Consider the following 576,716-nt stretch of genomic DNA (forward strand, 5'->3'; position numbering starts at 1 on the left):
CCCCTGAAAGCACTACAGTAAGCAACCTAGAAGAACTTACAGCAGATAAGGTGTAGTAGGGCAACTCTCTTGTGGGAGATGAGACCTTTTGGATAGAGTCACACAAACAAATAAACCATAAAACCTGTCTGCAGTTAGGCAGTACAGCTTCAGTGATTACTCAAAAATATTTGGTTTTTGAGTTCTCCCTGCTGGTGTCGTTCTGCTTATGCAACACTGAAGTCTCAGTGTTCAGAAGTCATAAAAAGCCATTCCATTTGATCTTATATCAAACACAAATGGAAAGCAGAGGGTGCTGTAATTCACCTGCTGCCCCTGCAGTCATGCTCTGTGAGATAATCTGGAATTCCTCAGCAGAGACCCTGAAGCTGCCATTCAGCTCATCTGATGGTCCTGATATGCTGAAAACATTCATTCAAAATATTTAAATGTAGATATGTGATTAGTTTGAAGGTAAGCGTGTTGTCAGCCAGATCATTTACTTTGATGTAATCTCTACCATTCTGTCTCTGGACTGTCATTTTTTCCAGGTCTGCCACATGTTGTGTGAGGGTACCTGAGACCTGTGATTCACCAGTTGCTGTGTGCAGGGTACAAGTCAAGGGAAGGTTTTTGGAACTGGACTTCTCTAGGGGAGACTCTGGGAGCTACACTTGGTAGCTGAAATCTTCTGTTTAAATGCAAGGGCCACACAGCATTGGGTGCTTGGTGCTGCCTGGCAGGACAAGAGCAAACAGCAAGGTGTTGCTGCAGGTGGCAGCTGGCTGTGGGCTTGAGTTCAGCACAGCCTGCTCTGATTGATCAAGGGTAACATAATTAATAACTCTGGTAATGATACACTGGGGCACTCACACCTCAGAACCAGTAGTAAACAAATATCCAGGTGCACACCTGCTTTGCTCCAAATTATCCACAGTTATAGGAATACCTTCAATTGATATATACATGGTTCATATTTTTAAAACCCACCCACTTCTGTGTGGTGCTGTAACCCATGGAAGTAGGAATCCTGTCCATAGTGGTTTCAGCCCTCCTCTGGTTTCCAGCTGATGTGTTGAAATGACAGACAATGTAAAAGCAGTCAGAAAAACCAGTTCCTGATGGTCTCATTATCATCTTTCTTTTCCCTATGCTAATCAGACTTTCACTAATCATCCTTTTATCAGTCACCCCAAGTTCTGCCTCTGGCTTCTTTCCATAATCCCTTACTATTACTGACATTTGAGAGTCAAAACTAAGCTGCTGCTGTTGGCATCTCTGCTGTCAACTTTGTTTCAGGAGTCTAAAACTGGGTGTGATCTTTGTCTTCTTGCTGCTCTTGAAGGTATACATCAATCATGTATCAATTAATTTGGTGGATATGTCCAAATTTCCTTCTTTTCTTTGTGCCCAGACTACCAAAATCTTTATGTGAGCATCTTGTCCGAAGTCCTGTAACCTTCCTCCCCCCAGGATGGGGTTTATGTCTGACTGCTAAGTTAGTCTCACATCTCTCCAGCACCAAATTTGGGAAGGTTTCCTCCTGCCTGCTCCCACCCTGAATCCTTCCCCTTCCCTGACCCATTCTGCCCCCTGCCAGAGCCTGGGTTCAGCCTGGCAGAAAGCTCCCTGTGCTTGTTGCAGGATTGGCTTTGTGCCTGTTTGGAGATTTGGATGTTCTGACCAGGGGTCCAGCAAGCCCTGGGGCCCAGGCAAAGCAGGGGCAGCAGCAAGGAATGGGAATGTGCAAAGTGGAGAATGTTTTCAGGCTGAGGATTCTGAGCCCAGCCAGAGCTCTGCTTTGGGCTTTGCCTTCAGCCTGCACTGCCTGATGGAGGCCCTGCACAGTCCCCCTGGTGTGGAGTGTCCAGGTTTGTCTCCTTGCCTGTCACTTTGGGCACCGTGCCTATTAATGTTTCTTTCTCATTTCAGCATACAAAGTTTAAGCTTCTTGTCTTTGCCTCAAATGCCTTCAGAGTTCTGCTCCTCTCTGTTATCTTCTCCTCTCCTAACCCATAACCTTCATTTTACCAACGATACTTTCATTCTCCACCCACTTGCCTTTTTTTTAATATAGATACGTGTATGCATCCTCATATACACACATTTGTTTCCTATATGCCTGTATGTGCAAAGATCCTTTCCTCAGCTCATCAGCAAGGTGGAAACCCTCTCCCCAAAATATGCATCTTTATATGAAAATAATTAATAACCATAACGTAGGACAAATAAAAGAAGCTACTTATTATGGCTTAGATGGGTAAGGAGAGTAATGATTATTTAGTTTAAATACTCAGTCATTCTTCTCAAATCTCTTTTACCTTAAAGAGTCAATTTTGTGCAACAGGGATTGTGTATTTCATGTATTTTTGGGGCCCATTTCACAGTAGGGACCTGACTGTAGTGCTTGTACCCAAGCAGAAATATTTCATAACAACAAATATAAATCAAGGGAGTAAAATAAAATGACACCTGTCTTCAGTGCTTGAAAACAGAAAATAATCAAGAGTGTTTTTTAATGTTTGGCTTTTCTGAAAAATTATTTTGCGTTTTATTGGTTTTTGGTTTGGTTTATTTTTGCCTAGCCTAAGCAGCAGCATTAGCCTGTGCTGGCAGCAGTGGAGGTGTTCCCATCAGACAAGTTTTCAAAATAGAACTGCCACAGGAATTCCAGCTGTCACCCTCCTCACAATGTGGCCTTTGTTGGCAATGCTCTGGGGAGTATCTTCAGCTTCTGATTTAGGAGAGGTGGTGGTTGTCAAAGAAACCCCTCACTGATGCCTTGTTCCATTACTTGTTATATAAAACACATTTCTCAGTGTGTATCACAGATCAAAGCATGGGTGGTTGTCAAAAATTTTGAAAATAATTTTGTCAAGAATTCTGAAAAAAAGTACAGATACAAAGAAAAGATGGGCAGCATTCAGGTAAATTCAGATTTGATCTGGCCTTCATGAGGGGCACAGCAGCAGAAGTAAGGGCAGAAGGTGAAGTATGGAAGCTTCCATTCATAGTGCTCATCTCTGAGGCTGTCAGGGCTTCTGGGCAGGGACTGGGTCACCTTAATGGGCTGGATAAATTCCATGGCTGTCCTTTGTATATCCCATGTGCTGCAGTGTGCCCTATCTAGCAGCAGGAGTCTTTTGTATGACTTTCACTGGGTAATTGAGTGTGTGGGGGGTCAAATATTTGAGAATATCCATCATCTTTCCCTGACCAAGGCAGGAACAGAGTTCCAGCAGGCAGCTGCTCTGCTCCCTTCTCCCTGACACCGCACTAATGGAGCCCACTATTTATTGTCTGGGGCCTGTACTTTTTATTTTTCACTATTTTATACCACTTGTGTTGTAACTCTGATAGTTAGGCTTGTAAAAGAAGGAAGGTTTGTAACTGCAAAAAATATGTGTGATCAGATCAGCTGATATAAAATGTGGTCAATCTTTCCAGTCTGCATGCATTTCAGCAAGTCTGATGCAGATAACACTGGAAATCCATTATTCCCAGGCTGCTGATATATCTGTTGGAGCAGCAAAACTGATCTAGGAGTCTTCACCTTTCCAGGACTTCTCACTCCTCCCCATCCCTGCATTGACTGTTCCCTCAGAATGGGACTATAGTGTAAAGCCAGTGAAGTTCTGCAGGGCATTTTGAAGTAAACAAACAAAAGAAAAAGTAATCTGTAATTATGTTAATGAATTAGTCTGTTTGTTGGAGAAGTGATTTTACCAGTGAGTTTCAGTACCAGGAGAGCTGACAGATTGAAATGAAGAAAAAGCATTTGCAGCACAGAAACGAGGAAACAGAGATGAGATGCTGAGAGAATTGCAATGAACATAAACCTGATGTCCCTATTTATTCTCTACTATTCAGTACTGCATCATAGTACAGTCATATTTAAACCTAAATGTTTTGTAAGTCTCCCTTCAGAGTCAGACTGAGAAGGAGTCACTGTTTTGTGATATATCTTGGAGAGGGATAGATGATAACTCTGCTTTTTATTTATAATTCTGATGAGTTTGTTTTGGCATGTAGAGGCTGGCAGGTTTCACCCCTGCACGCTCTCCAGGAGCTCTGGCACTCTGCAAAAAACAAAATGTGCATCCATCACAGGCTGATGGCTGAGGAATCAGGAGTGTTTCTTGTAGACCTTCTGGGGGCAGCTGGGTGCTTTTGCATTTCTGATTCTGGCAAGATGTGATTGCATTCATCCCGCTGATCCTTTCCTTTTTTTTTTTTTTTTTTTTTTTTTTTTTTAAAGTCTGAAAGATTGAGTGTTGGCTTGAAATCTCTGAGACTGGGCTCTGGAGAAAGGTCTGTCAAGGATGCCTTTCTTCCCTCACAGGCTGTGTTTCTCCTCCATGTGGCTGCCAGTTTGGGTCAATATGTGACAAACAGAAGTGTCTTGTTATTGTTAATGGGAGTTTTCTTACTGTATGTGGTGTTTGCTAGAGAACGAGCCTCATTATTTCTTATATTTCTCACGCTCTGACATGAAGGTTGCATTTATGCCTATCAGCTTTGGGGTATTTGAGCCAAAGTACTGCTGTAAGGAAAGTAGAAGCTGAAGTTTATCATAATTTATTATCTTCAAAATTCTTTGCTTCCTCTATTTCTGCCCCCTCAGAGTGGGTAGTTATCTTAAATGTGTCTAAATTGAGACCTTCACAGCTGTGCAAATTGTGCAGCAACCAGCAGTTTCAGGTGTCCAGAAAGGAAAGCTCCTTCAAGAGCAGGGTTAAAAAAAAGACATATTTAAAATTCTTTTGACCCTGCATCATAGCATGAGCAGCTGTCACCACATCTGACTGGGAGCCTGAAGGATTAGAAGGAAACAACTTTGTTCATTGCAGAAAGAAAAGTTTTTATAGTGATTTTAAGCTGTTGTGCCTAATGGTGGGAGCCCTTCCTAATTCCTCTCTACCCCCTTGAGCTTTATGTCATCCCCAGCTCTGACCTTGTCTATAAAACTTTCTGCCTTCATGGTTTCCCTAATTTTATGAGGATAATTTTGTTTTTCTAAACTGCTGTCTCCCAGCACTCCATTAGAAATTCCAGCCCAGCCCTGGCTGCCCATCCCTGTCCCTCATGGCCACATCTCTGTGCTGGGACAGGGACCCCCTCATCTCAACCTGAGCAAACCAAGACAAAGAGAAACAATTTGAAATAATACTCATAGTGCACACAAGGTGACTGTGTTAAATGTGGCATGGGTATCCTTCCAAATAGGTTTCTAAACTCCATTAAGTAGAATCTATTAATATGGGATGCATATTGCAAGTTAAAATGTGTCCTCAGCATGAAAGCAAGCCCTAGCAGCTCAAGGAAGTGGTTAAAGAATGGTAGAGCAGGAAGAAACACATGTATTGTTATGAAAAACATATTAAAGAAAGCTCCCTGACTAGATTCAATCCTGATGCCTTCTTAAAGCATGTAGCAAAAATAGCTATGATTCTCTCTCCCTAGTTTTCAAATTTCAGGAAATAGCAAGTTAGAAAGGGGGAATATCAAGTACATACAAGATGAGGAATTACAGGCTTGAGAGGGAGAAAATTTGATTCAGCACTGTTGTGTGATGCTCTTTTCTTAGTTTGCTTCTTCTAAGCTAGCATTGACACTCTGTTTCCTTCTATATATTTTGCTGATAATGCTGGTGGATTTATATTGGGGAAGATCTTCACTGACTGCACAGTAAGAAAGTGTCTTTGACATTTTTTGGTGAAGCTTTAGCAAAAGAATTTTAAATTTAAACTTTCATCTCAGACACTGCTGTTTCTGCTGCTGAATTCAGAGAATAAAACTGTCTTGAAAAGAGTGGACCAAATTCAAAAGTGAGTCAGTTTTAATTGCTAAGTAAAATAAAATGCAAAACGCAGAGAATTTAGATATATACTGTAAATATCTCAAAATTAAAAATTGTTTTTTAGTACTTTAGTTACAAGATGTTAACATTAATAATTATGGTTAGTAGTCCCATTAATAGTAGCCCAAGATGTTACTATTAATAAAGAAAAATATTTATTAAGTTTTCTAATAGTTGTCTAGTGGTTTTGGCAGTGTCCTAGTTTGTATTTTAATACATGCATTTAAAATCAGTATTTCCATATTTTGCCACATTGTTGACATTTTCTTCTCCCTGACTTGTTGGTTACTGAAGATGTGGACAGGTAGTGCTCACACAGTCAAACCTTGCAGAGATTGAGGCAGAATTCCAGCCAATGCCACGTGGTATTTAGGGCTGAGTGAAGCCTTCCAGGAGAGGATCACTCAATAATTGATCTGCATCTCTGTCTCAGTGAACTGTCATGCTCCACTTCCCCTGCCTGTGCTTGAATTCTCTGTCAAGTGATGGCTGCAGCAGCACCTGGCTCACAGGACAGGTGGTGCAGCTGTCCTGGCTCCACCAGGTTCCTTGGACACAGCCCTTGGAACACAATTGCTAGAGGCAGGAAAGCTCTTTTGATCGATCTACATCCATTTTATTTTATTTTATTTTATTTTATTTTATTTTATTTTATTTTATTTTATTTTATTTTATTTTATTTTATTTTATTTTTTATTATTTTTTATTATTTTTTTTTTGTTTTTTAAATTTTATCTATTTTATTTTTTATTTATTTTTAATTTATTTTATTTAAATTTTTAAATTTTATTTTTGAATTTTTAAATTTTATTTTTTAAATTTTTTATTTTGTTTTAAATTTTTTTATTTAAATTTTTTTATTATTTTATTTTAAATTTTTTTTATTTAAATTTTTAATTTTTTTTTTTAATTTCAGAGTCAAAGCAGAACATGAGGCTCATGTAACCACCTCCCCAGCAGTTTTCTTTAGCATCTCACCAAAGTCTGCACAGGCATTTAGAAGTTATTTCTTGTATTTTTAAGCTCAGAGGGGGTTCCTGTGCTGCCTCCAAGCAGCAGCTGGCCTGTCAAACAGCAGAGCTCAGCCTGGGGAGGCATTGCAGGCTCCTTTCCTGCTCTTGCTGTGCTCCCCAGGGTCATTCCATGGGCTCTGTTTCTGGAATGCAGGATGAGGTGCTCATTCACCACTGGGGAGAATATTTGTGACATGGTTGAAGGGAGCAGCTGGTTCTTGCTGAGGTCCCTGTAAAATTTATTGGCAAGGGAGTAGCAGTGGAAAGTAAATTTCTTGCAGAAGTTTTGTTTCAAGCACTCCATAGGTGACTGTGATGTTTTCTGTAGAAAGAAATATTTAGGAAAGTGTTTGTGTCCATATAGAAAATTGCCTTTATTCCAAATTACTGTGGGTTTTGCATGTTTATTTTAACCAAATAATGAATTTTTCTCTGAGATTAATTAAAAGGGTCATATCTGCGATACATGAGGATCAGTACTGAGTATCCTGCCATGGAAGGGTGACAGGGAGTTCACTTGGCAGCAGCAGCAGATCAGCCTCTGTCCTTCCTTCAGCTGTGTCCTTCAGACCAGGTGTTCTTCGCAGTGAGATATCAGACTTGGGGCAGAAGCCACAGGAGATGCTCAGCGCACCTGGAGCTGCTCACTGGGATGATGCTGACACTTTGGGGCTGCACTGGTGTTTTACAGGAGCAGGAAAGCACAGGTTCTTGGTAGTGAGGACATGGCATGGAGCTGATGATGCAGCACAGCAATTACATGGCATTGAGTTATTTTATTTTTTTAAAAGTGGGTTCTGGGCACATCTATGCAGGCTTTTTTTGTAAACCACAGTGAGCTGCCAATCACATTTGAAGGCCTGTCCTGCAGAGGGAGTTTTTCAGAGCAAATGTTTGCCAAGAGCTGGGCAGCTCAGTGCAAAACTGTGAGGTGGCACAGATGCACAAAAAAATCCCCCAAAAATCCAAACCAACAGACAAAGTTGGTGCTTACTGTATCTGTGATTGCTTTGATTGCAGTATCAAACCCCAGGGGATTGCCCTGAGAGCAGACTCCTGTGATTCTTACAGTGGTTAATTCGTGCTGCCCCAGTGAGCACTTCCATCCCAATCTGCAAATGTTGGTGAAGTAACTTTGAGGAAAAACCTAAAGCAGTGCATATAAACCATGTAATTTGCAATTATGTATCTTAGGACTTTTCAAGCAGATTCATTAATTGGGAAAGACAAAATAAATTTCCTACTTGTGAAGTTCATGGACTTGCTGTTTACAAATTTGTCACTCTGCAGCTACCAGTTATACCTAATATAGCACATGCACTCAATGAGCTGTCCCCAGACACTGGGAAATGATTTAATGCTTCTTCATCAGAAAAGAGATATTAGAGAAGGAAATACAGACTTTGGTTTGGGGTTGAAATGAGTTCAAGTTAATGGAAATAAATAAAAATTAAACCATAATACTACAAATTATTGCTCAACTGAGCTTAGTGAAAACAGGAAATCTAAGAAGCAGAAATGTTTGTCTGTGCCACTGTTTTTTTTTTTTTTTTACATGATAAATGTAAATGTATCCTCTGGTGGTGATGTACAGAGGGAGTGGATGGGGAGAGGGTTTCACCAGCAGCCAGGATGGGCAGGGTCAGGCTTCTGCAGGAGCTGGGCATGGGAAAAGGACAGTGCAGCCTTCTGAGAGCAATGCAAGCTCTTTGAAGGGTAGCTTTTACACAAGAAAAAGGGCCTGGGGGATTCATTAATCTCTGCTGCTGCTTTATGGGCAAAAACCACCCCAAATCCAGCATACAATAACCACCAGGGCATTAGGGATGTGGAACTGAGAAATCTGTCAGTTCCAATGGGGTGCACCAGATAAACACTAATGTTGCTGTGCTCACAGTCTGGCTGCAAACCTGCTTGAAATTACATGAACCAATCAAGAATTTTGTTTCAGATTGTATTGATTGGTGATATTTTCACTGCTGTATGGAATTTGGGGTTTGTTTCCCGTGAATGAGGGGGAGATCAGCCTAATTTCTTTAGCAACCCATTAAATGCATAGCCAATACCCAGGTCCTTAGTTTTATTACTTTTTTTTTAATTTTAATTTATATTTTTAATATATTTATGTATATGTATTTTCATAAGTTTTATATATATGCTATATATAGTCTATATTCACTTAGTCTTATTACTTTCATTGGAAAGTAAAATATACTGCATAAATTTGTGATACTATTTTATGTTTATTGAAATCATATCTAAAATTCTGTTATCTGGAAGACAGTAGGGATAAAACAACAGATGGTGGTTCCTTTTCACAGCCTCAGTATCTCACTATTTGTCCTCCCAGCCCTCTGGTCAATATGGAATTTTGTTGCCTTTTTTATGTTTTAAGTAAAGAGTTTCAATCTTGTTTCATTTTGGCCTTCTTGCTGCCTTTTTTGCTTTTCCCAGAACATTCCCACAAGGCCATAGACATCTTCATCTCCTTTCTACAGTGTTCCTCAGCACCACCTACATTGCTAAATTTCCAAACACTGCAACAGCTGTCTGATGCAGTAGTTTTTCTCATTTTGGCTAGTCTGTTCCTAAAAGGAACTTACTAATATTCCTTGGTTCAAGACTACCGTAATGTTCATACTCTGCTTCTGTCAGGTGTTTTTAAACCTTCACAGTATTAACATAAGCTGTAATTTTTTTCAAGAGCTCCTGAGAAATGTTTTGATTGATGATCATCAGATACTCTGTGCTTGGCAGGACAGATGCAGCTGAGAGTACGTGGAACCTGTGCATTCCCAACCTCCCTGTGCTGGGTCCTTCATTTTCTGTGTTCCCAGTGAGCCCTGGGCAGAGTGGGGCTGGGCAGCAGCTCCTGGGCCCTGGCCTGGCCCTGGGCTGCCCCCCAGGCTGCTCCTGCTGCTTTTCCACCAGTTGAAAGTTGCTGGGATTTGTTAGTCCACTCCAGATTCCAACCCAGTGTCCGCTGTTCCTACTGGTTCTGACACATGAGAATTTCATAAAGACACAATCCTGTCCAATTCACAGGAGGTTTTGGTGGAAAAGCAGTCAAAGGTTGTCATTCATCACCCCCAAGGCCCTTGCCACGTGTTTGTGCGCCAGCAGAAGCTCTTTGCTGTGTGCCTGGGAAATTGATGTGTCCTGGTCTGCCTTAGGAGTGCAGGGCCGCACAGCAAAACAAGGGAAAACATGCAACTTTGCAGGAAAAGTAAGAAAACTAACAATAAAAACTAGGAGCACAGAGAATCTAGAGATGAAGGAATATTTTTATATTTCTTTAGGTTCATCAGCTTTTAGGTACAGCAAAAAGTGTGGCATTAGGACCTGCTGTATGAGACAGAGGGGGAAAACTATCTTTTAGAAGATCTCAAGGTGAGATGGAATAGCAGCATGATGGAAATCTTTTCCTGGTAACTAAACCTGCAAAGAAAAAACCTTTTAAAGAAAGCCCATTTGCTGAAATGGAAGACAGGCAGTAGAGGGGGTGGTGATACATGAGAAACAGTAAGAAAGAAAACCCAGCTGGGAAAAGGAACCACCAGACCATCTGTACCAAGAAAAGCATGCACATGGCATCCTCTTATAGAGGCAAATCCCCACAGAAAGGTAGGACTTGCCATTAATTTCAGAAAAGTATTTGCTTTAGTTTGATTTTAAAATTTGTAGAACTTCTACATGCAACAAATCACTGATGTTCTGCCAGGGTCTGTCAGAGGTTTTAAAAAGTAATGGGCAATGCTAGAAAATGCTAGAAAATTTTAGACAGCTCAGAAGAGATGAGCTGCTTTATTTCGTGCTTTCATTTCTTTAGGAGATCATTTCAGTATCTGTTTTTATGGCATAGGAAGGTGTGGGGTGTCCCCTTGCCCTGAGGGAGCTGAGCTGCCCTGGGAGCACCAAGCTTTTGTCCCAGCATCTGGTGGCAGTGAGGCTGTCACTGTGTCACATATGCTTGCACTTTGCTGCTGGGAGGAGCTGAAAGCATTGCTCCCAGAGAGAAACCAGGGGGCTTGGAAAATGAGATGTGCAATTCCCCTTCACTGCAGCTCCTTTAATTCCTGGGGTTTGGGATGTGCTGCAGTAAGCCAGCACGTTCCTAAAAATGTGCCATTGTAAACAAACACATGGTCATACACTGGCCCAATTCCTTTGTTTTCCTCCATGGGGTCAACAATATTTTCTTGGATGCAACACAGCTTGATGCCCACAGGCTAAACCTCAGTGCCCTGAGACAGAAACATGAACTTTAACTAAGGGCTGAATAATAAAACAGCCAAGGATTTCACCTCTGGGGCCCTTGAGCAGAAGGTCACTGGGCTGACACTTGGAAAGAGATGTCTGTGTGCTGGAGGTTTGTATGTGTAAATACTGCAGTGAGTGTGACTATGCCCTCTGTACTATGGTTTTCCCAGTGTTCATGGACACTTATCCAATCTCTTAATCAAATGGTTTTAATGGACTAAAGAAAATGAGTGTGACAGTGCAGAGTTTGGTGATGAGAATTACAGTAGATGGGCTAATTCTGATTAGCCTGGAGGCTTTAAGTCTGCACTAGCAGTTTCTTTTTATCCTCTAGCACTGGAGGATCTGGAAACATGGAAATATGTAATATTACATCAGTCATATAAATATTTAGTGTGGTGCTGGAAGCTGTGAAGAAATGCCATGTGGAGATTGACACTAGAAATACTCGGTCTTCTGTAGTGTTCCCAAAAACATCTGCTCCCAGTTCTGAGGTTACAATCGTGAGCTAGATGGATCAGGGCTCTTGACACAGCGTGACAGGTTTTGTGTCCTTATCCATGTGGTGGCTCAGTCTGGCTTGTGGCAGTGGTGCATTTCCAAAGTGCTTATGAGTTAGCAAAGGAAGAGGGAGCAAAATGTGTGGATTGGAGGGTGAGAATCAATGGGTCTTTTGATGCTTCCATTAAAATTAAGAGCCAGCTTAAAATTGCTGCTTAAGTGTTAACAGAAAGGATGTGTGCAACACATTCATGACTATAACTTTGTAGTCAAATGTGTATTTTGACTGAGAAATATTATTTTCCTGTTTATTGCATTGGAATCTAGGTGGTATTTATAGAATCATGTAGTTTGTGTTTTTGTAGCCTGGCCCACACTCTGTTTGTGCTCCTGGTATTAACCTGGCAAACAAGGATTCTGATTGCAGTACAGATATAGAGATGGTGCTGCTGGGAGCAGAGTAGCACCCAGAGTTACTTTTGAATTGGCAAGCTTAGAACTAGTGACACACCAGATCACAGCCATTGATGAAATTCAGCTGATGAGAAAGATGCCCAGCTTAGATAAGTGTTCTAAAAACAGAAACATAACTGTCAGCGCGTGCATTTATCTGTAATATTTAGTAGTTCCAAAAGTTTATAGTACTTCATTAAAGTAAAAATGTCAATTTATGTTATGGCTTGCTAGCAAGTGTGCTGATGAGTTTTTCAGAATTTTCTGTGTACTTTTTATTTCCCCAGGAAATAAAGGAGGGCAAAATTTGTCCGAAGCCATATCACTCAACTTACATTAAACCATTTAATCTAATACAATATAGCTGTTGTGTTTCTTCAAAAAGTTGATTTATTTGCTCCTGGAAAAGCTCTTCTTTGGGAAGGATGTCCTGTAGGAATTTTGGTCCTGAGTACTGTTTATTCTTTGTTACCTGCTGCTCCTGAGTCAGGGAGATGGAGCAGATACTCAGAACTGCTCAGGGAGACGCCTTCCCAGGATGCTGCTCCTGAGCTCCTTTTGGGTTTCTAGCACTGAGACATTCCCAGAGCCAAAGGAAAAAGGAGATTCAGAAAATTATCTCAGGATTAGAGTGCTATAAAAGTGATCCTCATGTCACCTTTCCAATCTCTGACTTGCAGCCTCCCGTTGTGCTACGCCCAGCTGCTGGCCCGCTGCTCTGCTTTGGAACAGCCTGGTTGCAGGTTGGGGCAGGTTAGTTTAGGCAACACTTGCTTTGAGAAGTCATTGCCTTCAGACGCCCATGCACACACCTACTGCTTTGTCCATAAATAATTATACGTGCATTAGAGTACTCTGAATCCTAATTATGACATACATTTAGTAAATTTGAATGAAATTGTGTGTCCATGTTATATTTGGAAATGGGCTTGGTTTTTCTTCAAGTTAAAAAAAAAGCCTGAGAGAGGCTGATTTCACTGATAACTTTTACAGTTCTCTCTTTAATCCACCTGTTGTGTCTTCTTGTACCACTTACGTGGCAGGAATTATTTCTATAGACTTTGAAATGCACCCAGTGCAGCTGCTCATCCTGAGCCACAGACACTGCTGTCTGCAGGGCAGGAGGCAGCCACAGAAGGGGCTGGCAGGAAAGCAGGGCACTTTATGAACCCTCTCTGTCTTGTATGCCAGCCATGCCTAGGAGACCCCTCTTCTTGTTCTTCCTACCTGAATAGTACATGCAATGAGAAATATTCTGTGAGCTGCAAATAAGTCACAGTAATTCCAGGGTTGGTGTCACACTGAGGAAGAGATCATCCAGTTCTTAAAGATAATGATAGAATATCTTCACATGGAGAAGGAGGCATTTTTAAATCTAATAACTTAAATGAAAAAGCAGTGATCATGGAGCTTACAGCTTTTAAAATATCTCTGGCTCTGCCAGTGACTCACTCCATGGCCCTAAATGCCCCCCAGACTTCAGCTTCCTCCTCTGTCAGAAGGGGGGATGAATACGTACTTGTGTTTAACTGCGGAGATGATGCAAGACTTAATTAGCTATGTTTGTTGAGAGCTCTGAAAATGTGGAAATGTCACTGCTCTTGATCATCTTGAATAGCTGATGGCCTGGCTTGGCAATGTGTTACTGCCAGGCCCCTCTTCAGGAGTGAGTGGGGCACGTGGAATCTCCTGGGTTTGTTTGCCTGCCTTGGTGCACAGCTGAAGCTTGGCTTTATGTGTCTAAGTAGGTGGACAGAAACCTGCTGGTTTCAGGAGGGAGGGTCACATCCCACCTGCTCCTGGGTGCACCAGTTCCAGGTTTCCTCTGGGGCCACGTTAGAGAGGGTGCTATGAGTGGCTGCCTCCTTAGCCTGAGGTTACATCTGCCTGCTCTACAACTATGTTTTCTCTTCTGTTTTGTTAACAGGACAGCTCACTGGTGGAGGCTATTAAGAAATTATGGCTCCTCTGGCAGGGCTCCGGCAGCAGCTGCACCAGCAGAGACTTATAAAAACAAATCAGAGAGGAACATGATCAGAGGAGAAAAACTTCCATGCCAGTGACCAGGACCTTTCAAAGCATGAGTTTTTCAAGCCTTTTTTTTTTTTTTAGTGAGGCTGTGCTCATTCAATTATCCATTTGCTCATTCTGAGTTCCCTCTTCCTGGGCTCAAGCAACCCTTGGGGAAAACCCTTGTTCAGGGCCAGAGGGTTAGGCAGGCTGTAGGAGGAGCAGGAGGACTCTCCTCAATGAGCTTGTCCTACCACGCTGCAGTGAAGTTTCACACAGCCAGGCTGTAAAATGGTTCTCAATGAACTCTTAGGCCCAAATATAGGCAGCTCTTCCTACAGATGTACAAGAGGGAAGGAACTAGAAACATGAGTTTTGGATACCACCACGGACCTTGGCATTTCTTCATACCTGTATTATACAAGAGTCTGTATACCATTTTTGAACTCATATTTCAAATGGCTGATGCGTTTCACATCCCATGCAGTTCATACATTGCCCACAACTTTACTGTTGTTCATTTATCAGGTTAAACCCAGGCTCCTTTGCAGAACAGGTGGAGTAACTCTGTGAAGTCACAAAAGCTCTTGGTAACTTTAGGTTTGTGTCCCATGGACTCTGAGGCGCTACCACTAAGAAGCAGCAGGTAAAATCTCCCCACTTACTGTCAATAGGCTCTAAATCTTAATGGAAGCACCAAAAGACCCATTGTTAGTTGTTGGGGTCTGAACAGGACTGAAACCACTAAACATGAGTTCCCTAAAGAAAGGCAAATGGACTGTGGGTATCAAGCTATCAAGCACACATGGCCTGCAGAGAGAAACGCCCAAGCAAGATGAAATGGTTACAACCTAAAATTAATCTTTCTGTAGTTAACCTCCTGTAATTTTGTGGTCACTGAATTACAGAATAGAAAGAAATGAGGAAAATGCCTGGGGCCAAAGTACGATTTTGGTGATAAGTGATTTGGAAGTAATAATAAAAAAAAAAACTTTGCTGTGCCCACCTAAATATAGGTTAAGAAAATAAAATTTATTACCTATTACATACATTTTGACAAAGTTAGGAGTATACACACATAATTAATTGTCTTGGTGGTTTTATTTAAGTGACAGTAATGAGACTTGCAATTCTGTACCTTTCTTTTAAGTTGTATCAGCGTGTCTGTACTTGAAAAATGTGAACAGGTTTGTTGGAAAATCTTGTTGTGATTGGCCAAGTTTTTATAAGTTGCAGCCTGATCCAGTTTGAACGTCTAGATAAATATTAACCACTCTCAGGCAGAAAATCAATATCGGCTTTATTTTGGTTTCTTTTTCACCCTGTGACTAGTCTGCCACAGGTAGGTCATGCCATCCTTCCTACCCACCTCTAAAATATGTATATATTTCTCTTTCTTCAATGGAGGAAGACAAAATTAAGACCTCATAGGGTGACCTGGCAATTCCTCCAAGGTGCAGTGCCACGTGGCACACAGGAACATTCATCTCCAGACCTCTGTGAAAAAGCAGAACGGTTTTTCTTTCACAGAACTCAATTTTATTTTTACAAGAATGCAATGCCATTGCTACTACCTCTCTTCCCTCCTCCCCATTTATCTCTACCCTGCTGAATATGAGCTTTCCATTCCTACTTTTCTCATATCACCCCAACACTCTCGGGCTGCCCTGGGCCCCCTCCCTGGGCTTGCTCACAGCAGGTTGTGGTGGGCGGTCGTCTTGCTTCGAGCTCCTCAAGCTGGAAAGCTCTGCCAGAGTGAATCACTTTGCTGCCTTATTACAGCAGTTAGAAGCAAGCCAAAACTTGCCATTCACCAGGTAACTTTCATTTTGTTCCCCACATTGTTTCTTTGCCCTTGGCTTCCAGAGCTGAGGTATTTTTCTCTTCTGCCAGCTCTGCTCAGATCCAAAAACAGGCTGAGTGAAGTAGATACTAAAAGTGTCTGAATTCAGGTTACTGCTAAGGATCTTCACTATTTGCAGTTATCTATCTTTTAAACATGCTGGACTCTTCTGGTTGACATGAACAGTCAAGTTCAGTGCTGTGGGTTATTTCACAGTCTGATGAGAAACTGGTGATGAAATAAGGTGTGTCTGTGGCACAGTCCTGTTTATTTGTAATCAAAGCCTTGTTTTCCACTACTATAGGGTAGATCTTAAGCAGCAACAGCTTTTCAGATCTAAATGCTTTTTCAGGCTCACTCAAGCCTATTTGTGAGGCTTTTTCTTGGGTACATATACTCTCATATGCTTCTATTGCTTCCTCTCTCAGCTTCATGAACTTCCAATTCCTCTTCATCTAAAACAGTTCCAATTCCTCTTCATTGCAAAACAATACTAAAGAAACCAGTCCTTTTACATGTGCCTCTATTTTGGTAGTGATACATGGAATGTGTGTCATAAAGCAGAGTTGCAGCTCCTCTTCCTATTCAGCCCACTTGATTACAGATATTAACATGGTCAGATGGGAAACCATTGCATCTCTAGGGAGAAGTGAGAGCAGGCAGGTAGGGCAGACAGTGCCTGTGTCCAAGTTGCTTTTGGCAACAGAAGATTTTGACCAGAGAGAAAGGTGTCAAGAGGAAGAAGAAAACTGGTCCTGCTAGCCTCAGAGATTCTTATTGTTCCCTGGGTTGCAGGAGAAAAAGCAGATGCTTGAGATAATAGATTGGGGTTTTGGGCAGGGAGGTGTTTGGCTGTATTTTCTCCAGGGCAGTGGTGCCTTGCCAGGTGTGTTTCACCATCAGGTGAAATGGTTCTATAAAATGAGTGCTGAGGATATCTGCACTGCTGGAAGCTGGAAGAGTAAACTGGATTAGGCAGCTCATGGAACAAAGCTCAGGAGTCCAGAGGAAGATCTGCCCCCAGGGAGGGCAGGACTGCCTGGATGTGTGAGTTACTGCTGGGGAGCAGCGTAATCCTCAGAGCAGATATTCAAATATGAATATGAGCCTGAGCCTCATGACAGTGAGCCAGATTTTCCTGCAGTGTGAAGGCAATCAGAGTCAGGATGGATCCCTTCCACTCCACTGTGGATGCTCAAGATCAGTTGGAAATGTGCTCTCTTCTAAGTGAAGGGTGCTGGACTGAAGGCTTTGTCATGGGGACACCTTTACTGAAAATGACCACCAACACTCTCTGCTGTGGCTGATGAAATTGGTAGCTCTGATATATCTTTTATTTCACATCAGAAAACCTTTGACTGTCAGTTCTAATGGCTGGATGCTGTTCTTTGACCAGTGGAAGGTCCAGTGCAAAAACCAATATATTCTTCTTCTGCCCTTCAGTAAAATCCCCATAGTTCAATGATACAAAAATATACTGCATTTCATCTGTTTGTTTAAAGTTTTCACTACAATTATCAAAACACTGTGGGGAAAGCCAAGAAATAAATTATGTTTCAAATAACTATCCTGCCTCTGGTTAGTAAGGTAACACAATATACACTTTTCCTCAAGGCTTTCCAGAGTTTGTAAATATTAAAAAAGTGTATTTGTGTCCAAGAAAGTACAACAGAAGACTATCAGAGCTGAGTTTGTGCCCTCCAATAAGAAGTTAATGGCTCCCCTGTTTTGATGTATAAGAAAGCTTATTAATTTCCTTAGCTGTGGTACCCAGGATATATTGAATGATTTTGTGTGCATGGAAGTGCTGACTCCACAGCAGAATAGGCAGACACCAGAAAAATGATGCTCTTGATCCTTCTGCCTATACAGTGCTGGTTCTGTGAAGAGAAAGCTTTGCCTGCTCATTAGTGCTGCAAAACAAGTGTGCTAACAATGATTAAATCAACCCCCCTCCAGTCAAACCAGTAATGTTTTGTTCCACTTAGAGTAGACATAAGGCACTACACAAGTGAAATCTAGAGCAGCATCTCCCATGTCTGATAAGTCTGGCACTTTTCACCATCACTAAAATTATCTCCAGCCTCCCACGCACTAAAACAGGGCTTTACAATGAGCTCCACAAGTGCCAGGGAGAAGAGTCTCCCAACGATGCCAGCAGCTACAGCAGAGTTTATCCTTCTGTATTTGCAGAGAAAGGTCTGGATCCTTCCTGTTCCACTTGGGCAGCCTCAGGGAAAGGCCTCACTCAGCCCATGTGTTTGGATATTTGGTTCTGTGTCCCTTCTGTGGGCACTGTGATTAAAGGGGAGCTTTACCTTTTCTTTAGTAGCTGGAGAAATTTGAGACCACAGAGGACTGTGGCTTGCAGGGATGGCTATTTCTCAGCTCTGGTGATTAGTTGCAAGTGATATTTAGAGAGGAGAAAACTGCCCAAACTGAAGAAGGCTGCATTTAAAAAGATGAACAAAGGAGAAATCACGGTAGTGATGGGAGACCAGAGCTGCAATGTTAGCAAAAAGAAGCTCCTGCAAGGGCTTTATATACACAGCTCTCTCATCCCTCAGCTGGGCGTGTGTTTGTGTTTGCGTTAGGGATAAAAAGATTTTATTACTAAGCAGCTGTGAATTATTGAATATATCATGGATCAGCATACATAAAGAGAAAACAAAAATAGAAGAAGGAATATCAATATTGCATAAGCAATACAAAAAACCTGAAAAAATGTCAAAGCGAATAGGTGAAGTTATGATCTGATGAAACAGAGAAATATGCAACTAGAAAAAATTAGAAAAAGTTATATCTGAAAAGCTTTACACAAGAGAGTATGTAATACTATATATTAATATATACAAGAAATTATATAATAATATATATTAAAAGAGACAAGAGAGCATATTCGGTGCATAGTAATTAAAAGTGCAAGAAGATGCTGTGAATACAAAGCTGTCCTGTAAAGGTGGGCAAAATCTATAAAATATTTTCATCAGCCATCACAAGAGAAGAACAAGTTCAGGTAATTGCTCTATGCAAAACAGGGTGCCAGGCATTATGGAAGAAGGAAGAGACCTATTCCTAGTAGATGTTTCTAGTCTGAAAAAAACCCCAGTCTTGAACAGGGGCACGAATAGAAGGATCTGACTGAGGATGGAGAGGATGAGATCGAACCAAAAATTTCTCAGGAAAAAGTCACTCCCTACTCCAGCTCTCTGATGAGGCTGTTATTTAACCAGTGGGCCTTGTGGCAGAAGTGTAATCCTATGCAAATATTGGGAGTTTAAGTACCGACCTAAGTCATGTAATGTATGAGCAGTCACATTGACAACCTTACCTTTAGCAATTTGCCCATGTTCATGGCATTCAAATCAGCCATTTCACAGTGAATTTCAGTGCTTATGTGACTGACCTAAAAACCATCGAATTATAACATTAATTTGTATAATAATTTTTTTTTAATTTTTTATACAATCTAGGTGCTTAAAGCACACTCTGGCAAGTACCTCTCTCTTGGTAGAGATCCAAGTATATGAAAATATGCAGAGACCGTTAATTTCCAGAATTAATACAGTGTAAAAAAATAAGACATTTATACAATATTGCTAATAGGAAAAAAAATATTCACATATGTTGCTTGCAGTTGAGAAAAAACTAAAGCAAACCTAAGAGAACGCATGAAAGTGGAAGCCAAGTACACACTAAATATGTTTAAAATTCCTTCTAGATCTAAACCAGATTGAGATCTACAGATGGTAAGTGGTGGATATTTAGTGTTTCAGAAAATTTAGATCTATAGACTTGCACAGATGACCCTCAAGCATTGCTACCACCTTCTCCATGTCTGAACCATGCAATTCAAAGGGTGTGAAGGGCTCTGTCCTGGACAGGGTGTCTGTAATGCTCCCCACAGTGCTGAAAGAAGCAGGGTGAAATATCAGAGCTATTAATCCTGGAAGACCAAACCAGATACCCTGAGACAAGGGACACCTCATGGAGCAGGCAGCCCAAAGCTGTACCCAGTGACTGCTCTGTGTCCTGCCAGCAGCACAAAAAGCAGCTCCTGAGCTGCTCCAGTTTAGTCGCTGGGATTTTACTGTGCCTTGGCTGTTTCAGTGCCTTCAGGGACACTGTGAGTGGCACTGCTGTGATTCAGAGTGTGTCAGCTGGCTGTCAGGTCAGTGACCTGCAGGAGTGAGGGGGAGGAATCCCCAGGCAGGACAAACTGCTCCTCTCCAGCTTTAAGGTACCCGTGTCCATCGCAGCTGCACTTTGTGACAGTAAGAACTGGAGGACATGAGATCCCTCCACATCCCTGCTCAGGAGCTTTAGACTTTGAAATCTATTGCAGGTGGAAAAAGTATGGAGAAAACAGCATTCATTGCATTTTTATTTCAAGCTGTGAGCTAGGTAAGCATTGGATTCTGCAGGAAAAAAGTTGAAAAACTTTGGCAGCGTATTGATAATTCTTGCGAGAAAGAAAACACATTTGCAAAGCCCTATGTGAAACAAATCGCCCACCATGTTACAAGTTTAACAGCTTAAGAAGAATTTGTTTTCTCTGGTAGAAAACAATTGTTTCACCCCAGCAGACGTAAAGGATTGAACTCTTACAAGAGCCTATACGTAACTAAACTCTTTGTTGCCTTCCCTGTGTGCTGGTTTTGGCTGGGGTAGAGTTAATTTTCTTCATAGTAGCTGGTATGGGGCTATGTTTTGGACTTGTGCTTGAAACAGGTGAAATTGTAATTTCTGTGGTGTAAGAAAGACAATGTTTGATTCCTTGAGAGCAGTCATAGCTTCTTTGGGGATAATGCACTTGCATACCAGAATCAGTGTTTTATTTCTACTGTCTTTTTGTATGAAGCAGTATCCTGCACTAGTGAGTCTCCGTACTGCAACTCATCAGTCTGAGACATAATTTAAGTTCTTAGTAATTTATTTGTTATAATTTTTTTTTTCCAAAAGGGAATATAAACTTTAGATAACTTACTGAGGTAATGTAATATGTATATATGTATATATATATATATGTGTGTGTGTGTATATATATGTATATATATATGTATATGTATATATATATATATGTTTATGTGTATATATATATATATAATGCACACTTATTCCATATGAGGGAACAGTTTTTAAATCTATAATAAACTCAAATCCTAGAACAGGTGACATGATAAATGAAGGTGCAGTGTCAGCTGGATTAGTGTGGAGCCGCAGTGTGATCTTTGGCAAATTAGAAGGCTCCTGAGTTGCTAATTCCAGCTGCAGGAAGATTGGTAGAGCTAATCTTGTCCATCTGATCTATCTGTTTTGGCTTGGATGTATGAATTAATCTGCTTTAAATTCTTCTCTCAAATCTGAACACACAGCCCTTGCTGACAGTAGCAGGACCTGTGTTCAGGTGTGGTCCTGAAGACCATTCTGTAATTATAACGTGTGGGAAATGTTGGTTTCTAGAGATGCTCCAAAGTGTTTCCTTGAGCCCTGGAATGTCAGTTGCTGAAGGGCCTTTTTGCCCAGTGAAACAAGATCAGACCTGAGAGAAGACTTCATTTTGGCACTGAGCAGTGGCTCTCAAGCTGTTCTGCTGCTGCTCTCCACAGACACACTCCCGCAGCGTGCTCTAGTCCATGTGTTATCATAGTCAACAACAGATTAAAACCCAGAAGATGGCCTTATCAAGTGATTTTGTTGTCATTGCTTTTAGCTCTACTCACCTGTTACACCTTGATGGGCCTGACCTCCTACCTCTGCCAGGGCTAGTTACTTGACTTTGTATTGGAGAATACAGCTTGGCTTTGATTACAGGTTTTGAATCTTTGCATATCAATTTAAGCTGTTGGGCTTCTTCTGTGAGGAATCAAAACATGCTGTATGACACTGTACTGAATTTTGGAAAACCTACCCACTTACTGTCATAATTTTTTCAGTCTTGAATTAAATAGATTACTGGTGGCATGTCACAATCTGTCATGTATTTTAGCTCTTGGGGATTCTCCTATTTCATGTGAGTCTTCCTTTTTACTGATTTCAGCAGCTGCAAATACTTTTAAGCAAGGCAACAAGAAGGGAAGGCAATGAAAGGATGTGAGATGGAAAGAGAAGTGGGACTGAGTATGGAAAAGAGAATAAAATAGAGAAAGAGGAGGGGAAGAAAGAAAATTTTGAGGCTAATGAAAGGAAAATAAGAGAAATCAGAATGAAAGAGATCATGTGTCACCTCTTTCTGGTTATGTTTTTCTTATGTTGTCTCTAAGCCAAGAACTATCTTAAAAGCAGTGTTCAAATTTCAACTGTTTGCTTTTGCCCCATTCCTCTTTCAAGAACGTGATTCTGGTCATAGCATGTATTTGGAAATTTTTGGAAGTTTTCAGTGAGTAGCTCTGCTGCAGCAGTGAAGGTGATCTTTTATATCCTGGTCACACTCCCTGCAAGGAAATGTGTAACATATTCCCTGCTGGTCCTTCATGCTTTGACACTTGACTGCTGGCCTGTGCCCTGGAAAAGGCTTTCTGCAGGTGCCATGGGACTTTGCTCAGGAGCAAATATTTATGCAGGAGTGATAGCATGTGTTTGCAGCAGGAGTGTATTTAACTCTATGTGTAACAGAGATGAATGTGTTCCAAGTGCATGTCCTTATTCTTATCCCTCTAAATTCCTGTGCAAATTGGAAAGTCTCTGCTGTAATATCCTTACCCCATGCAGTCCTCCCTATTACCATCAACACAAGAAGAAGCTGAGCAAGGGACATATTTCCCTTCAAGCTTTATCAATGTTTTCCTGCAAACATCAAGATAACAAGTTTTTGAAAGCCATGACACTTTGCCGTTCACTTTCAGTCCAGCAAGGATAAGAAAAGGATGTGAAATTAAACGGAGTTTCCTAAAGAGGAACACCAGCTGAGAAATACACCCTTAATATGTTTATAAACCACATGAATAATTTGTGTGGCAGAATATATGTTCTATCATGTTTTGCTAGGCCTTTTGACTAACATATCCCGTGGGTGTTCCTCTTCATGTCACAGGAAGGTATTTTTTCAGGAATGCTCATCAATAGATAAAACCTGATAGTGGCAAATAACTTGGCATAGCTTCTCTTCAGCAAATGGGTTCCTCTGGCAGTATCTGAATTTGTTCCACCTCTGGCAAGTACTTGACAAATGAGCCCAGTACTGTAGCTCTGTGTTGATATTGTTTATTCGTTATTTGGGTAGAGTAGGTAAGGCCCGAGGGCTTGATCCAAAACCCACAGAAGTCAGTGAAAAGATCCCACAGGTCTTTTTTAGTCACTGGAATTCTGTATTCTCTGTTTCAGAGCTTGGAAATCTGTGCCAAGAACTTCATCAATAACTGAAAGGCTGGAAGAAATGCAAAGAGCAAACTTCTGGACAGGCAGAATGAAAAAAAAAGAGAGGGAAAATATCCAATAAATTCTCACAAGAAACAAAATGTCCCCAAGTGGCTTTTATAGGTGAGGCTTAAAAGTGAAGTAACTTCTGACATTTTCAAGGAAGTACCAGGCTTCTAAAAGCTTTAAGATAAAACTGAAATGGACACTCTAGAGTCTCAAAATCACATATTCTACAAGTACCCTTTAGCTCAGTCTTCTGTATATTAAACAGGTTCACTTAGATTTCTGATGCTGCTTTTAAATCTCTTAAATTCTGCTATTTCTAATAACTTTATTTTTAGAATTTTTAATAGTTGCTGGTAATTGAAAAGTTGAAAAATATAATTTTACTGATAATATGGTTATATGTTTGTGTTAAATATTTTAGGGCTAGGCAGCAATGACCCCTCTACTATATTATCTAGTATTTTCCATGGTAGGAAATATTGTGTTTAGTTTTTAATTTTTTAGGTGTTGGGAAGATTTGATGACTGAATGCTTGGAGCTGCCCTTTGAAATTGGTCAGGGATAAAATTCCAAATTTGTATAAGTGCTTCTTCTTTGTCCTGTGAAATTATGCAGGGATTTTCTGGTCTCAGCTGCTGACATTCAGTGTTCCTGTTCTCCCTTTTCCTTTCCTCTGCAAAGATTGCTGAATTATTCTAATGATTCTGCTTCCTTACCTGTGGATTGCCTTTAAGGACCCACACCAAAAATAACTTAATATATTTTAGTTCAAGCCTTCCCAGATCTCAGCTCAATAAGCCATTAGTTGATATAAGTTAGAGAAAGCAATTCCATTTAAACAGTTCCATGATGGCTGAAAACGAACAGAGCATTGTCAAGAAAACTATTCAAAATCCTTGAACTTAATTATTTTAAAACAGCAAAAGACCAGTATAGATACAGAAAAAGAGAGTAGTGAATTTACCTATACACATTCTTTAGCCCTAAACACCTTCCCACTATCAGAAGTTGCTCGAGACACAGGTTGGAACCCCTGCAAAGGGTAACAGTCTTGTGGCTTTTCTTGAAAACCATACATTGTTCTTTGCTACAATTTCCTTCTTCTATTATACCACAAAGAAAGTTCTAGTCTCCCCAAATTTGTGTGTCTGCATCCCCTAAGTCTAAGATTAACACGTGTGATTCTGTGACTACCTTTTACTGATTTGAGAGCTTTTCAGTCCTGAAATCCCAGACCCTTATGAGAAGTTGTAGAAAACAAGTTTTTATTCAGTTTATTTTCTTTTTTCAGATCAAGGCTAGGCACAATTATTTAATAAGCTTTAATGATTTTCTAATTCATAAAAGAAAATACCTTACTCCTTTGTGGAAGAACCATCTGTATGGCAGGAAAAATGTCACAAAATGACTTTTTATATAGCAGCTGAGAAATGAACCCACTCCTATAGCTGAAAGGTTATCCATGGAAAGATTTCAGTCACAGACAAGTTTACTTTGATTTCTACTTCAGAGTAAAATGTAAATGATTCACAAGTTTAAATTCAGAATTTTGAAGAAGTTAAGGCTTTACCTCATAACTCAGCAGAAGCGTTACAGCAGTAACAGTAGCTATCTTAAATCATTAAAACCTAGTACTGTTTGGAATATCCCTAAGGCATTTTCACAAATGGCACTTAAAAAAACCTCCTAATTCTTCAAAGAATACTCTTGCTGTTCAGTTTGATACTAGTCTTTCTACAGTACCGAATGACCTTAAATTAGCTTAAGGAAATATCTATATTTAAAATATAGAGAACTGAAAGCATGCTGTACCTGGAGTTGGTATTTTATTGTGAAACCAGGGAATATCTGTATAGCATGAAAAGACTACTAAACCTGAACAGAATTATTCCATAAAAATTCTCTAATGTAGAGTATAAAGGTGGGATAAACTGTTAGACAGCTCTGGAAATCAGCATCATTCCACTGTCTGAATATTTTAACATTCACATTAAAAAGGCTTTTGATAATCTGCATTTAATTGCAAGATTCTCACTCCTTGCATGTTTGCAGTGTCTATGCAGGGGCTTTCAACTGTTTGGCTGTTTTGAACAAAACTTGACTAGTGATTATTAGTAGTTGCAAGCTCTGATTCCCTCCATCCCTTGCTCCACCACCTTCCTGTGAGACAGATGATGTCTTCATGGAAATCCTCCAGCAACATGCTGTTAATAAATGAATTGTCAGGTTCTGTGGAATGTTAGCTCAGGAAAGTTCAATATCCAGAGCTATATATGTACCACCCATATTGCAGCGTGGATAGTAATTGTAATTTTTGTAAACCAGCAACTCTTGCCAATTCTTCCCCTGATTAGTATAATCCTTTTCTCATAATCTCTTATAATAATGTTTTATACTTCATTTATCTTACATAATTAGACCTCATACAATCTCACAGCCTTGTTACATTTGTTTTTTAAAGTTCTTTCTTGCTCTTAAGGAAGCACAAAACAAATACTAAATTGGTAAATTTTATTTAAAATGTTTTCAGATTGATGTATGTATAACTTGTGTGTGTATCTAGTGGGGAAGAAACTCAAATCTTGGAGGTTCTCATTCCTGTTTGGTCTATCACTATTCCTGTGCAAGTCTTTAAGTTTTTGCCTCAATCAGATCCCAGGATAGACCTGGTTTTTTGTACTTCATTACTGATTTTTCCCGTTCCACACATTTAATGGAAAAACTATCAATATTTCTTTCTAAACTGGTGGAGTTTTTTTCCAGGAGAGTGTTAGAACAGCTGGGAAAACTGCCAAGTAACTTGTTAAAGACAGTGGGAGCAGGAATTAAATCACAGAAAAACATGAAAAACCTGTAGCTGTGCCTGAACAGTGAAATAGTTACTGTTGACCCACAACAGTATTAAGCTTTATAAATACCAAGTTTTACAGCAGTGTGGTAAAGCTTCTAATATGCAACATTATGTTTTAGCAGATAAATGCAAATGACAACCAAAGTATAATATGGAATATTACAAAGTCTATGACATTGTAAATTCTTGTTAAAAACAGCCTACTGGGAAGAGGCTCTACTGACTTCACATTTTCAGAGTCCTTTCTGCAAGCTTCTTAGGTGATGTATATTAAACCAAGGATTTATAGCTCTTTCATCCTTTCCCAGCAGCTCTTATGATCACCTAGAAAGTACAGAAGCAGCAGGTTAGAGGACATTTTCATCTTTTTCCAATAATAAACTTGATGAGCTATGGCCATAAAAACTGCAGAGTGTACTCAGTTGTCTCAGTCATGAGCTGTAAACTGTTTACACCAGTTTTATTTCATTTCTGCCTTTCTGGACTCCTGCATGCTGTCTTTATTCCACACAAGTGAACACTGGGGATATGACAAAATGTAACATGGCAGGTGTGCTTGTTTCCTGCTTTAAATGACAGACTATTTCTCATATTAAATTCAGGTATATTAGTCCAGATAACTTAGGTGGGTAACTAATAAAACTGGCATCTAAGCTAAAAATTATCTGTAGGTCAGGAAATTAATTCTTTGATCTTGTGAGTGTTCCAAAGCTTTCCAAAACTGAAATTAATAGAAAAGGTCCTATGGATTTCAATGAAATTGAACAATATGCACGGAACCAAATTAATATAAACTGACTCCTCCATTTTCCATACTGGAAACTCCTAACTAGAATGCAAAGGGTTAGGGATGCCATTCTCACCCTTGACTTAACAGGGCAATAATTCTACCTTTGATGTTTTGAAAACATCATTAATCCTGCTCCTTACCTCTGTACCTACTAAACCGCAGACAGCTTTGCCATTTGTACCAGGTCTGAAGTTCTTAAATTTACTAATACTGTTGCTAAGGGAACAAGAGCACTCTGCCAGCTGGGACAGCTGCTGGGCAGGGAGCACCAGAGGACACGTGCTGAGTTGTCCGGTGTTGTAGAAGGATGTTGACATTATGTGCTACAAAGCTTGCTTGAATTTCACATTTCTAGTGCTGTGTGTAAATTCAGGAAAAAAAAAGAAAAGAAAAAACGAGAGTTTTTTTTCACTGCTTTCCTGTCCTCCAAACTCTGCTTTCACTCTGGTTAAACTGTTTTACCATTTCTACACAAAAGATATATATTGTCAAGCCACACTGAATGACCAATGAACTGTGCAATTCCATTGTCCTCAATGAAATCCGTGGAAAAAAGTGCACGGTATCTATAAACGCCTGTGACTTCTGACAGCTTTGCGGAGGAGATTGCTCAGCGGTTCCATTGATGCCGGTGTTACTGATGATGCAGGAGGTTTTGCACAGTGTAGGTCCTGTTGCGTTAACAGATGCCCCAAAGCTCAGGAAGGCCATCGGATTTCGGCCGTGAGAGGTGGCTGCGTACCCCGGACACCGGGAGGAACAGCAGACCGCCGTGCTGCCCTGCCGAGCACCTTCTCTTTCCCCGGAGCCGCGTACCTGAGGCAGGGCGGCGGCAGGAGAAGGGGCAGCAGCGGTGCTCGCTCCCCCCGGTGCACCAGCCAGGGCCGAGAACCGGGATTTCGCGGGGCTCCTTGTGCCGGTGCCACCCCGGCTCCGCATCCCCGGAACCCGCCGGGGCAGAGCGAGGCGGGGGCATCCGGAGCCCCTCGGGCTCGCTCGGGCCACTCTCTCCGACCGTGTGCGGGGCCCGGCGGCTCCTCCGCCCCGTCCGCGCTGCCGGCGCCCCGCGGAGCCGGCCGGCTGCCCCCGCCCCGCCGCACCGCCCCACGCCTCCGGAGCGGGAGCCAGCGCCGCCGCCCCGCCCGCCGCCGCTGCGCGCCGGGGCAGGAGCCGAGCAGGTGGCCGCGGGCAGCGCCGCGGCATGTGAGCGGCCCCCGGCCCTCGGGAAGGCAGCACCGGCCCCATCCTGCGCTGCCCTCCCTTCCCCGCGCCTCGGCGGGCCGGCCGCGACGCCGGGGCGGAGGCAGGGCGCCCGCAGCGGCAGCCCGGCGGCGGCCGGGGGCTGAGCGCCGCGCCCCGCCGGGGGGCGGCCGTGGCGGAGGGCGGAGGGGAAGAGGAGGAGGAGGAGGAAGGCTGCGCGGGGCCGGAGGGACGCGGGAGCCCCCCGGCCGCACAGGATGAAAGTCACGGTGTGCTTCGGGAGGACGCGGGTGGTCGTGCCCTGCGGGGACGGGAACATGAAAGTTTTCAGCTTGATCCAGCAAGCGGTGACCCGGTACAAGAAGGCGATCGCCAAGGTGAGGGGCGCGGGGAGCGGCGCCCGCGATCAATATGGCGCTTCCCGGAGTGGGGAGGGAAGAGAGGGGGAAAGTCCGGGCTGCCCCGCCGGGGGGAGCGGCGGGAGCGGGGCCGGAGGCGGCCGGTGGCGGCGGCGGAGCCCGCGGGGAGCGAGTGCCCGGCGCCACCGCAGGGAGCGGGGGCCGGGGGGGGGCTCGGCCCCTCCGCAGCGGCCAGCGCGGCCCCTCCGCGGCTCCCTGCGGGCGCCTGGCGGGCCTCGGCCCTTTGTTCGCCGGTGCCCGGCGGCTCCCGGGGGTGTCGGTGCGGGAGCCGCCCGAACCCGGCCGGCGGAGCAGCGCGGAGGCCGGCGGTGCCGGCTCTGCCCCGGGGCGGGCGGCGGGGCCGAGGCGCAGCGGGCCGGGCGGGAGTCGCCGCGCAGGGCTGGAACTCCAGCTCCAGGCTTCCCGGCCCTCCAGGCCCGGCGCTGAGGGCGGTGCGAGGGGACCCCGCCGCAGGGGCGTCCGGCAGCGCCCGCGGGCCGCCCCCCGCGCCGGGCGAGGCTCGGAGGGCCCGCAGCAGCAGCGCGGCCGCCCGCGACACCGCCGCGCCGCGGGGGAGGCTGCTCTGCGCGCTGCGGGACGCTCCGCCGTGCCCGGGGTGCGGGGGGCCCGGCCCGGCCCGGCCCGGCCCGCGGCGCAGCCCCACAGCCGCCCGCGCCGGCCTCTCGCAGCCCCATGTTGAAATCCCGGGCTGTGCGTGTGCAGGCAGTTGCAGACTTGGCTTTCCCTCCATGGGCAACTTGTTGGGCTTTGAGTTTCTTCCCTTCTTTTTTTTTTTTTTTTTAATTTTTCCTTTCTCTCTTTCCTCCCCTCCTCCCTTCCCCCCCTCCCCCCTCCCGTACTTTCTTGTTGCTGCAAACTTCTTTTTAGTCAACTGGTTTTTTGGGCAGTATGACCATCGCTGGCTGAGAAATTCAGCAGTGCCCTTCCCCTTTCCTCTGCCTTATCGATCTAAGAAGTTTTAGTGTGCTTTTCCCTCTCATCCCTTCTGAGACATTTTACACTTCTGATCCTGGAAGTTTTACTTTGGCAAATGCAGACTGCCAGGTTGTCCTGAAGCATGCAGTGGAAGGAATATTGTGAACATTTCGTTGATTGGTTTGAAGTGATTCCTGAGAAAAATTTTAAAATCAGTTTTTTCATAGAGAATTCCAAATGCTGGAAGGAGAAAAGTAACTGAGTTTCCCATCACCTCCCCACCTGATTCCTAAAGTGCATGGTTTTGAAGACAGCAAACATATTCTAATTCCATCTGGAAAAAGAGAAAAATGATTCTTGAGGATATGGCTGTGGCTGCATACCAGCTGTCATTCCTATACAGCAGTTAATGCATATGGCAGTCTACTTGCATATGGGGGTCTGGGGCTGAAAGTACCTCTCTGGTTAAGGTAAAGCAGTGATCAGTAAAGTGAGACTGTTTGTGGAACACTGAATGCCTCATTGGGCCATTCAGATGAGAAATGTTTGCAGCATTTGATCTTCAGTATTACAGCATTAATAAAAGTAATTATTTTGCTGTGTTTTGTTCCAAAACTGCCCCGTGTAACTCCTGTGCCAATGGACTGCATCCTGGCTTCCAGGTATTTAGTTACATTGAGGGGTGGCAGTTGCATTCTGCAGCATAATGTTAAACCCGGGAGGGATTGAAGTTATAAGCACAGGGGAGGCACACAACAGTCACCAGGAAAAGGTTACATCATTGCAAATTTCAGTTCAGAACAAAAGTGGCCCACCTGTGGAAGCCTGGGAGGGAAAAAAAGTAACTCTTAATATGGCCATGTACTTGTTAAAGGGACAGCCAGAGGGGCAGCCAGGCTTTGACTGGTCCTAGGTATCAAAAGCTCTGCATCCTGGGTTAAAATGACATGGTGGTTTTATTTATTAGTATTTATATGGTGGTTATGCTAAATGCCACTGGTGTGGACATGAGGTAGCTGCAATTACCGAGATTGTTTCTATTGGATGGAAATTCTGTGGTTGAAAACAGTAGCAGTGTCCATGGACTTTTTCTGAGTGTTTTATATGGTCACTGTCAAACCTTACTTCTGACTTGAATTTGCTGAACATTTTCTGTGGTGATGTTTAGGTGGGAGGAAACTGGATCTTACAGTAAGTAAGTTTTGTAAGTAGGTGTATAACACTGTTTGCTGTGCTTGCAGTAGAGTAACATAGTAATTGTATGGTTTGGATGCTGGAATTCCACGGATGACTCTGTTTTCATAGCAGTTAGATGGTTCCTTTCTGTGCTAGTGTAGCAGATGAGCAAATCTTCAGTTCATAAGGAGACAAGAAAGGGGACAAAGTAATTCCTAACTGAGAAGATCAAAGTATATGTGCCCATATGAACTTTCAGTCTGGCAGCTGGTATCAAGCTGACACTGAAATCTACTTCACCACCACTATACTTGTATGGAAAGAAGCATATCTGGTGGAAGATTATTCAAAATATTTGAATGAAGTTTATGGTTTTCATACTTACAGGCAAAGCAGCATTTCTCATCCTGCAAGAATGTGTGTGTCTACTGTATGCAGCAGTTCTTTCAGGAGAATTCCTTGAGAACTGAGTTGTCAGCCCTTCCCAGATTTCCCCCGCTTTGTCACGGTTTCCCACTTGTGATTAGCAGTAAGTGATCTGCACAGTGCACTTAGGATGTCCCTGTGCAGTTGTAGTGAGGCAGCCCAAAACCATGCTTGCAGAGTGCCAGGAATGAATAACTTCAGAATTTGACCTCAGTGTTCTGGCTTGGTATTATTTAGGTTGAAGAGATGTGTCGAGAATGGAAAAAGTACTTACGGAGAACAATCCACATAATAGTACAGTTCTTCTCTCTGAAAAATTTTAGGAGTTCAAAACATACAGATAGCACAACTGCAGATAACTGCAGTTAGTTCTGGGTGCTATGTCTTTGATGAGGATTCTGAGTGAATCCTCAAATTTATCCAAAAACGTATTATGGATTAATACTGCTGTCAGTGCTAAGTCTTTGTGTGTGGAATTAGTTATTAATATGACAGGCTGTGTTTAAAGGCTGGTCTCTGTAGTGTGTATAATTTTTTCTGTTCTTTTGCTTTTATTCCAAGAGAAGCTTTGTTTCTGAAACATGATGCGTTCTCTCTGCAGGTTGTGTTTGCGGGAAATGAACAAGCAAATGATGAAAGATGTTTGAAATGTCCACCTTGTTCAGGGCAAGTGGAGTCAGCAAAATCGATCATGTTAAATGAAACCCAGTTTTCATGGGGGCACGCTAATGGTGCACTTTTGTGTGGCTGGATGGAGTGATGCAGCCTCTGGCACAATCTCTGCCTGAGCCTTAAAGGAGTTCAACTTGGGCAGGGGACAGCTGGCCTCAGGAATGCATTTTCCAGACCCTGCTGGTCAAGGGTTGTGCAGATTTGGAGTTGGTGCAGTCCTAGCAATTAATTTACTGGTTAAAAACTTGCAGAAAGGTAAGGGGGATTAAAGAGGGGTGGTCAGCCACATCTGAGTGGCCTGCACCAAAAAGAATAAAGCAGACAGTTGAGATGAAACATGCTTATCAAATATTGAACCAGTGTTAAAAGGTGGAAAATTGTTATAAAAATGATGTATCAAGCAACTATTGAAAGGAAGTAATTGTGCATCTTGTAACTTTGGTTTGATCTAGATGTTGCCAGAGTTGTTTCTGACTTTTTTTGTTGACTTTTCACGGTCAGCATAATCTCTTGTGCTTTGATTTTTGCAGAGGATATTGTAAGCATTTTAACTTTTATCTTCTTTTTCTTGCAAGTAAAAATAGGTATGCATAAGCAATGGGTAGATATAACTAAAAAAAAAATCATGTGATGTAAATGAGCATGGTAAGCAAGAATATGAAATAGGAAGTTGCAGATTTGCTGGAGTTGTTGAATGTCACATTGAGTCCCTAGAGGGATTATTTGGTCTCCATGATAGTTCAGGCTGATGCCCTGCATATCATGAGCTTGTAGTGGTGTTCCTAGATGTCATATATAACCCTCATTTTCCAGTTAAAAGAAACAGTTTTCTTGCAGAATCAAAATTATTTTAATAGAAGTCTTGAGACACCTTTTCCCTCTCCCATGCCACATGCTGTAGGAGATGAAGTTTTGTGGGGGTTTTGATGTTGCATGGAACAATACTTCAGTTGTTAATTTGAAAACTGCAGTGCAGTAATATTTGTGAAAAGAAATTGTAATCTTCTCTTTGATAGTGTTAGAGGCTGTTGCTGATAAGAGACCAGAACTGCAGGAGAGTTGGCAGGGTAAGCAAAGGTAACAGGTGTCAGATGACCATATTCTCGTGTAATTTGTACATTGGGGGCTTAGGCCACCCAAAGCTTAAAGCTCCATCTCTTTGGTAGGTCTGACATTCATCAGCAGGGAGTTGTGAGGGAGGAAGGTTGAAGTCTGAGTGATTGTGTCTGTGAAGCTTGCTTTTTTTTCTGTTTTTGGTTTTATCCTCCCCAGTGCCAGCTAACGGGGATTATTTGCCTAAAAGTCAGTTCTCAGACAGCTGGTTCTCTGTCAGGTGCACAACGGCAGCTTTGATGCAAGTTACATTCTACAGAGCAAACAGTTGCACAGTTCCTCATGACTGTGTCACTGGGGCATGGTTTGTAGAGCCTAACACATGGCTGGGTTGGTATGAAAATCTGCTGATTTTACTTGGGCTTTGTGTTGTTCTTGGCACATTCTCTCCTTGAGCCTGACCACTAGGTTTTTGCCACAGGCTTAAATGGATCTGCCACAATGCCCATTCAGTGACCCCTTTGGCAATACTCAAGGGCAGCAGTGGCTAAATTTAGCATAAAAAAGATTTCCAGTTCTTTTTGTTTATGTGTGGTTTTTTTCTTTTTTCTTTTTTTTTTTTTTTTTTAGATTTGGATTTCATTTTTCTATATGTGCAGATTTTTCTATATGTGCAAAGCCTTTTTTAAGTAAAAAGAAATCTTACAGGCAATTTCCAGAATGCACAGGAATCCTCTTAACCCCAAAAAGGAACCAAAATGCCAAAAAAATCCCTGTCACCCCTGCTGCTCAGTTGGCTATCAGTTTAGTTCTATCTGGCACCCCAGGATGATGTGTCTGGGCTGTGCATTCAGTGTTGGCTGGGTAATATTTCAGTGATTTACCTGAAGTCAGCCAGGATTCCGTGGGGCTCTGGGCAGTTTTCTCCAGCTGGCTCTTGGCCTCTTCAGTGACGCCGGGCTCCCAACAGTGAAGTGAAACCCAGCTGACAGGAACGTCATTCTGCTGGGCCTTGGTGAGCAGCACTGCAGAAATGCTGATTTAGGGAAGATCAGTACTGAAATGGGTCATGATTGCTTCACATTTAGAAAGCTGCTCTGTGATCCTGCAGGTTTGGTGCTGGAAATGCAAGGCTATAGTGATAAATTCCCTCTGCTCATTATGGAAAACTTTCTTTTAACCTCTTCTCTCCAATTCTGTCTGTGTTTTCAGCCAAATCAATGTTTTCCTGTCATTGGCTCATCTGTAAATACAGGTGGCTCTTGCACATGGCAAGAGAATTTGCAGGGTGAAGATAGAAATGAACCTTTGGAGCAAGTGAGGCAGTGGCTGTGGAAGTCCCTGGCATGGGCACTTTGCTGTACAGCAGTGCTGTGCCCCAGGGACCTGGGGCTTGCAAGGCAGGAGCTGCACAAGCCCTGCCATGCCCTCTCTGCCAGCTCTTGCCTTTGTTCTGTGCCATCCATGCAACAAGGGAGGAGACTTGTCTTAAAAAGGCCTGAGAGCCACGCTGGGGCTGTACCCCTGAGATTTGAGCAAGCAGGCACTTGGGATTATTCAAAGCTAATAAAGAAGACTGAATTCTGTAGTGTTTAAAAAGAGGGTCTTGAGAAGTGGACACCCTGTAAGCCCTTCAGCTTTGAAGGTGCTTTCAGTGAAGGAAGGGTGTGGTGCTGCTGGGGCTGGCTGGTGTGAGCAGCACCTATCTCTGCCTGGACAGGATGCACCATGGATTTCAGTTTGGCATGATGTGGTTTCTCAGTGTTTCCCTGTTACTTACAGTGATGAAAGTGAAGTGTGTGTTTGTGGAAGAGTGGCTGGAGAGCCATTTCCCTTTGAGCAAAGCACCATTCAGCTGCTGAGCAATTCCTGTAGCTCTGAGGGGAGGACTGTGCAGGAGCCTGTGAAAGTGCTCAGTGCATTTGGGGAACGGTTCCTGCAGGCAATCTGGGGTTTAGGGAGTTGCCAGCCTTTCTTCTCCTGGGCAATATAGCCTTCCACCAGTGGAAAGGCATCTGATTCTCATAGCTTTTTACACTTTAACTTCACTTATAACAGTCACAGATGTTTTAGCTCTGTTACAAAAACACCACTGGAAGTAACACTTTCTCAGTTGTACCAGACTATGACATCTTTTGGTCGTGGCACATTTAATCTGGTAAAATAAGACTGAGTAAATGGGGGAGAAATGCTGGTGATCTTAGTTATACAGAATAGGGTTCATGTAGCTTTAAAACAATTTCCTGGTCCTTCAAAGGAAAACAAACCATTTCATCCAAATATAAATTGAATGGATAAAACATGCAACAATGCTGAACCAGTGCTTATGTAGATTGAAAATAAAGTGGAATTCTTCTAACATCAATCCAGAATATAGCACAGATGTTCTCACTCAGAAATATTTTCTGAGCAGTAAGAAAATAAAAAGTGAAGCAAAAAGTATTAAAAAATTCTGGAAGATACTTTAGGGCATCTGTGCTTTATTTTTTTTCTCCTTCTTTTTAATATACATTATATATTTTCTTTGTTTCTTTGAGGTCATTTTGATGTAATGCTCAGCAAGTCTGGTACTGGAAAATGGATAAAAAAACACCAAAAACCAAACTGCCTTTGAGCTAAGTTACATAATCCAGTGAGGCTGTTTAAAAAAACCAAGAAAGTAAAAAGAAAAACAGCAGCATGGACATACATAATACTTGTCAACATGACTAATATTGCTAGTGAAAGAGAAATGAATCAAATTTTAAGTTGGGGAAAATAATTTTAAATTAACAGCAAATATTAAGGCCTTTGTGTTTTTTGAAGGAATCACATTAGTTTTACTTGCTACAATACCTCAACAGTGTTAGTTTATTTTTTTTTTCCTATGGGTATCCTTAGTTATTTTTTTAAATTGGTCCCAGGTATTTGTTAAATTTGAAATAATTTTAATAACTATTTTGTTGCAATTTTTTTTTTTGTTCTCTTTTCCTTTTTTTGGTAACTTGGTGTTAACTTATTTTCTATTTCAATCCCTGTGGCAAAGTGATGCACGTGAATCACCTATTTAGTCCCAAACAAAAGCAGAAATGCATTCCTACTTTCCTACTAAAACTCTTGGACTGCATCCCACACTCTACATCTCAAGGCTGGGGTCTCTGGTGCAGGGGAGGAGGAGTGAAGACCAAGAGAGGTTCTGTGCAAGATGATCCTTGCTGCCCAGGAGCAGAGATGAGCATCCCCTGGAGCTGGGCCCTGGGGTGCTGCTGTGTTCCTGCCGGACACCAGGGCTTGGTGCTGGACATGTTGGCTGCTGTTGCCTCCCGATTGTCAGGATGTCTGTGGTGACAGAAACAGGGCAGGCAGAAGGGAGACTGTGGGGAGAAAGATGATCTTCTGTGGGGTTGTGTTGTTATCTTGTTGTGTTTTATATTTCTAGAGTCCCATACTGCCGCAATCATATTTCTAAAGTCTTGTACCTTCTAGGTGATATTTCTTGGGGGCAGTTCTTCACAGCACAGACTTCTTCTGCTCTTTGCTGCTTCTTGGTCATGGCTCCTTCCAGGCTCTCCCTGACTGGCCAAGCCCACCCCCTTTCATCACAGTTATCTTCATTAGCTGCAGCTGCAGCCCAATTACGGCCATCACAGCTGCAGCCCATCAAGAACAACCTGGGCTTATCAGGGCAAGGCCTATATACAGATATTCAAATACAATACAGATATTTTACTAGGACTCCTACTATAGGGTTGAAAAAAAGGATGGGATGTCCTTGGAGTTTGGTGAAAGGAAATGTGTAGGGGGATACAATATAAGAAAATAGAGGTAGCATAGAAAGTGATCTTACACCTTAAGGAGTTGTAGCTGAGCCAATTATTAGTGGTTGGGAACGGGCCTGACTTTAACAGGCCACAGCTGTAGCCAATAAGAAGAGTGTTATAAAAGAGTGGATTGGTTGGTTGAGGGGAGTTTGGGTCAGCTGGCTGCTGTAAGAAGGAGGAAGAGTCAGTGCTTGGAGGAGCTGCCTACGAGAAACATCAAGGAGGTATGAAACTCTTGCAATAAGGAGACAACAGTGCGAAACCTTTGCAATATAATGACAACAGAAATGCTTTTAAAGGATAGATAGGTATGACTCCCATTGTTTTTTCTTTTCACCTGGGTGGGAAATGGGAGTTTGCATGGAAGCAAGACACCAGTGCAGTAAATGAGGTACAAACAGAAAATTCCAAAGATGGGAAGAAATGGGTTAACTTGGTGCTCTGGAGGCAAACAGTCCATTTAGTAAGAGGATGAAAAATTCACCTCAGTGGCGCAACAGATATCACCCAAAGGCTTTTTTAAAAAATCAACCTGTGGAATTTGTTATAGGAAGCTTTTCCTTCTGGGCAATAAGCTTAGTGAAAGTAGCGTGTCCCTGATTTGGTGGGGAAAATAGACTCTGTTTTGGAAAAGCAGTGTCATATTTTTGGCCGTTCTCCCCACATTTGCTCATACTTAGCCTGCTGCTGATGCAGTGAAATCACGAATTTGTTGCAGGAGGAGCAAGCTGGTATATCATTAGCTGTTTTCTTTTTAAGTAGCCACATTTATAGGATTTTTTTTTCTGGGTGTGCACGTCTTTACAGACTCAGAATAGCAATTTAAAATGTTTCTGGTGTTGATGTGTATTACTAGAAAAAAAATAGTTACGTGGGTATAAAGTATTTTAAATGGAGATAGAACTTCTGGGAGTGCCTGTATGTTTGTGTGTGCACCCACTTAGGTGTTTTCATTTGTTTGAAGAAACGTAGCCACACTTAGTAAATGGAAAAGTAGTTTCACCTTACCCCATCTTTTTTGCATGCGCTTTCAAAGTTGTTGAGTTACTCTATCTTCCCCCTAGGCAAAGGCCACATAATGTTTTTTTCTCCTCTGTTAAATGTCAGAAGCAATACTTGTGAGAACCTTGCAGGAATACAGATCTTTGTGCATATAACGAACAACTTTGTTCCAAGTTCTTAAGGGCCTGAACAGGAAGGAGCTGAATTCAGTAAATACTGGAAAAATTACTTCTGGGGTTGCTGGAGTGTCTCTGAGACCACGCAGCTGAAAGTTTTGTTGCTATAACAACTTAAATGACAGTTGAAAAAACCCAATAAATTGGAAGCTTCAGAACCTTTTGCTTCTTTAATAAGCTGCTAAGTGAAATAACAAAGCTTGATTTAATTTGACCTCTCCAAGAACCTGTTGGACCATATGTCATTTGTGTTGCTTTAAGTGTGCATTTGTTTGTGCTGTCAGTTTGCCCCTCTGCCTTCTTATGAAGACTTTGTGCCTGCAGCTGTGAGCACCAGGAAAGCAGCCAGGTACCAAAAGAAGAAGAATTTAGGCAGCAGGGCTGTGGTGGCCATCCATTCCTGGTGAATGAGCTCTGGCCTCAGCACTGTGTGCAGCCTGAGGAGGGAAGGGATTTTACTCACCTTGGATTTGTCTCTGGCAGTAGCAGGCTGCTGGAAGACTGCTAGCCTGAAGTGTTAGGCTTTGCTAAAAGTTGAAAAGTATTGTGCAATTATAGTAATTTGGAGAGTATTACAATAGTAGGAGAGCAGTCATCTCTATGCACCTCAATTATTCTGCTGGGTGTTTCTGGTTTTTACTATAGAGATGAGTGCTGGGTAAGAGAATAAATGCTGCTGCTTTTGCAGGGAGATGAGGGGAGGTAGCTCAGCAATGGCTGTGGCTCTCCTGGAGTGGGGTAGCCAGCTTTGCAGGGCTCCTGTGAGCTGTGTGTGTGTGAGAGAGCTCAGTGAGGCAGCAGGTCAGGTTTGAATCAGGGTGAGGGTGTGCTCTGGGTTAACCCCTAAATGCTACCAAAACTTCTCTTGTGGCATTGTAGGAACGAGGTACCTGGGGATGGGAGAAAGGAAAAGACCCAGCACAAGGGACTTCTCCACCCTCAGTCAGACTGAGTCCTGTCTTTTGGGCATGGTGCAAGTTCAGAGCATTGCTTCCAAATCCTCTATTGAACATTTTTTTAATGTCATTTTAGAAGATAGGTTTGATGGTTTTTGCTCTCATTGAGTTTTTTTAACAGTAGCTTTAGTTGCTCTTTCTAGGTTTTTTTTTTACAAATGAAAAATTACATAAATAAATGCTATCTGTAATAATTCTGGAAAAATTGAAGTTTGAATGAAGAAATATTAAGAAAAAGTAGACTGGCTGAAATAAAGTAGTGCTTTTAAATTCAGAATACTGTGTTAGCATAGGCTCTCTTTGTAAAAAGGCCAATGAATGTGACTTTTAATGACTATAACTGTATGCAAAATATTTGTATGTTTAAGAGCTTCCATTTGAAGAGAAAACCTTCTATATTTTCTGGACTTAACTAACCTGATCTGAAAGAAAATGTTATGCTCTGTATGTAAAGCAGCATATTTAGTGTGTGGTTGTGTTAGGCAATGGAGTAGTGTCCTTACTCTGTACCCAGTGATCACTCAGGAACAGAATTCTTTGGTAAACTAAACCCAGATGTTCATGTGTGTGAAATGTAATCAGTGTCTATAAGTCTCTCCTTTATTAGTATAGCTGTTTGAAGTAAATTCCTGATGACCCTTTTGTTGCTTTGGCATTGCCATAAAATAGCTGTTGTTAGCTTGAAGCCTCTGCTGAATTGGAAGCCACAGGTAATGAACATCCTGTATTGTAGCTTTTATGAAGATAAAATATGAAGGTGTTTATGAAATATTTAGCTCAAAAGACTCCTGGTCCTTACCCTGTCTCTGTGGAGCTAAGAAGTTTCTTTTGCTGGTGGAATTGCCTAGCTGAGGAATGGAAGCAGCAGTGAAGGGGAGCTAGCTTGTATGAAAAGCTAATCTGTGCTGAGTTAAATGTTCTTGTGAAATTTGAATATGAGGTAATTAGCTTGAATATACTGCTGTTTCTCTTTTGGCATCTGGAAAAGTCTAAACAATCTGCTGAAGGGAACTGTATCCTAAATCTACTTCCAAAATACTTTTTCACAGTTGTGTATTTCAGACTTGATTAAATCTGCTTTTTGTGGTGTTATTTTCCCAGTGGCCAGTGTAAATGGCTGAGGAAAGGTTTGGGCAGTGCTCTAGGCTGTAGGTGTCCTGTGGGCTGTTCAGTTTGATCAGATAGATCCTCATAGTTGTTCCCTTTATAAAAATGCTATCAAGGTGGATCTGTAAATGCCTTATGCATGCATATTACTCTTCTCAATTAAAATATTTACCATAGCCATCCACATTCATGGTACTTGAGTCAAATTAGTATGATATGGTCTTTTTTACTCTAAATTGCCTCAATGTCATAGTTCAGCACTTGCTTGGTCTCAGAACAAAATAAAAAGGCTTTTAAAATTTGCTTCATGTGGAAGTTATTAAACTATTTGGAATCTGTAAATCACAATAACTAGTTCTGTAAGCTGTATGTCTTGTTTTTATAGACTCATAGTGGTTTGGGTTGGAAGGGACCTTAAAGATGACCTGCTTCCAATCCCCTTGTCATAGGCAAGGACACCTTCCATTAGACCAGGTTACCCAAAGCCTGATCCAACCTGGCCTTGAACACCTCCAGGAATGGGGCACCTGCAGCTTCTCTGGGCAGCAGAGAAGTTGCTGATTTTATGGGTTTTACGGGTGGTCTGTGTTACCCTTTATAAGCCCATGTATTATGTCTGTGATTAGACAGTGTGTAAAGACTGCTTTAACTCTAGCAGCCTTCACAAGCTGCTTCTAATTCAGTGAGCCAGTGTTTTGTTGCCTTCTGAAAAACTGTTTCCAAAGGCTGGTGGATGCCAGAGACATGGTGAATAGAGAGAATTAAGACACAATGAGTCCACATTTTTTTCTTGATCACTCTTGGGGATTAAAGTTGTGTGTGATACTGAAATAAAAAGTAATAGTTTTTCTGTGATTAATTAGTGTTTTAGAAACATGCTGTTTATCATTCGGAATCTTCCTGTCACTTTTCAAAAAGTGTGCTGTTCCTTCTGAACTTAAGTGTGTGATAATTCAGTTTGTGTTTTGTGTTACTCTTCAATGTAATGTGGAAACTGAGATAGGAAGCAGAGATCTGAACTCAATTTATAATCAACAGCCCTTTGCAGCCTGCCTTTTACCTGATGGCTGCTAGGGAAGCCAGCCTTTGGGGAAGACCACATGGCTTTGGGTTTGTACATTATGCCTAGATGCAATAAATAAGAGGGTCAGTTCTTTGCAATTGCAAGCTGTGCATTTCTCAGCATGAACAGCAAATCAGAGACAGCCTGGTGCTGCTCACTTGCTTTGCTGAGGGAGAGGGGCTGTGAGATCAAACACTGAGCTCAAAGATGCCAAGTCTGTCTATTTTAACTTTGTGGCTCCCCTCTCCCTGTTTTTGAATAAGTAGGACTGCAAATACAGCATGGTATGTAAAAGCAAAGCTGTGGAGTTCTCTCCCCACTGCTTGCATCTTTATATATAGCTCATTCTGCTGATCAGACTGTCACACCTGCTACCAGCCTCCTTCAGAGAGCAGATTGCAGCCTTGCAATTTAAGTGCTCCTAACATATGTTGGTGATACACCAGCAGCAGGACAAGGCTTTTAGCTTTGACAAGCTCTACTGGTTTGGGGATGTTGTTAAATGGACAAGAGAGAAAAAAAAATAGAGTAATTTTGAAAAAAAAAATTAAGTAAATATGCAGAAGGATAAAGTGAACTAACGCAATCTTCCACTTTGTTGTTTTTTTTTTTAAAGGATGGGGTTTAATATATATTATGCTTGGTATAGAACTCCACAAATAAAACTTTCCCCTTTGTCTCATGACTTACCCTGTTGCCCTGGTCATTACCAGGGTGTTGAATTTCCACATCTGTATCCAGACTCGCTGGTGCTGGGTTGCACTTTCTGTGTCCCATTGCAGGCACCAGCTCTGTTACTGCAGGGTAAGCAGAGGTTCTGATTCACTATGTGGTTGGGCTGCCATGGTGTATTCCTCACTAGTAGACGAATAGTTTTTATAACTTGCTTTCATTATAGGATGAACTGCTTCAAATTGCCTAATTTTTAGCATGCAGGTAGGGTTATGTGTACAGGTTGTGCAAGTTGTTAGAAAAGCCTGAACATTTTGTGTCCCTACACAGTTAAAAGATTTCACTACTCAACTCTAATTCTGAAGTCAGAGCATGTTCAGAGAAGTTTAATGTAGCTTCAGTAATTTACAGTTAAAAAATAAATGGTACTTTTTTGTGAAAACTATTGCTTACTCCATTTTAGTGAGTTTCCCTCTGCGCAGGAGCCTGAGTTATAGAAAGCAATATATGTAGAAGTGAGCAGGACAGACTAAAAGTGCTGTGGTTCAGATTTAAGGAACAGATACAGTGTCTTTTGGTTCCTTTCAGAAACATTGGCTGAATCTTGTCGTGAAGATGCAGGAGATATCTGGTTAGTTTTGCTTTCCTGATGCTGTGATTTGAGAAGGGAAATGTATGTATCAATGCTCTGCTTCTTCATCTGTGAAAGAGGGGCACAGAGTAGGTGTGGGCTCCTTTTTATCACTGCTTGCCAAGACAGGGCTGCTTTAACTGGGAAGCTGTGTAGGTTTATTCCAAACACAGATGATGGAGTACGGGATTGCTCACCTGGGAGCAGCATTGTGTATTCCTGTGGCTCATTCTCTGCAAGGACCTCATTAACACATGCATTTCACAACGATGTTAATTGCAGCAAGTGAGGCATTAAGTCCTTCTGTGGTTTTCTCTTCGTCTTTCTTTGACCTTAGGAAAGAGAAACGTACTTTGCTGTACTGTTGCTTGTGCTGCAGCCATCAGTTGTAACAGCATGCAACACCCAAACTATCTGCGAGGAGATGGTTCTTCAGCACCCACTCCTCTTAGCAGGGCAGTTGTCTTCTTTGCTTTGCCACCTTTCCTTTCAAAAACTAAATCAGCAAGCAAATATCATAGCATGAGATGGGCAAGCTTTATCCCTGCAGGGTGCATGGAGAGAGCAGGCACAGGAGGTCACTGGCTGATCCAGGACCACACAAACAGTTCAGAACCAAGCTGGAAATAAAGTACTGACCTGCTGACTCCTTCATTGCAGGACTATCTTTCCTCCCTAGTAAGGATGTGGTAAAATATTGCTGTACTTAGTCCTTCTCCTGTCCTGTAGCTCAGACACTGTATGAAAAGACACACCAAGCTTCCCAAGCTGAAAAGAGAGTAGCTTGTGGTAATTGGCTGTTGGAAAGAAAGTCTCTTAGTTTTTGAAGAGTGTGGAGTCCATCATGTTAAACTACTTAATAATGTCTGTTTCTTATGTAGTTTTTTTCAAATTGGGTTGAAACTTCCACAGAAGATCTGTCCTTGACAGTGTAGGATGTTGATACCAGTGTTGTTTAAATGCTTGTAACTTAAAATGTAAATAAAAGAAATGCTTATGTTTGACTTCAGTATAGCTATCTAAAGGGATTTATAAGTAGTGATTTTTGTTTAAGTGACATGCTGAAGCCAGATGAGGTCTGTCAGTGATGAATTTGTTTTAAATATGAGAAAATTGGAGAAGGGAGAATATTAATCCATGACAGTAGAATTTAAATCAGCATTTCATTTTTTTTCCCCATAAAGTTCTATAATACTCTCTTAATGCAGAAGTATGGTAAATAAAGGTGGACATGGCCAAGAAATCTAGGTAGTTGGTAAGTGCTCTAATAGTGTTCAGCTGTGGGTAAGAAAGAGCTGTCTTTGTGGTTATGCTTTTTTTTAGATTGATGGGGTTAATTGCCTTGGTCTCAACTTAGCTTGTAGACTGCTGTGCTACAGATGCTGATTTAAAAGGGACTCAGTCTACCAAAACTTTTTAATCCCTTCTGCATACAGTGCTAAAAAAAAGCATGTTTTCCCTGTGTTAGGTGTAAGCTGTAAGCATCATATTAGGATCTCTGTATTATAATGTCATACAAGGATGGATCTCTGTGTTGTGAATAAGGAAACATGCAGGGCTGCAGTAGGGCTAGAGGCAAGAAACAGGAGAGTACAAATTTAATAATAATACTACTAAAACCTGAAAATTGGGGTTTTGCAAATCATAATTCCACCCTAAACCAGTTCTTTCAGAATGATTGATTTGAATTTATCAAATGCTTTAGCTTTTGTGTTTAAAAAACATTCTAGAGCATAACTGCCATTTATTAACACTGCTTTTGTTGAAGCCTTCAGGTTTTATTAACTGCTGTAATAGTCATTGTGTTATCTCCAGCATTCTGCAAAATTGTCTGGTGGACTATGCAGCTGGGGGAATTTATGAAATCGTTTTAGATGAGATTATAACTGTTTCTCATCTTTTTCCTGTAGAACCTGTATTTTCAAGTGACTCTGTACAGCTTTGATAAACATGCTGTTACTAGGCATGGAGAGCCTGAGACTTCCATGAAATCTTGCAGAATGTATCTCTTAATGATTTACATGAATTATTTTGTGTATCTTGTTGTTTTGACATATCCTTCTTATTTTAGACAGCTTTCTCCATTAGAAAGCCCCTGAGAAAAGAAAAGCTGCTTGTATTTAGATTTAACAGTCCTGAGGGTAACAGTTCTGATGCTCTGCTTCCTTTGCTGCCTTTGGAAACAGCTATTCTTGACCTGTTCAATGGCATCTCTGTTCCTGGCTTTTTCAGAGAAGTTCATTCTGTTCTACTACATTCTAGCCTCTATTGTTTTCTTCTGGTGTTGTTTCTGATTTTTGTAAATGATTTTTGCACAGCAGTGTCCCCCCTTTTTTCAATGTGCTGCATGTACATCAAAAATTCTAGTTTAGAAGTTTTCCTCGTCCTCCTCCATTTCTGAGTTATATAATGATGCTATGGAAAGAAATAATGATACTTTGGAAACTAGTACTGTATTTGTTTTATTTTGTTTTTAGGCTGCTCACTTTTAGGCTTTCTTGGGGCTTCTTTTTCAGCTGTTTTAAACTCAGGCTATTCCCTATACCAGGACTAATCAATTCTGTGCTGTCCCATTCATCTTGCTGATTAACTGATTAGATGAGTTGTTCCTTAAGGCATGCAGTGGCAACACAAGGGGTGGCTGCTGGGCAGGAATGGTCCCAGCAGGGCATTTTTGCTCTGGACTCTCTCCTGCGCTCTCCTCATATGCCTAAGCTTGCCCTGTGAGGAGGATTCACAGTGACAGATTTTTAAGCTACCAGCAATACTGTCATGGGAGTCCTGCAAATGCTGCTCAGTCAGGACTTTTTGTTAAAAGTTGAGTTTTATTGAAAGCAATTGAATTGCAGTGTGTGGTGATGAATGGATGTATGGTGGTAGGGCTCTGCAAATTCAGATTTTGATTTTTTTGTTTGCCCTGTACTTTGCAAGTGGGATATATTTCCAAATGAAGATTGTTCTGATAATGACTTAAAAGGCTATTTCTGTTTCTGTTGTATCCCAGGTTGCATTTATACTGAATTTGTACACCATTAAATAACTTTAAAATATTTATTTAAGAGCTAGTGATAATTTTTCTTTCATGTAAACCCTCTTACTTAATGTTAAGAGGGTGTATAGTCAGCATTTCATCAACAGAAAATGCATTGAATGAGCTTGTTACCAAGCAAGCTGGATATACAATCAATATTAGAAAAAAACCCCTGAGCTGAGCAATGTGAAATAGAAGAAATAATTTAGTTAAAAATGGAAATTGATAATTGTCTGTACTATATATCTATATACTTTTCACTGAAGTACAAAGCCTATAAAGTCAGGTATGTTCATTAATTTACAGATTGCTCAAACATGACTGTGATCTGAGTCAATGGAACTTCTTTCCTAGGAGAAACCAGCATATCCTGAGGGTCAGAAACCCTGAAGGACACACACTTCTTTTTTGCATCTTGTTTCCAGGCAGAAAGCAAAATGTTCTAATTTTTTTCTCCATCCTCTCTTTTTTACTGTTTTTTCCCTCCTCATCTGGAATTGATTGTAGCAGTGGGCACTGTGCTTTCACAAACCAAGCATGCTTCCATACAATTGTGATATTTGCTTGCTGCTTTATCAGTCCAGGGCAAACGGTTCAATCTCTTTTTTTGTGGTACCTCCTTTTTATTTCACTTGCACAGTGCATGAGCATGGTTGTTAACATTCAGCTGTATTTGTACAAAAGAATAAGTAGGAATCATTCCAGCTCTACTGGCCATTGAAATACCTTATCTGCTTTTCTGTTCTTATTAAAAAGCTTATTCACGTTTTTCCCTGTATCTCATCTACAAAGCAAAAAAACTCTGCCAGCATCTTGTAGTTTGTGCTGTATGAATCAATGGAGAAAACAGTCTGCTGTGCGTCTGGAATTTTGATATTCACCTACGAAATCTGGAAGGTAGAGCATCTGAAAAGGCAAATGGTCTCAACCCTTCTTAAGCTCCACTCTGTGACAATGCCATGCTTAGTAAATATACTTTTGAATCTTGGAATGACTGTATATGGTACCAGGTGGCTCAGGATAATGGTTATTTTGTTGTGGTGTGTTATGGGACCAGGTTTGGTTAGAAACTGGGTAGAAGTACCCTGAAATCAGCAGAACTGTGTCCAGGGAAAGGGATCTGCCAGTGCAGCTGCTTGTCAGCTTCTGGAACTGAAATCTCAATGATGCCCATTTAGCACTTTGTGACTTTGTTTCTTTAGGTAGCAACCCTGCAGTGGGATATCAGTGGTGCCATGAAATCTGTGCAGTGCAGCTCCCCACCGTGAGCAGGGGTGGCCTTGTTCCCAAGAGTGACCCGTGCAGTTCCCAGCTCTGACCAGGGCTGGTGCTTTGGTATGATTGATCTCTGGGGATTACAGCAGGGAATGGGGGTGGGAAGGAGAGAAGGCAGAAGGGTGTATTTGTGTTGGGCAGTTGATGTCTGCAAGCCTACTCTTTGGATGAGGTGAATGTCACCTGTGTCACTTGGTTGGGTCACTCTGCAGTAGTACTCGTGGGGGGAATTGCTTCATGGGTGATTGTGACATCCAGGGACAGAGGGAACTGCTGGGCTGTCCTGTGTCATTACCCTGCCCAAAGTTGCCATGAGTGAGTGACAGCCCCTCCTGATCACCTGTCAGAGGGTCCCAGGGTTGGCCTTGCTGGCCTTTGGAGGACCTCAAAGAAGGCTGAAGCCAGTGCATTTAAAGATAAACGTCCAGCTGAGGATTTGCACTGTAGTTTGTCTGAATACAGAACATGACTTTTTGGCCTTGTATGCTGAAGCTATGTTGTGGGTCTTGGGTTTTCAAGAATAGATTATCTTTGAATTTTTCTGGTGGTGTTGGAGATCCCCATGGATCATATTTTCTTTACCTGTGGATGATGGCAGGCTCCATGATGACAATCAGCTTTCCTGTTCTGGATCAATATTTTGAACTAAAAAAGAATTGATATGTAAGACGGAAGAGAAAAAGTGGTAAAGTAGCAAGAGACTACATTTGATCTTGCAATGGTTTATCTTCTGGATAACCACAGGATTGAATTTCATTGGATTTCAGTTACAGGAACAGAGGCCATAATGAAGGAGTTAAGTGTGTGTCCTGAGAGTCAGGTTACTGACATTTTGAGGAGTTACTTAAATTAGCTTAATGTTTGTTCAGAGGTGGAGCTTATGGGTTTGTATTTATTTTGATATTTCTGTTATTGTCTCTCACACACACAAAGATTGTTCTGAAATAGAGTTTAGTTACTGTTTTATCAAGAAAGAATTTGGGTTTTGTCCTCAAAAACCCCCAAAGTTTGCAGAATGTGTTTGGAGTGGCCCTCTGAAATGCTTTACTGTGACAGAGAACCTCTGCATGGGTGGCATTTCTCTTTGGTTGGGGTACATGGAAGTACTCAGTCATTCAGAAACCCCTCTGCTCCACTGTAGTAGTTTGGGATGAGCATGAAGTTTCCTTTTGGAGTGAGCTGACATCAGTTGCTGTAGGTAGCCTGCTTCTCCTCATGGGCAAATATTGAGATTTCAGCTGTCTGGCAGTCTGGGGAATGTGGCTCCCAGGTGAGGGGGCTGCTCTTCAGTGCTGATAAATTGCATGAGTGCAGGGATCTGCTGGATTCCTTTCTAGCAAAAAAAAAACCACAATGATGTAAACGAGTAATTTATCTTTAGAGTTTTGTTTTCTGCAGTTCTGCTGAACCCTGTTCATACTCCTGAGCAATGCATGTGCATTCTGAAGTGTCTTTGCCTTGGTGGCTTAGGGCTTACAAATATTAAAACTCTGAGAGTAGCCCATTCACTGGTGAATGGTGTTGGTGATTCAGATGCCTACTTTTGGAGGCAAAAGAAATAACAAGATCTGAGAATTATTTTTTGTTGTTTAGCAATCATTTTTCACACGATAAATGATGCATTTTTAGCATTCACAAGCTAAAAAATGTAATAGAAGAAGCTTGGATATAATTTATAAGTACTTTATGTGTCATGGTGGTTAAAGGTGTCTCTTTGCAGTTGGAAGGAGCAATAGAAGGAATGGCGAATCAGCTGGGATGACAGCTGAGTCAGGCAGCCACCCTGCTCATGTGATGGAGTGTGTGCCTGGACTCTGGGCACAGCAAGGCTGTGTGGAAGCTTCAGGTGTGCATTGAGAGAATATGTTGAACTTAGATACTCACACTGAGGTGGGGGTGTGTACTGAGGTGTCTGTGAGGAGGAACACAAAGGTCGCATTTGCATGGACAAGGAGAATAAAGATGTTGAAGCTTTAATTTAAAAGGCTTGTGCTTGTCGGGGTTTAGCCACAGAAAGTGTTTGGCACTCAGATTTGTGTGAATTGTTGCTTCTAGATGTGGATGCTGCTATCTCCAAAACTCTTACCCTTGGTTTTGTTTATATTCTTTATCGATATTCTTTATTGATAATTAAAACCCAGTTTGGGAGACTTACATGGGCTGTTCTGTGTAACTGTCAGCTTCTTGTGGATGCCTTAAGACACTTTTGTAGCACAATTTCTTGTGTTAAATGCTGTTGTTTTACACAGAAACTGCACAAATCTCTAATTGCAGCTCTTACTGGTACTACAAATTGATATCCTCATACTTAGGCTGTCTTCATCTCTTTCACCTTGGTTAAGTTTGGTGTGTAGGGCAGTGTTTATGTAGCCTAACTGTTAATATACAAGATTGGAGTATGCATAAACTCTGTTTAGGGCAGTGCAGAGAAATAAATGTCTTTAAGATGTGAATCACCTGTCCTGAAGCAGCCATGTGAAATAGCTCAGTTTTTAGAGTGCAGGAGCTGGCTGCAGCATGCTGCAATCCCTTTGGCATACACATTTCCAGTCCAGGTGGCTCAGCTGGGTCATTCCATGTGTCCTTTTGTCACAGGCCACTTTTACACTAGGGTGTGATCTTGCTGAGTGGCTGCTGTGTGTATAAGTAAATATATGCATGAAAAAACACAGCTACCTCCCTGAAACAGCTGCTAGCTCATTATGTGGCCATAGGTGGGTTGCACTGTCTTTACATGGGATAGAAATGTTGATGCCTTGCAGGATGTTGTGAGGGCTAGGCAATGTCTGTATGAGATTGTGCATATTTACTCATTTCTGAAAAACAGACTTCACTCTTCTCTGGGGACTATTTAACTCCATGGAGCTGAGCCATGTTGAGAAAGGCTTCTTTGTATCTGTTCTTGGGAGGAGGAATTGGCACACTCCAGCTTCTCCCACTTAAGGCATTTACTTCTATTCCATCAATAATTTAATGGATTTTGTTTTAAGGTCAGCAGCTTCAAATTGTTTAGAGAAATCATACCTATATTTTTCTAAACAAGCTCAGATCAACTTTCCAAACCCACAAATTTAAAGAAAAGGAACATAAGACCCTGTTTATATCTATCCTCTAATTACCCCGCATTACTGCTTCCTAGTTGTGTAAAACTTCACACTCTTTACATGTTACAGTAGATAATTTAAAATTGGTTATTTCAACCAAGTAATTGTCTCAAGATCGATATCCCTGCTCTTTCTGCAACTTTGAAAGCAGCAAAGTGGTGATCACATAGAAGTAAGTAGTTTTTGCACATGCCTTCCTCTTACAGAGGAGATGTGAGGTACAAATATGAGGAACCTTGGAAAAAGTGCAAGAGAAGTACCAGGGTTGTATTGCTGCTTCTGTGTAATGAAAAGTGGTGTCAATCAGATACACAGGCATGTTGCAGCACATCTAGAAGTTGTTTGAAAAGAAATCAGAGCCATTGTTCCTTCCACTGTAAACATTTTGTAACTCTGATTAAAAAGTATAAGCAGAAAACAGTTGTTCTTGCAAGGAAGGAATTGTTATATAGTGTGTTGGGGCAAACAAAGTGGATTGTTTGGCAATTTCTATAATGTAATGTAAAAAATGAAGTTTGTAGTGCAATGCCCTTATGGAGGCAGTCAGTGTCAGGTAAGCCTCTTCTACAGACAGCTTGTTACAAAGATAAGCAGGTCTAGAATTTGCAGGCAGTTACTTGCACTGTTTTGGAGTAATGTTGATGTTAACAGCTTGCTAGTGTTGGTAAATTTGGCAGTAAAACTTTTTCAATTTCATTTTGTAGCATGAACACTATCACACACAAACAGGTTGTCTCAATATGTTGGATTTTTTTCACCTCTCAGGAGATGTACTGAGAGGTGAAATGCTCATTTGCAGTCTTGAAGGGTGATGTTTCTAGTTCAGGATGGGCAGGCATCAGGGGCTTTGTACCACTTCTGGTGTTCTTGAACTGAGATTTTTGTAATCCCTATTGTAATAATATTTATTGCTTGCCATTGCTCAGCACAATACTAAGAATTGTTTCAAGGCTGCAAACCTGACTCTTCTGCTGAAACAGTTTTAACTGCCTGAGCTGTTTTGTGCTGAAGTTAGAGGAGTATGGAATATTCATATGGAATATGAAAATATATTTCTCTTGGTTGTTTTGCAAGTCATGTCTTCATTTATGTGAGCAATGAAAAACCCTTCTACAAACTGTGTTTCTTAGCCTAGTGATTGTAAAATCTGTTAAGGGAGCTTTTTTTTAATTTTTTTTTTTTTTTAAGGAAGAAACTTCCAGAAGGTCCAGCTTCTCTCTCAGGACTGGGTACTGGTATTTTACCAGGGATCCTTCTTTTTCTTTCTGCCCTGCTCCTCACTGTAATCCTTAGTAACTACCTGCTGTGTATCACTGGTTTATTTTTACTGTTTTTCCCAGTGTGGGTCTTACCCAGTGTTTTTCCTTGCAGTATTTGGGAGTTTGTTGGGTTGGCAGATGAAGGGTGGGTGCTGGTGGGCACTAGGCACTTGAGAGGAGAGTGCCCAGTAAAGCAAATCTGCTTCTCAGTGCAGAGCTCTGTGAGCTTTGCCAGCTCTTCCTCAGTTTCCATGTGGCATTTTCCCAACCTTTCCTGGTGAACACTGACACTTGTATATGGATGTACTGAAATTCAGGTGTAGTATTGTTAACATGGTGTGAAGCCAGAGGAGCTGCTTATGTGGTGAGGACACCATTAGTTTTTTAATTTGTAGCTGCTCTTGTACTTTGAAAAGATGCTTCCCAGCTGGGAAATCTTGTTTCTGTGAATCCAGGTGGGAATTCTCACCCTAGAGAATTTTATCTCTGCCTAGTATGACCAAATACAAAATATTATGACTAGCAGTTCCTGTGAAACAGTAAATCAGGATGTGGTGAGTTAGTGATGAAGTATCAGAGAATCCATTGGTTGAGCCAAATTGTGTTGGAAGGCAGAAGATGCTTTGCCATCTGCAGTGACCTGTGGAGCAGGTGGGTTGGTGCACTGGGTGTTAAGGACAAAAAAACAAGCAAAAAACAAGCACCTTTTCAGTGCACAAAGCTTGCCTGGTCAGGCCTTGCTAGCATGAGAGTTCACACCAGGTAAATCGTGAAATTTCAAGTTTATTACTTACTTCCTTGAAGTTTTTAATTTGTCAGAGTATTTACTTTAGACATTTGCAAAAATTTGAGGTTCTTGAAAGTCTTGCTGTGCCAACATTGCCAGGCTGATACAAGTGGGCTTTGAACATCTTGACGTTAATAGTGGTTTGAAATGAGGTATTCAAATTAACAACTCGCAGCCTTAAACTAGACTGCTCTAAAATCTTTTATGTTCTGCATGGTGGATGTTAAGCATAGAATTTTACTGTGAATTATTTAGACTATCTCATTAGATGTTGGTATCTGAGTGAAAGAAATAGGGCTATCTAGCTTTGTAAAAATATATACTAGTATCAGCACTGGTCAGAAGAAGAAATTCTTCCAAGGAACATGTATTATCTCTTTCAACTGTATCTCTTAAAAAAATTAAATTGCATTCAGGTGTTACTTATTCTAATGCAACTTAAAAGTTTTTTTGGGAAAAAACAACGTGGGAAGACTGAAAAAAGTGTTAGGAGTAATTGCACGCTTCATCAGGGAGGTTAGTGTAATGACCATAAGATTTGTATTTGTTATTCCTACCATTCCTCTTTATTTGGAATGATCTTGTGCCTTCTCAGCCCTATAGCCAGGGTTTTGAATAGTGCTTTAGAAACTGCCACTGCTTTGGAAAATGGGGTAAACTTGCAGAACCAGTAGGTAGCTTAGTTTGTTTTTTTTTTTCTTTTTCCTTTTTATTTTTGGGTACCATGACTGATGGTGAAATCAATAGCAGTTTAAGGCTGTATGCGTTTGTTACCCTAAACATGTTTTTTGATCCTAAAACAAGGTGTGTGTAACTTTTCACTTGTGTTTGGGGCCCATTGCAAGTTGAGGTGTTGACTCTCATAGAAGCAGCAGTGCTTCCCTCTTTAATGGGCGTGGGGAGGGAGCTTGTGCATGGCTGTCCCCAGGGCTGTGGGAGGGAAAAGCCTTGCAAGGGAGGGAAAAGCTTCTGCTGAGGATACGTTGGAGGCAAAATGGAACTTTTTGGGTGAGGCAAGTGGTCGCTCTAGGAGAAGGGTTGGAAAATGTCAGCAGTGGCAGGAATGGGGAAGAACCTGATGAGCAAGTAGGTTAGCTCCCAAATGGAGAAGGGTAGCCAGAGGCAAGGAATAATAAGGCCAAGGATAATCATCCTTCTGGTAATGCCTGTACTGAAGAAGGAAGAAGGTTCAGTTATGGCCCTGCCAGCAACACTTTGAAGTGGACCAGAAACTTCTGTAGCCTTTGGACAAAATTAGTGACAAAAATAGTTGTGGAAGAATTTTTTCTTTTTGGTTTTACTTAAGAATTCACTGTAGAGGACTGGGGGAAGGGAGAGCAGTCTGTCTTCAAGGAGTGGGACTGAAGCAGCATTTGTGTTATGTATGAAAGAAGAGATAGGAACCAGGAAGGGAAATGTTTGAAAGTGACAAGTTTGTTTGTAATTGTGGGAGAACTGGAGGACAGCAGAAGTTGCCTGAGTGTATAAACCAGGATGAACTTGTAGTTGAAGGCAACATGCAGTCAATTCAAGTCCTCCTTGAGCTTTTGAAGGGGTTACCATGCTGGTACTGCTGGGGGTAGCTCAAAAAAATTCATGACCCAGAAACTACCACTGTCCTTCCCTGAAGGTACCTCTTTGTTTCATTTGATTCATGTTTTAGTAGTGAGGGCATTAGTAACACCTAATGCATGCTGGCAACATTATTCTATATTTAAACACTTGCACACTTATTTCCTCTCCCCTAGTTAATAAGAATGCTTGATATTCACATTCCTCTTTCTGCACAAAGGAAAAACTGGGGCAGCAGAATGCTGAGACTCTTACATCAAATACTGTGCACCTTACAGGCTCCAGTGAAATCCACAAGAGGAATATATAAAGGTTTTTCCAAGTCCAAGCTCTGTTACCCATCTGTAGTTCTTTTAAGTAACATTGGAGTAAAAATTTCTGGGTTTTGTCTGCCACTGTCTTCTACCTTTCTGCAGCACAGAACATAGATCTTCCCCTCCTCCCATCATTTATGCACGTCTACTTCCTTATAAATTATTGGCATGTTCCCTAGTTAATTCTTTGACGACAACAAAAAGATGCTTGTGTCTTGTTTCAGTAGAAAGCAATTTCCCTGAGGTGAATATCTCATTGCTTTTGCCTTGCTGCTTTGACTTAGCTTCCATTTTCCCTGCTTCTTGCTTTGTAAATTGATTTAAAAATAAAATCACGAAGGACAGAGACAAAATCTTTTATTTTGCTACAGGTATTAGGTTACCTGACTGATACAGCTGAAAACAGAAGTACTGAAGGGACAGTGCAGAGGATATGAGCTGCAGAAACCTCTCTTCCACTATTTATGCTGCTCCTTGTCAAACTCAACAAATGACACTAAAATGTGTCATTGCTGGATCTGTAAATAGGTCTGCTGTGATGTAAAAATCTGCTGTTTTCCAGGTGGGTGTTGCCCATCTCTCAGCAGTGCATGGTAATTTGATGCCCCTCTCAAAGGAGGGAGATGGGGTTCATTGCCTGGTCCCACTGAAATGCACACACAGCATCTGCAAGGTGGGGCCTCTCCCCATCCTGCCTGGAACTGGGATGCTTTGCCTTCCTCTCAATTAATAAATGCTCAGATGTTTGTTAACTTGACTTATTCTTTTGTTTATTTTTTGTCAGAGGCATTTAGGTGTAAACATTGCATTCAGTTTCACTGTTCATTTCTTCGAGGCAGTCTCACTATTTGCCTAGTTAATTGCAGGGATTTCTGCTGTTCATGAAAAGTTTCAAGATCTTGCTACTAAAATATTTTAGTATAAAATCAGCTATTGTAAAAAGACTTTTCTGATGTGACATTTTTCCCAGTGAAATCTGTAGGTACCTTAGGCTGGGAGGAGATTGCTATTTGAACCACTGAAAAACTTTGAGACAATTTTCTGTATTTACATTTTTTTTATTCAGGAAAAACCAAAAATTGGTAAATCCTTTCCACAGAGTGGTATGGTTTGCTTTACCAGAAGTTTTACTGTATGTCAAGATTTACAGGTAATTACAGAAGCTCACTTGAGTCCCTTGGGGGTAGATAATGAAGGTGTGAAGGTTACCCTTGTGTGTGCTTCACTGCTTTGTTGTGGACACCTTGGTGGAGAGTCCTGTGCCAGTGATCCCACTGCACTTTGTGGCTGACAAAGAACTGTTTTGCAGCACAGATGGCTTGCAGAGGCTGAGGTCCACTGGCAAGGCTTGGTAAGTGGTACCTTGTGTTCCCTGGGGTCCTGTGCACCTGCAGCAGGTCCAGTTGTGGCTGTGGCCCCTCCAGCCTCCCTGGGCACAGTGTGTGGGGCAGTGCTCCCATCCCCTTCACCCTGTATTGGACTGCACCTCATCTCCCATCTCCCTGCAGCATCCTGAGCTGAGTGTTGGGACTATTCCAAGTGTTGCCACCTCACCTGCATTTGCAGATGTGTTTGATGTTTGGTGCCCAGAGCAGCTGCTGGCTGGGCTGTGCTGTGCTGCTGGGAGCCACCACAACACTGCAGAGTGTTGGTATTTGTGGCAGGTGGCATTGGTGTCCTTTTGAAGTTTATAATGTGTTGTGAGCCTCACTTCTGCTTCTGCACTGGTACTGTATCTGTTTAATAACCATGCCCATGTCATTAATAGAGAAGATAAACACAATTTCTAAGAATGGAAGCTTTTGTAAGCTTATTGGAGGCACAGGATTTCATGAAAAATTGCTTTGTGATATTTTGCTTATATTGCAAAATTCTCACTTGAGGTCATAAAAGTCAGAGTCTTGATCTAAATTTTCCAGCAGTAGTATTCCCAACACACCCTGTAACTACAGAAGGCACTAAGCATCCTGCCCATTTTGTTAGAACAGAGCTCTCTAGAGTTCTTGAGAGGCAATTCTTGCTACATAAATACAGCATTATGCTAAATGTTCTTTGAAATGAAAAGCAGTATTCCCAAGTCTACTGTTCAAGTACTGTTCTTGCAGAGAAAAATCTGTTTTGCTGCTAAATCTTCTGATACTTCAGGATAGCTGTGAAGTTAAAAAACCTTTCCAACAGAACAACAACAGAAGATTAAAGAAAAGCACTAACAAAGCCAAAAGAAACCCCAGCAGCCCCCCAATATGTATTGCCCATACCCTCTTCCTCTCCCTCTGTTTCCACTGTACTCATATTTTATTTTCCCTCTCAAATGAAGGAACCATATTCTTTCCAAACAAGATGGGGTGGCTTGCCCATAATTTTTCTTTTAGAAGTAGAACTTCTTTCAGTCTAAATAAATGATAATAAATAATACTGAGAAAGAGAATTGTTTGGATGTACTTTAGCATGTTAGGAAGTGCATGATGTGTTTTTTAATGGGGGCAGGAATATGCAGAAAATGTGAGAGAGAGCAGAATGTATGTGGCTGTTGCAGAGTTCTTTTTGAAGTGCATCATGGAAGGTTTCTGGCACCAATTCTGAACACAGTCTGTCTGTGTTTCAGAGTGAGCTTTCTTTCCTAAAGCTCTGCACTGGAAATAATACTGTGGAAAGTATAAACGTACACTGAGGAACATCAGGAAGGGAAGCCTTTAGCCCACTTAAGTGTAATGCACAGCATTGATTCCTGCAAGAAGAATTGCTTAATCATAAGCTTTAGAAAGCCAAAACAGCTGAGCTTGTTTAAAAGGGAAGCTAGTGAAAACAAACCTGAGTCAGGATGTACTGGAAGGCTTATAAATGTAACTATGAGACATGGATGCACCAGATTTTCAATCAAAGGAATAATTTTATCCTGAAGAAAGCACCTGGGGGAACAGAAGGGAATTGGAAGAACAGAATAGCAGAATAACTTACTATCACCCATGTTTAAGTTTCCTTTACCCATTCTTGCTGCCGTACTTGAGACTGCATTTGCCGTGAGGAGTGTCTGTATTTTTGTATTCACAGTCTAGCAACTCTGGATGTTACAAGCATAATGAGATATGCAGGATGGTAATATTAAAAAAAAAAAAGCTTGCAGAAATTTTTAAGACCAGAAACCAGACATCCATAGTGTCAAGAGAAGTGCAGATTGGATGCTCATGAATGCTTCATGAGGTGGGGAACAGTGCCTTGGCTGTGCTGGGTTTCGTGTTGGTTTTGGGTGACTGGCCTGGGATGCAATTTGAAATACAGCTGAATGCAAAATCATTTTCAACAGAGTATGACTTTTTTTATCAGTGAACTCAGTTATCAAAGAGACTGGTTTATATTCATTTTGGTTTTTGTAATTTTTGTTATGGTTTCTGTACAACATGATGTAGCAGCTAAATTCCTGGGTATGGAATAGCCATCTACACTGTGCAGCAGTACCTACATTTTAATGCACCAATAGCTCTTTCTCCAGCTAACGTTTCCTATTTTAAAGACTGCAACAAATTAAATGCTTTTTGCTAAGCATTTTGTGTAATTAGCTTTATAACTTGTGTGTAGAGAGAAAGCCATGCTAGTAATACTCTTAATAGTTGAACCAAAGCAGACAATATTTTAGTTGCTTTGTCCACAGAGTTGCATCCCATTTTCTCATTTGACAGTTGATTTTCTTGTTTTCTAATACCTTTACCAAAGAACCCCAAACAAACAAAAACAACGATTAAAAAAAAATCAACCCAAAACAAACCAAGCAAAAATTCTTCTGTTTCTTGGAGGACAGATGCTATTTAGGCTTTTGTGCATTTTAATTTTCCTTACTATTTCAGAAGTTTCAATATCAACAAAGTGAGTAAGTTACCAGAGAAACTTAGTGTTCTCCTGCAAGAAATCTTGAGAAATGTGTAGGGTGTTTTTTTTTTTTTGTGTAGTGCCTGTTTGCCAAATGGTCAAGGCTTCACAGGAGCTGGTCAGCGTGTGAAGGGTTTGGTGTGAAGTGACAGTGGTGCTGGAACCCTTTGGTGTGTATGTGTGGACAGCCAAGGGACTGTTGCAGGTGTGAATGGTTTGGGCAGTGGTGTTGGCAGGAGAGGGAAATTTGGAGCTTGGGTGGTTGGGGGATGCTTTGTCTTAAGAATCATTGAAATAACTGGGTGCACATGACTGCAGAGTGAATTCATTAAGCCACGGGGAGACTGCCTTCTCCTCTGCATTTCTTGCCTTCCAGTAATGATTTGTAAGGAGCTGGTCCATGCTACAAGCTTCAACAAGGCATTGTGCAGGGAATAACTCCTCTTGTTCTCTCATATAGACAGTGGGGATTTTAATGTACAGAAATTGGCTGCTCAGCAGCAGCTTAGTGTTTGGGCAGTATGTTTGTGAGGATGTTGAAGACTCTTTGTGGCCTGGTTATCTGTGGTTTCCTGGTTATGGTGGCTGGTTTACACGGGCTTTCTCCTCTCCCAGAGATAGATAGTATGCATCTGTGATTTCTTAACTATGGTATCTTTTCCTTGGTCTGTGTGGTCGCAAACCTTGCTTGGCAGAGGGCTTGGAAAACCTACATAATTTAGACTTTTTTCTTTTTTTTCCCCCCCCCAGTAGGAATGGTAAGGAAGCTGGGAAGGATCTTGTTATCCTTTGCCAACCTGCAGTGAATTTGTCTAGTGAGCCTCCCATCCTCCCCTGTATCTTTAGTGGCAGTCCTTGGTGAAATGGAGGAGGCCTCTTTGCCTCATTGGTTTTGCTCTCCTGAGGTGCCAGGTGCTGGCCCTGGTGAAAGGAGCAGCAGTTGCTGTCCAGCAGACCAAGGGCTGTTGGTACTGCTGGCCAAAGTGCCAGAGTTGAATTTGAGGCTATTTTATAGCTGCTGAAGCCAATGTGAGCCAGTGCTGGCATTTCTTTGCCCACCTGGTTATCCCTGCTGTGCTTTGCATTGCTGCAGAGACAGCATTTGGGAGCTGCTTACTTGCAGACCTTGTGAAAGCCAGTTAAGGAGAGAAGAAATAGCAGAAAGACCCAGGCTGTACTGAGGGGTGTAGGGGAGAGCTTGGGGAGGCCGGGAGACATGAGCTTGCTTAATGTTTTTAATTGCCAGGGGCCACTGCTCACAGCATCCCTGGGTGGGTCACACTGCCTGTGGGTCAGCTCGGTGGAGAGCTGTGTCCCATCAGGCTCTGGCTGGTGTTGCGTGCCTTGCTGATGCCATGCTGTCCCAAGGGGAATGGGATTCCTAATCCATCCTATCAGGCACCTCTGCCCTGCCTCTGGCTTGGGGCAGTCCTGTTCCTCTGCCCCATGCCTGCAGTCACCCATGGTGCTGAAGGCCAGGTTTCTGCAGGTGGTGGTGCAGCATGAAGAGATTGCCCCAGGTATGCCAGCACTAGGATTTTGTTTCAAGACCTAATAGTTAAGTACTAGATTATTAAGCATGCCTTGGTTCTCCCTTCTCCTTTCCTAAAGGAACTGAAAAAAAAATCTGTATCATGAATTGCAAAATAATTTTAGTCTAGAGTTTTAGTATTTTGAAAGTGAAACATTTACCAATATTAATTTAACTACAGTAAATAAAACAGTTTTATCAACATAAACAGGAACAGAGTTAGCAACAAAAATGTATTATTAAAAAACCTTAATGGATGGGTGGCTAAGATCTTGGCAGTGGTGTTTTTCCAGGGACAGGAAGTAGTGTTGTGCTGGGGAATAAAATGTGACCTCCAGTTGTTTCTGTCCTGCAAGCAGTAGCTGAGCAAAACTTCTAGTAATAATATTACAGTAAAATTCTTTTATTTATCCTTTCTTTCCTTGAAGTCATGGGCAATATGTTTGAGAATTTTCTTTTAGTTGTTCTCAGATATAAACCAAATCTGCTCTCATCTGCGGAAGGAGGGGTCATATAAACTAATGAGTTGGCTATTGTATAGACATCTTTCATATTCTGATACACTTTCACTATTTATGCATATGTGCCAACTACCCTGTGTCATAGCACAGTGCCTGCTTCATAGCAAAATGACAATTTTCCTCTTTGCACATTTCATGAGTTAGGAAAATCAAGTAAATTTCTGAACTTCATTTATTTGCTTTGCTTCCCAAGTGCTTCTTACAAGAGTTTCACTAGAATAAAATGTGATGCTCTATGCCAAGTTAAAATGTTTTCTTGAGAGTGAGCAAGAAAAATAATGCAGATGTGCTATACACATCTTGGCAGAAGACTAGGGCTTTTTATAGCCTATCTACCATCACAGCTCAAGCTGGGCAAAACATTCCTGTAGCATATGTATATGGCTTTTCAGGCAAACAGTAAACAAAGTTTAATGTGGCTTTCAGCACAGACTGAATCTCTCTGGAGTTGGGGATGCTTTCTCCTGATTTCAGTGCCATTTGAGCCAGACCAATTATGTGGTTGCACGTTTGTCTTGGCCTTTCAGGATAGTCTCTTTTGGATTTAGTCTGTAATCAAAAGAGAATGTCAGAAACAGAAGTCTCAAATAACCTTTTCCTTTTGCCTGTAAGACTGAAACAAGAGAGACTTCTGTAGGCAGAACGAATCTAAAGTTAAATACAAAGTAATTGCACAAAATGCTTTTTATTCCACTGGTTCTTGGCTGCCTTGTGAAAGTTTGAACTGCAAGTTGTAGTCGAAAGACAAATTGTATTTTACCGGGTATGGCTAAAATGATGAGTTTTTCATTTAGGGGATGGAGGTCTGTTAGAAATGACAAATTGAGTTCTCCTCATGCCCTGCTTTATCTTTTCCCTGTAACGTTTCTGTGCTGTGCTTTGAGCTTTTCCTGCCTATCTTCAAAAGATGGATGAACATCACTCACTGAACTGATCTGTGCCCTCCCCCCTGCTTGCCATAGCTAACCAATGCTTCATCCATATAATTTAGACTCTTAAACCTTCTTGGTGTGGGACAAAGCCCCAGAGTCTCTAAGGAATTTGTGTAATTTTCCCAGAGATTGTTTTGCTGCTGGTTAGAGTATATTAAAGTTTATTTCTGGTCTGAATCTCCCTTTTATTTTCTTTTTTTGGCTTCAGAAGGAACCAGGCAGAGAGGCCAAGGAGAGGAGCCCTTCTGCCGCACGACACAAGCAGTGTAACAGGCATGAAGGATGTACTTCACTCGTGTCAGAGAAGTGGAAAGTGCTTCTCATTTAATTGAACTTGCACCAAAATAGGCTGAGTGTTCCAGAATTAAAAGTAACTAAATTAGCACTGACAGCTTATGGTTACCTCCTACTTGTGGAACACCCCTGTCCACACTTCTATCTGGAAATAATAAAATGAATTTTAGAATTCAATCCACTGAAGTACATCAGTAATATTTCAACAGGATCAACTATGAGCTGTAAGTTGTCTGAAGCAGATGGCCCATCTCTGGCAGGATTCTGGCTCCTGCTGAAATCTCTGGCTTCTGTGTTAGTGTCAGAAATGAGGTGGGGTGGAGGAGGAGGTGGCAGGAGCTTCCCTGTGCGTCACCGCATCAGCCGCGCGCTGCTGCCCTGCAGTTCTGGGCGTGCTCTGCACACCCCACCCAGCGCTGCTTCTCTTCACATTTTTCAGTGAGTACCTATAGCCTCACCTGGCTTTGATGCTCACACAAAAGCTGAGCTCAAAATAAAGCTTTGCATCTACATGTCTAATATTTGAGGTCTGAAAGTCCTAAAGAAAATATAACTTTTGTCTTTTACTCTATTGGATTGTCTTGGTGGTGTGAATAAAAATACACACACCTTTTTGGTTGTGACCAAGGTCCAGATTTTTCATCCTGAGTATATATCTCTGTGCAGAGTGATATATGCAGTTATAATTATTTATGGAATCGTTTCTGACATCTCTCATTTGTGTATTGACTTAGTTGTTTCAATGGAACATTTGTCTTCTGAGCATGAGTGAGAATGAAAGCTTAAGCACAATCTTGTTTGTTTGGTGTTTGGAAGAATACCTCTTTTGAAAACATCACCTTTTTCCTGTGAATCTTGAAGGTGGCTTGTAGCTTATCAAAAGACAAGTGCTGAACTACTAAAAATTTCAAGGAAATTTAATTTTTAATTAAAAAAAAAAGTTTATCCAGAAAAGACTGATGTAAATTTCAAAGTTTAAGAAATGTTGTTAGAGTTATCATATGAGGTTGTAAATTACCACTTTAAAACATCAGTGTGCTAAATTGAAATTGATTTAATTTAGAAGATGTGTCTTGTTCTGAATTATCAGATAAACGTGTCTGCTTTTACTTTACAGACCAGTGCAGAGAACAGCTTGAACATGTTGTGTTGTATTGTGCACATGATTGTACTTCTCATAGGAAGGATGAAAAACTCCAGAGTTCTAGAGGATGTGTATTTTTTTCCCTTGTCTTTATTTTACTAGTGTGTTCAGCTAGTACAGTATTATATTTGATCTCATCTGAAGTAGATAGTCCAAAAATAATGTTTTATACAAGCTTTATGTTTCTAGAAGCTTTTGAGTCCAAGGCAGTCTAATATTTTTTCCTAAAGCTATATGAATTTTGGAACAACCATGGTTTCAAGTAATAGAACTAGCTAGTGAACACAGTTTTTGGTGTGTAAAAGTAAGTTTTTATGTACAAATGAAAGAGGTAATTTCTGTGAAAAATACTTCCTAAAATGCCTGGGAGGGCTGTTTCAGAGAGAGGGGGGAGTGTCCATGGGACAGGGATGCTCAGCTGGGAGGAAGTGGAGGAGGAAGGACTGGCAGCAAGGTCATACTCTGCAGAGTTTCCCATAAACCTGCAGCTTTTTCAATACATGTTCGATGTCTTAATCACTGACATTGAAGTCTTTTCTAGAAAAGCTTTGTATCAAAGGAAAGCTTTGAGTAAGCTGACATTTTTACTTCTAGTTTGGTTTGCACAAAGCTGGCATTTAAGAAAGCTTTCTCCTCAGGGTGAGGAGGATTCCCAGCATCTCTAAGCTGGCTAAAATATTTCTTTTTTCAAATGCCAGAATTTTACTTTATTGGTAATTTTTACATTTTACTTTGTCTTCCTTGATCAAAGGGAACTGCATTCTAATGTAACAACGTGCAATGTGTGTAGAAGACCAGAGTGAAATTACATCAGTCTTTTACAAAATCAGAAGAGTAGAAGGTGTGTGTGTCACCCAGTGAAATAAAACATTATTAAGGCTAAATTTTACTATATGATGCAAACCTCCTGATGAAGTCCATGCATGTGGACTTGGAACAGAAGTTTGGCCCAGCTGAGGGTGTTGCTGTGAGTCAGTGTCTGATTTCCAACAGCTGGGAGAGTCCAATCCCTCCCTGTGTGCTCTGTGTTTGTGTCCCATCACCTACCTTGGAGTCATGGGATTTATTACCTCTATTCCTATAAACAGTCTGGTTTTTACATTGAGGCCTACATGACTGTTTCTTGCCTCTCCCTTTTCTTCATCTCTAATGCATGAAAATACAGCAAAGTTTTGATTCAGTTTTAGAGGAGCTGGGGTGTGTGTATTGGAAATGCTGCCTGTTTGGAGGACAGCAAAGGCCCTGGCCAGCTTTATCAGTCTCTTGCAGCTGGTGCATCTTGCTCTGTGCCTTAAGCAATGAAAGTTCATGACCTCTGAGCAGCTGACTATATATAGAGCAGGATCTGCCCTGGGAATTCTCCTGGCAGCCTGTCTGGTGCAGCCGTGGAGCAGCTCAGTGCCCAGCTGCAGGTGCTGTGTGTCACCAATTTGTGTGTGCAGTTGTTTGTCCCACTGTTGTGTGCTGGGGCTTTAATGTGTGCATGGCTGGGAGTTTCTCTAGGAAAAAGCCTGTGAAAACAGCTGTAAGGCTCTCTGCCAAGCTGAGGATTTCTCCTCTAGAAAGCAAAGGCCCCTGTTCCTGGAAAATAAAAGTGATGATGTTATTTAATGGAATATTTTCAATTGTGTAAGTGTACATAATTATTCTTCTGAGTCAAAATAGAGTACACAGAGTACAAGAACAGTCTGAGAATCCAAATACAAGGACTTTGAGGTAGACTTCTTCAAGAACAGGGTTGTTGGCTTCAAGAACAGGAGAGCAGGTTTCATATACAAGTGTGTGTATATATATCTATGTAGGTATACACACAAGGTTGTTATTTTGATGCTTGCAAGCTTCTATCACTCCTGTCATCTTGATATTTAAAAAAATATGAGGGGTTTATAAAAAAATTCATTTAAAGTATTGAAACTTCCATTGTATTTTTAACAGTGCAGTTGCTATTAATATAGGGTGGATAAAACAAAGGCCTGTTGGTTGCTCTAGGAAAACTGACAAAATTAAATGAATTTATTTGAAGTGTTTTACAGAAATATGTGGATGGAGCCTTGTGTTTAGATGAAATGGTTTAAAACTTCTGTTGGTTTGTTGCAACCCTGTCTGGGGAATTGTTAGTGTATGCTATCTAAACCGTATGCTAAACCAGTCAAAGATGCCATTCTTTCTGTTCATCAAAGTATGTTCCTTTTTTCTCTACTCTGTTACAGAACCACATGCAGATTTTTCTCTGTAGTGGAGTTTAAGACAATATCTCCATGTACCTGCCTGTAGCCTTGCTTGTGCTCTGGTCATACCCTTCTGTCTGCATTTGAGTAGGAAACCCATTGGAGAGACCCCAGGTGCTTAAAATCAGCAGGTTTTCTGAAAGAAGAGTTGTGCAGTTTCTAAGAGTGTTTTTTTTTTTTTTTTCTATACACATTATTAGACTGGTTTATTGCTTATTCTTCTTAATCTCAAGCAAACTGTATGTGTTTTATAGGAGTTAATTACAGAAAACAGAAGTTGTGATATTTTTAAAAATATTGCTTTTTTGAGAACACGTGAGCTGCACTAAATGAACATGTGACAAATTTTTTCTATTTTATTTAGTTTTTAATCAGTCGTGTGTCAAACCTACTTTTGCCATGAGTTATGAATAATTCTTAGATTCTGTGTATGTGTACAATATAATTAGGCTGTAACATTGAAAACATTTTCAATGAGGCTCTGAAAGCACATAAAGAATTAGAAACTGGAGGTTTCAAACTCTGGTTTGACTAAGTAGAGGATACTCTCTAATTTGTCTAGCAGAAGAGAAGAAAGATAATTACTTGGGTTTTACTGGGCTTGAAGGTATAATTCTAGGTGGAATATTATGGTGTGCTTGAGTATATTTCTAACGTTGTCCCTGTGTGTGCAATTGCAGTAATTTATCTGTTCTTTCTGCCAAAATTGACTTTGTTACAAAGATGGGAATTTCTAATTTAGGTCACAGTATAAGTTATGACTGAAAACACCCCCATTATATCATTGTTATATTAATCATTACTTCTGGAGATGCAAATTGAAGTGCTCTGAGCTCAAAAAATTAAATAGTTTGTACAATTTTACATGTGATATACTCACAACTTAGTTGAAAAAACTTGAAGGTTTACTTCTTGTTCAAAATAGGGCTTGGCATTGCCTCACTGATGTAATGGTTATTTTTTTACAGCTTTCTTTTCTGGTCAAGAAGACTAGCTGGTTTTGCTTCTCTCTTAATAAAATCTTCTGTTTGAATTTGGACGAGTGCAGACACGCTGTTAGAGATGGAAGCGATTTTGGAAGCCGTGTAATGGGTTAGAGTTGAGTGCTGTTAGCTGCTCCCTGTCGCTGGGGGTGACAAGGGACAAGAGAACTAAGGACGTAAAAGAAGGTTTTTAGTGTATTAGTGAGCCCGTTCTCAGGGCTTAGTGTGGCAAGCTTTGCTTATGTTGGTGGTGCTGGTGCAGTTGGCTCTGGGAGGGGATTGCAGTGTCTGGCTGGAAGAAATGCTGCTGTAGTAAATGGACGGAGTGTGCTTTTAAATAAGTGTTTTCCAAGAGCTAACATTTCCATTTGCTTTAACCTCTTGGAATGTCTTCTGTTTTCTGCTTCTGGCCAGGTATGGAAGTCATGGTGTGTAATAAGCAAATGTAGGTGATGGAGGAGCAGAGTGGGTTTTGAGAAGCCAGAGTGAGAGGGGAGGTTGTGGTGCACCTGGCAGCTGCAGCTGGCAGGTGATCCTTTGTATCTTTACCAAATTCTGGAACTGGAAGTGAGATTGAGGGAGGAGTTTGAAAATTAAGAGTCCTCATTAAGTCATGAGTAAGGTTCCTTCATTCTGCAGAGTTTTTCTGTTATGGGCTCTCTTGACTACTCAGGAGTGTGGCAGTGAGATTGTGATTATACTGGGGCTAGCCTCAAGCTTAGACCTGAGCTTAGTTATTGATTTGAAAAAGAGGATTACTGCTGATTTGTAGGAGGAACTGTTACTGTTGGTCTCTGAACAAAACACGGATGTGAATTGAAATGGTAGGAATGGTAAAATGTGGACCTAGTTAGCATTATTAGTTCTGCCTATTTCCTGGTGAGGTCTCCAGCCAGATATGGTGCTAGTATTTTTTTCCATCTTAAACATGGGAATACCCTACAGCATGATCAGTCAGTAGGACTACAGCCATAGTAAAGCTTAGTGTCAATTAAAAAAAAAATTACCTTCAGAAGTTATGAATACACTTGAAAACAAAACAAATAATCCTTGAGGGTATTGTTTATAGAAGTTTAGTTTTAAAGTACTTCCTCTCCTTCACACTAACATAAAATGCTGCATTGCAGTTTTTGCCCTGGGTTAGCAGCAATCAGAACCTTGAATTCAAAGACAATTGCAGATCTGTTTTATTTAACCTTATAAAATAAGCATGGTTATAGTAGTTGAATTTATATTGTGATTGTTCTTGAAGTTTCAGAAAAGCATTAGGCATGTTTAGAAAAGCGTGACTACATACTTAAATCAGTGCCACTGGAAGGAATTGAAATTACACTCCTTCAAAAAAGATTGAGCAATTCGGAAAAGTAATAGCTAAATATTATTGCTACAAATTGTTCCCTGGAGATGAAAGTAAGGCCTGCTTTGGTTAAAGTATCTTGAAAAGTATTTAAGAGATAAATTAACAGGATACCATGATTATTTCCACATTGCTTTTGCAGATGCTTACTGGAAACCAGTTTTCCTTGGTGGGTTTGACCTGGAGGTACCTGCTCGTGTGTCCAGGAGTGTGCTAACCACAGATTCTGTTCCATGGGGGTCCCTTAGAGAGGAGATGATGGAGTGGTGGGGTCTGGGGGTCCTGGCTTGTGTCAGCCTCCTTAGGCAGTGTAGAAAGCTCTGTCCATGAGCTAGAATGTGCACACAGGAGAGGAGGACAAAGATGGGGAATATAGTTATAGTCTTGGGAACGGTTCTATAGAGCACAAGGCAAACTCCTAAACCTTTCACTATTAGCAGGATTTTCCTTCAACAGGAAAACCAGTCAAAATGCTCCATTTATCTATTCTGGTGTTGATTTGTAGGTGTTTTTCAGCATATGTTAGTTTGCTACTTTATTTGTTCCATTTACCAGTTTGATCCAGCAGCCATAGGTGGCATGTTGCTCCTCCTCTAGAGCAGACAGGGAATTGCTGTGCAGGCAGTGCCCAGGCTCTGTGCTGTGTGTGTACTGCTGTGCAGGGAGTGTGGGGCATCTCCTCCCATGTGCACCCCACTTACAGAAACTGCAGAGGGGCAGGGAGAGCTCTTGGGTACCCTGTGCATGGCTGACAGGGTGTAAAGCACCAGGGATGCAAAAGCTCTAAATCCTATCAAAACCACACCATATCATAGCTGACTTAAATTGTGATTAATTTTTCTTTGATTCATATAACTAACTTACTGTGATTCACACAACTTGTGCATTCCTTCCACATGGTTCAGCAAAGCTGTCTATATTGCAAAGTCCTACCCACCAACCCTTGAATTTGAAGTTTCCTGAGGTATAATACAGCCATGAGGACAGAGAGTGGTATTTAATATTTTGTCTTAACTTTATATTTACAATGTGATGGATGTGTGAGGCAGTTTATGTAAGAATGATTTTGCAGCTCTCTGTATGTTAATAATTGTTTAGAGTTCAGATACTACATGATGAATTGACTGTGCCCAATTGGGAACATATATCAGAAGTGGTTGTTTTTATCTTTCATGGTACTTGAGATTAATGGCCCCCAAATGAAAATAGTATTTCAAATACATTTCTGAAATAAATTAGGCTCTTCCTAATACATTTCTTAATAAATTAGGCTGGTTGTCACTTGGGTAGACAACTCTACCCTCTTAAATTTTCTCTTGAAACATTTTACCAGAGTCACTTTCTTTTTTTGTTTTGTTTAATTAACATCTATCACATGTTGCTCTACAACATACAGATCTGTATGTACAGACATATAAATGTGCTTGGTTATTCCAGTAAAACCCATCATTCTGGTCTAAATCGAGTAGTGCATTTGAAGAGTTATTGTGGTGGCTGAAAAAAAGAATGAACTGCTTAAATCCAAGTAATGCTGCAGTGATGGGTGGAGGTAAATCAACTCTTGGAAGAAAGAGAAAGCACTTCTTTCATCAGACTCACTTATGGTTCAGTTGTCAAGCTGCAATCCTAGCATGTTCTGCATTTCTTCAGCATTGTTGCCCAAGTTCTAAAACCCTGCATACAAGATTGTGCACCATTACAGACAGTGCATTTCACTGCATTTTCATGAGCTATGGATTTGATTACTGTAAGTCATATCTGTCACCTGGAATTAATACTAATAATTAAAAATTGTAATCAAGAAACAGTTTTGTTGCATTATTTGTTGTATATAGATGCAGATGATGAAGTAAGCTCTGTGTTACAGCAAAATAGGCTGAAAAGGGCACATGTCTCTTTCCTTACTTATGGATTTGCCACAATTGGAGTTTGTGGCAGTGCTTCAATTGATGTCTTGAATTTTTTTTTACATTGGATTGAAATAAATCCCATGTAAAAGTTTTTTTTGCAATTTGGGCAGGACACTCTTATTTGGTGCTCACAGCATGGGCATCATGGAGTTTCAAGATGTAGTGTCACATTTAACTTCTCCTTAGCAAACTGAACATAGTTGCTCACAGTGTAAGCTATCAGTAATCAAAGGGAAAAGTCTTATTCTTTCACAGCCAAATATTAAGCTTTATTCTTCATTTAATGATTATCAAATTTGGCTGCCACATGCGTTCTAGTGGCAGCACAAAGTAACTTTTCCCTTTTTGCAGGTGCCTGCCTTGGTGCTAGTATCGGAGTCCAGGTGTGGACCTGGACTTGCCCTTTGGTGGTGGCACCTCCTAGTGGCTACAGGGCTGTGTGCTGTGAAGAAATGTCATCATGTCATTAGGTTTGACAGTGAACAATGTTTTCAGTGCAGTATTTTTGGAACAGACTGCTAGGAGACAGGTGGAATATAGTGAGAAGCCCAGGAGCTGGGGGTGTTGATCAGCAGCTGGGCTGACCCTGAGCCAGTGTGTGCCCAGGTGGTCCAGAAGGCCAGTGACACCCTGGCCTGTGTCAGCAATAGTGAGACAGGGCTGGCAGGACCAGGGCACTGATTGTCCCCCTGTAATGGCGCTGGTGAGGCCACACCTTGTCCTGCTTTCGGCCCCTCACTGCAAGAGAGACCCTGAGGGGCTGGAGCAGGTCCAGAGAAAGGGAACAGAGCTGGTGAAGGGTCTGGAGCACAAGTCGTGGGAGGAGCAGCTGAGGGTTGTTTGGCCTGCAGAAAAGGAGCTTCAGCAGAAACCTTATTGCTCTCTACAACTACCTAAAGGAGCAAAGTGGGGACCTGTGCTTTCTCCCAGGTAACAAATGATGGGATGAGAAGAAATGTCCTCAGGTTGCACCAGGGGAGCTTTAAATTGGATCTGAGGAAAGGTTTCTTCACAGAAAGGGTTATCAAGCATGAAAAGAGGCTGCCCAGAGGAGTGGTTGAGTCAGCATCCCTGGAGGTATTTAAAAGATGAGTAGATGTATCACTGAGGGACGTGGCTTTGTGGTCAGCTTGGCAGTACTGGGGTAACAGCTGAACCTGATGATCTCAGAGGTTTTTTCCAGCCTAAGCAATTCTGGGATTCTGTGCCTAGTTCTGCATTAGAGGAGTCCCATGCAGTGCCACAGGCTGGGCTGGGGACAGTGAGTGGGCAGGAGCCAGCCCTGCACGCTGGCAGCAGGCACTGGTGGCAGGGCATATCCAGGAGACAGAGGAGGGGACCATCCCCCTCTGCTCAGCATGGTCCCTGTCCAGTTCTGGGATGTCCTCAGGTCCCTTCCAATCTGAATTATTCCTTGATGTTAAGCTATTGGGCATATAGAGATTCTGTTCTATTTAATAGGTAATGAAATTATGCATTACATAGGAAAGTTGATTTAAAGCAATTATCATACGATTTCTCATGGATTGGTATAGATTGCTTCGAAGTCAAGTGGAGGAGTTGAATAAACATTCCAGCCTTTGATGATGCATGAGGGCAATGTATTAATAGAAAGAACTTGCACGTCCTTGTAGGGTAGGAAGACAGGAAGTTTACTGCTACAGCAGACCTTGGACTGTTTTCTTTAAAGATGAGGAAATTGCCAATTCATTTCAGAAAAGCAAGGATTTAATAGATATATTTGAAATTTTATGTAAACTGTGGGGTGTCTAACAGCCAAATTTACCATTTTTAATACCAACCTTTTGGCACTTGAAGCAAGATTAAGTAGTTCCTTGATGCTTTTTTTGTGCTCCAGTAGTAATGCAGCACAGCTCAATATGTAGCAGTGTTCCAGCAGTTTACTGACCATATTAGTTCAAGTAATGGGTTTTAGGGGACATTTAATTGCTGAAGTGGATGTCTATTTGGCTCATTTTTTTGGCTCACAGGCTTCTCTACTGAGGACTGGCATTGATAGTGTAATGTGATTAATTTTTAAGCAAATTGTTGTTGAAACTGGGCATACAGGATGCATGCAAAGCCCAAAATTACTTTTTTTTTTTTTTTACTTCATAAACATCCTGTCTAACATTTCAGTGTGTCAGGAAGAGTGATATTTGCCACATGTTCAAATTCTGTCTTGGATGGATTTTCTGCTAAGCTAAAGCCCTTTTAGCAAGGCTGGGAAAGCATTGGTGAGTGCAAAAGTGGAACAAGATGCTTCAGTGATCAGGCTTCCACGTTTCTCTCTTTTTTTCAAGCTGGTTCATATCAAATCAGTGGGCATCCCTTGGTTAGAGACATTATATATAATCTGGTATGTGTGAAAAAGTCAAATCCTAGACCAAACCCTCTCATTACAGCATGAAGTGTAACCTTCCTGAATGTGTATACCTCTTCCTCAGTAAAACAGAATAGCAAGAATTTAGCTTTAGTGTGGTGCATCTTCAGAACAAAGAGCTGTTTTACAGGTTAAAGAACAAAAAGATGAAAGGGATAAGGTTCATTTTCTGCTGTGCAGCAGTCAGCTGTTTTCTGTTGTAGTCTGTAGCCCTTTATTTCTTGACTTCATGGGATACTGGGCAAGTGTATGTGAACGTGCCCTAGAATTCATGTGAGGGGAGTGAGGTCAGAAAAGCTAACTGTCCCTTCAACTCATCACCTGGTAACTTAAGAGTTCCTACAGGTGTCAGCTGCTTTCTGAGCCTTTAGAAGGGCTGCTTTCGTTTATGTTAAGTGTTTTTGTGGCTTGTGCCCTTGCCAAGACAGTGAATGCACTTATGTTGTACCAGTGTTGCCACTGTCCGTGCTGTGTCATCAATGTACTTTAGAGAGCACAGTGGGCTTTGGAGCTGATTGTGTGTGTTATGCAGCAGCTTTTGGGCCTGAAATTCAAGGAGACAGATGATGGGATGGAGATGCAATTTAAACCCAGGGACTTGTTCTTGCTGGCTTCTCAGGCTGTGGAAGGTAACTGGAAGCCAGCTGACGTTGCAAGCCTTCATGGCTGTCTCTTGGCACCTGACTGCTTGTTTGGATGGTTCCTGCCTGCAGCACAGGGCTAGACAGGGAAATGAATGAATTCACTGGCAAATTTTCAGTTATATTAGTTTTTTATTAACCATGGTTTCCTTTCAGACAGTGTTAACACGCCCAAGTGCCATATGCTGCTGAACAGACAAGTCCAGTACACACCCCAGCCTGGTGATTTAGTTGGTTTTTATCTGTGTCTATTCTTGCCACAAAGGCTTTGTCTGTTCTCAAAAAACTCAATCCAGTGAAGATAGCCACACACATGGCCTTATAATCTTGAATTCCAGATGGTTTTAAGCAGAAACAAATAATATATACTTACTTTGTCTTTATCTCCTGATTTATAATTGAGAAGTTATATTTACCTACTTGGATATGCTTCTTCTCTGTCCTTCATCCTTGTGGGTGAGTCTGTTTTCCTTTGAGAGTTACACTGAAATACTTGTTCACAACTGTCCAGCTGATAGTGGTTTTTAAGAATCATATAATAAGGAGCAGTTTTAAAGCAAAAAGCCATAAATGATATCTGAATTTAAATTATTTCAGTTGGTCTCAATAGGCAATGGAGAGCCCCTGGGAGCTCAGCGTGGCAAAGCCAGTCCATTTCCCAAGAGTGTTGTGTGGTGAAAAATACACTTCCTCTTTGGGCAAGAACAGATCAGAAAATATAGGAGTATAGAAGGGAAAAAATACCTGTCTTACCTGATTTCCAGATGTGTAAAAATTTGTAGTGGCAACTGATCTGCACCCAGCTGAAGGGGAATGTGGGCAAAGTTAAGAAGTACAGAGACCTCTTGGGGAGAGCTTGGTGTCCTCCCTCAGTGTTCTCTGCATGGGCTTCCAGCAGCACACAAGAAATGACACACACACTGCTCTGCCATGCCAGCTCCAAGTATGTAATTGTAGCCAGGCAGATTAATGTCATTTTTCTGATGCTTCAGGACATCCTGCTGGTGACAGGTGAGATCAAATCACACTAGTGGGCACAATTAGTAAACACTAAGCATTGTTCATCAGGCTTTTAGGAGCCTGATTTTCTGCTTTCTGTTAGATTGCTGCTTGTCAGAGGTTTGTGGTGCTGTCTTCTTGTAAGATAGGGACAAAGTGTTTCAAAGAAGAATCTTATTTACTGTTACTTTTAATGTTAAATATTTCAATATATTTTTGGAAAGGGTAAATTTGTGAGAACCAAGACACATATTTAGATGTAAAGGAATAAGAAATCTTCCTATGCCATTAATAAGAACACATTGCTGTTTCCATTCTGATGTCTAGATATTGTTTTCCACATATGGTCCTTGTTTCCATTATGTGGGAACATGAAATTGTTAGCTACAGAATGCTGAATGATACTACTTAAACTAATAGTTTTCTGAGTTTTTCCTTTGTGCTTTTTAGAAGTCATTTTATGTAATAAACAGAATGTGAATGGCTGCATTCTTGTTGCCTTTGTAATGTGTTCTTGCTTCCAGTGCTGGTGTTCACTTAGCAAATATTTAACTTCCATTGCGGAGGATTAGAAAATGTGGTGCTCATGAGCTTAAATTATGAGTACCTTTATAATCATCATCAAGTTGAGGAGTTAAATGGGTGTAGACAGGAAACAGGAGATCGGACTTGCTTAGACTTGAGCTGAGTGATGCAATATTTAAATGAAGATATTATAAATCAGGTTTAGCATTACTTCTATCCTTGTATTCATTCAATGAACTGAACTTGCTGGTTCTTCTACATGAACTAGTGACAAAGGCATCTCTACAGCTTTTTCAAAGTAATTGTACTTTGCTAACTTACACATTGGTGGAGCAGTGCAGCTAATGAGTTCTCTATCACCCTTATTTTTCCTTCTAAATGCATTGCAGATTTGGAGAGTGCAGTACCCTTTTACACAATCATACCAGTGAAAGAGTATAAATGTAGCTTTGTTTTATTGACAAAATATGAAAATCTGATTCTACGATACAAATTCATGCTGTTGCTGAAACAACAGCATCATGTCTGACTAAATGTTAACTCTGAAGCAGGTTTCTTGAAAAACTAGTAGGAGATGTAAAGAAATTTATTTCATAGTTTTTTTCCTTCTTTTTTTACAGAAACTTGACTTTTATAAACTTGATTTACTTAGCTTTTTTTTTTTTCTGTTTAATAACTAGAAGACATTTTTCTTTTATGTATGCACCCTGTTGCATGTGCCCTGAGCAGATTGCTGTGGGTAAATTCTGGTGGCAGTCCCTGATTTTTGACAACTCGCTTGAGAGCCCCTCACTGCCAAACAGAGACGGGGATCCCAGAGGTGTTCAGGTGTCCTGAAGGAGTGACTGGACCACTTTGCCCCACAGATGTAATTATGTCAACTCCAGTAAACCCTGGAAATAGCCAGTTTCCACTTTAGGAACTGGTCTGAGCCAAAACAGTGTATTTGACTGCTTCAGAAAATGTTTGAGGACTGCACTACTGCTATTGCATAGGGAGCTGTGAATATCTGTTTACTGGCTGAGATTGTGAAATGCAGCTTGACCAAGCCGTGAATACAGATGCACTTGTAACATCCATGTAGGAGTACTTGAATTCCAATCTGTCTCAAGTCTGGTTCAGTTTCTTTCGTATTTAGCAGACAGTGCATATGAGCCGACTCTAGACAACTTTGTGTTCATTTAAGACAGATCACAGAGCAGGAATTTACATGTGAACATTTATGCAGTTTGGTTTTTTTTGTGTTGTTTGGTTGAATAATATACAGAACTAATTGCTAAAACTTGGAACCCTAAATGGCTGTGGATTTTCATAACTTGGTAAAATCATTAGTTTCAATGTTGTTTTCTTTTTTTTTAGTTTCTTTTTTCCCCCCCAGTATGGTGTAACTCATCTCTGTACAATGTGAGTACTCCTTTCCCTCCTAGACCTCTCTTCCTTCCCAATCCTCCCCCACCAAATCCTTGATTTATGCAAAACCTTTAATGGAGTAAAAGGGCCTCAAGAGAAGTCTGTTCTGATGTTTGGAGAGGGCTTTAATGAAAAGTTGCATTGTTATTTCATATTTACTTACCAAATCCCGCCAGAGTCAGTTCTTGCCAAACTAGTTTTATATATTTCTTGTCTGGTCTTGCTCACGTATTGTTTTGTATCAGGACCTCGTCTGACAGGAAAAGCGACCAGAGCAGTTCAGGCTATGGCAGTACTAATAGGTGATGCAGTAAAAATGAAGTCTATCTAAAACTTCTTGTGCAATATTGAGAAACTTTTAAAGGAAGTAATTAGTAGAAGCAGCTTATATATCAAAGCTATTTTTAAGTAGATTGTGCATGCTGAAATAGCACAATAGTTATTTAGAAATGGGTGTTTCTGTCATTGATTCTGTTGTTGTGAATGTTTTTTTACATTTGCCTTGGAGGTAGGAAACAGTTGTGGTAGGAAGCAAAAAAAAACAAGGATACATGGATATTGAAGTTGTAGTTTCAGCTTGGGTGCTGTTTGTTTTGATGGATGTAGCCAGGTCACTGAGCTAGTATTGCAGTTACCTGTTTTTAATGTTCCCATTCTTCAGTAAGAAGATTAATTGTTGCAAAGAAAAATGGTGCATTGGGTGACATATGAGGGATCAGGTGCTCTTAAAGCCCAAACTAAGTTTTCTGTCTGTGATTTTGCAGTGAAGAGTAGTTTATGGCTCAATTCCAGCTTAGGTTTGAGATGGAGAATCTCAGCAGAGGAAACCTGAGTCAAGTCCTTCAGAAGTGCAAGGTGCTTCACAGCTTGTCTGTTTGGTTGTGTCTGCTACGTCTTGGTCTTTGCAAATGTGTTTCAGTTTTTGGTAGATATGAGAGGCAGAGGAGATTTTTTTAATGGGCTGTAGGATGAGGAAGGATTGTTTTTCCTTTTAATCTGAGTGCAGAGTTTGTAAAGACTTCCCTTCAAACCTGTTTGAGAAATGTTGGAAGATTTCTGGTGTACACAGGTGACTTTGTCCAACCCTGTCGGTGTTAGTGGTGTATTCAAACTTACAAGTTGATCCTACTGTTTGCATTATGTACCTTTTTTACAGTGCAGGTTTGTGTATTAACTAGCTATGTAGGCACCTCTATATGCATGACTGTGTGAATAATGTAATGCCATTTTTAATTATTCCCAAATATTTATTTTAAAAAAATGTATGTTACCTCCTGTAATATGCTACAACAGTAAATCTGTTCAGAGAAAACCCACATACTAGAAATCCAGTTAATTGTATAATAAGTGCTTGCTTAGAAGAAATGCACCTTGCTTAGAAGGTAATGATATTTAATACTTAGAGAAATCAGAGAAACAAGTCTGTAAATTTAATTTTTGGAATGACTTGCCTAATGACTGTAAAATGAAGTTCTGAAATCTGATCATCTAATGATGATGACTTAGACCAGTTTTTAAGGAGGATGTACTTATACAAACAATGAAGTAAGTTTCATAGTACCAGATATCTCCAAATTATTTGACCTATGCATGTATATCATATGCAAATACATAGAGTTCTAGGATATTAAAGCCAAGATGAACATCTGTTTATGTTCTTTTGTGTAGCATGTTCTGTCAGGATTTAAATACATATTTGGATTTAAGGGAATTCTGGTAGTCCTGTTTCTTGTCCTGTTCCATCTTTGAGAAATTCAAATAATTTCCAGCCTTTTAGGGTGGAGATTATTTATTTATTTATGGCTTCTATTTTTAGTGTGGGTGGGTTTTTGTTCAGTTCAGGTTTGGCTTTGGTGTGATGTTTTTATTGTTTCTGTTTGTTTGTTTTGTCACTTCTAGACACCATACCTAAAAAGGCTCATGCTAATTGCTATTTTTAGGAATTCGGGAACTTTGCAGGTTGATGCAATTTTGATGGTCCTCCCAGCAGAAACTGTGTGCAGCCATGACTTGTCAGTGAAAAGCAAGGGAGCTCTTTTACAGAGAGACACTGAACAACAGCCCAGGGCGCTGGGGGTGTATTGAGAAGCAGGATTATGTAGCATGATCAGGCCAGGTGGTTACAGGGCAACTTTCCCCCATTAGGAAACAAATCTTTTAAGAATAGCATGTCAAGTATTAACCAGCACTTGGATCATATGCTGGAGACACTTTGTGGGCACAGCCTTGCTCCCTATGGCTTCCTTTGCTATCAAAAGTAGCAATAAAGTCTGTAAAGCCAGTCCTCCCAGTTACTGCTAGACACCTGTATAAACACAAAGCCACATGCACACATTTGTATGCATATGTGTGTGTGGATATGTGTCTGTGTGTATATATAATTTTTTATTTCAAATGTGGAAAGTGCTCTTAGTACGTGCTCAATATCTTAGATTTTAGGTATTCCATTTGCCACCTCTAGTGAAGGACAGGTAGAAAGCATTTTGATGGTGTTTAAATGTTGGTTTATGCCTTTTATAGCTGTTCTGTAAAACCTCAATTTTAACAGCTGCCTGTAACGTTTTGTGCCTGTTGACCACAGTCTGGCATGCTTTATTTTGTGGACAATATATTTTTCTTCCTTTTATGGAAGGAATATTAGGAATGTAATGTGCAGTAATATTGGGAATATGTCAGAGTCCGATGTGTCAGTGATGGGATTGTGACTCATGCAGATCTGATAGAAGAGGGAAGACTACATATCTAGTCTGAGGCAATTTAAAAAGAGAACTTGGGCTCTGCATCTCAATTTACGCTTATTTACAGAAATATGACCTAAATAGATGTTTGATGTCAAGAATTTGTAGGATGGTGATGCTGACTATATGTTGGAATAACATTTTTCTGTTGGCATGTGATAATCTGATACTATTTTCTTCTTCTTTTATGCAGGATCCAAACTACTGGATACAAGTCCATCGGCTGGAGCACGGGGATGGTGGCATCTTGGATCTTGATGACATTCTTTGTGATGTAGCTGATGACAAAGACCGTGTAAGTACACATGGCTACAAAAGCAGAATGGTACAAACTGCCCATCAGCCCCTCAGTGGTGTGTGTTTGCTGCATGTGTCCCAAATGGGAGCCAACACAGGGAATTTGGGACATTATTCATGTCGTTTGACTGACAGATGTGAGAAATTGGTTACTGTCAGGGTTTTTCTTTTAATTGAAATCATGGGTTTTCAGTCCTTCTTGGTTCTTTAACAGTTCAGATAGGAAAAGGGGGTTGCAAGGATGAAAATACCTCAAACAGTGGAAAATAAACGTGCAAAAAGTAGCGTTGATATTGTATCTGTGTGTTACCAGTTAAATATGTGCAAAAAACCCTGCTGGTTTTAAACTACTGAGTGTTGGCTTTTTTTTTTTCCGCCAAAGTTGTTTTTGGAGGAATTGCTAGTTACACAGAACTAGAGACAATAATTATACACTGCTGAGCCTTGAGTGCTTTTATTCTTTTTTAAGTAGTGATTTAGATCACAGTTGACTAAGAGGCCTTTTGTTTATTGGCTGTTTGCTCAAGTTATAGATACAAGTATCTTTGAATTACTTGTTCAAAAAATACGGATAAGAAACACTGTGGCAAACTGCAAAGTCATTGTAAATATGCTACTTTTCTCTAGAAAGCTGAAGCTCTTGAAAACATCTGAGGCTGATAGAGACTTCAGTCTGGAAACATGTTTCAGGACCACACTCCTTCACAGACAGTCTCTTTAATTGCCTCTGTTGGAACTGTCAAGGCTCCTTGAAAACTGGCCAAATGATGACTCTTAGGCTAATTTTTCAGAAATACATACTTTGTCACAAGAAATAACTACAGGCAAAACTTAATTGACATGGTTATTTCAACCAGGACTTTAGAAAGAAAAATTATGTGAGGAGTCTTGGGACATGAAGACTCCTCACTGTCTGAAATGTTGGGATTACTCAAGCTGTATAGAGTAACAGTGCTGAGTTTTCAGGAATTTCTTCCATAAAAATAGTGCCCAGATAAGATTTCATGAAAAGCTAATTAAAACCTCTAGTTGGTTATCTCATATTGAAGTGCTCAGCTGTGTCATTAGTTTAGCTTTTGCTGCTTTTGCTTACAGGCCTCTGGGAGGCTGGTGCAAGTTGTCACTAAATATAAATATTTATATATATATACGCACACACACAGACTTATTTGAATAATGCACTTCTTAGCTCCTCATGTGCTCTTCCCCTCACAAGTTCGAGTTCTGGTGCTTCAAGACCTTGTTCTTTTGCTGTTACCTTGCCTTGCTGCCTTCAAGTGGGGTAATTCCTCACAGTGAAACTCTGTGGGTGTTTTTATGTGCATGACTAATAGCTGAAAAACTCTGACTGCAATTGAAGCAAGCAAAGCCATTATTACAATATTGTTTTTGTGTATAGATGGACAAGATACTTAGCAATTAGTAATATTTATCTCTGCATTTGCCAAGCTCATCTCTACTGATGGCACCTATGAGTTAAATTTCCTTTTTTTAAAGGACCTTGCAGCATTGATTAGGAAGGTGCAATATAAACATGCACTGTGCTATCCTGGTTTATATTCTTGAATTAGTCATTCTCACTTGACCTTCACGTTTGGGTCTTTTCAGGTATTTTGGTCATTAGTCATTGGTTTTTAGTTTCCTGTAGTGTGTTTTACAGCTGACCTTCCTGGCTCCCTTGAGTTCTGTGTTGTTACTTTGCCTCCATAGCAAGTGTATCAACTGGTTTTGTGTTGCTATACACTAATACACTTCTCATTAATGTCAGGTTTGGAATATATCTCCAGTTAGGGATATTTTCTATCTTATCTGTGCACTTAGGCATACCTTGTAAAAAGGCATTTAAACAGATGGTGTCTGAACATGTAATTAAATGATTACTGAAGTCTGTAGGATTAGCTGTGCTTAAAATCAAACGTTTGCCTATATGTCTCTTTTAAAATTGGGACAAAAATGTCTAGGATATTGGAAAACTGAACACTTCATGTTTTAGTGTTCATTTTCACAAGGAACTTCCTTACATTCTTGAACAGAAGTTGGTTATGTTACTACCTGACATATGTATTTTTGAAAATCAGTTTACTCTTACCATAGTTCTTTAGACTTAAGGATCAGTGATAAATGTAATTTTTGCCTTTGGTGATGCTGTTATGCTATAATTGTGTGGTGTCATACCAGCACAATACAGAATGCAGAGCAGCTAAGGACCACTTGTCCTCTTGATGGATTTATTGCTCTGTATAGTCAACTGCCATAGTAAAATAAAACACTTAAGTGATGTGAAGAATATATTTACTCCTATTCCACTGTCTCCATGGAGAAAATGTTTTGTCCTATAACAAGTACAAAGACCCCTAGAGCAGCTGTTCTGAATGGAATGAGAGAAGTATCTTTGATGGCGTCCTTCACATTAAAATGCAGCGTGCTAGGGTGACTTAATTTAGCTTCTTCTGTCCCTATATTTTGTAATTCTCTTGTCACTTAATAAAACAGAATGGATGAGTAAGGGTTAGGTCTTTCAGTTGCTTTCTGGAATAATTTGTGATGCTCAGTGTTGTTCCTCATTAGAAAAAAGGAGTAAAACATGAAACAAACTACATGGAAAAACTGATTTTGCCAAGCTGTTTTTTCCTTTGTTTCTGAAACAGCTTTACTTAAGCCCTTTAACTTTCTCAACTTCCATTGAGAAAGTGCATAAAGCACTCTAACTTAGCCAGCATAAGATGTGGGCATTTATATTACACATATCACTGCATGTGAGGTTGCTTGGTTAATGCAGTTAAAGACAATAACCTTATAATCAAAAAATTAAATGCTCACTTGAATAATTTTTTAGTAAACTTTTAAATATTTATTGCAATGTAATTTTTTTCAGGTTTTACTATGGAAATATGGATAGTTTTCAAATATGGAAACATAAATGTTTTTTGCATTTATCTATCTCTGTGTATAGATGAGTACAAATGGGCTGACTTGTTACTGTTTTTGAAAATTATTTGGCCATAAGAAACAAGATCCTGTTTTCGGCTAGCGTTTAGTCAGCTGCGTAACCTACTTCCATTACTTTGAAAATACAGATTTCTTGTCTGTGGTGGTTAGACCAATATTTTAAAGATAGGTGAATAATCTGTTTTGTTTGGATTTCTGTAACTTGCAAAAGTAGTCCTCTCCATGAAGACTCTCAAAAAACATATGTCATCTTGATAAGTTTCCAACTTGATGATAGCATGCTTGATGACCTCAGTTCAGTTTTTAGTAGGCAGGCATTCTCAGCAGCAAAAAAACCCACAACCCAACCATTTTAAACTGTGTTTTCTTCAGGTAGACTGAGGCTTGTAGAGACTTTGGTAATTGTCATACTTTGGATGTAATATCAAAGTGGAAGTAATATGGATCTTATTCTAAGATCTCAGAGACCCTCTTTTATCCATGAAAAAATATTGAGAAAACTGTGGTGTAATCTCATTTAAGAAAAAAAAAAAAAGCAACCAAGAAACCCAAAGTATGTGTATGAATATAACTTGCTCCCATTTGAATTCTAAATGAATTAGTAATTTATATTTTGAACAACTTGAAAAAAAATTTGTTTGCAATTATATATAATATTTTGATGAATAGAAATGCTCAGACTGTTGCTCAGTGGGAAGCTTTAGAGACCAAGATGTTTGTGTTTGGTGTAGCTGTATTGCTGAGAAATCAGTTTTTTCTTCCCAAGAGAACAAGGATCTGCCATTAACAGCCACTGGTTGTGATGATGGAATGGGCAGTAGCTGGGTAAACAGAGCTACTTTGAAACAATGTAGGTGTGAACCTAATGTCAATTATTCCTAAATTAGTTTGTTCCAATATACTTATTTTTGCCAAATTAATTTGGGATTAACAGCATGTAACTCCTAAAGGCCTTGGCATCTTATAAATTCCTTTATCACCTCTAAATTCAACACTGGCTCTTAAAAATAACCACAGTAATTTGGTGTATGCTTAGATTTACAGCCTGGCTTTATTTTTCGAAACTAAGGCAGGCATGGGCTTTCTTTGCTTGTCTTAACATTTTCAAATATTCAGTCAGCTCTTCACCCTGCACAATTCATGCTTCCACCCACTGAGTGCAGTGATAAAAACCAGAGGAACATGGTTTGGTCTGGAGTGGAGTCTCCTGCTTCCCGCAGTGTTTGTGTGTGTGCTGCTCTCTCTGGCCCAGGTCACTGGAAATTCAAGGTGATGTTGGTGCTTAGTGCTGCTTAGACAAACTTTGAGCCTCCCAGAAAGACACACAAGAGCAGAATACTTCTGGTGAGAATGGGATGGAGAATAACTTCATGGATCTGTGTTGAAATGGAATTTGTAAACAGTCATGAACTAGAGTTAACTGTGTTAAGTAAGCAAACTGCAGCTGAAATTCAGTGAAATCAATTGTGCTTCATTTGCATCTGCTTTTAAGAGACCTACAGAGATTCTATTAATATTATGAGTTCTTTTTACTTATTAATTCTATGAACTAATATTATTATTAATATTATTGTTATGGAGTTAGTGCCTGCTTGCTTGAAGTGTGAAGACTTTTAGTGGGAAAAAGTCATTGAGCAGCTTCTTCACATAATGTGGAGGCATATTAGGACCTTTCCCCAGTGTAATGGAAAGGAAATGAACTTTTGGGTTTTGTGTTAAAACAGATGGTCAATTCTAAATAATACTGTTGTTTTGTTTACTTCCTCTTGGAAAGCTCTGTTGAGTTAGAGAGACATGTGATACACAAAATGTGGTTTGGAAAGGATGACTGTGTTTTGTTTGTAACAAATGCTAACTGGGACCTTATACAGAAAGATGACTATTTTGAGCAAATGCATTATAATGTTAAGGTTAAAGGCTAGCTAGGGACTGAAGGGCTGTGATTACAGTTTTCTGCTGCTATTGATTCTTGCTTTCTTGCTCTTATTTTTTGGGCCAGTTATGCAAGACCTCATTTTTGTAGTAAATTCAGGGTAGGCCAGTGACAGCAGGATGCTGTTAGAAAGAATGAGATTCTGGTAACCCTGTGCCTGTTGATTCACTCAAAAATCTTCAAGAGCTTTTGAAGTCAATGAAAGCTGTGCAGATAAAGTTGTGTTATCTTTAGATTTTCATCATTACATAATCAGAATACTCAAAGTAGTGTTGTTTATTCTAAATTCTGGGTGTCTGTGCCTCATGTAAGCAAACATGCAGCAGAATTTACATGTGATTTCTCTTTGATTCTGCAAGTTAAGAATATAACCCTAAAATCATGAGTAGAGAAGAACAACTCTTTGTGCTTCTTGTTTCTGCCATTAACAGATTAACACCCTGGATTGAATGAAGAAACAAGTTCTCCAGGTCCCATGCAGCAGTCTGACTGCAAGACCTGAAAATGCCCCAAAAAATTACTCAAATATGTTTTGCAGTATTTACTATACCATGATTGGTATACCCTTTTACCCCTCTACCTTTCTATCGAATTAATTTTCAACTATAGCCATTATTATCTTTTGCCACACTGTGCACCTTCTCTCTTCTTGTTCTGTGTCTTCATTCCCAGTGTCCCTGGAAAACTGATGACCTTGAAACAATTTGTTGTTACTCACAAGTGACTTGGCAAAACACATTTTGAGCATAAGGCATTCTTTTCTTGTAACAGCTTAAAATAACTGCTTAAGCCACCAGGCTTGGGAAAGTATTGATACTGGGAAAGAAACCCATCATATAACAACCCATGATTATTTTCTGTTAAAAAACTTCAGTTTTTGAACAATGGGCTCTTGATGGCATCTACTGTTTGGCAGTGGTTTCAATTTCAATTATGCTTTTAGAGATTGACATTTTGTATTACTGAAATTTGGAAAAATTGGTAAAACCAGAATGTGTCCAGGTCCATTTAAACCAGGTGTTTTTGCATTGACAGTATTGACTCAATGCTGGGATGGCCACATGATGATTTTTAGGTCTGTCTGATGAAGTAGAAAACAAAGCATTTGCACAGCCTTTATTCCAAGCTGCTATTTAATGAAAACATTTGAAAATAGCATACTCAAAATATAAATACTATCTTCAGTCAAAGAATGGAATTTAAATGCTTGTAGTATTTCTAATTGTAAACAAAATTTTAATTTCAGAGTGTTTGTGGATGAGACTAATATATAATCATATATCCGTGGAAGTGAGGAAATAAAGGTCATAATATGTGAATATTGGAACATGCATTTTTCAGTCCCTGAGAGATATCAGATGTAACTAAATGTCTCCTAACTGTAGTACTTAGTTTTTCACCTCTTTCAGCACTGTTCTTCAAATTGTTAATCTCATCATCACTTAGTTTTTTCTAGCTATGTGGTGACAGCTTTTCCATTCATAATTTGCTGTGTATTTTTGAGATAAATTGCAGTATTGCAATTCCTTTCCTGTAATGCTGAAACAGTTGTATTTTTGCACTAAGAACTCTCATGTAGGAGAGGACTGACATTTGTAATTCCATAAATCAATTTCCATGGAGATCTGAAGAGCTGCAGGTAAATCTGACTTCTGAAAATTGAATATTTTGGTAAAAACTGTTCTCTGAGGAATAGCAGGCCCATGCATGAATATGATATACTGGGGAAGATTGTGACAGTATTGTTAAGAAAGTAATATATCACAATATTATGTCTGTATTCTGAGTAGAAAGACAGACCTGAGTAACAGTGACTGGGTTAGCACAGTCAAAAAACCCTACAGACCTGGCACGGAATAAGAGGAAGGGTTTTATGGATGTGTAACTGGTTTGAAGATGGAAAATAGAGCATGCATTGTTCAATATATTTGCAATTGTTTTGAAGGAAGAGAAGGAAGATCTGAATACTGGAGGGACAAATTCCATTGTGTGGGAAGCCACACATGGATGGTGGATGCTGCTCATGAAGAGTTGCAGAAGCATTCAGGGAGCAGATAATTACATGGTGGATGTAATATCATTTTGGCAAAGGTGATGTGCTTTAGAAGAGAGACTGCCTTAACTGAATATACAAACTGAGTTCTGAGCTAGCTCTTGTGTTTGGACAATGTTTCTGATTTTGCAATAGACCTCTGGACACAGTGGCTTACATGTAAGGCACATCACCAGGTCTCAGAAGGCTTTCAGCAGTTTGCCCTGCCTCTGCCTCTCCTCAGTATTTTCATTCCAGTCCTGCTGCTTGGCTCATGTGAGCTCTGGCAGATTTGTTCAATCAGGGAGCAGAAGAATCTTCCTTGCAAAACAAACTGAGTGTTTTTCTGCTATTTCATGAAAATTCTAAGTTCACCAAAGGACCTGGCAAGCTGAGGAGGAAAGGGAGAGGACTTTAGAGCTGAGAGTGGTTGAGGTATGAAGGAAGAAGAAAAATGGTAACATGACTGGGCTGAGACCTTGCTTTCAGTGGTGCCTGTGGAGCTGCTGGAGAAGATTGTGGTCTCTGTGGTGCAGCAAGGTGTGGTGGGATCTCTCTGCTGTGTGTGCTGCTGGTGAGCCCTCTGCTTCCTCCAGCACCAAACCAAGAAACCAAAAATGATTTTGTAGAGATAGCAAAAAGCACAGAGCAAATGCCAACACTGACTCCAGGTACAGACTAACTTTCTCCACCAGCAGTATCTAAATGGACCAGGATCTCAGCCTTGAAAAGATGATGTCAGAAGCAAACTGTAGATGGCTGTAAAATCAGAGGTGATATTGAGAAGTGGTTCTTTGTTTTTTCAGTGCAAGCTCTGGGGTATCAAGTGAAGCTGTCATAAGAGTAGCTGTCTGCAAAAGAATATCTGTGATATTTATCAAATATCATAGATGCTTCACAAAGTTTTGGAGGATATTTTTTTGAGATGTCATTTGCAAGCACATAATACTGAATATTTATTTTAAGTCTTCAAAAAGGTGATGCTTGTAAATCATGGAAACTGGTAATTTGAGTAGGATTTCAATTTGTGAGAAAAAGTTTCTTTAATCTAGACTTTGAAAACCACAGACTGTGTTGAAGTGATGATGGTCTCAGTGTCAAATATTAGTAACATTGAAGGTCAGTATGTGGCTACAGATAATGACTGCTACAGTATTATAAACACATCACAATTAAGAGAGAATTAGTACTAAAAATATTTAATAATGTATTTTTTCTATGTCTTGTAATAATTACAGATTCACTGGTTAGATATAGTTGTAGATAATATGACACTGTGCTTTCTAATCCTTCACAGTGTAAATCTTCACAAAAATGTGCAGTGTATCTGCAATGAGATGTGCAGAATTAGGTCATTATGGCTAATACATTCTTAACATTCTAATAGTTTTTGGTTAATTTTAGCCATATCACTATGTCCTAGAGGTAGATGATTCATCCTACAACAAAGGAAGAAGTTGCAGGAAAGGTTGGGTATGGGGATTCATTAATACTTTAATACTACTCTTTTACTCCTTGATATCAGCAGGTCTTAAAAGAAATGCTGTTCCAACTTCACAGCTATTTCCTAACAGAGGTAGTGAGACTCATACACCAGAGGACTGACCCATATTAGAGCTTAATTATAGTAATGGATAATCCTGCAACTATAAATTATTCATAGTTGTTTTGTACGCCAAGTAGCATCATGAATAAAATAAGGAAAAGTTTCTGGAAAAGACCCTGGTCAATGCCTAAGTTTGTCAAAAGTAGTTTTCCTCCTTGTCTTTCAACGTGGATTAAATGTTTTGTAGAACTTGGCCCTTTGGATGTGTTTTGTTTAATGGAAATCAGTAGCAGCAACTCTCGGGGCTCTACATCCTTGTAGAGTTCCTTTACTAATGCCTTATGCAAGAGAAACATTCCTACCTAAACACAGTCCTGTACAAAAGCTGCAATCTCAGCTGTCTGATAAGATTCCCACACTGTCACTGGGATGAGAATTCATTACCCTCTTATCCATTGATACCAACAGGTCTTAAGAGACTGTTGTAACTCTGTAGTTATTTCCAAGGAAGGACAGTAAGGTTCAGAGTCAGGTACTTCATTTTCTAGTTGACTTAGAAGTTGAAGTATCTCCTAGGTTTGTAGTGTGAATAGCCTTATTGACAAGGAGAGAGCATGGAATATTTAAATTAGATTAAAATAGGGCCCCTAATGCATTTAATGGGATGGTTACTGCATGCTGAAGCTTTCTTCAGGAAGGGCCTTGGATCCGAAGAGAGGAAAATAATGCTGTCTTTTTTTAAGGAGCTTTCACCAGTCTGACTTGCCAGTTGACTTCCCAGCAGTAGCCCAGAGAGGAAGGAGTTAAGAAGATGCTTTGAACCCAAAGTCTTCTGCTTCATCCCCACACCCTGTTGGTGTACTTCCACACCCAGTTGGTGTGCAGGGAGCTACCTCCTGTTCACCTTTAGCGTGCTCAGCAGGATAGTCACTACGTTTTCAGATTAGCATCACTGCTGAAGCCTGTTTGCAAGAAGGAGTTCTGCCTGCTTCTCAGTGACATTCAGCATTGCAGGACCATTGGATTCTTTCATTTTTTTTACAACCTGTTGGAAGAACTGAAACTGTTCTTCTGTGGGCTCCATTCCTTACAGGCTGCTAGATTTTCCTGTAGATTGAAGACTGTTTCATACAAGCTTGGTGGGAGCTTGATGATACTGAGTTTTTACTTTCTTGGGATGCTGTTTACTTGAAGGTAACCATACTTTGGATGAAATGGCAGACACACCTAAGAGGAAAATTACAAAGAAGTCATCGTCGTTTTCATATGATCGCCGGAGAGATTCAGTGAAAGTTAGGAGACAGTCCAAGTCTCTCAGCTTTAAGTCTGCTAAATTGGGTGCTCAGAAACAGCAGGCACAGAAAAAGCAGGTTTGTATTCAGATATTCTTCAGAAAAAATTCTTGCCTTCTAAATTTTTGTGGAGTTTGTAAATCTTGCTGTGTTACTATGAAGTGGTAAGCAATCTCTGCTGACTTGCGGTCTGTGTGTCTGTAGCTATGTGTGAGCATACAAGCTTGTGTGCAACTAAAGCTGGATTTTTTTCCTGTAATATTTCTTAATAGCTAGATAGATTTATGGTGTTAATTTTATGCTAAGAAAAGTCTGCATCTTTTCTGCTTTTAAGACGTGGTTTATGTTTTCTGTTTTGTCTCAAGGAATTACTCCTATAATGCAGTAAGTGTCCTGTGAACTTTGCTAGTGTTGTTTGTTGTGCTGAAAAACATGATGGGTGCTGAAACTTTTGAAATTATTATTCAGATTACAGCTGTTCCACTGTTCTTCACTGTTATTATTTTTTTAATGTTGAAATGTACCAGACTGAGAGCTTTAGGGAGTGAAATATCTTACTTATTCCAGAACAGGTAATGCAAGTCAACAGAAGCACCTGTTCTGGTGGGACCAGTTCTTGGGTTAGAGGGCAGTTTAGTGCCTTGGCAGTGCTGCTCTGCTCTAGTGAAAGACTTTCATACACAGGTCTTGCTTTATATTTTGTTGCTGGGATCTAATTAAATGAAATTTCTCTAGAGAGAAGATGCAGTGTGAACTATTGTAAATAGAATAAAAAGTGAGTCAGTTCATGAAATATCTTTGTATACTGATCCTAAAATTTTATCTAATATGGGAGGAGTACGGGATCAATGACTGATCCATCTCTCACTCTGCACTTGTGTGCCCCTTCTTGAAGAGTTTAAATGAATTTTACAGGGAATTTTTAATTAGCTGTGTACAACATAAGGTGCTTTAACGCTTTGCAAGTAGTGTTTCTTCAAATGTTTTGAAATAGACTAGACTTTCAGTAGCACTGAAGTGAATTTCTTGCAAGCAAGTAGTTTTCAGACCCTGACCATTCCAACTGCATCTAAATTTTTGAGGGCATATATCCCTTCAAGTTGAGGGCATATATCCCAACAAGTAAGTTGTTGTGTCCAGTGTAAACTTTGATATGAGATTAAAAATACAATGCATTTTATATGTGTGGGATCATATTTAGTTTTATTACTGTTTCTCTTGTTCTTGGTATGTTAAAATGTCTGTTTACATAGTAAGAAATTCACTAGTAAAATAGTAGAATATTCCAGCTTATTTGGATTCTTTAGTGTTAATTATAGGCATAGCTGAAGCTGTTTTTCTTGAATTTGAGTTCCAGAAGTTCAAATGAGGAAATACTTGAAGAAATGAGAAAAACCTTCAAAAGTGCTGCAAGCTCTGACAATCCTGCTGCACTCCTACCCATTATTTGATGTCTTTTTAGAAGTAAAAATAGCAAATCTCAGTTTTCTGAAAATTTGAAATACTAAATGACATCTGTGAACATTCAAGTTCATTGAATCTTTTGGGGAACTAGGCTGCTCACATCAATTTCAGAATTTTATTTTTGGGTGCAAATCAGTGAGTACCTGTGTATTTTGACTTTAACAGACCATAAAGTTCTTGAGTCCACTCATTTTTTGGATATCTGCCATGGTTACTGTGTGACCTCTAGTGGTTAATGAAAAATATGCTCAATTATGGAATTCAGGCTGTTGCTTCAACAAGTTCTGAATGTGTGTTCTTGCTGGTTTCATTATTTAGTCTTCTAAATTCTGTTTTTATTGAAAATAAAAAGGCATCATCTGCTTTAGCTAAAGCCTTTTATGGTGTCACTTCCAGAAAAAGTGCTTTGCTACAAATTCGTATTCATAGGGATGTGTCTGAACTCCAGTACTCATAGATGCAGAAGTGTGGGAGTAGTTTTAAGAGATTTTTACTACTTTGGCTTGGTTGCAATATGTTAGTGGGTGATACATCTGAAATGAAGCACTCTAGACAAAGGTCCACTTTGGTAACTTTTGTGTATTGGAAAGATCTCATAAGGGCTTTTCTGACTCAAGAATGTATTTTTTTCCCCTTCTAAATGCTCCAGTAACTGTAAGAACAGTTAATTTTTCCTACAGGCTTGGTCTTGTTCCAATCTTCAGATCATTATAATTAAGTGAGACAGAACCATTCTTACCTCCTCCCTGCCCTCCCTCCTTCCCACGGGGGCAGCCACTTCTGTGTGTATTGGAAATGCTGCTGAACACAAAGCACAACTGCATTTGTTGCTGTTGGACTTTAAAAATTATGGGTTTGAAGTTACCAGAATCTGATCAGTTTTCAAGCAGCCAGAACTAACTGTGGTCAGTGTCAGTGGTGGACACACAGACTCCTTCCAGGCCTGGGTTACTGAGTGAGCAGAAATTCACTTACAGCACCCGGAGAAATGTTCCTTAAAAATGCTTTTCTTTGTTGATTGAGTTGCTTTCTAATTTTTTTAGAAACATTTTTTCTAATAGATGTTTGACATCTGAGAATATTTAAAACTGTGCTTTGGTCTTTGTTGTTTTAGGAGACAATAGGAGACTTTGCTGCTCACAATATATGTGGTTTTACTTGGGTGGTTCCCTGGAGGAACAATACTCTGCTTCTGCTTATACAGGCAGAAAAGCCAAAATTACTTTTTAAATGTTTTGGTAGATTGATATCAATCAAAGTCTCTTAAAATCGCAGCATGTTGCAAAACCTTGTTCTGCTTCCTTAGTATCACTGACCTCCCTTTTTTGCAGTTTAATTTCTTATTTTTCTTTTTTGTGGTAAAATTTCATTTTGACCTCCCCCCTAACGAAAACTATTTAATTACTGGTAAAATAGTAATAAGAATCTGAGAATATTTTTAAAGAAACATTTTTTTCATTTTCTGAATTACAGTGATGTAAGAAAATGTTAAGGCGAATTGCTGTGCATCTCTTGCTGTTCCGTGGGTTTTTTTGTTAGCTTAGCGAACTTACTAGAAATGGAAAATCATGAAGTGTTCAAACCCAACAATATCAAATATACTATCTGATGTAGCAACAAACCTCTTTCAAGATAATCTTCCCATCAAATTATTTATTAGTACAGATCACTTTTTTATTCTGTTGTTTTCCCTAGGCTTATCTGTTCTGAGGTAGAAGATCTCGTAATTGCATTCACTGGCTGCTGATATTGTCATATTGGTTGATCTGGATAGAAATCACATTCCAGAAATATGTAGGCTGGTCTTCGTAGGTGTACAAGTATTATGCAACATAATGTATAAAATATTTGGTAGTTTTAAGAGAAGTTGATGTCTCTTGTTGTGTTTTGAATGCAGAACAAAGTCAGTTGCATGAAGTATAAACTGTAAATAAGTAAAAATTTGACATCAAAGTCCTTATGTGCAGGAGACCATAAAAAATAGGTCCGGTTTTATTTTTAGCTGTGTTGTGAGAGCTTCTCAAGTCATCTCTTTTCATCACCAACTGAATGATTACTGGGACATGGGCTGGAGCCTCAGTGGATTAATTAAGATCTGAAACAGTTTTCCTGATAACTGCTTATGTGTTGCACACAGCATTTTGGAACCTGGCAAAGTTCCATGCTCATACAAGGCTTGCATAGACAGCAGATTTGTGGTTTATTCACTAATATTCTGATTTTTCTTCCATGGAATGCTACAGAATTGAGGCAACAAACTTTTTCCCCCTTTTCTTTTAAGCTCTGTAATTCCTGAACCATGTGGGGTTCACTGCCTGTTATCCCAGATGCAAGGCAATGCATACAAAGAGGGTGTTGTTAGAAAATCTTCCAGTCCCTGTGTTTAAATATGACTCAATTAACAGAAGTGTTCCAGATGCCTTATTATGAGCATCTGAGAGCAGGCAAAGGCCTAGGAGTTACACATTCTGCTGTCTTATTAGAAAGAAACACCGAGTGGAAAAATGGCACTGGGAGAGTTGGTGATGTGAGGGAAGGGGGTTGCCCAAAAGGGTAATGGTTTTTCACATCAATATGTAGTAGATGTGCCAGGACCAGGACTATTGGTGTGTGTCTGGTCTGGTGAGCAAAAAGCCATAGCACCAGCTACCAGCAAATGCTAATCACTAAATATAATGTAATCACTAAAAATAACTAAGCAGTAAAGAAAAATTAATTAATCTCATTTCACTTTATGATGTTATTTTTGAAAACCATGATCTATGATTACTTTTCATCTAGTGATTTTTCTTCCTATCTTTTGCGAGAGTTTGTTTTGAATTCTCTGGGGAATCTCGAATGCCTTCTTTGGGGAGAGGGAAATCAGCTTTAAGTGTGAGTCTGAGGATTTGTTATGAACAATCTGATCCTAATTTTTTTCTTTAATGAAACTAGACAAGCGTGTAAAGAGGAAAAGCATGTGATTTGTGTAACAGAGCACTGGGAGATAAGTGTGTAGGTTCCTCTGGCAGCTGGGTTGTTAGTAGAAAGTTGGCCTAGTAAAACTCATTCCCTGTGGAGCCTGCAGGCTGTTAACCATAGTGGTTGGCTGTTATTATTGAAGCTGTGGTCACAGCAGGGTGAGGTGGGTTGTAGCTGCTGAAGTCGGCTCACCTGCAGTTAAACAGATGAAAATCGAAGCAGAGTGGAATGATAGTGAGAGGTTTGGCCATGGTGAGTCTTGAAGTCATGTTTTCCTTTCTTACTGAGGCTTGTTCATGGAGATTGTGGTAGATGTGTGTTGGAGTGCTCCCTGCAGCAGCGTAAATCATTGTGCCTTGATGGCATTTGCTGTGGTGGTGTTGGTAAGTGCTCTCCTTGCTGCTGATTTCCAGTGCACTGAAGGAGAAGCTGTCCATTCCAGAGTCATGGATTCCTTCTCTTGGTGCCTTGTCCTGGCAGTTATTATGGTATTGCATACCAACTCAAGAAATATTTTGTTGTGGTCTTAAAATAACACAATGTTGCCAGGAGGTTTCCAATTTAGTTGGCGATTTCTTTAATGCAAGTGAAATATCAGACTTGATTTTGACAATTTAGAGGTTCATCTGATCTAAATTGAGCTATTATTTTTAATTCTATTTGAGTAATTGTTCTTATAGCTCATGTAAAAGCTAACATGATTAACCACACTTTTTGGTTCCTGAAAGTGTGGCTTTGTGGCAGATTTTAGCTCATCTAAGACTGTGGTGCTGCTGCAGATGAGTGTGACCTTCTACCATCCCTGGCCATGGCTGTGCTTCTCATCTCTCCCTGGCTTCAGCACTGGAAATTGTTGGTTGTGACAAGTGAGGTCAGTGTGCTGATAACTCTGCCAGAAAAAAAAAGACAGGTTGTAGGAGAAGGGGAAATACAATGGCTTCTGCTGCAAGGAGCAGTCTGGTGCTGGGAGCAGCTTTGCTGTTAGCAGAGCTCTGGATATCACATAGAGAATGAGTGTCCCTTAGCAAAGCTGGGTGAAAAAGGCATTCAGGGCTCCAGCCCTGCTAGCCAAGGGAGTACAATGGCCAACTGGCCATTCCATTTGGCAGTGCATGATGTTACCCATGCTCAGAGAGGAGGTGCCAGGGAAGGCAGGTCCTTGTTCTTGCTTGTGCCCACAGAGGGCTGGTGGTGTCCCACAGAGTGCTGGGTTAAGTTTGGCCAAGTGCAGTGTGCTGAGCTGGTGGGTTCTGGGTGTACTCACCAAACTTCTCCCAGCTGCAAATACTCACCCTGCCTTGATTGAATGCTTTTGATCTGCTTTTGCAATGTGGGCACTGAGGAGAGTAAGAAACAAAACAGCGTCACAGAGCTACAGATGTTGAGGCTGGAAGGGACCTCTGGAGGTGTCAAGTCCAACCTCTTGCTGCAAACAGGTCCTGTGTGATCTGGATCTGAGCATCTCCAGGGCTGCAGATTGCACAGCCTCTCTGTGCACCTGTTTCAGTGTTTGCTGACAAGGTGAGAAAATTGTTTCCAAAGCCTCATCTGACTTCCTGGTGTTGCAATTAGTGTGACTGTTGCATCTCCTCCCATTTCTGGGTCACCTTGCAGAAGATCCCAGCTCTGTTTTCCTTTTTCCCACCCATTAGGTCACAGATGACAGCAACAATCTTCTCTTTTAGCTTCCTCTTTAAACTGATTAAGCCCAGCTTTCTTGGCATCTCCTTGCACATCCTGTGGTCCAGCCTCCACTGTGCTGGTGACTGTGACAGAATGTTCCAGCTACGCTGCTGCTGTCCCAGCCTGCTCTGCAGGCGCTGCCTGCCCACCCTTCTGTACAAACCCAGCATCCTGCTGGCACCCAGCCAGTACTGCTGCACACTGGTTATTAATTGAAAATTCCTGGTGGCATTCCCTGATTAGCAAGAAGCAGCATGCATGCTTTTTTTTTTTTTTTTTTTTTCTGCTTCTTGTGCAGCATCGCAGCACTGTATCCTCAAAATGGGGATGGTGCATTTCAAAAGAAACTGTTGTCAGGTGCAATAATACTTGCTGGGTTTAGCCATTTTGTCCCAGTTAAGGGGGGAAAAGCCTGCCAAATACAAAGTAGATGGGACCAAAAAGAAAAAAAATCTTCTGGATATAAATATCATAACACTCCATTTCAAAATGCTCATGTCCTCAGCACTTTAGCAGAAACAGTGAGTTTATTAACTAACAGAAAATCAGTGTTTCAGTATCCTTTAGTACCCGTACTTAAAAGTATGTTTTAAGTGCTATGCCACTGTTTTTGTGGAACGGTGATCCTTGCATGTTACAAAAATTATTGGAGTTTTTTGTGCTGTATAGGCAATTTTTTGACATGTGTTTTGAACAGTTGCTGAAGTTCTGAGTGAATGGTCTTTGTTTTCATTTTAATACTATTAGAAGTTGTATTTTAATGTTACAGAATTTCTTAATGGAAAAGGATTTTATCTTATTTCCAGCTAAGATGTTGTCGCTTTTGTAATAGCAACAAAGTTTTGCTCCCTGTTGTCCTGTACAAGAGTGAGTGAGCATTTTGCTTTACAGCAGCTTGACTTTAATATTTCTTGACAAAAATGAAAGAAAATTATTTTTAATTGTCTAAAAATATGTCCCCTGGCTCAAAGTATACTTCTCAGATGGAAAGCAAGCAATGTTTTGCTTTCTCAGCAATTTCTGTCAGTTGAAGTGTGAATTGATCATGGAGGTAATAGCACATGGGGAAAATCCAGTGGGAACTGTCTGATTTCATACGTGTTTCAGTTCAAACACTTAACGTTTTTTGATTTGTAGACTGTAATTTTCACTGACAGTATTAGTGGCTTTTAGAAGAACAGCCCCTGACAGATGACATCCATCTAACCAGCTGCTGCCTAATCTGACTTCAGGCTGAATATTGTGTTATCTGACTAATTTGAAATACAGTAAATATTAATGACTGTTCATCTGTTATTTAAAATAAACAGAAAGTAGTGAGAGAGTGATGCTCACATTTCACGCCTCTGCTGTAACTGGCTTCTTGTCATCTGTGACTGACAGCTTTTCTTCTAGGGTACTTTCTTTGTGAAAAATCGATGTTGTTTTAATTTTCTCTTTTCTCCCCCAGGCTTTATTACTGTAGTTTTCAGTAGGGTCAGAAATAGTGAGATGTCTCATGTGGTCTAAGTTTAAAACTGAAAAATCAAGATCTTAGTTTCCTTGTCAATCTTGGGAAAATTACATTTCAGATTAATTAGATGAAGTCAAGAAATGAAAAATAAAAAAACAAAAGCAAAAATAGTGCTTTATAGATTTAGAATCATAGAATCAAAGAATAGGTTGAAAAAAGCCTCTAAGATCATCAGTCTGACTATTAACCCAGGACGTCCAAAGCCACCACAAAACTCTTCCTAAGTGCCACATAAACACTTCTTTAAAGCACCTCCAGGGATGGTGACACAATCACTCCTCTGGGCAGCCTGTTCTCATGCTTGATAACCCTGTCTGTAAGGAAATCTTTCCTAAGATCCAGTCTAAAGCTCCTCTGGCCTACCTTGAGGCCATTTCCTTTGGTGCTAGCGCTTGTCAGTGGGAGAAGACAGGGATCTCCACTTTGCTACAGCCTCCTTTCAGATGCTTGCAGTGAGTGTTGAGGTCTCCCCTGAGCCTCCTTTTCTCCAGGCTAAACACCACCCCCAGTTCCCTCAGCTTCTCCTCCTAAGACCTGTGCTCCAGACCCTTCAGCAGCTCTGTTCCTTTTTTCTGGACACACTCCAGCACCTCAGTGTCATTCTTGTGGTGAGGGGCCCAGAACTGGAAATAGGACTCAAGATTCATCAATGCTGAGTTCAGGGAACAATCACAGCCCTGGTCCTGCTGGCCACGCTCTTGCTGATCCAAGCCAGGGTGTCACTGCTCTTCTTGGACACTTGGGCACAGGCTGGGTCATATCCAGCACCTCCAGGTCCCTTTCCCCCTGGCAGCTTTCCAGCCACTCTTCCTCCAGCCTGGAGCGTTGCTGTGACCCAAGTGCAGCATCCTGCACTTTGCCTTGTTGAACCTCAGAACACTGGCGTCAGTTCACTGATCAGCCTGTCCAGATCCCTCTGCAGAGCCCTCCTGCTCTCCAGCAGATCAACACTCTTGCCCAGCTTCATGTTCCCTGCAAACTGACTGAAGGTGCCCTCAATCTCCTCATCCAGATCATTGATATCAATATTAAACAGACAACAGAGATGATACTGAGCCCTGGGGAGCAGCACTGGTGACTGGCTGCCAGCTGGGTGTAGCTCCATTTACCACCACTGGGTCTGGGCCTTGCTCAGCCAGATTTTACCCAACAAAGAGCATGCCTGTCCAAGCCATGAACAGCCAGTTTCTCCAGGAGAATGCTGTGGGAAATGGTGTCAAAGGCTTTAGTAAAGTCTAGGCAGACACATCCACATGCAGTAAGCGGTCATCTTGTCATAGGATGAGATCAGGTTGGTCAAGCAGGACCTGCTTTTTATCAGCCAGTGCTGGCTGAGCCTGATTCCCTGGTTGTCCTGAATGTGCTGGGTAAATGGCACTCAAGATCACCTGGTCCATGACCTTTGCCAGCTCTGAGGTCAGGCTGACAGGCCTGTGGTTTCCTGGATCTTCTGCGACCTCCCTGGTTAGCCATGGCTGCTGCTGAATGATGGAAAAGGGCTCGCTGAGCATTTCCCCCAGCTCCCTTGCCACCCTTGGGTGGATCCCATATGGCTCTGTAGACTTGAGTGTGTCCAAGTGGTGTAGCAGGTTGATTCCTTTGAATTATGGTGGTTTCATTCTCCTCCTCATCCCTGTCTTCCAGGTAAGGGACTAGGTATCTGTAGAACTGTTCTTTAATATAAGATGGTGGCAAAGGAGGTGTTAAGTTCATTGGCCATTTCCTCATTCTTCGTCACTGTGCTCCCTGATCTTCATAAACACTCAGCTCTAGGATCACCATCATTTAGCTCTAAGCAATCAAAACTGTTCCTAACATACACAGGGCTACCCAACTTCTCCTTCCTTGCCTGTCCCTTTTGAAGAGTTTATGTTCAACCCTTGCAGTTGTGTGAGTTCTGTTCCCATGATGGCAGATGTGGCAGCTTTCCTCCTATACCAATGACTTTTATCTCCTCTTGTTTTTTATATTCAAATAGAGCCATAACTTTGGTAGGAATGGGAATGGTTTCAAGAATCTTTCCTTGAGTGGTTGCTGAGGCATAGGATAGAATTCATGACCAAAAGTTGGAAAGAGGTAGTGCAGAACAGGATGATGGTTACGGTTATTCCTACTGGTCAGAAAAAAAGTAGTCTCTTGAACTTAGATCTGCTGTGTGCTATACATACTAAAGAGATGGTTGGAAAGGTTACTATAAACTTCAAAATGCTTTAGTTGTTCCTGTGCTGATCATGTTTAAAATGAGTTATCGAAATTTTTTTATAATGTAGTTTTTTACTTTATTTGCTAGATCCTTGGGAAAAAAAAAACCCAAACCCCAAAACAAAAAAACACCCACTAAAGAGAAGCCTCACAAAACCAAAGAAATTCCACAGAATTGTTTCCTGAAAAGGAAACCCCAGAAAATTGAGGTGGCAATAACTCTACCATTTGTCTTTCCTTGCTTTCATTCTGGTTTTATTGAGAGCAAGATCAAACATGAAGTGTTCGTGCTTGAGAGAGCCACAGTGTTCCACACTCTGCCACGTTTGAGGTCAATTTGTTCATTAAGGGTTGTTCCAATATTTAAAATATTGTGAACTTTAAAAATTGCTGTTAAACTGCCTTAGGTTCTCCTCTACAGACCTCACTTTACTGAGTTATTTTCTCTTCCTCTATTAGTGCTTTGGCATGTTCAGGCAGACTACATTGTTTTCTTTGTTTTGAATATTGTTAATCTTGTTGCTCATTTTTCATCAAAAATAACTTTCATAAATCTGTCAGCTGTCAGAAAGAAGTCAGCTTTGAAAACTTTTAAATATTGCAATGCATTTTCATTAAGACAAGTTGACAGCAGAGAACATATTTCTTTTCTTGACACCATCACAATGCTTTGATGAATGACACTGGGCAGTGGTTTTTTTGCTTTATGACATTGTTGAGGCACAATACCAGTGTTGTAGATGCAGACTGAGACTCCCAACTCTTCCCTATCAGCTCCTGCACCTGTTTGCTCCACAGGCAATGATGGAGCATTGGCACTGGTGCTTGCTCACAGGCATGGGCAGATTTGCATTGGGGGAAGCAGATGCAGACAGTGGTGTAATTGTTTGTCTTCTTAGAATGACAGCGATTTCCTGAATTATTCCGAATGTTGATGCTTGCTGCTACAAAACAATTCACTGAACTTCAGTTCTGTACATGTAAAAATATGTTCAGTTACTGAAATATAATGAATTCATTTTTCTTCCTCCTTCCATGCTCCATCAGAAGTTAGATGGACTGAATACAGACACTTAACTCAGATGCAAATGAACTAAATAACTTGAGCATTGCCTTTGGCCTAATGTCTTTGAGTTGGCCTTTAGGCATCTGAACAGCTACATGTGGAGTACAGAACAGGGAAATAAACTTTTTTCCCCCGTTATACATCTCAAAAGAATAATAGCTGACATCTACTAATTAGTAAAAATGTAAGACTTTAGTCGTTCCAAGTGATAAAGTGGTGGTTTAGTAAGCAAATAAACTCTGTAATAAACTATTTAAATCTTTGGATATGGAGCCTTCCTTGCTTAACTAGCTTCTTGCAAGTTAAAGGTTTGTGGCTGTAGGTAGCAGGGTCCAACCTGAGCAGGGTAGGTCTTCAGGGCATTTCTGTCTAGCCCTCTGCACCTTGGCTCTGTTCTCTTAATTCTCATTCTCAGTCTTCTGAGTGGCCATCAAATGCAAAAGAGTATTTGCTAATAATGTGAAGGTTTGTTCTGTGAAGGTGTTACAGAGCTGGTGTGTGATGCTTGCTGGTGCAAAGATCAGGATAACCATCTTGATGTACCCATTCGTTCCCTTCCCCACCCCCTTCCTTTTTATGGCTTCCAAAAAGCAACTGTGTTTTCATTTGCCAAAATAAAAAAAAAATTGGGCTGTTATGTGTACACTCACTTTACTTTTATTGGGAAGCAAAGTGCTTGTTTAGCCCCTCTGAATGTATTGTATCCATCTTAAGGAAAGGGCAGTGTTTCCTTCAGATTTCCATTGGACCTCCTAGTAACTGTATGGATATTGAATCCAGGTTAAACAAATACTTCAAACTGCTCTTACCTGTTCTTAATCATTTCCAAATGTAACAGCTTGGTGATATGGAGCTCAGATAGGCTCCTTTTAAATCACTCCAAAAGTTGATAGGTACTTATTGATGCATTCAGTGGATTTATGTTTTGGTAACTTGCAGAGATTAACACATTAATCTTCTGCTGCGTTTTAGTAAACACTTAATGATTCTCATATCCTGAAAATGAAAACCTGTTGCAAATTTGAACCCAGCTTGTCTTTGCTCATACTGTTTAGATCAGCATTTGTGTTGGACTCAAAAAATGGAGCAGCTGTATCTCATGCTTTGATCAAACAAAAAAATACCTTTAGGCTTACTGATTTTGCTTCAAGTTTCTGTTATAATCCTAAAATTGTACCATAGAAATCATAATCTGAAGAAAATTGTCCCTTAAAAAAAATCTAGTTATATTAACTAAAATGCAGCCTGCATTTTTTAAGTAACTTGTCCTTTCTGTTTGCTTTCAAGTTTCTTTTCATCACTACTTATTTTCTTAATTCTGCTGCTAGAAAGCTGGTTTTACAGAGAGACTGAAGTGGAAAAGCATATGGTTTTTTGTTGCTCTTGAGGGAATTATTCTTGGAGCCATGACAAAATTAATAAGAGGAAAAAAGCAATAATTTTTTTGTTGGTTTTAGTTTCTGCTTCATTATGTGTTTAGTTCAGTAGATAAATCAATAGCAACATCTGTAACACAGTGAATTAATTTAATAGAAAAAGTTTGGAAGGAGTAAATTAGTGACATGGCAACGAGCTTCAGTGTAGATGGAATTAAGACAGGACCTATATAATTTTTTTAAAATGAAAACTTTTAAAATGATGGTGAAAGAAAGTAGGAAGTCTCCAGATTTTAAAGAGCATTCCAGTACAGCACATAAGCAGGACACACAAAAATCCCAGTGATCTAACTGTGGAAGGAGAGAGGATGCACATATTTCTCTTCTGGGAGTCAGCAGAACAACTGGAGGACCTCAGGGAAAAAACTGATTTTCCACTCCTCCTGTAGCTGGCTGTGTTTTGACTCTGTCACAAACATCCTGTATGACTTTGGGCAAGTCTGTTTTGGAGAAATTGTTGTTATGGTACACCTTGGTAATGAGGAGAAGGAATGTGGCACAGCCAGCTCGGATTTTGTTATACAATCCAACTGCTTGCAAGCAGGAGCAGAGTCTGAGTTGACAAAGGAGCAAACACAAAGGAAGACTTTGCAATTGGTTGCTCCTATTATATCCTGGTGTTTTTATGAATCTGATCTTGTGGGGAGGGTCAATGTGTTTTCTGTCTCATATGTTTGTTATATAGGTCATATTTCATAAATCTCTTTGGGTTACTCTGGTGGAATTTGTATGACCCATATAGTATTTCTCACTTGGATTTCTGAAAGATGTTTGACAAGTTCTGTCCCCAAAAGCTCTAAAGACTTAATAGCCATGGAATAAGGGAGAAGTTTGTCTATAGCTAACAAAAAAAAAAAAAAGTAGGAAATGAAGTGGAAGGGTGAATATCAAGGTTTTACTGTCAACAGTAGAAGGTCACCAGCATTTTTCTGGATGTGACTGAGACTTGTGCTCTTAGACAGACCTATAAATGAGCTGTAGAGGGAAGCAGGAGGTGGCAACACTGAGGGATGATCCCAAACTATTTGGAGTAGTAGGGAAGGCATCTTTCACAGTCCTTCATGTCTGGTGATCAGAAGACTGAAGTGCATGATGAGGATTACAATGATAAAAGAAATGAGTTCAGTTATATTTTGTGGGGTTTTAGGGAGTTATTTCTCCCCTTTTCAAGTTTATATCCAAAGTAAGAGCTTTGAGATAGCTGTTGGAACTAAGGACAGAGATCTTGTGCTTACAGTTTATAACTTAACAAAAATATCTCTGTGATCTGTAGCAGAGGGTGGAATAAGTTTCTTTTTTTTTTGCATCACAAAATTTAATGATTTGTAATGGTAACTTCTTTGTATAGGTTGTCTGTAGAAAAAAAATTTGTTAATCATATTTTAGCTATATTTGGCTTTCTGTAGTGACATCAGTAGGTGAATCTGTAAATTATAAGTTTATTTTTTAAAAATATAAATCTTACTTTCTACTTTTCTAAGACTGTAGTGCTGATCCTGGCTATAGTTAGGTATTTTGCATGCTCAAGTAAAGATGTTATTTGTCGGTGAATTTACAGTATAGAATGATATTCATCATGCTTTCATTGACTAGTTTATATACTACTTTTAAATTTATGTTGATGTTTATAGTGGTGTGGATTTTTAAATCGTTATTTTAATGCTTTTTTCACTACTTTTACTACATTGTGATTGTTATTGATAAGATGGAGAGATGTTTCTACCATGTAGTAATGTAGCAGCATGGAAATGGATTCACAGAGTAAATGAGCAAATGAGCATTTGCTTGTATTCTTCCATAATGTGATAGAGTACTTCTTCAACTAGACTATTTATAGTGAGGTCTAAGTGAATAATAAAAGAGGAGTACAGTAATTTTGTGGTGTCTTTTTTTTTTTTAACTGAGAAAGATCTGAAATAGTCTAGGCAATTATATTGGACTAGGTGTGTTTGTGACCCAGTAAGAAGTACCTCCCTGTCTTCTCTGTCCATTTAAACACAGTATATTTGCCTTAACCCTGGCAGGTTTTAAAGCTAGGTTGGGTAATGCCTTGAGTATTGTGACCTAGTGAGAAATGTCTCTGCACATGGCAGGGTGAGTTGAGACTAGATGATCTTTAAGATCCATTCAAACCCCTTAACATTCTGTGATTTTATGATTTGTAATAAGCCTAATTTGTAGTATTCAAAACAATTCTTACTATTAGTAATTCAGTAAGTTATATTAAAACCTTTTCAGATATGTTTGCTGTGATAAGATGCTCACAAATGTGACGGTAACACATCAGTGTGTGATGTCCGTCCCTGGAACTTAACTGTGGCTGGTGTGAGGCTCCTCTCTGTGTGACACTCCTCTTTTGGGGTGGCAGGTTTGTCTCTGGATCCTGCTGGAGAAGCAGCTGTGCTTTGGCTCCCCTGAGCCATGCTTGGGGTATGGGCCACCAAGGGAGCGTAAGCAGATTAGTGAGTGGAGCTCAAGTCAGCTTCTGCGAAAGCTTTGTGTCCAGATGCTGTCAGAGCTCCAATTCAAAGCAGTGTCTTGGGTGCCTAAATCCCTTGACTTTGACAGACTCCAGACATCTTACTCAGAGCTGAGAAGTTGTTTCTCAGAAATGATTAAATTGTAGGAGCATGCTTATTATCTGGTTCTCTCCCAGCCCTCTCTGGTAGCGAGCCTGGCCTTGGCCATCGCAGTGGCTCCTCTTGCTCCCCTTTGTCCCTGTTGGCAGAGGAGCCCCAGGAGTCTGAAACTGGGGGATGCAATAAAGCAGTTTTCATTAACAGCATGCAATTAACTGGGGGGTGATACAGGTCCTGGCTAAGGGCTCCTGTTGCTCTGGGCCTTCTCTGTTGGCTCTCCAGTCAGGTTACCTGTGTTCTGTTTTACTTGAGCTCAGGCCAAAATGAAATGGCATCCAGCTGACCTAGTTGATATTTAATCTCCTTTGGTGCTTCAGCCTCTGTGTGTTCCAGGATTGGATTCCTCTGGTTTGTCTTGTCAAATAAACATCAGCATTTAAGGATGTTAGGTGGGTAAGAGCATTAGGTGAATTGCCTGCTTCTCCCTGGTAGCAGTCTGGCAGTTCACACAGGTAGTGCCAGCACTGTCACAGGTACTATACACTCAATTAAACTGGGAAAATTGTATTTTCCATTGAGTGGCTACAGCTGTGTTGAAACTTAAATGTGTTGAGCTGCTTAGGTTAAATATTTCACTAAGTCTACTTAAGTTATTTAAATAAATTTTTTTTTTTTAATAAATCATTGCTTCAGATGTGTTCAACAGCACTTGAAGTGGGTACATGGAAAAAAAGTAGACTATAATAGATTTACAAATTATGAAATAGGTATTAGTTTATAATATTCTTTTCCCTTTAAAACTTTAATAATGGCATATTTTTATGTGATGTTAATGAACCCTGGAAGTAAATCAGTATTTAAACTAAGGTTATAGTATCCTCATTTTGGTTTTCGGTAGACATTGTGAACTAGTATAGTTTTTAGCTGCTTTTGTATGTTTCTCAAAAACATGGTGCAAAGTTAAATGCTGTGGGGATTTAATCTCAAATATACACTTAGAGTGTATTTTTTTTCTTCTGTGTTTTAGTATTTGCCATTTAAGGGAATGTGCATTATACGTGTCTATATTCTGCATCTCTGTATCTGTGGTTTCTTATGTTTTTATAAGCATTTGGTAAATTTTATACTGTAGAGATCATATGTGCAGGTCACTGCATACCATGCATTAAATGTTTTTGCGTAGATTGTTAGCTTTTCAGCATAAAACATTAAGTGCTTTGAGATCTGTTACTTAAACATTTTGAATGGGAACTAGGTACTGAGATGACAGTAAGCTGTGATTTGTTATGGCACTGAATATTGGGCATTACTGTAGCAATTGGCAAAATTTCCCTCACTCCATTTGTCCCATAGGAAATCTCTTGTTGATAAAGTACAGCTTTTATTCAAAGTAAAGAGTTCTGCATGGTTCTTTGCTTTGTTTTTGTGCTAAAGGTTAACTGGTAGGTCCTAATTTCATCTTTCATGTTGAGTGCATTCATATATTTGAAGAATGTTGGCTAAAACTGAAGTCCTATCATTGCAGGAGCATATCTGCCCTAAGGGTGCTACCCTGAAGAACAGATCCTAATCTGAAATTTAGTTATTGTGCACACACATGGGAGAATGTTGCATCTAACTTGAGTAAAGGCAGCTTCAATCCTACTAGTGGTTGTGAGAGGTGACTTGTTTAAAATTCACCTGCAGCTGTATCTTGGTTGAGTAAGGAACTGCACCTGTAGCATTTACATAGAGGCTTTTTTTATTCTTTTGCAGAAAACTTTAGAAAGGTCCTGGGTGTCATTTTCCGATCCTTCAGGATTTAAGTAATGGGTAATGTGTAGAAATTTTATGAAAAGAGACGATTTATATTTTTAGGCAAGCCTAAAAGATCTTTATAAAAGCCTCTTTGACAGCATATTTACTGCTGGCAGGTGAGCATGAGCTTGGTGCTGTCACAGCTGCTCTGCAGCTCCTGGTTTGACACCTGATGTGCCACTGCCAGGCAGGGGCAGCAGTCAGGCACAGGAGCTGCTCTGCCCACTTCAGGCTTCTGCATCCCTGAGCTGTCCACAGTGAATATTCTCTTTTGGTTCCCTGCATGTGTGTAATTAATGGGAGAAACTATTGAGAGTGACCCACAGACAGGTACAGGGCATTGTGGTCAGCTGCCTCATTATTGTCATTAGGAAGCATTTGGAAGTTGCTGGTGGGCACTTTTAGAAACCTAGCAGTGAGGGAATCTCTCTAGGTTTTGATGGATTTGTCCATTGTAATAAAAGATTATTAGAGTGATTAGATGTGCAGTGATGAAGCATAAATTTTCTAAACCTATTTATCAAGAAGAGGTAATAATTGTAGTTTACTTGGTAATATTATACACATCACACTCCTTTTAGCCAATTTTTTTCCCTGCAGCAGTGACATATTTTAATTAACATAGTGAAAACAGGTCTGAACACGTGTGCATTTATAATTGCATTTTCAGTATTAATATAATTGTGTTTTCAAAAAGGTGTCTTTACCATACAGAAAGGGCCTAGAATTAGGGTAAGTTATAATCATCCTCAAGAAAATATTTGGGTTGTATGTGAAGCAGATAGCATTCCTTTTCAGTGGACAAAGAAAGAAGCAGCCTGGATGAAAATTAACTCTTCTCTGTGGACTCAGGGCTTTGCTATGAAATGAGTCAGAGTGAGCAGGGTGCTTTCCACAGAGGTACACCCAGAATAACCCACTCATTGCTCTCCATGAATTCTTTGAGGCCACAAAATTCCCTTTGTCCATCTTGCTTTTAAAAACACATCTTTCATTGTGACATTGTGATGGCTGTATTTGCTATTCCATTTGCTTTCCTGTTTCTTAGTTGAATGAAGAACGTGGAGACAAGAGCTACATCTTGTGTTCAATCTGCTTAATTACACTCAGGGGCTTTTTAATTTTTCTTTTTTTTTTTTTCCCCTTTTTTTTTCTCCTTTCCTTTTCCCACAAAAGGCTGGGGAATTATTAGTTTTTATTAAGATTTCAAATAGTTTTCTGAAATATTAAAATAGTTCTGTATCTTGTTTTTTGCTCTTATCCAGAGAGGTAGATGAGGCAATGTATTTCTACCTGAATATCTTTTAGTGAGACACGTTTTTTTTTTTTTTTAAGAACTTGTTATAGAAGAGCTGGTCTTCATTTTGCATCGATGAAAATTAGTATATGTTTAAGATACCAAAGATACGAATTTACAAAGCTGGTTTTTTTGAACTTTCTATTAAAATGTTGAAAAACCTGTAACTTCTTCAGAGACATGTAGGTCACTATAAATGAAGATGGATACAATAACCATAGGTGCAATTTTATGACATATATTTTTTAGTGGTTGTTCAATAAACAACAAAAAGTGTATTGCAAATGCCAATACTATGTGACTATTGGGTCATTTTTTTTCTAGGTGTTTGGGAAATCTTTGTTATATTTAAAAACTGTTTATGGGAAATTTGGCCAGCTAATTTGTAATACTAGTGTATCTGTTTTGTCTTAAAGGATTCAAACATGATTATCTTCTGTAAAAGAAACGCAAAATGCTACTGCTTTTATAATATATTATGATCTAAGCTATCAGAATCATGTCATTGCTTGGAGGTTCATAGTTCTCTTTTCAGGGTGATGTTACAGCCTACAGTTCTTCGGCCTTCTTGATTTGTTGTTCTCCTAGACATTTTCCTTTCTTAATTTCTGACTTGCTTTTTTCTATTTCTTATTCCAGCTATTCCAGAAATATCTGATATATGAAACTATTTTGAATCTGAAATTAAGAAAAAAAAATTAGAATTTTTATAATTTTTGGAGGACAAAGACAACTAATTCTGATTTGAGGTGATAACAGTGTAATTGCAAAAGTAATTTCATAATGTGGTTATCTTCTTAATCAGACAGCTTAAAACCTAAAAATCCTGCTTTATTTCTATATTAGTTGACAGCAGAACAGCAAGGTACCAGGAGCATGACTGGTGTCAAGTGGAAGTTTATTACTTGAATTCCAACGCTGTGCTTGATCCAAACCAGTAGAGCTGCAGATTTGCAAAGCTGTTTAAATAAATATCTGAGAGCATGGTGGTGTGACAAAGAACTTCCTGCAACTGCAGAGTAGCACATAAAAGAAAGAGTGAAATATTCTGGATTTGGGGTCTTTTGTCCAACTTTTGTACATCCACATGTGTGTTAACATGAAGACAGGCTCTCTGGAGCTGAGTTTCTTTCAGTGGATATCTAGTACCAGCTGTAAATGAGAATGCAAAGTATTAAAAATGTATGGAGAATATCACAAGTATAGGGACTTCTTAGTGCTTGACTGCAGTCTCCTCTGTGATGATTTCATATTGTTTAAACCCACCAGTTCCTGTTTATGTTTGAGGTTAACTTCTCAGATGTTTAAAGCTGTCCCTGTCAATAATTTTATCCCCCTTTAATCCTTAAATTTTTGCCCTTGGATGCTTTTGCTTTCTTGTTACTGACAGGTAGCTGTAGAAGATTTTCATTCTCCTAGTTTATTTGAGCCCTGAAATGTTTTTGTTACCTACAGTGTAGCAGGAATGTAGTACAAATGTTTCTGCTGGATCTTTCTGTGCATTTTATAACACCAGAGTTGCTTGTAGAGAGGCATAAGCATGAGTTTGTTTCCCAATTCAGCAAACTGCTCCATTAAGCACAGTACTTCTTGATTATGGGGTCTACTTTTTAGTTCTTTATTTCTTACAGCATTTTATGTGTGACACAGATAAATATCACCATGCAGGTTTGTATATATTTCACATGGCCTTGGAATGTGCTTTAAGTGTTACTATTTTTCTAAATATAAGCACACTGTTTTTCCCTTGTGTTGTCACAAGAGTTAGTGAACCAGGTGCCATTCTTGAGGAGGTTGGATTTTCTGGTGTGGTGTATCCCTGGCCCTTCTGCACAGTTCAGCTGAGGCTGCTGAGTGGATGAGCTGCCTCACTCATTAGCTCTCTCAGGATACACTTTGCTCATGGGTTCCCCACAATTTGCCTGGTGTGTACAAGTTTTGCAGTTTATTTGTGCACAAAATCCAGTGGAGATCCCTTCTGAGATTTGTGTGTGAAGGTTTATTTAGATGAGGGGGAAATGGCTTAAGGCTTGCTTTCAGCTGAGATATGGAAGCAGTGAACTTTCCTTTGATGCTCTTGTCCAAGCAGGATGGAGATGCCTCATGGGCAGACCAGATCACACCACTGCTGCTCTTAATTCTGATAAATGATGCCAGGTTTGCAACATTTTCAAACATGTACATTTTCAGCATTTATTCACAGTGAACAATTTACACTTGGATGTGGTTAGTTGTTTGTTTAAATACACTGCATTGCAGCCTTTTCATTTAAGCCCTTTACTCAGGTTGTTTTTGCTGTATTGGTATCTCAGTGTGAATTGAAGGCAGTGCAATGTGTGGCTCTGGTAGGGGGCTCCTGGCCAAGCCTTGCAGACAGCATTTCTGTTCCTATGACCTGTCTCTCCAGTGAATGCTGCTCATCCCAAAGCAGTATTTTCCCCTGGAAGACAGTGCATTTAGTGCTGGACAAGCAGGTAAAGTCATTTCAAGGAGGAAGAAGTATTTCACTCTTGTTTTATATATTTAGGAAACTGCTGCTGTTTTTGTCATTTCTCCCACTTTAAACTGTTTTTATCTAATTCAGGATGTTTCAAGTTATTATTCTAGACAGTCACTTAAATAAAAATAAACAATTTAAAATACATCATTAAAAAGTATGTTGTTCCCAAAATGGAGTCAATGATGTGTCCCACAGGACCAGAAAATGAACCTCAGAATATTATGGACAATTTAAAATGGGCAGATTTAATTATAGCAGGAGTGTGCAATTACTGAATGAGGTATGAGAGACATGGGAAATGTTCCCATCTAAATAATGACCAGAATGTGCTTGTTCTAATAATATTCCATAACACATTTAGGGCCCTAGGATTACAACACTTTCAGGTTATTAGAAGACGATGATAATAGTGTGTTTTATTGCCAAATTACTACCATACTCTCTGAGGTATGAAGTGATATTAATGATCGTTTCCAATAAGGAATAACATTTTGCAACATCAGTAGCATTTAACCATATTAAAATATGTTGTGTTGTGCAGTAAAGCCCTGGGGTATAGAGATGAAAACTAAAGGGTTTAATTTTGAGATGCAATTGGGAAATTATTTGGACATTCAGAAAAGCTTTAGGGTAAAAATACATTAATGAAGTAAGTTTTTTAACTATTTGCAATAAATAAAAGATGCATGTGTATTACCTGATTGTAATTTTGGTTTATAAAAATGTTAAAATCAGTGCATGGCTTATATTCTGTTTAGTGTGCTATATAAAATTTCAATTATCTACATGTCTGTTAAATCTAGAAATGAACCAATAAAAGAGAGAATTAGTACATATATGTAAATGGATGCTGCTTGGAATGCATATTAAAAATATTTTTCATAGCACAGGAAGCTTCACAGAATAGGTGACAAGATAACATTCAGTTTCTTTGGTAGCATATTCTCTTAATGAGGAGAGCTCTGTGTTCATATAATTTACCAACAGCCATTCTTTACAGATTTGTCTGCCTCTTTAACTGTAAATATTGCAGTATTTGTTTTGCCAAGGTCAGATGCTCAGACTTGGTGACATTATTGTCATTGATCTAATCAACTGTAACTCTCATACCATCTGGTTAAGTTATTATGTTAATTCAGAGTAAATAAGTTAATTCCAGTCACTCAGAACTGCCAAAGATGGGAATTTTTATGATGTCAAAATATGTCTCTGAAGCTAAATAAACCCTCTGTACATCTTGTGTTTTATGGAATGTTGTAAAAACTAAAGATGGATTTTCCTACGGGAGCATCACTTTCATTTGCTTAAAACAAATCTGAGTTTTATTTAGAGTCGTAAAAATAAGGAAATCATATTGTGGTTTTATAGTTACTGTAAAATACCGTAAAATATTTCTAAGTTACCATCTTCTGTTGAGTCAGCAGCTGAAGAGTTGCATATGATACACATTCTAATTGTACATGATATCATTTTACATGATATCATTTTACATACAAATACTGTTAAATGGGCTCCATAGAATACATTAAGGGTTGATTTGCAGCCATGATCTTGCATTTAATGTCAGATCTGGAAGTGTCAGAATCACAAAGCTTGACATGGATCTGTGCAGAAATAATGTGAACAACTTGCTGTCTGTTAACTTAGAGCTTTACTTCTGCTTAGAGATATGAAAGTTAAATCTGTCCTTAATTCTGTGCTAGATCATGGAAGCTTCAGTTCTCTTCTCCCTTAATGTACAAAGATGATGATTTCAGTGAAAATTCAAGAGGTAACATTTTAGAAATCCTTGGAATTTGTTGGAAGTTCATCATGAGAATATAATTCTTGTGATTACAATGTCTTCGTAAAATGAAGAAGCATTCAGTGTTTAAGCTAAAATCTGTGTTTTGAAATCCTGGATTAGAATCACAAGAGTCTGATGAAATATTAAGGACTGGAAATCCTGAAATTTTAGTTAGGACTTGAATGAATCCTGGTTCAGCTCAGATTGATGTCTATCTTTTCTTTCCATACTGTTTTGAAATGGTCAGTCTGTGACTTTTATCCTGGGGATACTCCAGCTGGTGCTGCTGTTCTTATCTCACAATTATTTTGGTATTTAAGATTAAAATGAAAAGTCTTGTCCTCTTCATAAACAGAAACTTGGTTAGGCCGTGTCAGGGTAGTAAAATCTGGAATCCCACAAGTGTTCCTGGTTTAGAGCTGTGGGGCACTGCAGAGGTGCTGCCTGGTAGCTTTGATACAGGAGCAAGGCCTTGGGAGCTGTTGTGTCTGAATGAACAGAGTAATTTGAAAGGCTCTCAGGGAAGTATTAGTGTTGGTGGCATAATATGCAAATTATATGCTTGGCAACATGGTGTGTAATGCAATCTGAGATGCAGTTTTAACTAGTCCAGTTTTCTGCCTAATAACTTACAAGCAATATAGAGACTTAAATATTAAGCTGTTTATGTTGGTCTCACAGTTTAATATGGTTTCTTTGACTGGATATTGTTTAAATAAAAGCAAATTTGCATATGGAGGTGCACAAGTGGACTAAATGGTGCTTGTAAGTAGTGATAATAACTTGATTTTTGTAAACACTGGTAAGTCTGAAATGTATATGGTTTTCTGATGGCAGAAACAAGTAAATGAGCTCCTTTCTCCCATTCTGTATTCAGAAGTGCAGTCACCTGCTATGAAGTAAAAAAGTAGGAAGTAGGGACCTCTTCTCCTAGCAAAATTTATTTATGGTATAAGAATTTTTAATGGATTTAGTTTGGCTGGCTTTGAATGAAATGTACTATGTCTCTATGTACAGTTTTATTTCTTTTTTTTTTTAAAGAGAGGTAGTAGCAAAGTAACTGTTTATTATTCCAAAAGGTTTGTAATGATCCCTCTCAGCAGGAAGAAGCCCCAGTATATTCACAGGAGATACATCTATGTATATATGCATATATATGTGTGTGTGTGTCTGTGTATATATATGTTTATATTTTTAATGCACACCAAGAGGAACCACTTTTTCTCTACCCCTGTGTGGGATAAGTGCCCTGAGACCCCTCTCCTATTATTTCTGGAGTAATGTTCTGAGGTATTGTTGATTTGGCCTGAGAGGCTCAACTATTTACTTTCTACCAGGAAAAAAAAAAAAAAAAAAAGATGACTTAAACCTGAATAGAAGAAAGGAGTCCACCAGCAGAAAATGGTTGCTGGGCCTCAAGACAGGAAGAAAATGAGAGCTATGGAGGGAAATGGAGCTCAAGTGATATTACTCCTGCCAGCCTTGGATAGAGTCCAGAAGGAGCAGGAGTTTTGAAGTTTTTGTTGAACTTGTTGTTTTGTGGTGTTTTTTTTTTTTTGTTACCCTTGCTCCTGGATGGGCACAGCTGTGGCTTGGAGTAGCAGTTGGGTTTCTCCCACATACCAGGCAGTGTGGGAGACTGCCCAGGGAGAAGGTGGGAGAGGAAACCCCATCCCATTGTCCCTGCTGGGCACTGAGGAGCCCAGGCTGTTGTCAGATGCCCAGGGCTGCTCTCTGCTTAGGCTGCTCTGCTGGGGCTCACAGCTGGAGAGAAACAGCTGTCCAGTGTTGGCAAGGCTGGTTTGGACAACTGCATCTAGCCTAGGAAGAGGATTTTGAGAAATAGAAATATTTGCAATAGTCTCAAAATCATGTCAGAGATTTCTGAATTTTCTCTTTTATAAAATCAAAATATTCTTAGTGTACAGCAGCCCGTGCTGCTCTCACCAGTCATTATTTAGGCCCTGGAAGCATAAGCAGCCTGCTGTTGTTTAATTTACTGAAATAAGTGTAATCCCTTAGTGAATAATTGAAATTACTGGATGTAGCCAGTAGCATTAGATAGCTCACAAAGTGACATGTAGGGCTTTGGGGAAACCTAATCTTTTTGTTTTGGCTTATCAGAAGATTCCTCTTGATATTCTGCATAAAATTTTATCTGTTCCATATCAAACAGAGCTGTGGGTTTTGTAGCTTTAGCAGTGACATTCCTCTGAAAATGCTGCTTGTGTGACAGATTTGCACGTGCTGGGATTGGCAGTGTAGCAGCTCCATTTTCTGTGTGGAAGATGCACTAACTGTTCAGCAGAGGTCACTGTGAGTTTGTGCTTGAGACATTTTAGTGCAACTTATCAAAATGTAGTACTGAAAATATTAATATTTTGACTAGAAAATTCTTGTGCCTGCATTAGCTTTGAAATGAAACTGGGTGCATTTTAAGAAATATCTTTTTTTGTGAAAGTAGAAAGTGGAGGTGATTATAAGATTTCAAAGAAACCTGAATAGCCTTAAGAAATTTGGCGTGTGCCCAGAATTTAATCGTCTTTAGTATTACTTATCAAGATTTATCCAAATGATCACTTCTGTAGAAGTCCCTCTTCCTTCTCCTCTTTCTTCTAATATGTGTTGCTTTTGCAATTGCCCAAGAGCCAGGTGTGACCCTTCCACAAATGTTTTACACCTTCCTGAAGCTCAATTTCCCTGCACTTAAAATCACCAAGGTGAAGACAGAAAGGACTGTGCTTTTCCTGTGTCTTTGTTGACTTACTAAAGGCATCATTGAAATCAGCTGTGAGTTCCATCTATTTTCCCAACTGTTTGTTTGGTCTTGTTCCCTTCATCATCACAGTAAGCTTTTAAGTTTATGGCAGCAAAAACCATTTTGCTGCTGTTTTCCCCTCTTGACTGTGTACCTCTACTCTGCCATTGCCATGAGGGGATCAGTAGTTCTCAAATGCTGTTGGAGAATGTTTTCAAGTTGCAAACAAACTAAACCACTCTTAGAGTTTCTGAAAAATGCTGGTTTAAAGCTTTTTTGTTCTCCTGCTACCAGTTGATAATTACAGCTGTGTAAACAGTCCTTGGAGAAATCTCAAATCTCCCTTCTTCTAAAGACAGTTTCCGATTCTGATTAACCAGAAGCTAATGAGGCTTTCAAGTCTTCTGGATTTTTCACTTGATCTTAGTTCTTCAAGGGCTTGTATAATCCTATTATGGAAATAGTGCCAACAGATGTTCACAATTCTGCATCCGCTGCAGCTCCATCACTGTGAAGGCATGGGAGTCTCCAGAAGCTGATAGCAGAGAAAAGCAGGTGGAGTTAGATTGTTGCTAATGGAACAAGGAGCTCTGATTCCATTCAAGAAAATACAGGAAGGAAGAGTTAATCTGAGCATGGACATTGCAGGGGAAATGATGTTTGTGAAATGTACACTGGGAGTCTTTTGTTAGATCAGCAAACAGAGCCTTGTCCAAACATATATATTCTCATTTTATGTGGACTCTTTATGAGCTTTATTTTTTGTCATTGCACTGAGGAGAAGTTAACTGGAAACTCAGCATGGTGAGCCTTTCAGTGAGTCCTGCCTGTATTTGTGACTTGGGAAACAACTAGTTTTGGTGGTTGCCAAAATGGGAACTGTATCATTAGGTACAAGCCTTTGTAACTCTGTGGCTTTTCAGTTCTACTCCAGTTTACTCACAGTACCATATTTTGAATACCAAAAGACCTCAAAGAGTGTCCTGAGGCTGGAAGCAACAGTAGTGGTCAGTGGCATTTGTGTGTGTCCTCCTGCACTTCATAATGAAGTTTCCTGAGTATGCCTCGTTCTCAAAGAAGCATCTGGGGCAAAGATGGGTGGCAAAGGGGTTGATCTGTCCCCCACAGGACAAAGAATTGTGGCTCCAGCTTTGGCAAGGACTCAGAAACTCAGACACAATTGGTAGTTACAAGCACCCTCCTTGGGCAGAGCCCCTGTGGCCAGATAGGAGTTTGTAGCCAGCAAATTGGAGATGGAGTGTGAAACCCCCATCCCTTTTGAGGGGAAACGGGCACCACAGGGCAGGTGTGTACAGCTATGATCAGAGCAAAGGTTCTGATGCTTCCGAATGGGTGGATTGAAAACAGCATTGTTGGTGTGGTGTTCTCTTTGTTCCTTCTCTGCAGGGTAATGAGACAAAGTCAACTAACACAAAGTGCAATAGGAGTGCTGGCTTAAATGTGTATGTAAAATTTGTGGCCAGAATTTTAAAAATATGCCTAAAAGTGTTAGCTCCCCCTCGCCCACCAGTGTTTCTTCTCAGCAACTATATCTGTATATTATGTCCCATCTGAACATTGCATGGAGCCTTCCAGCTGGGTCTTCTGAAGATGAACTGTACTAATTAAGATAACATTAAGGTAGTAACTGGCTGTACCTCAGTAAGATCAGTAGTTTACTGTTAGACCACACCTTATCACAAATTTTCCTTTGACTAAGATACAAAATATCCTTTTTGATTTGTCATCTTGAAATATTCATGATTGTTTCTGTAAAGATGGGGGGACAGAGGTGCATTTTTGGAGATGTCTGCATGGATAGAGGCAGGCTTTATGCAAAGCATTGATTAAAGACAAAGGTTTGTTGTCCACAACAGGTTAGTCCATCCACAGAGCCTATGCTGAAGTATTCCTCAGCTTCTAATGGTTCAGATGTTGCTGTGCAGGTGCAGCTGGAATTCCTGGCGCAGGTATTTCTGAAGTAAATAACTGTGGCTGAGCAGGTGCAAATAGCTGATCTTCCTCATAGTGACATGACAAAATTTACAGTTGATGGCTTTTTTCCTGTTAAAGAACTTAATACTGGAGTCTTGATGTGTTCAGAATGGAAATATTTTGGCCTGACCAGCTTGCTGTTTTTGTGTTGTTTTTGTTGTATTGGTTCTTAAAAATTATTGTTTCTATTTCTTTATTATTTTTTAAACTTTAAGTAGGAGGATGTAAGGATTGGAAGCAGGCAGCAACTCATCATATGATCTGAGCAGTGCTTGCCTGCATGGCATCAGAGTCTCAGAGAAGGTGATCTTTTGTCATTTCTGTTCAGCTTTTGTCAGTAATCAGAACATTTTGAAATATTAAACCAGAAATTGCCAGCTCATCCTCTTCTTTGTGATAAAATGTGTATCAGTTTTCTGGTCCAATTCCCAAATTTAGTAAACAAAATAGAACTCCTTTCCTTGTGCTGTATTTATGGAAAATGCCATGATGTTGGGCTTTTCTGAATAACATGGATGAAAATTCATAGACAGCTTATTCATGATAAGGTGTGGAGAAGAACATTGTGACAGGAATATAATTTTACCACTGCTGTTAAAAATATATAGAAAATGTTTCATACTTGGCACTAGTGGTAAGGAGCATTCTGCTTGTTAGAACTAGTACCTTTAGTGTGTGTATTAGGCACATCCAAGATATGAATAAGTTTTATAGAAAAACAGCTTGTCACTATCTTAGTGAAATGTATTTTTATAACTATTAGTGCTGTGGTGTGACTCTGCAGTCTTTTCAGTGAATATCCATAGTTCTAAGACAAATATATAAATAACAATGAAGAAAAAAACTTTGAAATTCAGCAGTAGTTGTGTGCTTCCAAGCACAGTAATGATATGGATGATAATCCAAATAGGTGAATCCTGTTCCCAACCTCAGCCATGTTGTTACAGACTTTTAACAAAGGTAAGGCAGAGCATCTTCAGAGTCTCACATCATTGACAGCCTTTACAGAGACATGGCATGGCAGTGACTTCCAGCTAATGCTGTTTGCACTGCAACAAGAAATATTGTTCCTAATCCCATTCTTCTCCTCTCCATATCCATGCAGGGAGTAATTCGTTATTATTGTTATTTGTTTTTATTTGTTTATAAATGAATTGTAAGAGATAAAAATAATAACCTCACCATCCCATTATTTGGTGACCAGCTGCTGCCCAGGATTCAGCTGGAGGGCAGTTGAGAAAAGTGGTGGAACAATTTCCCAAAAAAGGAGGCTTAATCTGCTGCTTGCTTCCTTAAATTTCCCCCCCTACCAAACTTTTTTCTTTCAAAAATAGAATATTTAGTGGCCTTTGATATGCAAAGTATTAAAATGGTAATGAGCAATGAAAACAATCTTTCATTTTATCTCTACTTTGATTAGTTATTGACACTTTGTCTCTTTGTGATCCTCCACATATTAATATTTAATATGCAAAAGGCTAGGGAATTCAAAATTATGCAAACCTTCCATACTCTTCGCAGCCATAACCTTGCATAAGAAGAAATATGGACCAGTTATAAAAAGAAATAAAATGGCAGCTCCTCTGGGCTTGGATTGGTTTTAGTTCTTTGTAGGTTAAGTTTCACTTGGTGATGGTGAGTGCTTTCTACACCTTTTCAAATGCAGGATACTGAGCTGGCAGTGAAGTTAACCTTCCAGGCAATTCCATATTCTCCTTTCACAACCAAGCATCACTTTCAACCAAGCATCACTTGCTGCTGCTTTGGAAGTGTCTTTGTTTATTTATCTGTGTATATATAAGGATTTTGTAGCAGTTCTCAAGCGATGTCTCAGTTCAGGTTTTGGAGCTGATTATGATCTTTTCTCAAATAGTCTTCTGTAAGTGGATGTTGCAAGTAGTTAGCTAAATTGAATAGAATTTGGAAATGTTTTTTGGTTCAAATTTGGTAGGCGTGTGAAAACCGCTTCCCCGCTCAGAGCATCACTAATCCAATTTGTTGGTTTAAAAGATAAGATTGCTTGACTGTAAATTCAATCTAGGCAAGGTCATTGGGAAAATTTGGAATCAGCTAAACTGGGAAAAGGAGGAATTTCTTTGTGTGGAGTACAGGCTCAATCTGCTAAAATTAATTTTCTCAGTGAAGAAGGTAAAGGCTTTCTTTCTTTTTTCTCATTTTCTCTCTTGAGGATTGTTGCCTTACTACATGCGTTCTTAAGCTTTCAAAACAATCAGAAAACTGGAGCTTCTGAAAACCTACAAAGGAAAATCAAAAAGCTCTAAGGAAAACTGGCTGGTATTAGTGATTAATGTGCCAATTAAGGTAGTAAACAGCTCAGCATTAAGTCTGGCCTGGGCTATAATAGTATACTATGGCAGCAATCTCTAAAAAACTCCAAAAAATCTCTTTGACAAAGAAGCACTTTTTCTAAGAAGGCTGAACAATTCTGAAAGTGTCTGCCCCTCTGTACATACTCTTGGGGTGTTTGTCAGTGCTAAATGGATTTGCTTTTAAATGAGCTAGCATATTTGCAGCCAAATTTGTTTGTCCTCCTGCTGCCTCCTGCAATCAAGCATCCTAAGTATGACTGTTTAGCATCAATATCTTTTTGACAGGAATGAGTTTGCTGCATTTCCTTTGGCTTGTAGGGTCTTGAAGCCATTAGTTTCCTTAATGCAGTAGTGTCTGCCCCAGCCTTGGTGGACAGGTCTGTGAACCTCCACCAGAAGGTGCAGATTCATGTTCCTCCTCTGCTTCCTCGGAGCCACAGCAGTAACCACATGTCCAATGGCATTTCTTCCAGGCTGGGAAGCACATGCACCAGGAGTGCTGCAACCCTTTGGACAAAATTGTGGTTCCTGTTTTACAAAAATAACTAAGGAGCAGAATTTGACGTGAGGACTGAATTAGTGGAGAAGAGAGCTGGGCAGATGGCTTAATACTAAGATTTATGAATCGCCTGAGATGCTGAACATTAAATACTTGCATACTTCTTCCTATTCTTAGGGATCTATGTACTGCTAATTCCCCTAGTACTCTTATTAAGGTATCATGTGGTCTATTGTGATGTGTACTTTTATAAAAACCCAATTGGGTAATATTTTTTGTTACAGGTCTGCAGCTGGAGTGCTAATGGAAGGTCAGCTGATCACTGCAGAAAGTCCTTTCATTTGTGTTATTTCCATTTAAACATGTCCAAATTCTATTCAATTTAGCTAACTACTTGCAACATCCACTTTCAGAAGACTATTTCAGAAAAGATCATAGTTAGCTACAAAACCCAAGCTGCTCTTTAGGAAATGACAGTCTCTGTTAATTCCCTGGCCAGCAGAAGAAATCATGTCAGGACTTACCTGCTTCAGTGCAAAGCCAGCTAGCCTCAGTGCTGAGCAGGGGTGTTTGAACTAACTGGGGTGCAAGGATGGGGTCTGCAAATCACACCCCAAAACTCCTCACCTTAATGCTCTCTTAAATGTCAATTTATCTTCCTAAGTGTTGGGCCACCTTCTTTTTCAACTATAAGATTTATTAATGACTTTATATTTTTTGCTTCCATTAATAGAAAATAGTGAACTGAGTTTAACAGAATTTTCATTTAATAGAAAAAAAATTAGTAGTTTTCTGGATGTCTTTTTTTCCCTTCTTGTTTTTATCCATGTCATGACTTCTTATTTTGAGTAGGGTGTGGATATATTTTCATTTCTCTTGGCTGTGTGCCTTTCCCACCCAGCCACACCAACAAGAGGGAACATCTTTCAATTCAGAAGTTGGCAAAAATAACGGAGCAGCAAAATTCTCCCCTTGGGGAGAACGTTAGGTGTTCTTTTAAGAATGTGAGAAAAGCAGCAGGTTTTTCCTTCAGGTACCTGGGGTGAAAATTGTTATCTTTGCATGGGATCTTTCATTAACACAGAACAAAGGCAACACATGGGAAGATGTACAGGAAAGTGCTACTACTTGTAGGGAATATCAGCTTTCCCGTACCAAGGATTTGGGACATTTTGGCTATTCCTTTATGTATATTAACCTGGAGCTTTGTATGTGGTACTGAATGATGCTTCTGCTTTTCTAAAATTCACTTTTCATCTTTACTACCCTTTTTCAGGAGCCCTGACATCACTATGAAAAATTACTTGAATACAATAGTTTAAATTGAAAAATCATTCCTTGCTGAGGAGGTGTAATAACAACATGTATGGGAATGGCTTCCTATTTTCATATTTTATGAATAAACAAAAAACAATAGATAATTCAGTTACAAAGGATCAGAGAGTTTTAGTCTTGATCAGAGGGTGCACTGATTTGTGCCATTAAGCAATTCAAATACTTGCATTTGTCACAGATCTGCTGTGGCAGATGGAGGATCCCAAGGGATAATTTGCTGAATTTTAGCTCAGTAGGAGCTAAAATGTAGCTTGCAATGAAATGGGCAGCAGCAAGAGAGTGACGAGGAGAGCAGCGTAAGAGGGAGATGAGCAGCAGTCTTGCATGCTGTGTTCTGGAGCAGTGTGGCTTTTTGGGTCAAATTAATATTAGAGTTAGTGCTTCTGTTGCAAAGTTTCTGTTTGGCTGCACTCTTTTACAAAGCACAGAAGACAAGCCTTGTCTGCAGGTCTTTGCAGATTTTGAATTCAAGCTTGACATGGAGAAAACTTGTTTCAAAACATCTGTTGTGCTGAGGGCTGTGGTGAGAGTAGTAGGAAGTGCCTGAGTGTGTGTTTCTGTGTATCTGCTTAGACATAGCAGGGAGAACTCCTGTCATGCTGTCTATGACAATAACACATATGTAACTATAATTTTTACCTTGGTTTCCAGTTTATTGATTGGAAATGGTGTAGGCTGGTGCTAGTGGGAAATCCTGGTAAGTGCAGCAGAGGTGGAGAAATGGTGCCTTGACTGCTAGGATAAAGAAACCTTCTGTATTATTGTAGAGGTCACTGAGGTTTGTAGAAATAGGCTGCTTTCTGGAGGCTGTATTTATTGCAATATTTAAGATGTGATATACTAACTGTGATATCTGTATTCCCAGAAGAGCTCAGTATTCTTATGTTCTAATGTCACTGTTTGTAGTCAGGCTTTGTCATTGTCATTTATAGGGCACAGTCAATGAGATCAGTGCTTTACCGAAATGAAGTTCTTGGTCAGAGGAGTTTTCATTCTAATTATGTAATTAACATGAGTTAATTTATTAGATTGCAGATGAATGAGGATTAGCAAAATGATAAAAAGTGGAAAAAACTTATTAAACTCCTATATATTGTGCTTTTTTATGTGCACAGACTTGGACTATACTATCTCATTGAACAGTTGTTTCACTACAAGAATTTACACACTAAATTTCCTATATGGATAAAACTGTTGTCCCTAGTAGGAATGGAAGTAAAAGAAATGTTCTAAAATTAAAGCAAAACTCAATTACATACTGTGATTGGATAGATTTTAAAAAAATTACGTTTCAGGGGATGTACATAATGTATAATGCATATATTGGTGAAATATTTAACATCTGTTTTATATTACTTGCAGTGACACCACTACAGCATTTTCTCAAGGAACTTAAAATTGCTAACACAGTTACATAGCTCTAAGTTACCAGGCTGCTTGGGACTTGAACATCTGTGGAGTAATTGCTTCTCTGTGATTTTTAATTCTTTCCCTATTTCCTTAGATGGTTGGTTTTTGGTTTGTTTGGTTGTTTTTTTTGGTTTTGTGTTTTTGATTTTTTGTTTCATAGTGACAGCTGTAGTTAGCTGCCTAATTGCAGAGTCATTGCAATTCTTCCTTCATCAGAGGCTTGCTAATGGCAGTAATTGATTAATGAGAAGCATGTTAAGGTGTCATTAAATAACCACTGAAATGCTTCTTTCCATTTCATGGTCAGTGGCTCTTGTTGACCCTGCTGATTAGATCATAAATGCAGAAATGTCCTACTGGAAGTTCTGAGGTTGAGCTAAGGGCAGGAAAGAAGAAGCTTTTAATGCTGTTTTTATGTCAGACTATGTTCAACAATAATACAGAATTTTATTGATGCATTTCACATCTATGATATAAATTGTTTCTGGGAAAAATATTGCTCGCAGAGGTAATTTGGAATATAGGCACAAAAGAATATAGACATACAAACACAAATACCAGTTCTTTAAATTAGAGAATAAACATTGAATTTCATAATACATTGCACATATGTATACATGTATATATCTACCTAAAACATCAGACTGTAGCAAAATAACCTTTTCACTATTGACTGTTTTGTTTTTGCCTACTACACACAAACTTAAAAGTCTCTACCTTTATGTGTAAATAATCCATAGGTACTAATAGGTAGAATGATAATAATTACAAAATACAACTAAAAATAATTATGTAACCAAACTTATCACTTCCATGATGCAATGCTAGAATTAAAGCTTTTTATGTACGTTTTAAGCTTCCACACAGTAGTTTTCAGGATTTTTCCTTTTTGAGTGTAATTTCTTGTGGCTGGGAAATGCAAACTGGAAACCACATTTGGCTTCAGCTGATTGTGGAGAGCTTAGTTCTGCTGCCCAAAGCAGGAAATAATCCTCATGTTTAACCAGTGCTGTACACAAGTGGAATCTTTTCAGTTATTGCCTATGGAGTAGCTCAACTGTTGGTTGGTGAAGATTTTTCTTTTCCTTTCTCCTGAATTACATATATTCCACTTGCTCCCTTCCAGCCTCTTCCATCTTGCCTTGCTCTTGTCTTGGCTCCTTTATCTGTGTAGTTCCAGTTCTTCATTCTTACTCAGGACCTTTTGTTATCTGGTCCTAGTCTCTTCCTCAGTTTCTCACCTTTGAAAATATTTCTTTCTTTTATCTGTTTTCCTCTTGTATCAATTTGATACCATCATTAGTAAAAGTGTCTGCTGTGCTTGGCATGAGAGGGAAATAAAATCAACATGCCCCAGCAACTGATGATACTTACATATATATAATCTAAATTAAACAGTGTACTAAAACTTGCTGTTATTTCTAGAGAATCAGTTTCTATAGGTTCTGTCAGGTTTCAAAAACATAAACATGAGAAGGCCTGCATATTCAATCTGTTTGGTTTTGTGGCTTTTCTGCAGCCCAAGTGAAATGTATTCAGGTTAGCTGGTTCCTGTGTTGCCATCCTGTCTAACCTTTCTTCCGGGCTAGAAAATTGATAAGTATCTGATAACCACTGTGGAGACAAAACAGAAACATAAAGATCATATGTTGTGTAATCATCCTGATTACTCTGAACAGTACAATGCTGCAGGTTTCACTAATCAAGATTAATTGTGATCTAGGCTACCTGAACTGTCATGTAGAGTGGATTGTAATTGAATAAAAATATAATAATTTTAACATTGTGCCACTAATATGTATTTACAATAGGTAGTACTTTTGAAAAGACTCCTTCTCCATACAGTGATTAGGAAGCTGAGTTATATTTTCTAACTGCACAGATGTTGTTAAAAGCTCATATTTCAGGCCATAAAGACTTATTATATTTGAGGTTGTACAACAAAAGAAAAATGGTTTATACATCTGTCTGCTATGTGAGACATTAAAACTGAAAAATCTGGAACAGTAGAGATGTATGGAAAGCCTCACTTATGTGTGTGTATATATATTTGTTTTAAACATGTGATAGATAATTTATAGTGGGGTATTGCTGAGAAAAAAATGCTTTGACAGGTCTTGACAACTCAGAAGAAGAAAATATTTAATACAGTGTATAATAAGAGAATTACCTCTGTTTCAGCATTCTCAGCATTAGCTGGCAGGTCTTAACTTGACTTCTTTCACATGGTATCTTTCCATTTTTATCTTCAATGGATTGTACAAATTCTTTTCTTTGAGGCCTAATGAACCAAAACATTTTGGGCTATGTATGCTCAGGTTGTTTTTTGTAGGGGCCTAAATCTATGTTTCTGAACATTCTGTTGTGTATTCTGACAACTAGAAATGTAATAAGCTTACATAATATTTCTTTCTATGAGGAAAAAGGAGTGCATCCTAGGCAATCATAGAATGATAGCATAAAAAAAACTTTTAGCATGCGAGTGCATTTTGGGTGACTTTTCCCTCTGCTGCTACTGTTTCTGACTCTTGACCATTGCTTTTATTAGGTTCTGCTTTGTTGGGTGTCTGTTCCATCCTGGTGCCACTCAGTGATAAGGGAGTGCACGCACTTCCCAGTAGTACATACATGATGAAGTACGTGAAATCTAAATATGCTGGCTGCCTGTGTTCTCTGCTGTCCCAGGCTCTGCCTCCCCGTGGCTTCCTGCTCAGGCAGGATATTACCTGGAGAAGGTTATTTACTGACTTGCATGGGGTTGTTGAGAGCCATGCTGGAGCTGGGAGGGTATCAAACACTTGCAGGGAGATTGTAGAGGGAGATGCTTGCTGGGGGGAAGCCGTGGTGTCACGAGCAGCGCCGTCTTGTGCGCTTATCCGAGATTTTATCTGTGAGCACCAGCTACAGTGAGATTTTTCTAAGTGTGAATTTCTTTAGAAGATGTTAGAGTTTAAACCAAAGGAAATTAAATTCAAATGTGCTCTCAGGTATATTATTGAGTCAAGCAAATAAGTGGATAAAAGCAGGCAAGCCCCTGCAGTGTCAGGGATCTTTGCCCATCTCTGCAGGCTGGCTGGGCTGTTGTAGGTGTGCTGCCTTGTGTGTGGTCTCCAGGATCAGGTCCTGCTCTGTGGTGTCCAGGCCTGTATTACTCACTGGGCAGCTTTAATGGAGTGACCTGTACACAAACACTTGGGTGGGGCACTCTTCTGCTTGGAGGACACATTTTTGACATTCCCAACACTCCTTGTAGCGTGGGCACCCCAGCAGGCAGCGCTGAGCTTTGGATGCTGGGTGACTCCCAGGGCCTTCAGAGAACACCCTGTTTGCAGCCTCACACACGCTACAGGACATCCCTGTTACTCTGTCATTTAAGTCTAGGCAATGAAAATATATTTCCTAAATAAGTTACCTCAGAAAAAATTACTGTTTTATATAAAGGCATAATAATAATTAAAAACCACAAAGCATATGGATTTTTTTTTAAAGAATCCTATCAGGAAAGACAGTAGATTTTTCATTTCTCAGAGCTGGAAACATAAGAGACACTTCTAAAATGGGTTGCCTTTATTTATTTGGTGTCTCTATGAAAATGTAAATATCATGCTGTGTGTCAGATACTACTGAACCTGCCACATGTCCCAGCTCTTCTCCTTGGGAGTGAGTAGCTTTATGCGACCTCTGAAAATGATCAAAACTGTCTGATTTCATGGCTGACTTTGAAGATGAGTCGCTCTAAATTGCTTGTGCCTCAAACGCTGCAGTGTCAGTAGCAGAGCTCTGAAGAGGGGCAATTTCTCCCCCTATTCCTGAGCTGCTGAGTGGGTCAGAGGTGGGGGTCACACAGCTGAGAGAGGTTGCACTACAGGATGGAAACAAGAAAGCATTGCTGTGATTAAAACCATCCTTTAGTCAACCTGTATAACTGCACACTATCAGAAATTTGTCTCTTCTAAGCTAATGTGCAATGAGTATTATTTATCTAATCATAGTAAATGAGGCAATTTAATTTCCCAGCTGAATAGAATGAAACTGTGTCATTAAGCCTCAGCAGCCACAGTTCTGCCCAAATTCATGAGGCTGAACTTCATAACCATAGCTGAGTATGGACACACTATTGACATCTAGGTCCTTTCATGCCTTCTATTTCATGTAATGGTGGATGCTTTTGGAGGGTACCCTGAAACGATGGGCAGTTTCTGTACTTGTGTGGGGGGAATAGAATGTAAGAAAATAAAGATAGTGCAGAAGGTAATCTCACATCTGAGGAGTTGCAGCTGTGCTAATTACCAGAGATTAGGAACAGGCCTGCCCTTAACAGGCCACAGCTGTGTCCAATAAGGATGAGTGCTACAAAAAAGTGGGTTAGCTGGGTGAGGAGAGAGCTGGAGTTTGTTGGTTCTACTGTGAAGAAGGAGTCAGTGCTGTGAGGAGGTGCCCATGAGAAATCACCAAGAAGGTATGGGGACTTTTGCAATAAGATGACAACATACTTGTGCCTACTCCTACTGTAATTTCTTTTTAAAGAAGACTTCCATGTATTTCTGTATACATAACAGATGTGATTTCCTCCCTGTAGACACAGTTCAGCAAAGAACTTGAACAAGGAACAGTTACATTCATTTAATTGCAGCTATTTAAACTGAAATTTAACCTTGAGTATTAAATGCTTTGTGGAGTCTGGGTTTGAATGGGATGAAATGATTGCAATAGGAAATGGATCCTTCCTGGCACTTGCCCAGGCTTGTAGAGGTGTTGCTAATGTTGTGTGTGGTTGGTCTTTGAGGATTTTGAAAAAAAGTGGGAGTGAAATCTCTTTACAAGTTAAAATACTTTTTTCCCCCATGTTCTCCTTACTGAGGAAGACCAGATAGTTAAGTCTCCAGCTCTTCTTAGCTCTACCTTATGAAAACTTTGGATTTCTAGGAAGTTATGGTATTACCAAGTCAAAATAATAATTTGACCAAGCACTTGTTATATATTGTTGCTAAATTTTAATTGTGGGCGTAAAGAAAAGAAAGATCTCATTATTTTCTATCATCCTGTTTTGACCTTTGTGTTACTGATGTTTTTCATACATCTCTTTTGCATTGCAAATGTCTCAATTCTGCTTCCTTTTAATGAAACTTGATGGAAAAGAAATTATAATTTCCTTAATCCTTATCTTTAAATATGTTTTGTGATTTTTTTTGTTTATTTTCCCTTATATTTAAACTGTTTCCTTTCTTAGTTTTTGTAATAACAAGGATTTCCTTGTAGTTTCAAGAACAGCTTTAACTGAGCTAAACAAATGTGTACAATGAAACCTCTTTTGTGTAATTGTCTTCCACAGTTTCCCCTTGATCTTTAAGTGATAATAGTGTCTATATGACATGTACATATATAATTGGTACAGATATATACTCACACTCATGTATGTTCTAACTTAGGCTATTGTCTCTTAAATTCTTACTTGAGCTGTTGGCTGACTTGTTCCCTGGAAGCTGATTTTCTTTTAAAGTTGAAGCTTTTCTAGGAGATAGAGTAAAATGAGATTATGGTTAGATTTTCACTAAGTAATCTATATGGATTGACTATTGCTGAAGGCGCTTTTATTTCCTGAACAAAAGAAATGTGACTTTGTCTGCTTGGGTTTATTACTTTTAAATTAATGTGACTAGTGTAGGTCAGATAGGCTTAGTATGCCAAGTATAGTGCAGCTATTTAATACTTTGATGAAATGGACTGGAGCAAGTGACAACAAGGCATTTTACAAAACTAATCATACTGCTGAAACCACCAAAAGTCTGTGTGTTCTTTTGGTTAGGCTTTGATTTTTATGAACAGAAGAGATGTTCTGGTCTTCAGAGGTGGTTACCACTTATTTAGGAAAATTGGTATGTCATCTGACAGGGGGTCTCTATTTCAGTTGGGGTTTGAGTTTTTTTTTTCCCAACCTCCTCAGAGGTTCTCTGCAACTTGCTATCAGTCCTTCCGGTAACTTTGCAAGTTCAAGGAGTTAAACTGCAGTAAGCTCTTTAGTCTTAACAGGACTTAAAAAAAAGAGGCAACATTGACATAATTACATATTAGGATAAAAAATTATGGTTTTCACAATAAAAATCCTTTTGGGAGTTGTTCTCATTAAATTAGGCTAAAACATTTGGAGTTGGAGTTTCTGTGTAACAGCCTACCAGAGGGGGTTGGAGGAGGTCAGGCCTGTTGTGCAGATGTTTATTTCATCTGGAGGCAGCCTGGCCACTTTGAGCAGAGCAGGACATGAGCTGGGGACAGTGGCCACTGGAAAGGCTGAATTAAAGACTCATTATTTCTACTGAGCTGCTTTACAGCCACAGATAGCCTGGAACAAGAGTGGGAAGGAAGGTGCTGCCTGTCTGGGTGTATGTTTGACTAGTGGAGGAAACCAGGTAATGGAAGAAGAAAAAAGACTTGAGGGAAGGGAGCAGTGGTAGTAAACAGTAATAAAAAGTTAAAAGAAGTTAATCTTGTCTTTCTCACAGAACTGTGAGAAAAAGCAGCAATGATTTCATAAAAACCTTTGTTAGTCAGAAGTGTTATTTTTTTCTCCTCTCTGTTCTCATTTAGGGTAATAACCTTATTCAAAGTAGCACATTTTGATGAAAATGATAATTGAATAATCTTTGACTCACCTATTAATTTTCCTGTAATGGAAAACAAACTATCAGATTTCTGCTACTGCAGAGCTTTTAAGCCCTCTACAACAACCAAAAACAAAAAAAAAGGGTGAACTTTTTTCTTGTCTGATCAACTTTTGCGGGGATGGCTGTTAGCCTAGGAGTAGATGAAAGAAGCAGTGATGTACTAAGAACTGTTTTTACTGAAAATCCTTATATAGGTACATTTTTGACAGAGGTCTGATTGAACAGAATTATGTAGTTGAATCAAAAGTATTTCAGACACAGACTCCTTTTTCTGGGAAGGCTTGGTATGCAGAAGGAATCCACACCTCCTCACTTTTGAACTGTGATTTGTCTTGTGATTTTTTTTTTTTTGAGTTGTGACCTGTAATGCTGGCACCTGACAAGGGCAAAAGACATGTTTCTTTCCATGGTTAGTAGAGGTCTAACTTTTTAAAAAAGTGTCTTGTAGCAAAACAGTAGCAGTTATTTGGTTAAAATGTAAGTCTCAACTGATTAAAGCATTTCACCCATATCTGTCTTCAGATTAGAAAGGGCAAGGAAATGAAAATCTAGCTTTTCTCACCAGCTTGTGATAGCAATTAATCAAACTTTCTGTAATGACCACAGTCAAACTTTATTGCTACCATTTCCGATAAGCTTTCTTAAATACTTCTTTGGAGAAGGAATTTTACAAGTGGCAAGATCAACTCAACTGTAGTGTTACGTTAAAGGGGAAGATGTTTTCTGTGATTATTCCCTCTTCTTATTGCTTTGGTTTTTTCCTAACAGGGTCTTTTGCATTATATGTCAAGTCCTTTGCTTAAGAATAATTTGCTTTTGCTTTAGAGAAGTGACAAGATTTAATCTCCACTTCCATTGAGGAGAGAGAGAATTAATAGAGATTTTACTGAAAAGACTAAACAACTAAAAATATGCCAGTTTCAGGCAAACACAAAACAAAGCAAAGCCCATTCTGCACTTTCATATAGAGAAGTTCTTCTGTTGGGAGAGAAAATGAATGTTAAAATTTATCACTGATTTTAGAGAGATATTTATACATTGGTAATATAGTCACAAGTTGCTTGTATGTGAGAAATTGATAAAAATCTTCCAGATGTGATTTTCTTTCTTTCTCTTTAGGAAGAAAAGTGAGAGATGATTTTGGGATAATACATAATCATTACAGAAAATTGTTTTGGTTTTGATGCAGTAAAGAAACACATCATTGTTAATTTAAACAAAATACACTTTAAAAATTCTTAACAATAATCTTATCCATCAATGGCTTTACCAGGACACCATGCTTCTCTCTTTACTTACTCTATGTATGTACATTAGTCTGTGTTGGCCTTAAATGATCTAAGCACACCATCAATTAGTGGTGGTCTTAAATGAGTTAAGCAGACCTCCAAGAAGTAAAGAATCCTTCACAGTGTATTCTAAAGGTTGCAAAAGAACCATGGCTTGAATCATTATTGGATGCTTTATTGAGGCTTGTAATAAATATTGCTTAGCTCTTTAGAGAAGCCTTGTTCCTCTTCAGGTGGCTTACTTCAGAGTTTAGAGACTTCAATTTATTTTTAATGCTGTGGTATGGGAACACTTATCTTCTTATTTTTACCTGTTTAAATTTTGTCTTTTCCTTCCAAGTATGCTCCACTGCTTGTGACATCTGACTATTTTGCATTCTCTCTTTATGTTGGTCATGTTGCTATCCACTGTGCAGCTTAGTTGCTCTATTTTAAATACAACTTTTTGGAAAGATCCGTTGTAGGTACTCAAGATCAGGAGATGTAGATACTGTCCTGATCTTTATTTTACTGCATTTTAAAGTCATTTACAATAAATGTAGTTGTCCACAAGCCTGGGCTACTGATATCTCACTTTTTCTGTATTAAAATACTGCTTCTTTACCTTCTTGTAGCAGGTGCTTGGGCAGAAAGCAGTTGTCCTCTTGGCTAGCGGAATCTAACAGGAATAGTTGCACAATGTGATTTAACAGTTTTTATTCTTACTTGGGGAGTGTGAGGAGATGAGCAGACAGTAAATGGAGAGCACTGCTGAGGTGGGCTCCAAGCTTCTGTTCCCAAAAGTTCATCTGACAGCAGAGGGAGCCTTGATTCACACACCTGAATTGCATGCATACATTTCAATTATGCTGATAGCAATTACAAGGGAATTTTTCCCTGGCACAAGTGTATTGGGACTGTTACGGAGTTGTGGCTGGCAGTACCTCACGTCAGCCACCAAATATTGAGCCTTCTAGCTTGCCGACTTAATTACAAATCCATGGTTTACTTCTGCAATCTGTTGTGCTCAGCAGTGCTGGGACTGGTGATAAGTCTATCAGTTTTTACTAGGTCACTTACACATCACCAGCATTAAATTCTAAATGGCAGCTTCTGTGTACACTGCCTGGGCTATCTCTGATAAAACATTAATCATTTCAAGGTTCCATTCAAACCCATTGATAGAAATTGCAAAATGTAATTTCGCTTTGAGAATAGAATTAATGTTTTCTAATAGCTCTAACCTGTTATATGATTTATTGGTTCCACTGCTTGAGGGTTTTCATAATCTAAATTGGTGATTACAGATGATACACAACATTGTGTATCATAAATAGGAATTATGTGTCTGGTGAAAATGATAATGGGTTTTTGTACCTTGTATGTATATTAGTACATTCAGTAGTACATTAAAGCCTATTCTAGAACTGGAAGATGATTTTGCCCACATACAGATGTTCCCATCTCATTCAGTCAGTGAATCTGCTGCTGTTACTCATCCTCCTCTAGTTTGATAAACATGTGCTGCGTCAGAACATCATAAAACTAAAGGTGTACCTGTGGAATCTTGTTTTCTATGATATGCTCTTCTTATTATTTTTTGCTTGTTTTTGAGGAGACAATTAAGACTGTAATACTATTTGTGATTCCTGAGGAAATTTTAGCCCAGAGCTTGATTGGTGATGAATGAATTTACTGGTTATGTCTAGGAGGATTATTTTTGCATAGCCAAGCCCACCATTGGATGATCTTAGTAAAGGTGGAGAAGATGACCTGAATGTCTTTGTGGACAATGGAAGTTTTATATGCTTTCATTAAAGATTTAACATGTGCTGTTATTTTTCTTTGCTGACCCAAATTTCCACCCTGCAATGCTGATGGCCAGTATTGGGCTGCTCTTTCTCTCATCATGGCATGTCGCCTTCTGATGCAAGGCGAGGTGACCTGGTTCTGAGGAAACGGCACGGCGACCCAAACTCTCCAGGGTCACTCGGGCCAAGAACACACACAGACACCAGTATGGTGGACGGTTCAAGACCTTTATTGTCCCGTTTCGTCGGGTTTTATACCGGGAAAGTTTTTCCCTACGTCAGGGGGCTTTACTTTACTGTAATTGGTTAGTAAGGAGTAGAAAGTTACTAATGTTAGGGGGGACTACATTCTTGGGTGATCCTTTATCACTAGGAGTTAGGGGGAGAGGAGCTCTACTGCTTTCCGTAACATCGCGAGACTTTCCGAACGCCTGACCCTATTCTACTACAATGGCATTAGTGGGCTCTGCAGTTTTTGTCAACAAACAGTGGTTTTGAAAGGCTCTTGCTGTTGTAGAAATTGAAAATATCTTGTTATAAAATAAAATCATAGAATCATAGAATGATTTGGGCTGGAAAGCACTTTCAAAGGTCATCTAATCCAGCTCCCAGCTGTGGACAGGGACATCTTTCCCTAGACCAGGTTGCTCAAAGCCCTATTAAACCTGACATAGAACACTTTCAGGAGTGGAGCATCCACAACTTTTCTGTTGCCTCAAAGATGAGGTATTCACAACTTGTCTGAAAATTAGTATGATATCTCTAGGAAGCTACATGGAACAACTGGCTTACAATAGCGATCTGTAACTTCTTCCCTTAAACATTTACTTGAATTTAAGTCTTGTGAAGAATAGATGTTAGAAAACCCCCAATATTGCCTGTTTTTCCTTTTGTTCTTTAGAATGGGAAGATATACAGTAAAAGTTAATGTCAAGTTTAAGTAAAATTTAAGTAAATGGTACAGTGATTTTTTGATACAAATAAGCTGTACTTTTAAACCAGGTTTTTCTTATCACACAGTGCAAATCCATGTGTATTTCTTATTTATTGTCTATACATCTAATTATAGAGAAACTTGCTTTAGACAAGACTTTCAGTGAAACAAGGAAGTCATTTATTACATACCTCTTAGAATTTGTAAAGCACTCAGCTTTCATGGTGATGACCATTTATTATTATTTTTATTATATAAATACTTAGATAAAGAGAAATGGGTGCCAGCAGTGAATTAAATAAAACCCTGAATTGATCAATAACTCAATTTAGTTGAGAATTTCTTTAGAAAATATAGTGGTATTAATCAGGAGAGAACACTTCAAGTATAAAATTTGATTTTCCTAGTGGAAAATCAGTTTGCTTTATCAAAATCCTAGGGTCTCTTTCCCCCTTTCTCTCCCCCTCATGCGATTCTTCTTCTTCAGTAAAGCTAAATCAGATTTGTCTGAAGCAGTAATTGGTGATTATCTCCTAACTGCAAGACACAGTTGAGCCTCTTTGGTTAATCCTATCTTGCTTGCCATCTCCAGTGAGTCCCAGCAGGCAGGAGAGAGGACTGCCATGTGCCTTGTTTTTCCTGTGAGGTGTAATTATGGCCAGGAACTCTGCAGATTGTGGAGGGAAGGACAGCTGTACCCCACCAAAGAGATGTGAAATGGTTGGGGTGGAGAATGAATTCCTGCCTCAGTGCAAGGTTCTGTGGCATCCAGGAGGGATCCCAGGTTGTGTTCACAGAGTCACAGAAGATGCTGAGTTGGAAGGAGCCCTCAAGGATCATAGAGTCTAATTCCTGCAGAGCCCCATCCCCATGTGCCCAAGAGTATTGTCCAAATGCTTCTTGAACTCAGTGTGCAAAAGTAAAAAAAAACACTTGTGGTAAAGTTTCTGTTGTTTTTTAAGCTTTCTTGTGTACTCTTGCATGATCTGTTCATTATTTGGACTAATGAAGTGTTACGAAATGAAATTTACCTAATGGAAAAAATCCCTACTTTATTCTACACAGAAATTAAAAATGAGAAACGAGGATTATTTGTACTTATGCAATTTTCTATATTCTATTAAAAGCTGGGTTTTGCTTCACACGTGAGGAAGGATTTATCTGCACTAAAGTGTCATTATTATTATTGTTGTTATTATTAACAACAGGGTAGTTTAATAAAAGTTATCTATCACTTAAAATCCTGACTAGCTTGTTTTATTGATGCATCTTAACAGCACTTTGTCAAAGATAACAGTTTCTGTAGAAGTAAGTCTCTTCTGAGAGATGTGGAGAACCTTTTAAGTGACCCCTGTTGGAGCCAAAAGGGTGATTTATAATTTTATTAGCGAAGTTTTCTCTTCTAGACAGCTTCATTAGCTGTTTTATGGAAAAGAAGTGTTTTAAAAGTCAGCCACTACTTTGTTCTTTCATTTATATCCCAGAAAACCTGACTGCACCCTTAGTGCCAGGCTTGTGGCTCCTTGGCTAGAGTCTCTGTTGCTATCAGAACAATCCTATGTAGTATGGGAAAAGCAAAATGGTAATGAGATTGCAATTTCATAGTTTATGAATTCATTTTGCATCCTCTCTCTCTAGTCTGTGTTGCTTTCAATTTTGGAGAGCAGATCAATATGATAACTTACATATCAATCTCTCGGTAATGTTGCATAAAACTAATAACTGTAAAGGAATTTTTTAATAAATTGCTGATATTTATGCCTTGTGCTCTTTTAAAGCATTTTTACAGTATTTTGATATGCACTTTAGTGATACGGTGGTGGAGGGATGATTTTTTTATTTATGTGAGCCAGTCTTTGATATGTAATTTTGTTAGTGCAAGTGAATATATCTATATGTGTGTGTATATATATCATATTTCTTCCAGAACTTCCCATTTTCAATTTACCATACATCTTAAATTATGTTGCATCAGCAGACTGCTTTGTTGTCTTACATATTGCTGTAGAAAATATACTGAAAATCTCTCTACCTGGCAAAAATCTATTAGTTGTTCCCAAAAAGCATCTTGACAGTATTAGGACTGTGTTTTGTATGTTTGTATAATACAGTAGACTGAAGTTTCAGGCCATGGGCAAATCTTATGCATGCAAAATCCATTTTTAGCTACTTTGTGACTGTCCTTAAATCCTGTCTCTTAAAATGTCAGTTGAGTAGAAGCAAAGCCTCTAAAAAAGCTGTAGCACAACATCTGTGATTTCAGCAAATCTCCTGCTTCTTGTGTTTGGTGCATTGCCTGAGATGCAGCCAGGCACAAAGGCTCAGTCTGCAAGGTTAACATGGAGACATTCACATCATCAAGGAGATGTTAAACAGAAAACACTTGAGGGAGGTTGGGGAAAAAATGTGTTTAATTTGTTATTAATTGTTATTAACATGTTATAACTAAGTAACTTCCTATAGATCTCCCCTTCTCTCTTCTTGAGGTCAGCCAGTGTAAATAGTTAAATTTGCTTGACATTCTTTGTGACTCCCAACTCGGAGTATTCTATGAAAAACTTAAGAACTGCAAGCAGCTGTCCAGTCCTTGTAGGGGAAGGTACAGCTCAGTCAACCCTGTGGACACTTGTCAGAGAGTCAAAGATCACAATTGTCTCCAACACTGTAAAGGCCTCCAGAAGGAGCTTGCTGTGAGATAAGCCACCACCTCAGGAGTGTGAGATAAATGCAGAAGAGAGGAATTCGCAACAGAAAGGAGCTAATTCCAAGCCTGACAAGTGATGAGGTTTGGTTTGCACATCCTGGTTAATGCATCTGGACAAACATTCCCCACTCTGGCAAACTGGGAAACAACTGCTTTTACACCCATCACTCCAAGTAATGGGAGTGGCATCTATGCTGTGTGAGTACCTGGAACTTGGACTGAGTAAAGTGGTACCCCTGGAAGAACAGCTCAGCTCTGCAACCACCGTGACTGGGAAACTCAAGGGTGAGAGAAGGAGCAGCTGCATCCATGATGGATGGTGGTCTCTTTCTACTTAACCTGTCTCTCTTGCTCTCCTTTCTTTTTCTCCCCTTTTGGCACCCCCTTTTCTCCCCTCCCCTCAGTTTGCTATTCCTTTCTGTCTCTGCCTCACATTTACTGTTAAATAGAAGCTGTACTCTCGACTGTGGCTTTTGGTCTTGTTTGCACCATAACTTGGGCAGAGGCATCTGTCAGTAATTGAATCACAACAGCACCATGGTGTTCTGCCATAGGAATGAAAATTAATCTATGTGTCCTTAATTGTTATATTTTCCTCTTGCTCTTCTTGCTTTCTGTATTTGGCAGTAAGATTTCAAGTTCCTTTTCAGAAAGTGCTGAAACTACTGATGGTGTGTAGTTTGTTTTCATTTTGTCCTGGACAAATTGCAGTTGTAGAGCAGAGCTTGTAACTTAGGTAAAGTCAGACACAGGGATTTTGTCCTTTAAAGATAAAATATTAGTAATTGATACATCTTTTTTTAGGCCAAGGGGGTATGATATTAGTCAGATTTTTCTTCTGATTTGTACTAAGCAGGAAACTGTCAGAGCTTGCTTTATTTTCTGAAAAAATGTTCATTTTCTTGTGAGACATTTTTAGTGCCTTAAGCAGTATAATTACTGCTCTTCCAAAGAATAGGGTTTTGTTTTGTTGAATTGCTAATTGCGTAGTTTTACTGAGAATTGGTATGTGCATTTTCCTCCCATCCCCCCAACAATTGTAAAAAGACATATGGGGCCTTCCTCCCCCCTTACATCTTTCTTATTAGACAAAATTCAGAGTGGGTGAACAAGAAATAGTAGGCAAATTTCTGACCTATTACTCTATCTTGTAGTTCCTGTGAGTGTGTCAGAATGCAGGGTCTGAAAATGAGTAACAAATACATAACTTCAAGCTACTTTTTGGGGCACAATAGCAGTATGCTACTTTCAGCATTTGCATTTCCAATACTCTTGTGTGATGGTGCATGATGAACCTGGCTGGTGGGGTCAGAGCAACTAATTTCCTGCTGATATGGGTTGGCTTTTCAGAAGTGGTAACAGGATTAAAATAAATTCTGTGGCCAGGAAATGTTGCCATCTCTAGTTGTGTGCTTGCCGATTATGAGAATGTATATGCTCATGGATATTATGTGCTGCATATGAAAGAAATAATTACCTGATTTGGTTGTTTGAAATCTGAATTCTCATTTCTTAGATAATTACTGAAGACACAATTATATTTAATTGTTTGAGTTTTCAGTTTAATAAGTATTTTTGTAATTGCAGCTTCTTTTTGTTCCATTCAGAATTCAATGGGAGATGAGATTTTTTTCTTTTTTTGGTTAGTCATTAGTATTCACAGCTCTATCAGACTGCAGTTCAAACTCTTCACTTGTTTTTGTCACAGAAGATGATGGAGCAAGGTTGCTTAGAAACACTGAGCCACACTCGCAATGGGAGGTATCAATCTGTTCTGTGTGTTCACCTGCACATGCAGGGCAGAAAATTGAGTTTTTCTGCAGATTATGTTAATTCATTGCAAGTTTGTTTCATTTCTAGTATGCTTAAATATAGATAAACAGACATTTTGTTTTATTAGATATAGTGAGAAAAACAATCGACTTTTTTAAAACAGTCGTTTCAAAGTATGACAGTTCTAATTTGCCTGCATGACTTCCAAAAAGAAAGTGTTACTATTCTTGGCTGAGTTAATCAACTTGTCTTTTATTGACAAGTTGCATAAATTGGAGATTATTTCATGATCTATTTATAACAATTTTTTAAAGTTTCCAGCTTTAGTCTACAGTTCAAGAAAATACGTCTGCTTGACTACCAACAGCAATTACGTTTTTCCCTAATCTAGTGGAACTCTTGATCTTTTTAAGACTGGACTAAAAATAAACCATGTCACTCAAGTTATACATTTTTTGATCTCTTCAGCTATGAGTAACTTTGCCTATTTTTAGACCAGCTGTAATTGTACACTAATGTGGTGGAAAAGATAGATGTAGCTTTTAATCACTCTAACTTCTAAGCATTTCAATTATTACACTTATTAAATATGCTGAAAATGCATATATTTCCTCCTGTGAGGCTGGAATAGACTTTAGTGTATTTTCAAGGGACTTGAAATTTTTGTATCACTGAGCTCCCACCTCTCTCTCTAATACACAAGCTGTTGTATGGGTGGGTTGTTGATGTGAGACCCAACTTTATTTTCCTTACTTTGTGCTGACCTGATCTCTTTACATCTCAAGAGCAAGAAATCAGGATAAGAGTAGCACAACAGTGCTTCTGTAAAGGTATAAAATTCGTGTCGGTAGTTCACACAGTAACACAACAGAAAATTAATAGTAAAACTATAGTGGTGCCAATATAGTAGCAAACCAATAAAATGGCAAGTGTGAGTAAGCAGGAAATAATTTAATTCTCAGTTCAGTTTTCACTAAGATTTTAATAATAATCAGACTGCAGTTATGTAATTTATTAAAGCATGTTGTGTTGCTAATAATTGAATTATTTTGATGCCCATAGACTTAGCTATTTTTAAGCTGCATCCTTGTCTGAATTTTTTGCATGCTTAAAGTCTAAGGCAATTGAGTCTGACTTTTCCTATAAAAGATAGACTCTAATAGTAAACCCAATACAACCCCCAAAACAAAACAGCAATTTATTACGACATACATCCTTTGGAGTTACAGGAAAATATTTGGCAAACTTTCATTTCTTTAATTTATTATGAAAATAGTTCAGTGTTAAGGAGGAAGTATCTCTACTACTTTATGGTGCCACCATTGTCTCCTGTAACTTCTTTTTAGATCAGGTGTGGGTCACAAGAAAAGAACTTAGAACTGTGGTCTTTGTCTTTTTGCACGTCCGTTTTTTCCCCACATTGTACTGTCACAATCTCTTTTGTTTTTGTGTTGAGCACTACTTTGCACTGTATAAACCTTGTTATATTCTTTTTAATTTGACTCTGTATTGATTTCCTAGTCTGTGCAGTTGCTTTCCTGCCTTTCTGTTGATGCAGCAGGTGGCTCTATGTTTGAAGACAGCTAGGGATGAGGTGTGAAGATATCTGGGCAATTTTCAATCCTGTAGTTTCCTATTAGGAAATCCTACTTTGAAAATACATGCTTGTAATGCTGCCAAGTCAAAACACTATCAAGTCAGCCAGGTAACCTGGCAATGAATGGTGAGGAGCCAGATATTTGCTGAAAGTCACACCATGGACATGAGGTTTCAGGAGAGCAGGTAAGGTGCACTCATGTGTTAGAATGGATCAATCTATTACTGTGACAAAGTAAAATGTGCACTCTTCATTACACTTTTCAGGTTGTTCAGACTATGTATGAAAACAATCCAGAATTAAATTAAAAATTAAAACCATCCATGTCAGTAGTTGCTAATGAGACTTCACTACAAAGCTGTGCTCTGAATGAGATCCCAGCAGAAAATACAAAACCTCCTACGTGTATTAATAAGAGGAATTCTCAGGGGAGAGTGTGTAGTTCGGATAAGGCAGAGGTATGAGGAAGCAGAGACAAAAATATTCTCAAGAGTAAAATTGAGAGGGAAGCAAGTTGAATATGCTCTCATTTTCCTCTGAGTCCTGCCATTTCCCTACTGCAGGAGACACCAGTAATTTGTAAGAGCAAGTGTGCCCGAGCCTCTGCCTGCTGCCTTCAGGCTGCAGTGAGAGTGTGTGTGGAGCGTTTGCTATGAGTTGTTAGCATCATTTTAGAGCATTTGACACCTGATTTTTGAGGTCCAGTATTGCAGGTTGATTGGGTGGTAGGGGAAGGGTGGGATTGACATGCTGTATTGATGAAAATGGACTTTGCTATTACTACAGACTCTTCTTGTTTGTTTGTTAGTGAAGATGCAGGTAAAGCTGCAGAGGGAATGATGACTGCTGTTCTCACCTCCCTTTACTTACCCTAATGATTATTTGAATTAATATTTCATAGCTCTAGAATAGGTAGCTTTTTTACCTCTTTTGAGCTCCCTTACTGCTGACTCTCAAAACCCCAGAAAACACCCCAGCAGAAAAGCAACAGCAACTAAAAAACTCAAGCAACACCAAATAAACAAACAATCCCCCTAAGATGCTGAATACCAGGCATTCAGTTTTTGGTATGACAGTGAGTGACAATGAAGTTGCAGGAGTATTTTTAATATACTTGAACAAGATTTTGTTATCCATTTGGTTCTTCTTGGTCTTAGTTTGAAAAAGTTAATACTTGGTTGTGTGTGTGTATTTGTAGCTTCTCATGACTAGAATGCTCACACAGCAAAGGCAAAATTTAATTCTAATGCTGCCTTCTCAATGTGCTTAGTAAAGATAGGGGACTTTTCCTTGTACTAAAATGGAAGTGTAGGAATTTTTAGAGTTATCATTTCTGTGAGTTCCTCTGGAAGGTGGATAGTAGATGGTACATGGAGGAGAGTTCTGTGTCTGTGTCTCAGGAATAAGGAGAAGGATCAATTGCTGAGAGCTCAAACACACTGCAGTAGGAAATGGGTGTACAGAAACTCTTTCTCTCTCTTGGTAAATGATAGAAGTCAAGGGAACCCATGTGTAAGGTGGAACGATTGTAAGGTCTTAAATAAATTTTTGAACTGGAAGGCAGCATTATAATGTTTAAATTGAAGTGGCTGTACTTTGTTAGGCACAGATGGTCATTGTCTTGAGCCCCCGAGTCTTGTATTTGTGCTAGACAATCTCCATAAGCACAGTAAGTCTTTTTTTTTTTTTTTCATTTTCTGTAATGCACAAGTTAGTTCACAAATTGAGCTTATTTAACTTAGCTAATTTGGTGTCATTATCAGTCAATATATCAATTGAATGTGGCTTGTGTTTTGCTGATATTTGGGAGCTTTTATTAAAATAAAGACCTCTGCCTCTATGCAAAACACATACATCCTTTATTGCCAAAGAGTAATTTAATTCACTTTGTGTTTTGTGACATTTTACTTTTTTTTTGGAGGAAAAAGAATTGTTTTTCTCAAACAATGCATTATTGCTGTTTTCTTCAAAGTAAGAGTGAATTCTTTTTTAATCCTACTTGTGTAGGACAGGGCTAAACCTATAAAATTTGCTGAAAATTTCCTTGACATACAGAAAGGAATAGTAACTTGCACATTCTTCCCCTGTATGCATTTTTCATTATAAGAAAGATTTATGGTTGTAATATGACCCTGTGAATTGAGCCACTTTCTGCAGAGTGTTGTTTTAGGACCTAAAGCACCAGGAACTATTGGAATGCATGTTTTGCATTTTGATTCCCACCCTATAAGATTGACCTTTAGTTTCTCTTCATTTTTGTCATGTTTGCCTTTCTTTATGCTTAATGGATATCAGTGTTACTTTTTCTTCATATTGATAATAGCTTTCAGTAACTTCTGTCTTTGTTCACTGGGAGAGAGAAATAGTTTAAATCTTGATTAAATGCCATATTAGATGTTGAATTATTCTTAATAAACCCCCTGCTATAAAATCATGCATAAATCTGAGTGTATTCTTTATGTTCCTCTGGAACTGCTGACTGTGTTCAGTATGCATTTCTGGTGCAGCTTTGATTTCAGAGCGAAATGGAAAACATTGTGAGAAAAGAGAATATTGATTATTCTTCCAGTTAAGCAATGGTTTTCCAGGTGACAGAGCTCAATTATATTATACTGGATATTGGACTATTCAACATATGCCTTTTTAGTGAAGTGATTCTGAACAGTAATGTCCTATATCTTAATTAAACCAATATTTTGAGGGCAGTTGGATAGAACATACATTTGAAAATGTAAATGTCAAGTATATTGTACAAAGGCTTATCTGTTAAATACTGTGAGGTTACTGCCCGGATGAGGCTGCTGGGAATAATAACAATTGTTCAGCCTTTTCTTTTTCTGTTGCTGTGTAATTGGATCATGGTGTTTGTCCATTTGATAACTACCATAAAGTGTAAATTAGAGTAAGTTGGAAGTGGATGTAAAAACATGTTATTTAAATTTTTAATTACTGAGTTGGAGTAGGTGCTCCATGGGAGGTCAGTCTGCAGGCCTCTCCCAGAAGCCTTGTCAGAAAATTCCTCTTAATGGTAGAGAAAAATGCTGAAAGAGAAGAAGTGTCTTGAGTGGCAAAGACAGCTTAGTCTCTTAAAGGAATTCAATGCACTCTTTAAAGTAGGGGAGAAGCTGGCAGTGTGTAATGCAGGCATGGTTTGTGTTCTTTATACACAGTCATATTCTGAGGTATCCTGGCTTTGTGCTGTGTGTGAGCGTGTGTGTGTAGGGAATCAGTTTCAGGGAGTTGGGATACATTCATGGCCTGTTTGGGAAGGACTGGATAGATTTAGTTAGGTGGGTTGCAGTTTCTATATTGATCCAAAGCCATTGCAAATAAAGTGAAATGAATGCTGATAGGATCTCATTAACCTCGTTGATTTATGTATGTTAAAAGCTCTGAGATGCTGTCTGCAAGATCTGTAGCTTCCAGCTTTTTCTCCCTTCCCTCATCCCAAAGTATGAGGGATGCTACCAGTGCCATGTACAGAGAAGTTAACTGTATCAGTGCAATGCAGACATGTTTCTCTATAGCTGGAAATATTCTAATAATTCAGGAAGAATAATCTATTTTTAGGTTGAATGTTTCTGCTTCTGTTAAATAACAAGGACAGTTCTGAGTTTTATAAACTGGTCAGGATAGTGATTCATGCTAAAAGTATTGTAGAGACAATTTACAACTAGTTTCAGAAATGTTTTCAGATTGGATAAGAATATGGTGATACATACATATACACATATAAATATGGTGATACATATATATACATACATACACACACACACATATATATATATATATGTATGTATGTATGTACTCGTGCTATTCCAGTGTAGTGTGCCAGTATGACAGAAATAGCTTGCATCTTACACACTAGCAGTTTTGTATTCCACTTGGTTTTTCCTACCTTAGTGTAGGTTCTCTGAACTGTTCTTAAATGAAAAATATGGAAAACTTAAATCTCTCTGAAGTTAGCAGAAGAAAGCGATGTCTCATCTGTAGATAAGCAATCAAGATAAAAATATGCCACTCTTTGTTTGAGGGATAAGTAAGTGGTGGTCCTGCTATCTCAGAGCCTTTGTGTTGCTTTGGAGGATGTGACCTTCCAGGTCAGTGAGCACACAGTGAGGGTATCTGTAGCCCTGTTTGTTTCTTAAAATAATGCAGGGGGACTGGGGAGAAGATCAAAACCCAAAGGCTTCTGCTTGTAAAGTTTGGTGGTGTTTACCTTCATTCTAGCAGCACTTGATGGGTGCCATCTGTGTGCATGCCGTGGCTGCCAAATGCTGATGCGTTTCTCTTTGGGCTTTGGTGCACATCTGACACAGTTCAGACTTGGAAGGCTTTGTTCATCTGGGTTAGTGAAAGCTGCTGGCTGAGGGAAGCTTGTTGAGTGATCAGGCAGTCTGACTGTAAACCTTTTGTTTTGGAAAAAGATTAAAAAACCAGACAAAAGCCACCACTCCTTAATTTATCAAGTTATTTGAGATCTTTCAAGAAGTTATGTTTTATTATTTGTGGAAACAAATTAGCATTTTCAAGCAGGTTAAAGAGGAACCAGCAGGACCATCTTATCTCAGAAAGATTAACTGACACCTTGAAATTTTTGAACCTTTTGTGATATTTCTTCTGTTTTTTTTTTCCTACCCCCTGACTTAAAGGGTCCCAAAAATGAATGCAGAAAACAGTATACTTTGACATGGTTGCAGTTATATGATCATTTTTCTAAAAAGATGTACGTAGATTTTTGCCCCTTGCTTAACCTATGAAGGTATGCCCCTTCTGTCTTAAAAATGAGATCAGGATCTATTTTAACTATTTTGCATAATGAATGTAACCTCCTGTCCTTTAAGCACATACAGTTCCCATATTCACAAAAAAAAAAGGAGAAATAAGCCAATTTAATTTATAACCAAGAGATTTTTTTTCTTTTAACCAGTATCTTAATCAGTATCTTTTGACCAGTGCCATTGATATTGACAGTATGAGAGTCTGTGCTTTCCATATAGCTGCATGAGCCACTGTGAATGGAACAGGTTTGCTTATACTCTGGCAACTTTGAGATTTGTACTCTGCTTTGCTGTCTTCTGGTTAACAGAACATCCCCTCCTAAGCAGGATTCCCATTGATGTCTTGCTCCTCCACATGCACTTTGCACAGATAATGTAGCTCTGTGGAGGAAGTACTTCCACACAAATGTTACATGAAAGACATGGAGGAAAAATAACCAGGTGTCCTATTGAACTTGGGTGAATTTTCTGGGCATGGAAAATTCTACTTCCATAGACTGGAAGTTTGCGCTTACTCTCTTGTGTGAGTCACAATGTGTATGGGTGAGTCTTCTCCAGAGGGAGTTATTACAGATTTTGAGCTGAACCTTGGGTTCTGAAAAGCCAATATTCCCACCAGAATTGAAATATGAAAGACATGTCTTATGTAGCTTGCTGCTGCTTGCAGCAGTGGTGGGCTTTGTTATCTAGAAGCTCTTTTAACACTTAGCCTTGACAACTGAAGGCAAGAAATAATATGACTGCATTTTCCCAATAAAAACTTTCTGGTTTTTTGAAGTTAGCTTTGCAGACCCTTGTTGCCCATATCTCTGAGAAGGTAATGCCATGAGTCCAGCTGTTGCCATCTCTGGGGTGGAAGGGTGGTGCCTGGCCTGCAAGGCAAGGGCAGCCTGTGGAGGGGGTGGGTTTGTATTTGTATTCTGTCAGTGTGAAAGGGGAGAAGTTTTGAACTGCAGATGGAGAGCTGGAAGGAGTCAGGAGAAACAGCAAGGAATTCGACTTGCTATGTTTTTCTTGGACTTATTTTCTCTCATCTGCAGTTTTTATTTCTCCTAAACATTACTGAGAATACTGGGCTTGTATTTCTTGAAATATTAAAAAGTTTGTTGCCTCTTTAAATTACAGTAGTTTACTTTTAGTCTTAATGACATTTTCTCTCTATGAAGATTCTGAGAGTAAGGAACTAGTAATGCTGAAACTTGCTCATCTGTTGGTATACAGGGTTAATGTCCTGTCTCAAAATTTATAAGATCATAATCTGTTATAAGGAGTTTGAGGGACGTTATTCAGACTTGGCTATTGAAGAAAAATCAGACTCAAAGTGGAAAGAGTGCTCAGCCAGCCCTTCTGCATTCTCTCTGGACCATGGCAATGTAAGGGCTGAGTCCTGCACTTGGCCACAGCAGTCCTCCCCATGCACCAGCACAGGCTTGGGGAAGAGTGGCTGGAAAGCTGCCTGGTGCCTGAAAAGGGCCTGGGCTGCTTGCCAGCAGTTGGCTGAACACGAGCCAGCAGTGTGCCAAGGTGGCCAAAAAGGCCAGTGGCATTCTGGCTTGTATAAAAGTGGTGTGATCAACAGGAGCAGGGCAGTGGTTGTCCCTCTGTACTCAGCACTGGTGAGGTCACACCCTGTGTGAGTCCTGTGTCCAGCTTTGGGCCCTGCACTACAATAAGGACATTGAGGTGCTGGAACATGTCTGGAGAAGGGCAGCCAAGCTGGTGAATGGTCTGGAGAGTGTCATACAGGAACAGTGAGGGAGCTGGAGGTGTTTAGCCTGGAGAAAAGGAAAGCTCAGTGGTGACCTTATCGCTCTGTAATTCCCTGAAAGTAGGCTGTAGCCAGGTGGGGCTTGGGCTCTTCTTCCAGAGAACCAGTGACAGGACAGGAGGAAATGACTTCAAGCTGCACTAGGAAATGTTCAGGTTGGACCTTAGGGTGAATTTTTTACTGAGAGAATGGGAACGGGCTGCCCAGGGGGGTGATGGAGTCGTCATCCCTGGAGATGTTCAAGAAATGACTGGATGTGACATTTAGGGCTAGGTTAGTTGACAAGATGGTGTTCAGTCATAGTTTGGACTCATTGATCATGGAAGTCTTTTCCAGTCTTTATGGTTCTATGACGTGAAGTAAAAAGTTGGCTCAATCCATAAGCTGTTGGGCTATATGCCCTGATGTTGGCATTAGCTGCTATCTATAAATATTCTTGTCTCGGCTTTACATGGGATTTAACTGAGAGATGTTTGGTCATTGTTTTCTTGGCATTCAAATGTGGAAACCAGCCAGCTCAAGTAAAACATGTGATGCTTGTTAGGGCAAACTAGAAATGAGCCAAGTCTCGTGTCTGACGGCAACAGGAAGGCAGTTGTTTTAGCTGCCATTCACTGGTGATTTTGCTGAAAAATGATGTATAGTGTTTCCAAATCAGTTATGGTCTTTGGGAGGTGCCAGTCTTTGCCAGATTTGTTCCCTTGCTTTTTGTCTGGAATTTATTTTGGAGTTAGGTGAGGGCATATTACTAGAAAAAGTGGTTTTTGTTTTTCAGGGAAAGTGCTACAATATGGGATAACTGTCCTTCCATCAGTCTTCATCTCTGTGGTACAGTTCTTGTTGAGACAAATGCCTCACTTACTTGTGTCTTACTGCTCTGAAGAGAAACCAGAGCAATGCATTCCAACTGACATAAACTCCCACTGTTCTGAATCAACCTGTTTCCAAAGTGCTGTTCAGACTCCCACTGAGAGTGTCCCAGGAGTGCAACGTGTCCCCAGTGCTGACTGGGGCTGGTGCTGGTGGCTCTGTTATCTACAGCACATATTAACAGTATCTGATGTATCAAAACCATCTTTGCATACATATGGCAAACAGAACAGTTTATTTCTGAAAAACAGCTTAGCTGTTACTGCAGCTTGCTGATTCTGACCTAGGAAGTCTTCTTGAGGCCCAAATTAGAGTTTCTCTGGGATTGTTTGTGCTTATGACATCATTTATGCAGACTGTGGGCTTCACTATAATGCCAAGTATGAAACAGCATCTTGTGAAGAATTATTTTTGTACAGCTAATTATAACATTATAAATAAAAAACATTCTGTATTCATTTTCAGCAGACTCTTCTTTAAAGTTTCTCATCAGTTAAATTTATTTTATACTCATATCAGCACTGGTGGTAAATACTTTCTTCAACTATATTACTTCAATTTCTGAAAAAGTTCTTGCGTTTTTGTTTCCCCTGTTCATATGATGTTCATATTGTGATGATGTTAGGAAATGTTTCATCTCTCTATACAATTCCTCTTCTGGATGTGGACTCTGAAGAACTGTCTTGGAGATGTGTTTTGCCTTCTTCTAGGTAACATGGCCTAAGTTTCCTCAGAGGTCTTAATAGAGGCATTAAAATTTTTTTATGAAATATCTTTTAGTTAACCTTCTTAAAGGATTCATAGCTGGAGATCAGCAGGGAATAAAATATATTGATTTGGAGATAATGACTCAGATTCCTCTGTACTTTTTTCAGAATGCATTTTGTACATATCTTATAAAATTTGAGTTCTGCAAGCATTGCTAGCAGCTTGAAGATAGACACAGGATAGTTGCACAGGATAAGGAAGTTGCACAGGATAAGCTTGAAGATAGACACAGGATAGTTGCACAGGATAAGGAATGCAGGGACCACATTTCTGACGTACTGGGGCAAGTGGTGTTTTTCAAATTGTGATTTTAGGAATGTGTAAGGTGATGTCCCTGCTGAACGAAATGTAGGACTGCAATTGAATAATGTAGGTTTCTGTTTGTTTTACAGATTTCTGAAGTCACTTGCATGGACATTTAGTCTCTTAATAACCTTAACCTAACTTAATATTAGTGTTACAGCACTATGAAACACTGGCTTGCCTTGGAATGTTAAGTAATGTAACTTGGACATTTATGTGGAGATGCAATCATACTGTGAAATAATTTTATATTAAAGCTTACCTGTCCAAGAGAGTAGATGGAACAGATACCTTGGTAGTTTCAATCTCTCCCCTAGGGTTTTGTCCATAGCAGTCCATGTCTGTGTCCCATTAGTACTGAGGTGAAATTGTGGAATTACCCTAGTGTGACAGCAGTTCCAGTTTGAGCAAACAGAACTGTGCTTGTGGTGTCTTAATTTCTAAGCTGAGCTGCAATAGGTTCTGCCAGGATTTGCCAGGTTAGGTCATTCATTGGAAAGTAGAAAACTAGACAGTCTTTGTTTTAAACATGACAATGCAAACACCACGTTGCAAGACTTTTCTATACAAGCATTTTGTCATAGCCCTTTAGAAACATTTTTCACTTCCTTTGATTTGCAGAGACCTTTGGAGTGTGCTAGTGAAAATACAGACTTCCTGACAGTGAACGCTTCTTGGCACATTAACACTTTTTGATTTTCAGAATTTGTTTTTTCAGGCTAAGGAGTGGTTCACAGACCACCAGGTGCTCCAGACCTGGAGGTGAAATCCTTTTGTTTTTAACACTTTTTCTTGAGTACTTGAGTGTTTCTGTGGCTTTGCTAAAGCCAAAAACATCTGTAAATTTGCTGTAGGGAGACTGGAGTATATGAAAAGAGAAAAATAAGTTCCATCTTAGTATGTTTTCATGAGGTGTTCAGCATACACATGTATGCCAAGTCTCCAAGGGTTTTAAAAAGTGTTTGATAACTATAGTATTGAAAAGGTCATAATACAGCAGTGTGCAAACATGTAGCTAATCATGTTCTCATGCCAAAACGTATTGCTGCAGATGTCCAAGTATTGGATTTAGTATTAGAAAAGGTGGACTTAAAATGAACTCTGAAAGATGCCTTATGGGAGGAAGCCAAATACATGAGGACTTTGATAAGTACAGCAGGAAACTAGTCTTATGCCACACACACAAAGTCCTGTTCTCAAACATGTTGTCTTCTTTTGAATTTTATTTTGTACATTATTTACAGAGAACATAGAATGGAATTTATTGATGGAAAAACTAAAACCAAAAATGCACTATAACATTTTTCATTAATGGATGCCAGTGTTTGATGTTTGTTTTTCCTTCAATTTTTGTCTAAAAGAGAGTAAGTCTGGCATTAGGATGGAATTTGCCTAGTAAAATGTTGGAAGTGTATAATCCAAGTCCTATTTTTTTCTTCTTGGCACCTTAAAAAGGTGCATGTTTTATGTGAAAGCGATATCAAAATGGAGTAACTAAAGGCTTTTTATTTCAACATTTATTCCAGGAAAATGATCAGGGTCTAATAAATAGCCAGTAGGGAGAATGATAATGGAAGAGCAAGTCAAAGTATCATGTATAATGCTTTATATGTAATGTATTCTGAACTATTTATTTTCTTGAATGCCCCTCAAGTCAATGTTTGCCAGCTTTAACTGGCCAGTAGGCAAACCCTCTGAGTGGTTAGCAGGCTGTGTGGACCTCATCATGTCTGGTTATCCTTGTTGGTTTCAGTTTTAACCTAAGCTCTAAAGCTCTTCTGGAGGTCTCCTGAGCAGTGGGTTGATGCAGCCTGTGTCTGGGGAAGCATTTTGTGAATTAAATGGTTTCATCTTGCATAGGCTAAGGATAATTGCTCGCTGCTTTTCTATGGATGTAAAGATTCTGCATGCTTTCTATCCCCCTTGCACCTGATGGTATATTTTTTGTTTAGTAACTGTGGATTTCATTTCAGCCTCTGTTTTACAGCCCTCAGCATGTGGGTTTTTTTTTTTTTTTTTTTTTTTTTTAGAGAAACCAAAACCCCATTGGTTTAATAAAAACATTTTCAATAATTATACACTCTAATGCATGTCCTTTTATTGTGATATTAATGATATATAACCCCCTCTGAATTTGTCAGCCCCAGTCAACCATAAAGCTCACCTGAGGAGCTGTGATTTTTAGCAGAACGTTTTGAAATATGAGCAAACTGAAAAAAAATTACCACTATTACAAGCCGTACTTCTCTGCAGAATTGGTATAAAACTGTACTTTAATATAGAAAATCACATTGTGGATCATATGGAACATTTCTAAATGGTATCTGCATCTGTTGTGTTTTTCTGCTAGCAACACTTACTTCAGAAGTGCTTTTTTGTTGTTCATGTGTGTACTTTTAGTTACAGCAAGTGAGCAAGGTCAAATCTTATTGCTGCTCAGGGAGAAATTTTTTTTAAAAAATTGCTTATCTGCGTATTTTAGCGGATGGGTAAGAAAGTCTATTGAAATATAGAAAAATAATTTAAATTATAGTACAGTCCTTCTGTTAGGTGCTGTAGGAAGGATGTCCTTATGGTAAAAGGTAACCTTCAAGTGCTTTTGGGAGACTCTATCATTCATTTGTTTGGCCTTTCTCTTTCATAGCAATGGTTGGTACCATATAGTTGATACTATAGAATGATCAGCAATCCTGTGCTTCTCCTCCTTGTGCTAACTGAAATAAAACATTAACCTGTGGGGTTTTTATTGCTGCATTATTCCTGTTACTGCTCACTCCATTAGAAGTGTCAAGCAATAGTCCATGCAAAGACACTTGACTTCTGCCAAGGATTTGAACACTAAAATTCTTGCTTTGAAATTGCCATAGTTACATGTTTTCCATAAATGTAGACCAACAGACAAACTTGAGAGAAAAACTTTTCCTGTGGGTGGCTGAAGCTATTGCTCACGTAAAGCCTCCAGGCATTACTGAATTCTGGAGGCCATGATTTTGCACCACCATTGGAAGGTGTCTGGACCATTTTCCCACCTGCCATGCATTGCAGCCTGTCCCTGCTGCTGAGTGGTTTGAAGTTTGAGTTTGAAGACAACTGCACTTCTCAGACTTGTCTCTCTGTTGTTCTTCACAGCACAAACAGGACTCGTTTGTGGTCCTGGCAGTTTTGTGGATGTGCAGCCTGTTTGCTGCTTCAGGTGTCATCCCTGTAGGAGCCTGAGATGGCGCAGCACTGGCTAATCCAGAACCTGCAGGAGACACTGTAGTTGTTTTGCTGAGCAGAGTGAACAGATAGATAGGACCCTGTGCTAATCTATTACTTCCAGAGGTCTAGTATTTATACAACTCATTAAAATTAAAATAGACGTTTATGTTAGTGGAAGACTGATGAGGGAAGGATTGATGTGTCCAGAAGTCTGTCTTTTGTAAGAATGTTTGTATTAACTTATTAAGTAGTTTACTTTTCTCTATAAATGTTGTTTCTATGAATTTACATGAATTGAATACTCTCATGCAATGGAGTGGCTTTTCCTGGTTTCTTTGGTTTGGTTTGTCAGCAAGCCTTTGTATCAACTCTTATGTTTGTCAGTACAAAATTAATTTACTTTTAGGGGAAATTGGCTGGGCCAGAGGTAAGCAAGTGGGAGAAAAGTTTAATCTGGTGAGCTTTGATGAATATTGTATTGCTGTTTATGGCCTCAAGCAAACATCATTCAACTTAATAAGACTCATTCAAGTATATCGAGTGGGATGTGGTTGTTTCCTGTTTTCTTCTTTTCGAGACACACAGAGTTCAATGTGTCAAATTATATCTAAATTAAGGGCAACAGTCCTTGGGAAAAAAAAGTATTTTTTTCTTTGGTCTTTCAGACATTTCATGGTTATCTTGCATTCATCTTCTTTTCATTTGTCCTTTATATAAAATACTGCTTTCACCCTTGATTTCTTGGCAATTTTCTGTTTTTAAATCACTACACTGAGATTAAAATCTATTCTTTAACTGAAAGATATATTTAGGTGACACTTGTTATGTATTTTAATGCAGCCCATATTTTAAGAGAAAAAAAAAGTTTCTGTTTACTGTATTAAAAATGCCTGGTAATACCAGAGCTGGTGATGAGTAGGGGTGTTAGTAATTGGCAAATAACATTTCAGCAGATACAGGACTTTATGTGAATTGTGAAATAAAATACTTTCTTTTTAGCAAAATGACTGGACTTATTTCTGGGAAGAGGGAGTAATAAAAAGGAGAGGAAAAAGTAGTAATAATTTACGAAAGTTGTCTCTCATAAAAACATTGCTATCTTAATTGTGTATCACAATCAGTATGTCAGATTTCTGTTTTCAGGCTGTTTTTTCATGCCATTTTATCTGACAGTTGAAATAATTCAACTTGGAAGGATGGGTATATACAGATGGAGTATTTGACTACTGTGCATCAATGGGATTTCAGTTTGGCTTGCTTGAAATATTTTTCAACCTTTTTTGAGATTCCTGACTCTATTGGTCTGTGACAACAGGATAGTATACCTAAAACAATAGCAAATTTGAAAAAGTTTCTTGTTTTTTAGGAATCTTACCCTCTTTAAAGACCCAAAAAACAATCTATGGAAAGAAGTGGACTGTGTTAAAATGGGCAGTTCAGTGGAAGATAGTGTAGCAACTGAACAAAACCCATATTCTTTTAGAAATGGCTGAATTTTTTTTGACGTTTCCCTTGTAAATATGCAGGGGGCTTCTCCACATATGCCCCCTGCATATTTACAAGGGAAATGTCAAAAATGCAGGTATTCCTGGTTATTTCTTGCCTTTAAACATGTTTGTTCTGGGACAGGATGGCTGCTTAGATTCTTGCTAACTTCACCCATGAAGTGGAAACAGTAGAATAAAACCACAAGCAAGTGATTTTTCTATAGCTAGTGTGTTACACAAAGAGCCATTTACAAACTCCTGTTGAGCTTTAAGTAGACTCCTGTGTCAAATCTGAGCACTAGAGAGCTTGACTATAGATGGAGGTTCATCAGTTTTCTCTGAGTAAATGAAGCTGTTTGTATGTATTATTACTTTAGGACTGAAATATCAAATTGTTCTGTTGGGGAGAGGGAGGGCAGAAATTGCATACTCCAAACCAAGAGATGCTAGGGTATGAAATACACAGTGGATCTGTTCTCAGGATATTTTTTTTGCTTATCTGAACAATTATTTGCTACCAATTGAGCAGACTTTGTAGTTTATAACCATATTTTTACATTTTAATATTTCTACTTTGCCTTTTTCTATCCTTTCTCTCTCATTTGAAAGTGTTTCCTGTAATAAAAAAGCAACCTCACACACTGGCTTATGCATGTGATAGAAACTAATGATAAAATGATACATGCAAGAAGTATTTTTCCAGTGTCACAGAAGTGCGGAAAAAAATTAGAATGATTGGTTTTTCTGCTTTGATTGTCACTCCTGCTCAGTGTCACAGTTTCTACTAGCATTGGCAAAATCTGCAGCATGGTACATGTTGCTACTTGCAGAGTTGGAAATAAGTAGATTGTAGGGACTAAGACTATTTGTATCTCAACTTGTAGAAAAAAATAGCAAGGAGATTTTGAGGGATGGTGAAGTTGTACACCTGTTGAGCACAGTTGACCTGTGCTCATTCCCCATACCTGGAAGATAAGCAGTGACAAGGAAAGCATTGAAATTCTTGAAGGTCACTGTTCACCACATCTGTGTCTCTTGTGCCAGTAGAGACATGAACCATAGAAAGAGAAGACAATGTTTTTTTCCAGGCTGCTACCTTAATGAAACTATTTTGGGGAATTGCAGGGTAGAAATAGATTACAGTTGAGATTTACCCTCATATTACTCCCCTGTGTTGAAAATCCCATCCTGTAAATGTAAGAAATTAATTTAGGCCTTTCTGTTCAGACCTGTAGTAATGTTTGCCCTAAACAGACATAGATTTCTACTTGCTACATGGCTTTCAGTGTGACTCTTGTTTTTATGGAGACTATTTTACAGCAAAGCTAGCCAGGATTATTTTACTACTGAATCTTCATTTTTGAAGATTTCAAGGGTTCTTTTCAGTTCAAGTTTTCCAAACTGCTTAATATGTGGACTTTCATAGTCTGGTTTTCCATCTGCGCTAGTTAGGTATTTCTTGAAAGGATAAGTACATAGTATTTAGCTCTCTGGATTTTATTTCTCTTCTATCTGAGGAATATTTCCTTAGCGTTTCAGAAAGGAAAGACTACATAAGAGGCACATTACTCAGAAAATCAGACTTTCAGCTCAGGCTGAACCTTTGCTTCCTCACAGGGGAATCCTGTATGTTTGTGTCCTGCAGGTGGCTGGTGAAGAAGAGCCTTGCCCTGGGCTCTCCCATGCCAGGTGCCTTTTGAGTCCCCTCCTCGTGGGAGCTGCAGGAGGGAGCTGTTGCTGCAAGGAGTGTGCAGTGCTGCAGTTCCTCCCCTGCAAATCTCATTTCTTGTTGTCAGTGCGGTGCTGATCGTGCTCTGAAGTAGCTCCTAGTCTCTGATGGGGTTCTCTGCTGGGTGACCAAAGCTCCCAGTGCTCCTGCAGCCCCCCTGCACCATGGCAGCTGTGCAGCCTGGCTCAGTGTGTGCTCCACACCCTCTCTAGGCTGGGTCTGCACGCTGTTCCTGCAAGCAGAGCCTGGCAGGGCACACAGGGTGCTCTTCCCAAAGGGCTGCCCCGGGGCTGCGGGCGTGTGAGAAACGCTGTTGGCATCGTTCCGTGCACAGCTTTCTGGAGCCTGGATGCCTCTTTGAAACCAAACTTGCTGGTGTTTCAGATGAGGAGCTTAGTGCTGCTGATTCATTTACTTGGCCATTAGGCAGAGTCCATTAATCACCTCCCTGTCCTGAGGGCACGAGTGGGAAGCTGCCAGGCATGGGGACTTCTCAGCTGTAGGTGCAGTCTGGTGTGGTGTGGGGATTGCCATCTGCACAGGCTAGTCTTTGATACAAACCTCATCCCCTGCTATTTTTAATTAGATCTAGTTTAAAGTATAATATTTTTCTAGTGGGAGACACAAAAGAGGATATTTTATTAGGTTACAGCATAAAAGTGCCATCTATCATGCTGCTCTGCTAAAATAGAATTATCAAATTTTTAATGTTCCTGAGTCTAGCCTGCCTTGTGAAACATGGTATAGTTTTATAGACCCTGTTCTTGGTCATGTGGAGACTCTGCTTGGGTGGAATGAGCATTCTTTATAAATATGAGATAGATTTAAAACAACTTAGTTTTTAATTGTACATTTGCGTATGTGAGGTCACCCTGGATATAGACTGGACCAGTGATGCCTTACTCATCTTGCTTTTTTATCATGTGTAATGTTTGGGGAAAAACAGCAATTGTAACTGGTTGTGAAAACTGATTATGGTGTCTTTGCACTCAGTTCTACCTTTTACTCTGCTTTCCTTCAGTTTGCTTTTGTGCAGAGGCACTGTTTGTAATGGCAGCTGGTTTTTGGGCTGGCTGTTGCTTTGCTGGATTCTCAAGTTCCCTCTTTGCTGTCCCAAGAACTCTGCAGTGGGGTGAGGCTGGTGTGGCCATGAGCGTGCTGGCCCCATGTGAGAAGTGTTTGACTTCATCTGGGGAGTCAAGGAGGTCTGGAAAAGTGTCCTCCTTTCCCCCTTGAGAACTTCAGGATCCAACACTGTTGAGTGCTGATTCCTGACCAGTAGGACAGGTAGGTGCATAATGTAGAAGCAAACCCATTGTGTCTAATTGTCCTAGAATCCTGACTTGAACTAAATATTTCAAAAATATTTCTAGGACTTAGTGAGTAACATCTATGTTTCTAATTGTATTTTAAACATTATTATTAATATGCTATTTCTAGGTAGTGTTGAGGAAATAGTTTTAACATCATTACTTATGAGCTTCTGAGGTCTAGTGTACGTTTCTTTAATTTAATTTGGATAATTTAATTTGAATTTTCCTGACTTGGCTCATTAAAGCCCCTGAGTGAGATTTACATCAAAATTAATTATATCAATGGTTGAATTGCTTAAGTAACTCAGAGAACTCAGTTTAGAATAGGTTTGTAAGATGCTGGTTAAATAGTATGCTTGGGTTTCCTAAAATGAGATTATATGAACCTTACGGATTCCCATCCAAGATGGCATTAATAGAAGCAATGACCTCTGACAAGGACCCTAGAAATAACTACTGCATATATATTTTATAATTTGAAGTTTTTTCCTCTTAAAATTCAGTTTCAGAGTGTTGGAAATTGCAAAAAAAATTAAAATGCAGGTATTGCAATAAAAATATATGCGCAAGCAGGCTTCTGTGGAAAATGTTAATTTTTGTGAAAGGAAAAGAAAACAATGGAACAAGTAGTGATATTTTGCTTCACTATGAGAAAACTTCATAAAAGCTAATTCAAGTTCTATACCTGATTTTTTTTTTTTTCTTTTGTTGCTCCTTCAGCCCCTTCAGTTACTTTTCAAGCAGGGTCCTTGTACCTTTTTCACTTAAAATAACTAAGTTTAGAGTTGATGATTCTTATTTGATTCCTGTCCCTCCCACCTCCATTTTGTGGCAATGTAGACCTATAAAAATATGAATTCTAATATGTAAGATTAAGTACCTGGTTTGAAAGGCATGATACAGTTACAGTTCCAGAACTTCTGGCTTTTATAGAAAGATTCCTAACTGTGTCATAGAAAGTGAAAATGTGAACCTTATTTGCAAAGTACTTTGATATGTTTAAATTGTTTTGAAATCATATTTAGTTATCATTTTTTTTCTAGAAAGGGACATAAGATACAATATAATATGATTTAGAATAATGAAAACCAGAATTACTTAGAAAACAGGACATAATAGTGTTGTGGTTCTGTTGTTTTATTTTACTCTGAACAGTTAATGGCTAAAAAACTATTTATCTTTTGCAGAAGAGGAAAAATACTTGATGATTCTACCATTTTGTGAGTGCAGAACTTATTTTCACAGAGGGAACTGTGTCCCTTCTGCTGAATGTGCCTTGAAGTGCAGAGAAATCCATCAAGGTTCAGAGCAGCTCTTTATTACTTTTGTCAGTGTTTGCACTGCACTCTGGGACTTTGCAGAAAAGCCAAGAGAGTTTTCCAGGAGGAGTGAGATGAGCACATGGCAGAGATCTGTGGGATGGAGGCAACCACAGCTCTGAAGGAAAGCTCTCTGCTGGTCTGCAGTGTGAGAGAATGAGGGTGAATATTGAGTCTGATACTCCTATAGAACCAGAACTGACTGTGAAAATGTGAACATTGGGAACTTTGATCCTTTGGGTGACAGTGGCTGATGGGTGGCACACACTGTGAGATGCTGTTATCCAGGGCCCTTTCAGAATTTCTGTAACTCAGAAAAGGAAGCAGTGCAAAAATTACCTTGTTGGTATAAGTAAATAGACTTTAAATTGGAAAACACAGTAAGTCTTTAGAGGTAAATAGGACTTGTAGAGTTATTCCCAAGGATATCACACATGCTGGATATTCAGGGTCATTTGAAACATTTTGGAGTTTCTGTGGATCAGCTTGATACAAATCGTAGCATGCAAAAATAATGACATACTTGTTAGTTTTATAATTTTGAAGGTTTTGGGTTGAAATGCGCTGCTTGAAAAGAACAGATCTGATCAGGTCTGAACAAGTGGCATAAATAGCACTAAATCCCAGGGCCTGGATTTAGATAATTTTCAAAATATTTGTATAAAATATTTGTGTTATAAATCTATATTTAATTTTGGCTTAAAGAGCCTAAGCAGAAAGACTGTATGTGTGATTTAGGATGTCCTTGAGCTGCAGGTCATGAGAACAGAGGCAGGAAATATTTTTGCCCTGTTCTTGTGGCATCTGCTGTTGAAGGTTGTTAGAAGCAGAATACTGGGATGGGTGGGTCCAGGACATCTGGGTGTTTGGTGGGTGTTTGTTTTTTGTGTGTGTGTTGTGGGGTTTTAAAAACTTATTTAGTCAATGCCTGATTTTCTAGAAACGTTTGAGAATTGCTTTTCCGTATGGACCTGTCTTTAATAAACATAGAAGGTATCAGTGGACTTGACTGCTCAAGTGTCAAAATGGCCTGCTGATAAATGCTAGTGCACAGTTTTTTAATGGCATTTTTATGTGCAAGCTCTCAAGGGATGTGATTTCATGATCAAAGAGTATGGATCCCTGTGGATGGCTCCAGGAAGTGGGGATGCTCAGAGGAGCCCATTGCAGACAAGTGTCCCTCTGGCAGCTGCTGAGTGCAGTGCTGGGGCTGCCTGGCTCCTCCCTGGGAGCCACTCATGCTGAGATTGGCCTCAAACCAGACTGGATGTGTCTTTAAAATTGTAATAAGTACAATTTTCAGCTCAATTCTCCTCTCACTGGTGTACTGGGAGAGATGACATCTCAGTGATTTTCACTTTGCGGTTTCTACCACCACTCGAGTGTGCAGGATAAATAATCTCCCTGTTCTTCACTGTTGCTCCATTGTTCTATATTTCTCAATTATTATGCAGAGTAGATTGTGCTGTCTAATTATAGGTGAGCCTAGTTAAAGCAGGCAATCTCTGTATAAGGAACATTTCAGCCACGGTGTTTGTTGTTGGCTTTTTTTCAAGTGCAGCAGGAAAGAGGTTTGAAAGGTGAATGCTCTTATTTAGTGCTTCTGGCTTTATCTGTCATATCACAAATCCTACTTGCTGTGAATTTACTGTGCACTAAAATGACATTACCTGGTTGATTTAGTGTGTATAATTTAAGAGATTAAAGTAATATTAATGGTTTTCAATAATTTCTCTCTCATTTATCAGTATTTTGATTAATAAAAATTAATATCCTGCATCCTCCTAATGGAATAATTAGGATATTTCAACACAGCAAAAACAAAATCCAACTCAAACCTATTTCAACAAGAAGATAAGGTAATTTTCCCACAAAAGCCTATAAAATAGGGGAAATATTTTTCCTTCCCATTTCCATTTCTAGCTTGTCTTCTGAACATCAGGCTAATAACTTCTTGCCATGTTCAGAATATTTCATTTGAGTTCTGACAGTAATAACCATGTTTTATTTGGCTGTCAGGGGCCCTGTAAGATGGAAAGATAATGTGTTCATTCTCTGTCCAGTGGGAGGAAAATACATTGACTGTCTAAAATAATATGAGAAGAATGAGAGCTAGTTAAGTTGATTTTAGGGAAAATAAAAGCAATATATATATATTTTCAGTGGTACATTGGTAGCTGTTGGTTAGATGGACATGGCTATTTTCTTGGTGTTTCTATAAAACAAACACAGCCACGTTTCTTTGTAAACACAGACACCCACTTGTTCTGGAGGTGCCATCACTTTCTGGAGATGCTGCCTTGTTTCCTGTGCTTTGAGATTTGAACCTTTTCTTATCTGTGTCATAGGAGATTCAAACTATTGAAAAGTCTGCAGTGAAATATAGCCTTTAGTAGGGAAATACACTTTTGAGACTTCTGATGTAGCAAAACTGACTCGAGGAGTTCTGTTTCAAGGGATGTGGTTTCTTCTCCATCATGGTCACAGCACTCCAGCAGTAAGGCAGATGTGTCTTTCTCCTTGCTGGGTTGTGGCACATGAAGAATACAGTCTGTGTTTGTTTGCTTACTCTAATTTTAATTTTGTTTGCTTGTTGTCCAATTGCTAAAAGTCAGAATATGTTCCTGATTGCTTGCCTGGTGGCAGTGGTGTGAGGAAAAGAACTGCTGCCCATATATGTATTGCTTTTCTTGTTTGTCAGTCCCAGCTACCTGAATCTGTTCTCCACCTCAGTCATGCATTTAGTCTAGTACTGTAGAGTGTAAGTCTTTAATGTAAGATGGCCCATGCATGTGATTTTAAAGCACGTGAAAAGATTCATATTTACAAGAGCACAGTAGGTGGATCATTAATAATGGACTGACAAATCTGGAATCCTGAATCTACAGAGACACCTGCTTTTGCAGTCCCTTATGTCTCCCAAAGCTGCTGTGGTGGCAGTGTTGCCCTAGTTAAGGTAAGAAATTCTTTCCTGTTTGACTGTCAGAATGTAAGTGGATGGGGTATTCCACTAAGGAAGGCAGAACTATACTTGGTTGCATTACTGGGTCATATCTACAATGACCTGCAAACAAAAACTGGGCTGTGTTCCTTGTCAGTGCCTGTGAGGGGCAGTTTCAGCCAGGAGTCACACGGGGCTCAGTGGCTAAAAATCAAATCATCGCTTTTTTTTCTGCTTGCAGACAATTTCAGGCGAACTGGGGCAGGCAGCCCCTTATTATTTTCAGCTCTTGTCTAGACTGTGTCTTTCCTGACACACTGCCTAGTGGACCACACCAGGACCTGCAGGCACTCAGTGATTATGGTTATATATGTCACCTAGGTGGTTTTGGGGATTATGAGTATCTTTAACAGGAATTTTTTTCTAACTTGCTTTCAGTATTTTAATTAAAATGATGCTCTAGCTTTCTACAGTCCTCTGTGTGACGCCAGTAGACACTTGACTGATTGCCTGTCTGACTAATTCAGCTGGACACTTGTCAGAATAATCTAAGATCTTTCCATATATACAAGAGTAAAGATGTCTGACTATCCAAATTTTTGTCTTTAACTGATGCATTTTTTACTTGAGCACAGTCAACTCTTATTAGCTTGCTGAGTCAGAGATGTGAAAATTACTGATCACGTCATTTCGATGAGCTTGAATTCCCCCTTCCAAATAAAAATCTGATCATGGAATGGATGGTGTATGAGCACTTTGTAACCTTTTGTTTCTTGCTTTCAAATTAGGCTTAAAACATCAGCCTTGGCCTGGAAAGCAGCTGGTGAACACTGTATTAACAGCCATGTCCGTCTCATAAACTGTATTTTTGTAGCCTTTTAGTCGATTGTTCCTTGATTTTAAGCCATGTGATTAAGATGATGCACAGCATGCAATACTACTGTAGTTGTTCCTCTTTGAACATAGGTTCTGTAGGTTTATCTATAAATGTAATATTTGGTGTTAGTTCCCATATTTGTTAACATCTAATAGTTTAATAATTGGAAGTACAACTCTTAAAGTGGAATTATACAATGTTCTTTTTCTAGTGTTTTCTTCTCTCCACTCTCATATAACTTTGCAATTGAGTAACACAGATGGCTACTTATGTTTCTTAATTTTAGGCATCGGATTTGTGCTAAAGTTAAACTGGTATCCTCATGTCTGTACTGCTAGTGGAAGACAGCTAACCCTCCAGAGAGCCATTCAGCATCAGGCACACTGAATTCCTGCTGGTGTGCAAAAACTGGTTCCTCAAAACAGGAATCTGAGGTTGATGTCTGAAATTATGCAATGCTTCTCCAGGAGAAAATGTTCCTGAAGTAAATTTTTGTAATGGTTTAGTGTTAAGGTCAGTTTGCAAAATTAGATCTGCTGCATGACAGGGTCTAAACAGAATGAGCTGAGTGTGTAGGAGACTCTTTGGTGCCCAGGTTGTAGGAAGTGTGTCTGGCTGCTGAATAGGTGCCAAGCAATACTTGGTGCTCCTTGCTGGTAGCAAGCATTTTGTAATAGCTGTGCAAAATCCCAGACTTTGGGGTATCAGGAAAACATCTTCCAGAATCCATGCCCAAAGTCAGTACTAGGGGTTAGCTGGCATTGGTGACTGAGGTGCCTCGGTGAAGCAGTAGAGCCTGAATATAGTTACAACTTGTATCTTTAAAGCATCTTTTAGTTTGCAACCGCCACTATTGGTGCCTACTGCAGGTAAATTACTTAACAAAGAGTGTAAAATTTATGTGTAGTCTCCTTTTCTTATTTGTTGAATTAGACTTTGACAAAGAGGTGTGAGGAGGAGCGTACAAAGGATCTCTATAGCCAACAAGTGGCCCATTGCTGTAAGAGGTAGCCCTCCTCTGTCTCCAGCTGTGGTGCCTCTAAGGTGTTGGCCAGCAATCCTTACACTGGTTTGGAAGGGTGCACTTGCTTCTGGGATCAGTGCACAAATCACTCACAGTGCAATTGTGTGAGTGTCCTGCCCTTCCCTCGGCAGTCAGAGAGCTCCTGTCTGGCTAAGACCAAGCCAACAGCTGTGGCCTGTTTGCATGCATGTTTTCTCACACCAAAAGTTACCTGCTAGTTTCTGTACTGCCCACTGGTTCCATGTTGCACAGCTCTTCTCCAGAAGAGCTGCCCCATCCTCAGGTTCACAGGTTATGGTGGAAGGAGTTGCAGTTCTGGATTTTTAACCGACCAATTCCCAGTTTTTGGGGAGCAAAGCAGAGAGATGATGTATTGATCTGAAATTTTTCATTCCAAATTTGGTCACTGGTCTTAAATTAATTTTTCTACCAAAGGTGTCAGAAAATGACAGATGTCCCAAGCTTTCCAAAGAGTTATTTAGGGATTAGAGGAAGGAGGAAGTAGAATCATCCCTTCAGGTTTCACCACCAAATGCCTTTTGCCAACACTGAAACTTGTACTGTTTCCTTGTCTGACTGTGCTCTGAAAGGGAAACCTTGCAGGAGGAATTTAGGAAGCTGGTCTCTGTCAGCTCAGTTTGAACTGCCTCTACCTGACAGACTTGCATGCAAGGCATACTAGACTTTGAGTGAACCTCTTAGAAAAACAAACCCCATTCCTAGCTTGATGTTAGAAAGTAAAAAATTGGGTCGAATGTGTGTTTCTGATGAGAATTAATCACAGCTTGAGTGCCTTAGCTGAGTGATTTTTTTTTTCAAGTTATGTAGGCACGGGGTTTTTTGTTGGTTTTTGGTTTGGGATTTTTTTCCATTCTTCTGTATTACTAGATTTTTAGGATCAAAGTGGGCATGGTGGAAAGGCAAGCATGCTGTTAAATCAGTGTAGTTTTATTTTATGGGATTTAAAAACCGTTCTAACAGTTCCAATTCAGGGCTTTCTCATAGGAAGTGTTTGCTGGAAGGTGAATTGAAAAGTACATTGGATCAGCAAAGTGTAAATTAGATTCCAATGTACTTCCAATGCAATATTCAGAGTAGCCTATATTGAACTGTTCATTGCTTTTGCTCACAACTCTGAAAAGTTTTTAGGGTTTATTTTTTGGAGGGCTGAGTGATCCAAGCTGTTCTGTGCTTTTGAAAGCTGAGCGTGCTTTGCATTTCTTCCCCCATCTTTCCCTGTGGTTTTCCATGTCTGTACAGTCAGCTGAGGGGGAGAATCCTCTTTGTACAAAGCTTATCCATGCCCTTCTGGGCTGGGCATGTACTATGGTCCCTGTTTTGCAGGCATGGAGTGTCAAGGTGCATTGTGTGAATCCACAATGCAGGATGTGCATCCAGAAGACAGAACATGCACAGTATTCTTGCTTGGAAGAGCAGTGCAGAGCACTGAATTGAGTTCTTAGAAACACTTGTCCTCTTGGACGCCTGGTGCTTCAGCAGTGCTGTGATTCACACAGTTTCTTCTCCAAGTTATGAGCAGGTTCACCTGCTGGTCCATGACTGTAGGTATTCAGATACTTAAGAAAGTTCCTTTACTCATGAGTTTTAGGGATGGGAATTGAAGGAAATGAACGTGTAAATAGCTCTAAGTGGAGCTAAAGTTTACTTGTGGGAAGGATTGTTGGAAAAGCAAAATGATGATGCTCAGTTGTTTTCTCAAAGGATACTTCACATACCAAAGCCTTGATTGGATCCTTCTGGCATTTTCAGGATGCAATTTGCTGAACTAGAGCTGAAGGAATATAGCTGGTAACAGGCCCAAACTAAACTCATAAACTAAACTTTATTCATTCAAGGCAACAGATAAAGAATGAACAGAAATATGTATAAAGATTGCAGCTTTCTGGCAGTGAAGGGAGAGTGAGGGGAGATGAGGCACAGTTGTGCTACTGGGGGTAGAATTAAGTGGCCTCAGAAGAAGCAACTGTCGTATCTGCTCCTCAGCTCAATTTACCTCCTGAATTTCTGCTGTAAATTGATGACTGCTGAATCCCACCATGAAGAAGTGGAGGAGGCTGCTTTGTATGTGCTGGCTCTGAGATACATCGCTGTTCTCTGCTGGTAGCATATGTGAATCATGTGCTTTAATTGCAGCACTGCATGTGCTGTGCATTCCTTCTGAGCTGGTCCTGAAACCTCCACTCCTGCAGTGGGGTCTTCCCTTTGCCTTGGCATCGCTGCCTGGGCTGCTGCCTCCTGCTCCCACCCTGCAGGCCCTTGTTACATTTAATGCTGCCAATACACATTTCCAGAGAAAAAAGTGCATCCCTTTCCACTGGCTGGTGCAGGGAGCCGTGGTACAGCTGTGTTTTTTACAAATGCTTACATGATTCTTCCCTTATGTAAATGCACGTATGTTTGTTCTCCACTCACCTTTGAGAAGTGTCAATGCATCTGAGATGGTAAAATACCTGTGTTGGACGATGCTAAACTGACAGTAAGAAAAGAAAAAAGACATGTTTCAGTACAGTGTAGCCTCTCTTTCCTTTCTAGTTTGTTTGCCATTTTCCCTTCTCTTTTCCTCCTGTCTTTCCATGATGTCTGAATGTGAGTGAAAGGATGGTGGAGGTAGTCCAGGTGGTGTTTGCCTTCCCCTCTCAGAAATATCCGTACCAGAACATCCAAAGTAGATTCTTAGTGGGCATTAGAAGTGAGTCCATCTTTGTAGCTCAATGAAATAATGGCATCCTAAGGTTTTTGTTGGTGTTGTTGTTATTGAGGTGAGTTTTGAAATACATTTGTGCTTGGCAGTGCGTGTGGGTGAACTGGGCTGGGGGATGTGCAGCCCCTCTGCTCTTTGCCTTTTGATTTTGCTTTGCTCACTGCCAGGTTGAGGGAGCATTTCTGGGAATTGGCATGTAGTGGGAACTGCATTTTCTTTCTGTGTGATTTCTAAGGGAATTAAAAATTTCAGTTTGGATTGAGCTTCTTACATGTTAGCTGGGGCAAATGCCTCTGCATGTCCTGGTACCAGCACAGTGGTCTGACAGATTTAAATTTGTTTGCTTTTTTAGGCAGCTGCACTAGTCTACCTCTGAAGACTAATCTCCTTTTCTTCTGCATTAGTTATTTTGGAATTAAATGTAATATGGAAATATACATATTTGAAACTTGAAGATTTATCTCTTGGAGTTTTAAGAGACTTAGCACAGCTCAAGTACTCTTGGTAAACTAACATAATTTAAAATTTTAATTTAGATCAGCTTAAGGACAAAATGCCTTATCAGTGATCTGTAAATTGTATTGGCTACAACTCAAAATGCTAAAAAAAGAATTACTTTCCAGCCATTTGCCACTTCTCATAAGGAATTTGATAACGATAATGATTATGGATATGATAAGGGGATGCATTGCCTCTGTTCATTGTACAGTCTCAAGCCGGTGCATTAAAATATGTGGGCCTAAAATTAGGTCTAACCCAAGTGTATTTCAGTACCTCATGGTGATCTCTCAGGAAGATGTTACATCCATTCTTTGTGTCTTAAAGTTGGATCACTTTCAAGTGCCTTGCCTGATCTTTACACCAGTCAGGTTCAGAATGATTGGCATTGTAGAGAATAAGAACATATAAGGAAATGACAGTTCCTTTCCTCAAATTATTTGAACCTACACAGAGCAGGACACCTACAGTAGTTAGCTCCTTTTCCAGAGGCTGGTCTGTGAGCTGCCAGTTTGTACCCTGGTAGTGCTGGAGCATCACGATGAGGAGGAGGCTTCCCTCCTCTTCCCCCCACTTCTGGCAGCCGACCATTCTGCTGTTTTTCTTGCTCATCTGCTCCATCAGATGTGCATAGCCTGCACGCTGCCTCTCTCACACTCTGCATTTTTGCATTATATCCCATTTTGCTCTGCGTTCTCCCCAAGACGTTTGAGGTTCCCATCTCAGGAATTCCTGCCAAGTTCTGATCTCAGCATCTGTTCCTGACATTATCCAGATGCTATAATTTTGGGGCCTTTGAAAACATGACTTTTCTGATTCTGTTTTTCTCTGAAACCCAGTAACCTCAAGCACAGATATGATCATGAAAGTGTTAATCTCATTGTTAAACAATACAGTTGTTTTGGAAAGGACACTTTTGACCACAAGAGTTTGTGCAATTGCTGGTATGTGCTGAATGTAAATTAATTCATTGTGCCTGGGATAAGGTTACTTTTGTGTAGCTGTGGCTAGATGGAGCTGTCAGAATGCGTAACACAGTTTGATTTATGTGCAAAGGCTGCACGTGTTAGACTTTGCTAGTATGTGCTATTCATTTCACCTACTCTGGGGTTCATTGGTGATACCCTTTTGCTGTTTTAGCATAGGTGATATAATGTTTGGTAATTATTTTGGAAAGTAGAGAAATCATCTGGGATACAACAATTAAGCACAGAGACTTAAATACGGTTTGCTTTCAGTGAGGGGCAACATTGTCCTAAAGCAAGGACGTCTGAAACAGTAATGAATGCATAAATGATTCTGATTAAATGTGCATTTTTTTGTTTTAGTGTGGGCAAAGTTCTTTTAATAAGTGAATGGTCCCCAGTGAGGCAGGTAATGTAAAAGTGGTCTTGCACATGAGAAAAGGTGACCCCTAATGAAAAGTATAAAAACTATTCTCTTTAGAAGCTATGCTGTTTCTCATTTTCAGTCTTTGCCTTTTAATAATAATTGCTAAGATGTTTTAATTAAAAGCAGATCTGGGAGGTATTATCTGCTTCCTCTGTTTAGTCCTTTTAAATGTTAATCACTTTTGGCAGCATAATTTACCCAGCTACCTGTGTTACCCTTATGCGATGTATCTGCTTTGTGTGGCACCAAAATACAAACTGCACCCCAAAAAGGCTTTCTAAAAAATTCATACAATTGCAAAGATTAAATGTGGCAGGAGAAATACAAAGAAAGAAGAATTAAATGAAGATTTAATGAGACATTCAGAAAAGCTATTTCAAGATGGCTGGAGCTTCCCAAGAAATTATTCTTTTGCAAGAGGTAACCAGATTGCATTCACTTCTGTTTCTGCTGAAGGACATTTAGAGAGCACTGGAAGGTAGGAGGCAGGATTGGAGGCAGCCTTGGAGCTTATGGGCAGTTTCTATCAAGCAGAATTGCTAGGTGCACACAGAAGAACATGAAAGAAAAAAACTGAGAAAAGAAAAACGGTCTTGCCTCCCCCCCACAAAAAGGCAACATTTGTAATTCTAGAAATTAAAGGACAGTATAAATTCATCAGAATAATTTATTTGTCTGTAGGCTCTAAGTAAATAATCTTTTGCTGTGTAAGTCAAACAGCTTGTTTTGTGTGATGTTTTTGAATGGAGACTTCAGCAATCAGATTCCACACACTCTTTAACCTTGTGCAAAATGTAATGAAAAACAGAGTTACTACTGAATATACTGTTTTGCCAGCTCGACAAAAGATGTTAAATTCTGCATATTTTTGCATAATAAAGATGAGTGTTGACAGTGTAATGATCCATTTGGCACAGATAAAATCATGAATGATTTTAATAACCTTACAGCAGTATTTGAAGTCACTATGAAATATAGATACTTCAACCAGGGACAGGCCTGCTGGCCTGGTATGAAGTGTCAGCTGCTTTTATAACCTTAATTTTTCCAGGAGAGAAAAGAGGAGAAATATAGGCTGGATGAGCCCTGAGGAGATGGGGAACCATTAGGGGACCTACAGAATGGAAGCGATCTGGTTTGAGATTTTCAGAGCAGTCCTTGTCCACAAGTTGAAGCTGATGGGTTTTGGCAATGCTTGTGTCTCCTTCCCTAGGCTGCACTACACTTTTATTATGTGTTGAAAAATGCATTTTATGGATATGGGGTGAGTCAAGGTAAAATCTAAGAATGATAGTCTGGTCCCAAGTGTGGTAGCTTGGAATGATTGTGCATACAATGGTAATTTCTCTTTTGTGTATTTCTTATTTTTTTTAACACGTTTTTTGTATTCATCCAGGGGATGTAGTTGCATTATTCCCAGTTGCACGGTGATTTAGGGAATTAATTTTCAAAATCAGTTCCTGTAAATAAGTCTGGAGTCTTTCAAGCTTTCACAAAAAATAATTTAGGAGTATAATTCTGTCAAAAGTCTCTATTTATGTTCCTGTTTCTTTGGTTACAATGCACTACATCCCTATTTAAAGAAGGAGCAGTGCAAGGTGGAGGCTTCAGCTACAAGTAGTCAAGAATCACAAACTGAGGTGAAATTATTGTTAAAGTAATAGCAGAGGTGTCCTTTACTGGTCATTCCTGCATTTCAAAGAGGGAAAAGCACTTGACTACCAGTGAATATGTTTTCATGATGGGTGTGATGATATTAACTGGCTAGTTTCCTTCTGGGGTTTTCCCATCTTACTCTCTTATTTCTTCCTGCATTTTTTCCCTGTTTGTGTTCATAAGGACTTAAGAGGACAGATTTGAAAAGTTACCAGGTGGCTTTTAAAAGCAGTGTATCAGAAATACCCGGGCATCTGATTTCTAGTATTTTTGTGGGGAGAAAACACATGGGATGCCCTTCCACAACTTTATCTGCCAGAATATTATTGAAAAAGCAGCCCTAGGTCATTTTGAAAATGGTTTTGGCATTGGGAACCCAGGTTTTAGTCAATGTCCCTGGGGCTGTGCTAAGTCATTAAACCTGGTATTTTGTGGGAAATAAGTTAGTGTGTGGTAGATGGAAATCCACCTGGATATGGGTGAACCAGGCATTTTGAAATCCATACAGAGATCTCTGTAATCTTCTTAGTAGTAGGAAACCTAAAGGTGTTTAGGAAGATCCTCTACTTTTCTGGTCTACCAAATGGTATCTAAGGAGTGTGTTTTGGTTAAGAGCAGAGCTCTGTGTTTGGCACAGGTTCATAATTGTGGTGAGTCAAGATCCAGAGTCTGGGGATTGCCACAGGATGGGACAACCTCCATGGATCTCCTGGCATTTAAAATCAGCCCAGTGCTGTTGGACAGCTACCTTCTTAATTTTGTAAGGATAGCTCTAATGTAAGTTAAGTTGCAATGTTTTCACTATTATTACATGTTAAAATAATAAAAACTGTTAGTCATGAGGGAACAAGGAGTCATTTGCATTTAGGATACTTTAGAACCTTATTTAAAGAAGGAAGGCAAGAACTATTGTCTAATGTGCTGGTTATTTTTGTCATTATATGCGAAATGAAGGATACAGTTATTGTTGTCTTAAATGTCAGAGTTAAATGATTCTCTGTTTTTTTTTTTTTTTTTTTTTTTTTTTTTTAATCTACATAATGAAGTTACTTAAAAAAAGCACCATATCTCATTGTTTTTCAGACCTCTGAAAAGTTTGGGGGGTGGGGAGGGGATGTGTTATACAAAAGGCAAAAGGCACACAGTTTTACCTTTTGAACAGACCTTGACGTTTATTTAAAATAAGCCTAATTTAATCGGTATTGTATTGCACGCTGAAGATAATTTAGGCTAGTGTCAAGGACAAGTGTTATCTATTCCTTTGTTGTAGTGAGGTATTGAAATAATGAGTGGAACAGAAGGGAATCAGAAAATGTTTGAAGTTTTTCATCTGTGTCTCTAGATGGGTATTTTTAATCACATTCTCCTGGCTTTTGCATGCAAATTAAACTGAACAGCACACACTATATAAAATGAAGAGCTGTATTTTGCAAAATCTATTTTCTTGAACTTTAATAAGCTTGCGAAGATTGTCCTATGCTTTAACTAACTAGTTACCTTTTTGTACCTCAGCTGAAATGAAAATCTTAGAATTTAATGCTGCTGTTTTGATCCTGTAGCAGAGGAATGGAAAGCCTGGCCCTTTTATTTGGAGGTTTTTGAAACCATTCTTTCTTGGTACTCAATGACTGCAGCTCCCAATGACAGATGAGACAACTGTTAAGATTTAATACATTTTTATTTCAGCAATATATCTTGCTGTGTGACACCAGCCCCTCTAATAACCCAGTGTCTGGATTACTTACTGCATAGCGTCACTGCTTAACTGCTGACCTCTGTGGCAGGAATAAAACACTGAACTCCTGCACGGTCTGAGCTTTTGACTTGGAAATCTGCAGACCTGCAGAGTCATCCCATACCATGAGCTCAGCTGCATGAAGTACAGTCAGGGTATCCTTTAGAGCCTTATCCTGTAAAAAGCCAGACTTTCATAGTGAGCTCTAAAAGTGTGAAATTGTCGTGAAAGTAATACTAACATCCTTGTCCTCAGTGTGGTTCGCATGTGCTCGTTTGTGCTGAGGAGTCAAAAATGGAGGAGATGAAATTGGCTTATTCACATGCTCAGATGTGCCCCAGCTACTTCCCAAGCACAGCACTCTCTCTTCTGAAACCGTGTTTTCTTCATGCACCACTTTAAAGCCAGGATGGATATAATTTTTTTCGGTTTCCTTTCAAAATGAGCTAAGGAGATACCGTGGTAAATCACACATTGTGATAATTTTGCAGAGTATGTCCTTAGCCTTGAACAAGAGGACTGTTGGTACAAAAGGATTTTGGAAAAAATATTTTCTGTATAAATTGAGGATTTAAGAAAATAACAGGGCAGCATACACAGGAAAGTATTATATATGCTTTCAAAGGAAGGGTTTGTGAAGAAACAACCCATTTAAAAAATACCATGATAAAAACCTCGTGATAGAAAATCTCTCCTATGTAGGACTGAGATATTTTCTCCAGCTGTTCTCATAGCCCAAACAGGCATGGATTTAAGCATTTTTGTACCTGTGATATGGAGGGCTTGTTACAATTGTGGGAAGCAAACTTCTCTCTAAGCACAGTATCTTAATTTTTGCTGAGAAGCGCAAAGCAAAAACAAAATTGTTTAAAAGAGATTGGGATGATGTTCTCTCTACTTGCACTCTTACTCATAGTTGTGCTTTTAGTTGGAAGCTGGACGTGTTGTTACCTCATAATCTCAACCAGAGCAGTTGTGCAGTGAGATGTGTCTGCAGCATTTCTCATGTTTGGGCTCCCATGGCTGAGTCCATCCCTGGGTGGATCAGGGTGCAGTGATGGCCCTGCAGCCCTTTCAGCAGGGTTTGGCCTGGCACTGTGGGTACCAGGGCTGATGGATGTGTTCACTGGAAGGCTGGGATCAGGGGCTGATTGCAGGAGCTTTTGTAGCTTTCCTTAGCATGGTTCCAGTTAATAGCAAAAATTCAGCATTCAAAGCATGATTTAAAGTAACAAACTGCATTTTCTAGAGCTATTTCTGGCCAGGTGAGCATGCCCAGTTTCTGCTGAACAGAAACTCATCTCCTCCTGCCTGTTCTGTCAGCCTCATGACATGTGGGTGTTTCAGCATTTCTGGGGTGTCTGTCTGTCAGAGCTGAGCTGTGTGGATGTCTTTAGATGTTAGCTGTTCATGAAGGCCAAGATCCGGCCCTGGTGTTGGACTTGCTGTGTCCATGCAGTAGGTTTAGCCAGGTGAGCATGTCAGAAGGGCTTTGCAGGATAATCTGTGTGTGCTCTGTCTGTCCTGGTGTCTGTCTGTGTGGGCTGGTGGTTCAGCTCTCAGACAGTGCATGGGATATAGAAGTGGTGTCTGGTACAGTCAGGGGGTGAGGTTGTGGAGAAGCAAATCCAGCCAAGCAAGCAGGCAGCTCAGTGTCAGCTACTGCTAATAGTCCTTGTAATAATTCTAACTCTGTTCAGTTATTGTCTCATTTCTTTGTCTAAGCCTCAGCCTGATTTACACCATGGAGTTCAGGTCAAGAGCAACTCAGACAGAATATACACACATCACAAATTACTTTTCCAGGGTCCCTAAATCACATTTGCTTTTAGGCTGTTGCTCAGCAGGAAGGGGGAGAAGAGAAAAAATGTTTTAAATATGCATAATATGAAATTAGTATTTTAAATATTTTAGCATTTTAAATATATTTGAAATATTTGTAATAGCATGAGATCTTGCAGGATAGTATCTAAAACTGCATTTAATTCCTACTGGGAGAGGATTAGATTGCAATTTAATATTGATTCTAGAATTTCTCAGATCAAAGTGCCATGGGAAATGAATAATCTAAAGCTATGTTTTAATAAAAAGCTTGTATATTTACTTCAGAATCATTTCTTAGATATGAAGAATCATGAAAGTGGAAGATTTTAAAACTATCTGTAAAATTAAAGTGTCCTTCAAATCAACAGATGAGTTTTGATTTTGCAGATATGATTTAACTTGGTGTGTTATGTTGAGCTTTGAAAGTGAGGTGTGCTTACTTAGTCAGCAGATTTGAGAAGGACTTTCACTGAGACCTGTGATGTATTTTCCAGCAGTGGTTATTTTATCTCATGGGTTTTTGAGGAGGTGGATTATGTTCAGGATAGATACATGCAGAGTCCTGGATGTGGGCTGGAAGAACCCCTCTCAGCAGTGTGGGTGGGAGGCTGCCTCTTTTAGGGACAGACCCAGGGGAGAACCTGAAGAATGTGGGTCAGCAGTGCCCTTGTGGTAAGGATGACCAGCTCCACCCTGGGCTATATGAGCAGATCTGCAGCCAGCAGGTTTAGGGAAGTGATGAGGCTGGGCCTGGGCTGGCAATGTGCACTCACAGCCCAGAAAGCCGCCTGTATCCTGGGCTGCATCCAAAGCCCTGTGGGCAGCAGGGGAAGGATGGATTTCTGCCCCTCTGCTCTGGTGAGGCCTGTCTGCAGGGCTGCATCCAGCTCTGCGTCCCAGCACAGGAAGGGCATTGACCTGTTGGAGTGGCACCACCAGGATGATGGAGCACTCTCCTGTGAGCAGAGGCCAAGAGAATTGGGATTGTTCAGCCTGGAGAAGAAAAGGCTTCAGGGTGACCTAATTGCAGCCTTCCAGTACCTGAAGGGATCCCACAAGAGAGGGAGAAGGATTTTCACAAGGACACGCAGTTACAGGGCAAGGGGCAATGGATTCTAACTAAGAGTAGGTTTAGATTATATTAGGAAAAAACTCTTTACTTTGAGGGTGGTCAGGCACTTGGAGGAGGTTGTCCAGAAAGTTGTGAATGCCCCATCCCTGGGAGTGTTTAGGGCCACGTTGGATGGGTCTCTAGTGAAGGATGCCCCTGCCCATGTCAGGGGGGCTGGAACTGGATGATCTCTAAGGTCCCTTTTAACCCAAATGATCCTGTGATTATTTCTCTCTGCTTCTGGGATATTTTAGGCTCCTGAATACAAGGAAGACATTGCAGTGGTGGCCCAGCCAGAGGCTGTCAGGGTGAATTAGTGGGCTGGAAGCTGTCACAGGGCAGAGGGACCTTTAGGGGGCCTCTGTGACTGTGTGGCTCCCCAAGGCACAACAGCCTTGATGTGACTGCTTTCTGTCAGGGATGGTGGAGATGGAACTGGGCTTTGCTCTGAGGTGCACAGCAGCAGTGTGAGGGACAGGAGACATGTTTTAATAAGGGAAGTTTCAACTCCATATGGGAAGAGGACCAAATGCTGGTAGAGAGCCTAAAGAGGTTGTGGACTGTCCATATCTGAGGTTATTAAAAAATGCAACGGGATGTGGCTCTGAGCAGCCTCCTCTCACTGACCCTGGTTTCATCAAGGGCTTGGACTAGTTGATTTCCAGAGGTCTTTTCCAGTTCAGGTTTTTCTATGATTCTGTATGAGCTTACACTTCTGTATAGTTCACTGAAAATGGAATACAAAGTATTAATATGATGGTGGAACATGACCCTTTAAATGTCCTTACTTTTTGAAAAATCATAACGCAGTAAAGTTATTGTGAAAAGTTCTTTGTTGGGCTCCCTGCCAGCAACTTTACTTTGAAAAGTTTTATGAAAAGCTTGTTCTAGTTTCATGGCTGAAGTGATTAATTAGGACAGGTAATGATTTTCTTGAAATTATAGAGGTTTGTTGTTTGTGCTACAGCTTATCCTAAATTGAAACAGTGCTTTCCCTTTTTCGCCTTTTAGAATGCTGGGTGATGTCTAAGTCTGTAAAGGGGACGCTCAGGTTGCACATCATATCTAGCACAGAATGACTCTTAGATGCTGCTATTTTGCTAATTGATTTTTTTTAATATATCTGTGGGCAGTAGGGTATTATTGTGGAAGTATCTATTCTGTATTATCTCTTACTAGCTCATTGAAACAGTAGTTATATTTAAATGGGTTTTCAATGAGCCATGTAGAGAAGTGAAGCTCAAGGAATAATAAGAATTTGGGTCTGCCATGGGGCTATTCAAGTCAGTTCAGTCATCAGAAAACCTAAGAATTGATTTTGTATTTAGTTTCTTTCATTTCTAAATAATAATTGGCTACTCCCTTGCTAGAGATTTTCCTGAATTTATGTGGTTTTTTTTTTTTCCTTACACTCATCTGTTCATTCTCAAGCAACTTGTGTTTTGGGATGTTATGAGAGTCTGAAGTGCCATTAGCTGAAATTTGATTTACTGCTGGGCCTTATTAAACAGCTACTCCTCAGTTCTGCATTGTAACATGGACTGAGTAATACATAGACTGCTTTGGGTAAAAGTGGTTTTTGCCAACCCTCAGGAGCTGCTAGAGAGCTGTGCTTGTATTCTCTTGCACTCTCCCTCAGCAGGGGAAGATATTTCCACTAGGCTAGTTTAGATTTTAGAGTCTTATTTGAACCATCAAAATCTATTTTTGAGGACCATAAGTTCCCTGAGTAAAGGTTCAGTTATTAAGCATAAACTGAGAGCCAGAATCCTTGGCAGAATTTGTGCCTCACCAGAGATGTGTGATTGAGCTGCTCCATCACTTTGAGCTGTCTCACAAGGTCTGTGCTCTTTGTTCTCCTGGAGCCCGAAAAATGACATCTTGTATGAAAGGCAGTTTGTCCATGCATGGCCATCCTGCAGGAGAAGCTGTGCAGCATAAATGTCAGAAGGCCATAGCAGCTGTGAAGGGGAACAGCACATCTGGAAGTTGTATGGACCAGGAGGGCAAGTGCGGAGTTCAGCCAGGGAAATCCAGACACTTCAGGTTGCTCAGCAGAGTAACTACTGAGAAACTGGCCACTGAACAGCTAGAACAAATTGGGAATGCTCTTGTAGGGATGTATCTCCAAAGTGTCCTGGTGAGGAGAAACCAGATATTTAAAATGACTCTAATAATCTAAAAAGATGAGAAATTTCAGTTTCACTCAGTGTTAAAAAGAGTGAGTAAGAAGTGTGGAACCTCTGTGAAACCCAGAGGGTATGAAAACCAGAGGATCAGTTGCTCTCTTTCTAGCAGGAGAATGGAACTGTAATCCTCACTGATATTAAATTAAATCTGAAATCATTGCTGATGCCTGCACATGAGCCAGTATCAGAATCATCAATAAATATCACTGAAGAATTAGCAAATTTTGGATGCATACATAGGAATATGCAAAATTCAAGGGGGTTTTTTTGCTAATCTTGTCATAGTGGTGGAAGAATACAGCACAAGTTTCTAGCTTTATGAATTTGTTTGGAGTGGAGGATTTCTGGTTCTGTGGTTTGGTCCTGAGGAGAGATGACCTGATCAGATCATTTGATAGTAATGAATTGGTTTATATGATAGTGATACTTAATGAAAATATAAACAGCCATTGCTGGTGGAAATAGTTTTTTAATCCAGTTAATTAACATTCAAGTGCTTAATCTAATCTATTAATTAAGACTGCATATGTGTTTACTAATTTTTAATTACTTTAGAATAGATGGAAATTGTAATAATTAATGTTGGAATGCAGACTGCTGCTGCTGTGTCAATATTAAAATAAATTAATCTTCTTGCCTTTTATTTATTTAAGTAAATGTAACCTGGTTAGCATCATGTGTTGAGTCCCAGACAGAGCAATAGAGACACTCATCCTCTCTTTTAGAAGGAACAATATGTTGGATTGTAATTAACTCAGTAAACCTGGTGTTTTAGAGGACTGAATACAGTAATAGGCTGGAATGCCTTCCCCCTACCCCAGATCCAAAGGTGCCTCAGTAAAACATTGTTTTGATATCTCAGGCTACTGTACCGTTGTAGTGCTGTTTCACAATGAACTTCCTAACCTGTGTTCCTAATGCTAATTAGATTTGGATAAGACTAACGTGGCTTGTGTTTCTTCACACTGAAAAAATGTTACAACTTGGTGTGTCTTTTAATGGAACTGAAGCCTTTTGAAGGTTTGATGCTGTCAAAACTGTGAATACCTGAAAAAAACCCGATAAGATCAAAAGCTAAGCTTGAAATAAGAAACATTCATTTTTAGATGTTCTGAAGTTATAGGTTGTAGACTGTCTGGAATAGGCAAAAAGCTGAAGGCAACTTAGAGTAGGAGATAACATATATAGAGATTTATATGCACATACCTTTTTGCATATATATAAGATCTATAAAATACTTGCAGCAAAATGCATGAAATAATATTTTTCAGTCAGCCTCAAAGGAACGGAATGTAATTGGGGAATTTATCTTGATATATGACATGTGAAGGACAAAAAGATTTGATGTTTCATAGGATTCTTAAATGCTTTGTCTTTTGTTGGAATATCTTACAGACCTTCACTTGTGGAGTAATTTATTTTCAGTTGCTGGAGATTGGTAATTAGCTTGCTATAAAACAGTAAGAGAGTTATGAGTAAAGTTTTAGAAGCATATTTTTGTAAGCATTGATATTTCACATTGTGTTAGAAAATTAAATTTCCAATACTCTTGAGCTACTGACATTTTGGTGTTGTCACGTCTCTTTTGTTTGTAGATTTCTCAAGCATAAAATAATGACTTTTATGGTAAAAACATGTTCCAGCTGTCTGCAGCTGCAGTCTGGTTTTCCTGCTGCTACCTGCCTTTCATCTAGCACTGGAGAGAGCATGGATCTTTTATCCATTACCAGTTTATTCTTTCTGTTTTTTGCATGCCTGAGCCTAAATTTTGCATTAGATATGGAATTATTGGCAGAAGTTTGCTACTCTCTGTAGTTTCAAAATGACTGGTGAAAAAGAGTAAATGCCTGAGAGTACTTTCAAGAGCTGAATTCCCAAATGGTTTCCACTTGGCCTTAGAGTTGTGTTTTAAAATTTTTTATTCATGCTTATGTAAGTTAAATTTGAGTAAAGGGACTATTATTAAAATCTTTTGGCTAAGATGTTGAAATCACTTAAGAAAAAATAAGAAAATGACCTCTGATGCCTTTCGATTACATAAAGTTTTAGCTGTATTGCTAACAGAATAAACAATTTGCAGAGACCAGCATAGGTTTAAGTTGATTTGCTCCATTTACCCTACCAATTTGGTCAGAAGAATGTAATACGTTCTTGGAAATGTCTTTCAAATATTACATTATAGATTAATTTGCAGGCTGCAGAATGCTGCTATCCATAACACTTTTTTCTCTGTCTTGAAAATTAAATTTTAGAATGAAATTTGTACAAGAGCTGGCGTTATCTCTTTCAGTATGTTACGAAAGATAAATTGGGATAAATTATTTGTTTCAAATAAGTGCACAAAATCATTTACAGTGGAAAAAATATCTCAGGTTTATCAAAAATCATCGTGATGTTTTCCTATTTTTCTTGCAATGGTGAACACAGATTTAGTAAATATTTATTAGATTACTGACTTGGCAAAGTTCTAAATGGGACTTGAGATTTCAAACTTGTCTTGGGGAAGTTGATGGCTGACAGATACAGAGTATTTCCGTAAATCTGACTAAAGAAATTTTGAAGCGATGCCCACAGCTTAAGTCATGATAATAGATGGCAGATTAATAAATGATGACTTGTTGTGATTATAACACTTCCTTGGCTTTGTGTTGTCTGTAGCTTTCAGTGTTTGTAAACATGACTTCTTCTTGAATGTTTTTATTCTGTAAAACTGTGGTTTTGCTCATGATTTGACTCTGTAATAATGATGTGTATAGAAGGATCTGAACACAAATACTGAATTCCAGTGCCCAGGCATCAATCCACACTCAGGTAGTTTTCTGCATTTCTGGGTAAGATGAAGTGGTTTCCTTGGGAAGGTGCAACCCTTGCTTTCCTGCCTTGGTGCCATTCTTTCTATGGCTCACAGTGATGAGTTTCTTGTCCCATCAGAGCTGTTGACCCTTTGTAGGATCCAATTAATGGCTGCCTTTCTTGGGCTGATGATGTTGTGATCTAGGCATTGATTGGAGTTTCTGCTGACAGACACCTCTTGCTCTTTGCTGGGAAGAAATGTTGAAATGCTGATCTGCAATGGCACTTTGATGGAGTTGAGGTCTTTTTTAACAGTAGATTAAATTGTCATTTGCAGCTCGTGGCTGTGTTTGATGAGCAAGATCCACACCATGGGGGTGATGGCACCAGCGCCAGCTCGACAGGCACGCAGAGCCCGGAGATTTTTGGCAGCGAGCTCGGCTCCAACGCGGCATCGGCCTTCCAGCCTTACCAAGCAACAAGTGAAATTGAGGTCACACCCTCAGTCCTTCGTGCAAGTGAGTAAATGCTCTCAGTATCTCCATGTGTTTTGTCTAAATTTACCGAGATGCCAAGTGCTGTTACCCATCAATGCTGCTGGGAAAAATGATTCATTATCTGTCCTTATCGAAAGCTGATCAGAGCTGAGAAACTGCATAAATGCTTCTTGCATGCCAGTAAACAAACCTGTTCTGTTTTAATAAATTATTTATAAGTTGCTTTTAGGAGCCATAAGCTCCTTCTATGCTGCCAGTTTAAAATTGTCCTCACACAGAAAATCACAGCAATATCTCCAAATGTAGGTGATGCATGGCGTAATTTTCGGTTTGCCAGTTTTGTTCCATTTAATGAACAAAGTGGTAAAAAGAAACTAAAGATATGAGCACTTTCTACTTAACCTGTCAATGTTGCTAGGTTATGCTGTCACCTTTCCATAAAAATACCTGCTAAAATAGATGCAGTTACTGTGTTGCAAAACGACACTTTGAAAAGCAGAAACTACATCCAGAAACATCCCTTTATTTTATTTTCATGTGATGAACATTTGTTGGAAAACCACGTAGTAGGAATTACTTTTTGCAGGTTCTTTGAATATTTGAGCTTATTAAGAAGAAAAATTATGGAATGTAATTTACTTTGTAATTTTCATTGTTGTTAAAAGTAGCATGCAAACAAGACAGTGTGGATAAGGCATTGTGTCCTTTTATGTGCAATGTCTATAATTTTGAACTTTTGAAATAGGGACTCCACTCCAGAAGATTCTTAGCAGAAGTTAGTATTATCAGTCTTTTGATATTTTACAGATACATTGTTTAAAACAGCCATGTGTTATTTCCAAGAGACTGATTTTGTGTAGGTGTTTTATTAATGGATAAAATCTGTGTTTAAACAGGTAAAATGCAAATGGAAAAGTGACCACTCTGTTAAGTTTTGGTGAGGGGTTTTGTACCAGAATGTTTTCTGTACTATTGAGGGAATAGCTTTTAAAAATTAGCTTACATAGAGCTGAATGTGAGTCTTTTCAAGCTGTAACTATGCTTCATTGCAACACAGAATTAAATTAGGGAAGGATTAATGGCAGAATAAAGAAGTATCCTGGAATTTCAAGACCCTTCCATTTTGCTGTCACTAGAGTATGTCACTGCTAAATGCACATCTCATTTCCATGCATAAGCCAAAAAACTGTCCTCCTTGGTTCTCAGCCTAGCAGGGGTTAGAGCAGGCAAATGCATACACATTTTCTCCTTAGTGTGATTATCTGGTATATTATAAAATTCATAAAATCATATAGCACAGATAAAACGCAGTGATTATATTGGACGCTCACTTATCTTTGGTGTCATTCTGGAAAATACATGGAGCACTGGGCTAGTTCGCTGATTGCTAAGATGACCAAAAAGGGATTTGAGACTCTTCAATCCAAGATTTTAGAAATACAGAAGACTTCTAAAACTATTGGTAAGGATTATAGCTCTTTGACGCTTTTTGTAGAAACATGCACAAATAAAGTGTGTGAAACAAGTTGTAATAAATATGTTATCAGAAATGTTCTCCTATCTATCTAATTCCTTTTTTTAAATGTTGACAGATATGTTTTTGGCTTTAAATGTTCCAAACCACAGGCTTGGAATCCCAGTGCAGTAATAGTATCCCATATTAAACATACCTATTTCAGGAATTTCATTTAAATATACATTGAAAATGGAAATGCTATCCTTATTGTTGTTCCTTTATAACTTGTGAAGTGAAGCATAGCATACAAATGGTATTCTCAGTATTTCAAATAATTATCTTCTTACTGTGTAAGTTCTATTCAGCAAATAAAACCCATCCAGTTTTGCGGTAGATGCAGATCCTGATTATTACATGTTGACAAGGTCATATATCTATTAATTGGATTGGAGATGGGATACAAAATTGCTGTAATTATTGTAATTTTCCAGCTAATTGCAGGGTTGGCGGTGAATATTTTACTTTTAACAAATGAAAAACAGTATTCCGGCTGAAATTGGTTTATAGCGTTTGAGACGTTTTGTTTTACGTCTCGGGTGCTTTTTGCTGGCGCGTGGGCTCTGCTCCGCGGCCGTTCCGCGCGGTTCCGTGCCCCGTGCTGCTGCTCACCTGCACCCTCTGCTCCCAGGCAGCAGCTCCTGCCTTGGGCTGGGCTCAAAGCCTGCTGAGATTCTCCTCTCTTTGTTCTGGTTGCCATGCTACCCCTTCTGTTTGTTTATAGATCACACCATTGCTCCTCTCCCAGCAAGGGAAAGGTTAGCTAGATCAGGTCCAGCTGGAAAAGTAATATTCATCTGGAGTCCCTCTTTTCCCATGCACAAACACAGCCTGTGCTTTGCATGTTGTGGAGGGGGTGTGTGTGTCAAATTCCATCTTCCCATATAAACAGGGAAACAAAAATGAGGCTGGCCCATACCCCTCTGTTGTTTTGCACTGTGAAAACGTAATTCATTGATACAGGCAGTTGATTTATTTATGTTTCTTATCTAGCTCTTTCTTTCTTACTGTTACCCAAGTTAAACTGCTTTTCTGTTACCCAAGTTAAACTTCGTATTGTATTTCATCACTTCAGCTGCATCTTTTTTTTAAGCATACAGTACACAAGGCATTTTTTGTGTTGTGCCTGCGTGTTTTCTGGGAAGAGGTTGGAAGCTCACTGCAGAAGATTGTTAAAGCAGACTGATGTTTATTCCCTGCTGAAATATAAACTGGAGGCGCAGGTGAAAATTGCCAAACCTAATGAGCAATTTGGCAGATAAGACAGGATGTCAGGCAGTGACAGTTCAGCAGCGGGTGCACTGCCTGTGAACCAAGTTGTTTGTTTCACAGTACTGCATTTAAATATTGTAAATAAAATCCCTTTCAGCTTCATGAGATACTGTGAAAAGGGTCATCTCTTTGTCTTGTTTTCCTTTAAAATTATTTAGCTTGTTCAAGAACTAAGACCACCCTTGGTTATTTGTCTTGGTGTGATTATGTGTAACAAGTCTCTGAATATTTCAGCAGTTACAGTGAAAAAAGAGTTTCCATCCATAACATTATTTGGAAAACATTATTAGAGAGGTAGAGAGGTTTGAAGAGCTGATGTTTTTTCCCTTAAGGGGAATAAGGGGACTTGGAAAGTCTCTTTTTTCTTCAGCTGTTAATGGAAAGGTATTGAGAAAATGAAGCCAGATTTTTCTCACATAGACACATTATTGCTGGAGACAACAAGCACAACTTTCAACAAGGAAAATGCCAGTTAGAAATAAGGAAAACCATTTTCACCTGGACAGCCAAACAAGCTTCTCAGGGAAATTGTGGCATCTCCATGTGCTTGGAGATGGACAGAACTTGACTGAACATGGCCCTGAGCAGCCTGGTCCACCTGGACCTTTCTTTGTGTGGATGGATTAAACCAAAAAGCCCCCAGAGATCCAACCTTTCTAACTCTGTGATTACAAATATAATTAATAAAATTAAACTATTTGCTTCTTGAAGCTATTGCTTGTGAAAGTGAATGATGTCCACAGTACCATATTTAGCAGGCAGGTGTACAAGCATATTGTGCATGTAGAGCTTCCCACCTGGGTTTGTGTGGTACTGCTTTGTGCCACTGTGACACAAAGCAGCTGCCTGTGCATTTTAGAAGACTGCTGCTTTTGTTTCCAGAATATCTTGTAGGTGCTTCAGTTCCTTAAAAAGGAGATAGGGGATAATTGTATGGCTCTCCTGAAGGCTGGAGGTTCAGTATCTCCCAGAGCACTGGCCAGAGAGCCTCAGATTGCTGAGAGCTGGCTGGAATTGGTGCACTCCAGTGAATTATATGCTCAGGTGGTCTGTATCATATATTTTAGCAGGACTCCCAGCATGAATTTTGTATTCTGGTCACAGAACCAGACCATGAAAAAGTCTAGATGAGAATATTTTGAAGTGAGTGCACAGCTGGCTCTGAAGATGTGCTAGAAGTGCAGAGAAGCAAAAAAAATTGTTACAGCTTCACATCATTGTTTACCCAGCAGTGTGGCTGTTGCTTTAAGGTTCCCTGTCTGCAAGCATGCTCTTACCCTGCAATCAGCACAAGTTTATTCCTCACAGGTAAGAGCATGCATGCAGACTTTGACTGGGAATTCATTGCTATAATAAAGTTCCTGACCTTGCTTGCCTTTGAATTTGTGTCTTTTTCTCTGCTCTCTGAGTAGTTTTTGGTTGTTCACTGATAAATTAGTAGGACATATCAAGTATAGTCCCTGAGGGCTCTCTTAGTTTAAGGACTGTTTAGTATTTTAATAAATCTGAACTAGAATATAAAGCGCTGCATAAAAAGCTAAGATGGAGTTTCAGGCGCAATGTTTCAGCTCAGCATTGACTTGATACATTTATTAACTGTTTTGAAATCAGTGAGATGGGCACAGCCAATGCATCTAAGAAAGAAAAGGTCATTTGCAAGGCAGCACTAATGAACAGCAAAGTCCACAGTACTGTTAGAAGGATCCTGGCAGTATGGTGCACTATTACACTGCAACCAGGCTTTATACTCTTCCATCAAAAGAAAATGCTGCTGTAGGCTCGCTGTTGTGGGTAGGAAGATTTCCACTCGAGTGACCAGTTGTGGTGCCAGCCGTGGGGGAATTCTAAACGAGTTGGAGAGAGTCAAAAGAGAGCAACAGCAATAAGTTGCTTTGGGGAGACTATGATGAATTGGTAGGAGTGGTTTATTTAGTTAAGGAAAGAGAAAAACTGGTAGGATCCAAGACTTCAAATGTGTTGATATTTTTCTCATTCTTCATGTCTGATAAGAGAAGGAGAGTTGGCATTTCCTGGGCAAAAGCCATTTTTTGTGACCCGTAGGGCTGAAAGACATGTTTACACCTCATTTAGCAAGGCAGTATTTGTGGGAATGGTTCAGAGGCAGGTTCTGCATGCTGCTGGGCACTGTCCTCACTGTGCTCTGAGGCACGAGGGCTGCTGGGGACAATCTGTCCTGTTCCTGGCTAAGCCATTGCGTGGTTTGATGACCCCAGGTGAGCCATTTCTTCTGTCCATTGTAACAATGTGTATGTCTTTGCATCTCAAATTTGAGTATTCAAAAAATCTAAGCAAACCATTTAAAGATGGAAGTGCATAAATGTGTGAATTTCAAGTACTTTAAAATTGCTTTAAATATGTCACTTCACTGATTTGATACAAGTATTTATCTAGAGTCCCAAATGTATATTCTGAGAATTATTATGTAAATATTTATAAGGTAAGTGCTTTACTTTCATGATGTGGAGTACTCCATGTCAGTGTATTGGCAGAGGTGTGTTCATATTTGTTCTGGTCTCAAAAATGATGATCATTTCAGCACTCTTTCCCACATATGGCCACTGGAAACTTTTTCATTCTTGTTTATGTCTCCTTGACTCCTAATTCAACTCTGAGTTATCTTTATGTATGGAAAAAAAGATATTTTCAAGTGTTGAAGAACTAAGAAATTGAGAGATTAGAAATGGAGGAAGAGAAAGATGAGTTCATCAAAAACCAGATGTTAGGAGCTTTATCAGATCAAGTTCTCTAGGATTAAATAGCTGAATACAAAATATAGAGAAAACCATCCACATTTGTTATGAAATATTAGGGCTTTACAGACAGTGCTTGCTGAAGTCAGGGGGAAGTTTTCTACTCTCTGTGTCGAGTTTTGGATGAGCTCAGCTTTCCATGGTCTATCTCCTTGGTCACCTTCATTGATGTTCAGATGCCTGTCGTTCCAGTGAAGTTCCAGGAATGAAATACAAAGGATTTCCAAACCATCATTCGCATTCTTACTCCCTTGTCAGGTTCTCCTAGGTTTCTTTTACTGTCTGGATAATACAAAAAGAACCTTGAACTGAGACTTGCACCTCAGTTGTTAGCATCTGAATCGGGAAGGTTTCTCATGCATTGAAATTTGGGAAGATTTAGCAGAGTGTGTTTCCTCACCTTCTAGTGCTCTCGCTGTTCAGGAATTCTTATCACATTTTATCCCTAAAGCTCTGAGGGATATGATTGTTTAAAAGCCAGAGTTATTGAATCAAAAATCAGTACCAGGTGCTGCTCTCTTCCATGAGGCTATATTTGATCTTTGTACAGCACAGTTCTGACTTGAGTGATCTCCAGTTGGTGTTTTCTCCAAGCACAGTGCTCTGCTGTTAATTTGGGATTGTTGAGCAGTTTAAAAACCATGTGTTTTTGATGAGATTGTGACATGTTTGTAAAAACAAATGGATTTTAAACTGCTTAAGTTTCTAAATTAACCTTTAATATCTTCAGTCTTCTTGGTTTATCAGCAAGCAAAATACTGTTGCTTCTAGTAGGATTAAAAAAATCCCTGAAACCAATAAAGTAAAAAAAAATTTGTAACTTACTGATTCTCTGGAGGAAACCTGAGTAATTGTGGTGCATTTCAAGATATTATTCCATATGCTGACGACTTCTATCTACAAGTACTAAAAACAAGTAATAAAAATATAGTCTTGTATCTGATACCTGGTTAGAGGTATCAGGTAGCTAGAGAATATAGTACAGGAGGGATAATAAGGAAGGGTTATGAAGATGTAAGTATTGAATTTGGACAGTTTAAGAAGTCAGGTTTGGATATTAATCTGAATTTGACATCTTAAATAGATTTAATGATCACTTGAGCAGCAAGCTATTATGGAAATCAGCGCTGTATTCTCAGAGTATTTCAACACTCCTGTGGTGGTTGTTGGGTTTTATTTTCCCTTTCTTTAAATGAAAGGCAAGTTTTTCCTTAATTAAACTCTGGTTTTATGTATGGAAAAATATGATACTATTTTATCTAATCAAATGTTGCAGTGTAGCTGCTCAAGCGTGTCATATTGTGGAATCATGGGTTTAATACCATTGAGATAAAACTATGTGTTTATTTAGAGTTTATCATCACACATATCAATAAATATTATATCCATAAGTGTAATAACTCTTAAAATAGATACTTTCTTGATTTCTTCTCTGTTTCTTGTAATTTATTATAAGCAAATGAGGAGTACAGTGAAGGCAAAGGAGCATGAATCTGAAATGAGTAGGGAAAGCTTTCTCACAATACAGACAACCATCCTGTGAAGTTTTTACTCTGTGAAGGCATATGTACATATTACGTTTTTTTACCCAACAGTTTCTGAAAACCTTATGCAGTATTTATAGATACTTGTTCTGAAATGTGATAAAACAGTATGCTTCAAGGCATCCTTAAGATTCAGAGCAACAGTAAGTGGCATCCCAGTCGTGTTTTGCTTTGCTTTGAGGCAACAGGAATGTGCCTTTGAAGGGGTATGGGGAGGTGGGCAACTGATGTTAATTACTGACCAAAAATCTTTCAGCTGGAGAGGATGCAAAGTTTATCAAATGTGCTTAATTATTCACTTGGTCCTAAGCAGGCTGATCTTGTGGGATTGGTGTTTTAGGGCTAATGAAGAGGGGTGTGTGTCTCCGTGCCACACTGTTTGTGGTGCTACCCTGCATTCAATACATCAGCTGGTGCATGTCCCCCTCCCCAGAAAAACACGTGGGTATTTTGGTATTTTTGATCTCAAGCCCAGTGTAGTAAGATAGTACATTTAAAGTATATCCTTTATTATGCTAAACTTTTATTTTACTTCAGTGTTGCCTTCTTTTGTTCAATTCACAATTCACAAGGGATCTTTTTGCTCCCTTCCTTATTACATTTGCAGCATATTAACATGGGGATGTGTTTTGGAGATAGTCCATCTCTTTGGGTGATTACTGGGAAAAAGTTGCTTTAAATTCTGGGTCTTTTGACATGTTCCTTTGAGGAGGATGAGAGAGAGACAGATGGCTACTAGTTCAATAGGGTTGTTTTTTATTTACTCCCATGCCTTGAAAAGGACTGAAACATGATATTGAAATGTGTGGGTGAGAAATAACTTTTCCATTAATTTATTGCTTTATTTCATACTTGAAACAAAGATAAAACTTGCTGTTTTTCCTACTCATCTCTTGCTATAAATCTTAAATGAATTATGTAATTAAGATGAGTGCCAGCTTCAGAATGTTGTGGGTTCATGTTAGGAGCAGATGAGGCATTCAGGGTGAGAATAAAGAGTATGTATTTAGAAGAACTTTTCTCTTTTTGACCCCTGGCACTGGAAGCTGTGGAGGTGACTAGCTTGGCTTCAGCCCATGGAGCTGTTGTGAGCTGGGAATGAGGCACGAGCCCAGCACCTGCTCTCCTGCTGTCACAGCTTGGCTGGCTCCCTGGAGCTCAGTGTCCCAGTGCTCTGCAGCCAGGGGCCCTCAGCTCAGCTCCCCTTCTGTGACACTGCAAGGACACACAGGATCCCCCTGTGTGACACAGTTGTCACCTTGCTTTTACTGCCTGGGCTGATGCCCGGGCTGGGCTGTTGGGGTTGGAGTGAATGCGAATTCAGGCTGTGTTCCAGGCCTGTTTCTGGCCTCTTTTGTGGATTTAGGCAACTCACTCTATTGATAATTTTGGATTGACAAAAAGTAGAAATGATTGTATCTGTAGGCAGGGAGTTGGGGACCATGTGGGTTTACAAACAAAAGCAAACAGCGGCACTTCAGGTTAAGTTAAAATGTTTCTACTGCTTGCATGCATACAGTAAAGGGGTGTGCAAAGACAGTGGGAGCAAGCTTGCATCAGCTTCCAAATATTGTGCCTGTGAGTCAGAAACGAGGCTTCTCAAAGCAAACTGTGATCAGCCATTAAAACCTTATCCTGAGGCATTGGAATTGATTCAGTTCTCTGTACAGCACTGTTCGTATTCACAACTTAAAGTAAAATTGGACTTTCTTGGCAATTGCTGGGCAACAGCTGATGCAAAGCAGACGTGATGGATGAGTGGAACCAACAGACTTCAGGTTCTGCATCTGAGCTAAATGCTCAAGGCAACCCAGTTCCTCATTCTTGGACACCTTTAGGGTGTGTTCATCTGACCTGTGTTACTGCTTATTTCAGAGTGAAATGGGCCATTGGCTACTCTAGGTGCACTGGCTATTCTCTCTTATTGGTAGAGAAGTGGAGTTGACCAGTTCCAAAGTACATCTGCGAATCATATTCTGCCTGTGATTTAACTCACACTGTGAAAAGAAATTCTTACATGAAAGATTAAAAATAAAATAAATCATTAAGTAGGAAGTTGCCTTTTTTGCCTTAAAAAACTTAAACTTTCTCTTCCAAATTTTCAAATTAAGTGGCATTTTACAAGTAAACAGCTATTCAGTTTTACTTACTGAGCAATTTTGCATGGCCCCAGGAACTTCCTGTACAGCCCTGCTTATGCTTGGGAGGTATATTTGGGTTGTGGACAGTATGACATGATTGCAGAAAGTCCCATGTTCAGTTTTTTTCAGAGTGAAATATTTACTGGGTTGGAGACGCTTTGTTATAATTTCGTGGTTAAACCAACAGTGCCATCTGCCTGGGGTCTGACACTGGTATCTGGTCACTTTGTGGTGCTGGTCCCAAACCTCTGCAAAGAGGGTGGCTGTGCTTTTCCTTGCCATGTGTTCTCAGATGTTGAAGCATCAGAGGTGCCGTGTGACACTGAAACCTGCCCAAATCTGGAGGAATAAACGTGATGAGGAGTTAGTGGGTTCTGAAGCATGTGAGTTGTTTTCACTGCTCTGTGCAGTTGGGTGGTTCTGTACCCCATTCTCTCACACGCTCTGCAGGGTGTTTCAGCCATGCTGCCTCTCCTCCTGGTCAGAGTATCCTGGCTCCCCTTGGACTTGGAAACTTCTCTCTGTACACACTCAGCCTCTGGAATGAAAGGAGCATCCCTCAAATATAGGCTATTAAAGTAAATGCATTTGCAAGTTTACAAACAGAATAATGATGGGCAACAACTGCTGAAACTGTTTCAAATGAAGTAACAATTGAAGCAATACTAGCAGTTTTTTTTAGTAGATTATAAAAGAAAAAAATTCTGTTCACCAGTTTCTATCAAGTTGGAAAATGGACACATGTGCCTTGTTAACCAGCCTTATATAATGCACAAATAAGTCTTTCAGTGTTTTTGGTAAGTCCTGACTTGAACTCTCTGCTTTTAGGCTTTTTGGAGGTTTTCTGCCTATGAAGGCATTCTCCACCAAATATAAAAATGATGTTAGCTTCTTCTATTCTAATCCATTTTGAGCTCTGATGTTTAAGACTTTCATTAGATGACAGAGAGATTGTAGGTCAAACACTGCCTGACTTTCACAATGATTTCCATCTGAAGGGTCTTACATAGTGTAGTCTCTTCATGTTTTATTTAAAATTTTAGTAGGGTTCTTGACTCATGGAAAAATAAATAAAAATGAAGGTCTTACTGCAGTAAAAAACCATGAAAGTGATCGGTCAAATGAACTGCATGACATTTATCCATGGGAAATATCCATTAAGTGAGTGAATAAAGTTACTGCTCTAGTTTGACATAGTAGGCAATATTTCTGTGAGTATTGTACATGTAGATGATTTACCTCTACCTCTGTTTTAAGTTCAACTTTAAAGTAATAAAACACAAGTGAGCAAAGTCTTCCCGTAATCCTGCTGTCCTATGGCTCTTTGTTATGTTGCTTAAAACATAACATTAGAGTGTAATAAGTATTTTCTATTCCTCCAGCCATAAAGGGTAGGGGGAAAATCTGTTTGCAGTTAGTGCTGGTACCGAGATATTATTTCTGGTTAGTGCTTCAGCAGTGACTGGGGTAGCAGGACGTGCAGCTGAAGGCTTAGGGAGAGGTCACTGCATGGGTGCTGCTCCAGGAGCTCCAGGAGGAGAAGCCATGTGCAAGCAGCAGTGGGGGGAAGGAGGACAAAACTGGACTGTTTAAAAACCTATCGCCCAAAAAGTGAAGGTTGAAAAAGCTTCTGTGAAACTGCAGCTGGGAATACTCACAGACCTTTGTTTACTGCAGCTTGGTCTGTGTATTTCTTTTGCTAGCTGAAGAGTTTATCCCATCCCACAGTGTGTGTCTTGGCAGCTGCTGTGCAGTAGTTGTTGTGGTGGCAGCACATCCAGAGAATTTACAGAAAATGGGGTACCTGAGCAGGGCATGCTTGAGCCATGTCCTCAGTGGTGCTGGGAGTGAGCAGCTGCCCTCTGAGGATGCAGCCTCTGGGTTTGCTGTGGGTCATCTGTGCCCATTGTTTGAGCTACTGTCCGTAGTGCCCCAGTCAGGGCATATTTTGAATTAGAAGCTCAGCCTGATCGTAGGATGGAGTGTTCTGCCAAGCTCGACATGGCTAATGGGAAGAGTAGGCCTAGGTTAAGGTCTGATAAGGAGGATGAAAGGGGTAATGGGGTTCAGATTGAGATTGCTAGAAGTCAGGCTAGTATTGGGGTTGTGATAAATAAGATTGGAAAGGATGTTCCCAGGCAGGGAAGCAGTGCCCAGGGCAATGCCTGCTTTGCCAGGCTCGGGGCCTTTTGCTGGGCTCCCACCCTGTGCTGGGCTCAGACCCTGTGCTGGGCTCAAAGCATTTTGCCTGGCTCCCACCCTTTGCTGGGCTCACAGCATTGTGCCTGGCTCCCACCCTTTGCTGGGCTCACAGCATTGTGCCTGGCTCCCACCCTGTGCTGGGCTCACAGCGTTGTGCCTGGCTCCCACCCTGTGCTGGGCTCAGACCCTTTGCTGGGCTCACAGCATTGTGCCTGGCTCCCACCCTTTGCTGGGCTCAGACCCCGCAGTGTCCCCGCTGCAGCTCCCAGTGCCAGGTACGTCCCCAGCAGAACGAGCTCCAGGAGCAGAGCTGTGCCTGTGTGTGATTGCACTGCTGTATGGAAGTTCCATCTATTCCCAGTGGCTGTCACTTCAGGGTAGATGGCAATGCAGCTGTTTATGTGCTGTTTGCCTGGGTGGCTGCTGGTGCACAAGCCAGCTTCTAGGAGTCTTCATTTTGTGTTTTACCAGAATGATTTCGTGCATGTGAATTTTTTGCATGGGATTCCTATTATGGGATGAATTGAATATCAAATTACTCCTCAGACCCTGAAGGCAGTACATCAGCTTCACTCATCCTGAGCAATTTGTGCTATGCTGTATGAACCATATCCCAGGTTCAGTTTCTCAGTTTTCCCAGGGCTGGGATTTTGCTCCATTTGTTTCTATTTTTCTTTTTTGAAGTCAGAATGTTTTACTAAGGGTGAAAAGTATTTTTAATGAAGTATTTTAATTTGCTCTTGTGTTATGGGCTTGTGTTCCACCCTCCTCTCATCCAGGTTTTGCCAGATGTTTTAAATATCTTCTCAGTACATGTGCTTTCAAGGTTTTTCTGCAAATCCAATTGTGTTTAACAGGCACTGAGTCCTTGTGAATCAGTGTTGTATTTTTCTCTACTTTATGCCTCCCAGATCTGGCAGATGTCTTGAGTTTTAGGATAGCAGGTTTTCAGTGTTTTCTGTATGAAAGCAGATAAGATTGGTACATAGTTAGAATTTCCTCAGAAAGGATCAGAGTTTCAGACGTCTGTGGGAGGAAGGCATTTCATTGACCACATGTTTTTACAGCATTTAGTGAGTTTAGTAAGTAATTAAATCAAATAATTCATCTTACGCTGTATCAAAAGGGATGGCTTTTGTAAGGAAAACTGTATTTTTGAGACGTTTTTGCATTTTTTCTCTTCCTTTCTTTTTTTTCTTTTTTTTTGTTCTTTTCTCTTTTTTTTTTTTTTTTTTTGAGTCCTTGTATATGTAACATTTTAACCAAATACAGCATTTCATTTATCTTCCTTTGGAAAAATTTCTTAAAGTCATAGTGTAACTAGAGGGATGATGATTTCCACCCATAGATACATGTAGTAATTCAGTTTTATTTTCCTTTTGACCAGCCAAATTAAATACATTTGTTTGATTTTAGTCATAACTATTTTATTACTTTCACTGCAATGTAAACTGCTTGCTCTGGGTTTCCTTCCTTGATTTTTTCCCCCCCTCACTATTTTTTCTGTCATTTGCTTGTAAGACACCTGAAGGGTCATTTTTAACAATGAAAAGTGAGGAAATGTCAAAGGTAGGGCTGCTGCTGAAGGCTCTTTGTGTGCTCAGTACTTTCTGTCTGCAGTCATCAAGCTGTGGAATGTGAGATGCTCAGCACGTGTGATGGGGTGAGGCTTTAACCCAGAGAAGGTTAGCTGGTGACTTGATGCTCCTTCCTTCTGCTTCCCTTTGCTGACTTCCAGATTGAGAACTCAGTGCATCTGGGTCAACTTGATGCCTCATGGAAATTTTAGAAAGGAGACAACCACTTTGTATCAGCTTGTGATCAGAAGCAGAAGGAGAACAGCCAAGAGAAGGCATGAAGAATTAAAGAACCAAGATGTGTGGATCAGAAAAGGGGAGGGGGAGGGCAGGAAGAGGAGCTGGTGGCAGGGAATGTTTGCCTCCCTGGGGACAAATAAAAATACATAACTGTTTCCTTGATGTTACTGTGTTGTATAAACAGTTACCCTAGGACCCATGTAAATGATGTATGACTAGGAGAGAGAAAGTGGGTAGGTTACTGCTGCCCTCCTGCTCACCCTTTCTCTTTGCAAAGCTCGCTGTAGAACCTGAGACCTGGTCCTTGCCAGAAACTGAAGAAAAGAAAAAACAAAAAAAAGTTAGACATGAAAAGGGGGGATAATCCCACATGAATACACTTTTGTTATTTCTCAAGTGTTAATCACAAAATGAAAAATGGTAGTGTGTAATGTTAGATTTGTGTAAGTGCATGATGACATTTTGAATTACCTTTCCTGAAACACAAACTGGATTGTCTGACATAGAAGACATTCACTGAATTGCAGAGCTTTAAAAATGACAGTCCTGGGGCTGTGATGGATTCTCTGTCTCCTGAAGTCTTGAAATTAAAGTCAATATTTTTCTGTATTTCCAACAGAAGTTAAAAGACTAAATGCAGACATTATTGCATGGTGTACCTGGGCTTATATAGGTGTTTGACAGGATGATCACAGGGTGTCTTCAGGATCTGAGTTATGAGTCTTGTTTGGAGTCTCACAGCAGTGCTGCAATGCATGTAGTGAATGATTCTTTGCATACTTGGACCTATACTTTTCTCATTTTAGGATTCTTCTGTATTTGTTTTCTTAGCATTTTATTTTTTGTGGTGCAGTTTTCCCCCTTTTTTGTTGTTTACAATGGCCTTTCCAGCCAATTCTGTAGTCTTCCCATCCTGTCTGCCACAGAAATCTGTATATACTGCTCCAATAATACCCTTTGCTCCTTCAAACCTTCCAGCAGCCAGGTTTCCATTCATCCATATCCTACATTTTGTTTGTAGGTGGAGTGTGTTGGTTATATTTGCTTTGTTTTGCTTTGCTTTAAAATTAATTTGAAAGGGGTTTTTTTTGCATTTGTTTTTTGATTCAGCTCCTCCTTAGTGCAGAGGAAGTGCAGACTAAGGAGGATGGACAGCATCTGGCTGAGTCACCATGGCTTGGGCTGGTTGTGTTCTCCTGGGGGACTGGCTAGCGAATCAGCTGCTGCCCAGGAAACTGAGGCTGACAAAAATTCTGGATTAACTTTTAATGCTTTTTTGGCCCTTCAGCAGAAACTGGTCTGTTTTGGCTCAGCTAAAAAAAAAAAAAGGATGTTTTGAGCCCTTTTCTTCCCAGACTATTTATTCTTTTCACTGTACTTCATGGCCAACTGCTGGCATAGCTGTATTGCAAAAAATTCCAAAGACTGTATTTTGCAACAATGGCTTCAAGTGTGCTCTGACTTAATTAGTAGGAAAAACCAGCTTATATCTCTGGCTTAGAATATAAGGGGCTTCATGCTGTTGTGTGTGACTGCTTATTGTTGAACATTTAATGCAGAAGACAGTTTACCTGACAGATTGTGGGGGGAGGTTTGACAGAAAAATAGGTTAAATATGTAAGTCACCACATAAATGCTAAGTATGATTATAAAATGCAAAAATGATGATACAGAAATCTGTGAGGAGAGCCATGCAAGACTGCCTGTGGCCCTAGGATTTTAGTCCTTTGCTTTTACAGCAAGAGACTAGATATGCTTATGCAGTATTAATTCAGGATATACAGCAAATTGGCATTTGGAAGCATTCAATTTTCCTCATAATTGTTCTCCATTCACTTGGCCGATTATCAGTAATTTCAGGGAATTAAAGATGCTCTTTTTAGAAGTTTCTAGTGAACTCTTTAGAATTGTCAAACAATAACAAACCTGCCACTTAGGCAGCAATTTTCCCTCTTGTTGTCCTCACACTGATGTTAGATTGCTCTTTGGAAAGGCTAGACAAGCAAACTACCGTGCAGTAAATCAGCAGGAAATTTTTTTCTGCCTCATGCTGCTGAGTGAATTTTGATCCAAGATTTTCTCTGTTTGTTTTGTTCATGCAAAGACTTTCATCCTTCAGTTTGGGAACAGAGAGGTTGGTTTTCTTTGATAGCAAATCTGCTAAAGTGTATTTTGTTAAAGATCTTAGTATTATATTTTTGTGGATTAAGCTTGTTATCCTTCAGTCATGTCTAGGTGAATCCCACCAGAATGCGACTCAAAGCGTGTCATGTCCACTTCTTTCCTTTTCCTCTCCTGTAGTGTGAAAAGGGAAACAAAATGGTTTAAAACCCCTCAGGAGGGGTGTTGAGAAGTGCCATTTACTGAAAAGATGGCACTGTCCTCTCAGTCTGTGTCACAGGACTTCCTAAAACACAAAGTGTGCACAGGATAAGAAATGCAGAATGTCTGTGGTCAGAAAGGGAACTGTTTTATGGTGATGTGTGACAGCGTGATCCAGTGACCTGCTGGAGATATTGTGTACCTGCCTGCAGGTTTTGGGTGTGCTGAGCATAATCATTTCTCAGTCTTGTGATCTCTGCCTCTTCCTTTCTGCTGGAGTTAGCAGGCCAAGGGGGCAGCATCCCAGTGCTGTCCCTGTGCCAGCCAGGAGTGAGGGATGTGGACATCCGAATGTGTGTGGGCTTGGGTTGTTTTGGCTCCCAGTTCCAGCCCTGCTGAGGTGTTGCTGCTGAAGAGGAGCAGCAGAGCTGTCCAAGATATTTAACTGCTTTTCTCCTCAGCAGCTGTGTGGAAACAGCAAAAAACTCTTTACATTTCATAGGTGGTTTTAGTCCAGCACTCACATTTGAGGTAACCCAGCTGTTTATGAGGAGCATGGCAGCAGCATTCCTTTGCACAAATGGTTTTGGTCATCTCAGAAAAAGCACACATGGCTGTTTGGTTTGTTTTAATCTTCCCTAGATTAGAATTGCCGTAGGAAACACACAAAAAGGTGTGATGATGGTTGTATTCCAAGAGGTAGTAAAAACTGAGGGATGTTAGTGAGGCTTGCTTGATGCTGGGCATGGAACAAGGGGCAGCCCAATTTGTCCCTCTCTTGAGGTTTTGTAATTCTTGCAGCCAGGAGTTGTTCCTCCATGAGTGGTCTTTTGTCTCGTTGGCTTTTGCATGATAAAAACCCCACTTTGATTGGAGATGTTCTGTTGTGGAGGGAATGGGACATCCTCCATTACTGAGATTCGGGCTTCATTTCCCACATATGCAAAGTCTTGGCTTCCTTTTTAAAATTGTTGAGAAGGTTTGCATTTTGTATGTGTTGCGTGACCAGTGGGTAAGTTTTCTTTCCTAAATTTGAGCTTGAGAATGAAAATCTTAAACATCCTTTGGAAGTATTTTCAAAAGCTTGAAAAATACATAAATCAAAATCTCATCTGACAAAAAGAAAAGTGAACTCTGTCATGAATTAATAACTTTTAAAATAGTTCTAAGAATTCCAGAGGAGAACACAAAGTAATGAACTTGTCCTGAGAAAATGATTCAGTTTCAGAAACATTTAAGGAGTATTTCTTGTGTTTATGTGAATGGTATAAATGATAATGTATCAGTTTTTCTTGAGACAAAATCCCAGCTAAAGATAACATGTAGGAATACAAGTTTACTTTTCTGTAATGACTTCAAAAAACATCTGTGAAAAGTAACTCTGTTTTAGGTAGCCTTTGTATTTGTAGTGATGAGCAATATCTTAGATGTTATTTAATGCAGTAGATTTTTGACATCTCATATGAAATATTAATTACACTAGCTCTCATATAGTTATAAAATACTCTGCCTTCAGAGATTGTATAAACATAGGTAGCTAAACAATAATAACCTATTTTTCTTCTTTCTTATTTTATATAAAACACAAGATAGCTACTTTTATGAACCAGTAAAGTGGTTTTAGTCAGAAGCACCATATTTGATGTAAAAAATGGTGTAGAATGAGAACATTTTGGGTTAATTTTCAGATTTTTGACTAGCAACTTCAAAAACAGAGGTGATTCCTGCTGGGAGCACATTGACTGTGTGGTGCATGCTGCAGAGAAATTGATGATCTGTAAGAGCCTATGGATGTTCTCCCACTCACAGTTGTTTGTGCATCTTCCTTGTGTTCATTCTGTGACTGGAAAGGTGTTTTGCACAAGCCATGTAAGGATGCATGGATTGAAAATCAATATGATAGGTAGGTCTTACTACTAGCAAGCTTTCTAAATTCTAATGTAATATAAAATCATGATAATAAGACTTGTTCCCTAAAACCATTTGCTCTTAGGTAGGTTAAAGAAATAGCTCCATCAGTACAGGAGATGGCTCACTTTTCCCTGTGGCTTTCTTTTAGAGGTTATGCAAGGTAACTTTCTTTTGAGAAATGGAAAAGTTTGAGGAATTGCATTCCACAGAGCCTTTGTGAAGAATTAACCTTAAACTAAAAGTATTATTACACTGAATTTTATTTTTGGTTATAACAGGAGCCTGTTATGGTTTTGCAGGTACAGGATGGGCAGGGGAAGCCTGTGGATGCTGACGACAGGATGCCATAGTGCTCTTACAGCTGTCCTTTACATCCTGCCTGGTATCTCCATGCAGCTGGGGCTTAGCCAGAAAAGTAGTTCTTGTTTGCATCTTCATCTTGGCATTTGGATGGAGAGTGACCCTTCCATATTCCTGCTTTGCTCCTGGATCCATTTTGCCATGGACTGAAGCCTTAGCCTTGACACTGCGGGGCTGTGTCTGGTGTGTGGCATTCAGGGAAGTGAGCACTCTGTCCATGAGGAAAGCAACCCTGGCCGTGGGCTCATGGGAATTAGAACACGTGTAGTTCCTTTGTTTTCCTGGTTTTCCTCCTGTCCATCCTCAGCAGAGATTTTGTTACCTTACAGTCTTTCTGCAGGGAGGTTTTGGGAGAGAGTGAGGTGCACAAGTGCACGAGGTGCTTGTCTGGCTCAGGTGCAGAAGAAGCCATTCAGTTGCCAGACCAGTTGGAACAACATGTTTTCTTCTGCTTGGTGTAGAGTGCAGAGTGTGAGGGGTTTTGCAGAGTGCTGTTGTCCAGCTGAATACTTGCAGGGCATTTCCAGAGTAACCTGTCCTGGGCTATTGATTTTCTTTGGAATCTGTTGACATTCCTCATGTTTAAGCTGAAACCTTCAATTACTCATGCTAATGGAAGAAAACCAAGTAAAACATACTGGTAGTCCACTCTTTTTCTCATTTCAGTCTATCAATATATCTTGGGTTGCAGAAAAATAACTGCCTTATTAATCTTCTTTGAAGAATGAAACAAAGTGAGAATTCCTTAACAACATAAAATGAATAATAATAATAAATAATACGAATAAATATTTACAGATTTTGTAAAATTAAATTTGTCCACCTCATGTGCCCTCTCTGCATGCAGATACTTGAAATTATTGTAGCACATTCTAGGATGAGACAAGGAGGGAGCATTGTGGTGTGGAAACAGCTTGGAAAAGTCAGCTGCTGGGAATCTGACAAATTCTGGCATGAAGTATATACCATAGTATTTCAGTAAATATCTTCTGTTAGTTCTGGCTAAAGCTGTTTCTCCACTAAGAAAGATGATCATCTCTGGGCTAGAACCAATCACAAATTCTAATGAAATTTGGCAACTGCAAGCATGAAAAGTCATTGATCCAAAAATTCACGAACTGTCTTTCATGTAGCAAGATTTCCTTTTGAACCTCATTTGAAGCTCTGTCTACTGGCTTATTCTGGATTTTGAACTTAAGGGAATAATTTTTTACTCTCTTCAGATTTGGCAATGTGAAATTAAAAAATGGAGTGAGAGGCACATAATTCAGCATGCAGTGTAACTGCATGTTTCCAAGGCTGTAGAAGGAGATGAATGGGGGGGAAAAACCAGAAGGGAAATAAAAATTAAAAAAAGAAGGAAGAGAAAAAGGAAAGACAGTGCCAAAGTTTTTTCAAGGTGTGGAAAATATTCTTCATTTCCAAAACAGAGCAATTTATGTTCCCTGTTGTTTTAGGGGGCTTTGAAAAGTACATGTACATGCTCAACTTTGCACATACTTCAAGCATCACTAGTTTCCTACTGTTCACTAGGCATGGTTTTAAACAGTAAGGGGATATCTAGAAAAGAATTGAGGCTTTCTGCTGGTCTGTCACCCCATGGAGAACAGCAGGCATTAGGTGTTATTGTCCCATTGGGGCATTATCTGAACAATCTTCCAGTGTAGGCTGGATTGCCTTACTGTTTGGCTACTGGCAACACCAGAGTTTTCTGCAGAAGGTGATCTTTAATGTTAAAAATTAAAGAAGATTTTAGCATGTTGTGTTGAAGCTGGAGCTTCTTATACCCCACTCTGTGGTTGGAAAGACCTTGTTTGGTCACCATTAGTTTTGTGTAGTCACCAAACTTTGCAGCTTCCAGACTGTTCTCTGACCTACCCCAGTGAAAGGTCAGGCACAGCATCACACACTGGCAGGGAGCAGCACTATCTGCCCTCCCATGTCACAGTCATGGCAGCTCTGCTGTCATGTGTCCCCTGTGGACCAGGAGGGTTGGTGGCATTTCATCTCATTATTTAAACACGCAAATGTTCCATTTGTCTGTGGGGATACAGCTTGATACTTGCAACTGAATGACAGAAAATAATATTCTTGAGATCTTTATGCTCTGTGCTTTGCCTTTGAGCTGTGTTAGTCCCTGCGTGCAGAAGAGCCTTCTGCTAAATCTTGTTTATGGGCACACAGGGTGGCGTGACGTGGCCTTTTCCTACTTCTGCTTGAGATCTTTTGCTCTTCTTGGTCATCAGCAGCAGATAGGATTTCAGTACAACATTAACTCACAGATATTTGATAATGAGAGCATTTGATAATGAGAGCATGTTTCATGAATGTACCAACATGCTTCTAATAATCCTAGTAAATGTTTCTGTCATGGAAACAAGAGCAAGTGCCATTAAGATTGCAGAAGCTGTTGGTAATTTTTAATAGAAGTTCAGGACTCTGTTCACTCTGTCTTATTATAGACATTAGTTGTCAATGTTGTTTGCTGTGTTGGAAACTCAGTAGTGTGCATAGAGGCAATTCCTTCCCAGGTGTTCTGGGTTTTTTTTTTGTGTTTTGTGCATGTAGCTATGCGCATATAATTTCTGTCCAAAACCTCTAACCTTTTAAATGATTGTGGTCAAGTTTCCTTGGTTGTCATAATTATTATGCTTCTGTTAAAAATCTGTCTAAATTATTTCTGTAACGAAGCTATCTGGATTTTGTGTAACTCAGGCTGAGATCCACCTCCAGGCACTGATATCCCCAAATTGTTGACTTCTCCAGCTTGACAGTGGCCTGTGATATACAGGATTGCTTTTATATCTCAAAAAACCCCACAGCTCAAATTCTTTGACTCCTGAACTTGTCTGCAGTGGAGCAAGGCTGGAGCCAGCCATGCTCACCCCAGCCTGAAAAGGAGCATTGCCAAGTGCCTGCTCAGTGGCAAGGAACTGTTCCACACAAGCATGGACAAGTAGCAGATTAACAGCCAGACACCTCCAAAGACTGAGCATTCATCTGGTGATTGGCAAAGGATACCTCTTCCCTTACTGCTTCAAAAGTAACTGAGTAAACAACCATCCCATGTAACTTCTTCATAGTTCCCATAATTAGGACCCCAGTAGGATCCCAGCTTCCACCCTTAATTTACCTTTACCATATCCTGTGTACCACCAGACTGTTTAGTGATGGTACCATTGTGATGGTACCATTACTAATTCAGAAGCTTTGGGGGTGTTTTTCCCATTCTGACCATTGGTAGAAATGCTGCGGGATTCCATTTCCTCCCCAGGGAGTGGCTGGTGTGTAGGATTTCCTCCTCTGGGCAGCTCCCACAGAGGGATGCTGATCGACAGCCTGCAGGCTCTGAAGCCCTCTGGGCAGTGCAGGCCTTTACTTCCCTGTCACTTTGTGATGCCATTCATGAGCCAGTGGGTGAGGCATTATTCTCCTTTTTTTGATGGAGAGTAGGAAAGGAGGGAAATTCCAGTACCAGCTTTGTAAGGACTTGTGTTAGTGACAAATCTCTTGCTAATTACACACATAGCTGCTGAATTGCAATTAAGCATGTTTAACTCTTTGGCATCTGCAAGTGATCCACATAGGAATTCTCACTTCACACATGAGGTCGTGCAGCCATGTAGGAGGCTGTGTTGGCAACTGATGTTGAGAGAAGCTTTATTCTCTGCTAAGTCAGAAATGGACACAGACTCACAAGCCACCTGATATCTGGTGCTACTCTTCTCCCACCCCTTCCCCTCCTCACAGAAAAGCTCAGTGGTGGCCTGGGGACCAGAAGGGGTCATGGCATTGGCAACCACAGCAGGTTTTCTCTGACTAAAAGTCACTGATGAAAGAACTGTACTGTGTATTATACACATTTAAACATTTCTTGTTCTTCCCAACGGAGCTTTTTAAGTTACAATTCATTGTTGCATTGTTGCATCTGTATTTTTTCTCTTCTATCCAGTAAAACATTGCAAACTTCTTCCTTCTTTTCTGAGCCTATCCAAAGCATTTGGACCATAAACAATCAACAGTTTTCATAGCACTGCATTATGTTTAGTAACAGGAGGAATTTTTCCATTAAGTTTCAGGGGATGTTTCAAAGTTGTGGTAAGAAAAATATCTGCCAGCTTCCTTCCTGTGTCTCAGAGTGCTGAAGTTTAATCAAGTCAAAGCAGCCAGGAATTTGTTCCTGTCACTGTAAGCTCTGGCTTGCACTGTAGAATAAATGAAGATGTGTAATACAGTGTCTTCATTAAAACATAACTAAATATCAATCATAGTATTATTAGTAATGAAAAGTGATCTCTAATGAAAGCAAAATAACTTCAACAGCAGCAAAGCTGATGTTTCCTACTGTCACACAAACTGTTTGAAAAAGCGAGATGTAAATTTTTTGCAAAATTTTGGCATCTGGGGGACTAGAAGTGCATTTTTCTTACATGTGTAGCAGTAGCATGAAAATAGGTAAAGAGGTAATCCAGGATGTTTTAAGGAAATAATGAAGAATGTACCCAAAACCTAGAGACTGTAGCTCATTAAAATATACTGAAATGCAATTTTTTGACAGAAATGAGTAGAACATTTGTAAAATCTGACATTTTTGTCTTTTCTTTTGGCATATAAAGATATTTGCATTTTAGAAAAGAGCTCAGAGAAAAGAGACAGAGAGGGTGAAGGTAATTAAATTTTAATTTCAGTTTTAAAGATCTTTCTCTAATTAGCTTTAAAAGTCAGTGTCTAAGTAAATTGAGTTTCAGGGTGCAATCATAATTTTCTTCCTGGATCCTAGTATTCAAAAGTAAGAAGAAAGAGTATTAGAGAAAGAGAATGAAGATTGTTATTTTAAAGGCCTTTCAAGATAAGGATTTAACATTATCTCATTATTAAAATATAACTGTGGCAGGTTGTTTTTTTATTTCTGAATTTCAAAGTCATTGAGCAGTCATAGTTGGGGAAATGAGAAACTTAGGTTCTATTAAAAGAAACTGAAAATTATACTGGGAAAGTAAAGACTTTTCTTCTTTCTTCTGCTTTGTAACAAGATTTCTTTTCAGTGGCTTGCTTGTGTTCTTTTCTCTGTTATCCATTCTTCCAGTTTTGATCACAAGCATGCTATCATAATGTCCTATGTTTCTTAAAGGTGTGCTAGCATGCAGTGGGCTCCTGTTGGTGTGTTTTACATAGCCAAGTGTCTTTTCTCTGCATTTGTGTGATGGCTGGGGACAGAAGTTGCTGCATTCTTCTGCCATCTGCCAGACCACGCTGTGTTCTCAGTGCTGTGGCCCAGCCCCTGGTGTGGCTCCGTGCCAGAGCTCCAAGTGTGTGGGGCACTGGTGGGAGGAAAACAGGCTAATGGTGACTTGTCATGCTTTAATGTGCAAATGATTATAAATGTGCCTTTTTAAAACTAAAGATACAGGAAAACAGAGAGTATTTGATAACATTGAAAATATGTCTGTGAGAAGTACATAAGCTGTTGTTTGATGATGAATTGCTAGAAAAACAACTAAAACAGTTGGTTTCTACATGAAGTAGTTATAAATATCTGGAGTTGTGTGAAACAATGATTTTTTTCTCTGTAAGAGCTGTAGAAGTCTTGTTATTTAACCAAGAATTCTGAATGTAGAAAATTTAATTTTAGAAGTTGATCTTTTTATGCATAAACATAATGTTTCTATGCATAAACATTATCTAAACTATGTCACCTTTCTTGTAATTCTGAAAGGGAAAGCCATGAATACAAAATACTTTGCATTTGCAGGTGAATACTGGGTAATTCATGTCGTATTTGCAAATGTTGAAGCATTTGATAGAAATTTAAGTGTCTTGAAATGTGACCATAAACACTTCATGGATTAAAAATCAGCATAGAAATCTTAAAAGTTGGAGGCAGTCTTAGTCTAGAAGTTGATGTCCAGTAGGGTTTTGTGAGGCTTCCTGTCACTTTTGGTTTTATTTAACATCTTTAAATCTGAAAGAATCAGTACTGTAAAGAGTATGTTAATTAGATTTCTAGTTGTTAATAGACTGGGAAAATAAAATAGCATGAATGAAGGAAAGAAGGAAATATATAACCCAACAGATATGTGCTGCACAGCTGAATACAGTTTGATTCAGCCTGAATAAATAGAAGATAATGTATAAGGACATTGATCTAAACTGAACTTATACTTTAATTATCAAGACAGATGCTGAAGCAAGACTACGGAAGGCATTTCAGGATTTCTTTGGATGTTCTGGGTTGATACCATGACAGTAAAATACCCAAATATGATTACTGCTGACTATGTATTAGCATCAAAGTTCAAAAGATGACAGGGATGATTTAAACAGCACTGAGGGTATTTCATAAAAGAAATACACTCTTCAAGGTGCCTTCTGAACAAGTTAAGACTGGAATAATATTTACAAAAATGAACAGCAATAGTGACTTAAAAGAGGCAAAGGTTATGTGCTGTGTAGCACTGTTTAGGGGAGATTTGAGAGGTCTGTGACATATGAAAAGCGAGTTTTTTTTAAAAGGGTGGGAGTAACTAGTGACAGGAGGATAAACTTGGGGAGAATAATACAAATAAACAGATTCTGGAGATTTCAACATTCCCAAGTGCTGAAAATGGTTTTTTTTTTTTTTTTTTTTTTTTTTTTTTGGGGTGGATTCCATGAGGGAGAAAAATACTTCTCTGAAATACTTCTCTGGGCCATGAGGAGAAAGTTGGTGGTGTGTGTATAAATAAATAAGTGTATGTATATCCTCCTCCTTTGCTGTGACATTCAAAAGTAAGTTTTTGAAAGCACCTACAACTGGTGGTAGCTTTGCAGTGCCCCTGTTTTGTGTCCATCCCAGCTGCCATCTCCCTGTAGTGTGCCTGTTTCCTTTTGCAGGACAGATGGTGTTGTCTTCCCAGCAGTGCTTCCTCACCTCTTGGAATGGCTTAAGGGTGTTTTTTTCCTTTCATTTCTAATTCAAGATATCTACATTTGATTTGCACTGTTTTGTTAATCTTGTAGAGAAGTGCTGGCTTATGTTAGCTGCTGCTAGGGTTTAATGTAGTTCGGAGATAAGTTCACAGTCAGCTGGTTTTTGCCTCCAACTATTTTCCCTCTGTCCACAGTCAAGTCTACAACAGCCTTGGTGGTCTTTGGAAGTTACCATCACCTCGTTTTTAGAGGTTTGCAAATATGAAAGTTAACTGATAGGGGAATTTGAGGTTTTGAATGTCATAGGGGGTGTTTGGCTCTTGCTATGTCCAACTGAGTGGAACAAGGAGATGAACTGAACCTACTGAAATTGGAACCAGAACTCCAGGAGCTGTGCTGGAGTGTGAAACTCAAGGCTAATCTAAATATTTTTAAAGCGATATTTCAATTAAATATAGAAAAAGCCTTAACTTGTATTTCCAAGTACTTCAAGCTGAGAGAAGCAGTCCTGCTTTCCTCAGCCCCAGGATGACCCTGATTCATCCTTTCTCTTGGGCTCCAGATTAGGATTTGAGCAGAATGATGAGCTGGATGGGTGGTGGAGACAGCAAAACTGTTCAATTTCTCTCTCCCATCCCCAGAGTGGTTTTTTGATGCTGATGCAGGATCTGTGTGTGTCTTGTGTATACAGTGCACCCTGATGTACATACATATCTGTGGGATCACTTTCAGGAACTCTGTCTAACCTGAGCAACTTTTTGGTTAAAAGCTACTCTTTCCCACAGAGTTAGTTTGTTTTACTGATTCATCATTTTCCCAGAGATGTCTCTTAGTGTGTGGAGAGAAAAAAAAAAAATCCTCTTCCGCTCTACTCATCTGTCATGAGCCTCATGTTCTGTGTGAGATGGCCAGAAATGACTCTGAGATCATTTTTTCATTTCTGTGCCTTAAACCCACTGCACACCAAATTGTACAAACTGCAGTGGCACTGGGGAGCTGAAACCTTCACAGAGTAAAATTGTTTGTCATGCTATATAAATATAACTATGTATTTTTCTAGTCATGCCCTCCAAGCTGACATCCAAGAGGAAATTGGGATGGGAAGGTATCTATCAGCTCTGCTCTGGGGGGCCACCATCCATTGTGCTGAGTGCCTGCACACAGGGCAGCATACTCAGCTTTATGGATGAAATTTGCCAGATCCTCAAATACTTTTACTCGTGAGCATATTTGAAAATCAGAGAAGGTGATGACCCTTTTAAAATAAAAATGGAATTGCTGGCAGGAAGGGAAGGTACAACTCTGTGTTCTTTACATTTAAAGATGGTTATAAAATGTGTATTGGCTGTTTTTATAATTTATAGTGAAACTGGGGTTGCTTTTAATAAAATGAGACTTCCAGTCAGAATTTCTTGATTATGAATGTGAGTGTTTTGTTATACAGCTTGGATCTATCCTACAAATAACCATCTTGTAGCAGAATTCTGGCTATATACATAACTTAATGGGATTCTCTGTCAACATAATTCTTTCTGAAGTTGACTCTTTGTTGAATACTTCAAGTCCTTGAATGTGACTCAAGAGCTGCGTTAGTGGTAACTTTCAGGATTTTTAATTTAGTTTTTCTTTATTCCTTAGACTTTTAAAACTTCCTGTAATTCATTATTAGATTTACCATTTCGAGTGCTTATTTAAAAGGCACCTTAGCTGCAGAAGCAAATCAATATTTACAGTGCATTAGTGCCACAGAGAATTTGAAGCCTTGTGATTAGAGTTCATTGCTGTTTTATCCACTCTTCAAAGAAACCACAGACTTCAAACAGTATCAGCCATCATCCTGGAATCAGTGACATTGCATCGGTCCCATGCGTACTTTATCTTGTGGTTTAATTATTAAGTTCTTTTCCTTTGATTTTCCTTTTAATATTTCAAAGTATATCCTCTTCAAATCTATAAATTCTAGTCAAATTCTGTAAGCTAGAGGATTTTAGCCAACAATATATTGGTTTAAAAAAAATTTGTTCAATGTATTCTTTTATGTTGTTGTTTTAATGGAGAGGAAACAGTTGAAGAGAATGCAGATGATGTTTCCAGCTGGTGGTTAACAGTGTGAACAAGATTTACTTCTCAGATTAAGACCTATTGACCATTGCCAGGCAGCATGGGTTAGAGCCAGCTCTGTGTGCCTGTCCCCTTCCAGTAATAAAAAAAAAGTAATGCCATGTGTTTAAGTTCCTTGTTAATTTGGGAAGTACATAGATGCAACAAACACAAATTTTTTCTCTTCTATAATTCACTTTATTGCAAAGTTTGCTTTGTAAAAGAAATCACTTCTCCTTAGGTATGGAACCATTTCCATAAGAAGAGACTAGAAGAGATGATTTCTACCTTCATATTGACAGAATACCCTTAGTTCAAAAGATTTGATGAAATGTTCAGTAAATATCTGAAAATATCTCAATAGCTAAATTTATTGAAATGAAGCTAGTCATACTAAAGGTGGCTCATCTGTGAGTAGATTTTGTAGAGAAGCTTCTCATGTTAATGTTCTCTCCAGAGCATATTAATATTTGGGAATTCCATTGTATAATTGACTACCTGTATTTTGAAGAGTCTCTACTCACCATTGTGCAAACTGTCAGGTTTTGACTACAAAGCAGAAGCCAAGGCAGAGATAATGACTTGCTCCTCTCCAGAAATGCTGGTTTGATTTCCTTTCTTTCTTTGTTGGCAGTTTGGCTTCTCTTCTTACAGAAGTTCACCCAACTGAACTTTTGTTTTGTCAAGCAATTTGAAGAAGAAGTGTAAAAATACAAGAACATTTTGCTATCACCGTGCTTATATATAGACGTACAAGCATAAGGAGCAAGTGAACTCATGTTTGAAAATTGTAATTCTCTGTTGTGGGGTGGGTAGTGAAGGCAAACATGATAATGTGCACGGGCTGCTGCTTGGAGCAGATATAGATTGGTATTCTTAAGTGGCACTACATAGTAGAGAGCCCCTTTGGCTCAGGCTGATCTAATAAAGGAGAAAGTGTGCTGGAGGCTGTGCCAGCAGCACAGCACTGCTGGGAAGGGGTCACCTCATCCAGTGCTGGGGCTGCAGCTGAGCCACCTCTGCTCAGAGAGCTCCTGGGGTTTCATAGGGCACTGGTTGTGTGTTTGTCATGGGGGGAAAGGAGATGCTTTGCCTTCAGCTGCTTCATGAAAGCTGAAGTAGTTGAAAACAAGGCAATCAAAGAAAGACCCTCTATTAGAGTCTGTGAGTATATACTGAGAAATCACATTCTTAGTAGACTTAACTCTGCCCATTAATACTTTCCTTCATAATTAGTAATCTTTCATGAAATATTCCTTTAATTAATTCTAGTTCCATTATGCACTTAGGTGTATATGTATAAGTAAGTGTGTACATGTTTAGAAACGAAAGTGTTTTATTTGCTGGAAATTACCTTTTGTTATGAAAATTAAAAATTAAAAAATTGAATGCAAAGAGAAATAGTACAACAGTTGTGGGGAAAAAACCCCATTAATTCTTTGTTATTCTTGTTTACCAGAATGAACATGAAATAGATTGACTATTTTGGTGGTCGGTCATGTAACACTTGTTTATATCTCAGCAGCAGGAGTCCTTGTAGATTAAAAAAAACTTGCATGTTTTCATTGTGTGGCATGACTTACTGTATTTTTCAGTGTATTCGTGATGCCCTGCAGAATAAGATTCTTTAATATTATTAAATGTAACATTAACGTGATGCTATTGTTGAGATTGAGACAAGTCATTTAACAAACAGCTCCTGTCATTGTGTTTTCCTGTTAGTATTGCCAGACCTGCACCCTCAGTTTCCTTGGGAACTGTTTCATTGAAGCATTAAAACCCAGTCCTGGTTTTTATTCTCAGCTGTTGCCCATTGTGCCTTTCCCACTGACTCAACTGCTTAGGTGCCATTGCTTTCACCTTTTTCCTTTGCACTTTGCATTCAGAGTTCTCAGTGCTGCAATAAAGAAAAATAAAACTGATAAATCACAGCCTCTCTATTCTGATGCTGAGTGGGAGAGTACTAAGAGGTCACAAATTCAGGCAGTGAAACTTCTGTTTGGGCGAGGAGAGGATAGATGTGTGGGTATTTTCTGTAGGATAATAAATGAAATTGGAAAAAATTAAGTTCTCTTTCAAAAGAAACTAACTTTAATGTGCCATTAAAGTTTCCAGAATGGATGTGACCTCTACATATATTAAGAAAACCTTATCTCTTTCCAATCAGTCTACCTTCCTGCTGCATCATTTTTTACTAATGAAATATTTTTCTCCTGTCAGTCACCCCAGCTGCAAGGCTGAGGGAATCAGGGTTAATCAGTACAGATCTTGCTTGAGCTGTCAGGAAGAGGCAAAGGAAGAATGCAGAGGAGAAAACAGTCTCTTCCATAAGTTTTGAGAGGGAAATGCAGAGTATATTGTAGGAGGTCAGGAGGCTGCCTTGGCTGGCCTGCAGCTTCCTGGCAGCACGTTGTGCTACCAGTGCCCAGCCCTGGCAGCGGGGTGGGGGACACCTTGTCCAAGTCCATCCCTTGCGTTGCTACCAGGCTTTGCCTGCTTGCTCTTCAAAATGCCTGTATGTCACCTTAACCTCCTGGTTGTCCAAGTCCATGTTGCATGTTTTTGTTTTGCTCACCACCCAACAGATAGCTTTGTGCTTGGACAGCCACTGAGCTGTGCTTGGTTCAGAGGGGTTGGTTTTCCCTTCCTTCTCTCCATGTGCAGCCAAGCAGCAAGGCTGTGGTTTGAGGGACAGACCTTGCACCTGAGGAGCTGTGCTGAGGTCAAGAACTCCTTACTCTGTGAAGCCGCATTTGGTCGCACCATCCTTCCAGAGCTGGAAAAAATATTTTTCCTTTGTCAGAAACATTTTAAATCTAGTCAGTGTTTATTTACTGTCTGTTTTATTTTGCAGACATGCCTCTCCACGTCCGCCGCAGTAGTGACCCTGCGCTGATTGGCCTCTCCACCTCTGTGAGCGACACAAATTTCCCTGCGGAGGAGCCCTCGCGCAAGAACCCCACCAGGTGGTCCACAACAGCAGGCTTCCTCAAGCAGAACACCCCTGGTGTGCCCAGTGCTCATGAGAGAAAGGTATGCTTCTTTCCTCCACTTTAGTAAATAAATTACAAATGTGCATGGATATTGAATTGTTTTCTGCTTCTCTCATCTGCTCCTGGTTTCAACTTGTGTTTTCTGACCTTGTCCGCCCAACCCCGTCAGCAGCAGCGAAGTGTTTGAGTCACACTTGTCCTGCTCTTCCCAGACTCTCAGTGATAACCACAGCAGTGACCCTAAAAACATGATTTTTGCCCTTAGCTGTAGTTGAATCTATGATTATTCACTATTCTGCAAAGTTTTTATTTTCAACTTAATGCTGGTAGGCCATGTCTGTATTAATTTTTACTAATCTATGTAGAAGGCCTTATATCAGTGAATAATCTGCATGCCCACAGCTGGTCTGGTTTGTCTTGCTAACCCAGCATTGATAATTTGTACTTTCTGAGTCTCTAGTGAATTAATACAAAACACAAATTACAAATGATTTCTCTCCTTGATAACAGTCTTAAAAATAAAACAGTGAAATGCAGTGTGAGTATTTTTTCCTTCATTTTTTCAATATGATTTCAGTATCTCTCCATGAATTGCATTATTTGCTAGAGAAGCCAACAAGAAGCGCTCTTCTGAGTGCAATATTAAAAAAAATTGAAGAATCAAGCCCTTTTGTACAATCCCACATTGCCCATAATTGTGATGGTAGCTTGCAGAAAAACTCAAAAGGAAAAAAATGTGTATTTTCTGATAGAAATGAGTAATTTTAAAAGAATGTTGCACTTTTGATTGCCATTCTCACTACACAGGACAAAGTCATCTTGGAAAATATGCAGCTTAATATAGCTTTTACTTTTTTCCCTTCATTCCTGTTAACTCTGTGTAGTATAAATGCAAACTAAGTCTCAGCAGTCAGGATTTGCACACCCCAAATAAAGAAGTCTTTATACCCTGCTAATGAACCAAACTATTTTCAGTGGGCCTTTGGTCATTTCTAAAGAATCTATAAAAGCTCAGTGCTCGTAGGCATTGAGGTCCCTGTTCTGCAGAGGTGTCAGTTTAACTTGGTATCATTAAGTTTCTGCTTAATCAGGATTTCAGGCAGGTAATAGTATGTTTTCTGTCACTTGTACTGGTGTGGCACAGAAGTATGTGCCCTTTTGTAAATATGTGTTTTGTACTACTCTGATTCAGAGAAAAAAAAAAGATAATTAATCCATTTGAAGTATTAACATTTTCAGTTAATTTTTGTGAAATGATAATGAGATGACACTTTGTTACTCTACAAGCATAGTTATGAAGGGCTATACACAGCATAATCAGATTTCTTTGAGTGTCTGAAGTTAGCAGAAATTGGAGAGAATTGAACAGCAGCTAATCTTCCACACTAGTCTCATCTTTAGTTGTTCAGTATGTACTTATTCTTGGTTTTATGAAAATATTTAATGTCTGTTGGAGCATGGTGACCAAAGTGGAAAGGAATGCATATGATCTCATGTAGGGATGGGAAGCAAGGCACCAGACAACATTAAATCAAGAAGATTGGAAAGAGCTGAAGCTATATTAGTTAGTACAATAGATGCTGATAAATTCTTTTATCATTTTTCAACACTCTATATATTGATCATTTGAATAGAGCAGTTCACTATTTTTAATAGGTAAATTGCAGTAAACACATGGAATTGAATTAAATAATTGCTTATGCAATGTGTATTATGAATTACTCCTGAGTTCATTTATGCTAGAATGATTTTTTCTGTTTTCAGTGTCTTGATTTCTTCATGTGAGTCAAGATTTTGTAGCCAATCCTGTTTCTCTTAGGAATCACATTAAGAATTCTCATTTCCTTCCACAGTATTAGCAACAATTTATTTTGTATTATTATTCTAAATGGTGGCATTTTTGAAGTCCATGTCGCCAGTCTCTTACCAAAGTACTGACAATGAATTTTTACAAATGCATTTGTGTTATTTGAGCTATAACAAGTCCTCTTTTCTTACGTTAGGTTGTTTTTCTTCAGCTACTCGGATAACAAAGAGATTGCTGTGCTTTGTTCCAGACTGTTTCATTGATTATAGGTGACACAGACATTTTCAGAAAAGCAATGAGAACAGTCTTAATTTTCTGCTCAGCGCATTGGGCCTGAGCACCCATATATCTTTTGTGAGTGGTTGGCACTATGTAATGTTTTCACTGCAGTTCTCTTTCTTGACAGCACAAGAACATATGTTCTTGGGCTGAGATTTGCAGCACAGTTGTAGATTAGCAACTTTGCCCCAGCAGTATCTTGCAGAAACATGAAAAGGGTTTCTGGGAGAGTTGCCAAAAGCTTCATCCACCTACTGACTCCAAGAAGTGACATTACTTTCAGCCCGTCACCTCTAAAGAGAAATAATTGACAGGTAGAAACCCTGTCCAATTTTTGGAGGAATTAGCACAGGGGAAGCTGCATGTGTCTGGCAGAAGGGATTTATTTCTCAGGGACAAGTGAGAGAGGACGTCTTACTGGTGTTTGTTTCATTTTGGGTATGAAGAATTTGGAATGGCAGGAGAATGGGCAGATGCCCAAGCTGAGATGAAATGAAGGGGTGAGAGTGCTGCCATGCACAGAAGGCTGTGAGGAGCCAGGACATATGCCAGTAGTTCTGGGCAAACAGAAAGGGAAAAGGGTGCTGGGCAAGAGTAGAAATACAAGCTGGTGGAAGGATCCTACTATTGTAGCTGTAGTGCTGCCTGTAGTTACGGGGATAAATGAAATGAGACACCAGAGGGGCTTCTGTGTCCCTAAGAAGAAAATGACCAGTGAGAAACAAGAGTGTGCTTTGGAGTTGGTCTTGCAAAGATTTGGATGTGTGTTGAACTTGAGATGCATTTCTGTTATGATGAGTGGGATATTGTGATATGAAATCTTTGCCCTAAACTGAGCCTGGATTCTCATCCATTTTTCAAATAATCTTTTAAAGAAACATATTTTTATTATCAGAATATCATAATAGATTCTCTATCCTTAGAATTGGAATCTCACATAATTTCTACTTTCTGTGTTTTTCACCTGTAAGAGCAATTTACTCTGTTTTTTGTGCTTTTTGTTCCAAGGTACTCATTTATTTGCAGAATTATTGATTATTTACAAGTTATTGTAGTGCTGTTAACTGTACTTAGCTAGGTAATTCCTGACCTAATCGTACCTATGAATGGTTTCAACCAAATGAATAGGTCTTCCCATCTGTGAAATATTCACAAAATTGGCTCCTGATCACCTCTAGTTGGTAAATTTGCTTCTTGGGATTAATTTTTTTGAAATTGAATGTTAAAAAAATTTTAAGATACTTTTGTGTGTGAGACAGACATATCTGTATTACCTAGTGACTCATAGCTTGACTTAATCCTGTCTCTTGCTTCCTTGAGCCATTCTAATGAAAAAAGAAGAAATCTCTAAGTCGAAATCTTTCTCAGTGGCCTGGAGTAATACTTGATTTGCAAGGTGTAATTTTGTTTGAGTTGTATTGAACTGTGCAGGTGAACAGATTGTACACAGCTGAAGCATATCGTATGTGCTTTTTTCCATTGCAGTAAAATCTTTTTTGGTATTGTTGTTTTCTGAATAACCGATGATTTGAATCACATTCTTAATAACTTAGTACCAAAGCCTATTGGGTCAACCAGCTGTCCTTAATAGAAGTAAGCTGCATTGATAAAAATCATGTTTCTGTCCCCTTAGATGTTGTGTTAGTTTTGGAAGAGTGTAAATGCAACAACCAGTTATGCTGCATTTTATAATGACTGTGAATTAATTATCCCATATATTTTCTGTGTGTTTTTTTAAATTTACAATTCTATTTATGGTGAGGAATGACTTATCATTACGAATTAGTTACCTGCCTTGATCCTGCTTCTCTGAAAGACTGAAGGCTTATCTAGTTAACCTGCCTTGCTTAATGCAGGGATGTACTGTGGATAACAGGCTTATGACCAACTTCCCACTGTGACTTTGCTGATTTTGATTCATATGTTGCCCTGTCAGAGATAACAACATTGGTACAGCAGAAAGAATTGGAAATGTAGGTTAAAAAGGGGAGCTCAAGAGGGAGAAAAATGTTTGTGCATGGGCTTCTGTGCCTCTGGCTGCTGGGTTCACCCACCTGCAGCAAAGCAAATGGCACATGTGCTCTGTGGGGTGGATCAGCAACAGCAAGCATATAACTCGGTGTACTTGGCACATCATTTTGTAGTTCCTTTTTTCCTGTGCTTTTGTCTTTGCTGTTTAGTCAGCTGCCAAATTTTTTGCTTATTTGTTGTTAAATGGGTTTGTCCATGTACGTATTTTGAGGTGGAGTATCACTGTGCCTTGTAGGAAGGCACTTTCTTCCTACATGGAAAGCTAATTTTTTTGGCCTCTATAAACCACAGAGTAATAATTGAAACTTCCTGTGAGTGCCCTAAGTCTCATCTAGCATCAATGACCTTACCTGCAAAACAGATTGTGTTTCCCACATCTCCTATTGCAGGGAGTTTTGCTGTTCCTGTGGGCTGAGACTGATGAGTACAAAATTTCAGATTGCTGGGTTGCAGGGATTTATATTTATGTGAAAGATGCAATCCTTTCTAATCCTCTTTGTAAACAGAATGAAAAAAAAAAGATTTCTCTAATGAAACGTGTTTAGATAGGAGAAAAGCATGCATACATATTTGGAAAGCTCCAACAACAATGATATTTCAGTTTCAAAATCAAATTTAAAGTGAAAATTAGTTTCATTTACCTTGAAGTCCTTTTAAACACAGCTTAGTGACAATTGTTTTGTCACTGTCACCAAAGATGTGGTGTTTCACTAGAATTGAAATATAATTCAGAGGATTGAAGGGCACAATATTAAAATTGTGTGTTGGTGTCATTTTGTAGCCAGGAAGTCTAAATGGCACAGTGTAAATCTATTCAATTAACTGAGGAAGGTTGTGGACTAAAGGACTGGGCATCATTCTGAGAGCCTGAGACCGAATTGTTGCTGATGTTTCTTGGGAGCCTCAGTCTCTGGTTTTGAGTCCTTCAGAAGGGAGGTGCTGTGTACCTGGTGAGCAGCAGTGGTGAAGTGCTGTAGTACAGGTGAATCCACGGAGGAGAAGTTCAGGATATCTGCAAAGAGCCTGGCATCTCTGTCATGAGAGGCTTTAAACCCCCACATGATGGATACAGCTGCCTGCTTTTAACCTAAAAATGCAGTGTTTGAAACAGAAGTTCTGGGGGATTCAATAGCCATGAATATTTCTTCATCCAGGTATATTTGAGCAGGGTTTTTTTCCTTTTCAATGAGATGGTCATGAGCTTTGTAATTTCAGATGTGGTTTTGCTTAGACTGAGAGGAAGGGAAAATGAACATGGGTTGTCCAAATGTGGTGAAATAAAGTGTTTTAAAATGTTAAATGTTACCGAAGAGAGATGAATGGAAGGTCAAGAAAACAGAAGTTGTATGTATCAGTTTTCTTTCTTAGTGATAGTAATTTGTTGCTGGCAGCTTGTGCCATGGTGATTAAATAGTTAAAAGGAACTGTACCCAAAGAGAGTGCACTATGAAATCACCACAATATGTGTTATTTTTGTCCTGGATAGTGTGTAAAATTCATGTCTTTCACAGAATCACAGTTGAGCTGAGGTTGGAAGGTACCTCTGGAGATTGTTGGGTTCAGCCTGCCTGGTCAGAGCAGGGGCAGCTAGGGCAGGTTACTCAGGTCTGGGTCCAGCCAGGTTTTGAGAATGTACATCTCCAAGGATGGAGCCTGCACCACCTTTCTGGGCAACCTCTTCCAGTGTTCGATCATTCTCAGAATAAGAAAGTTGTTTTTTTATGTTTTGATGGAATAATTTGTGTTTCTTCATGTGCCCTCTGCCTCAGGTGCTTTCATAAATACTATGAAGAATTGTCTGTCTTTAGTACAGTTGCTGGTGATATTTTTAGTGCAATGAAAACTCTATGAAAGAGCTCAAAATTCCTGACTTTCAAAATGTGAAAACACACACGTTTCTTGCCATCACCAGCAAGTTGGGAATAACAGACACAAAGTGAAAAATCCTTGCCTAGTGCACAGAGGTAACAGCCAGTGTGCATCATTTGATGCTATGCTGTTCCATTAGCTGAGGGCTGTGTACATGGACAGCATTCAGCTGTTGGCATTCAAAAGTCAGTCATGACCACATGTTAAGCAGGCAAAAAGCCAACAACAAAACAAATAAATCCAAAGTGAAGGTATATTTCTCCATCTCCTTTGTTGTTTTACCTCCTTTTGCTCCAAGTCATCCATTTGTGGATGCCCATCTGTCAAATCTCCTCTCTGCCCCTCTAAAGATATCAGTGCAAGATCTGAGAGCTGGTGAGTTTTTTCCACTTCTGCTCTCAGGCTGAGCAAGTCTGTTGAACACATTGCCTTTGTTTTTCATCAGTGATGTAGGAAGGATGTGTGTTTGTGTCCCAGTCTCACTGCAGGTGATGGGTGGGCAGTGTCTGGGTGAGCAATGCCTGCTCCACAGCTGAGGGGACTCAGTGCTGCATCATGAGCTGGGAGTGCCAAGGAGGGTCAGGGTGAGAGAGTCTCCTGCTTGTGATAAAGGAGTGCTGGAATGTGCACGGGTTGTTTGTCTTTCCACTTCACTAAATGCAGTGGTCAGCACCTCTCTGAGAGCTATACTGAGAGCTGTACTGAAAGCTATACTGAAAGCAGAGAGCTCTAAAGTATGTGGTATAGGATAATTGAAGATTTTTCCTCTGCCCTTTTTCTAAGTGAGGGTGTACTTTGTAAATTCCCGTGTTTAAGTGTTTGTCTCTATTGGTATTAATTTTTTGTTTTTGCAGCTCTTCCTTGGTGTTTGAGGGTGAAAGGCTGGTCCTGAAAGAGTAGATTGATAAAAGACTGAGTAAGTTTCAAAAAACCCCCAACAGTTAGATGTTCAGGTTTAGTGGATTTTTTTTATTTCCCAAGGTTAGAAGCACATATATTTTTCCTGGTAATATATATGGATCTTTGTTTTGACCAGCTTTCATCTATTTAGTTGTAACCTACAACCATGCAACCATATGCATTTGTTGTTCAAGAGCTTTTGAAGATTAAAATATTTGTCTGTCTTGCTTTCTGGTTATTAAGGTTATGTATTGCTGCAAAACATGTTTGGGTTTTGGCTGAATGTATATCTAGCAAGAAGTTTAAAGTACAATTCAGGTTGCAGGGTATGCTTCCCAACAGTGTTCAGATATGAACCTGCAAATTTTAAACAGTGAATATTTAATGTTTTTGCTAAATCTGTTGCATTTTAAAATTCACTTATCTTATCTAGCAATGAATAAAGACTTGACAACCAAGGAGTATCAGAATAAAATTCACTCATATGTGGAACTAATCAGTGCAAAGGAGGAGTAAGACTGGGGAGGAGATGTTAAGCTTTAGTTAGTGGGGAAAATCAGCTCCAGTAAATACAGGAATTCCTAGTCACTTCTGTTATGACTGATTTTGAGGCTGAAACAGAGGTCACAGCCTGGTTTAGTTTCACAGCCTGATGGGATGATCATTGTGTGCTGCCATCCAGTTTTGTTGTCTCTATAAATGAGCTCTTCAGCTCTTGTGTACAGATGTCCAGCTGGAGGGCACTGCCTGCTGAGCCTGTGAAGTAAATGAAACAGGAACAAAAGCTAAAATAATAAGATGAAGGAAGATGGGAAGCTGTTCAGTGTGAGGAACTCCAGTGGGACTGCAAGGAGCTAGGGATGTCTGTGCTGCTGTAAACTCAGATAAAAGGGAAACACTGCTACAAGCCCCTGGCCGGTTCCTCTCTGGGCCTTCCTCCACAGACCCTGGGAGGAATTCTGGCTGAGGTCTGAGTGAATTGGCAAGTTGGGTGAGGTGATGGATGCTTTGCTGGGAGCCCAGTGGAGCTCCTGGTCCGTATCATTCCATATGGAGGAGGCAGTGGTGTGTGACTGCTGCTGGGGAAGAGATACTGGTGGGTTTGGGACATTGCCTTTGTGGTTCTGACCTTAAAAACCTGCTCTTCTCCATGCTGGCCAATGTAGTGAAGAAAGGGGAAAATCAGTTCCATTAGTTGGAGAAGACAGACTGGTTACCTCCTATCCCAGCCTCCTTTGTTCATTTCAGAGCATCAGATGCAAGTTTCTAAACATACAGACAGTCAGTTGCAGCATTTCAGTGGTATGGCCAACTAAAAGCATCTACTTGGCATTTAAAAGGCTGCTGGTGGCTTATAAGATGCTCTTCATTTTGAGATCTAAATATAAGGTCGTCATGAAGTTTCCTATATCCCCTTGTTTCCTGTTTCTCTTAGCTTCTTAAATATATTTATATTGACATTCAATTTGTTAAATCCTGTTTTCAGAGGCTGCTTTGAAATTAATTAATTAGCAGCTTTTTTTTTTCCCCTTCTTTAATTTCTTGGCTCTCCCAAAGAATCAAATGCATCATATCAACACTTAAAATAAACAACTTTAGAAATTATATTTTCTCTAAATCCAAATTGACATAAAATGTATAAATCTGGGTACAAAAGCAAATATCTGGTGAAAATGGCAGGACTGCCTAATTATATTATTGCATTTAAACAGATACCCATATAGATTCGTGTACAGGTGGATATGCATAAGAACTCTTTAGATGCCTTTAAAGTGGCACAGAAAAAGAGAATATTCACTTAAAGGAAAAATAGTAGAAGGGGAAATGGTTTCCTAAGTATAATGTGTAGAGGAATCAGAACTGTAGCTTCATGACACTTAAACTTAACTGGTTCATTTATTTTTCTCTAAAACGGAGCAGTGGAAAGCCATGTCTTTAGTTACAGTTTCTGAATTATAATTACTGAATATAAACTGCTGTATGTTATTTGAGTTGTTTTGCATTATCCCTTGTGGGGTTATATTAGGAGATTAATAAGTAAAGAGTGAAAGGAAGAAGCAGCTTCTTTCTTGTCCCTCCATCTGAGAAATAACACTGTTTGGAAACCTCTGGCTTTGCACGTGAACATGCAGAGATCGTGACATTTTAAAGTTTTGTGTTGTAAACAAGAGACATCAACAGAATGTTTTGGATGGGCAGTATCGTGTTTTTTAATTTACTCTTAATTGAGCCAATATTCTTTGACACTGGTATTATGTTTACATATAATACCACTTGCACAGGGAACTATCTGATTATGATGGCCCATAGTTACTACTTTTTTTAAGGTCATGCCTTGCTTATCAGTCAAAGGGTAACATGGAATATATAAATTGGAATATATGGAATATATAATTTGGAAATTTCTGAACTTGAGGTGATAGAACTTAAACAGAACACTGGCTTTTCAAATGCTTTTTTCCTTTTTGTCATCTAATGAGCTCTTCTAGAAGCGTAATACTTTAATTCCTTTCATGAAACTATACAGAGGGTCATTTCTGAGAAAGGTCTTTCTGAAAATATCCAAATAAATGTGGAGTGGTCATTCTTCTCATCTATTTTCACCATAAATAGGGCATGCAAGTTCTTCATTAGACTATTATATTTGTATCTTCTGCAAATCAGCTTTTACCAGTTGGAAATGACCCATGTTCCGGGTCAGAGCTGATAGAAGGGATGAAGCTGTGGTAATTCTTTAATGTGGGAGTCCTCTTTTACTTTCCTCCTTGGAGAGTGGCCTCAGATCAAAGGTTTCTGATACTGGGTGACTGTAACTCATTCCTTTTTCTCTACACTGAATGGCTGGGCTGTATCTGCATTATTGCAGCTCCTGGGGTCATGTTCTTCAGTATACATCAGGAAAAGAGCAGCCTTGGAAAATGAATCTGCTGGGAATAAAAGGAAGCTCGCCCAAGCAGTAGTGTCAGTTTCCTGAGATACGAGGATAGTTATAGGAAGTGACTGGTACAGTTAGTTTGGAGGTAAATTACTGACATTTGGGAGAAATTGTTGTTACAAGATGCTATGTTAATAGAGAGAACAGTTCCAAATCTGACATCTGTGTAAGTAGGGTTTTTTTAAAAATGGAATTTCTCTTTATGCAATGCCTCTTTTGGGTTAATTAATTTTATATATGTAATGTATTTTCCATGTAAAAGAGACATTTGTGTGGCCTTCTTTGTTTTTTTTTTGGTTTTGGTATTTTTTTTTAGAACTGGAGGTAATTTTGGTCTTATTCCATATTTGTCTAAAATCCGATTAAAAAGCAGCCGTGAAACCTCATCCAAATAAGAAACTCCAGGAATCTATTTGCTAGACCATCAGACAGCATGGAAAATGGATCTGTGTGTATATTATTTCATTTATAAACAGATGTTTTCATCAGACAGAGTTACTTACATAAGCTATGTGAATATTTTGGTAATTAATTACAGCTTTTAGCATCCTGTCTGAGCGACACCAATTGTTCAGGGTCTAACATGATCATAGTGGAGCATTAAAAGAAATAAGAGCAACCTTTATAACTTGTATAGTGATTCTACAACAATAATTGCCCTTATAGACATGAATTTGGCCAAAGTCTTTCAGGTGGAATTGCAACCTCAAAAGACTAAACAAAGTTTTTTTCATCTCTTATCACAAATCCTATCTCAGTCTGAGGCCATCACAAGGAGCTAGAGCCAAATAAAGCAGCCTTTTCTAAAGCGCATAGGATACAAGGAAAAAGATTGGATAGCAAAAAATGATCAGTGCCCAAAATGATCTCTCTTAGTGACTGTCCTAAAGGACACATGGGATACTTTTCTATTGCTGTAGAAATAATTTAAGTGAAAACTTGGTTTGCATTTTTGAATTGTCTTTCAGAGAATTACTTTGAAGATGTCTTCACTGTATTTTACCCCTGTTATGATGCTGTCTAGTTTTGTTTTAAATAAGCAACCAAAATTTGCCACACTTTAGCCATTCAAGAGGTGAAACAAAGGGAAAACCCATTTTCTTCACTATTTGAAAAGTAGCAAATGATTTAGCAGACGTGGAACTGTCACCACACCAGGTGGAGAACGTTCTGGTTGGGTTGTGATGCTGGGAGTTTGCAGGGGTACAACTGCAAGTTAAAATCACAAGTGAGTTCATGCAATGACAGCTAGTAATTGAAGTACACAGACCATTTTAATGCATAATTTCCTCTACCAGCTACAGAGTCTTTGATGAGACTCTTGTAATATATTGCAATTCATCTGAAATTAAAAGTATGGCAAAATTGCTTAATTTTTCCTTTCCCCTTTCACCCAATCCTCCAGCAAAACCCCACAGGGAGACCATGCTGAACTAAATCTTAGATTATGTGTCCTCATTAAAATTACTCCAAAATGCTGCAGTTAAGTGTAGCGGTGGTATTATGACTTGGCACTTTTAGTATTATATTGATCAATTTCCATTTCAAACATGATAAAGCTGACATGGCCCATGGTCCCCAAAGATGTTTGGGGAAGAAACTTCTTTTTAAAAAATTAGGGCATTTAATTGTAACTGATGATGCATGTCAGCCCTGGTCCCAGGAGGGCTCACAGCTGCATTTCCAGAAGAAATGGGAATTCCCTGAGTGACCCTGATGGCTTCTGTACCATGAAATATTCTCCTTTATGGGATTGTAGCTAAAAGCGACACACACCTTTTTCTCCAGAGAAAGAGACACACACCTTTTCCTCCTTCCTTTTTCAGCTGGATGTTGGGAGCATGTGTGCTAAAGCTAGATCATGCTGAAGACAAGTACAGCTGTCTGGATTAGCAATTGAATATTTTACACAAAAAATCCCCAGACAGTATATATTTTAAATAGCAGCATCACAGCTGGCTCAGTAAATCCCAATGTCTAAGCTGCAGTGATGCTTTTCACCTGTACCTCTGTGGTTTGTCAGCACAGCTATCTTTGAATTAGCTCTGGTAGTAATCGAAACCCCTGCAAAAATGGGGTTCCAGGTAGCCAGGAGGTCCTTAAGGCTGTGTGCTGTAGGTGCCTGTGAGAAGGATGGTGTGTGGCAGTGCTGGGTGCTGATCCCTCTGCTCCTCCTCCAGTTTGGTGCTTGTCCCAGTGCTGCACTCGTGGGGACAGGGAGAGCTGTTTGCCAGAAAGCAGTGACAAAGAAAGGAGTGGAGGGCTTCTCTGTGCCTGGTGGATCTTCTAATATTTCCCTGTTTGGCTAACATCAACATGACTGTGTCTGTGATTGCAGCACTGGTGTTTTAGTCCAATCTGGTAATAGCGCTATTTTGATCCTCTGAAGAAAGGTGAGAGGTGAAAGTGCTGAGAAACAAAAAGAGTTACAGAAACCACATGTCTCTACCATTCTGGCTTTTATTTCTGCTGTCACAAAAAATTGCTGAGTGGCTTGGATGTCTTCTGTGTAAAATGAGCTGATTTAAGTCTTAGCAGGAGAAAGGCAATCTTCTACAAAAGTGGGCTACAAGCAGAAATGTTTTGGTAGGTGGGATGAATGTACTCTTCTGTCAGCATAGATAATATTAGGTGTAAACTCTTGGCAAAATTCTTGACATTAGTATAGATACACAAGACAGAGGCCTAATTTAACTCTCTGAGCTAAGGTAATTTCACTTACTCTGAGTGTTGTGATATTTGAGACTTTTTACAGCACAAATTTCCAATATAAACTTTGTGCAATGTGACTGTTCATTGTGATTCTGAGACCTGGTGATTGAATAATTGAAGAACAACACATCCCTAGAGGAGCATCTTTGCTTCTCTCTTACTCTTGTGAAATGCTCCTGTGCAGGCATAATGGATGCTGTGTTGGAGAGAGGGCTTTGTATTTTGTAAATAAAAATGTCTTTTAAAAAAGTTTCTATTGAACATTGTAAGCAGGAATCAATAAAAATGGAATTCGCTATAAAGTACAGAAATACAGAAAATATCTTGTTTCATGGGAAGAAATTTCTGTTCATTCAGACCAGGTGATGTCTGTCAGATAGTGGGTTATTGTTAGGTGACAATAATGCACGCACCAGCTGCATGGGTGGTTTTGCACATAAAATGATTTTTTGTTATTTCTTTGTCAGATTCTGATTTTGTTGTTATACCTGCCCACCACTTTGAACAAGAGAAATTGTTGTTTTGGCTTATAGGAGCCGTGCCACCCCTGTCACCTGAAGAGGAGAATTGAATAAGAGAAGCAACAGGACAAAAATCAATTTGTGTACACCATTCCTTGGCTTTTATGATATTTGCTGTACAAAGCTGACTTTGCCTTTCTAAGCAAGACACAGAGCAAGTTTCTAGTTTGCTGTGTGGTTAACCAGAACTGGAATACTGGATTGTTTTCAGTTGCTGAAAGGCACAAAGATTTTGTTCATTTGTGGCAGGGTAAAGTAATTTATGATGGGTATTTGTTAGGCCGGTTACTTGTGCAAACATATTTTTACGAGATTGTCTTGTGTTGGATGAATTGAAGCTTCAATGTCTTGAAATGGAAGACTTTATCTTATACTGCAACATCTTTCAAGAAAAGTTCTCATCAATTAAGAAAGCTTAGGTTTGAAATGCCTGGGAAAAGATTGGTCTTGCATGGGAAGCTTTTGAAAACTGCTCTATTTCACAGTTATACCAAGACCTGAATTTCTTAGCCTGTCATATATATACAAGAAATAAAGTTATGAGGGACAATTGCAAGGGCATTGTAAAGTTGTGAAGGACAATTGTAAGATGCTGCATCTAGAGTATTGGACTAGTATTGTTCCAAGCCAAAGAAATATGAGTGTGGCAAATAGGGAAAGGAAATACTCATGCTGATGGAATGAAGTATTGATTTAAGAGGGGGTCAAAAATCTACTGTGTCCTATAAATAAAGAAAATATTAACTTTTAGCTGCAAATGTGCATTCCTGTTTGTTTATTATTTTAGAGGGTTTTGAGATTCCTCAAAGTGGTAATATTGCAAAATATGTAGGACTACAATCCTGTTTTAAAAATAGATACTCTCTGAATTATCTGATTTGGCATGAAGATAGACAAACACTGACTGGAAAAAATACTCTGCTTCTGAAGGAAGTATACTTATATATATTATAGTATATTTATAACTCTCTTTTGAAAAGCTAAGCAGAATTTTAGCTCCATGTATTATTTCAGTTGGAAGGAACTAAGCTATGTAAGCTATCAGTAACACTGACTTTAGGCTAAAGGGAACTCCCATCATTAAGAATCTGCCTCTGTGCTTTTGTTGGCTTTTAGTGATCAGACTGGGTAAGGACTAATAACCTTTAGAAGCTGAAGAATTTGTACAGCTTGTAGGAAAGATGTGCAGACAAATTCATCAATTAAAAAGAAAGAGAAAAATTATCAGTCTCAGTAGGATCAGTGTATCTCTGTCAGCACAATCTCCATCTGCTGCTGTTCTACAAATGTGACTGTACTTGTACCTTCAGGCAAACCAGGCAAAGCGTTATTATGTGAAATAATAAATTCCAGTTTTGAACTCTACAGCATGCTATTCTGGTTTTAAGGACAGTACCTGGAGCAGTGAGACTGCTTTGATTGTGAAATTGATTAAATCCAGAGACTTGGGAAAATGATGTAGTGGCCGTAGCGGTCACTGAGTGCACTCATTTGGTGCATTTGCTCTCAGTGAGAATGAACTGAGGAGAGTGATGCTCTGAAAGCCTTGCTGAGTATGTATTTGGGAATCTGTGCACTAGAGGTCTGAGGTTGGAAAAAGAGGAAGGGAAGCATGAGTGGGTGGAAGATCTACAACTCCACCCAGGCTTTATTTGGGTGTCCCTGGCATTAAGGAACAGGAGCTCTTGCCCTTGAGTGGCCGAGCCATCGCGCTGTCCTTGGGTCCAGTCTTCCTCTTGTATTCATTTAATAACCAGCTGCATTGTTAATGTGCAAGGACTGGTTGTTTTTTATAAGACCCTTTTTTGTTTCTTTTAAACTAGAAAGATGAAAACTACAGAAGCCTACCACGAGATACTAGTAGCTGGTCTAACCAGTTTCAGAGAGACAATGCTCGTTCATCGTTAAGTGCCAGTCATCCCATGGTGGACAAGTGGCTGGAGAGGCAAGAACAGGTAATATATATGTGTATATATATATTACTTTATCAATCTAATCTTTATGCTACTCCAAGCTATTACAAAGAAGTGTATTCTTACCTGACATAGGTTCTTTAAGCATGATAGAAACACCTGCAGTATGCTGACTACATTTGTGTGGGATACCTTCTGCTTCAAAAAAACCTGCTAAAATGGACACCTGAAAATAATTTCATTTTTGAGTTCATAAATGCATTCCTATAGTATATGGAGTGCTGCTGTTCTTCACAACTGATATCAACAGGGTTATTTTAATTAGTATTATTTTGATAAACCCTCTGCCACTGAAATCCAACAATGATACTACATAATAGCCAAATGTGGGCCAGTTTTGGCACTGCACTTTTAAATGCTTGTTATTTTTAACACCATAAAACATATTAATTATAAAATTTAAGACAATATTATATTCGTTTAGTGTATATTTATATTGATTTTTATCTTAGTCTTTTTTGAAACACTTAGTTGTTCCAATTTGTGGTTGTTTTTAATCAATTAATTAATTTCTTAAGTTGTTTATAAGCTTGTAGTCACAGAGATTTAAAGGTCTGAAATTCAAATTACCTAGCAGTCACTTCATGTCTTTGTATATGCCTGAAATTTTCAAAGAAATGTCTTCAGATGTATACAGAAAATGCATCTTTAATATGGAAATTTGAAATACAGCAGCAAGCTCACATGTAGGGTAGTGCATATGTAGCATTATTGCCTCATTTTTTCTTTATGCAATGTGCCGTGAAAATACAGAATTTTTGCGTCGAACAACAATGTATAAATTTTCTATTTTACAGCAATAGGACATAAACCCACAATTTGCTTTATGCAGAAGAGCTTCAAAATGAAATTTGCTATTTGACACAGCCCAGGCTTTGGTAATCTGTACCATGGGAATGGAGGGGAAAGTTTATAATCCAATCCCTGGTGTCCTGGGCCTGATCTGCACCCACGTATTCCTTACTGATATTTGAAGTTTGGCATTGCCAAATCATAGCATTCTTTCAAACTCCTTCTTATTTTAAAATGAGCTTAAATAATATCACAGAGTATTAAAAAACCCCCTCAACCTCCTCCCAAATGTGAGTTATTAACTATTATTATGCCTTGTAATTATCTGCAAATTGATTATATATCGTATGAGAAAAATTCTGTCTTTGGTCTTTCTATTCTTTCCTGTGCACATTTAATGTCAGCATTCCTTCCATTGCTGTTTTCCTCGAAGATACAGTGTGAGGTTGGATGAAGTGAGCTGCTGTCTCTGTCAGCCTGTGTTGAAAGGGAAAGTCAGTGCCCAGATGTGAAGGCAGCCCCGGTGTCAGTTCTGCTTGTTTGATGTTGTTGAGGCACATTTCCATGCATCGTTAGATTCGCACTGTGGCACTTAATGAAACTGTTGTCTCAGCAAAAGGAGTTGGATTAGAAATCTTAATAGTGATCATCTTGTAAAATGTTGGGTACATGAAATTTTAATATATCATGTTTCATATTAAGCTTTGTGTTGATTTTAGTCTCTGAACAGCTTAACTAGTTCAATTTGTTCACCAATTACGTAAATAATTTGCCAGTAATGGTAGACTGGAAGCATATTTGTTAGCAGAGTCAACTGTTCACAGTTTGAAATTGTAAATATGATGTTTCTTTAGAGCAAGTTCTCTGCTTTTTGTTTGTTTGTAGTGGTGTTTTTTTTATTAAGAGAGATGGTTTATTCTTTGAATATGTTAAAGATTCTGCATGTACCTGGAAGATCAGGATCCTTTTGCAATTTCATATAGCAGGATAATTGGTTAGACTGAAACCTTATTAGCAGGACACATACAGGAGAACTAAGTCTGTTGGGAGAGTGGGATGCACTATAGAGAAGAAGGGAAGGGCCTGGTAGGGGATGGAGTAGCTGCAGACAGAGATGTTCTTCCACATATTTTGGCATTTTAATATCTTCTTTGGTATCCACTGTGGGATGTTATTTCCCACCGGTTAAACCTTCACTTCTGAGAAGAGGAAGCTCAAGCAACAAGGTTGCAATATGGCATAATCAATTAATTTAGCAGCTTGCAGTTGTGTTGCTGTGTGCTTGGCAGAGCTGTGGAGGGGCTGGAGCGCTCTGTGCACCCTGCCAGGACGTGCATCAAGAGTAGCAGACTGCAGGTCTGGCACCAAGGGTAAGGCAGCAAGAGTGCCAAGAAACCTGTAGGGCAGAACCCTCAGACACCAGGGGTATTAATAGTCCTGCTCTAACATGCCTTTATGGCTCTTCAGAGAAGGTAGTGGAAAACATTGAGTTCATCTTGCAGACTCCAGAGACTTTTTGTTGGATGAAGGCTCTTCTGTCTGGGCTCAAATTACTTCTCTTAAACCTGGCTTCATCTCTTTCTTTTGAATATGAGACAAGAAAGAATTCCAGGATGATCTTTGTCACCTTCTAGCATAAATGAATATTCACTGGAATTATTTTTTGAAAGCGTGATGTGCCAAAGAAATACAATTATTTTGTGTGGACAGCACCTCATTTCCTATAAACAACAGTAGGGAGCAAACTGTAATTCTGTAGCATCACAGCTCATTCTGAAGATGGAACGAGACATTGTTTCTGGGAAACCATTATAAACCACTGTAGCAGGCATTAATAAGGGCATAGGATTAGAAATGTTCAAGTAGGTGTTAGAGAAGTAGTTCTGTAAACTTTTCTGGGTTTTTTGTGCCTAAAAATGGAGGAATGTATGAAACCCGTTAAAATTTCTGGCAGTAGTTGCTTTTCCTTGTATTTGTGGAGTTTTACTTGGGTTCTAGTAAATTAGAGTGATACATCAAATAAATGGAAAAGATTGTCTGGTTTACAAGTCCTTTAAGGTGTTATGCTTGTATGTGCTGGTTAGCTATCTGTGCCTAGCAATTGTTCCCAGTTAGTTCCAGAGCCCTCTGGCTGTCGACAGGGCAAATCGCCATGTGTTTCTCAGTAACTTCTGGTATTTCTCAAGCCCATGAGATAAGTGATGTGAAACTCTGTATCAAAGAATAATTTCACCACTATGGAGTCAAAAATGCAAATTCAGTTTCAGAATACTTTTAGAACGGTAAGGATTTTTAAGGGACTTTTTACAAGAGCATTGTAGTGGTAGGACAAAGGGGGAGTATGGCTTTAAACTGACCGAGAATAGATTTAGATTACATATAAGAAATAAACTTTTCATTAGGATGGTGGTGAGGCACTGAAACTAGTTGCTCTAAGAAGTTGTGGATGCCCCATCCCATCAAGGCCAGGTTGGATGGGGCTCTGAGCAACCTGGTCTAGTGAAATGTGTCCCTGTCCATGGCAGAGGGGTTGGAGCTAGAAGTGATCTTTAAGGTCCCTTCCAGCCCAACCATTCTGTGATTCTGTCACATTGTATTTTTTACTTTTTCACTCAATTTAGACTTTTTTACAGATTGTAAAGTACTAGGGAAAAAAGTGCAATCTTTAATTTGATTCTGAAATATATTAAAAAAAAAGTTGTTTTTTATACTTTGCCTTGACCTCCACAACACCTTCCTTTTCCCCACAGCAACCAAACTTTAAAGAATAGTTGAAAAATCTTATTTTCTCTGAAATTTATTCATATATGTGGTAATGTCACTTTTATTTGAGAACTCTTTCTTCCCTCAGTTCACCTCAAGACTTGCTTGGGCCCTGATCAAATCTGGCCTCATGCTGTTTCATACCAGGGAGACATGAAAGGGAATGCGTGAAAGAGTTAAAGTTTTCACCAGTTTCTTAAGTTTAGGTACACAGAAACTTTCTCTCACATGGTCATTTTTGTTTTATTAGTCAAATATTGGAACTGACAGCAAGCAAGACACCATGAGTTGAAACATTCCTTGCTCAGGTGGTTGGAAATGGGTGTGGGGACAGCAGGAGAGAAAACCTTAAAACAGCCTCACTGAAGTATGAAGCAGTTGATCAGATTTGCAAATACAACAAGTTTAGTGCCGTTAAAACAATATGCAATTCTATATACATACAGGTATATATATTTTTATACATTAATGTATTTGATGTATGTCTGCATTTATTGGTGCATGAAAACAAGGTAGGAGATGGAGTAAAATTTCATAGTTATTACTGAAGAACATGTGTGATTCCTAAGTGCCCCGTAGCTTTCTGGTATCCAGCAAAAGCCAGACTAGAGCAATTCAAATGCATTCTAAATGGCAAGAGAAGCTGGTTACTACTGCTCTCTTCTTGAGCAGGAGTGTGCTGTGTGGAACACTTCCCTCAGTTATTTTTGTTCATGACATCTGTCCATAGTAATCTGGTTCAGTTTCTCTGGTTCCTGTTGCAGCGGGATCAGACATGGCAGTAGCATATGGGTCTTGTATCTCCAGCTGTAGAGTACCTGCCTTCAGCTTGTATTTTCAGCAAAATAAGGCCTGCTTTTAATATGATTGAATATGCTCTCTTCAAACATTTGGGTACTATAAATTAATGCGTTTCAGCACTGTCAGTTGGAAAAAAAAAATCAAAGCTTCACAGATAGGTTGGTGAATTTAAACCACTAATTTAATGTGGATTTGTCAAATTTTCATGTAACAATGAAAAACCTGTTTCTATTTCATGCTTTAAGGAAGAAGGCAGTAATGCTGCTGATTTATTTTGTTTATTTCTAAATGTTTCATAGTGCTATGGCTAATGTATATGTTTTTGTTTTCACTAGTGTACCTCTTTTGTGCTTCTCCTTGTCTGACAGATGGATTTTGGCTTTTTTTCCCTAGGTTTTTTCTTTTGTTGTGATTGTAACTGCAGTGGAAGGGTCTGTGAATTCTGGTTCATGTCCTGAAGATGAGGGAGGCTTGAGGATGGAGGCTCTTATCTCAAACTCCTCACATGTAGAGGAAAATTACAGTAAAAATTATTGTCATTATAATGAGTTGGGCTTTAAGATTTGGAAAAAGGAATACCTAGGCTTCAGTTAGAGGAATAATTTTTAACTGGTTATCCATTACTCTGTAAAATTTCAGGATAGAGTCTATTGCTTTCCTCTCTCTCCAGGACCATGCACTTCATAATTAGTCTCTTGTGATAACGACCTTAATGAACATGGAACCATGGCAGCACATACATTGTAAAATATAAAGATAGTTTTAAAGCTTATCATACTCCCTGTAAAGGACATCTATCACAAAAATGGAGAAATGCAAGTGTTTAGAGCTCTAGGCATAGTGCGGAGAGCTTTTTGGGGGGGGTCATCAGTGGAGGTCCCATGTAAAATGCAGGGAATGTTTGTGTGTGTAACCATGAGGCTGCCCAGCATTTGTGAAACTAGGCAAGAACACTGAAGCTGATAATGGGAGCAGTAAATGTAACCAAATGGCATGAGTTTGCTTGTTTCTGGCTTGACACATGATTTAATATTCAGTAATTGTGCATAGTTGTAACCAGGGGCACGTTGAAGTGACCAGTGCATTGGCAGAGGATTTACTTAAGGTTTGTGTTATTTAAAGAGTTGGTTGGAAGACCTCAAGGTGCCCCTGCAGGAGTTCAAAGTATCCCCAGTCCCATATCCATGTAAAGGTTTTTTACTACTTAGATTCTTGGCCCTGTGATCACACTGGCTTCGCTCTGATAGGACTGTCAACACCCCAACAGCTGCAGCAGTTGTTTCTTCTGGATTTGGTACTGTGAAGATGATGGAAATCTTGTTTTGGCCAAGGAGTATTTTCTCTTACTGGTGCTGCTACAGGTAATTAGGAATTGAGTGCTCCCTTTATTTCCCTATATTGGCAAGACGTGAACTATTTCAGCACAGGAGCTCAAATGCTCAGATGAAATGTAAGCTATCGAGTGCTGGCTTCTCAGCCTCCACTCAGCATGAAGAGGGACAATTACAGCTCAGGAAGGGCAGTGGTCTGAGCCAGCCAAATGCCCTGACTGCCAGAATAGCACCCTGACATCTTGGACTGTAACTAAAGAAGCATTTAATGTTTTCCTTACTTTTTTCCTCCTTCTTTTCTTTGACCAATCACCTCTATGAAATATTTTGTATATGTAATATGGTCAAAATCTGTATGCAATTTCCAATAGCATTTGACTTCCCATAAGAGTGTTGTGGTATTGGTGGATTACTGATGTGTATGGGACCACAATTTAGTAATTATTCTCTAGATTTGTTTCAGTGCTTTCCCTCTGTTGCTTTTATTAGATAGGAGAAAATGCTATGCATTTCAATTAAATTTGATTTTTAAATCCTGTCTTGATATTTTTTCTGATTTTTTTTGGTGTTCCTACACCCACAAAAGAGTTATGTCTCCTGAACTCAAAAGAATGTGGTTTCCTGTACAAACCTTAGATGTGAATATGTTAATACAGATATTTGTTGAATATTCTCTGAATGTTTGTGTATAACTACAGAAACAAAGAAGCCTTAAAGAAAAGACTTATTTTTATGCCAAATGCACCAGTTTGTACAGAGATAGAATCAAATTTCAAGATACAACCAATGGAGTATGCATTAGTGTCAAGAAAATATTAATGTGGAATTTATAAGTCTGTGCTCTTTCATAGAAAATGGCCATTTCTGGACATGACCATAATTGTGTACTTTGGAGAGAAAAGACTTTTCTTATTTGTCTTGGAGTCATGAACAGATTTGAAGTTGTTTTTCAGTGCTGAGGATTTCAGTTTATATGAGGTAGGAGGTTGGAATAAACAGCTTTATTGCTTGGGGACAGCTGTAGTGGTGATGCTTTCATAAACACTGTTTCATGCTGGCATCTATCTTGTTCTCCTTTCAAAAATAATATGTCATTTCATACTGTGTATTAAATAGGTGAGGCAGTTGGAGGCTACAGTCTGCTTTCAGTTATATGCTGCTGTGTAGATATGAATTCAGTGGCAGAATGTAACTCCATATGTGTCCACATTTAAAAAATTAAAAAAAAAAAAAAGTGAAACCAAACACAGAAATGGCAATTTAACAAAAATACTCATGGTTTTTAATTATCACAGAAAAAGACATGCATCATGTTCAGGTGTGTATATCCTCACACACAAACTGTCTCACTCTCAAAGATGTTTAAGGATGAGCAGGCAGATGATGGACTGGTCTGAAAGGTGAAGGATGAACAGCCTATATTGGAAGATACCTGGTGACCTGGTCCTACCTTTTGTGGGAAGGAGAGCCTAAGTGAGACTACCTGGTACCCTGTCCATTCCTGTTTGACCACCTCCAGTGATGGGGAATGTATCATGATGTTCTTAGGGAAATTCTTCCAGGAATTGATTTTTCTGACTATAACAAAATCCCAAAAAATCTTGAATTAAACCAAACCAAAAAAAAAACCACACCACCACCAAATCTTTCTGGTATTAACATGAAATCTTGCCTGAAGTAACTGCTACCTGTAGCCCCTTGTCTTCTCTTTGTGAACAGAAAGCCTCTGTCCTCTCTGTAGCCACCATTTCAGTACTCAAATAATGTGGCGAGATCTCCCTGGGCCTTTTCCAGGGAGAAAAGACTTAACTTCCTCAGTCCTTCTTTACAGTGCATGCTTTCCAACCTTTACTCATCTTCCTGGGCCTCTTCTGAACCTTCTCCAGTGCATCCTTGTCTGTCATGGACTGTGGCAGCCAGAACTTGACGCATTTCTGCAGGTGCAGCCTGACAAGCACTGAAAGGAGTGAGATAGCACAACTCTGTTACTGTCTGCTATAATACCCACTCTGTTTTGCAGAAACTTTTTGGGAAGTGTTGTCACACATGAAAAGTGTTTTCTGACTTGCTAGTAACCATAGACTGCTATTTTTCTGCCCTTTTGGACCAAGCTGTTTAAATAATCCTGTTGTTATGGTAATTTATGGTAATGAATGTACCATACCAGCAGTATGAATAATACTCTCTAAAATTGCAGAGAGATCCTGTAGGAAGCTTTCTATTAATTATTGCTGTTAGCTTTTTGACCGTTTCCTAAATATTTTGTGGAACAATAATATCTTGTTCTTTTTAGACCTCTGTCTATCCATGGCAGCAGGTCAAATAATGACATCTGAAAATCCATTAATGGCCCTGGAAAAGCTTTTTGTCTAAGGATGTGTCCAGTGTTTTTTTCTTCCTTGTTTTCTTTCTTCATGCTGTGAAAAAGGTCTGTCTTCTCATATGTTTACTTTCTACTCCAGCTGTATATAATATATCCCCATGACTTGTTTTATAACAAAAATGCTTTCTGTTTTCACCGTGTGCTTCTTGGTGCTACTGTGCTGTGTCTGCAGCAGTCCTGATGGGAATGTGGCAGGAGTTGGTCTGTTCAGGCCAGCTTGGGGTGGTGATGGTCACAGCTTCCCCCTGCACAGCCTTCCCTGCCTGGCAGAGAGGGGAGACGTGGCCCCGAGTGAGCAGCACTGAGCAGGAGCCTCAATTACAGAGTGCCACAGCAGTGCACAACTGAAATACATTAGTAAAATTAAAAGTTGTCCTCATTCCCTCAGTGGGTAATACAGTTAATGAAAATAGATCTGACCAAATTAAGATAATTTATTTCATTAGTTTACGGCACTGTAAAACTTTTCAGGGCAGTACAGCCCTTTGGTGCAAACCTGAAATAGATGCAGTTCCACTGTTCACTTCAAAGACCACAAAGGTTAAAACTTTTAAGTGTATTAAAGCAATTCTGTTAATTGTGTCTATAGAGGATTCTCCCTTGCCCTTCCTGGTAAAGTATTCTTAATTTAAAATTCACATTTATGCTCATTCTGCATTCTAGCCTTTTAACCAAAGTGTAAATATGTGATTCCTTGTGTCTTCAAGGCTTAGAAAGAAATTATGCGTTTTTGTTTCAGAAGGTGGTACTGGTAGTACATGGTGTTGGTATTTTACCTTTTTCCCCTTACATTTTGTATTCTTATTTTCTGTGCTCTACCTTTCTCTTCTTCCTATGTATGTGCTTATTAATGGTTTGAAATAGAAGTTGCTATGGGGCAGGAGCCAATTCCTTGGAAGGAAAGAGGTGCCATCTCTACACTCCATTCCCTAAATCCCTTTCCTGTTTTATTTTGTGCAGTCTTGATGCTGTTTTTTTTTCTATGTTCTATCAGAAAGATACCATTTAAAATCAGAAAGTATCCCAGATGCTGTAGGTTTGAGTTTTTTTCACCAAACCTCAGGGCTTGGAAGGGACCTCTGTGGGCCATGTAGTCCGAGCACCTGCTGAAGCAGGTTCACCTTGAGCAGGCTGCACAGTCATATCCAGGCAGGTTTTGAATAACTCTGGGGAAGGAAACTCCACAAACCCTCTGGGCAGACTTTTCCAGTGCTCTGTCACCTTCACTGAATAATTACCTTGTTCCTTTCAATTTATAAGAAAACCCAAGGTCCACAATTTGCTTGGTTTTGTTGTCAAACCAAGGTTTTATAAGTCTGCATTAGAAGCCAGACTGGTCTTAGCTTAGACTTCACATTAGCCTAATTTTTACTTAATCTAATTAATGCTCTAGAGTTTTCTTGACCTTAAGTAGAAAAATAAGTGCCTTTATTTTTTTTTAATGCTCTGATTTTCTTGCTGATACAATTTTTCTGGTAAATGGCTTATGTTACTTATTTTAAAGTAATATTTATATTATTAATTTGTAATGGAAGTTTTAGTCCTTCCTACACTAAAATAAAAGCACTTCCTACACTAAAATAGACTTTTCTGGACTAGAACATGGATGTGAGAGCTCTTGGCTTCTCCTTAGAGTTTTTTGAAGAGGTTCAGGTAAATCACTGCTGAGAGCTTCCAGTCAGTTAACTCCAATAGAACAGAAATAAAGACAAAGTGGTTATTTTGGGCAAGGGAAAAAGAAAGATTTTATATGAATGCAAAACATATTTTTATTTAATTTATTGAATAATAGCAGGATGATTTTAATATTTTTTTTCTATGATTTTTTTTTTCCCACTAATTGTGAGGAAGGTGCTTTCAGGAAAGGGCAAATTTTATCCTTTCTGTTGTGGAAGTGATAGTTATTTTATCTTCCATTAATGGAAATAGGGAAAGTCCTTAAAATCCTTAAAATCCTGTGTGGACAGGTCATTTTAATGACGTGGTTGCACTTTGCTGTAAATGGGAATGATACTGTGTAACTCAGAGTTAATAATTGAGTTATGTGGAAGTAATTTGTCTGGGTTTTTGTTTTATTTTGGGTTTTAAATTTAATCTTGATTTTATTGCTTAAGTATGAGCATTTCATTATTGAATGTAGTACTCTCTGGCTGTATTAAGTGGTTACTGTAATTTATAGGATACTTTGAGAAATGTCATGATTCCCATGAAGCGACACAGCATGATTTAGAGAGTGCAGCAACTGAGTGAATGCAATTACGTAATATGACCTGGTTGATGTGAGATACCATAAGATCTTAATTTATTTCCTCAGTATTACTGGGTGAGTAAAGAAGATAATAGGCCAGCCCCACCAGTTCATTCAATGGCTCATTTGAAAATAAGTCCATTCTAAATTGATCTTGAAACTACTTGGAGTTGCATATGAAATGGTCAACTTCCTATCCAGGGCCAGGGAAGGGGCGAGCAGGGAAACAGGAACTAAGCTGGTTAGGAAATGGAACTATAGGAAGAAGTTATTTACTTCTATATATGTCACAGAAAAAACAAAAATACCCCTTTTTTTGTAAATACTTTTATTTGATCCGACTTAATAAATAATTAAAAATCTTTTCAAGAGCCCCAAGCACTAAATGCCAGTTGCCTTGTGGCACCGATGAGGTTTTTTGCTGAATCCCTGTGCCAAAGAAAGAACACCCATGTGAAACTGGTGCAGTTACTCTGAATGAGGGAGATTCCAAACTCAGAATACACAGAATTAAAGCAAAACCAGCACAACTAGGTTTCCATGAAGAGGCAATCGACTGGAAGAACAAAAGAGTTTCTGTAATAAACTGTTGTAAAGATTTTACTTTTCAAAAACATACTACTTGTAATTTTGATCTCCTGAATGTGATATTTTAAGAATAAGAATTGTTGCCCAGATTCCATATTAAGGTGTTACTTTCATGCCATCTGCACGTGGTTACTTCATTTGGATTAAAATTTTTTATGCTGCTCTTTCTAGCCAAGAGTTGACTATTTATGAATTTGAGAACAATCAGTTGGCTATTATTTTAATTTGCCATCGAAAACATTGCTTGTTTTCTCAATTTAAAAATCAGAGCAGTATACAAATAAAATTATTGTTAAAATGAGAGGGGGGGGGAAAATGTATCCTTGGGTTTGTGTACTGCAGGCATTTTTACAGACTATGCAATAAACACATGTGGAGTGAGGTACCCAGTATGATCAAAGCCTCTGGTTCTCTTACTGTTTCTTCAAAATACTAGGCAGGAAGCCAGTGTTCAGTCATTTTGTTTCAAATCTTAATTTCCTCTTCCTTTTGTGGTACCCTCATTTGTCTTCAAAAATCTTTACTTTCCCAATGTGCAGGAACTCACAATTGCTTATAATTTACACTCATTTATCCAAAGCACAGACTAAATTAAATGTCCCAAAAGAAAGTGGCCATATCTGTGAGCATCTCTGTTTAAAATTATTGCAAGTTGCATTGAGTATTCCATCATGACATTTTTATTTATCTTGGTTTTCTAGGCAATAATTGTCACAACAAAGCACAGACTTCATAAAGCAAGCCCATCAGTAGTTCTTCCTTGTAGTTATACTTTACCACTATAAATAGCTTTCTCTTCATGAAAACTCTTTTAACTCATCTTCTCATCAGAACTGATGGATTTTTCTGGTGACTTGAAGGTCTTTAAAACTGTTCTCCATGCAAGAGACATAATATTATATTTCAGCAGGATAGTGGGTATTGTAGCATTATGGAAATTAATGTAGCTCAAGGACTCTGACAGGTTTTTTTCCCTCTAAATTATTAAATGTCAGTCTTAGTGAAAAACTGAAGATTGGGTAGGAGGCACTTCAGCTCCATACTGGTGTGTCAGAGGACAGCAGAAAATACTGGGATGTGGGCTGGGAAATACGTAGGGGACAAAAAAAGTTGATATATTATAGTCAGCATGAACCCACATATCTACCTACACCATTGCAGCACAGCTCCTTAATGACTGTTTAATTTTATGGCTTTTTGTGTTTGAGGCACTTCATGCATGTCAAATAAAAGGAGGAGCAGTAGAAGAGCTGTGCCCTCCCATGGCGGCCCCTGGGGCTTTGAGCACGTTGGTGTCAGGCACGCTTTAACTTGTCTTACTCCAAAGGCAAACCTCAGAAAGCTTGGGTGAAACCAGAGCAGTGCTTGCCTCTGCTGAGTGCAGCTGGGACTGATCTGGGTGGTGGGAGTCACCTCGAAACCACCCTGGGGCCGTTTCAGCAGAGCAGGTGCAGCTGCTGGGGCTCGCTCTAGCTGGGTGTTCTGCTGAGAAGTGGAACCTCTCTGGGTCATCTCAGCCAGGAGAACTCTACAGAGATAAAGTTCATTTGATTGGTGATGTTATCCTTGTTTGCCAGTTAGAACACAGCAAACCTTCATGTTCATTTTTATAGTTCAGTTTTGTTATTGCTCATCAATATAAACACAGTGAAGTACAGGTCCATACTTGTTTGCATACTAGAAATACAGAGCAATGCATTAACTGCTCATTTTTAGGAACACTATTTTAAAGTGTGGTCACTGATGACATGCATATGCATACACATATATGAGCATCTCTGTGTTAACATGTGTCTGTATATAGCTTCTAAAGCTTTTAGACAAAGCTTTTTAATGTCATTTTTTTAAAGCATTCATGTTGCTGAGTTCTCAGTAGTTTTCCCTATATTTTGTGCTTATCTTGATAGCACCAGTAAGTGCTTTAGATAAGAAAGTGCCCAGTGTAAACTTCTGCATACCAGGAGAGGTACTAAATAAATGTAAGTTGTTTTTGTTTTTAATTAGACTCTGTTTCTTAGCCTTGCAGAAAGCGGTGGTCTTTATGGTTATGTCTACAGCTAGCCTGAAATTACAGTGATGGCGTAAAATGCTGGGCTTATTCAGTCATGCAGACCAGCATCAACTGAATTCATTTAACAATCTGGAAAATTGGTGGTTTTGGAAAGTTGGTGATCTGGATAAAATCTTGTGTTCTTAAAATAATAACAATAATTATTTAATTTTAGTTTCTAAGGAAATCTTTGAGGAAAGGCTGAATTTCAAACATATAGTTCTTACACATAAATTTCTTGATTTTCAAATCCTGGATTATTTTTGTTTCCCTGTTTTAATGCTGATAGTCTAAACTGGGATGGCTTTTAGGTAATTGTGGTGATTAAAATCTAGGAGACCCTTAATAAGATTAAACAGCAAAGCTGTTAGTGTGGCAGTGTTTAACAACATGGAATCTGGGAAGCACAGTCTTGCTTGCATCTGGAGCAAGAAGCTTGAAAATCATTTCAAGAAGGAATGTTTCAGAAATGCTCAAATAACCAGTTCATGCTCAGTTCTGTAGTATTATAAATCTGTAAATGGATTCTGCAAGTCACCTCTCTAATCTCAGTGACAAAGTTAATTTTTTTTCCCCCCTGAAGACATTAATTTCACAGTGTGGGATAGTTTAACTTGCTTCCCTTCTGTTTTAGTAGACTGGCAGAGCAGAAATCACTGTCCCTGACACATCATTTTTTCTCCATACAGTACAGTGTACTTTGGGACTGTAGCACAGCAGTAGACTGGCCCAGGAATCACAATCTGGGCTTATTGTCTTTGTGTATCCTCAAGGAGTAATATTTTAAAGTCACTGCATCTGTTGGTACTTAAGAGCATGATTTTTACGTTTAATTTTTGCCAGTTATTACCATCTGTGTGTCTGTTTTTTGGCTCCTCGCTTTAATTTTTCAGTTTAATTTCTCAGTTGCACTGGGATTGCTTTCTCTTTCTCACACATGCTCTTTTTGAGTCATCCATGAACTTGTATTAAAAAAAAGAAGAAATTATTTACAGCAGTTGCATAATAAAATTCTTGGCCTTGACATTTTGATTTTTTTTAATGATCTCTTTATATTGAGTCTCCTAGTAAATGCATGTCATTTTTGGAAGTGAAATAGACTTATTAGACTTTGTTTAAGTTTTAAAAAATTACTTTTGAATTAAATTGAAGCATTTTGGCGGGAAAAGCTAGCTTGATCACATTCAACACATTCTAGTCTTTCATACTCATTTAGTTTTTAATGCCCAGGAGGGAACAATTTTCTTGAGAAATCTGTGTTATAATCATAAACAGACATAACTCAGTAATTTTCTCATGAAACATTGGCTGAAGTTCTCACACTAATGACTTGAAGCTCACACGAGCGGGAAGGTTTTTGTTTAAATTCCAAGAAAAATACTTATGAAATACATTAAAATAGAAACAAAATATACAAGCAGTTTGTCATGGGCTGTTTTCAATAAAAATGATGTATCTTCATCAATTGAATAAATTTCTCACAAAGTCAGGCATGTTTTAGCATTTCAAGAATGTTCTGATAGTACTTGAGTAATTTTCTCTGATTATCCCTGATAATTTTTTAACAAAAGATTACATTGTGTAAATAAATGTTTAATGTACAAGGGTAATTGTATAGCACATTTATCAAATGTTTTGCTTCTGTATGTGTTTGAGAGTTTGAAAACTCCACTGCTGCTCTGATCTTTTTCTGGACTTACATATTTTGCCTCTCATTTAAAATATAATACATTCCTTAAGGTCAAATTTAGTGGTTTTTAGAAGCATGCTAGTTTATTTTTAGCCTCTTTCAAATATTTCTAATTGAGGATCTTAGAGTTTGTATTTACCTCCTGGTGTATTTGCTTGCTCTTAGTTGATTTTCAGACCAGAATATGGACTTGCTTCCCTTTTGATCTTGCCCCCCCTCTTGGTTTCTAATGAATATTTTTTGTAGTGCTGCACAAAACACTGAGTAAGAATTACATTAAAATACCAGCACTGGCAGGTAAAAACATGTTCCTTTTTGAATATGTGGCTCCTGTAATCTGTAGTGCCCCCTCTCTTTGTGTGGGCTGCTTTGCATTATTAACAATCCTGTAGATTATCATAAGACCAAAAAAAGTAATACTTAGTGCACCTGAGAAACGTTTTTTTTGAAAGGAAGTGTTGCTGTGAATTTCCAAGGAGCAGAATTGGATCTCTTCTGTCTGCATATGCCTCTAGCTTTTCCTAAAAACACTGTAACCACCTTTTACTGTGTTCCAGAACTGGAAGGGCATGTTGGTTTTCCCTCTAGGTATATGAGCTTTCATTCCTACCCAATTCTTGTTGTGTCTTGCTATAAGTTTTTTTTTGTTTGTTTTAGAGGAAAGAACTATTAGTGCTTATTTTTAATTATCAGTTGTCATTAAAAAACTTAGTGGTATTTTCCACATTTGCTAGTAGAGATTCAAACTGTATTTGAGTGGTACAAGAAATTACTCAAATTACATGTTTGCAAATTTGAATTCCAAAATTTTCCCCAGCTCTAAGGATTTATTACTGTCAAGTTTAAATTCGTGATTTCCTGACAAATATTCTGTTACTGTAAGTAAAGAGAAAAGCTGAGTGAGCAGTACTGGTATCCATTTCCCAGTGTACTGAGAGATGAGCATGTTTTTATTACTCTGTAAAAACTTGGAGTTGATTTAGAGTTGATAATATGTAATCAAGAGACTGCTGATTATTTGTTATCCTATGGCTTGACTCTTAAAAATTTGTGTGTTTTCAGTTGTGAGTATAAAGTAGGAAAAAGAAGCAGGATGCTTTCAGTACTGTGGTCTGTTAGAAAGTGCCAGTCACCTCTGGTGTCTGTTTTTCTTGCCTTTACATGGAAAGCAAGTTGTCTCATATTCTCATGAGATGGAGCTGTAATACCATGAGTGCAAAACCATGCATGCATTGGTCTTTCCATAGTGTCAGTTTACTTTGGGCTGAGAGAATTCAAGTAGTATTAAGTATTCCAAATGCAATGATGAGAGCAATCCATCTGTTTCCAGCAGCATCCCCTCTGAACTGGAGCCTTGCTCTTACCTTGAATTTTAACTAACTGTGTAAATCTAAGGATAACCTACATTTGAATGCCAGACACTCAGCTGTACTTTAGTGTATATTTTAAAAGGCTTGTGGGAAGCTCGATGTAAACTTTAGTCTTAGGTGGTTTCCCAGCTGACTGGTGTGTTGAATTAATTGAGAATGGGAAGGGCTGGTTCAATTCATTTCCATCCCTTGTATCTCAGTCATTTTCTGCAACCATGCATAAGGATTGATTGCCATAGCAACAGTGTTTTAGCTTGTACTACTGTGAATGTGGTTAATGATAATAGAATTATCTACTCATTTTAAATCCTGTTATATTATTAGGTCATCTGAGCCATCCTCTTGCTATGTATTGAGTTATTCCCTGTAGCCTATCTTGTAGTTCTTTGTCCATGCTGCTTTTACATGTGTTGAGCAGTGGGGATTCTGCTTCTTCCCTTGGGAGACTTTCGAAATCTGATACATCACTCCATTAAGGATTTTTTCCTGATATTTAGCCTCATTTTACCTTCTTTCTTCCAACTACATGGATTTGTACCACATGGAAGTTCTGTTCTTATCTTTTTCCCTATCCAGCATTTAATCCTTCTTTTTTACCTGTGTGGAATATAGCAGCTCAAAATTTGTGTATTTCTTATAGGATTTTCTTATAGAGAAAGGCAGGTTTATAAATATATCCTTTGTTCATCTTTACTACCTCATTTTGGCAGGAAACTCCTTTATACTCAGCTACTATTTAGATTACCTGAGCTACATAGACAAAAAGCTTCTGGCTTTCCCAAACAGTTTAACTGTTTGCTGCAGCATATGCACCACTGGATGGGTGGTTCTTGTGTGTACATCTGTGCCTTGCTCTGCCTGATGTTCACAGTGGTCTGTGGTGGGTGGGAAGATGCAGTTTTGTATTCTTTTTTCATAAAGGTGGAGGGATGTTCCTTTGTGCTTGCTACAAGTCAGTAGAAGTCCCCTCTCTGTCTGTTCTTCTTGTATGGCTGGGCTAACAGTGGATGAGCGTTGGTATCTCTGTTCCCCTCCACATCCACAGGCTGCACACTTCACAATCTGGAAGTTTGCTGGGTTTCTAAATCCTTTTTTCCTACATGGATTTTTCACCATAAAGAGAAATATTTTCTAGTCATGTCCAAAGAGACATACAAGTGGAAATGCAGTTGTCTTCTCCACTTCAGGCATTTCAGACTCTGTGCTATGTGTAGGTCAGGCAGACCAGAAATTAGTTTAAAACAAATCAAATATAGTACTTTTCCACACAATGGGACCGTGGGTTAGCTGCCTATATATATTACATCATTGGCCCACTCCATGTCTGCTTTCTCCAGTGTTGTTGTGGAGCTGGTAAATAAGACAGAGAAGTAATGTAATCTTTCCAGTAATCTGTTGTTTTCACTGCTACTTAATGCTTTTTGACTAATTTTCTTCATTAATATTTGATGCCATACTGTTGCCCATTTTCTTCTGTTTTATTCATGTACAGTATAAAGAAGTACTTATTATATTAATATTCATCCATACTACCCCAAGAGGGCAAAAGACTAAAGGGAATTGCTATTTGGAAATACTTTTAGAGATAAATTTGATGCAGAATTATTTCATGCTGCAGTTAAAACCAGATATATTAAATATACCTCAGTATTGTCACAGACTAGTTATTTAATGTATGGTAATTTTTTGCTGTTTTTTTTGGTGGTTTAATAGTTTTTGTTTTTGAGAGGTGATACTTTTTACAGGATTCTTCCCTTTGAAGCTTAAGCTAGATTGCATTTCTCATAATTCTTAATCTTGCATTTATTTGTGTTTCAATTTCCTCAGTCACCAGGATTCTCAGTCTATCAGTGTAATATAGTGAAGCCTCAAAACTCATTGATCATGTTTTAAGAGATTGTTTTAAACCTAAGTTTTGTTTTACTGGCAAGTTTCATAACTTTGTTTTTAACTTACTCTTCCACTGTTTGGAATACATGTGTGGCAGATATTTAAGTTTTGTTGTTTGCTTTTATTTTAATCAAACTGCAAAAATATTCTAAATATTAATACTAAGGAATCATTCTGAGCCTGTAAAAGATGAGGATAGAACACAAAAAAGAAGAGTCAGTAACCTGCTGATTATAGTAAATGAAAATTCATAGGTTTAGAACTAATCTGTTTTGTTTCTCCCTGTGTTTTTCTTCAAATAATATAATCTTACGAGAACACCATGAGCTTTATTAATTTCAGTGAGCTTTTGAGCCTTTGTCACAGAATTTTCTAATTTTTTTTCTAAATTGGTTTTGCCTTTATAGTAAATCAGTTTTATAAGACAACATGGCCTTTACCTTGTCTCAAAGGTCCACTCTATGATTCATTCTCCTAGTCCTGTAATGATAAAGCAGATAATTTTCTGTTTCCCATGCAGTCAGTCCTGGTGGATGAGTGTTGTCCTTGCACTGCCCTCTGCAAGAGCCAGAGCTGGCCATGGCAAGGTGCTGGACTAGCCCAGCTGGGTTCTCTGAAACTTGATGTGTTCTGTGACACTGGAAAGTGGCAATGGCCAAAGATCTTGCCCAGGGATGTGGAGAAAGAAGCTCTCAGTGCAGCTTGATTTCTAAAGAGACTTTGTACTGAAATCTCAGCATTTGCTTGTTCTTCAGAGTTCTTCAAGTTTTCCTTTCATAGTTTGAAGAAAAATCTTCAGGCAGGTAATAGGACTTGCTTCCATCTGGTTTTCTAAAAGTATTTTGTTTTCCACGTTCAGAAAATAGCTGGGAAGAGTTAAAGTATAATCAACATTTTTTTCAGGAGGTCTTAGACTGGACTAGCTTCATTGATTGGCTCATCTGGGATTCAAATGTGATTTTTTGGGAAATTGACAAGTTCCTGTACGTTTTGAAACCTTCAACCTGGCTTTAGCTAGTTTGTATCTGATTAAGTGACAACTAAGAAAACCTTGTGTCAAAATCAGAATGTTGAAATGTGGGGTTTTAACAGTGTTTATGCTTTTGGAACTTAGCACTGTCTATGCTTTTTTAATCCTAATTGACAAACATTTTTCTGATTCCTTACTGAATTTTGCTCCCCTAAATGCTACTGGTTGTTTAAAAAGTGTTTATGTAGAAATCTATGCATAAAGTGCTATGAGTGATGAGAAGCACTCAGGTACATGCTTCTCTAATGGGTCTATGACTTCTTTATTTTCACCTTTTTTGGGGTGGGATGGATGGAAAGGAATTCAACCACAAGATGTATTTTTTCCCTTTCTGTTCATGCATCTTAACTTTTAATACATTCAAGAAATAGAATTTAAAAGCATAATTGTGCCTCTGTCTTAATTTGGTCTCCTCTAAGGAAGATTGGTAGAATTTTAGTAATTCATATGGTTGTTTAGTAACTGCTTGTATGGTGACAAATAAAGTTCTGCTGTTGATTAGAAACTTGCAGGGAAAAAAACAAATGATGGAAAATAGGTCAGCAGTGTGCAAGGGCAAGAGGGATTTATTCCTGGAAAGCCTGCTCATTTTGAAAGAGTGGGAGTTGCTGATGTAGCGAGTTCAGTGAACAAGACACAATTATTTAGATTAGTTGAAAATAGGTAGTGTTTTGAAGGAGGTAATAAAAGAGGGATGATATTAAAAGAGAGATGGACATAGTGCAAGTTACTGAAGGCTGAAATGAGTGCCTTGAACTGGTTTTAGGACTGCAGATGAGCAGTATCCTATCAAACAGTCTGCGGCCACAGCAGTAAAGACATTTTCAGTCGTCTCTGCTGCTGAAAGAAGCAGTCTTGGCCATGCTTTGCTTCCTCCCTTGTGCCTCCCTAAGCTTTTATGAGGCTGTTAATTAGACTGAACTGGACCAGCCTGGGAAATGTAACCAATTAAAATTGTTTTTATTAAACATTAATTTTAATTTAGATCTTTTGTATAATGATGCAAATGCTTGAATAAACTGAAAGGAGAAGGTGGACAGAGGAATCCAGTGCCAGACATGACCATCTGGGGAGGGGAGAAGAGGAGACTGCTGCTTTCAACAACCCACATCTGTGGTTTGTGCTGGCCTTGCAGGGTAATGAAATGCCAGGCTGAGGTGTTATTATGGGCTGCAGGAAGGAAATACAATTGCTTGAAAGTACTGAACCACCATCACACACGCTGAATTCAGTCCTAACTGCTCTGACTTGGTGTGGAAAAGGAGGGGAAAGAATTGCAAATGGAAATAAGATCTCTGAGAAGAAGTTGAAAAATAACTAATTTTTTTGAGGAGCTGGGATCTCTTCTGCTGCAACAAATGGTAATAAATGAGTTATTTCTTGAAATGCCCTTCCTTTGTAGCAGGTAGTTTGTGAGGAGCCTCTGGAGCTGTGGTTGTAGCAGTTGTGTGATGCCCTGCACTTTGTTCCTTGGTACATTTTACACAGAGAGGTTGTCTGGTTGTCTTTGGTTCTCCCTGGATAGCTCAGTGAGGTGATGATGATGAAGTTTGGCTGTTGATGATGATGAAGTTTAGTGTTTCATCACATGTTGTGTAAGGGTTTTCATGGCAGTGAGCAATGCAGGTGTGCTGGTGCAGGCCCAGGACCAAAGTGCCCCCAGGGAGCTGTTCCAGCCTTGTCCAGCCCATCCTCCAGGAGGTGATGGCGCCTGTGGTGTTGCCTTCTTGCTTAAGTTCAGGAGTACATGTAAATACATTTACGTTTTTCTTAAACTAAGGCTCTGTCCATCTCAGAGGCATCACCCAAAACTGAAAGCATTTAAAGCTGGAGATGAACCTCAAAAATAGGGAAGAAATATTTTTTGCCTCAGTTTCCTTGAATAAATAATTTGGAGAATAACCTCTAATCTTCTTCCTGTGGGTGCAGTGAAGCTGAAGTCATTATTGTCCGTGAACTGCTTTTGCCATACTGTGCTGGAAGGCACTACAGAAGCACTGAGTAGTATTTTTTTTAAATTTGATTTAATGCTGTTGATTAAAAAATTAATAAAATTGTCATAGACCAGATTGTAACCCTGTAGGCACTTGGAATGGAGCATTTGTAAATGAAGCATTTACTGAGAAGTTTGAAATTGTTTTTCATGTTGATTTCAACAAAACAAATTGAGCAAAGGACAATGAAAAATGCTATAGCATTTTCTGTTATTAAAATGGTGAATTTGTTTGGTGCCTAAGGTAAAATTCATGTTGTGCAAAAGACCAAAAAAGAAAATTTTACAGCATAACAGGGAAACTCAATTGAGGCAATTTTAGTGGAGTTTCTCAGTGGAATGAGGTGGAAAAAAAAAAGTGGAATGCAACTATGAATTCAGCAAAAGAGAAGTAATAGGTGAAACTGCAAAATGGTGAAATGTCATCACTCAAAATTTCATAGGAGCTGAGAGCAGGCTTGAGTGCCTTGTCCCTCTGCATCAAGGCCAGGTGTCCTGCATCACCAACACAGTGTGGTGCTCCCTTCTGGGTCTTCCTTCTCTGGGACTTGGGGCCAGAATCTTGCCTGGTTTTGTTCTTTTATGGAAGGAAGAGCTGGAACATGCAAGACCTAATGTTAAGATATGTGCATGTTAGGGCTCCTTCACCTCAGGTGTGTTTGTCCATCTGCTTGATGTGTAACACAAAAGACCTTTTGAAACAGATGTACTGGGGTTTTTCCTTTTAATCAGTATGAATATAAATTTAAAAAGTCATAAACCAAAGCTATATGTTAGCAAATCCTAACAAATGAGAAGTGGAGGTAAGTCACTGTCTAAATGAGAGGAAACCTGTGGATTTTTCTTTAAGCAAGATGATAAGATATTAAAATATCAGTGTAATTGAGGGCAGTGTAATCCTCATTAAGTTTGCTGATGACACCAAGCCATGTGGTGTGGTTGACATTGTGGAGAGTAGAGATGCCATCTGGAGGGAACTGGACAGGCTTGAAAGGTGAGCACACGCAAACCCTGTGAAGTTCAACAAGGGCAAGGGCAGGCTGGTAAAGAGTGATTTGAGAGCAGCCCTGACGAGAAGAAGTTGGAGGGTGTTGGTTAAGGAGGAGCTGGACATGACCTGAAAATGTGCATTTGCAGCCCAGAAGGCCACACATGTTCTGAGCTGCATCCAAAACACTGTGGGCAGCAGTGAGAGCGAAGTGATTCTGGCCCTTTGCTCTGCTCTGCTGAGATCCCAGCTGGAGCCCCATCAGCTCTGGGGCCTCACATCATAAGAAAGATTCAGACCTGATGGGGCAGATCCAGAGGAGGCTGTGAAGATGACCAGAGCTGGAGTGCCTCTGCTATGAAGAGAGCCCAGAGAGTTGGGGCTGTTTAGCCTGGGTAAGAGAAGGCTCTGAGGAAACCTTAAAGCACCTCATAGTACTTAAAGGGGCCTTACGGTAAAGCTGGAGAGGGACTTTTTGCAAAGGCATGTAGTATGGGAGAAGGGGAAATTGCTTCAAACTCAAAGATACTAGGTTAGATATTAGAAGGAAATTCCTTACTGTCAGAGTGGTGAGGCACTGGAACATCCAGAGAAGTGGATGCCCCATCCCTGGAGGTGCTCAAGGCCAGGCTGGATGGGGCTCTGAGCAGCCTGATCTAGTGAAAGGTGTTCCTGCCCACGGCAGGGGATTTTAACTAGATGAACTTAAGGGACCATTTCAAACCAAGCCATTCCATGATTTTTATGATTCTTTGGCAAAACTAACAGGGGGATTGTTAGTAACACAAAACCAAAAGCTTTCAACGTTGCATTTTCTAAAGGAGACAGAATTCAAAAAATATATCCTAAGTTTAAGCTCCCACCAATGTGTAGACTTTTGCCTTATTGAAAAACAGATATTTTAATCAAATTTTTAAAAAGCTAAGCCTTCAGTGAGCTTTCTGATGTAATTTCTGGACAGTCCTGAACCATGCTGAGAAAAATATCCAGAATTGAATTTTGTTATTAAGATGCCTGTGTGAGTAAAATGATGTTTTATGTGACAGGGAAGAGAGTGCTATACTTTTACCTTGCTTCTAAATTGACTCTTAGGTTCAGTGCTCCAGGGGATTGAACTGTTCTGTACTTGGCTGAAGCCAGCGAAATCCTTGCATGCTGATACAGATCTGCAAATCAAGCAACAAGGGACCATTTCAGATTAAAAAAAAAGAAAAAAGAAATGAATAAGGATAAAAGAGCTATGAGACCTGTTTGAAAATTGCCTAATGACAAATTCAAGTTGCTAAATAAGAAATGCTTTTTGTATCTTTGAAAAAAAAATCCTCAGAAGAAATTCACGGTCTTTGAAAATGTGAGGTGAATAATAATATATTCAGGAGTGTTACAGGGAAAATGTGAAGTGATTAATACCGAGTTGTCTCCTTTCCTTTGTCTCAATATCAAGGGGGAACTGTGTGACTTATCTATAATACATCTCTGCAGAAGTCTTTTAGATCTCTAAACTTATAGGTGGAGGCATGTACACTTGGTTTTCTGCAGGGAAAGTGTGTCCCAATTTCATGTTTCCGTTGTCATTTTTTTTTTTTTTTGCGTTTTAAAATCATGCAGGACTTAATGACTTTTTTTCCCCTCATGTCTGTATACAGAATGAACTAACTTGTCAGATTAAAGGGAAAAGTATTTAAAATTCTGTTGCTCTACATTAGTTACAAGCAGGTGAATTCAGTGTGGAATCTATTTATAGGAGAACTAATGGATGTGCCTAACTTGACCTACTTTAGACTACTCAACAGAAAAAAACAAACACAATGTAGTTGTAGCACTGCCATGTAATCTGGTTTTTTCCTACCTTGAGAACAAAATAATGTTGTTGTTGCTGTGGCCTTCTAAATGCATATGTATAATTAGAAGCTTCTATATGTATATGAAAGATATCTATGTCTAATCTATATCTATATCATCTATATAAATATATATCTTATAAATGTATTTATATTTGTATCTTAAATATATGTGTTTATACTTATTTCCTGGATGCCATGGTAAAAATCCATGTAAGGAGAATATTGTGGAGTTGTTTTAGTTCCACAAACATCAATTTCTCCATATCAAATGAATGTTTCTGGTCCTGAAATCCCAGAACTATATTACCTGACATTGTGGAGTAGGAAGAACTCAAGTTCTAAAAGAAAATTAGACTTCCTTTAGTAAAAGTAATCTCTGTTGTGAAAAAATTCAAGTGAAGCACCTTCTACCAAAGCAGGGGCAGTTTCCCCTCTGTGTGCAGGTATCACATGATTTGGCAAGGGGTCATCTACAGGAGCAGTGTCTGTATCAGTAACCACGATGAAAGGGAAAATAAATTGTCTATAAAGACATCAACCAGAGTGTGTTTGTTGCATGCCAAGTGCTACACTTATGTTGGTTCACCATGTGGGGATGTCTCTGTAATTGAGGTAATTCCTGCATTATGCAAGGTAGATGATAACCAGGCCTGGCCTTTGGGCTGAACTTTGCAGGGGAATTTGATTATACATTGACCTATAATTGTAGCCTTGTTTCAAGTAAGGCTGATAACTATTTCCTTTAAAGATACTTCCCATGATTCTGACATCTAAGTAAGACTTTGAATCTATATTTAATATGAACCCTAGTTTTTGTTTTACAATGGCAGATCTTGGTGGTCTGTATGTCAGTCTGTGAATCATATGAGAAAAGTATAAAATTTCAGAGATTTGAACATGGAAATATTTTGTAGATAAGCCTTATTTAAAACAAACAAAGAGCAGACTTACTTACACTTGTGAAACAGATATGTTTTGAATCCTGAGGAAAACCAGCAAATGGAACAAAGACTGTAACTAGGCAGTTACACAAAATGGACCCATTTTTAAGGCAACAATCAATTTGAGGTAATTTGTTATAGTTGCACATGGGTCTGTGAGAGAGTTACTTCTCTTTGTAATACGATGGACACATCTGTAATTTACTATTGATCAGATCTTCAGAAAGTTCTTTGGATGCTTCACTTAATATTAAAAGTGTGACAATCCATGCTTTATATATTTCAAATATGGAGCATGTGAGAGGTTAGTGCTTTATTGCTGCATCCAATCTTTTGGTTTATTTTATCACTGTATTTTAAAGATTAATTTTAGTGGGGTCCCCAACAGGCAGCACTATAAGTGCTGGGAAGCCTTGTCTGATCCTGCCAAATCTTTTCTGGCTATTCTTGTTAGCTGTGGTTGGTTTTACTTATAAGCTGCTCTGTAAGTGAACTGTCTGACAAATTCATTATGTGATGAAATGCCTTGAGTTTTGTAGTTCTTCATATACTTGGCATCTAATAAAATGTTTAAAAAATAGGTTATGCAGTGCAGGTGTTACTAGGTGCTAAGAAAAGGAAGAGATGAAGCACATCTGGTATCTTTGAGCAAGAAGCATTTTGTGGCTTAGCATCCTAAGCTGCTGCTGAGACATTTGAGATCCATTTTAATATTTCTGCTTTTCAAAGTGTCACATCCAAGAGTCTTATATTTGCCTTTGCAAGCATGTACTATTATCCCCAACATGTTATTAAGGAAATGCACTTTTGAGTTATTTTTGCCACTGTCATATAGCAAGGCAGTGTAGGAAATTAGAAAGGAACCTAATATTGTCTTAATTTTAAATTTCTCTTAATTATAATAAATGTATCATCAAGGTATTTTTTAAAGTTCAATTTGGCAGCACTTTACCCATTTGCCAGTAAACAGAAACTTAGGGCACTTATTCATTATCATTATATTATTTTGTAATATGCTATGAGTGTTGTAGTGGTGCACATTGTATGTGGACTTGGAGCTCTTGCAAAATGAATGCAAAAATACTTTTGTGCTCCAGTAATACTTGAGTTTTCTCTAAAATGTCTTTTAAATATGATCTGGTGGGAACAGCTACATATTTTTGTTATCCACTTGATACTTGCCATCTGTAGAGGAGCCTAGATGTATGGATTTGTTCTGGTAGCTATCACTTTGCAGCACATCTCCTCCTTCTGCCTCCCACCCTGGACTGTCAGTGGTCCTGGAGAAGTCATTGAAACAACCCAGAGTGGGATGACCTCAGTCTGGGGAAAATAAACCCTGTAGTTTTCAGGCAAAGAGCAAATAGTCTGTGAAATATGATTACAATGCACATCGTGAAATGCTGGAGAATCAGTGGTGCTTTAGCCATTACTGATGGGCTTTTTTCTGTCAGATCCCATTTGGTGCTGTTTTCCTTGTATGGGGTTGCCAAGGTGCATGAGTGTTTGCAATTTTTGGCTAATAATTTTTCCCTTTTCGTCTATACTATTTTCTCTCCTGGTGGGCAGAGATTATTCAGATGCATGAATTAAGAAGCATGTTCGATCAACAACAGAAAAGCCTTTTAATGCATTTCTTGCTGTTTGTTGGTGAGCTATCACTGTAGGGACAGGCCCAGGATTTTCTTGACTGTGAAGCCGCAAAATGTCTCAAGTTAAATTCACTAGCAGGAGAGCCTTTTGCCTAACATACTAAAGCTCTTAAAAGGCTCTCATACTTTTCAGTGCAGTCTGCAATGCCTACTGTAAAAAGAATTAAGTGCAGCATAATCTAGTAAAAATCTTTTTTACTGGAAGCTCTGCTACATGGACAAGCAGTATTTGTGTTGTGCTCCTGCCACCAGCCTGGCTTGCTGTGTGATTGAGGTGTGTGCCACCAAACCATTACAGAACATATGTGTGTCATTTCCGTGATGCATCACAGGTTGTTGAGCCCCTAAAGACCACTGACTTCAGTGATGCTCTAAATTAATATACACAACAAAATAACTGGGATATCGTAGGACTTGTTCAGCTGTTATTAGTATTGCCAGGTTTTTAATGGATGTGTTAAAAAGTCATTATGAATGAAAAAATGCTAGTTTTTCAAAATTGAATGAATTGTCACATATGTTTGCCAAAGGAAGGTTATATCAAATGATATTCATTGGCTCTCTGGTGTTCTGCTTTTTGGACAATAAGAAATCAAATTAATCTCTCTTTAAATCTGTAAAAACATTTCCTTTTAAGGCACTTCAAAACAGAAATAGTGCCATTGTAAAGCCAACCAGGCTTAAGGCTCAGCTTGATCAGTTTAATAAATGGGAAATAAGAGATGATTGCCTGTGATAGCAGGGAATGAATTTGATATTCATCAGAGACCTGAGAAATCCCATCCATTCTGCACTCCTCTGTGTCTATATGATATCTATTCAGTGATTTGACTGAGCAAGGAAAATTTCATTTTAGAGTAGTGAGGCATATAAAAACTATGTGAATATTGTCATTTCCAATTGCAGGGTGACCGTCCTGCAGAAGGACGTGAGTAACATAGGGATTATTGAGATGTAAAGAGAATATTAACTTGTATAAATATGTGTGTGTATATATATATATGCATAACATTAAATAATTTTTGCATGCTTTTTTTGGTGTTTAAGCAGATGATGATTTAATATAAGGTTTCTCTCTCCCTGTAATACTGATAATAGCAGTGCACCAAATACAGGACTGTTGTGAATTACACAAAGCCCTCACCTAATTATTTGTGCATTTATATGTATGTTCAAGAGGGAATATAGCCTATTTTTTCTATTCAATATTTTTTGGGTTTTCCCCATGTTGTCTTTGTAAGTGCTCTTCAGATTTGACTTAAAATTGCCATTCTCTGGAGATTTGGCCGGTTAATCAAGAAGTGAGAACATTAGCACAAAAGCCTGATGCTGGTGTATTTGTGCTAGTTAAGACACAGGAAAAGAGGCCTCTTAGGAGCTGTTTCCCATCAAGTGTGATCATACAGAGAGAGAGAACCTACTTTATGTTGCAAGAACCAAACAAACATTTATGAAGCACAGCTGCCAGGAGACTAATAGCGAGTATGTCTCTTCTTCCATAATCATTACAGAGAAGTGCAGGAGACTAAGAGGGGAAATATGAAGGGAAGGGCACATTTCAATAGCAAAAGCTTAATTTTATTTGTGTCTTGGCTGAGGAAAAAAAAATATTTTCAGTAGCTTGTCATTCTAGATAACCTGTCCTTCTCTGCAGTAAAATCTAAAGCACCTGTTGGGTGTTAGATCCTTTCAGTTTGGGATTTTACAGGACTTATACTCCCTGTGCTAAAATTTAAAAAAGTTAAATGGTAGAAAACAAGCCAGTGTCTGATGCTCCCTGGGAACGTGAATCTCACTGTGATGCTCACTGAGGTGATGCTGTCTCCAGCCAGGTCTCGGGCCCCACAGCCACTACTGAGGGACTGAATACCATACTCATATATGGTATTAATACAAGATACCTAAATTAAATTATTACAGCTTATCAGTATTGTATCAACTCAATAATATCTGAAGTTTAAATTGGTCACATTCTTGAAGGAGAAATGTATTGAACAGACATGAAGTGGGAATTTAATCTTCACTTTGAAGATGTTGTGGATTGATTGAAGGGAGCAGCTGATATTTTGGTAATGGACATTACAATTTCCAGTAAGACAGGGAAAACATGGCTGGTTTTGGGCTTTGGAAATGACACTAGGCAGCTTTCATTCAGAAATTTTCTGAGAAAATGAAATTAAAATAACTGTTTGGGTTCATATATATTGGTTATATATTGGTTCTGTTGGCAAGAATACTCCTGACATTCCTTAACTCTGCAGGTTTTGTAATCCTAGGTGGTGATAGACTGTCTTCAAAAATAAAAACCCAATTTGCAACTTTTCATATGTATTTCATTAACACTGTGCAGGTGAACTGTGAAATGGGCCTTTTTATAGGTAGAACTTTTAGCACTAATAGTCCATTTTGAGCAGTTAAGATAATTTTTCAGTTTTTGAGTCATTAATTTTATTACAGAACTTAGAAAAATAATGATTTCTTTTTATTTTTCAAACAGTGGGAAATTTTACACTGAGCACATCAAGATATGGAGAGGTACATTGGAAGAGATGCTTTAAATTTTCCTCTGTGCTATAAAGACGAAAAGATCTTTTAATTACTCTTATTTCAGTTTTGGAAGAAAAACACATTCATAGCTTTCATAGCTGTACATTAAAAACTGTATTTTTTTATGTAGCAGATATCAGTGGTTTTATGTAGAGAAAATAAACCTTCCACTTTTGGGAGCTTGCTTAAATTAGTTAATTATGAGAAATATCTGCATTAATATACATGTGGGTTTACAGAAACTTTCCTGCTCTGTTAAATGCCCTTTTCCTTGTTTACCTCATCCAGGTCAAATTTGCCTTTCAGGAGAAAACTGCTTTCCAAATAAATAAATAATTGCTTGATGCAAAGATTTTCACAGCTAGTTAGTTACTTTTCGTAGTAAATCAGAATTTTAAGTCAAATCCCTCTGCAGGTGTCCAATTTTTCTCTCTGTTCACTTCAGTGTAAATCAAAATCTGTGTTATTTTGAGAAGAAAGAGTCTGATTACTGTAATATTAAAGATTTTTAAAAGGGTACATCATACATCTGTTGATCATGGCAGTAGTGCTTTCATTAGGATTGTGATTGCTTCTCTAAGCACCTATTTATGGGCACATGCATGTTTCTGATCCAGATCTGTCTGCTGTCCAGGAAAAGCCAGACAGAGGCGTGTGGGAGCTGCTGTTCCCTAATTGCTTGGATAACTGACAGTCAGTGTGGTTCCAAAACTTGCTGTGTTTATGATTCTTGAAACAAAAGGCACAAAATGTAGATGTGATGGTGCCAGATAGCATCTGTTATACGTAGCTTTTGATTTGCAGTTTCTGGTTTGTTATACCTACCCAGGACTGGAAGGTGTGGAGGAGGCAGCTGAGTTGGCTCTCGGCTCTGACCTGGCTGCCCTCAGGGTCAGGCAGAGGGATGCTCCTCTCCTTGGCTGCAAAAGCCTCCAGACCACCAGGGGTGACAGAAGGAAAGGAAACAGAATGTCCAACAAATGGAGAGGCCTAGGTCTGGTGGGAACAAGAGCAAAGACACTCTCAGGTTTGGGAAGGGTGGGAAGAAGGGTTTGTACAAGGATTTAGCTCAAGTGTTGCACAGGGGGCTGTGTCCCAGGAGGGCAATGAGGGCAGGTCTGTCAAGAGCAAGCCCAAAGGACTGCTGCAAACACTGAGTGGGACAAGGGGAGTTCTCTTTACAAAATTAAAGTTGTCAAGAGGAAAGCTTTTGGGGCTAAAAAGTGATGAAGTGTAGGATCCAAGTGTTACTAAATGAATGATGCTTACATTGCATGTATATAGATGACTGCTAAAATGACACAGCATAAAGCCAGATATTGATTTTTTGGCAGAGGCATATCTACAAAAAGACAGGATGTTATCTCAATCTCTTATGTGTGTGTATATATACATACATACATATATATATATATAAAATATATATATATATATGTGTGTGTGTGTGTATATGTGTGTTTATATGTATGTATATACTTCTTGCATGTTTGCTTGGAAAAACCACACATGAAAATTTACCAAAAACCATATTATTAACAAAGTCATGTTCATCTGTGATGACCTTTTGTCACAAGGGAGATTCAAACTTGGGTTTCATCAGCAGCTCTGATGAAAAGAGTCCTCTTTAGGGTAGTAATAGCTTCATTGCAATAAAAATACATGGTTTTCTACAACCAGCAATGTCCCTAACTTCAAGCCAGGAAACCCATGGTGACAGTGATTTGCAAGATGCTGTATAAAACAAGGTGTGGAATACCTCTTTTCAGTATGAAACAACGCCAACTGTTCTGATTTTCCTTTATAAACCTTTTTGCGTGTGACTTTAGAATTGGCATGGAGATTTAAATATTTATTTAATTTTAAACTTAATGCAGTGATACATGTAAAACTTCAACTGAAATCAGTAAATACGCATTTCTAGGCAGGTTCAAATGCTGGTTAACCTTTGAAATGCATTACTTACCTTGTACTTAACAGAGGGAGATGACAGTGAGGTGCATGTTAATGCCTCTTGAGACACAGGATCATCAATCTTCCAAGCAGCTTGGCCTCACCAAGTGTGCTGCTTTCCAGGGTGCAGAAGGCATGTCCATAGTCCATGGAAGCCTGGTGCATCCAGCCTCCTGCTTTTGCAGATTCCCTGTGGAAATCTCAATTAGACATTACCAACTGTCTTTGCCTGCCTTTAACATTTCTTCAGTACTTTAATAAGTTGTCTGACTCTGTGTGCTAAATTCATAACCTATCATGTGTTATTTCACTGACCTGATGTCTCTGGCTCTGTGTTTGAAACCTTCTGTTCCCACTCTGTAATATTTTCTTTTTGATTACATGGGTATTTAAAAGTATAAGCTTCCAATAATTAACATACACATAAGAATGGGTTTAGAGCTTCTTACTGGAAGTCCTTGAATTACCCTGATCTAAATTTGAAAGTACAGCATTCACAACTTTGACATTAAAGTTATACATTTGGTGAATAACATATGTACTTTTTGGGAAGTGAAATTAAAAATAAAATAAATTGGTTAGCATTAGAGCCTCACGTAGCTCTTTGATGTCAGCCTTCTCTGGCAAGCTATTAATAAAGGCCGTGATAAAATGTTTAAAAAGCTCTTGGTACTTCATGGAATTACAGAAGCTGCATTTTCTTATACTATTTTTAAGTTTTTGCAAATGAGCTTCAGTGATCTGCCCTGTGTGCTCAGTCAAGCCCCCTGCCCAGGGAGAGCCTGGGAGGAGTTTCCCCAAACATTGCTGACCATCAGCTGATTTTGTGCTTTGCTTGTCAACCTTCTAAAAAATGCTGACTGTGATAGCTTCTGTAGCATGGCTTTTTAACTGTTGTAGAATTATGATATAACACTGGCCACACTATAAATATCATTGCAAAAGTATTTGAAGTGACAAAAAAAATTTAGAACAGTTTCAGACAGTTGTGGAAGCATTTCCATTGCACGTGTTGTAACGCCAATAAACGTTACTAAAATGAGTTAATAAAATTAAATGTATATTTAAATAGTTTTGGGGTTTTTTTAATATCTAGGATGAAGATCGAACAGAGGAGGACAACAGCAGAGTTGAGCCTGTTGGACATGCAGACACTGGTTTGGAGAATGCTACCAATTTTTCCCTGGAGTAAGTTACTGGCAGAACATATTGTTTTAATGAGACTTGAGATTGAACACAGACTAGTGAAGTGCTCAGAATAATATGAGCGATACTTCTCTTAAGAAAGTGGGGCAATCTTTTTAGGTCATGTGTCATTTTGGTTTTAAAAAATGGATCTTTTAAAAACAGGTTTTAAACAGTTTAAAAAGCTTGTATTAAAGATGAGCATTGGAAACTTGACATTTATAAGTGCTGATGCTACAGTAGATTTTCTGCCTCAAAGAATATGCTTATTTGATGGAACTTTGAAAACTTGACAAAAGGAATAGGGTCAGTGCTATTACAAATAGATCAACAGGCAAGAATTTCAAAGGGGAAAATCTTAATTCCAATCACTAGTTCACAGTCTCTAGGAAGATGTGTCACAGTCGCAAGTTGTGTGGTCACTACCCTCATACTTTCAAATGGATCAAAGCTGGTGTTGTGTTAGCTCCACCTAATTTAAAAATACAATCACTGAATGATATTTTATGTAGTCAAAAGATAGTGCAAACTTGACCTTTTGCATTTCTTTGGAAAGAGCTGATCCATACCTTGTTATGGAGTTAATGAGAAAATATCCCTTCTAGCCTTAAATTAAATCTTTTAAATTTATTAACTTAAATTTTAGATAAAATTAAATCTTCTGCTCCTGTTATTTTTGAATTAAATTATGAATTAGGGACAGAGGTTTTAAATGTTAGATAAGGATCATGGTGACATCTATTAGGCGGTAGAACGTGCATTTTACTCGGTTCCATTTACAAAATCTGTTACATTGTAAATTCCAAATGCTGTTTCCTAAATAGAATTTGCAGAACTTCTGTCAAATGCAATGCTTCCTGGTGTTGCTTTAAGTAACTTATTGACTTCTCATCATATGCTACTTCATTTATGTTTTGTTTTCATCTCATACTTCTTTGCATGTTTGTTTGAAGCAGTTGGCCCAAACTCCTGAGAAAATCAGAAAGCCAGATTGAAAGAATCTCTCTTAGGAAGCTATAATTTCCTCTTTTTTTCTGTTCTACAAAATTTAACATTTGAATTTGGGATAGAATTGTATTTTTTTAAAAAAAAAGTGTAAGAAAAATGAGTGCAAGAATGTTAAGTGTGCATTTTGAACAAATGAAAAATGACTGACTCAACACTAGAACAAGCTAAAGGGTGTATGCTGGATATGGAAAATAAATGGATTTTTTTTGAAATTTAAGCCATTTCCATTTAGGCAGTTCCAGGTGCGTCACACAGATTCTCACTTGTTCTCTTTCTTAGCCCTTAATTTTCTTCTCAGCTAATAGCAGACTCAGAAGAAAGTTGATCATAGTGAATCACAGGCCTACCAATAGCAAACAGTGTCTTTTAGAGCTCCCTTTGGAGGTGAGAGGAGTTGCTTGAATCCTGTGAGCTCCTTTGCCCACTAATTAATGACAATTTAGCCTTAACATACAGTGAGAAGGAAGTCAGCCTGTGCAGAAAGTGCACATGGAACTGCATGAAATGCTGCATTGATCTCAGTCTTAAGACATTGATCCATGTCTGAAGAATAACACATTTTTGGCCGAAGTCTCTCAGCTCTCCTGTTGTTGCACTGCTTTCTTGAGTTAACAGTGACAATAAGGATAGAGACCTTCAATTCATGTTTAAAAATCAAGATAAAAATTCAGACACCAATTGAGGCATACAGCAAATGTAAAGGCTACCTTAAAAATAGAAAATTTAATGTAGGTCAAAAGTAAAACAAACTGTAACCCAGGACTTGTGTTGACTTCCCAACCATATGTGGTCTGGTTATTCTCAAATTACAGATTAGGAGCTGCAAGCTTTCATGATGGGCCACCATATGATCAAGAGCTTATTGAAGGAAGTAGAAAATCTTTTACTGCTATCTCAGGGAATTTGTCTTGCTCTTCGCTCCATTTTGAGGTTAAGTTTTATTTGTATGCCTATGAGGAACAAGCTCTTCAATGATCTGTTTGTATATATATCTAGTGCCAGGAAATAAGGCAAAAGTATGTAATGCTAGAGAGAAGCATAAGCTGCAAATTTAGATTGTGGCTTCTGTTCAGATCTCTCACTTCCAGTTTTACTGAGAGGTTTGGCTTTTGTATATTATTTTCTCATTTATGCATTTACAGCTCTTTATGGTTCATGGGCTATATTCTACCTTTCCAGATGTGGGCATGTTTCAAATACATTAATAGATTTGGTCTAAATCTATTTCTACAATTTTTACATGTCTCTTTCTGAACCTCTACTTTCTTCTGCTGCTTTTTTCCTCACTACAGCAAAATTTATAATTGAAAACTAGATGCATGGTTGCTTCAGGGGACGTCTGGTTGGTTTTGAATGTTACAGTTAAAACTTACTTTAGAAACTTCACTTAGTAAGGAGATGCAGGAATCTTCCAGTAAAAGAAATGAAATAACAGTAATACAGATTAATGTGTTTTTAAACTGGAAGGATTTAGCCAATTAAAAATTTAATAATTCTCATTTGATTATGAGGTAGTTATGGGAAAGCTAATGTAAAAAAATTAGCATTGGCTCTAAGATAAAAAAGTAAAGCATGCTAATGCTATGATGAGCTTTTAGGTTTCTGAGGAAAAATGTGTGTGGCATTTAAGGTACTTCTACTCAATGGTGAGTTTAACTTTAGAATAAGAAATAAAGCAATATGCATGCAGTGATGATGATGAGACCTCTTTTTATGTATTCAGCTAAATTAAAAAAAATATTATATTTTTCTTGGTTCTATTAATTGAAGTATTTTTGATGATTGGTCTCCTTTCATGCCATCAGATTAATCTTCAGGTACGTAGTGTTCAACAATGCTTTCATCACCATGAGTTGGTTTCTGGAATGGTTTTGTTTTTCTGTGTATGTTTGTGTGGGGTTTTTGGTTCCATGTTCACATTCCTCATTGGTCATTGTCTCACAGTGATATGGTAAAGCTCGTCGAGGTCTCCAATGACGGCGGGCCTTTGGGAATCCATGTAGTGCCTTTCAGTGCCCGAGGCGGAAGGTAACGTATCGTGTAGGATTTTCTTTGCATTGTAATTTGTTGTGCTTTCTCTTGGTTGTGCTAATTTTTGTGTTGTGTGCCTTTGCCCTCTGTAGAATATTGTCTGTTTTTCAAGAGGCAGTCTCACTGGTTAGGAAAGGAAGAAATGCAAGTTTGCTGACTCTGTGCTTGGAGTGGACTCTATAGTTCAAAGGCTTTGCTTGGAAGGAGTTAGAATTGGGTGTTGTAATCTCAGGGTAAATTGAAGGATAAAGACATTTCCTTTTGGACTCCTAAAATGTATAAGCTTCTGCCCTAATTCAGGTGGATATTTGTGCAACATTTCCCTGTGTACTGTTTAAACCACAAGTTTTCAAATAACAGCAGGAGTCTAAACCAGAGGCGTCCTACGCTGTTACTTGTTAAGAGTAGGAGAGAAAACAATTGCCACACTTTCAAAATTTCAAGTTGCCCCATCTGTTGGGGTTAAAATGAAGTAGCAGAACCAGTTGAAACTTTCTGATTTGGGGAAAAGAGAACCTCCTGTACAGGCTGAAACTCCTGAAGTTTGATTGCTTACCCACCAGAAAAAAAAGGGGTAAAAAAAGAAGTTTGCATTAAAAATAAATGTGGAGGATGTTATTAATAAACAGAATACATAATCTCTAATGCTTAATTTGCTAATGTGGAGTTTTAGTGTTTAGGGTCATAAAAATAATCTCAAAAAAAAAGCTAAACTTTTGTATTAATTAGTGATGGATTTGAAAATTTAAGTACCTTGAGAAATGATAATTTTTCAGCAATGAATGCAAATTTTATACTGTGGTTGCATATTCTAAGTACACACTGTATTTTCTTTCCTAAAGGAAAAGGGGAAAAAATACATGTATCTTAAAAGTAATCTTTGCACATGAAAAGGGGTGTTAAATTCTCCTGTTGTCCCAGTAGCAATTTCAATTTTATAATTAAAAACTAACAAATTAACAAAACTAATTTGCTATACAAGTGTATCTCTCAAATATTAATATGCTATTTTCAGAAATACTAGAGTATTTTAGGTATTTTTCCTTCTATACTGAGTATCTTCATGGGATTTTAAACACATTATAAGAGCTTTATGTGCACTTGTTACTTGAAACCAAATTCTTTCATAGCCTGAACAGTATGAACTGTTCATACACTGACATGCATTATGAGAAAATGTAATTTGTCTTACTTTAAAGCTACTTTTTCTAGGGACTACAAGTATTAAGTGCAAACTTGTGTTAAGTGGTGAATTTTTCTCTTCATAATCTGAAATTCAGTAAATTCGGGGTGGGGATGGAAAGGCCATGAGTGAACAGTACTTCAGACATAACTCAGAAGTAAATCCCATCGAGTTAGGAATGGTTCAAATGTTCTCACAGTTATCTGGGATTTCAGCAGTGTGAAGGCCAAGGAAAAGACTGGTTTAAGCATGTCAGCTGCCTACTAAGTACTTGTTTAATAATGCTGATGTTAAAATATGTATTTTGACGTTTTGAATAAGAATTTTAACTTGAGTAAAATCTGCTTCCAGCCTGTGAATGTGGTTGTCAAGTCTGAGGCAAAGTTTAAACTGCTCATACATAATGAGGTCATGTTAAGGAAAAAGCCATAAACAGAAATAAAATATGTAATTTTTTAAAAAAAGAAATTTAATATGTCATGCAAAATTATTTGATAAAGTTTTACTGCAGGAAAGCCTATTTTAAATATATGTTTCAAATCAACATACTGGAAAAGCCAATTCTATTACAAGGGATATAATTTTTATATTAAAATGTACCCTTTTTTTTTTCATACTGCTAGAACTCACTTCATTGAAAAATGGACAATATGTGTAATTGCTGATTTTTTTTGACCCTCTACAAAATAATCTGCTGAAGAGGGGAGACACTTGGTCCCATGTTTGAAAGTGTAGTGGAGCAGAGTTGGGGAGGATCTAGAATATTTCCAAAAGTCTTCTGCCATGCCCTGTGTGTTCTAATGAAGGAAAAGCACAGTTCATTGCTTGGGATTGATTCTGATGTGTTGTGCTGCTGCTTTGCTGTCTGCATACCCGCGTCTCGTCATGCTTTCAGGTAGAATAAACACATTTTTCTCCAGCTGCCTCCAGTGTGGACAGGGGAAGGGACACACTCAGGTTCAGGTTTGAAGCAGTTGGTGGGGATTTGGTTAATTTTTTTCCTCTCCTGGTTAAGACACACTTGTTTCTCCTTTTGCTAGATTCAGAGGGAGAGCAGATGCATGGCAGGGATCTTCTGCTTCCTACTTATTTCTCACTGTAGCACATGGCTGCTCTTTGTTCCTCCTGGCTGCAAAAAATAATTCTCCCTGCTACAATCAACCTACAACTCCCTGCTTATAATAACTTGATCGGGGATGTGCTTAGTACAAACCTAATTATAGAAAAACAAACACAGGACTGAGTAAAGACTTTGAGGGATGTCCAAAAAGAAAAGATCTCATTTGTTATATAGATTAGTCCACTCTCCCATTGTTGTTTTGTATTTGCTTACTGTTCAATTCCAGTTATGCTGTGTTTTCAGTTACTTTTCTTGTAGTTCCTTTCTCTTGCTGTTTAGAATGTTACTCTATAGGCAATGGTTATTAAATCAATAGCTTGAAAAAGTATTGTGCAATTCATCTTTTTTTTTTTTCTCTATGCAATAGGCAGGAGCCTTTTCCCACCAAAATATTTACACCAGAAAATTCCTCCTTAAGGAAGCACTCCAAAACTCTAAAAATTATGTGCCATAATTCTATTCTTTACTTCTGTTGAGAAAATATTTGGCTTTTTCATGCTCTTTTGTGGGTTTGGAATAAGAATCTTTTGATCTGGGACAAAATCTGTAAAGGTCTCTGCCTCATCTATATAGATGCTACAAATTATTTCTGTGTCCAGTAAAACTGAGACTTTTTTAAAATAAAAACCCCTGTATTTCTCTGGGAAAAGTACTATTGATTTATAAAGATATGGTGAAACTTTATTCTATGTATGTTTCCTTGTTATCCGTCTGGTTTTGCCTCTAGAAATGTATCTGTCTTTTATTGGCCTATTTGATCATATGATTTTGTTAGCAGATTTTATTCACCTTATCAAAAGGGATGAGGGTATACATATTCATCACCTTATGGTTATGCATTTTTTAAAGATAAAAGTTTTGTTTGCAAACCTGCTGGCACATTTTTGCAATGGCATAGATGCAGTGCTGAGCAGAAAAGGAGACATGAAATGAAAGTAGAATGAAGGAAGAAGAGGTGGCAAGTAGGAAAGTGTTCAGATAGAGTGGAAAAAGGAGGGAATGAATGAGATTAAAAATATGAAAGGAAAGAAAATTCTAACTGTCTGCAAAATTACCATACCACCAATCCTTCCTTCTTATTAGGTGCTCAGAGGCAGGAGCAAACAGTCCCTTAAGAATCTCATTTGAGCAGCCTGGATGATGTGGGATGTTCTGTTGATGTTTAAGTGAGGATGCACCAAGTTCTCTGAAAGCTCAACAGTAATTATAGCCTAATTTACCATTATGTGGCCTCTTCTGCTTTTGAAATCTCAAGTTTTATACCCTAGCTGCTCTTCTGAAATCCTGCCATGTCTGTCTTTGGAAAGAGATTCAATTGACACAAGGAATATATGAGAGAACATCAGAAATCTCTGTGAATAATGATATGGAAATCAGAGTCCCATAGTCCCAAGTCTACTCTGAAGTCTACTTAGTAAAGCAGAATTGAAAAGGATTTGGATATTCATCTGAAAACCCCACAATGAACATCCACTAATAAGTATCAGACATGTTACTTTGATACAAACAGGTATGCACAGCTCTGCCAGCTTTTCTTCTGTTGAAGTATGCCAAGAAGTCCATGATTAACTGTACATCTAAAACTTGCAGCTAAAAATATTTTTGTTATATATCCTAAATGTCTTAAAATATTAGGAAGTCTCAAAAGAAAGGAAAAAAAGAAAATTTTTGTCAGTTTAAATGACAAATCTAGCAGCTTTTGTTAAAAAGAAAGAAAAACCTCAAATGGAGGTGGGCATTTAAACATACACAAACCCCAACTACCCTTACTAGAAATCTAGAAATTTGAAAATTTTTATTATCTTTCTATTTTTTTTTTTAATTGGAAATATCCTTCATTTTCTAAAGTTTATAAATTCACTTCATGTGTTACAGTAAAAATTTTAGTCTTATACTCAAGGTACAAAGAAAACTGAAGTAATATCTAATGTCCATTGTCTATAGTGAGAGTCTATAATATTGCCTTCAAGGTGCCTCTCTAGTGATCATATTCTCTTTGATCAAGTAGGTGGTCTGTGCTGTCTGCCTCTCCATTTATTCTTCTGCATTTTCAGCCTTTTAAGTCTCAAAGGTAGCCGTGACTTTCAAACACATATGTATGGGGAAAAAATTCTCTGTGGAGTGAATGTACCATTCCCTCACTCTTGTATCTGAATTCAAACTGTCTGATCTCAGCCTTTAAGAAGTTTTATAAGCATAATTTGAAGTATTAGTCTAGCTAAAAAGCTGAGGAGTGATTACCAAAGATTGGGAATTTGTTCTGGACTTCAGGCATGAAATTTAAATGCCTCCATAGCAGTGCTGTGATGTCAATATTGGGTAAAGGAGTTTATGTCAAATTTAGCATTGAGTAGCCACAATAATTTAACTTGAACAAACAAGCCAATTTGCCTACTCTGACCTCTGAATCTAGGAATTTTACACTGTTTATGTTCTTGTAGAACTTTTCAGAGATCTCTCTACGCATGAAACCGCTGCACATCAGCTTTTCAATCAATCCTTATTTTTGTACCTTAATCTAGTTTTTGCCATTTCATGTTAGCGACTTTACATAAACATTTAAATTGGCCATTTTCTATTCTGTCTGATTTGATTACACTACATTTAGCTTGCAGGTAAATAGATAAATAACTCCAGTTTGTACATGGGCCATGATGGCCAAATCATATTCTAGATGCTCAGTGTCAGTTTTTATTTTTACTTCCACTGTCAGTTTTTATTAAGGTAAATTATCATCATTTCCATACATCTGGATGGCATGTGGAGAGTTTGCATTTCACCAACTACCCCAACTAAGTCAGGCAATTTACATGTCAATAAAAAAATCGTTGCTTATTTCTAGTTTTATCATTGGTTGTAATTTATACTGAGAACTGAAATGTTAACACATGTAGCGGAGTTTATTTTAATAGTATAATTAGAGTAATGAACCTCATGGAAATACAGTGGTGCAAATGCTAATATAATCTCAGCTGCTTACATTCCCAATTAAGTATTTAAAATAAATACAAAGATTGAGCTCTGTGCTTTGGCAGTTTCCCTTCTGATTCTGTGTCAGCTCATGTTAGTATAAAACAGCACAGGTAGAAATTTTTTATTTATTATTGTTTCAACAGGATTGTAGACTTGCAGAGTGTTTTGCAAGGGTTCACATGATACTTAATCTCATTCTTGAAAAGGTTGGAATTGAAAAGTTTTGTAATGGAAGAATTTGTATTCAAAACTGTGTTGACTTACTTTAACTGGACAAAATAAAGTAAATTCAAATATACCCATCCATTGGTACGCTACATGGTTTTGTTTAAAAAAAATGTATATGCTGACTTTGGTACTCTATACTGGATGAGTTTAGATGCTTTCAAAATTTGTGTCTTCCTAATGTAAGGAACATAATATTGAAGCTGTAGTATAACTCCACTTTGCAGGATTAATGATGGTGGCATATGGCAGGAAAAAAATTCAATTTATTTTTAGGTTACTGCATATTTGCAATATCAGGTCTACTCTGTTTATCTCCAGTTGCTGCAACAACAAACATGAATTCCCAGAAAGTCTTTTTTAGAGTCACATTCTTGCATTTAACCATAATACGCTGAAGAAATACTGTAGGAAGTTGGAAAGCTTTTGTTAATTTTTGAAGAACATATATTTTCCATAGATCTAGTTTTCTCTGCCATGCAAACCCTCATTTGGGAAATTGTTTTTGGAATTGTGTTGAGAGGGATCTTTTGTGCCATGTGTTTATGTAAAAAATTAAATAAATGAAAAGGCACTATGAGAGGCCTGGTTTTAGTTTTGACTCAGTCTGTTCATCCAGCCTTGAATTTGCTCTCAGTGACTTTAGCTTTATATGCCTGGTTAACCTAGCTCTAACATTTGTTAAAATGCAAAATCCTCATGAGCACCATATGCCATGTTAGAGATGAGCAGTCTTTCATTAGCAGAACTTGTAACCTTTGTTTAATGAGATTATTTACAATTTTGACTGGTAGTTTATTTATCTGTTACATTATTCTACTATTGGTTAGGATTAGTAATACTTTTACAGATTTGAAAGCCTAAGTGGAATAAATTTATGAAGTGTCAAACCATGCATAAAGGTGCATCTTGCATTAATAATTTGATAAAAATTCAGAATATGAGACAGTAGAAAGCAGCATTTAAAAAAATGCTATGTCAAAACTATTGATAGAGCAATTATTTTGTAATTCTAAGTACACTGAGACATTGGGATGAAATAACCACATTATTTTGTGTAGTGTATTGTCATTAAATTAACCTAGATTGTTGTACTTTGTGTAGATATTGTTTGGTATTTTTTGTAGTTAACCATATAAACCAAACACATTTGGGAATTGTCTTTGGGCATTGCAGAGGAGTGCACCTGCATCAAAGAGCTGTTGGACATCAAGTGAAAAAAAGGAAGAGTAGATACAACTCCTTTCTTTCCTGCTCAAGTATTTTGTTGGTTTTCTCTTAAATGTAGCATTCCCTATTTTATAATTTCCTTTGCCTATCTCTTCCCCATTTACAGTTACAGTAGCTTCACTTTGTGGCTCAAAGACAATCTCCCCAAAAGAAATTCATCAGCTCGCAAAGTGAAGAAGTCACAAACTTGTTTTCTAACACATCAGTTTTCTATGTGTTAAAAGTATAATTCTGATAAAAATAGCATAGTGAAGCCATACAAGTAGTTTTCCTTTTTACTATTAATATAACTGTTAGTTTGATTCTTCATGTAATTATCAAACCATCCATAATTTCTTTATAATTATTTATCAGTTTTAAAAATCTGAGACTGCCTTCAACACATTTTTTTTAGTGAACAGAAGGAAAAAAGGGATTGAATCAATATTTTAAAGTTTGTTTTGTTTTACTTCCTGTGACTACTTAATGTAATAATGAATAATTGTAGTACAACATGGTCATTAGGTTAGTGTGCCACTGTTGTGGACTTGTAGAGTTTTTTGTCATGCAAATGTCTGACTCAAGCTTCATTTGATGATTTGTGTTGTCAGAATTTATGTTGTTTTTCTCTTCATGGTCTGTTTAGATTTATAGATCCTTTCAACATCATATCTTAATGTCTCTAGGTGATTTCAAAATGGAAATACTACTAGGATCATTTCTCCTACTTCTTCACCTACTTTGTGGGAGAAAATGTATGACTATTCTGTAAAAAAAAGTGTGTTATTTGCTTATGATGGTGATAAATTGGTAAATGAAGAATCTAAAGTGGAAGAAATAAGTTAATTTTGCTTTTTTGACCTGTTTGTTGAAGTGCTCAAGTGAGTACATAACTTGTGAGCACTTGAGAAGTCCTTTTAAGCACTGTTGACTGCTCATGTACTCTGAGGTATTACGTGTGAATGGAAGTGCTGTGATCACTGAAAGGGTTTTGCTTAAAAGTCATCTGTGCTCTTCCAATTCCTGCTGATTTGGACCAAGTATTTTTCTCACCATGCCTTGAAATGAATTCTGAAAAAAGTAATGCTGTTGACTCTACTGGTGTGACTTTGACCCACTGATACATCCTGTGGGATTTCGCTGTCAAGCTGATCTTCTTTTAAAAAAGAAATCAAATGCAGTGTCGATGCAAGAATAATCCTGAAGATTGAATTATCGTTCAGGTATAGAAGCATCACTGACTTTGCATACTATCCTGCCAGTACCTCAGAAGTCCTTTCTTCAAGATCCTTTTTCATGATTTCAGGTTGAATATTTGTCTACCTTTTCTCTCTAAATATGTCCTTAAGATGATGCTGTGGGTAAGATATAGAGAGGACTAACTCATTGGACAGAAGCTATCAAATGGAAATTTTTATCAGTCAGTCAATTTAAGATAAGATTCTGAATTTAGAAAGAGCATTTAAATTTTTAATTTAATCTTTTTTGATTTATTAAAAAATGTTAAGAATTAAAAAGAAAATTGTTTGGCCCTCATGAAATGATTGAGTTCTCTATCCATGCCTCATTACAGGCTGCTTATTACATGAGATGACCCCATGTTTCACTTGACAGAAGGAGTAGTGAAGGCCGTGGCATTCTCTTAGAATTCAAAAATTCAAAATTTAAGTTAAACCTATTCAGCTTCAGTTAACTCACAGAAAAGATATATTTTCTCAGATGTGTGGTGGTTCTTGGAGTTTTTACTACACAGAAATTGTCCTTTTTCAAGAATGAATGTGCTGTCATCCCACAGCCTGTTCAGTCTTACTTTAGATGTGTTTGATACACCTAGACTTTTTGTTTTATGGAAAAGGGATAATAAATCAGTTAATTCTTGAAGTTATTTGAAGCTGTGCTGTCCTATTTCAAGGTAAAGATGGTTTAAAATACAGTTTCTGTAGTGATCATAATAAAGTACTAAATCAATAGGATTTTCTATGTTGCAAATTATTCAGATAGTAATAATTTGTAATCTTACTGTTCCAGAACGCTGGGGCTGCTGGTGAAGCGATTGGAGAAGGGTGGAAAAGCTGAGCAGGAAAACCTTTTCCGTGAGAACGATTGTATTGTGAGGATTAATGACGGAGACCTGCGGAACAGGAGATTTGAGCAGTAAGTGTTCTTACCACGCATTACATTGCATTATTTGATTTTTAGCACCTTGGAACAATTTGAGGAAGGTAAGAAAGAAACCTCTAAGCTTGTCTTTCTAATAAAGAAAATATGCATTTAGGGGCATTAGTGGCTTTTATATAGCCAGACAAAAAAAACCCCAGGATAATTATTGTGGTTAGAGTATATGCAATTCTCATTTGATTGTTTTTATACATGATGGATTTTTTTCTTCTTATATTGGTTATCTGTTTTTCTTGAAATTCCCATATGACATTTACTCTTATATTTCCAATGCACCATTTTAAATGCATCAATATAAATGGACAACATAAGGACTTTATTTTTAACATTTTAAAAATATGAGGTTTCTTGATTGTGTGAGAACTAAAGGTGCTGTATATGTAGAAACTTCCCGGAGAAGTTTGAGAGATAAATATTTGGTTTGTGGTTGTCTGGACTTGGTAGAATCTCAAAATAAATCAGAGACTTTTAAGAGGGGATTGTATTTCACACTCAGGTAAGAGAAAGATAGAAAAGAGGTATGCAGGTAATGAGTAATTTCATGGATGATCATATTGTTCTGAAATTCATTACACTCTGAGGGCCAAATATTGTTTGTTCTGATCATCTTATACTTAATATATATTTGAAATGTGGCTTTAATTTCTTTGACTCTAACCTGAGTTGAAACATCACCCTGCACCATATGGTTGAAAGCAGCTTGTCTCTGGTTGTTCTAAGGTTCTGAATCACAGTTTGTTAAGACTGTGAAGAGACCTTGTTGTCTTTGTATACTTTGGATTCTGACCTTGAAGCCCAATGTCTGTCTGTACAGGATTGAGCATTTTTTTTCCTATTTCTTAATGTTGTGTTCTGATATACTACCAGCTAAAAAAAAAATGAATTGTAACCTAGACTGGTTGCAAGACTCCATATAATCAGAAAATTGTGGAATACATAGTCTTTTATAATTAGTCATTTTCATTCTAATAATTCTGTTGTCACTGTGGTAACAGTTATCGCAATTATTGCAATTATCAAGGTTCAAAACAAAAGGACACTGCAGTCCTGCTATAGAACTGTCTGCATTTCACGGCTGTGGTTAATATTTTTGCTTTTCTGAATCCAGTATTTGCTACATTAGTCATGAAGCATATTTAACCATAGTGTTGCCCTGAAGCAGTAAACCTTAGCGAAAAGCAGACCAAATAGGCGAGCGAACAGATTCAAGTTTTATGGTTTATGCTTGAGTGCAATGTGTCTGTCAGCTCGTGTTGCTTAATTAACATCAGTAATTATGCTTATAATATCTCGTAGTCTGCCAGTCCTAATTTGCTGATTTTCTGTTCACTTGAAAACCTAGAGCCCAGCATATGTTCCGCCAAGCCATGCGGACGCCGTTCATTTGGTTCCACGTGGTGCCCGCGGCCAACAAGGAGCAGTACGAGCAGCTGTCCCAGAGCGAGAGCGGGTTCTACTCCAGCCGCTTCAGCCCCGACTCCCAGTATGCTGAGGGGAAAAGCATGAACAATTCTGGACTTCACACCTTACAGAGAATGTCCAGAGTGGGGAACCACTCTGACCAGACAGACTCCTACTCACAGCTACCTCATAGTGTCAACTCATCAGGGAAACCGCCCTCCGGCCTGGTACCGTCACCTCAGAAAGTTCTCACCTCCACTTCCAACAGTGGCTATAACACCAAAAAGATAGGGAAGAGGCTCAGTATACAGCTAAGGAAAGGTAAGGCACCAGCATGCTCCTCGTGCAGCAGGAGATGTGTGTGTAGGGTGTGTGCATGTGCCCAGTGCTGCTATCCTGCAATGTGTTGGGGGAGATGAAACAGGAAAGCCTTATCAATATGATTGTCTGGCAAAAGATTATGAGAATATAGAAACTATAAGCAAGATTGAAATGAAAGCAAGCTTTGAGATACCTTAGTTACTGAACAACTAGAAAACAATGGTGTGGCCAGACTGAAGGTAATCCCCTTCTGATGAAACAATACCCTCTGCTTGCACACAGGTCCAAGTGTCAAAGCAGACCCTACTAGCTTAGCATAAGGGGTCCAAAGAGGAGTTTTTAGGGTTTAAAATGTAACACAGTATGGTAATGTAATGATTCTTATAGGCTGTATGTAAATGCTATAGGATTTGTATATTGTACTAGATTGGTTAGTGAGAATTACAATATGCAAGACAGAAGATGATTTATTGTATTGTAACAGGAACCTCACTCTCTTACACTTTTACGCCCTTACGCTCTTACCTTTTTTACTCCCTTACGCTCTTACCCTCTCACCCTCTCATGCTCTCTCCCCCTCTCTTCTCTGGGGCCTGCTCTGAGCTGTGGCTGGCGGCTCCCAGCAGGGCCCTGCACCCAGGCCCTCTGCAATAAACCCCAAGTTCCCCAACCTGGCTGCAGAGATCTCTCGTCTCCATCTGTCCGACTGTCCTACCCCCCAATGCTCCGACACAATGGGTTGATTTTTGCAGCCAAGGCACTAAGTTGTCCCTGAGAGCAGGCCCAGGAGACCCACCCTGCATTCAGCATGCCTGCAAGAGGCCATTTTGAGAAGTGCTTTAACATTTTTTTCTGTTTCTCGCCTCAAATTCTGTTGGCCAAGACCTAGCGAGTGGTGAACTGTTTAATGTAAACAACTAAGCAAAAAAGTTCTGCACTTCACAGTTAAGACTTTTCAAATTGAGTTTTGCCTTTAGGTTTTAAGAGTGTTTTGGATCCAGTTGGTAAATTGGACATTCTAATTTCCAGCTAAAGCTTTCATTTTTTTCCACTGAGATGTTAAAACCTTTGGTTGAGATGTAATGTGATATTTCCTGTCTTGGCCCTTAGGCTAATATACTTTGAATGGGGGTGAGAGACACTTTTTAAACTAGTGTGTGCTTATCTCAACATCTGTGTTATATGTGCACAGGTAGATGCATTGGTACATCCATGAAATTTTTATGATGTGAGAAAATTTGGTATGTTTTTGTAGTTAACGTGTAGATGCTTTTCAGATAGTTGAAAGTATAATAAAATGACATTTAGATGCCAGTATTCTTAGCTCTTGGGAGATGATTTTTTAAAATGATTATACATGCTGTAAGCTTTTTGGTATTCAAATGAGCATGTTTAAGATTAGCTATAATTTGGTCTCTAGCAACAAGAACAGTATTTACATTACACAGCAGAAAGTTTACCCATATGACAGTATTTTCCATGAACTTGGGGTACATTCCCCTTAAGATACTCTTATGTGCTTAATGTTAAGGCTATTTATTAGTTAACCTTTTTATTGAAGGACATTGAAAACAATGCATTGAATGGTAGAGATTTTACAGTTTCACAGGTATCAGGCTACTTGTCACATTATCATTATGCTTTCCTTTCTATGAACTTCACATGAACCACCAGATTGCTTCTTTCTGGTTGCTGAATTTTAAGCTCTACAAACTTGGATGACATAAGGTTGAGTTGACAGTTTGCTTCTGTTGTTGATGCTCCTTCAAGAATTTCTCTAGGCCATCAGCTCAGATCAGCCTACTTGGAAAAACTTGCTGTTATTGGTTGAGTAAGGAATCAGTTGCTTATAAATATTCTCTCAGTCACTACAGTGATTTTTCCCTGGGTTTTTCGTGTCCATGGAAGTCTTTAGAAGTATTACTTAAACAGTACATAAAATAATTCTCAGCCAGAAGTGGAAATAAACATTTCATATTATTTTAAAAGCACTAACAAATAAATATATAATTTGAGACCACAATATTTTTGCATGAAACAAATATGGCGTTAAAGCTCCTCATAAGATGCAAGAATATAATTTGGCATTTTATGGATTTTTGACTGTGATATGATGTTATGTTTGGTCATCTTGTCCTGGATACTGTTTCAGAAATACTGCCCCCAAGGCTATAATGTAATTTATCTTTGCTGGTGCTAATATCTTAGGTGGTTTGGAGTAAAGAAGATGCACACTACCTGTTGATGAAAAGTGATCTCAAAGATACTTTAACATCTAGTTCATAGCAGAGGAGTTTGATGGCTCTTACAAAGTTCTCACTTTAAAAGTAAGAAATTTGAAATATATTTAGAATATATTTCAGAAATTTAAAGGGGATATTTGTTTCTAACAGTTGACTTATTTGAGAATACTACTTATGGTGGAATGGCACCTAACTCAGGCTATAGATAAAGGCAGAAAGTATGTTTTATTCATGGTAAAAATAAAGAGAATGGGCATAAGGAAAGATACCTTTTAATCATTGCTGTCTTTCATTTGTTAATATCCACTGTAGAAAGAAGCATGCCCTCCCATTTTGACTTACATTTGATCACTGTGAGAACACACATATGGAGCAATGAATGCAGCAATATGCTTGAGGATGCCCCAAGTGTTTTGTTGTAAATATGAGTTCAATAGGGATGTTGATTGTTTTGGATGATTGTTTCCAAAGAAGGATGTTGTAATATAATACAGGATTTATGGATTTTTAACAAATATTCTTTTTTGTAGTTGACAAACATTACTTGTTTCACCAGTTAGCATCATTACTTTAAAAACTCATTGTGGGGTGCATTAAGGCATGCAAAGTGTTGTCTTGAAATTCAGTTTTCCTTTAACCTGTACATTCTGATAATGGATGTAGTATATGAGAATTGTCTCTTTTTTAGTACAGACAGACCCTCTTTATTACAGCTGTATTTTTGTATCTTGCATAAGCTCTATGATATAGGGTGAATCTTAGAATAATTCTACAATATGTGCCTTTCTAATTATGATTTCTTAATATTTATTGCTGATTTGGCATTTTAAAATAACCTGAACTTTGATAGGATTTAGCAGTTTAATAAAGTCAGAAGAGAAGGTCAGTCATATGTTTCAGTCAATGTGGAATGTTTGTTGGCTTTTCTAAATGAAAATGGATATCTGTTTATCTTGCCTTAAAGGTCAAGGCTTGAACTTTTAGCATATAGATGTAGAGGTTATTGCTGATATTCTAAGGCCATTAAGGCTGTATAGCAGTCTAGCTTAATAGCTCATACAAATTAAGATAATGCAAGACATGACAGTGAGCCTGTGTTTGTATACATTTTGGTGTAAATTGATACACCAAAGTAAGTAACAATAAATAAAAATAGTTCTTTGCAGCTAATGAATAAAGAAAATAAGACCCCTGATACATCACCCAGAGTGTTAGGGTGAGCCTTGAGCTCATAAGGACCAGGCACTCACAGGGTGCTCCTTCTCTGGCTGCAAGTATTTGAGCCTATGCAACTGAGAGGAATTAAGTCCAACACTTTTAAATAATAAATAACCAATTATATAGCAAATGGCTCTAAGGCTCAGTCTTTGAGCACTTAGTAACTCACAGCATTTAGCCTGATACTCACTAAAGCATTCAAAAGACTGCTTTTCCACTGGACATTGTGCTACTCAGATTTCATATCTGCTGCTTTTGATACTGCTGGACTAAGACAAGCTTGAAGTATTCAGTCTGGAAATCAGCTTAATCTAATTTTTTGCCCTTCAGTATAATGCTTATTGCATCATGGGATTTCTGTCTATAACTACATGTTTGTATAGCTAATTTAAATGTAAAATTCAGGAAGTAAAATGTCATCACTGAGCTCACGTTTCTTAAGTTGGTCTTAGTTCCACCAAATATTTTGCTAATTTTTTGTCTTAATTATTCAGTGCATCTGGATTTCAGTCCACATCTCTCCGCTTCCAGGGGGTGACTTAGCCACCAGCCATGGGAGTTGTGATTATCTCTTCTTTTTTGGCCTCTCTCTTGCAAAACAAGAAAAAGAAAGGCAAAGAAATGAGTGACAGAACTGTCAGGAAAGCTGTAGCAGTTACCACACCCATCACAAACAGGACATAGCAGCTGTGTTCTAGAAGATGAGTCCGGAAACAAAGGAAGCCCCTCTGCACAGTGCAGGAGAGAAAAATGGTTAAATTGTAGATGTGAGCAGGACTATGAGACTTTTCAGAGTTCCTTGTGTTCCTGTTTGGCTTGCTGGCCTTGCTGAGGTTAATAATGCTGCATCTTGTATACAGAGCTGACGTGGAACTCTGCAAGTGCCGCCAGGGGCCTGGGCATGCAGTGCCATGGCACAGTGACACCCAGCCCTGCTGCGCACAAGTTCCTTTCTGCAAGAAGCTGTTAGAGACACAAATAAGTTGGCATAGATAGTTTGGGAGTATGCTAATTTGAAATGGCCTCATATTTGCTCTGGAGTGGAGCACATCTATGGACAGTTACTTGCTTTGCTTGGATTCATACATGAGAGTGTGTAAGACAGGACCCTGAACTTGCCTGTAAGATATCCTGCATCATGGAACTGAAGTGTACAGATTTATATGCATTTTTCATTATACTCTCCTGTTTTCCCCACACAGATTCTTGAGCCAGACTTTGAACTGATATTTTAAATTTTTGTTTAAAATTTCTTTTGAAGTGATATGTTCTCTTGAAATTCCTGTTCAGATGCAGAGTGTTTGTCAGTTTTGAAATGAAGCGTGTAGATGCCTAAATTACTTCAGTGACCTTGAGAAATGAGATTCAAAAGTGAAGCAAATAATTTTGAGCATTATTAGTCACTGAAGAAGCATAAACTGCATCAGTTTCATCTTTTCATTTTTTAAAACCACTTCTGATCACCATTAGCAGGATGTAGCATAAGGGGAAAAGAACGTTTCTATTAGGTTGATCAAAGATCTTCATGAGTGGTCTGAGCTTTACTTGGAGAAAAAAAACCTCACTTGTTCCAAATCACTCAACTACATAAAAATGGGCATGCAATTAGTCTTGATTGTGTATGTGGCTGCAGAAATTTTGTAGACAGCTGAGCAGTCAGCCTTCTAAGCAGTCATTTGCATGTACAGTGAGCCTGACTACATGCGCACAAATTCTGAAAATATGGGGCTTAAACTAGGAGCAGTAAAATGATCTTGGTTAGTTTAGTGATGCCCCTTACAGTAAGAACATATTTGCTGTTCAAATCTCACATTTGAGATTCAGTCCTTCAAAAAAAACCCCCAAAACCTGGTTTCCAATGTGGAACACTAGGGTAATTAGTTCAGCAGTCATCCATCTGTATCTGGATCTTCAGAAAGAGTCTCCTGTGAACAAAACAGGAGGTTGAAGTGCTTGGGAGGACAGTGTCTGCTCTGACTATTAACAGAGAACATTTGGCCCATCTGCTTAGTTTTATTACAACATTATCTCTCTCCTTATTCTCCATCCCAGTATAATCTACTACTTTCATTAACTGACAATGCTTTATTTTGTAATTTTTGTGATTTTGTGTAACACGCTTTTTCTATCTGTAACCAACCTTGCTTATTGTTTCAGGAAAGGGAGAGGGTGTGCCTTGTCTTGCATGAGGAATTTCCACTTTCTCCTAACAGTCCTTTAGTCTGAGGACTGTTGACCCACATGAGTTGTCCTTGTTAAGATTGCTCTGAAATGTTATTTACCTTTCTTGAATAAGTACTAAAAAAATGCGGTGCCCAACTGTCAGTTTTTAGATGTTTTCTATTGTTTTAGGAGTGAAGTTTTCTGCATTTCTTGTTGCTTGCTTGTTTGTAGTTGTTTTTCAAATTTAGAGAGATCTGTATTGAACTCCCTGAGAACTCATATGCATTTTCTTAAATTAGACTTGAAGGAAGAGCATGATTTACTTTTAGCACTGCTTACAGTGCTGCAAGGCAAGGCAGCTGCAAGAGAAGTATCACAAGATGTTGACAGTGTAGGTCCTTCAGATATTCTTTACTGGTCTCTGGACCAGTGTTGTTTTGAGAGGATGAAAATACTGCAGAGGTGATCCTGGCTTTTTGCTTTGTATCCTGTCTGTATTTCTACCCGAGAGCAAATTCTTCTGCTGAGAATTCAGACCTGTAGTTGGTGCTGAGTGAGGAACCCACAACTCTTTGCAAAGAATAGCCTTAGAAAGACGGGAATGTTATGTCAGACATTCTTTCCACAATCAAGAAGGTAATCCCAGCACTAGTGAGAAATTAAACACTTCTCTGGGAGATGAGTCTAGTCACCAGTAGTAAAATTTTATAAAATTTTTAACATTCTGTCAGTTTATGATCAGACTGCTTCCAAATGAAATTATGATGTTCATTTTGAAATATGTTTAATTAAATTGCAGGAATGGATTTCTTCTCCCCCTTACCTTAAAGCTACTGGAACTGTTTTCTTCTGAAACAGCAACTGACGCATCAGATCTGTCACTTTCCTGTTTGTACAAAATAGATCTTTTACCATTGTAACTGCCCTTTTTATTCACCTAAAACTACTTTGTCTTCAGCTCAGAGCTGGCTGAGCTTTTGAGGGTAATGAGACTTCAGAAGGCATGTTCAGCATCATGTTCAAGAAAAAAGGAGAACTCAAACTTGTTGAGAGAGCTTCTGATTTATCGAAGAAGCCTAAGAATTTGTGAATTACACAAATTAGTGGGTAATTTTTAAATGTTATTATCACTTGGTATGATTTGATCATTGTCAAATGATCAGAGATGACAGCTATAGAAGGAAGAAAATGTTTTCTACCCTTCTAAAAATTTACCCTTTTTAAAATCTAGAAGAGATTAAGGTGAACATAACTCAAAAAACCTAAACATTGCAAAGTAAATCTCCTAGCTTTGTGCAGGATGACTCCTCTGTTTTCTAAAATATGGAAATTTCTTCTGTTTTCTGTTTGTTGTGATTCTACCTGTGTGTGTGTCCAGTCTTTCCTGTATTACTAGAATAAATCAGAAGAGCCTACAATATGTTTGCAGAGTTCACTCATTATTATAATGCAGTTCTACTAAGAACTGAAAACATTCTAGCAGCAGGGAGATATTAAGATCTTATATGTATTTTTATCAACAGGAGAATGGAAATGAATGGAGTGGCGAGAACTAAATCAGTTAAGTGTGTAAAAAAGAAAAAAAATTAAAATCAGTTCAGTCACAGAAGTCATATTTAGTTTTGTCCTCGGTTGGATGTCTCCATTTATTTCCCAGTGTTGTGAACATCTAATTTATACATAATAAGCACAGTAGTTTATGCAGCTGAATCATCCAGGGAAGACCAGCTATGGGGCATGAATTGCCAACTGAAGCAGAGAAATGGTACAAGGAAAATTGCACCCAAAAGCTGCCTCATGCAAAGCTGCACAGAGCAGCACAGTAAAGCACAGCTCAGTTGAGGCCCCTTCTTTCTACAGAAACAAGTAATTAGAATTTTCTTCCTCTAATATCTGGGCTCAGTGTGGATTTGTGATGATCTGCAGGATTTGGTAAAGACTTTCTGGAGGTTTGACAGCAGAAAATGTCACAGTCCAAATTTATATCCTGTGTGCATTTGTAGTGTGAAAATTTCAACTTCTGTTTTTTCCATGGGGGTTTGAAGTGCTGTGTGAACCAGACATCTGTAATGATGCTGTAATCAGGCAATGGGGATTAAGCTTATTAATAATGAAATATTGTCCTGGGAGTGCACTCATGTTCTGATATTACTTTAGAAATTTTAGCAGACAAAACCTGTACTCAAAGAGAAGTATTCAGCACTGATCCTTATAATAAGAAAAAGATAATTTCCGTAAAAAGCTGAGATGTGACTTAAAAAAGACCTTATTCAGATCATCTTCACATATTGCAGGGAATTAAAGAGCTCTATGAATGTTTGAAGCATCATTAAAATTGGGAGGTCTCCTAAGTAAAATATGGATGTTATGAGATCTAGTATTTTTTTGTCTCTATGTTACAGCACAGATAAATTTTATATTTGCCTGAAAGTGGATGAAGACTTTCAAATTCAAATGTCAGCTGTCTTGAATGCTGCAGAAGGAAGGGAAGTTGTCTCAAAATAATTAGCCTAGAGAAACTGATCCATATTTCCTGAACAATAAGATCTGCATGCCCTTACTATGTATACAGGAGCACATAGATATGTTCAAGATAAAGATTTTAAAAGCTTGTGTCATGCCCAGTCATGTCACCTGTGTCAGTTTACTTCCTAGCATGATTTCTGTCTTGATAATAAAATACATTGTAATTATAAATATTGTAGTATATATAATTATATACTACTATATATATTGTAGTATATGCAATATATATTTTATTATATATTGTAGTATATATAATAAAATATAAAATAAATACATTTTAATCAAATGCAATTGTGCAGATCTCAGAAATCTGTATGTTGAGTAGTGATTACTATATTTGACTCCTGCTTTCTTTTCATGTGTGAATATTAATCTGGTCTAGGAAAGTAGGTTTAGCAATTAAACATGGGCAAAAGAAATTAATTATTTGCAGAAATTAAGTAGTATTGTGGTGAGTTGACCTTGGATAAGATGCTCACCAAACAGCTCTATCACTCACCCTCCTCAGCTGGACAAGGGAAGCAAAACACAGCAAAAGCTGTGTTGAGATAAGACTAGGGAGAGATCACTCGCCAGTCACTGTCACAGGTGAAACCAGCTTGACTTGGGGAAATTAATTTAATTTTTGTCAATCAAATCAGAGTAGGGTAATGAGAAATAAAACCAAATCTTAAAACATTCCCCTGACAGCTCCCTTCCTCCTGGATTCATCTTTACTTCATGAGTTCTCTACCTCCTCCTCCCAGCAGTGCACAGGGATGGCAATGGGAACTGCAGTCTGTTCATTGCACGCTGTCTCTGCCACTCCTTTCTCCTCAGAGGGAGGATTCCTCACAGTCTTGTGTTGCTGCAGAGTGGGGTCCTTCCTATGGGAGAAAGTCCTTCCAAGGTGAACCTTACCCACAGCTGCAGGTCTCTAGGAGCTGTTTCAGTGTGGGTCCCTTCCATGGGGTCAGTCCTTCAGGAATGAGGTTGCTCCATTGTCAGTCCCCCACAGGGTCACAGATCCCACCAGCAAACCTGCTCCAGCATGGGCTCCTCTCCATGGGGCCACAGGTCCCTGCCTGGAGCCTTCTCCAGTGCTTCCCACAGGGAACAGCCTCCTTTGGGCATCTCCCTGCTCTGGTGTGGAGTCCTGCACAGGTTGCAGGTGGATCTCTGCTCCACCATGGACCTACATGGACTGCAGTGGGACAGCTGCCTCTCCATCATCTTCTCTGTGGTCTGCAGGGAAATCTCTGCTCCAGCAGCTGGAGCATCTCTTCCCTTTTCTTCTGCACTGACCTTGGGGTCTGCAGAGCTCTCTTGCTCACTCATCTCTCTGGCTGCTGTTGCAGTTTTGTTTTTTTTCAATCTGAAATACATTAACACCTCAAATGGTTCAGTAGTTGTGTGTCTGTAACACAGTTTGTTTTAAGCTTCCCAGGGCTTGTAGCTGGCAACTGTTTCATAAAAGTTTGGTTTCTGTCCCCATGGCATTTTACAAAGGTGCATTCTGTGTTTGCTTTTAGGCACCTACCTGATACTGCTGAGTCCTAACTGCAAGTTGCCTTTGCAGGTCATTTTAAATGTAGGTTTGGCCTGTGTATGCCCAGCAAGGTGCCTTGGCAGCCTCTGAGAAGTTTCAAATGCAAGCTGTGGGTGCTGACACTGTGTTGGGGGCTCTCCACTGGATGGCCAGCTATTTTCATGCTGCACTAAGTGTCCTGAATAGACTTGATGTGTAATGTTGAGTGGGCAGTGGCAGGTTTTTGTAGGGTTTCAGGAGTTGTTGGTAACATTGCATAGATTGTATCTAAGAGAGGATCACAAAGGAGCTTTCTGTGTGGTAGGAGAGGCTTCTATTTGTCCTCAGCTTGTGAATCCTGGAACTGATTGCATACCCAATTTCTCTGAAATACAGACAAGTCTCATTTGCTGTATTGACTGGACTTCTGCTCTGGATTTCTCAAGGTCATTTTAAGTGCCTCTCTTTTGCTTCAGTCTGTCTTGGCCAAGTGTAGTCAGTCACCTGGATGTAGATCAGGACCTCGGAAGTGGCAGCCTGGGTTTGCTCCCTTCCTGCAGGACAAACGGTGGTACCCAGCGAGAGCCAACAGAAGAGCTGTTGGCTGAAAACAGCCTGAGGTCCCCAGAACAGGAGAAATGAGGCCACTGAGCTCCAGTCCTGTCACCTGCCAGTGTCCACAGGTGGGGCACACTGCCAGTGTCCACCAGTGAGCTGACAGAGCCCCATGCCCAGCAGCATCGGCTGACTGTCGCTGTTGAAAGAGCTGAAAAGGAAAAAGGAAGGATCATTGGTGAGATCCAGATTGACAAGGGAGAAGACAGTGATAGGATATCAGATATGCTTTGTTCTGATTCCTTGTCACTCAGCTCATCTGAAATAGAAAGTCAGAAATATGGCAATGACTTGGAAGTCATCAGAATAGCAAGTTGCAGGGAGTGCCTGCTGAGCCACCTGTGCCCAGACTCAGTGCTTCAGCTACAGCTTTCTTGTAGATATTTTGTTTTCTTTTTTTGTCATGAAGCAATTCTTTCATCTTATATGTATTTTCATGGATTGTATCAGTGAGGTATACATACATTCTGCTTGGTGTAATATAAAATGTGCATTTTAACCAGTAATGTATATTCTTTATGCAGGTACAGAAGGCTTGGGATTTAGCATTACTTCAAGAGATGTCCCAATTGGTGGCTCTGCTCCAATTTATGTGAAAAACATCCTTCCAAGAGGTGCAGCTATTCAAGATGGGAGATTAAAAGCTGGAGACCGATTAATTGAGGTGAGGAAATATTACATGTTCCTTGTCTGTGTTTTGCCATGAGCCCACATACTACATTACTTCCAGAGGCTTATAGTATTTTATGTTACAGGAGATTTATTGCCTCTTTTTCCTTTTTTTGGCTTTATATTCTTAGGTAAGAGATCAAGGTGCTGGGCATTTTCAGTACATAATTGTTTGAAGAGCTTAACCCAGATACACTATAAAAACATAAGTTTACATATCCTTAGGTGAATATAGTTTCATAGTCTTGCATTGCTGTTTAGGAATATATTGAAGCAAAGTGATTGTTACCTAGTGAGTAGAATTAAATCAGCGTGGAGTGACGGACCAGAAATTATTGAAGATGTTGCCAAGGATGGGAGGCAATACCCTGAAAAGGTTTAGTGAATTAACTGAAAGAGACATAAGAGGAGAGGAGTCCTACAGAGAATCAAGGCCACTTCCCTCCTGAAGTAAGGATGTCCTCAAGGGAACTAAATTTCTCTTAGATAGGTGCCCCACAGAGAGCTTTCAGCAAATCTAGCTGGAGTGATACGTTACCACCCACAGCTCTTCATTACTGTCCCTAAGCCAAATGACACCGGAGGTACAGCTGAGTCTGTAACTGCCTCTCAGGGCTCTAACTTCACTTCACTGCAAAATTGGCCAAGTCAGCTTGAATTGTTGCTGGAGGATAGCCCCCTGTAATTACTGTAATTCAAGGTAACCCAGATGACTTGGGCAGAAGGGGGTTGAGACGCATTTAAGGTGACAGCCATGGCATCTCAACTGTGTGAGCTGTGCTCTCTTATGAGGGAAAGGAAAAAGATGGTTTGCTGACTTCTGAGCATCGTGCTCCCTTGCTTTACACTGTTAGTTGTTTTGCCTTCATTTCCAAAATGTTTCTGAGCAGGCAAGCCTGAGATTAGTTGATCTTTCTCTGGCTTCTCCCTTACTGAAGTTAGCTTGTGCAGTGGGGAATTCTGCACGTACTCCATGTCTGCCTGTCCTGAGCAGTGGCATGTGGAGGCCACTGAACAGAGGCAAGAGTAGCAACCCCAAGGTTATACAGAGAAAGAATTGCTTTCTACTTTTGTCACAATTCGTTGTGCTAAATATGTTTGGAAGGTATGTATAACATCAAGACAGCTGGAAACAGGACCAGTTTGGGATCATATATTGATTTTGCCAAAAGATATTTATGCAGAGGTTCTTGTAAGAAATGCCAGTAAATGGGATTAGTTGGCTTTAGTGTGTACTGGACTACACCATAGCTGCTGAAATGGAGGGAACTACAAATTTTTGGCTTGTTATTTATATTTGTATGGCAAGGATGACCATTTAATTAGTTCTATTAAATGAAAGCTGTAATGTGAGCTAATAAGCAGATTGCTCCAGTGAGAGTTTCTTAATACTGTCCCATATGATTCACATGACTTTTTGCTGTGTGTGTCTGCTGGGTTCCCTGTTTTGGAGTCTTACTGATGTCTCCCATTTCCTTTGTTGCAGGTAAACGGAGTTGATTTAACAGGCAAAACTCAAGAGGAAGTTGTGTCCTTGCTGCGAAGTACCAAGATGGGAGGAACCGTTGCCCTTTTGATTTTTCGACAGGAAGAAACTTTCCATCCAAGGGAACTGGTGCGTAAAATAGAGAGCAGCTAGGAGATTTAGATGAGTGTGAGCAAAAGATTTGATCTTGTCTCCTGCTAGTAAACATGCATGGCCAGCACTGAATATAAGAAAAAGGAAAGAAAAGCCATTTTGCTTTATTTAGAGCATTTTACATGCATGTTTTTTTATTTTCTTCAAGATCTGCTATTGGAATTAAGTATTTGTTGATAATGTATAAGTGAGAGCTTTATTTGGAGTGAAAATGTTTATTATAGGAAAAGCTATTGCATAGACTTTATTTGGATGCATGCAGACAAGTAGATTATTTCATATCTTTCATAAGGACAAATCTGTGTTTGAAAGCCTGCCATTTGTCCTACTACCTGCTCCCTAATACGTTCTCAAACATATAGTATTATGCCAAAATAGGATATGTAAATACCTTTCTATCAAAAAGTGGAAAATATAAATAGTAGTAGCCTTTTTTGAATATAAATGCAATCTCTGTGGAATGGAAACCCTGCAGTTATTAATTTAGCAGGGCAATTCAGAAGATGTTTCTAAGGAATTTACATTAAATAGGAATAAAATGATGTTTCATACTGTACCTGCTCCACTTGCATAGTGTATATTGATATTTCTCTGATAATTACTCAAGATAGCTTCTGTTATGAAAAGGTAGACTCTGAATGGTAGCAGTCTCACTTTGTTCTGTATTCAATTAAACTGCTGAAGTTATTTATTATTTGTATTATTGTGGCTATAAACAACTCTAAAATAACTTACTTGGCTGCATTATTGTGAGAAGATAGACAAATATAAGTATGATGAATTAATAACTTCATTTTTTTTAATGGATTTGTGTTATTTTGAATGCAAAGAAAAGGAATTTTTGTTTAGCCATTTCAAGATACTAAACATTAGCTTTTTACTTTACAAAACTGCCATTAAACCTAGGAAGTCCAAGTGGCAGGGAAGGTTGCAAGTTAACCAACTTTCACCTTAAAATTCTTGAAACATGCCTTCAAGTACTGAAGTGAAAGCTGTCATAAAGTGAAGAGAAATAAAAATTTGAAATCCTATTACACCCTACCTTATCACTGTAACAGTGAAAGCAATCTGTTTATAAGTTCCTGTGGTACAATTTTCATGGCACGGATATCTTTCATAAAGGTGAATGAAAATGCTTTTTGAGATTTCTAAATAAACTTAGAAGTAAGAAAAATATCTTAATTTTGTGTATATCATTTCTGTGGTAAAATGAGGACGTTTTTATGCATAAATTGACATGAGATTTTGTTTAAATAATTGTAAACAAATATATGGTGTAAGTAATGCAGAGATTTAATAGCAATACAATATCTAGTTTTAAAATAACAGCAAGCCAGCCCCTTTGAAGGAGTCCAAGCTCAGCAGCCTCCCTGCTGTGGCTCAGGCAGCACTCTCTCAACTACTTTGGCAAAGTCCAGTGCAGGGAAGCCTGAGCTTGCTGTGGCTGTGTCAGGTGGGCTTTGCAAGGTGTAATGAGATCAGATCTGAGCTGGTGTGTTTTTCTGCAGCTCCAGTTGAACAAATGCTATTGTGAGGATCTGACAGTACACATGTGTGATGATCCTCTGTTGCATAAGGATTTGTTAGTTTGCATTCTGGTGTAAGGAACTCTTAGGTATGCACTGCTGACTGCTGTCAAAGAGCAGGAGCAGAATTACTGGGGAGGGTGTTGAACTAAAAGTCGTCATAAAGTTATAAAGTTTGTTCTTTCTGCTCTGGTAAGAAATAATCCTTTAGAAAAAATAAAGCAAGTCTTTTCAACCAGCTCCTCTCACTGACTTTTACTGGCTTATTGAAAAAAAACCCCAAAACAAGTAAAGAACCAACCAACCAAACAAAAAAGAAAAAAAAAAAAAAAAAAAAAAAAAAAAAAAAAAAAAAAAAAAGAAAGAAAGAACATTAATTTTGAGGTAGGAAGGAGAATGAGCTGAAATCATGTCTATTCATCTTTTTCACATGCAGACCTTCTCTGGCCACTTAGGAACAATTTGTCTTTGCATCCTTTCCCTATTTCTCTCATATTTTCTACATTTGTGTGCTTTAAAATATTAACTGAATGAGATGTGTCCCAGAAATCATATGTAGAAAATCATGTTATTTGATGTTATCCATCTTATTAAGGGCAGGCCTTGCTGTTGCATACAGAGAACACTCAATATTAAAACCATTTTATATTTGTCAATGTTTGTATAGATAGTAACCCAAATAAAACAGGTGTTGAGATTTTATGTTTTGGGTTATGGCTTGAATGACTTTTGAAACAAAATTAAACATCTTAGGGTTTTATTTTAAGTAAAATGGAGATAATAAACTTTAGGAAATTTAAGGAGTTTAACATTGCTGTTATTATGAAAATGTTTAGCTAAAACGTAGGGGATTTTTAAGCTGAGCCTGTCTAGGTTGGTATGGGATCTCTGAAACTTGTGTGCATCAGGTCAGGTGTGTGTGTGTGATGATCCAGTGCAGCAGAGCATGATAAAAGTAGGGAAAATGTGGAAGCAGGGAATAAAATCAAGTTGGCAGAAGTCAGCTTTTGTAATTAGTGAGATCTGGAAGAATGACCATGTTTCTCCAGAATATTGGGCATTTTATTCCTTCCACAGTTACCTAATGCAAGATAGGTATTAGGGATTGTCCACGCAGACATGAGCTAGAGCCACATCATCTCTTAACACCCTTCCCTCCCTGCCCCTCTTTTTACAAAAGGGCCAAGGATTATTCTGGTTAAGGAGAGCTCCTGGAGCTCTGTGGTTACCTCACACAACTTGTGAAGAATTTGCTTAGAGCTGCTGCTGACTGTGTGAATCCTCTGAAGGACTGACTTAGGTTATTTAGCTTTTGAGCTGTGTTCTCAGTGCCAGCAGATACTGGCTGGCAACATCAGTCTTCAGTACCCTAAAAATTAATGTGCCCATTGGTACACGTGGGACCTTTACATTTGCCTTGTAGCTGTCTTCAGTTTTTTCCTTACTGGCTGTTGGCTTCAGGTTGAAGCTTACTGGATGTTTGTGTTACTGCTTTGACACTACATTTTTGTGCTTTATCATTTGATTCTCCTGCAGAACAGCCTAAAACAAAAATGTCCAATAAACCATAGCATTTCATTAGGGCCCAGCAGAATGGAAAGAAATAGCTGATTAGTCCAAAATTTTTCAGCCAACCAGTATTAAGGTGTCTCCTAAGTTCTCAAATGGGTTTTAATATAGGTGGGTGTGGGCTTGGAAGAGCCATAGTTCCTTATATGTGTTTCCAGAATTGTTGTGGGATGCATTTTCCAAGGATGTGTGTTTACCTTATGTGCCCTGAAACACAGGTGAGGAATGGACAGTACAGGAGGGTCCCTTCTCTGGTGAACTGAATGCATCCTCATATCCTGGGATATGCAGAGCTGCAGTTCTAGTCCATCCAAGTATGCTCAAAAGGGGAATTCCTTGCTAATGACAGTGGATTTTTAAAAAAATAGGTGGAAGGGTTCATCTAGATTGCTGAGGTCATTCTCTGAAAACTTCAAAGTAGAAGGGAAAAGCCAGGGTGGAGCTTCCCTGAATGAAAATGTTCCACCAGCCAGTAAATGGTGCAAGCAGTTGTGGTTCTTCCTTGGCCACCAGTCAGCACCCTCACAGCCAGGGAGAGTCAGGTGCATGTACCATAAGGAGCCTGGAATTATTTCTGTTCGCTTCTCATGTAGTGGTTGTTTAGACAAATTTCAGTCAGAGGTGTGATGAACACCATTTTTTATTGCCACTTCACTTCAGAATTAGAGCTCTTTGTTTATCCCCTTGCTATTAGATAGTATGTGTCATATGTAGTTGTGTTCTTATTTATTTTTTTTACTTCCTTTAGAATGCAGAACAAAGCCAGTCACAAATTCCAAAGGAAACGGTAAGAGCTTTGTCTTTTCCATACTGGAAGACTCCCAAATGTTTTTAAATTGATATGGCACTTCTCCATCAAAGTTTTACAGATCCTTCTTTCACCTTATATGCTGTAGATGGCTCTCTGTAGCTTTACATTTTAAATGCATTTTTAATGTAATTTCAAATACTGTTTGAAAATTATACACAATTCTTGCTGAATATGTTCAAGTGCTATTTGAAATTACATCTCTTCTATACAGCCAAAGGCTGAAAGTTAAATGATGAGTGAACTTTAGCTTGAGTTACATATTGAAGCTAATTGTTTAAATCATGATTATATGACAGAAATCTGAGATACAAACACAGAAATTAATCAACTAAGCTTTAAGTCTTAATTGTATCTTCATAGCAAAGGATTGTTATCTATTTGTAAGAAACTATATGGAAGTAATATTAAGTGTAACCTTTTGAGGGCTGCACAGGATCTGTGTGTGGTATTCCAGGGAGGCTCTAGATTGAGGCTGTGTAATGTTAATATATCTCATTTTAGTCAAGGGAAAATGATCAGTCCAATATACAATATACTAATACATCTAACAACTTTGTCTAAAATAAAAGGTATATTTTATTAAATACCTGCAGAGAATATAACAATAATATATTACCTTAAAGATATACTGGATCTTAGTTCAAAACATACTTCAAGAAACTCCATTCAGTTAGGTACCTATTTTAAAATTCAGTAATGAATTAGGTTATAGAGAAATTGAGAAGATTCCTGTTGGGACTTGAAATGAGTTAGGCTGCTGAAAAACAAAAAGGGCTTGTCTAGATAATTCAGAGTATCTTACCAGCAAGGGCAAGATGGTGTCTGGAATAAAAAGAAAGTCAGGACTAGGTAAAGATACGTAAGAGTCAACTCAGTGAGGTAATCAAGGATATGTTGGTTGATACTATTAATTTTTCAGGCCAATGGAAGCTAACTGTAAAAATGGGAATTTGAGAATAATGTTGGCAATATTCACTTCTATCCTTCTGGCTTTTAGTGTCCTTCTCTCTGAAACTCATCTGCTTAAGGGCTCTCCAAAACTGTGGGTGTATCACTGTTTCAGACATGCCTTGCAGTATCTCTTTACTGCATCTCATTAGAGGATGTGTTTTTATCTCGATAGTTTCTTACCACGTACTGCTGATATGTAAGGAGATCAAAGATCAAACCCCAGGATAGTATTTCTATCTGTAATTGAATACCATTGAGAATTGAATACCATAATTTGTGGGTGCAGCCTTATAAAAGTATCCTGGTTTTAGGAGTTGAAATTCCACCTCGAAAGCTCATTAAGATAAAGCAGATTGCCTACAAGGTGTTTATAGAAATCAATTGCTCATCTGTTGCAAAGTTAATGTTTTGTAGCAAATTCCGTGGTGAAACCCCTTCTTTGGCATTCTTGGAACCAACACTAACTACATCTAAGAAAAGAGCAAAATAAAATAGGTATCTCCCATTTGTTCTCTTTAGATGTGGGGTAGAAAATGCTTGTTAATCAGGAGATTATGCAGGAGGCACAGGGAGTGTATGAGTAGCTAGGGATTTCTGAGAAAACCAGCTAGAAAGCCATAGCAAGCCTTGAAAATATGGAAGTGAATTGGAAAACATATAAAGACTGAGTAACATATGGTTTCTGAGGGAATGAGCTAGAAACCTGATCAACACAAAAAAAATTGCCTAATGTCTTGGGTTTTTCATTCTTTATGCATTGGGATTTTTTGTTGTTTATTTAAAGGCTCAGAACAACTCTGATACTAGGAACGAGGTCTCTTTATATTTACCGACTCCAGTAGGTGAATAAAAAAAGGTATTAATTGTGGGAGGTTTTGGTGGGTATTTGTAATGCACTTATGTCCCTTGTTCCAATCTCCTTAGCTTTGGATAAGTGTGATACTTCAATTTTACAGACCTAATTTTCCTGAGCTGCACTTTCATAATACAGTCACGCATTCTTTATTATTATTTTTGAAAGTATTTCTCTTTGCTTTCCTTTATTCTCCTTGGTTCTGCTTCAATACCTATTTATTTCTCCTCTGTCTCCTTTTCAGGTCTTGGAGATTTCTAATCTCACAATTTCTATTTCTGTGCCTGCTCTGATCTTTGTGCTGTTAGCAGTGAGGTTTTAGTCTCCAAGTGTCAAGGACTTGATAGTCAAAAGCAAAGCAAAAAAAACAAAACCAACAAAAGACCATGATGAAGGCAGCGGAGCTACAGAAATGAGAGAGGTGGAATGCAAGTCTGTTTTGCATTTAAAGGCGAATTGTGAGGTTTCTTTTTGTTGTTGTTGTTATGTCTTTGTGGAGAAATAGAAGGAAAATGCACCTTTGAAATTAAAAAAAAACAAAAATGAAAAAAAACTCCCTTGAAAGTAGAAGGCCTGAAATAAAATAGCAAAATATCAAGCCTAACTTATCATTCTTTACTCAGGGTTACCTTCATGTTACTGTTACTTTGAAATTACTTTGCATTAATATTGTGGCACTTGGATGCAGTAGTTAGTCCTCAGAGAGGTAATAAAAGAAAATCTTGAAGGTAATTTTTTTCCTAATTTGTGGCCTGAAATCCTTGACAGAGTTATTCCTTACAACCCCTATAAGAAAGCGTATGAATTCAGTTTTTTTATGCCCCATCACAGAATACCGATTCGCAATCTTAAACTTCCATATAAAATTTTGTAATTTGAGAGGCTCACACAATTTAACCTCTGCTCTCCAGTTTTACATAAGAAATGCAAATTGCTGATGCAACTTCAGCCTCCATTCAGTAACTGTGCCCTGGTGAAAACAGTTTTCACCTTCTGCATTGCTCAGCTTCTTCATGAAACGAGCAATCTCCTGTATCTTGGTTGAAAGGTTGTTTCACCCAGCTATGAGTTTGTGCCATTTGTGTAGCTGATGGCAGCATAGAACAGATGCACCTATTGCTAAACAGGGTGATTATTTGGAATGTAGAAGATTGCCTGTAATATGAAAAAATGAGTAATTTATCATTATTACATTTCTGTTTCTAAGCGTAATTATCCTAATCCTGTTACAGTGCATTGAAATGAACTGTTAATTATGCTATGTAAAACATCTGCCAATTAATTTTTCCTCATACTCTTTGAAGGTTGATAGTATTTCAGTAATATTTTGCTTTTACAATTGTCATTCACTGCTAGTTTTCTGAATTCAGAACCAGCAAGTTAACTTTCATATAAGCATAATGCTAGAAAAATAATAATTATCATATGAGTAAGTATTTTCTAAGGAATGTTGTTTATTGGTAAGAAGAGATTCAGAGTTAGAATTCAGGGTTTCATTTCATGATCATTGCACTCAGAAGCATGGAGAAGCTTCAGTGTTCTGTTCTCATTTGTTTTTCTGTCAAATTGCTGTAAGTGAGCAGAATGTTATGAATTTAAGTGAGTGCTGGATTGTTAACAGTGACATAACAAGAGTGGTTGGTGTGTTGGAACAATATATAAATGATTAGCTGCATCGATAGAAATTGCAAATGGGATTGCTTTTTATTTTCTTCTGAACTCAAACATTTGATATTCCAGTTATTGCCTAAATTTCATTTTGATCACTGTGTTTTTTCAGATCCAATTGCTGTTCTTGCCATATTCTTCTGTGTGTGATTCTGAGTAAATTAGCTAACTGCCCTTTTTATGCAAGAATTCATTGCCTGTAGGAAAGGCGTGATGGTGGTCAGAGGCATTTTGTAAGAACTAATGATTAGTTACTTTTGTACACTTGGTGCTCATAAGTTTTCATATTGTGAGTATGGGAGGCAATATTAGCAAATGCCTAGAAATAAATGATTTGTCTTATTAGATAGAAAATTATTGTGGAAAAATAGCAGTCAGTGTTGAGCTTTAAGAGGATGTATTCTAAGTGCATGTGTGTTTGTCTTTTGCTCAGAAGCTGTTTGTATTCTTTCAAGATGCCTAGTCACTGGGGATGCATCCAGAGATACTTTTAAAAGCTGTAATAAGTTCTCAATACTTCCTGTTTAGCACCTATATAGACCTTTAGCTTGGTGATCCAAATGTCTGAACATTGAGCCAAGATCATAGATGGACAATGTCAGACTATACCCCCAGCAGTGCTGTTATCAATAGGTACAGAATGATTTTATTCAAAGAGGATATGTCTGACTGATGATTAAGCTGATGTTGTTATTTCCTCCATGGTGCTTAGGAATGCTGCAGATATATTTTCGTACCTTTTTATCTTCTAATGGTGTGAGGCACAAGGGTGATTACAATGTTTTAAAAGCATTTTTACTGCAATTTTGAGTGGTTTCAGCTAATAACTTTCATCAAGTTTTACATCACTGCCCATATGTAAGAAGTAGGTGGTGAATGTGTGATTTCTGCAAGGCACTGTTGTGATTTCAATCTTTTACCATAGGAGATACTCCAGTATTAAATAGCATGTTCTGGCACATTTATGACTGGAGATAAGACATTAATTCCTACTGAATAATTAATATAACAGTTAAGTGGCTGTGATCATGAATGCTTTTTGACCAGTCTGAATTTCCTGGAACGTTCAGTGATAAGGAACATAAACTTCTGCATAATGCAGTACTTAGAACTGACCCTCAGGCTCAGTTTTGACTGTTAGCAGCTGGTGATTTACCTGGGATGTGGTGTGGCACTTTGTGCAGCACCATAGGGAGCTGTGGCTGCCTTTGGAGCTCTGACATTGAAGTCACTTGCTGAAAAATTCCCAGTTTCATGGAAGACAACAAACATGTCCCTCCACTGTGACAGGGCTTAGTGCCACCATTGCAGAGTCATCCAGAAGCCACACTCGTGTGTACAAACTTGTTTATTTGGAGCAAACCTTGTTTTACTGCATCATTGCCTTTAGACTCCTGGTGTTGATTGTCCCTTGATATTAAATGCAGGGAAAACAGTGAGGTGAAATGGTTTGCCATGGTTGCCTGAAAGTTTGCAGCAGAAATAGGAGTGAGACACAGATCCCTCTGAGGTGCTCCATACTGGCATTACTTCACGAGGAATGTGTTTCCTGCCCTGGATTTAAACATGGGCATTATTTCTTTTTCAACTTGTTCTTCCTGTCTGTCTTTTCCAGACTCTATCTCTTTCTTTAGTCTCTCAAGTCTTGTAAATCCGACAGGCCAGTGAGAGGATTTTTAGGGAGCTCTGTCATTAGTGTGTTGGGCATTGAAGTTTTCCTTGAAGAAGGGATAGTGCAGAGAGCTGTAGCTTTATAGGCTTCTTTGGCAGAACAGACACCTACTGTGTACCTAATCCATTGGTTTTCACTTCTCTAGGATAAGCAAAGTGTAAAGAAACGGGGTTAGCATTACAATCACATGGCTTTGTTTCAGGACAGACAGTAGGGACACAAAGTTTGAATAGTGCAGCAGTTTTGAACAGAGTATGTTGGCCTGAATAAAGTACAGTGATTATGGTACCTGCACAGACTGGCCCCTGTGAGAAGTTCTGAGATTAAGAACCAACAGAATGTAATTTTAATGGTGTGATCAATTTTTGAAATGTAGAATCTTATTTGATTAAACCAGTTTCTATGACAGCCCAGATCAGAGTGTTGGCATTAGGCAGAGTAATGTAAGAATCGACAAGCAATGGACTTGTTATAGGGAGAAGTAACAAACATGTGGATGTACTTAAACATGGACTTTTGCAGAGCTTTGATTTCCATTCTAAATGAAAATCACATGCTAGAATTTTTATGCTTTGGAAAAGCATTTAATTTTTTTCTAAATCATATCTTAATCCATCCAAACCTTTAAACTGAAGTTATTTTTGCATATGGAACATCTTTTTTGATATTAAATTAAATCCTTAAAATGGACAAAACAGGAAATGCAGTGGGGCTGTTCTACAGTACTTTCATGAGATAGCATTTTTGCCTATAAATACTTACCAAAGTTAATCCACGTCTAATACACAAAAACCTCTTCCTTGATGGGATTAAGATTAAAGCAGAGCACATTTCCCATAAAATCTCAGAATTCAGATCTAGTTTTTGATATTTAGCAGCTGCTGTTTGATTTGAATGAATGCAATCTTTGCCAGATGTGACATATTAACTTTGCTCATATGAATAATGAGTCTCTGTATATGAGCAAATAAGATTCATTAGTGTTTATCTAACATATGACAGATATTAAAATTCTTAGTCTAGGAAGAGATAGAAAAAGAAAGCAAGCATAAGAATTCTGGTTGTTTAGTTGGCTTAAGCCCTGTATAATTTTATAACCAGGTAAGTAGACACTTTAGGTCCTCAAAACCTATAATGCAACACAGCCATTTGATAAAAAAAAGATAAATAGCCTTATATTTCAGGAGAAAACTGGGTTGGAGTGTGCATGCCACTACTGGATCAGAAGGCAGGATTTTCTCAGCTGGTGGAATTGCTCTAGTTCTATTTCTCTTTAATGCCAGCCCATGGTGGGATGCACCAGCTCTCAGTTACTCCTCCCAAGGAGTCCCTCAGCTGTTGTTGGAGAGGTGTGTTTGAGGCCACCTACATTGCTCTGTTTTCAGTACCTCCAGCAGTAATACATTAGATTTTTTTGAGTCCTAAACATCACCCCCCACAAAACTGTTGTTGACCAAAGAAGCTGTTTTGTTTCCTTAGAGCTGTTTGTTCCATGTGTTCTACATTTGTGTAGGTGATGGCATAGGATGAGAGTGAGTCATCATTTTTTTGTGTACCTCAGTTTAGAGGGTGGCCTGATAAGACAGCAGTATCACCCACTTCACTTGAAGGGCAAAACAGTTTGAGTCATCCCTGATGTTAAGAATGTATTTGCACAACAGCTAAGTGAAATCTCCTCTCTTGCATATGTACTGCTTCATTCTATTTTGTTACCATAATACAGAGACAAGTTTTATTGGTTTCCCAAACTATAGGGCTTATGATTCCTCAGTATTGTGGGTACCTTATCAGAAATAATTAAATAATGGATGTTGTATTAAAATCTTCTAAAGACTGAAAATATCTTGGAAAAAACTGTTATGTTAGGTCAGAATTCCCCATTATTGGAACCCAATGACTAAACCTGGGATTTTGAGATTTCAAGTAGTTTTACAGCCTGCGCTTCCTAGAGAGCTCTCACATCCACCAAACTCATATTGTGAGAACTTGAGGTTTTCCATCTGGATAAATTGTAAAGAGAGAAAACACATTTGTGTGACAAAAGGTTGATAGATGAACAAAATAGTATTTAAACATTGGCTAACAGGGCTGTAATGTTAGAAGGCTGGACACAACAGGACTTGAGACAGGTAAATTGAGTAGTGAATGGGGTCACTCAAGTTGTTAGGTAGTGTTTGTGCTATAGTTAATTGATCATATGAAAGTCATCATTGTGGTGCATATATATACACTTATAAGGGTGTGTTGTGTGTGTACATGCATATATTTGTGCATTCAAGAGCTTTCTGAAAGTTTTCATGCCGGTGTGTGCATATGTATTTAACTGCAGATGCAGAGCTTTACTGATTGCTCTGTGAAAGGGAACAGGAGCACATTTTTGTACACATAGTCACAAAGCAATGTGCAGACAAGTTTCAGTGACTGAAAAACTGCTGAGAAGGCAGCAGGTCTAAGCTTGCAAGAGAATGAACTTCACTGGAGAGAATGCTGCCAGACTTGCAGCAGCAGCGAGTCACTTAGGAAACCTGTCCTGACTTGACTGAAAATTGCTTCCCCCGTTAGGTGGGAGGAAGGTTTTCTCTGCTGTTCAGTTTCTGTTTTCACTCATCTCATGCTGCTCACTCACCAGCTGAACCCTGATGAGGTCCTGCAGAGGGAAGAAGTCCCAAACAATGGTGTGTGAAACATGAACCCCCAGCTGCTCCAGAGAGGCAGTTGTCCCACTCTGCTCCTCACTGGTGTGGCCTCACCTTGGAAATTGTGTGAAGTTTTGGGCACTGCAGGATAAGAAAATTCTGAAGCTATTAGAGAGTGTCCAAAGGAGAGCAATGAGGATGCTGAAGGGCCTTGAGGGGAAGCTGTGTGAGGAGCAGCTGAGATCACTTGGTCTGTTCAGCCTGGAGGAGACTGAGGGGAACCTCATTGTGATCTTCAACATCCTCCTGAGGGGAAGAGGAGGGACAGACGCTGATCTCTTCTCTCAATGATCTGTTACAGGACCCAAGGAAATGGCCTTAAGTTGTGTCTGGGGAGGTTTAGGCTGGATATCAGGAACAGGTTCTTCACCCAGAGGGTGGTTGGGCACTGGAACAGCTTCCCAGGGAAGTTGTAACAGCACCAAGCCTGACAGAGTCCCAGGAGTGTTTGGACAATGCCCCCAAGCACAGGGTGTGACTCTTGGGGTGTCCTGTACAGGGCCAGGATTTCAACTTAATCTTTCAGCGTTCCTTCCAGCTCAATATATTCTGTAATTCTGTGATAAAAGGATAAACAGGATTAGAGGCTGTTACTAGTATGATGAGAAAAGTAATGGCACTCTAACTGTTGAAGTCTATTTTAATGTTGTTTATAAAATTAAATCTGATTTTATGATCAGATCAGAACTTAGGTAGAGGATAATGTTATGTGGAAGAGAAAAACAATTCCCCCCCCTCTCCCCACTCCGTTTATCTTAGAGCTTGTTAAAATCTCTGTATATATCAAAACAGTGCCATAAGTTTGCTCTAGTCAGGGAGTTTATCTTTAAATTTACAATATGTTTATGTTGTATAAAAAAAGTGAAAAACTTATCTCAAGTGTTGTTTAGCATAAATTGATGCTAAATATGATTTTGAAGCCAAAAAAGTCACCTACATATTTTATCACCAATCAAATTTTTATTATAAATTACGTACTTGAGCAGCTTCATTCATCCAACTGAAGTCATTTCAGGTGACCTTTTCCTCAGCAGCCTCTGTCTGAACAGAATATTGTTCTGCTGTTAATTGTTTTGGACATAGTGTGTGAAAAATCTTAAGGGAGTTGGATTTTGTTGTTCAGGGTTCACAGTACATAATTTTGCTTGCATGTTTACTGCTGGCCTGTCAAAATATATGACGGAATAAATTTCTCCTACAGATCAACTAATCATGAAAATAGTGTTGAGGTGTTTGATTGACATAGTGAAGCTGTTAATTTAGAGAGTATCAAGATCAAATGGAAGCTACTGCAATTAAGAAGTGACTGTGTTCTCAGCTGAAAATGTTTAATGGTACATTTTAGATTTTTTGTGCATTTTTATGCTGTCTCATGGATGTGTTGCGGAATTTCTGTGATTTTTTTAGATTAAAATACCTAATGTTCAACACAATTTCAGTGCAAATTTTACTCTTTTATAATACCTGGTTTTATATTGATTGGGGAGACTTGCTGTACATGTAATGTTTCTGTACTCTAAAGGGCTTTAGAGAACAAAGGATTCAGCCATTGCAAGATTTTGCTGGGGCTTTTTTGTTTTGTTTTCATCTTTACCACTTTGGCTCAAAATATTATAGTGGCAGGCTAAAAATCTTCCTGCCCATTTCTCTGTGACTGGCTCCTTTATGACATGCTGAGGTTCCTTGTGGTACTGCTCCAAGGTTTGTATTATGAAGTTATATTCAATATATCATACGTAGCGAGACCTTCTTTGATACCATGGTGTGGCACAAATGTTAAATTTGCTACTTTCATATCCATAGCACTTGCAAGTTAATAGTTCAGTTTTTATTGAAAGCCACATTTTTCATGTTTGTTCTCCTTTTTTTTTAACTTTACATTCAAGCATATGATACTGACAGGTGTCACACAGAGTCTGGAGGGCAAAATGCTTCTTATATCCCTAAAATTCCAGACACAGATATGGTGGTAAAGTAAGTGTGCTTAAGTGGGAAAAACTGTAGATACTCTATGAAGTCCCTAAAGAAATTTAGTCATAGCCTAGTAGTGGTAATTTTCTTCCTTGGGTGAGTTGAGCAATTTTCTTATGCTTTCAGTACTTCTGATCCAGTGCTGAGGCTGCTGTTTCTCATTTTTTTATGAGCATGATCTGCTCACTCATGTACAGCTGCTTCAGAGTATTTTGTTTCAGGTTTTTGCCTCACATTTCAGCTGCACACTCAGGTGTCTGTAGCCTGATATTGCCTTATTTCCTTATTCAAGATTGCAGGAAACAAGCAAGCACAAGGCTCACATTAAAGCAGTGCTGAAGTGATAATGCAGCTCTTTGGTCTCACTGAGAAGTAGGGTAGAGGCCATTAGCCAAGTCTTTGGGGATGCTTGTGAGATGCTCATTCCAATTGACCCTTTGTCATATAGAAATGCCCCTGACAGGCCTGGGAGACTGCTTTGCTGAAGTTTTGGTGGACTGTTTGAAGATTAGAAAATACTGGAGGAAGAGAGAAATTGATTCTGAATTTATTTTAACAGTAGCAAACAAAAATTCAGTAAGCATATCTGCTTTCTTGGATAAGCCACACATCCTACCTTGACTTTATCTCTCTTTTGGCTCACAAGCTTTTTCCTGCTACTATTTATTAAGGAATATGAAAGTGATCAGTGTTACAGAAACTGTAAGGTAACGTGCATCTGTTTCAGATTGTTTTATTCTGCAGCCTTTTGACAAAATATGGATTCAAATGTATGCTGGAGCTAGTGCTTCTGTGAGCCAAGCAGGAAAATTAGGGTGTCAATTTTCCCATAATTTGGGAAACATCTTGTGGGTAGAGTGTTATTCAATGGTCACAATTCACCTTTCCATTCCTCACAGCTAGCATTGGTCATGCTGTTTTGTGTGGCCAAGAGATGTGTTTGAATAGTGGGATTCACATGCAAGCCAGCCTAGCTATGGCACATTGATAGGGATATTTTAATTTTTTCATTGCTTTGGGGGGTTTTTTGGGTGTTTTTTGATGAACCACTGTGCTTAGTTATAAGCAAAAGGAGTGTCGTGCAAAGGGAAGGGCTATGAACACATGAAGGTTCACGCTTTTAACAAGTGGGAAAAGATGAAACTCCTGTTTTTCCTTCCTCAGCTGTCGCGGCTCTCTCAGCAGTCTGACTGCCTTCCCATGTGACATTTTTGCACTGCATTTCTAGGTCAATGGTGACACAACTAGCATGCTTGTGCCCAAATTGATCATCTCAGTCTGCTATACTCCACATGGCTTTCACATCTATCTTTGCCATAGGCTGTGTTTGCATTTCCTCAAGTCTTAAGAAACAGGGACAGCTCAGCAGGCACATGTTAACTTCTCATACGTGTTCTCACTCATATGAGTGAGCTTTGCAAATAGATCAGTGATGTGGGAAAATTTGGCATAAAATCAGTGTCAGAAACAGAGGTGACATGTTGCTAAGATTATGAAAATTTGGCCAGATTAATTCTTCTAGAGAAGAACTGCTGATGCTGGACATTAGTGTGCACCTTCTGCTGTATGGTCTCTTTCTCCTTCATGCGGGTGAATAAAACCCCAGCATGGTCGGATTCACAAGCAGAGAATCATGCCTTTAAGGACATGACTTTTTTTGTTAATTGATGGAGTTATAACCAAAAGTGGTTATAACCACTTTATTAGATTTAAAAGAGGATCAGAAATAAGTGAACAGCATCTACTGTAAGAGATAGGGCTGGTGAACAGCCTGTCCCTCCCATTCCTCCCTTTGGCAGAAGTCTCTTGAACATGAGCACTGCTCCTCAGAGCGTGGCCACTTTCATTCCTGGGTGTTGTGCTCATGCTGCTACCCCAAGAGTGTGTCACTGCTCTGTGGGGACACTGCCAGGTCTCTGGTCCCAGCCTGCTGCCACCCTGCATTTGGCAGGAGGTGAAGCGTGAGGCCAGTCACCTGTGCTTATGTGGCTTGTGGATGCATGGAAAGGTGTCACTGAGCAACTCCTTGCTGGCAGCTGTGGCAGGCCTGCGACTGTAATTCAGGGTGCTTAAAGCCTGGGATTTTCCCAGCCAGGCTAAAAGTGGGTGTTGAGGACAATGATCCAGAGAGGTGGGTAAGAGGACAGAGGTGAAGGGCAGAGCTGGGAAAAACAGGAAAAGTGGCACTCAGAGCTGGAGTTAGCCTGGCAACACCAGAGTGCTTTTGCAGATCTCAGCTGTGTAGTTTTCTGTTTTTTCCTAAAACAGATAATTTTAAATAAAATGAGGTGAACAAGTAATTTTTCAATTTAATTTTCTTGCACTTAGTTTCTCCCTAGGACTGCAAAGCTCCATAGATGATGGTACTTTAGAAATTCTGCAGGTTTGCAAGTAGGAAAATATTTCTGATAAAGCTCTCTTTTGGCTAATGAAATAGCAGCTTACATGTGAGTTAGTATTGATGGCAGATTCAGTAATGACATGTGATGCAATTACTTTACTAGAGAGAGAAGCACTTAGACACATATTTAAGATATTTCTGAACCTAGGCATCAGCTGGAGGTGATTGAAAATACACTATTTCTGCAGATTTCTTCACATAATTACTGTGGAAAATATTGTGGCATTGTAGTAAAAAGCAGAGAGTTTTGAATGCTAATAGCTGTAGGGAGAAGAGAATTCCCAGAGAAATGCTCTTCTATAATCCCATGCTAATCTCCCCAACAGAAAGCAGAGGAAGAGGAGCTTGTCCTCACACCTGATGGCACCAGGGAATTCCTCACTTTTGAAGTTCCACTGAATGACTCTGGGTCAGCTGGGCTTGGCGTGAGTGTCAAAGGTAACCGGTCCAAAGAAAACCACGCTGACTTAGGAATCTTCGTCAAGTCCATCATTAATGGTGGAGCAGCATCCAAGGTGAGAGGGAATATCTGTGTACTTTGGTCTTCCTCAGTTTTCCATAATAAGTTATTTTGAAAATATCCATAGATCAAAGAGGAATGAGCTCTCTAATGTTCACCAATTATACCATCAGAGGTAACATTTCGATTTCTACTCGCATGTTTGCACGTCCCAGGATTTGAACAGCCCTAACAGATTCGGGAAGGAATGAGCCATCTCTGGTGCAGTTCCATTAGTATGCTGTTTGAGCAAACAGATTATGATAATAGCTTTCAGTGCAAATCTGTAATTGGAATAGACATTTCCTATAGTGGCTGCAATGGAAGCTATTATTGCAGTGTTCATTTCCCCATAAACCCTTAGGACTAAGTATAGTTGGTTGAATATTTTTCTTTTGATTTGGGTTTTTTTTGTTCTCTCCAGTAGACAAAGCTTCCTTTGTGTGTGTTTTATGTTACTATCTATAATTTTTACATTTCCAGGATGGCAGGCTTCGAGTGAATGATCAACTAATAGCAGTTAATGGAGAATCATTATTGGGCAAAACAAATCAAGATGCTATGGAAACCTTAAGGAGGTCCATGTCCACTGAAGGGAACAAACGAGGAATGATTCAGCTTATTGTGGCGAGGCGAATAAGTAAATGCAATGAGGTAATAAGCTTTTGATATTGGGATTGGCAATTTTCACTTCTGAGGTATTTGTGTTTACAGGAGATGTCATGTTTCCTCTGGGAGTTGAAAAATAATATCTGAGAAGCTAAAGAAAGAGAGAACTACAGAGTTATCTGAATTTCAGTGTTAGACATGCTAACGTTATTACTGATCAATAAAGTTTTTCTTTCGAGAATTTTTGTCAATGAAAAACAGGAAACACTGAATAAAACTATATTGATTTTGTAATTGGATCTCACTGTTTATGTGATTTTTGTTCAGCGGAGGTTTTTATGGAGGTCTGTTAGATCTTTCATTTATAGACTTTGTGTTAACTGACTTGTTTCTTTGTCACTTCCAGTTTTTTTAAATAAGAGTAGAGCTCTTATATTTCATTATTATATTTTATCTAAGCAAAAGTTTCATGTGTAGATTCTACAAAACTTTGTCTTGGCCTTAATTATGGAGGAGGTTGAGCTACTGAATTCAGGGTGAAGTGGTGATTCTTCTGATGATTTGTGACTTCTGTCTTCCCTAGTGCAATATTAATGAGTTGATGTTTTGAAATATATTCATGATTTCAAATAGTTTATCTTCAATGTAATGTAAATAATGCTATATACTAGGAATATATGGACATATAATGAGAAGGACTGATGTTGGGGGAGAACTGAATTAGACTCAGGACAAATTGAAGAAAGGACTGAGTTAAATAGGATACAGCTGAATGGCATGTCAGAAAAGCATCTCTTCTTTAGAAATCTAAAAGTCAATTCTTTCAGTCTTGCTAAAATAGTATGGTCTTATCAGGAATGTTATTTCTTGATCATCATGCTTCAAAAACGATGTGCACAAATTGGTTTAGTATCACTGCTCCTGCCTAGGGGAAAAAAAGAATGGTTTACTTTTTAATGCATAAATCTAACCTTCAGAAAAGTTCATAGTGTATTACAAAGTCATGTCTGAAAAAGACACTGGGCTTTTTGAAAGTGTTAAGCTCCTCTTGATTAACTGCTTATACAAAGTTTCTATACACATGCATGTTTATATATGCACACTGCTAGAAAGTCAACTTGGATTGCTGCAAGCATGTCTTGCTTAGTGTTGAAGGAATTCTGACCTTTTTGTATGTGGTGATGTCCTTATCTAGGCCTAATTCAGAGTGTCCTTTGGAGACTGTTCCTTATTTTTACCCAATTTCCAGTTTGTAGAGGCTACTACATGTTATTACGTAAAAAAGGTGAAATATTTTAGACTATTTCTGTGTTTAATTTTTTTTTTTTTAAGAATATAGAAGATGATCCCTTTTCTCCTAGTCAAAGTCTTCTCGACTGAATTAATCCAGACAGTGTTTGTAAACACAAGGGAGGTAATCCAGCAGTGATGAAACAAAGACATTTCTCCTTAAATCCAGAGTAATTTTTACTCATTCAAGAGTAGCTTGCTCCCCTATATCTGCTTGACATTTAGTATGATTTATTTTGCAGAAATCAGGTGCCAAAAGCAGCACAGCTGACTGCAATATATGTGCTTCAAGATAAAAGCACTGATTGTGGAAACAGATTTAGATACACTGAAATGTACCTGCACAAGGGCAGGATAGGCCCTTCTCTCTGGGCCTCCTTTACAGTTTTTTGTGCGTTTTCCCAACTCTTTAAGAGGCTGGCAAGATCAGCTATAATGATTAGGAAAGCATTGATATGTCACTATTGCTGTAGTAATCATCTCTACAAAGTAATTTTTGTAAGTAATTTTTCCTAGGAATTTTTGCTTTTTTCACCGTTATCCAAAGGAAACACGATGTCAATACTGTTTGCATATTTTAATATGATGAAAGGATGACTTGCATGGATATAAAGCTGTTTACCTGCTGAGCTTGCAGTATGCAAGAAGTCACTTTTCTGTAAGTCTTACAACACCCAGACTTCAATGAAATGAAAAGCAAAGAGTTTTTTTCTTGGTATTTTGCAATTAAACCCTATATCCTCTTTCAAGAATGTGACCAATTTAAGCTTTAGATATTATTTAGCTGATGTAACTCTGATAAGCTGTGATAATGTTATTTCTGAATGTTGCAGGAATACCATATATGACTATGGAGTTCAGTCAGCTCAGTCCCTCAGTAGTGGCTGTGGGGCCTGAGAACAGGCTGGAGACAGCATCTCCTCAGTGGCTGGGCTTGTCTTGGCTATATTATGCTTAATTTAGCAACACATATTGCTTAGACATGCTGGTATACCAATTTTCCCCTTGGAACATTCCAGTAACAACCACCAGGAAAGATTTTTAGTATTAGAACACAAAAAGAAATGACATTTGACTGGCAGCAAATTCAGGAGCTTGCAGATTAGAAGCAAAAGCATAGAAAGGACACACCCTTATCTTAATAACTCCCACCTTTTATCACCGTAGAAGCACAGAATCATTTTAGATTAAAGACTACGGACTCCAACCATTAACCCAGCACTGCCAAGTCCACCCCTAAACCATATTGCCAAGTGCCACATCTACACATGTTTAAAAGACCTGCAGGATGCAGCCACTTCCCTGGGCATCCTGATCCAAAGCTTGACTCTACTTTTCATGAAATATTTTACTTAACATCCAGTCTAAATCTTCCCTGGCACAACTGGTGACTGTTTCCTCTTGTCCTATCATTTTTTACCCGGGAGAAAGCACCAACACCCACCTGTCTAAATGCTCCTTTTAGGGAGTTGTAGAGAGGAAAAAAAGTCTCTCCTTAGCCTGCTCTTTACTCCAGGCTAAATGCCCCCAGCTCCTCAGAAAGGGGGGTTTACTGGTTTAATTAAATATAAAAAGAAATGTTCAGCTTTTGAGAAAGTATTTCCCACTGTTTTCTATGCTCTTCTCCCTCTTTTTATTTTTCAAAGGAGTCACCATAAGAAACCAGCAGATAAAAATATCCTGTTAAATTGATTTCTTTCCTTTGTTGATTCAGCGTCATATGTATCCACTTTGCAGACAAAAACATAGCTTTGTTTCTTGTTAGTCTGAACTACAGTTAAGTGGAGCTGGTTTGGTGTTATTCCATTTTGTGTATCACCAAGAACAGTGTTCACTCTGCTCTGGTCCAGTATCCTGTGAGGTCAGGTCTTGGCTGATTCCCTGTCACACCATGGAGCACCCACAGGTGCCTCAAAAGGGAAAAATCCATGTGAGGGGTGGTAATGCCAATGCAGAAATAATTGTGCTAAACATCTGGATGATAAAAGCAGCTGCTCTCTGGATGATTAAAATATCCCACAACAAAATAACAGCAAAAAAAACCCAAAAAAAACCCCAAGCCTTTTTTTCCCCCTGCCTTCATGTCCAGCAATTGTTTTGCATTTGTGAAGTCAGTCTGACTTCCTTTGAGATATACTACACAGTCTGCTTCTTTCTTTGGTAAAACTGAGTTTGAATTGGATTTTTAAGGCAGTTAGTGGTATGAAACTGTTCTTTTGGTTTTAATGTCAATTTTCATAATCACCCCTCAGAATTGCTGAGGAGGGAGAATTAATTTTGCAGCACAATTCTGCAGATTGTTGTTTCTGCATGTTTCAATTTATACCACAATTTTTGTGTACTTTTTGTATTTTGTTTGCTGTCTAGAAGTGAGTGACAGAACCTCCTCTGTTGTCCTGGGTTGAGAGAGGCAGAAGAGTTGCTTCTGATCTGCTGCAGGGGCACTGTCTTTGTCAGAGAGTTTTCTTTGGCTTCTTGAACATGAAACTGTTTCAAAACTTTGTAAAGTGACTTTGGATACTCCTTTCCCATGCCATCATTATTCTCAAACAGCTTCACAAGTTCTCATGTTGTAAACTAAGCCTTCAGAGCAATTGTAGCAACAATGTAAATGTACATAAATACCATAAAAGTATTATCTTGACTTCAGAGACGCAGGGAGGAGATAATTTATATCATCAACCCTTCTATAACTGTAGTCAAAGGAGACCACAAACTTCCCAGAAGGTTAAAAGAGATTTTGTGCTGCTGTGGTTTTGCTCAAGATTTGCCTCTAGGAAGAATTTTCATTGACTCACCAGAAGATAGTGTGTAATCCATCCAGGTTTTTGAGTGAATTGTCTTTTAGTAAATATTGATATAAGCATGGAGTGTTAGTTATGAATGAGTCTAAGCCAAATCTATGCATCTGAGTTTTTCTTCTGTTTGCATTATGTCTATACAGAGTACAGCAATGCAGAATTCTGCAAGCTGCTCTACTACAAACCTTGCAAAACTGTGTTTAATAACTCTGCCACTCCAGATAAAAACAAACATGAATACTTGATGGACACTGTTATATTAGTGTAACAAAAACATTTAATTTGGGATTTGGCTATATCTGAGGTTCCTTTGCACCCCATTTAAAAAAGGTTAAACATTCTGTTCTATTCTGTGTTTTCAGCTTCCAGCCTTGCTTGTTAACGTATCAAGTTTCCTACATAAGCATGGAGAGACTCTTTAAGACACATTTCCAAAGCTGTGAAAACAGTGGGGAAAATTGAGAGAATAACAATAATATTGACTTGATATTCATATATGGCCAGTTTTTAACACCTCATTTTTCAGAAGAGGCAGCCATCAGCTTTTTAGATCTTTAACTCAGGTTTGAAATTTTCTAAATTGCTCAGATTGAAGGAGAAGCAGTGGAGTTCCTTGTGCTGTGTTCTGTTAATTAGTGATGCTGTTGTGATTAGCCTTTATGGGCAAACAGCTGGCGGCTGCATCGCCAGAACGTGCTCAGCACTCAGGCACAACTGCCAGGCACATCCTGCAGCTGGTGTGTGCTCCGTGTGCTGATTCAAGAAAATAAAGGTAATTGTCACTTTTGGAATCCTGTGCTTTGCAGTCCTGCAGCCTGGACAGCTTAGAGGCACAGATTGCTTGTCTGCACTCTGTTCATGTCACAGGCAGGCAGCACTTGTCTGCCATTAAGTGAGAGAGCATCACCATTTTCCTCAAAATGAGAAATTTCAAGGGTTTTTCTTGTTTAGACCTCCCCCCCACTTTTTTTTTTTCTTTGACAGAATGAATATTTTGCCCAACCTGCCTGAAATGCAGGTTTGCAAATGATTTGCAGATCCCCAGATTTCTTCGTGCATGTCTGTTCATTTTTTTTCTCCCTTTGAAAATAAGCAAACTGTGAAGCAGAGTCCTGATTCCAGACTATAAGGACCTCATCATTCATGAAATAAATTGACTGATAGATCATTGAGAGTTTGCAAATGAGTAGTTTCATTACAAAAGAAACAAGCAAGCATTTTTTGTTTTCCAATGTGTGTGCAAGTATAAAATATTCAGCATCATTTTCCCCTGCGTGCATTGCCGAGTTAGCTACTTTGAAATGTAGGTGACAGGTTTGTTTTTTCTTTCTCACTAGATTAGTCTTGTGATGACCTTTTGGAATTTAACTGTCAAAAAGTCTTTAGCATCTCCTCCAAACACAGTGATTTCCCTGTTCATTCCCGTCTCCAACTCATTGATAAAGCTGTTTATCAACTTAAGCTATTCCCAGCTCTGATTCCTAGGGGAATCTACAACTCTTCTCCATCCTGAAGATCAATCTTTGTGTCCAATTCTTTGGCCAGTTTTCAAGCCAGAAAATGAAAATTTAGTCCAGTCCTATGAAAACTTAGTTTCTTTAATGCCTTTGATATTGATGCCTTGATATAGTCGAGTAGTATTTTAAATGTATCTGTGTTGGAAAATGAAGCTGTAGTATTTTGGACATCTTAACCAAAGTGCACAGATAAGAAGGAAAAGGAAATCCTGGAGAATAATTCTGTGTGACAGAAAGCTTCAGCATTCTGGATGCCAGCGTCATATATAGCAAATTTGTGTACTGACTTTAACATCCATAACGCTTGCTTTCCTATATTTGGACAATTTATTTTCTGAAGGAAAAATGGAGTCTGATTCTTGCTTCATTTAAAAAAAAAGAGATTGTTTATGCTTTGAATATTTTGGCACTCTTCTTGTGCATAAGTCTTTTTCATATTTATGTACATAAATTCAAATAGGATGGATGGTGGTGTTTAAGTAAAAGGGACTGCATTATTTGTCCTTTTATCATCTAGATAAGCAGCAGCTGGGCTAGCTGGTACAGACAGTACTTTAGCAAACAGCTGTTTTTTATCTGAATGGCAAAGGGTCAGGGTAGAGCCTTTTTTTATTTAAAAAAAATTTATCTGGCTTTTTTAATTTAAGAGAATGGATAGAAAAGGAGCTACAGGCAATCTGTAGCATGGGAGGTTTTATTGCATTTTTACAAATAAGATCATTTAGTACAGGTCAGTGCTAGGATCCAGAGAGGGAGCTCTCTCTTTTTAGTCTAGAGAGAAGAAAAATCAGGGGATCTTTACCAGTCAGTGTCTATAAATACCTGATGAAGGTAATAAGAAGTAATAAAGAATACTGATCCAGACTCTTCTCAGGGCTACCCAGTGCCAGGACAAGAAGCAACAAGCACAAACTGAAATACAAGAAATTGCTTTATGCATAAGAAAAAAGAAAATCCTTCTTAGAGGTCAACACTGGTGCAACTTGCCCTGAGAGGTTGAGGAGTCTCTGATCTTGGAGATATTCAAAAGCCAGCTGGGCAGGGCACTATGCAACCTGCTCTTGCAGACTCTGCTTTGGGCAGGAGGTTGGATTCAATAATCTCCAGTGGTTTAATCCGCCCTCAGTTGTTCTGTGACTCTGAACTGGCACACCAAGGGGTGCTCCAGCAGCTGTTGACAGGGGCCAGTTGCCACTTGGATTCTTTCCTTGCCAGGCCTTTAACGAAGCCAGCAATTTGTACAGCTTTGTTTATGTTGCCCACTCTTTGTCAGTCCATCAAATCAAATTATACCAGATAGCACTGAGAGTGGCTAATAGAAGAAACTAGAATGTGTAATTCCAGCTCTTTATTGGAAACACATCACGAAGAACAAGTCTGTTTGAACTGCAGTCTTGCTTTGGACTGTTGGACTGTTTGTCCTGCCCACAACAACAGTTTGCAAATTCTATGTTTCTTTTCTTGCACAGACTTTCTGTTAACAATGTAAGGAAAAGGCATTTTCGGTTTTTTTGTAACAGCCAGTTGTCTAATTTTTGGTGTTTTATAAAAGGCATTGTATCTTCTGTAAAATGTTTGTGTAGCTGGCTGTCAATGCCTTTGTTTAAACTCATCTTTTGAGATGCTAATTAAAAATTGATAAAGTTTTACTCATGGAAATTATAAAATATGTGATTCACTGTACAAAACAAGGCCATATAAATGCAACACTCCTTCTATTTCTTTTATTTACCCCGTGCTTTACTGTATTACCAGGAATGAATTTCTATATATTTCTTTGCTTCTGAACCATCTTCTTGTCAGTGTCTTTCAGAAAATCTCTTGAGATCTTTCTACAAATGAATCTGAAAGTTGATGGCTTGTCACACAAAGGACTGTGTGATATTGCTCACTAAAAGCTGGACACTTGTTACATAAAATCATCAATATAGCACTGGGAGAATAAATCCCAAAGCACTTTGATATTTTCACACCTTATTTAAAGGCAGTGAAATAAAGGGTAGTTCATAATTTAGTACCTTTATCATGCAAGTTTAAGCTCTCAAGCAGTCTAATGTTGCTATGCTCTTTTTTCATGAAGTGTTTCAGAAGTTAACATTTCTTTTCAAATGTGCCTTAGATTCCTTTATAAGAGAGTCTACAAATATTGTTTAATTTTCTTTTTAGTAAAGCTGTCAGTTGTAATCTGCAATTTAAAAAAACTAATAAGACAAATCCTCATTTCACAATTTAAACCTTATTGAGTCTAATTCACTTGCACTGCAAGTTTATTATTCTCCTGCAGCTTGACGTGCCTCCAATTGTAATTGTGTTGACCCTCCGATGCAGTAAATCTCCCTGGTGCTTATCAAACTGGGAGAGATAAGTCTACAGTTTGGAACTTCATTAAATATCTCATTTATATTAAACAGATGATGGCTTTGAACAGAAATAATAATTTTTACAGAGCCCGAGACCTCCCGATCGCGGTCTCCTTGACCGCAGCGCAGCGTTTCCCAGCCCTCCGCGCCCGCAGGTCAGGAGTCATCCACCCATTGGGCTCACTTCAAAGCCTCTGCTGGGGACAAAGCCCAGGGCTTTGTAGCCCTTGAAACAGATTTTTAGAACTTTTACATAGCATACATTTCTCAGTCGTCTGGGGAGTGTGGGTGGAGTGATTAATAATGGGCAGCTGTTTCAAAAAGAAAAAACAACCAACATGTTGCTTGTTATTGTAATTCCTGAAACTATGAACTACCACTCTCGTGCTTGTTTGGAGATCAGTCATAAGCATTTCCAGTGGCTTTAAATAGTTTGCAGCACGCTCAGTATCATTGAGTATCTGGTCCCCACTGTATTTCAATATGTATGAAATAAATGCTGTGGGATTTGTGTAAGGACACTGCTTTTAAGATTTAACTATTTGCTTCAATATGAAGAGGCATGTTGGTGAGAAGAGCTAATGCTTTGATATCTGAATTCATACTACTTTTCTACAAAATACATATTTTTTATAAATAGTTATTTACTTTTTGATAGAGCTGAATTCAGCTCACAATGTTCAGGTGAATTGGTTTAATGGTCTTGGCAAAGTGTCTTGGTGGCATTACTGAGAGGACAGCAGGGTGCTGGAGGCCAGGTGAACCAAGAGCTTTAAGGGCAGCAGGAAGGCTGGATGGCATGAGGATTGGGCCATGGTTGGGGAGTCTCTGATCTCTGCAGGGAGCAACTGGGCCCTGCTACACAGGGCATGCACAGTGACTTGTGAATGCATTAGGTACTCATTGTTCTCATTCCTGGGGGCTGTGCTGACAGCAGAGCTGTGGCCGATGGGGTTGCTAAATCCAGGTAGATGATACCAAATTATTTTCTTTGCCTCTCTTGGGTGCTGTGTTCCCCTGAAATCTGATTCTCTGGGACTCACCAAGGAGAACTTGACTTTTTCCTGTCCTCTGGAAAAATCTGAGAGGCCACTGTAAGAAAGCAAGAGATGATCAGTTTCTGCAAGCAAAGGCTGGGCTGGGAAGATACTCAGGCAGTCTTCTGAGGGAGAGCAGCTGGGGTGGGCAGGAGGCTGTATATGCAGCCTTTCTCTTTCCTGTGCCCGTGGCCAAGCAGCCTGTGACCGTCCTTCCACCACATACTGCATCTCTCTTGTGATGCCCTGGAGAGTCTGGCCTCAGTTGTGGCGGCAGGGACATGTCAGTCCCAGGGGTTTGAGGGCTGGGGTGGAGGACACCCTGGGTCTTGCCAGTTCTGCTTTTGTGTCTCTGCCTGGATGCTGCAGCAAGACATTAGAGGAGCTTCCAGGCTGAATGAAGCATGTAAGACCTTTTTACTCTGCAGTTAGGAAAGACAGAGCAAAGAACTCAATTTAAGAATAAAATTACGGTGAAATCTGACAAGTTTTATGTTTTTTCTTTTGTTCCTAACTACAAAACTTGGGAGGGTGATGATTTCATTTGAAAGGAAGTTGCACCACTGTGGCAGCAGCAGCCCAATTCCAAATGAGAGTTCCTGTTCCATGCTCCTGACAAGGGGCTTGTTGTGTTCAGCTGTCAGTGTGCAGAAGATGGCCCAGCTGTCTGCTGATGGTATTGGAAACAGCCCAGCTGTCTGTTTAAGAAATTATCCAACAAAGAGACACCAAAATGGAATGGGGTTTTTTCCACCAATTTTCTGCTGAAGGATTTGAAATTTGACAGGACACCATGGGGGGTGCAGTGTAAAGGGGTTGGAAGTTGGTCATTAGGCAGAGCTGTCATTGCAAATTATCTCTGTCCAGCATGAGAAGTTCTAGCTCATTTGGTGCTCAGACAGGTCCAGGCCTCAGGCAATTTGTTACAGTTCCCCCATGTGGTTAAGGGGACCCCAGGCACTAATTTTCCCCTCTCTTTGCAGTTGGAATCACCTGGGAGCCCCTCTGGGCCAGAGCTGCCCATAGAGACGCTGCTGGATGACCGGGAGCGGAGGATTTCCCACTCGCTCTACGGCGGCATCGAGGGTCTCAGCGAGTCCCCCACAAAGAACGTGGCACTGGGCAGGATAATGGGTGAGTCAGAGCAGCTCTGCCAAGCAGGGCATGGTTTATTTCTCTCTGTGATTCACTGAAGAGTGGTTAATGTGTTATGTGGGAATTGGGAACATGGAGGTTGCACTGACCAACTTAAAACGTGCCTTAAAATTGTTCTACACAAGCCTTCTGGATAGTTAATGTGAAGAAGAAGGTAAAGTGGGACTCTAAAGTGAATTTTGCATCCTGTGACAGGTACAGAATGAATAATAGTAGAATTTAACATGGTCTTTCAATGTCTGGTTTAGGACAATCAATAATTGGTCGGTCTAGGCTCCATGTTGCATCAAAATCAGTGACTCATGGGAATTCTTAATTTTTTTCAATATTCCTTCACCTCCTTTCAATCCTACTAAAATACAAAAATAAATAAGGAAAACTTGCATCCATTTATGCTTATTAGAGGACTTATTAATTTATTTGAATGTTTGCTTTGTAGGACACCAATTTTAAAACCTCATAACTAATTATAAGCATCCCTTGTGTAGACTCTGTGCCCCGCCATCTGCATGGTCCCAGTGGATAATGAGGTTATTAGTGCTTGCTTTGCAGCAATTCAACTTCTGATGTACAGAGCTAGGTAATAAAGACTTGCCTTGCCACAGGAGTGGTTGGATTTACTGACTAGGATGGGATTAGTTTGAAAGGATTTTCGAGTTGAAGCACAAAAAGCAGCTTGATGAAAATAACACCTGACAGAAGATGTGACGATTGCTCGCTTGAGTTGTGAGTTTTAAAGAAGACATGGCTATTAAATCTAGGGTTGTTTTTAGCATATTAGGTACACAGAATATATTAGAGGATGCTACTATAAACTTCATATGAAGTGAGGCATAACTTAGTTTTAAATTGCTTTAGATTAGTTTTCAGCCTTAGAAAATTAGTCTACCACAGAGTCTTTTCCAATCAAGTTTGTGTATATTTTTCACCCTATATCTTTTTATTAGGGTTGGGTTTGGTTTGGTTTTTGTTTCCACCCATGTTTTCTTTTAAAAATAATTTTGGTATTTTGGCTTTTGCATTTTCTTTGTGGTAGCAAAATTGGACTGCTGTTAAACTCTCTGAAAATGCACAAATTTGCTATTTAGGGTATTTCTTCCAGTAAGTCTTTTGCCCTTTTTTGTTCATTTGGGCAATAGTAATTAGAAACACACCATATTCTGTTCTATTGCATTTCATTTTGTGCAGCTTGGAAGAAAAAAATGTGCACGTGAAAATCAAGGCTGTGTGAAACCATGTCACCCAAAGTCATATGCTCTTAAAGAGAAAAATTTAGAAAAAATTGTATTTGTTTGTCAACAAATTTAAGGAGTGATAAAATAATTTGAAGCCTTTAGCACTATTCTCCCATAGAAAGAGCTAGTTCTTGTTGTGTCAAGGCTTTAGATAAAACATTTGCAGAGCACTGCCTTCTGCTTTTTCCATCAGTGCTGCAGAGGATTTACACACAGAGCTCATATAAGTGTTAACAAATTATCACTTAAACACGTTGTCCTGTTTTGTTGGGAGAGGGAGCCCTGAGAATGTCTGGGTGCACTTGTGTCAGCAGTGCAGTTTGCTTCAACATCAGAGGAGCACAAGGCTTGCCATGCCAAATTGAACTAGTAGCTCATCAGTCTGATATCATCCCTTTAAGAGTAGCCAGTAATTCATGTTTTACCACAAAAAACCAAAAAAAAATTCCAAAGCTGTAAGAATCTAATACCCTTAGAAACTTTTGCATTGTATACATAGAAAAATAAAATCTATCCTTCATTTTCTAAGTTTCTTATAACCTGAAGTAAATATTTTGATTTTCTTTGATAGCTTTTCTGAATTGTTTTCAGGGACCAGGAACTGTGTAAAAAATTGGTTGGTTGTGACTTTAATTCACTGAATCTTTAGTGGAAGCACATTAGTGGAAAATCAGATTGTGCCTGAACCTCATAGTAAATGTGATCTAGCAGTGTGTAACTAAAACTGGTCTTTCTAGGATTGGACTGTTCCCTTCTGCAATCACAGCAGAAGCACAGACCTGTGATGTTTAAACCCAGTTTTTGGGGAATGGTCCGTTCTCTAATAAGACTAGTTTTTTCTGAATTAATCAGCACCACTAAATTAAAACTGCAGTGTTCATAATCTTTCACATGCAAGTTTTCTTGCAGTGCCATACAACAGGGAGGTATTCCCTGTTGGGAGAGATAGGTACAGTTGCTTGTTTCAGAATAGCTAACATTTTAAAGACTCAGTCACTTTTTATGCTGTGGAATCCCTGTCTTTTTTGGTTTTGGTAATGAGAAAAAAAGCAGGACATTTTTTATTTTCCCGAGAATGTTTGTGTGGTGTTACATGACTCTTCCTCTCTTGAAAATTGGCCTAAAATTGAGGATTAGTCCTCAGAACAACCTTGCTGAAGAACTCTGGAGGTCTATACCTTCCCACACCAGTCCTGACCATGAAACAAGCTCAAAGGAGTGCTTTATGCAGTGCTGCTTCCCTTGAGTGCTCTCCCCATTTCAAGAACCCCTCTGATGAGCGCTCTGAATCATCTGATGTCTTTTGAATTACCCCTCAATGGATTTTACAAAGTAAACTTTTGGTACTCAGTGCTTTTTAGTGAGGAGATGACAGTTTGTTTCCATGGAAGGAGTAGGTCTTCCTGCTGCTTTTGCTCTTGGATGGGTTTGAGTTTTCTTCCTTCCTAATTTAAAGTATTCAAAAGTAATAATTTTAAAGTCTGGAAAATGCCTGCTTGTTTTAGTCATTGCTTAAAGTTGGAACAAAGGTTTCAAGAGTGTTTTGTTCCTTTAAATACCATTAATGTAATTTCAGGAAAGGTATTTAAGACAATTTCCTTACTCCTTCATAACTGACAAGCAAGAACTGGCTGTCAGAGCCTTGCTGTGAGAGTGGGAATAAAATACCAATTTTAGGATGTGATTTAAATTATGTAAAATAATGTTTGCTTACTGCAATAAGGCTACGTGAATCTTTTCATGTTTCTGATGATTCTCATGTTGATCTACTTTTCTAGGTGGTTATTGCTATTATAGATTTTTTATGCTTTTTCATTTGATAATATTTCACTGAAAATTTCTGATGGAGAAAAGATACAACTTTATTGAGGGAATACTTTTGGTTCAGAGAAGATGGGATATTTTATTTATATAAATTTGGTCTTGTAAGAATTAGATGGCTGTAAGAAACCCTTATATTTATTTATTATTTCCAGGGTACATGTTATTCAGTAAAACAACTGTGTTATACTGGTTTGCTTGGCTCTATAATTAAAAATTCAAGTCGTCTTCTGACATACTGTTCTTGTATATCATGCATTATACTCCTGAGTTTTACAGTACGCAAATACATAGCTGCTGTCTATATGAATTATTCTTATTCAACAAACAGCTTAGTACAAAGCCCTCTTTCATCTCCTTCTTCTAGTTGCTGATTTTTTTTTTATGAACGTGGCAGGTTTTGTTGGTAACGGTGACTAAACACAAGATATTTTTCAGGGGGTACACAGAATAACAGTCTCTTGCACTGAATCTGCTTTTCATCCTGAAGGATCCCCCAGAACCTTGTGAAGTTTGATGGTTCCTACACAACAGGAAATACTCTGTTCTCTACATAAATAATTGCTGTCTTAAGGGTAGAATCAGGAGAAAGCACTACTGACAGAAATTTAGCTAGAGATGTAGAGTGTGTGTCTCAGTGAAATGAAAATAACCTTTACAATCAGAATGTAGTTCCTTGGCCAGGAATCTCATCAAAATGTGATGCTCTACTACAATAGTTGACAGATCTGAGCACTTTCTTGAAATGCAAGACCTGTATACAGCAGAGAAATCTTTGTTGTTAGTCATTCTCCAGGCATTCATTGGGCTGTTGGTCTCAGTCCCACAGTATCAACATGCTCATGAGTCATTCATAAGGTAATGCTGGGCTTGGAACATACGGTGAGAGTGTTCAACAGATTTTGTAGACCATCCTTTAAAGAGAAAGCAATAGCAAAAGCACAAAGGATCAAGCCAGAAACAGTTCCATGACAATGCAGTGTCAGCATGGGAGCCAAGTTATCCCAGCAAACATATTAACTGAACTTCAGGGAATTTCAAGATTTGAAAGGACCTGGAGCAGTTTAGTTCTCCATGAATAAACGCATTATTCATTCTATTTACTCTCTGTGTGATTAGGGTTTTTTAGAGGGCTCTGTGTTGGTGGTTTAATTCAGGTACAAATTATTTTCTGGTGTATGATAGGTTTGAAGGTGTACAATATTTTTTGAAATATGCTGCTTGGCACATTTTTCCTTTTAGGATGAAAATCCTCATAGACCAGGAGACCAGCCATTTGGAGCTCTGAGGCTTTTTTTCCTGCACAGACAAATGGGAACCCTTCTTGCCCAATAGCTTGGTGTAGTCCACAGGCTGTGCTCCTTTAGATTGGTAACTTGTCCAAGAAATTTGAGCATCATTGTTCTGAGATGAGAAACATTTGAAAGGGAGAATGTTTTACCTTGCTTAGTGCAGTGTCCGAAATACTTTATGTTATTACAGATTACCTCACTGAAGCTGAATTTATACATTTATACAAAACTGGACTTGAAGTGTAGTCAGAGTCTAAATTTCACAGAGTCTAAATAGCACTTTTCCAGCCCGAGGGAAAATTATTTTCTTGAAGAGGTTTGTAGACAGGTTGAGCAATGCCTTAGATTTGTACATCAGTCAAATATACTGAAGATTACTGGGTTTGAAGTTTCTTTGATGTCTCCTTGTAAGGTTTCTCACAACACTTGTGGAATTAATTCTCCAGGGGTATTTTCTATCCACTTCAGCTGAGTTCTCTACAAAGCATGTATTGAGTCCAGTGCTGAGGTTTGTCCAACCATCTGCTGGAGGTGAAGCCTTTCACCTGTTTTTAGCTTCATCTGCAATGAAAAGCATAGGCATGTCAGATGGGTTTTCTCCCTAATTCTAAAGCAACTATTAAAATGTCAGTCTTCACCCTTGTCAGATATAAAGAAGGGTAGTGAAAAGTTAAAAGTGTTACTGAATTACTGTAGCCTCTCAGATGGGAAGTTCAATCTGCCGAGTGCCATAAGGTTATACCTTTTCACAATGAATTCTTTGGAGACATTATTAACTACAGAGTTAACAGTCTTGTAGGCATTATGTTTGGAAAGAAGTACATTACCAGGCTAAACATTAACCTGTCCATCAAAGGAGCTATTGCTGGGCAGAATCAGCGGTTATGCAAACTGCATACATTCATTTCAGTTTGACAGTGATGAGGTGTTCACCATGCAGTACCTTTTTCTTCCAGCCATTTTTTCAGCCTTCTTTAATGATCCCTTTGAAGCCAGTTTTCCCCTCTTTAGAAATATTATTATATGTATTATCTAGTGCAGTGAGGATTTTAACTACCTCTTTACACATAGGGTTTTGTTTGTTTTCTTGTTTATTAACAATTGCATGCAAAGGTAGTGATGGTAACTGAAACATTTACAGAAAAAAAATCATTTCTTTTCCCCTGATTTTTCACATTTTTTCCATATCTACAGTGAAAGTAAAGTGTGGAAATAATTGATGTGTCCGTAGAAGCAGTTTAAAATATGGAAATAGAAGTTTTATGATACATTACACCAGTGCATCATAGTTTTAGTATAATTTTCAGTTTGTTGTCAGATTAATGGTTGATTAAGCTAGTGTGTTTCTTCTCATGAGATATGACAGTTTTACAAATTGTTTTAGTAAGAACATACCGTCTTTTAGCTTGTACCCTCACAAATTTACCTGATGAAGTCTGCCCCTGAACAGACTCTTGCTGAGTCTTGATGTAGTCCCTATCATGTATGTGAAGGTTCTTGTTTAAGTGTTTTAACAAAAGGGTTAAAACTTACTTGAATTTGTTGATAATAGAATTTGATAATTTTTTTTCTCCAAATTTTGCATGTGTCCACTTCCCAGCACCACTTGAATAATTTCTCATTTCATGAGGGCCAGACTGATCAGGAAAAGTGATGGCCTCTGTTAGTCCTTGTGGAACACATTCTTTGTTTCTGTCTAACAAGGTGATACAGGAGGAGATGCTATTTTTTGGGAGAGGTGCTTTTGGGCAGCTCCTCAGCCAGGACTTGAGGCTATGGGCACAGACAGGAGCATGGGAGGTTCCTCTGAACATCAGGAAACACTTTTTCAGTGTGAGGGTGACCGTGCACTGACACAGAGTGCTCAGGGAGGTGGTGCAGAAGCCATACTCAGAAACAATTTTTTTTGGGTCCTGGCTACATGGCTGTAGGTGTCTCTGCTTGAGTAGAAAGGGTTGGGCCAGAGGAGAGGTCTCTTCCAAACCTCAACCCTTCTGTTGAGCTTGAAGACCTTGTGGTCTTGCAGTAGGCCGCAGAAACAACTGGCGTGCATCAATTTTCAGGCTACTGCACAGGAAGATGGGTACAAAGTGAGACATAGTTAATTTTATTATCTGCATTATGTCACTCTTATCAGTGGCACTGCAGTTTGACATAACCTTTTATCATCTGTGATGAAATATTTTTCAAGGCACTCTCTGCATGCTGCTGTTATTTAGTTTTGGGTTTTTTTCTCCCTTTTGTCCAGGTAAATATCAGCTATCTCCAACAGTGAACATGCCCCAGGATGACACTGTCATTATTGAAGATGACAGGCTGTCAGTCCTTCCTCCTCATCTCTCTGACCAGTCATCATCCAGTTCCCATGATGATGTCGGGTTTGGCACTGTGGATACTGGTGGATGGGCTAAAGCTGCAATTAATGAGTCAACAGACTGGTAAGAGCATGGTTTGGTGGAAGGAAGGAAGAGAGAGCTGTAGTTGTATCTTTTCCTTTAGTTACATTCTGACTACTGCTAATTTTAATTTTTTTTTTTTTTTTTTTGGTCACGTTTGGATTTTACTATTTTCAAACTGGTAATTTTCCTTGTTTCAGGGAGGAAGTCTATACAAATACCTCTGGTTTCAGTTTTGTGCTGTGTTAAAGCATATTTGTGGAAATATTACTTAGTACATAGCTGTGTTATTTTGATGATGATCTAACTTTTATTTAATTGCTACCTGACCTAGCTTTTGTAAAAAATTAGCAAAATTTAAACACTTGACTTTATGAAAGACTGATTGGAAATTGTTGGAAATTTTGTAATTTATAAACCTCACTGTAAATATTTCAAAATTTATAAAACAAAGGTTTTATTTTTATATTACATTGTATATCTAGGAGCATCTCAATACATTTGTATACTTCTTTGCTTTTCCTAATAATGTACTAATCTTTCAATTCGGCTTAGAGGTCAAAGCTCCTTGTTTTGCCTCTGTGCTAATGCTCATGCAAAAAGAGCTGGTTAATATTTCTTCATTATTTGTGAAGAACTACTACTCATATTGTTAGATGATTTGCAAAGACAATGTACTGTAATAGCTCTAAATTTAAATACACAGAAAGTAACAGTTCCACATTTAAAGGTATGGAAAGTAACTTTATATGTGTAATCCATAGTAAAAATAACATTTGTGAGTCATAGGTTGACTCTCTGATTACTTTAACACATTTTAACAGAAGAGCCTTATTGAGAAATACATTGAGCTCCATTATTGACTTGTTTAAGTTCCTGGTAAAGAAATACTGTTTATTGCTTAGTTAGTACAATTAATACAGATCTAAGATTTCATTTACAAGTCCTGTAATTATCTACAGTACTAGCAAAATAAAAGCCCACCTCTGTACGCTGCTACTTCTTGAGGCTGGATAATTACCACAAATGGTGTGTGAAGTCCTAGAATTTTCTTATTTTTCTTGTCTCTTGAGCCTGTTATGAATGTGTCAGCAATATCTTAATAGAACAGCAATAGCACCTGCTGGCTGATATGCACCTGTCAGCTTCTTCTCTGCTTTAAACTAGTTTATTTCCTCTTATATCCAGAAATTGAGTTCTGTATCTTAAGTTCTGTTTTAATGATTGTATGGAAATTTAATTTTTTCATACTCATTTCCTTTTTTTTGATGTTGCAGTCATTGTTATGGACAAGTCATACCTGTAATCTGGGTCCCTGAAAAGTCCATTTGTCTTTTGTAAAAGCTGAGAATCTGAGACATTTAAATAGAACAGTCCTCAAGCCTGCACATAATAGCTTATTTCTAAGGGAGTATTTTTAGCTGAATGTGAGCAAAATCCTATGAAATAACCTTAAAACATTTGAACAAAACTGCAGATGCTTTTACATTGACTTCTACATTGTGTCTTGCTATTCATATGCTTCTTTGTAAATGAAGTAACAGTAAAGAAAACAGGGATTAGGTATTGTAGAATTGATCACACTCAAAAAAGTTTTAAGTGTGTGTATGAGAAACAGTAAAGGTCTTCAGATACAATGGCACTTAAAAGAGTTAAGGCACTTAAAGCAGTGTCGTGCTTTCGTACCTAATGTATTCTATTTGTTAAAAAAAAAAAGTAAATGGCAATAGAATTAGATTGTTGCTATAATTTCCTGTTGCTAATGGATGAAGGAAGACTTGTAAAACGAAGGTGCATTGTATGATTTTGCTGGAAGGCACAAAGGGTGAAACTAAGAATATGGATGAAGGGTTATCCAAACAAGAATGGCAGCTGTTCTGAATCACAGAAGAAAATGTAAGCTTTTTCAGCCTCACAATATCTCCCTAATCCTTGATGAAAATGTTATGAAAACAAAGGGCCAATAAGACAGGATTAATAAATGGAATTTTAATAACATTGAGGGTCAGAAGACGGTTACATTCTTTTAAGGATCAGCTGTCATTCCAGAAATCTTATTTGTTAAGTATTCTAGAATATAGTAAATTGCATTTGGCATTGCTTAATGACTTGCACTAAATTCACCTCTGTCTTTTATTGATGTAGTTGAAAAATATTAAAATGAGACATTTTTAGGGGCATTAATTCCTCCTCTGTGCTCACTGGTTTTGCAGTTGTTGCTCTTCTTGGGGACTTTTGAATACTTTTAGACAATGTACATGCATTCAAACTCCTGTGATCCACTCCTTCCTTAATTACTGAAACACTCATGGGTCATTAATAATAGAAGTAAAACAGGACATGAAAATTCAGAGCTCTATGTAAGGCTCAAATAAAGATGCTAAGTAGCACCTTTAGGGTGCTGGATACTGTGCAAACATGTAATAATAATTCCCTTAATAAGTATGTCTGGAAGGGAGATGTGACAAGGGCAGATCAGGGAAGCAGAAAGTCTCTAAAAGTGGTGTCAGTGGAAATGCTGGATTCCAACCTCTCAAATTCCCAGTTGCTGATGCCATGGCCAGACCCACCAACTGCTCTCTCTGGGATCTGTGGTGTCCTTTTCAAGTTATACTTGAACTGGAGTTTTAGTCTGTTCTTACGACTTCAAGTTCAATATATGTGTGTGCTGTGTTTACATGGAAATGATATTTTACTCTAGTAGAAGTTTTATATAGGAGGATCAAAGCAAGCTTGTATGAGAAAAGAAGCATAGAGCCAAAACAAATAATTTTATAAGTTCACCTTTTCTGAAGAAAGTGTCACAGGATACATTTTGTTCAGCAAGATGAAACCAGTCATTTTAACAAACGTGAGCCTGTGCTAACAGATGTTGCTGGAAAAAAAATTCTCACTTAGTAAAACCACATTTTTCTGGCCTTCAGAGACAGGGCTGACTAGCAGGGAGCCAGAAACTTCTGTGTGGCCTTGGTAAAGTCAATTATGACCTGATTATGAAAGGTGTTGAAACCCTGTAAGTTCAGTTGTAGTCACTTTGGAGGACGTTTTCAGATTTAGGTGGTTCTTACTCAGCTACATACTGCACTGCTATAAATGCTAGAAGTGTATATTGGCCTTGTCTCTTTTATCTTTTTATCATGTGGAGATAATTTTTTCCCTATTTTGTGGGAGTCAGTGTTAGGACTAAATAGTTATTTTTGAGTATGGTCTCTGATTCATCAGAGCTTTTAAGCATATGCTTGAGAACATTGCTAAATTGTGCAGACATCTCTGAAATAGTTGCAGTAATTAAATGTAAAACATTATGAGCCTGAGCCAGAAACATTTAAGTCAAAAGGCACTTGACATTGGCTTTATTCACATAAGCTCTGATCCTGCTCACACTGAAGTATTAAATGCCTGTCACAAGCACATATCTTATTATTTGTAAATCTGCCATTACTGACTGAATTTCTTTTTGGCTGTCTGGTAATGAGGGTAGTGATTTTCATCCTTTCTAGTACTTTATGCCTTTGGACACTTTTCCTTACCTCTTTTTCTCTGTTTTGTCTAATGCCCAGGTGTTTCTCGATCAAAGATACTTCTGTAAATTAGAGTACATGGCATACATGAACATGGGCGTGTTACAGAATTTGAAAGTATAAGTTGTGTTTTGCAGAAATTCACCATTTGTCTATTTCTTACTAGGAAAGAGAGGTGTATTATACTTAGCCTTTACAGTAAAAATAATTCTTTAGAAACATGGTACTAAACAATAAGATGGTACTAAACAATATCTTGAGTGGCATGTAGAGACCTTTAGACAAAATATTTAACTTTTTTTATGTTGAAGTACAAAAATATTCAAAGAGGGGATTTTGAGGGATCATTTACCTATAGGATAGATAACAATGTTCCAAAATACTGATCTTTTTCAGTATTTTATGCTTTTGATTTCTTTTTGTGCCAGCTGAAGTAGAGATCTATATTCTATGCCCTTTTCTCGGAGCCAGAAGTTTTTTTTTGTTAATTTCCTTTCATATTGTTTATTAGCAGTACATAATCTTGCCTTGTTTAAAGGTTTTTAGCTTGCACACCAAATTTTGCCTGAATTATTGCGCTCATGATTCTGCCAGTGTTTGAGCACCATTAATAAATCTATCTTCATGTTTCTGAGGCAGCTCACTGAAAACCTGACTGCCTGAGCTGAAGTCACTTTAGAAACCTGCAGAAGAAACAAAAAAAAAATACAGTTCCCCTCATTTCTGATTAGGGGGTGGATCCACTGTGGCAAGTACTTGCTCTGTGGGGAAGCAATCAGTAAATATGTGGTTGTTTGTCAAAGCCAGGCTAAAAGCAGGAGAAGCTATGAAAAATCTACAAGAACTATCACATATGGAGAGAAATTTTAATGTAAAGTTTTTAAATTAAGAAGTTTCAAGCTCTGTGGGCTTCAGGCAGGACAGTTTCTGTTTATGCTTTACTAAAAATATTTTCTGATAAAGACAGACCAGATACATTTCTATCAATAGAATAAATATGTTTCCTAGGAAAAAAAGAACTGTTTTATTCTCCTGCAAATTATTCCTGTGTTGGACTTTCTGTTCTGATTGACTGTGTATAGTGCATCAGATGTGTATATCTTTTGTTAAAACTGTGAGTGAAATCCTTGGTACTTTTAAACTAGAATTGCTTAATGCAGTAAGACAAATCCATTGTGTGTGTAACTGAATACTTGCAGTGGTGTATTTAAAACTGTGATTAATCGTTGCTAGAAGTCACGTGCTAAATAAATGATTTTCTCTGAAGAGTGAAAGGTTGTGTGATCTTGATAAATGTTCGCATGATTTTTTTCCCTTCCTACAGCACTCTTAGTCCAGATGTTGATCCAGTACTTGCCTTCCAGCGAGAGGGTTTTGGACGCCAGAGCATGTCAGAAAAGCGTACAAAGCAATTTTCAGATGCCAGTCAGTTGGAGTTTGTTAAAACACGAAAATCCAAAAGCATGGATCTAGGTAGTGAGTGATGTTTTTTCAATTTTTTTTTATTTGAACCTGATTTTCATGTTGTAAGTATATAGATTTTATAATTCCAAACAGATTGTTTATGTGCAGTAGTACTGCACATAATGTCTACTTGTGGGTAGTAAAGTACTTACTTGAATGGCCAAGTGGTCTGGGTGTTGTTTGCTGTTTGTAAATGTCCATACATTCAAATATCATAGCCCTCTGGATATATGGTTTTGCCTAAACACAGTAAAGAGTATTTATTAAAATGGAGGTGAAAAATGCATTTACCAGTCCATACAGAATGATTGTGTAAAACTGTACTGTGCTGTGCTTCTGGGTAGCCGGGTTTATTCTCACTCCTTGATTATAATGCAGTTAGCCTTAAAGGTCTTTTATAGTCTCTTATTTTGTAGATGAATTCAGAATTAGAAAATGGGACTAGTCTGACATCTGTTTGAGACCCAAGTTTTAATATTTATATCAGAAGCCCTATAAAGTAGCAGTGGCTAAGACAGGCGATCACAGTGATCATTTAAACTGATAAACCAACTGAGAATAAGTAATTGCTAACAAACCCATCAATTTTTCTGCCGTTGCATTTAGATTCTGAAGTGCAGACTCTAGTAACCTCAAACAGTGAGTTTCGATGGCTTAAACACGCAGAATTCCCTACTAAGAATAATAAAATACAATGCAATTCCTCCTTTACAATAGTTGTGTCTTGCCTACCATCCCTAATTCACAAACATCCTCAGGCTGCAGTCAGGTTGGAGGTGTTGACTTGTCTTGACGGGTGCCGCGTGCTAACGTGTCAATAACATATTGTACCTGCCCGTGACGTGAACGACTGACACTGCATGAAGGTTACTGGTTTGCTGCCACTTCCCCCCAGAATGTTTGCTTACTCTTGCAGTTTATTTGCATGAAGTAGGACATTTCTAAGGTCCCCTAACTTGAAAAGAAAATATGCAAAGCAGGAGGAATGTTGAGTGCATGTGGGGCATGGGCACTAACTGGGCTAACCGTTATGCATTTACCTTTTAACAGTAGCTGACGAGACTAAGCTCAGTACAATGGATGACCAGAAAACAGGTAAGAATTGACAGTAAGGCTGTTGCTATAGAAACCTTGGTCAAAGCAGCTTACCACAATTACAGAACTGCCAGTCAAATTGCATGAAAACATGAATATTCCAGTACTTGCATGGCTGCTTTCTATTGTGAATAATCAAGTCGTACAGAAAAAGAAAATTTTTCTATAGGATAAGTATCCAGGGTAGTATATTAAGCTGGGTCATGTAGGCAAACACCTGTTTCTGCACTTTAAACTCATCAATATTCAGAGTTGTTTGGGGTTTTTTGTCCTTTAAAAAAAAAAAAAAATCTTGGAAAATCTCCTTCTAGCTTCAAACTGCAGTGCACAGAGAGATGATTTAGAAGAGTTGAGTATTTGGCTATTACAGTGCTAACACAGTGCTTGAAAATAATTATTTTAATTAGAAAACTGCTGCCTTTGCCTTAAGTGGTCATCAGATACATGTTGTGCATTGAGTTGAAGATTATTTGTGCAAGTTGATTTGCTTTTGGAGCTGAAACCCGAGCATCGTAACAGAACAAAAGAATATGTAAATAGAATCTTTTCCACATACCATTCATTGTAATGTTTCAGAAATGATAATGAGAAATAGCTTTCAAGGCATATTTTTTTATTAGTAATTAAAATAATGCACCAACTGCAATTATGAACCTTTATGATTTATTAATATAAGTTAGCTTTTGACCTGCAGAATGCTATTTTAATTAGGCTAGATCCAGAGGACACCATAACATTACTTAGCTCTAATTAGGAACAATTCACCTTTTTAACCTGAAAATATTATTTATTTTATCATGATTTGAGGAGTAGTGCATTCAATACAGAATTTACATTTGCTAATTCACAACTACATCTCTGTTTAACTGGACTGTATAACATGAGTAGGAATACTAAAAAGCTGTAAGTAATCAAGTGATAAAATTATCATTTTTATTTGAATGGATAAGTCTTCTAGCTTTTAAAACATTGCAGAATATGGCCACAGACTTGCAGCTTTGCAAAAAAGGAATGGGTAAACAAAATCAAAATGTATGAATGTTTTGGAGGATTAAAGCCATCAGAGTGTGAATGTATGAATTGTGTTAATGGTTGTGGTAATAATTGATGCTTAGGAACTGCCTTCACCTCTGAGCATTATTCACATAAAAGCAAGTTAAAGACCAAACTCGAAATTATTGTAAATTATTTTTTATTTTCTTATTAATCTGTATAGTTGACTGGGGTGTGATTAGAATGGTGTAAAACCTGCGTGTTTTAGTAAAATAACAATCTTCAGGCTTCAAAAGTGCGTAGTGATCTGGGTAGTATCAGTAGAGGGTGGTGTGAACTGAGTGTAGTTTTCCTTTATGTGTAACACCTGGATTAAATTCCAAAAAAAGAGACAAGTTGGACAACTTGGGTTAAAGAGCATGACCATGCTGTCTGGACTAGGCAGTTACATATTTTTTGCACAGCAAATGTGCTGGAAAAAAATTTCAGTGGCTGGAAAAAAGGAAAACACCTTTTGCTGTACTTTTGTTTTATTTATCTTGTGTGCTTTTAACCAGGTTTTGTATATAAACACTGGATATCTCCCATTACTGAAGATGGATGTAGCTGTTAAACAAACTACTTACTGTAGTTTGGCTTAAAAATTGTCTGGTTCTAAGGAAAAAAAAAAAAGCTTCAAATGTGTGGTGAACTATGCTTTAATGAACTCTAAAAGCCAGAAAACTTCAACATGTATTTACTTTAGAAAAGATAAAAACAAACTCTGTTACTGTCACAGTTGGATTTAATAGTATTGGCTGAAAAGGAGAGCACAGAACTCTCCAGCTCTAGTTACTGTAATAGTTTTTTAATTATTTTTCTTTCTCTAGTTCACTTGAAGTACCTAATCCTTGCAGTGTTTACAGTTCATCCTAGAGGTTAGAAGTATATTCAGTAGCAATTGAGCATGGCTCATTTATAGAGTACCAGGCATACTATAGCTTGAGGTTGTTATTTTTCCATAGGCTTGTTATGAAAATGAAAAAGAAAAAACAAATAAGATTTATTTAAATTATTTATGGATTTATTTTTACACAATGCTTTTTAATTAAACTTTTATTAAACTGAATCAAAATGAAACTGGTTTTGATGCAGTTTCTTACTTTATTCCTCTCCTGCCTTCCGCAGATGAAGTGTTGATCTCTTAGTGTCTGAACTGAACTAGAAATGGAAAAATTTATCAAATGCAATGGAGCAGATATTACCAAGTAAATAGACTCACTGATAATGTCCTTCAAGAAGGTGTTTAGAAAGTAGACTTTATGCCTTTGCAAAACTGGTTTAATGAAATCCAGAGAAGTTTTTGGCATCAGTTGCAGGTAGCATTTGACTTGACAACTCATAAAACTAATGTTTCAGAAAGAAAAAAAAAATTGTCATTTAAAATGGTTTAAAAGAATGTGCTGATGAAAAATTTGCTTTATAGACTAAAATTAGCCACTCTGGACAAAACATCATATATCCCTTGACACCATGGGGTTTGCCTTTGCAAATCGCCCGAGCGGATTGGTGTCACTGTATAAATAATTACCTTAGGGTGAGATGAGGAGGGGCACATTGAGTTGTTAAACAGTGCCAGCACAAGGGAGAAACAAAGGATAGGGATAGGGAGCAGCACACAGGCTTGGTGTGATGCCTGTGTGCTCAGTGTCCCCTCGCTGTGCATGCCATGGAGAGGCAGCTGCACAGTCATGAACTGCATGGTGGCTGCAGGGCTGGGAGGGCAAGGCCTGGCCCTTGTCCCCAAGGGCTGGGCACGCAGGGAGTGCAGGGACACGTGCGATGGGCAGGGGCTGTGCTTGGCAGGTGACAAAGCCCTCGGGAGATGGACAGGGTGTGGGCACTGTGAGCTGTGAGGAGGATGCATGGTGGCAGTCACGGCTGGAGGAGCGCTGGGATACAGAGGGATGAATCCACCTCAAAGGATATTTGTTAGGGAAATTGTTGGAAAGGGAGATTTTGATAAACTTCAAATTTTAAAAATGATAAAAGCATCCCTTTCATCCTCAGTCATATAAATATGCTTTAGGTAGATGTGTCTTTTCCTCTGCTTTTTTCTACTTTAAATTCTGGTGTCAAAATAGAGGTAGGACTCATTCTGAGCAGATAACGCTTCTGATGATTACCACCAGGGCTGTAAAGGCTGGAAGAAAATGCTGACATTTTTGTGTTTAGAAAACAACGTTTTGATGTGACTCATAAATTTTAAACAGAGTCCTTTTTAAAGAAAGTTCGCTGGTTTTTACCAGATTATGGGTAAACGATTCACTTTCTGACTGGTGAATTCTAGTAATAAATTCTTAACACACTATTTACAGGGACCTAACTGTGTATTTTTAGAATAGTAGGTTTGCTATGAACTAGCCATAGAGGATAGTGAAGGCATTAAAATATACATAGCTCTATGATCACACTGATAAAATTGCTTGTGAGAGGAGATTTCCCCATTTCAGATTCTGCAACCTGTTCACATTTGTGTTCGTGGCCACCCAAGTTCAATAAATATTCTTATCATTTATGTAATCCATTATTAGGTTTACAGTACTGAACATTAGGTCATATCCCAGATGGGATATCCTTTGGGAAAACACAGCTTACATAAATACAGTTCTCACAAAGGTCTATATTGGGTGTCAGGAAATTGAACTTTTTTAGTGTTCTTTATGAACACAAATGGGCACATAAATGCCTTCTTTATAATTACTGTTTACAAAAGGAGCCACTCAGTAATTAGGAAAAGATATATGAGCATTTCATTTGGAAGGTTACAAAGCAGAATGTGGAACAAGGAAGTTTACAGTAAGCTGCTATGTAAGAGGACACCCTTTCCTTTTGTATATGAAATTGGATCTGTCAAACAGCTGGTTTATATATGATTGTCCCATTTCCTCTTTTTTTTTTCTCCAAGATATTGCATTCTTTTTTTTTTCCTGTCTCATAGACAGTTAAAAAAATACAATTAAATACTTTGAAAAGTAAAAAGCAAAATAAAGTCTCATTTCTTGTGTACTGCAGGCATTATTAGAAGAATAGCAGATTTGACCATGGACTAGAAAGTGGACAGTTTTATAGGGCACTGTCTAAATTGAAGTGTTTTTAGTTGGCAGAGAGAATATTCTGTAAAACACTCGCCTTAGACTTCAGGCCATTTTCAGAAGTTTGGCAATTCCAGTCTGCAGTTTGTTTGCACAGCTGGGAAGCCACCAGCCCTCCCTGGTCCCAGCTGGCCCTGTACTCTGCCCCCAACCATCCTCACAACCTCAGCTCTCTAATAAATACAGGCTGTGTGTGAGAGGGTGGCTTCTTCTAGGAGATGGGAATTCATGAAGATAAAGGGTCTCATTTGTTGGGGTGCATTATTTCTGACCAAGGGTGCAAGCAGAACCACAGGCTGCTGGGGGAACCAAACTGCAGAGTTGTATAGACCTGGGAGGGCAGATTTTTGGTTTGTTTCTGTTTACAAGTTAATCTTAACAGTAGGGCAGCTGAAGAGAAATACTTTGACAGCTGCTGTTTGAATTTATTTGATCTGAGGGATTTCAGTTTAACGTAATTGCTCAGACTTTTAATAGCTGAATAGAAAATGAAACATTCACTGCCTTGCTTCATCTCATACCAAGGTAACAAATGATGTGGAGGAAATTTGCCATGCTGCTGTTCAGCATCTCTTCTGTGGGGGCAAACAACCCCCTTTTCTCCCCAGAGAATACTGAATAGTTTTAGTAGAGCGGTAGCAGTTTTCCCCAGTTTAAGGTAACTTCACATACCTTTCATAAAGAACAGTGACAGATGCAGTCTCCCTTCTGTTTCCTAATTTCTTCCAGAATAGGGTTCATCTTCAGAATTTTGTACTATTCTGAGATAAATGTTTAAAAGAGGTAGTATTCCTTTTTTACACCTTTATTCACACCTACGCTTGCTAATGTACTGTTAATATTGAAAATTCTTGCCTTGGCTCTGTCTCTCAGTGGTGGCTGGCTGTGAAATTTATTTTTGCCAGATAAGGATGCTGATGTCAACTAGGTAAGAGCCTACCACCTGGAACTGTTATGGTGCCCCAACACTTCTCTTTTGTGCTCCCTTTGGGTAGAGAAAAAGTGCAAATTTCATATTATAGGTGAGGGCTCTGGTCTCATAATTGCAGGAAATGTAGCCATGATGATGATGTCCCACCTCATCTTGCTTTTCACTCCCAAATCCTTTAGAAAATCTAGCTAAGACTGTTCTTGCACTTCTGAATAAAATCAATAAAATGGGGTGTTTTTTGGGTTTTTTCCCCCTGAAAGATTCTTCCCAGTTTTAGCTTTAGTATGAGGTTTAATTGTGCAGTTGTGGGGTGATTTGCAGTGTGAGTGGTAGTCTTAAGAACAAAGGCTGTACATTTAACCCACAAAACTGAGGATTGAAGTCTGGATGGAGAAAGGCTGTTGCAGAACACTGCCTGAAGCTTCCTTGGCACATCTCTGGACATGCTGCCCTCTCATCAGTGATAAGAGCTGCCCTCAGCCCCAGCTGTAGTAGTGCTGCCCCAACAATCTCTCCTTGTGAGTGCCAGGAGTGTGTTTATTTGCCAGCTGGGTAACTGGCATTGCCCATCAATAATTCCACAGATTATTGTTAAGCAATTTCTCAATCTGAGCAAGTCAGCTGATATTTCTCAGAAGCATTTAATTATGAAGTTGTTAGCAATTTGATGCAAGTCTTTAAAATTCAGACAAACAGCATGTTCCTTGAAGCCAGAGGTCAGGCTACTTTGCAAGACTTTTTTTTACACTAAACATGATAGGAGTCATGCCCATAATCTGCTCTCTGTTCATCAATTGCTAGTACAGAGGAAATTTTCAGCTCAAACCAAAAATAGTTAATTGTTTTGTTAGATGGTGTTAGATATGCATCTGTGCTGCTTGTATGAGCTAAGGTTTTAAAGCCCCTTTATCATTTAAATTGTGTAAAATAATAGTAATGGATGTTGGTCTCTCTTCACTGATTTGAAAAGCCAGACATTGCTAACATTGTCAGTTCCACTGACTGTGACTTGACATACTCATTTGCTTCTGAGACCAACAAATCTGTGGAGAATTCCCTACAGATTATTGAGAGATGATGTGAATAATGTTAAGTGTGTCCCCAAAGACTTTCAGGATGGATATGCATAATCAAGCATGCCGTTCTCAATACTAATTCTAATTACTTTTTCTCCCCCTTTAAATCACTAAGGTTCCCCAACCAGAGATGTGGGGCCTTCATTAGGTCTGAAGAAATCCAGCTCGTTGGAAAGCCTGCAGACAGCCGTGGCTGAGGTGACACTGAACGGTGACATTCCCTTCCACCGCCCACGGCCGCGCATCATCCGAGGGCGAGGCTGCAACGAGAGCTTCCGAGCTGCCATAGACAAATCTTATGATAAACCTGTAGCAGATGATGATGATGAAGGCATGGAAACTTGTAAGTATACTGTTGTTTTGCATAGTGAGTGTTAATGGCATAGGTTAATTCCTTTAGAAAGCGACTAAAGTAGCAGAGCGTGATTTTAGAATTTTAAAAGAATGGAACTAACTTCATCAATATTTAGACTTTTTCCCTTCATTTGCTTTAACAGATGGCTGCACTCTGTAGCTTTCTTCCTTTCTGAAATAAGAGAATAAGATTATTGGGAATGTGTTTACTTAAGTTACTGTGAAAATATTCTGTAAGATGGCTAATTAATGTACTAATGTACACTAGAAAAAAAAAATTAGGTAGAAAGGCAAACCCACTAAATTGATGTTATGAAAATATAGGCATCTAACTTTGAAATAGCACATTTGTAGTGTTGGGGGGGATAAAAAGAAATCACTGTCCTTTAATTAGAGTGAGTAAGGTTGGCAGATCTAATAAAATATAAAGTTAATGATCAGCTATTACCCACCCTAATGGGCATTCATTTACATTTTCAGTTCTTTAACCCGAAGTATGACCCAACATGTGGAAAATGTCATTAACATAAAAGAATCACTTCAAAGCTAACCTTATCATTATTGAACTATGTAAGAATGGGCTGGTAAAATGACAACTCATATTGAATGAAAATAGTATGAATGGTAAATTACCTCAATGAGGGGTTGTATTAAATCATTGAATTTTTAACCTTCATGTTGTACTACTTTCAACTTGTCACACACCAGCAGAATTTTTTTTTAATCAACCTGCAGCTAGTTAGAAGTTTATGAATGAAGATGATGATGGGAAGGTTGAAGAAGTAAGGTATTTATTCTGAATTTAATGAAGGCTTAAAAAGACGTTTTTTGCTCTTTTTAAAGTTTTTTAATTTCAGAAATTTGGTTTCATAAGCATCATTCCCTAATACTCTTTCATAAATTACTTCTGTAACCACTCATTTTTAAAATACTCTTGGCCTCTTTTTTTTTTTTTTAATCTGCCTCTTTTTAAGAGTGTTCTGAGGCCACAAGGGAGATCATTTTGCCAGTCACTTTTCTCAAAGGTACCTACAGATGGAATTAATTCTGCTTTGCTTTTCCAGCACATAACAATTTCAGACAGTAGTGAGGCTAAATGCTGGTGTGCTGCTGCTGGCTGTCAATCTATTTCTGGCCGGTAGAAGAATAGGTGTTAAAAAATGTGTAATGATCCTGCTTATTCTTACAAACTGCATGCCTGTGTTCTTTTGGGACATCAGACCATGTTTTTATAGAAGGCCTTGTTGTTGTGAGCCCACTGATAGCAATATCCTGGTTTGAGGCTTCAGATATCCGAAGTTTATCCACAAGTTACAGATGGTTTAACTTTAATTGATCAAAAATATAGCAAAGCTGTTGTTGTGAAGCACTTTCAAGGTGACTATAGGTTTATGAGATTCTGGTAAGGGTTTTTAAGCTTGTTGATGCAATGCATGGAGAGTAGCAAGGAAATATTTGGAGCCCTTTGGATCCTTCACATGGGAGCAGTGGTGTTGTGGCTTAACTCCTGCAGCAGCCCAGCCCCAGGCAGCTGTGTGCTCACTCTCCCACCAGTGGGACTGGGGAGAGAATTGGAAGGGTGAAAGCTGGAAAACTTGTGAATTCAGATATAGTCAGCTTCATAGGAAAGCATAAGCCACACAGACAAGCAAAGCAAAACAATTAATTCACTGCTACCCATGGGCAGGCAAGTGCTCAGCCATCCCCAGGAGAACTGGGCTCCATCATGTCTGCTGTTACTTGGGAAGACAAACACCATCACTCCAAATGTCCTCAACTTCCTCCTTCTACCCTCAACTTAATATCCTGAACATGATGCCATGTGTTCTAGAATATCCCTTCTTTGGTCAGCTGGGGCCGCCTGTCCTGGCTGTGTCTCCTCCCAGCCTCCTACACATCTTCAGCTTCCTCACCACTGTGGCTGGACAAAAAGCAGAAAAGGCCTTGGCTCTGTGTAAGCCCTGCTCAGCAATAACAAAACATTTCTATATTATCAATCCTGTGTTCAGCACAAATCCAAAACACAGCCCCATAAAAGCCACTGTGAAGAAAAATAACCCTACCAGCCAAAACCAGCAGAAGCTGGGACCAGACAAAGCCTTCTCACTGAAATCAAAATGTCATGGGGTGAGTCTTTGCCCTCATCTCTGGATGAAGTTGTCTCACACCATGGACCAAGAACCATCTCTTGTCATGAGAGAGCAAGAGCAAGGCTTGTCAGATCCCACATGGTGAAGAAGAGCTGAGCAAAGTGTGACCAAGCTGTGTGTGTACGACTATGCATTTTGTTGTTCCACATATCGTAATGAAACATCCAAGAAGTATTTCAGAAATTTCAAGTGCCAGATTCATAGAAGGAGATGAGTAGCAGAGCAAATGTAAGAAGATGATTGGACAGAATTCAGTCCTTGAGGATTTTTGCTTCTCGTGGTGATGGAAGAAGCTTAAGAGCTGTCCCAGCCCTATGTCACCTGCCTTCCTGAAAATGACTGTATCTGCATTAAACCTAAAAGCACTGCAGTCTGCTTCACTTTGTGTAAATTTTATATGGACTTGAGCTTCCAAAGAATTTACCAAATGGTGTCTTCAGCTGGACAAAGTTTGGGCACATATGAATATGTAGGAGTTTAACAATCTGGATCTAATACCTCACTGCTGCCATAACAACGTTGCCTAAGTTTTTCTGAAATTGTATTTAATTATTCCATAATTGTTTGAAATGAGAATGTGACTTTCTCTCGTTATAAAACCCAGGCAAACATGCTGGTGGTCAGTTTGGTGATGCCCTTGAAGTTGGATCCATTTGTCTTGCTTGAATATTTTTGCCTTTCTCCAAGTGTTTCAGTGCTAGAAGTGTTTCTTTGCTTCCAGACAGTGACCCACTTTGGATTAGCAAATAATAGCACTGCAATGTATTGTATAGAGGAGTTCCTAACATGTCATCATTCCATACACAAAAGCCATAAAGAATACAGGTAGCATATGAGACAAAGGGACTGACTCTTCTAAATATCCTTGGAACAATGTGCTATTAAATTACTAAGTATAGGATTAAAATCAGATGGCACTGACTGGATCTGAGGTAACATTTTAATTATTTGAGAAGATGTGTGTGAGTTTTAATGGCTGTAAAGAAGGAGCATTTGTGGAAAGAGGTGTGGGTGTTCAGCTGTTACAGATAATTTTGCCTGCTTTTGGGGGGGGGGGCTTTTGTTAATTTTTCCCTTTTTTGGTTTTTTTTGAGTGTTTTTTTGTTGTTGTTTGTTTTGTTTGAGTTTTTTTTTCTTTAATACTTGAAATAGCTGACTAGAAGCAAAATGTTTATCTTTAGTGGCATGAAGAAGAACAAGGAATTTTGGCTGGGAGAGATCAACAAAGCTTTCTAATCTTTTGCTGAATCTTAATTGCTGGAATCTAGGGCTGTATTAAATATCACAATAAGAGGCCTAGAAGCTTAGTGGCAAAATAGTTTCACATTAAGTAGCTTTGATTCCTCATGTGCATCTTTTCCATTTTATGGGCTAATTAGGAGAATAGCTTCATAATACCTGTTTGTGTAGTTCTCCATACTGCAGTGTGGTTCATGAAATGACACTAGTGTTCAGTTTAATTGATGTTTAAAGTATACTCCAATTTAATTTTTTGGCTTCAGCATCCTGAATGGAGAGGCAGGAGGTTGCAGGAAAAAAAAGGAAATAGCAGCACCAAAACAAATACATCCTGCGTTTTGCAGTAACCTAATGTCATTACTGCAACATAACAAAAATTAGAAGTTTCATTTGTAGCCTGGGTTTGAATTTTAATTGAGCAGCATTTGCATTTGTTCTAAACACTAGTAATTATGTGTATGTTAATTGCAGGATGACTGCACTGCATAAAAGTAAAACAAGCTTCTTCATGTCGGGTCCTTTTAAGAAAACTGGAAATCTATTTAGTTCAGTGGAGAGACCAGTGTTTACTCCAGGAGAGCAGGCATCCCAGTTCACAGGCCTCAGTCTAAGCTACTGAGTTAATTGCAAGCAAACTGTATGATAGACAAATATTAATTGCAACACTAATGCAGAAAGGAGACAATGTTCTTCATGGAATGTGCAGAATAAATAGGAAGTGGGAGCTTTGTGTCCTGGTTCTGGCCAGGACAGGGCTGACTATGGCCAGGACCCAGAGGTTATTCCATACCACCTCACATCATTTTCCAGGGACAGAGGAAGGGGTCCCTATCAGGTCCTGTAGAGTAGTGGACAGAACAGTCAGGTGTTGTCAGGGGTGAGAACTTGTGTGCCAGTTATTCTTTCCTTTGTGCCAATCGTTCTTTCCTTGTGTGCCAATCATTCTTTCCTTGTGCGCTCTTTTATTCCTGGTGTTGCTGTTACTATTCTTTTTCTTATCTCATTGCTGTTTCCAGTAAATTGTTCTCATCTCAGCCTGTGATCTTTACCTTTTGTGCCTCCAGCTGTCCTCTCCATCCTGCTGCAGGGGCAAAGGGGAAGGGAAGGGGAGTGCGTGGGTGGCACATGTTTTGGAGAGTCTGAGTAGGAGCACCAAACTGGGCAGTTCCCTTCCTAAACACCACAACACACTGTTATGACAAGTTGTTCTGCAACTCAGCATACCACAGTAAACTATATATATATATATATATATATATTTATATATATATATTTATGATTTATTTAATGTATTGTTATGTGAGTATGAACAAACTTAGGTCAAAACTGATTCATTTTTAAAATTCTAGCAGTAAAGTTCCAAGTAAACAGTTGATCTCAAAATTTGTCAGAAATTTCATACTTTTTTTTTTTTTTGCTAATTATATTCGTTTGCAAGTACAGTCTTTTAAATGTCTAGTTAGAACAGATTGTAGCTATAAATTAACATGTAAAAAATTAACATTTCTATTCCGAAGTGTTTTTCCACAATTCTTTTAATAATAAGTAAATATCATTCCAGACACTGATTAAGAAGCGCTGGGACCAAAAAAAGTACAAGAACAGCTAGTACAGAGGCATGTATAGGACCTATTCATTTCCTAAAATACAATAACATGGATATTAAAACTGTATCTACAGTTAAGAAGCTCCTATATCATCTGCTTTACTCATAGCAGTCCTGAATTAAATGCCAAGGCCTGGCCACTCTGGTGGTTTGTACTTGAGAGTGCTAGTTAAGATTCAAAACCAGTTACTAATGTTGAGATGTATCTGGTATGGTATATTTTTCTTGAAATATATCTGTGTGATCATCCAGGGCTGGAGAATATTTATAGAAAACTTGATATTTGGTGAATAAGTGCAAAGTCTATTGGACACGTCTATGGATTGTAATATTAAGGAATAAAGAGTATTTTGCAAGCAAGTTTCTGAGAGAGAGAAGATATTATATTGAATGGCTTTCTGTCAGTGATTTGTAGACTTTTCAGGTTCAATGATTTACTTGCAAGGTGAAGATGAATGATGACTAAGAAAAGCAAGTTTATATTCTACAGTAGTCTACAGATGAGAAATTTCTGAAGAATTACACTCTTCTGTTGGCTGTAAAAGTGGTGCTGAGATCTTGAACAATATTAGCAGAATAATATTAAGAAGTAATAAACATAGGTGAAACTAAAAAACATTTTCTTCCTTCTATAAGCCATGACCATTTCAAAATCTTATTGAGTACAAAAATTCTCTTTCTTTTCCATAGACTGTGTATATATAAGGCAAGACTGTGTTTTTTTTTTCAAATTATACTGCCAAAAGTTGTTTGGAGCCTTTGTATTCATTGGAGCTACAGGAGGCAACACTAAGTATGCATCTGTGATCCTAATTGCTGCTTTGTGCAGTCTGTTGGAAAGCTGGGAGATGGTTGGAGCCCTACTTAAATGTGATGATATAAAATGTTAGAACTCATGGAAAGTCCCAGCTTCACAGGGCATGCAGTGCAGTGTTCTGACCCACCAGCTTGAAGTGTTTTATTTCTTTCTTACTAAACTACTGAAGCAGTTTTCAGGTTTTCAGTGGATTTTGTTCTTTTAGAAATTTTTCTTTCAAACTTTCTGAACTACATGTGGGCTGTTAAATCTAACCTTGGTTGTGCTTTAGGACTCCTGGTCTTGGATTAGAAACAGAGAAGGAACATTTTATCTGCCCTTAAAGTATTTTACTTGTTCCACTGGATGAAATCTCCCCCCCTCAACCTCCCAGGCTGCCCCATCTCAACCAAGAATAACACCAAAAATAACAATCATGGTGCCTGATGTGTTCTAAATGGCTCCAGGAAATGAAGAAGCATAACAAAACTATTATGTTACTTGCAGAAGGAAAAAAGCCTATTATGGCTTGCATTGAGGTTTAACACTCCCTAATGACTTTCATATTTTTATGAGAATATAACTTAGAATTTATGGACAAGGCATGCTGCACTGGTGTTACTTCTTGCAGATATTTCTAAATCTCTCCTCAACTGATTTAGATACTGAAACAAAATGGACCAATTACTATCACTTTGCTAATTCTCTTTATTAATCCATACATTATCCAGAGTACCCATAAAGTGCAAATTGTGCTTTGCAGAATGGTCTGCAAAGGTGAATTCCTTGCTTTTATGAGTTTAATACTTCTAATGAACACTCTTGGAAAACCATGTAAGCAGATACTGATTTTAAAAAAAAAGAGTTTATTGTGGTTTTGCATATATCCTGCTTCAAAATACATTATGGAATATACCAAAAATCTGCCCTTTTTGTTTGTTCTTATGTCACTGATGTTTCTTAATATGTGCTTTCAGTGGAGGAAGACACAGAGGAGAGCTCAAGATCTGGGAGAGAATCTGTGTCCACAGCAAGTGATCAGCCATCCCACTCATTAGAGAGACACATGAATGGAAGCCAAGATAAAGGTGACAGAAAAAAAACTGGAAAGGAAAAGAAGAAAGATCGAGATAAAGAGAAGGATAAAATTAAGGCAAAGAAAGGAATGCTGAAAGGCTTAGGAGACATGTTCAGGTAGGTACTTTGCAATCAAATGTAGAATGAATTATAAAAAGAAGTTTGTTTTTCTAATTAGTCATTATTGTAAATTCTTGCTGAGGCCATATTTTACTATGCAATTCCATACATGGTGTATATAGGCTGATCTCTCAATTTTTGAGTCTATGGATGGTGTCATAAAGGAGAAGCAGCTCAGAATGAAAGAGAAGGAGATGGCTGGCAGGCCAAAGGAAAAGAAAGGCAAAGAAAAAAGTAATTTTAAGCCACGGACTGCTTGGTTTTGAAAGAGTCTTTGGTGATGTCTAAGGCACATATCCTTTGACAACTCAAAACATTGGGGATTTTGTTTTATTTTTCCCCTTTAATACTGTACCCAAAGGTTATGTGTTGCTAAATGAATGTTTTTCTTTGCTTTACTATTAAGACTATTGGTATCATGAAGGCAGGATGTGAAAGAGATTAATCAGTTTGAGACTGAGAAACAGCGTGCTTCTCTCAAGGAAGACAGGATCTAAGGTTGTGTGCTCTGATAATCCATAGAGAACGGGTCAGTGAAAGACCTGATTTACCAAACACTGAGTTCTTTTTAAAGGAGTCATCTCTCCAGTAGACATGAGTGAGCTGAAAGGAGCACACTGCTGAGGTACACCCTGCTGTTGTGGGTAAATGTTGTAACATGACAAACATCTTTGATCACTTGTGGAAAGGGGTGAGAGAGCAAGAAAACCAGTCCTTCTTTTAGCCAGCTAGAGTAAATAAACACATTTCGAAGAAAAAGCAATATTAAAGCAGTGTTTGTTTTGTTATTTAATTTTAAAGTGAGGTACTGGTGTTATTTTAATTATCTAGTAATGATTCTACTCTGAAAGTATATAAGGGGAGTTTCAGTTAACTTTCATCCCATTACTTTCTTTATCCTGTAAAATATTAGTTTAACGTGTTGTAACTGCACAGGTTCTTGAGAATTGTTCTGTGACTGAGAATGGTATTATGAGAGTAATAAGTAGAAAAAGTGGTTAATTAGGAAAAAAGTAGTTAATTTGAAAATATTGTTTTGAAATCTGCTTTAGGAAACACTAAATAATAGCAGGCTCTTAGACAGTGTATGCCATAGAACAGAAGAAGAATTGTAGGAGATTGTCCCACATGTCAGGTAGGAAGGGAGTCCTTCAGCCTGCAAAGCCCATGGGGATGCCCTTATCCTGTGGATATTTGCCTGCCTCAGTTCAAGCCTGGAGCAGGGCATGGCACCCCACTCTGGCAGAGTGTGGAAGGCAGGAGATGTGAAATGCTGACTGGTTCTTTTCTGCACTCTGTCATTTTTAAACAGCAGAAATGCCAGGTAAAATTGAGGCACAATATGCATGATAAATCCTATAGGCTCTGAGTAGTAGCATCTTGGATACCTTGAGTGTTGTCTTGTGAGTTCAGTCACAAAGTTTTTACAGCATCTAGAAAACTTGGGCAGCTCCATGGGCCAGGCAAGGTAACCCTTTCTGTGTGCTTGATAGAACACTTCTGAAATGTCTAATTTGGAAACAACACTAATTTGAGTGATAGGATGATCCAATGCTTTGTTGTTTGCTCTTCATAACAGTCAACATTTTCTTGAGGTTTTTTCCCTTCACTACCATTTCTGAGTGAACTTTACTTTTCAGTCTCTGCTTAATTAATGTGAGAGCTGTGCTATCTGGATATGGCTGGCTCCTCCTGGATCTGTAAATTAGCTTGCACCTTGTCAGCCCACACAAGAGAGGTGTTCCTGGCAAGGAAGAAAATGCTGATTGAGAGAATTAAGCATTATGTCTCATTTCCACTTGGTGCTTGATTTGCTTTGTTGACAGCCTTCTCAATAATGTTTGAGAGAAGGGCTTTGTTATGTCTGCAAAATAAGCTACTACTTCTACCTATAACATGTTTTGTTTTTCTGTACATTTGACATATATCATAGATATCAAATAATCACTGAAAGAAGTTGTGTGATAGAAAATAATGATGACAGTAACATTTAAAATTCAAACCAGGATCAAAGCATAATTGGATGTTTTAGTTCTGCACAACGTTGTAATTTATTTGTCGTTCTTTTTCTTTTCTCCTTTTTCACTTTTTTATTCCTTTTCAGTGCTCTAATTTTTAAAAAATATTTCTTCATTAGGTTGTATGGTCAAAAACACTTGTGGGATGAAGTTGCTATTAACTGACACTATTCCAAAAAGTATGTCTGTATTTAGCCAAAGGGCTTTTCATTACCTATATCCAAACTGGCATCTCATAAAGAAGAGTCTGTGTGATGTATAAAAATAAGTCTCCTTGTGTTCAGTAAAAATCTTAGGATTTACTGCTGGAATCTTCATTAAACTCTACTGTGAGATGGAAAGTCTCACTAGAAAACCCTAAGTTACCTTTATCCTTCAGCATCTAGTCATCATTTCCAAGAAATCCCTGGATGACTCAGACAAGAAGTCAAAATCATAAGTAAATCTTCTAAACACCTCCATTGTTTTGCTGCTTGTAGTAAAGAGGATTGACAGAACCTTGGTGTAGAGCTGCAAACTGCAAAACTGTGTGGCTCTGGCACACACAGCTCCTGGTATTTCTAGAGACCTTTGCTGGCATTGGGCTGTGGACAAGCTGGAAGTTCACCTTCTGACTGTGACATAAATCTGCCTGAGCATGTATGTGTTTCAAGCTGACACTTCAGGACACAAAGGATTATTTAATTGTGCTATTTGGCTGAGAATTCTTCTCACAAATGAAAGTAGGACAGAAGTTAGCCTAGAAAAGTGTTGAGCAGAAATATTGGTCTATTGGAGGAGAGGCAGGTGCTGCAGTGCTTTGCTTAAACCTGAATCTGTTTGTTTTATCTGAGTATTGGAATCATTCTTGTCTTAGCCTTTCAGGAGGATCATGTGCCAGATCCTGTGGCCTGTGAAATGCTGTGCAATTCCTCCTCCTTCAGTCAGAGGGTGCCTGGATGGCCACTGCCAGCTGAGCAAATAGCTTTTGGGAAGCTGAAATGAAGTTCTGCTAGCTTTTTTTCTTACTGCTGAGAAGCCTTCATTGAATATATGTATTGATATCAGAAGTTTATAAAAATCTGTATGCTTCTCCAAATGCAATATGAAATATGTTTACTCATTTTGAGTCTGATTTTATTTTTAAGTAGAGATTTTGTTTCTTGATAAAAATTAACCTGACAACACCAATCACTAGTTGAAGAAGTTATTATAGTGCTGCCTTAAGAAAGAGTCTTCACAGTTTCAAAAAGTGTGCCTGTAATTAGTGCTGGTAGATGCACATTAATTTAATGGGTCTCTGTGTTGTGCAATTCTTTGACATTCCTCTCCTGAGAGAGAAAAACGGTATATGGTGCATTTTTCCTCTTTCTTTTGCCCCTATTGTGTACAGAGTATTTCTATGAAAGTGGATCCCCAGAGGATATGAGAGAGGAAGATTTGAGATGTTACATATGAAGATTTTGGATGATGATGAAATGACACATGTGCCGTGGTGCTGCTGATCACTTACAGTCCCTTTACTTAATTCATGCTTCTTCCCAGTGTGCAAGCTTGGATACAGTTGTTAAATGGATGACTGAACTGATGATGTAAAATATGTCCAGCAAGTGGTCAATCTCAGGACAGGATATGTCTGAGGAATAACATCTTTAGGTGAAAATGAACTTCCAAGACATCGAGAATAATGAGGAGAAAGAAGCAGCTCTGGGTTTCCAAAGGCAGGAAAGGGAATAGTAGGGAGACTAAGCTAGCTAGTCATGTCTTGCTAAAAATATCTAGGGACAGTCATTGCCTGATAAAAAAACCCCAAATCTACTGAAACAATCAACCCTTTATATGATTGGAGAAAAATGGCTTTGAAAATTCATAGGGTATGTTTAGATTTGTGTGGGGAGCAGATGATGAGAACAAAAGATGGGGAATATGACTTGTGTCTTAATCTTGGGTTTCATCAAGAAATATCTGCATCAGTTTTGGGGGTCGTTTATCGAATGGAGGTAATGTAGTTTGAAGCATCTGTGGATAAATATGTTATATTAAGTAAATAAATTTTCTACCATAGGAATTAGTACCCGAGTCACACATAAACCTGACTTTGCTGGAGTCTTTTATGGAGAACATAAGCACTGTGTATTGAGCTTCACAGAGCCAGACTGTATGCTCAAAATTAATCATATGCATAGATGTTTTTTGTATTGGAGGGTGCACATTTTAAGATCTGGCCTGTAATATTGATGGAGATGTAAAGTCATAACATATGGTGATCTTTAATTCCCATTTTAAGTGTTGTAGCACATAGGTGGGTAAATCAATGCACTGAATAACCAATGCAAATGTAATATCCCCAGATTACCATTAAAATCTAATCCTAATTGGATTTAATTACATTTAAAATGATTACTGTGAGCCTTGCAGTGTTGCATCTTCCAGTTCTATGAGAGGAATTAGATAATTCAGTTTGCAACCTTGTTTAGCTGAAATCAGATATACTGCTGGCTGGTTTTATCCCCCCACACAGCTGTTTCCAAGGCACACTGGACATGTCCAGATTTATAAACATACTATTTGTAGATCTGAATTACACATTTCAACCACATGAGCTATCTGAGACCACTGACTAGGCATTTGGGAGAATAACCTATGTGGATTACTGTTGCTTGTTACATGACTTCCTTGTATTGCCTATTCTGGTTTTCATTTAAGTTTTCTCATTGTAATATCTGTGAGGAGATGAAAAGCAACTCACAAAGGTTATACCACTGATTTGGTAATAACCTTCTTTCTCTTTCATTTAATAGCAATCTTCAGACTTTTAACTGAGCACAATAACTAAAACATGTCAGAGTTGTGTAAAATACTGTTGAATTATATCCTAATCAGCAGGACTGGCAAATACTTCGAACTTGATAAAACAAAATCTGTGGTCTGATTTCTATCATTCAGTAGCTTAAGATGCAGCAATAATGACATTTTCCTTGGAAGCATGACTAATAGGACTTTGTATTGGTGAATGACACTTACTGATATATGGCCTTAATAGAAAACATGAGAATGAGCTCTGAAAGTTAGAGGGTTTTTTTTCTTGAGTGCTCATGGAATAAAACACGATAAATCTTGAGCCTTGGAACACAGAGGAGGAGGTTGGTGCTAAAACACCCATCAGCTGCATTGTTTCAAACTTGGAAGCTCATTGTGTGCACACTGAGTTGTGCCTGGGTTTGCTAATGCTCATAATGAGAACGCTGCCGACAGCTTGTGCTGCTTGTGCTGAGACTTCCATCAGAAACGCTGAGCTGGGTCGTTGGTCAGGTAAATGGAATCTGGGGTCATTTGTGCTCTGGTTTTTGCCTGCTGCTATTACAAGCCAGCTGGCACAACTGTCATTAAGTCCACATCTGCTTCCCCCCTTCTGCCACCAGCTAGAAAATGCATGGTTTACTGTAATCCTGGATGCAGGTCTAAGCAGGATATCCTTTCACTTTAGAGGAGGAGCACCAACATCATCCTCTCGGCAAGTTGGACACTGTTGATGCATCTTTTCTGTGCTCCTCTGGGCTACTTTGTCCCAATCCATTTTCAAAGTTTCAGCTGGCCATTGGGACACACAGCATCAGAAGAGCCTTTCAAATCAAATCAGCCATGCAGCAAATTGTCATCTTTGATGCAGACGATTACCCAGGACTCTTACAAGGGTCTTTCAAAGCATTTTCATATTCTACACTTACTTCTTTCCAATTAAAACTAAATAAGGGACTAAAAGAGATAAGCTTGGTTGGAAATAACTTTTTCTTTTTTGGAAAGATAAGCAGTGCTCCTTGCTTTCTCTGTGCATTTCTGCCTGCTGCTGGATGGAGGCAGTTGCTTTGAGGAGAGGTGTGTTTCATTGCCTGCAGCCCCGAGCACACCCGCTTTAGACTAAGATGTCATTGGGGCAGGGGCTAGTGGAATGGCAAATTTATGTTTCTGAACCAAACAAGTTCACATAATCTGTCAGGGATTTAAGGAATGCAGCTTCATTAAGTGGTTAGTAAACTCTATGACTTTTAAACGAAACACAGAAAGCAGTGGTATGCAATTGTGCAAGGGAGATTTGAAGTGGGAGATTAACATAATCGCATGTGGCTTTCTGGTTTGTCACTCTGACAGAAGGCAGGGATTTTGCTCTGTGTGTTCTTTACTCTGGATTTTCCCAGAGTAAATCTTGAACTTAAATCTGATGGTGGTATAGTGTATGGGGGTTTGGTTGTTTTGGTTTTTCTTTTTAAATTTCTATAGAATCAGGGCTCTTGTTTCTAACATCCAGAAGTAAGTGTCAGGATGACTTGTTACTAGAGATGAGTTCATAGTGGCTGCTAACATATTCTCCCAGTGTTCTTCCTTTGCTTGTCAGCGACTTTAAATAGAGAACCTTTGACACCTTCAGCACTGTCTTTGCCTGCAAAGCAAGCGAGGGAGGCAGGCAGGGTGACAGCTGAGCCCCCCACCATCCTGCCCGGCGTTCTGCACACTTCTCTTCCAGGCCTGCTGGATGAATATAGAACACAAGTGTCAAGGATGACACCTTCTTTATAATCTCTGCAAAGCCAGCCTTTTCAGGGAAGAATTTGTTGACAGTTCAGAGATTCAAAGTCAATTTCAGTTTAAGCTCATATAGAAATAGGAGTTTTTCTTCCACCTCGTGTGATAATTGAAGACTAAATAGGCAGTGCCCTAGTCCATAACGAAGGATCATAAATAAATACTGTCTTGATACATGAAATATTTGCTAGGTGAAAAGCTCTGTTAATGACATTTGTTTTGTTATCTCTTGGAAAGCTTCTTTAGAGGTTTAAGTCACTACTGATAGTACCTGTACATTGGTATATGTTGTGGATGCTGTAGATTATGTTTTTAAAGCAGACTCATCTTGAAAATCCTTTTTAAAAGCAGGAATAGGAATGTTGACTTAGAGGAAAATGAATGCAACTCAATATAGTTTTGTATCTGGGATGACATAGGTGGTTAAGTCACATTTTCTTAAGGTACTGAAGTTGGCAGCTGCAGGACAGCTGATCCTTTTCTAAAAGGCAAAGCTCCAATTTACCACTGCATTTCAGTCCCCAGGAGCAATGATTTGTATTTGTGCTGTGTTGGCAGGCTGATGCCTCCTGTTTAGATGTTAACTTGTCCTACTATTGTGCAAAGAAATAGTCATTGAAGACATAATTATGCAACCCTTCAGTGAAAATGGCAAAATGGGATTAAGGCAGTGTATAATTTCTGGAATAGAATACACTGGCACAGAAGTAGTTGGTGAGCCCCTGTGTTTCCCTGAATGCAGTAGGAAAATAGTAGGTATAAGGCTTTCAGAGGCCTTATTTAGGCTTTTAAATTGTTGCTTCAGGAAAAACTAAGAGGAACACGAGTTCTGGAGAAAGAATAAGAGAGAAGGAAATACTAGAAACACAGTGACAATGGGGTATAGAAGTTGTATTTCCCCCACTTTGAATCTGTTGATGACTTCTAGAGGAAAGAAAAATAATCATAAGGAACTGAAGAGATATCCGAAGTACTGCACTCAGTGATTTGAGCAAGAAAGGTTTCCTGCTTGGTTCATCTCCTCCTCACTGCAGCCCAGCTTCAACTTTTCATCAGCTGAGTGTCATGGCCAGTTTATTTTCAAATATCTCCAAGGATGGAGAGTCACCAGCCTCTTTCAGCAACCTGTTCCAATGCTTAACCACACTCCTGGTGAAAAGTATTTGTCCTTGGTAAGATAGGAATGAGAGACACTGAATAATTGCTGATACAAAAAATGTGAATCAACCAGCATGTACTTATGCTTCTCATGAATCAAGAACATGTGCATGTACAATAAGATTTTCATGCAAAAAAATGACATTTTAAAGGACCTTGTGTTACCCTCATGGACTGCTGCCCTCACAGGACCCCAAGAGTATAGGAAGTAACATACTTGTATTTGAGACTCCTTACATTCATGGCATGCTAAATGTTAAGGAATAATTTATCTATAAAGAGGGTTTTTGGTGATTTTCATTGTGTTTCCAAGCATCTTTCTCCAAATTGTCTTGGACTGGCAACTGTTAGGATACTTAGCTGATTGTCTGATGGGGTAATAGTGTCTTATAAGATCCACTGAGCTAGAAAAGGTGATTATTTTCTGTGGAACTGAGGAAGAAACAGTTGACAGGAATCTTTCTTTCTACTATTTCGTGCTACACCAGAAAATGTCACCTGTTTTTTGTTAAATATCTAAAATTAGTGTTGCATTAATGCTGATATTTTCCATTTTCATCCCAAAGTACATATATCAAGTAAAACCTCAGGCATTTGTAGTTCAGCCAGTCACAAAAGGAGGAAGTTTATTTTACTTTTGAAGGGGGAGAAAGAGTTCTTTTTAATTCCACTCATGTTTGGCTGATTCCTTAGGATTTAATGTCAAAGTATAAGAATTTGGTCACACAAGAGTTAAATGACACCCAGGAATTCCCTGTATCCCAGTACTTTGACACTGAGCAGTGGTAGCTCCCAAGGCTGGGATACCAGAACTGGGTGACCAGGTGTTCCCAGGGCTTCAGGGATCTGTAGCTCATGGGTTTCTTGAGACACTGCCTTTGTGCTCAAGTACAAAATACAATGTGTGCACATATTCTGTTCTGGGCAATTTGTCCTGTTACTGATCATTTGGGGTATATTTACCTAATTCCAAAATACTACAAAATTTGAGGTATGCCATATACAAAAATGTCTCTTAGAGATTGTGTAAATGACTTTTTTATCAAGGAGCTGCTTTTGCATTTCAAGTGCCCAGGCCTGATTGCAGTGCACTGCAGTAGATCTGGCTCATTATGTCAGCATTTTATGGCACTCAGGTAAGCATGTTTACAAAGTAGCAGTAAACCTTTTTGATGTGCAATAACATTTCAGTAGTTAATGTAGTGTTCCACTGTGTATTAAATTTTACCACTTCTGGGCAAACTTACAATAAGCAGAAGTGAAAGAAAGGGCTGTAGATGTTTATAAAATAGACCCTACTGGAATGAATTCAAGAACTGGTTTTATAGTGTATGTTTGGTCTAGCTGATGATGTGGTTAACAGTAAATTTTGAAATGTTTGCTTTTGCAGAAGATACATTCTTAGTTTCTATGAATGTTAACACTTTTTAAAGAACTTTGTTGCTATCAGTCTTGTAGCTCCAAGTCCAAAAAGGAAAAACATAGTATAGTTTCATGAAACTACTTGTTGAACTTGACTCGTTTCAATAAATATAACAGCCTACTACTGATAGGCTGTTTTAAAGATTTTATAGGTCATGTTAAAAGTATGTTGGAAATGCTGTATTGGTATAGAAATTCTCTGTTATAAATAACTAGTCCAGTCAATATTAACTGATTATTAACTTCGCAAATTTAGCTTTGTCAATGAAATATGCATAATTAGTCCTAATGTTTTTTGGGCTTGCAGTACAAAAACTCTTGGAGTTTAGCAAGCTGCTTAAACTTTCAAGAGGAACTATTTTCTCATTTTAAAACTAGGATAGTACCTTGTCCATGCTACTGTCTCCAGGGGTTTTGATGTCATAATGTTTCCTGCATTATATAAATATGGAATATATGTATGCTAAAAACATATGCTAGAGCTCCCAGATACTGGTGTGGAGTGTAGTTTGAAGGTGGATGAATGCTGGATGGATGTTGGAGAGATGAATCACTGGAAATGTATGTAGTTTCCTTTTTCGTGCTATGCTGTTATAAGTAGTGCTTGGTAAAAAAATGTCTAATCAGTGACAAAGTGTATGGATTAGCTTTAAAGGATCTGAAAAAGAAGATTAAAAAACAAAAATGCATCTAGAATCTTATCTTTATCAGCAATTTTCAGTACCACAGTAATAAAGTAGTATATTTTTATACCAATTGCAAGTGCCTCTAGCATATTCAACACTAGGTGTGTTTAGCATGCAAGCTGAACTGCTGTTACACATTTCAACAACAGCATACCACAAATAAATCTCAAATATTTCACAATGTTGTTATAGATGCTATCATTGTCTTTAGCACATAGTGCTAAAATCCTGAAATTCAGAGCACAACATGCTGGCACAAGCAGGAGTTTCAGATGTAGTGTGACAATTAAAGTATTTCTTCTCTCTGATGTTGCTGAGCAGGTAATGATACCTACAATATTAAAATCTGTAACCATTAGGATTCCTGGTATCATCTGTAGAGCTCCAAATACTTTGCTAGTTCTATTTGCCTTTTATAACCCCAAAGGAAGAAAACTGCTTGTGTAAGTTAAAGGAAATGTGGAGAATCAGTGCCATTTTCATTGTTGGGGTTTTTTTTCAAGATTTATTTTAGGCTATATATTCAGAAGAAATAGTGAAATGGCAGTGATAATTGCTGTATACTGTGTGCAACTCTGAGCCTGAGCAGAGCTGTTATCATTTCAAGAACATCTCAAGAGCCAGATATCTTTGAAGTCAAGTCTGGGTTTATTTTAAACATCATCTCTCTGGGTTTCTAAATAAATGCAGGCCTAGTCATTTGCTTCCTATAGTGCCTGAGCATGTAGAAATGAGAACAAAAATGTCAGTGTGCATGGGGCTGGTCCAGGTCTGAGATTTTCTGTGCTAGGAGCTTATTTATATGTGTTGGAAAAAAAAAAAAAGAAACAAAATGAAGAAACAAGCCACCCCAACTCACCACCCCACATCTATTACCTGTAATTAGTCCTGAGCAAGTCCTGCTTTGTACGTCTTTTGAATCTGAAAAAATCTCAGCTCCCAGCTTGGCCCTAAAATAATCAGCAGTGTAAATCACTATTGATATAGTTATTTCAACTGCTTTCAAATTCTTACCATGAAGACAGCTCAGGCTCTGACTGCTGGCAGCTACAGGATGCCAGGCATCTCCTGGGCTCCAGGTAGCTCTGGGCAAGCCCTGGAAGCAGCTGCTGCAGGGACCTGCTGTCCCAGCAAAGATCCACCTGAGTCTTGCTGTATCTGCTCCAGAGATGGATGTTCTGGTGCTGCTGCTGCAGTGCAAAGCCTTGCTCTTCATTCTCCACCCAGAAGATACAACATGTGGAAACTAAGTTTTCCTGCTGCAGGGTATATCAGCTGATAGAAGAGACAGAGGTATGTGGAGCCAGCAGTAACATATTAATATTTAGTACCCAGAGCCTTTGCTCAGGCTGAGTCCCTGTGCCATAGCCCTCCCTATCTTTGTAGCAAGCTTTCAAAATAATGTGCCTGTTACTTTTTGCTCTCTGCTTTCTATGATAATGTGGATTCATAGAATCACAGAATGGTTAAAGTTGGAACTTTATGACCATCTAGTTCTAATAGAACCCTTCCTGAGTGGGAATATCAAAATCCCATCCATCCTGGTCTTGAAGACTTCAAGAGCATTCAAAGGAATTGTGTTCTAGGGTACCTTGTAAAGGTGTTCTGTTGGCATTATTAATTTTGTTATAGAATTAAACTTTATTTTTTAGCCACAAGGAGACTTGAGTGGCACTGTGAAACTCAGAATGGGACAGGAGACCCTAAACTGTAACCCACAGCCATCAGCACTAGGGTGCTATGGTTCAGTGAGGGGAATTGATTTTTGGTGTTGTAGAGAAGAGAGTGGCAGCTGCACACTTGTCAGCTTTTAGGAATATTTTGTTCAGACTTGCCCCACAGGTCCTACAGTGTTGACTTTGGTCTTCTGCTGGAAATTGTCTGTGGCTTCTCTACCTTCTGTAAGTGTAGATATGTGAATGAGGCTAAAGATCCAGAGACATCACCTATTGCTTAATTTACCCTGCAGAGGTTATTTTCTAGGAAAATATCAACAAAGATCTCTAGTAACTGAGAGAAAAAGTGCTGGTTCATGTATTAACATTTCTAGGTAATGAGATCTGTAGGGAAAATTTAATCTTTGGAAGGTTCTGGATGAAATGCAGCTAGTTTGATTAACTTTTTGTGTGTCTAAGTTAACTTTTGCTGATTTTATACGGTTTAATTGCATGACTGCAAGACTTAAGTTCTTGGAATAATGTAACTGCAATTTCCTGGTCTAGCTAGCTTGTTTACTACATTTTTTTCCTAATTTCTCTGCTGTTGCATGTGCTTAGTGAGCATTTTTTGTGATTTTCATGTTGTAGCTCATCTTTACCTACAGCAGGCCTATTAAGCAAAGTGTTTTGGTTGTGAAGTGGAGCTGTGATGCCTCTTAGTATTACTGAGGGATTTTTTTTTCCTTTTCTGGCAGAAAAGTCTTGAGGCAAATTTCCTTTGCAACTTTTTCTTTTCATTCTCTTTTTCTTTGGCCATCTCTTGAGTGCCAGTAAAATGGGTGGGTTTTTATGTTTCATTAACATTTCTTATAAGGTCTGCCTTTAGACCAGTACCCATTTTCTAAATTGTACTTCTGTTGGGAGGGCTGCAAAAAATCATGGTAACCAAATGCAGTATTTGTCTCTGGCCTGGAAAAGTGTTAGATTTAACAAAAGAAGCTAATAAAAATGTTCAAATTGACCCTTCTCATCATTTGGACTTCTTGGAGCTCAATCAATCACTCATTATTATCAGAGTTATTCACACAGAGGCAGAAGTGCTAGTGTTTCTCATAATCAGCCCTTGAGCCAGACATAATTTGCAATTTGAAGCATTGTATTTGGAAACAATAATGCATTAAAATGAACAGAGCAGGAATTAGAAGTATAGTTGTGGAGAGAACGCGTTGCTGAGTAGCCACGGCTGAAACGCTGTCTCTAAGGATCCTGAGTGGACACCAGTAATTAGAGGCACACAATGTGGTATTGTTCCTGCCTAAATGGGCCCACAATTTTTAAACTCCTCTGTGGAGTGTGGCAAATGCAGCAGCAGAGGTTGCCCACTTGCTGCGTGGCTGCAGGGCAGCTGTGGGCAGGTGGGGAGGGCTGGGGTAAGGAGGTGTCACCTGTTGGCACAGTGTGAGCCAGGCATGGGCAGCTGGACCTGGCACCCAGCGGCACTGGGATGTGGGATTTTACTTCTTCATAGAAAACCTGCTTATGTTATAGAAGAATGAGCACATTTTGCTTTAGATTGTCAAGAACTTGTTAATACTGGCAGCAGTTGCTGCTGAGCATTTGGGAATATTTTGTTATCCCTCTGTATGCATATATTATGTATTGCATATTGTGTGTGTGCTTTTATGTATGCAGTCTGTGAGTTAACAAACTGCAGGCCTTCACTCAGGCTTTTGCGGGAGTCTGCTCTTGGCTCTGTATGTGAGGCCTTGTTTTGTTTTTTATGCAATTTGTATTTACACTCTTTCAATTACTGTTTAGTATTGCATTTTAGAACAGGGCACTGCAGTCTTGAAGGGCACATCCTGTTTGAGAGGGGTGACAGGAGAATTTCTAAGTACATTAAATCACAGTATAAAAGGATATGTGTCTGATTGAGATTATATATTTATAAATTACCTATTATATAAAAATACTGAATTAGCTTAGTTGGTCACATGTATGAGCTACTTTCTTCAATGACAAGTAGCAGACTGTGTATCAAATTTAAGCTTGGGGCAATTAACTGTGGTCAATAACTGCTCTCTTTTTTGAATACATACATTGCATTAAAGAGCTTTGGTCACAAACTTTAAAATGCTTAGACTGTTATGAAATGTCCATTAAAATGTCATGTACTACTTCTGTGGTTGCTCCCATCACTGATGACTGTTAACAAAATTGTACTTAAGCAGAAGATTTTTTTATATTCCTGACTCCTTCAGGGATACCACAATTCCCAGTTTTACAGGTTTTGTCAGAATATGAATAATTTATGGTGACTTTTACTATGTTGTGGTGCTGCTTACTGAGTAGATTTGGACATCTCTGCTACTTGCTGCCTTCTTTACAATAGTATCATTGTGAAATTTTTGATAGTTTCTTTCAACTTCTCAGCCTGCTTTTCAACTACAGTGATTTGAAGTAGTTAGGGCTTTTTTTCTGATTGCTTGTGCTTTATTTATTTATTTATTAGAGCTGTCCATGGCTCCAGCTAGCTTCAGGCAATCACGAGTAGCAGTGCAAGATTATCTTCTGTTTAGAAATTTGCAAACAGATGGTCTTTCCATAAAAGAATCTGTTTTAAAAGTTCCACCATTTTATGCTGGAAGTAAATATTATAAATGTTTAAGTTGTGAAAAGAGAGCGACTTGGTGTGAATAATATTCTGCCTGTTGTGTCATGCCTTTCAGGAAATGTTATCAAAACTGTTTAGGAAAATAATTGAATGAAACCTGATGACATGTCTCTAGTTTGGCATCATACCCATTTTCTTGGAAGTTGGGGTAGTGGTTCCCAAAGGCAGGCAGGTTACATTTCCCTGGCTGGAAGCAGCTATGGATCGCATTTGTTGTTTACACTTCTTTCCTGGAGGTGGGTGTGGGAATCACCAGTGCTGCTGCACGTGTAGCATTGGGCCACCCTGTCTGTTCTTTTTGAGTAAACTTAGTTTGGTGAGATGTGCTAGAACACCCCCCTGAATGGGGCTGAAAAATGGATTTTTAATGTTTGGGAGGTGATATGGAGGCTGCTGGGAGAAAATGTGTGAATAGAACACAGGAGACCTTCACATGCTTTGCAGAATTCAGGCCCAAGGTGGGCACTTCAAAGGGCTGATATTTTGCACTAATAGCCACTTGGGTTCTTGTGCTTTAAATTTCTGTGTTTGTGGCTGAGCACGTGTTTCTTTATTACTTGAAGGCAAATATCACAGCCTGAAGAGATACAGGTGTACCTTTTAGAGTGTTCTTAATTGTCATGAGTGACCTGTGACCTTTTGTAATGTGCTTTTCTTGGTTTGTGATGATAGAGTTCTCCAGGAACTCTCCTGGCAGGGGTCCTCTGCTGGATGTTGCACCAGAAGGATTGCTGCTTTATCAGTTTTATCATTTGCAAGGAGATCCATGGAAAATGAAGTTATCAATGTCTGATTTAATTATGCCCACAAGCTCCTGCACCAAGGTGCCTGCACATCAGTGCTTTTGTGTCATCTCAGGACAGTGCTGCTGCTGAGTCACTCCAGCAGTCACTCCACTCCCTCCCAACAAGTAGAAGTGGATCTACTAAATTGATTACTAACATGTCATAACAGGCTATTTCTAGAAATCTATTGCCAATATAGAAATGTTTACACTTAAAAACATGTTTTTAAAAATAGCACTTGCGCAATTTTGCTTGGAATGGAAAGCTTCTAAACCTTCAGATCATCACTAAAGAGGGAGGCTTTTGTTTGTGTGCTGTATTTTTGTTTTTGTTTTTTTTAGCTACAGAAAGGTTTTGTGTGTCCCAATAATATGTTGCAATATAAATCATAGGATTTTGCTGATACAGCAGGGTGAAAAAGAAATCATTCCAAAAACATTCAAGCAGTGTTTATGTTAGATGTGTCTCTGTGTGTGTGAATACTGTTTGCTACTAAGGGGAAAAGAGCATGCCTTGAAGCTAGAAAACACTGACAAAATAGCTCAAGACACTTACCAATTGTTAATTTTTAATGAGGGTCTTTTTTCTATTAAGGAACATAATGCTACCGAACTTGTCTCAATCAATTTTTGTGTTTTTTTCATTAATCAACTAATGCATGTTTCTTCTGTGGCTCTTTATTCTAATGAAATATGTGGATGATTTGGCAGACGACAATGATCTCATCAGTAACGCATCAGAGTAAAACCCTTTTAGCAGATTACACATGTATTATTTTTGTTGTATCAAGGATGCTGACATATATTCTTTTAAACTGAATCTACATTTGAGATAACTTCTAAATGTGGAATTTCTGTAGCTACTTGTGCATCCTTCTTGCTTCACTCATCCTATCTGTATTTATATCTACTTATGCAAAATCATTTACATGTTCTTTATGTCTACATGTGTACTTTATGTACATTTCACGTATTTTTTAATATATATTGCATCATATTGTAGCTTGAGCCTGTTCTTTAAATGTTCTGCTAAGCTGTATTCTCCGTTGAGCCTCATACTGTTCAGTTGCTCTGATGCACTGGCCCAAAGCCACTGGAGGCCCTTGTTAGTCAGTGCCTCTCTGTTCAGCATGACAGACTTGGGATTAGGTCACCTCCTAGCTGGTGGCAGTCATTCAAGCAAGTGAGCTTGAAAGTGAGCCAGCTGACAGAGAGGTTTGGGCATTCATTTTAGTTTGATTAGATTATCCAAAGTTCACGAGATTTCCTATTTGAGGGTCAAGCTTACGGCATACAGGTCTGTGTTCTCATCTTTTTATTAATAATAATGTGAAAAACCAATACCATGGGGTGTGAGGATTGGCCTTTCCTCTGATATAACTTGGCTGTTATGTACTAGAGATCATACATTTAGAAGATGGTCCTCTTACAATTTTTAATTTCTTCACTTACTGTGATTCCTGTTGTTGGCTGAATTTAAGAATTAAGCCTGTGGATCTGTGAATATAACTTTGAGCATTAACACTTACCTTGAAAATTTCTCCAACCCTAATCTAAAAGGAGAATTAAGGAGATATAAATTAAGTAGAACTCTGGAGTATCTTGGCAATTAGAGTGAACAAGATTTCAGCTGCTCTCCTTCATCAATTTCTCACACTCTTGGACAGATAGGGTATTTTTAATTTATAACCTGTATTTCAGTTAGTCATAGAAGTTTTTTCTTTGCTTGTGCAGCTACAAAATAAAATTAAACTACTTTTTAGCTATACTTTTTATAACAGGGCTTAAATGAGAGAGCTGCTAAATAAACAAGCTGTTACATGAAGTAAACATTGTTAGTATTATGGAGAGATTATTCTATGACCATGCAGTTTGTGTCCTCAACAAAGTATTAAGCTATATCTGTGAAAGGAAATTTATGAACAGAATGGTAATTTTCTTATTACTTGGATTTTGGAGGAAAATGTGCACTTCTTTTTTTCTCTTTTATTTTCTACTCTGAGTTATTATAATCTGCGCTAAACTTCTAAGAATTGAGATTGAGGCAGGTGGTGCCCACAGGTCAGTGTTGTGCTTCTGTAGGTGCTGCTGAGCTGATATAGCTCAAGCTATATCCAAAGAACAGAACTGTTTTCCTCATGAGTTTGGTGACTTGGTGAGGCAGTTGTGTGTATAATTTGATGGCACATCATGCAGTGGCTTGTGTCTGTGCATTGATGTGTTCTGCAGTGATTTAAGCTGGGCTTTTATAACTCGCAGTCAAATTGTTGGCACCAAACACAGCAAAAGAAACAAGCTTGGGATGAGATTCTCAACACTGTCTGAACATCAGTGCCACAGATGCTCCTTTTCTGCATGGTTTTGGGTTTTAATTCCAAAATCAGTAGTTTCTACCTTTGTTTTTAAGCACTGTCCTCCTTTTCAGTAATGCAAGGAACGTTGCTGTGCAGATACTGAGCGATAGAGTTCTCATGTCTGTATCAGAAGGAAAGTTGTCATTTCATTTACATTTGTAAGAGCTGCAACAAGTATCCCAGCAGCCAGCCCCCAGCAGTGAGAATGAGACCATCTCAGGTTCAGACGAGCGCCTGAAAATCACCAAGTGCTCGAGGCACTCTGCGAGCAGCTGCACACAGCAGAGAGTGTCTGGGGAGGGAGCAGCGAGGGGCACGATCACAGCACTCGGCTGTGTCCTCAAGGCCTTGCCAAATCGGGAGTCTGTGTGACACAGCACAAATGGATGGTGATTTCTGCTTTACAAGGGACATACCTTTGATTGCACTGCTCAAGTTGCAGTCTTATGCTGTTCCCAGTCACTTCAGTGGGAGAGCTTATTACGTGGGTGTGCCAGGTCTTTCAATATATGGATTATGGAAAAAATAGTATTGGAAGCAGTAAGGTTCCAAATTTGCCATGTGTCATGTATGGGACATAGATCCTAATTCCATCTCTCCTTCCTTTTGAGTACCTGAGCAGTAAAGGGGGAAGATTCACAATGGTGCAAAGCTTGGTGGTTTGCAGGGAAGGTGTCAAACACAAAATGTTCATGGGGCAAGTCAGGGACCGGAGGAGCTGCCCTTGTAAGGAGGTGAAACTTTCACATAGGTTAAGCCAGATCTTTGCATTGAGCCAGTGCATTCAATTCAGTGTGTTGTACATACCAGGAGTGATTCTGGGGTCCTGACCCACACAACTAAACAAGGGCCACCAAACAGCAGCAGAAAGGGCTTTACCTCTGGCTGTGGAGACAGTGTACAGTAATTGTGGGATGTGTTTTGGGTGGTTTGAAGGGTTATTGCATAGACTGCTTGAATTTCAGTGGTCTGAATAGTCTTTTTTCTTAGTGTCCTGTTTAGGTTAATGTTCATGAATAGGAAACATCATTTATATGAGTACGAAACATCTACCTGAAGAAATTAGGACAGGTGATTTTCCATAGCTTGACACCAGAGTAGTCACACACAAGTACAGCTGAGAGAGTTTTAATGGTGTGCCTTGGCACTGCTGGAGGTTGTATTTCTGTAGTTAAACTTAGCTTGATTATGACTGTTAAATAAATAATTTATAAATGTCTGCTATAAATTTGGTGGAGAGGATGCTGATTTGGGCTGTGGGTTTCATTATGACTATAAATCATACCTCATGAAGCAAACACTTTTAATAGAAGTAAATAGCAAACACTTTGAATAGAAGTAAATAACAAACACGTTTATTGCTAGCAAGATAAATCTTACCAAAGACTTAGAATGCTGTTTGTAGTGGGGAATGTTGACTGCCCCTACAGAAATAAAGATGATGTGTGGGGGAGTACAAATGTCTCTCCATCACAGTTCTTTTCAGCACTTTTCTCAATTGCTTGGTAGCTCTCTCACCATCTTCTTGAGATGCTATCTTGGCATCTTCTCAAAGCTTTGTGACTGTTAAGCCACCATGAACACAACTGTTCCTTGTGCCAGAAACACAAAGCCCCAGTCAGGGAGGGGGGAGGATGGTGTTTGTTTTTCTAGGCTCCAGTGTAGGGACAGTGTGGTTAACGTTGCTGAACTTGTTCCAGGCAGTGGTGATTGTGGCAGATAGATCACTCCTGCGGGTGACAAATCCAGAGAAGGCACCTGTGCAAGACCACCATGGTTCATACCCTGCCAGGCTGTCCACTGCTGGCATGACCACTGAGCTTGCCAGAGATGGGCACTGGGAAGGCTCCAGTCAGAGTGGGAACAGTGTGGCCACCCCCTGAAATGCCTGGGAAAGAACCTGAGCTGTCTGCCAGAGACGTTTATCAGGATGGTCCTCAGGGGCAGAAGGAACTTTAATTCCCAGATGACTGGAAGAACACTCTGAAAGAGAAGAAGGGTTGATGCCACAACCTGCTCATGACTGAAAGCAAACTGAGCCCTGGAGCTGCTGCAGGTGCTCCCTGTGTGGTGCCACCTCTGCCTCTCTGGGAATGCACATGAGCTCTGGGTGCTCTGGACCTGCCTGGTTGGATCTGCAAATTCAAACCTTTGAATTCTGCTGGGTTTGCATTACATGTTAACATTAGAAATGCTCTCCTCACAATCGTGCAGCCTGACCAGACATTTATTAGATTGCTTACAATGATTATTAGAAATTTCCTGTGTACTTTATTTTTTTTAATAAGGTATTGATTTCACTATATATCTGTTCACACTTGCAATGAGTTGATTTATGGTGGCAGAAATTCTGTTTTGCTGCCAAAACCTAATGGGCAATAACTAATCCAATTTTTTTTCTTTCCTCCTCTTCCCCCCATTTTTTTTAAACAATGATATTTTTTTTCATAAATAAACTCAGTACTCTGGAGTTTGATTCCTTTGCTTTATCTGACATTTTAATTGAGTTGAGGAAGGACAGGAGACTGAGGCAAATGTGAGCATCCCAGAGATGCTGTGCTGGAGTGACACATATGCTGCTTGTCTCCTCACAGCTCTGCACGTTCTGTCGGTCAGACCCATGGTGCCACCTCAGGCACTCTCTGTGTGTCAGGGCAGAGTGGCTCAGTTCCACTGTTTTTCTGCCAAAACTCCTCTCTGGGTTAGAGGTTTTAGGGCTATTTTAAATTAAACAATCTCTTTTGACTGGAGCACATCCAGAACTTGATTTGAATCTCTTGTGTCATATATGTAAATGCTTTGTATAATGGTTTTGATTACTCTCTAATAAATAGGTGGATGTTTTAAAAGATGCATGTTGGTGTTTTGAATTTAAGTTTCACATATTATGAAATTAGATTCGTTAACTTTACACCCTATTTTGCATTTCTTAACCCCATCATGTCCACCTCTTTTCAGGTGGTTATTAATAAACAGTTTTAGTTTTCAGATGCCTGAATTTCTTTGGACATGAGCAATCTGTATGGAGAATGGGCAAACAGTTTAAAGCTCATGTACATGCTCCTATGCTGTATTTTTTGTGTTTTGGTTTTAAAGAGCTGCCCTAAGAACTGTAAACATTATTACACAATATAAATAATATATCTTGAATGAATGGCCAGAAATTAATCATTCTGCAGGGTTGCTGTGTGGTGTGCTTCAACCCACACAATGGTTTTGTCCTAGAATCAAAAGGAAACAATGGGAAATATTATAAATACCTGGTGAACTCGAAGTATTTTAAAGATGTTACATTAACAGGTCAGAAGGAAGCTTTAAGAACTCTGTGGTTTATTTCACTGTCCACGAGCATTTGTGGTGTCCTGTTGGCACAATTGCTAGACATGTTTGATTGCAATTCTCAGTGCTTTAGTTTCACTTTTGATGTGAACCTGAGTGTGAAGTGCCGCAGTGTCAGTCACCACTCAGATCAGCGTTTGGTGTAAAAAAAGTAAAATTCTTGCTGCTTTTGGTGTGATAAATGATGCCACATTTAATTGGTATATATACTGTTTAACAGACACATGTTACCGCTTCTGCCTTAAATAGAAAATTTTCATCTAAAGTTTAGATCTATTTAAAGGTTATTTTAAAGTGTTTGTTTGGTTTGCTCTGTATGAAAGTCATTCCTTCCAGAATAGATCAGAAATGTCTTAAGAAATAGGAATAACTTTGTCCTAATAATAACTATCTCAAATGCCAAATTCTTCACTCCCTGAAAGTTTAAAGAAAACAGTGGAATGTGCAAATATGCAAGAAACTTAATAAATTTGAAATGTAGCCTTTAGAGGGGAAGAGGAGAGGTGAAGAGGGCAAACCCTGGCTTGGCAGCACCCATCTCTGTCTGGGGCAGCCCCAACAGCTCCGTCCCTCCCTTCACCCTCCCACACTGGAACACCCTTTGGGAAAGAGTCACGAGTAATAAAGTTTAAATAAGAACCCCTGGTGCTGAAAAAGAACAAATTGACAGTTTTGAATGGTGTCCTCTGTGTGGTGAAATGGCCCCTGTACGATGTGGGGCTGGTGCTGCCCTGGGAGCTGTCAGACCTGCAGCTCCCTCTCTCCTCTCCAAAGTGGGGAAGCCTTTGCTTAATGCAAACCTGAGCTGTGTCCTTGGGCACAGATGCTGTTCTAAAACATTGTTTGACTGTTTAAGAATAATGGCACCAAAATCCTGGCATAAAGGAGAAATGTGGTCCATTTATTATTTTTTTGTTTGTTGCGTTCTTCAGTGAGGAATTCTATAAACTTTTAAGAGGAGTGAAGTGAAAATAAAAATTAAAAAAACTTACATAAAAAAACCCAACAACCTGGAAGCAGGCTGAAAATACTAAAAATTGAGATTCTGAGGTCTTTGCACTTTCCCTTCCTGGTTTCCCAACAGTCCTTAGAGAACTCTCTTTGTCATGGAAGAAGGAAAATACAGTTTTGTACATGTCACAAGTTAGATTCTTTTTTTGTGTGTTATTAACAGGTTTGGCAAACATCGCAAAGATGACAAGAGTGAGAAAACTGGTAAAATAAAAGTGCAGGAAGCTCTTACTTCAGAAGAGGAGAGAATACGAATGAAGCAAGAACAGGAGAGGTAGACTTCAGTATTTGCTTAAACCTTGATAGACAGAGTTTGTTTTTTAAATTAAATAACTGAAGTACAATTTTCACTGATGAAATTTTCCACATGTTGATATGTTTATATACTTTAAATAACAGGACAAAGCTGGATTTATTTTGGACATTAGTATGACCAGCTCCTTTGGCTGTGTTAAGCATCTTTTATAGACGCAGAGCTCCCTTTCTTATTGAGGAGACTGAAGTAATAAAATGAAATGCTTTCTCTTTATATTCTATAAATGATTTTATTGACATTTTCAGAAAACAAATATTTATATAGAATGAAGTATGTTTTGTATTTTTCTTCAGTTTTAAATATCTAGATTTTTCATTGATAAATTTAGGAGAAACAGAAAAATTATGCTTACCAGTATATTTGTCACTGGAGTTCAGTCTATTTATGTGCCATGCAGTCTGTTTATGGAATGATATATATATATTAAACTGCTAATTGTAAAAATGAGTGGTGAGCACCTCTATTTTTCCTTGTCAGCTTCCCTTAACGTAAAAAAACCCCTATATAATATATATGTCATATGCTCTTCTCAATATTTCCAGTCTACTTTTCATCCTATCTCTTGTAGTCCTAGATATTTGGGGCCTAGACTCTGGTGTCTCTCAGAATAATTTAATCAAAATGTTGAAAAGTGTAGGTTACCAGTTAGCTTAAACTGGGAGATGTGAGTTGAGATACAGCCTCTTTGACATCACTTCAGTAAGGAGACAAACTTTACAAAGTTCGATTGCTGAATGGTAAATAGATTCAGGCATATTTAGCAGTGAAAGTGAACTATGCATTAGAATTATTTATCTAAAAGTCATGCTATAGCTCACCATAAATTTAGGATTGATGCAGAAACCCTGGAGGGACATTTTCTTGTCCTTGTAGAGGAGATATTAATTAGTCGTAATGATCTCTTTAATTACCATCTCTGTGCACCTTGGTCTTCTGCAAATAAGAACAGAAGTTCATGAATGGTGGCTTCATCATTAACAGCTTAATAGAGAATATTAGAGCCACCGTATAATAGAGAGCCACTGTAACTCTTGTGTAGACTCCTTAGTTAAACCTAAAATGGTTTGCTTTCAGTTCTTTTAGGGTTGAGTGATTTACAGTAAAGACAAGATGGGAGTGTGTGTTTATTGCTTTAACTTGGTAAACTCCAGAAACTTTATCATTTATGACCATCTGTTTAGATTATATCATGGGAATTTTTTTACTCTTTAGCAGATATACTATGATAAATTGATGTAAAAATTTATTCTTGTCTTTGTCCGTCCATTCTGATTGTAGAAGGTGGCTGGATTACAGTGCCTGGATGGTTTTTTTCCTAGTCTGATTGGTTTTTATTTTTTCTTTTTTAACGAAAGTGAGGCAGAGTCATTAAATTGGTTACTGTTTTTAAAAATAAAGTGCTTGCAGATTAAATGGTAAAGAGGAAGACTGGAATTGAAGGAAATAAGTGATGAGGGTGTTTGTGCAGCCAGCTTCCCTTCCCATGGATGGAGCAGCCTCAGAGCTCGTGCCAGGGGTGCAGAGCCAAGGAAGGCTGCCTTGCTCGCTCTGCCCAGCTCAGGGCAGGGGATGGTTGGCCAGACAAGCACCACTCTGTGCCCTGGCTTCACACACTGCTGAGCCCCAGCTGGCCCTCAGGGTTTCTTAGGAACATGAGGTCCCCAGAAAATCAGCCGTGTACATTTATGAAAAGAAAAAAGACTTGACGCCTGGGTTAGTAACGTTTCTCTCTCTTCATTCTCTCTCTCTGTCTCTCTGTGTCTCTCTGTCTCTCTCAGTAAGAATGGTCAGAGTGTAGACTGTCCATGTGATGGTGTAAGAGAGGTTGCAATAGTCACGCTGGGTACCAAGGTAGAATTATGAAATTATTTGTATAGCCCTCAATGCATGGAGCAAATCCTAATCCCTGTCCATCAAGTTATGCTAACCAATTTGAATCTTTCCTGGAATCTCACTCCTCATGTGTCATAAAAACAATTTTATATATTCACTGAAACTGCAGAAAATGCATGTGCCAGAACTTCATAACAGCTTGATGTTATAGTAACATGGGTCCTTATCCTCCCATTATTCTCTTTCCCTGTGTATTTGCTTTCCTTTGTGTTATGTCTACAAGAGAATGCAACTTCTTTGGGGTAGTCGCATGTACAACTAATAAAAGATAATAAAATAGCAATCCAATGTGTGAGGTGCTTCCTTATGTTTCTAAAACATTCAGATGTTGATTTGGTCCATAGAGACTAAATGTTTTTGCAGTTAGATTGCAGTTTCCTTTTGATCCTGTAAAATAATGATGTTAGATACATGCTGTTAATGAAGAGTACTCTTGCAAATTAACTGAACAATCCCTCAAAATGTTTACTAGGAGACAGAGTAAAATATTACTGTCAGTGTTGGCTCATAATGGCTGCTATTTTAACTTTGCTTTCTGTGAGTTTTTGTCTTCTCAATTTTTTGCAGTGCAATTCACTTGTTCTATTTTACTTGGTATTTGATATTGTGTACCTCTAAAATGATGCAATGCTTTGGGGAAATAGGTTGGATTTAATGAATTTACTATGTATGAGAAGCTAGGAGCAAAAATCCTTAGGGGGGTCAGAGAACAACTGAACAGTCCATTAAAAAATCAATCATGCCCACAATTTTATGGAATTATTAATTTTAATAGTATTGTGCTTACAGCAGTATTTTCTTTAAAACCTATCATTCCTATGGATTATGAGACAAATAAGAAGAATACTCTTCAGTTTACCATGAGTAAATTAATAAAATGGCTTTCCTTAAATTTATTATTATTACTAATTTATTGATTCTGTGATTCTTTGATTAAGGAGTGTATCACTTAAGCTGTGGATCTCTTAAGCTACATCCTATATGTGTTGGATATATATGTATACGGTATATGTATATGGTGCGTGTTTACTGACAATCTTTAAGTAATTTTGAATGAAAAAAGAAGTTGTCTAGTTGAAAATACAGCCAGCTTTCAATGACAAGGAATACTGGAACAATCAGGGGTGTACTTGATAAGACCACCCACTAGTCTTACCAAAAATTCTGTAAAATACTTGCTGTTTGTAAATCCTCCAAATGTTGGAACAGCAGTTCATCCAAGGCCATAGAACATTGCCCCATGTCACTATGTTTAACTCTGGTTTATTGCACAAAAACAAGTCTGCTTGCATGATCCTTGAGTATCTGCCAAGCACTGATCTTAAAATCTGGCTGGGCTCTGCTGTGCTGTTAGAAAGGGTTCTCCCCAGCAGTGGCACCAGTCAAAAACTTGAGGCAAGACTGGGCAATAGGATTTCTGACTGTGGCCTTGAGTCTCCTAAGAAAGAGTTTATACTGCAGTCTTGAGGAAGCTGAATAAGAACCAAGTTCACTTAGCTCTGGTCCTGTGCCAGATCACAGCTGTTTTACATATATGCTAATTTGGAGTCCCTCTTTACTGTGTGGTCATCTTGTCTGTCTGTCACTGGACTGCTCAGACTCATCACCACTGCGATGCTACATCCATGTGGATGGGCTGAAAAAGCTGCCCTGGGTCTTTGTGGCTTTGTTACAGAAGGGCTTTTATCAACTCCAGAGTCTCCTATGTACCTATGGTTTGCACATCTTGCTAAGATCTCTTGGATTTTGCAGACTGGAGATGTGTGGAATATCTTGGGCTTTTAGAGAAGCTTCCAAATGCTTATAGTTTTACACGGGCATTGCAATGTTGGATAGACAAAAGGAGATTTTGAAACTTTTGTCAGTGGCCAAGAGGAATCAGTTAATACGGGTGGTCACCTTGTGCTGTGCTGCTGCATCTAAACCTCTGGAAGCCTACAGACCTTTCCAATCCAGAAACCTCTACATCTGGTCTTTGGGGGCCTCCCAGAGTAGGTTTGCTCAATATTTAGCCAGTGTGTACATTGATGCCCTGCAACCTGATTGCCCTGATATGTTTTCTGAATTCTTCAAGGCCCTTTAGTGTAGTCTCTTTCTTAGGAGATAAAAAGACAGAATTGCTCAGAAAAGCTACTGCTTTTGTCTTCTAGTTGTTATTGGTAGTCTTTGTTGGAGAGAGACATCCTTCCAAACAGCAGGTTCTGATATCTTTGCTTCTCCCTCTTTCATACCCTTGCATTTTTATTTATTTTTTTTTTTTTTTGATGTTTTCAGCTTTTTTTTTTAAATTCTTTTTATTTCCATTTCAATTTTGTGCTCATTACAAAATATATTGTCGGCAAATCCAAAACCTTTGCCTGTGGTCTTCCCTTCTTTAGCAGAGGCGTGTGCAGTACTTGGCACACATGGCAAGGCCGTATGTGCCAGTGATCTTCAGCCTTGAGCTGAGTTCCTTTAGCAAAGAAACTTCTCCCTGACCTGAACAACTTTACTCTTTGTACCTGAGTAGCAGATAACTGAGGAATGAACTAAGTGCACCTCTTTGTGAAGTTTTTAAGAAATTCATCTGAATCCAGCATGCTTCACTGCTGGATAATGCTTAAAAGATGAAAGTTGCAATTCTCATGTAATCTCATGATTCAGAGTTCGTGATCCATCTATGGGCAAACAGTGCTTATGCTGTAATCCGCCTCTAGAGGCACTTCTCCTCTTGGTAGCTAAGTCTAGAGGATATTTTCTCTGTTTGGTTAATACACTGATTTAAGAGCTTTACTAATGTTCTGTAAATCTCTGTGTTACCATAAAAGTGTTTTAATCTTAGTATTGTACTCTTCCTCAACTTCCATTGGAACGGATGCAAAATCAAGCGCTTAAACACCTGTTGGGAGGATCAGTCTTGAGGAGATAAAGGAGAAACCTTTTGGGAGAGGATTAAAGTGTTGTGCTGGTGCAAGTGCTGTGGCAGAGGCTCCGGAGATGCTGGCAGGGCGATAGAGTGGTCAGACGGGGGCCTGTGTGGCCAGTGTTCGTCTGCTCTGCCGCAGCAGCTGTGCTGTGCAGTCTGTGCTGTGCTCTGCAGTCGCAGCCTGTGCTGTGCTGTGTATCCTGAGCTGTGCAGTGCTGAGCTGTGCAGTGCTGTGCAGCCTGTGCTGTGCAGCCTGAGCTGTGCAGTCACAGCCTGTGCTGTGCAGCCTGTGCTGTGCTGTGCTGTGCAGCCTGTGCTGTGCTGTGCAGTGACAGCCTGTGCTGTGCAGCCTGAGTTGTGCTGTGCTGTGCAGCCTGTGCTGTGCAGCCTGTGCTGTGCTGTGCTGTGCTAGAGCGCAGCTAACGCGGCAGAGCGGTGCCGCGCTGGGTGCGTGCATGGGAATAGCTCTGTCTGCACCAGAAACATCCCGCTGTGCTGATTTCCCCCTTTCTGATCCGGAAACATGACCTTTTGTTCCTCTGCCTTACAGAGGCAGCTACATTTACAGATTCTGCCGTCGCTGTGCCCCGAGTGCCGCCCGTTCCCGGCCGGCGGTGCCTGGGGAGCGGCGGGGCCGGGAGGGGGAGCTGCGGGCTCGGCGCTGCCGGCCCGGCTCGGCCCCGCCGGGATCGCTCCTGCGGCCGCGCCCGGCGCCGGTGTCAGCTGGGGACAGCCGTGCTGAGCCGCGGCGATGGCTCTGGAGATGCTCTGGATGGCTGGGGATGGCGCTGGACGGCCGGGGATGCTTTGGGCGGCTGGGGATGGCTCTGGGCGGCCGGGGATGGCCTTGGATGGCTGAGGATGGTCTGGACGGCCGAGGATGGCTCTGGGTGGCCAGGGATGCTTTGGGTGGCCATGGATGCTATGAGCAGCCAGGGATGGCTCTGGATGGCTGGAGATAGCCCTGGGCGATTGGGGATGCTCTGGGAGGCCGAGGATGCTCTGGACACCCAGAGATGGCTTTGGAAGGCTGGGGATGCTCTGGGCAGCAGGGAATGCTCTGGGCAGTCAGGAATGGCTTTGGGTGGCTGGGGATTCTCTGGGTGGCCAAGGATGGTTCTGGGCAGCTGGGGATGCTCTGGATGGCCGGGAATGGCTCTGGACAGTCAGCGATGCTGTGGATGGCTGGGGATGGCTCTGGGTGGCTGGGGATGCTCTGGGTGGCCAGGGGTGCTCTGGACAGCTGGGGATGGTTTTGGGTGGCATGGGATGCTCTAGGTGGCCAGGGATGGCTCTGGACGGCTGGAGATAGCCCTGGGAGGCCGAGGATGCTCTGGACGGCCGGGGATGGCTTTGGATAGCCGGGGATGGCTTTGAACAGCCAGGGATGCTCTGGGTGGCCAGGGATGCTCTGTACGGCTGAGGATGGTCCTGGACGGCGGGGGATGCTCTGGGTGGTCAGGGATGCTCTAGGCGGCCAGGATGGCTTTGGACAGCCAGGGATGCTCTGGGCTGGCCAGGGATGGGTTTGGACGGCCGGAGATGCTCTAGACAGCTGGGGATGGCTTTGGACAGCCAGGGATGGCTCAGGGCGGCCAGGGATGCTCTGGGGGCCGGGGATGCTCAGGGCAGGAGGCGCTGCTGGCTCTCCCGGCGGGGAGGGAGCAGCGCGGAGCCGCGGGGGCGCTGCCCGGGGAGGAGGGTCAGGCGTCTGCCCTGCGCTGGCAGATTTGCTGTTACTTTTGGAGCTCAGTCAATAGGCTGACAGCGCTTTTTTGTGCGGATGTAAACAAGGCTGCGAGTAGAGTGGGTGTCGATCACACGTTGTTTGCCCTAAATTTAGAGGGAAACATTCTGCCTGTTCATTAATAGTTAAAATATTTTTCCCCCGAAGGATTTGGTTATTCCATAAAATGCTTCCTGTATTATATTTTCCTAAGGGTATATGGGTCTTTATCTCTAACATGTAATAAACTTCTCTTCATCCTTCTCTAGTACCATTAAAGCCACAAGGCCTTTGTTGTAAAAGTATACTAATGAATAGAAATGTTACAACAAGAACAGAAGTCTTGTGTTTTCCCTTCATCATGCATCATCCATTTTAATTAGACGAAAGGGTGGTGAGTACTGTGACAAGAGTCTGGAATTAAAATCATTAATTGATGTCAAGCTGACGAGAGACTGCTAACATGAATTTACTGACAGCAGGAAAGAAATTAACCTTATTACTTTATTTAGTACATTGGGACTATTTATTATTCTTTCCTGTATAAGTTCAATGTGTTCTGTTAGTGATGATAGATAAAGACAAATAATTAATAAAACCTACATTGAGTTTTATTACCTCCTATCAATGACATTGGGATGAAAACCACATCAATAATTTACAAAAAACAAACCCACCACATCCTTCTAATCAATGTAACTCATCAAAACTGTTGCTGCAATGTTTTTGATATTTTTGATGAGTATAACAGGCTATGCTCTCTAGCCAAGTAGAATTGCAAAAGTGATTTGATTTAAAACCATGCCTTAGTTTCTTAATGTCAGTGTTTCAAAAAATGAAACATATTTTCTGCAGCAATGACATTGATTGGAATAACTGTCTGGTTTGATCATCATTGGAAGGTCAGCCTAACAAAGATGAGTTTTAATGTTAAGCATCTTTATTCTTTAGATGAAAGAGTACAGCAGTGTCTTACAGAATGACAGCAGCATCCTATAGATAATTTGTGACCCAAAGGTCATAATAAAAGAATAGAGGGAAGGTCATCCTGTAGTAAAGGCCATCTGGAACTGTTAAAGTATCAGATGGAGTAGGGGGCTGAACAGCAGGACTCTTGGTGTCTTTCCAGATTTCCCAGAGAGACCATAATATTTTTATTGGAAAACCCCAACTTTTTCCCCCCTTAAGCAAAATATTTTCATTGAGCAGTTTCATCTTACTTTAAGGAAAAAAGACAACATACTGTGATAAGGAAAGGATTTTTGTTTCTTACAATGTCTGAGTTATCTGTGTTTTTGCAATAACCCAAAGATTCAGCTTTACTTTTGCTGCTGCCCTATTTTGATGCCACTTAACAGCTTTCAGAAAACCTGTTACCTCTAAAACCATTATTACTGCAAACATTCAGAATATAAGTAATTAGTGAAGTTTTCCATTAAAACTTTCACCTTCTTCCCAGCCTGTAACAGAGGAGAGGAAAAATTCCTCAGTGATCAGAAAATCAGAGCAATATGTTTCTCATTCTCACTTATTTTGTGATGGGGTCTGCTTGTCTCAGTTTCATGGAGATTTGTAGCATTGTTTTTGGCAGTGGTTTTTTACATAATGGATAAGGGTGCAGGATATGAAAAAAAAAAATCAATGGCAATAATTTTTGGAAGAGAACACAGAAGTGAAGCATGTGAATACTGAGCTTTGGAAAAACATTTCAGACCAGTTTCACTTCATAAAAATACTGACTTTGGGAGCTATGTAAATTGAAGCCTTTATAGAATAATAGTTAGTGGAGTAGTTTTTCAAACAAAACACCACATATTCTCTAACTACATATTGTACTTAGAAAGGTTTTAAGACATCATGCTAAAAGCATATTTTCTTTATTATTTTTCTATAGTGATTCAGTACATTGCACTGGGCAAGGTCTAGCCAAGTCCCAGCCAAGTCCCTTGCAATATATTGAAAAAAACATAATTTAGGTAGTCTTTATAGTATTCTGTGTTATAAATTAGTTTAAGGTGTCTTGTAGATCACATAAATTCAGTGCTCCCTTAGACATATTAGTTCAAAGTAAGAGCACTAAAATGTTTCACTTTAGAATGTCAGGAACTTCAGGCTAAGGTAGCAGCATGTCCTCTGATGTCATAAGAATTCTCCTTTAGTGGCAGAGTTACTGTGGCAGAGACTTATTTGAGAATTAAAATAGCTGTATCACAGTTACTAACTCACTGAACTTATTCTTGCTGAATTGAACAGAACTCAAAACCTGTCAGGTTTTCCACACTGCACCAAAGGACTCTGACAGTAAAACAAGGCACTAATCCTACTCCTTTTTGTAATTCTTAAATGCAGCAGCAAGTATTTGACTAGCCAGAAAGACACCTAATGATGCATCTGTAACAGGCAGATCCATCCTCCCTCCACAGCACAGCTGCAAACTTTATTTTGTAACCACTTACTAGAAGAAACCCTTTAGGAGTTATGAGACATCTGTCTCTGTTTCTGGCCACGCTGGAGATTTGTGCTGTCCTTACTGTGACCCAGTGAGGTTTTAGAAGTGAATCCTCAGAGGTGTTGTAGGTGTGAATTTGAGGGTCCTGAGCTGAGATATTGACTTATAAGCTATATTCTTTATTGGTTTGGGGTTTTTTTTCTCTTTTCCTTTTCTTTCATCTTCAGTGTATGAGATTCACATAATCCTTGCTTTGTTGTGAGGTTTTTCATTGTTTTTTTTGTCCCTTCATACTGTTTCATTTTCCATCTTCCAGATTAGGCTATTTTATACATAGTACTCTAGAAACACAGAACAATCGACCTGAAATAGAGCTAGCAGCAGAATTTTGTGCCCACTTCTGTTACTGGACTTCAGCTAGAGGAGCATGACTGGTGGATAGGCTCAGTTCAACCAACTGATAAGAGTAGCACAACCTCCAGTTTCTTCCTCCAGTAACTGGGAATGACTGATTTGAATCATGGTATGATGTATGGTGCCATTTGAAATGTGGTTTGCCTATGTCATTTGCTTCTTGCACACATGGGAACAGCTGCTCCTTACACATCTAGCTGCAGAATTCAGATGTTACCCACCAATGCTGCTCTCTGGAATTATTCTCCAGTTGGGGAAAAAAAAATGTACTGGAAGAAATGGTCCAAGCAAGTCTGCATGAAGAAGGAAAGCAGAGCCTTTAAAGTGAGGAGGGATGAGAGCAGGAGCTTGTGTTTCAGCAATAGTTGAATATCATGATCTCTTCCTTTCTACTTCAGTCCAGCAGAAGAGCTAAATAGGAGATTAGAGCTAAGATAATCTAATGATGAAGAACCTGTTGTCATAGGTGTGAATATCAGCCTTTCTGGCCAGTTTTGTTATGCAAAAGAAAAACTAATTTCCATTTTACTTTCAGACAGCAATGATTTTCTTTGATGCAACATGGTTCCCAGCAGGGTAACAGTCTCATTTGCTCATTTGTGTGATCCTCCACTTCTGAGGTCACTGATCCTTGGATCAGACATGAAAATAGGACAGAAAATTTCAGTCAAAGTAGTGTTTGTTCTGGAGATAGGAGAACCTATGCTGCCTATGTACCTGCAACATTCTCCTTTGGTTGAAACATGTATTCTTTAAAAAAAGCACAGCAGGCAAACCCTCCACCCTACAATGTGGCAGACTGTTAACTGTAAAGTAGGCTGAAAGCTCCATTGAAGTGTAGGCAAGATAATTTGCAGATTTTTTAACCCAAAGTAAGCAAGGATTTTCACTTGTTTACTGCAACATCCAAGAAAGCAGGTTTGAGATACTGGCAAACCTGCTGACATGGACATGTCGTCACTTTGTAAAGACAAAGGGTGAATCAAGAAGGTCAGGTGATAAGGAAGGATGGGGGTGAAATATATGAGATTCCACAAGGTTAGAGGAAATAATTTTAATGTCTCCTTTAGTTTCATCAATGTCACTTGATTTCAAATTGGTGTTTGCACTTCACCTGCTCATATGCATAATATTTACTTTCTCTCCTGCATTTTTTCATTTCTTTACGTCTTCATTTGTATTTTGCTGCCTTCTTTAATAGCCTTCTTTAATATAGCTCCTTATAAAAATGAGCATAATGTTCTCTTCCTAATATATTAGGGCACTTAAAGTAATCACCTTATCACCTTTATCCTTCACCTTTTTTTCTTTTTTAACTGCAGCCCTCCTGGGTTGTAGCTCATTAAACGTTTTTGAAATTCTCATGCATCTCTTCTGATTTGAGGAGGGGGGATCTTCAGAGAGACAGTAAGTACTATCACATATTCTAATTGGCAGATAGGCTGTGATTGTTGAAGGAGAAAGAAAATTAAGACTGTCTGATTATGTAGATACATTTCTTTAATTTGGAGATGATGGGCAGCCTTTTAAATGAAAAAAATTTAGTCCTTGTTACATTTCTGAGCTGTTGTAGAACCAATATGTAGGAAATATATGTATGTAAAATTTCTATGGAGGTGCAGAATTATAGATCTTTAAGAGAGACTATATCACTTTTTAAAGGTAGTATCTGCATGATATGCTATTCCTGCAAGATGCTTGTTTCATCCTGGTGGTTTCTTTTTTTTTGTTTTATTTTTTTTTCATTTTCTTGGTTTACAATAAACTCTACAGCTTCCTATGGCAGTCTTTTCCACTGCCTTTTGTTTAGGAAGTTGCCCTGCTCACAGTATCCTAATTATTCTTCCTTCAGTTAAATACCTAACACATTATTCTCTTCCTCTGGTGTTTGCAGATGGCTGTTATGTCCCCACTCTCTTTTTCTTCCCCAAACAGCTTGATGTTGTTGACTCATATATGTTACCCAGTAGAACTTCCAGATCCATTCTTAAAAAAGCAACTCACAGATTTTTTTTCTCTACGTTTAATTAATTGTTTATTTATTTGAACTATGTAAATTACTTTCTAGTTGCTGTTATTTAATTCTATTTTTGTAGCCTACTCTGTATTTCAAGAACATTTGAAATCTTAATCCTTTCCTCCAAAGTTCCTTCATTTGGATTTTCTGCAGATTCAGTAGTGTCCTAATTAATAATGAAAAATTCTGAGTAAATTCAAGGTGATCTACATAGAAAATATCTCAATCTGTCCATTCTGGTGACTGTGAATCTATTCTCTAGACACTATGTAGGAGCAGCCTTGTTCAACCTATTGCATCCATCCCCTAGTTGTTTTTCTTAGCCTGGGACTGTTTCTGCTCTGTTCATAAGGCCATTTCCCGTGTTTTAGAAGGGAAATCTGACTGACCTAAACCACATCTGTTCTTGATAACTTTTTGGTGGCTACTGCTTGTCCCATTATCTCCTCTGTGCTTACCAGTAGTTTACTTAAGGAGGGATTGAAGTTAAAGTCATGAGTCTTTAATTCTGCTCCTTCTCTGAGGTATGTTTGACTTTTCCTAGTTTTTTAGTGTTTTAGCTGTCCTCAACAAGTTCTCCTAGTTGCTGAAAAAGTCTGAGGCTGCCTCAGACAGTTGTGTGTGTCAGATGAACTTCAACTACCTTAACCAGTTTCTAGCTGCTTTTTTTGCTGGTATATTGAAGATATTTTTGTTATTGGTGGTAGTCAATTATGCTGGTCATCTGCTTGCAGTCAAGCATTTCAGTGAAGACAGATGCAAAGGGAAAAACCATTAAGCCTCAGGTCTCCTCAGCATCATCTGTCAATATCCTTCCCTCACTGCCACGCAGGGGAGCAACCTTTTCTTTGCTCTTCCTTTTACTGCTAATGCAATTACTCAATGATTTATTGTCATCTTTAAAGCTCCCTGCTACTTTTATTTCACATTATGCTTTGGCCTTTCTGATTTTGTCCCTGTATGCCTGTGCAAACTGATTACATTTTGCATGTGTTTCCTCATGTGTCTGAGGTCAGAGGATGGTCATATTTCAGTCAACTGGTCACACATGTATATCTATAGCAGATAAGGTAGAACTCTTAATTTTTTTTTAATAACTTGAGAAAGTTGGGTCTCTAGCCTTTCAATTGAAAAATTATATTTACATAGCAGTATTTTCTGACTTTTTAAAAAAAGTTTTGAATTAAATGGGGGGAAATCAGGAAGAGGAGGTGACTTTCTTATTTACAAGCTGTGGCTGTTGGTGGCCAGGATTATCCATTGTGCACAGTGATCCTTCAGAATGATTTTCCCAGGGAAGCAGATGGCTCTGCTGAGGGTGGTTATAACTGTGATAACTGAGTAGCTCTAATCATGGCAAGAAAAGCTAAGTGTCATATGCCGGTTCAGAGTGAAATCACAGTAATGCCTATAATCAAGGTACCCTCATTAGAAGGCTAGTTGTCAGAAAAATTCTGCTTGGCTCCAGACAAAGGTCAAAGAAAAATAGAGGAGAGGACAAACTCCCATATTGACTTGATTGCCAAAAATTAGAAAAAGGGCCATTAAAGCCCTGAAGGCAGTAGAGAAGGTTGGGGGAGGAGCAGTGAGACCTGGTGTGCTGTGCCTGCAAGGTATTTTTCACTAGCAGAGAAGGAGGGGACAGATTTGACAAGATCTGGCTGCTGGCCAATGCACTTTCTGACCTCTTTATTAGAAACGATATCTGGCAAAAATTGGGCTGAATGTGTTCATCCCGCTGGACTAACTTGAACAAGCTGCCTGGCTTTCTAAACGTGTTGTTGTTTTTCTCTGTTTCCAATCCATCATCCCAGCGCATGCCAGTCTGATGGTAGAAGAACTGAGAACTGGCAGCCGTGAATGGCTTGTCATTAAGCTTCTGTCCTTACACAATGCTGTTTCCATCCTTAATAAACATTGTCAGCCATCTCACATATGTAGAACTGCAAGCGTTCAATACTGATTTTGTAAATGAGTGAGTCTCGGTGGAAAAGACGAGGGTGTGGATTATCACTTGGGCAATAGCTGAATCCTGGCAGCAGCAGGAGGATTAATTGAATTGACCAAGCAATTGCACACCAGAAACAGCAGCCAACTTTTTTTCTGCTCTTAGGGGAGGACATTGCTGCCATTGCAGTGGTAAATGTAATGTACTAGCCATGAATATCCTTCCCACTACTTATCAATTAAGATAAGTAGTGATTTTTGTGTAAGGACCTAAATCACTAATATTGAAAAATCCAAACAAAGGAGACTGAAGGTCCCAGGGGATTTGGGATATACTTATATTTTACTCCCAACTTTAGATGAAATAAGGGCTGATTTCTTTTGACAGCTTTGCTTATTCACTTTTACTAGCAACAGCTCATCCAGCTCAATGGATTTGCTTTTTCTGTTAAAGTATAAACAGTTAAAGTATAGTTCAGAGAACTGCAGTAAACATTTAGTTCAGGGTGGAATTGAATCCCAAATTAATAAGATTACTTAGCACCCACATATGAGTTACATGGCTAAATGCCCTTTGTGGTCACAGAATCACAGAATCACAGAAAGGTGTGGTCAAGGAAGGGCTGCTCAACACAGTTGGTAGAGCCTGGAGAAGGGTTTGGCTTCACCTCAAAATGTCCATATTACAGATGTTCAGCTGAACTGTGTGCTGGCCCATGCAGCAGCTGCCTGCTGTGACTGAATCTTGACCAGCTCTCCTGGGAGTTCAAAACTTACCTTGATACCTAAATTTAGGTGTTTAAAATGGTAGTTGCCTTCATCTGAAAGCTGAATACCACTCACAGTTTATAAGAAGGGAACAAGGTAGCTGCTGTTTCCTGGGGACAGCCATGCAAAAGCTTTTGCCTTCTTTTTGCAACCACCATTTCCTGTGCATAGATAGGAATTGCTGTACAATGGGTATGTCTATCATTACTGGATTAGCTTGCAATGAAAAGCTCTTCTAACAATTATAGGAAGTTCTGCAGCTAACAATATTGTCATTTGAGGCAGTTATCATTAGCTTTTGAATTGAATGGCGCACAAATGCATGAGGATAGTTTATACTGAACATTATAATTTGAGTCTCAAAAGTATGACAGTGTGTTGTTGACATTTACAGTGTTAACACTTCAGCAGGAAGGGTTTAGAAACTTCTTGGGATAGCTTTTGTATTTTTAAAAGTTTAGTTTAAATACTGAAAAATTGATTAGCAGTTTCTGCAAAAATTCTTTGATGATGAAGAGTTATGTGAACGTTAAGCATTAGCATTATTATTATTGTTATCAAACCACACAAAATCCTTAGGATGGCCATAAATCCTCAAAATTAGCTGATCTGAAATCTCAGACATAGGCGTTTTTATTGTGCCATGTCATGAAGGAATACAATTCAGTGAAGACAGCTTAATACACTTATCCACATTATGAAACGAAAGCACTGTGGTCAAACACTTCTCCAGATACTGAATTTCATTAATGGGGGTGTTGCTGATTAGGGCTGAAGCACACAGTGAGTTTTGGTTCTCATCTGTGCTGCACAGTGTGTTTACATAACCATTTTAATCTTCCCCTCAACAGTCTGCCCTGGCATTTCCCATATCCATACTTGATGTGCTATGTGCTAACAAATGATTTAGGGCGCATCAAGCATATACACATATGAGCACACAGAGGGGCCAGCATAAAATACAGCTTCACATTAAGTTCAAGTCCTTATATAAAAATATATTCAGAGTTAAAAGCTATTATAATTCAGAAGGGATAGTGCAGTATTCAGCTGAGAGCTCTTATTCTTTTCAAGAGTATGCCTACATATTTTTCCCTAGTCGTTTGGTTCCTTCAAGCTGAAAGACATAATGTTTAAATGTAGTATGTCCTTGAAAAGGCAAACCCAACCATATTTTAAACAATATTCAAAAATATCTTAAGCAATTGAAATACCTATACTTTTGTCATGAGAAAGTGCTAGCATTTTCACACTGGCTTAAATGTAAAGCACAAAAGAATAATTAAGAGAAACAAATTGGAACATTTTGGGTTTCAGTATAGTCAGACACTTTATACCTTTAATTTTAGTGTTATCTTTTGTTAAATGTTATTGCAGTTACTGGGTACTCTGTTTATAATTAACAGGAAGATTAATGTGTTTAGACTCTGATTTTTAATACTATCTGTTTGTATTAACACATTGTATTAGCAATTGTAGAAAATACTCTAAAAAATTTTTGGTAGATATGGACATAATTACTTCCATAACACTTCAGCAATCAGTTCTTTCCCACTTGAACGGGAATAAGTATCCCTCATGGAGCCATGCATGGGAAAATCTGAATGCTCTGGCTGCAAATGGCTCAGCATCCAAACTATTAAAGAGCCAATAAGCAGATGCAGGAGAAAAGGTTTTTCACATGAAAACCTTTCATGAGGGAACTCATGTCTGCACCGGTGGGGAGTGATGTGATCTTCACGGTCAAAAAGCTCAGAAGGTCACTGCCCTCTCCCATAGCAGTTTGTGTAACACAAGCAGATATCACCTGTAACCACCAGGTAATTCTGTATTACAATCACTTCAGGTAACAATGTTTTCCTCTGATTGAATTACTCTATGCCACATTATTGTTACACTGTCTGGTTTCATGCACTGAAATTTTGGTTATCTAAAATGCATGGATTTTTCCTTCGAATTGGTGTCGGACAGTGTTCCCATCTGTGATGATAAATTATCCATTTAAAGGAAAATTAAAGCTACCAATGTCTAAGAAATTTCTGATTTCCTTTGCTTCTCCCATTCAGAGGACAAATATAAGGAGATAAATACATTTCTTCACAGAGTAAATAATACTGGACTACAAATTGGGAGGTAAACTACAGTGAGAGGAATCAACATGCACAGGTGGTTTTCAGACCTGCTTTTCCTCCTGCATAGATGCCTTCAAAGTGATTAAGGCTGTAACACTTCTGAATTAACAGTTTTGGGGTATTGGAGAAGGTAAAATATATGTTTTTATTTTAAAATAGACCTGCAGAAACCCTCTTTAAATTTGAAATTAGTTTTGCATTTAAATTTGAGTCCCTCTCCACTGTGAATTAAACAAAAACCAATTCCAGTCTGATGTTGCTGAAACTGTAGAGGAAAATTCTCTCAGCTGACTAGCGTTATAGTTTTCACTTCCATTCTTCCCTATTAAAATAAAAAGCAAACAATAAAGAAAATAATTTTAATATTTGCAAAATTAAAAAGTTATGTTTGTTTACAATGAACTTTTAAAATTTTTTTTCTTTTCACTGTGACTGAACATGGGGCATGTAAATGGATCTTTGAGCCATCAATGTAGGTGGTTCTGTCTGTTGAAGGTAATTCAGTCAATCAGTTGTATCCCAAATCACTATCTATGGCCAATACTTTCAGGATTTGTGGGGGAAAACATGTCTGTGTATCCATCCCTGTATTCCCTTATTTTTTATGGTGATCTTTGTAAAGGAACAGTTTGCTTGGGATTCAGTCTGACGAAGAGCCATTTCTGATCTTCACATACCAGCTCAGGGCTGGATTCGCATGCTTGAACACAGATGACTTGTGTCATTTGGGCTGTCACAGTCTCAGGGACTTCAGCATGACCTGGGGAGTCCTTGCCCAGCAGCTGCAAGTCCATCAGGATTACCTGGGGGTGTCAGGTGGCCAGAGCTGCTTGTGTTTGAGCAGCTCAATCAAGGCTGGGTATCCAAGCTCTGAAGGAAGGCACAAGCAGCAGCATCAAGAGTGTCTCTAGAGTGCCTTCTTTCATTCTCTGACACATGGATGGTTCCTTACTCTGGAGTCTGCTGCCAACAGCTCCCGGTCACCATACGGGGAACCTGCACACATGGCTGCTCTGAGCTCACCTGGTGTGAGCACTGAGATTTCATGTCTTTATCTGCAGTCTGAATACCACCCTTTGTGTATCCCCTTTTGTTTTTGCAAATCTAATCTTGAGGGGGCCATTTTAAAATTCCCAAGAATGTCAAAGTTACCTAACTTTAAGCTTTTCTATTTTCAGAAGAGTCAAGGCTTGCTTTCAAAAGAGGCAGAGGCTTTGAATGGGCTGCTCTTGTTGAAAGTTGGCAAACAAGATGTCCTTGGAAATGGCACACAGCAGAGATTCACAGAGCTGCAGTCTGCATGGATGGATGCTGTCACTCTGTAGCCATGGCTGTATTAGATGAAAAAGGAGCACATTTTACTAATGGAAGGGAGAGACAGTTTCATTTTGCAATGATTACAGAGCATTAAACTGGTCTGGGGAGACAGTGTAAAGGGGGGGTGTGGTCAGCTGGCTGTGCATATGTGTGTGCAATACATCAAATTTCATAAAATACCAAAGAGACTTCGAAGCCCTGATCAAATTTTTGTAATAGCTTTATGTGCTTTTGAAAGTATGACCTCTGCTCGATTTGTGCTTGTCAAATTCCTAAATGTCATCTGTTTCTATCTGTCACTTTTTATCATACAGCTAAATTAGCGCACATAGATATAAACCCTGTCCAGCATCACCTTTCATTTGTAACTTTAACACAAGGCACTTTCTGAGAAGACGCAGCCTGCTTTTGAGAGATGCCAGATTCTGTTTATATTTTTTAAAAAGCATGCACATCTCAAAGGAATCCTACAAGAATCTGCTTCTGCTGTTTACTGCATGTATGCAAACATAAATATATCCATGTCCTATCCCTACACAGTTTTTAAATTCTGAAAAGAAAAATTATTTTGTAGTATTAAGCTAAGAAAGTACATTAAATACATGCATTAGAACCATTAAATCTGGTATGTTTTAATGGAGTACAATACAATACAAATTATGTAAGGCCAGGTAATAACACAGGCATCCTAGGAAGCGTGAAACAATAGATTAACTCTGTTTACCAGCAGCTATGGCTAGTCATTATTTAGCTAAAAATGCAACAAAAGACAGTGGATAATCAGATGTACTCCTTAAAGACCAATCTTGTTTCAATGTCCAAGGTAAACCTGAGACCTCATGGCAAACTGAAACTGGAAACCTTCACTGGTTTCCATTGAGATAGGCTACCTAAAGTGTCTGCTGACTGCTGCTTTCAAACGCCTCAGTGGAGACACCCATCGGTTTCAGCCTTCTCTTAATTTTTCAGAATCCAAGCGAAAACTCGAGAATTCCGGGAGAGGCAGGCTCGGGAGCGCGACTACGCGGAGATCCAGGAGTTTAACCGGGCGTTCGGCTGCGACGCGGATCCGATGTACGCCGGCATCGCCGCCTACGACTCCCCAAACAGCGGCACGGTGACGCTGAGCGCCCGGCCACAGAGCCCCAGGGAGGGACAGACTGTGGAGGCCTTGTACGCCCAGGTGAAGAAACCACGGAACTCAAAGTCTTCACCTGTGGACAGGTAAGCGCCACACATCAGTCAGTGCACCCTCTCAAAATCCGCCCTCGTGTTGCTTTGGTCATGGGACGTGGTTGTCCACATCAGTTGGAAAGGCAGAGCTGGATTTTTGTTAATGGCTTTTTAAAGCCTTTATGTAGAACAGTGTTGAACTCACTCAAATAAACTTGTTACAGTATGGGCTAGGAAAGGTGTTTTCTGCAGAGTAACTACATTTCTTCTCTTTCTTCAGATGGTTTGGAATTTTGGAATCACTGTTGGGTATCGTTAGAATTAAATTCAAATTTTTAACATAATCAGGTTTATTGTCAAAGCTCTAGCAGATATGTTTGTGGAATACAACATTTCTAATCTATTTACAACTGTTACAAAATCTCTAAAAGGTTACTGTTGATATAGCAAAAATGGATTAAAGCTTACATGGATTCTAGTCTTACTGTAGTCCTGAAGTTCAGTCTAACAGGCTGAGATTTTTGATTAAGTATTGACCAAGTGAGCAAATTTTGAGCTTCGCTCTTGAGTTACTTGTTGGGTTGTAGCTTATGATTTGTACTCTTCCTGCAGTTACGTTATCTGAACTATGTCTTTCTTGTTTTTATGATGAAACTGGGCAAAATTCTATTTTCTGTTGATGGAGTTCTGAGTTAATTTGAAAACCTGAAGCTAAAAGAGGAATGTGTACTAACATAAAGTAAAAGTAGTGAGAGGCAGAATTCACTGGGTTTTTTTATGCTTTAACAGTGAAAATACACCTGTTTGCTTGGCTTACTATTGTAAACTTATAGTTCTGAATTTTCTCAGGATTACAAAAATTAAAACTAAAATCCTAGTGCAAGACATATTGTTCACTCATTTGGAACTTATTTATTTAGCTCATAGTCAAGCCATTCTCTTTGTTTTCTACCTCATTCTTCCAGCAGAAAAATATTGAATTTTCAGTAAAATCAGCAAAGCAATGTCTTTGTGTGCAGTGTTTGAGATCTGTATAGCTTCTGCATGAGCAGTGGCATTCACCTTGCATATTTTGTTCTAGGTGGTAGTGGAGTAATTTATGTTTCAGCTAAATATCTAAAACTCTTTGAGGACTGAGAGTGTTGTACCTTACCCTCCACTTCATCTATTCTGGAAATTTTCTTTACATAATATTGATAAATATACATCCTCTAATATGGCAAATAAGAAAATTTTATCTGCATTGTGGAATGTTTACATTTTTACTAAAAATCGGTTGCACAGCTGCCTTTTTATTTTCTCAATCACACCATTCTCTTGCATTGTGTAAAAGGCCTACTTTTCACAGTAAATAATTTATATATTGTGGGTATATGTACGTTATTTCAGTGAACGAAGCAAAATAATGTTAAAAGATGACAGCATCTGTGTCCTTGGAATTTTGTATTGCTCAGCCTTATATTGGCTGGCACCGGTATACCCAGGTGCCTGACATTTCAGCACTTTTGTGCCTTTGGAAATCAAGGTAGCTTGGTTGGATATGTCTGCCACGTGGTGACTCTCATGGCTTTTTTTGTTAGACCAAAGGCAGTGTTTCATGCTGGAGTTGAATGGCATCAATGTCACATCAACAAAAAAAAAGTTCTTTGATACAAACCTGGCACAGCAAAATAGGAGACCTGCGTGACCCAGTTAACTCTGTGTGGTGGCTGATAAAAGAGCCAGGAGAGAGTGAGTAAAGTGGAAGATAATGGAGTGCCAGGGGAATCTGATGTTAATCAGGTAGGTAGGACTAAAGAGCAGTGCAGTAGTTTTGTACATTCAGGCTGCTCCGGGAGCACGGAGGGTCCTGTCTCTCACAGCTGGATCATGCTGTGACAAAAGGAGAGACCCAGCACACACAATGGGCCTGAGCAAAGGGATAAAATGCAAGTAGGGTACCAAAAATGGGGCATGAAAAACCAACCCTGGTCCTGTGAAAAAAGGGGCCATATTTGACAAGAAACACCCAGAAAGAAATATTTAATTCAGATGTAAAAATACTATTATTTGCTATAATTGTACTCTGAAATACCTGTTCGGGGGTTTGAGGCATGAAGGTCTGGTGTATTAGGGTTTTCTTTCCTCTCCTCACATATGTATCAACAAGAGAGCTGTGGAGATGGTGAATCCCCCCTGGTTCCAGGAGACCTTCTGGGGAATGTTTCAGTGATGTGCACAGTCTCAGGCTCAAAGTTACCTCTCCAAGAAGCTGGATCTGCACTTTGGGCCTAATGCTGAGAGAGTGTGTCATAGAATCATGTAACAAATAGTTTGGATTGGAAAGGATTTTAAAGATCACTTGGCTGGGCGTGGAGGAGGTGTAAGAGCTGTGAGGGTGCAGCTTTCAGTTTTCCTTGAGGTGTGTGGAGGGTGTCTAGGAGCTTGACCTTTGTAATGTTCAGTGTGAGAGTCTGGATTATGGCTGAGATACCTGCCCAAAGGCTGCTCTGTCTTTTACAGTTTTATCTTAGATATACTAAGAAAGCATCATCTGAGCATTGTTCTAAGAGTCAGTTGTCGCCATGTGGACCTGAGGTGCTTGCTAACTCTTTTGTCTCCTTGTCTGTAGAATATCCAACTCCTCACCCCATGTGCATTGCAGCCTCTTTCTTGCTATCCCTTTCCAGCAGTGAGACCTTCCTCTTTCACTTGGCATTGCCTGTGATGCCCTTTTTGACACCAAGCATCCAAATACCTCTGCTCGAGGCTCTCCTCCATCTCTCTTCTCTGCAGTCTGATTTATTCTCATAAAGCTACAAGAAATTTGATGACAAATAGTTGGTTGCAGTTCTGAATCCTTAAAATATTGTGTACATGAGTGTTCACCCGTCGTAAGTGTTATTTTCAGCGTGTTTTACTTCTTCTCCCTCCCATCCTTTCCTTTCTTCTGGATGATTCAGAGGTTACCCGAGTAGAGACAGTTGCTTCCAGCCTGGATGGAAAGGGAAATCACTCAGTGTGTTACCCTTGTGCTGAACTGCCAGGAGCTGGGAATGGCCAGGCTGTCTCAAATCTTTAGCACGTTCATATTAAAAGCAGCATTGTTTATATGGGAAATGTTATTTCTATTGAAGTTCGGTGCTTAGTGGCAAACAAAATTTGACATTTAAGTATGTCCAAAAGGTTATTTAAAAGTCTGCTACAAAGGAGCCTATAACAAAATGTCCCATAATAGTTTGCATACCATTGCTGAATACTTATGACAATTTTTTTTATGACTTCTAAGAGAATTAATGTGGCTGTGTGTGAGGCCTTGTCAGGGTTTGTTTTCCTTTAATATTTCCCCAGCTCTCTATTACTTTCATCAACACATGCCACCAACTGTTGTAAGTTTAACTGTATCATGGCAAATAGTGAACAGCAAAGTGGAGGACAAGTAGTCAACTGCTCATCAGTGTAGACAGATAGTACAAAACAGTAGGAAGCACATGGTGATTCCTTAAACATTGTGTGTTCATTTCTCTAAATAGAAAGTAGATTGTATAATGTCAAAATACAGCAAAGGAGAAAAAGATTTTAACTCACTCACTGGAGACATGCACAGCTAGATGTGTGTAAGTGACAATGACTTACCAATTTTACTGACAATGGCTATTAAAAAACCCAGCCTGTAAATATTAAGTGCTAATCAAATATATCCTTACAGGATTTGAAACTGATTTAGAACTACTTTAATGCAGATTTGTATTGCATCAGAGTTCAATCATTAATGGATATTTGGTGGAGTTTAGAGGAGAAAGTGTTGCTTGGTTGGTTGGTTTGGTTTTTCAGTGATTGTATCAGTTATGGATGTAACACTAAAAAAGTTATTTTCTGCTCTTTATCCTAGAGACTGAAAGCAGATTGTCTTTCTTAGCAGAGGAGTTTATTGCTCAGAAGAAAGGAAGCTCTATCAATAAATAAATAAACAAATAAATTAACATGTTGGGAGAGATTGATGATCAGCCTAGCTGCATATACATGAGCTGCCCTTGTGACATCAGCTCCATCCAGTGCACTCACAGGGAATAGAGACAGGCTGCTAAGAAGTTTTTCACTTCTTCGTTAGGCATTGATGGAGTGAAGCAGAGGTGTAATGTATAATCTATGTTTATTTTATCATTTGGGAAAGAGGTGTCTCAAGAACATGGTTCTTGAGAATAAGGCTTTCAGCTTAGCTGAAAAATGTCTCTAGTATGTTTTGCATTACACAGAAGAGAAGCTGAATGACTGATCAATACTGCTTTTCATGTAGATGACAAGGATGCCATACAGTGGGGCTTTATGGCAATCACCTGACATCCAGAGCTGAGCACGATGCAGAAAGACAACTCCTAATGGCTGTCACTCTTTAATCATTTCCCACCAAGAGTGCATTGTCCTGAAATAAAATTGAAATAAAATAGGCACTGTGCTGCTGTAAATCTAAATAGCTTGAAAATAGTAGGTTAGACTCCTCCAGCTTGCTGAGGACATTTTAATGGAAACATAAATACCGTAATCATATGCTTTTTGCATGCATTTTGCCATTAAAAGAAAAAACCTTCATTTTAGAAGGGAGACCTTTATGAACTGCTTTATTTTCTATCAGAAGTGGAATCAAGTTATGTCAAAGGAATATCTGGGAACTGAAAATAACCCCACTTCCTTTAACTGTCATCTGCTCAGTGCAAAGAGGCAAGATTGTTTTTTTCCAGGTCGGGTCACATACTTTCCTTGCTGCTTTTCCAAAAAGAATGGGAGAACATTTTATTAAGTTGTTAACTTTGATTTTCTCAGTAATATCTTTGTGCATAAATTGGCATGAGAGTAATGAAACCTGGAAACTGCATAGAAACACTCTAATATAATAAAAGAATATGTAAAAAGTGAAATAAACAGACCCTGTCTTTCTAGTGTATATAAAATAACTCTAAGCAATAGCAGAATGGGTCATGAAAGCTATGAAATACTATATTGCTGGGCTTGGATAAATATTTGTTAAAAAAGCTGGCTCTTGTGCAGCTATATTAAACTTCTTTATTAGTAGTGTCAGTCACAGGAGTGTTCTTAAGTCTGTGTGATCATTTATGCCTAGGAATTGGAGCTTAGTACCAGGCTCACCAGAGATAGAGATAGGAGTTATTACTTAGGGCAATGCATCCTGTAAATGCTAGGGTGTTTCTCAGAAGAAGAGATTTTTTGATGGTTCTGGAATTTGACTTGAAGAGCACTTTCGTGGAGGGAAAGGCCACGGCCCTGCAAACCATCTATCCAGTGACATTTAAAACCTGCAGAGCTGTGCAGAGGGCTAACAACCTATATTGAATAAGATTATGAGTAAGCTCTTCCCTCCTACCTCTGTTTACTTCTCTTTGCTGATCAGGGAGTGTATTCCCATCTCCTGGATCCCTTGTTCTTCCCTGTTCATCACCCTCTGCCATCAGAGCCCTGCAGATACCATGGTACAGGGGAGGGAACCACTCCTGCAGGTGAATATATTGAGAATACTCAAGTTGCAGGGACCTTTTTGTTTTGCAAACGCCATAAGTAATTGGTAATGTTTCAGAAATTAATAGTCACAGGGTTTAAATCCTTACCTTCCAGTCAGTATCACTCTTTTGTGACATTACAAAGCTTACAAAGCTTCATTCCTGTGAGAGTCTGACTTCTGAAAAGACTTTCTTGGCCTACGAAATGGCACATATGCCATTATGGAATAATCAGACTCTCCAAGGCAAGCTGCCTGGAGAGCAGTGGGTTAATGAACTGTTTGCAGCTCTCTAATGTGTAAAACTGAAAAAAAATACTTGGAAGTCATTGTGGTATTTTTCCTCCTCTGTCTGTTATAACCCAGAGAAGGATTAGTTAGAGCCTCTGTGAGACTCTTCATGGGGTTTAATTTCACTTCAGCGCTAACACATTGGGGTTTTTTGTTTCTCTACCCTTCATCCTATAAGCCAGTAATCCTTGCCCCCAGGACTGCCTAAAAATTAGCTTGGTCTCTCATAGACCTGTGTATTTAGAACCCAATAGACACTATTAGCATTGGCATTTTATTATCATAGGTTGGTTGTTTTCTTTTGTTCTTCCATCTTGATAGAATATAAGACAAGTTTTAATATAAATTCATGAGGATTTATGTAGGCTCCCTATTGTGAAAGTATGCAACTGCACTCCTCTGTTTGGGTTACCACTTTGGTGGAATAAATGGCAGACTTACAGTGAACTCTATTCAGGTCTCCCATTTTAATTACTTGGAAGTCCTGGTCTCTCTCTGAATAGATCCCAGGCACTGATACTGTTGTGAGAACTACATCACTCTCCATTTACCACAGCCTCACTGAAACCCCAGTGGTTTCTCTTCCCCTCTCCTCTGTCTGGCTCGCTGTGCGATCTGAAGTGTGACAGCTATTTATTTGTTTTCACAAAAGCAGCTGGGGTTAGTACCTCTACAAATGGTTGCAGTGGGCAAATGCAGAGAGAGATAAGAGAGGTGAACTTCCCTCCCTGGGTTACAGGACCAGGAGGTGAAGAGGGGCCCACCCAAACGTGCCCTTGGTGCCCCTGCTCTGGGATGGGCTCCCGGGCTGGAAGCTGGGACTGTCTGCATAGCTGGGGGATTTTCAATGCCTTCAAGTGCACTTGAGAGACTGTTTATAAAAGGGGGGTCAAAACCTGTCACTTCAACACAAAATATTGGTAATTTAAATAAGTTGTGACTGAATTATGTGTAGTATTTTTGTTGGTATATTAGTACATTTTGCACATGGATATAGATCAATTGCGTGTTTTGTTGCTTGGGTTTAAAAGAGAAAAACCTTTACTTTTTTTTCAGATGGTAGAAGTTAATATTTAATTCTAAAAAAAAAAAGGAAAAGAAAAACTATAATTATATATCCCAGTATGAAAAATCATGATGCAAAAGCTAGAAAAGGCCATGTCTCGGGCATCAAATGGTTATTGTGTGGCTTGAGATTGCGGTCCAGAAACCCAGCTGTGTGCATAACGTGCACATCGTTTTTTCCCACTAATGCCATCAATGCAACTTGAACTTCTTCATCCTGAGAAAATTATGGGGAATATTTGAGTACACGAAGCTGAAAAAGCAAAGGCTTTCCGTTCATTAAATCAAGTGTTTTGATCCTACCGGTGTAAACTGCTAAAATCTGTTCTTTGCAAGTCCTACTAACCAAAATTTGTATTGCAAACTGATGTTGTGCCTCACTTGAACACCATAATTTAATCAGTTTAATTTGTTGTTGCTGTTGAATGTGGCCCTTTCTAAATAGAATAAAAATTTATGATCTTTTTGTCTTTTATGTCCCTCCAGTCAACCCATCTGTTCCTCTTTGGTGAAGGATTCAGGCTTCTCCTTTCCAAGCATTTGAAGAGCTAGGGATTTTTCATTTTAGATTTTTCTGGTTATGGGAGAGGGGTGCAAAGGAAGAGCTTGTAGAGAATCCTGTATTTTCACAAAATCTTGGATTTTTACTTTCTTAAATTAAATATGCAATTTGAAGTTAGATCTTTAATGTAGTTTAATGGATGAACAGTAAAATGTTCTTCTAATGTTGGAGGGTTTGAAAGGGTTTTCCTTCTTTGCTATTTTTGTGAATGATACCTCCTTCCCAGATGAGACAAACTATATTTAACTACACTGTTTATCCTTATGGCCAGCCTTGTTTGTTTATGTGACCCACAAATCATCCTGCTTATGGTTAAAGTACTTTGTCACTGGAGGAAGTGGTGGAGTGTAATTGTGGGGAGGAATCCTCTGCAGTGAACTTCAGGAAGGAAAATAGCATCACTTCATATAGCTTGCAAGGGGAAGTGGTTAATTCCTTGTAACATATTGTAAACTCATTGAATGAAACATACCACACTGGCAGCCCTGGAAACTGAGAAATTGCTGAAAGATCTCATTTCAGTTTGTTCTTGGTTGGAAAGCTGAAAAACAGTGCTTTTCCACTCATCACTCAGAAAACAGTGTATATTCCTGCAGCCTTGTACTTCATGATATATTGTTAAAGAATTGGTTTATAAGGTGTTTGAAATCTTGTTCCTTAAGGCTCAAACACTGTGATGTGAAACATTGAAAGGTTTCTTGCGTGACCTATTTTATATGATTAGGTATTTCTGAAAAACATCAGACTTATTTCTAAAATCAGACTTACTTGCCATGAAAATTTTCATTCTTTAAAATACTAGTGGCATTTAAATAGCTTTTCAATTTGATGTATTCATAGCACTCTTTCTTACATGATGGATGTATCAAATGTTATTATGGTAAATAGATGACATATTTGTAATGGATAGGTAATTTCATGTACCCAGAGTTTGGACAGTGATATAACATATAAGACCTAATTTATGAAAGAAAAAGCAGAGGAACAGATTTTGCTTCATTTTAATTTTTGTGTATAGTTTTGTAACAATGCATGGCATGCCTGAGCTCCATTGCTTTCTGTAATGAAATGTCTTCTGTGTGCAACAATTCACATTTTCATACAGCCTTCCCTCATTCCTAGGTTTCCATTTAAAAGGAAACAGTACAAACTGGAATGAAAACACATAATTTCTACTCCCAACATTTGAAAAAAAACAATTAGACTTCAAGGGATGTGAGAACTAATGTCCCTCAGACTTTTCATTTCCACTTATCTTTGGGATGGGAAGAGCTCTGACCTGGCAAACAAAGAAGACAGAAAATATTAGCATGGGTCTTTATTTCCCAAGACATAGTTCATGGCTCATTAACAGTGGTAGTATCTGTTCCTGTGCTGCAGAGAAAACAAGCAGAAGTTGCCTGTCATTACTTTATAATTGTGTTAGTAGATATAGTGTGAAAAAAAGAAAGAAAAAAGGATAAAAAGAAGGTTTAGCTGTGTATTATTTTGTACATCATCTTAAACTGTGCTGTGTCTGCCAGCTTAAGATAAACTCTATGCATATTGGCTAAAATGTCAAATTAACCCACCCATTTTTAGGATTGCTAAATGCCCATCAAGGAATGGAGGGTTGTGATGAGGTATTTTAATTAGCAAAGTGTGATTTAAAGGTTGCAAAAATCAAAAAGAGCTTATTCATTTTTCATCAATAATAATTTTTCTTAATATTTCATCAGAACCTGCTGATTTGGAGACCACCTTCTGGGCTTTGATTCATTAGGACTGCAGACATAATTTAATTTTTTCCCCTTTCCTCATTTTGTGATATGCTCTTTCATCTTTGAGACATTGTTAAGATGTTTCTAACATTCACAGATTGCTAATTGATCCAACTTTTTTTAAAAACTGTACTTAAGACAGAGGCTTCTTTTCTGTGGAAACAAGTTTCCATGCATTTGCTTTTATTAGTGTATTTTTCAATTTCTACATCTGATAAAAGTTCTCAAACAGACATTGAAAATGTAGGACTTGCATGGTTTTATATATGGCAAGTGAGGCAAAAATATTAAGGACATGATAGAGGGAATTTAAAAGAGTTGATAGAGTTATTAAGGTTATGCAGTTACTCCATTAGGCCTTTGTAGTTCATCTAGAACTAACTTGGTATTAAAACAGTGCTGTAAGTAATGGTTTTTTTGTCTAAATCTTTGGGGGATCATGGAGAAGAGCAATTATGGGAATTTATGCAAAGGCATTTTATGAAAGGATGTACAATTAAAAGAAATTGCTCCTTTCACTTTAGTAGGGCTGTTCATTTAAGTTTTGTCTACATTATCATACTTTGGTAATTTCTAGTCCCCAAATGCACTTCTGTTACTATTTTAAGTTGAGCTTCATAACCTGTTTCTTCTTGGAAGATTTCCCTGCGGAGAAGTATCTGGAAAACTTTTCCATTTGGGTGCCTTGTCTGAGCAGCAGGGGCTGGTTGCTCAGCACAGTCCAGGTGCTGTGGGCTGTACCCTGATCCTGCTCTGTGAGTGGCTGGAAAACCACCACAGTCTTCATTTTCCTTTGCTCATCTCAGTTGTGAAATGTGTCACACTGGGTGGGTGCCCCTGATTCTGTGGAGGCACAGTGAACTAGAGAAAGGCCATCTTTTTCTTTTCTTCCACGAGGCCATTTTCCTCAGTTCAGTCTAATTAGAATTTCAGGAACGTCCTCTATGTCTTGCTTAGATGGCCAGAGCTGAGTTGTTTGTCCTGTGAAGCCACACTGAACAGTTCATGCAGGCTGAATTTCATTAGCTTTCATTAGTTGCACTATTCTGCTGTAGTTAAAATTGCTGCAGCTCAAGATGTCAGAATTTAGCAGGAAAATAGGCAAAGCCAACAGACCATTCAGTGTCAGAAATAATCCTACTTTATTGGAGCTCACACTTAATGTTTTTTATTATTCCTTCTCATGGGTCAGATGCCTCCATCTTTTATGTAGCAAGTCATACTAGTTTGCCCACATTCAGTAAAGCACATGCCCATGCGCAGAATGAAATGCAGATACAAGGATGTCTTTAGCTGTGACAGAATTTTATGTGCATGTGCTTATGTCTCTCTGTATGTTTTTGTATTTGGAAAATCTCTAAAAATTCCTCTGCTCCAGAGGAAGTGACCTCCAGAAGCCATCTAGTCCAACCCCCTGCTCAGAGTGGGCTTGCTCAGGTCAAGTTGCTCAGGGCTGCAGTTGTGTCCTGAATATCTCTGAGGATGGAGATTTCATTTAGCTCCCTGGGTGCCTGTTCTAGTATTTGATCAGCTTCATGCTAGCTAGAAAAACAAAGGCAAAGAGAAAAAGCTTTTTATATCAGAATTTCCTGTCCTACTGTTTGCGTCCATTTTCTCTTATTCTAATGCTGTGCAACTCACAGAGGAGTCTGGTGTGTCTGTAAAAAATAAACTAAAAAAACCCAACCAAAATTAATGAATCACTTAATGTAATATTTGGAATACAAAACAAGAGATTCAAATTTTTCAGGCATCAAAAAGAAGTTTTAAAATAATGAGGATTGCCTTACAAAATAATTGTTATCATTGAACTTCTCCTTGAATGATTGTCAGTGTTGGCTTTTTTAGCTATTGCATTTTCATATTTCAGAATGCACTTACCTATGTCTTGTTTCTCCCAAATTATTTTGAAAACATGTTTTTTTTTTTCTCTACTGCACTCTCAAAACTTGAATAATAAGTCTTAGAACACAGATAACTTGATTCATCTTTAAATAAAGGAGGCTGCATAGAAGGTTGCCTTTTGTCCCTTAATTCACAGGTTTTGTATTACGCTTACAGCATTCAGCTCCACCAAAAATGATGCATCTAAAGTACCCTTAAAAATGACTCAGAGCTGTGTGTGTTGTTGGATTGCTCCTTACACACACTTAGTTCTGCTAGGGCAGGATTGCTGCTGTGTGGGATGTGTGGCTCTGACAGCCTTTCTTTTGCTAAAGGATTTTCTGTGTTTCTCTTTTAACACTGAGGTTCTGCAGCTCGTCTGCACAATTTCCTGGACAAAAAGAGCTCATAACTCCCAGAGAAAAGATACTGTGTTGGCAGTGAATTCTGAAACAGAGGCTTCTGAGTATTTCTCAAAGTCCTGCTTGCAATGTTCATTCTGGGCTAGGGTTTGCTGATGGTGAGTGCATTGCAGGAATGGAGGCTCAGGAGACACTGGGTGTCCTGTGGAGCTGAAGGGCCACACCAGAGGACAGAGGGGGAAAGGAAGCAACTCTGCTGTGGAGATCAGGAGCACTGCAGGATGGGGAGCAGGGAGAGGAAGCTGCCTGCTGAGCTCTCTGGGACAAAGGGGAGCCAGCTATCCCCTCACCTGCAGGAAAAAAAATAATAGAAAAATCAGCTGCCCTCCTTGTAAGCACAAGTGAGGTATAAGATGGTCTGTGTGGGGTTATCTTTTATCTAGAGAGTATATTTGCAAGGATCCTGAGGAACTCCATAGCCTTTAATGGGACCTGTAGTTAACATAAGTACATCTTCACTCCTCAGCTGATCCCCTCCCCAGTCCCTGCACTGACACCTGTGCAGTGACACACTGCTGCTCTTCAATTGCACATAAATCAGGGCCAGAGAGTGGAGACAAGCCAGGACACTATGGAAGGAGAATTTAAGTGTAAAACGTAATTACCTGGGCTGGAACATGGCCAGGGCACCAAGGTTAACACCTGTATGCTGGTGAGAACTGCCTGTTGATATTCTTCCAGAAACCATTTTCTACAGAGTTACAGAGAAGACCTTGTTAGTCACTTGGTCTGATCTCCTGTGCACACAAAATTTGTTCTTGCTGTTGTGTGTTCTGTCTCTTGTGTAGTGCGCATTGAAATGGGATATGCTCAACAGCATTATGTGGGCTCTTTCTCTTATAGCTCTTGTTTGAGAAGACAATTGCCTGATATTTAATCTATTTTTTTGTTTTATTGCCTCCATGTTCTCTTGAATGTACTAAGGTCTAGAACAGAAAGACAAAAACCACCTGATATTCATGGTACCTGAGCATGTCCCTTGAGATACTAAGAAAGGAGGAAAAAAATACTTTGATAAATATTTGTGTTCCTCAGTCACAAAACAGCAAGTTAACTGCTGCTGAGAACTGAACAAAGCAAGCTCAGCTATCGCCACATCTCACCAGGAAAGACACAAAGTGTTACCATCTTCCTTTCCTTCTTTGTTCGTAGACAAATGCAACATCACTCCTTTTGTGTGCTTAGCTTAATTATATTTTTTGTATTTTACCCTCTTATTTCATTATTTCATCTTCAGTCAATTTTTATTCTCTGGGTAGAACACAGGAGTGCCATTTCAAGCAACTCAACAGTCTCATCCTTCATCATTCTGCCTGAGCTACTCAAGCCTCTTCACTGAGGCAATACTGAGAGTAGAGCTGCCTCTAGTTGTTCAAGAACTCTGAAAAGTGGTTTAGGATTTCTTTCTCAGTCAAGTATTAATCCTGTCTTAAAGTCCTCCATATTTTCATCTGAAGGTAGCTATGTCCTGAATACATATCTCTCTAGTAGGAGGAGAAATAAATTTTGTTCTGCTCTTGACCTTGTTCTTGATGGGTGTTTTTCATTTGTAAGAAGCCTACAGCATTTCAGAGGTTCTGCACAGTCTGTCCTGGTTTCATATTATGCCTGTCAGTGTTACCGGAGCATCTCTTCAGAGGAGGTCTGCAGGACATTGTATCTATTTGTCATGTGAGGCTGAATGGGGACGTCCTGAAGGAAAACTGTCATTCCTACAGATTGAGCCAAGCCTTGGTAGCTGTGGCTGCAATATTTTATTCCTTACAGATGAGCACTGAAAAGGACTTCTGCGCATTCAGCAGCTGGGTACACGGTCTAGCATTCAAGTTAGGCAGTGTAAGATCAGATTTTTATTTTTTGTTGTTATTGGTTTTTATGGTTGATAGTATAGTGATCATTAATATTTCACTGGAATTTATTATAAAAGAGAATTATATTGTAATGTTAGAGGGAAATGTTGAAACTTTTATGTGATTTTAAATTGCTGTGTATCCAGTCTGACAAATTGTGCTAGTGCATAGAAAATAAAAGGAGCAAAGAGAAGTTTAAACTCATGTAAGCAGAGGAAGGCAATTTTATACAGTAAATAAATACAATATTAGGAAGTATGACATGAGGGAAGTGCTGATGTGAGAGGAACATGAAAGTGAGAAGCATCATGCTGAGGACTAAGGATGAGACTGAGGTCTTGTGCCCAAGGCAAAAAGAGCTCCCAGGCTTTGGACTTGGAGATGACAAGAAGGTGGGATGAAGATGGCTATAGGGGGTAAAGAAAGGTAATAATTACATTCCAGCAGTCTTTAATGTGTGTCAGTAAGGTCCTTGGCCATGATATAATTCACACGCAATTCACCAGAATGCAATTAAATTCTGTTGTTATACTTTTTCCCCCCCTATGAGCTCTCTTCCAGGATTCACCTTAGATTAGGAAAACATACCTGAGCTCATTTATTCCCACCCTGCATCTTCAGCAGTGCTGCAGACACAAAAATGAAGCCTTGACTGCTGCATCCCATTTGATACCACATCAGAACAATTTAAAGACGCATAAAACAGCAGGAGCTGCAATGTAGGTGTTCAGGTTCTTGCTGCTCGGCCACATTACTATCTTGCTGTAACTGCAAGGGTGTTGCAAACTTGATTAAAAAAATTAATGATGAGAAACAAAGGGATGAGCAAAGAGACCAAAAGAAAAAAGTGAAGAAACCGTGCAAGAAGTTTATTGCATGCAAGTCATCCAATTATCCCTCAGAGCCCACATCCCTTGTCTAATTGCCTAAGTTGATCTTTCTTCAGGACTGAATGGATTAAATGAATAGCAGGCCTGGTGGAAAGCAGCCTATGGGAGGCATTTGGTGAACAGGCTTGCATGAACAGCAGAATAGAGTTTCTATTTGCTTCTGTTTGTCTGGGCCTTCTGTTATCAAAAGAGGAGCAAAGAATGAAAAATATGAGGGCTTTTGATTAGTAAATAGTCCCTTTGGCTTGGAGTTGAGACGCTGGGGAATGCTGCAAAGCCTATCCTGATACTTTTTATGCTGTGCTAGTCTGTATGGTATATCTCTCTCTGGGATCATAAACTCTCACTTTACACTATATTAAGTTAATTTGAAAAACTGAAGGAAAACTTCTTCAGAATATCTCACTGCAAATCCACTAGGCACTGGAGAATGTCAGGGTTGAGCTGGCATTAGAATGAGAGTCAGTGGCAGCCTGGATCCTTGTCTCACAGCAGCCACACGTGCCAAACTCACAATGGAGGGAAGACAACTGTCAGGCTTAATGTACCTTAAAGGACTTCTGTTTAATGCATTCCTCTGCAAACACACCAGATAAGAAAGAGTCCTGTCTAACAATTTAGTAGCTCACTCTATTCTGCAAAATATCTCCTGCAGTTATCCCCTGTAGACAACATCCATCCCCTTTCCTCCTGCCACCTTAGGGGTGGAAGTATTATTAAGGGAATGAAATAAAGAATATCCTGTGAAAGAATGAAAAGGAGAGGAAATCAGTCTTCTTCTGGTCTTGTTTCCTGTTGGCCAACACCTTCCTTCAGTTTTGCCCAGTACATTGCCCTGTGAAAGAGCACATTTAGAGCACAGAAAAATCCTCAAGGGTGATGTTATCTTACTTTTATTTGTACAATTCCATAGAGTGTAGTGCAGTATTTTGTAGAGTTTATATTAAGATCAGGTTGTCTGTTTTACAGTTGTTATGTGAGATGTTAAGATGTAACACAGCATTAGAAAGAAAGGAGGCTACAGAGACGGTAGGTGGTTCATTTGGATGTCCTCAGGTGACATCAAGCTAAGAAATTAATTTCCTGAGAGAAGCCTGGAGCAGAATGGAAACATTATCTGAGCTGGAAAGGGCTTAGCAGAGGAGGCAGAAAAAATGATGTTTTCTGAGCAGTCCTAGACTTATACCTGCTTATGCCTTCCTTACTTATACCTCAAATTTTATTTAAAAGTAAGAGTTTTTAAAATTCCTATGCAGTTATTTCATCAGGACCTTTTCCCAACTTGCTCTGCGATGAACACTGAAATGATTCATGCAGTCATACTGTTCTGACTGAATAATTAAAACATTTTGACAGCCTGAATGTACAATGGATTACATATGCTTCTCTCTCTAGATCTCTCTCTCTCTACATATATGATGATTAACAGGACTAGGTCTTATGTCATATTATTTGATAGTTCAATGAACTGAGCTTTCATACTGCACTTAAGAGTGTTGATAGAATTAAGATAGTCATGATGGTTTATGGATCTAGCTGTCAAATTAGAAAATTTCACAGAGTTAAAGAGAAAATATTTGTGAAATGTAGAGAACTTAAAGAAGTGCCACTGGTATGTTAAGATCCAAAATTTTTCATTCTAAATTCTAGTCTTAGCTCCTGGAGGATGAATGGATATCTCTGAAATACTCTGATTTAATGTGGTTCCATCCGACCTAAATCTGTTGGGATCTGTCCTAGACAAAGATACACAGGCTTCACAAGAGAAGAACTCAAAGTTTTGAAAAGGATCTTGTTCATGCCTAAATTAGAAAGCCAAGCTATCTATATAGCCAAAGGAGAGAGCTGGTATCCTCAGGAGGGCAATTCAGAGCAACCAAGTGAGATAGCTTTAGGCGGAGTTGCAAATGCTCCCTACACATACATATTAATCCTGCCCTGAGGTCATTTAGATACCAAGTTGATATGAACTCCTAAAGCCCAGAGTCAGCCAAGCTTCCTCTCTGGGCATGGTTCAAGTGAAAGTCCATTCAGTGCAGGCTTGGCCATCCATGGCTCTCCAGGGTATTGTCTGGTTTGCTCTGGTGATGCTTTATGATCCTGATGTTGTGGTGAATCAGCATCACTTTTGCATCTGCCTTCACAATCTTGACATTCTCATTAAATGGAGGCACTGAGGAGGATGTTCACACACAGTATGGGTGTTAAGAGAGAGAAATCCATATAGTGCATAGATAGAGATACCTCCACAGGGAAAATCAAAGCATTCTAGGAATGTGCCTTTCTCTAATGCCTCGGACATCCGATTTTCATAACACATGTACTGAAAATTGGATGTGTGAGTACCCCATGAAAGGCAGATGCAATGCCTAAATGTAAATATTTGGAGCAACTTTGGATGTTCTAAAAGTCATAAATCCAACCTATAGCTCCAGTCAAGAAGGATCTGCAGCTGCTGTAGGTCTGTTTCATATTTCAATGGAAATAAGTCTTTGGGTCACTAACATGACACTTAGATTTCCATGTTTAGGCATCTGAGTTGATGATACTCACCAAGTGACTTTTAGCTACAATTACAGTAGTCAGGGGGAAATTTAAACCTGATTCATATATGTGCAATATCAAGCTAAAAACCTCTCCACCTTTCTGCCCTTTCCTGATGGCTAGATCAGTGTCTGTCCTCATTCCTGAGCATGAAACGGCAAAGTATTATGTCTGATTTTGACAGTGTCTGGACAGCTATTGTGTACTTTCAAATGCTCCAATGTGCTTAAATGTTACAAGATTTAAATACATGTAAATTCTAAATATTTGTATGTAAAGGAATTAATTTATAGGATTATAATAATAAAGTACTTGCATCTCTTTCCTTTCATCATCAAGGGTTTTCTGGGGCAAGACTATATGCAAGACAAAAAGCAGTGAAGATTTAGCTTGCTGAATCTGGCCAGTTTTAGAATGTTTCTCGGCTTGCATTCTTCTGGAGACTCAAATATTGTTAACTAAACACTGCCTGTTTCCTATTTCAAAGCTTATTTTTTCTTGTAATGTGACTTAAATGCATGAATGTTTGCTATCTCTAACTAGCTGTCTCTTTTTGATGGGCATTTAAATATCACAAAGCCATAGATATGATAACTAAATTGATAAATAACTAGGGTTTTGTTTTCAAGAAAGGTATTATTTCCATTTGTACTATAAAATTTTATATGCTTCAGTGAAATTAATGCCTGAATTGTTGGATAATGTCTATTTGTAGCTGTTGAGTAAACTCTCCTGTGCAATCTCTACATACGTGAAGTTGAATTTAAAAACTAAATGTTGTTTACAGACATTTCCTCAGCAATTTCAGTTGCATGTGATAGCTCTAATTTGGCTGCTAGAGAAGAATTTGCCTTTTAGGGACAAAAAGGCAATTGTATTCAGTCATCTACTTTTACATGTTCCATTAATACCATTTACTCAAGCAAGACAAGAACCAGTTTTGTAACATATTTTGAGAATCTGTCAGACTATAAAACTTTCTGCTTTATGTAGATAATATAGTATATGATAGATTGGGGGAGACATTGTTCAAAGAATAATTTGAGAAAGCATATAAGAATTTTGATATCTCAGCAACTGCAATATTGCTTAAGAAGTCATGGCATTATGTAGTCAATCCTTTAAAATGCAATAATAGATTATTTTAATATATGTAATGGAATTTTTCTCACTTGATTATTATAATTGCCTCAATAAGTAAAACATTTAAAAAATTTTATGTTGGCAGTGCTAGCATAACAAAGGACTTACTTAACATGAGAGTGCGCAAACAGATGTAGTTTAACTAATGGGCAATAATGATTAATGGAAAGATGTTTCATAAATTATATTCAAAAGGATGCACATCTTTTCTATAGGTGATCTTTACTGCTTACTCTGATAGCCCCCCTCATATGATGTAATAGGTTTCTCAAAAAAAGGAAATAGTTTATTCTCCCTGTTTGCAGTGGACAGGACAAAAATACTGGATTTACAGGGGAAGTAAAAAAGATATTTTTGTCTAGTGAGAAAGAGGATGAAGCACAGGAAGTAGATTACTTGTCAAGATTGTGGATTTCTCCAACCTGAAAAGTCTTTATGGTCATGTGAGATTGGCATAACCAGGTAAAGCTCATTTTTATGAGAGCAGGACTTTCAGATCCTTTTCACCCAGGGAAAACCATTTGAATTCACTGAGCATTTCTTTGTTGTATATTATATGGTATTTTGTAGAGGCCCCTATGTAAACTTACTGATTTGACTTCTTTTGAGGGTAAGGACAGTATTATTTTTCTGGTAGTCATGTAAGATTTTGTGATTTTTTTTTAGGAATGTTTGTCCTGGTAAAATAGTTTTTTTGTGGCATGCTGTTAGGTTTTATTATTATTAATGTTATTAATATTATCGTTATTTACTAGTAGTATATACATAGAAGTTTGAGAGAATGTTTTGCTAGGACTAAGAGGAGCAGGAAAGAAAAGGAACACTGTTAGAGGTGATAGCATGATCCTTTGCACTAAATAGTTGAAAATATAGAAAATTACCTTGCCTTAACATAAACTCAATATGTTATAGGTAGTTGGAAGTTCAAAGCTAATGCTTTGAAAATTTGTACAAAAGTATCTTTGCCACAGAGGCAAATGTTTACTTTTTATGTGTCTGGAAAAGACAACTATAACTACTATGTTTAAAATACTGTTATAAATATTTTTAAATAAGTATATTGCTTTGGCTTCTTTAAGAAACACCTCATTATTACGGCAGTGATCTTCAGGGTGCTTTTAATCAGAAAATCATGTAAATTGGTATACTAGTTGGCAGCTAATAGGCTTCAGGCTTTGGATGAATTATTTTGTGCTCATACAAGTAATAGGCATATTAAATCTGAGCATTTCATCAGCAAATCTCTAATAAAAGTGAACACATTGAACAGTCATACTTAGCACTTGTAACGTGCTTTGCTGCTCTGGAGCATTGCACAGACAATTGGAACTCTGTGTGTTGTTACCACTGCCTCAAAAAAAAACAAAACCAGCCCAGCTAAAGCTGGATTAAAGTCAGTAATGCACATTACATTGATGGGAGGTGGGTATCAGAGAGGTTGTTTTATACATTGGTACTCCTCTCTGGATATCTGCTGTTACAAGACATGGAGCAGATGGATCTAGTGATCTAGTCCAACTGGTTTTGTTTCTTTAAGGTGGAAAATAATTAGGTTAAAAAAAACAAAACCAAAACCAAAAAACAACCAACCAAAAGAAGAAGCCCATCCAAAAAAGGGGCATAAATAAGAAATCTATGGTTTTGTGAACTCATTTGCATATGCAGTTCACTGACTCACTGACTTCTTGAATTCACATGCAGGCACTTTGTGAAGCAGATAGGAATCGTCAAGTCCAGCTGTTAACCTAAAAGTCTTATGTATCTTAATTGACTGAGTGGCACAGATACAGATGTCTCCATTTTATTAGGTGAATCCCACTCTGTCTGACTCCAGACACTCATGAAGTTGCCATTTCAATCTGAGACAATTTGCTCTTGACTGACAGTGCTGAGAAAACAGATGGTACTTCATGGTAACTTCATGCCCTAGAACTGCACATAGTTACCATGCAAGTACACAAGTTTTAGTCTTGGAGATTTTGAGTGGGATCTTTTTATTAAATCACAAATGAAGATGAGTGGTAGAAGATGAAGATGGACTTTGGGGTTGGCTATGGGGGCTACCAATTTCAGCAGCTGTGGTAAAAATTACCACCACTTGCAAGATGTCTGCTATTTTTTACCTCACTTACTGCTTTGTGTAGCACTGTTTAGAGCTGTGGAGGGAAATATGAATTATGTAGCTTGTATACTGAATTTTTGTGGCAAAATATTGTTCACTTCAGTTTTCTGACTGCTTCATATTAAACTTCTCTAGCCTCATTTTCAACTGCTTGCACCACTTGTGTGTGTCAAGAGAAATGTTCTCAAATCAAACACGAGAAAAGCAGGGCATTCAAAAGCATCAACCACATCTGAATCTTTTCCCCTTAATTTGCAGTCAGATTGTTGTGTGAAGGCTGCCTTGGAATCCCAGTGCAGAGTGTAGCTTTGAGCTGGGTGTGTTGCTGCTCCTGCTTCCAGATTGCACTGTGGGATCAGGGCTGTGTCACACACACAAGTGGTTTGTGCTGCTTTAGATTAAATTGCATTCCATCAGTGCTCTAGATTTTATTATCATCAAAAGAATCATTCAATTCACCTGCCACTTAATCTCCCCTCTTCCTTCTTTCCTATTCAAGACTGAGAACAAATGTTGAATGAAATTATTTTAAACCCACACATTTGAGACATATTAAACTTAATCTTTCTTGTCCTAGGATGTTTGAAGTTGTCTGCTTTGTCAATTATCAACATGTTGGCTTCTGCTGGACTATATTCAATACTCTTCTGTTTCATTATAGAAAAGTAAATTAGAATTGTGGGTTGAGCATACATTTTCTCTCTTTTTATGCAGTCTTTCTAATAAATATAGGTTGAATGTTTTTAAATATTCAGATTTTTAATCTTCAACCTACAATTTGTCTTTCAACAGTGGCAAGACACATTTGTGTATGGAACTCTGCAATGTCTCTTCAAGACAATGCATCCTCTACCCTAATGTATTGTATCTATCCATTAGATTTCTCATATTAAATGAGTAGGAATCATTTTAACATTCACTTTTTTTTTTTTTTTTTAATCATATATCTAACAGCAGGCAATGTTATTTTTCTTCCATGGGCTTTGCTTATCCACCCACTTCCTTTTTTGCCATGATGAATTTCCTTTGTAGTTGATTATAGTGATTTTCTGGTTTGACATCCCTCAGGCTGTGCCTTCTAAATCAATATCTTTCGGTGAATGTTGTTGTGATGAGATCCCCCCCTCTCCAGTTTAAAGAATACTTAAGAATAACCCAAGTGAAGATTTTTTATGATATGTTAATTTACTTTCTCTTCTTATGTCTGTTTCTCAGTCAAATCTAAATAAATTATTGTCTAAAGGTTCCTCATTTTCTACTCTTTTAAACTGCTACAGTCCAGATTTTTGTTTTCCAGGCTGGCATTTATCTTTGTCTTGTAGCTGTCCACATTTTGAAGTATACAAATACCACAGACCCCTGATGTTCCTTCATTAAATGTATTTGAGGTGTTGACCAGATTATGGAAGTCATCAATTCCCTCCTTAAGACAGAAAATGCATCTCAAGTTCTGTGGATGAGGGGGAAAAATAAACTCTTTGTTTGCTTACTCATCTGGGAAACTACAGTCTGTTGCCAAAGTCAGTTATCATGAGCTTTGATTAGAAACCAGCAAAGACAGCTGCTGAAAACCACAGTGAGGAAGATTTTATCTGCTTAGAGAAGAGTTCCTTTGACTTTGGAAGAGCAGAGGGACATTGCTTGGGGAATATGAATATGCATTCCTTTTAATATGTAGATGGCTATGGATGTAGATATTCTAGCTTGCAGTGCTTCTTGTTGTTGTTAGTGTCACTCTCTTTCTCTCTCTCAAGACTCTTTTATGACCCGAGGGTGCTTTTTTCTTTAGTTTTAATTATTTGTGTTGCATCCATATGTGCAGACTTGTAGTGTATCCGATTTTGCAAAATGTGCCTGTGAATTCATTTGGCTTTAGCTGAGTGATCACAAGTTTACTAGTTTAAAGTCCTCCAAACAGATGAAAGGGGGAATTGTGTACTGGTTTAGAGATACATGGTTAGATGCTGCATTTCTGAGTGGTTTTGTTCATGTCGTTCCATTTATCTGGTGATTTTCTTTTCTCAACACAAAATTTCAACAATAAATGTTTAGTTCAGAATCTTAGATACTTTGCTGGCAAGGCTTATTAACCTATGAAGCTTCTTGACTGCTGCAGTTTTGGAGGTTTTCTTGATTTTGCAGTTTTTCCTAGTTGCTAAAGGATTTTGTATATAGAAATATTGTGTTGTTGACAAAGTGAACCTGAGAACATCACCACTGATGTTAATATTTCCATACAGAGCCACTTCCCTTTCCCAGAGCTCTGGTGCTCTCCCAGTGTAAACAACTGGGCTGCTGTGGTGTCTCACCTAAAGGAGATTTTGAATATTTTGTTGCCTTTCCAGTTTCCTCCATTTCAGATGGTCTGACCTCCTCCCAGTGGCAGGTCAGGAATCACAGAACCATTTGCTGAGCCAGATCTGCTCACTGGCTGCACTGAAAACTCTCTTTTCTACCCAGGATCATTTTCTGCTGAGCCTGAGGCATCACTTGTCACAAAGTGCCTGGTGATCACCAGAGCTGGACTTAGGTGAAAATGCTGTTAGTTTATGAGCATGGGTGTGGGAGAGGGAAGAGAAGCTCATGGAAGGGGCATGAACAGGTAATTCTGTGTACTTGGATGGCATCACCTTCCTGTCAATTGGCAGTTTAAGGTGGATGTGTGTCGTGCTGTGCCTTTCCCTCTTCAAACCTAGAATGATATAAAGAGCTTCACAGTCAGGAGTCAGACCTGGCTTCTTTCTGTCATGGTTCCGTGATATTTGTACTTACTTTGTTATGTTCATAGCTGACCCAAAAGTAAAGTACAAAGTAATACTGTTTGAAATCCTGTAGAGTTTTGCAGGTATTTGGTAGGATTTTGGTAGGGGTGATGAGCTCAGTTGGTTAGAGCAGGGTGCCAGTAACACCAAGGTTGTGGGTCTGATCCTTGTGTAGGCCATTCACTTAAGAGTTGGACTCAGTGATCCTTCTGGGTCCTTTGCAATTCAGAATATTCAGTGAGTCTGTGATTCATTCTCTGTCATTACTGTAATTGACAAAATAGCCATCTTATAAGGCTTGTTTCATCATTTCAATTTAAGAACTCCATGTTTAGAACATTTTTCAGTTTAGTTACTTAAATTAGGACTGACATCCATTTTCTGTAATCCACTATGTCTTATTTTCAATCATTATCTATGATTTTGAAACAGGTACCTGAGGTTTTCTGCATTTTAAATTTGGTGACTAAAAGGAGATCTCATCCATGGAAAATGTTGACTGCGTAGTGTGCAAGTATTGCTAGACCAAGATTAATACATACAGACATATGTTTATCCAAGGGGAGCAAAAGGTGTTCTTAGCATTTCTGAAAGTAGAAGATATGAAAATAAAAAAAAATGAAATTACATGGTAAGAAATAGTGTAGTAACTAATCACAAATCTTCTGAAATTTGAAGTTACTGATACAGCACAATAGCAGTGAAATGAAAATATGAGGATCAGCTTTGACAGAAGGACTAGCAGAAAGCTCTGAGGAGGGTGAAGAGGTTACTGATACTCCAGATGAGGAAGGGCAGCCCCAGCAATGTCAGTGACCCCAATGGCAGGAGATACTAAAGGAGGATTTTGGACACCTGAGCCTGGGTTGCTCAGGCAGAGCAGATGTTTTTAGCTTCACACCTGGCTTCTGCTCAGCAATGGCAATGTCCATGGTGTAAATGCACAAAACTAATGTGAATGTAGCTGACATGTTTTTATTCTTTTATTGTAATTCTTTGTTTCCTTTACTCCTCTGTTTGAAACAACATTGTTTAAAGCAGAGCAGCAGTAGTTCAAATTCCATTTTTAATTTGAAAGCAGTGGGATTAAGTTACCTGGCAAGAATTCAGTGGTCAGAGTCTTGACATTTAAAACCCTTTATTTCACAGGATTAGACAGATTTCTTTTTCATCTTTAGTCATTGAAAAAAATAAGCACATTCCTTGCATTAACATAAAAACCACTGCCTATAGAAGTGTTTAAATAACTCTTAGTCTCTTTCATGGCATCCTTAAATTTTGAAGTTAGTAGATCATGATCACTTCATAAAAACACATTTTTTTCAAAAATTATAATAATTTCTTATAAAATTGTATTTCTGTTTCAGTTAATTTGCACTCTGCCTTGCAGTATCATTGGCAAAAACAAACATAAAATGTATTTCTTGTATGGCAGTGAACAGAATGCTGAGTGGGGTGCTGCAACACAACAATGAATGCAATGTCAGTGTATTTTGATGGTCAGACACAGTGTATCAGGTGTGAGGGTACCTGACTGCAGGTAAGGAGAGCTTCTGGAGAGGAAAAGATGCTGAGACATTGAGCAGTAAATTTGCCACATTGGGTCTTCACGTCCTGGCACAGACTTCCCTGTGTTCAAGGGATCCTCTGGCAGACCTGAATGAGCCTTTATGGGAATGCCTTTGCCTAGACCTTGCTACTGTTTAATTTAACATGGATATTGGAGAAGCTCCATGTACTTCAAGCTCCACTGTGTTGGGTGTAACTGTATAGCAAATAACTAATTTTGAGCCCTTGCTGCTTATAGTTAGGGTGAGACAAAAGCAAGAGTAAAGTCTGAATGAGAGAGAAGGAAAAATATCAGATAGTTATAATTTTTAGGAAAGTTGAGTTAGTGGAAGATTATAATAGCATATTTTATACTGAAGAATATGAGTATATAAATAGGGATTATATGTATTTTGTAATTATGGTGTGTGATTATGTTATACATTTTGTTCGTTCAAGGATATATTAGGCATTAGATAATTATACAGCAATGATGCCAAACCTGACATTAAAATTAATGCTTTGAGATTTATACCTTTTTTTTAAAAGAAAGACCTTAAACAGTAAGGCCTTCAGGTATGTGCAGTGTTTACTGACTTGTTGGGGGTTAAGATGTTACTGTGCCCTTTCCTGAATCTGCTCATTTCCAAAGCTTAACCCTTTAAAGTGTTCTATTCAGCTCATTACTGTAGCAAGCTGTGACACTTAAATAAAGCAAAGATTACATTCTCAGATCAATGACAGATCACACAAAAATGCTTTCTTCCATCCTCGCTTCTGACCATATGTTTAAAGAGTCACAGGAAGCCAGCCTGTAATCTGTGGTTAAGAGTTTAAAATCACATGCATTTTTTGTGACACATACATGTGGAGTGCTGTAATAGTTTGTATTAGCTCTAAAGGCTCTGTGATTTAACCTTGACATCTGTCAGATATCCTCTCTCACACAAAAAAAACCCCACAAAAATGGGGAGAGGGGCATTTTGGAGCTCACATATGTGTATGTGATTTTACTTCCCTTGAAACTACTTCCCCTGGCTACTTTGTACTTTAACTGCTGTTTTTTCAAGCCATCCATATATATTTTAGTGTTATTTTCCCGTGTGCTAAAATTTTACATCTGATGTATATGAATATTCTTTTCTTTTTGAATAATTTTGGTCTGAGAAGTCATATTTTCACACTGATTCCTCAATGCCTTCAGCAGATAGTCTTCAAACCTAGAGTGATGCTTTAACTGGTAGCTTTTACATGGAGGTTGAACAGACCTCACACAAAAATTTGTCATGAAATCCTGAAACATGCAACAAGGAGGAGAGAAAATTTTACAAAACCAGACTGCAATACCTATAAGGAAATTAAGGGGGTGTATTAGTTTCTGTGACAGATGAATGTTGTCTCTGCAGCATTGTTCTCCATACCAATATTACCAGGGTAACTTTAACCAACTAAAAATTTAATGCCTCAAATAATGGAATATCCATTCTCATCCTAAGAAAATTTTTGCATAATAAAATGCACGTGAACCACCTGAGTTTTTGAGGATGAATGTTTCTGGCTTATTTTATAAGACAGCACAATACCTGCAAAGCTGCACCAATCCCATTGAAATCATTTGTGGCTTCAGTGGATAGACCTGTACATTCTGTTCAGGGCAGCCTGTTAGTGTTTCGAGAGAATTGTTTTGCAGTCATTTTATAAAGACAGAGGAGAGGGAAAGATGTCTGTAAATATTCTAGGCATATTCCAGTCTTAAGACAGTGTCTTGACCCTTGAGAATATTCACTTTAAATCTCATTTTTTAACTGTTCCTTTAGTTGCTTGTATTTCAAAGATATTGGTTTCTCTGTTTTAGCTGTTTGTGTAAATTTTATGGATGGATTGCAGTGACGTAAATTTTCAGTAGTTTTTGGCCCTTTGATAGATAAAAACAGATAAAATGAGAACATTCTATCTTAGAAAAATGTAAGAAATTTCAGGAAGTAAGTTTGCTCAAAGAAAGAAGCTGATTTAACAGTGCTGTGATTTATGTATCACCAGTGGGAGGTGGCATGTTTAATATTGTGTAGAAGCATAAGGCTCTTATTGTCTGTGATAGTATTTGAAGTGCATTTCTCCTTTCTAAATTTGCAATCCATAGCTATAGCAACAAATAAATATAGCACTCACATTTACAACACAGTTATTATGTTTTACATTTGCTATAAAAGGTATATTTTAAAATAATTCTCAGAAGATAGATTATAGCAGTTTTATATCAGGGTTAGCTTCCTAATGGGTCCTCAGAGTGAGAATGTGCAGCATTTGCTGTTTATTAAAATGAACCACTAAGTTTTCTAGACCTGGTGTTAATGTTATGAATTGCATTAGGAATTAGATTTTCAAACTGTGCACGTGATTGTATTTCAGAATACTCTGTTCTTTTTTTATATCAATTATCTCAGGAATTTCATGGTTAACTACAGTTTGCCACAGTTATAAAGCAGGAACTCTTATTTATTGGTCAAGTACTATATTTATGTTTGAACAAAACACCTTTTGTTTTACTTTGCTTATCAACAACCACTACTGTTTTCAGCTAAGGTTACATTTAATAATTAGGTTTTCTAGGGGCAAGAAGTCAACTATATCTTTAATGAGTTCCGTGACATCACTGGTGCTGCTTATGCTCCTTGGCAATAGTCTGCTTTGTGTGAGCAGATCACATTAGCTTTAAGAGAGTAGCACAGATGCCAAGGTCAGGGCATTGGTAAGTAAGAGATCTTTGAGTAAAATAAAGGCCTAAAACTATCCAAGGCAAGGGAACAATGAACTGCTGTTCAGCAATATGGTAGCAGCTCTCTAAAGTTATTTTGTTCCATGTTTGAGTATTTCCTATGTCTCTTTTGCCTGTGACAGTTGGGTGAGCAGCAAGGAGGATCCTGAAGGTTTGGGCTAAAAGTGGTAAGAAGAAAAAATATATGGTGCCATGGTAGTGCTGCCCTTTCTGCTGTTTTTCATGTTTGAGCACTCCAAACATGGTGGCACCTTTAATCTATGATGCAACCCTCATAATCAGTTGGAAATTTTCAGAAGGAGAATTTGTGGTGGAATTCTTTTTTAATACCTGGTTGAGATGTTCTGCTTTTGTAGCTGATCTGTGGGTTAGCACTGACAAACAGAAGTATCGTGCAAAAGGCTTCATCTCTGTTCAAAAGGTGAAATTGGCAAAATCTCACTCCATCACTACATATTCCTATAGATTGTGTACAGAGGAAGACCTGGACCTGCTTTTTGCCTGAAGTCAGAGAGAAGACCAGGGGACACAATTAGTACAAAGAAAATGGAAAGGAAAGCAGTGAAACAAATCCCTGTAGAGAGTGAGAGCCAGTAATGGGTGTTACAGCAGGTAGGAAAGACAGGAGAAAATGCTGAAGAAAAAGAGTCTGAACTGGAAATAGCCTTCAACCAAAACCAGAGTGTTCACAGAGAGAAGTGGTGGAATAATCACAGATATCAGATGAGATTTAAAAATTGCGCATCCCATCAGGCTGAGTAACATTCATCCATGTGTTGCGTACTTTGGAAATGTTAATTTTTTTCCATGGCACTTGCCAGCTTCCTCTCATAGATTCAAAATGCAGCCTCTACTGGTTGAGTTAGAACTAGCTGAGGAATAAACATGCCCAATTACTGAAATATGTCAGACAAAAAAGATGCCATACATAGAATGAGGGGAATAGGAAGATTGCTTTTCCCTCAAGGGGATTGGCAACAATAACAGTAAAAGTTAACTACACTCATGCATTCGAAGTGATTTAAAAACTTAAAACGTCATAGCACATTTCTTATGTGATGGCTTTATCTCATTGCCAGGGCAGGGTCCCATTACTTCCAGGCTGTAGAGCTATGAAAGCAAGCGCTTAAAACCACAGCAAGACCTACTAGCTTGGGAGTTCCTTAATGACTAATGCCTGAAAAACAAGGTGCCTGGACTGGGGAGGAGGCTTCGTGTTTAATTTGGGATTGTTGGGTGCCCTGAGCTCCGTTTCTGTGCGTGACCAGCGCCGAGCTAATCCGGGCAGGCTGACATTTCCCTGCCCACTCCCATCTGTGTGCGCGGAGCACAGCGGGCGAGCACTGACTCAGCTGGAGGCCTTGCACAACGTGTGCCAGTGCCTGTGAAGCAAAGGGGAGCCAAGCTCATCATCTGACACCAGGGTGGGTACAGCAGCATTTAGCAAATGAGAGATGGGAAATTGTTTTTCACCTTTTTGTGCCTCGTTTCCTCCTTTGTTGCAACTGTGCCATTGTAGAACAAAAAAATTGCCTGGGACAGGAGGCTCTGCTTTCCCTGAATTGTATGAGGTCTTGCTGAGGATTCCCAGCTGTTTATGCCCTTGCCTTTTTTTTTTATTCTGGCTGGTGACTCTTTTAATGTATATTGTATAAATGGATCTCCAAATTGTTTGAACTATATCTTTTATTACATGAATCCCAGTTCTACAAAGCCAGGGGATGGCAGAGCTGAAATGATTTCTCTTGTCACATAATGTCATACTCAGTTTTTCAGGTGCTGTTGCCTTGTATATTTAGAGAAACAGCTGGTTTCTAGGGAATGGTTGGAGGCCTGAGGAAGAAATTGTTTTCCTCTAAGCAGGTTTATGGGAGCTAGTTTGCTGTGATTGATTGTGAGAGTCTAGGTGTCTGAACACCAAAACAAAGGCAGGAAGAAAAAGGTGGGGGGAAAGGAAGAAAAACTGACATCTGAGAAAACAAGTTGTTCGATAAATACAAGCCCTAAGAGCTCCTTCATTCTTTATGCAGCTTGCTCAGGTTTCCCTGAGAAAATCTTGCCAGTAGGAAATGGCAATACAGATTTTAATCTGTAGGGAGAAGCAAGAGTGCCAGATCAAATATGGCACAAATGCCCACACGTTGCTGTCATCTGGCTCAGGGACCCAGCCACTGTCTCCAGCCACTGCTCCCAGGTTAGTCCTGTCTGCCCATCTTAGCACCCTGTGTTTTCCCATGCAAAGTTTGCCATCAGTTTCCTGCTGAAACAATGGTATTTTCTGCATGAAACAGTAAATGGAACTGGTACCTTGCATCCTAAACAAAGGACAACAAGCATCTTTGAGATCCTCTCCTCATGAAGAAATCTCTGTTGATTAGCATTATTCACCCAAATATGCTATCTCAGATAGCCATTTCAATGATTCTCCTGGAGCTCTTGGGATACTTTCCTGAAGCTTGCCACACATGAAGGTTTTCCTGCTCAGCATCCTTTCCTGACAGAGCTCTCAATGTCCTGTCACTGACCTTATTTTTTAGAAAAGCAATGCACACATCACATGCCTTGGGATTAGGAAGGAGCATTTCTGTGATCTTGACTTTTAATATAGTGTAACAAAAACTCATTTTGGACGTGTAACAGTTGGTTTACAGGACACCTTGTTCATGCAGTAGCATTTAAATAGTGAGTCCATGAAGTAAATGAGGAGCTGGCCCAGCAGACAGTGCTGCTATTTATTGAGAGCTCAGTGCTGCTCTGAAACTTCATCTCTCCATAATGAATGTGTTATCAGACATTGATATCAGATATCATTCATATCAGTTGTTAACTAGTGTATTGTTAGCACCACAGGCTTTCTTCAAAGCCTGCTCATGATTCAGGCTGATGTTTTAACTCCAGTGCAGGGATTCCACTGCTGGACAAACAAACCTCTTACTGCTGTGGCATATGTGCTGTAACTGTGTGCCAGCCTAGCAGACCATAAATGTGTTGCAGCTACGAAATCCAATGAAAACTGAAATGAAGTAATTTGCTTGGTTTATTCTCTTTTGGAGTATCAGGAGCTCAGATCTTGAAAACTTGGTGATGCATCATCCTATACTCTGCTGCTGAAAGGCAGCATTAAGAAAGTTGTTGTTTGCCAACTTTTCAGAAGTGTGCTGTCAAATAAACCCGTATCTTATCTAAGATAGGAATTGCATTAGAAACCTCACTAAAATGTAAATTAGATTTTACTTCCTTCTAGACAGAGTTCATTCCTTGAAGGTATGTCTTTTCCCTCAGAAGTATTCACTGTAGGTTTTTATTAGACCCTTGATCATAGTTTACCACGTCTCCCTTTATATCTCCGGCTGCCCACAGAGTGTGGGCTCTCTGTGAAGGATCTGGTGCTGAGTTTGATGGGCAATCTCAGGAGTCCTGTGGACTGCACAGGTTAGAGCTGGGAGAAGTTCAGATGTGACCAGACTGGCCATGTGTCACGGCACTTTATACCTGCATGCACTGCACCAAATGCAGTTATGCAATGGAGGAGAATATCAAAGATGTTTTGAAGGTTGCAAATGGGTTTTATGAGTGAGAATCATCCTTTTTGTTGCTTAAAAAGATGAAAGCGCTCAATTTTCACACACATGAAAAAAAAAAAGACTGTCAGATGTTTTAAATGTAAAAACTGCATAATGTGGCGTCTTGTCATATCTGTGGTTCCCTTGTGGATGAAAATTTTAATCAGATGGTTTTGTACTTTAAAGGCCTTTCATTTGATTTACAACTTGTAGGAGTGGAGTAGCAGAAAGCAATCAGGGAAAATGCCATGAAGAGGACAAAAGGAAGGTGAAACACAGTGTTAATAATTTAGTTTCAATAACCTTAAAAGGTTTACCAGTCACTTTTAACCTTGTATCAGAAAAGAGAAGAGCACAGAAAACAAGCTACTGCAGTGAATCATAACAACGTTTCTTTTAATTTGTTACTCATTTATCTAAGTCTGGATAGAAAACAACTAATACATTTGTTAAACCCAAGGGCCAGGAAGACACCTACACATCAATTTGACTGAGTCCTTTTGGAAGGACTGCCTGCCATTTCACCAGAGCCAGAAAAGTCATGAACTGATGGTGATTGTGGCTGTGGAAATGGAGCAGTCTTATCAGTATCTCAGACTAGCCAAAGCAAGATTCTAAGCAGGCAGTAGGGTTTTCAGAAGTGCTTAGGCAGGTTGCCATGTCTCAACCCTCTGGCAATGGTTTATCAACCTAGTCACAAAACAACTAATAATACCCCTAGACAAAAAAGGACACAAATGAGCCCTAATTTTAACATCCCTCACAATCTTCTTCCTGCTCATTAACCTTCTAGGGCTGCTACCCTACACATTTACCCCAACCACCCAACTATCTGTAAACTTAGCCCTAGCTTTCCCCCTGTGACTAGCCACCCTCCTAACAGGACTGTGAAACCAGCCCTCCCTAAAAGTTATTGATCTCAGGGGGAATTAGATACCAATTTAAAGCTTCACAAACAGGTAAGCACCCATGTTTGGGTTTCTTGCCTACTGACCTGCAGGGTCTGAATCTCTATCAGGTCTCATGTAAGCCAGGGTAACATAAAAAGTGACATCTTCATGTTGCTTATGTGGAAGTTTTAAAAAATGAGTGTAGTTTTGGTTTTTGTTACAAAGGATCAGGACATCATAAAAATTCATGTGGCGTTTGTATACATAACTTCTCAGCTGAACAGTTGTGCCTCCATCTCCTGAACATGTACATTTCAAATTTTGCCGCAAATGTGCCTCATGTATTTCAATTTTTGGCACAATACTTTGAAACCATTTTTTGTAACTCTCTGTCTTCATGGTTGTAGGCAGTTTGCACCACACTCTTGAAAATGTTTTTAAGTAAAAAACTGAATTCCTGAGATTCAGGGTGGTGAAGCCGAACTTTGGGACCTAGTATGATCTAGTCTAATTTTAATAAAAATGGTCCAACACTTAAATGTCCAGATAGCTGGGCTGTATCATGAATTATAGAGTAATTTTTGTATGCACTTACAATTATAGCACCACAATAATAATATTTTAATTATTATTTATTTATAAGTTTCTCCATAATTTTTTATAGAGAAGGCCTTAAATACCCATTTATCTATTTTCTCATAAAGCCAAGCCTTTAAATCCCTTTAACATTAATTATTCCACTCAAAACTGCGAGATGTAATCTCCTTTTTTGGCAAGTAGACTTGTTGCCATTTGACAGCAAGATTCTGTGCATGCCTTTGTTTTGCAATTTTATCTTAGAGCTGGAAAGATTTTGTACACTCCCTGTACACTTTTTTCTTACGGATCAGAGGGAATAGTAATTTATTTGCATTGCAGAAATGATCAGCACCTTCACTTGTAGGTATGAAAGAAATGCTTGTGAAAACAGAGTCCCCTCTCCACAGAGATGAATTTTCACTGTTGCTGGAGCTGATGATTGAAAAGAGTCAGGTTACTTTTTTTAAAATATATGAGCTGGTAAAATGGTTTATTTCCATCTTGTGGCATTGTAATTGGCTAATTACTGTTTACTACTACAATGGCATTCTTTTTATGAGAAGTTGAGTGAACAGTAAGGGATGAAAATCCACAGTTTAATCTAGAGAAGGAGAAGATGTCATTAGGACAAAGCTAAAATTGCAAACATTGATAAATCCACAAATGGATTTCTCCATGAGTGGGTCATTGGGATAAGAAACATGTTCCTGTTCTTAGCTGCTCTTGGGTCTCTGCTGAGACAGGTAATGGTGTATTAGGGATTAAAGTAAGGTCTTTTCTGGATTGTTTGCATTTTAATGAGAATGTAATTTCTTAGTCTTACCTCCATGTAAAACCTCCACACTGTCAGATTTGTAGGGATATTCATGAGTTTAAAAGGAATGGTAGTTAATTAGCATTTGGAATATACTATAGCTTTGAAAATGTGGACTGGGGGTGGGATAAGTCTGAAACCAAAATAGACTAGCACACCATAAGTTTCTATTTGAAGTGAACTAATTGAACTAAATTACTGGGTTTTACATTAATGTATAGTCTGTCTCCTCTTTTTATTATTTTTACTAAATTGCTCCTTATTAGAAAAGGCTGTTGTTGAGTCCATGAATTGTTGACAAAAGAACTCCTTCAACTTTGCCTTTGATTTTTCATGGTATGCTGTTGATCTTTGGAATTATATTCTATAGTTTAGGCTTTTAGAGCACAAGAGCAAAATTTTTATAAACTGAAAGAAGGCAGGTTTGAAGAGATTTTCGGCCTCGTATGCAAACTCTTTCCATTTAAGTCTTTATTCAAGAGAGTTTTGTTCACTAATAAGCCTACAGATATTGAGTTGGTTTTTTAAAATTTTGCTCAAGAAAACTTCATTTCCTCATCTGCGGTATGCAGCGTGTTGTAAGACTTCTAGTTGAAAACAAAGTGTTTGTGAACTAATGCACAAATATCTAAGTAATAATTGTTTCTTTGCTATTTCCTAATCTTAGCCTCAGCTGTATTCTTCCTGGAATCTTTGCTAAATTTATTTCCAAGGCACTAACTCATGGGAGCAGTCCCCTAATTTCAAGCTGAAAGACTCGAGCAGGCTTTTGTAACATTTTGTTTATGGAGTTCATTTATTGACTTTTCTGTAATGCTCAGCACTGTGGTGTCTGAACACCTCATGGACGCTAATGCTTTGAGTATCTCAGCACTCCAGTTCAGTTGGGGAACTTTTATTTTATGAATGGGGAGTTGAAGCACTTAAAAGCTGGCTGGCACAATCACACTGGCACTTTGCAGCAGAGTTGAGGAAAGAACCTGTATTGTCCAATTCCCTCTCCAGCACCTTGAGCAAAACACCATCTTTCCTCTCTAAACAAGTTTGCACTTGTTTTCCAATGACAAATAGACAGTCAGAGTGGTTTAAAGGTCTGTCATGGTTGGAAAAGATCAGCTGTGATTCCAAAGTTAACTAGGAGCTTAAATTTCCCCTCTGCTGGCAGTGGCTGTGGCCTCTTCAATTGTGGGCACCACAAAACCCCCGGGGATGCACCATGACTTTGTCATAGTTCAGCTGAAATTGAAAACTCTGAGTGTTTTGGGACATGGAACAGGCACCAGTGAGCTGTGAATTCTATCTATATGTATGTCTGTATTTTTGCAGGGAAATCATTGAAAATGCTGTGAAGGAGGAGGGAGCAACATAATTGCTGGAAGAGAAGTGTTTCCATGTGGGAGCATCATCAGAGTGAAGGAAGGGTTGTTGGGAAAATTATTCTGATCACCAAAGTTTATTTGAGTTTGGTACATCTGTACAAATGCAATTTACCTTTAAGTGTTTGGCTGTCGTGTTGAGCTCCCTGTCCACTGTGAGGAAATCATCGTTATGGCTTTCGTATGGGAAGGAATTCAGGAGTGCCTTGTTTACATTGCTACCATTTATAAAACATTTAAAGCAGCTATTCTGCTGAATAAACATTCAAGAGCCTGAAGGATAAGCATATCGCTTAAACTTCTTAAGACTAAACTTTCCAAACCATTTCCTGCCAGAGGGACCTAGCAGTAAAATTGCAAACTCTGTGCTCCAAGATGAGATAGGCAGAATTAGATTAAGCAGCTTACTGTTGACATGTCTATTGATCTGGGTTCAGCGCCGTTTCCTGTCTCTGCTAGCAGTTAGATTGCTGTGTACAATAACACAGTGGCCTGGTTTATGTGAAATTGGGGGACTCCGAGCATCAATTACTCCAGGAAGGCAGTGGCACTGGGAGATAAGGTTAAGCCGCTCACAGTGTTTAAGACTGCTGAAACCCAAGCAACATATTTGCTGTCTAAATTGCTGCTTATAAATTTGACAGCGTTCCGTTTATGTTGTTGGTTTTTTTCCCCCCTCTCCAAAGAGAGATCATCCTGCATTGTTCTCTGCAGGTAGCAGTTGGGCTCTCATTATAAACACGCATTGTTCCTTAGCCTTCACTTCCTATCAGCCCTTTGTTAAAAGTTCCAAAGCATCACCTGGATATTTGAATAGAAAATACTTAGACATGAGGGAGAAAGGCATGAAATGTTATAGAAAATAGAAAATATACAAAATTTTCATGGTCATGTTGGTTCTGGTATTGCATTAAAGGTATTATTTATTTTTATTTTTTTTTCCTTGCTATTTAGGAACACAGCATTGAATAACAGCGGCAAAAAGGAAAAAAAAGCTGGTACCCTTGAATTTCTCATTTAGTGTTCTGTTTTCTTCATAAGCAGTTCTCTCTTATGCTTTGTGACTTTTTTTCTTTCTCAGAGACTGTTAACAGAATCAGTTAGAAGCAAAATGATGCTTTTCACATTTAAAGAAGCCTGTAGAGAATTGTTTCAGGGGTCTGCTTGTGATTAACTCAACCTGGATTTTTTTTCCTCTGGAATAGGGTCATGCAGAAGGGGTTTTCTCCAGGGGGCACCTTTTAAGTCACTTTACAGGTGGCTATTTCAGTTTTATGCCACACACATTTCCATTGTCTTAAAATCAACCTTCAAAAAGAAATTCAGTATTCCCATAGAAGTACGAGCAAAGTTGTGTCAGTTCTGGCATTGTGATGGGAGATCTGTGCTGTGAAACTGATGAAAGGAAATATTTTAATAGTGACATTTGAGTTCATTTATCATGACATTTTGGGGACTTGGTGGTACATATTTTTATCTTTGAACAATCTCCCAGCAGTCTACTGCCATTAAAGTGGGGGAGGGCACTCCTTCCACACAGAGCACAATGCTATAGAAGTCCAAAAAGATACAACAGTCAGCTGTGATGAACTGAAGTAGTTCTAACTGGTATGTGACAAAATAAAATGGAATTGTCTCCTTTTATTAATTTTTAAATATCTTGACACACTATAATTAACATTGCCCTATGCTAAAATTACAACAACATCTGAGCTTCTGTATATTGGCTCATACCTTGATTCTATAAATGAATATGGGAATATGGGAAAGCTAACAGAACATATTTCAAGTATGTTTTAGCATTTCACTGGCATATTTTTGAGTTTTATTTTAATGAGTTGCTGATTGATGTTCTTGTTGGCAATGCATAAGGGGCACTAAAGTACTACCAGCAGGTGGGCACTACTAAATACTTTATATTGCTGAAGATTATAACTATCAATACAAAACCTACTCCAATTGTTGCAAGGAGGCTGAACCCACAAAGTCCAATGTCACTGAGGTTTATAATTCCGTCCTCATCTAATGCTATTGTGCAGGTACATGTGTGATCTTTATGGGGAGTATCCACTTTCAGACACTGCACTGCCTCATCACAATAGGTTTCTGTCATTTAGTGATTTAAATTACATCCTTTTATTTTGTTAACTCCTTTAATAAGTGTTTTAAACTGCCACCTTTCTGCTCTTTCTTTCTTGCACCTTCTCCCTCCTGCAGAGTTTCCTTGCAGGCTCTCTAATTCTTCGGGGGTTTTCCTGACACCTTCCTGTCCATCAGTCCTGTGCAGTTAATCAAGGGAACCAGTGAGCATGCAGGGGTTAGCCTGGAGCACAGTTAATCGGGTTGGCTTTGGCTTAATTGTGCCTATTGTTACAGGGGAAATCAGCACCTGGTGCAGGGGGCCAGGGCTGCTGATTGCTTGAGAGGCTCAGCTTGCAGTACTGTGTACAACATGATGACTTGCCCCAGAGTTGCTTCTAGTTGTAAAGAAAGAATTCTAACATTTTTAGCCTAGAAAAACATGAAAGTAGTACCTTAAAAGTAGATAAGCTCATACCCTGGGAGTTAAAACAAAGAACAAATGAATGATACCCATTGCAGCTATTCTCTTTGGCTGCTAAAACTGTATTGGAAGTGAATTGGTTGTAGCACACATGTATTTAACTATGAGCACTCTAGCACATCTGTACATTGTCTAGCATAGTCGTAAAGTAACAAGGAACTATGGGAAAATGATGTGCAGTGACACAAATCAGTGTCCGGAGACATCAAAAAAACATGTTTTTTTAAGGTCCAACACAGCTTTATCACAGACTGCCACTAATTGTAGTTTAGCTCATTTTACACCAAAAAAATTAGAAAAACAAGTGTTGGATTCCCACTGAAAGGGAGTTCATGTTACATGAAGAACAGTTGCATTTGTTTCTTGCTTTGATTGAAAAGCAAGTTAAGAATAAGGAGATTTGGACAAAATAACCTTTTGATTGTTGACTTGCAATACCTAGATGAAAACAGACCTTGCTCTAGATCTGCAGTTGTGCCTCTTTGATGGTATTGATATTACAAAATGAACTCTTACACAGTAAAGACATATCAAGCCACTAAAGCCAGCAGAAAGCAGTGTAAAACCCAGGCAAATTAGAAAAGGATAGAAATGGTTCTGCAGATGCTGCCAGAGCAGCTGTCATCCACTAGCAGAATATTTCCAGTTCAGCCTTACAGACCACATTTTTATGTCGCAGATTTTTCATGATTTCTAAGTTCTCCTGCGTTGGGGTGAGATCCAGAAGCCACAGCTATATGGGAGGTACCTATAGTAGTGTGATAAATAGCTCACATGTGCCACAGGGTGGATGCACTTTGTCTTTTCATGTTACAACTGATACATTGGTATCATTCCAATATAATAGTAAGGAAAGAAAACACATAAAATTATTATTTTCCAATATTTAACATTGTTTTCCTAGACAAGTATGAAAGGAATTAAATCTTTTTGAGGTTTTCCAGATGACAAACTGCCAAATGGTATCAGGGCTCTCAGCATCACAAAGGAATGTATTGTAAAGTGTTAAGGAGTGTTTTAGTAAAGCACTGGATTTTATGAAATTTATTTGAAGATGAATTTATAATTCACTAAATAATTGCAATAAACACTCCAGAAATTATTTACATTTTATTCTCATTGGTTTCCTGTGATCAGAGCTTTAAACTGAAATAAGATCTTTTTATTTCTCCTTAGATCTCTGTTTCATTATGTGTAAGACTTGAAATCCAGTGCCATTTTCACAGTATAAAAAAGTTATTTTATTCAATCAGTTTGATTTTCAACCTCCATTTAGCAAATCCTACAACTTTTAAGTTCTATCAAAATAATTTTTAGTGATTTTTCTTTCATTTGAAGCCGGATTGTTTCTTAAGAGGAAAGTTTGTGCTGTTCTAAAGACATGGAAGAATTGCACATATGACAGTGCTGTTCGTGCTAGCTTTTTGCCTGAAGCTGTCATGATGGAGTCATTTACAATTTTACTTCTTCATTGATAAGCCATTATCTCTAGACTGTTTTTATAACTGCAGGGTTTTGCACTTTGCCACAGAAGAGTAGGACTAAGTTCACAGCAATCTATTTCCCTAATTTCTCCATAATGCCCCGTGACCTTTCCCAGGATGGTGTTTCTTTTTGGCAAGATGAAGAGGAAGGAAAATAAGAGTTTGCCCTTTCCAACTAATTGACCAATGTTTTGCTTTAAAGGTAGTGTTACCTTTTTAATGCCGTTGTTAAAGATAGAATTTCTTTGTTCCTTTGTTCTATTGACTCCTCCAATACTCTGGAACATACCATAACTGCAGTCTAAAGCTTATTATGTAGAAATTACAAGTAGAGTTCTATTCAGTCTATTATTCAGTCACAATGGTTGCAAGTAATACCCTTGGTAATGTTTGTTACAATATGGTGATAACAATTGAAGTAATTGTTTACTAATTTGTTCTCTTAATTGTGTTTTAACATTCTGATCTTTAAAGGACGTCCTATGGGAGGAGAAGTAGTTTTTCAAGCTATGTATTATGAAAGAATGTAAAAATCTTTTATTTATAGGTAATTCATTTTAGGAATAAAAGTTAAATAATATTCTATGAATAAAAATGTAATAGGCTATAAGAAAACTTCGGGGTTCTTGTGTTTTGATGAGGAAAACTTATTTTTGTAAAATGTTCTCAGGAGGATGTGTGATGTGGATTGCACAAGCAGCTATAAAGTGAGACTCAATAAGGAAATAAAGGCACTTTGCATTTACTGGTTCTGCTCCCAAGCCATATGTTTTAACATGCATGGGGCTTGTTGTGCTGTTTCAGGGCGGAGAAGCAGTAAAAGCAAATATTCACATCTACACGCGCAGCAGACTCTAAATTCAGCTCTTTCTGAACATAAATTTGTTGTCTTCCAAGGAAGAATGGAAGGTTCCCTGTGAGGTGGCAGAAGCTGCAGTGCATAGGGAACAGTCGTACACTGGATAGACAGACATTCTCAACACGTCAGACTTCTCCGTGCTCGATTGGAAAAGCTATTAAGCAGTGACTGCAGGGCAGTGTTTTTACTTTTTCCATGTCTTGGCTTGTTTATGTTAAATCAGACCACAGGAGGTCTGTTGCGTTTCTCTGGCAGTTATTGCAAGGCTTGCTGTGGCAAATTCTATTTATGACACTTGCTGTATCCTAGGTGCAGTGAATCTTGGCAGACAATCTGGAAAATTTCCCGTCTTTGTACTTGCAGAATATAATATCTCAGTAATGGTGTGACTGTGGTGACTCACTGTGAAGGTCCTAAGTTCAACTACCACAGTAGCCAAAAAATCTCGACACATTTTAAATGCTGGCATGACATTTGAAGTATTTGCTTCATCAGTGGATGCAAAATATTAAACTGAAACTCCTCCTGTTTTGGCTAGAGTGTATTCAAATTGAGGAGAAGATCCAAGAGCAGCATTTCAGAGGTGTAGGTTAATGGCTTCTGGCCAGCTTTTCTTTACCAATGTGATATCTGTTAAGAGCAAATAATCTTACATGTGTGTGTTTTGGCACTGCAGCTATTCTCACTGATTTGTGCACTGTCAATCACGTGATTGTCCTACATAAATAACATATTGATGATTACAGAGATCTGGGATTCTGTTATGATTCTTCAGGAGTGTAAACAAGTTGTCAAAAATCATTTATCCATCCACTAAACGCCATTGGTTATTCCATTGTAAAGGCTCACTTTAAAACCACCAACCAACTTTTCCTAAGGCAAAAGTGAACCTTGAAAGATCAGAAACCATTGCAACCTTTTGGTAGTATATTTAATACTGACTTAGAGAATGTACAAAACCACCTGTAGTTTATTTCCAAGAGAGTAAAACAACGTGACAATGAACGGTTGAGCTGTTCTCAATAACTTTCTTCTGGGGCTTTTAGAGTCTTCTGCTGCTTTTAAAACCTGCATCTCATGGTCAAGCAGGGGGAAATTAATCTTCTGTTTATGAAACAAACCAAGTTATGGCTTCAGGACCCCATTCTCCAGAGCGAGAATAATGATTATATAGATGGCCATCAAAGGGCCAGTGCTCATACGACTGCTGGGTGAATAATAAGGCTTCTGTGGGGTTTTTGGTGCCATGTCTTTGTGTTGGGCTGCTGATGCAGTTTGATAAATGTGTAGAGCTGGAGGATCCATGGGATAATTGGCACAACTGCCACAGATCTCTGGGAGGTTGCCTGGAGCATCTGCCCTGAAGCTGAGAACGGGCTCTGGCAATGCCTCAGACCTATTTGCCATCTTGCCATTGTTTCCATGGAGTGACAGAGCTCATGGGTCCCCTCAGTTGCTTGTGGAGGCTGCATCAGCATGGAAGCACAGACTAACCTTTTCCTGGCATCTCTTTTTTTTTGATGCCATATCGGATTTCCAAATTCTCATGCAGTTTCACGTCTGTCATTGGCATGGAAGTGTTGACAGCTGCTACATGATGGCAAAGCAAATGCATCCTTGCCTCCTTGCAGTCCTCCCACTTGTGACTCACATGGGGTTTTTTTAAAGACTTTAAGGACAAAGGATTTCTTTCAGCATTTTGGGGGGCTTTTTTTTCTTGTGCTAAGAACCATCAGAATAACACATTTTGTAGTAGGGGACGTACCTGCTTTGTAAGACCTACACCTGTAGACTGCCATAATTAATGTGTGAATCTAAAAGTGGTAAGAGAAGACAAAAGAAGTGAAAGAGAGCTCAGTCTTGTGCTTCCCAGCTGCTGATGCCAGTGATTTCAGGAGTGAATGCCGATCATGCCAGAAGTGCAAACAGCATGTGGACAGGTTTGTTTCCATTGTAAAGAGATAGGATACTTAATTAATTTCATGAGGCCTCTGGGCTGCTGTTGACAAAATTGCTTACGCCACCAAGTTAGGTTGTGGGTTAAAGATAGGGCTAGGGAAGGTTTGAAGTGCTGATCCCTAGACTCAAATTACCTTTAACATTTTCTTTAATGATACAGATACCCTAGTTTTGCTTAATTACACTCTGCTGTCTCAAGCAATCTTTCCCTTGAGTCACTGAAAGTTTTATTACAACACTTTAATCTGATTATGAAAATTAATATACCTGTACCATCTTTTAATTTGCACGAGTAAAATCTCCTTTTTTTTCACATTTCAACCAGATTAGAAGTATATAGTAGAGACTTGTGAGTTTCAAAGTCTTAAAATCTTCCAGTGCAATGTGTTATAAAGGCAATATAATAAAAAGCAGTATGTTACTGACCTGATGGAAATCGGTAAAAAATGATTTTAAAAATTATTTAGGAGTTGAAATCATGTAAGTTGAACTTAAGAAATGCATATCTTGAATCACCCAGGAGCTTGGATGAAATATGGAAAAGCTCACATATAAGAAAAAATAGTGGGAGGAATCCTGAGCAATGATCATGAGAGCCTGAAAACACACATTTTGTTTCCTAGCACTTGTGTGTTTGGGTTTAGTTGAAGCAGAATGTATAAAGTATATTCCCTTTTACTGTTAGCTTGAGGCAGCCCGGCTTCTAGGGTATTGTGTCCACAGTGACCCTGGGTTTTGCCTCCAGTGGCCGTGTCCTGCAGAGCTGGAGTGCCCCAAGGGCCCCTGCAGAGGTTTGAGCTCTGCCCCAGGGCTGTCACCCTCGCCTGGCCACCCAGGAATGGAGCCACTGCAGGGTGTGCCCAGCACACACTTCTGCTGCCTTCACTTGAGCTGAGCTGAAGCCCTTGAGGGGTGAGTTATCCCTGATACGGCACTGTGAGTTACTGACACCGGGGACATGGTGAAAGCTGATAAAAGTGTCACTGTGGCTGACAGTGGGATATTTAGCAAATCCAACCCATGATTATTTCCAGAGACCACTTTTGCACTGCAGAATTTCCTAATGTGCTGCCTTGGAAAGCTCAGCTGTAGGACAGCATCTGCTCCATGGTTTTATCTTTCTTTGCCTTTCCTGCAGTTCCTGACCTTACTTGCATGTTGCAGAGGCATGGTGGTGTAATAGGACACAGGCTGAATGTGATGAGAAATAAACTAAAAGAGCAAAACTGTGTGCAATCTCTAAGGAATGAGAAGCCATTGGCCATCTTAATGCTGAGAACAGATATGGTTTAGTACCAGCTGATTAGGAGTACAGCTGGCAGCCAGAAGGGCTGTGGCTGCATATCAAAATGCTATCTTTACAAGGCTAAGAAAATATGCTGAATGTAAGTGTGAAATTACCGAGAATTTATTTGAACACATTTTAACATCATCTAAGACATAATCCACAGACAGCACAGGACTTAAAATCACTTAAATTTGTACATGCATGTTACACCATTTTTTCATTAGGGAATCTGTACTTTTCCCCTCCTGAACCTGGCAAAGATTGAGGCTTAGAAAATTAGGAGAATAAAAATTCAGAGAACACCCAGAATATATCAGAATGGTGATTCACCTTGCTAAGAAATTAAATTCTCTTAGGAGGGAGAAAAGGTTGCATTTTTTATCTCTTTACATCAAAAATGTTCTGGATTATTTTCTTAAACCTACTAGGTGAAAAAAAGTCACCATTTCTGAGAGGTGCCATTTGATATTTATGAAGATATTAAAAGCGATGTTGTAAGTAAAATAAAATAAGCATTTGACATGTTTTTTACAGAAATAATATTTTCATTTAAAGTCAAAATGATGGATTTCCTTACTACCCTTTTTCAGCTTTTTGTGCAAATTGTATGTAAATGAATGCAAATAAGCAGTCCTCACTACTAAGTTGCTTAGAAGTATAAAAATGAATAAAATTAAGTTGTTCAGACAGAGCTGTGCATCTCATTTATGTAAAGAATATTTAAACTTAAATATTTCAGCTTAAAGTGTTATTGTTTCAGGTAATAAAATGCTTTTTTGTGCATTAAAGAGGAAGTGCACAGAAATTTTGTTATCTTCTGAAGACCTATTAGTGTATATGGGAGTTAGTCAGCCAACCTAACAAAACAAACAAACAAACAAGAAACTAGGAAATAACTAAGAGGTCAGCACTGCAAATTTGAATGTTTTCCACCCTAGTGTGGACTAAGTTCCACTAGCTTTCCTGACCTGTTTTTGTCTGCCTTTCTAATTAACGCTTCTGCAGTGGATAAACCTGAAACCTAGTGGAAAAGACACCTTGAAAATCAGAACCACAGAAAATTTTCATTTTTATTCAAACCTGCTTAAATTAAACCTGGTGCTACAGCCAGCAGACTCCCCACCCAACTCTAATGGGGCTGTGAAAGGAAAATTCTGCTTGATTTTCAATAAGATACCAGGCTTGAGTAATGCCTGTGGTGCTGTATGGGATTAACGATCTCTGTGCTATTTATAACGAGGCAAACTAAAATGCAATTTTTAGAGAATTATTGGAGTTTTATTGTGCTGCCCGACCAAATTCAGTGAGTAGGACTCATTAGTGTGTAAAACAGAGTTAATTTATACTGAATATCCCCCATCTTCGGATGGGAGCTCTATGTAAATCATCTTTTCTGGTCATTAATTTAGGCTGTTTGCATTTCCTTTTGCTGTGGGAGCATAAGTATGAAATATTAACTAAACTTCCCTGGTGAAAGTGCCCCCTCATGCCTCATACTTGATGTGGAAAATGTTTGCTCTTCTTGCAGAACTCCCCTGCAACTGAAGGGTGAGAGCTGTATTATGCAGTTGAAACACCTGGTGATAATTGGCATTTAAAAGAAATTTCCGTCGCTCTAGAAACAGGAAACCAAGATATCTCTAGAAAGGAATTCGATTAACACTTCCGAAATATTGGGCAAAGTGTAGGGAATCTTTGAATGATTGATTCCATCATGATTGGTCTTAGAGTTTTTTGAAGTAATTGATGGGATTTTTTTAGTTCAGTCCGTTAGTGCAAATAATTATTAATCAATATGCACTCAGCTCTTACTTTAGAAGATAATTTTAACACATGATTTATTCTGAACATTTCAATTGAACTGCCTTTACAAGGAGAAAATCAATTGGCTAGTGGTCTAAAGCACTTTAATTATCTGAAGAGCTGTATTCCGTTTTAGGGGGCTTTTCTTAGTTGGTTTTTTTTAAATACATTGTCCCATTGTGATATAATTCTTCTGCTCGGCTGTATTTTGCTATTCTCAGAAATACACTAATTCTCTATTTCAGGTTATTTAGTCTTAGAAATTTTCAGTTCAATAGTGAAAACACTACGATTAAACTCTAACATTGGAAATTAAATAATATGCAAAATGAAATAAAAATGCAGCTTTTTCCAGATGAGAAAACAGTTGGTTGGGTTTGTTGGCTTGGTTGGGCTTTTTTGTGAATGTGTCAGCACATTTGTAATTTCTTTAGATGTTTTCTCATTCAAAGCAAGCATAGCAGTGGAAAATTACAGTTAATTTGAAATGATAACGTGATGCCAGAACTTAGGCAGAGGTTTGAAACATTACAGGACAAAAGGTGAAATCATTAATTCATTTGCAGCGAATATTAAATTCCTGAAATATGCATTACTCTCTCATTATATTTATATTTATGTGCTTTAATATGCCTGTAAATATTATTGTGAGTCTGAAGGAGCATTTGTGCCGTGGCCATGAGCATGTCAATACAGCCTTTCAAAGTAATTTGCACTTGGGCTGAGGCATAAGGTTATGGAGCCATCTGTCGCCATGAGAAATCATTAGAATAAAGAGTGAGGTACAATTCCACTCATGTTCATGATATGTTGCATTTCAACACCACCAGAACAAACACTTCTCTCAAATGCCCTTCATGGGCCTAACAGGGAAACTTGAAAAGAGTCTTGTGAACAAATGGATCAAATGCCAGTGGATTCGCACAGAGCTGACTTCAGCCTGCAGACAGTCTTGTGTGGCTCTTTGGGATCTGGGTGGGTTGCCCTGCAAGTTCCAGGGAAGAGTTTCTGCCTCTAACAATAATAACAGGAGCTGATGTTCTTGAAATGGCCTGAAGTTAATGTTTGATTATATATCCGTTCCTTATTGTATTTCTTGTGTTTCTCCCAGACTGGACAATGAACATATAATCATAAACATCCAGTTTGTTATTCAGTGAGATTATAGTAATTGTTTCTCAGTTCTTATGGCTTTCTATAAAACTGCAAGAGATGAATTGTTTGTTGTTTGCTCGTTTGGAACAGTACAGGAATTTTTTGGATTTTGTTTTGGTTTTTTTTTTTTTTTTTTTTTTGGTTTTTTTTTTTGGTTTTTTTTTTTTTTGGTTTTTTTTTTTTTTTGGTTTTTTTTGTTTTTTTTTGCTTGGGATACCAGAAAAGCTATATATCTTCAAAGGAGCAATGTTTAGATCTTAGGGTTGTATTTTGCTGGAAACATTCCTTAAGAAGATTCCTTGGAGGGTGTTAGTAATGTACTTGTAAGATTTTTAAAGAAGCCAATAATAAAGAGACTGCACTACAGTCTGAGGACCCAATTACTGAAACACTTGTACATATGTTTACTTTTAAGTCATTAAGTACTGTGCATATGGAAAACATCATGTCCTTCATTTCTGAGCCTTGATCTTCAAATGTAAGTGTTGTAGAAGCAAGGTTTTTGAATTTTATCCTGTTAGATGCTGAGTACCTTATTTACTGTCTGATCTACTGGGAGATCTGCCTGCTCGATAGCTTGTAGCAGGTAACTTTGTTATCCAGGCAATCAGAAAGGAAGGAGTGAGTTTGCTTTAGGGTGTAAAAATATATTTTACTTGATGTAAATTCCTACATCTGACAGCATGACTGGCTCTGAATGACCTCCCAGAGGAAGTCCTAGAAGGAATGCTATGGTAGTGTGTATTCTCCTGCTAAGAGCCAGTGACAGATGATCATACTTTAAATTATGTTTCAGATGAGACAGACAGAAGCAATAACAATGTGAATATTAGAATAAACCTTTGTTAATTTCAAGTGGATAATTAATGTTGTCAGTGGCTTGATCTGAGATCAAGATTTCTATAGGAGTAAGAGAAGGGTCAGACTTTAGACATATTTGCTGCTCTTGTTTGGTGTGTGAGAGTCTGTGTGCTGTCTCCCCTTCTGCAGAATAGCAGCTCTTTTGTTTTCCTCTGTAACCATGCCTGTAATCTGAACTTTTGCATAGGTATATGTAGCTGAAGTTATTAATGAGAATTCTGACCTGGTTCAAATCAACCAGATTTTTTTTCCTTTCAGTTCAGTTAATGGCCTTTCTATTTTTTGCTCAATAGCCTGTTTGAAGAACAGCTTTTAAAAACCTGGGGTTGGAAGCAGTGCTATATTGTCTGCCTTATGAGAAAACAGATGAAGAAGATGTGTTCATGTAGCCAAATCAATAGTTTTTTTAACCTGACTGTTTTAACTATATTTTATTTGAAGGTGATTATCTCCAACACCAGATAGTCTGCCTACTGGGTATAGTAAAGGTGATCTCTTTTAGGTTATTTAGTTCAATTTCCAACAGAAGTGAACTATTCAGGAAGTGTATTTAGAAAAGTCTATTTTCAAGAGTTCTAAGGCTAGAACAAAGGACAGGAGATCATGGTGGTGCGCTGCTAGGGCTGCCACACGCAGGACTACAATAGTGAGCACCTCTGACTGCAGAGGAACTGTTGAAGCACTGTAAAATCAAGTTGCTGTGTGTGAAAGATCAAGCAGGTTAACTCCTGGGATTTTTTTCTATCAAGATGCTTTCTTCCTTCCATTCTGTTGCCTGCTGTCTTCAGAGTACAGTGATATTGAGGCTCTGCAGATTTAAAACATCTCTCTTTCCATCTCCAGTGTACTACAGAAGGATAGCTCTCAATTTAATCCTAAAAAATTTAACTGCATGTGAGGGTGCCTTTGCTTTTAGGAGTTTTTATCCTTCTTGAGGCTAGAGGCTAGGCAGCTATATTCTATAATGGTTTTTATATCATGACCCTATTGTTATTTTTTAAAAGAGTATTTTTAGGAATTATCAGAGAATTCAGATCTATTTAATTAAGTCCAGATTAGGAACATAAATCATTTTGTATTGGCCGAGTGTTTTCTTATGTGTCTGAATTCTGGTTTAGAGATGCATGAAAACAATGGCAGGCTAGGTATTGTTGTAAGACAAGAGTCCATAGTTGTTTTAAAACATATTTGAAAATAGGTACTTTTTATTAATTTAAATCATGGATAATGCACTCATATAAAACACTGGAATTTTCATATTGCGATGAATTTGATTAATTTGGCTCATTGGGTACAAATAAGTCTGAACTAAAAATGCAAATACATTTAGCATCATATGCAGAAGTGGGCATTAAAACTAGGTCTTGAGAAAAATGATTAAGTTTATGTTTTCAGGTTATGTGATGCAAATATAATTATAATGTCTTTATAGGTACTCACCACAGGCTTAAGCTTTCAGGTTTGAGCTCACATAAAACTGTCTTAATTTAAGAGCTATGTCATGTTAGTGTTGGATAACTAGCTAGACGATAAATCTGTACTTAATACAAATCTGCCTGAGTTGGTGATGTTGAATATAATTTATATAGAAAGTATAGGTTTTTTGTGAGAAACAGAGCTGTTTTATTTGACAGCTTTAGTTGTAGGCATGGTTATTATCCTCTGTTGTTGCATATATTCTCAGGAACATTTTTTTCCTTTTGCACCTTACTTAGCATTTGAGGATTTTATTTTTTATTTTTGTTTTCTGCTTACTCATAGTGTGTTGTCGTGCTACAGTTTGGAGGGTTCTATTGTTTGCAGCCATTTTTGTAACCATAAAATCATGAAATTGTTTTTGTTGGGAGGGACATTTTAAAGGTTATCTAGCACACTCCCCTTGCAGTGAGCAGTGAAATCCTCAAGTAGATCATTCTGAGATCTTTGTTTACATCTCTGATGTCTGCTGGTTTTTAAAAGGAGGAAGGAGCTCACTTTGTGTGGTGATCATGTAATATAAGGACAGCCAGAGATGACTCCTTCAGTTGCTTTTTGGGAGGGCAGGACCAGAGGCTCATGGCTTATTTCAGAAGTCCTCCATTAACTGGATGTAGGATGAACCACTCTTATAACTGGTGAACGTGGTATGCTGTTCATAAATAATGTGCAATAAGCATAGGTTAATAATAAGCAATATTCAGCTGAAATGTCAGCGTCCAAGCAGTTTAGACAACATCTGTTTGAGCAAAACATGAAATGCACATTCTACCCCTGTTTTACAGAACATCATTTAACCAAAATTCTTGGTTAACCAAAGTTTGCTTATCTCTCCCAGAGTTGTGCAGCATACAGACATTAGTCAGCTTTGCTGAGCATAACCCCTGTAAATCTGGCATTTAAGCCAGCTGGCATATTTCTGCTGTATTCTGGGACTGAGAACATAAAACACTGTTTGGAAGGAAAGGAATCCAGTGAGCCTTGGAAAAGCTGAGAAAATCTCTTCCTAGCTGATAAAATAAATGAAACTTTAGCTGAAGGTTTTGATGGTCCCTCAAGACATTTGACTAGGCACAAAAATGGAAGGGTAGAAATGTGCACTGTGGCGTATCTGCAACTCTATATGATGTATGTGTATGTTCCCATATAAATACTGATATGTGTGTGAAAATCACAGGAGAAATTATGAATGCATTTCTAAATATAATATTCTGCCAGGATATTAAGTCCCTTTTGCAAGAAAACCATAATCTTCTTTGCACTAATAATTTGAGAAATTTAATAACTCTGCTCCATGTTTGTAGTCATGTGCAAACCATCTATTTTTTGTGGGGCTTGTTTTCAAAGTTAACTTTTGTTTCTGGTTTAAGACCTTCTTCCTCTGTACTGGTCAGTGTCTGGAGTATTATGTATTTGTTCTTATTGGTCAGGCCATGGTTTCATAGACTAGTAGCTCTTCTGCAGTCAGTAAAACAATTCCTTTTGTTACCAAGCCTATTTTTCCCTCTATTACCTTGACTTGAAGAATGGATTTGCTTCATTGTATTAGAGAGAATATTTTCTGACAGCTTTTGAGTACAGATCATTAAAAAATTACCAGTTTGAAATGTTGACTTTTGTCTCTCTCTCTTTTTTTTTTTGTCTCAAAAATAGCTTATCACATCTTTCAACTTTCTAAATAATTAAATCTCCTTGAAAACTCATGGGAATTCTGTGTTGGATAGTACAGGTTGTAATTAAGCAGAGTTATTAACAATTTTGTGGTTGATGAATTTGGGCACAACTCTGCTTTTGCAGATGCCAGTTGACTTTATAGGTCTGATCTTTCTGCCCAGAGAAAGACTGATGTACTCTGTGTACTGTTGACAGTTTTACACTGTTGTAAAACCAGAGTAACTGAATAGAAAACTGTGCCAAAATCATGTGATAGCTGTAGGAATAGTAGAAGATTTATAGCATCTTTAACTGTCCATTTCTTTACATTCAATGGCTCCTGTTGTGGAAATGATGAGCTAGACAAGTGTTTTGTTGACACTTGACAATTGACACCTGATTTGGGAAATTAATTATATTTACTCTTTTCAAATAAAACAGAAACTTTATATACTCTGGAGTTTGTCCAAGACCAAGCTATGCTAAAAACAAAGTTCTGTTTAGGAACTGTCTCTGTTGAGCAAAGGATGTCTTAGGATGTTTTATCATAACCATCAGTATCAAAAAAGAGTGTCACCATTTCCCAGCCTTGTTCTTAATAGTAAGCTCTTAATAATGGATTTCCAAGAAAACCCAGTGCATGTTATTGTTTTGAAGTTTATTCATCAGCTGCCTTAGGCCTCCAGATATTTGCATTTTGAGTTGTTTATTTTTGTTCTCCTCCCATACCTGTTTTTTGTTCACTTGATTTGTCTGTATGAAGATCTTCCTGGTCCATAGCTGAAATTACTGAGTAGTGTTTTCCTGTGACTGTTTAATATGGCTGTGATAATATTTTGAAAAGAGCAGAGCTGCTAATTTTAGTGCAGGGATGTCCCTCAGTTATATCTCAGTTTTAAGAGGAAGTAACCAAACCTGAATCACTTCAATAGAGTTTTGCATGTTACTTTATTCAAGCCTAAAATCGTGCTCCTGTAAAAGATGTGAGAAACTGCAAAGGTTGCAGCCCCTCATATTTATATTTTTACACCTTGTATTTCTGACAGAGTCAAACCAGGCTACAAAACAGGACATTTTTTGTTCTTGAAAGGAGAACTTTAATGCAGCAGAAATGTGAGCTGTGCAGAGAAGTGTGTGCTCCCCATGCTGATTAGAAAGGTAACCAGAGCTTCACTGTAGCACGTGGGGCAATTCTTCATCCTTAACTTGCAGTGTTGAATACTACACAGAGGTTAGTCTTCCTCAGCTGTTTACTCAGTAGAGAAAGAGTTTGCTTTCCTAAAAGCCTGTTACCTCCTCCATTGAGACCAGCTTGCTAAGGAACAGGAATGTGTTCGTGCTTCTGCATCATGGCCTCCTCATCCCGAGGCAGTAAAAAAAGGGTTTGTGTAGCTCAGGACAGAGTGTAAATTATCTGAATGTGTCACTGTGAGGGCAGAGAGGGGCTGCCAAAGTACCTCTGGTACTTCAGCACATTGAGCAGACTGACTTCTTGCCATTTTAGAGGGATCTTGTTGTTCATGACATGCTACTAAGTAGGTAATAGCTAAATTGCAGGTTAATGCAGGGGGCAGGTTATTTTTCCATTGGATTAAAGCTTGCAGAAAATAGATGAACAGAAGAGGAAAGATCAGAATTAGTGGAGAAGAAGAAGTGACTTTGGGAGCTTTTAATAATTTTGCCTTAATTAAAAACCATCTGGTATTTTTAATTTTTTTAGAATACATAAGACAAAAAAAGAGTCGGTTTCTATCATGGATTTATTTTTCTGCTTCAGCAACCAATATTCAATTATTTATAATGATGTATCAGTAGCTGTGGAGGGCTGAGATTTAATATGGTAATGGCAGTATTATATCAGCATGCAAACTTTAAAATGAGGTGGAATGAAATATTTTGAAGTAATGTTTTAATCTCTTCTTTCTGTTAACCTCTCAATAGCTTCAGCTCTTCTGTGCAGGTGTGAATTTTTCTAAAGAACAGTCTATGGAGGTTCATTCTTTCTGTAGATGCCCTATAAGGTTCTCAGCCACAGATTCATGAAAATTGCAAAATAATTCTATCAAAATGTTGTGTGTAAGCAATGTTTGCCATGTCCCATCTGTTCTGAGCAGTAAAGCAGGTATCTTTCTGAGTTCCAGTGTGTTTCACAGTGAATCAAGGCATAGTAAATGGGGGCAATTCAGACCCCATTCTCAATTCCTTGTTTATATTCTCTATGGGGAAATTCCCCTTCTGTATTTCTGTGAGCATTGCATCTCAGATGTGTTCCACTTTTAAACAAGGATTTGGCATTGTCATGTTTTTGATGTTACTTCTCACATCATGTTATCGATGCTTGCCATTCCAAGATCATGAGGGTGCTTAAAGAAGTCTTGAGATGAAAATTTTTCTGTTCTTTAGATGCATGTTATTGATTTTTGAGCCCTTAGAGATTCAGTGGCTTGTGCTTGCAGGCTTTTCTGCACCAGTCATGTGAGTAGGTCTTACTTTAAAGGAGAAAAAAATAATTTTTTTTTGAGTAGCAGAACTGAAAGTCTTATGTCTACATATTTTCTAAACTCTTTGTTTCTAGAAAGGTACCAGCTCCCTTCCTATTACACTCCCACCTGAAAAATAGGTGTCAGTTGTACAAAGTTCAGCAAGTCTAAAGCTACACATGTGCTGAGTAGCCAGGATAAGAATGTTGGTCAACCAGCTGGCAGCTCCACAGAAATGTCTGAGGGCTGAGTTATGACCACAGTCCCAACAGAGGGGCCAGCAATTTCAGTTTCTGTCCTTGGCCCAGGCAGTGATTTGTATAAAACTTTAAGGAACTTAATTATTTTTGATACTTTTATCGCTAATTGTATCTTAAATCAGGCTGTAGTTGGAAAGATATTCATAGTTTGAAATACAGACCAGCATGATCATAAAAACTTCCTTTTCTTAGGCAACTAGATTAAAAATGCAAGGGATGTGTAACTTCCATCACTTGGCACTTTGGGAAAATACATAAATGTCATAAGAGTAAGGATTAAATTGTGAGACTTGGATAACAGAACTGTTCTGCTCATAAACTGATCTAATTTCTCAGATATAAAATGTGTGATCGGGCTGTGCAGTTTTGAGAACATTTTTCCTATTTACCATGGCAGACTATTGGCAGGAAGAAGCAAAACTGCCTATTACATAGGCATGATAAAGCTGCAGCATCTAAATGGAAGCTGAGGTGGAAACCCCAGACAGGGGACTTTCATTAGGAGAGTAACAGCTTCTGCTCTTCCCCAGCATTGCTATTCACTTCATATTGGTGATTTTATAACCACAGAAAGCTCTGTGTATATAATTGCTGAAAGTTAGCTTTTATTTTTTTTTACCAACATCTAAAATTCATGCTCAGGGGCACCAGTCAGTCAGGAAATAAATCTTTGCTCCAAGTTAGCCTTTTCAGGTGGTTTAAAGAAAAGTTAGTTCCTTCCCACTTGGCCAAGCCAACACCTTTATCCTCTTGATGAGTTCAAAGTGAAAGTCTCCTCTGAGCTCATTGTTGGTGCTGATTGGCAAGCCTAGGGTGCTAAACAGCTGTGCAGGTGGCAAGCTTTGCCCCTGAGAGAAAGCACATCACCTCTGTGCCTGTTGTTTTGCCTGAAAATACGTAACTGCACCTTTCCCAGAAGTGGCAGCAATGAAAAATTGTACCACTTTCTGCATCAGCAATTTTAAATGCTAATTGTACATGGTAGTGGATAAACACGGGGGCTTTTCTAACAAGAACATAATTTATCTTTTTATCCCTTCATCATCATGTCCACAGTGTTCTAATTAAGAGGTTTACTGAGTCTATTGTGTGGTAACTTTGTGGTATTTCTTCTGTTTCGTGTATTTTCTACAGTAATGTGCAACTTTGTAATGTCTTCCTAGGTTTTCTGCTTCTTTCCTCTGAACATATGTTATGCCATTTGTCAAGTGATTTAATAGCACCCCTTGACCTTAAAAATAAAATAAAGCTAGATCAGTATATAAAACCATGAAAAACTTTAAAAACAGCCTCTACTGCAGCTTTTCTCACTCAATCCAAGAGCCATGAGACAGAATCATTCATTATCTGCTGTTCCTGCAGTAGGTGAAATGACAGGGTAGGTCTCCTTATTTATTATAATGTTTAGTTTACATCATGGAAGGTTTAATTTTTGGTAAGAAGTTATTTAAAGAAGGTACAAAAAGAGTGAACTATTACAGTAAAAAATTATTTATAATATACGGAGTGTTAGCCAGAAACAATGATTACTTAGCCCATTGCGAGCACCTGTACCACTATCTTATGGTGATTTTTATCACTGAACTAACAGAGATCATATTTACATTAGTGCTTAAATTCAATGGGAAAAAAACAATGTGGCATGAATTTGACAGATGTACCATAAGAACTTAAACACCTGTTTTCTGTTTGGTAATTTAAGAGCTTTGGAAAGCACAAGCACAATGCAGACTTAGGGCATGTGTGACGAACATAATTTCTCTTTAAGATTCTCAGTCATCACATAAAAGCGATTTTTAAAAAATGTTTAGGATTTTGTTTGTTTTTTGTTTTTTTTTTGCAATATTTCAACTTTAATTTTCTGCTATTTTGAAACTTATAGTTGTTAGTAAGGTCTTAAAATTTGAGCAATTCCTCTATCATGTAGTATGAAATACTGCAGTGCTTGAATGCTCGACTTCCCCAGCTCAGTAATTTGCAGAGAGGGGCTACTCAGTCTGCTCTTCAAAGGGGAAATTCTTTAGACCTATTTGCAAGTGTGAATCCGGAGCAGTGTCTCAGAGGTCAGTGCATTGCCATATGGAAGCATATTTCAGTCTCCCTTTCATCCTTTCTGCTTGTGCTGGCATGGTCTGTGTATGAGAAATGAGAGCAGAAAAAGATGGGTGGAAAGGGGGAGATAATATACTTAGCATATCACTGATACCACAAAAGATGGAAAAGTACAGTGCATCATTTAAGAAAGGATACTGTGCTCTCTGCTTCATTTGCTGAAGTAGATTTTGCTTAGCATCTGAGGGGCCTTTCTCTAATTCTTTACCTTCTCTAATTCTTTGTGTTCCTCAATTACGATGCCACCTTCATGTGCAAGACACGATTTTCAGCAAAGACATTGAGAAGGTTCTGTGGTCAAGTTCAAGAAGTTGTTCCTATCTATCTGTGGGTCATCTTTTTATTTTTCTAAGATAGCAGTTGGTAGAAAAGAGATAAGACTTGCTTGGGACCAGCTGTAATCCTGTGTCCCTGAGACAGCCAAGACCTAGGGATGCTTTCCTCCCTCCTCTCCTCTCCCCAGCATTCTCACCTGAAGAGGGAAATTCAAGGGGAGTGACAGCCTAAGCAGTTTGGCTTGCTAAGCAATCTGCCACACTAGACATAATTTCAGTTTACTGCTGTCCAGTAGAAAATGGAATAGAGCTAGAGATCTGCCTCATGTCAGCTAGAGAGTTCTGATTCTAAAGGGAGCTCTGCAGTGCTGCTGCAGTTGCACAGACCTAATTGTGTGTGTACAAATACACAGCCAAACATGCTGAGGAAAGCAACTACAAGGCATAGCAAGTCAAAAAAAAAGCATTTATTTTTTTTTTAAGTCTTCCTTTTTGGAGTTCATTTGTTCATCTAAAATAATACATCTATTACTTTTTGCAATGATGGGGTATTATCATGCAAATTCCACAACTATTAGCAAATCTTTCAGCAAGAAGGATTAACTCTTACCTTACTGCTGATTGATTCAGAGGTTAAGTAAATAAAGTGGGTACTTGCATAGTCAAGTGTCTCTTTGGCTCCAGAAATTCTATGTTAGCATTTATCTGTTGTAGCTGGGAACTCTGGGACTGGTCTGCACCAAGTGATTTTTGAAGGTGAGAGTTGAAGGTACATATTGCTTTGCTCACTGTTACACAGAGCTGATCCAGGCTTGTACCTATTGTTACAATCTTCTTTACAATTTGGGTTTCAGTCTCTCATTGAGCCTGCAGGCTGCTTTGGTCCCTGGTAATGTCAGTATTGGTTTGAACTGTAGTTTGAAATAGTCTCATTTAGAACACAATAGAGCTAATGAATAATATTGAAAATGCAGGAGATAGAATCAGTAAACATAGAAGAACATGTGTTTATTCTCTTATTTTTTGCATTGAAATCATTTTACAAAGAAATTTATTTCAGCCCCGCATCTCCCATGAACTACAAAAGCATTATCAACACTGAAAGGATATTTTTCTCTGTGCAAAAATATATTCCCTGTGCCAAAAAAGGTTTGCTTGTCTGAATTTTCTTAATCAGTTCCACTTTTTCTTGTTCAGTGTGGTACTTCTAATCATCTAATTTAGGGTTTCAGATGAGAAAAAACAACTGCATATACTGTAAATTATTTCAAAGGTTTGTCACTCTTATGGTATATTCTGTTCTTCTAATAGACACTCAGTTCAAAGTGCAGTGACAGAAATTGCAAATTACTTTCTTTTAATGTTATCAATGTCACATGCAGATATATGTGACTTTTCTGCTCCTACATTGCACATCCAGGTGCAAGAACGCACTGAATACACATGCTCAGAGTTGCCATGTAAGAATCCATTTTCTATTGGTTGTTTATTAGGACTGCTAAGATATTTTTAGTTACACTTTTGCTCAGAATTTTGTTCTGAAGGTTTCCATACATATCTTGAGTTTGCTGTTCAGTCCTGTTGGTTCTTCATTATGCATGTCTTTACAATGTCACCGAAGATGTTCCCATTAGCTGTTGGTTCCCTACCTACAAATTGTTTTTCAGATTCTCAGTGTTTTTAACATGTTTAATAGATGAGCCATGTTGATTTTGTGCCATGCTACTTTTTCATCAGAGAGATAATAGGGAGAGATATTTATACAGAAATTAGAGCAAGTATTTTCAAAAGTTATCTTTATCTACTGAATTTGTAATATCATCACAAAATGGTAGGAAATTTCCCAAGAAGACCTGTTTTCTATTAAACAGTGTTGATTGGTATTAATCATGCTACCACTCAATCCAACTGATTGCCTCTTTTAACACTATTTTCACAATTTTTCCTTACAATGAAGTCATGTTGAGATGATCCCATTTATTTCCTTGAAATGTTGACACATTGTGTTTTTTATAGATTTTAGAATTTCTGCTGTATTACAGTAGATATTACACTTCAAAGTACTTATCCAGAGAAAACCCTCAGACCATCCCTTAGAAATTGTAAACCACAAGTAATCTCTTGCAAATTTGAAAAAAAATCATGTAGATGTTTGCTCTTCAATAATCTCCTTATTTGCTATTCAATTGACAGCATTCTTTCTCCCCGAATATAAAAAAATATTTCCTTTGCATTATTGCTAATAATTTCTGTGTAGTAAGGGACATGAAAATAATTCTCATTTCTTCTATGGTCTGTAAGTTTTCTTTCATTAAAAAATATCCCTTTTACATAACTAAATAGAAAACTGAAATGGAATGATGACAGAATTCTCTTTTCTGTGCTTCCATGAGTTTGGGATGTGAAGGATATTGCTGTGGAATACTTAGCCCACAGTAGAAAGTGATGTTTGTAAATTGTGAAGTTTATAATTAATGCTACTTCATCATGATTTTCCTGTATTTCAATTAACCTTAATACAAAACTGGTCCAAACAGTTCTAAATTCATATCCTAAAGAAAACTATGAACATGAAAGAAGTGGTTGAAATGCATTTTGAAATTATGTTGCCCAACATTTGGTAACAGTAGAATCTTATGTATTTCAAAGTGCATGTGTCTTGGGTACAGTTGGGTCTATTTTGTTTTAAAATCCATTTGAGTCTAAAGTTCTGCTTTTCTAATTTCTTACATCTTTAAAATTTTGTTTTGACGTTGACAAACTGAATGTACAAATGCCAAGAGAATTCTCACACTGTGTTCAGAAGATTTTTAGTAGCCCAGGCAAATGTTTGCCAAGAGTTTGAAATGCTGGAAACTTTTTTTCCATTGAGCAGGACATTTTCACACTCTGAAATATTGGAGCATAATTGGTTTTTAGTTTTAAATAAAAATCCAACATATTTTAATTTTGCATTATAAATTCTCTTTCCTTTCTCCAGCAAAATGACCACAAAGCTTTCTTTTCCCTAGGTTAGAACAGAATAAGTTATGTCATTCTTGTTTGCTTTGGAGAGCTGTCTGGAGTTTGAAAAGGCAACACTTCCAAATTGCCTGGTTTGAAATAAAGGGTAATAATGCTCTTGTGGTATTGAAAAAGTAATCAAGGGCCTACTAATACTTTTATTGTTCTTGAGCTTGTTCCTGAAAGGAGGATCATATCCATACTTTGCAACATTTTGCCAGCTTCCTAAAGGCCTTTTGCAGCTGCATTGATTGTTGCTGCTAATTGGGAAAGTAATTGGAACATGCCTGCCTCTTGTGTTTTACAGCCATGCCCTGTCATTAGCAAAAGTGATGCCCTCTGACCCTGATGGCTCTCAGAGGTCAAAATATATCATTATATTGGAGTCCAGTATTTCATAACAAAGGCCATAGCAGTGGCATAGCTTAAACATTTGGGTGGGTTTTTTATTGAAAAGAAAAGCTTATCAAGGGAAAGAATGACCTGCTAACTATATTTATCTTACACTTTGAGTTACTGCTGGCAAAATACAGAGTCCTGAGATGTGCTGTGTAAATATTTTATGAAGGAAGCTTCTCCAGCAGAGATGTTAATAATTTAAAATATGATGTACTACATACTGAGTTTTAGGCATAGACATTTAGTAATAAATTTGTATTTTGCATGAAAGACTAGTAAATGACTCCCTTGCCACATATTTTGTGTTACAATTGTGTTTGCATGTCTTCCTTCATAAATTATGCCCGTGTATATGTATGTCACAATAAAGTTGGATTTTTGAACCAGACATGATTCCAAGGACCATTTAGAAAGGATTAGGAGTCACTCCTAAAAATTATGTAGCCTCCAAGTTAAAAGTGTCTGCCTCCAAGATTATTTTGTTGGAGATTTACATTTATTTTGGTTTTCCTTCTGGAACTTCTTATGCAATTCAAGGGAGAACAGTCCCCAGAAAAACAATTATTGTTTTTAAGTCAGGTTTTATTCTGTTAAGCATGGCTGCAGCAAGGGTAGCATTCCTCTTTGCCTTGGCAGTCAGTCAGTTGGAAAAGTTGGCCAGGAAACTGAGGACCTACTTTGTAGATACTTTTCTGTCCTCATCCGATTTAGCCACATAACTCCTCTGGATTGAGTTTTAAATTCACTTTGTTTAGAAAACTAATTTATGGTATTTGCATACTACTTGAGTGCTTTGGGTTGTTTCAGAATAATGTTGTGGTGATAAATATTCACATTATATTTCCAATTTTCACAGTATTCATGCTGGGCAAACAAAGTAGATAGACCACACAACAATAAATCAGTGTAAGGGCAGGCTTATAAATGTGTCAGTCAAAATATCTTTTAATTCTTCACGTTTAAAATTTTATTTTCCGATTCTGCTGTTTGTATTGTACTCTTATCTTTTTGTCCTTAGTTGCACTTGCTATTTTATTATCTCATGTTTTTTTAATAGGAAATTAAGTCTCTGTTCTATGTAGAATTAACCAGAGAGAGCATCCAGAGCATGCAGTTATTTTCCAGTTTGTCAGAATAGGTTTGCCATTTCATACATGTATGGTATTTATGACTGCAATATAATAAAATATTTAAAGTCCAGATTATGACTCTTCTGTACTAAAATTCAGAACATCTTCTGCCAGGTAGAAGTATTACATCTCAGCATTAACTCTGTCTCTCTGCATCAGATAATGCTCTCTTATTTGTATTTGTTAATAAGTGCAGACATTCATACTTTAGTACCTGATGGGGATGTAAGAGACAGAATATAGATTTTTTTCCCTAAATTAGAAAATTATCTGAACGGATGGTTGATTAATAATCATTCTAAATTGAAGTGCTTTCATAAGCTACCATACAGAACCTCATTTTTAAAAAATCAATCTTTCAAAGCTGTCACTTTTGTCATTTTTTAAGCATTTGTTGAGGAGGAAAGAGAATATTTGTCCTAATTCTGAGCTCCCTAAGCGGTGCCAAGAAAAAGAAAAAAACTAAATTATCCATCCCACTAATGCACTGTATTGCAACAGAGATTAAATTGATCAGTCTGCTTAGGCATTTCCAGGGTGTCCCTTGCTGTAATATCTGGGCTCTGTATTGATGTGCTCCACAGTGCACTAATAGGTAATAGAAAATACTTCAATAGCTAGCAATATATCTAATTCCACAAATGACTTTTACCGTGGTGGATTATTGAAATCATCAGCCTGGTGTTTGGAAGGGCTGAGGCTGTGGTGGAATGCTGAGAAGGAAGGACGAGCACATTCCTCACTTGTGACACCGAGCACGCGGTGGCTCCGAGCCGGCCCAGGGAACTTTCCCACCCAGGTTTATTGCAGGGCTGGGGCTGGCAGCGAGGGTGAGAGACAGTGATTTATAAGAACTGATCCTGGATCTGTCATCTACTCCTTGAGTGGTTTTAACACTGAATTCTGCCGCAATTTCCTCTTCTTAATGAGCCAGTGAGGATGAATCACTTAATGTTTGAACATATCTTTTAAAATGTTACAGGCTGTTCTTTGTCGGCTTTCATTAAGCTTTTATTTTAATCTAAGACGACCAGTCAAACACAAAAGATATGCAAAGTACTTCATATTTTGGCAAAGCCTGTTTGGAATACTGTACATGGATAAAAGGAAAGAGAGAAAAAGAGAAAACTGGATCAAAGAGCATTTAAGTGCATTCTCTGAGCTCATGTCTCCTGTTATGACTGAACTGAAATACCTAATGCTGAAGCTTCTTGTGGAGAATCTTATCCTGGGTCTTGAACAATGTGCAGCACAGACTGGGTAGGAATTTGTAGTTTTGCTGCAGGTGAACTTCCTGTCATAATGGATGTGTTCAATAAGCTCTAGTTATTGAATTTAAACAGAGTCTCGGTTCTTAGAGCAATTCAAGGAGTTTTGAACACTGAGACCCAGCAAATGCCATTTTTGACCTCTTAATAAATTATAAATACATGACTCAGGGGCTCAGAGCATGGATGCATTGCATTTTCTCTCTCTTGAAAACAGGGAAGCAGAGTCAGGGAAGGGGCACTCAGCTGGGGAGAATTGTTCTTTGTTACTTTCTTCCTCTGTAGGTTCTTTTATTGCATTTAGACATGCTGTAAACAAACACCAATCTCTCTCATCTGTCACATTAACTCACAGGCTGCTCAGCAGTCCTCAAAGTCTCACAAAGGTCGTAACATTTCTTTAATCATATCTAGTTTACTTTTCCTGTGACTGCCCATTTTCCATGCTGTTGTCTTGAAAATAAAGTATGTGATATTAACCTTTAGGTATTTGATTTGTTGGTATTGCCAAGAGGAAGTTGAAAGCAGACAAGATCACAGTTTGTTGTTTGTATCTGTTGTTCTGAATTTATGGTGTATTTAATTAGTCCCATGCTTCATGTCATCCATTAGTCACCTGAAAAGGCCAGAATTACTTTGACTTTTCAAGGCAGGTGGTTTGGGGACAGGGCTTTTGTCTGAAGTTTCAGAGCTTAATCACATCTTGGGAAATGCTGATGCTTGTGGTTACACTGACAAACACTGCCTCCACTTCCCACTAAAATCAAGGATGGCCTGGACACCCCTTTTGAAGTCAAGACACATTTTCCTAATGCCTTATGTCCCTCTATGTGAAAGGGAAAGGTTTGTTTTCATTGTAATGTGAAGTGTAGTTCTCAAAGCACCCACGCAGACATTTTATGTAGCCTGTCTTGCTGATGCCTGTAGTCTCTGTCTGTGGCACAAGGAGTTTAATGTACTTTTACTGACTTTTGTATGGAGAGTTTTAATTTTTTTTTCTCAGAGTATTTTGTAGCTTTACACTGTTCCTGGCTAGGAGGCGGAAAAGGAGGATTTTTGTGGAGTACAGTCTTGCTAAGCCTGAGGCTACAGGGTGCAGGGGTTGGTGGATTTTCCTGAGCTTCCATTCCTACGCTGTTAGATGTTCATCTTCTGAAAAGGAAAACCCGCTTTTATGCACATACTGTTTTCAGTCTAAAACCAAAGGAACACTGTATTTCCAAGTATGAAGGCTATGATCTTGGAGGTCAAACTTTATTTCACTGCACATTCAAAAATTGAATGAAACCAACTTTCTATTAGATCTCTTCTCCTAGAGTGTTTCTTTCCTCCATTAACTTTCCAGCTCTGCACACTTGTGTGATTTGTCCAATGGTTTGTCCCCCTCTCTACTTCTGCCTTCACTTACCTTAGTCTGGTTCTCACTCAGTTAAAACATTTGTCTTCACCTTCTTACTCTCATTCTCATAGACTTGTGAATCGTTTCTGAAGTTTGGCTTCTACCAAAGTCCTCTTATATCAAGTAGAAAGAAACCTCTCTAGGGGTCATGTCCTCAGGAACCCTTAGGTATCTAAGGTAAATTTTGCACCCATCATTCATAGTCTTTGTGTACTGATTTTTCTCCCTAGAGTAAGAACTGACAATCACTCAGAAATTTATCTTTAGATGTCTGAACTTTAAGTGAGGTGATTCTCACATTATTATTTAGAGCTTCTTTATAGAATCCCTGAACCCTGTTCTTTTTTCCATGTTTTCCCAGTACCTTCTCCAGTAATATTGTCACATTTTATTATGCTATTCTCTATGTCCCCTTCAGATTTATGCATAAGTACTTCATCAACCTTTAAATCTCCTGGTATCTCCATAAACATATGTTTGTTCCCTTTCTTCCCTCTCTGAAGTTCCCTTAAGTCTCCTCTATTTTAAATTTGCTTCTCAAAAAATTGGTTTCTCCCAGATGAGTTCTCCACAATCTTTTTCACTTCATTTTTGTAATAGGTGATCTGCAGAAGAAAATAAGAGCTGAGAGGCAGAGGTGTCTGGGATAATGTCTTCTTTCTGGCTTTTGTGCCAGCTAAAATGGGAATAGGAAGTACTCAGCTGGTTTTCACTGCTGTGCCCTCCTCGCTTTTCCCCCTGCCTCACATCCTCACAACCCAGTTCCTTTGACTTTCTTCCTGCAGAAGGCAGGTGGTTGGATGCCCTGAAAGGAAAAACCATGGAGCTAAACTCTTGAAGAGCAGATGTGTGTACTGACCTGCAGTAATAGCCTAAAACCTCTAGAAATCCTTTCCCTTTACTCAGAAACAGCTCTTTCACACTATGGTCATTAACATTTGCTTCCTGCAGTGGCCTATTATTGTTTAAAGTCTCTGACACATAAAACCAAAGTCTTTGGGACAGAGTAGGTAGGGGGAAAATATACATTCCATTCAGCAAATTTGGTCTACTGCCGTATGTTTTTACTCAGCAGCTTCTTTTCCTGACTTTAAACGCCGTGGTTGCAGCAGCAGCACCTGCCTGTCCCAGACTTGCCATGAATACTCCTAATCATCTCTGCCTCATTGCCCCTCCATCTCAGACAGCCTTTGCTTGCTAGTGGAGAATGGAGCAGGAGGTGAAGTGTTTCTTGTTTCTCATCTCCCTTACATGCATTATACTTGTACAAAACTCTCGTTGTTTGAGCAGAGGAGGGAAAGGTCCTTGTGAAGGGATCAGATCTTAAACAAGCTTCTTTCTCTAAATTCTCTTACCAGCCACCAGCTTCATGGTGCTCCATGGGCCATCTGAGATGAGGGCTGTAGTCCTTTAATCATAACACACTTCTCTTATCAATTTGGTCAATAAATGAATGATATGAGGTGTCAAGGTTTACAAACCACTGAACTGTGTTCTTGTATTCCATTGTTCCCTTACTTGCTTTTCCATTGAAAAGTAATTGCTTTGAGCACCAGGAGTGATTACAGAAGATGACATCTTTATAACCAGCCTCAGGATCTCGTTCTGAGGAAAAACTCAGCCTGTAAAATGCTGTATGCCTCACCCAGCAATTATGCTGTTGTAGCTAATTTCAGAAAGCATAAATTGCCCATTATTTCTGAAGAGAACTGGGGCTTTTTCACCAGTGGTACTTTTCCAGTGGACTTTTATATGGCTTCCACAGAGTTATACAAATAAGAAATACATTATTACTTTTTATTCCTCACAATTTTTTTCTTTAATGTAAAACTTAATTATTTTACAATAAAATTTGTTGTGACCAAAGTCTTGGAACCTCCTAAAATATAGGTTTTAGTTTTTCTGTATTAAAAATATTTCATTATGAAGGTGTAATTGTAACATGTTATAATTGCAGATCAGGCAATTCAATCCATGATAAAATATTGAAATGTGTTTAATTTTTTTTTTTTTTGTGTCAATACCATCATGTAACATGGATATGGTCTTCTGTGGCAACTTATTGCTGAATGTTATCTCTCATAAGGCAGTATATTCTTATTTCTGCTTGAATTTTCATGGTGTACATCATGAAATACCTAATTTTGCTGAAAAATCCAGTATTGGAGAATAACTGGATAAACTGCTTCAATTGCAGTCCATGAGAGCCTGTAGCAATTTAGGAGCAGCACAGGAGTTTCTTGAAGTGATCCCAAATGGAACATGTACCGTTCAGGTGAATTAAAATGAATGTTATGATTTAAGGAATAATGAAGTATTTCATTTTGGTAGATGATTTTAGCATGCTTTCCCCCATTTCTGCATCCTAGCTTTTTCCAAAGCTGCTTCTTTCATGGAAGAATTTAGTATTTGACTTTTCACTGAGTCTGAATTTTGTACTTCATAGAAATTCCAATTCTTAACTGGTCTTAGAAATCAGTAACCTCCAGTGCATATTTCCAAGGCAGGAAATATATGAAAAGCAATGCCTTTAGGAAAATGGTATGTGTAGCCTCCAATATGATCTGTTGTTAACACAATGTCATTTTAAGAAACTTGATTAGATTATGCAAAAGAAGTTCCCTGAAATTATTAAACCAACATAATAGATGTTGGATGTAGAAACTGTGGGACAGTACTGAAGTACACAGTATTCTTCCCTCTTCCATGCCCATGTGAGGACATAAAGAAGAAAGCATTTCTCTGACTCTCTGCCCCTTGCTGCTCCTGTTTGTAGTGCTCCAGGGTGGCAGTGGCTGTCTCACAGAGCCTCCCTGTGCTCCACAGGGAAACGGGCCAGATTCGGGCTGTCCTGGTGTGTCTTCCACCACAGGCACTAAGAAACCACAAAGCTGCTTCCATTCATCACTGTTTGCTTCTTGGACCCAGGCTGAGGAGGCCTGACCTCAGAGCTTGTGGCAAAGCAGGAATTTGAGAGTGTGGCAGATTATTTGCTAGATATGCTTATTTAGATAAGAGGCACCATTGAGTCTTTCTAGATGAAACTAGAATAGCTGTGATGACATTTGTTTTACTGTGCAAAGTGGTCTGTCTTTCATGGAATATTAAAGGGAGAAGACAATGTCAATTTTCAAAGCAGGTCTGTTTGGACAGCAGTCAAATCCAAACTACTAGGAGAACAAGAAAATAAAATTGCAGCTAACTGTAAGGGACCATTGTGTTAATATTGGAAAAAAAGCAGTGTCTGAAATGAAATTGTGAATAGGAAATTCTTGGATGACTGAATATCTGAACAGTTGAGCACAATGTGAGCAAATAACTTTGTGTTCCACACACCAAAGCCTGATTTTATTTTAAAACAGAGCACAGTAATTGTTCAAGATTTTCAGCTGTCTTCATGTGACAGGCCAGGTGTGCATATGCTCATTCATGTATGGCATTGTGCATTTCCTACATAATTGTCGAGATCATGCCATTTGTAGGATCTGTAACTCCATACTCCAGCATAATAAAAGGAGAGTCTCTGGGGGTGTGGGGAAAACTGAAAGAAGTGTATTCCTCTCTTCATAAAAATAAACCTACCTAAGCTCAGTAGGGCTTCCTTAATAAGCATTATTAGGAACTGGCTGATCAGCAATACTACCCACCTACATCTGGCACTGAATTTCCCAAAGATACAGCTTTTTCATTATCTTAGGGGAAAACAACAACAAACCTGTATGCTTACAGGGTAAATCCTGCTTCTTTAGTGCACTGTTCAATTGTTCAATATATAATATTTTCTGTCAGCTCTCTACACTGCAGAATTGGATGCTATAGATCTAAAAAGTAACCAGAACAACAGAGAAATGTAACAGATACTTTCAAATGCAGCCAGTGCCTTACAGAGTAATTCAGTTTTTAATTAATACACAGCAGCAAAGTACAGTTGGAGAAAAACTGACTGCAACTGCATGCACTTCAATCACCATGAAATCCAGAAGAATGCTGGCTGACCGCAGATGAAATCTGATTTCTGAAATAAGGTGTATTAAACAGTTGCTTTCAGAAGTTGGGGGGACAATGACTCCTGATTATAGAGAGAAGCAGCAGAACGCCTGCCGCTTTCCTCCCCGTTCCCTTATGGGGAAGGCAAGAATCAGGCAGAACCCGTGAAAAGTGACAGCTCGTGTGAAGTCTAATCCTGCTGGTTTACCACTGAGGATAGTTTTAATTTCCAACTGCCAATGGCATTTACTGTTCTGTATATAAAATTGCCCTTAGCTGGTATTTTTTGACTGCTGATGAGCTTTATTCAATTACTTCCTGGATACTCCCAGCTCCTGTTGACTGCTGGGGCACTGGGGACAGTGCAGCTGTTAAAAAGGGCTCCTCGAAACATGTAAATGAAGGGATGTGAGTACTGGTTCCTCTGCACTGCTTGAAGTCAACTTCTAGCTAGGTTGGTTACCTGGGAAACAGCTGTCAGCACAGTGGAAAGGAATCTATTTAGTGTGGTGGATAGGTGATGGTTTTCCAAAAAAAAACCAGAAACGGCAAAAAACCCTCCACTGCTCCATAATTTAGGTTTTTAAGTGTATCATGAAAGAAATAGGAGATAGGGTGTTCTTTTAAAGTTTGTTAAGAATAAATTATTCCCTGAACAAAATAGTCTGGAACTGCAGAAATGTTTAATTATTGGGAAGAGTCTTTTTATAAGGGATTTAAATTTCAGTAGTAGCTCAAATTTTGTTTGTAACAACAATACTAAAAATAGCATTTTTTTACTTGACGGTTACCTTCAATTAGTATGCTGCAAAGATACCAAAATGGAGAATAGTTTGTCAGGTTGTTGACATTTTTTATCTTCAGGATTCTTCCAATAGCACTAGTCTTTAGATCAGTCCTCCACTGAAGTTAAATATTGTTGAATTTTTCAGATAGTGTTTCCTGCACCTGCAACAGAGACAGGTTAAGAATAGCTTTTCCAAAGTGGTGAGAGTTAAGAATTCCTGGCTTATGCACTGTGCTCAGATTCACTGACCCATGTCATATCTCAAAGACAAAAGCAGAAAAGACAGTGAAATGAAAATGCTGGGTGTCTTGGCACCACTTACGCATTTCTGATGGCCTAATGATAGCAGCACCATCAAAGCTCAAGTTGTCACCTGTATTGTTGTGCAGTTTCCCTGTCTTTAGAAGGGGTTTCATGCTGCTGTTTTGGCAGAGGATAACCACTTTGAACTATCAAAAGCGTACAAAGTACATGCCTGCCTATCTTCTTTGTTCATAAATTTTTGCTTTAGCTCTTAATGTTTCAATTTGAGGAATACACTCTGAGCATCTCACCACTGATTTGTCTTCCTCATGTGACCAAATGGATTTCCAGATTCTCATTGCAGAGATACTTTCTTAGGTTCCTCTTCTACCCTTTCTCTTCTACCTTACCCTGGTTTCCTTAAGGCTGTCTGAGGATCTAAATACATCTTGTGTTGCTACAAGTGAGTGCAGGACGCCCTAGGGACAAATTTCCATTGAAAAAGCCATACTCCTGCCTTTTCCTCTGCTCACACCTGGTGTGTCCCTGACTGTGGTAGAGCTCACAGAGGGATCAGGGCACTGATCTTCCTGAAAGCAAGCCCACTTGAAGAAAAGAATAGAAAAGAAAAAAGAAATAACATGATTTTTCATTCAGCTCTTTGATTTGGATAACTCTAATTTCATGAGTGCTTTGTGGCTCAAAGGTTGGGACAGGAACATTCTGCTCAGAGAACAGAACTTCAACATCGGTTCAAAGAAAGAGTGAAACACACTGCTGTCGTCTTAGCCAGTTTTGAGAATCTTAGCCTAAAAATCATGTGATTATTTTATAGCAATAATCTCCCTGTCATTTAATTTGATTCTGTAGAAACCAACATGTCTGTACCTCCACACATAGTGAAAATCTGATTTTTTTTCAGGACTGTCTGTTGAAAAGCTCCATTTAGTCTAACCACTTAGTCCATCAGCTGGAAGATTATCATCTCAATTATCCATGTATCCTTGTCCAAGATCTAATATTTCTCAAGCTTCCAATATGCTACAAAAATGTATCAAATACCATTCGTTGGGAACACAACTGCTTCATAATGCTCAGTTTCCATTGCTACCCTTGCTGATCAATATGCTTAAAACCACAATCCTTAGCTTAAGTTAAATATAATTGTCCTATAGGAAAGATAGGAAGGAAAAATATCTTGGAATCTATTTGAAGGCAACTACAGCTAGCTGGGAGCAGATGATGAGAGGAAATGATGCTAGATGAACACAGCTTGTTCCATGAGTTCATCCTTTATGGTTCCAGAAATAAAAGTACTTATCCCAAACACCATGTATATGGTTTTACTTTTGGATCTTTTTTTAAGCAATCTCATGACAGCATTATTGCCTTGAAACAATTAAGCCCGCCTAAAGGAACCAGGCCTAGGCTGTATCTACTGCTGCAGAAGGAGAAGCCAAATTAAGCACAAGAGGTGTCTTTGAGTAAAATGACACAGCATGAAAAGGTTCCTCCCCAGAAAAGGAAAATTTCACATGGTTATAAGCATACGTTCATGTTAATTAAGGACACATCTAGGGTTTGAAGGCTTGAGAAATTGATATTACTCTGCAGAATATACATGATCACTCTTAAGTATGTTGTGCCTGTAACTGCATATTACTATATGCTCCACACTATACTTAGCAAGTCTGTCTGTCAGAAAGCTCTAATTGCTTTATGTGTGAGAACATTAAGCTGCAATAAATTTATATACACAGCTGTTCCATTACTGTGGAACAAGTTTTATCTCCTAATAAATTGATGTTTCTTTTTAGTGTCAACTCAACCCAAAATTTACACCCAAGAAGATGAACCTTAACCTCACATAATTAGCTCAGTGACACCAGTGGTAATAGAGGGTATACACTGTACATTTCTTAAACATATTGATGGAAAAAAGTTTTGACTTCTGTTAATTGTTTCTTGAAAGCATAATTCTGATTAAGAGCAGCTTTAATTGGAAAAGGGAAAAAGAATCACGACCTTTAAACATGCACTGCAAATATCATGTCTGCATTTACAAGGAATTGCACCATAACAGGGAAAAAACTAAAAGCCTTCTTTAAAATAGAGCATGGGGAAGAAAAGGCATTGTGGGTCTGTGTCGAGTCACATTTAGGTTAATGGAACAGAAGCTTAGACTGCCCTGGACTTTTGATTAATATTTAATTAATCTTCTGTAGAAGACTCTGATTTGAATTAAACTGGGTACTAATAAAGGAACCAATTCACCAAGGAGTTCACATAAATTTGACCTGCCATTATGAGAATTTAAATTAAAATGGCCAAAGTTTTGTTTTCTGCTCATTTTATGCCTGGTCTATATCAAGTGCAAGTAATTTACTAGGAGTGATGTAACTGGAAAAGTGCAGCAGGAATTGGTCACTAGTAATAGAGCCACAGCTACAATATGACATGCCATTTGGTTTGTTTTAAGTACCATGAGCTAAAGAGTTGTATTGTTCTCTCAGTACCAGCTTTTACAGCTGGAAAAGAAGCATTTAGCTGTACACAACAAAGGAAAGTATCATTTGATTAAAAAAAATGTTTCTGGGAGTTGCTTATACTTTTACATTGTCTCTTAACCAGAGTGGCATTAAAAATGGTGCAGATGAAGTCGATTCCCCAGGTGCTGTGACTTCCTTGACCTCCCTTCCCTTGTGTGTAGGGGTGTAAGTATTGCCTTACTATTGAAGTAAGTATTGCTTACTGTGAAGACAGGGAGGGTTGAACTGTCTCATGAGGGATTCTCCTTTTTATCAGTCATGATGGATTGTAAAAAGCATCTATACAAATTCAATATAAGAAGAATGAGTTTGTAGTTAGCTCACTCACAGTTTTTTCTGCCAGCTCTTTTCATAGTCAGGGTAGATGCCATCACCATCTTGCGTGCTAGTCAGCTCCTGACCTAGTGAGCGACTTTGATGTGACCCTCTCCATTAGTTTGGATGACACCTAAATCCCACAGAATTTCTTCAAGTCTCATTACTAAGTTCTCATTCAGATACTCTGACTTCAGCAGCCTGCTCTAATATCTAATTCATCTGGTTTTTGGTGTCTCCAGGGTAGTCCTGTGTAGCTTGGCTCCTTTTGCAGTCAGTCAGTCACTGAGCTGAGCCCTCACTGCATGCATTTGTTCTGGGGAAAAGGAACATTTCACTAATGTGTGTGTGCCTCCATTGTGCAAGAGCAAATCTGTTCTTAAACTGTGAAATCTTTGGCTAGGGTCTGGTTGTAGGCAGTCTGTGCAGTGTCTGCTGCAGATAGGGGTCCTGCTATTTGAGTAATGCTTAATGATGCAGAAATCTGGCAAAAAAAAAAAAAGTAAATTGCAAAAGTGCAGCAAAGTCAGATCTTTGTGGGTGCTGCCTACTAAGGATATTTGTCATTCTTTCCTTACATAGACTCTAATTCCTGGTTTTGGTTTCCCTGGAAAGCAAATTACTGTGTGGCTCAAATAGGAAAATTCGTGGGAACTGAAATTAATCTGAGCTAGCAGCATAGCAACAAAAACTGCTCTCTGGAAGCTATGTCTTGCATTAATTCTTTTTGAAAATTCCAATAGATACTCATGGAGCTTCTCTTACTATTTTTATGGGAGAAGTAATTTGTAAAGAAGGCTGGAGCTTACACAAGTGATGTACGATGTCTGGTACTGCTTCTCTCTTTACAGGATCATGGCAGTCACATATGTTAAAAAAATAGTGTGACCTGTTACAATATAACCCTTGAATTACAAAGTCAGTACTACATTATGAGCTTATTTCCAAGATTGATCTTAAATACCAGTGCATTTTTGTTCTGATGTTTCATTAGTCTGTCATTTAACAGCTCATTGCATTAATAACCCTCATTTTATTGAAAAAAAAATTTTAAGATATTAATTGCAATTCTTATTTTTTAAGATAATTGAAGAAGCTGCACTGAGTTTTAAAATTGAGGTAGAAAAAAATGTAGTAGAAAAAATGGTTTTAATACCTTTTTAAAATAAATGTATTTCTTAAAATTGACATAGTCTTGTATATGTGCCTCTCAGACATTTCAGCCTACTAGGATTTTGCCTAGTGAAGAATGGTCAAAGCCAGTGGAAACAAGCCTATAATTTGCATTAAATGGAACTGGCTGTTATGGTAATAGCTACAGTTACTAGCTTATAATATTTTATCTTGTCTTCTGAGAGCACAAAGGAGCATTTTGTAGGTATGTGTCAAATTCTTCAGGTCAGTGGAGTTCATAGTCATGTAGGCTCACAGTTCTGTAGTCTAATTTTCATCTGCTGGCAGAAGTTCTCCTTTGCTGGAAATACCCAAAGGAAACTCTAAAAAAGATGTGGAGAGTGTTGGAATGTCAGGGTACAACTTAGCCTTCTGTAACTTCTTTAATTATACATTTTCTGGTTTTGTAACAATTAATTCCTTCTATTGGAGAGTGGTTGCATATGAACTATAGGTGGCCTGATTAGCTCTTTCCATGGAATATAAATTGTTGCCAACAGTTGTTTGAAAAATTCTGTTTTTATCTCACTGCAAGTGTGTCATCCCATCAATGCTTTCAGAGTCTCAATCCTGAAAAAGAGAGCAAGGAAGGAAAATATCTTAAATAATGAGCTGCAATGGCAATTTTTTTTTGTTTTGGGGGGTTGCTTTTCATAGATATTTGTTTACTGTATAGATCAAATGCTTAGTGTGTCCTTTGACAAGTGCAGTCCATTAAATGCTTTATTCATGAACTGGGATCAAGGGATTGTCTCAGCTCTAGCCTGCTCTCTGAAATAAGATAATACAAGCAATTTCTGTTAAGTATTATGGTTTAGGAGAGTGCAGGGAAAAGAAAAAGTTCTTTAATCTCTTTGATCAGATTTGAATGGCAGTAAAATCTTATGCATTAATGCTTAAAATTTGAGATTTTATCAGCAATCATTTTAGTAAGTAGAACTTGAGCTGTTGTGCTGAATAAATATACTTCTCAGTACATGTAATGTGTTGATTTCCCTGGAGTTGCTCTGTAATTCATTGTAGAGAAAGAATGAAGAAATAGTAAATAACAAAAAGAAGAAACTGAGTGATATAGCTGTAAATGGACATGTTCCAGTTGGTATGATGTGCATCTTTCTGGCAGCCAGGGATAGCTTACCAGGTAATTTCTACAGCAAATTGTTTCAGAATTAATCCCTGAATTTCATACTGGTAACAAGAAGCTTAGAGCTGAAATTATTCCTTATTTCTTGCCCCCAAACCTTGGTTAGATCTTCACATGTCCATAAATTCTGAAAGCTCTGTTGGATTCAGTGGGTCTAGATGGGTTTGCACTAGCTAAAGCTGTAGCCCAGAGATGCATTTTAGAGCTCTGTACAGGAACTGGCTTTGCTGTTCTTTAGTTAGAATCACATATGTAGCAATTTCCATTTCAGCAAAGCTCACGAATTAGAAGTCTCACTTTTTTAATAGCGTTCATGAAATATTTCTGGTTTCCATAGCGGGCCCATGAAGCGAGTGCGCGTCAGACGCTCAGCGGCAGCAGAAGGTTCTGGTTTGTGCTGCTGGGCCTCCTGCCTCCAGTGTCTGAAATAGAATTACAGCACAATTTATTACATTTATTATCCTGCTGTAGAAGAAAAGGCATTTTCATGTTTTATGATCTGAGGGCCTGTGCTGTGTGACTAGCCTGTTACATTTTGGGATCTCTGGCCGGTGCAAGTTTGAGCAGCAGTAGTGTGTGCTACACAGTCATGTTTGATATCTGCAAAACTTTTTTTTTTGGCACTTGCCACTTGGACTGAAATCTTTCTGATTAAAGATGTCAGAAAAAAGCAGTATCTTAGAAATCCAGCTAGGTAATGATGACAAAATAAAGTGATATCAGTTTGGATATATTTTTAACAGGATGTCAAAACACATTGTCATCAAAATCCCCAGAGACACCATTATGGTGTCAAAATGAAACGTTATCAACCTAAGACTACAAGAATAACAACGAGAAATAATACTATTTTAACTTTGCAATGTACTGCCAATATCATGCAAAATAATTTTGATGTTCTAAGTGGAATTACTTAGTATGTATGTTTCATTTCTTCCTGTTTACTAAAAAGCATGTGGCAATTATGTTACCCAAGAAAATGTTATAACATTTGCATAGCATTTACTGAAGTAATGTAAAAGTTAAGATACAAATTAGTCACACTGATGAGACCTTGACCACAAAAACTGTTGTGTTGCAGTCCTTGGCTTATCTCAGGCATGCCTATACACTTCTATATGCTTCAGAAACTAAGAAATTTAAGGCTTTTTGGTTTTTTTCCATAAAAGAGAATTACAAACAATAGCATCGTGTTCTCTGTAAAGAGCCCTTAAAATTATACTGAAGTAAATGAGATCTGTTTATTGTATGAACTTTATACAAGGCTTTATAAAAGGCTTTTGCCCATATGTGGTTATGTGAATGCAAACACAGAGAGGCTGAGCAACTTGATTTTGTTCTAATGAGGGTTTCTGCCAAAATATTAAAGTGTTTTACTGCTATGCCAGTTGACCATCACCTCCTACCAGGCATTCCTAGTACCAGATTTCTTAGGATGATTCATTTTCCACCTACCTTAGGCACAATTTAACCATCTAGAGTGGATTCATCTGCCCTAATATAATTGTCTGAAACTATCTTGAGCTTGTCCCTCTACTCTTCTTTGTCAGTGAAAAAAGTAATGAACTCTTGAGAGTAATAGTTGCTTCCAAAGACAAGTACTGTGATTGCCCTCTGGGATAACTTATTTCTCTGTATTTCCCAGAGAAAGGGTCCAGCTGACTAGTTTGAATTACATTCTTGCCTTTTAAATGATTGCAGTTGGTTGCAAAAAATTGCATCTTACCTTCTCCTGGTAAATAATTTAGCTCTACTGTAACCTTTATCAGGCTAGTTGTCTTGGCAAAATATGGAAGTTACAAGTAAATGTTGTATTTTGTCTGAAGTATGAGAGATACATGCTTTTGGGTTTCTGAAATCTGCACTTGGGTTGAGACTAAACAGCCAATGGCAGGAAATATTAGAATTCAGGATTTCTAATCCAGTGTTTCAAAGCATAGCAAGACCCTCAGCAATTACTGGGCATTCTGCAAAATGCATAAGAAAAAGAATTTCTGAGGAAAAGGCATATTTAGCATTTCCAAGAGGAAAAATAAGTGAAATAACTTGAAAATATCTTAAGTAGTAAAAGTTGAATTCCACCTAACTCACTAAATAACCAAGCGAGTTTTTGAATAAAAGGCAATTGCTGGTTTTTTCTGTCCTTATCTGGAGATGATTATTTTTTTCAATACAACTGTAATTTCACAGCAATTTATAGTTTTAAAGTCAATCAAGACAGTGTGGTGATAAACCATGATTAAAACATCTATTTACTAAAATCTTCATCTTTAAAGTAAAATGCTGAAAGGATTTATCCAGAAATCATTTGTTTTGCAAGGTATAATTCTGAGATTTGTTTCTACTCTCCATATGCATATAATTAATTTAAAAATCTTAATTAGTTTTTATGCTAATCAGTGTAAATCTTAGTGATAAACTTCATAAAAAGGCAACAGTCGGGTGAATTTAGGCATCAATTCAAGTAATCAATCTTAGCTTTGATTTTATTTTTTTCTTGGTTGGTTCATATTGTGTGCACAGGCGCTGAATGATGAAATGCTTAACAGTAACTTCTGATTTAAAGTTTAATTTACAGATTGCAACTTATCTAGTTTGAAAAATAAAACAATGATCCCATAATTTTCTGTGTTTTATATAGTTTCTGATCTACTCCTACCAAAGGGAGTCTCCCCAACTTTCACATAGATTTGGTATCCTAAGGCCAAGTCATTTGTGTTTGTTTGTTTTTAATGAAAAATTTCTCATTCTGCAGTTTGAAATTAGCCCATAGTTAAAGTAAGATATAATGTAAAATCAATCAAAATATTATTTGAAGATTTATAATGCAATAGCCCCTCTGTCAAAGTACAGAAAAAATTATCCTATAATTATGTAAAAGGCTGGTAAGGACAGGGCAAGACATGTGAACTTGGTGTAATGCATTATCTTTTTTAATGTTCAGGCTTTTTAAAGAGATGTCTTAGTCCATAGGTTAGTGTTTGTCTAGCAATGTATTGCTTAATACTGTAGTTTAAGGAGTACTTTAAAACAAGATGTCATTTTTATTAAGGGCAAGTGTTCACAAGAGTCAAAAACATTCTATTTTGTTTTGTTAGTTGCAACACCCTGGTACTTATTTACTAAGTGTTTTCTCTAATTAAAGAGAAATAAATAACATAATACATTTTTTGAGTTTCCAGTATAACTTATGTCAATGCATTAAGCAAGGTCCAAATACTTTTAAAGTGAACTTTTGCATTGAAGCAGAGCTAAATTTCACCACTTACACTATATTTTTTAATGATGCATTATTTAAATAAACCTTTTTTTCCAAATCTGTTTTCAAATCTGGAACTTTTGAATAATTTGAATATCACTCTTGGTTTGTCGTTCAAATGGTGCAATCAGGATATTTTTTCTCTATTTTTTAGTGTTGCCAGACCCAGCACTGTTGGGAAGCAGATTTTAGAGCGCGGTGTCAGCACGGAGCAGGAGCTGAGTGGGGTGAGATGAGTGGAGGGGGCTGGGCCCTCCCCACGTCACTGCATTCACACCTCACAGGTGGTGCTGGCCACGGACAGATGTTCCTTTTTGCAAATCCTGCTGTGCTTTAACAAGTGACTGCTCCCTGGCTGCTTCTGCTGCCCCTCTGCTGAAGGGTTCTGCCCCCTGTCTCATCCTGAGAGATCAGAGGGAGCTCTCCCTAAAGAGCTTCTAGCAAAGCAGCTGGATTAGCTTAAATGGAAACAAAGGCTGCCATGGCCTGGAGCCTGCTAGGGATCTTGTGGATGATCCCTTCTGCTGGCACAGGAATGGCCAGCTGGGTCCAGGAGGGGATTTCTTCTCTGTGGTCTTTGTTAAATGTCTTTGTCTTGCTGTGCCAGGCAGCTCTCACATTGGCACAGGAGAGCCTCTGCTGTCTAATTGTGGGTGTTCATCAGACCTAGCAGCACTGGAGCCATCACTGTCTGTTCCAATTAGGACAGGAAGATTCCTAGGTCAGAGCCCATTTCTCACCACCTGACTTTGAAGTAATTTGGTATTTCATTTGGAATCAAAACTGCAAATTTCTCCCTTGCTTGATCGCTAGTATTTTTTTAGTTTTCTTTTTTTCATGATTTATTAAATATTTCCCTGTGTATTTCTGCTATTTCTTTAACATACTCATAAGAAATTCACAATGAGATGTCTTGTATTTACTTTTAGGTTTTGTGGCATTCTCTTTTTTCTTTTCCTTTTTGTTTTGTTTTTTTTTTTTCCTAACTCAGAAAGTGCAATACCCTATGAGAACAGCTGTAACAAGTTGTATATGGCTGAAAATTGGCTTGGCTTCAATCTGCAAAATCTAACAGCTCTAAAGAAAGGCTTAGACTGTGTGATAACCCAGTAGCTGAGTGTCTGTTTTCAGATGTTTATAGCAAGCTCCTAAAATCTCTGCTTTTCCTTTTAGTAGAAGAATTCCACTGAAAAGTAAGACTGGATTTCAGTCTCCGGTGTGCAGGCTCTGACAGGCTAATAAGGAAGAGTGATGGTGGCAATAAAAAGGGTCTTGGGTGCATTCTTCGTATTTCACTGGTTGTAAAATGATGGCCCTGCTACAGAAGGGCCACAGAGGGACTCAAAGTGAAATCTAGTCTGGAAAGTTTGGAGAGACTGTTGTGGTGAAGTGACCTCCCCATCAGCCCCACCTCTCCACGTTGTTTATGGCCATCACATCCAAAGCAAGTGCTGGATTTCAAGCATTTGAGGTTACTTACCTTCTCAACCTGGAGAAGAGAGGTGTATCTTTTTAATTTTTAATTATTTCCTCTGTTGAAACTGTGTAAAATGCTCATCAAAACACAATGTCAAAACTTGGAAATTAATTTTATTCACTGAAGAAGAAAGTGAGTGCATTGGAGACTTATGTACTTCATGGTATTGCAGTTGATGAACTTCCACTGTGAAGGTAAACTGGATTGACACTAAAATTCCCAATGAGCTGATTTCACATGCATACATATTGACATAAATCCTGAAGTTTAAATCCTGTTTTGATGGAATTACTATGCTGAAGTGTGTAGGTATGTGTAAAGGTAACATGCTATATCTTGCCTGTCACATTAAGCCAATCCCTGAATTTAGCTGCCTTTAAAATCTCCTGACTTTAAAGGGTATATAATGCTCAGTGTTCTTTTAGCAAATACAAAATGGCAAAAGAGGATGAGTTTTATAACTGGGTGAACAGTAGGAATAAGCCAAAACTGAAAGAGATTTGGGGGAAAAAATTCTGGTAGAATGTATACCCTTCAGCATGCAAGAAGCTGCCCTTGTTAGAAACTAACTTTGCATGCATAATTAATTTGAGCTGCACATTTTGTTTCTTACAACTAGAAGAGGAATTTAATTCAGGTGTTTGGTGAACATATGGGGGATTTACTGTGAATTTATGACCTGTGGTTTGAGTGTAAAAACCCAAGATACTAGCTGATAAAACTTAATGAAGCTTGTGCAGAGAAACTATTTTTATTTGCAGTTTTGTAATTCATACAATTTTTTTGTTTTTAACACCTCTCCTCTACCTTTTTATGCCTTATTCCCAATAAATTCTTTGACAGTTAAGAAAAACAAAATTAGTGTGGAATAGGGTTTTTTATGCCTTTTTCCAGGTTACAACCACGGTACATTTGTAGTCTAACAAATTTGATCTCTTGCCCAGCTAATTTTTTTTCTCGGATGACTATAGCAATTCTGTAATCATGTAACAGCTCTTTTATATGGCACTGTCCATGGCTGCTCCTGTTTGTGTACCATGTCTGGATGGGTTAATATCCATGTGTTCCTGAAAAATGTGATGTCTCAGGAAAGGACCATATGTAGGGCACAATGGAAGGAGAGGACCAGCCAAATCGGTTACTCTAACTTAAGCCTGAGGAGTGGCATTTAGATGTCAAAAAATAAACCACAGAACAAAATAGGTGAAGACCAACCTGCTCTGGCAAGCTGGTGGCAGGAAGGAGAGAGTACAAACTGTGCTGCTGCTCAGCCCTCATCGCCTGCGCTCTGTGGGCACAGTCATCTGTGTCACTGATGATTAACAAATCTGCTTCAAGTGAGCAAACCAGCAGGCTGTGCATTGGGACATGCTGGTAACTTCAAGGCTGGTAAAGGGCACACTTTCATTTTATTTTATGTCCATGACTTTTTGAAATAACCTGACAGTTTCTGCTTATTCACCCTCAAGGGCCATCTGAAACAGACAAATCCATCTGCTTGGGGTTAAACACTGTGGAGAGAGGGTGCTCGAGTTCCAGTAAATGTGGCCAAAGTTTTTATATTAGATTACCACCACTCTACTTTCTGTTGGGCTGTTTCATCCTGCTCAAGTGATGAAGAAAAGGGCCAGTTTTGTAGGCATTCAGTTAGTCCTATACTTTGGTGAGGATGTGTGCCACCAACCACAGTGTTGCCACATTGCCAGTCTTCAATGTGATGGAAATAAATTTGTTTCTTGCTTTTCTCTGTGTGTAAACAGAGGTAGATACAAATTCAGACCTTAATTTTTAATATGACACAGGTAATCTGTTCAAATGAAAAGAAATTTGTATCATACAAATGGGAGATAGTTATTTGCCAGCTTGAAGCAGATAAGAACCCATCTGTGTTTTATTGCTGCTATCCAGAGATCTAAGCAGCCGCTCAGGCCGGCGAGGCCCTGGCAGCTCAACTGTGTGATAGAAGCTTTCAAGGTGTAAAGAACATTGTTTGTTTACTAACCTTTTGGTTATTCCAGTCAAGTTGCAACTGCCTGGTGGTGTTGTTAAGACCCTTTTCCATGCTTTTTCAGGCCAATGAATTTTTTTCCAAAGCTTCAGTCATCCCTGTTCAGTGGCATGTTTGTATCTACTTTATCACACTGAAAATCTGACTGTTTTGAAAGGAATACAGCTCTGCACATCAGTGCATGACATCACACTGAGACATTGCTTAATGATCTGAGACCCTGATGGCCATTGCTGCAACTGCTTGTTCCTGGAAATATATGACAGCCCTGGCCTGTCTGAGTCTTGCTTACCATTGCATTTTTAGTCTGTGCTGCTGGTGGTGTGTTTTGAAGCCGCACTCAAAAAAACAACTGATTGTGAAATGTGCCATCTGCAGATGGAAGGCAATGGGGTGCCAAGTAGAGCTGTGATACAAGAAAGCACAGATGCTTTGCAACCCGAGTAAACTTTGGCCCTAAAAGCCTTTCCTTGAATTTTATTTATTTTAAGAACATTTAACATTGAGAGCACTTTGATAGAAGAACATCACTGGTATCTGATGCTAGGAGGTGCTAATTGTCTTCTGTAAATGCACAGCCATCCTGTTATTAAGTAGGCATAAGGGAAGGCTGTCTGGGCAAGCTGTGGTTACTGTAGAGAGCTGTAATTCCAGTTTTGCTAAAAATTTTAAAGCTAGCACAGGTTAAATCTTCAATAAATATTGGATGTATTTCAAGGTAAACTCCTTCCTTCCTGCTAGTAGTCCTCAATTCTTTGAGGTGGATCTGCCTTGAGATCTTCAGTGCATTTGAATGAAGGGCTCAAACAAAACATGGTCCATTTAATTGAACTTTTGAGGACTTTCCCCAAACACCTACAATGGGAATTTAAGTAGCAAGAACACCTGCAGCCTGCATCCTAGTAGCTTATTGATACGACCCTATCTTTCTTGGGTCAATTCATCCAATAAGTCAAAATTTATTTTACTTTAGACTGGCTATGGACACTTCACATGGGATATAATTTGTTTAGCTCTGCCCCAAGGGATAATTATGTGACTTGCATAAAGATTTTTAGATAAAGCAGAACATCTTGGGATCTGAAAAGGAACAAAGTTAGATTTGCACTGTTGACTCCAAAATTTTATTGGTGACAGTTTTCAGTGATTATGATTTTCACATTTTCCTCCTTCTAGAAGTAGTAATTGTGAGTTGAATGAGATACCAAGTGGGTGTACCAAGTGTTCCCTGAGTGCAGAGGGAGTGCAGTGGGAGACATAAAAACCAGCAAAAAAAGCACTGATGATAAGAGTAACTGAATGAAGAAAATCAGAAAAAAACAGAGGTGACAGCATGGCAGGCCAGGACAGAGATGTGCAAGCCCTCAGCGGTGAGAAGATTAAGGCAGCTGTAATTTTACCTAGAGAATCAGAGCAAGTTTGAAATGAAAATGGAAACCAAAGGAGGTGAATCGAAGATATAGTCTAAGCCCTCAAATAATCTTTTAAGAAATGTATCTTAGTGCCTCCTTAGCTGTCTGCCTTTTCCTCTTCTAAATAAAAATATTTAATTTTTTTAGTATTATTAACCCACTGACTTATCTCACTTTATGTTTCTTAGAGACTTTTTGAGCTCAAAGAAATTTGAGGAGATACAGAAATGCCTTTTTTTCTAATTTTGCTCTTTTTTTCTTCTGTGAAATAGTTCTTTTTATAATTCACTTCTTTTGCAATTTTCTAAATCTGAGTCATGTCCCTTGCTTTTCTGATAAAATAGAAATATTATGTTAAAAGATTTATCTTCTCTGCCATTATCAAACCTTTAATAAGTTTGAATAACTTTTCTTAAATCAGCATGACTTCCTTTTTCTTTTCACTTTTTTGTAAGGGTTTCTTTGGCATTAAAATAAGTCCTTAGGTCTGGAGAGAAGTTGATCATAAATCCCAGGATCCTCCTTGTCCTTTGTTACTCCTCTCTGCAGTGTCTGCAGGGTGTCAAGTTCATGCATTTGCTGTTTGGGAAAAGACACATTTTGGCTTCATGGCATGGACACCGTGCATTTATTTTCTTGCTGTTCCTCTGATAAGGTAGTTGTTTTAATGAATAAATATCACAAAATGTGCAGAAGCCCTCAGGTCCATACCAACCCTTCCAGCAGCCCATTCTGGGGCTGGTGCAGTGTACCCTGATAGTGCACAAGGTTTAGTGCAGTGCTTTGGAGTTCACCTTCTGTCTGCCATTGGGTAAACTGCTTCAGTGTCACTTCTGCACTGTGGTCCCTAAAATCTGAAAAAGCCTTGGTTATGGAACCCTGATGGTTTACCCATCATCTTGAGTACCACAAGGTGTCTATGGATGGCATTTTTTCTAGTAATTTTTGCACAGAAATTCAATGGCTTTTCTTTTTCAAACATATTCTTATGCCTGAGATTTCAGTATTTACTATATTTTTGCTTTTTAAGTGCAATTTATCATATAGGAAACACCTGTCTGTGGAAAGCAGTGGGCTACTTGTTTGTTGGATTAACAATAACAGTTTTAAAAATCAACAGACCATTTAACAGACCATTTAAAAGTGTCTTGTCTTATATTGGATTGTGATTAATCCCTTTAAAATGTGAAGTGTATAGCAATGCATGGGAAAAAAACAAGTGGTTGTATAGTAAAGCTAGGCAGAATTTGACAATAAGGAATAAATTTACATAAAATAAAACTGTAAATGGAGATAAGCTGTTTTACAAAATGAAGTTGAATTAAGGAAATAAAATTAGCAACACACCTACAATGAAGTGGAAATCTTGAAAATACCAGTATTTCATTTCCACCTGTTCTAAATTAAGCTTTCTTTTAACTGTACTTTTCAAAATGGTAATTTGCACAAAGAAATTGACTTACCCTACAGATAAAGCATTTCCTAAAGCTCCCATTTGGCTTTTAAAAAAGCATGAAAGAAAACACTTCTCTATATTCCTTCCTTTTCTCTGCCTTTGGTTTCAAATAAATTTTAAAAATAAATCAACCCAAACCACTTCAAAAATTAGCCTTTGCCAGAACCATACTAATTTTTCTGTCTGGCCAACCAAGCACTGATAAACTCTATTTATTGGCTCTGAAAAGAGTGGGAGGTAATGTCTCAAACATCTACAACCTCCAATCCCCTGCACCTACCAGTCCCAAAAGACATGGAAAACAGTCACAAATGGGGTCTAGAATTGTCTCTTTTCATACGAAATGAGATACAGGATATAAATTCACTGTGTTTTATTGTACCCTGTGTCTAAGAAAGGAAATCTATGGAATTGCTTTCCATTGTCTCCCTGCAGATTTCTCTTTTGAAACAAAGTAATAGATGTCCATTCCTCATCAGCTCTTGTGAAATAAACAATGAAATGCAGGGCACAAGAAGCCCACAAGAATAGATGAAAATGTTTCTGGTTAGTCTTGATATAGCATATTTGTTTGTCAGGCTCTCTGTGGATCCCACATTAACGTGTTTGAAAGAGCGGGGTTGTAGGGTCAGGTGGGAGCTGCACAGCTGGAAAAATGTCAACAAGATTAATAAATACCCACTTTCCCCCTTCTCCATGAAATAAGCCATTCCTGTGCATATTTCATTACATGCACATGGTTTCATGTACACCTGCACCGTGGAGTGTGGATTTCTGGGTATTGTGGAAAAATTGATGGTTTTGAAGGATTGAAGGTCCTGGGTGTGCTGGTTTGTGTCAGTACCTCTGGGACTGGGCCCTCCCCAGCCACCAGTGTCTGTGGGGCCAAGTGAAGCCAGCTCTCATCTGCTGCCCAGATCCATTCCTGCCTATGGCCCTGTCAAATGGATGGCTTTTTAGTGGCCCCCAAGCCTTTTAATGCTTTCAGACTGATCAATTTAAAAGACTTGTTAAAACCAGAACTAAGGGATGACAGGCTCTTATTGATTGGGGAAAATAACCAAATTTTATATAGGTAGAGCCTCCAGACACTGTAATTAATTTGATGTGAATAAAGATCGGATACTACTACAGTTTATTGATCGGGGAAAAGTATCTTTCTTGTTTATTCAGTAGCAGAGATCATTAGGACTTTTAATTTCCCTTTATGTTAAGTCTGACACTACTATATCTATTCTTCTTCATTCTGTAGGAGTGACATATACTTAAAAGGTGCCGACAGCTTATGATAATTTTTAGGAATATTCTTATTTTTCTTGTCCTTGCAACATCTGAAATTTCTTTATTAGACAAACAGCATTAATAATCTTTTAAAAAAAACTAAAGATCTTTGGACTAAATGCTTGTAAATTATTTTTACACCCAGTCACAGGTGGCAGTTCCCAAGTATATTGATCATTTCCACCCTTCCTGTTTCAGCAACAGATCGACCCCCAACAACCACGACCGGATACAGCGCCTGCGCCAGGAGTTCCAGCAGGCCAAGCAGGACGAGGACGTGGAGGACAGGAGGCGCACATACAGCTTCGAGCAGCCCTGGGTGAGTGTGCAGGGCCTGCCGGGGCTGGGACGCCCGGCTCACTCCTGCTCCTCCTGGGTGGGTTGGGAGCACGCCAGAAGGGAGGCAGGGTGCTCTGCCTCCATGCTTCTGCCCTTGCTGTGATCCCCAGCTTTGGTTCATTGATGTTTACTTCAGTTCTAAACTTCTTCAGCCATCTGTCATGGGTGCAGACAGCATTATTTGCTCCGTGGTTAGACCCTTGACTCTGGGAGTTACTGCTTGGATTAGTATCAAAGGCAGTACCTATTGATCTGAAAGTTTCAAGGAAAACCAGAATAAAATACATACTAGCAATAAATAATGGAAGATGTAATCTTGTATTTTCTCTGAAGCAATATCACTGTATTTAGTTATTTTCATAAAGGCAGAACTATGTCTTTTCACAGTAAAAGAGAGATGAGCCTCCTTTACAGTAGCACCACTCTGACACTTACATTAGCTGAGACAGTTCTGTATTGAGATATATGTCCTAATTGATCTTTTAAATCCTATTCAACTGATCCATAATGTGATACAATTATTTAAATACTTGTGCTTATCTTGATTAACATAATTGAATGAATTAGTGCTGCTTTTTAATCAATTACATGTCCTAAATTAGGATCCTTTAAATATGAGGCAAAACCTGTAATTTTGTTGAAAATTCCATGATAAAGACAGCGAACAACTTGTTTGTGTTCCCAAAAAAGTGGGAACTGTGTGATGACAGCAGTAGAATCTCTCACAGCTTCCTCTGAAGCAGGTGAGGTTGGTGAGTTTGAGTTATTGTTGCTCAGCATTGCCGTGCACACTGAGGTGTGAATAGCCAAAGAGCCACCATGTCTGTGTATGAAGTCACTGGGAACAACAGTATCAGGATACAGGCTTCTCTTTTCTTGTATTAGAAAACATCTAACTTCCTCTGAAATGGAATAAATAATATAAATTTGTTTTCATGAGCAGATGCTTTCAGTTTGAGGTGGGGGAGACAATGCGCTAGCTCATCACAGGGAGTTTAGCCATTTGGGGTAGGTTGGGGGTGGGTGTAGTTGATACCTTCTGTTACCCAAATCAGCTACTGTTTGGTTTCCAAATGAGAGATTTCAGCAACATTCTTGGGAAAACTGTGTATGAGAAAAGCTTGCACTCTTAAAGACTTGAGAATTTAACTACTGGAGGTCATGGGCCAAATTGTTGTATATCTAAATGCCATAGCAACTCTAGACAGTGAGCTTGGCTTTTATTATACTTTCTTGTAATGAATGAGAAGAGAATTATTTGGATGACAGACTGATTACCTTAGGAATGGAATAATTTCCTAAATTCTGGGTCAGAACATTGACCTTTCTATTTTCTCTTATTCAAACAAATGTTATCTCTCTGTTTACTCCCCTTCTACAGATCATGCAAATGAGCTCAAAGTGACTAATTCAGCTTAATGTATTAATATTAGTTCTGAAGCTTATTGTTGCTTTTGTAGGAGCTGCTCTGTTGTTAAATAAAAAGGTGACCAAATGTTTTATTTTAGATAAGTACCTTAAAAAAAAGTTGCCCAGAGTTCTATTTGACTTGTAATTTTATTTTTCCATCATGTACTCCAGCCTTTCAAGATCACAATGCTTGGAAAGGATAAAGCAATGATCTCATCCATTTCAGCACTTCACAGTTATTTCAGTTTTAAAGAGCCATATCCTCTTTTTTAAGGAGTGTGTTGTACTACTTTAACATGTTAGTCTAAAATGATGGACTTTCTTGAAACAACCTCTCAAAACAGATCCAGATGTGTTATTAAATACCGATGACACCAAAAAAAAATGCAGAATTGGTTTATAATACATGTGTAGGAAAATACTTAGATACATTCATCAGTGTGTTTTCAGTCCTCTCCATCTGTGAGCTGTTGGTTCCAAACTACAGCAGTGCAAAGTGCAACTGTACACGGGCCATTGTTGAAAAGAGAGTTTTCACCTGAGGGAGATGGGTTGTGCAGCCTACATAAGCAAAAGGCTTTGCATACAGAGAAGCCTCTGAGCCCCAAGGCAGCAGCCAACTCTGACCTGGTTTGGATAGAAAGAGAGGAAAAGCCCATCCTTGGAGAAGTGTGTGCTATGAGGTGATAAGTAGTTTGCATTTCTCATTACCAAGCTGATGGGATGGTTGAGGACAGAGAGTGAAGTGCTGATGTGATGGAGGACTGTTGGTTACTTTAAGGAATGGAGTTTGCAGTGGAAGTAATGGATGCTGATGGAAATCTGGCAGCTCTGAGGATATTCAGAAGAGCTCAATGCCTCAGAAACCCACTAAAATATTATAAAAATGGTCCTGTAAACCTCAGCAACTCCAATTCCTCCCAGATTATTAACGGCCTGTGACACAGGAGTCCAGTTACCTGTGGCAGATACCTTCAGCCTCCTCCCTGGGTGGGAGGCAGATCCCATTCCATGGAGCACAGGCGGCTCTGAGTGGTACCTGTGGGTGCCTGCCCATCCCTCCCTGCTGAGGCCCACCAGGTGAAGGTCATTTCTCTGTACTTGAGCAATGCAACAGCACTGGACTTTTTGCCCTACTGTGTTTGTCCTGCCAGTAAACAAAGTACTTGACTGCCTGTGAGTGTTCAACAGCATCAGGCAGCTGAACAGACACAAAAAGTGATAGTGCTGGAATGAGACGACACTGTCTATTAAGCAGCATAACATTTCTGCTCAAGGCCATTTGAATGACACACTGTTAGGGTTTAAATAACTGCCTAAATGTTGCAACATCCAGCCATGTCTAAAATTCACTGGTTCTGTAAGCTGAGCCAAAGCTTTATGGAAAAGATTTTTGCATTTGTTTATTTTAGGATGACTTTCTCAGGCATCATAGCTTTTCTTTTATTTCTGTTATGTGGTGCTTTTTATGTGTTTGTGCTTCAAAAAGTGAGGTACAAGAGGCTTTCAAGGGCAATACTATAGGCCTGATGTTGCATGGAAAAAAAAAAAGATAAAAATAACATAAAATTTAATTAATCCATTTTAATCCTGCTGGTGTTAATTCCAGTCAAAGTGCAGAAATGTGTATCTGGACATGCAGAATTGCATGGAATTACAGTGTGTCTGCTAGTATTTAAGGCCCTTGATGTTGCTATGACACTTTTATACCAATGAGTATTCTTTTGGGGCTGATTTTTCTGTTTTGTACCAAAGCTGAGCCTGTGTTTTCTGTGCTTTTCTGGATTGTGTTAGGTCTGCTGAGGCTTACCTTGTACCAGTTCCAGACTTCGGGGGACTTGGTTGTAATTTGTTCCACATCTTGTATTTCTGTCTAGTCACATTTTGATTAACAGACACACCCACCCCTTCAATAACAAAACCACAGCTCTGTAGCCTTAAATGCCATGGGAGTGAACAATCCAATTTAAAAAAAGAGCATTTTAAATCCATGGAAAACACTACAGCTGCTTGCCAGTCCTGCTTGTGGAAGCACACCAGTGATCCAAAAAAGTCCACAAAGATGCTTGAGGGACAAAAGTTGGTGCTTTATTTCATCATATTCAATACAATAATTGGTGCTGAAAATGGGAGGTGGCAAATTCCATTCACAAATACATTCATCTCCAGTCGTCCTGGATCTATTTAAATGACAGGAAAAATCAGGTGTTGAGAGAGCAGCTAAGCCAAATGTACTTTAAATATTTAGGAGTCAAATGAAAATGTACTTGATTTTCTAAAGATAACAGCTAAATAGGTCATAATATATACACTACCTGACTTGGCTGAGTATAGCTTTAATTACATGGACAAATTTGTGAAAAGTAAATAATTATACGATTTTCATAGAGGAAAGACTCCAGGAGTCCTAATAATATATTTATACATGGCTTGATAACTAAAGGCTCAGAAGGGCTGGGGTTTTTTTCTGCTTGGCTATTTTCTACTGTTTGTTGTTGTGTAGGTCTTGTCTCTATAAAAAAAAAAAAAATATCTTTTTATTCTGTTTAATATACTTATTTCTTATCCCTCTAGTCAAGTCCTTGACCTTCTCAAAGCCATACTAAATTCTAAATAGTCTAAGATTCTTCAGGAAACATTTTTATTGCTATAACTTTGACCATAGCATATTAATATTACCTGAAAAATGAATAACAGACTTTATTCAAAACAAACATTGTAAAGTTTATATCAGTCTGTAAATTATGTAGAATTACTCAACATATTAGTGAGAAAGAGAAGTATTGTAATAATTCTTTCTATTATTAATCCATTTCAAGCATCTATTTTAGGATATTTTATGCAAGATATTAGGCAATATCTAATGGAGTATTGCAGTAGACAAAAACCTTAGAAGCTAAATTGCAGTTTCTCCTATCTCACAATCTCTTTCAGAGAGGAAACCAAAATTATTATTATAATAACTTTTAGGAAAGTGTATCCACAGGTAATTTCTCTTTACCTGTGCAGTTAATATCCATTTTATATATCAAATCTGCAAAGGATTTAATAAAATACCAGCAATTTTTGCTAAGGTTTAGGCTCGAACTTTAACATTTTTTTTATTTTTAACTTTTTTACCCACTAGCTTTTATCTACTGATATATTTGAAATTAAAAAATGAAGATATAAGATTTTAAAATGAAATTAAGCCATTTTAGTTAGTAAAAAAGCATATTTATAGCTCACAGTGAGCACAAATACCTCAAGTAGAATTTCAGGGCTTAGTGGTTTGTTTTTGCCATACTGAAGATTTTCCTTCTGCTGTTCCTAATAGAGAACAGAAATCATTGTTCCATTCTGCTCAGCTTCCTACATATACACCACAGAAAGGTACAGAAAAGGATGTGATTTTCTTATTACATGTTGCTTGAGTTAATACATGCACCTGTTGGCAGTTTTTAAAAGACATGCTGCTATATGTTCTGTTCACCATAGCAACATAAACACAAAGATGGAAGTAAAAATAGTTTTCAAGGACATATCCCCGAGACACTGAATGTTTTTTATCATTCTGAATTTTGATATACACAGTTACTGGATTGTCTGTCTTCTGTGCCAAGTACACTTACACATAAAGCAGGCAAGGTCATTTAATCTTATCTATTTCTAATTAGTGCTGCACTATGAGAACCACAGACTTTTGGGGGGCCGTGTGCCTGCCAAGTTCCCAGGTGAACTTGAAACTTCTTGGTTAAACACAGAGCTTAATCTAGGGGGAAAAAAATAGTGCATTTATTTTAATAAAATAGTGAGGTTTTGTAATAACTGGGAACATACTAAGGGATTTGCTCCTTTAGTTAACTATTTCTTTATCAACCCAAAGAGTTCTGTGACTGAGTAAGCACTTTTCCCAGCTTGTCCCTGTGGCTCTAGGCTGTCAGATGGGTGTGTCACTGCCACTGGCAGATCTCCTGTCACCTGAACTGGTTGGGTCTCCTGGAAAGCCCTGGATGGCCCCATGATCTCCTCTCTGTAATTCAGTGGTCTGTGCCATTCCTGAGGGATCCCTGCTGCCACCACACAGCACTACCCTGTGTGGGTACAAATGCCACAGTGCAGGGACAGAAGCTGTGTGAGCAGCTTGGGATAGGGATAGGGAAAGGGATAGGTAGGAAAAGAGAGGAGGGACCTTTGTCCCTAAAATATCTTGCCCTACACTGCTGATAATGGTCACTGCAACTTGAGGCATGAGGGTTTCATGTTCTGTTACAGATCTACTCTCTGTAACAGAACATATAACAAAAAACTTTGTTTGCATAAAATAAGAAGGTAGAAACTTTAAACTTTGCAGTCCTGGTTTTAAATTAATGCATCTTTGGGAAGAGAGCTGTGTAATTTCATCTATCTTAAAGCACAGTATTATGTGCTGAATATTGTTTAACAATGCTGAATGCACTATCATTGCCACTTAAATGTATTGTGGAAGACATGAACATACATTTATTTGTATACCTCAGCCTTGATTGTTATTGTGGCCTTGACCACATCCTAATTTAAAAGGTCAGTGCTTGTCATACATCTCATTGCAAGCAAGGCCAGAGTTCTTATCAATCTGTTCTGTGAGGACCAAGCTGTTGCCAGCTTTGTTGGATGGCTTCAGGTTGTTATAATTGTACTTAGCCTAGTGTTGATATCAGTGTTATAATTACTGTGTTACGTGTGTTCCTTGTACACATTTTTTTGCTCTGTTGGAAGATCTGAAAATAGTGCAACATTCTTTTTCTTAATTTTCTCCATTTTATGCTAAACATAAATGAACTGGGTATTTATATAAATATATATGTTTAGGAATGGAATTTATTAAAATATATCTGTAGAAAAGCATAGTATGAGAACTGAGACAAAATTACCAATTTGTTTTTGAAGAGTAAAGTTACTTATTGTATAAATATTTTTTGTTCAGTTACTTTAACCAACAGCACATTGAAAAGTTATATCACTGTATGGAGATTTGTGTTTTACTGAGCAAGTGAAGGGTCCAAAATGGAATATAAAAGACTTCCAAATGGAAGTCTTTATAGCATCATAACCATATATCAAGGGCATTCACAGTGGTATCACTGAGGTTTTGAATGAAAAGTTTTGAAAGAACTGCTTTTTCATTAATAAGATGGTTGAATGTACTTGTCTATGTGTATATATGTTATGATATGGAATTTATGATTGCATGCAAAGGGAGGATTTTTGTGTCTCATTGACATATTTTTGGAAATGAGATAATAGATTCAATTATATGAACAGCTTATTGTAGATGTGAACAACATTCAGACTAAATTTATGTCCTTTCCAGATTAGCTAAATATTGCAAATCCCCTTAGTTTAACAGGACATACCTTCAGTAAATCAGATAATGGATTTGAGATGTTTGCCTTTAGACCCATCAAATTATAAATGTCGTCCATTAGATGAAATTCTTTCTGAACTGCAGAGAATCCAGACCTGACTCCTCAGATCCTGTCACTCTGGCCATGCACTACAGCAGGCAGACAGGAGTGACAGCTCCTGCCTCTATTGAACCATTGGTTCCTCGGTGCATTAAAAAGAAATATCTCTGAAGTTACATTTTGATCTTAGTCCATTCATACTGCATTAGGACTTTCAGAGCCTCTGTCACTTTACTGCAGGCTTTTGTGGTAACTTCATCTCTCCACACGTGTGTGTGTGCTTTCTGGGTGATGCATTTTATTGTCCTGTATAAACCTAAACTGAGCAGCAGCTCAATCCTATCTCCACCTTTTTGGTGATTTAACCATTCTCTGTGCTGTCAAATTCTTTAATCCATTATATTTACAGCCAACTGAAAAAAGTGAAACTGTTTTCAAATAAAGAGAAGCAATTTTGATTTCATGTCTTATCTGTGATAACTACTTTCTCACATATGACATAATGTAGCTGCAAGCTTTCCAATGTTGTTGAAGTGAAACCCATGAAATTAGGAGATTGGCTGTAAAATCTTAGTTTAAATGTTTTTATTCTTTATGGGGAAGTTGATGTGGGAACTTCTGAGTTTCCCTCTGGTTTGCTGTAAGCTGCTTATAACCACACAGGAGAGAATTCACAAATAAACCCTATGATTTTCAGGTAATCACTCCCTTCCATAAGCTGAGCCCTTCAATAAAATATCAAATGTCAGAAGACTCTCAATAAAGTCAAGAAAGTTAGAAATGTTGACATATGCAATAACTGAAATGCTGCTCTGTATGTGTAGCCCTTGTTTAATATAGTGGGAAATCTCTGTGGGGGTTGTTGGTTTGGACATACATATGTACAGCTTATTCATCTCTAAGAAAATTTCCCACAAGGCTGACACATGATTCTGTTTTCTCAGTTTGTTGCTTCATCTCACCATTCCTAAAGCATTTTTTCATTAGAAATGCTGTTTCTAAAGTAAAAAGTAAAGTAAAGTAAAAAATGCTGTTTCTAGAGTAAAAAAGTAACCTGTTCTGAAATACACATTACTGTTACATTCAGGATTCCCTTAAATGAGTTCACTGTTATTCCTAGTCTGTACTTTCACATTCTGATTCTATCATGCAGTAATCTTCTTATAATGGGCAAATTGTATCTGTTAAATTCTGAGCTGAGACTGATGCTCTGACTGAAGTGCCTTCTCATTGACAACAAATTTCTAAAAGTTGTACACCTGTTTAAAACTTGTTGTTTCTGGCTACCTGCAGGTGCAGGACTACAGTCGGACACAAATGACAACTCTAGTTTCTAAAACTTGTCTTCTATGTGCAAAGCTTTTGGAAACCTTTTTTCTCTTGCATATATTTGTGAGCCATCTCTTTCTGCTGCAGAAATTATAATGGAAAAAAAAAACAAGAGATGTTTGTTTTGAGGAAAAGCAGAGATAAAAAGGCAAAACATGCTTTTAAAAGTAAGTCTGAGACAAGCTCTTTCAGTCCCAGGCTCAGACAAGGGGTTATGCTCCCTGACTTCCCCATATTTAAACTTACATATTTTGAATAGTACTGGTAATTTTAAGGAGCAAAAAAATAACGCTCTGTTTCTTTGTAGACAAAACCTTATTAGTAAAACAACAAGAAAAGCCCATAGCATTCTTTGATTTTTGTGACACTTTATTTTCCAAAATGAAATCACAAAATCTGAAGAAAGTGATAGGTATCTCTACAAAAGTAAACTTTTCCATGGTCCAAAGTTTGAATCCAGCCATTCTGTCAGATATATAATACTCTCTATTCCCAGAAAGACCACCCATTTTCACTTGCTTTTAGTATTGGCTTCAACGTTTCAAATTGTCACCTCATCAAGATCCTACTCAGAGATACAGGAGTCCTCATTGACCACAAGAGACTTGCTGAATTTATCTATTTGATCATATTGAACCAGAAAATGTTTTCCCAGTCTTTGGGCCAACTGAAAAGTAGGATGGTTCCACTAAGGCAGAGCATCACTTGAGTGGTTTGGTGAGGTTCACAGGAGCTGCTGTGCTCCTTCCCCCCTCCAATCCTTAGGGGGGCGTAGAACTTGGCATTAACATGGCTTGGCTATCTTACAGTCTGAAAATCTGTTTCACTGACTTAATTTAAATTACAGTGTTGTCGTACAAGCATAACTCATTCTGGATGATTCTTTGCTCATGCATCTCAGAAACAGAATGTGTAGCACAGGCCACTGTTACGGGTCAGAATTTACCCTAATTATTGTGCAAGAGCTGCTTAAACTGCATGTTAAAACAAGTATCCCTGTATTTGTACAATAGCAACTTAAATGATAGCTCTTTTGTGGGTGTTTTCCTGCTTTGTTTAAGACACTTTCATTTTGTTTTGCAGCCAAACACCAAGACATACTCACAGAGTGGCCGGCACTCCGTGTCAGTGGAGGTGCAAATGCAGCGGCAGCGGCAGGAGGAACGGGAGAGTTTCCAGCAAGCCCAGCGCCAGTACAGCTCCTTGCCCAGGTATGGGAACCCCCAAAGCTCTCTGTGCCTAGGAGCCTGCAGCTAATTTCATTTGTGGTGGAAAATGTCAGACTTTGTGCAGACACTTTTGTTCAGCATTGATGTCAGGTGGCATGTATTCATTGTGGAAGAGGCATAGAATTTCTTAAGTGAGAGCATGTGGTAGCTGAGAATTGCTTCAGAGAATTTCTTCAGAGCTGATTTCAGGGGAATTTGATGACATTCAGCACCCAATAGAATTGAAATATTTAAACAAACCTATTCTTTGTGGGACACCATCCAGTTTAATTTTCTGCAATTACAAAAGTCTCCTGAGCATGACATGAGGTGTCCCATTTTGATATGTCAGATGATTTTTTTCCTCTTGCCTAATTCCTTACTGGGTAGAAATTCTATCTTTGAGATGTTACTATGCAAAAAAATTAAAAGGGGAAAAAAATTTCAAGACCTCCAACAGAAAAACATGGAACTGCGAAAATCACCCAAGAAACCAAAGGTCTTCAAGTCTGCATATATACATTTTTTAATAGATATAGAATGCTGAAAATTAATTGATTTTTTTTGTGTAAACAAAGCTATGTTTTTTTAAAATAGTAGGTGTTTTAAAGGACTAGTTGTTTGGGCAAAATGGCTTTTCCTTGATATTTATTTTAAGAATTAATAGAAGTTTAGCCAGCTTGTATTACAAATTAACTCTCATAGTTAAGCATTATGCAAATAGTCTTTGCATTTTGAAATATCAGCAATGGTTGAATGGAGAATAATTTACACCAGAGCTTGGTGTCAAATTGCTTTCAAATAAGGCTGTATTATTTTTCATGACTTGTGTGGAAATGGTGTGGAAAAAAAAAACTGTTTTGACAAGATATGTTTTACCAGGTCTAACTCTTTTTTTGGAAACAAATATAAGCCTTATAGCAAAGTTATCTAGCCATGAACTCTTATCTTAGCAGTATCTTTGAAAATAAAACAGTTTCAGATTTTCAAATGCTTTAACACCTTTCAGTGTAAATTTTTTTCTGTTAAGTTTGGAAGGTGGGAAAGAGAAATGTAAAGTTCCTGTGTTTTCTGAGATCGTTAGTTTCTCATCTTGAAAATCTTTATATCCTCTCTTCTTTTTATCTCTGCCTTCCTTTGGAACTGACCACACCTATTAATGTCATATTGTTTCTCCTAAGAAATTCTCTTTCAGTTATGCTAGCCCCACTCGAACATGTTAATTTATAGTTTTAAAACTATTGTGCTTAAAACTTGCTTCCCCTGTTCACAATGGCTGGTAGCATTTAAAAGTTGGAATCAGTTGCAGTGCTGTTCAGTGGCAGAAATTAAAAACTTTAAGGTGAAAATTAATCTACAAGAAAATTAATCAACAAGAAATATGAAAAATAGATCATAGAACAGCTCATAGAAATACTTGTTTTGAAAAGAGTTACTGAGAACTTTACTCAAGGTGGTTTTCAACATGAGAAATGGCTAGCAATCTAGCAATACACGTTACTGTGTAATTAATGATAATTTAATGGATTAGTGTGAGCTCTCTGGGTGTTTCTGCTGTGCTGAGAGCAGACAGAACTGCAGGGCTAACGTTCAGCACTGCAAATACCACAGTGCTCCTATAACAACCTGGGGCATTGAGTTCTCCAGCTTTGCACACTGTTCCTACACTGTGACTGATCTTTAAAGAAATCCTACTGTTACTCTGAAAACTCAGTGTTGCAAGCATGATTTTGTAAGGATTGACGTTTGTACACTGGCTTCATTCTTGAGCGTTGTTGCCTTTCATCCTGTGAATTCTCGAAGAGCCTCCTATTTTTTCCCCTTTGCACATTCAGATCTTTAGTACTGAAGGCAAATAAACTCTTGAGTCAATTTTAAAGGAACTTCCCAGAAAGACAGGGAAAGTGTGCCAACTAATTTTGAACAAGTACCAGAAAACAGTCAGCAAATTAAATTAGTTCAACTAGTCATCCTCTTGTCCCATGTGAAACTGTAAGAGCAAGGTTTGACTCCATGTTAATTTTGTATTACTTAAAATTTATCTTGCTCTAGATCAGGAACCTGACAGTTTCGTAGCCTACAGAGGTTCGTTCAATTTGCTCTTGTTCCAGGGAGTGATAAAACATGACTCAGAAGCATTGTTGCTTTGGCAAAGTTGGATATGAGATTACCAATAACAGCTATAAAAATTTTGTAAGAATTTACATTATGTTGTAACTTTTTCTGCAATAATTCACATTCATCTTGCATAATATTTTTCATCCAGAGGCCTCAGAATCAGTTATGAAATAAGGTAGATATGGTAATTTTCAAATTATACATGTAGAAGGAAGATTGCAAAAACATTAGGTGACTTTTTACTTTTAGTAATGGTAGAAAAATTTTCCAGTTCTCCTGTCTCTCCACTGCATATTCATTGGATGAGGCCACACTGTCATATGTGATGACATGAAAAACCAAGCCATATATAAACAACTAAATTATTTTCTCATTGATTTATGTCGCAATATATTTTATTTTATTGCTTGATTCTCATACTCTAATTTTAATCTCAAAGTGGGTATCTCTTTTGCTGTAGCACAAAATTGTTTTACTTTATCACCACCAATCTTATTTTAAATTCATACAAGCATCTAGCAGTTTGATAGTAAATTAAAGTTATTTCAAAACCATAATCTGTCTTCAAAATAATGTGGTGATTTATTGTGAAAAGAGATAAGAATTTGTAATTCCTGTGTGTATTTGGCCTATTTATCTACTCCCTGGAGCCAAAAAATGAGTAAAAAATGTTATCTCTGCCTCTTCTTTTATGAAAGCTATAGCAGACTGGGAAACACTCCTTATAGCACAAAATTCCTTAGTTCTGGACATGGGAGGAAGAAACTGGAACTACCTCTCAGTAATGGGCTTTACCTTCTGACTTGTGCAGTGTTAGGGCAGGTGTTTTAAGGATCTGCCTGTTGCACTTGATTAAATAATCAGGTGTCAATTTTTCATGAGTGACTTTACAATGGCTGGCTGTTACCTGCATTTTTAGGGAGCGCAGAAACACCTATGGTCTTTCTTAATCTGCAACTGAATTGTAACACTTTTCTTGAGAACATGAGGGTAATTGTAGCTGGATGGGTTTTCATGGCATATTCCTCCTGCAGAGGCCTAGAAATATAGTTCAGCTCTCTAGGAATTGTTCTCCCAACAAAAGAGACAAGAAATCATTTTGGGGCAGAAGAGAACTGCGACTCTAGAAAGTGACTTCTAGAGAATGCCATCTCTGGGCAAAAGCTGATGGCATGGCAGAAGCTGTTTTCTTTCCAGTGATTGTTGTCAATAACAGTCAAAGGTGAGCCAGAACATTTGTCTTAAAAAAACCTTTTTCATTTTTCTTTTCAGGCAAAGCAGGAAAAATGCCAGTTCTGTATCTCAAGACTCCTGGGAGCAGAATTATTCCCCTGGAGAAGGGTTCCAGACTGCGAAGGAAAATCCCAGATATTCCAGCTACCAGGGATCAAGGAATGGCTACATGGGGGGACATGGCTTTAATGCCAGGGTGATGCTAGAAACACAAGAACTGCTCCGTCAAGAGCAGAGGCGGAAAGAACAACAACTGAAAAAAAAAACTTCTTCTGAAGGGCCTAGCAACTATGACTCGTATAAGAAAATTCAGGACCCTAATTATGCCCCTGCTAAAGGTCCTTTCAGACAAGATGTACCGCCTTCACCATCTCAGGTAGCGAGGCTGAACAGATTGCAGACACCAGAAAAGGGAAGACCGTTCTACTCCTGAGGTGAAGAAAAGGAGGATCAACTTACCATGCAATAAGGAACATTTTCATATAAAGACTTCTATTTTGAAAACTTTTTACGCTGATGGTACTAAGGAATATATCCGTTTTCTATTTCAGTGCCTTTGGAAATCTGGGCAAAGCATTGGTGGGCCTTACGTCTTTGCCGTTCTGTCCCAAGTGTTGAATCCATGGAAGGGCATTCCACCATTTGACAATCATAGTGGATGTGAGCAGCGCTGTCCCTGCCTTCCCAGTTCTGTAGCCCAGTCCTGTAGCTGTCAATGGCTTTTTGCTAGGATTTGTTGTAATGTGTTTTACTTTGCAGCGACTTATTACACCATAAAATGTGGCATAAAATTAATGAATTTGAGGTTGAAGGAAGCATTGACATGTCCTGTATTATTTCTCTCGGGTCAGAAGGAGGTGTACATATCGCTTTTGAGTGGATAAGGCTGAGCTCTACTCTGAATTGCAGTTGGAGTTCTGATATGTTTTATGGTGGAGTCATTACCAGTCTTTGTTGATCAATATTTAAGTGTCTATATGCTGAAAAACTATCCTTCTTCTATTATGCACATACGCACTCTTTTTTTTCTCTCTCTCCCCATTCTGAGCTTATTAAAAAAGCCTTTATCCTGACTCATGAGGAAAACAATATTAAGCTTTCAGTTATCCTGAGAATCCTGTTCCAATTGCCTTATAATCTTAATGCACAGTCCATTACAAATGAAATAACTGGAGAGAGATTATTTATACAGACACAGAGAAGCCTTTGATAAGTATATTTCACTATTTTATTAAAGATGGGAAATTATGAACACACATGCAATTGAGTTCTGCTTTGCTTTGCTTCTAAATTAATTTGGTCATATGACATTTGTGTCTGGGAAAAGAACTAGGGAGGGTGTTGTGTCAGCTCATCTAGTACACAGTAGTCTTTGGACAAATTTTGGAGATAGCTCCAAGTAAGAGCAGAGGAAATCAAAGTTTTTCTTTGGATCAAATACCTGTAAAGAGAACAATTCCCTCTTTTTAGGCATTGTGAATCTTTGTGGACAATTTCCTTTGTGCTTCCATATACCATATTGTTACATCGTGATGCTACATTAAAAAGAAACCTTTAAGTACATGAATGAGAGATAAATGAAGAAAAGCTGTTACACATCATCCTGAAAACATGTCAGTATCCAAAAATTACTAAGAAAATGATTGCTCTAGCAGAGAGTAATATTTGAATGTGCATATGGGATATGAGAATTTCTTTTGCAGCAGCTGTTTTTCTGTTTGTTGGTCTGAACTTCATGTATTGTAAAAAATATAGCTGGGTTGCTGAAGTGCCTGCAAATCCTGATGTGAAAAGGCTTGAGAATGGATCTCAGCATATTGTGTAAAAAAAGGAGAGAAAGCAACAAAAAAAATCATGTATTGCGTGATTAAAAAAAAAAGCCTATTTTTTTTTACTGGCACATTTTATTTTTGCGCCAACTCATTTCTAGAATGTATGTGAAATATCAGCACACATATCTGTGTCTTTTATGCCTGTTTGTTAACAGTTTTTGTTGTTAATAATGTACTCCATGTTTAAAAGTTTTTACTGTAAGCACAGTGACGTTGGATGACAGTAGCTTTTTTACACAGAATTTACAAAACTGTGTAAAATGGCTTTCCTTGTACATATGAAATTTAGAATAAAAGGCTGTTTCCATCCTTGTCTTGGTATTGCCTGTAGACCCCTATGAAAATTGCTGCAGATATTGAGTTCAAAAAATTCCCAACAGATGTTGTTTTATACTATTCCTAATGGTTTATGTGTGTGTGTGATGAAGAGAAGAGAAGAGAAGAGAAGAGAAGAGAAGAGAAGAGAAGAGAAGAGAAGAGAAGAGAAGAGAAGAGAAGAGAAGAGAAGAGAAAGGGGAAAAAGAAAAGAAAAGAGAAAAGAAAAGAAAAGAAAAGAAAAGAAAAGAAAAGAAAAGAAAAGAAAAGAAAAGAAAAGAAAAGAAAAGAAAAGAAAAGAAAAGAAAAGAAAAGAAAAGAAAAGAAAAGAAAAGAAAAGAAAAGAGAAAAGAGAAAAGAGAAAAGAGAAAAGTATACAGCCCATCTGAGCACCTGAAGGCTGTCCTCAGAGGCAAAACCCACATTATTTAATGTGTTGTGTTATTTTAGGGCACACCTATGACATTTAAGAGGCATATTTTTAAGACTAACCTCAGTGGCAAAAATCTTCTTTTCTGTAGCATGGAGTCCTTTGCCCAAGGACAGCACTGTCAGAAGGACACCCACTGCAATCTGGCCAAATCCAAGCGGGTGTTCGGAAACCCCTCTGCATTTTTTTCTGTGTTTTGGGGTCTGATGGGAGCCCTTCACAGGAATGTTGGCATGGTGGAAAATGACAGAAGGCAGATTTATGAATAAAGCAATATTTACAGTGCCAATAATCCTCTGTTTCCCCCATTAGTATTGGAGCTGAGTCTGGTTTTCTCCTTCCTCCCCTCATTTCTCATTTTGTTGGTTACTGCAGGAATGTCAATCATGATTCTGTGTATGCATGACATCAAGGTGTTGCCATGGCAATAACAGTGTCAAATTATTCACTGTGACTTTAGTGTGGGATCTCAAGGGGAAGAGCAACAGGAGCTGTAGGGTGGACAGGCAGCTTTCAGTGCCCAAATAAAGTCAAGGCAGGATTTTCCAAAAGACTTAAATTGTAGTGTCTTGCGTTTGGGCATGGGGAAATAATTGCATTTGCAGTTTTGCAGGCCTTGCTGTCTCATGTCCTGACTGCATTCCCAGATTACATAGTTTGGCATTTCTGCAGATTTATTTGCACTGGCAAATAATTGCAAGCGCTATAAAAATGCATCCACAGGAATAGAAAACAGGTTGAAGTCCTTTTCAAAACAAGGCCTTTGATAAACTGTTGTAGGAAAAAGGGCATGTGTTTGGAAAAGTATGAAGTACAGGATGTTTTATGTGTGAGGATGGCATATGTTAAAGTTTACTCTCCTATGAAACTCCTCTTCAAGGTGTTAACAATTTACCATAATTAGATGTGTTCATGAAAGAAGGCAGATGTTCTCTTTGGGCTGTGTCTGTGTTATGTTAGTAAAGAATAAGGTCTTTTTCTGGCTTTGTCACCCTGTCTTCTTCCTGACATAGTGTAGACAGGATTTCTAATATTAACTCCCATAAGTTGCAAAGGGTGATAAGGAAGTGGGAGGGAGATATTTTAATAGAAAATGACCTTTAGTTCTGCCTAGTGAATAGATTCAAAAGTTAATTGAGCTAACCACATTACTGCAGTAATTTGTTTGTGGATGCATTACCATTATGAGATTAAGTCTGTAACATTAGTATATTTGAGAATGGTCACAGGACAGACTGTAAGGGAGCTCACAACATCGAGGAGTGGGTGTACAGCTTGCTCTGCTGAAACCCTGAGAAAACCATCTGCAAAGCCTCCTGCATTTTATCAAAATAATTTGTTAATGCTATTGAAATTCCTTGGGAAAGTTTAATATTACTAATGCAGAATACTGCAGCCTTTCTCAAAAAACCTATTTCCCCTCTTCTTATGGGCCTCCTTGGAAGCATGAGTGCAACCCTAGTGAGTTATTGCATAGGCCAGATAGTTTAATGCATGCTTTGAGAACTCTGCCATCAAAAACAGTGAAAAATGGCGTAGAGCCCAGCTGAAAATGGCTGGAAAGTACAATTGCCATTTACTGCTGGCAAACAGCTGGAAGAGCAACAAAACAAAATTTAAGCCCATCATGACTGCAGATATGTGGCCATGACTGTAGATATAAGGCCTGCCTTTCAAAGCTGTGCTGATGTTTCAGTCACGTTCTCTCTGTTAATGAGTATCTGTAGCACTGCATTTATCTGTTCTGGGTATTTTGAGAAGGGGAGGGTTTGGCCAGACAAGGAAGAGATGTGCCAGATTAGCAGTGTTGGCTAAACATAGGATATTCTTGAGTAATTCAAGCCTTTGAACTTGGGTTGTTGAGACTTAAAGTGAATTTGGCTATTGCATGTCCTGGCTTGCAAGACTGTTTTCAAAATATTTCCTAATTCTATTTGCTGTGCCTGACTGTTTCTACATCTTTCTCTCCCAAGTCCTCAGTCTAGTTAATAATAAGCATTGTAAGGAATCTGTCAGGAATGCAAATGCAGAAAAAGACCTCATCTATTTATTATGCTGCTGTTGTGCCATTCCATCCTCGCCTTCCAGACTCAATTTAAAATTTGACTTTAGCATGCCAGAGAAAGGGTGAGGGTCAGAAATCCACAATGGGGGCTGATTTTGTGAAAGTAGGGTTTGTGTGTGTGCATGTGTGTACATGGGAGAGGCACAGACTGGGTTAATTTGCCTTTAATTCATGTCCCTCTTCAAAAAATAACTTGTAGCATTTCTTCACTGTTTTTCCTATCTGTGCAGAAAGCAGCTATGATTTGATGCACATGGTCATTGTTTCATGCCTCCTTATAATCTCTTCTAATTTGTATCAGCATCATACTCGTTTACATCTGCTGATTAATTCTCTTGCATTTATTTGTTTCTCTAAATGACATGCAATTCATTCATATCCTAGGCTACTTCTTGCCAGTGATTGATTTTTCTCTCTTAGATTTGTAAACCTATTGTAATATTTTTCTCTCCTTAGGAGTAGTATTATCTTTTGTAATTTACACTTTAATCAATTTTAAAAACTGAGACTGGAAGCCTGAGTTGGGATTACACAAAAGCAGACTAAAGAATACGGATTTGATTTCTATTCTGTGTGCAGTGCACACTTCCTAGGCACTTACAGGGACTGGACAGAATACTCTCTGAATGAGATGAAGAAAAACATCAAGCCTGGGATCTTTGGAAGAAAAAAAATTAGGGGAAGTTTGGAAGATATTTATGCCCCCTGTGTTCTGTCTACTGAGAAAAAACCAAAATTCCTTATATATGTGTCACTCATGACTGATGGCTTGACTGATGGTTTCACAGCTCAAACTGACATGACTGTGGTTTAAAGGCAGATGGATGGAAGAGGAAGACACTTGCACCATTCCAGAGGATGCCAGGACCTGCTTCCCTTGCAAATAGACTCCTAAAATTCTGTTTTCCAATGCACATCTTACAGCAGCCTGGAAGTCTGGAATGAGCTTCCATTCACAAATTGAGCTCTCAGGATAGTGGCTGCAGTGACATCTGTCAGGGAGGGAGAGATGACAGCCACAGGTGATAACACCTTCAGGTATAAGATTTTAATCTGCTTGTTTGTTGGGGTAATCCTTGTCTAGAAAATTAAGGAAAGAAATGAAGAGGGAGGGAGAGGTGTAAAATGTGAGTAAAAAGGTTCTCCCCTTACATTCTTGTCACTGTTGCAGCCACTGGGATTTGGTTGCCTTTTCTTCTCCTTTTTGCCCCAAAGGCATAAAAGGGAATAAACTAGATAGCAGTAACCTCAGCACAAAACTCACCACTGTCCTAGAGAGTCACTCTATTGTGTAGTGCATAAGATGTGAATTAACAAGGCGACAAGGAGAACAATGTTTCTGTCCCTCTGTTATTTCCTCTGTGGGTTTCCCTGGGGTGTGTTTAAATTGTCAGTCCTTTGGACAAGGAGCTGTGTTTATTTTTTATCTATAGAACAGAATAGTATTGTTGGCAATAAAAGATGGTGACTATTTGGTGGCAGAGGGGGAGTTGATGTGAGAAGAGTTTTTTAAAGTTGATATATATGGACTTTTGCAGCGGGTGTACAATGTATTTGTAGCTGTAATTATATTCTCATTTATAAGTACAGTCCATATTGCAGGGCTCTTTGCTACAGTTAAAATGAGTTTCTCAGGTCTCTTCTTTTATCTAAGGCTGCACTTCTTTAAAGTTTTAGAGAGAGTGAAAGAAATTTCTTGTGGAAATAGGAGACACATTCCTGAAGTCACTGTTTGAAGACTGCAAACTATCAAGAGGGATTTTAAGAGATTTTCAGGAGCTGCAGCCTTCTGCCAGTAGCCCAGAACCATTATCACCTGTGTTCAGAAAGCTGGAGAAGACATTAGTTTTCACTGTTCCACCGACGTAATTCTTATTCCCACTTAGAATATGCTGAAGCCTGAGACCCCCTTCTGGGTACCCATCACATTTTATATCTTCCTTAGGAGTAAAGGCAAAGCCTTGTGATAGTTCAAATGTAGCCAGGCTATTAAAAGCTAGTAGGTTCTTGGGAACAGGAATGTCTTTGTCTAAAACTTTGCATCTAATGGTTGTGATGTGTGTTTTGCTCATTCTACCAAACATCTGTAGTTTCCTGCTGGAGACACTCATCTCCCTTGGCCTTCTCAGTGTGTGGTACAGTCAGGCTCTGCACTGTGGCCCAGACTAACCTGCAAGAACCATTTTAGTAAGTGTTTATAAATAATATTAATGATAATTTATTACTACATGATCAGTTGTTTTCTGTGCTACCAGCTACAATGAAAGGGAGATTTTCATGTGAGGAACCACTTTTGCACTTGCAAAGGAAGTTTAAGGCTGAGAAGTCTTTTCTCACTTTGGCTTCTGAAACTCACTGAAGGTTTCTATAATCCACTGCAGCATAACAGGGACTGGAAATGGCAATGCCTTAACGCCTGGTTGATGATTTGCAAAAGTCTGGTTAATAATCTGGACTGAGTTAATTGCAATTTTCCACATATTGTTCCTCACTTTGAGAACTGAATAAAATAATATTAAAAATTGAAACCACTAAACTATGCAACCTGTTGCTAGTCAAAAGCTCAGTCAATACTATAGCCAGTAAAGTAGAAATAATTTGTCTTTGCATATCTCATTCTTTTTTTACAAAATAAGGCACAGCATTTTTTATGAATAGTAGCATACAGAATTTAACAATTGTTCATTCTTTTTTTAAAGTCAGTTTACACGAATAATTTTCTCATCTTTATGCAGAAATTTTCTGCATTTTTGTTGACTAAAATATTACTAATCTAATTTCCTATTAAAAAACTCATTTCCAGCATTGCAGAGCTGAAAGGTGCTACCAAGCATTTAGTCTTCAATTTACATACAACAAACCCTGTAATCTGATGGGGGATTTCACACAAGGATGGCTGCATGCAATTACGTGGGCAAAGAAAAAATTCCATCCAAGGATCTGCTCCACAACAATTTCCACTGTTGGTCTCCCATTAAGAGTTCTATTGTTAAATTGCTTATTGATGTGGACTTAAGAGTAGAAAAATCTACACAGTGTTGTCATGCCATGTTTTCAATGCTGTTTGCATTTTCCTTTTCTTTTTCCTTTTTAATTATAATTTGCATTTGTTAGAAAGGGACAAAGTAAACAGATTGGAATAATTCATTTGAGTTAACACTCATTGACAAGAAAACATTAAGCATTCTCCAGATGAAGCATCAGTCATGAAAGACAGAAGGATAATCCTAACATTACAACTCAAGTAAATTAGTTTTTGGATATATATTCCAGCATTGCATGAAGCTGCACCAATTCTTAATACTGTCATAATAATATGCACTTTTAAATGCTGCCAGAAATCATGATTACAACAGAGAGAGGATTCACTGTTTGTGTTTATTAATGTGGGAACGTTGGAAGAGTATTTGATATTAAATGTCACAGTCTACAGTGATTGGAGCTAAACTGTAAAACTGGTTGGGAAGGTTTGTGCAGGTAAATACAAATGGCAAACGGCGCTCCATGCTCTGCCATGGTGGAAGGACATTCTGGAGTTCTGCCCCTGGCTGCACAGAACAAGTGCAACCTTGTGAGCCTGGTGCCACCCCTTTGGAAAGGAGGTGAGAGGAAGTGGAGGGTGCAGGACCAAGGTGAGCACGAGCCTGAAGCACATTTGCCCCTTCTGAGTACAAGGGAGCCATTTGTACCTTGCCTGGCCCATTTCATTTCCCAACTCAGCTGTGTTTGTCCATAGGTGGGCAATTGGGTTGTGTTTTTTCTTGATTTGCTGAGAGTGGATACAAAATTCTGCCCCACCACTCTGTGCCAACAGCACCATCACAATTCCTTCTTAGAAGCTTTGACTCAAAAGCTGGCAACATTTCTTTCAAACAGGATGGAGGAAAGCAGGGCAGGGAACTACTTTGCCCTCTGTGTGTTAGGGAGACATTACCACAGAAGAAACCTTTGCAGTAATGTTAGTTTACTTAGCTGTTACATTTCTCTTTAATTAACTGGTGTGTTGTGAATTTCACAGTAGTGTCTTCTGCTGCACAAAGTTTTAGATGCAGGACCCGGCTGGGAAGGAGCATCTGGAAACCTGACTTGTAGCTCTGAAGATATTTTTAAAAAAAAAGTTACAGAGCAGCTGACTTATCTCCTAGTGTCACCATGTGTGTTGTCCCAGTCCACGCTAAATTATATTTGAAATGTGATTAAAGGTAATCTCCCTTTAAATACTATGTATATTTATTAAATGGTGAGTAATTTGCAATATTATGACATTTGATAGGTGATATTCAGATCCAGCTGATCCAGTTTCAGAAAAGAGCTGACAGAACAGCAAGAGCCCTTCTATTGTCTTGAGCTGGCATTTTGAGGCAGCAATGAAAGCAGTAGAGCTGGCAATGCAGTAACCTAATGCAGAACACAGGCTTCTTCTTTTGTTAAACATCTCCTCCTAAAAATGCTGGCAAGTACACATTGTTTCCTTATCGTTCTTTCCTCTTGAGAGATTTCAATTCCATTTACCCCACGGGCCCAAATCCTCCCTGAACACACGAGTTAGACAGTAAGGAGGATTACCAGAAATAGCTCAGACAATGACCAAAAGCCATCTTCCGTGCCTTTTCTTTCCAGCCAGCCACCCAACTTTCATTATCAAGGGGATGAATACCATATCTGACTGCATAATCAAAATCCAGTGACCTGTCAGAGCAGGCACTCTCTTGCTGTTTCCCTTTGACTAGGCTTCAGTTCTGGCACCCTTTTAACCCAGATTTCCTGACACATTGTAACTTGTAGACATTTAAGGATACAACTGCTGAGCTAATTCGTTTTAGATTGTGCCCTTATAGTATATATGGCATATTTAGTGTCATGATTTCTAGTAAAATTGGAGCACCCTGATGCCAAAGAAATAGCATTTAATTTAAAGAGCACAGCAAAGAAGAGTGAAAGCATATTGAATAATAGAAATCTCTGCCCAGTTTTTCCAGCAATTTTTCTGCCTGTGATATTTGCCAGTACATTCCTGATGAATGTCTAAGGTAAAAATGACTGCTCATTTGGATCTTGAATGTCATTCAACATATGGAAAATAACACTGACTTTTCTTTAAATATAGTCCCATGCAGTCACCATTGAAAAGTATTTTTTTTTCTTTTCCCCCTCCAAATGCATTACTATGCGCTTAGTGGATTAACGCTCAGCAAAGTTCAGAGTAAGTCATACGAGGTGCCAAAAGGGCACATTCTCCTGTTGCAAAGTCTAAACCTAAACTCAGTTCCTTAGAGCCAACTCTAGATTTTGTAAAGAATGAGGGAGAGATTATTTTTAAATGCTTTTCCATACAGTATGTTTCCCCTTTTCCCTCTTAACTGAGTCAAAAAAGCAGCACAGCTCAACACAGACATAATATGCTTTTTGTGGGTAGGTAAGGGAAAACAGAAGGGCTGATTTCACACCTCCAGGATAACTGTGCTACCAAAAGGGGTCCCAGAGCAGGTGCCCTGGCAGGGCCCACATATCTGTATGGTCGATTTGTCTCTGGGGTTAGAAAGTAGGAAAATTTCTATGAGGAGTCCTCTCAAGGTTTTTTCAGAAGGTTACAGTAAAGAACTTCTCCATAGTCGTCCCAGATTTCTAGATGTTTTAATAAGGATTAAATACTGACCTGACTTATTTTAACAATAGATTTTCTGCTCTTTTAGAGAGAACAAGAAAAAAATCTGGGATTCCTTTTATATTTTTTGTCCTTTTCTCTTCTTTCACAGAGGTGTGAAGTTGGTTACCTACCCAGACATTTTGCCCAAGGAGGATAAAGTGATACCTTTTGCAGCAGACATTCTGAGGCTCCAGAAAAGAGAAATGCTATTTGTCCCATCTATTAGCAAAATGTGAAAAATTCAGAAGTCAGCCTCTGAGCAAGGTACCAAACCCAGCAGCAAGTAGCAGACTATGCCATGTTTGGTGTTAGCACTAGACCTAGATCTGTCTAATAACTTAACCAACTGTGTCTTGGCATCAGGCCCTGGAGACTTCAGTTACTTTTTTTTTCATTTTTGAACTGAATGAAAATTCAAATATTTAGTACTGATAGCATTCTAATTGGCTGATTCTTTTAGTATTTTCAGATTAGGCTGTGCTTCTTGGCAAGCAGACTTTTATAGACAAGTTCTTCACAGCCAGAGTTGCATCCCTACTTAGTGTGCAGAAGTAATATTTCTTAGACATCTAGTTTATGTGACAGAGAAAAAGCATCATAAGCTAGTGAAAGTTATTAATTTTTAATATTTTATTTCAAATTTTAAGGTGTGCAGTTGCTGGATAATGAAAAATACTTGGAAGCAAGCATTTTGGGGAAAATGTACATGAATCAGAAGGATGCTTATTTTGTATTTTCGCTTCCTATGATCTTCAGAAAATGCTGACTGCAGTCAGCAATGTTGGCAACAGTCCTTTTTCACAGAACCCCTGAAGTACTGCAATACTTCATTGCCTGCAACAGCCAGCCAGGCTTTTAATAAATTAGTCCTGAAGGTAGAGATAGATTCTGGAGAGATTCTGAGGTCAGAAGAGACTGCTATAATAATCTAGTTTATTACCTAACTTCCTTTTTAACACCAACTGTAGAATGTCGTTCAATACTTCCTGCATCACACCCAGTTTGTGGCTGAAATCAAAATCTTTCAGAAAGACATCCAGTTTACATTTAAGATGATAAGGGGCAGAGAATTTACCACATCCTTTGGCAATATCCTTAGTTTTTAATTGCTTGTACTGATAAAAATTTATGTTATTGTTAGTCTGAAGTCTGCTAACTTCATCTTTAATGATCTTGCTGCGGCTTTTTGTTTGCTCAGTTAAAGGCAAAATTCCATAGACATAATTTTACACACTGAACATGACTCAATAAGACCTGGGTTCCAAATGAGAAACATCAGCCTTGAGTCTCAGAGATTCTGATTATGGAGGAATGAGCACCCAGGTGAGGGAGAGAGAAAGGAAAGGCAAACCCCAGAGTGATGTTACCTACTGAATTTCCAGCTGCAAACTGGACACAGTCAAAAATAGAGACCAGTTTTGAAAATCTGGCCTGTAAATATCACAACTAAGAAATATACTTTCAAGATCCTGGCTGCTGTCAGGTTAACATTCTCTTGATGCTTCAATATCTTCTTTTTAATGTTTTTTTTTTGGTTTTTTTGATGTTTCTGTAACTAAAACCAGGCTTGTGTATCAAAGAGATGGTTTGCAGGCTGCTAGTCAGTACTGTGACCTAGAGATAATGCTTTTTCTATTTGGTATAAAATCATGATGCATTGTCACCTTGAACCTCCCATCCTCTCATATAGGGCTTTAATCTTATTTTCCCTGTTGAACAGAGGCATTCTCATCCTTTTGTAGTCAAATCATAGAATCTGACTAAAGCTGTTTTCAAAGAAAGCAATGTATCTGGTAACTGAAAATCTAAATTTGATTTGAAAACAAATATAAATATTTTTTATTCTAATAATTTTTTTTTTGTACTGAGGACAAAAAGGAGAACAGGAACTTCAGCTTGAAGATTAAAGTCAAGATAAACGCCTAAACCAGAGCCAGTACTCCAAATCCATTTTTTCCTTTTCTTTGCTGCCAAGTTTCTTCTCTAAACTAAGAAGAATATTTGCCATTGCAGTGATAAAACTGTGAGAAGCAGAGTTCAGTCACGCCAGGGAGAGAATATGATACTTTACATGAGGATGTCAAGGTAATGTCAATTAAAAAAGAGAGAGAAAGGGGGAAAAAAAGAGGCATAGAGTGACTTTTTAAATCTTTCACACAGATCTTATCTATTCATAACCGAAATCAAAGCAACTCTGATTGCTCTATCAAGTGTAATATATAATTAAGGCAATTCAGTCCTAAGGTTTGGGGTTATCGCAGTTCTTTTGACTTGAGTCGCTGATTGTCTTAGTGAAAGAACTGATGGGGAGTTTTTTGACAGAGAGGTTTTCATCATAAAGAAAACCATCTGTCAAAAGGAAAACTTTACAGTGAGGATAAAGCCTGCAGAATAATCAATAGCCCAGGACTTCAAGAGCATGGTAGTGCAAGTCCCTGCTCTCAGCTGGAGCAGCGCCCGAACCTTGGAGCTGCTGTCTGGCCAAGACTGGGCTGGGCACTCTCTCCTCTGGCCCTCATTTAAATTGTATTGCAACAAACACCCAGCTCCTGGGCAGCACATTCAGTCCCTCAGCCTCTCCGGCTGGTTTTGCTTTGGCTCTGGCACAGGGGTGAGAAAGGTTTGAAATGTTAAGAAAGCACTCTCCAACACAGCACATGTACGCTCTGCGATCTCTGCGAACTCGCCTGCCCTGAAGCTTGACCTCTGCAAGTCTCTTTGAATGTTCATTTTCCAGGAGGCCCAGAGCACACATGAATTCCTGCCTTTCTGTGGCACCCCTGAGACAGGAGGAGCTGGGTATGTGCTCACTCTTTCTGTGCTCACTCTTTCTGTGCTCATTCCCGCTGCCCTGAGCCGGGGTGTGAGCCGCACGCAGATTTCTGTACCTGTGAGGGTGCAGACGTTTCGAGGGAAGGATTGTGCTCGCCCATTACACCTACAGTGTGCTTAAAGCTACGTGTTAGCACGATACAGTCAGGCTGAAAGGTGTTAGTGGCTGCCAACAGGGATGTGCTGGCTCCAAAGAAAATAACAATCCTCGTTAAAAATAATGGGCGTGCCAAGCAATCGGCCAGGCTACGGGAACAAAGCAATCAAGGCCCTTTATGAGGTAAAAGCAGCTAGTGGCTGAGGAAATACCAGCGGCACTTGAATGTGGCTTTACGACACAGGAGCTTTGCAGCAAGGAGCCGGTGGAGTTCGCTCCTTCCTGCCCTCCTCCCTCCCTGCAGCCGCTTCCCAAGGTTGCTGCCCCTTCTCAAAGCTGCAGCCCCTTCCCAAAGCTGCTGTCCCTTCCCAAGGCCGCTGTCCCTTCCCAAGGCCGCTGTCCTTTCCCAAGGCCGCTGTCCCTTCCCAAGGCCGCCGCCCCTTCCGAAGGCCGCCGCCCCTCAGCGCTGGCTCTGCCGGGAGCTCCGCCGGCCTCATCGGGGTAACCAAATCAGAGAGGCCTGGGGATCTCCGGAGCTGTGGCTGCCACCAAGAACCACTGACTGAAATAACATTCAATCTGTGGTCTTGTATTACATTGATTTCGTTTTTTCTTTTACGTTTCTGGTGGTTCAGTATGACTTTTTAATTTTTTTTTTCACAGAGAGTGGAAAGGAATGAAATAACGCAGTTTCTCTATTATCTTTAGTGTAAGAATTTAGTGCCTCCTAACACATTTTATGGAATGTAGGACTGAGAAAAAGGAAATCATAAATTCCTATCCCAGCCGTGCTGCTTGCTAGGAGGTGTGTCTATCATGTGCACTCCACTCCGGCTGGGATTTACATTTTCTAACTTGAGTGTGTAGGGTAAGTTACTCATATAAATGTATTTCTGAGTCAGCTGAGGGAGAACCACCTACACAAAGAACTTCTGCCTTCCCTAAAAATGGGTTCAAAACTGGGTGCTAAGATTGGCCTAGCCTTAAGGAAAGCCTATATGATTGACAGCTTTAGAGTATCGAAGATAGGTGTGATGAATTCCACCCCTTTAATCTCAAAATCCTGTCCTACTTAAATTTAAACCAAGATTACTTCATAGTTCAGTGAGATGAGGGTGTGTCCTTTACATGCCTCTTTAAGAGAATTTCTTTCTCATATTTCAAGAGGAAAGCACATTAAAGTCCCTGAGAGCCCCAATCCAGATGAATGCCTTTCTCTGTGTCCCATGTTACACTAGCAAGGGCTACACTGGTTAGTGCTCAGTGGGAGAAAAAAACATGTCTCTGCCTTTTGGTAAATTCCTGATCTTTATCTACTCACAACTCTGGTACTTTGGAAATGTAATTAATGTTTGTTAAATGCTTCCTAGGTGGAAGATATGAAAATCTCCCTGCTTGTTAATAACAAACACCTAAAAAGTGAATATTGAAAGCTTACTCCTAATCATATTTGCTACTGATATATTGTGGAGGAGATAGAAAACTAACATAAATAATTACCAGCCTGACAAACCATGAAGCCCCAGTAAGAGAAATTGCACAATTCCAGCAGGAAAGGATGTTGAAAAAAGAAAAATAAAATCCAAAAAGTTATATCGAAATGCCCACCATCTGCTTTAACCTCCCAACAGTGAGGAGATTTAATGTCTGCAAATCTCCCCTTATCTCATCTCATTGTGCCCTGTAAATGGAAAACCTATTTGCATCTAATAGAACAAGGCATGCCAATAGAAATCTCATATCTATTGGCAAGTTGTGTAATTCTTTATAGCTATATAGTAGATCCAGATGCTTTGGAAAGGGATATCTTCCTTCAGGAGTACTGCTGGAGGGAGCCTGGATTGATTCGCTCTGCAATTATAGATCGGACCGTGGTAATCACTAAAGACAGGGAAGCATTTTAATTCTGCATTGTGTAGGCTCATTCTTGCTTTTAAAAGTAAGCAAACAAAAATCCATATATTTTTCTTGTCTGTATAATCTTAGGTGTGTCATTTAAAAAAGTATTCAATGGGCTATTAAGGAAGATAGCAGTGTGTCCTGCAGACATTCCCAGTCTTCACACAAGACATTCAACAATTAAAATTATTCAAGGAAGATCCAGCTCAAAATTCCAATGAATAACTGCAGATCACTGATTGTCATTAGACTCTTCCCCCAGCCCTCACTAATAAAACTTTGGTACCTAGGTTAATTAACAGGCTGGCTGCTCCTTCAGAGCAGACCAAGAAAGCTGCCAGGTCACTGGTGGCTGTTGCTCCACTGCATACACAGTTGCCTTTGTGTTCAGAGCCTGTGACTAGACACAAGTCAGACTAATTTGTCTTAATTCAGTTCAGTTAGAGGGGGGCAGGTTGTAGATGGGCTTATATTTAACATTCAGCAAATCAATTTATCATGAGCTTGTGGCTTTACAGGCACATCTTAAACTGACATAAGTAGATGGCCCATGCTGTGGCTTCTTCTGGCACACACAGATCCAAGTCAGCATAATAGCATCAAGTCTCATTTGAAGATATTTGTCATAGTGTCTAAAGTTTTAAGTGGTAATTATGATATTTAGCAGTCTTTTAGCCTAGATCTCTAGATTTCAGTAGACAAATTGAAGAGGGTTTGTCATCAAGATGCTTGGGCAACTGGTGTTTAATCTTATCTCAACAGAAATGCTTAAGGAAACCAGAAGGTCTGTGGACATTTCCTACCTGTTCCATCCACATTTTATTCTATTTCACTGATGACTCATTCCATTATTTGAATGCACTCATTGATGGCAATGAGTTTAGTGCACACAACTTCTTTAACTTTGCCCAATGCTTCTCCTTTTCAGTGGGATAAGTAACATGTTTAAAAGCTATCAGCCTCACTCTTCCAAGTTATTTACCTTGCAGTATACTCCTGGCACAGGGCAGTTTAACTTGCAGCCTCTGTAGAAGAAGTTGAGGATAGCATGAATGTAGCCATGGAAAAAATGATAGGAGGAAAAAAGTCAGGGAGTGTTACCTTCTTTACTTAGACTTCTGAGAAAATATAAGCATCACTGCTTTAAGTCTTGCCCATGTAACATGAAATATGAGGTCTTCACCTTAGATAAGTTACATATACAAAAAGAAGTAATAGTGTTGTAGAATTTTCTGTGGGCAACTTTCTTATTTTGAGAAACCTTGAGTACTGCTGTGTCTTTTAGAAAGTGACAGTTTGCTATAGGGAAAATACTGAATTCTACAAATAATCACAGAGTGCACTAGATACAGTTTATTGGCTTGATCTTTCATAATTAATTGATGTTTGCTATGAAAATAAAGTTCAGCCAAGCAGAAGAGAAAAAAAGTATGTTGTGCCACATTAATTTTAGTTGTACAAGCACATAAATGGCCATGTGATCATTCCATAGGTTAATTTCATACCCCTGAGAAAGGCTCAGTCTGGTTTTTGTTCCTTGTTAAAATTTCACATTAATAAATAAAATTGAACGTTCATGCTTTGCTGGATAGTCAGAACTCAATGATAAGAAACTACTTCTTGTCTTGACCACTCCGCCTTCATTTTCCCCTGGGCACTTCTAGGTAAGGTGAAATACTGTGCCTCTGTGGCTTGAACCCTGTGTTTTCTAAAATATGATAGAGAGGAATGCTTTTCAAATGGAAAGATGGTTTTGCTGCTGTGTTCCAGAAAAAAAAAATTGCAAACTGCAGCACAGAATCTCAAAAGAACAGGGGCAACATTATTTGACACAAATGGAAATCTTTCAGTTCACATCAATAGGCTTTAATCAGACCAGTATTTCCTTATTGCCTAGTTTTGTTTAGAAACATCCTTTAGACTTAGAGTGAGAACTAAGCCCTTCTCTCCCTCCCCCTCCATATTTATGATCCAGGCTTTTGTCATAGTAGCATTTTCCTGCAATGCCTGCAGAATACCAATGAAATATTTCTTCCCATAGTGACACATACAACCATCCTCGAGTGGGAGGCACTCTATTTACAATATCCTACTAGGCTCCCTTCATCTGTGTCTCATGGCTTATTACCAAATGCTGTGAGAACACATGGAACACCTACACCTCACTAGAAAGACAAACTTAAGCTTAAAACACACAGCCTTTCAATGACTGACTCACAAATTATCACTTGGTGAACAGGGACTTTATTGCACCCACACTCTTGTGCCAAATGCCGGCCAACAAAGTGACACGGTAGATAAGTTTAGATGAAGGTGTTTACTGGTGGATAAGACAATAAAAACCTCGTGACTCAAATGTTTTGAACTCCTGGACTTTTTCCCAGCTTCATTTTCTCTTTAAAAATGCAGCATGGCAGAATTATCCAGCAGCCACCCCGGCTTTATATGGATACTCTGTATATGGAATTCTGAAATGCATGTTTGTTTTTAAGCATTTCTAAGGGTGTTACTCTGGTAGCAGTCAGGGTTTCTGGAAATAATCAGTGAATCCCAAGTCAGAACAAAGGTGCTAATGTGGTACCAAGTTCCTGAGTAAATAAACAATTGCTAAACAAAATCTTTTCAACAGCATTGCATGTCTGTGTCAACATTGTGTTTCCTCCTTGAGTCATCTGGTCAGCAGCACTCCAGCTACATGGGAGAGGTCTCCCACTTCCTACAGCTGGAGTTTTTTGTCAGAATATACCACTCAGGATTTCCTGTGAGCCACAGGAGTTGCATTTTTTGGCAGGATTACAGAAAAAGTCAGGTTAGAAAATCCTGATGGGCACATTTGAGGGGACAAAAAGACATGAAACAAATGCTGTTTGTGCCAGCCTCAGTGTCCATTAGCTAGTCAGACATAGGAACATATTTGATCTTTATCATCCAAACACAGAGATACAGAATTTTAATAAATGGGAAGGAATGCCTCAGATATTTATTTTTCTGCAGATTCTGCAGATTTATAAGAAATTACTAATAAATGGCTGGGGGGGGGGGGGGGGGGAAGACATCCACACAGGCATTTATTTCTTTCTTTCTAATATCCAGCACTTCAGTAAAAACTACAGATCTTTTTCCTGTTCATAAGTGGATCCAGGAACAGGAGTTACCTACTTTCTAGCTCAGATGTAGTGGAGTAGCCATTCTCTTGAGATGTTTTTTATTAAATGCAGGAAACCTTACAGAACTCCTTGATTTTATATGATTGCTGCTAATTAAGAGATGTAGAAAGCATATGATCAGCTCATCTGATAGGATTTTTGCCAAGGGAGTTTGAAAGAGCTTGCAAAAATTTTGCAATCTGTATGTTGGTCCTGGTTCAGTTTGAACCTGAACTCCAGGGTCTGCTTTTGAATGTCCTCTCAACTCGTTATCTCTTCCTATCTCTTAAGATGCTTCCCCGAGTCCCAGAAGAGATGTTCATCCTTTTTCTAATAGAAATACAGTAAATCTCTCCTCTGTCATCATAATGCAACATTCTTGAAAGAATCACTTCACAAATTTCAAACTAATAACTTGTTATTTTTCACTGATGTAACACATAGGTGGATAACGTTCCATCACCAGTGACTATAATCACCTTCAGCCCCAGTTCAGCATGCCAGCTTCTGGCTTGATTAAGTATTTGTCACTTCTATTTCATCCTCTCCTGACAGAGATAACTTTCTTTTAAGTCAAACTGTCATACTCTGGAGTTCAGGAAGGACATGAAAATGTCAGGTAATAATCCCTCCTCAATCTTGTGAGTTGGTAACATTGCTAATATGCAGAGCCATTAGAATGTTGGCATGAATTTAGCTTAATCATTTGCAGCAGTTCAAGTTTTATTAAGATACCTTAAGGCTCATCTGGATAAGCTTCTCCCATCTTTACATGGTTTGCTCTGCTTTCAGTACTTAACAAAAGGCACGTTTAATCTTGCAAATTCTCCTGAACCTTGTAACTTTATTTTAAATGAATTTCATCAGTCATTTGAGCACTTCAAAAAAGCAATTTTTTTTTTCCCCGGAGGAAATAACCTTTTGAAAAGCAACCTGGCTCAAAACAGTATGTCTATGTGGTCAATGCCATCTGTGGATGTTGGAGACTGTCATGCTAACATCATTAGTCACGCAAATAATCAGAAAAACTGCTCCATTAAACAGATATTCAAAAGCTAAATAATACTTGAACAAACTGATCAGGCATTAGTAATAAATAGTTTTATGTTCTCTCATTTCCATCTCTCTTTGTCTTTAGAAGAATAATATCTGGTACCTCATTCTCTCTCTCTGAGTCAAGAAGAACAACATTCACCTCAAGAGTTAAAACTCCAGAGAAAGGGAAGAAGCATTATCTTTTCAACATGTTTATGGAACATGTTAAACATTCAGCATGTTTAAAGAAAATTATCTTTGACATATTTATACTGTGAAGAGGCCAAATATAAGGTTTCCAAAGCCTTTGTCCTCTTCAAGGTGAAATTGAGTTTCTATCTAAATCTTCTATTTAGACAATCCCATCTTTTTACTGTAGCAGGATGGATTGTTGGTGTACTGTACCCATCCACCCACCCAACTATCTTCTCTAATTTCTTTTATCCTTTGAATCAATGTTTTTTGTCTGGTAGCATAACTCAGTAGCAATATTCAGCACTAGTTCACTTTCTTGTTGCTTAAATGTACTTGCTTGAAATGCGTGACACCTGCCATGTCTGTACCTTCAATAATGATGACTAAACACAGCCAAAGGGCAGTTTTGTGGCTGATGAGTCAATTTATCTGCAGGAGTAAATGACATACCCTTGTTCATGAGTAAGTCTTTGTAAATAGTCAGTGAGCACTTCAGAGGTGAAGAAATTTTTTTGGTTTGAAGACTGCAATTTTGTGTACCCAGCTCCTCTATGATGTGGCTGCAAAGACTGTGTAGTTTTGTGCTTATTTACACAGAATCTGCTTGTATTCCTGGAACCTTTTAATCTGAATAAGATCTCTCTTGAAAATCTTGATCTCTCTTCACTTTCCCTCATTATGTTTGTAGCTCTCTCCAACAGCAACACATTAAAAGCAAGTATTTTACTTTCAAGCTCACAAGCCAGGAACAAAATAATGGTTTCTAAGTCAGATCTTGGTTGAATTCAGGTTGTTTCCATGAATTCAGGTTAACACAGAATTGATAGGGTAATATTTTCTTTGTGGGAATTCAGACTAAGGTCATAATCACCTTTTTTCTCAACATTTTAGGGTGATATAAGGTTCTGCTCTGAGATTTATTTTCAATTTGTCATTCCAGGGCTTTATGGCACTGTTAATTCATTTTTATACTTTCTAATTGGCTCCAATGGCTTTTGACACATCATCTGTGCTTAGGTGGTATCTAACATGGACCAGCAGTTACTGCTCACTATTCATTTCTTTCATGCTCTTTTTTTTTCAGAGTTGTAGCAGCACCTGCAAGATCCTCTTCAAAACCACCAGGGTTTAAAAAAAAATAGCTCAATAACAGATTTACTTTGTCTTTTACATTTCTGCATGCCACTGTTTCAATTTCTCCTGACTGCAAGTATTTCAGTGTTGTGAAGCACTGGAGCCTGCAACAGCTGCTTCTTGAGGCTCCATAGAAGTAGGACCTCATAGTCAAGACTAATTTTCACTCTGCCTTACACACATCAAATTCCCTAAGCTAGAAGAAAAAAAACTTCTAAATATTCCAGAAGTAAGCTGAAGTGTGCTGTGAGTGACTCACAGTGCCCAAAATGCCATTCTTTGCAAAGTATGCCTTAACTGAAAAAACACTTTTTGGGCTATCACTTTGAATAGCTCTCAGGTGCAGTGGAAGGTAGTTCTCTCCCCTCAGACTAGACAGAAGGATTGTACCTATTTTAATTGTTAAAATTCAAAAGTTAGGGATCATTATAAGAGATTCATTTATTTGGTGTTTCAGGCACATCTTTCTCCTTGCAAGAACATATTTTTTTTCATCTTCTTACTCGCTTCACAAAGCCATTAAAATTTACTGATGAAAACTATTTAGCAAAGATTAAGTATCTGGAATTCATAAAGCATCTGGTTATAAGGAATCAAATTTAATATCACTGAGATTAAAAGTTTACCAGGAATTGATTCTAGATATTTCTGCTCTGACTTTGTAAAAGAAAGAATCTGAAAGGCCAATTTTTCAACTGATATACCTTGTTATTGCTTCATAGAAGGAAGGGGAGATGCATTCCAATGAACACCAGCTGAATCCCTGGCTTTGAGATCATCCAAACTAGTGTGTATTATCCCCATGTGTTTATTGGTAACACACTTCCCACTAGTATGTGCTGATGTGAATACATTAAATATTCTTTTGGGAAATTAACTATTCTTATTATTGGGAGACATTAATCCTTACAATATAAGCTATTTTCTTGATGGAAGTTGTCATGGTTTAATCACAGCCAGCAACTAAGTACCCTGTTCCCCTGCCCCCAAGGGATGGGGAGGAGAAATAGAAAAAAGGTAAAAGCCATGGGTTGAGATAAGAACAGTTTAATAATTGAAATGTTATATTAATGATGATAAAATCATAATGTAATGAGAAGGGATTCAGTGAAGCGGAGGTGGGGGAAAAGAAAGAGAGAGAGGGGAAGGGAGATAAAACCCAAGGAAGACAAGTGAGGCACAGTTTTTCACTGCCTGCTGATTGATGCTCAGGTTCTTGAGCAGCAATTGGCATCTCCTTGCCAACTTCCCATGGTTTATATGCAGAGTATGACCTTCTGTGGTATGGAATGTTCTCTTGGATAGTGTGGGTCAGCATTCCTGGCTGGACTATGTGCCTATGTGGCTATGGACTTCCAGCTTCTTGTGCAACTCTTTGCTGGCAGAGCATGAGACACTAAAAAGTCCTTGAGGTAGTGCAAGCACTGCTCAACAGTAACTAAACCATCAGTGCTTATCAACATTATTCTCATTTTAAATCCAAAAAATGCAGCACTGTACCAGGAAGTTAACTTTATCCCAGCAAAATACAAGTCAGAGGTACTGTAAAAATAATAAATAAATAAATAAATAAATAAATAAATAAATAAATAGATAAATAAATAAATAAATATATATATATATAAGAAAAAAGAAAGCATCTGGGAAATAAAATGTGTAAGAATCTAATGCAGTGTGCTCCAGATTTTCTCCAGGTGGGAAGTAAACTTACTGGATTAGTATATTTGTCCTAATGGGAATGATAGGTGTTTTATGTATTAGTTTTCAGGTGTGTGTTTGAAAGGAAAATTGCCTGAAATGACAGTACCAGAAATCTGCATGTGCATTATCATATTCAATATGAGAATAGAAGTAGATGAATCCTCAATGGCTAATGACCTTGGAGGACTGTAAGTATGAGATTGAAATACATTAAAAACCTTGGTGGCCTCCATAAAAGGAAATAAATGACAAGTGAAAAGAGAAATGGAAAATAAAATGTGTGTGTTTGCTTTGGCTGGCCTTCCTTTTTTCTTTTTTTTTAATTTTTAATTGAATTTTTATTTCCTGCACAGATAACCAAAAGAAGCTTAGAGCAGACTTTATGAGAAAAGGAGCTTGGCTTGGCTTGACTTGTCTTTATTACCAGCAACTTTTCAAAAGTAGACTTCAATATCACAGACTGATATGATGAGTGAATCTCAAATAGCACAAAGACATTTGCTTATTGCTTCCCATGGGGAACTGATTTGTTGTTTGTTTTATTATTTTATTTGTTTTAATCTTCATGTTGTGATTATATTGGTTCCTGGACATCATCTCAGGGGTGTGCTGTATTACAATGAGAACCCAGGACAGTTTCAAGAGAGTGCTGGGTAAACTGATAACTCAACAATTCCCTGTTGTTTCTTCCTACAACTGACATATTTTAAGATAAGAGCAAGAAGAAAAAATGTCTTTAAACTGTTTGTTGTGTCCTGGTAAGCAATGTGAACCATTGTCACGTATGTGCAGTGCTTGGATGGTTCAGTCACCTTTATTCCTTTCTCTCACGCCAGAAAAAATTGTTTGCATATTTAACAGGTTAAGAATGATGAAATTCACATGGGAAACATTTCTACAGGTAATGTTCTCACTAAACTCAAGTTATACATCACACCACTCTTTCTTGTGTGCTTTGAGTTTTGCTCTCTGAAAGAGGAGTTTGCACAAAGTCACCAAAACCCATGAGCCAATGTAGTGCCCAAAGTAAAACTTCCTGGACTATTCTGATGTTCTTCCTGCCCCTTTCTAAAATGTTGGTGTGCAAGAACAGAACTCTGGGGGTTTTTTTTCACTCTGAGAGAGTTAAATCCAACATAAAAAGTCCTAGCTGTTTATAGGAGGTTTATTCTGCAGTAAATGCCCCTCTTCATGTAGCTCTATTAATTAATTTGGCAGACTTCAAAAGAATGAAAGACCTATTAAATAATTGTCCTAGAGACTAAAACATTTAACTCAAAAGTTATATGACAATTGCCAGAGACTGTGTTTGTAGACACAGTGAAGTAAGAATTCCTTTAGGAAAAAATGAGATTTTAATTATTGACTTCTAGCAAGACATGATTAACAAGGGATTCTCATCCTCACTTATCAAATCCCCAGTGTCTGCCCCTGCATCTACTGTTTCTTAAGTAAAATCCCCAAACTTCCTTCCAGTTCTCAGAACAGCCTCATTAAATCAACTGTAGTTAAACCTCCAGTAGATTAGAACTGGTTAGGGGAATGTAGATGTAACACTTGATTACCTTTCTAAAGCTGATGACATGAATTGATTTTTAGAGATTGGTCAGCCCTGCTGCTGCCAGTGAGCCACCTCCTCCCACCCCCAGGTTTCCCAAGAATGGGAGTCAACCTCTGCATTTAACAGGCTTGCAGTAAACACGTTTTTCTGTTCACAGGTGATAGCTGGAGATTTTCTCAGAATAAGAAAGCCCCACAAGTTCTGGGATCCATTGATGCTGTATGGTTTGTATTATCTTTAGAAAAGACACACTACCAGGGAAAAATATTGTATATCATCTCAGCAGGGGACTTGGAGCTGTTTAGCACTATGTAATTGGATCTAGGACTAATCCTTAACTTTGATGAGGCCAAGAGGAGTTACACCACTGCTATTTCCAGCACATTAGTGATAGACAAAATGCTTAAACACCCTGTCTAACACTTGATTGTAAAGGATTAAATACATTTCAGAGTCAAGTTTTGGTTCTATAATATGCCTTTGGATAATTCTTGTTTTCTTTGGTCAATACATATATGATTTCTATCCTTTGAAGCACACAGTAATTTAGCAAGAGTAATAAACAAAAAATGCATTCAAAAATAATCATTTTACTTGGTTATGATGTGCCTTAGATCAATTTTTTAATAGTCTGACTTTATTATGTAACAGATAAGCAAAAGGAATATTTAAGTCAAGGAACTGTCTGCTGCTTTAATACAAGGTAAAACTTCGTCCACTTTGGAGAATTCACTGTTGGTATTATTTCTTGGATTGGCTGTTTGTCTAGCCATTGTGGAATATTATTGTAAAGTATGTTAGAGAGAACAGAGCATTATTCCTCTATACTTCATTCACTGTGGGATTAATTATCAGGCTGATTTTAATATTTGGTCACTAACAAGGCCTTACATAGTTTAATTTGTCTTTTCAACATGGTTTTTTGATTTCTTATTCACAGGTTGGGTTTTATTTTTATTTTTTTTTATTTTGGTCATCTTCCAAGCTTTTTCATTTGTCTCATATGCAGGCTACAAATGTTTTATATGGCTCATATGCATTCACACAGTAGGTGCCCAAGGCAATGAAGTTTCACTACAAATGTAATAATTTCTGAACCAACTATATAATTCCTATGTTGAAGCTATATCTGCAAAATCTTTTGGGGAGTTTATTTCATTTTAAAAGCTTCATATGTTTACTTGAATTATCTGCTTAATAAAGGATGCATTTAACGATTTTTTTTCTCTCCTAAGCAGACTTCATGCTAAGGAAATTCTCAAATTAAATTAAGACAGGAATTTTCTTCATCCACTCTCAAAATTCATTGTTGAGAGAGAATAATAATTTTTCAGCTTTGACCAAGAAAGTCTGGAAATATATGTTTCCCTAATATGAAGTGTAATGGCCTTTGTTGTCTGTGAATTGCAAACACAGTTCCATTTTACAGAAGATCTTGCCTATGAAACATCATGTACTAGGCTTCCTAAAGCACAATTTTTCTCACTTGGAAACATAAGAGTAGGGTTAGTAGTCTCTTGCCAGTTTTGAACCTATAGTTCAAGGCAGTCTAGGTTTTTCAAACCTAACTTGTAGCACTAGAACAGCTCTTCCACTTTTTGAAGTGCCAGCTTAATGAATCATTCCCCACAAAATAGTTGCTTCTGACATTTCAGCCAAAGCCCTGCTGCTCTTGCAGGAGCCTATATGCTTTTATCTTGCACATTGGTCTGAGCTGCAAAAATGTTCCAGTTTGTCACATACTGTTCTGTACTGTCACTTAGAAATATGCTTGTGCTTGCTGAGTGAATATTGATAAGATACCTTGAGACTGTGATAAAAATGGGGCAAAGAGAAGATATCTTTCAAATTTGATAAATAAAGTCTTTAAAATACTGATAAAAGACTTCTGAGAGTCCATTATTGAGAATGAATTCTCAGAGGTGTACATAAAGTTGAGGGCTTATTGTTTGGTCATGCTCTTTCAAAGGTTTAGAGCTTTTACTCTGTGTTCTAAGAAAAAGCTCTTTGAAGGTCATGTTTGAATTCAAAGCTGTACTTATTGTCTGTTTTTCCATGCTATCTACATTACTGTTGCATATCGCATTTGGGAGCCCAATAGTTCCTGAAGGTAATATTTTCTAATTCCACTTATCCTACCCTCTGGTGTAGCATTTGTCAGTGCAGGTTTGTGTCTGCAGGTGTTGATAAGGTAGAAAAAGCTACCTGACTAACATTATTATATTGCTTATTTTTCCTAGGTAGTTTGAAATGATTATCACTGCTGGACTATAGTCATGTGCTGAAAGATAGCCTGCCCTCCTTCTGCTCTACCACCCTCAGTACTTTAAAGCAGAGGCAGCTGTGCAGATTACCTGGCTGTGAAAATTCTTACAGTAGCAGAGAGTGGGACGGAGGGAAGAGACTGGGAAGAACAGAGATGGGGGAGGATCTGCTTTTCACTGCAGGTGTTATTCTTGTACTGAAGGCTGTGGCTCCTTGTTCAGGTGTCTTAGTGGGCAATTAATCTCTTGCTGTTAGAGAGCAGCACAGAACATAACCACTAAACTACCGCTGGTAATGGAGGTCATAGAAAAAGAAGGGAGCACTAAAAGTCAGCCATAAACCCCTCTGCAGCTGATTTTACTGTGAGATGTTGGATTCTGCACCTGACATCCTCAGCAAGCGAAACCTGTGGGTCCCCCAGCCTCGAGATGTACCCTAAGAGTGGCACATCTGGGCTTGACAGCGGGTCATTCCTGTAGGACCAGATGAAAGGGGTGCCTGGCCTCATGCCTCTGCAACACTTCAGCCTGAAAATTAATCTTCTTCCATTAAGATTTTTCTTTGCCTGTGGAAGAAAAAAAAATGCCCGACTGACTAAAAATAACCACACTGATTGCCACATGATCTTAAACCCAGTACTTCTATGAGAGGGTAAAAAACTTACCTGTGTGCTTGAATCATAATAAAACAGGAGACATGCTCAGGAGCCTTCCTCAGCTGTACAGACAGCTCAGCTCCACCGCCTCTGCTGCAGCTCCCTGTGCCTTCCTCAGCAGAGCATCAGACCAGCTGTAGGCATAAATACAGCTTGGCATGTTCGACCAGACCTGCCTTTCAACACCTCCCATGTGACAAAACAATCCCTCTTTTTGTTTCTGTAATAGGAACAAGCACCCTAAAACATGTTCAGCTTGAATGGAGATAGTTACTCGAGTCTCTCAAATCCCCTTTTTCCCCAGGCTCAGTAATAACAGCACTGGGATCAAAACATAGGTAATAAGCTCCTTGGAGAAAGGACATGTTCCTACATCATAGAAGAGAAGTTTGTGTAACTTCAGCATCTTTTGCCCCCCTTTTTGTGTGTTGTCTTTTCATCCTTCTACTGTCTTAGCTTCAGGATCTGGTTATGCACATACTCCATATACCATCAAGATGGCCAGTGTAGAAGTACACAGGTTGGTGATTAGCCCAGCCTCATGGGTTGTCAGCATATTCCATGAGAACCCAGTATTTCAGTCAGCCATGTGATTGTGAACAGGTTTCTTACTCTAACAAACATTCCTAACAAAGATATCTAAAATGTTATCATTAGACACATGAAAAATATTTTTTGCAAGGACAAATAAATGGATGACATTATTAACAACCAATTTATATATGTTGGACTAATCTCTTCTGCCTTAGTACACATAAGAGGATAAAAATAGATTAATCATAATTCTGTTTTAACCAGGATCCTATGAAGATTCATTAGATAATGTGTGAAAGTAATAGAGAACTGTTTTCTGTGACTGTCTCACTCTAGTTTTGGAGGATGAACTAGTGAGCTTATTCTCAAATCCTCCTTACAGTTTGAGAGTTATTATTCTCATTCACATGTCTAAATTCCAATTAAATCCAGATTTAATCACACTTCATTGGCTCAGTGCTAAGCAAAGGCATCCAGTATGTTATCAGACAGTGCTATAGATGTGGCACCTGTGTGAGATCTGATAACCTTTCGGAGCAGCATCCGGGAGCGGGCACCCCCCGAAGGTGCTAGACAGATCTGTGAGAGCAGTTCAGCTGAAATACTAAGGGAAAATTCAAACTGCTCTCTAACATTCTACATAAAGCCTGAAAGTGCCTGGCCCACTAAAGCTGCATACTTTGGAGCCAGAAAAGATTCCTCAGGCACCATGGCAGAGGCTTCTGCACCTGGTCAGAAGCCCTGGCAGGAGAGGTGAGGCACTGTGCCTAAGCAACCATGCAATGTGATAAGAATGACCTTAAAAACCAGTCATGCTGGGTTTGTATTGCACTCTTTTGAATAATTATGTGGTTTCTCTGAACAGTTTGAGTGGTTTGCTCTCCCAAGCATGACAGTTTGTTTCCACAGTGTCCAAGGTGCAAAATAAAATTGAGCCATGAGCCATAGGCTAGATACTCTTGGCACATAGGGGAGAAGCTAACACCTTGCCTTCCTGCAACTTAAAAAAAAAATCTAACCACAATACAAAGAGTGTTTTTAATCTCTTAAGGATATGGATATGGCTGGAACTCTTCTTGGCTTTACGTTTCTCACTTGACACCCCCCCTACAGCCAGGACAAGTCTCCCTGGTTGCTTGTGGGGACAGATGGTTCTTTGAATATACATCTGTCTTCTGGAGAGGTCACATGAGAAAATTAGGCTTATTCTAACTTGTGAAATTTATCTCACTATTTTTATATTCCTTGTGAAACAAGATCATTTCACTACCCTACCTGTCCTGGGGTTGAGTGCTTGGAGAGGGAGTGGGAGTTATGCACATGGGTCTAAGCCTCTCAAGGTTATATCAGAAGTACATGGCAGGAACTGAAGCTACATCTGGTGAGCTTTGGTCCCGGCCTATGGATCCAGCAACCCACAGATTTGCTATTTAATTTTGGCTCTGAATACAACATCCTGGGTTTTTTCAGCAAGGACACTTTTTTATGATAGCAGCTGAAATTGTAGTTATTAGTTCTGAGCTAAACTGGGCAGGGGAGAAGGAAATGCTGAGGTTTTTTTTATTATCCATAGTATTTATTGTTCCATATTGCTTCTCAGGTAATTCATGGTGAGCAATTTTTTTTTCATTTTGCTTTTTTAAATGCCCTCTTTGCTTTGTACCATTTAAATTTTATAATTTTAATTCTTGCTTTGGTAGCTTATTTTGATTTATGGCGAAGATTTTTAGAGTCCTGCTCCTTCATTAGTAAATCCAACATTTACACTCCTTGGAATAAGCACAGATATAAATAGAAGGTGTGTTCATTTAAGCAAGACCTGGAAATGTTTTTCATATTAATCATTACAATAATGAGCAGCTGATTAAATTATTGATCTTTCAGGATAAACAGTACCTTAAAAAGCCATGGAACTAGGTGTTTAAAGCTGATGGAGACACTCTTTTCATTAGTGTAAGATCTGACCCATGAATATAATATGCCCCATCTGCTGAAATAATGCCTGTGTGCATATTACCAGTCTCTCCAACATTTTGTTTTCAGAAATATGGAAATTATCATTACTTTATGGCTATTCTAAAACCAGAATAATAATTTTCTTCTACCTGGTATGGCCATTATTCATACATATCTCTTATTTTAGATGAAGCTGTATTTCATAAAGTTGAAGGTCCATTTATTCCAAACATTCTTGGCAACATGTAGAAACCTCAAAGTGCATTGTTTTCATTTCTGACAGAAAACTATGCATGGCATATTTTTGTTAATGTATTGAACATATGTAGTACCTACTCTATAACAAAATGTACAAAATTAATAGCCTGTAGCTGTTCCTTTGAATTCAGAACTGATGCATGAGCAAAACATATGCATTTAATCTATCAATATAAGCCATTAAGATTAACCTGTCCTGTACTTGATTCTCAGTGTAAAGAGGTTTTCTGCTGTGATAAAGTAGGTGAATTATCATGTGGTACTATTCTGACTCCCAGAAAATGTTATAGTGACTCAAATAATAGCAGCTTCTATGTCTTTGCATCATGATTTCCTGTTGTATTTTTACTGAAATTCTATGTAAACCCATGCTTTTATCCCCCTGCATAAATTTAGGCTGATAAAGTAAACCACTATGGCCATGGCAATAAGAGCAATCAGGGAGTGAAAATTTTGCATTGCTACTTTTGGTCAGTCACAGTAATGAGAATACTTTTCCACCCATTCAAACTATTCAGTTTTGAGCCTTTAAAAATTAAAATTACTTTAGATCCAATAAAATGGTCTATTTCTTCAAGAACTCTAGTTGGAGCAAATTATATCACTGGCCTAAGCTATTATTTTTTTTTGTTGCAATTACCATGTTTAATGAACTGAATGTTTGATGATATGCTTTCCCCCTCTGCACCCACAAAATCTGCTTGTACTTTAAATTATTCCTTCACCTTCTGAAGTTTGCTTAGAAAACGTTTGACTTGCACTAGGGGCTGGAATATAAAAGCAAATTGATGCATTGATTTCCCCATTTCGTCACCTCTAGAGAACAATTCATAAAGCACGGAAGTTCTAACTAGTCAATCAATAGTTGCTCCTTAAATCAGAGACACTGCAGATAGCCTGTTGTTATTAAAAGTGTTCTTCAGAAGATGATAATAAATGAAAAGAGAGGAACCAATTCAACCTCTGAGTGGAGTTCAAGATTGACACATCGAAGGAAGGGAAGCTGCACATGCAGCTCATCCTTTTTTTTCCAGAGACAAATGGGAAAAGAACATTTCCCTAAAAACTTCCAAAATTCTTAAGAACAGGGATAATTTGAAATACCAAAAAGTTTTGTGAAAAATCCCAACAGCAGAATGACATGGAAGTCTCTGTCAGACCCCTGTTTGAGCCCCTGACTTCCCAAACCCAATCCAGAGGCTGGGTGCTATATTGCAGCCTGCTCTTGCACCAGACACTCTGATGTTCCCACAGCAGAGGAGAGGTGAAAGTCTCAAGGTTAAAGTGACCTGTCTGAACAGACAGTCTGGGCTGGGAGCCTCCAAACAACCTCAGTGCCAGGCAGTCTGTGTGTTTGATGCTCCTGCATGATTTCTGGAAAGTGGTGAGGAGATGTGGGAGTCAGGAGACAAGGTTTTCATTTCCCTGGAAAATTTTAAAGATTGTTATTTCATTCTGGATGAAATGTAGGGATTTGGCTTTAGCTAAAAAAAAATTAAAAATCAGACAGAACAGGAATTTTAAGCTTTGAACATTTCAGCTATAAAAGATTTCGCAATACTCCTGTGAATGATGCAGCTGACAAACGTGTCCCTCCATGTGATGGCAATGAAGGAAACTAAAATTACAGCATAAGATGCAGTTCTGAGTGTTCTCGTTCTGAAGCTGAACTTTAGAGCTGCGAATAATGCACACTTCAAATTAAGTTGGTTAGGCTGTTTATGAGCTTCTGGGAATTCGTTCTTTTCCTAAGCCCATTATAAGGGCGTGCATCTTAATTGAGGACCTAACAGCAGAGTGGGTAAAGTGTGACCTTGCTGCCTTTCAGCTGAGAGCACTCGAGTTGCTCAGGCACATGAGGTGGCACATGAGAAGTGGAGGCCGTGGTGGGCACTGTATGGATGGAGACAGGAGGGACCACTGTAGAGCAGTGTGCCCTGAGGTAGAGTGAAACAGTGGAGAAACCCCAGTTTGCAGTGAAATTTAACCATTGCATGCATCAATTTGTGATTTAATCATTGAAGAAGCATATGGTGAACATGTTAAAATCCGCATGACAAAAAATCTTGCATGTGCTGGGGGCTGGAGGCACACACTTGTTGAGGCTCAACACTGAAACCAGTGTCACCCTTGAGGGACTCACTGTGGCATAGGGACATGAGAAATCATTTTGCATTCACAGCAGGTCACTGTGAAATGAGATTGTGCACTCAGGGGGTTTCTCTTGGGTCCTGAGTACACTGCAGACCCCAGCCTTCCTTACACAGCAGTGGTACAGCCATGTGCCAGGATACCTGTGCCCTGAGTGTTCTTTACAGTCACACCTTAACCACAAGGGTGGACTTTTCTCATATTGTTCCATCAGAAAGAATGGAGAAGCGAAGAGCCTGTGTCTATGCAAAAAGATCATCATTTAAATTCACCACCCAGTAATGTTTGAAAAAATAAACCTGGGCTTGCTGTCTCTTTGGTCTTTAATAAAGGGGAAAAACCTCTGTTAACCCATGGACAGCAAACTATAAAATGAGATTTGGTGTCTAAAGGTATTTCTACTGTTATTATTAGATTTAGAGACCTCCAGCTATATCAGTACCCAGGATCAGTGGTAGGGTTAATGCTGTTCTGCTTATCCTGCTTAAGAAAACATTCTTTTTAGCTATAAAGTTTTCTGATTCTGTGAGTCTTCCTCTATTGTTCATCTTATTGCTCTTCTGTTGCATTTAAACCACATTAGATTTACAGCAAGCTGCCACTGAGATGGTACCCAGTGACCTATTTGCATTGGCCATCTCTCACATGCTGATGTAATGGTGCATGACCTATCAGCAGAACATTCAAAAATGGAAGATTGATTAGGCTAAGTGTTAATTGTTCTATTAAAGGGGAGAAGAAATGCCGCACACCCTCCTTCTCTTAACCTCAAGTCTGACCCTGATACTATCTGTCACAACTCAAAATATCCTTCCTACTTCCACACCTGTACAATTAACCCTAAATAATTACAGTCTCTAATGGACCCAACATGTCAGGTTAAAATCAGATTCTCCAAAGAGATTTGATGAAGTGGGTTGAGGTAATTCTGTTCCAATGTGGCAAATGAAACATGCATTATTATTAGAAGATACGAGATGATACTGATCATTTATAAGGTCCCTCATTCTGAGAGAAGTGGAGATAATATATCACCAGGAATAAGGATGGTGTGGTAACACTTTTGATGTGAAAAACATATTTTAAAGCATGAGTGTGAGACAGAAAAACTGCCTAGCTTAAAAACCTGATGTATTGTTACTAGACAGTCCTTTGAGAAAGATTTACCCTGAAAATGAGATAGTCTTACAATATGCCCACATTTCTCCTGCAGTGGGTAGATAAACACCAGGTGTATGACTCTGCCCAGTAAAACATCAAAACCCATGTCAGAAACAGCAGCAATTTTAGGAAGCACAATGAGCTGACAGTCGGCAATTTTTAGTTCTGTTTCCTCAGTGCTGTTTGTTGTCGTGCTAAGCCTTGCAAGACATCTATGGGATAATAAACAACCCAACTGGTAAATTCAGCAGTACTACTAGGATAGCATAGAAGGTCCTGAGCCCTCTAACCACAGATTCTTTCCAAAGTAAGCTAGACATATGCAGAAAATTGATGCTGAGTAGCCCAAGTCTAGTATTCATGTCAAACAGGAGACTTGTGTTATTGCAAAATAGAGCTGCTTGCCTGGCAGCCTTCTCTGGATGGGCTCAGTGACTTTGCTGACCAACAGCAGCTCACAGGCACTAAAGGCAAGGGAATGACTCTGATAACAATGCAAAGCTGCACAAAGGCACAGAATATACCAAAGGGGGCTAAAAGGGAAACTGTAAATGGTTGTTGGGAGAGCTGGCATCAAAAAGGAACATATAACTGGAGTTCATGGTGTATGAATTTCATCTCCCTCTTAAGTAATTTCAGGCTTTTACAGAATGTCTCCCAGAGCTACAACATCACTTGGTAAAGGGCAGATGTAGACAACTGTCAGCCACTCCTTGCAGCAAAGAATAACTGGTGCATTGCTTCAGCTCCTAAATTACCTACTGTAATCTCGTGATTGTTAATAGATGTCAAAAATTCTCACAGGTGTCGTTGGCCACATAAAAGACTGTCATCAATGGCCATCAGTGTGCATCAGCTTCCTTTGAAATAATGTCAACACAAACTAAAATTCCTCTGTGAGCACCTACACAGTGGGGTGTAATAGAGACACAGGTAATTTGGAGACCATTTATCTTAGAGTAGCATGTACTTTACTTTTAAGCCAGTATCCAATTTGTTAAACTTTTCATGGGAAAAGGATTTGGGAATGTGGCTCATATTTTAGTTTGGTATATTTTTGGCATATTTTAGTTGGAAAAATTTTATCTTGATGTATGCTGGTGTATGATAGAGCCAGTTTGTAGCAGCACTTAGTGTGTGTCCTTTTTTAAAATTAAATACCTAAGGTCTAGGTCTTATAAAACCTCCAGTGTAAGTGAAACAGAAATAGCATGTAACTGCTCACAGAAGCAGACAAGTCTTAGTCACTGCTGTAAGAGTGTGATGGGGGAAAGAATTTTTCTTGAGAACAAAACTTTACAGACACTGAAAGAATTCAGGAATACGAATCCCACTGTCTGTCAGTGGCACAGTTTCTTATAAACTCAATGACCCAATTTGCAGAAGTATTTAGAAATCTAAAATTTAGATAAGCACCTCCTGCCATTTCAAAAAAGCACCCATTCCACTGCCACTGAAATCTGCATCTTCAAGTGAAAAATTACCTTTGAAAACATGTCTGAAGTTGCTTTAGAAAGGATTACACTCTTGCCAGTTAGACATTTGAAAACTTTACAAGATGATATATCACAAAAGCCAGGAAAGCAAACAAGCCTTCCAGTTCCTTCCAAAAATTAAAGGAAAATAAAACATTATCCCTCAGCTCTTTAAACTCGCTGATTAAAAGCACACTGCATTCAGATCAAGTTTAAATGTGTCTCTTTTTAGGCTGATAGTGTCTCTTTAAGGTAAGTACTTTCAAATGGAACAACTGCCAATTTATGGAAATTTTAATACTTAACAACCTTGACAATGTCCTTTTGATTAGCCTGCAAAAATGAAGTTGCTTTTGATAGGAAAGTTCGTTCACTTGTTTAAAATCTCTCCATATTATGCTGAACAGTCTGAATATCAGCAATCTGTCATTGGAAAAATTTGGTAACATATGCAATTTTGCACCAAAATTCAAATATGAGAAGCAAAGATCTAAGTTGTCTTCTTAGGCTGCTCTGAAAGATGCTTATAGCCGAGTAACATTTGTCTTTTGTGCTGGATAAAAAAAAATAAATTAAATAGAAAAAAATATCATATTTAGTTTGAATCACACATGATGATTGACCCCTTGCTAGAAGTGAAAAATTCAACTGGTTTAAGGATATGAATGTAATTTTATTATTTCAGAATCATGTGTTCCATTAGTTCCTATAATTTTAGCAAAATTACCATGGCGAGAAAGTTACTGCATACAAAACATAATTCGTAGTTATCCATAATTTGGTCAGAATAAATGAACAATAATTACAGAGACATAAAACTGGGAGAAGTTCTTAAGATCAGATCTCTTTAACAAGTGAAGAGGTGGCTGGTAGAGATAAAGAAATGATGTCTGATGTTAAAATAAACCCAAGGACCCTGTTCTGCTTTCACTGAGGTTTTTTTTTTTTCCCCACAACTGCATTTAATGCCTAAAATCTTATCTTTTTGCTGGCTTGCCTGCCCAGGAGCTACCTTAGGGATATATTGACCTTGCAAGGACCAGGGAAGTGAATGTTGAGTGACTGAGAGAGAAGAGGATTTTTAGTCTGACATTTTGGGTTTTGGCTCGCTGCTTCTTTCTTACATTTACTGATTTCACTGATGAAATAGCTGCCTTGTTTGAATAAGTGGTAGCAGATTGGAGCCTGAGCTCAAGCCCTATTAAAGGAGCATAGTGGAATATTATGGCTGGGGTTGACACAATATGGGTATTTCCTTCTGCTTTTAGTCCTCTTGTACTTCTCTCCCTACAACATTACTTTTTAAAACAAAATCTGAGCCTTGAGCTGTGTTTCAGCACCCTTAAAGAGAGGAGACATTATTCCCTTGCAGTGTATAAAGAGCTTTGACAAAGCAACTACTCTCAGTATGCATTAAGATGAAACTCTCATGTCCATTCCTGTTAACCCAGCATCTCCTTTTATTTTAGCAGGAGAGCTGATTTTATGTCCTGAGTAATTACCACAGCCCGTTTTGTTCTCACTTTCTCACTTTTCTGCTCTATTCCTTCCTGTCCCCTCTTTGCTGAGTTCCTCTTTGTAGTCATTTTCTGCCCCTGGTGTCCCCCTCTGTCCCACGGCCGTGGGCATTGCTGGCATCGCTGCCAGCTCTGCTGGGGGATGAAGGGGCCAAGAGGAAGAGGAGGGATGTTTGACCTGCAGCTGGGCTTGTGTCTCTCTCTGGGTAAGTTACATCTCTCACTTGCACAGTGAGCCACCAGAGGAAGAAGGCAGGCGAGGAACAATGAAGTTACAGGCTATGAGATTGGTTTTGCCATTTTTGGCGCATCAATGGCTTGAAATGCAGAAGAAATTAATAAAGATAGTGATTAACAGCAACAGCAGCAGAAACAGATGGACTCCAATTCCTAATGGATGTGGAGCATCCTCATTAAGATATTGTCTCATCTCCTGACCTGAGTCCAAAGCATGTTTGTAGAACAAATAGGTGTTACAAGTGCTAGAACTAATGTTATTGATAACACTGACACGCTGATCCTTATCTAACACTCTTCATTCATGATCTGTTGTTTTGTTTTTTTTTAATTCATCATGTTATTTTCAACCATTTCTCTGCAATTTGGACTTAAAGAGCTACTTTACTTATGAATGATAATATGCCAAATTTAGAAGTGTTTTGTACAGTGGCTATAATTTTATTGCTTATCCAATAGTAGCTTAAGCTATGTTAAAACAACAAATGCATAATTCAAAATGGAAGAAAGGATGCTTCTTAGGAAAACTTTTAATGGAGGCATTAAGATTATCAAGTCCTCGGGGCCTTTTTCCAAAAAAATATGAATGAAGGAAAACAATGAATTGTATTAGAGGCTTGACTGAAATTTTAAATATCATTTCTGCTGCCATGAACACCATAAAATGAAAATATGTGCTTATCTGCCCAGAATATAGAGCTCTTTTCTGAATAACATTTTCATGGGGAATAAAAGAAGCAACAGTCACAATGCAAATTCAGTCTTACATTTTTAAAAAGTGACTTATGATTGCAGCCATTTAAAATGGGAATTTTACACTGGACAGAATAAAACATAGTTAGCTTTTTAATAAGCATGTATTCTTTAATCTGGATTAAAAAGCTAAAGGGAGAGTACAAAAACTTAAGATCCCTCTAAAGGCAACCAGAATTTCAAACTGAAACAAATCATTAAAAATAAAGGCAAAAATAATGGTCCACATGTAAAGCCCTGGTGCAGAGAGTTAACTGTGCATTCAGCTGAGCACGTTTATCCTGCTCTGCTGAGACAGACTGGTAGGGTAGAAGATTTTCAGCATTTGTTCATTTAAAGATAAGGATAACTCTGTGCACAGAGCACTGCACGCAGAATGCAAAGAGACTCCCTTCAAAGTCTGCTCAAGTCAGTAAACAGACTTCTTCAGCTTTATAAGAATTCTTGCCCATCCTCTTGAAATTCCACAGGCAAACTCTGCCAAGGCAGCTACTTCTAATTTCTGTTAAATGAATGATGTCTTATTCAACTCAGACTGATAAATAATTCTTTCATTTATGGGTTTGAGCTTGCTATCTCGCAGACTCTGATGCATTTGGTTTAAAAATCAACATTATGACTCATCTGAATTATGTTACAGCAAAAAACCTTATTTGGTTGACACAGTTTTTTTCCTATCAAAATGAAACACAAAGTAGCTGTCCCCCTGATTTTTCTCTCTTCCTCTGTCATTAATTTTCTTGTGCACATTTTTAATAGAGAAGCTGACTTTCTGAGAACTATATGTTTTTCTAGAGCTCAAAAGTGACACATGACCTTACTCGACTTTCATTATTTCCTTTACAGAATTTGTTATTCAAATAATGTTTCTAAACTTGTGCTCTCAAAATCAATATGTAACTGTTAATACTTACCATTAAGGCAATCCTTTCAGTTTGGGGAAAATCATGTTCAGGATCTGAGAAAACAAGGTGGAATATATTCTTTTTTGCCAGTAGCTTTGGAAACTTGAAAGTCCCATTATCCTAAGAATCAAATTGGCTTACCCTAATGCATACAGATGGCAATGCCTTGTGCTATGTACAGATGCCATTTTTTTTCTTGTTGTCCTCAAAGGAGAGAAGGAAAAGTCTGGTCTGTCCACCTTCAATACCAGTGAACTTTCACAACATAAAGATCAGTTTCAGGGTTTTTTCTACATAGTCCCATATACATATTTGAGATGTCTTTTTGTGAATTTCATAATATTTTTGACACAGTTATTCCTCCAGTGACATTTTTTGGATGGAAAACAATTTTAAAATGAGATGGCTGCTGAATCCTGTGGTCAAGAAATATTATTGGCAAAGAAACACAGCAAAACTATTTTTTTAGGCACATCTATTCCTAATTTTAAAAAAGGAATCAATATAATCTTCATTAGGCAATTTTTGAGAAGTCTAATGCATGAAAAGAGAAATCTTCATTTCAGTTCATTGACTATTCATGCAAATTTATTTCTAACTTGGTTTTTTTGTGCATGACAGTCAGTGATTTTGCTTAAATTGCTATTTTCTGCTCTCAAGGCAAATAGCATCATTTTCAGGCTCAACATTGACTGCAAAAACTTCTTATGAATAAAAAATTCAGGCTTTCAACTCTGATACCCACAGCCTTTGTTTCCAGTGACGATCTGTAGGCTACAGTAAGTACTCATAGGGATGTTCAAGGAAAGCACGTGGTTCTCAATATCTGTGAATAACTGCTGACAAAACTGCACAACCAAGTGAAATTCCTGGGATGTCTCTCTCAATTTTGAAAGCATAAACATTCATTATCCAGTTAGGTGGAGTGTGACTGAGGTGAAAGTGCTTGTTCTTAGAAAATGTGAGTAATTTAGTAAGTAGATCATGAGAAAGACTTTGGTCACATAAAACATCAAACTATTCAAAATATAAACTGATTTTATAATATGTACATATACAGCCTTATTTACATGAAGCTTACACAACCCTTATACAAGATATTTTTTAAGATTCTAATTAAGCGGCTTCTTTCAACAATCTGTTTTCAGATTTGAAAGTCAGATTTGAAAACAACTTTTTATGTTTTCCTCTGCCTTCTTAAGTACATACTCATACTTCCTGTGTGTTGTGAATGAATAAAACAACCCACAAACAAAGGTTACCCTCGGCTCTTAAATCCTTCTGGTCCCTAGACATTTCTGACTGATGGAAATTGGATGTAGAGGCAAGGCAAACTTCTCTGGCTAAATGCTTCTGAATAGGATGATGGTCTGCTGCTACATAAATCCTGTGTGCTGTCAGATCCCTGGAGCATTCTTTGTTCTGGCCTTGGAGAGATTTCTTGTCAGCCCAGACAGTAAGAAGAAAACTGCAGTTGATTCTGTCAGAACATCACACTAAATGAAGAAAGTGATGATTCTCCCTACATGTACATTCAAACTTCTTTTTCAGAGATACCCTGGTTCTAGCTCAGTTAGAAAAGCTGAAGAAAAAAAAAGCAATTTTCCTTTTAATTATCCAAATGTTCTTTTCAGAGAACAGTTACCAGTGCAATTTCCTTGAACAACATGTATTTTTTCTCTGAAGAGTGTTGTAAACAGGGAGAATATAGGACAGATGGGAAAGAGGAAAAGGTGGTAAAAGGAATAGAAATATTGTGCAATAATTCTTCTAAATCTTTCCTTTCTGATATACTGTGTTGTAATCATGCACAACTCATGCCACTTACCACTTGAAACTGCAAGCAGTAGAGATTAAACAATAAGCAGTTACTGAGGAAGCAGAGTGGGGTGATAAAGCTTGTTGATGGGGCTGTTATTCAGGATAGTAGAAATGACAGCCCACATGGACAAAGTGTCACAGAAGGACCTCATGATACTGAATGATAATAAAAATGGCACAAGAATTCAATATAGCTAATGTAAAATGATGGACAAAAAAAAAAATCTAACTTCATGATAAACTCTGAGGAATTTAAGAATAAAATTGTGGGGTATGAGCTCAGTGTTCATTAGTAGTAAAACCAAATGTAGTATTAAGAAATCCTAGGAAAAAGATTTAAAAAACCCCAGAAAATATTGCTTTACTGTTTAAATTAATTTATCTGCTCCTTGAATAATATGTACAATCTCAGCTCCCCCATTTAGGTTTAAACTAAGTATCCAATCCCTGTAAGACTTTGAATGGCAATAAGGCCACTTCAGATTGACTGTGAAAAATGTGTACAAAATCATGAGAGACATAGAAAAGGTGGGCATGAATCTCTTGAAGCACAAGCACTAGGAGAGCACCTATACCTACAAGTTAGTAGTTGAAAAGTTCAACAAAAAAGAGGAGAGGGTCCCCATGGCATGTACGTAAGCTGTGGAATTTCTTGCCACAGGATATTGCAGATGATAAAAGTTTATGGAGTTCAAAAAGCAACTACAAAAATATATAGTGAGAGGGCTGGTAAGTTCAAAGACATCATCTGCTAAGGAAGATGTGTGTTCCAAATTGCTGGGCAAGTGTCACTTTGTGCTTGCCTTGTTGTTACATTGCTAGATAAAAGATGCTGAGCTAGATGAACCATCAGTCTGGTTCTGCACAAGTGGTTTTACATTCTCTTATGACACAGGAGGGATGTCCATGTGGAAAGCATGAAGCCCCAACTCTGTGGGAACAAAAAATCTCAACATTCTTCAGCAGGATTGTGAAGCAAATGCCATTCACAGGCTCTTTTTACAGAACAGCATCATTTGAGTGTATACATATTTGCAGCTGAAGTGTACACAGGGTGGTAAATACAGTTTTACATATAGATTTTAAGTCTCCCAAGGAGAGATGAATTGATTGATCACATTTTAGAGATGAAGTGTGCAAACACTGGCATAGAGGTACTTTGATTCAATGACCTAAACTCAGGATTGCAACTTACAACCTTTGTTTCTATTTTTGGGGGAGCCAGGGCCATGCTGTGAGACACGGTCAGGTCAGGCCATTGGAAATATTTGCTGTTGAATCAGGGATATTGATTTGATTTCACTGAGAAGAAAGGCATTTGTGGGAGTATTTATCTGTAACTACCATTTATTGCTTCTGTTTTGTCCATTAGGATGTTCTCTGCTTTATTTCTTGATGTTAATTTACTGCATCTCAGTGAATCTAAATTATGAGCTTTTTTTCTGGCATTTTAGCAAGTAAAATGTGATTCTGAGAACTCTGAGAAAAATCATGACCTAACCTTTCCCAACATAATGATAATAATGATACCATTTGCAGGAAAAAATTGCTTTAAATTGGTTAGAAAACACTTATGTTAAAAGACACCTTACCAACATGAGGGAAGAAAATGCAGAGTACATTTTCATAGTTAATTTTGGTTAAATAGGCTAATGAATGTTTTCTGCAGAGCAGCCAAGATTGCCATGTGGCTGCAATCGCTGCTGGGAGCAAATGCTGCTTGTTTTTCCTTTTCAGTTTGTTCTTGGATTCTGTGCCTGGCTTTATATGGATCCTGTGCATGGCATCAACAAATTAAAAAAATGACTTGTCTGATGCCTGAGAAATAGAGCTCCTAATAGGGTGCCATGTGTCTGGCCTATTCAGGAGGTGGATTTGCATTCCCTTCACAGATTCTTGCATGCCATTTTCTGTGTTTGAGCACAGAGTTAGAGCACAACATCCACATAATCCATCCCAGCAGGTTTTGGTTCTGAACAAAAAGTTCTGGGGTGAGAATAAAACCTGGTATTACCCAGAGTACCAAGCCTTGCCTCAAGCTGGTTGCTGTGCAGAAATAAAGCTTGGAGCAGAGTAAGAGATGCACAAATCAACCATGACTGTACCAGCATCTGCGTCACACCCTCTGTTTTCAGCTCTAAAGGATTGACTCTCCCTACTCTTAAACTTTTAGGCATGAGATTTACACTTTGCTTCATTCTTTGTAGATGCCTGTTTACAGTCCAAAGTCCTCCAAAACCTTGAGCTTTGCTTAGAATAAGGTTGTCAGAGAAATAATTTCTCAACTCTTTTCCTTTGTCTCCTCCTTGGAGCCCTGCAGGAACTCTTCAGTCATGTTTTTTGTGACTTTTCTCTGTAATTGTCAGTGATAATAACTTTTTTTTTTTTTTAAGAAAAAAGGAATCTGGTCTTTATAATCAACTGACAGCAGGAACTGGGGTTTCCAAAAAAGCATCAGAGATGGTGAGATTCATGATAAAAGTCTGCCTCAGGAGATCTGCTTTCATCTTTTACTCTTTCCATCTTTTTCCTTGCTTACAGGTTGCAGCAGTGAAGCCCCGAATAAGCCTCAAACAGTACTAAAAAAAAAAAAAAAAGACTTGGAAACTCACCCATTGTGACTGCAAATAGTACTATTGGAGTGGCAGCAGATTTTCTGTTCTTGTAGAGCTTTCTGATTTGAGCTGTCCTGCAACAGAAGCTACCCATGGTGTGAAGTAGACTTTGGTCTGAAACTGCAGTGGCTGTAATTAAACTTAATTGAAACCACGTCTGTGAGACAGAGGGACAAATGTCTTTAGGAGCATCACTACAGCTGCCTCACTTCTGAGCAGAAACCATATTAGCAAGGGGAAAATAAAACCCAATATAAGGTACTGTGGGTAAGCTGGTGCTGTGTAATGCCCCAGATTGTACTACAGGAAGAATTTATGGTAGGACTATAAAGCTGTTGGGTTTTTTTAAGTATAAAAAGCTTTAAGGATGAATAGTAGTTTTAAATATATGTATTTCCTTTCTGTTGGTCCTTTACAGGTTATTTCACTGTATTTTTATTGCTTATATCTAGCCACAGGGGAAAGCTGATTAAGTGGTCTAATTTTTCCTTATCTCCTATCTTCATTGCTTGACCTTCCTGTTTGAGCGTATTGGGTATTTCCAACTGAGTTGTATTATGAAATCCAGATTGTGTTCTGGAAATCTGTAGTTTCTGATGAACTACAAGAGAAACACAGGTGGATTTCTGATAGCAACATGCTTGAGTTCTTGCCAGTTCATTTTATGGGCTTCCAGAGGCTTCAAAGCAACTGTGTTGTGCAGAGTCTGCCATTTTGACAAACTCTGTCCTGCTGGTGCCCTGGGGCTGGATTTCCTGTGAGTCTGCAGAGTCCCCCCCATGCACACAATGAACCACAGGGGCTTTGGATCAGCTTTGCAGGTGAGATCTGCAGTCTAGACTCATCTTTTCAGCTGAGATTCTTCAGCATGCAGTGCTTCCTAGCACAAACTGGGCATCCCAGGAGTCACAGGATCACCACCTCTGCATCAGTGCTGCTCTCACCTGACAGTCAACAACCAAGCTCAAAGCTGTTGTGCTGCCCATTGACCTTTTGATATTGTTACAACCAGTGGGAAAAGATGAAACTGGGAATAACAGGGAGATTCCAGCACACTGTGAAGGATTACTGCGGAAAGGCAAACCTTGGTGCTGTAGTGTCCTGCCTCTGCAGCACTCAGCCTGGAAACCCTGAGGACTTCAGCTCTGTTTTTCACTCCTGCAACACTGTGTTTGGCAGCCTTGTAGGTTCCTCTCTGAGCCAGCCATCTCATGGCTTCAAACCCGTTGCCGTGGAAGAGCAGGCAGCAGTTTTCCGAATTCAGCTGTAAATTGCAGCACTCCTGTAACTTCCTGCAGTCAAAAGAGCCATGCCAGGTACCTCACAGCTTGTGCTTCTTCCAAATGTTGTTGTGGGTGTCTCAGATGGTACTGGGCACATATGGTTGTGCTGCAGCATTTCCCATAATTTTCTTTCAATGGATTGTTTTAATTCTTTCAAGTAGAATCTTATTACAATTATTTTCATCAGCATTTTCTACTTAACATTTCATTCTGAAATGAAAGGCTGTGTTACTTGGAATTTCAGAATTCTGTGTAAAATGGAAACAGTTTATTTAGACCATGTCAACACTGGCCTTTGAAGAGACTGGATTTCTTCTGGCTCCTTCAACTCTGCTTATAGAATCTCCTTGGCTTCTCCCAGGAAAACCCTGAGAATACTGATGCTCACACACACTGTTTCATACTCATTTAATCTAGTTCCTTGTCTTAAACACTTCAAAAATTATTGTAACATTACCATTACTGGTCAGAAATATTATATCTAATTATGCTAACACTGCAGCATTGGCTTCACTGATGAAATCAGGATCTATCTGATCAATTTGAATTCTTTTCCTTCAAATATCATCCCAGGCTGTCCTTTCAGGATGAAAATTCTCACCAGTTCAGTCTTCTTCTAGTTGTCCCCTTGCCAACCACTTCCGTTCTGTTGTTGCTCACTCCTGTTCTATAATGTATATTTATAAAATGAACATAAGGTCTCCAGTTGTGAAAACATTTGGTTTGTTTTAATGCAAGTCATAAGTACTACTTTTTCCCCTGTTCCTATTTGTTTGTGTCATCTTTGTTACCTCCAGGAGTAATTAGACTTCAAGTTTTTCAGGAAGGGGAACACATTTTCTGGCTTGGCACAGTGAGCCCTAGTATGGACCAAGACCAGGAGGGATTGCTATAACATAAATAAATAATAATAGCTCTAAAAATCTTTTCATCACCTTAATGGCTATGTGATCTCTGTGCATTTTTCTGATCACTGTAAGTAGTTGTAGAAAGCATTGTGATAACGTCAATAGAAGCATGGTATGGTAATGTAAAATTAATGAGCTAGATGGTAATCTTTTTAAGCAAATCGTGTTCTGTAATACAGCACACCCTCTCAATTAGCCTGTTCTCAGGAGCCAAGGAATCAGTGTATTGTGTGTCAAGTGCAGGGTAAAATTGACTGCATTGTTCAGGAAGGTCAGTGCAGCTGATAGCCAAAGTGAGTAACCTCATATGGAACAGAACCTCACAGTGGAGAGCATTACAGAGGAGATTCATGGGGCTTTCGTGTTTTTAATGTCCCACAAGCATCTATTAGAAAAGACAATGAGGCTTCCATTACTTTTGTTATGAAAACCAAATTAAGGAAGCTGGGCTGTAGCCTTTGAAAGTCTTTACTCTCCCAGAGCTCGGATCAAGTCATTAATGAAAGGTATAACTAGCAGAGGGGGTGAAGGTCTGCTTCATACTTTCCATGGCTATTACCTCTCAAATCATCAAGACAAGGATTCAGACTTTTTACCTGGTGCCATTGATATCTGAGCCACTCCATGATAAACACTATGAAGCCTGATATTGAGTAGAAAAGGTGTGTGATGTGCAGTCATGGCAACTGGCCTCCCAGTGTGGAGGGAAAGGTTCCCTGGAGGAGGGCAGCCTGGGGGTTGAACAAGGAGTGAGATGATGCTGCTTCATCTGATACTGCTGAACACCAAGCAGAGCTTCCTTCAGTTCTACCTCTGCTGCCTTTTCTGTGTGTGCAAGGAATGTTCTGGGCAGCACACAGGGATCATCAATACAAAGGAGCTACAAGCTGGTGGATCAAACTCACTGCAGTAGCAGTGATACAAAGAATATATTTGATTCTATAGTTCATTTAGAGAAACTTCCAGTTTTTTAATGAGTTCCATGGGAATTGGATTAAAGATTTTCAGACTGGGTTCGTATTTCTGATGAAGGACTAGTGAAGAAATTCATTAACAGAAAAATTTCTGGAGGCTAAGTCTTAAATTTGGTTTACATCATGAGAGAGATTAATTTCATCTCAAACTGTATCTTACTGGACATTAATCTATATTACAGTTCTGCAGCCAGTGAAAGTAGAAATTTGGTTTTGGGATCAAAACCAGACAATATAGCCAGTTGTGGGTCAAACAAGAAGTAGTACAAAATTTTTTTGACTTTCATAAAATTCTAATCAGATACTGATTTACTGAAAATTTTGACTTAATACAATAACTCCAATTTAGAAAGAATACAGATAATCATGTGTTTTATTTCATAAACCAACTTTAAACATGCCCTGATTTGTTTGAATGCTTGGGGCAATATACCCTAGGTCACAGAAATGAGAGACTGATGTTGACTGAAAAGGAAGATGAAGCTTATCTTCTATTTTAAACTGCTACATGCTACAATCTCACTCTATCTCTCACAGAAGAAGCATCTCCACAATGTCAAAAATAGTAATCATGGTAGAATAATATTAAAGGCATATCAACCCTGATTTTTCATTCCATGTCCCTAATCTCTCAAAAAAAAAAATACATGCTTTCTTTGATGATTGCCACAGAGACCAAAATAATATTTTATGTTTCTCCTTATGTTCTTTTATTGTATTTAGTTGCCATTTACTGCAGCGATGTTACTTGGAGAATATCCTGTATTGGTCGTTTGGCAAAGGACTTCAATTAATTTCAAAAAGCAGGCATCACTTTCCATCTTAAGAAATTGTAGTCTACAGTGTTAATGGTATCTACATTAATGTAGTTCACTTTATGAAAAAGCTACTGGACTCTATTTTATTTTATGCATTAACATTGCTAGAGAGTCTATTTTCATTCAGGTCTTCAGTAGTGCCTAAAGAGCTATTTTTTAGGTATAGAAAAGTTATTGAAAACTCCAATTACAAAAATCTCCCTTTGTTCAAATGGCAAAATATAATTCTGGAAAATTTCCTACCTCTTTGGGTTTTGTATGAAAGTTAATTTATCAGTTGGCATACCACTGGGTCCAAACCTGCTTTTACTGAAGTAAGTGGGAATTTTGCCATTGGCTTTGATGGGAGCAGGTGCACGCCCCTAATGAGGTGTGTAATGGAAACTGTGTACACACAAAAAACCTGGACACAGGCAGCATGAGAAACACTGAATAAGAAGAAGGATTTCTCAGAATCCCAGAGCACATGAACAGTGTGTTGCAGTGACATTTAAGCATTGACAAGAAAAGTGAAGAGATCAAATGAAAGAATAGAATAGACAAAAAGATATTGTCACACTGGAACAAGTCACCTCATGCTTGGAAAAGTTTATGAAAACCTTGAATAGAGAGGGAAAGGGCATCATGATAAATGGGAACACCTAAGCCACATTAGATCAGCTGATAACACTGTCATCTTTGCCAAAATCCCTGAAGACCTTGAAGTACTGATGAGAGAATTAATCATGAAAAGTAGGCTTGAGCAATTAGGATAGGAAGAGTTGAGCTCTCCTCAGTGAAACTTGACCCCAACCTTTAACCTGTATTGAAATCAAGTATGACCCAAACCTTTGCTGAAGTATGAAAAAAGGCAAAGAGAGTTTTTTCCCACCTCATTATTCCTCATTTCACTCACTGTACTCAGTACAGGGTGCTGTGGATAATATCTCAGACTGGTACCAACTAAAATAGTACCAGAACAGCAAGACACTTTGGCTTTATCAGCCAGCGTTGCATCCTCAGTAATTAGGCCTGCTTCTCAGTGGCCAGGAAGGGAATGTTAATGAGGCTGAGTGCAGGGATAACTAATCCTGAGGAAGCTCCTGTGTGAAGCAAGTGAGACAAGGCTTTGTGCTGGGCTGCTCTGTGGGGATCAGATCCTGTGGTGGTAACTGGGTGAGCTCAGCACAGTGAGATCCAGCACACAGCAGGATGTATGCATCCCAGGCAATGTATGTGCCAGGATGCTGCAGGAGAGCCTGTGCTTGAAGGAACTTCATGGTACCTCATGTTCAGGAGGAGGAGTGATAAAGTAGGAAGAGGAAGACTGTGGCCACTTTCATGCTGCAATCTTAATGCAAATTATGTGCTTTGACCTTGGTTGAGGTATTGATATGTCAGGGAGAAGACAGGGGAAAGAAAGAGAGGCTGGCTGATGCTCTGTTTCTCCTGTTGATTGGCACAACATTTATTTCCTGGCTGTGATGAAAGAACCAGGCTTGTTTTACCCAAAGGTGTTAAAGCTCATGAGCACAAGGACTACTCACATCCTGAGTCCCTGGCTGTCTGAAACAGGGTGGGTGTTCACACTGCCAGAGCCAGGCTGTGCCGTGTGCGGAACAACGGAGGCGTTCTGTGCTCTGGCCTTGGAAGGGTTTTTTCAGACCTTTGATGGTCTGGTATTTCTGGTTTGTTTGTTGGTTTTCTTTCTTTCACTAATGTTTTTCTGAGTCTGGAAAGCATCCTCAAGGGGCATCTTTGCTGGACATAACTACTATTTGCTTAATCACATTGAGTGTTCTATCTTGGCCACAAGCTGAAGGACCAGAATGAGGAAAGGTACACCACTCATTATTTGTCTTGTGGATTGGCAGAGTTGCATGGGTGAAGGCAGAGGCAGATCTCTTGGGCTGCTGCAGCTATTGTGGTAGGAAATTTTTCCACTCAGATATTCGAATGAGAGCTGGGAGATGAATGTAATTTGTCTCTAGTTTTATTTTTAGTGATTTCACTTTTCTGGCTTAAGTATTTCATTCCCTTTTATTGTCAAGATTTATTACCAGCACTGTTGTGAAATGCAGCCAGTTCCAGTCCTCCAACTCCTTCTTCCTAAACTTAATTTTTGTCAATGGAATAGTTTCCTGTAAAACATCTAATTGTTGGCTTATTGGCAGATTACATGCACATGCTTTTTTAAAACTGACTAAGGCCAGCACTAATTAAGTGGCTGGTGCCAAGTCCCTTAGTTGCTGATGGAATAAATGAGAATTTCAGTTGTTTCAGAGCTGACTGGTTTTGGACAGTGAAAACTTAAGAACAGTAAGTTCCTAGTTCCTTGCTATGGTATCAGTATTTGTGTTCCTATAGCTCAATCTTTTGACAATTTTAACATATTTGTTGACACAACTTTCCTGTTGGTTAGAAAATGCTATTATCCTAATTATTATAAATAATTTTCAATTGGGAAAACAGAACTCCCAGAAACTATAGTCATGTTTATATTACAGAATGCATCACAAGCAGGAGAAGATGTCATCTTTCCTGGAGGGGACAGTTGTTTATACAGGAGTGCTTTTTGTGATGAACTTTTCATTGGATCTGTCAAGGGATAGGCTACTCTGAAAAAGGGGAATTCCATGCTGTATGTTTGCATCTGTACCAGAAGATTTTGTTCAAAAAAAAAATCCATGGAAGAAATCATAACTCTCTAGCCAAAATGCCTTGCCCAGGCTGTGGTATCTGGGATAGGGAATGAGTCAGACCTTATGTGAGAATCCCTAGAGGGGATCCCTTTCTCCCATAGCCCTGCTGAACTGGGACTTCCCTTATTGCAGGCAAAAAATGTCTGCAAAAACAATTACTAAAAGTTTTTTTTTTCTTGATAGCAGTGCCTTCCACAAAGTAATATTTGAGTACAAAATACGAAAAGGAACATTTTTGTCTTCCTCCTCACAAAGACAGCATTTCTAGGACCTCTGTATTTGGGTTTTTAGCAGCTGGTATGTTCTTCTTCTGTGCATGTTCTTTCAAAGTATGGAACACACCACACTGATTAAGGGTGGGCTGTGATGAACACCTTAACTCCAAACACACAGAGCTGCTCAGCGATGCACTAAAAACATGCCTTTAAGTGGAGGTTCAGCTCCTCACCTATGCCTAAAATTTATTGTTCAAATTTGTATTTAACCTAAACTTGAAATTATTCTCTAATCTAAAGGAAAGGAATAAAGAAACAACAAATAAGGGAAACCATATGGGTTTTACCTTAGCTGTGATTTACTAAAAATATAAGTTTTGGGTGGCTGTTTTCTTTGTTTATGTACGAAAGGTCATCTAATTCTTTCATGAAACCTAATTTTATTTTCCTTTAGATTTATTCTCTCCGCTCCCCTCCGTATACAAATAAAAAGGTTAAGAAGTGAAGTTTGACTTCTGTGTTCCTGAATTTTCTTTAAAAGTCACGGAGCTGTCAGGATGATGAGTTATTGGTTGTCAATAAAGTAACTATTGATCATAATCTTCCAAAATTCATCCTTCATATGTGTGTAGGAACAGAATATGCTGTGAACTGCAGAACAGAATTAATTACTTTGCCCCCGAGGGAAGAGCAGATAATTACCAAATAACATTTCTATCAAAGCTGTAGCTAAGTCCTGAGTATTACGTGAAGCAAATTCCACACTCCTACAAAATGAATAAACTTGTTGGAACTTTCACACAAATTAAGCCTTGTAACATTTCAGTAAAATCCCATTAGGAATGTCCTCATTTCTATAATTAATTTGAATTTCTTTAAGGACAAAGGAAAAATAAATCTTGGAAAGAGTAAGCATATATTCAGAAGGCTTTCCTGTGGATATTTTAAACTCACTGGGTTTATTTTGTTATTTTTAGAGGATTCTTTTATCAGTTGTTGATCAATATAATTTTAAAGACTTTCATATTGCTGAGGTCTGTTCTGGGATTGTTGAAATATAAATTTTGGAAAGCAGCAGTGTAGTGAAAGGATAATTTATGCTTTGCACTAATTCCCTCCTATCTATTGACATAAATTACAGCTTTGAGAGAAGGAGATGCCTGAAGCTCTCATTATTTTATGTACAGCTTGAGCTCAAAGAGCAGAGGAAATTTTGCAGCTGAGATTTTGCAACTAACATTTTGCAGGACATCCAAAATATTTTCCTGAAACATATACTGCCCTCCAGAATCCAGTAGAGATGACTTTGAACAAATGCTGCACCGGGAATAATTTCTGCAAAGCCAATTCTCTGTTTCAGAATGCAGAACTTTTTATTGGAAGAGGTTAAATTATTTATTGGAAATAAACTACCCAGCAAATGTAGCTTTTTTTGTCTTGTTTGCAAGTTAAGGTCTGATTCTGGATCCCATTAATCTATTTGTTATTCAGGAGTCTTTTCCATTAAAATGAAATATCCTGCTGTGCAATCTGTGTGCTGGCTGTTTGTGGTGGAGGGCAGTCACCTCCACAGCACCTAGCACAATTCCTGCCTAACTGCAGCTCTCTGAGCAGGGTGTAAATGCATTTCTCAGGTCACCTACCTCAACATGTCCAAACTGAGTGAAGTCAGACCCCTTGTCTGAAGGAAACTTCACTCACACCTTTAGAAATAGGCATTTTCTTCAAGTGCTTTGACGAACAGTGAAATCACAACATCTGAAATGCTATTTCTTGGCAGCTGAATGACCATCTCACAGCTGGATTATAAGGACACTGCTTTTGTCTTAACCAACAGCAGTGTCCCTCAAATACCCCATCCCAGTGCCTCAGCCAGTGAGGCTTGGTGGTGATCACACTGAAAATGCATCTCTAGGGGAAGATAAGAGACAGCAGAGCTGCCTGACTTGTCTCCTGCTGCTGCAAGAGGGACAGGCTATTTCCCTGCTTTCTCCCCTCTTCTCCCTGCTGCTGCCTCCCGTGCCTTCCCTTCTTCTTCTCCTGTTTGCACCAACTTTGGCACCTCTGGACTCTTCACTGAGACTATTTAACTCACAAAGTCTCCACAAAAACTGCTGGTTTTCTTTGGCTAACTCAGTATTCTGACTAACTATTGAGTTATGTCAGTGTTTACAAGAGTCTGCTGACTGCTACAGCTCCTGAATATGAAAGTTCTGTTCACATACTGGTCTAAACAGTGAACTTATTTGTGTGTGCAATGACTAGAGAGACTCTTCCATCACACACCTAGCAAAGATCACTAAATAAAAGATTGGCCATGTAAGTGGTGCCTTCCTAAAAGGAAAGTGTAGGAGTTGGACTTTGATGATCTTTATGGGTCTCTTCCAATTCAGGATATTCTATGATTGCATGATTAGAAATAATATTCATAGGAAAAGTGGCTGTACTCATAATGAGATTACAAGGAGGAAAAATTTAATTCCTAATTAATTCCATCTTCCTGAACCAGAGGACTCTAAGCCCCCTGCAAGGGTCTTCTAATCTCTGGGCCATGGAAATGCTGTCCTTTACAGGTCCAGAAAGGGGCCTGGGGGAATGAAGATGAGAGGGGACTGAGCACATCAGAGTGTGATGCTATTGGATTAGCAGCTAAGGGAAACAGATCTGGAAAGGAGAGGGCTATCTATGACCACAATTAAAGGTGTAGTAACATCAGATTCTTGGGATGGGTAGGTACTATGGATGTGACAGGCTTATAAATAAGGAGTACAGTTTTTTCAGGTCAATTGTCTGCTTTCCTGTAAAGGGAGAGAAGTGCAGCTCTGAAGCTCTGGTCACTGAAATCCTCTGAAACATTAAGCACTGATGCAGCTCCAGGGAGAAATGGATTTTATTTTTTATGTATTTCCTAGAACAAGGAAGTGCAGGAAAGTCTTTGGACTTTCACAAACCTATTAACTGTGGCATTAGTTTGTACTATATCTGGGAAAAATGCTGGAGCTGGAATCAAGGTCTCAGGACTTGGGAGGTTTCCCACAAAAGAATTATGAAACTGTCAGAAAAAAAACACAGACTGAGAAAAACACATCATGGGAGAATGAGTAGATCAGAAGGATATTTCCAGAAGATCTACTGCAGGTCTGTGGGAACAAACTCTGCTTTTGCTCCAAAATGATTGTAAGCTTCGAGGATGTGGCTAGTCCCGTGCCAAAGCCCAGCAAATACATTCTGCTATAAAAAACCCAGCTGCTGTCTTGGAGTACACTGTGAGCTCCTATCTGTTCTCAGAAGGCTGCAGAGCACAGCCATGGGAGCACTAACAGTGTCTCTGTGGTGTGAGCAGAACTTTCCTGCATGTGACCTGGGAAGATGAACTCTCATGCTGGAAGGAGAAAGAGAATCTAGGAGATGAAGATTGGCCAAGTGTTTTGAGAATGTGGAGAAGCTGGACAAGCAGAATATCTCTTTGGCCCTGTGGACTTCTATCCTGGAGTGGAATTTTCTTTCTGTACATGAAGCTTTGGTGCAGAGGGCTCCAGAGGGATGTGAAAGGTCCAGCAGCTATTTCCATTGCCTGGATCAGGAGAAAAGAGGAGCTGTTAAAATGAAAATGGAGGAGTCTGGAATGTGTTAGGGGAAGGAAGTTATCCAGCAAAGGCTGTTTTCTCCCTTTCCTTATTGTCCTCTAGGTGCAAGCCTGAGCAAACCTGAAAAACCTCTGCCTGTCCAAGTGAATGCAGGTGGTTCCTGGGAGAAGAAAGGGCAGATGGTTCAGAAGTTTGCTGAAGCCAATCCTGATGGTCAGTTCAGAATTAAATTGCCTCCAGCAGAGCACTGCAGTGAGACTGTGTTGTGCAGCCACTCTAATGGGACAAAATATGAGAAAAGAGCTGGTTAAGAAAAGTATTATTTTCCTATTGGCAGCTTGGCAGGTCTTTCTTCTAGGCTTAGTACTTGTTGAGCAGCAATAGGTAGTAGGGTAACATAACCTGGCGTGGGGGTAGTTTGTAACAAGGAGATGTCTTCTAAATGTATGCATCTGAAAGGGATTTGAGAAGGGAAACATATACTCTAACAGACACAACCTCTGAAAGTTGCAGCAGTGGTCAGATGTTGCAGAGTTCTGGGGTACAGTTCTCAGGCCACTGTTTGGTCCAAGTTCAACCAAGAGTCTGTGGGACAGTTACTTTTGGCTGGGCTTTTTGGCAGTAAAGAACTTGTTTGTTCAGTAGTGCAGCTACAGCTAGGAAGGTTGGAAGCATTGTTAGGCAACAAAACTCAGTGTTTAGGGATTTTATGCATCCCAGATGGAATGGTGGATATTGAGCAACAGTATCCTAGGCCCCCCCCTCTGTTTTCTCTCAGGATATTTGTATGTACAAGATTACAGTCAACTATCATGTGAGAGATCTTTGTAGCCAGGATCTGTGAGCTAGGAATGTGTGGACATAAGAGCCTTTAAGGGAATAAGGAAGGAAATACATCAATGTTGAAGAAGAGAACTGGGAATTAGTCAAATTTGCAAAAAGCTTGAAGACAAAACCAAAGGTATTTTGTCTGATATAGTTGAAGGCTGTGATAGAAAGTATCACGGAGGAGATAATAGGCCAGAGGGATCAAGCCTCTGAGCTACAAAAAGGGGGAAGAAAGTGGTGAACCTGGGCTTTAGCTAAATATGAGCTCAACTACCTCATCTTAGAGCCCTGACCGATATTGTTGTTCCACTGACAGGATCATTGCTCTGGCTGATCCAGAACAGCTGTGCTGATATTTTGAGAACACTTTAGGACCAATACAGGTGTTTTAGGAGCAGACCAAAAGAATTTTCTGAAACCTATTTTGTAGTACTGCAGGCTACACAGAGTGCCAGGGAAGAAGGGAACTCCTATGCATGACTGGCAGATGTTCCTCAGCCCTGTTGTACGTGAAGGACACAGCTTCCTTTGGGGCAAACAACTGACAGCAGAATTGCATCTTCAGGTTTATTGAGCCTTTCTGTACAGTTTTCAATTACGTCTTTGGTAGTGGCATCTTACCTTGAGTTTCTGTTGCAATACACTAGCAATTGATACAACTTAGAACCACTTTTTGCTTTGCTTGTACTCATGAAGAGTGATGTTTTTGTGGATTCTAACAGAATGAGACTTTATTTGCAGATTAGAGCAGAAAGTATATTATTATGGTTGTTATTATTAATATTGTTGTTGTAGTTGTTGTTGGCCATTTGCAAATAAGAAATGTGCCCCTGCTATATCAAGTTTTGGCCATATAGTGGAAAACATAAACAAATGCCATCAGCTTTAGGTGATAATTTCTACTGTATAAATAATATTATGATAAATTCACAGGGTGTGTTATCTCAAATGAATAATTCAGCCAGTTGCAGTTATAATGAGGAATGTAGTGGAAACTCAGTGACTGAACATGTATTTTGTGGTGTCTATTACAACACCTTAGGCAAAATTTTACCAATCAGGTTTTATTCCTCAGGGCTTTCTTTCGAGTCTTGGAATCTTTAGTATTTATTTATATGGGGATGGCAGAAATAGAATTGGTTGATTTTTTTTTCCCAATGTACATTACTCTGCTTCATTTACTTTGACAGAGCAGTATTGTGAAGAATGATACACTTGAAATATTAAACATTTTGCTGGATGTCTGGTCTTGCACTCCCTCTCTGTGCTGAACTAATTCACTTTGATATCCATATGATTTTTGCACACAAAATAATTACAGGATCAGGGCCTTCGTTTTTGACAATTTTTTTATACCAATAACAGGAAAACCATACTGAGATAATTGACCTTGACTTCTCACACATGCATGCCTCCTTATCTTGCCTTGTAGAACATCCAAGATGGTTAAATCTCTTCCCTTGCAATAGCAGCCAGAAGGACTGATACTTGAGTGGCTGCTGGGAGCAAAGTGATTGCAGCACCAAACATGAATTGTGAGTCTGTTGATAACACACAAGCCATGATAAGACAGGCATGCTTGTCTTATTAATTATTTATATTTGGAATGCACTAATAATATTCTAACAGAGACAAGGTTTGCAGGGAGATATAACTGGGAATCAGTTGGGCTAATAAATGACATACACAAATGAATTTTAATTAGATTAGAAAAACATTTCAAAGAAATCATTGTATGAAAGATGAAATGAGCATACACAGACCCTCTCACCTATTCTTATTCACAACAGTGGGTGTATAATTGAGAGTTAAGCAACTATTAGTATCTGTGTAGTGGGCTGATTTTTCTGCACAGAGGTAAATCTAACAATCCCCATGTCTGAAGTGACCCTTTGCAACCACAGCCTTATAAATTGTAATACAACTTAGAATCCTGACTAATGTTGGGATGTCCAATTGTTCTGGGGAAAAAAATGTCTATGCTGAAAAATGAAGGAACAAATAAGTGGAAGTTGATTTTTTTCGCCAGTACCATGGAAAGGTTATAAAGTTCAGTCCTTTTCATAATAGTCCATTGCAGTATAGGAAACCTGTGCTGGCTCCAGTGTCAATCACTGTTTAGAAATGTCACCAATAATTTGTACTCTGTAAGTGCTCAATGTGTGAACCCCTGGCTCTAATTGGATCCACTGATTTCAGCTAAATCTCGTCCTGTCAGCAGCTCAGCAGTAGGTAGGATATTGAAGCTCTAATGAATCCAGTAATAACTTTAAATTGCCAACCTGGATTATTTAAAATTTTTATGCTGTTGAAAATAGTTTTGCTTTCCTGAGGAAAGAAAATAATCTCCAATTAGGTTTTAAATAACTATGCTAAATTACTGACCAAGCAAGTGAGACATAGGTGTGCATGTGTGCGTATATCTGAGTTCTCTCAGCAGAGAAAATTAGAAAAAGAAAATTAGGAGACAATGATGTCCAGATAAATTGGATCAGAAAAATATGATTTCATGCTTTGGTCCAGCAAACATAGAACTAATTATGGAAGTAAGCCTTTTTTCTGAGAAACAGGGGTGACAAATCCTATATTGTTTCAGTAGCTGCTTTGGTGAGATAGAGACAGTGCTGCTTTTTCAACTTCTTAGTTTCTTACCCTGGTGGTCTAATGAAATGTGATGAGATGTGCAACCAGAGCTGTTTGTCTGTGTCCATCTGTCTATCTACTCATGTCTTCACCCAGGAATTTTGGAAGTTGTGATGAAAGTTTAGCAAATTTGACAAAGGGTTAAATGTCTCAGAGATATGAAGTGCATTCAAATTTGATGTTGCCCAGTGCAGAAAGATCCTATTCAGAAGAGACAGTTCAGTCCAGGTCAGGCTGCTCAGAGCTCAGCTGCAGCAGTGAGAGATCCCCCCAGCCTGTCTGGGCTTCTGGCCACACAGTGCTGACAGGAGTGGGACTGAAGCCCTGCACTATCGATCCCTCCATCCCCTGCTTATGTGCAAGGTCTGCCCAAGGCTCCTTACTGATAAAGGAAATGTCTCAAGCTGTTGTAGTGGGCAATCCCCACTTTGTGAGGCAAGAGAGCAGCATCACAGGGAGCAGAGAGGATGAGGAAAGTTTCTGGAAGCACCAGAGAGCTCAGTGGGTGCAGGGACATTGAAGGCAGCTGCAGCTGATGGAGGAACACAACATGGAAAAACTGGGATACCACACACTGGCGGTTTGGGCTTGCACTTGTGGGGAGGATTTAGGGAAGTGAAGGTCTGAGATTAGGAAGAAATGTAGAGTTACTGGTGATACTGGAGAACACAGGATACAAATCCAACCACAACAAGGCTTCACTAGCTGTGCAACACATGGAACGCTTGGGTTTGGTTCACTTATTTTAGATATGACTCATTTCTTCCTTGAGATTTCTGTGCTGAAACGGCCCTGCCTAAAGCTCTAATGCAGCAGGGGCTATCCACTGAGATGCAGCAGGAATACTTGCAAGAGCACCTGAGAGAATGTTCTTGTGAATACCTCTCTAGGCTAAAGCAAAAGCTGTTTATCACAAATAAGATACAACATTTTATTATCCAACTACATAAGTGCATATTGTGTATCATGAAGCTGAACAAGGCTTACATAACCCATAATTACAATAACATTATAGCTTTCTTGTCCTCAGAGATGAACATATCTATCCAAAATATGTGTGCTCTGTCTGAAGACAAGAGCCTGATCAATGTCTGCCCCTGCTATTATGCAGTCATAGAAAAGCCAATGACCTAGAATTAAGAGCAACTTTTAAAGCATTGAATATATCCTTTGGCAAATTATGGATCTTATTTTTTATTGCATATGAAGCAGTCATCTGAATAATCATTCTAAGTATTTGTCCACCCTGCCCTTTCTTTGTGCTGTTAAAAACAATATAAATAATAGCAAAGTAATAGCAAATCCTGCATTGTATTTATAATTTCAGTTTTTCCAGTTCAAAATATTCAGTTTTAAAATATTTTAACAACAAATTACATATTTTCTAGATTATTATCTCATTATTAAGATTTGAGTTTCTGTTATCCTTATGTGACATTCTTTTCCTTTAGTCCAGCCCCAGCTCTACATTCACTTACTACTTTCAGTATTTGTTCTCCCTCCTGAATTCTTGCAATATTTAAATGCCAGTACATTTCATTTTCCTGTTGTCTCAAGTAGCTGGAATTTGGTCACCTCAGGCCACACAGAACTGCTTGATAGAATTTTAAAAATAATAAGGAGATAGGCATGTATTTCCTAGCATTGGAAAAGCAGAAGGTTTTTATGTGTGCTTGACTGACTGAACTCTGCTGAAGTGATTGTTCAATACATCTGAGATTGAGTTGTACTACTAACAGCATGCTAAGACACTGAGAGTCTAGGATAGAATCTTTCAATTATTGTTCCATGCCAAATGCATGAATGTTGGGCAGAAATTGCATTTCACTATGTCATAAATTACCCAGGTTTTAGTGTGCCTTCATTCAATCTCTTAATTCCTTCAGCTTGTTTTCTCTCAGTTCCCTTTGATTTGCCCACATCCTCCTGATGCTGAAGTATCCAGAGGAGAGGGGAGGAAAGTGATTGCAGAAGCAAGATAAACTTGGAATGTAGGAAGCTGCGGTTGAATTATTCTGTGTAAGCTGAGTTGGAAACTGCAAGCACAGTACAGAAAGAACATATTCAGATTTTGCCTTGCAAGAAAAGGAAGAGACTCATATGAAAAATGACCACAAAAGGAAATGGGGAGCTGAAGAACAGGAGGATGTAAGCCTGCCACCTGCCTCCTTTGAAATGAAGTAGCTGGTGTATGCATGTTTTCCTTGGATTCATTTCAGTCCAGCTTTCTAAACTTCTGCTTTTCTTACTCTTGGCTCCTTTCATGGTGGGATTTCCCCAAAGATCCATTATTATTTTGCTTCAGGTAAGTTGGTTTCCTTATGCTGCTGCATCAGCCAAAGCGGCACTTCTGTGAACAAATACTGCATTAATTATGAAGAGTGGAAAGGAGGAGAAGAAAAAAAATCCATTAGCAACACTTAGATTGTAAGTGTCTGATAACTGTTTTAATAACTGTACATTTGTCTTAAGGATCAGAGACTCCAAAGACAAGTATGTGGATTTGCAGCTTGTTTTCATTGCTTTGTGTATCTGTAGGTGGAGGAGGAAAAAATAAACATAGATAACACCAAATGGAATGAGTGACTTGAAAGCTAAACTCCTAAGCCCATTTGAGATATTTTATCCAGCTAGTAACCTCTTGCTAGAGATATGCAGTAAATGCTAAAGGAGCAGTGTTATTTAATTAGATAATATTTGCAATGTAAATGTTGATAAATTAGTTAATGGGCTGTATTCCTTCCTTGCACAGGGCTGCTGAAAGTGACAGTCCTTGGAGGAAAGGAGAACTTGCAGCATAAGGTGCCTGCAGCTTCCCCTGTGCCTTCACTGGAGACACTGAGGACAGCCCACATGACTGGAGGGAAGAACAAAGAAAAGTCTTTTCTGGTGGTGTGCTCTGCTTCCCACTGACTTTCTTTAGTAGGAATTTCAAGGGAAATTGACAGAAAGCTTCCTCAAGGTGTGCACCAGGTGTATGTGCATATCCTCTCACTGAGGATATCCTGAGGTCTGTCAGGATTTGGGAAAAGCAGAAAAAAAATACTCAAGAATTGGATGCTGTGAATTTACAACAGGGTTCTTCAAATCAGAGGTGCCTGAACACAAAACAAAACACTCTCCCAACCAGGTATTGGCTAGGAATCTTGTTGGATGGGGAGCTTGCTAAAAGCAAGATCCCCTTATAGTCGTGGCAGAAAACCAAACCAAAACAGCAGCTAGGACTATATGAATGATGACTCCTGTATCTGTAATCTGAATGGCTGTCTGTGTTTGGGGATCATAAAAATGTCAGAGCTGGTTTCTTCTGCTGCACTTTAGCAAAAGTTCCATTTTAGAGCAAAATGTACTTTTACGTGTGCCTGACCAAAATGCAACTGTTAAAACAGAAAAGCTTGGCCAACATTGCTGCAGAGAAATGTTTGGGAAATATTGACTGGAGCATTCATTACTAATTTTTCTAGGGCCAGATTTTCATCATTAGGTTCTCTTCTTGCATATAAAATTTCCTGCCTGCAAATAATTATAAAGACATTTTCCTATAAGCAATCATAGTGTTTTAATTCAAGTTTTAGAAGTGAAATAGTAATATTTACACCTCTGAAAAAAGGGTCAAGGCCAGAAGGACCTTTACTAGACTTGCAGGTCTACGTTGTTTTTTTTGCAAAAGCTCAAAGTAGCTTTTGCAAAAAAATAAAATATTCTTGACCCATTTAAGTAGTCATGAAAATTCTTACTATTGTCACTTACCTGTTCTTTGGCAATGATTAATCCAAGTCTTTTCAATGTCTCACATGAGCACAGGAACAACTGCTGCTCTGTCTCTGCTATGGATACATCTTTCTTTGCAGGGGTGACTGTCCACCACTTTTACACACATCCCCTGCCACCATGGCACCATTTGTGCCTGGCAGAGTACACAAGCATGGCAGAAAGAGTTGTTTTGAATATCTGGTTGCTCAGTGGAGCTCTCTGTAACTGGGGACACAGAAACAACTTTTGCACTGAGTTGAGAGTCCCCGACAGAGGCACCTTTAGCAAAGGCATGAATGAGTTCACTGCGCTGAGCACAGAACCCTGTGCCTTTTCTGCTCATAACTCTTTGGTGATGGTGGCTGCATTCCTCCTGCAGGTTAGCCCTAAAGCTGAAGGTGCAGCTCTCCTGCCTTTCAAACAAAGCAAAGCCCCAGGCTTTTCCCTCAGGGTGGCTGGCCATGGGCGCAAGGCAGAGCCACAGGAAGGACTATGCTGTTCTTGCCTTGCTGCTTTGGCCAGGGTGTTTCTCTGCCCTCCTGTCAGTTGATTTTACCCATGTACAGCGAGCAGTCCTCTGTCTCCTGCCATTTCACTCAAGTCTGAAAAACCCCAGAGTGGCTGCTGGGTTTAATTCGAGTGTTCACAGGTAGCTGGCAATTAGCACTAACCTGCCTACCCCAGCTTCTACCAAGACAATGAGAACCAGAATTCCTTCTGCTTGATGATGATGATTGCTAAGAAACTCTGGCTAAAATGTCTGAGCTGTTCCCTCCCTCTCCCTCACCCAGCTGGCTCTATAATCATCAGCCCTTTTCACTCAGGCTGCAAAGTAGCTCTTAGTAGAAGAGCAGAGGTTGACAAATGCCAGTCACTTTCATAACCATATGGCAACCACATTGATTGGGTGGCTGAGAAGGGCTGTGATGTTACCACATGTCTGTAATTTTTCTGTTTTAATGTGGACAACCTCAGGTACAATTTTAGCTTAAGCCAAAGGCAGGTCTGAGTGTTTAATCTGTCTCAGGTCATATTGTGCAGTAGGAAAGCATAAGTACATTCCTAGCTGTAAAATAGTTGTGTGAGTCCCTTCAGAAAGGAAACGAGACTGATCTAAGAAAAGATTCTGATGTCCTAGGGGTAGAAGGTGCAGCCACAAAAGTTTTCCTTTTTACTGTACATTTATTTTTAAGTAATACACAGTATAGTAAATATGTAAGAAAAACAATGCATAAAATGAGGTCTGAAACAAAAGGTCTGCTCCACCTCACTCTCACCTGAACTTACTCCTGCTCCTTGCCTCTTGCTGATACCAGCACCTGCATGGTGGCAAGGTGAGATCAACTTAGTGAGTTAAGAGACAGGTAACCCTTCAAAAAAATTTGGAAAAAAAATTTGGGATAGCTACATGCTTGTGCAGAATGGTGCATGGGTCAGGCAGGAATACCTGGGACAATTAATAAGTGCTGGGACCATGCCCTGGCCTCTCACACTGAACATGAGGAGCTGGTGATGGACTCGAGAAGCAGGGAATGTGCTGAAAGGCACAGTGTTTATCAACACATTTTCTTTTTGGTGACCTCGCAGTCATCAATTAATTACCCTGTAACCCATGCCTTTCAGAAGAGGACATTTTTCCTTCTGTGGGCATCCAAAGACAAAAAATTATATCCTTACTGTTTTTAAACCATTCACACCACTTGTGACTGGGAGAAGAAAGAATACTTGCCTATCCCTCAGCCAGAAGCAGACACTTGGGGTTTTGGCAAAGTCAGTGGTTAGATGGAAGCACAGAGAGATAAATGTAGAGATTCCCACACTGCTCTGTGCAGCATACGTGGTTTGAGAGGGTTCAGGGGAAAAAAAAGTTTCACAATTCTCTCTGGTTAAACATGACTAACAATGAGGTAATGGTGGCTCAGAAACATGTTGTAGTTAAGGTTGCACTCTAGAGACTGTGGTTAGCTTCCCAGGCTCTGCAATTGGGCCAAGAAAAGTAATTACAGCGATTAATAATAATGTTTGATTTGCCAGTCACATAGTCCATTCCTCAGAGCTGGTTGGTCTGGAGGAGGGGGAGGTAAACTGTAGGAAGGAAATTGGAGCAACCAAGTACAGCTCTTGCAGTGCATAACCAAACACTGCTGGAACCACCTCAGTCTGGTGTCAGCAATTTTCTTACAGCTGCAAACAGCAGCCGTGGGTTTGTCGGTATGGCAGGGTTGTTAGCCAGTGTTTGTGTGTTCTCTATGGCAGGAATTGTTAGCCTCTGTGTGTGTGTGTGTAATGCCGGGGTGGATGTGGGCAGTGCAGTGCAGGATTACACTCTGTGCCCCTTGGCTGAGGCACTGTGCTGAACAGAGGAGGCTGCTTTGTGTAACTGAACACCAGGCACTGTGATGCTGTGCTCTGCAGAAAGGCTGTGCTGCTTTGCAGGGCTGAGCTCTACAGCCGGGATAACATTTTGTATTTCTGAGGATGAACAGCTACGAGAACCTCACCTTTCTGTCGGGGGTTTACTGGGAATGCAGCAGTAAACAGCAATGTATAAGGGAATTGAAAAGGGAGCCTTGCCTGTAGCACTAATCATGAAACCTTAGTAACATCCCATTGTGTGTTTCCTGCCCCTGCCTGTCAGTGTGCCTGTTGGGAAGGTGGGGCACACAGGAGGAAGCAGGCAAGGGCTGCCATGGCAAAGCCAGTGGGAAAAAAGCAAAAGCCAATCCCTTGGCAAAGTTTGGCTTCATGATTACTGGAGTCCTTGGTGTCACCACAATGAAGAGGAGTTGCCATGGAAACCATTGCAAAAGATTAAGCATATCAAGGAAACCTGATTGTGAGAGAATGGTTGGAAATGTAAGAATTAAATTAATGTAGAAATGATGTTTTTGTTTCATTTCACAAGTCGTGGTAGAAACCTTTACATTCACAAACATCCAATTAGGAGAGAAGTTATAGTGAAATCTGAAAGCCTTATTTCAGAGAAGCATGATTGCTCTATAATTAAAGGAAAATAAATAGTGTTTTACTATCCAAAATGAAAATCCAGCGGTGCAGACTTTGTTATTCTTCATTTTCCCACTGTAGGATCTGCCGAATTTTTTGACATTTAAGGCAGACAGGCCGCAGTGACCCCCTGGGATACACTCACAGGTGCAGTGGCTTCCAGCCATGGAGTGGCCAAATGAATTTCAGATAGTTGGGAGAGGAAGGGAACACTTAACTCCTCATTCTCTTTTGTCACATGCTGGCCAGGGTCCTGGACCAGCTAAGCTGTGCTCATTTGCAAGTTATGAGAACAGAATGGCAAAGGTCAGTGTTTTATTCTGTCTGCGCTGGGCACTGCCTGTGCCAGTCCTTGGCATAAAGCAAAAGATGCTTCAAACTGTTTTATAGTGATGAGAAATTACTAGCACAGCTGGCTTAGGAACTGGGGAGAAGGCAGGCATGGAGCTCATGATCACTCCTCCCCTCCTGGTAATGCCCCAGGGACAAACAGGGAGTTGGCATCTGGACCCTACAGAGGAAACTAAAGCCAAGAAACAATTTACAGCTTTCATGCAGTACTAGAAAATAACCGAGTATCATGGATGGACTGGAGAATCCAACCCACTGACCCCTGCCCTTGCCATCAGCACTTTGATGTGTCACAGCCATCAAGGGATTCATCCCTTAAAATGGTATTACTGGCCTAGTATAAAATCAATGACACTGGTTTCACCCTGCTGCTCTGAGAACGTTTCCAGGAAAAGGGGGGATTATGTTTCATTAGTGCGAGCACTAAACTCTGTGTCAGGAAAACACAATGAAGTGTTTGGCAATAACAGGAGACAACCCTGGGATGACAGAGTAAGTGTGTGCAGGGGCTCTTTCTTGGTTTGATATAGATGTGTTGTGTCACTAAGGCTGTCTTGTTCAGCTCAGAGCCTCTGAAATAACAACACTGGAACATCAGAAGAACAAGGCTCCTCCATCTCCTCCTTGGAATGAGTAGTATCCATGCAGCTGGATCTGGCCACAGCCAAGGAGCTCAGGTTTGGTCTAGAAGGTCTTCATTCACTTTAAACACCTGCCCATTGACCATCCTTCATCCAGTCTTACAAATATAGAGCTCCATTTGCCCAAACAGTGCTACTTCAAAATTAAGATGTCAAGGGAGATAATGAAATTATTAAGTGCTTCTCAGTCAGGAAATATGGAGCTGCATAATTTTTAATTGAACCTCTGTGATGACCAATGCCTTCCCTCTCTGTTTGCTTAAGGCATTGCCTGAGGTGACAGAAACTCACACCACAGAAGACACAGTCCCTCCTGATTAAGTTTTATTGCTCAACCCCAAAACTTTCATCCAGATAGAGTGTCCTGCACTACACAAACCCCTATGTCTTCATGAATGAAGGCCAAATTCACTTTCCCAAAGTGTTTATGGATCAAAACTGTACTAGAAGGTGGTAGGTGATTAAACTTCGCAAGTGTGTCACAGAATGATGGAAGAGTGTAGGATGCTCCACAGCAGATCCAAAGGTTGTGTGCTGAAGATGGCTTTGGCACTGCAGCTGGACCCTTTCATTTACAGCTGTCACATAAAAACTGTGACACTGGGCAATCTTTGTCTCAATTTTGCAAGATCTCAGACCTGACCATTGCATGGTGCTTTTCCTAAGATACCTCTGAGGGCCCTTTGGAAACCTGAGTTGGTGCGTGTGATTGTTTTAGATGCTGTGAACAGAAGTGCCCTGATACTGGGGTGATGAACGTAAAATAAAACCCCAGATAAAGAAAATAAGTACACCAGCAGACACAGACAGCTGTACTGGTTTCCTGTTTGCATCTGGCTTCAAGTCAAGCTGCTGAGATAGCTCTCTAAAGTCCTGCATGGATGGAGTCCTGCTCTGCTCTGACTGCCTCAGCCTAAAATTTTTGAAATCATATTAAAAACCAGCTGAGGTATATGCTCATATTTTGCTGCTGGGGGCAGCCAGGCTGTGTGGAGCACTCATGGTCTTGTCTTCTGTGTTCAACAAGAGCAAGCAAGATGTTTTCAGGGTCTGGCACACAATTCAGCTTTCCTCTCAGACTTTCTCAGAAGGGGCTTGGCATTTGTTTTGTTGACTTGGTGGGTTTATATGCTGGCACTGATCAATAGCATGACATGTAGTGTTTGTCACTGCCGCACATGGATTCTGAGCCTTGTACAGATCAGGAAAAAACAGTACAATGAAATGAATCCATAAAAGTGTGTTTTGTTTTCTGTATTCTAGCTGACTAGGGAAATAAATGTAAAAGAAGAGAAAACACTTTCAGTTCTTATAATTATTTAAGCCTATATCTCAATGTGAATCTCTTTTAAGAATAGTGCAGTAATTTTTTCTTTCTTCTGCCTTTCCCACACTGTTGTGCTGTTCACTTTATTATTGCTGTCACAATCTGCTCTCTGTCCAATATGATTGCTATCCCCAAAGGTTTATTCTACATAGCAAACATCCTGTAATAGTGACCTACTCTAATAACAGGAAATTTATTTTTAAACTGCATAATGCCTGCTCCATATTAATCTGCTTCTTTTCAAAAAAAAAAAAAAAAAAAAAGAAAAAAAGTTTGACATGAAAATCTACTAATATTGCCCAAAGCCTGATAATTTTCTACATAATTTTATATCTTCTGAAGTTTGCAGTGTTCACTAATTTGAGATAGCAAGGAGGTATTTTTTTCTTTCTTCTTCTGGTCAATAAATGCTAAATAATAAATATCAGGAAACAATCAAATCAGTCAAACATCAAAGGTCAATGCTCATCAGTCACAATCTTTTCAGAAGCAACTTTATTCTCCTCCTTTCAACCAGTAGCTGCAGAAAGAAGTTAACCCTTGATGTGCATAGACAATAGTCTAAAATACTTTGTGTCTCTCATCATACATTCCAGAATGGGTTAATTTTTATTCAACTTCATTCCTCTTCCCTTCCTCCCTACCTAGCCTCACCTTTGTGATACCACTTTGGGGTCAATGGGACTGGTATCCAATGGGTGATGAGACATTAGTCTTGGTTTTTCTGTCTCTAAGTGATTTTCTTGGGAAGCAAGAAAACCCATCCTGTCAGATCCTTCTTCAAAGGGCCCAGTAAGTTTGCATTCACTACATCTGCTGGAATATCTAATGAATAAGTGTAATCCTTTTGGGTTTGCTAACACAAAGAACTAATACATCTTAGACCATATTTAATACCCTTAAGCCTGAAGGGTCATATTATCAAATCTCTGCTCTATCAAAGTATTTTCAATTGCATCTTTTTTTTTTTTTTAATGCCTTTAAACATGACTTGACAGTGCTTCTTCCAGATCCATTTTACATTCTGCATTGTCTGCCTCAAGGATATCGTATGCATCTCTATCTTAATGAAGTTGAGTTCTGTATCTACTACCAGGCTGTTTTCTCCCAGATAAATCATCATGTCTGCTCCTGTCAGTGCATCTAAAGGAACGCAGGGATGAGAACTCCGGCTGATTTCCACTGGTCTGTCTCTCTTCTCCGTTTATCCCTGCACTCTGCACTGCATGGCTAACCCCTAGTTCTTCCCTCATCACTGCTCTGACCCTGATCACCTTTATACTCCATGGTTTTCCTTTTTGTGTTTTGAGTGGGGCCTCATGCACTCAGACCATATTGCAGGAAAGAAAACTTGTTCTGTGTGTTAGGCTATCTGGGCATTCAAACAGAAAATAAAATTTCCCAAAACTTCAACATAGTTTTCCTTCCCAGCTTGGCCAAATCCTTCTTCAGATAAAATACTCACAAAGCTGTCACTGATTCTGACAGGAAGTATCTGCTTAACACTTTACATTGGTGCTTTCCCATGTTAACATTCAATTTGGACAATATTTAACAAAAAGCCTAATGAGTCATGTCTTAATGTTAGAACTGAGACAGAGTGTAAAGCCATTAACTTTTGTATCTGCTGCCAAAATATCCTGGGAATGAGCTGGATGCTACCAGTTATAGTTGATAAAATGTGTCTGCTGTCCACTGTCTGATGGGCCACTGCCCTCCCACTGAAGAGTTTTGAGTCATTAAAACAGTTACAAGAGGTATGGTTGGCTGTGATTCCCAATCTCTAGGTGTATTTGACTTTATTTGACTCGAGTCTAATTAAACTTCTAAAAAGATGACAAATGTCCTTTCCAATTATTGGATGTGTTTGCTTTTGAAATGCCAGAGCATTTATGGAATCCCTGTTGGTTGGAGCTGCTTGGCCTGTGTTATGATGAGCTTCAGCCTGTCCCTCCATGCTGCCATGGTGACAACTGGAAACCAGTGCACAAAATCCTCATACTCCCATGGACATGAGGGATACTGACAGGAAAACTTGGCTTTGTATAAGCTTCTGTCACCATTTTCCAAATTTTCCCTCTTTCTGGCTAGGCAGGATTAAAAGTTTGCTGGAAAAAAAGGGGTGGGGGAAAAAATTCAGTGTGTTCCCTGAATGAATGTCTAATTTCTTTAGTGTGAAACATCCTCCTTTCTGCTTCTGTTTCACATTTGTATAATTGTGTCACATGCAATAAAAATGACAGAAAAGGTATATAAAAACATTTTGGGTTTTATTATCCATTTCAACGTATGTATTTTCCCATCCAAAAAGAGAACATCTGTATTCATGAGACCCTGCAAATGTCAAAAAATGACAAAAAATCCAAAATTTCACAGAATTCCTTAGAGTTGTAAAAGTTCTGCCATGCAGACTGCTGTAGAAATATCCTATTAATTTTCCTTAGAATTCTTTTCCATATAAACAAACTCTCTGATAATGTAAAAAAAATTATACCACTTCAACACTTTTGCAACAAAAAAGAGGTGGGCTAACTTCTAGAGAAAGGCCTCCTCTCCTGCTGGAATAACCACAATATCTATGTAAAAGTAAGGGTTGCACCTGTTACAATCACTCGTTTACACACTTTTAAAACAAAGCAATATGTTCCCCCTCAGATCTAGTTCCAGCATTTAAAAATCTTTACAAAGACAGCTGAATGCTGGGGTCAGATGCAGTGGGGTGGAGCTTCCCCCTTTCTGGCATGAAAGTGTTTCTGCATTTTTATACTGAGCAAGTCAAAGCTTGTAAAAAGTAATTTATGAATTCCTATGGATAGGAATCTGTGCTTGAAGAGAAAACAGTTGGTGTGATTATGGACAATAATGAGGAAGCAGGTGGGATACTCTTCAGTTTCCACTGACAATATTCAACGGATAAATAGAAATGAAACTTGAAAGAGAACTTTCTTTTCTTGGCATTTGCACTGTCAGGATGACTTAGACCTTTAATTGGCATGCCCAGTACCTTTGCCTAGGTGCTGTACATTGGGTGCATTTTGCTGACAAGGATGACCTAGTATCGAAAGTAAATATATTTAGAACTTTCTCTTGGCCCCTAGTTGGGTCAAGTAAAAAATATCGAGGAACTAGATCAGAGAGAGAACAAAATATTTCGAAGGAAAATAGTGCATCATATGAAAAACAGCTATACAGAGTGAAGGGAATTAAGGCAACAGCAGCCAGTTGGGATGGGAGAGGATTTTGGGTTGAAAAGTGAGCTCTGGAAGTTGTCTGGTCCACCATCCCAATCAAAGCAGGGACAGAAGTTCATTTGCAAAGCAAAAACTTGAAGAAAAGGCATTTTTCTGCAGTAAGCTGCTAGCCTTCTCTTTTTTTTTCTGAGACACAAGGTACACAAGGTGCATACAAACCCCACCATGACACCAGTCAATGCCCAGAATGCCACATTAAGCAGACCTCTGTATCAATTGCTTTTACTTCCAATTACTGCTTCCCAGCCCAGCTCCTGCTCCCTGCAAAGGCTAACAGACTGATGCTGCTGAAGTCACATAAGTGCTGATAATACCAAGAATTTGGTCTGCACTTTATCAGCAGCCCTCAAATCTCATTACCAGGTGGATAGACATCATTATCTCTTTATCCTGTTGGGAATAACAGTGTGCAGAGAAGTTCCTTGCTGAAGGTCATACAGCAAGTCACTGTAAGAGTCTGAAAGTGGAATTAAGGTCAGTTGTATCCTCATCACAGACACTCACATGTTGATAAAGCTGCTGGCATTGCACCCATGCAGTTATCAGGACCATTAACTGAACCTCCTGGTAGTGGGGATGGGAGGGCTAGTGAGTAAGAACTGTCAAATGTACCTGTCTGGAAAGATGTTCTCTGTCCTGAAAGATAAGAACTAAGCTGGTGTTTATGTGATGCTTAAAATTCAGGCTTTTCTAGTGTTTCCTCTTGATGTTATTTATTTTTTTTGTCTGTATAGTGTGACCAGTATGTATATATACCATACAAAGTATTTCTTCTCCCTCAGAAAAAACAAACCAAGAATAGAAGACACTTAAAACTGAAAGTGTTGCTAAAGTCAGTACATAAACCTGAACTCAAATGTGCATTTGAGGTGTATCAGCTATGGAAGACTCCTGAAGATAATAAGAGTGGCTACTGAAGCTTACCTCTGCTATGATAAAACGTGTTGCCTGCTGAGAGAATGTTTGTCTGGAGCGAAAAATCAATGGATCATGACAATTCCTCACTGTTATTTATTTTAGAACCGATCCAGTTTGAACAGTGGTGCATTTGATCTAGCAAAATCCAGTAATTATTTGCCACTATTTCCATTGGTGAGCTTTGTTCCATTTCTTTGTCATGCTTTGTAGGCTCAGGAAGATCTTTCTGTTTATCTATGCAAATATTTCATTCATTGACTCTTTATTTTCTTTGTTTCCTTCCCAGGAGGTATCTTTATTCATTACAAATCTAAGTCCTTTTCTTTAAGCTCTCTAGCTATGAAATACAAGATATAATCCCTCAATTTATTCCAGTCTAGGAAAAAAAATCAACAGAAGAAAGGCTCAGGATATGTCATAAGATTTATTTCCACTTCAGCATTTTAGACAACAGATGATCCATTTACAAAGCAGTGATCTGCGTCCGAGACTGGACTTCCTGACAAATGGAGGTACAAGGGAAATACACATTCTGAATATGATTTCTGATTACCTATGACAGGTACCTGAGGGTGTCTGTCCCCTTACAGCTTGAGAATTTTGTATATTTTTTAATGTAAAAAAATAAATTCCTGTTGAATTGAACTGAACTGATAAACTTCAGGGATGAAATGAGGTCCTGATTGTTGCCAAGACAAATAGTTATTAATCTTGAGAAAATGCTTTAGGGTAAATAAATATTGTTTCAAGTATATGTGAGTACTTTTGGAAAAAGTAGAACAGCTGAGAGTACTAGTATAGAGGCAACTTTAAAAAGAATAGAGAACTTTTTTTTTTTTTAATTCAAGCTGTTTAAAATTAATTTAAATGTCTGCTCCTAGTGTAGTGTCTAAGATAAGCTACAGATATTCACAGTTGCCAAGAAGGTGAAGGTGCAGTGAAAACACCACTGGGGGAATTAATTTCAACCTATTATTCTTCAGCATGTATATTGTTCACAGGATAATTCTATTACCAGACACTGTACTGAAATGGAGCAGGCAGAGCCAGTTGGAGCGTGGGGATCTTGAATAGGTGCTCACAATAGCACATTCATTTTCAGCCACCATACAATATGCGAGTCTATAGACTGTGATTTGTAATTGACCTTAAAACTTACCATCTACATGCCACAGTTCCTGTGAGTACCCCTCAGTTTTCCTGCCAGTTTTACAATAAAGCATCTCATCACAAAAGTTTCACAAATAATGTAGCCATCAGTACTTTGAGAATTTTTTTCCTTTCTGTTTTCCTAGCTGTATTCCAGGCTAATAATTACAATGAGCTTGTGACATTCCTTATCTAAGGGTAGAACAATGCCTCAATAAATAGAAACAGTTCCTTTTTATGATTTATAGAAATAGAGCTGTTTAAGGGGGCAAATGAGACTTCTTTGATTTCTGTTGTATGTGCTGTTTGATGATAATGGGGCAGAAGTAAACATGACTGTTTCACTGGCTCATCAGGGTCTGGTGAGGCGCAGAGAGGGACAAGGACAGAGAAACTCATTGCCTTAGGCAGTGGGGTGTTAGCAGAGTCAGTGCCTGGGGCAGCAGCACTGGGTGTGAATTTGGGGAGTGGCAGCAGACTGACTGCTCTGTTCATGCCCGTGTCCCTGCTGTAACACAATCCTCAGCAGAAACCCAACAACCTGGGTCTGAAGGCAAGGGCTAAAGGAAAGGGCTGTGCCTCTACCCCTGGCCTTCTGCATGTGTGACTGGAATAGAAGTAACATCACGATGGATTTCCTGCGCTGATGCTCCTTCCTATCCTGTCCCTAAAATAATTCTGTTTCAACCCAACAATACTACTGGGAGTGGTAGAGGAGATGAAAATGGCACCAAGCCACACAGCCAAGACACTCCCTGACCACAGAGAGAGCTGGAAATGGATCAGCTTGATCATGCAGCTATTGAGCACTATTGACCTTCTCTGCCTCTTTTCCTTACCACTGAGTACAAACAGGTATTGGGGAAACCTGGGACAATGGGTAGAAGGTACCTTTTATCCACAGAAATTTACTGAATGAGGGCATTTCCTTTTACCCATTTACAGAATGTGGGTATTTCCCTGTTTTGTGGGGATCTAAAAATCTGGAAATTATTCTGCTGATTTTATTCAAGGGACTGTTTTCTGCAGTCGTTCTTTCACATTTTGCATTTTTTTAATCTGAGAAATTCTGCTGAACAGAGAACTTTAAAATGGCCAAGATAAATACCATTCCACTAAGCAAAGCTATTCTGTGGAGCTATGGAATCTACTCAGCTTACCAGGAGGTTCAGAAAGGGATAATAGGACCAGAAATTTAAATTAACTAAGACATTGTAAACCGAGATCTAGCCAACATTTTTGGAAAATTAGAAATCAAGAAAATAAGTCCAGCTATCCAAATATTCTTACCCCAACTATTTAATTTGCTAAGCACACTTGCATTGTGTTTATATTGTATAGTGCATTGTATTTTACAGGGGTTTGGAATATTGTCTCCTGGTAGAAAGGAAGTTGTTAAACAATTGTCCTTTTACATCTGTCAGCTCAAGGCTATTCATATTTATTCTAGTGGAAGCTGAACCTTTCAACTATTTCCTCACATTCATCTGTCTTATCCCTCCCACGGCAGACAGTCCTCCAAAAAAAGTCTGAGAATTTGTGAATGACAGGTAACTGTGTGCAACTTCGAACTCCCCACATCGTACCCAATAGAAATAAATAGATTAGATGTCCTCTGATTACAAGAAGCCTTGTCAGAAGAAATGCTGTTACACATTTCTGTCACGCAAGATAATATTAGGCACCAAAATGATGACAAGTTACACATTTTGAATAGGCCTAGCTCATGCCTAATGTAGGACCCACTTGAACATTGTAGTTTTGAAAGTTTGGTACAGGCTGATAATAAATGACCTCATATTCCACTAATAAGAGATTGTGGGAAAGGGGGAGAGAACAGAGGAGACAAAACTTAATGAAGAGTAAAAATACAGAGACTGAAAAATGAAGGGAAGAACGTTCATCCATCCTTATTACTTACACAAAAGTTAAAACAGGATAAGAATAACTGTTGAAATGTAGACCAAAAAAGCGGTTTCTGGCATCTCTCAGCTCTGCAGAAATATTCCTGATAATTTGTACTTCACACAGGAAATCATAGCCACATATGTCATTTTGAGAAATTCAGACTTCTGAGATTTGAAAAGTTCCTCTATTTTTTCAAGCACAATACAGCTACAGTGCTTTAAATTATAAGGGAGTAAATCAAGAATAAAAGACTTGACTTCAGTGAAATTTGACTGGATTTATGTTCTTGTAATTGAAAGTCTTGTTGGTGAAGAGCCATGAGATGTTACATATACTAGTTCCAAAATGCAAGAGGGCTGATGGGTTATCTCTACAGCACAAATAATGAGACTATTCCTAGCATTTTTCAGGGAAGAAGTAATTTGTAGGAGTTTTCTTTCATTTATTTCAAGTAACAATGAACAAACACTCTGAAGGAAGCCAGGAAGGAGAAGCAGCAGCAGGGATCTGGCAAAAACAACACATTAAGTTGCTCTATTAATAAACTGATCAAGGCCAGAGCTTAAGCACAGGCGCTGGCTGGAGACAGCCCTGCCCCTTCCCACTGCTCTGCCAGGCACGGCGTGGGCTGGTCCAGCTCCTGGCACACAGCTGGGTGAAGGTCACCCTTCTTCACAGAGGGCTTAGGTGGGTCCTGCCACCTGGCACAAAGCTTGGAGAACCAGCCCCAGCTTGTTTTATATAGAAGTGGTTGGTGAAGTTACTCAAGGTCATGGGAAGGAAATAAAGCACAGACACTTTGGGAAGGGAGCAGTGGTTGGCAAGAACTCTTTCTCCATATCAGTAAGAACCTGGAAAATATCTGATGAGGAATGAAGAAGGTTAGGTTAGGCCAGGTCCCGTTTCCATTAATTATTGGTTTGGGGTTTTTTTCCTCCACCTTTTTGGGTGTGAACACAGTAGGCTAAGAGAAACCCCACCATCAGTGCAGTTTCCTTGGGGCTGGGTTGGAAGGCTAAAACAGACATTGTGTACCTCAGGGCAGAGCAACAGCATCCCAGAATCCCAGGATATCCAAGAAGAAGGACGGCAGCTGAGGGATTTCTGTACTGATCAAGAGTAGGTAAAATGTAACTTCATGGAACCCACACTTCCCAGAGACCTCTTACACACTCAGGTCTGAGGAGTGGGTGTATCTGTCTCACACACTGACATAATGCTAACACTGTATGGTCCTGGGAGAAAAACACAAAGGGATCCACAAATGTCTCCCTTCCTCACAGTCTGCCCATACTGGCCCTGCTATGACTCCCTCCCTGCTCCTTCCCCATCCCCAATCCTAAATCCTCTGACTGCATCATCCCCTCCCACTGTCCCTCCCTCCCCTTCTGCATCCATGGGGCTCCTTCAGTTTGTAAACTCTCTGGGGCAGTGACTGCTCATTTAAGTACAGCCCTAATGGACACTGCTCTTGGCTGGCCCCAAGGCACAATCACAATAAATGCGAATAACAACGATAGTGACAAACATCAACATTAGTAATTACAATAATTATTATTGTTATTATTATACAGTCACCAGAATGACTTGGTAATTATTTGCATAATTTGTATAAATAATTTGCATAAGCAGAATAAAAGACTGCTCCCATATCCAGAGATCTCAACCATAACGTTTTGTTCCCCGTATGTGCCAAGGATTCCCACTGATGTCAGTGGGAGATTTTTTCCTTGCTTATTCTCAAAACCAATTGCTCTGATGACAGAAATCAGTGGGAGTCCCAATAACATGTGGCTTCATCCAGTGGGGTGCTGAAGGTGCTTTGCTACCCCTGTCTCCAATTAAGCTCTTTAGAGATGGAGGTACTCAGCACTCTTCAGAACCTCCTCGTGATGTGCAGGATTGAGCCCCTCAAGACAGCTGTCTTTGGGCTCTGACTATGCAAAGTGAGCAGAGATTTTTTCCCTTCTTCATTTTAATTGTCTATTTACAAAACAGATTCCAGCAGCTCAAGAGCATTTATGGCCTAATGGAGAAAGCCACAGTGGGTGGCTTTTTGGCTCTCAAGAAGGGAGAGCCTCATCAGTGGCAGAGTGAGGAAAGTACACAAGGCAGGCAGGGCAAGGAGCGCTGGGGGAGCAGGGCAGACTTACAGAGGTGTTTGCAGAGAGCTCTTCCAAAGGGCTGGCACTGCCTCCAAGCTGCCAGTCTTAGGGGAGAAAACACTGTATTTCAATGCAGAGCACAGAATAATCTGAGAGGCACCAAATGTCTGCGACAGTATGTGTTGTCATTTCAAGGGCGCAGTTTCTGAGGCTTCTTGCACAAGTTTTTAGTTTACAAGCTCTTTCAGGATGTGCCTAGGTCTCCCAGAGAGGGATGTAATCTCTGGCACATGACATTAGGGCACTTTGCTCCAGAAGCAGTATGAAAATTAAGTTAGAAGAATGCTGAGGAAAGAGCTGCAACATGAAAGGCTGACATAATATGGGATGGCAGGGCAGAAACTTCAGGTTGCCACGGAAAAGCACTTCTAGGCTTAGGATTTGTGGCTTAATGCTGAGCTAAATCTCATATGTTGAGACAGTTTGACTTTTCTTGTAGACAAAAAGAGTCAGCCTGAGAGGTTAAAGCCTGCAGTGCAAACCCTGCAAAGCCCAGAGAGCTGCGGCTCTCCCTGGGCTGGGAGTGGGGCTCTGCCCTGCGCTGTGCAAAGCCTGCTCATGTGTCCCAGCACCAGCTGGGTTAGGTTAGACTGCAGGCAAAGGCATGTTTTCAATGTTTGCTTTCTTGTTGGGCAGTCAGTGCTCCCTTTTGCTTCTGGAACTGCTCTGGCTCTGTGGCTGGAGGAGAGCAGCAGGACAGGCTGCAGTCGCTGCTATCCAAACACATCATTAAACACAGGCATGCCAGATCTTACAGGCATCTGGCCTTCCTGCACTTGTTTGGCTTAGTGATGAGCAAGTTAGAGCTTGCTTCCACTCCACAAAAATGCATCTGCACAGAGGGGAGAATTTCAGCTGCTTAAATCTGGAAATTGGCAGAAAAGATTATTTGTTGTGCGACTCTAATTTGTTTCTTGCCTCTGTAAAGCTGATCCTCTCCTTGATTATGAGGATACTCCACAGCTCCTCAGGAAACTTAGTTCTAATTAATGACCTGTGACTATGAAGGAAAATATAGTGACCTCTCTGACCATATACCCAGACCTACTCACAGTTCCTGCATTTTGTATTCATTTTATGGCCATGATAAGGATGATTTTGGGTTGTTTTTCTGTGCTGACAAACCTTTTAACCCAGCTATTCAGCCACCTCAAAAACCTCTTTTCTTCCTCATAAACCACAGCCTTACACACTGTCAGTGGCAGAGTTAGGTGGGTTTTAACAAATGCCATATTACTACCCCTTGGGGAAGGTCTGATTGTGTACCTTGAACCATTTGTCTCACTCAAGATTTTAGTTTTGAATATTGACAAATGATCTAGGAGGGAAGATGTTTCTGAATTATTATTTGCCACCTTTAGAAAACCCTCTATGCCTCGGAGAAGATTTTCATCTCTAAAGTTCAAAATGCTAATCCAGCTTTAGTGGAAGATAAAGGGAAGTATCCTGTACACTAACTATGGGAAAACAAGAAATCCCTACAGATTGTTCACCATTTCACATTTTTTATATGTTCTTATACACACAGACATTATTCCCAAGGCTCTATCTTTTTCTTTTCTTGTAACTGAAAAAACAGCTTAGTGCCTCTAAGTCAGGAAAGAATCTGTTTTCCAAGTTTTTCTTGAAGCAAATCTCCATTTTTTCAGCTGATCTCCTGGTAATTGCTTCATCTTACAGAGTTAATTTTCTCTTCACTGTATTGCTATCTTCAGATTGCCAAAACTGATGCCAAAACTGACTCATAATAGATGCTCACTCAACATTGTTTTTGCATTATACATTATAGGGGTCAGGATGTGATTACATTATTAGATTTTATACATGAAAGAAGTATCTGCATTTGAGGAATCAGTTGAGAGGAGAGGGGAAGGCAGCCTTTGTGTCCTATACTGAAAGACTAATCCTTAAGGCTTGATTTTGTGTATAACCTTGGGTTTTTGCACCTGCATGAAACTGAAGGCATTTACATGTCTAGCTATTATACCTGATTGCTGGTTAATTATGCATGTGAGAATTGCAGTGGGGGAGGGAGGAAAATAGATCTAAAAATATTTTTTTCTTGGTGTTTTAGATAAACTGAGATATTTCCCACATAACCCCCTTTACAATAAAAGGCATTTGGCAGGGAAGTGAGAGGTATGGCTTATGAATACCAACACAAATACCATTTTCTAGCCATGGCATCTGAACATAAGTGAAAACGTGTTAAATACTCTCCCAGCCAAATTTCAAAGCCAATTAATCTTGATTTTTTTTTTTTTCTTCAAACAGTCATTAAGGGCTGGAGAAGAAAATGCATATGTTTCAATATCAAAGGTATAGCAGGTTATTTTGCTCATGTCTTTGTCAAGCAACATTATTTGTTTTAGGACTGTGCTGTTCTAAAACTCCTTGTCCTCACTTGAAGCAACACTGTGTGGAGTATGGATGATTTGTCATCCTCAACACTGTAAATCACAGCTGCATCAAAGACACTTGATAGAGGGAGAGGAAAAATAGAAAATATTGTATTAGGGCTCCTGTATTTTTATTACTCTGGAGAGGATAAGAAAAGGGAAGAAATAAGAAAGACACATTGTATTTGTTCAGCAATGGAGTGTGCATCCATGAGAGCTGACCAAATGTTCACAAATATGCTCATTTTGTCTGGCATTATGTAGAAGACATTTTCAGGGGTGCCAGGTTACTAAGTCCTCAAATCCATTTACTGTGACCTGGAACAGTTGTTGATTTCCATTTCAATAGTTATTAAGGTTTTTTTCCTAACCATCAACGAAGCTTGAAATAAATACATTTTATTAGAGTTGGCAAGTCTGAGAACAGATGTGAGATCTCCCATAATCTAAAGGCAGGGAACCCATGGGACAGCAGCGCTCAGGACGAGGGCTGTTTCCTTCCAGAAAGCATTGGCTGTGGAAATTCTCAAAGTGTGTGAGGTCTGCACACATTTCAGTTATGTAAAAGGAGAACTGGAAGGTATTTTACCCAGTTCTGGTCCTTGTCATTTTATTCTGTTAATGTGCAGGGAGATATAATGTCATGATATATTTGTTTGCACTTGTTTGTGATGCCTAGTCCAGACTGCACAGACATTTTACAGTATTAGACCCCAAAACCCAGACCCATAAATCACAAAGAACATCTGCTATTCCCTTGTGGGGAGGATCTTAAAAGAGTGTCTTCTGAGCATCTCTGTTGCATGTCATTTATTACAAGTGGGCCCTGGGCCTGGAACAAAAGAGACCTCCTACATCCTCTTCCCCAGGCAGCAATTAACTGACCTCATCTTCCCACCCCCTTCATCAGCCCCCACGACCAATTATCCCAATCAGCCTGTCTGAAGAAGGCAACTGGCTGAACAGGTGGACCATTATTCTAAATAGTTTTGGGCACTTGAAAAAAAAGTTTAATGCAACAGGGTACTTACGCAATAGAGGCTGATATTGTAGAGAAACTCAGTTGTGTGAGAGTATTTGATTGCAAAGATAATTATAATATTTTTCATTATCTTTTTTTCTTGAATGCAAGTGTGTATACATGTGCCTGTATGTGAAATAAAATTTTGTAGGTCTTTTGAGGTCTTTCCAAATTGCTGGGTAGAGCTTATACAAGTAGTAGCAATTCTATGTATCAGTGTCTGGCCTGCCAGAAATAAACTCTTGGTAGGCCAGTATAGCTTCTGACTATTGTCAGAAGAGAATATGTGCATAGAGGCTGACCTCAGCCCACAGGGTGAACTAGTAATATGGTAGAGGGTAGCAAAATGTGTTGAAGTGCAGCAGAAGTGCTTTTGGTCCCTGGACAGTCATGGGCCATGGTGATGAGCATGCAAACTCTGTCATGCAGGTGGGAGAAGCAATTAAGATCCTCCCTGGAAGAAGACAGCTGAAACAATAGATGCTACTGTCCAAATCACTGTCCTTGGGGCAGACCTTGACTAAAGGAGAAGAAGGGGAGATTTCCTGAAGGGGAAATAAACATTGCTTCAATTATATGACTACAGAAGTAGAAGATGAACAGAAAGTGGCCTAACAAAAACAGGAAGATACTGACCCTGTGGTCTTGGGAGAAAGCAAAAAGAGAAACAAGGTCCTTTGGACACATAACTGGCCATACCCCAGTTTGAACTTCTGGACACAAAAGTATTTATATTGGTCTTGGGAAAAACAAAAGAAAAGTAGAATATACAAAAGTGAAAAACAGTGATTTGTTTCATCAGTGCTACCAAAACAAAAATACTCCCAAGGTCTAAAGTACTAAGAAAAATATATGATAGATATATCAAGGACGAAAGTGTTGAGGAATATTGTCCAGATAGTAAGAATAGAAAGCAGTGTCATATATTTTTTGAGTTTCTTTGTTTTCTGTGCAGTTGTCAGCATACAATCAGTCGAAGCTATATGGAACTCTGCTATATGGAACTCTGTGTATGAGCATGTGGCTATAAGAGTTCATGAGCATGTGATAAACACAAAACTGGTACCACACTGGCTATAGCGTGCACATGCACACGTTTGATTAATTTCATAGATTGTGCCTCAGATCTCTGAGAACTAATGCAAAAATAATAAGTGTCCAGCTCTGTAACATTTTCCAGACAGTCAATCTTTTAGCAAAGTAACAAGTTTACCGACTGCATCCTTCTTGGCTGGCTTAAATTACTTCAATATTCAAAATGTCCTTTCTCAGCTTCCACTGTGAAATATGGGAAATCAGGAAAGTAGCTGTTTCTAATCTAATTGTTTCAAAGTCCATTCTGAAATCTGTACCCTGCCGAATCAATGGCAAAACTCCAACAGACTGAAGTGGAGCCCAGATTTTATAGACAATCTGGAATGAAAGAGTGATTTTTCAGGCTTCCACAATAAGTATTTTAATATGCAGCTTATTTTTGTACTGCTACAAAAAAAGTTAAAGATCTTGGCACTCTTTTATTGGCAGCATTTTGGCAATGCCTAGTGAAGGGCAATGAAAATGATTAAGGGATGGAGCATCTCTCTTACAAGGACAGGCTGAGAGCTGGGTCTGTTCAGCCTCAAGAAGAGATGACTGAGAGGGGAACCTGCCTATCAGTATCTGCAGGGAGGGTGCCAGAGGATGGAGCCAGGCTCTACTTGGGAGTGCCAAGCAAGAGGACAGGAGGCAATGTGATATGAGACCCCTGAATATGAGGAAGAGCTTGTCCCCTGTGTGAGTGACCAAGAAGCTGTGGAGTCCCTAACCCTAACCCTAACCCTAACCCTAACCCTAACCCTAACCCTAACCCTAACCCTAACCCTAACCCTAACCCTAACCCTAACCCTAACTGGATTTGTTCCAGACCCATCTGGACACAGTCCTGCTCCTTGGGATGGCCCTGCTTGACCAGAGAGGTTGGAGCAGAGCACCCACTGTGGTCCCTTCCAACCTCACCTGTTCTGTGTGAGTCTGTGATTACACTTTGTGTTCTGCCAGTTCACTAGAGATGAGCTCCAAAAGTGCACAAAAACATCAGGCCTTATGTTGACAGAGCTTGGAGAACATACTCTGGCTAAGGAGGATGTAGCTGTTTTGTAAGTAAAGTCTCAATCTACTGGAACATTTTTGCTGTGAATGAAGACTATTGTGGTGCTTTATTTGAACAAAAAAATCTAATGGAAATAGATCCCCAAAACTAGAAGTTTTGAGTTGATTCATTGAAGCTTGCTTAAATATTTTCTACTGCATTTGCCAAGTTGCATTATTATTAATCATACTGTTAGCAATATCCAGTGACCTCCCTTTTGCAAAAACCACCAAACTCTTGTCTCTAAAGCACTCAATTACATAGCAGATAGGTATTATTGCCCCATTTTATAGACATGGAAACAAAGAGGGAAAAGCATCTTTTTCAAGGCCAGGAGCTCCTGTGTTCTGTGCCTCAGTAGAGCTTACTATGCAGTAGGCCATACAGCTTCCAGCTGGTTGCTGGTGATTAGGTGTTTTTATAGCAAACTCTTTGTAATTCTTAATTTTTCCTGAGGTAAAGGATTGGTGCTTGGCTGTAATGTCTATAAAATGCTAAAGCTGTTAAAACACAGTTTTTGTTGTATGTCATCCAATTTGCAGTTGGGAAAGAGTAAAATTTGCTTAAATTGAAAACATATGTTGTGCTGGAAAGTAGGTAATGGAATTGCCACCTTTGCATATTTGAGTTCCATGCCTTCTCTGCAATTTACACAACAATAAACTGAACTAACAAAGCTATTTTAGCCATTATAGATCATTTTATTTGGTGATACAAGAATCTTCATGCTAGAGCTGGACAGGAAACATTTTTCATGTCTTGTAAAAGCTTTCTTGATTTCAAAGCTGTTCCTGTTCGAGATTAGGTGACCCTAGAGGCTACTAAAATGTGGTGTGAAAGAAGCTCCTCACCCATCCCAACCTGGCATAAACAAAAGGCCAGATTCTCCTTCAGATGATGAGATGCTTGTCTTAGAGAACATGGTACTTGCTGATCTTCACCAGAAACTCCACACTTTTTAATGGTATAAGCATTTTAAGAAGGAAAAAATTAAATTAACTTTTTTCATTGATTCAAAAAATGTGTTTCAAAATTTCTGTCAAGCACCCGTTTATATTTTCAGCAAACATGCTGTGGCTGAGATATGTCTCCCAAGAGACTTTAGGCTGAGAGATTTTCTTATTCTCTCCACTCAGAAATGGGTATGTTTTCTGATATTTATTTTATGAATCACAACCAGCCACCCTTAAAGCGTGGATTCAGAATGTGCTGTGAGAAAAGCTTGTGACACAATTGTAACACAATTCCTCCATTGCTATCCTTCCCCTTTCTTCTTTCTCTGCTACTGTGTCACTGTACTTGTTAAATGTCTAAAGGAAAGGTTTTGCATTTATCTTCAAACCAATGTGTCTTAGGCGTTTTATTTTGTTCTGATGTGTTAAATTTTTCTTTTAAACCTTCACTCTTACCCTCCAGAATTTCTTTCTGTTTTACTTGACTGTTTTCTTCCTGTCATCTTTTCCTTTTTTCTTTCTGTTTGTGACTGTCATTGCCTATGGGATGGGAAATGGCTGCAAGCCAAAAGCCAGAGAGCAATCATAAAAAGCTATCAAAGGATGAGTAAAAGATGAGAGTAAATATGATAGTGCTGTCCTCTGAAAGCATAATTATAGCACCTACCTGCCTTGCCTGGCTAGAGACAAGGATATCTTTGGGACTGGTGGAAGGACAAAATTGTATACGCTGTTCAGACAGATACATGACTAATTCTGAATGACCACTGGTTAAATTCCATCTGAGAAACACCAGGCACATGGAGGAGAATACTCTGAACTTTGAACCCATATCTAGTTCTCCAGCTGAAGGAAGAACTTCTGAGAAGACCTGACAAGTGTAAAGGCTTGGATTAGATAACAGAATTTTTTTCCCCTAAATAATTCTTCTCCTATAATGCTAGAAACTTTGCATTGTTGGAAAAATATGATGACAGAAAATATTTCAAGTACACTAATAATTGCTTTCTCTCATTGCCCAAGAGTTTAAACAGGCTTCTGTCAAAATGAACCTGTTTGCTGAACAAAAATTGCTTATCTTTTTGTTGCATTGTTCTTGTCTTATTGTTATCATAGTTGTTGCTATTATAATTAGTCCCATTGCTTCTGCCCTTTTGCCCCAGACATGATAAAAATCTGATGCGCTTTAAGAATTCCTGTTGTAAGGAACTCGTGCAAATCAACCTCAGAAGGGTCCCCTTTCTTTACCCCAATATATATTTCAGATCCATACCTCAAGGACACTCCTGACCTTTTATAGCCAAATGTTTCAGCCTTAACAACTAAGCTAGGTTAGTATTGATAGATCACAGTGGAGTAGAATACTGGTATATCGTGCACCTCTGTATCATGTATTTTCCTGTAGAATTATATTACTGTTTAGGTCACACCATCTTTGTTATATATTTGTAGCATTGCCTAAACCACTGGATCTCTAATCTGTGATTAAGAAGTCTGGATAACAACACCACCGGAATAACATTTTTACTACATGTTTGAGGTTCAAGTGCCAGATATATTCCTTTAAAATCTACCAACCAGTACATTAAAACTGGTTTGGGAAACTACTGGAATGCAAAGTGTATAGTTGATTTACTGTACTAGGAAAAAAATTGTATCTGCCTCTTCTATATATAACTCATTACAATTTGCTTTCCCATGGTGAGGCAGAACTGAATAACAGTGTTATCCACTGACTCTGTCTATGGAATAAACCAGTGCCTTAATACACTCATGCTTGCCTTAAGAGGCCAGTGTAGGGATCTAGTAGTGTTGTGAGCTTAATACAGTTAGTCTTTTCAAAAAATCACACCAGAACTGAATTCACCATGTCGAGGAACATTTTGACATGACCTCATGCTGGAAGCAGCTGCTTGATTAGAGTGACTTCTGGAAGAAGTTTGTCTGTGTTCTGCTTCAATACATTCCTTCTTTTTTCATCATTATGCTAGAGGTGTGCTTCGACTGCAAAGACCAGATCTGTATTCAAACTTCTTCAAAGATGGGCAGTGTTTGATGTCTAAGGGCAAATGAAGGTTCTGCACAAAATAAGGTCGCAGGCAAAGGCACGTAGCAATTACTTTGAGATGCAGGATGAGAGTTCCTTGAAAAACGTTGATGCTCTTGTTCTTTACTTTGTTTATGGCTCTAGGGATGAGTTTCAAGTGGCAAAAGAGTGGAAACAGGCCAGGATATGTCCCTGTTGGACTCTTGCTGTCCCAGATGTTCTTTCAAAGCTCTTTGTTTATATATGTCTATGTCTGATTTTCTGCCACAGCAAAAAAAAAGTATTCCCAGAGAAAGCAAATATTCTCATAGTCTCTGGAGGCAAAATCAATGCAGTGCATCGGACTGTGGCTTTGAAGTCCCAGCACAGGCTGGAGAATGAGCTTGAAGCAGAATTGATACACGGACTGGATGAGAGGTCAAATATCCTTGGATCCTGCTGGCTGCAGCTCTTGCTGCTGATGCTGAAGGAGAGTGGCAGGTTCATGGCAGGATGTGGTGGCACTGACTGCAAAGAGCCTGAGCGGGCTGTGCAGAGCCCTTGGCAGCTGGAAGAAGCCTTGGGGAAAGGAATAAGTCCAAAAGGGAATACCATGACAGACACAAACAAGACAATAAAGGATGCAGGATATTATATACTGTCTTATATATGTACTTATATACAGTATTGTACTGAGATAAGTGTCACTGTGATTCAGCTTTATCTATTTGGTCATTAACATCCCTGGTATGCACAAGTTTAGCTGATTTTACTCAGTTTCATATTAGTAATGTAAGGAACCTGGGCAGCTCAGCTTCTTTTTTCCTTCCTGAGTCCCTCTTCTTTCTCTCCATGTCTTTTGTACTGGGGAGCCAGAACTGGACACAGCACTCCAGCTTTGACCTCACCTCTTTTGAAAAAATACAAAGGATCACCTTCCCAGCCTGCTGACCATATTATGCCCAATGTAGCCCAGGATAACTTTAACCTTTTTTGCTGCAAGAATTCATTGCTGGCTCATGCTGTCTTGTTGGGGGCTGTGCTAAGGGCCCATTTCCCCACTGACTTCTTACTGGCCACCAGCTAGAGCACATCTCTGACATTGCTGCCAATTGCTCAGGAGAAGATTTGCTGCCCAGAAAGTCTCCCAGGTGTTTCTGCAGAGCATGCCCAGCTCTGCCACACTGACAGGCATGGCAGAAAGGGCAGCCTCTGCCAGGATTTGAGCTCTGTGCTTCCTGATGGAACAGTTTGGGCCTCCTGGGCTGTGAACAAAGGCAGAGAGCTCTGCTGTGCCTTGCCTGCTCAGCTGCCCCCAGGCATGGCAGAGCAGAACAGCTTCACCTATCGCACACAGTGGCAGCAAGGCTTGTGAAGATCCTCACTTTCTGCACAAGCTAGCCCACAGGTTTTGTGTAGGAATTGCACTTTAGTCTTGCTCCTCCAGTGTTGGTACCTGAGAAGGGGATTAGCTGCTGTCCCCATCAAAAGCACAGAGCACTAAAATAGTTCCACATGGCAAAACATAGCCCCAAGTGACAAAGCATGCATTATTTTCCTCTCCCAGAGTGTCTGGAACAAGCCATACTGAATGATGTGTCACATATTAAGAACAACTTTATTTTTATCCTGATGGAATTCCAGGAAGCTAACTCCAGTGCCCTCACACTGACTGAAAATGCATGATGTGTCCTAATAGCTACAGGCAGGACAAGGCAAGTATGTAAAAGGGACATTTAATTAGTTGTTCCATAAGGAACTGAAGTGTTGTTACATAAATGGTGTGTTTCTGACAGGCTTGAAGGTATTTAATGATTTATAACACTAGAAGAATTTTGATAAATTCGGCCTAGAAAGGCTGTGAAGTTTATGAGACAGATCATTTTAAGTTTCTTTAGTGAGGTTTATTGGAATTTAAACTAAATTCAAGGGAAAACCATGTTGCATGTCATCTTAGCCTTTAAGCAACTCCTCATAGTTGGAGTAGGACAATATCTCCAAGTTCAAATTGTTTTGGTTGCAACATTCAGTCCAGCAAAAAAGTGGAAATCATCATTTTAATAAGAAATCATAATTAAACACCAGATTTAATGATGGTACAGTTGTTCTAATTCATGCTTTAGAATAATTGCTATTGATTATCATGTGCAGTGCACACCCACACAGGCTTACTCAGTGGCAAGGCCCCATTATTTTCAGCACGCTGCAGTTGGATCTTGTTCTGTCTGCATGAGTCAGACAAAATGTGTTTGTGTTTGAGCAATTTGCACAGTGTATTAAGGTGAGTGTGAAGATACTTTGTTCTTCTGACCAACAACATTTGGCACCATTTACTGAACTCTGCCGTTGTGTCTCTTCAATTTCCAGCTACATGTGGGTACTACGAGTCTTACTTGAAATACAGGATTTCTACTTGTGCCCAGCAGCCTCCTTGGAGTTCCAATCAGATCCTCAAAACATGTGACTGAGGGGAGATTTCTCCCAAATGCACCAGAAGTGTCTGATACTCCTGGGGTGGTGAAAGGAACTGAGAGAGAACCAGGAAAAAAACAGAGCCTGAAAATTAAAATTAACCCAGTGGCCAAAACCTTTTTACAAATTTCATAAATAATTTAATCTGGTAGGCTTCTCCAGTCAGATAGGTAAAATATTAAAGCACACAATTTTCTTGTCTTTTGGAAAGCAGTGAACAGAAACAGTTACTGTTCTTAAACCAAAATCTAGCTATGCAAATTTTCATACAGAATTGAACATCTTAGGTATTGTGATACAAAACAAAGTAATTACCCCAAAACATTTTAGATATTTAAATGTCAGAACTAGGAGGTGCTGAATACAGCTAACAATACAATAATATTTTCTGAAGGAAAAACCCAAAAAGGTGAAAGAAAAAATTTTAGTTAGCATAATAATAAGGCTTAGCTTTTAGCAGCTGTTTTACATCTTCAAACCATTGCTAAATTATTAACTAATTGATACCAGATCCTGCACATGCTAGCTCAGTGCAGATTCATGAGGAGGAAGCCAGCAGAGTGCTTTTGTTGGCCGGGTAGGTAGACAAATGCTGCAATGTGAGTGGTAGGAAGTAGTGATATTACCATATAGAGCACAGCACCAGCCCCTCTGAGCACTGGCTCTAGGAGCAGTAACCTTGCCTTGGAAAGGACATAATTGCTCTTATGGGGTTGCCTTACATGGAAACTAAAATGATATCAAGCTTTAATAATTAAATTATGCAGCAAGTCAGAGAAGGACGGATTTATTCTCAACAGAACACAAGAGACTACTTGCTTTGGTGACCTAATTGCTGCAGCTTTAAAAAAAAAAAAAAAATTATTATGATAGCTGATTAAAAGGAGCCAGAGAGCTTATTCACATTTGCCAAGAGCACACAGCAAATCAAGCTTTATGACTTGAAATGAACTCAGTGCTTTGTCCAGATTAAATTAAGAAAGGCGGTCACTGGAGTGAGGAGTTCAGAAGAGCACTTGAGATTGGAACTATGAGAAGCGAACAACAGAACTGAAATGAGAAAGGTATAAGAGACACAGAAGCCATTTTCTTTTCCTACCATTTATTTTTCTTCAGAGGCTAGTGAGCAGAGAGAGGGGAAACTTATTCAGGAGCCAGAAAGCACAACAACCCATGCTATAAAACTGCATTAAAAATGTAGTCATGGGAGTGAGTGGGCAGTGATGGGAAATCTTTGGCACACATCTGAGCGGTACCCGTGGGACTGCTGCTGCACCTGGGCACCGTCAGGGGAGCTCATTCTCTTGTCTGCATGAGGGATATGTGCCACAAAAACAAAAATCAGAAGATTCTGACACTACAGAGGTTTCTGTATAACATACCTAAGGTTTTGGAAATTTGTGGTACATTCTGTGTTTATAAAGTAGTAAAAAAATATTATTGATGTAGTCCACAAAGAACATTCTATGCCACATTGCAAGCTGATGTTTTCTGGCAGCCTCAGCCTTCCTCCCACTGCATAGGCAGGATACCCTTGCCTGAAATAAGAAGGATTTAGGTATGGAAGTGTTGAATTCCTTTGTCTAAGGTCCACATCTGCACAAGAAACTCCCATTTCCTCAGCTGTCAGGAGAAAAAAATTCCTCTGATTTCTCTTACGTGAAATGTTATCTAGATGTACATTCTCCCTGTTTGCTATCAGTGAGCTTAAGGTGGCTGAAAAACAGACTGCTAAATTTTAGTTTCCCAGGGCACATGGCTCACCAGAAGTGGCATTGCCAAGCTGTTGTGTGTACCTGGAGCCTTTTTTCATTCAGTAAATGGGAGGGGGAAGCAGGTGAAAGCTCTTCCCTTCTCTCATGGCTACCCTGAGGGTTCATGACAGGCAATCATGTTACTGGGGCCCTCCATCCCTTAGCTGAAGAAGTCCCCTTCGTCACCCTTGAAGCTGCCAAGGGGCAAGCAGGTTGGAGACAAAAGGTGTGGGCAGGTTATGAAATGCAATTCCAGCTCTTCTGAAATAATTTACAGTTTCCTGATATGCAAACGACAGTATTTCAGATTACCTGCCCAGGGCCAGTGGGAGATGCAGGATTTAGCTCAGAGCATGTGTGTCCTGTTTCACCCAGCCCACACAAGGGAAGCTGGAAATCTCTTCCATAATTATGCACATATGTATATATGCCACCAGCAGGATATTTGCCCACTGCCATTAAACAACTTTGCTATGATTCCTGCCATGTGGAAAATGTCTCGAAATCATAATTAATGGCATGTAAACACCAGCTGGCCAGGTTAAGTCTCCAGTGCAAGAATACCTTTGAAAACACGAGTGTATCAGCTCTTGGCACTTAGAGAGTGGAACAGCACACGAGGCTGCTGGGAGTCTCAACAGGCCATGAATGTTGCTGTAGTGCACTGCATTGTTCTGAAATGGAGTCTTGTCAAACATTTTCCAAGGACCTTTCCTGAACCTGGGCTGAGTTTTTCAAAGGTGTCTATGGGAGTTAGCTGTTTCTCAAAGATGTGTAGTGGAAGTTGTTCTTTGTTCTTTTGAATGTCCCTGTATAGGCAATTTATGGCAGCTGCTTAAAAATGCCATTGAAGCTTCATCAATTAGGTGACTTGCTATGTTGAAAAATACATAAAGGAGCCATGACAATTTTAATGAGGCTTTTCAATTGGTTTCTATGACTTCTGCTATTTTGTGAAATATGCCTTGTGAATTACAAATTCTTTTATTGAGAGAGGGAATCTTGGCCAGGGCCCCAAGGTTATTACTCACTGTATTCAAAGGGTACTTGGGATCTTTAATTTCCAACTGGAGAGCTGGCAGAAGGACAGTAGGTTTAACATTTCCTCTGAAGGATGACACCTCTAAAAGTGCCACACGCTGCTTATTACTGCAGCACACTGGATGGGAGCCAAAGTCCCAGTATGGGCTTGAACCCACAAGTAGTTGGCTGTGAGACAGACATGCTACCCACAGAGTCACAATGACATCTAGTAGCATCTTAATTTAATAAATCACTTTTTTCAATGGCAGTCTCTTGTCTTGCATTTCTACAGTCTGGATCACTGAAAGTTTATTTTTCACTTCAGCATGCATTTAAGGAGAATGTCAGTCTGCTTTTTTTTTCTGTATTACTTTTGGCAACTATGAACAATATATTCTTCAATAGCTGTGTCCATTTGAAAGTAAACATTTTATCACCAGCTCCTCTAAGATACTTTAAAACTTATGGCAAGAAAAAAAATCTAACTTGGTTTAAAAATAAGCTGGTGAAACATCTAATTTGATAAAAAATTATGGGAGCCATAAATAATTGTACCTTTTGTCAGATATCTTCAAAGGTGTGAAGACTGAAGGCATGACTGGTTAATGAAGACTCCTTTTCTGAAGCACAACAAGTTTCTCAACACAGGCATCTACCACTTATATCTGGAAGTGAAGAAATTTCCCCAGACACCTTTGTGGCTACTTGGTAAGAGCACAGTGTCAAAACTTGCCATTGGAGCTGGAAAATCCAGAGCATGGAGTGAGTCAGGAGGCAGTGGGGTGCTGGGGGAGGAGGAGGGATCTAAGCTGGGGGAGAGATTTAATGGGAGACAAAGACGGACAACACTGGGAACACTTGGGGCAGAGCTTCCTCGTCCTGGCACAGAGACCCAGCACTCGTGCCAGTGATGGAACCAAGGCTCTTTTTGTGCTTTATTTCTTGGCTCTTGATCTGCAAAAGGTTGGGCACTGATTGCCTAAGCACAGATCCAGCTTTGCAGGTGCCTGGGAACGGAGCTGGGAGAACACTGCCCCGAGCCCTCCCAGGCTGACTGCTCCTCTCGCTCAAATGAGCTTCCCAGTATTTGAGTGTTTGCATAATCCAGGATTAAACTGTGAGAGCCTTACAATGTGTTTGCCCTCCAGATCTGAAAGTTTATTTTTGACCATAGCTAATAAATAGTTAATACTCACATTTGATTAAAAGAAACCTTTACTAAGAAAAAAACAAACCCAAAGCAAAACTCATAAACTCCGTAAATATCAGAGAGATTTTTAAAAAATAAATATATATAAATAAAACATTAGTGCACTCAAGGGAAAATAATGCCATTTTGATCTCAGTTAGAAAATATATTTGTCAGCATTTAATGAAAAATATGAGCTGTTCTGTCAGGTAGCTATCAGAATTTTTAAGATGGGTGAGGATGATACTACTTCAAAAGCACCGCCAGTAATTTATCTGTTCATTTGAATGCATCAGGCAGAGCACAAGTTGTTCCTCACTGCAAGGAGAAGTTGGTGGGATTTTTAGCTAGCAATAATTTCTCCATGGGGCTCTCAGGCACTGCTCAGAAACCAGCTCTCCAGTAACCTCACAGTGGCATTTGGGACATTTGGGGCAACTCCATGGCCTTTGAAACTCTAGGCATGCATGGAGATCTTCCCTGTAGCTACAGCTGGGATTTTGGGTCATTTGCCCTAATGTAAGTATAGAAAATGCTCATATTAATCATAGGTGCCTTTCAAAGCACCTCAGAGGGAACCTCCTATAATTTGTGAATCCCAAGGAACTGAGGCATCCCAGACACCAAAGCCAAGTCCAGTGTAGGGTTGTCTGGCTGTTTTACTCCTGTACTGTAAATATGTCACGAGGTCAATGGCACTGATTTTGATGGCCAACTTTTGGATATTTGAAGTTAGATGATCTACCACATGGTGAGTATGAGGTATTCAAACAATGCATGCTCCCTTCCCAAACTACATTCTTGAGAAGAGCAACCTAACCTTTTAAAATCATAGTTTATATTTCTCTGTCTTTTTGTGGCTTATTCTTGGCATTAGAAACTGTTACAACAATGTCATCAAGGGCAAAATTACTACAAAGACAAAAAAACCCACTAGAAATATTTTTAGAGGTGAAAATCATTGGTGGTGTTCTTGCCTCAGGGATGTTTGAAATCTGGTCTGCACTACTGATGGGACCATTAATTTCGGCAAATAATGTATAATTGGTTTTGGAATTTAAATCCCTTCATTGTTCCCATAACACTTTTGAGCACCCATCAGCTTTGCATATGCTCAGCCACAGAGTGGGGTCCTCATCCAAAACATGATCTTTATGTGTACCCCAAACAAATAATTAAAAAGTAGATTTGCCAGCAAGATTCATTATTGAGAAGTAACTCAGAGGTTCATATAACTGTTACAAGAGAAAAAAAAAAAAAAAGTAATCAGGGACAACTGCTCAACAAACATTTACCTATGTGTCTAATAATTAGTTAAACAGCAATTCTCACAGTTTTAATATGGAAGCTATCAAATGACAGTATGTTTATTTTAATTCCATTTTCAGGGTGGTGTGATAATACCAGCCCTCAGAAGCTCCATTCATTTGATATGTTTCTGAAAATCCTAGCTTGGCATTAGATTTCATCTCTAATGTGGAAAAATCAGAAGAGCAAAAGACTGAAACAGGAGCAGTATCTCAAGAATTCTAAATTATAGAATCTAAGTAAAAGGAGCCCTACAGTTATTTTTTAGTCTAAAAGTTTACATGCTATATTTAGATTATGAAGGAGTGACTGGTAAACTGAATGGTTTTGGGCACTTCAAATAAAAACAGAAAGTAATGAACCAGAAGGGAATATTAAACAGGGACAAGCTCCTCTACAGCACTATGCAGGTAAGGGATATTTCCTCATTGTCACTGGCATTTGCAGTCACAGAGTTAAATGGCTTTGAGAGCCTGCTCCACAGTTCCACTGCAAGCCATAGAAAATGGAAACACTTCTTACAAATAAATCAGTGTCACAAAAAGTGCAAAAATGACTTCATTTTAGCCTGAAGTGAAAAGATTCTTGTTAATGCACTAAGTATGAAATCTGTTAAATTCAGAATTTTTCACTTCAACAGCTCTCAGTACACATGAAGTTTTCTTCTGTGTCTTTAGAGAGACAAAATAGCCATGGGCCTAAATTGTTAACTCAGTAATTTTCACTACCATTCCTTTACCATGGTGTTCAGGTTTGTAGATTATATAACTATTTTCATTGGAAGGCACTTTTTAACATCTGGGAGTCATTTGAAAGAATGTAATCAACTTTGTCTCTTTTTTTTGGAGAATATCTTCTGTTAATATTTAACCCATAACTGATTGCATGATTTACCAGTTTAACCCTGACCAACTTCTAAAATTTATCATCCTTGGTTGTTACTGCACAAATCTATCACAGTAACAGAACTTTTTCCCAGTTCTGTCTGTGTACAATGCTGTTCTTGTCTGTGACAGGCTGCTCCATTCATGCTGCTCTACTGCCTTAGCAGGGCTGACACTGAGAACAGGAATTTCCTAAATGGGCTGGGAAGTCTTCAGGGTGAAGCTTATTTTTTGATTTTAAAAATCCTTTCTTTTTCAAGAGTGGGTCAAATCCTGACATCTATCCCTATTTGCTGCATGTAGTCTTATGTTTTCAGTCTTTAATAAATGGTGTCATGTAGCATAGTGTGACTCAGAAAACTCTTAGAAGTTGATCAGATAATATAAGAAGAATGCAAAGGTGATTATAAATATGCACACTACAATATTCCTGGGCTAAGATCCTGGGATTTTGTGGTCCCTCATAGCTTCTCAAATTTTGTCCAAGCAAATTTCAGCTATTTTTCAAGACTCTAGTGGGCCAAATCAGTGTCAGCTTTGTCTTACCCTTACTTTCCATTCACCCCTTCCCCTTTTGAGTGAATTAAGAGGTCAAAGAGGGGCTGGGGAAAAAGGCCAAAAAGAACAATATAGCAATAGAAAGGGCAATATACATCTTTTAAATAAGGTCTAGGAAAGGTCATATAGTAAAGAAGTGAGAAAAAAACCCCACAGCAAAATAAAAGGACAGGTGCAAGCAAGAGAGCTATTAAATCAGAGATGAAATCAAATTGGGGAATAAATCAAACGATAGAGTCTAGACAGAAGAAAAGGTTGCAATCCCTAAAAGTGCTGGGAGAGAGAATATATCAGTGAAGACAAGACAAATTAGGATTTGCACACTTGTAGTGAAAGAGTGCCCAGTACAGTACATCTTACAGGGGAGAGAGATGCATGGGGGAAATTCATCTTCTGTGTGTACAGTGAGTGTGCAGAAATGAGAGCAAAATCAGTTTGTTGCTTGATTCAGAAGGACCAGCTCTGATTGCTCAAATATTGAATCTCGTCATGATGGAGGAGGGCAGCAGCTTCCACCCAGTCAGGGAGCCAGGATTGATAAGGTTTGTGTCCAAGCAGAGACAAGGGGGAAGCTCAGAGAGTTCCCCAGACACAAATCATGCCCTAGTTATGTAGAAATTGAGTCTCCCTTCCTGCCATGCTAACACCACAGGCACTAGGGGGAATGATTTTATTTGGTTTTGCCCTGAACTTTGGAAAAGAAAAGTTTCTGCACATTTTGGAGAGCCCTCATTCAGCTGAAGGCAGGAGCTGTGATGGTTGCATGCAGGGAAGATGGATGGTTTTTGTTGTCTGATCTGCAGAGCAGCTACACTGTAACCATGCATATTATTGCCCCTGTAATTGCATCCATCATACCTCCTGTGAAAACAAACAAATGGGCTCCCATGCTCACTTAAAACCAGATAAACAACTGTTCTTTGGCAATGTTACAGATACTTATTGCCTGCGAGTAGCCCATAACAGATAGGAAGGACAAGGATTAGAGTGGATTTGTAAACCATAAATTGTAGAAATCCACTTGGGACTCTCCAAGCCAGACTCTTCTCTTAACTTTCCTTGAGTTATGCCCATGGATAAATCTGCCTTTCTGTCGAAACTCAGTGAAATTTTGTGCTGTCTCCTTTTACTGTGTCAGTCATTTATGTGTCATAAAGGCTAGAGCTTCAGCAAATCTAAATTAGCTTGGCAATTTTTTCCTCCCAATGAAGGATGAGATGCTGCATTTCCTGTAGCTCTATAAAAATGCACCAGATGAAATTCATTAGAAATCAGTGAAAATGCTGCAGAATAATTATTTTATTCATATTGGTTCTGAAAGAGCTGAAAACAAAATTGCTGCTTCTAAAATATGTCTATTAATACACAAAAAAAATTCAAACTTTTGCTTGTTTTTTCTTTTGCCCACAATAAATGAAACTACAGAGTAATTAACCAAAACTAACTGAAACAAAACAAAAAACCCACAGCAAAACAAAACAAAAAAAATATCCAGAGGATTAGTGAACACTATTGCATGGGTACACAAATTCAACATTAGACCAGATGTGACATTACTCATGTAATTTCCTGGGAGCATGTGGATAGTGGGAAGCCAGCAAGCTGAATGAGGAAGTCCCACAGAAGTTGACAGCAATTTAGGTCACAGAGACATCGCAGGCAGGTCTGACAGAAAAAGATGAACACTCCCTCAGCTCTCTGCTGCTCTTCATCTGCCAGACAAAATGTTTCAGTGCACCTCTAAATTCAATCTAAAGTCACTCAGGGTTGAAACTATCACAGGTTCACCAGAGCTTTGCAGCCTGCACAACCTTGCAGCAAACAGGCCAAAGTACTAAAGACACTTCTGAAGCTTGGAAACTGGTTTTTATTTGAGTAATAGCTAAAGGAATAAAGTTATTATGGAGGAAGTCTAGAAGGAAATACAGTAAACTGAGAGTTTACAAATGAACTTTTTCCTGCACTGTGTCCTGGCAAGACAGGGACATTCTGACAGGGTTGCTCTGAATGCCAGTAACTCAGGGCTGTTCTGGGTTGTGACAAAATTTACAGTTTGTTTTGGCTACTCCACCAAAATTCTTTCTTTCTGTGATCTCTGTTGACCCTGTGTTCCCCACACTTCTCAGAGGTCCATCTCAGTGCTCCAGGCTCTGAGGCCTCTGCTGAGTTCCTCATGCTCACCTTGCATCCAGAAAAATCCCTTTGCCTGTACTTCACTATGCTCTGTTGTTTCCTCAGAGGGCAGGGCCTTACTCTTCTGCAAAGTTCCTTCCAATCCAGAGTAAAAAGAAGCAAGGAGGCTTCTGTTTACTCCCCTCTAAAAAAAACCCCCAAATCTGGCATGCTTTAACACATGGTTCCCATGGAGAACAACAGAAGTCTTCATAGTAAACTCATGTCATCAAGGGAAGGGTTAATAATTTCATCCCAGCAGCTATGGTCCAGTGGCAGCCTGATTCAGCTACAAGCATCAATTACCTGATGCTTAATACCTGCTGCCTTTCAGGGGTCCAACTCCTACCTGCACACACAGGTTTTTGGGGAGGCCCCAGCCCCTCCCCACATGTGGCCCCCACCTTTCATCTTCCAGTTCAGAGTTAGGTTTGGAAACTCTTGGGTTTGTGCACACTAAATCAGATGCTCTGGGAAAGATGGCATTTTCCTGAAGGTGAGACAACCCATCTGATCTGCATTTAAATGTGTTAAACAGACTTCACATCCCATTTTCCTTGGGCAGGATGATTATTTCTGACCACCAGCTGGGAGCCATTGGGAGCTGCTGCATCTGCACGGCTGCCTCCAGAAGTTTATCTCTGCTGCTTTGGCCAATCTGTGTCTAATTTTCCCCCATGTCTCCCTGTAAACAAGCATTGCTTTGATTAATCTGTACATAATTTTCCTGTATGTCTCCCTGTAAACAAGCATTGCATTTCAGTTTAACAACAGCCTTAGCAGTGATGAGCATAAAATATAGCAGAGTGAAACAGAACAGCAGGGTGGCAGGAGCAGGAAAGAGCTACCTGGAAAATCTGAGACGTAGTCGGACCACTGGTTTGTGTTTCCTGACTTTAAAATGGGACAGGCAGGAATATGGGCAGGCATATGCATCCAATGAGACTAGAGGAGACAGAGTCAAACTAATAAAATTAAGTTAGAAATGGAAAAAATGGTAAAGATGGATACACATGGATCACATGGATAGAGCATTGTGAGAGCACTAAAACAAACAAAGGACTGGAAAGGATGTTGTTTGTCCTCAGATGCAGTGATTGCAATCAAGAGCAGATTTAGGGACAAATGACCAGAAGCAATAGCATCTTTTCCCTTTTTTCTACATGTTGTGGCCTGTGTGATAATAGTTTATTCTTCTAAGTCACAGCAGCTCAGGCTTACATCCGTTCCTGTTCCAGGAAGGCAAAACATAAATGAATAATGAAGCTTTCCAGAGGCAGGGTGTCAGTGCAGATCTAGTTCTGAAAAGGATCCAGCTTCTTGGGGAAGTTACCTAACAATTCACTTAGGTTTGAATCCTTGATATTTCATAGTTTTGAGCTGATACTTTAACAACAAATAGTTGTTTCTCTGTGTGGAACTATTGGTGGGTACAGATCATTTCACACAAATGGGTTACTCTCTTTTGTTTGTCTTTTCTTTCCTGTGAAACACTTAACACAGTTCTTTAGGAAAATCTCAGCTGTATGCTGTATTTGAATAGAAGGAAGGGATGTTGTGACAGCTAGCAGGGGCAGAGCAAGGTGCTTGGTGTGGTTGTTTCACTGTATGTTCCTCCTTTTCATTCTTCTGAAATATTCTGTACAAAGACAGCTGCTGCAGATTGAATAGTGCATCTTGAGCATATTAAATGTATCCTGCATATTCAACACTGAAAATAAATGTCAGATTCCCATATTATTATGCATTGTTCAATAAATTTGGCCCATTGTATAATTTTTCTAGCATGGTTTGTCTTTCTCACACCATTTAGCAATTTATTTGGCTCCTTCCTTTCAAATATTAAGATATTACAATTATCCCAGTATTGTTCAAATAGAAAGAAGTCTTGCAAAGTCCCCAGGTGAACTCTGAAATAAATGGAGTATAGTTGCTGTTATCTGATATTTACTTGGATGTGAAACTTCATATAATTCACACCATCACAGACTGTATTTTACAATCAGGAGGCTGAATCCACAGCTGGCTCAACTCCACTGAACTCACTGGAGTTGAACTGCTTTATTGAATTGCCTTGTGAACCTATGTATTGTAAGTGGATGTGCTGCAGTCCTTGGAGTGGAAATATCAATGCCTTTCAATATTGCACAAATCTAACTATAGCTCCAAAGTCCTTTAATTCCTCTAGAGGCATTATGTTAGTTTTATTAATGAGTGGGGAGGGTCTTTTCTCCAATATGCTCCATTAGCCTATGTTGGTAGAGAGGTTGTACTTCGAGTCTTTTCCAATTGTAAAATTGGAAGCATCTCTGTGATGTAATCACTTTATAAGGGTATTTGAAACTGGAACTGTACTTCTGGGGATGAGATCACATCATAGGCATTGACCAGTGCGGTTATTTCATTGCTCAAAATACTTGGGGGAAATCACTTCTGAGAATTACCTTGTTATTTTAAATGTGGTTCTGTGCTGCATATCCCACCCACCGCTAAGTCTGGCCTACAGCTTCTTGGACTCTCCTCCTTTCCCTCCACTCAGCCAACTTTAGCTTTAGCTGACACTTCTTTTTTGAATTTCTAGTTCCCAAATGAAAACTGTTGCCCCGTGGATCACTGTTTACAAGTATGTTCATCAGTCCACCCACCAAGGCCCCTTATTTCAGGTCTGAACTCGAACTGATGCTTATCTGTCATCACCATCTCCCACTCCTGCCTATTTCAGCCATGCCTATACTTTTGGGAATATATACCAGGGAATATATACAATATATACAATTCTCTATACCAGGGAATTGTGCATCCATAGTTGCTGATATTGTTTAATTGTGAGGTTGCTTTTGCCACACCAGCCCCCATCCTCGCAAGTGGAGATTTGACAACAGTGTGGGACAGCGATGGCTCCCAGTGGGCAGAAGGGTTCAACGACTTCAAGGAGGAAGGAATTCTGCCTTGTCTACACAAACTGTCATGTGCCTGTAAGTTACAACCAGATGTGCTGAGATAAGAACCAGGATCTCATTTCAGTTGTAGACTGCACCTGCTGATGAAGGACTGTCTTTTTTCCCTGCCTTCAGTATAATGTTAATCAAATGAGTACCAATAAAAACATGGTAACAAATAATCCTACTTTTAAGTCTTAATTAAAATTACATTTCACCTTTGGGAGAAAGGTTATACCTTGATGTTGTTTATTCTGGCTTTTTCACACACACTCACTGTGTATTAAACTATTGCTCCAGGTGATGACTATCCAGGAGTTGGTTGATTTCAGAAAACAAATTTTTTATTAGGAGAAAGAAATCACAGCACAGTTTATAAATATATTCTGGAAATTTATTGCTAGCAGTAGCTAAAGCCAAATCATAAATTGAACTGTAAATGTTCTGTAAAATGAAACAGTTTTTCAGAAAAATCCTTGCATTGTTTTTCTCTGTGCTTCCAGCTACCTGGATTTCTCTGGATGTATCCTAGGAAGCACACACAAAAGATACACCAAAATAACAGGGTAAGCAAGAATTTAAAGTTACAGAGCTTTTAGATGTCTTGAATATATAGCTACAAACTTTGATTAATACCAACACAGTTAACAGCACCCCTTCTGCAAACAAGCAAGAAAACTCATCTTGTTACACAGGAACTTGTGTCCGTACCCCCCTAACTCCTCCCCCTGTAGAGACTCTAAGAGGGTTACTCCATATGGAGTAACCTAATGATAATAGTACCATTTCAGTTACTGATCCTTTAAAAAATACTCTTATCTTTGTGTAAGACATTTATTTGTTCATGTGGACTGGCAGCAAGTCTTTGTATGTATGTTTCTTGGCTGGTCTGCTGCCATCTAAACCAAGTCTTACTCATTTATTCAACAATCTGTGCAAATTTAACATCATTCAGTTAATGATTTTCCTGCCAAATTCAGAAAGACATTGTATTTAACTACAAACCTCATTTTAATATCCTATTTAAAAGTCTAATTGAACCATCACTATTTTGCCTTTGATTTGTTGCATCTTTGTGTGTTGTCTTGGAGATTTTGATGTTAAGTCTTTCCAGCTTTATTGATATTTATAACATGGACAGCATGTTCCAGGAGGCATAAAAGGGTGGAGAAGTGCTCTCTGATGGGATACATTTCAGGTTACAAAAGGTCTAAGGAGGACACTTCACTTCTATAAAATGGAAATGCTCTATTAATGAAAATGTTAAAAGAAAACAAGTAGATAAAACTGGAGTACATGTTGTGGCAATCATGTTCGTGGAATTAGCCATGGAACTTCAGGACTAAAAAAATGAATACAAACCCCAAAGCTAGCTCTTTGAAGATCTGAGGAAAAATAAATATGTTAACATCTGCAAATAATCCCTTCTAGGAGGAAGAAAAATACATAGATTATTAATAAAAAAAAAGTTGAGTCAACATACATTTTCAATAAGGCAGTTGGACTGTAAAATATTGAAGTGTCTCTTGTAAAACAGGTCTAGCCTTCAGTGGGTACTGGGATGGGGTACTTGTTGGCAAACTACTGCTGTGAAAGGACTGTAGGATCTAGTGCAGCAGTTCCTAAATTCTGAAATCCAAAGCATAATCATTTCACATGGGCTATACCACATTTATAAACAAGATGCTTCTGATGCTATAAAAACCCCCAAGATTTGTACAATCTAATAAGAAAAGCTAAAGACAAGTACAGAAATCACAAACAGTGATTTCTACCAGTTTCATTACTTTCCAGTCTTGTAGCACTAGTCACGGGAGAAAAACCAGAAAGATGTAAGCAGATTTCTTCAGGAGGGTTGTATTCTCTATAATTTATTACTGGGATGGCCCAACAGCCACGTTTATCTCTGTAGCAGGAGCAAGGCATCCATCTTCTCATGCACAGATTGACTAATGTTACTGCCATATTTTATTTCCAAATTAGAGGAAATGTCCCTCAATGTTCATATTTAAAATGAGAAGGAAGAAAAGTGTTCCCTTCATTCAGTTTAAAGAGAAAAAAAAGAACTTAAATCTGTTAAATATCCACTGACATTTGTATGAACTTAAAGTATGCAGCACATCTTGGAGTAGCACAGTTCACATATTGTAGCAGGTCATCAGTTTTTAGACTGAAATATTTTGATTTTCTGTGGGGTAAACAATTTCACTGGTTGGTTTATTGTGCAGAAGGCCCGGGGAAATCTTCTGGATCCAGGATGCAAAGATGACCTGTGTGCACCCTATAGACCTGCAGAAACATCTCACAATAAGCACAAAGGTAGAGCAAGATAAACAGTATCTATATGTGCATACCTGCATATACAGAGGACTCAGCTTCCTATGAGAAGCTCAGAAATCATTTAGCCATCTGCTCTGCAGATCACTCAGTCCAAATATAAATAGTTTGGACAGCACATAAAGGAGATTTCTTTTGTTTTCTCTCCCACACATATTCAAAACCAATCTTGAATTCGAAATCTTTCATTCAAAATTACAGTCCAGCCTACAGTCCCTACTGGGAATTTACATAAAAGGAATTAAAGGGTTGGTATCTGCATGCACTTCTGAGCAGCTGGTCTATATTTGATGGATATCTCTGTTCCTGCCTCCATTATAGAAAGGGACAGCACAGAACAAGCTAACTGGCAGATACCTCTGAGGATCCTTTTCAAAGGTGAAATCAGCAGGAATTTTAGCAGAGTTTCCTTTCTTCTCTGCCTGCATGGATAAGATCCTGCCAAGCTTGAACCTGCTGTGCTTGTGGCTGCTGTTGTCACTGCTGGAATCTGCTGGGCGGTTTTGTAGGCGCTCAGGAGCATCCCATGGAAACCAGGTTCCTCAGCCTGTGGCTGTTGTCCTGGCAGTAATGCAAGCTCCAGGTCCTTCAGAGCATTTGAGCTCTGTTTGGTTCTTAGGAAAACATACTTGATTATGTTCTTGAAATCTTAACACTTCACTTTCAAATATTTTTCCCCACCAGCTGTTGTCCGATTCTGCAAAGTCCTGAGCACTGTCAGCCGTCACAGGGCTTTAGCTGGACAATTGCATCTTTGCAGTGCTCCTGCCACGTTCCACCACTGGAGCTTGAAGCTGAACAGTTTTGTCCAGATAGACTTATCCTTCCACAGCAAGGAAATAAAATATTCACAGTAGATTATGTTAGCTGTCTGTCTGAGCTGCCTTCACACATCCAAATAGCTGCCCTATTTTTCAAACAAGCCAGCAGCCTTCCTGAGTTTCATTACCTGTATCAATCTTAACACTATTTAAATAAAAAGGAAGAGCTTTAAAATGTGAGAGAACAAGCCTAGATATTTTCCCATGGGGCACCTCTGAGCACAATAGTATCTTCGCTTCAACATTTTTTCTGTGTCTCTTTCAAGCTAACCACATCCAGACTGCGGACATGCCAGGAAATGCCATTCTGGGACTAATTTACTGGTACTGAAAATGTTATTTCCAGAACTGTCACTTTCCAAGGGAATTTGAGTATCCACAAGTATTTCAGCTGTAAGGATCCATTTTCTGACATTTGGGATCCATCTGCACTTCAGTCCAGCTGGAACCAAACGGGCCCCATCCATCTGTAATCTCCCTGAAACTATCCAGGACTGTCAAGGAAATTGCACTATGACCACACTGGAACCAGTGTTGGTGTTGGCTGGTACAGTTCAATGCTTTGTGTGGAATGAGATTTAAATGAGATCATTTCACTACCCTTTTGGTAAATTCTATTGGGAAACAGCTGGAGGCAATGATTTCATTGCCTTATTATTAGCTGTGTTATAGGACACAATAGGAGCAGAAAAGAATAGGGCTTGTGTCAGAATTTTATGTAAAGTTGTTCTCTCCTGCCCAGGCATCAGCACTGGGTCAACAAAATGCTTATCAGATCTCAAGCCCAAGAGTTGGCTAAAAATGGAAGGACACATCAAATGGGGCTCCACAGAGGCTGGGTTTAGCTCGTTTTTTCATTAACAGATGATGGAATAGAGATTATGCAGATGATAGAAACCCAAAAAGGACTTAATGCAGGGTGGCCCTTGAATACAAAACCATCCTGACAAGCTGGAGCCAGTCTGGGGGAAGTACTGGGTAGCACACCTAGGCAGAGCTAATCATCTGCACAATGCATCACCTACACCAGGCAGCTCAGGAGAGCGGGAGATTACAGTGAACCAGCATGGTAATTTAAGTCAGTAATCTCAATCTGTTGTCCCATGTTCTTCTTCTTTGCAGGGAGCTACAAACAAGCACAGCTGGAAAGACAGGTGAGGCTGATTTTCTGCTGCACACAGCCATGTTTGGAATCAGCAACAGGTTTGCTAGTTTGGGGCATTTTGAGAAGGATGGTGAGCAAAGGGAGATAGTCCAGAATAAAGGGACAGAGAATGAACAGAGATTTAGAAAATCCAGCTGGTTGGATTGACTGAATGAACAGAAGAGTTCTAGTGTGAACAAGGGATAATGGAGAGGAAAAAACAGTAATAATCACCTAGGCATGTGAAATGCTAGTGCTGGGAGAATTAACATAGTCTTGTGTTTTGGACATGAAGAAATAGGTTGAATTATTACATTGAAAAATGGGGCTGGACATTTGGAAAAACTGTCAGATTGTACAGATGGGAAAGAAGAAGGCAGTGTGCAGAGGCAGTGAAACTTACAGCTGTACAGATTCTTACAGATCTGTAAGAATTAGTGTAAAAAACATCTTTCATATAGCTTTCAGGTAGCACACATTTAGAACCGATCTTGCTTTGGGAATCTCCAGCTTTCTGATCCTTCCAAGCCATGGTCTCAAAAACATTCCTGAAGAGCAACTTTCCTTCAAGGAAACTGCAATCCACCAGTGCTCCTCAAAGTCCAGCCTGAAAACTGTTGAAAAGAAACTGAATATCTGAAATGAATTAAAATTTGATAAAGAGATTGATCTTCCAAGAAGAAAGAAACTGTGATGTATGGGAACTGCCACTGTTGTTTACTTAAGAGTTATGAGGTAGCCTCTGTTGCTGCAGAGATAGGAGGGAAAAGTGGCCTCTTCCTGTCTTACACCTTGTGTTCCCCTACTTAACAAAGATCTACCTAATTTGCTGATTTTTTTTGAGCCTATAAAAATAATGAGATTGGCTAGACACTTTACAGGGATGACTTTCTGTAAGAGAAGTATTTTATCTGCTAAGCCAAAACCCTCCTTTGCAGTACAAAACAAGTGGTGGATTGGTGCTTATTTTGGTCTCAGTCTTATTTGGGATGGGTCAGCTCAGCATCTTCTAGGATGTGTTCTAGCTCTAAAGGTTATTTAAAGTGCATCCTGTAAGGAAAATAAATTCCCTACCAAGTGAAGTAAAATAACACAGGCAAACAAACAAACAAAAAAACTTTACAGCAGTCTTCAAATAGCTTCCTTAGGGTAGAAAGAAAAGGCCACATAAACTTGCCTTTCTGCATGGTCCTGAAAGTTTCCTGAAAGTTAACAGTACTGTTTGGTCAGGTGAAGTGTGATCTGGTAAGTCAGGTAAACTGGAGCTACATTGCCACGAAGGCACTTGGACCAGGTGACACTACAAGCTGGTTTGAAGTACACTGGGGACACTAGCTACATCTGTCTCCTTTAGATTTTAAAGAAAAATTTCTGTTGCCATGCAAAGACCTTTAGTCAGGTTCTTATTTGGAAAATAATTAAGTGGCAAATTTTACCTTGCACTGAAAGAGCAAGTACCTGAGGACCCTCCTCCCAAAAGAGGAAAATAATCCTAAACAAGTAATTCATGTCCCTTGTTAAAGCATAGGGATAATGAATGACAGTCAGGGCCTTACAAATGGGATCTGTAAGAGGAAATTATTCCTGTAATCCACTGATGCTTCTCCTTTAGAGGATTGTTGATTTGCTTAGATTTGTCATTTGCATATTTCCAGCCCCTCAATGCTTCTGTGAATTGTGTCTCTGCCTCCTCTTTGCCGACAGCTGGCCACCCACCTCCCTCTAAGCTCTCTGAAAAAATTTGCCCTCCCACAAGTACACAGTTTTGTTTTTTGGATAGACAGTGATAAGTGTTGAGTGTAAAAGACTCTTTGATAATTTAATTCACTTTGCTGAATTATGATTCTGCATGCACCATTAGTTCAATCACAAACCAGCTACAATAAGAATTAGGTCTGTTTTGCAACATGAAGCAGACAAGGCTGTTCACTGGAGCAGTCAAGGGTGTTTAATGTTACATTTGTTGCTGACTTTGAAAACAAACACATGTGCACTGATGTACAGCAATCTGAAAGTCCCATGCAGATGCAACAGCAGTGGCATCTTGGGGATCCCGGGCTTGTGTTCAGAGATGGATGTGACAAAGAAGCAGCAAGGCTGAGGAGACTCTCACATAGTTGTGCCAGTGGTACCAGGCAGAAGCTGTAGGAAAAATGTCTGCAACTTTGTTGGAAATCAGAGGACTCAAAACTGAAAACTAGGAGCTTCCATCATGGAGGGGTTGCCTGAGGAGCAGTGGATTTATAAACGAGAGCACTTTAGGAGGTGTGTCAGTCATATCCATGCAGGCTTGAAAGTTTGAAAGAAGAAACTTCATGTCACTCGGTTACATTTAGTATTGAATTCTGATCAGCTTTCCCTGCTAATAACATTGACTTTGACCTTAGGAGGGCAATTTGTGACAGAGAGGTAATCTCAGCTCCTCTCTCATCACTTCTTCCTCATCACTCTTTCACCGCACATTTTAACACTCACTCATGAGAGGTTGGCTGGGAAACCAGAACCAAACACCACCTAACTGTGGCTGAGTGCCAGCCTACAGCTACAGTCCAAAGCATATACTGCTTAAGAACCTCTCCAGTATTTATTTTGGAGAGCGTCATCACTTTCAAAATTAAGTAGTAAAGTATTTAGCATACCCTCTTCTACTTTCCTCTTGGAGCCAGAATTTTTACAGGAAGTCCCCAGTCAGAAAAGTGTTTTTGGCAGGGAAATTGCTTTTAACCCGTGGTATGTTGTTCACTTATGCTATAAAGGTCTAGGCTGGTCAAGGGGAGAAGCCAACAGCTCTATCCTTGAACAGCACTGCGTGACGTGGGGACGGGTGAGAATTCGGTGATGACAGCTCAGAGTTGTCTCAGCACTCTCCTTATCACAGAAGTGGTGCAAAGCCATTTTGACACGTAGCAAGAGTTGCCCCACTTGGTAATGTATGACAGCACTACAAAATGAAAATGTTTGCCATTTACATATGACTGGGGACAGTAAAAGGATTTTACAGTGGTAAATTCTATGTCTTTTTTGTTTTGCCAATCAATAAAGCAGACAGACCAAATTGCTTTTTGGATGTACATATTCAGAAGCAGGAATTTAATTTATTGCTTGACGTACCTTTACTTAAATTAAATAAGAAAATATCTCACTACCTTAAAGTCTAATGAGCTGGTAGATCCTTGTGATTTTCTACTTTTCCTGTGAAACAGCTTATAGACTTGAGCTGCTTCATCCAGCACATTTGCAAAATGCCATGTCCAAGGACATGCTCCAAAATCTAGTGACATCCATACAAGAAATCCAGATTAGGTCCCAACTATTAAACAAATTTTAATTGAACATATTGTTCAAGATAATGATCCTGTCAGAAGCTGTTGTAGCTTTCAGATCTCCTGTTGTTATTTTCTAATATTTACATTACAATGGCAGCTCAAGGTCCCACAAGATGAGTGCTGCCTTGTGCCACCCTCTGCCCAGGTGTGCTCACCAGCAGGGCAGGCCCTGCCCCAAAGAGTTTATTGCCAATGCCATTAACACAGAAGTTTCTTATTGACATGTTTTTGTATCATAAGGTTCATTGCTGTCATAAGACAGCAATAAACCTATGATCCCCATACTATTTATGGATTGGTTCATTACATTTCTTTTAAAATGCACTATAAATGTCTTAACTGCTATAAATACATCAGCATTGCTGCTTATCTTGCTTGTTAAACTGGCAGCTTTGTAACCTCAAGACACTGCAGCTGTGTAATCTTTCACATCTATCTGGCACAAGAACCATGTTTTTTTCTCTCCCTGTTCCCATGTATGAAAAAGGTGCTTTGATATGCTGATTGTAAACAAACTACAATTGCTACTGATTGCAAATATGTTGCCTTATCCATAGAAATTCTGGGCTATGAGGATAAGGCAAGAGAGGAATTTCTATAGCCATTTGGTATTCTGATATTTAATCTAAACTAGCTGTGTAACAAAAAAAGAAAAAAAAAAAAGAAAAAAAGAAAAAAAAATCTGTTTTCAGCCAGGAATCAAAATCTCAGTCATGCTGAAACTCCATTGGCAAATCTTAGTCAATGAGATGGTTCTTAAATATTCTGTTTTTAAACACTGGTGTTTCCAAAGACAAAAAGTCTAATCTACAAATCCTGTGATAATGCTGCATTTGTCATATCCAGGAAGAGAGAGAAGATAGTGGGCAGCATACTCTGAATGAAGATATCTATAGTTTCTGTCACCTTTTTCAGGGATATGCTCGTGTTCTATGCTGGATTTAGGCTGCATGGCCGTGGTTATGAACAGCTGCAGTGAGACTGGTGGCAGAAGTAATAGGAGTCCATTTTTACAGCTCAGTAGCTGTTTATTTTTTCTCTTCAGAAGTTTAGTTTTCACTTAAAACAACAAAAGCAAACCTCAATTCCTTTCAGTTAAAAGGAATTTTATGAGTCAGAAAAGAGCCGTTGCAACTGGGCTGAGTGAGTGAGGAGTCACTCCAAACTCCCACTGCCGTGACAGCAGCACACCCAACACTGAGTCTGGCTGCAGGACACCCACCAAGCTGGCCTGAAAAACTGCCCCTCAGAATAACCTGCGCTGCTGGCTCTGAGCTACTAATGATGCCTCAAAAACCTGAGAAGCTGCAGCCCTCTGTATCAGGCCAGCTTTCTGTCCAAGCCTAATCCCACCAGGACAGACATCAGGCGCACTCATTTTGAAGAGCAGCAGGGATGGTTACAGGGATTTGTTCCTTCAATATAATGAGGAAATATCTGGTTGGAACTGAGCCTAGTAATTTTTATGAAGATTACCTCACTGATTAACATTTAACTTGCATTTTAAAAAGAGAAATGTTTAAAATCCAAAAATGTGCACTTATATGATAAATACAGCTTGCACAGAGAAAGAACTAGGGATGGTTACTGACAACTGACCTCCTGAGAACTGAAGGCAGTGCTGCCTTAGGTGTGCAGAAATCCTGTCCCAGTGTGCAAGTCAAGCCTTGTGGGTGCCTTTTGAGGGGCAGCGAAGCAAAAGAGAGAAAATGGTAAAGAAAGAAGAATTTAATTCTGCAACATATTCCAGAGTTGACACTGGTTCTCACTGTCTGCTGTGTTTTGTGACTTTTCTGACTTTTCTTCTGAGATGTTTGATTTTCACCACCAAAGTTAATTCTGTAGGCCACAGTGCACTGTGACACCTTTGCTGTTTTAGGAGTCCAAGCAGTATGTTCTTCTTTTGTATGCTTTTAGCAAAAAAAACCCCCAAAAAACAAAACAAAACAAAAACCCAAAACGCCAACCAAACAAAAAACCTTTTCTACAAAATCTGTACTTCATAAGCAACAAACAATGTTGGTTTTGCTATGCTAAACTCAGGAGTTTGACTCTTTGAAGCCCCATATTTTTCCCCCTGTAAATTGAGTAAATAGCCTCATCTTCTTGCCTTATGTTAAAAAAATTACATCCACTGATGATTTCATCCTGCTCCCTACCTTGCAGGGAGCTGGAAGAAAGCTTTGAAATGTGTCATGTGTTCATTCTGTAAGGAAGAATGTACAGGACACCTGGCTGTTTGTGGACCAAGCAGAAAAAGGGTCACTGGGCTGGGGAACACTGTGTTGATCTCCAGGAGTCAGAGGCCACCCCTGGCCCTGGCTTTTCTTCTTCACACAGGGTGGAAGAGGGAGGGAGAATGTGAGAGGGAGTAGATGATGCCTGGATCTTGTCTGGGTATGGGATTATACTGCAGACAGAATGTGACCCTGAGCTTAGGAGTGCACCTGGACACTCAAATTTGATAATAACTCCAGGGTTAATGCCCTTTCCTCTTCACACTGTGGTTTGGGTTTTATTCTTTTGGTGAAATAACCTGCCTGTGATTGCTTCAAGTTGGACCCCTGTCCCTGAGAAGGCTAATCCATATATCGATGACTCTCCACATAAAGAGTCTCTCTTTAAAAAAGAAAAAGGAGAAGTTTATTGTGGCTAACTTGGATCTTGGAATAGCAGGAGGCAATTTAATTGGAAGATGTAAGCTGCTAACTACTAATTTGCATGATTATAAGATTTTGTAATTGCCCTGCAAAAGTTAATTTGGCATAGGGTTCAGTGAAACTCAACAATGTTAGCATGATATTGATGTGTGTATGAGATTTGCTGTAGCTGTTTGATATGCTCCCCACTGAAAGACCAAAGGAGAGATTTGAGGGGGTTATTTTTAAATATATACATGCACACACACAGAGGTGAATCTCGTTGTAATGACCCCCATGGGGCCTGGATAAATGCATGTTGTATCAAGGAGTTCATTGCAGTAGGAGCTGCTAAT

The 576,716-nt window shown here is 38.9% G+C and overlaps 1 protein-coding gene across 11 annotated transcripts; it reads left to right on the forward strand.

Moving 5' to 3' along the window:
- The first annotated feature begins 28,332 nt into the window (after window positions 1-28,332).
- Window positions 28,333-470,982, forward strand: PARD3 (par-3 family cell polarity regulator). 11 transcript variants are annotated; one of them, XM_058024007.1, is made up of 25 exons: window positions 28,333-28,502; window positions 77,189-77,290; window positions 175,043-175,223; window positions 204,919-205,097; window positions 219,935-220,066; window positions 252,032-252,123; window positions 255,073-255,156; window positions 263,898-264,023; window positions 265,390-265,769; window positions 276,566-276,705; window positions 278,197-278,325; window positions 282,193-282,231; window positions 294,794-294,982; window positions 295,450-295,620; window positions 305,564-305,714; window positions 312,332-312,521; window positions 317,325-317,476; window positions 318,515-318,559; window positions 324,809-325,036; window positions 331,816-332,032; window positions 353,863-353,973; window positions 372,553-372,807; window positions 455,805-455,925; window positions 465,194-465,321; window positions 468,709-470,982. In XM_058024007.1, the coding sequence occupies exons 1-25, from the start codon at window positions 28,383-28,385 to the stop codon at window positions 469,100-469,102; spliced, it is 4,056 nt and encodes a 1,351-aa protein (XP_057879990.1). In that variant the 5' UTR covers window positions 28,333-28,382; the 3' UTR covers window positions 469,103-470,982. The 11 variants fall into 11 exon arrangements, with proteins under 11 accessions (XP_057879990.1, XP_057879999.1, XP_057880024.1 ...); XM_058024016.1 differs by having other exon boundaries at window positions 317,325-317,473; XM_058024041.1 differs by lacking the exon at window positions 353,863-353,973.
- Window positions 470,983-576,716: the final 105,734 nt, after the last annotated feature.

The sequence above is a fragment of the Melospiza georgiana genome, chromosome 1 (assembly GCF_028018845.1).
Source record: "Melospiza georgiana isolate bMelGeo1 chromosome 1, bMelGeo1.pri, whole genome shotgun sequence".
In the NCBI taxonomy this organism is placed as follows: domain Eukaryota; kingdom Metazoa; phylum Chordata; class Aves; order Passeriformes; family Passerellidae; genus Melospiza; species Melospiza georgiana.

What these genes read in the sequence shown, in the direction of transcription:
- PARD3 (XM_058024007.1), top strand. Translation starts at nt 28,383, where the DNA reads ATGAAAGTCACGGTGTGCTTCGGGAGGACGCGGGTGGTCGTGCCCTGC. An exon ending in ACAGCTTCGAGCAGCCCTGG is followed by an intron (nt 455,926 to 465,193) that starts GTGAGTGTGCAG and finishes TTTGTTTTGCAG; the next exon opens with CCAAACACCAAGACATACTC. An exon ending in CAGTACAGCTCCTTGCCCAG is followed by an intron (nt 465,322 to 468,708) that starts GTATGGGAACCC and finishes TTTTCTTTTCAG; the next exon opens with GCAAAGCAGGAAAAATGCCA.